Source organism: Acomys minous (genome assembly GCF_964271855.1).
Source record: "Acomys minous genome assembly, chromosome: 11".
Classification (NCBI taxonomy): domain Eukaryota; kingdom Metazoa; phylum Chordata; class Mammalia; order Rodentia; family Muridae; genus Acomys; species Acomys minous.
In genome coordinates this window covers 67889787-68466502 of record NC_140492.1, presented here as the reverse complement: position 1 = coordinate 68466502, position 576716 = coordinate 67889787, and the positions used below count along the sequence as shown (strand labels likewise).

Here is a 576716-nt window from a genome sequence, read left to right as displayed (position 1 = left end):
CGGTCATGTTTCATATGCTATAAAGGACAGTCACCATAGTTATAGTTTCCTTATGTCAGAGGCTTTTCACCTAGGTGGAAGGATTTCAAACCAACACCTAAAGAAGATGCTCTGTTTCTTTACAAAGCATGCAGGAGCACACTAGCTGGGAACACTCCCTGCCCCACTAGTTCTTAGAGAAAGACAACAAGGCCATTTCTAACAGGCAATCGCTTTCTGCCTGAGAGTGTCCTAGGAAGATATCGCTGTACTTGAAGTTTCAGTTGCAGGTAGTACTGCGTGATTAGTGTCTTTTTTGTTCTTATGTCACCAGTGCAGATGACACTACAAAGAAAAAAGATACATTCACTAAGGTAGGTCTTTTCAGATTTAGAATACATCAAATGACCACAGATTGTGAAGACAGGAATTGGCCATCTGCTGAGTATGCTCAGAGATAGAAGTCTTAGTGCTTGCTCTGTCTTATAGTTTCTATAATGTAAGGAAATGCAGTTTTAGCCTGAAAATTGTATCTTTTAAAATTGGTCTCTACCAGTTTTTATGCCTGTCTACTGATTTCAAAATACCACATGTCTGTCTGCTTGGGCACATGAACTTCTGCACATCAGTCTCACACATATCAACTGTAATTGGACTCTCCCTAGCCTATCCAAGAGCTCCTATGGATTCCAGCTGTGAACCATGACATCCATGGAAAGATATCTCTAGAGGTTTTCCTTCCTAATTTACCACCTATACATGACCTGGATCATTCTAAATTATATGATAGTGTTACAGGAAGACAGCCTTGTTTCTTTTCTTCCTGGACACTGCATTCATATGAAGAGACCCCTTACATACTGTGTGGCAACATTTTCTGTTTTATGAGATGATTCATGCCACAGTTCTCCAATTGGGCCTCCCGTTGACAGTTTTCCCTAAGCTGATGTGCTTTTAGTAGCAATAATGTCCCTGAATCCCAAGTAGGACCTATGGATTTAAGAGAAGGAAGCCCCATCATGGCTCCTCATCACCTATGCATAAAACAGCATTTTCCTTTCATGCCAAGTCTAAAGAGCCTGATGTATATTTAACTTCTTCGTGTGTCACAATCGTCTTATCACTAAGATAGCAAGAAGTCACTTATGCTGCTGTAAGGCACAAATGACATCATCCACAACAATGTGTTTTATGGTCTAAAACCAATATTTGAGCTTTTAAGAGGAACAGGTCTTGGACCAGTAAAAAGCAAAATTCTGGAAGATACCAGCAGAGCCTGTCTCAGCAGTTCCTCGTATAGTGTCTTTGTTTCCCCAAATTCAGTTTAAGGAGTTAAGAGACTTGATATTTTCCAAAGTCAGGTTACTGTTTCTCTTGGGCGATCTCCTCCTGCTGGATTTGTTTTCTGGCTTCAGGTGTTTCATTGGTCCAGTGGTCTCTCAAGGTCCTTGTTGGCTGCCTCAACAACTCAAACTAGTTGTTAAGTCCCAAACACCAAATAGGATCCATAGACCTCCAAGGACAAGAGGAGAGTCTCAAATGTCCTTTTCTGTCATGCTAATGAGGAAACATCAGAAGGCAAGGGACAGGAGGAGGGACAGGAGATCAAAGGGAGTACATGCCATCTGTTGATCCCATGGCAATCAACCCCAGTCAGAGCCCCAGAGGCCCAGGCCTGACTGAAACCCTTCTTGTTTTGCAAATTACTTTTATAGCTAGAGGGTCCTGAGGGTACATGACAATGATGGAGACCACTGACTCTTTCATACTTAGAAAAGCTGAGTCCAAAAGCCCAAGTCCAAGAGCCACAGGGCAGGGTGTTGCTAAGAGACAGAAAGGCTAAAACTGGAACTGCAGACTCTCTGATCCAAAGACAAACACAGGCAGAGATGGCCATTTGACAATGTGTGGGGTCCTTCCCAGTCAGGACTTACCTGTAGCAGTCTGTCTGCTTGTCCTGCTCCTGAGCTTCTCTGTGGCCTAACTGTACTCATTTCCCAGGTTTGCAGGTCCTACATGACCTGCTCATGATCCATCTTCAGAAAATCTTTGGCCTGTGGTAGGTCCTGGCCCCAGGAACAAAGAACCTCATGGTCACAGGCCTCAAGGACCATAACAATTCAGGGAGTATGCTACCCTTCCACAGACCAGTGGATGCCCTATCATGGATACTATGTGCTGGAACACCGTAGTCCTTATTAAATGTGCTCTTTTGGCTATAGACCAGCAGAGGTAGTGTAATAAACATGTCAGGGCTTGTTTCAAAGCCCAGTGTAGGAAGCAGCTACATGTCAGGGCTTGTTTCAAAGCCCAGCGTAGAAAATAGCTGACAGCCCAAAAAGCTGACGTCTGACCAGATGTGTGAGTGATAGATAAAACCTTAGTAGTAAGTTCTGACCTAGGAGCAGCCACGACTGCAAGTTGGTGATAAGAGTGCTGCAGAAAGCTAGATGTGTGAATTAGAGAGGGTAAGGCTAAAGTTAAGTATAAAAACCCTGAGAAGAAGCAGCCAGCTCTCTCGCTCTCGCTCGCTCTCTCTCTCGCTGTCACCATGATCACTTGAAATGCTGCCAGCCAACGGGGCGCTCCCCCCCGGACGGAGCGGACAGACATGCTGTCAGATAACAACCCGAGAATTGATTCAAGTCGCAGCAGCGAACCTGTTCGACAGAACTTCGCGATATCAGGTCGTATACCCTAATGGCATAAGCTCCCAGAACATTGATATTATAAGATGCTAAATGCTACTCCTATTAGAATTAAGATAGTTTTAAGAGTTAATGGAATGGTATTGGTGGCTTGGCCTTGGAGCCTTAGCCGCTGCCTTTTGTTGTAGTTGCCTTTGTATTGCTAATAAACCTCTCTTGCTAAATCGTACCACTTGCTCTTGGCCTGACTCTTTTGTTCCGGATTCTGAGTGTAAGCTCTCTGCTCACAACAGGTAGGAATTCCAGAACTGGACAGGGCTTCCTGATCTTCCGCAGTAAGCCTGGAGGGCAGCTGATAAGTTCTCAGGAGTCTATGCCATAGGTCTGGGTCCACCAGAAACTGTGATGACATTTCTTTTGTCTTCATGACAGAGATTTAAAAACCTAGTGCCTATTACTGCATGGATGGCAAAGCACATAGTCTGAATTTCTGGGTAATGAGACCCAACATCAGGACAGCTTTAGAAACTCCCCTAGGAAATCTTGGGTAGAAATCTATCTCCTCACATATAAATTCACTCTTTCACTGGATTCCTTTCTTAGATTATTTGTAGTATTTTTAATTGCTAAGTGTTTTTCTACCTTCTTTCATTGAGGTTCTAGGGGTCAAACTTAGGGATTAATATACACCAAGTATTTACTTTACCACATAGCTGCCTACCTTGTCCACAAAAAGAGGGTTTCAGTAGTAAACACTTTAGTTATTTCTTTCACTCATGTGGTCATTGAGATATCTACAATAAATCACTGTCACATACTACTTGCCACGCATTATGGCTCCCATTCCCTCATTACCTGTGACCTGCACATGGGTTTCCTTACACAGCTAAAGGTACAGTGGTTGGGGCTGAGCAGAGGACGAGGTGGAAGGTCCCCACCTTGACTCTTACTTGCTGAATATATGCCATGAGGGAAATCTTACTTTCAGTCCTAAGTCGAACTATCCATTCTTGAAACTAAAATCACCTGTGTGGTACCTGCTGCTATATGCTGCCTGACAATGTATACAGGTAGCCAAACACCTGTTCTATGACACTGTTTCCCCTCTCAATGTATTCTTTTTCACAATCTCGCCCTTCAATTTTCATGTACTCTCATCTCCACCTTGATTTCACTAGGTTTTGTAATAAGCATGTTAAGAATGGTGAGTTTCGGTTTAGAAGGAACCCATCTGTGGTCATTCTGAACAAGACAGGTGCATGGATTTAAAGCTGACAACAGTGCAGTGCAGGATGTATTTGCTTGCTGCTGGCCTTCCTGTGCTGACTCATGGCAGCCCAGGATGTAGGTTAATAATGCTTGTCTGTGCCTAGGAAGCACCAGCTGTAGACTTGTTGACATCCCAGATTCTTCATCAGTTCTAAGGAAGTAGAAGACAGTTCTTTATCTATAGAAATGACTTTTCTGAAAATTGATTTTGGAACATTTGTTTAATAAAGGCCTTTTTTTTTACACTTTTACAAGAGTGTTCTGTTTTGGGAAAATTTTATTTCTAAAGGAAGAAAAACTAAGTAGTTTATTTTTGTGTAGACACATTGGTGTTGCAATGTTCTGTTCTGTTTTACCTAGTGAAGTGTGTGTATTTTAGGAAAATCTTCATTTGGCTGAAACAGATATCATGTCCCAAAGTAAACATTCTAATATTTTTAGTAGAACTTCTTTGTGTCCTTCCAGTTCAGATGTCATAATTCTTACAAATGGCAGTGGCATTTGTCACATCATATAAATTGTTGCTAGTCTTTGGACTGCATTAACTCCCACATATATATGTATGAGCTTGTTAGTGTGTTTCTTTTGTATTTTCTTGTTCCCTGTTTTTCCTTGTGAAATACAACACTGGTCATCATATTCTTTTGTATGTGAAATGGGACTGTTTTTCCTTTCTTCCTCATATTGGGTATGAGTCTGTAGTTAATAGGATTTTAGTAAGGTGTCTATCACTATGTAATCCAATGTACATACATTCTTACTTTTCAATAATTTGTATTTAATACATTTGAACATTTTCTTTTGCTCTCCTTCCTTTAATAGAATCAGGCTTAAGATGTCCAAAATCCTGATTAAGAGTCCTTTGTATTTAACAGATTAAACTCTCTTAAGATAAGCAAACCCAGATAGGATTAGTTTTGTGAAGAAGAACCACAGGTTTGGTAATAGTATGTGATACTTCTCTCTTAAGACCAAACTCACTGATTATTTCAAAGTTAAAAACAAGAGGGATCAGAAGCGATATCCAAGCAAGATGTAAAGTTAGAGATGCAACAGGTGATCTTTGATCTGCTGCTTAAAGCTTTATCTATGGTAATTTTATATAAATAACTCTAAAGAAAAAGTCTGAAGAGTAATTCCAAACCTACAATACTAAAATAAGTGAATTGTATAGCATCTTTATGTTTGATTTTATAAAGCATAAGCAATCTATGTATTTTAATTTACAGAGTTTAATCATGACTGAAGAATTCAAAGTGTGGTATACGCTTGCCATCTCCACACTGAGGAAGTTTAGAGACACGGGTGCAGGTGGCCCCGAATTGATCTACATGGTAAGGCTCTGCCTCAAGGAAACCACATAAGCAGGCAGGAAATATGTAAAGCACTGAACATTAGCATCTACCAAGAAAAGACTGACTCAGGGTTGGTGTTAGGCTTCCATGTCTTTCTCTAGGCCCATAGTCCTCCCCAAGCACCTGTGTGCTGGAGCCAGTGCCCCTGTGACTGTGCTTCTTACTTGTAGTTCTGCATCACAATCCAAGAAATGGAGAGAGGATTAGTGTTTTCCTGTAGGGGCCAGAATGAACGTAAAGATGATGGAAAAGGGAAGCAGAGAAAAAGTTTGGTCAACAAAGCACTTTTGATTTCTCCCTTAATAGTAGTTTGAAACTTCTTCATGATCACTGAGACCTGAATGTGACCTAACAAGAAAAAATTAGTCTAGACTCACTGACTTTATCTTGGCAGGCTCCTAGTAGCCTTCTGCCTTCTGGGAGAAGTTCACAGACACTTAACCTAAAGAAAAGCTGAAACAAACCCCATGGATTTCAGTCTTTAGTTCATGTGCTGGCACACTGCTCAGGTTTTTTCTAGCAATCATCTCAGGTAAGAAAACACTTCGGTCATACCTTTCTTCTCCATCCTGGAAACCTCTTTGTGGGCCCTGAACTCTTCCTTTTCAACTTTTCTCCTACTCTTTTTGTATATTTTCATCATTCACAATTTTTGTTGTTATTATTGGTGAAGCTTTTTCTACTCCAAAATGATTACAGATTTAAGAGCCTATTATAAAGGATTCCTTTCTTAGGTTTGGAATATAGGTAGAAAAGAAATAGAAACATTTCATTCTCATAATCCATGTTGAGAGTAGAGAGAGAAGCCATCATGATTGACTACACTCAGGTGATACTTGTTTTCCATTTAGTCCTAGCCTCTTTCTCTTCCTTCTGACACACTCAGAGATGGCAGAGTGAGATGGCAGAAGTGAAGACAGAGGCTTGCCAAGCAAAAGAATGGTGTTTTTGTGGAAGCCTAGTCTTCAGGAAGCTGCAGTATCTAGACATGGAGTCAATCTAGAATTCCAGCTTCTTGGGTACATTTAAGAGATCAAACCAAGCTGTGCATGACATTGATTTGAGCTGTGTTTAAGTGATAGTTTTTATTAAAAATAATATATGTATATATATATATATGTCACACACACACACACACACACACACACACACACACACACACGTCTTGTCCTTTATCGAAACTTTTGTATTAGAAATAGATTTTTACGATTCTTTTAAATTGGTGATGATATAATTTAAGAGTCAAACCCCTCAGAGTCTTGGAAAATACTTCAGACACATTTCTATTCCTTGTTTGCCTAGAAAGCCCAGCGATATGTAACTGAATACATTCTCAGGTGCTGAGCAATGGGAGACCTACTGAAAGTTGCTGCTTTTGGTTTCAAGTGTAAATAACTTGGCTAACATTGATTACCCTTTATTACCATGATATACACTTAGACTCAACATTATCCTTTAATAAGACTATAGCATATGTATTGGTTTTTGTTTGCTTTTCTTTTGCCTAAAGGAAAATTTTCCAAATTTCCCTCTTATCATTTAAGACAAGTAGCGACCTTTTGTATGATATAGAAGCATTTGTTTTTTCCTTGTTTTTGTTTAGAATAAAACGGGGAAAGTTTTAATTTTCCCTTAATGAACGATGTCACACTTTGTCTTAAAAAAAGACGTGTAAAAAAAGAACAGTATGTGCTGTTGTTTGAAAACCAGGGCAAGAAGATAATTTAATAGGATTAAGTCCTACTATGAGTGCCAGGAACTTTTATTGTGGGCATCAGGACCCAAGAGTGAGTGAGGGTAACAGAGATGCCAACACTGGAAATAAGACTACAGAGACCAGCATTGAGGAGGGCTTCTATTTCATTTTGTAGAACTAAGCCTTTCATACATTCTGTTGACCATTGGAGTTAGGACCACTGGGATGTGGACATGAGCTCTGGGATAGCCAATCACTGTGAAGACCAGTTTACCTCCCTGAGGGAAGTGTTTGGCTGCAATGCACCATAAAACTTCCATGAAAATACTTATGCTGGTGGATCCGGACACAGAGCTCCCTTCCCTAACGGATGCACCAACCGGAGACATGGCAAGCAAAGGACCAAGACCCACTAATCAGAAGTAGTCAATGGACAGCTCATTTTCCACATGGGGAGGCCTGGAGCAGGGTACTGCCTCTGACAAGAGCTCTGGTGCCCTCGATTTGATCACTGTCCCTTAGGAGAGAGGTCCTGTAGGAAACACCTAGGATGGGGATGCAGGCTATCCAGAGGAGACCACATAGGCTGTGGTCAGATGGTGTAGTAGGAAGACTCCGCATGTCAGAGGTTACGGGGAGGGTAACAAAATGAAAAGGGGACAGTGGGAACAGGAAGATAAGAGTGAGTGGATTACAATTGCTGCAGTTAGCTTGCTGGCACACCTCCATGGTTACTCTTACTACTGCCTATTTCTGACTTTTTGATCACTCTTGGCACACTTTTTCTCCTATTGAGTTGCCTCATCAAGCCTGGAGTTTGGTGTTTAAACCTAATCTAAATGTGCCTTGTTATGGAGTGTTCTGTTGATATCCACGGCAGGCCTGTTCTTTTCTGAAGGGAAAAGTAGGAAGAAGCCACAGGAAGGATACTACAAGGAAAAGAAGAGATCTTGGGGAGACATGAGGGTTAGACTGGGCTGGGGTGAAGAGAGGGTATACTTCAGTGAGAATGTAATGTATGAAAGAATTAAAAACAACTATGACAAAATCAAAAGGAAACAAAGTACATGGTGTTTTACTTCATGTACACCTATGTTGATATCTGGTCACTAAGTTTTATCATATATATAATCAGGAGGAAGGGTTTTCATTCTATCTAAGTTTCCATAGCATCATTTGGAAGCTGAGCAGGGTAATGTCTACATATCTGGTGTTGTTGTAAAAAATGAAGAGTTAATGTGCACAAGTACCATTTAAGTGATGTGTTATGGAAGACAATACTAAACATTTATTGACAATAAAAAAGCTCTACGACGAGGGAAGTTTTTTCTCATATTATTAGACATTTAAATTTTTTTTACATATGTGTCTTTTATTAGAGTTATATACAATAACCTTCCTATAGCAGGAAGAACCATGACACAATTAGGGATTATAAATGCTACTCTCTTAATGTTTTGGCTATTTGTACTTGACAGCCTTGAAGAAAACATCTTTCCTATCTTGGTGCCTCTAAACTTCTTGAAGACTAAACCAAATAGTTTAGTTTCACAATTAAGCTTAGTTTTTCAGGGGTTAAGATGTTTTTAGGTCAAGACAGGTGTTTTAAGCTGATAATGATGAGAATCTGTGTGGAATTGTGTATAGCGCTCATGTCCTCAGATGGAGACAGCAGGAAGCCCAGAATCCAGATCTGTGTCATTAACATGAAGAGTGGTGAACCCTGTGTCTCCAGCGGGATCAAGGGTGGTGCTGGTGCCCATGCTTTTTCTGGAGAGGTCGGTTGAATGTGCAGCATCAACAGCTAGGTCTGTATCACTAGCAGGGTCTTCAGTGGCTTGGGGACCACAAAGAGCAGCAGATTCAGCACAAGTGCTGAGCCTGTTACCATTGTCTTGAGCAAGAAGACAAGAGTCAAGAGCCAGGTCAGCACTGTGAGCAGGATCCATGGTGTCACCTGTGAGGTGACCAGCAGCAGGCTCACAGTCAGTGTGTGGCTGGCCCCTTTCGTGCTCAGTGCAAAGATTTAAAGCAACTGGGCAAACCAATTCAGGCTTTTGAGCCTTGTCCATGGCATCTGTGTCACCTGCATCACCAGTAGAGGCAGCAGGAGCTATCTTCCTGTGTCCAGTAGCCCTCAAGGCAGGAAGTCTACGCTGAAAGGACCTAAAATGGGGTTCATACAGATGAGTCGACTTCTCTTCAACCTTTCAAGAAATAAAGAGATGTTACAGTTCATTAATTTTATGATTTCCATTCATTTTAGCATGTTTTTTTGTTACTGTCACTCTTGATGTCAGTCCCAAAATACTTGTGGCTCAGTGTAATTTAGTCATTATAGCCACTGATATCCTATAACCTCTGCTTCCTTTCTGCTTAAGGACATGGTTCAGAGTTTACAGAATCCTCAAAAGGGGAGAGAAGTCTTTCTCCACTCTACTGCATCAGTCCTTTACTCATTGCCTTTCAAAATGGCCCACTGGGATCCTGGGATAGCAAAATAATGATGGCGAATTCTGAAATGCATGAACAAGTGTGCAATTACCCAAAGCAGAGGGAGCTGCTGAGCTGCATGTCCAGAATCTGTAGATGCTTCCAGCCTCTCACTACTTAACCATAAGTGTCATATGTGTGAGTGTTGGTGTGTTCCAGCACCACTGTGGCAGCTCAAAGGAGAACAGCTCCCATACTCACATAGATTGGAATGCTTGGTCCCTATTGGATGGAGCTATTTTTGGGAAGAAGTAGGAAGTGTGACCTTGTTGGAGGAGATGCTTCACTGCAGGTAGGCTTTGAGTTTTCCAAAGACATGTGCAATTTCCACAGAGCTATCTGCTTCCGGTTTGTGGATAAGGATATGAGCTCTCAGGTTCTGCAGCCCATTGCCTGTCGGCATGAGGCCATGTTGGTGATGAAACTGTAGGTGTCCCTTTGGAACCATAAGCCTTGCCCCAAACAAACACTTCTCTCTATAAGATGCCTTGGTCATGATGTTTTATGCAAGCAGTAGAATGTTACTAATACAACCATTGACTACTTTCACTAGGAGTAATATGACAAAAGTCTAAAGCTTTTATTTAAACATCTTAAGGGATGTTGCCCAGTGTGACAAACAGAAGGGATGGTTCCATAATGCTGGCTTACAAAGGACACTCAGAATACCCACTGAATTAATTAGATAAATTAAGCAAGGGAATGTTCTGAAAACAATGTAATGCTATTTGGAGGGTGCAAGGCTTCATGTACATTTGAGAGCAAATAATGCGGAGAGGCCTTCCTCATTCTATAGAACACAGCGGAACTTGATATATAACAGCCTACATTTTCTTTCAATGTCAAATGTGCTGATGCAATATGTCACTTCAATGAAAACCTCACACATTCTAAAACTTATCAAGCATCATCAAACAACGCAGCACAGAGGAGATAGAACAAAATACCTTAAGGAGCATTGGTGGGAACGGAAAGTAAGACAAAGAAGTATACATACTACATGTGCGTAAAAACTCTAACGTGTTCAAGTGACAACTTTAAGTTATTTCTTAGAAGATCGCTGGCAAACGAACTTCTGTGATGAAGAATGAAAGAAAAATGCAGGAATATTGATAAAACTGCGTTCCTTTTGTCTTGAACAATAAAAAGCTTTGCAGAGGGAGGCCCTCCAGAAACATCTCATATCTTACACTAAAAAAATCTTACTTTTCAACATGGTGGGATTACCTTTACATTTATTGCTCTTCTTGAGCCATCAGATGGGGGTTCTTTTTCAGGAGAAATGATATTTTCAGAATTCTCCAGTTGATCATGAACAATCTCCTTTGAGTCTTTTCTGATATACTCTCTACGAAGTTCATGCTTCAGTTCTCTCTGCTCGGGTATTGTTGCCTCATCTCGTTTCATAGAAGACCGAGGCCGTAAACGTGGGCATTTAACATTGCGTTTCTTCTTTATTTTTTCTTCTGGAGTGATTTTCTGTAGGTGAGGGAGTGAATGGTTACTCCAACTGATTCAACCTCATGACTCTTATGTTTACTTGTACCTGATTAAATTAATTTTTGGTCCTCTTATTTTACAGGATACTAGCAAAAAAATGGTGCATAGAGTGCAGGTCTTCCATGCTCTAGTTGCACTGACTGTATTGTTTATAACTTCCATAACAATATCTATTTGATATGTGGAAATATCATCCGAAGTTTAAATGAATGAGTCCAGAATGCTCATAATTTTGAATACGTTGTCCATGCTTGGTCATTTTTTTTTTTTTGGTAAGGATTGAGAGGTATGGCCTTCTTCAAGGAGGTGTGTCACTGACCATCCTCCCAAATACAACTCTGCCTCATGTTTCTGGATCAGATGCAATCTCTCAGCTGCTACTTCAGTACCCTGCCTGCCTACTTGCTGCTGAGGTCCCAGGCACGAGCCATGGAAACTGTATGCCATCCGATATTCAAATGCTTTCCCTGACAAGTTGGCCCTGGTGTCCTCTCACGGCCACTGAAATTTCTGAGTCTATAAAGTATATTAAGAATCAATGTGTTGAATTTCTGCTCCTTTTACATCTCTCAGTATAGACACTGAAGACACCTGGAGACCATGTGGCTGAAGGAATTCTCTACAATTGGCCTGAATGACTGGTAATAGGAAATGACATCTTTAACCCCAGTGACTGATCTTTTTACTTCCACTTAACTTGATGTCTGTTACTGACACCTTGCTCATAATACCAGTCTGTACACAGGAGTTTGTGGACAAATGGATTGAACTAGAAATTATCATAATGAATGAGTTCACCCAGAAGCAAAAAGAGTTAAATGGTATATACTCACTTATAGAGAGACACTAGTCCAAGGGGTACGTCCCCATGAAAACTTTACCTACAGGAAAGTGGGTCAGAGGGGAGGACATCCTATTGAGGTTTTAGGTGTGAGAAGCCTGGGAGAATGAGGAAATAGAAGTGTCCAGAGGGTTGTGGAAAACTACAGGCTGCTCTGGGCCTGGGGTCCTCCTCAAATTATGGAACCAGCCAAGGAAAATATAGGCAGTAAACTGCGAACCCCTACCCAGATCAGCCGATGGACAGGATATTCTCCACCATTAAGAGGAGAAGGAAATCTGACTTCACACAAACTCTGGTGCCCAATATTTGACCATGTCCCATGGATGGGGGTGCCTGGTGGCACTCAGAGGAAGGATAATAAGTCACCAAGAAGAGACTTGATACCATATGAGCATATACAGGGGGAGGAGGTCCCCCTCAGTCACAGACATAGGGGAAGGGAGTAGGGGGGAAGCAAGAGGGAGGTAGGAATGGGAGGATACAAGGGATGGGCTAACACCTGAAATGTATTATGAGTAAATTGACAACAATAAAAAAAAAAAAAGAAGGTCGCTGGCAAAGGAACTTCAGTGATGAAGACTGTAAGAAAAACCCAGGAACATTTATAAGGCTGGGTTCCTTTTGTGTTGAACAATAAACAGCTTTGCAGAGGGAGGCCCTCCAGAAACATCTCATATCTTACACTAAAAAATCTTACTTTTCAACATGGTGGGATTACCTTTACATTTATTGCTCTTCTCGAGCCATCAGATGGGGGTTCTTTTTCAGGAGAAATGATATTTTCAGAATTCTCCAGTTGTTCACAAACAATCTCCTTTGAGTATTTTCTGATGTGCTCTCTACGAAGTTCATGCTTCAGTTCTCTCTGCTCGGGTATTGTTGCCTCATCTCGTTTCATAGAAGACCGAGACTGTAATGATGTGCATTCAACATTGCGTTTCTTCTTTATTTTTTCTTCTGGAGTGATTTTCTGTAGGTGAGGGAGTGAATGGTTACTCCGACTGATTCAACCTCATGACTCTTATGTTTACTTGTACCTGATTAAATTAATTTTTGGTCCTCTTATTTTTCAGGATACTAGCAAAAAAAATGGTGCATAGAGTGCAGGTCTTCCATGGTCTAGTTGCACTGAATGTATTGTAAAGAACTTCCATAACAATATCTATTTGATATGTGGAAATATCATCAGAAGTTTGAATTAATGAGAACAGTAGGCTCATAATTTTGAATACTTTTTCCATGCTTGGTCAGTCTTTTTTGCTAAGGATTGAGAGGCATGGCCTTGTACAAGGAGGTCTGTCACTGACCATCCTCCCAAATCCAACTCTGCCTCTTGCTCCTGGATCAGATGCAACCTCTCAGCAGCTGCTTCAGTACCCTGCCTGCCTACTTGCTGCTGAGGTCCCAGGCACGAGCCATGAAAACTGTATGCCATCCGCAATTCAAATGCTTTCCCTAACAAGTTGGCTCTGGTGTCTTCTCACAGCAACAGACAATTCTGAGTCTATTGAGTATAATAAGAATCACTGTGTTTTATTTCTGCTCCTTTTACATCTCTCATTATAGACACTGAAGACACCTGGAGACCATGTGGCAGAAGGAATTCTCTACAATTGGCCTGAATGACTGGTAATAGGAAACTACATCTCTAACCCCAGTGACTGATCTTTTTACTTCCACTTAACTTGATGTCTGTTACTGACACCTTGCACATAATACCAGTCCGTACACAGGAATTTGTGGACAAATGGATTGAACCAGATATTGTCATAATGACTGAGTTCACCCAGAAGCAAAAAGAGTTAAATGGTATATACTCACTTATATCAAGACACTAGTCCAAGGGGTACATCCCCATGAAAAACTTTACCTAACAGGAAAGTGGGTCAGAGGGGAGGACATCCTATTGAGTCTTTAGGTGTGAGAAGTCTGGGAGAATGAGGAAATAGAAGGATCCAGAGGGTCCTGGAAAACTACAGGCTGCTCTGGGCCTGGGGTCCTCCTCAAACTATGGAACCAGCGAAGGAAAATATAGGCAGTAAACTTCGAACAGCTACCCAGATTAGCAGATGGACAGGATATTCTCCACCGTTAAGGGGACAAGGATATATGTCTTTCACACAAACTCTGGTGCCCCATATCACCATGTTGCTTGGATGGGGATGCCTGGTGGCACTCAGAGGAAGGATAATAGGTCACCAAGAAGAGACTTGATCCACTATGAGCATATACAGGGGGAGGAGGTCCCCCTCAGTCACAGACATAGGGGAGGGGAGTAGGGGGGAAACAGGAAGTAGGGAGGAATGGGAGGATACAAGGGATGGGCTAACACCTGAGATGTAATATGAGTAAATTGATAACAATAAAAAAAAACAAAAAGATGATCGAGGCAAAGGAACTTCAGTGATGAAGACTAAGAAAAACGCAGGAACATGTATAAGGCTGGGTTCCTTTTGTCTTGAACAATAAACAGCTTTGCAGAGGGAGGCCCTCCAGAAACATCTCATATGTTACACTAAAAAATCTCACTTTTTAACATGGTGGGCTTACCTTTACATTTATTGCTCTTCTTGAGCCATCAGATTGGGGTTCTTTTTCAGGAGAAATGATATTTTCAGAATTCTCAAGTTCTGAACGAACAGTCTCCTTTGAGTCTTTTCTGATGTGCTCTCTACGAAGTTCATGCTCCAGTTCTCTCTGCTTGGGTATTGTTGCCTCATCTCGTTTCATAGAAGACCGAGGCTGTAAATATGTGCATTCAACATTGCATTTCTTCTTTATTTTGTCTTCTGGAGTGATTTTCTGTAGGTGAGGAAGTGAACGGTTACTCCGACTGATTCAACCTCATGACTCTTGTTTACTTGTACCTGATTAAATTAGTTTTTGGTTCTCTTATTTTACAGGATACTAACAAAAAATGGTTCATAGAGTGCAGGTCTTCGCTGGTCTAGTTGCACTGACTGTATTGTATATAACTTCCATAACAATACCTATTTGATATATGAAAATATAATCAGAAGTTTGAATGAATGAGACCAGTAGGCTCAGAATTTTGAATACTTAGTCCATGCTTGATCGGTCTTTCTTGCTAATGATTCAGAGGCATGACCTTGTTCAAGGAGATGTGTCACTGACCATCCTCCCAAATCCAACTCTCCCTCATGCTTCTGGATCAGATGCAATCTCTCAGCTGCTGCTTCAGTACCATGCCTGCCTACTTGCTGCTGCAGTCCCAGGCACAAGCCATGGAAACTGTAAACAATCCACAAATCAAATGCTTTCCCAGAGAAGTTGGCTTGGCCATGGCGTCTTCTCACAGCAACAGAAAATTCTAAGTCTCCAAAGTATATTAAGAATCACTGTGATGAATATCTGCTCCTTTTATATCACTCAGTACAGACACGGAAGACACCTGGAGACCATGTGGCAGAAGGAATTCTCTAAAATTGTCCTGAATGTCTGGTAAGACGAAACTACATCTCTCACCCCAGTGACTGATCTCTTTATTTCCACTTAACGTGATGTCTGTTACTGACACCTTGCTCACATTACTATTTCTAACAAAGAAATATTTAATGTGAAGGTTCATGTATCATTTAGAGACAATAAACAAATGGGTTACAAAAACATATACAGAGTAAGACTAACTTACAATATAAATATATTGTAAAGATCAAGTTTAGCTGGAAGGTATGACAAATCCTTTGTGTTGTACATTTCCTTGTCACTAGGTGTAGTATCCTGAACTGTAGCCAGTGTTCCCCTAATTAAGCTTACAAATATTGATGTGGAAATAGAACTTTTATAGTACAAATTCAGTAGGACTTTCTTGTAGAGGGAGGACTTCAAGACACATTTCACGTTCATGGGCAAAGTTCTCTAAAGCTGAGTGACATCCTGAATCCTAAACTTATGTTTCTAAGGAATACTATCAACAATTCAGACAACCTCAATTCAAGTCAGTACTAATAATCTTGTAAACAGCAATGTCTTTGTCATGTTCTACAACAAAGTGTCTATATATACTTGTAGAGGCAAAGCAAGTGATATAAAGAAGTAAGATTGGGTTCTTTGCACACTGACACACATGTACGCCTCACCAACAGGGTAAAAGTCTGTAACACTGGCTGAAAAAGCACATGGTTAAATTCCTTAACTATGACAAGAAACTCTCATTGATGAGGGTTCTGCAACTTTAACTGATATCGAATTCACATGCACAATTCTTCTTTACATGGATATAATATTTTCAGCTCTATTAGGAGTTAGTGTACCCATAAACCTCAATTATAACACAAGGTTTATTTCCAATACTGTGAAGGTGCTATTGCAGACTGTGTAGGATGATTAAGTAATACAAGTTAATTGTTAGTTGATCAACTCATGGACATATCAATTACTAGTCTATTTTCTTCACAAGAGTACACACCCTAGCTTTGACCAACAGATACAATTCTATAGACGGATAAGGTACAGTTGGATAAGAACCTCCAAAACCCCAGAGACCTACACAATATGGCATTTAAAGATGTTTCTATGATCCTAAGGATCCTTTGAGAATAAGACAACAACAAGCCTTCCTCAGAGAAGTTGATGAACATCAAAGAACCTCCTATGGAGATGGCTTCAAATGTGGCTAACCAGCCACTGGGAAAAATGTTTTCCTTTCTACCACAGACAGAATTCAGACTAAAAGTGGGCAAGCTTGCCTGGAGGCAGATTCAGTGCCCAAACAGTGCTAAGACATGGTAAGCAAGTCCACACCTTTCCTGCTTCACAAATATGTCTTCGAGATAAAATGGGCCAGAAGGCTAAAGATGATGCTCCAGTGTTATTGGGAGTTTGGGTGACTGTCTAGGCAGTGAACAGCCTCTGTCATTTTCTCAATTTGGATACTGCTAACCTATACTTCCTATTTATTCATATAATTCATTTTATTCCTTCTCTAGTTCCTATGGGGTTGCAGACAGATAGTTTAGTTTTACAATTAATCTTATTTCCTAAGGATTTAAGATGTATTTAGGTCTAGATAGAGAATTTTAAGTTGATAGGGATGGATTCAACAAATACCGATTGGCATTCAGAGTTGTAGACTCATGAAGAAAGGAAAGATGTTTACTGCAAGGTTGAAAAATACTATGAATTTAATATTTCTATAATTCCTAATTGTTTCATGGTCCTTGCTGGCTGTAGTTTATTGTATACATGTTAAATATAAATTTATATGCAAAAGCACCAAATATATAATAAAAAGTTGGAATGAAATGTTACACAAGCATTCATAGCTCGTTGTGATGACTGAGCCAACCACTCATGGCTGAGTAGAGCATAGTCCCTAGGGGATATCCTACTATTATCATCCTCCTATATGGAAATACTATTAAACTGTTGCCTAACTTTTACCCTTAGGCACATTGTGTAGTGCATCTCTCAACCACCACCAGAGATGATTTTCCTTAAACTACTGAACACTTTTCAAAAATTCAAGACACCAATTTGTCAGTATACATAGGATAAGTTTCTATGGAGTGCTCACCTCTCCATGACACAGCTCTCTATATCACAGTCTGAAATCTATGGGTCTCTAGAGCATATTAGAATAAAGGGAAGAAAATAGTGTAAGAGCCACTGGCAGCAGCTGTCCAGAAAGAGCAACAACAACAAAAAAGAGTTTTTGACGCCTATGACAGGGCTGTTGCACAGAGGAACTCACAGTAACTATGAACACATGCCTAAGACATTCACACGATCAGGTCAATCAACATTACAACAATATTGAAGGCTATGCTCATGAAGTCCCACCCTTAGGTGAGGAGCTTTATGTTACTTATAGCTGCTGAGGGAAGAGGAGTCAGCTTCCTTCAGGAATAAAGCCCTATGAAGTTGCACATGACCCAGTCATTTTCCTACTCCCTGCACACTAAGTGTCCTGATTGTTTTTTGCATAGAAAACATGCTTTTGGGAAAAAAATAGAATGGTGGCAAACAAGGAAGATTTGGAGGGGATACTAAAGTGTGGTTAGATCTGATCAAATTTTATTATTTGCATATATAACATTCTCAAACATTAAATTAAATAAATTTTAGAAATATGTATTCCTCATCAATAAAGACAGGATACAAGCACCGAACCTGGTGGCTGGGTTATGCAGAATAGTTGGAGCTATTGATGACTAGCTATGGTTCAGTATTTCAAAATAATTTGTATGATGTTATTTGATGATATATGACGTTATTGAAAAGATGGAGACAAGAGCTGACAGGATTGAGTAATAGCCAGACAAAAGTAAGACCATCGTCTTTACTTTGATATGTGAAATTTGTAGGACTCAGAGGACTTGGAATAAAGAGCCAAATCATTAGAGTAGAGGGAGATATCCTTACATAGAAAGATGACATCAATACAAGGATCTATGTATCTGTAAATGTATACTAAAATGCACATCTACGTAGAACTGTGAACTACAGCATGTGAAATTGCAGAGGCAGAAGAGCCACGGATTCAGTTATGAAGTGTTGCAGGGCTTTCCAGTAGAATCACATGCTGCTTCCCAGTCTTTGAGTTATGGAAACCATTGCTTCTATGGTTTACTACACCTTGGACATAGCCAATATGGAATTTCTAGCTAGGTGATTATTTTGTGGTTTCTAATGTACTCACCTTCATGTCAGGCATGTTAGTTCCTTCATTTCCAGTGTAACTACTCTCTAAGTCTTTTCTCATCATGGCCATTGTCATTGTTGATGTTTATTTTATAAGAATTTCCCTCAATTGTATAAACAGCTTGTAAACTTTTGTTTTTTACATTCATAGTCTATTTTCACTTACCGTTTTTAGCATAAGTAAGAAGAATGCAGCTGTGAATGTGTGTGTGAATTAGATGCAGGCCATGCACAAAGCTGTGTCCTGGGCACTCTCTAGCACTACACACAAGGGCGAGCAGATGCATTTTGCCCTCAAATAAGATGTACTGTTTTTTTTTATTAGAATTACCTTTGATCTTGTCTTTTCCTTAGAGATATGAAGTTGAATTTCTTCCTTGGGACAAACAGTATTTTCATGTTTTCCAATCACTTCACAAATTTTCGTCTTGAAATCCTTTTTAATGGTTTCCTTGAGATGCGCACACTGCGATTCTCTGTCTTCCTGCTCTACTTCCTGTGCTGTCTTGGCAGCAGGCTTCTCTGACTGTCCGGACTTGTCGTCACGTGTCTTCTTTAGTTTATGTTTTTCATGTATTTTCTGAAAATGAGAAGATACATTATTTCATGTTGGGGAGATGTTTTTTAAATGACTCTGTCCCTACATATTGTAGTGTATGTATGAAGGAAAAGGAGCCCCTACTTAATATATATCAGTTGAAGACCCTCATAAGTGCTCTCCTGCTCATACCATCACTAGCTATTAATAAAAAGTGAAAACAATTTATTTTCATCTAGTGTAAGAAAAAAAACATGAACCAGCATTTTAAACTTAGTATTGTTTACAGTGTTTAAAATAAAATTACTTTAGTTGTTAAATATTCCAAAACCTAAGTTACTTGATTTTCACATCACAAAGGACACCTCATGTGAAAGATATTGCCTTACTTTACCTAAAAATGCTGATCCCTTACAGTGCAGTCAATCCCTTTTTCTGTTTATAAATAAGTAGGTAGTAGGCAAGTCTAAGTTCTTCAGGACCCAAATCACCAAATCAACATCGAAAAGCCAAACAATTTTGCTTTATATTACATACAATATAGTATACAGTTAACAGATATAGTGTATAGTTTACATTCACCAATCATATATTACAAAATGAATTTGCTTCTTCTAAGAGAAGAGGCTGGGAGTAGTAAATGTTTGGGGAAATGTATGAAGGAAATGGCCACAGAAAACTGCTTCATAGAAAGCTGTAAGTAAATTAGAGACCCATGGAGTCAGAAATGGAAAGAAAGAGCAAAACTAAACTAAGAAAAAGCTCAGGGCAGAAGCAAATCGCTTTGATGAGTTTAAAGAGAGGAGCGAACCAAACAAGACTGTCCTCCCAAGGGAGACTGACTGGTAGCAGAACACAGACTAAAGTATCCTTTAGATTAGACAGCATGACAGTGTCCTGCATGCATGTAGGGTATCTGCACTGTGTCACCTTCTAACATGACCTAACATGCACATGAGATAATGAGCATGGTATCTGATGACCTTTACCAGGTTCCCTCAGTATAATCAAATATGTAAAATACTATAGTGTGATTCCTGACATCATTGAATGAATCTGTTTTCTCCAGAAGGAGAGACATGTTAAAACTACAACAGGGTGACTGTAGATGCTTTGGAGGAGGCCTGGAGTCCAGGTTGTCCCCTCCTTCTGTGTTTCAATGCAGTTGACCAGCTGATCTATATTAGCATGGAGACAACATCTGACAGAGGCCTTGAAGAAACAACTGCATGTGTATGAAAGGAGGACGTGGCCTGTGCAAGAGCATGTGGATTCAAACAGAAAAACATTTGTAACTATAATTTACCCATAAAATGCAAGCTTATGCTGAATTATGAATGTATTTGGTGTGAAATGAGCCCTTATTGGAAAGAGGCAAGGGTGTTTCTGCAGAGGATGGTGGTCTGCAGAACAAGAGTTCAAATGATAGTCCCTAACTGTATTGTGTCAACGGAAGCCAGGGCTGGGTTAGGGAAAGGATGCTGACCAATCATGGCAGACATGTAGCAATGCTGTAAGCACACAGCTGCTTGTGCCTTTCACCATGGAACCAATTGTTAAAGAGTAGAGAGAGGAGGAAACAGAAAAAGAGGTGAAGGGAAATATTTTAAATAAGAACACCAGATGCAGTAAAGTCAAGGGATCCAGTCACCTGGTTACATAGGGGTTTCCATTATAATCAAATTCTTTTTTAAAAGTCACAGAATTACCATCTTTGAATGATGGAAATCATGACCTTTTTGGTGAAGATGCCTAAGATCCAGTATCTAAGGTTATGGTTTTATTTGTCTGGAACACATAATAGTTTCTTTTATTAAACTGTAAAGCTTGTACTGGTCTTTATTATTATTTCTCTGGATTACTACTATAAAAGAAGTCACTGCGTTGATCTTATCGTCACATTTGTCCTATTCATTACAGCCTAACATTTTTTCACTGAAGCTCTACAAGGTGAGTGGGAAAGGTCCTTGGACCAGGGAAATGCAGACCATGTGCACGGCTACAGTCCTGTTGTCTAGATGTTCTCTGCAGCTCTGTAGACAGACGCTCAAGAGCATCTTCCTATGCACAAGAAATCCATTGCTTTTAAATTAGAAGTAATTACCTTTAGCTGTTTTTTTCCTTTAGCGATATGAGGCAGTTCTTTCTTCAAATTTGTATCACATTCATTACTTTCAAAAGACTCACAAAGTGCTTCTTTGATGCCTTCCTTTATAGGCTCACAGTAGGAGTCTCTCTGCCTGCCCACAGCTTCTGCCTCAGTTTGCATGAGGGACTCTTGTGAACATGGAGGGGCACTGTCATGGCCCCCTTCATAGTCTTTCTTCATTTCTTCTTCTAGGGATGTTCTCTGCAGGATAGAAGATGGAGGGTCAATTTGCTTGTTTTCCCAGCAGAAGTTTATTTTTGGATATGATTGTTTTTAAAGTTACTCTCTTCAGAAGTCACAGGGTATAAACACAGAGAAGGGAAAATGCACTTAACATTTAACAGCTAAACTCTTTATATATGTTCATTCTGTCTTAAATCACTAAGCTCTGATTAAGAATGAAAAATGCCTTATCTTCTTCAATGAACTAAAACTCACGAACATGACCTTCATTGTGTTAGTGTTGTTTGGAAGAAACTATGTCATAATGTGTCACATATCCCAAAACACAAATTACATGGGTTCTAACATGAAAGAGCAATTTTCACGTGTAAAGATATCAGCTCACCTCCCTCTTTCCTCAAAGGGCTTGTAATATTGCTCTTTAGGAGTATTTATTAAACAATATTTATCTTTCTCAAGTTAATAATATTTATGTCTCAAATTGATGACTCTCTTAACTATACACAGAAACAGCATAAATGACTTTTAAGTACTACAAGGATTTTTTCCTTCATTTAAAAGTTAGCTTACTATTTTAAAAAGTTTAGCAATTTTAACAAATTTTTCTTCTCATGAATAACTTTTTTGGGGAAAATTATACATTATTCTTAATAGTACATATAAACAAGGTGTGAGACCCCACACCAGATATTAAGATCACCGAGTTCTATTTAGTGTGTTCAACAGCTAGAGACACTTAATTATATGATTTCAGATGGGAAGAAGGTGTCTGTTCAAAAAGGTTTGTGTACAATAATTGTTGAATATAGCCATATATGCCTATTACTCAGTGAGATATAGATAAATTAACAAAAAATAGGAACAGAAACTGTCAGAGAGATCAAGTCTGTTAAACCGAAATAGCTCTGCATCAGTGTAAAGTGTTTTTTTTAATGATTTTTTAAATCTTACTTACTGCTTTTATTTATTTATTTTTTTCTCCTTTATTAATTTATTCTTGTCACATCTCAATGGTTATCCCATCCCTTGTATCTTCCCATTCTTCCCTCCCTCCCATTTTCCCTTTATTCCCCTCCCCTATGACTGTTCCTGAGGGGGATTACCACCCTCTGTATATGTTCATAGGGTATCAAGTCTCTTCTTGGTAACCTGTTGTCCTTCCTCTGAGTGCCACCAGGTCTCCCCCTCCAGGGGACATGGTCAAAGGTGAGGCACCAGAGTATGTGAGAAAGTAATATCCCACTCTCCACTCTACTGTGGAGAGTGTTCTGTCCATTGTCTAGATCTGCGTAGGGTTTAACGTTTGCCGCCTGTATTGTCCTTGGCTGGTGCCTTAGTTTGAGCAGGACCCCTGGGCCCAAATCTGCCTATCATAATGTTCTACTTGTAGGTTTCTAGGACCCTCTGGATCCTTCTACTTTGCCATTCTCCCATGATTTTCTCATCTAGAGTCCCACTAGAATGTCCTCCCCTCTGTCTCAGTTTCCTGGTAAGTGAAGGCTTTCATGGGACATGCCCCTTGGGCTAATATGCAGATATAAGTGAGTATATACCATTTGAGTCTTTCTGCTTCTGGGTTAACTCACTCATTATGATCATTTCTAGCTCAATCCATTTATCCACAAATTTCGGGAATTCCTTGTTTTTAACATTCAACAACAACAGAAATAACAAAAAGCCTACACGTATGTGGAAACTAAACAACTCTCTGCTAAATGACACCTGGGTCAGGGTAGAAATAAAGAAAGAAATCAAGGAGTTTCTGAAATTCAATGAAAATGAAGGAACAACATACCCAAATTTGTGGGATACATTGAAAGCAGTGCTAAGAGGAAAATTCATAGCACTAAGTGCCTTTAAAAAGAAATTGGAAGCATCGCACATAAACACCTTAATGACACAACTGGAAGCCCTAGAAAAAAAAGAAGCAGAAACACCCAAAAGGAGTAGATGTCTAGAAATAATCAAACTCAGGGGTGAAATTAACAAATTAGAAACTAAGAAAACAGTCCAAAGAATCAACAAAACCAAGAGCTGGTTCTTTGAGAAAGTCAACAAGATAGACAGACCACTAGCCAAACTAACTAAAAGGCAGAGAGACAGTATTGAAATCAACAAAATCAGAAATGAAAAGGGAGACATAACAACAGACACTGAAGAAATACAAAGAATCATAAAATCCTACTTTGAAGGCATATATGCCACAAAATTTGAAAATCTAAGGGAAATGGACAATTTTCTTGATCAATTTCACTTGCCAAAGTTGAGTGAAGAACAGATAAACAAGCTAAATAGTCCCCTTTCCCCTACAGAAATTGAAGTAATCATTGATAGTCTCCCAACCAAAAAAAGCCCAGGGCCAGATGGTTTCAGTGCAGAATTCTACCAGACCTTCAAGGGCGAGCTAATACCGATACTCTTCAAGCTACTCCAAAAGATAGAAGGGGATGGAACATTACCAAATTCATTTTATGAGGCCATAGTCTCATTGATACCTAAACCTCACAAAGACTCAACAAAGAAAGAGAATTTCAGACCAATTTCTCTGATGAACATCGATGCAAAAATACTAAATAAAATACTTGCAAAACGAATACAAGAGCACATCAAAGATATCATTCATCATGACCAAGTAGGCTTCATTCCAGGCATGCAGGGATGGTTTAATACACAGAAATCCATCAATGTAATCCACCACATAAACAAACTGAAAATAAAAATCCACATGATCATCTCTTTGGATGCAGAGAAAGCATTTGATAAAATCCAACACCCATTCATGTTTAAAGTTTTAGAGAGATCGGGAATACAAGGCACTTTCCTCAACATAATAAAGGCTATATATAGGAAGCCAATAGCCAAAATCAAAGTAAATGGTGAGATACTCAAGGAAATTCCTCTAAAATCAGGAACAAGGCAAGGCTGCACACTCTCTCCATATCTCTTCAATATAATACTCGAAGTTCTAGCCAGAGCAATAAGACAACAAAAGGAGATCAAGGGTATTCAAATGGGAAAGGAGGAAGTCAAATTATCCCTATTTGCAGAGGATATGATAGTCTACATATGTGACCCTCAAAATTCCACCAGAGAACTCCTACAGCTGATAAACACCTTCAGCAAATTGGCTGGATACAAAATTAACTCAAAAAAGTCTGTAGCCTTCCTATACACAAATGACAAGCTTGCAGAGGAAGAAATTAGGAAAACTACACCCTTCACATTAGCCACAAGCAATATAAAGTACTTAGGAGCTACTCTAACTAAGCAAGTGAAGGACTTGTTTGAAAAAAATTTCAAAATTCTAAAGAAAGAGATTGAAGATGACATGAGAAGATGGAAGGATCTTCCTTGCTCATGGATCGGGAGAAGTAACAATAAAAATGGCCATCCTACCAAAAGCAGTCTACAGATTCAATGCAATCCCTATCAAAATACCTACACAATATTTTAAAGACATTGAAAGTTCAATTCTGAACTTCATATGGAAAAACAAAAAACCCAGAATAGCTAAAACAATCTTGTACAATAAAAGGTGTTCCGGAGGAGTCTCCATACCTGATCTCAAACTGTACTATAAAGCGATAGTAATTAAAACAGCATGGTACTGGCACAGCAACAGGCTGGTTGATCAGTGGAATCGAATCGAAGACCCAGATATGAATCCACACGCATATGGTCATTTGATTTTTGACAAAGAAGCCAAATCCATTCGATGGAAAAGGGATAGCATCTTCAACAAATGGTGCTGGTCTAACTGGATGTCTATGTGAAAAAAAATGCAACTGGACCCATATTTGTCACCTTGTACAAAACTCAAATCCAAGTGGATTAAAGACCTCAACATAAAACCAGAGACACTAAGTCACTTAGAAGAAAAAATGGGAAAGAGCCTGGAACATATTGGCACAGGAGACAACTTCCTGAACAGAACACCAACAGCTCAGGCCTTAATGCAATTAACAAATGGGATCTCATGAGGCTGAGAAGCTTCTGTAAGGCAGGAGACACTGTCAAGAGAACAAAGTGACAGCCTACAGACTGGGTAATGTGTTTTTTAAAAGACCAGGGAGGAGAGATAAACAAATACAATTCTCTGTGCTAAGGACTCAAGCAGCAGGCAACACACACACACACAAGTTTCACTCAGACTACATGCTGTGACAGTGTTGTGCATATCTTTGGGCTGCCTGTGCTATTTCAAGTCCTAATGCAGTCTACTGTCTGCTTGTGCCCATGTAGTGAGTAAATAGACTGACACATTAACTGCACAGGTACCATTGATGAAAGTGAGGTTCTTTTTCTAAGGATTGGCACTTATTCAGGAGCCTGCTATGTCTGTCAGCAGAGAAAAGTTAAAATCATAGAACTAAGTTACCAATTGTTCCATTTTGCAGGAGGCTTGGTGGCCAGATCTTTGCCAGCTTCGGTATTTCTGTGCTATTGACTGCAGACTCAGGCACAAAGGTGTTTCTTTCCCCTGTCAATGAAGCACAGGTGTTTCCAATGAGGGGGACCTACCTGTAAGTCTGAGGTTCCTTTGGAAGTGTTAGGTCGTGGTGTTTCTTTAGGACAAATGGTATCCTGGTAATGTTTAATCTGTTCGTGAACCATCTCTTTCAATTTGTTTCTCAGAAGTTCCTTCAGCTGTAAGTGCTGCTGATTCCTCGGCTCCTGCAGTGTCTCCTCCACTGGCTCTAGCAGTAGAGCCACCTGCTCCATAAAGATTTGCCTTAATTCATGCCTGAGTGGTCCCAGGATTTCCTTTATAACCTTGCTGAAGAGTTCCCTCATCCTTGCATCTTCATGTATGGTCAACTGCTCCTTCAGGATTTCCTTTACTTCCTTTCTGAAGAGGTCCCTCTTCCTTGAATGCTCTATGGCCGATTCCTCCTTCAGGATTTCCTTTATATCGTCTCTGAGGAGTGCCCTCCTCCTTGCATGATCTACAGCCAACTGCTCCTTCAGGATTTCCTTTATATCGTCTCTGAGGAGTGCCCTCCTCCTTGCATGATCTACTGCCCACTGCTCCTTCAGGATTTCCTTTATGTCATTTCTGAGGAGTTCCTTCTGTTCTGCATGGTGCCTATCAGCTTCCTCCTTCTTGTCCTTGTTCCTCTCCACAGAATAATGTCTTGAAAAATAAAAGTATGCATCTTTGCTTTCATGTTTCTTCTTTTCTTCAGTCTTTTGCTGATGAAGAGAAAAAAGATTAATTTGCTTGGCTTTATTCTAAGATTTGTTTTTGTTCTTGTTTGGACACACATGTTTTCAAAATCGTTTGGTCCTTATAGGTTGTAGAAAGCACATAGGGAAGGTAGGAAGCACATTTTAACAGTCCTGCTTCTTTGTTATTTATCTACTCACAGATGACTAGGTTGAAAATGATTCGAATTATCTAACATAGGGGGAAATGTTGAATTGACAAACTTTCTTGGTACTGCTTGAAATACACTAATAGTATGATATGGTAAATTTTCCAAGAAGAATGAATTGCATAATTTCATGGTTACAAACCAGTCCTTGATCACAGAGATTTCACCACACACCCCTACCTATAAATTAGCCTGTACATGTGAATATCTTTCTGGACATCAGTAAAATTAAACTTTGTAAGTGATTAAGGATCCAAATCAGTAAATACATTCAAAAAGAAAAACGAACTCCTATATTTACTTTCAAGGACACATGTGTACCAAGTTCAGTTTCTAAACTGATCTAATTCTAGTAGAGAGAGGAGATAGACAGTAGGCAGTGTGGGCAGTAGCCTGTGACTTTAGAGAGTCTGTGGTACCTCAACAACTCTAAGCTGGCCCAGTCTTGAAAACAGGATATGTATTTGTTAACCTGTGGTGTTTAATAAGGGTCCTTGTTGCCCTGCTTTAGATAACTCCATTTTAATTCTTATATGTATGCATATATATGAATGCATATATACATACACACATCATATATAAATATGTATGCATAATATATATGTAAATATTTAGACGCTCTTTGTGCAGAGCCACCAAGGTAAGTGTATCTGTGTTGATTTTATTTTTTGTACACACAGGGAAGACAATTAGAAACGAAGAACTAATTTTATAAACCTAGCGTGTGTGTGTGACTAGAATGAGACTACAAAGTTTAGTCCCAAGGAATGAACGCTTTTTCACTTACTCTCATGTGCTAGCTATTACAGACACGCTGTTCACAATGTCAGTCAGTTAATCAAGAGGCTTAATCTTACCATACATATATCCTCAAGGGACACTGTAAAATTGAGAAAGTGTAAAATATTCAGAATATAATTTACTTCAATTGTAGCTAGTCTGAAGATAATTTTTATCAGGAAATTACTAGATTCTAAGAGTTTGTTGTCATCCTCACCTTGATGAGGAGGCCTGGTGGTACTTAGAGGAGGATAGCAGGCTACCAAGACGAGACTTGATACAAAGGATCCGATGCAGGGGGAGGAGGTCCCCCTCAGTCGCAGTCATAGGGTAAGGTAATAGGGTGAGAGCAGACAGAAGGAGGAATGGGAGGATACAAGGGATGGGATAACAATTGAGATGTAATATGAATATTATCAATAAAAATAGGAAGGAAGAAAAGAGAGTTTGTGGCTTTGTACATGTATGCCTGGTTGTCTTCATGCGCACCATGTATGTGTTGGAACACTTAGAGTCAATAAGGAGGCATCATATCCCTTGCAATTTCAAGTACAGTTGGCTGGTCATCGCTATGTGGGGGCTGGAAACCAAAGCAAGGTTCTTTGGAAAGAACAGTAATGAGTTTAAATTCTGAGCTAACTCTCCATTACTATAAAAGAGAATTTTTATATTTCACAAGTGGGTATTTCTGCCTCATAACCTATTTCTAGATACATTATATGCAAATTATTAGTCAGAAATAAATATACAAAGGCTTATGATGGGAATTCAGATAGGACTGATATGGATTGCATACAGAATCATAGAATCATAAATATACCATGTCATGGAGACATTTCCGACATGAGAATAAAGAGACAGATATAATATGATTGACAGTCTTGTATGACCTACCTAAACACAACCACTATATGCTCTATGGAAATATGTTTGTAGTACAAGTGAAGTCCAAGGATATAAACCCAATGTTTTATTCTAGGAAAGGATTGTAACACTGAGGTCTTGGGAGGAAAGAAGGGAAGTGAATTAATGATGCAATTATATCATTATTTTAAAAATATTAATTAGAAGATAAAGCAAAAATTAAATCTTCAGCAAACAGATACACACGTGTGCCTCATATAGATGGAGACATTTGTATAAGAACATGAATAGACCCTATTCAGTGACATAGCTTGAAACACACTTGGGTCTATTCCATATAAAACATTGGAAATCTACTTGTTGAAAATATCTATGGAATCTTGATGACAAATTCAGTTTGTGTAAGCAACTATTTCTTCTTTGGTGATTTGGTGTTGAGTTAGTGTGTACAAAAGAAATATGTGAGGGTAAAATCTTTTCTAGTTCTAATCTCCAAAGAGCTCTAATTTCTCAAAGAGCTGAAAGATAACGTTGGAATGACAACTCAAAAGACTTCTCAGTTTGCTTTCTGATGCTGTGATTAAGAACACCCGTTCATACTCCTTCACTGCTGGTGGGAATGCAAACTAGTACAACCACTTTGGAAAGCTATCTGGCGTTTTCTCAGAAAAATGGGAATAGGGCTTCTTCAAGACCCAGCTATCCCACTCCTTGGAATATACCCAGAAAATGCTCGAACACACAACAGGGACATATGCTCAACCATGTTCATAGCTGCTTTATACACAATAGCCAGAACATGGAAACAGCCTAAGTGTCCCTCAGTAGAAGAATGGACTAAGAAACTATGGTACATTTACACTATGGAGTATTACTCAGCTATTAAAAACGAGGAATTCCCGAAATTTGTGGACAAATGGATTGACCTAGAAATTATCATAATGAGTGAGTTCACCCAGAAGCAAAAAGAGACAAACGGTATATACTCACTTATATCAAAACACTAGTCCAAGGGATACGTCCCATGAAAAACCTTACTTACCAAGAAAGTGGGTCAGAGGAGAGGACATCCTATTGAGACTTTAGGCGAGAGTAGCATGGAAGAATGGGGAAATAACAGGACCCACAGGGTCCTGGAAACCTACAAGAAGAACTTTATGACAGGCAGATCTGGGTCCTGGGGTCCTCCTCAAACTAAGGCACCAGCCAAGGAGAAATAAGCAGTAAACTTCGAACCCCTACCAAGACGAACACGATATTCTCCACTGTTGAGTGGAGAGTGAGATCTGATTCTCACGTGAACTCTGGTGCCCCTTTTCTGACCATGTCCCCTGGATGGGGAGGCCTGGTGGCACTCAGAAGAAGGATAGCAAGTTACCAAGAAGAGACTCAATAATCTTAGAGCATACATAGGGGGAAGAAGTCTCCCTCAATCACAGACATAGGGGAGGGGAGAAGGGGGGAAGTGGGAGGGAGGGAGGAATGGGAGGAAACAGGGGAAGGGCTAACAATCAAGATGTAATATGAATAAATTAATTAAAAAAAAAAAAAAAGAACACCCGTTCATGTTTAAAGTCTTGGAGAGATCAGATCAGGGATACAAGGCACGTTCCTTTTTTAAAATCCCTTTAAAAAATTTATTAACTTATTCTTGTTACATCTCAATGAATATCCCATCCCTTGTATCCTCCCATTCATCCCTCCGTCCCATTTTCCCCTTATTTCCCTCCCCTATGACTGTTCCTGAGGGGGATTACCTCCCCCTGTATATGCTCATAGAGTATCAAGTCTTTTCTTGGTAACCTGCTATCCTTCCTCTGAGTGCCACCAGGTCTCCCCCTCCAGGGGACATGGTCAAATATGAGGCACCAGAGTTCGTGTGAAAGTCATACCCCACTCTCCCTCAACTGTGGAGAATCTTCTGTCCATTGGCTAGATCTGGGTAGGGGTTTAAATTTTACCTCCTGTATTGTCCTTGGTTGGACAAGGCACATTCCTAAAGGTAATAATGGCTATATAGAGAAAGCCAATAGCCAACATCAAACTAAGTGGAGAGAAATTCAAGAAATATCACTAAAATCAGGGACTAGACACGGCTGCCCACTCTCTCCATATCTCTTCAATATAGTTCTTGTAGTTCTAGCTAGAGCAATAAGACAACTAAAAGAGATCAAATGATCCACATCAGAGAGGAGGAAGTCAAATTATCCCTATTCACAGATGGTATAATGATGCACTGAGTGACCCCCCAAATCCCACCAGAGAACTCCTGCAGCTGATAAACAATTTCAGCAAAGTGGCTGGCTAAAAATCAACTAGAGTGTATGTACAAAAATAAAATAGTTAAATAATAATCTATTACAGTGAGGACATAAGTTATCTTCATTTTATAGCTGATGAGTTGAGGTCCAGAAGTGTAAACTAGTTAGCTTATGTTTGATTCTTCACTGCTATAAGTCTAAGCAATACAGACCCAAAGCACACTTCTAAGGAAAACTTAATGTATCAAAGAATAGTTTGGGAAGAAGAGATATACACAATGACATAGGCCAGGCATGATGGGGCATGCCTTTAATCCCAGCACTCAGGAGGCAGAGGCAGTGAGATCAATGTGAGTTTGAGGCCAGCCTGTTCTACAAAGAGTGTATCAGGACAGCCAGGCCTATGTCACTGAGGAAACCAAAACCAAAACAGATTTTTATTGTTGTTGAATTCCATTCCCCACTCTTAATTGATATATTTATTTTGAAGATGTCTGCTTTTTTAAAAGTTCTTTATACATTCTGTATTCTATTCTTTTGTTGAATATATTGCTATAAAAGGCAGGAATGACTTATAAAAAACAACAAGAAAAAAACACAAAAAATAACTCAAAAAAAAAAAAAAAAAGGCAGTAGCCATCTTGTACACAAATGGCAAATGTGCTAAGAAAGCAATTAGGGAAACTACTCACTTTGGAATACACATAAGTAAAAAAGAGTATCTAGGAGTAACTCTAACCAAGCAAGTAAGAGACTTGTACGAAAAGAACTTCAAGTCTCTGAAGAAGGAAAGTACAGGTAATATCAGAAGATGGAAAGATCTCCCTTGTTTGTGGATCAGAATTAGCAAAGTAAAAGTGGCCATTTTACCAAAAACAATTTACAGATTCAATGCAATCCTTATCAAAATATCTACATCAATTTTAAAGATGTTGAAAGTTCAATTCTCAACTTAGTATGGAAAATCAAAAAACCTAGAGTAGCTAAAACAAGCCTGCACAACAAAAGTTCCTCCAGAGGAATCTCCATCCCTGATCTCAAGCTGTACTCTAGAGTACAGTAATTAAAACAGCATGGTATTGGCATTGCAATAGGATGGTTGATCAATGGGATCCTTCTAAAGACTCAGAAATAAATCCATCCACTTATGGGCACTTGACTTTTGACGTAGAAGCCAAAGCCACACAATGGAAAAGAGACAGCATCTTCAACAAATGGTGTTGGTCTAACTGAATGCTGAAATGTAGAAAAAAGCAAGTAGATCCATATTCATCAGTATGCACAAAATGCAAGTCCAAGTGGATTAAATACCTCAACATAAAACAGAAGACACTAAATCTGTTAGAGGAAAAAGTGGGGAATGGTCTTGACTCCTTGGCACAGGAAACAACTTCCTAAGCAGAACAGCAACAGCCCAGGCTCTACGGTCAACAAACAATATATGGGACCTCATGAGGCTGAGAAGCTTCTGTAAGGCAGAAGAGACTGTCAACAGAACAAAGTGACAGCCCAAAGACTGGGAAAAGATCTTTACCAACTCTACTTCTGACAAAGGGCTAATATCCAAAATATAAAGAACTCAAGTAATTTAACACCACCAAACCAAGTAACCCTATTAAGAAATGGGGTTCAGTGATATACAAAATTGAGCCAGTTCAGAAGGAGACGTAATCTTCAAGACATGTGGGATGAGTGTGATCAAAGGACATTGTATGAAATCCTCAATGAAATAGAAATAAGTAAGCCTAGACAGATTTTTGAAACATTTAAAGTAAATCATGATAAAGGGGGAAAGACCAACATTTTTCACTTATTTTCATACTTAACTCTTTAACTACAGAAATTTGGTATCTTTTTGTTTCCATTACCTGATTCATTGCTTTAGAGCAAATAAACCACTGCTCTTTGGAATGACTATATTTAACCGAATGCCTAATATCAAATTTCCAGTTCCTTTTTCTTTGGTTTACATACATCAAATATTAATGCAACTGTAACAAAGCCCAGTTCCCTCACTGTTGTCATTATTGTCATTCTTTTTTGAGTCAGTACTGCAATTCTCATTTGTGCTTAAACCATGAGAGGTTTAGTGTTTGTCATTTTCATAGTTTAAGTTATTTGCATATATAGCCTGGAAGATCACTCACAAGAGCATCCCTGAGACTAAGAGAACAAGTTGGTACATGGACTGGTTCCAGGCTGGGCTCTTTGGGTTTAAAACTCTCCACAGTACCTCAGAGTGATCCTCTACATCCGTATTTCCCACATTCTGAAACATAGCACTTTTCACATTAGTGGGAACTACTTACCCTTAAGTGTGTTCTTCCTCCAGAGGTACTAGGTAATGGTTCTTCTTCAGAAGCATCAGATTTAGAATTTTCAATACCTTCTTTCATCCTCTCTTCTAATCTTTCCTTCAGGTACTGGTTAAGATCTGCACACTGTGTGGCAACTAGCTGGGCCCACTTTTCTTCAGTTGATTCCTCAGATGGAAGCTGGAAATGGACAGCTGTATATTTCCTGTCACATTCAGTTTTGTCTTGGCCTTGATGTGTTTTCTGCATATAGGAAAGATAGAATATATGTTCACTTGTTTATACACCCAATTTATCTGATTTGTGGTAGGTGTCTTCAAATGACTCTTTGCTTATAATAGCCACCAGGTATTAATATGAAAAAAAGATACTACTAATCATTTAATAGTAACATGTCATTATGAATGCTTAGCTACTCACATAATAATGGCTTGTCATTAAGAAGTGAAAATATGAACACGGTTGAGCAAATTTTCTTGTTGTGTGCTGGAGCATCTTCTAGGTATATTCCAAGGAGTGGAATAGCTGGGTCTTGAGGAAGCCCTATTCCCATTTTTCTGAGATAGCACCAGATAGATTTCCAAAGTGGTTGTACTAGTTTGCATTCCCACCAGCAATGAAGGAGTGTTTCTCTCTCCCCACATCCTCGCCAGCATGTGATGTCGCTTGAATTTTTGATCGTAGCCATTCTGATGGGTGTAAGATGGAATCTCAGAGTTGTTTTGATTTGCATTTCCCTGATGATTAAGGAGGTTGAGCATTTCTTTAAGTGTTTCTCAGCCATTTGCTATTCCTCTGTTGAGAATTCTCTGTTTAGTTCCATGCCCCATTTCTCAATTGGGTTATTTGGTTTGGTGGTGTTTAATTTCTTGAGTTCTTTCCAGATCTAGCCAATGGACAGAACATTCTCCACAGTAGAGTGGAGAGTTGGATATGACTTTCTCACGTACTCTGGTGCCTCACCTTTGACCATGTTCCCTGGAGGGGGAGACCTGGTGGCACTCAGAGGATGGACAGCAGGTTACCAAGAAGAGACTTGATACCCTATGAGCATATACAGGGGGAGGAAGTCCCCCTCAGGAACAGTCATAGGGGAGGGGAGTAAGGGGAAAATGGGAGGGAGGGAAGAATGGGAGGACACAAGGGATGGGATAACCATTGAGATGTAACAAGAATAAATTAATAAAGTAAAAAAAAAAGAAGGACAGAGGTGAATAGGGAAACATTACATGGGATATCAAATTCAGAATATAACCAAGGAATGCTTTCAGTTCATGTGCTCTGGGCATGGAGAAGTAGCCCAGGAGTCAAGAGCATTGACTGCTCCTGCAGAAGATCTGGGCTTTGATTCTATTCACAGCACCCACATGGTAGCTTGCACAGTCTATAATCCCAGTCCCAGGTGTTCAGTACCATCTTCTGGCCTCCATGTGTAATATATGACATGGTATATAAACACATGCAGGCAAAAGACCAATACACATAAAGATAACTAAGAACTTAGATGGTTAAAGTTAATTTTAAAAACATGTATTGGAGGATGGGGAGATGGCTCAGCAGTTAAGAGCACTGACTGCTCTTCCAGAGGTCCTGAGTTCAAATCCCACCAACCACATGGTATCTCACAACCATCTATAATGTGTTGTGATCATACTGTATACATAATGAATAAACTTTTAAAAATTATGTGTTAAGCTGGATAATCGAAATAATTGCACAAATTTCCAGATTCACCAAATCACCAAAAATTAAACCAAACTAAGATCAACAGGCTAAATTTTGCTGTAACAAATGGGAAGATTAAAGACTATCAAAAAGGCTTCTGACTGGAGAAAAAAACCCAGCCATGCTCAGATGGTTTTACAGCTGATTTCTCCTTGACATGTAAAGACTTATAGTCAGTCCTTTTTACATTACTGAAATACCGAAAAAAAGAAGTAACAGACGAAGCCTTTCTAAATTCCTTCTGTGAATCCAAATATACACTAATACAAAAAAGCAAAAGACACAACAAAAATATTACAGAAAGGGCAAAGATAATGCAAATACAATAACTAATAATCTTAGAAAATGAATAGCGTATTTATATACCAATTACAAGTGTGCTGAGAGAGATATTGTGGAAACATCTCCATTATAAATAGTTTCAAAAAACATATCTAGAAATAAAATTACCATCCTTGTCGATGAGGCCTCATCAATGAAAGAATTGAGATACAAGGAAAAAATATGAGAACAATATTAGAAGATGCAAATATCTTACATGGTCATGGATTGACAGATTTCAACATTATGAAAAATGGCACTCTACCAGAAGTAATCTAGAGAGTCAATGCAATTTTAGTTGAAATTCCAGTGGTATCCTCAGAGAGACTGGTGAAAGAATTTTAATATTCATATAGAGGCACAAAAAAGCCTGGATACCCAACATAATACCAAGGAAAAAGAACAATACTGAGGGTGTCACCATACAGGATCCCAAGTTTTCCTATACAGCCATAGTAATAAAAGCAGCATGGTACTGACACAGAAGCTAACTCAGCCATCACTAGAATAGAATAGAGATCCTGATCATAATGCCTGCAATAAAAGCCACATGGTTTTTAACCAAGACACCAAAAATTACACATTGTTGTAAAAGTGGCACAAAGGTTAAGGGACTAATCAACCTGTCTTGAATTGTATCTGAGACCTGTTCCCCAGGCAAGACTTCATTCTTAGCACTGAAAACCACAACAAAAGCAATGGCTTGGGAAGTGACAGGCTCAAGGGAGGAAGCTAATGGTGTAGTCTTGCTAAAGGCAGATGTTGTTAAATGGCTTCCTAAATATGTGTGGTTATTACCATAGAACAGTAGTTTTCTAATTTGTGATGATTACCGTGGAGTGTGTTTCCTCTTCAGCGGTCCTAGGTAGGTGCTCTTCCACAAGAACATTATCTTCAGTATTCTTAGAGAGACCACAAACCATCTTTGTTGCTTCTTCTTTGATGGGTCGGTCTTCCCGAGTGTTCTTTTGCTCCATCAACATATCCCCACGAGTGTCCTCAGGAGGAAGTTTCGGAGGCACAGACTCTCTGTCAAGTATCTTTTTTGCTGAGTCTGGAGATGCATTCTGCTGATGAGAAGATGGATGGTTAGTGTTCTTGATATCACTGCCAAGTATTTTGCTGGTGTTTTCATTTCGGTGTATTTGTTTTCAAAATGACTTAGTTCTTCAGCGTCATGTGGTATGGGCACAGCAAAAATATTAACAAAATAGTGTTTAAGAATAAAATGTCTCTGTATATACTTAGCTACTCACAAAAGGTCTCATGGAGAAATGATAATCAATTATACCAGCCTAGAATAAAAGCAAAACCCAAGCCAAAAAAATAACAGTATGGATTGGAATAAATAAATATAGGTATACATTAAGTTTGTCAAACAATGAATTCTATGGTTTTTAGCATGTCAAAGAGATCCTTCCATTAGAAGATTTTACACAACTCTATCTGAAATGTTGAAAACTGACTTAAGACAATTGAAAACACAAGGCAGATATAGCTCTAAGAACCTGACAGGAGTCCATCACAACATCAAACTACAGATTTCAGGCCCCAGTAAGGTAGTCCTTTTCCTGAGATCTAGCCTACTGGCCATCAGTGTCACATTGCTCATAAGTGCAACCATTGAGGTTGTCTCAAAGTTGAGCACATCTTCACCTTATCAGGAAATTATACACATGAAGGCAGAAAGGGAACACAAACCAACAAAAGTACCTTGAGTATAAAAGCTGTTTCTGAAAATAAAATTTACCTTCAAGTTACCATAGAATGCAATAGTTTATGTTTGTCAATATTTCTATGCTATAGTTCTTTTTTAACCTAAAGTAAGTAAAATCCTTAAGTCTATTAGAAGTTTGAGATAAAAGTCTAATTTGGTATGAGAGGTGAAACAGAGCCTATACTGTATCCTTGACTATCATTTACACTCTTTGCCCACTAGAGCATATCAGGAAGCAGAGAACTCAGAAAGGTGCCAGAAGTGGTGATGAGCATAAGACTGATCACAAGAAATTTTATTCTGCTGGGTAGGACACATCCCAAAGACTAAAAAATCACCAAAGGCAGGAACTAAATATATAAACACAAAGTTCTCTGTTTCTCTCTCTCTCTCTCTCTCTCTCTCTCTCTCTCTCTCTCTCTCTCTCTCTCTCTCTCTCTCTCTCTCTCTCTGTGTGTGTGTGTGTGTGCGTGTTAATGTTAAAATGTTTTTAGAGAGAGTGTAAATCAGAGGTCCATGAGATGCATAAGTGGATAAAGGCACTTGTCAACAAGATCGACAACCCAAATTTGGTTGACATGGTGTGAAGAGAGAACTGATTTGTAAGTCATCCTTTTTACCTCCACATTTCAGCTGTATCTATGTGTGACTGTGTATGTATGTATGTATGTATGTATGTATGTATGTATGTGTGTATGTATATATAACATAAGCATATTTATTTCCGTGGAACTACTCTAGGAATCTCTATTATGTATTCCCTGTATTTTCATGACAACTGGTTTGTTTTAACGAGGTGCAGAGCATGTTGAGGTTGGGCTACACACTTCTGAGTCCATCACGCACACACACACTCACACACACACACATACACACACAAATATGTACTTTTGAATGAGTGGTAATTACCTTTATGGGTGTTTGTCCTTCAGAGGGAATAGGTAGAGGTTCTTTCTGGGGACAAACATTAGCTGAATATGTTCCAAAAAGGTTTTTAAATCTTTTCTTTATACTTCTTCTGGATAGCTTGCTGTGATGTGAAAATGTTGATGGAGGTTTCACAGACACACACTCACTGCTGTTTGTCTTCATTTCTGGGTCTTCAGATATTTTCTGTAGTGGAAAAATAGAGAATTAACTTTTTTGTTTTGTTCTGAAATTAACTTATTTGTGACAGGTAGGGGGCATGATTTCCAAGCTACTTTATTTTTTAGTAGTCATGGGGTATGGACAATAGACTAGTAAAGAAAAAGTTAACAGTGAAGTCTTCAAATATGCTTATCTATTCACATATTACTAGAACATCAATCATTACAAAGTAAAAATATTTACACTAGCTTCGAATTGAAGAAAATGATGAACTTAGAATCTTGGCCTTGTCATTGTGGTTTGGACTAAACTTATGCTTTAACATTTCTAGACCATCTATAAGATTGATTATTAATATTAGTAGCCACACTTTCATCAATCTTTGTCTCCTTTCATGTGAAAGTGAACATTATTTTCCATTTCTTTTTTCCTTTAAATAATAAACACTGAACTAATTACTAGTAAAATCCTTATCATAGCACCTGGGAAACTGCTTTAGTAACCTATTTGTCCCCTAGTCACACTCAAACATCATGACAACAGAACTTACAGTTTATACACACACTCACTTTCAGGATCCAGGAACACACCTCTAGCAGTTCATGGTTATGAAGTAGCTTTGAAATGAATATGTACTTTCTAAACAAAATTCTTCTAATATTTCTAATCCTAGGATGAGGCACAAGTGGTTTCAGCATATGTTTTTTTAATGGAAATCATATTAAAAATTAAAATGTTACTCTGTAGTATGAATCATCCCTTCCAAAATAGATGACTAATTGGAGAAAACCCACATAGTGTTTAAATGGATGAGGAATTTTAAATGTAATCTTAGTGGAATCAAATAGAAAACATAGTGCAAGCTCTTCATAATGCAAATGTTGATGGACAGACAACAAATGGCTGAAGATGCACAGTTTCTTTTTAGTCTAAATACAGAGGCCAAGAAGGAAACAGAGGACATGCTCTTGTCATGTAATCCTTACATTGGAGTGCCCAAGGCAAGATACAACCTACCTGTGTTTATGCTGGTTGTAGAAGCACCTGAGAAATTCTTGACTCACTAAAAGAACTGGACCCATAAAATATATTCAGGTCTATTATCAAGTCATGTTTCAATATCATACTAATGTGAATTTATACAGGCAAAGCATCCTCAGCCAGACATCAAATATATTCAATGAAAAAATAGCTGTGCTCAATCTTCCATTCACTATGTGTTTTCACTCCATTCTCTTATTTGGCTACACTACCTTCAAGGACTTACTGCTCACTTGGAATTTACCCAAAGTTCCACATCTATAAAACGGTTTCCTCTGAACAACTTTCCACACAAAATTGAGAGAGGTACACTTCTTTGTATTCTAACAAATTTATAAGAAAAAATATTTCACAAATGAGTATTTTACCTCGAGAGCAGAAATACTGTCACTGTCCTCTCTTGTAGGCCCAGGAACATCAGGGTCAGGTTTGTCAGTGATCCTTTAGAATAAAAATGTTCAGTAATGGGTGGGTTTGTTTATTTCAGAAACTCTGGTGAAATATCTATTACCTATATATTAAGTGACATATCTGCCTTTATGTAATCCAAAGCCACCAGATCCTTTTAAAGATTTTGGTTGTCTTTGTGAGCTTAACATTTCTCAATCTATAAAACATTCAAGAAAGACTAATTCACAGTTCTACTTTCTTAAAAAGTCAGCAGCTTTAGAAGTGGCTAAGACAATAAGAGTGCATGCTGGCCACACTCAATGACCTAAGCTTGAATTCTCACCCTACACGGAAAAAACCTGAACTTGCATTTGTAACCTAAGTACTGTGGGTGGAAGAGACAGAGCAAGGTGGTGGCTTGTTGAATTCAAGTCTAACTCCAGGTTCAGTGAGACATCCTACATAAACTGGACAGTGTAGAGAGGGATAGAATAAGACCCCAACATTCTCCTCTTCCCTTCAAACTTGCACACAGGAACAGGCAGAGCACGTGCTCACACACTCACACACAGACACACAAACAGAGAGAGAGAGAGAGAGAGAGAGAGAGAGAGAGAGAGAGGAAGGGAGAGAGAGAGAGGAAGGGAGAGAGAGAGAGATGGAGAGATCAGTAGCAAGTACATTCTTTTGCTATCTGAATTGAAATAAATCCACTGCCTAAAACAAGTAGAAAATTGGGTATATCTTTCTCCAATGGCTAATTGAAGTTAAAGACAAAGCATTGTATATCCTTTCTATTATCCACACCTGTGTAAAGTTTGAGTTATTTATGTAAGTACCGCAAGCAGCACATCTGGTACAAAGACTGCTTCAAGGGATCTCTCTCTCTCTCTCTCTCTCTCTCTCTCTCTCTCTCTCTCTCTCTGTCTCTTTCTCTCTGTGTCTCTGTCTCTCTGTCTCTGTCCCTCTATCTCTCTCTGTCTCTCTGTCTCTCTATCTGTCTGTCTGTGTTTCTGTCTGTCTGTCTGTCTGTCTGTCTGTCTGTCTCTCTCTCTCCCCCCCCCTCGTGTGTGTGTGTTTGTGTGTGTGTGTTTGTGTGTGTGTATGTTTGTAGAACAGTGGATATCAGTGTTCTTCCTCCTTGGATGCTGTCCACCACATAAGAGTGTGTCACTGAAATAAGAGACAAATATGTCCTTCAAAGTTGTTTTTTCAGCAAGCCTTAAACTGACAATGAAAATTCTGCCTCCTCAGTCATGTGCATGTGCACGTACAATCATGCCTGGATTTTATGTGTGCTGTGGCATCAAACTCAGTAGCTCCCATTTACAGACACTGCACTTCATTAACAGCTCTCTCCTCAACCCCAAACTGCTACTTTTTAATGTATACCTTGACATTTTCAGTTCCTCCAATTAGGCAGTCTAAACAGAAAAAGCATTTTCAGGACTCTGTTCAACTAACGATTTTAATGTCTTGTGATTATTGATTATTTCCAGATATGAATTTTAATATGGTCACTGCCAAAACTGTCAATGCCCTATTTTTGACTTTCCTAAAACCCACACTACTAATCACACTAACATTCTTCAATCCCCACTATTCGCTGTAAACTCATTCCCATCTCCTTTTGCTAGGTTCATTCGATAAGTCTTCACTCATCCTCTTCCATGGGCCTTGCTACTATGGTCTTCCATTTTATTACTAAACACTCACTACCACTGTTACAACAAATTCCATTTCTGACACTTGCTGTATTGACATGTTTCTTTCATGTGTTTGAAATTCAGGGCCCCTCAACAGAACAATTATTTTGGCAGGAAGCTAAACAGAGTAAGGATGAACAGTTGCTTTGCTGCATTTCTAAGTGTCCTTAAAATCTTGACATAGTGGATGTTTGTAATATGTCTACAAAAGAACATGAACACTTATGCTTTTACAAATGAAAATAAAATGAAGAAAAAATGTTAAAAATGAGATATAGTCCTAGAAAAAGAATTTTACTAGGATATGAATAATTATCAATTACAAACATTCTTTAAGACAGGAGTTAGTACTGGAAGACTTTAATAAAGCACTAGAAGGAAAATCAAGTATATCCGAGTGACTTTGAAGGCATCCTGGGTGGCAAAACAAATACTAGGCCATCCAAGGATATTCAGGGTATCCTCCCCTATCTCTTCCTCTCTCCATTCCCTTCCTTTCTTCCCTCCCCCTCACCCTCTCCATTTCTCCCCCTTTCTCTCCCTCACCGCCTCCTCTCTGTCTTTCCTAAAACCAAATAAACCCAAAGAACCCTCTAAGCAAATGCTAGCTAATATTCATAGGCCATGATCTGCATGTTTATACTCTTCATTCATCTACAAAGATCATCTGACTCTGTTTCTGTTAAGCTATCAATGTCTACCACATATGGGAGATGACTTCAAACTTCAGTGATAAAAATGAGGTAGGAAATACAAGTGGAGTTGCCAAAATTACTCACATAGGATGATGGGTATATAATCTAGCTCCTGGGAAAAATGTATATGTGAGGCCAATCATACATCTTAAGGTTCTGAATTGATATGAGGTGGATTTGCACCTTTGACCTACAGCCAGTAAATACATGTCATGGATCAATCGGTACAGAAGAGAAGGAGATCCATTGTAGAGACAGGATCGTGGGATAAATATTCACACTCTTGAGGTAAGTTTTCTAACTAGTTCTAACGAAGTTGTAACAACCTACAACTTTGGCAAAGTGGCTGTGGTTTCTCTAAGACACAGAAAGACTTGGCCTTCCAGTAAACCAGGTAGGTTGCTCTAAAATGTTCATCTCTCATCTATGTATCTATCTACCTTTCTATCTATCTACGCATCTTCACATGGACACAATCATTCAGTCTCATCCCTAGAAGAGCAGCAATGGATCGTTGCCTGCATACTGCGCACACCCCCCCCCTGCCCATATCTTCTATTGGTAACATATACCATCCTTCCTACTATCCTATCGCTCCATCATTACATTCCAGCCTGTAACATCATCAGTCATTTCCTGTGGGGAAACCAGCTGAGCTGTCCAGTAAAACAAGCAATACACAGCCCTCACACTTTACACAAATCTAGAGAGCAAAGAGAAACTAGGGAACAAAGCATGCACCCAACATCGACAAACCCACAAACTCACACATAGATATATACTCATCCCAACCCCAGATGCCTAGTTGGCAGTGTAAGAACATAATCAATAACATCCAGAGTAAAATGTCTTCACAACAGACCTTCCATGCTACCACAACAGGTGCTGAATATTCCAACAACACTGAAGCACAAGGAAAGACCTTGAACCCAAATATATAAAGATGATAGAGGTCCTTAAAGAGGGCATGAATTAATCCCTTAAAGAAATCCAGGAAAACACAAACAATTTGAAAAGATGAATAATTAATTCCCTTAAAATGTCAGCAGCCAGAAAAAACCAGGTAATTTGTTTTCCAACAGGTTGGCTATGTTCAGTGACTCTTTTCTTTCAATTTTAAAAAAGATTTTATACCATAATGAAATAACTGAACAAAAGCACACACACACACACACACACACACACACACAGAGAGAGAGAGAGAGAGAGAGAGAGAGAGAGAGAGAGAGAGAGAGAGAGAGAGAGAGAGAAGTGCGTCTTTTCCAGCCCTGTTAGCTACAGTAACTGATGGTTTCATATGCATGTGCTCAAGACAATTAGTATCCTGACTCCACTCATTGCTCTGTACCCCTAGATGCCAAAGGACAATCTCTGTCATGATACTTTGTTGGTATTTTCCCTTACAAGAGATTGAAATCTAGACCATAGAATGGATACTTGCTTTTAATAGCACACTTAATTTCGCAGCTTGTTTTTGTATTTGTTCAAACTCTTCCTTGGTATCCCATTGAATGCAGAAACCACAATCTGGCTGTTTCTTTGCTAAACAAGTCTTTCTACTATGATGTAACAATACCATGAAAAGACAAGAATAAAACTTAGTGGGTAAGTTTGGTTATTTCCTCTGGAACTGTAGAATTCCAAGTAGGATTTAACATGTGGTTGTGGCAAGGTGTGCCTTTGAACATTAGTAGCTACCAGAGAATTATGGATCTTCACTTTGGGCACTAGTTGTGATGATTTAGGGATCTTTTATCTTGGAATAAATCAGCTATTTAATAATGTATCTAAACATTTTATTGCTACAAGCCCCATTAAAGACTATAAAATAAACTGTCCTCTATTATGGTGCTAATTCACTATAAAGAGGGTGGAATTGACTTGAAACATAACTTTCAATATTCTACCTGACCAGTGTCTGAGCTTACAGATCATGGAGAGAAATGGGACTTCATGTCTATGTTAACGTCCAAATAGCATGTAAGAAAACCCCCAGTATACAGAGATAACTATGTCACGTTGCAATTTGTGTCTCTTCCATTAAGATAGGGAATTGACTGAGGGGATGATTCATGATTGGAGTGTTTCTGGTATAAAGATGAGGTGTAGGGGTTACACCACTTATAAACATGTGCTGCATATGATACAAAGGGAATTTGAGTGTAAAGTTGTTGTCAAAGAAGAAAAGCAAAATTCAGCTGCCTGGGATATTGTCTGATAACTCAGCGTGTTCCCAGGTCATGCATGCTCTCAGTAGTCACCTCAAAATGTAACTATGAATGAAAGAGTAGATCCACACCCTGTAAGGAGAGTCGGTTTGACATTAATAACTGTAACACTAGAGGGGTGCTATTCCACAGCGGAGAGTTAGTGCTTCAGAAATCATAGCTGAAAAGAAAATTCATGTTTATACAAACAAAAAGGAACAAGTTTTTAGTCTAAAATTGTATCACATAAGAGTGTGGGATATTAAGCCAGGATTAAGTATATGATACAGTATTTATCTGAGAACACATCCAACAACAATTGGCTTCTTATCTGTCAATTTCCTTCATGTTAATGTATTGTTAAATTAATTAAATCTTACCTTCTGATGGTCTTTGGATCAGTACTGCAGTGCACTTCTAAAAATAAAGCCAAAATGCATTTCATTATAACTAGGGAACTGTATGTATAAGTGATCAGACTCATTGCTTGTTGGTATCAATTCATTTGTTTCAAATCTGGTGATGATTATAGGGTAAGTAGTTTTTAGCCAATTAATTCATGGAAAACAGTTACATTCTCTCTATATTTCAATCCAAAGACAGAGAAATCTAAAAAGCACTAATGTTTAAAAATAAACTTCTATACAGGGCCTTGTGAAATTAAACACTCAGCTAAAGTGACATCATAACCAGAACCAGGATCCCAAATTGACTGTGTAACAAAGTAGCTTCTTGGGGTGGTTGCTTGTCTCTGGGTTAATAGTACCAGAAAGAATTCTAGATTTGGCACCATGATGAACATCTTTAATCACAGCACTAGGAAGTCAGCAGAGGCTGGTGGATCTCGGCGATTTCCAGGACATCCAGTAGTACATAACAGAGAAAAAGTTGTCATACACCAAAAGACCTAAAAAGAGAAAATCTTAGACCATATAATCTTTTTTACCCTTCAGAAAAACAAATATGCTTGTTCAGCCATTTAGTTGAAATTGTTCAGTTATGGTGGAAATCTCTAGCATAGGAAGCTAAATGTAAGGTGATTGTCATTTGCAGCACGTTGAAGCATAACAGTCAGAAACAGACCATGGACAACAGTCTCTACAAAAAGACTAGAGAGAGAACAATGTGCTTAATCTCCTCATGCTCTTTGGGGAAGAACACCCTTAGTTCCAGCTCTGGTCCCAATTTTATGTGCAGCTTCAAACATGCCCACGACAATGTCCATCATCTCTCATGGAAAGCATTACTCAACATATTCCTCCATTGGTAGTTATGCATCCTGAGCTATACCTCACAGTTAGAGAGCAACTAAGAAGCATCTATGGTAATTGCGTAGTACATTTCATGGGCCACTTTCTTACATGCAATTAATTTACAAATTTACAAGCATAAATTCTGAGCTCATCAAGTTTTCACTGTATACCAACAGTTTCTTTTCCATAAATGAAAATTATTGTTTATTCTTGTTTCAGGAAAACTTGCTGTACCTTCTTAAACCTCCCATGATGCAGGAAGGCTATATTTTCCACTAACAAGTGTGCTGGGATTGTAGCTCAGAGAAAAAGTCTGTGTTTGTCACCATCATCAGATGGCTCAGTCTGTCCTCATCTTCACACAAGCAAAACAGGAAAATTTATAATGATGTCATATATTAAAGTTACCTGTGTACCATTACCTTGATGATTTACATCTTATCGCTAATGGGAAGACATGTATTTGGATTCAATCTCTAGTGTGGTCACCAATGGCAAGTTAGGTATTAAAAGATGCTATGATGATGAATTCTGAAAGTACAAACTCTGCAGCGTGCTCTTTCCCCTGACACACTGACCACCGGACTCAATGGTTGTGTAATAAGTGCTTTGAAATACAGAATATTGTTGTCTCAATTCTCCTCTTCATGTCCAAAACTTTTCTGGAAAATGTTAACCCATGTCTTCCATCACCCACTGATCTAATTATCAAAGACTAAAGGGAATAGTTCTAAAACAATAACCACTGGAATGTGCATGTCTATAATGTTAACAAAACTCAATGATCATCACCTTGGAAACAGACTAAACCAAAGAAAGAAAAGAAGTGATTGAATATATACTCTTATTTGTAAAATAATTGCATTTTAGTGATACTCAACTCCATAATCATCTGCTGTACAAAGTACAAGGCATTTGCTATAAAAATGGAAAGAACACCCAGTTTTATTAACAGTTCAATTTGCTACTATGTAATCCAGCCAGGTGAAGAAACTTTCTTATTCATAAAAAGACAGTACATACATCAGCATCAAAATAAAATGTGCAACATTTTGACAGCATATTTTCAGAGTTGAAAGTGCTTATTCTGACTTTCTAGAATCTGAGAAAATAAAGATGAAAACAGAAATTACTGCATTCACACTTGATTTCTTGAACTCCATTTGTGGTACTAAAATTTTTGCTATGTTTTATTTTATTTAGGGTAGGTAGGAACAGATAGAGCACTTCACTGTAGAAATCTTACCTTCGTTGTAGCTCACATGTGTTTCAGTCCGTGGCTCTGGCTGGTTGGAAGATGTTCCTTCACTGTGACATATGTTAAAAATGGTCATTAGTTTACTCTCCATATGAAAAGCATTTAGCATGTGTTCCAAATTCTCTATTTTTGAGTGTCTATCTGAAACAGGATCTCACTTTGTAACCAACTGGCCTGAAACCCAGAATGTGAACCATGTGAACTCAGAGATACACATGCCCTTTGCCCCTTGAGTTCTGGGATTAAAGGCATAAGCCAATACATGGCACAAACTCCTTGGAATTCAATTTTTGACCAGCTGATTATGATTGATGACTACTATCCCTACGTTTTTCTTCATGGAAATTGATGAAAATGTGCTTCTGGATGAAAAAGCATCCCTTCCTCCCACACACATAGAAAAATGATAGTGATTTTTATATGTTTTGTTCTAGAGGCTTCAGTAGTGTTATATTTATGTGTTCATAGATGTAGCTCTGTTTCCTTCATCTGCCCATGTCCCTAGGACACCGACGCCCCATATCTGTCCTGACACTTTGCAGGCATATCACTTAGCACAGGGCTTTCTACAAAGAGGGTGGTTCCCTACATCATGACTTGATTCCTGCTCTAAGCATTCTCCTGCCTGCATGCTCAGGAGACACCACATTTTTGGTAACTTCAAGCTGTTTCTTAACAGTTCATGCATGAATGAATGCTGAACCTACTACAGGGCTGTTTCTATGTCAACATGCATTTCTGTGTGGTGCTGAGCCTGTATAACTCACACGAGGCCTAGAGCTGAAGGAAAGCAATGCTTTCTCCTTGGCTACATTCTTCCCTGGACTAAGTACAGAGGAATTTTAATTCAGAACGTGGCTATTCATGGGCCGTGTGATCCAGCTAGAATTCAAACACTCCTTTAATCCAGGAGATAGAGGCAAGTAGATCTGTGTTCATGGACAGCCTGGTATAGAGCAAGATACAGGTAAAGAAAAGCATGTCTGGGCATGGTGGTCCATGCCTTTAATGCCAGATAATAAAGGTAAAGATTCTTGGTAGAAGGAAGGACCTATGTTTGAAACTGATGTATATTTGAGTGGCAAGAAACACAGTGATGAATCAGAGAAAGATTTGACAGAATAGAATATGCCTGAATCCCACGAGAAGAGAGAGGAAAGGGAAGCTAGTTAAGTAGCAATACGGAGAAGATGCGGCTGCAGATGAACACAGATATGTGCATTATTTAGATTCAGGGGTTAATGCAAAGTTTCTGCACTGAGAAGCTTTAGTTCCATTATAACAGCCATATGTTCTCCATCACTTACTTAGTTTAGGCTAAAACCATTCATGTTGGCATGATGGCTCAGTAGGGAAGGCAGCTTGCTGCTCTTGAAGAGAACTCAACTTTGGTTCCATTTTAAGTTCCCAGCACATAGGATGGGCAGCACATTAATACCTGTAACTCTAGAATAGATCATATCCTCCTCCTGGCCTACTCAAAGCACATGCTTGCAGACGTCCACATACACTCAAACATCAAAATTTAAAAATAAATGAAGCTTTTTAATAGCAGGGGATTTTGACTCTTCCCCGAGTGAAGCTTCACTGTGATGTAGTAAGAAAGGGATAATTATTTTGATATTCACAGGAAAAGTGTTCGTCAAATGTTTTGGCATGCTCCTTTTTGCATTCCTAATATAACTCTCATTAGAGATATTTACAAATAACTTACTCTATGCTCTGACACTTAATTATGAGTCTGATGCTTCCTCTCAAGACATGTGCTGGGTAGAAAGGGAAATCAATCCTTGCCTTTAAACATCAGTTGGCCAGCACTGACACAGAACAGCATGATTATAGCACAATGCAAGTGGTATTGTGTTGTTACTTACCTGTTTGCAAGTAAATGCCAAGACCTTACCATATGTGGCTGTGTGGTGTTGAGTCACATCTTGTTCCAGAACGCATGGAAGGGGAACATAGTCTCTCAGTTTCCAGTCTTTCCTGGCTATGGCTAAGCTCCAGATTCCGGGGGATAGAGTTGGTAAACTCTGAAGCAATCGCTCCTCTTGCTTCCATGTTGGGCTTCAGGCCTGTTATGGAATCCTGCTCTACAGAACCATTTCCAAAGGACACTGCTGATGAGATCCCCAATGCAGTGATTGAACTTGAATCTCAGGTCTTTGTATTCACCATGGAAAATTGTCCCTAATATTAGATGCTTACTAACGTTGGGTACATGTCTAACTAGCACAATGTCAAACAATTCAGAGAGGACAGAAACAAGAAAAAAAATACCATGGAGTTGGTGCACCTATAATTGTGATGATGGTTTGTGTCATAGAAAACAATAATATGTGACTATACAATAACCCTTAAAGCAATGAGTGGCCCAAAGTACAGCATGAGTTTCAAAACTTGTTAATGTAGACTGTAGCATTTTAAGAGAAAATAATAAAAAACAGAATAGAAATACTAAAATTGATTATAAATTTCATTTTCAAAAAAATTAACTAATCAACTAATGGGAAGTTGAAGTAAGTAACATAAAATCACCAGCAAGGCAGATGAAAATAAGAAAGTCAGTACTAAAAGAGGCTCTGAGCCCTGGTGCATACTATTTTCTTGTGGTCAGAACAGTCCTTTTTCCACGTGACATTTTCTGGGTGTTCCTCACCATGTCCATCCAAGTTTAAGACAATCTTCCTCCCATCAGTTTAGTGTTTCTGACTTAAGCCACTGTCACCCTATAGAACAGCACTGAGACTGTGAAAAAGAAGAGACTGTACCTGTTGGACTCAATGATTTCAGTTATGTCTGCACCACTCTCCTTTAAGAACGCTGCCATGAGATCTTTCTTTCTATATACAGCAAGGGAAAATGGTGTGAAGCCATTCTGTGAAAGAGAAAAAATATGTTTTAAATAATGGTGTGTTTCCCAAGTGAAAATTCATCACATTCTGTGTACATAAATATGTACTTTAGAGAGTCACAAAGGATAGATTTTCCTTCATCCCTGCTGCACTTTCCACACACAGGTGCTTCCTCTCATTGACAGACCTTTCCCCTGCCCCACAGCCTCCTACTACCACTGCTCTCCAATATTCTCCCTAGAATGCTCATTGCTTCAAAGCATCTACCTCCATGAAGTTATCCATCCATTGCCCTCAAACTGGAACCTATAGTAAAGGTTTACATGGCCCTGTTGAATGAGGGAGCTCAAGGGAAGTCTCTGAAGCAAGGTTTCTCAATCTGTAATTCAAAAAATATTTCTTTCCTAGAGTAAGAATGGTTATCTCCAATACTTAACACCTCTTTTTATGGACATATGGATTGAAAAAGAATTTGTAAACCTTGAGATTTTTTAATGATTACATTTCCAAATTTTCCTACATGACTTTGACCATATATTTTCTCATTTTCCATCCTATCTTATCTCTGAGAGATAAACCAATCCTGTATCCTCTCAACGGCAACAGATTCACATTGATTTCTTAAAATGTTTATTAAAATGTTTATTTATTTTTCTGCTTGTATGTATGTGATGTGTATAGGACAAACTTAATCTTTATTATTATTATTATTATTATTATTATTATTATTATTATTATTATTATTATTATTATTATTATTGAGTTTTAAAACAAAGCCCAATTCAGCGGAACAAATGTGCTGCATTGTGTTCTTTTTGACTAACTACCACAAATATGAATAGCCTATTAGGCAAAAAATGTTTTGTACTTTTTAAAAGATTTTAAAAATATTTTACAGTTAACAGAATTAGTGAGAATCTTTGCGCTTTGGCATGTGTGAAAGCGATCCCAGTGTCAGTGCTAGAACATGTTGGGAATGAAGGTGAATGGTTTTTACCTTTGTTTTTCCATTTATATCGACGTGGTGCTCCAGAAGTTCTCTCGCAATTGCTTGGTTTCCATTGTACACAGCATAGTGGAGGGCCGTATTTCCAAAGAAATCGGCCATGTGTGGATTGGCACCATGCTGCAGCAATAGCGAAACACATTTTGGGTTGTCCATCTCTGCGGCCTGTGGGTTTGATACAAAATCATAGATCTTCAATTCAAAGAAGTCAAGATAACCATTGCTGCAATTGCATTGGACATTTCCTGTATTTGAGACAAGTGGCTTAGGTGGTGTCCATTAGCCTTCTCATTTTGAGACATGTCCTTGTGAAGTACCCCAGGCTTGCCTAAATCCAAAGTCCTCTTCCCTCTGTTTTCCTAGTGTGTGAATGTCAGGGGTGTGCCACAATACCTAGATCCATGCTAGTTACTTGTTTTGGGGAATGGGATGTTTGGGTGGTTCATTGGTCGCATTTTCTTGTTTTTTTCCAATTTGATATAGGCTCCAGCCATCTGAAGAGAGGGAGCATTACTGAAGAATTGATTCTATCAGACTGGCCTGTGGGCAGGTCTGTGGAGCAGTTTCTTGATTGAGATGGATGTGGGAAGGACCAGATTCCTGGGATTGATGGCATGACTGTGCAGTGGTCCTGAGTTGTACAAGGAAGCAAGGTGACCACGCCATGAATCAGCAGTCTTCCCCTATGGTGTCTGCTTCAATTCCTCCCTCTGACTTCTTGACTGAAGCTTTTGCTCTGGTTTCCCTCAGTGATGGACTGTGATGGGGGAAATGCAAGCCTAATAAACATTTGCTTCCCTGAATTGGTTTTGTCAACACCAGACAAACAAGGACAAGATCTAATCCATTTCATACTGAAACTCCTGTCCAATCACTACCTTAATCAAGGGTGTGCAGCCTTCGTCATCCTGGACATTAATATTACTGTTGTTTTCTATGAGCACCTTTACTGTATATGTCTGGTTAGCAGCACACGCATAGTGCAGTGAAGTCCTAGAAATCAAAAGGACATTTTAGGAAGTCATGGAGTACGAAGGCAAAGTATAGTCAACTGTAAATACTATATACTAAGTAATTCATTTCCTTCTGAAATGAAAGTTTCAACTGCAATGTCCTTATTTATTTATGTCTCTGCTCCAGTGTTTGTCTTCTGTACTAGGGAAACAGTGCATGGCTGCCCAGTTCAATGCAATCAATATATCATAAGCTTCATCACTGCTCAGAGAAGCCTGTCTAGAAAACAGGAGAGCACCCAGTGACTTAAAGAGGCTTAGATTTGAATTCTTCTCTGTTCTATTACCTACTAGCTACTTCTTGGCTCTCTAGTATCTCCACAACTGAAATTCTTCATCCACTGCTCGGGGATTAAACAGTAGCTGTCTTGAATGGCTCCACCCTGATGCTTCAGTTCAAGCCTGCACACAGCATGCACAAGTGTTTCCAGCACCTACCAGCTCAGCATTTGGTGGATAAAGATAATGATTCCTTCTCTTCCTGCTGCTATCTAACACAATGTCTCAATGACAGACAGAATTCTACCTAATGTACAGATCCAGGTTGTTATTCAAATATGGTCAGTATTTTTAAAATTCTATTGCTCAGGCTGGCCTTGAACTTGGTAGTCCTCCTAACTCATCCTCCTGGCAGTTAGGGTGGCACACCAGTACCAAGGTGACTATATTACTCTTACATTTTAGCATCTCTGGCATTGGAATGCCACTTGTAACTCATGATATTCTATAACTATACTTAGTAATAATTTTAACTTTGTCACTATACAAAATATAAGGCTGTCATTCAGTCCACTGTCTGTTACATTAAACGATATATGACAGAATCCACAGGCTCATGGAAAATCATGTAACTACGGACATTTTAACCAATGAAACTCAATGGGCAATGAGGTTTAGAATAGCAATAACAAAAAACAAACTTCTAAACTTTGTCACTAATACTTTGATTATTTATAAATTTCTTAATGCCCAGGAGGAATCTTTCCGTCTTGCTGCCAACAGCAAATAACCTTTCATCAGCTTATAGATTCAGTGTTCATGATAGTCCAGTCTAAAATATGTGGTAAAACACACCATCTTTGGTTGCATTATAGTCATTTATGCATCCCTGGATTCATAATAAAGTCAGTCAAATGTCTGTATAAGGACTTAACCCATGGCATTGTAGCTCCCTCGCTTTGATTTTCAAGTAGTTTTAAGCCAAAAACCCTACTTCAATGAGCATTGTCAATTTTATTCAACATGAAAAGTTACAGAATGCAAACACTTAATATTTCTAAAACTTAATATCACACTTCAAAGGCTATCATACATGAAATGAAATGTGACATAGTTTTAAGTTATGTAATCAGATTTATAGCCTGAGATATAATTTAACTAAAAAACAACCTTATGCTTAAATACTTTTTACAACACTCTGCCTTTAGAACACATTTTTGGTTTTGTTATTTTATTTTGTTGATAAGGGAGAAAATTTTCTGTTAAAAATTAGGGCAAGTTTTAATTTTCTTAACTTCTTGTGTGTGCAAGGAATTAAAAGGTTTAAAAGAGGAAGAATCCCCAAAGACATTGAACGTGTATACTGTACATTAGATCTCTAAGTAACATATAGGGAATAAATAGATTACCAGAATGGATAAACATAGTTGAAAAATCAAATGTTGTTTTTTTAAAGAAACAGTTATGAAGGAAGGGAGCTTTTAAACAATAAATAATTCTTCTTTATTTGTATGCAGATTCAATTTGAAGACTGAGAAGTCTCGCAGACCCAGACTAACGAGTACAGAAGCACAGGGAGTATTGAAAGTGTCGCACTGAGTGACACTGGTGCCCTTGATAATCCAGGGTGAAATAGGAAGGGGAGAGGGTTGAGGCAGTGACTAAGTTGGTAAAGTGCTTGTCCTCTAATCCTGCGCTGCTGAGTGCAGAACCCCAGCCCCTGGAGAAACTAGTTATGGCAGTAGAGACAGTCGAATCCAAGAGCTTGCTTTGCTGCAGGTCTGGGTGAATTCAGTAAGCTCCCACACAGTAAATCATACACGGTGGAGATGTGGGTGAGTGAAAGAATCTGTCTTAAAAACTGAGCTCCAGGGACCACAGGGAACTTAGCGGGGAACCACAAGGAGACCTGACTTTTTGACTTTGATCTGCAGAAACCACAAGGCAGAACAGACCTGCCATGTGGAGTTGCCCACCAACCTCCAGGCCCTTACCTGTACATGCGTGGGGCACACAGTCACACAGCTGTGCATGGGAGCACATACACACCTGCTCACAGGCACACAAAGATTTTTTAAAGAGGTGAAAATCAATAAAGACTTCAACGTCTAGTGTTCACACCTGTACCTTAACACAGGGACAAACATCCTACACACTTAGGGGTGTGTGGTAAACAGAGTCATCTTCCCTGTTAAAAATGTCCTCATAAGAGGCCTCAGCACACATTGGTCACAGTGACGTAGGATGGCTTTTCGTAACTTTTCTTTGTAGCTGTAACATGGGTAACACATTCAAAATTATATCTCATGGTGCATTTTCCTGCAATTTATATAAATTGTTATTTAAAAAAATACATGTTAAGAGATGGGGTCATAGCTTAGAGGTCAAGAGCTCTAGTTTTTCTCGTCGAGGATCTGTGTTTGATGCTGATCACAAACATGGCAATTCACAACCATTCTTAACTCCAGAGGATTCAGCATCCTCTTCTGACATATGTGGTCCATAAAAATTACATGCAAGAAAAGACATACAAAAATCTAAAAAAATCTGTAACTATATACTATAATATATTATTAAGTAAGTAAAGTTAAATCCATATTGTCTTATTAGCTTAATCCCTTTAAGCATCCAATAAACTCCTGTAAAATAGGCATTGTATAAGGAATCCAGCCAGCAACTAGAGTTTATTGTTTTTGCTTCCTCTAAATAAGGTCTAAGACCTGGATGCTACCAAAGAGTTCAAGTCCCAGATTCTTAGGGTCCTAAAGCCATCAGAAAGCACAGCAGGCTTAGTGAAAAGAGAAGTAAAGCCTACCCTCTCTCTCCCCTTGTCTAAGCAAGAAGCACTGGAAGGTGGTGCATCTCCCTGATGGTCCCTAGCAGTCTCTGTCCCTGCTGCTCATCTCCTCTCCCAGGCCTTGTTACCTGTTCCTCCAGTCAGATTCGTCCACATGGTAGCCACGGGAGTGGATGAAGTCCTGTACTAAGAGCCAATCACCCATGCTGGCAGCCATTTGGAACTGAGCCACAGGTACATATTGGTTGAGGTCGTAAGGCCATACATCTGGGTATTCAAGGCATCCATAGCCCAGACAGCACGCCCACAAGCGGGAGTACCAGTGTGCCTGCTCTGAGGCACTCTGTGTCTGAGCCTCATGTTCGGTGGTGTCTTCCTGCATGATGGAGGCCCAGGGCCACTCAGGCCCTTGCCGCCTTCCTCGCCCCTCCCCCTCCCTTCCTGCCACCCACTTCCTCCCAAATCCCAACTCTAAACCTTAAAAACACAGACAAATATCGCCACCACGCCACAGTCCCAGGAGCGAGCTTCCTGCCAGGGCAGGTGTGTAATTCAGTTAAAGCAGAATGCGTTTTTGTCGCCTAGCAACTAGGAAGCATGGTTGCATGCGAGTGCATGCGCTCCAAACTCCGTGCCCCACATGCCTACCTCAGACTCCAGTAACAGGAGCGAGCCTCCTGCCAGGGCAGGTGGGTAATTCAGTTAAAGCAGAATGCGTTTTCGTCGCCTAGCAACTAGGAAGCATGGTTGCGTGCCAGTGCATGCGCTCAAAACGCCATGCCACACATGCCTACCTCAGACTCCAGTAACAGGAACCTGGCGGACTTTGCACAATTTACATGAATACCCTGTCAATCGCCGCTCTGGAGCAGACCTACCCTGTCTGGCCTCCGAAGGCCAGTGATGCGAGCTGGACGATGGTTCAGATCCTGCACAGCTCTGGTGTTGTCACCAGCTCAAGAAACCCAGTCATCACATTCCCTGAGGCCCTGAGGTTGGACCCTGGGAAGGGCCCTTAGCCTGATGGATGCTGATCTGTTATTTAGACTGCTTGCATTCTTTTCTTTCCATCTTTTAGCATTTTATATTGTTGCCTATCAGTCAGACTCCTAAGACATTCCTCTCCCCTAAAGCTACAGTGTGTGTGGTTCCTTGTTTAATTTGATGTTCTTAGGTTCCTAGAGAGATAAAGATGACAAAACATGATTTTGATATCTGTAGTCTTTTCTAGTACTTAATTAAAACTTTGTGTTGTGCAACTATTGGATATGTCCGTCATTTTTTTAAACTCTGCAAGCTCAGACATGACACTTCTGCCCTAAAATTCTCCCCTAATGCGTTCTCTCTTTGTGGGTGATATTTTAAAGGGTATTTAAAATTAGGCACTAGGGGCTGGAGAGATGGCTCAGAGGTTAAGAGCACTGACTGCTCTTCCAAAGGTCATGAGTTCAATTCCCAGCAACCACATGTTGGATCACAACCATCTGTAATGAGATTTGTATGCATAATAAATAAATAAATCTTTTTTAAAAATTAGGCACTATACAGAAATACAATGGATATTCCTGCCCTGATCTCATATCCGGAACTACTGCCGAGGAAGTTTCTGAATAGCAGGTTCAAAGACCAGTCTACCAGATCCTCCTCGGTGGTGACTGAAAATGCAAGAGAGGAAAACACAGCTGTTGTCTCAGCGTTTACTATCCACAACTCTTGGAGGCCAAAGCTCTAGGCTGTAGTCAGGGAGTTAGGGAACTGAGTAAACAATTGTCTTTCTATGAGTTTGTCACAGCTTGTGAGTTATAAGGACACAGAAATACTTCTTGGTCGCAAAACCATCCAGGTGGTGATTTCAACGTATCTTCATGAAGAAATGATTCAAAAGAAACTTGAAATAAAAAAAATCTGGTGGCTTCTGAGAGGTCTGGAGAGGGATGCTTAGAGGCAGAAATCAGCTTCATGGTCTACCAAAGCAAACACATGGGTTAGAGTATGTGTCTCAAGCCAATGCCAACAAACTTATGACAGAGACATGGTTAAGTTGCTCTAAGAGCATGAAGAAGGAAGGAAGGAAGAATACCAACTTCATGAGCGTGTAACTGAAACAATATCACTTACTGCAGCCACCAAAACAAATTGTGTGGGAGAACCACAGCCTCCCTTCTCCCTCTGTGTGTGTGTGTCAGGGGGGAGTGGGAGCTGTGGTTCTAACTGGAATAAACTCTCTCCATGTCTTCAACCTAAGAAAATATTTCAAGAAAATCAGTCACCAATCACAATCTTGAATCACAAATGTAATTTTTATGAGATCTTCCAGTAAGGTATATTAAGAAGTCATAATAGGAATTCAAATTTTATGTGAATGTTAAGGTTTTTTACATTTCCCAGTGGAGCAATATCTGAAAAAGAGCTAAAATCAAAAGGTGCGCTAGTCTGTCCAGGCCTTGCAGGTGAGATGCTGGATGAGCATTGCTCTCAGGTGCTCTGTTCTTGGTGACAAAGAAGAGTTAGATGATGCTTTATACTCAAAATAAACATTAATTGCATCAAAGGCAAACTATAGTGATTTTCTTCCTTAATTTGTGTCTTTTTTTTGTTTTTTTTGTTTTTAAAATTTTTTTTCTTCCTTTATTAATTTATTCTTGTTACATCTCAATGGTTATCCCATCCCTTGTATCCTCCCATTCTTCCCTCCCTCCTCTTTTCCCCTTATTCCCCTCCCCTATGACTGTTCGTGAGGGGGTTACCTTCCCCTGTATATGCTCATAGGGTATAAGTCTCTTCTTGGTAACCTGCTGTCCTTCCTCTGAGTGCCACCAGGTCTCCCCCTCCAGGGAACATGGTCAAAGGTGAGGCACCAGAGTATGTGAGAAAGTAATACTTAATTTGTGTCTTAACATATCTGGAATGCAGGCTTCCTTAAGAATCTCAAATCTGAATCTACATTGTCTGAAAAAAACTTGGTCTGATTTAAGTATATATGTGATACATCTGTGTAGATTAGATGTAGACCTTGTGCCTCTTAGCTTGTATGTTTCCTCTGCAATTGCAAGTCACAGTTGCTAGAGAATAGACTTTTCTTTCAGATTTCTAACAGTGCTTCATATTTTGCACGTGAACATCATTAGATGGTCCAATGACACTAAAGTCTTTTATGTTACAAAAAGGAACCAATACCATTCTCTTGAATTTGTTGATTTCATTAATACTGTAACGAACATCTGCCTACAATTCATCTATTTTAGACAGTATTTTTACCCTTGTTTACCTCTTACTTTAATTATCTGCATTTAATGTGCCTATTCTGTGCCATACTGTTTTATGCTACACTCACAATAATTTTTAATTAATTAATCCTTTTTATGCAGTTTTTCTAGAGACTGAAAGGGGACTTTGTGATCTTTCTAGGCATTTGCTTTCTTCCTATTAGTGTTATTTCAAACACAGTTGTTAGGTTTAATTTTTTAATTAGCAGAAGATATGATAATACATTCTTTAATGCTACAAAAGTAATATTAGAACAATAGACCAGAGCAGGAGGAAGATCGAAATAATGACAGCATTCTTATGTACACAGAACTGAATGTACCATGCTGAATCACTGAGTCTCTATATGTTCTGTAACAATGGAAGCAACACCCTCAAGAGTATACACTTTAAGAACTCTCATCACATGTCTTTCACACATACATGGCCCTGGAAACCATACTAGGTAGTGAGTACTCAAGAACCTAGATGAATCCAAGAGACAAGAGGAGAATGTCAAATGTCCTTTTCTGTCATGCTAATGAGGAAACATCAGAAGGCAGGGGACAGGAGGGGGGACAGGAGATCAAAAGGAGTACATGCCATCTGTTGATCCCATGGCAATCAACCCCAGTCAGAGCCCCAGAGGCCCAGGCCTGACTGAAACCCTTCTTGTTTTGCAAATTACTTTTATAGCTAGAGGGTCCTGAGGGTACATGACAATGGTGGAGATCACTGACTCTTTCATACTAAGAAAAGCTGAGTCCAAAAGCCCAAGTCCAAGAGCCACAGGGCAGGGTGTTGCTAAGAGACAGAAAGGCTAGAACTGGAACTGCAGACTCTCTGATCCAAAGACAAACACAGGCAGAGATGGCCAATAGACAATGTCTGGGGTCCTTCCCAGTCAGGACTTACCTATAGCAGTCTGTCTGCTTGTCCTGCACCTGAGCTTCTCTGTGGCCTAACTGTACTCATTTCCCAGGTTTGCAGGTCCTACATGACCTGCTCATGATCCATCTTCAGAAAAGATTTGGCCTGTGGTAGGTCCTGGCCCCAGGAACAAAGAACCTCATGGTCACAGGCCTCAAGGATCATAACAATTCAGGGAGTATGCTACCCTTCCACAGACCAGTGGAGGCCCTATCATGGTTCCTATGTGCTGGATCACCCTAGTCCTTATTAAATGTGCTCTTTTGGCTATAGACCAGCAGAGGTAGGAATTCCAGAATTGGACAGGGCTTCCTGATCTTCTGCAGTACGCCTGGAGGGCAGTTGATAGGTTCTCCGGAGACTATGCCATAGGTCTGGGCCCACCAGAAACTGTGATGACATTTCTCTTGTCTTCATAACAGAGACTTAAAAACCTAGTGCCTATTACTGCATGGATGGCAAAGCACATAGTCTGAATTTCTGGGTAATGAGACCCAACATCAGGACAGCTTTAGAAACTCCCCTAGGAAATCTTGGATAGAAATCTTTCTCCTCACATATAAATTCACTCTTTCACTGGATTCCTTTCCCAGATTATTTGTAGAATTTTTAATTCCTAAGTGTTTTTCTACTTTCTTTCACTGTGGTTTTAGAGGTCAAACTTAGGGATTCATATACACCAAGTATTTACCACATAGCTGCCTACCTTGTCCACAAAAAGAGGGTTTCATGAGTAAACACTTTAGTTATTTCTTTCACTCATGTGGTCATTGAGATATCTACAATAAATCACTGTCACATACTACTTGCCACACATTAATGGCTCCCATTCCCTCATTACCTGTGACCTGCACATGGGTTTCCTTACACAGCTAAAGGTACAGTGGTAGGGGGTGAGCAGAGGACGAGGTGGAAGGTCCCCACCCTGACTCTTACTTGCTGAATACATGCCATGAGGGAAATCTTACTTTCAGTCCTAAGTCGAACTATCCATTCTTGAAACTGAAATCACTTGTGTGGTACCTGCTGCTATATGCCGCCTGACAAAGTGTATACAGGTAGCCAAACACCTGTTCTATGACACTGTTTCCCCTCTCAATGTATTCTTTTTCACAATCTCGCCCTTCAAATTTCATGTACTCTCATCTCCACCTTGATTTCATTAGGTTTTGAAATAAGCATGTTACGGATCGTGAGTTTCGGTTTAGAAGGAACCCATCTGTGGCCATTCTGAACAAGACAGGTGCATGGATTTAAAGCTGACAACACGGCAGTGCAGGATGTATTTGCTTGCTTGCTGCTAGCCTTCCTGTGCTGACTCATGGCAGCCCAGGATGTAGGTTAATAATGCTTGTCTGTGCCTCAGGAAGCACCAGCTGTAGAGTTGTTGACGTCCCAGATTATTCATCAGTTCTAAGGAAGTAGAAGACAGTTCTTTATCTTTAGAAATGACTTTTCTGAAAATTGATTTTAGAACATTTGTTTAATAAAGGCAAATTTCTCTTTACACTTTCACGAGAGTGTTCTGTTTTGGGAAAATTTTATTTCTAAAGGAAGAAAAAGTGTAAGTATTTTATTTTTGTGTAGGCACATTGGTGTTGCAATGCTCTGCTCTTCTTTACCTAATGAAATTTGTGTATTTTAGGAAAATCTTCATTTGGCTCAAACAGATATCATGTCCCAAAGTAAACATTCTAATATTTTTTGAGAACTTCTTTGTGTCCTTCCAGTTCAGATGTCATAATTCTTACAAATGGCAGTGGCATTTGTTACATCATATAAATTGTTGCTAGTCTTTGGACTGTATTAACTCCCACATATATATGTATGAGCTTGTTAGCGTGTTTCTTTTCTATTTTCTTGTTCCCTGTTTTTCCTTGTGAAATACAACACTGGTCATCATATTCTTTTGTATGTGAAATGGGACTGTTTTTCCTTTCTTCCTCATATTGGGTATGAGTCTGTAATTAATAGGATTTTAGTAAGGTGTCTATCACTATGCAATCCAATGTACATACATTCTTGCTTTTCAATAATTTGTATTTAATTCATTTGAACATTTTCCTTTGCTCTCCTTTCTTTCATAGAATTAGGCTTAAGATGTCCAAAATCCTGATTAAGAGTCCTTTGTAGTTTAACAGATTAAACTCTCTTAAGATAAGCAAACCCAGATAGGATTAGTTTTGTGAAGGAAAACCTCAGGTGTTGGTAATAGTATGTGATACTTCTCTCTTAAGACCAAACTCACTGATTATTTCAAAGTTAAAAACAAGAGGGAACAGAAGCGATATCCAAGCAAGATGTAAAGGTAGAGATGCAACAGTTGATCTTTGATCTGCTGCTTAAAGCGTTATCTATGGTAATTTTATATAAATAACTCTAAAGAAAGAGTCTGAGAAGTAATTTCCAACCTACAGTTCTAAAATAAGTGAATTGTATACTATCTTTATGTTTTATTTTATAAAGCATAAGAAATCTATGCATTTTAATTTACAGAGTTTAATCATGACTGAAGAATTCAAAGTGTGGTATACACTTGCAATCTCCACACTGAGGAAGTTGAGAGACATGGGTCTGGAGTTGGCCCCAAATTGGTCTACATGGTAAGGCTCTGCCTCAAGGAAATCACACAAGCAACCAGAAAATATGTAAAGTACTGAACATTAGAATCTATCAAAAAAAAAAAAAGACTGACTCATGGTTGGTGTTAGGCTTCCCTGTCTTTCTCTAGGGCCAAAGTCTCCCAAAGCACCTGTTTGCTGGAGCCAGTGTCCCTGTGACTGTGCTTCTTACTTATAGTTCTGACTCACAATCCAAGAAATGGAGAGAGGATTAGTGTTCTCCTCTAGAGGGCAGCATGAACGTAAAGATGATGGAAAAGGGAAGCAGAGAAAAAGTTTGGTCAACAAAGCACTTTTGATTTCTCCCTTAATAGTAGTTTGAAACTTCTTCATGATCACTGAGACCTGAATGTGACCTAACAAGAAAAAATTAGTCTAGACTCACTGACTTTATCTTGGCAGGCTCCTAGTAGCCTTCTGCCTTCTGGGAGAAGTTCACAGACACTTAACCTAAAGAAAAGCTGAAACAAACCCCATGGATTTCAGTCTTTAGTTCATGTGCTGGCACACTGCTCAGGATTTTTCTAGCAATCTTCTCAGGTAAGAAAACACTTCTGTCATACCTTTCTTCTCCATCCTGGAAATCTCTTTGTGGGCCCTGAACTCTTCCTTTTCAACTTTTCTCCTACTCTTTTTGTATATTTTCATCATTCACAATTTTTGTTGTTATTATTGGTGAAGTTTTTTCTACTCCAAAACGATTACAGATTTAAGAGCCTATTATAAAGGATTCCTTTCTCAGGTTTAGAATATAGGCAGACAAGAAATAGAAACATTTCATTCTCATAATCCATGTTGAGAGTAGAGAGAGAAGCCATCGTGATGACTACACTCAGGTGATACTTGTTTTCCATTTAGTCCTAGCCTCTTTCTCTTCCTTCTGACACACTCAGAGATGGCAGAGTGAGATGGCAGAAGTGAAGACAGAGGCTTGCCAAGCAAAAGAATGGTGTTTTTGTGGAAGCCTAGTCTTCAGGAAGCTGCAGTATCTAGACATGGAATCAATCTATGATTCCAGCTTCTTGGGTACATTTAAGAGATCAAACCAAGCTGTGTATGACATTGATTTGAGCTGTGTTTAAGTGATAGTTTTTATTAAAAAATTATATATATATACATATACGTCTCTCTCTCTCTCTCTCTCTCTCTCTCTCTCTGTCTCTCTCTCCCTCTCTCTCTCTCTCACACACACACACACACACACATACACACATACACACATGTCTTTTCCTTTATCGAAACTTTTGGATTAGAAACAGATTTTTACAATATTTTTAAATTGCTGATGATATAATTTAAGTGTCAAACCCCTCAGAGTCTTGGTGGTAAATACTTCAGACACATTTCTATTCCTTGTTTGCCTAGGAAGCCCAGCGATCTGTAACTGAATACATTCTCTGGTGCTGAGCAATGGGAGACCTACTGAAAGTTGCTGCTTTTGGTTTCAAGTGTAAATAACTTGGCTAACATGGATTACTCTTTATTACCAGGAAATACACTTAGACTCAACATTATCCTTTAATAAGACGATAGCATATGTATTTGGTTTTTGTTTGTTTTTCTTTTGCTTAAAGGAAAAATTTCCAAATTTCCCTCTTATCATTTAATACAAATCGTGACCTTTTGTATGATATAGAAGCATTTGTTTTTTCCTTGTTTTTGTTTAGAATAAAACGGGGAAAGTTTTAATTTTCCCTTAATGAATGATGTCACACTTTGTCTTAAAAAATGATGAGTATACAGTATGTGCTGTTCTTTGAAAACCAGGGCAAGAAGATAATTTAATAGGATTAAATCCTACTATGAGTGCCAAGAACTTTTATTGTGGGCATCAGGACCCAAGAGTGAGTGAGGGTAACAGAGTTGCCAACACTGGAAACAAGACTTCAGAGACCAACATCAAGGAGGACTTCTATTTCATTTTGTAGAACTAAGCCTTTCATACATTCTGTTGACCAATGGCCTTAGGACCACTGGGATTTGGACATGAGCTCTGGGATAGCCAATCACTGTGAAGACCAGTTTACCTCCCTGAGGGAAGTGTTTGGCTGCAATGCACCATAAAACTTCCATGAAAATACTTATGCTGGTGGATCCGGACACAGGGCTCCCTTCACTAACTGATGCACCAACCAGAGACATGGCAAGCAAAGGACCAAGACCCACTAATCAGAAGTAGTCAATGGACATCTCATTTTCCACATGGGGAGGCCTGGAGCAGGGTACTGCCTCTGACAAGAGCTCTGGTGCCCTCGATTTGATCACTGTCCCTTAGGAGAGAGGTCCTGTAGAAAACACCTAGGATGGGGATGCAGGCTATCCAGAGGAGACCACATAGGCTGTGGTCAGATGGTGTAGTAGGAAGACTCCGCATGTCAGAGGTCACGGGGAGGGTAACAAAATGAAAAGGGGACAGTGGGAACAGGAAGATAAGAGTGAGTGGATTACAATTGCTGCAGTTAGCTTGCTGGCACACCTCCATGGTTACCCTTACTACTGCCTATTTCTGACTTTTTGATCACTCTTGGCACACTTTTTCCTCTATTGAGTTGCCTCCTCAAGCCTGGAGTTTGGTGTTTAAACTTAATCTTAATGCGCCTTGTTATGGAGTGTTCTGTTGATATCCATGGCAGGCCTGTTGTTTTCTGAAGGGAAAAGTAGGAAGAAGCCACAGGAAGGATACTGCAAGGAAAAGTAGGGATATCGGGGAGACGTGAGGGTTCGACTGGGATGGGGTGAAGGGAGGCTATACTTCAGTGAGAATGTTATGTATGAAAGAATAAAAACAACTATGGCAAAATCAAAAGGAAACAAAGTACATGGTGCTTTACTTCATGTACACCTATGTTGATATCTGGTCTCTAAGTTTTATCATATATATAATCGGGAGGAAGGGTTTTCATTCTTTTTAAGTTTCCATAGCATCATTTGGAAGCTGAGCAGGGTAATGTCTACATATCTGGTGTTGTTGTAAAAATTGAGGAATTAATGTGCACAATTACCATTTAAGTGATGTGTTTATGGAAGCCCTTACTGAACATTTATTGACAATAAAAAAGCTCTAGGTCAAGGGAAGTTTTTTTCTCATAAATATTAGACATTTACATTTTTTTTACATATGTATCTTTTATTAGAGTTTTATACAATAACCTACCTATAGCAGGAAGAACCATGACACAATTAGGGATTATAAATGTTACTCTCTTAATGTTTTGGCTATTTGTATTTGACAGCCTTGAAGAAAACATCTTTCCTATCTTTGTGTCTCTAAACTTCTTGAAGACTAAACCAAACAGTTTAGTTTCACAATTAAGCTTAGTTGTTTAGGGGTTAAGATGTTTTTAGGTCAAGATAGGTGTTTTAAGCTGATAATGATGAGAATCTGTGTGGAACTGTGTATAGCGCTCATGTCCTCAGATGGAGACAGCAGGAAGCCCAGAATCCAGATCTGTGTCATTAACATGAAGAGTATTGAACCCTGTGCCTCCAGCGGGATCAAGGGTGGTGCTGGTGCCCATGCTTTTTCTGGAGAGGTCAGTTGAATGTGCAGCATCAACAGCTAGGTCAGCATCACTAGCAGGGTCCTCAGTGGCTTGGGGACCACAAAGAGCAGCAGATTCAGCACAAGTGCTGATCCTGTTACCATTGCCTTGAGCAAGAAGATGAGAGTCAAGAGCCAGGTCAGCACTGTGAGCAGGATCCACGGTGTCAGCTGTGAGGTGACCAGCAGCAGGCTCACAGTCAGTGTGTGGCTGGCCCCTTTCGTGCTCAGTGGAAAGATTTAAAGCAACTGGGCAAACCAATTCAGGCTTTTGAGCCTTGTCCATGGCATCTGTGTCACCTGCATCACCAGTAGAGGCAGCAGGAGCTATCTTCCTGTGTCCAGTAGCCCTCAAGGCAGGAAGTCTACGCTGAAAGAATCTAAAATGGGGTTCATACAGATGAGTCGACTTCTCTTCAACCTTTAAAGAAATAAAGAGATGTTACAGTTCATTAGTTTTATGATTTCCATTCATTTTAGCATGTTTTTTTGTTAATGTCACTCTTGATGTCAGTCCCAAAATACTTCTGGCTCAGTGTAATTTAGTCATTACAGCCACTGACATCCTATAACCTCTGTTTCCTTTCTGCTTAAGGACATGGTCCAGAGTTTACAGAATCCTCAAAAGGGGAGAGAAGTCTTTCTCCACTCTACTGCATCAGTCCTTTACCCATGGCCTTTCAAAATGGCCCACTGGGATGCTGGGATAGCAAAATAATGAAGGTGAATTCTGAAATGCATGAAAAAGTGTCTGATTACACAAAGCAGAGGGAGCTGCTGAGCTGCATGTACAGAATGTGAAGATGCCTTCCAGCCTCTCACTACTTAACCATAACTGTCACATGTGTGAGTGTTGGTGTGTTCCAGCAGCACTGTGGCAGCTCAAAGGAGAACAGCTCCCATACTCACATAGATTGGAATGCTTGGTCCCAATTGGATGGAGCTATTTTTGGGAAGAAGTAGGAGGTGTGACCTTGTTGGAGGAGATGCTTCTCTGCAGGTAGGCTTTGAGTTTTCCAAAGCCATGTGCAATTTCCACAGAGCTATCTGCTTCCGGTTTGTGAAGAAGGATATGAGCTCTCAGCTTCTGCAGCCCATTGCCTGTCTGCATGAGGCCATGATGGTGATGAAACTGTAGGTGTCTCGTTGGAACCATAAGCCTTGCCCCAAACAAACACTTCTCTCTATAAGCTGCCTTGATCATGATGTTTTATGCAAGCAGTAGAATGTTACTAATACAACCATTGACTACTTTCACTAGGAGTAATATGACGAAAGTCTAAAGTTTTTATTTAAACATCTTAAGGGATATTGCCCAGTGTAACAAACAGAAGACATGGTTCGATAATGCTGGCTTACAAAGGATACTCAGAATACCCACTGCATTAATTAGATAAATTAAGCAAGGGAATGTTCTGAAAACAGTGTAATGCTATTTGGAGGGAGCAAAGCTTCATGTACATTTGAGAGCAAATAATGTGGGTAGGCATTCCTCATTCTATACAACACAGCGGAACTTGATATATAACAGCCTACATTTTCCTTCAATGTCAATTGTGCTGATGCAATATGTCACTTCAATGAAAACTTCACACATTCTAAAACTTATCAAACATCTTCAAACAATGCAGCACAGAGGAGATAGAACAAAATACCTTAAGGAGCATTGGGGGAACGGAAAGTAAGACAAAGAAGTATACATACTACATGTGCGTAAAAACTCTAATGTGTTCAAGTGACAACTTTAAGTTATTTCTTAGAAGATCGCTGGCAAAGGAACTTCTGTGATGAAGAATGAATGTAAGAAAAATGCAGGAATATTGATAAAGCTGGGTTCCTTTTGTCTTGAACAATAAAAAGCTTTGCAGAGGGAGGCCCTCCAGAAACATCTCATATCTTACACTAAAAAATCTTACTTTTCAACATGGTGGGATTACCTTTACATTTATTGCTCTTCTCGAGCCATCAGATGGGGGTTCTTTTTCAGGAGAAATGATATTTTCAGAATTGTCAAGTTGTTCACGAACAATCTCCTTTGAGTCTTTTCTGATGTGCTCTCTACGAAGTTCATGCTGCAGTTCTCTCTGCTCGGGTATTGTTGCCTCATCTCGTTTCATAGAAGACCGAGGCTGTAAACATGGGCATTTAACATTGCGTTTCCTCTTTATTTTTCCATCTGGAGTGATTTTCTGTAGGTGAGGGAGTAAATGGTTACTCCGACTGATTCAACCTCATGACTCTTATGTTTACTTGTACCTGATTAAATTTTTTTTTTTTGGTCCTTTTATTTTACAGAATACTAGCAAAAAAAAAATGGTGCATAGAGTGCAGGTCTTCCATGGTCTAGTTGCACTGACTATATTGTATATAACTTCCATAACAATATCTATTTCATATGTGGAAATATCATCAGAAGTTCGAATGAATGATTCCAGAATGCTCATAATTTAGAATACATTGTCCATGCTTGGTCATTTTTTTTTTGGCTAATGATTCAGAGGCTTGGCCTTCTTCAAGGAGGTGTGTCACTGACCATCCTCCCAAATCCAACTCTGCCTCATGTTTCTGGATCAGATGCAATCTCTCAGCTGCTACTTCAGTACCCTGCCTGCCTACTTGCTACTGAGGTCCCAGGCACAAGCCTTGGAAACTGTATGCCATCCGCAATTCAAATGCTTTCCCTGACAAGTTGGCCCTGGTGTCCTCTCACAGCCACTGAAAATTCTGAGTCTATAAAGTATATTAAGAATCACTGTGTTGAATTTCTGCTCCTTTTACATCTCTCAGTATAGACACTGTAGACACCTGGAGACCATGTGGCTGAAGGAATTCTCTACAATTGGCCTGAAGGACTGGTAATAGGAAACTACATCTCTAACCCCAGTGACTGATCTTTTTACTTCCAATTAACTTGATGTCTGTTACTGACACCTTGCTCATAATACCAGTCTGTACACAGGAGTTTGTGGACAAATGGATTGAACTAGAAATTATCATAATGAATGAGTTCTCCCAGAAGCAAAAAGAGTTAAATGGTATATACTCACTTATATCGAGACACTAGTCCAAGGGGTACGTCCCCATTAAAAACTTTACCTACAGGAAAGTGGGTCAGAGGGGAGGACATCCTATTGAGGTTTTAGGTGTGAGAAGCCTGGGAGAATGAGGAAATGGAAGGATCCAGAGGGTCCTGGAAAACTACAGGCGGGTCTGGGCCCTGGGGTCCTCCTCAAATTATGGAACCAGCCAAGGAAAATATAGGCAGTAAACTGCGAACCCATACCCAGAATAGCCGATGGACAGGACATTCTCCACCGTTAAGTAGACAAGGAGAAATGACTTTCACACAAACACTGGTGTCTTATATTTGACCATGTCCCTTGGATGGGGATGCCTGGTGGAACTCAGAAAGGATAGTAGGTCACTAAGAAGAGACTTGATACCCTATGAGCATATACAGGGGGAGGAGGTCCCCCTCAGTCACAGACATAGGGGAGGGGAGTAGGGGGGAAGCAAGAGGGAGGGAGGAATGGGAGGATACAAGGGATGGGCTAACACCTGAAATGTATTATGAGTAAATTGACAACAATAAAAAAAAAGAAGCTCGCTGGCAAAGGAACTTCTGTGATGAAGACTGTAAGAAAAACGCAGGAACATTTATAAGGCTGGGTTCCTTTTGTCTTGAACAATAAACAGCTTTGCAGAGGGAGGCCTTCCAGAAACATCTCATATCTTACACTAAAAAATCTTATTTTTCAACATGGTGGGATTACCTTTACATTTATTGCTCTTCTCGAGCCATCAGATGGGGGTTCTTTTTCAAGGGAAATGATATTTTCAGAATTGTCAAGTTGTTCATGAACAATCTCCTTTGAGTCTTTTCTGATGTGCTCTCTACGAAGTTCATGCTGCAGTTCTCTCTGCTCGGGTATTGTTGCCTCATCTCGTTTCATAGAAGACCGAGGCTGTAAAGATGTGCATTCAACATTGTGATTCTTCTTTATTATTTCTTCTGGAGTGATTTTCTGTAGGTGAGGGAGTGAACGGTTACTCCAACTGATTCGACCTCATGTCTCTGACGTTTACTTGTACCTGATTAAATTAATTTTTGGACCTCCTATTTTACAGGATACTAGCAAAAAAATGGTGCATAGAGTGCAGGTCTTCGATGGTCTAGTTGCACTGACTGTATTGTATATAACTTCCCTAACAATATCTATTTGATATGTGGAAATATCATCAGAAATTGGAATGAATGAGACCAGTAGGCTCAGAATTTTGAATACTCTGTCCATGCTTGGTCAGTCTTTTTTGCTAAGGATTGAGAGGCATGGCCTTGTTCAAGGAGATGTGTCACTGACCGTCCTCCCAAATCCAACTCTGCCTCTTGCTCCTGGATCAGATATAATCTCTCAGCAGCTGCTTCAGTACCCTGTCTGCCTACTTGCTACTGAGGTCACAGGCACGAGCCATGGAAACTGTATGCCATCCGCAATTCAAATGCTTTTTCTGACAAGTTGGCCCTGGTGTCTTCTCACAGCAACAGACAATTCTGAGTCTATAAAGTATATGAAGAATCACTGTGTTGAATTTCTGCTCCTTTTACATCTCTCAGTACAGACACTGAAGACACCTGGAGACCATGTGGCTGAAGGAATTCTCTATAATTGGCCTGAATGACTGGTAATAGGAAACTACATCTCTAACCCCAGTGACTGATCTTTTTACTTCCACTAAACTTAATGTCTGTTACTGACACCTTGCTGATAATACCAGTCCAAACACAGGAATTTGTGGACAAATGGATTGAACTAGAAATTATCATAATGAATGAGTTCACCCAGAAGCAAAAAGAGTTAAATGGTATATACTCACTTATATCGAGACACTAGTCCAAGGGGTACGTCCCCATAAAAAACTTTACCTACCAGGAAAGTGGGTCAGAGGGGAGGACATCCTATTGAGGTTTTAGGTGTGAGAAGCCTGGGAGAATGAGGAAATAGAAGGATACAGAGGGGCCTGGAAAACTACAGGTGGGTCTGGGCCCTGGGGTCCTCCTCAAACTATGGAACCAACCAAGGAAAATATAGGCAGTAAATGCGAACCCCTACCCAGACCTGCCGATAGACAGGACATTCTCCACCGTTAAGTGGACAAGGAGATATGACTTTCACACAAACTCTGGTGCCCCATATTTGACCATGTCCCTTGGATGGGGATGCCTGGTGGCACTCAGAGGAAGGATAGTAGGTCACTAAGAAGAGACTTGATACCCTATGAGCATATACAAGGGGAGGAGGTCCCCCTCAGTCACAGACATAGGGGAGGGGAGTAGGGGGGAAGAAGGAAGTAGGGAGGAATGGGAGGATACAAGGGATGGGCTAACACCTGAGATGTAATATGAGTAAATTGACAACAATAAAAAAAAAGAAGCTCGCTGGCAAAGGAACTTCTGTGATGAAGACTGTAAAAAAACACAGGAACATTTATAAGGCTGGGTTCCTTTTGTCTTGAACAATAAACAGCTTTGCGGAGGGAGGCCCTCCAGAAACATCTCATATCTTACACTAAATAATCTTACTTTTTAACATGGTGGGATTACCTTTACATTTATTGCTCTTCTCGAGCCATCAGATGAGGGTTCTTTTTCAGGAGAAATGATATTTTCAGAATTGTCAAGTTGTTCACGAACAATCTCCTTTGAGTCTTTTCTGATGTGCTCTCTACGAAGTTCATGCTGCAGTTCTCTCTGCTTGCGTATTGTTGCCTCATCTCGTTTCATAGAAGACCGAGGCTGTAAAGATGTGCATTCTACATTGAGATTCTTCTTTATTTTTTCTTCTGGAGTGATTTTCTGTAGGTGAGGGAGTGAATGGTTACTCCGACTGATCCAACCTCATGACTCTTATGTTTAATTGTACCTGATTAAATTATTTTTTGGTTCTCTTATTTTACAGGATACCAACAAAAAACAGTTCATTGAGTGCAGGTCTTCCATGGTCTAGTTGCACTGACTGTATTGTATATAACTTCCCTAACAATACCTATTTGATATGAGGAAATATAATCAGAAGTTTGAATGAATGAGACTAGTAGGCTCAAAATTTTGAATGCTTAGTCCATGCTTAGTTGGTCTTTTTTGCTAACGATTCAGAGGCATGACCTTGTTCAAGGAGGTGTGTCACTGACTGTCCTTCCAAATCCAACTCTGCCTCATGCTTCTGGATCAGATGCAATCTCTCAGCTGCTGCTTCAGTACCATGCTTGCCAACTTGTGTTGCAGTCCCAGGCACGAGCCATGGAAACTGTAAACAATCCGCAAATCTTATGCTTTCCCAGAGAAGTTGACTTGGTCATGGTGTCTTCTCACAGCAACAGAAAATTCTAAGTCTACAAAGTATATTAAGAGTCACTGTGATGAATATCTGCTTCTTTTATATTGCTCAGTATAGACACTGAAGACACCTGGAGAACATGTGGCAGTAGGAGTTCTCTACCATTGGCCTGAATGCCTGGTAAGATGAAACTACATATCTAACCCCAGTGACGGATCTCTTTATTTCCACTTAACTTGATGTCTGTTACTGACACCTTGCTCACATTGCTATTTCTAACAAAGAAATATTTAATGTGAAGGTTCATGTATCATTTAGAGACAATAAACAAATGGGTTACAAAAACATATACAGAGTAAGACTAACTTACAATATAAATATATTGTAAAGATCAAGTTTAGCTGGAAGGTATGACAAATCCTTTGTGTTGTACATTTCCCTGACACTAGGTGTAGCATCCTGAACTGTAGCCAGTATTCCCCTAATTAAGCTTACAAATCTTGATGTGGAAATAGAACTTTGATAGTACAAATTCAGTAGGACTTTCTTGTAGAGGGAGGACTTCAAGACACATTTCATGTTCATGGGCAAAGTTCACTAAAGCTGAGTGACATCCTGAATCCTAAACTTTTGTTTCTAAGGAATACTATCAACAATTCAGACAACCTCAATTCAAGTCAGTACTAATAATCTTGTAAACAGTAATGTCTTTGTCATGTTCTACAACAAAGTGTCTATAAGTACTCATGGAGGCAAAGTAAGTGATATAAAGAAGTAACATTGGGTTCTTTGCACACCGACACACATGTATGCCTCACCAACAGGGCAAAAGTCTGTAACACTGGCTGAAAAAGCACATGGTTAAATTCCTTAACTATGACTAGAAACTCTCATTGATGAGGGTTCTGCAACTTTAACTGATATCGAATTCAAATTCACAATTCTTCTTTACATGGATTTAAATATTTTCAGCTCTAATAGGAGTTAGTGTACCCATAAACCTCAATTATAACACAAGGTTTATTTCCAATACTGTGAAGGTGCTATTGCAGACTGTTTAGGATGATTAAGTAATACAAGTTAATTGTTAGTTGATCAACTCATGGACATATCAATTACTAGTCTATTTTCTTCACAAGAGTACACACCCTAGCTTTGACCAACAGATACAATTCTATAGATGGATAAGGTAGAGTTGGATAAGAACCTCCAAAACCTCAGAGACCTACACAATATGGCATTTAAAGATGTTTCTATGATCCTAAGGATCCTTTGAGAATAAGACAACACCAAGCCTTCCTCAGAGAAGTTGATGAACATCAAAGAACCTCCTATGGAGATGGCTTCAAATGTGGCAAACCAGCCACTGGGAAAAATGTTCTCCTTTCTACCACAGACAGAATTCAGACTAAAAGTGGGCAAGCGTGCCTGGAGGCAGATTCAGTGCCCAAACACTGCTAAGACATGGTAAGCAAGTCCACAACTTTCCTGCTTCACAAATATGTCTTCGAGATAAAATGGGCCAGAAGGCTAAAGATGATGCTCCAGTGTTATTGGGAGTTTGGGTGACTGTCTAGGCAGTGAACAGCCTCTGTCATTTTCTCAATTTGGATACTACTAACCTATATTTCCTATTTATTCATATAATTCATTTTATTCCTTCTCTAGTTCCTATGGGGTTGCAGACAGATAGTTTAGTTTTACAATTAATCTTATTTGCTAAGGATTTAAGATGTATTTAGGTCTAGATAGAAAATTTGAAGTTGATAGGCATGGATTCAACAAATACCGATTGGCATTCAGAGTTGTAGACTCATGAAGAAAGGAACGATGTTTACTGCCAGGTTGAAAAATACTATGAATGTAATATTTCTATAATTCCTAATTGTTTCATGGTCCATCTTGCTGGCTGTAGTTTATTGTAAATATGTTAAATATAAATTTATATGCAAAAGCACCAAATATATAATAAAAAGTTGGAATGAAATGTTACACAAGCATTCATAGCTCGTTGTGATGACTGAGCCAACCACTCATGGCTGAGTAGAGCATAGTCCCTAGGGGATATCCTACTATTATCATCCTCCTATATGGAAAAACTATTAAACTGTTGCCTAACTTTTACCCTTAGGCACATTGTGTAGTGCATCTCTCAACCACCACCAGAGATGGTTTTCCTTAACCTACAGAACACTTTTCAAAAACTCACGACACCAATTTGTCAGTATAGATACGATAAGTTTCTATGGAGTGCTCACCTCTCCATGACACAGCTCTCTATATCACAGTCTGAAATCTATGGGTCTCTAGAGCATATTAGAATAAAAGGAAGAAAATAGTGTAAGAGCCACTGGCAGCAGCTGTCCAGAAAGAGCAACAACAACAAAAAAGAGTTTTTGACGCCTATGACAGGGCTGTTGCACAGAGGAACTCACAGTAACTATGAACACATGCCTAAGACATTCACACCATCAGGTCAATAAACATTACAACAATATTGAAGGCTATGCTCATGAAGTCCCACCCTTAGGTGAGGAGCTTTATGTTACTTATAGCTGATGAGGGAAGAGGAGTCAGTTGGCTTCAGGAATAAAGCCCCAAGAAGTTGCATATGACCCAGTCATTTTCCTACTCCCTGCACACTAAGTGTCCTGATTGTTTTTTGTAAAGAAAACATGCTTTTGGGGAAAAAAATAGATTTGTTGGCAAACAAGGAAGATTTGGAGAGGATCCTAAAGTGTGGTTAGATCTGATAAAATTTTATTATTTGCATACATAACATTCTCAAACATTAAATTAAATAATTTTAGAAATATGTATTCCTCATCAATAAAGACAGGATACAAGCACAGAACCTGGTGGCTGGGTTATGCAGAATAGTTGGAGCTATTGATGACTAGCTATGGTTCAGTATTTCAAAATAATTTGTATGATGTTATTTGATGATATATGACGTTATTGAAAAGATGGAGACAAGAGCTGACAGGATTGAGTAATAGCCAGACAATAGTAAGAGCATTGTCTTTACTTTGCTATGTGAAATTTGTGGGACTCAGAGGACTTGGAATAAAGAACCAAATCACTAGAGTAGAAGGAGATGGCCTTACATAGAAAAATGACATCAATACAAGGATCTATGTATCTGTAAATGTACACTAAAATGCACATCTACAGAGAATTGTGAACTATAGCATGTGAAATTGCAGAGGCAGAAGAGCCACGGATTCAGTTATGAAGTGTTGCAGGGCTTTCCAGTAGAATCACATGCTGCTTCCCAGTCTTTGAGTTATGGAAACCATTGCTTCTATGGTTTACTACACCTTGGACATAGCCAATATGGAATTTCTAGCTAGGTGATTATTTTGTGGTTTCTAATGTACTCACCTTCATGTCAGGCATGTTAGTTCCTTTCATTTCCAGTGTAACTACTCTATAAGTCTTTTCCCATCGTGGCCATTGTCATTGTTGATGTTTATTTTATAAGAATTTCCCTCAATTGTATAAACAGCTTGTAAACTTTTGTTTTTTATATTCATAGTCTATTTTCACTTACCGTTTTAAGTATAAGTAAGAAGAATGCAGCTGTGAATGTGGGTGTGAATGAGATGCAGGCCATGCACAAAGCTGTGTCCTGGGCACTCTCTAGCACTACAGACAAGGGCTAGCAGATGCATTTTGCCCTCAAATAAGATGTGCTGTTTTTTTTTATTAGAATTACCTTTGATCTTGTCTTTTCCTTAGAGATATGAAGTTGACTTTCTTCCTTGGGACAAACAGTATTTTCATGTTTTCCAATCACTTCACAAATTTTCTCCTTGAAATCCTTTTTAATGGTTTCCTTGAGATGTGCACACTGCAATTCTCTGTCTTCCTGCTCTACTTCCTGTGCTGCCTTGGCAGCAGGCTTCTCTGACTGTACGGACTTGTCATCACGTGTCTTCTTTAGTTTATGTTTTTCATGTATTTTCTGAAAATGAGAAGGTACATTATTTCATGTTGGGGAGATGTTTTTTAAATGACTCTGTCCCTACATATTGTAGTGTATGTATGAAGGAAAAGGAGCCCCTACTTAATATTTATCAGTTGAAGACGTTCATAAGTGCTCTGCTACCCACACCATCACTAGCTATTAATAAAAAGTGAAAACAATTTATTTTCATCTAGTGTAAGAAAAAAACATGAACCAGCATTTTAAACTTAGTATTGATTACAGTGTTTAAAATAAAATTACTTTAGTTGTTAAATATTCCAAAACCTAAGTTACTTGATTTTCACATCACAAAGGACACCTCATGTGAAAGATATTGCCTTACTTTACCTAAAAATGTTGATCCCTTACAGTGCAGTCAATCCCTTTTTCTGTTTATAAATAAGTAGGTAGTAGGCAAGTCTAAGTTATTCAGGACCCAAATCACCAAATCAACATCGAAAAGCAAAACAATTTTGCTTTATATTATATACAATATAGTATACAGTTAATAGATATGGTGTATAGTTTACATTCTCCAATCATATATTACACAATGAATTTGCTTCTTCTAAGAGAAGAGGCTGGGAGTAGTAAATGTATGGGGAAATGTATGAAGGAAATGGCCACAGAAAACTGCTTCATAGAAAGCTGTAAGTAAATTAGAGACCCATGGAGTCAGAAGTGGAAAGAAAGAGCAAAACTAAATGAAGAAAAAGCTCAGGGCAGAAGCAAATCGCTTTGATGAGTTTAAAGAGAGGAGCGAACCAAACAAGACTGTCCTCCCAAGGGAGACTAAGTGGTAGCAGAACACAGACTAAAGTATCCTTTAGATTAGACAGCATGACAGTGTCCTGCATGCATGTAGGGTATCTGCACTGTGTCACCTTCTAACATGACCTAACATGCACATGAGATAATGAGCATGGTATCTGATGACCTTTACCAGGTTCCCTCAGTATAATCAAATATGTAAAATACTATAGTGTGATTCCTAACATCATTCAATTAATCTGTTTTCTCCAGAAGGAGAGACATGTTAAAACTACAACAGGGTGATTGTAGATGCTTTGGAGGAGGCCTGGAGTCCAGGTTGTCCCCTCCTTCTGTGTTTCAATGCAGTTGACCAGCTGATCTATGTTAGCATGGAGACAACATCTGACAGAGGCCTTGAAGAAACAACTGCATGTGTATGAAAGGAGGACGTGGCCTGTGCAAGAGCATGTGGATTCCAACAGAAAAACATTTGTAACTATAATTTACCCTTAAAATGCAAGCTTATGCTGAATTATGAATGTATTTGGTGTGAAATGAGCCCTTATTGGAAAGAGGCAAGGGTGTTTCTGCAGAGGACGGTGGTCTGCAGAACAAGGGTTCAAATGATAGTCCCTAACTGTGTGGTGTCAACGGAAGCCAGGGCTGGGTTAGGGAAAGGATGCTGACCAATCATGGCAGATATGTAGCAATGCGGTAAACACACAGCTGCTTCTCCCTTTCACCATGGAACCAATTGTTAAAGAGTAGAGAGAGGGGGAAACAGAAAAAAAGGTGAAGGGAAATATTTTAAATAAGAACACCAGAGGCAGTAAAGTCAAGAGATCCAGTCACCTGGTTACATAGGGGTTTCCATTATAATCAAATGGTTTTTTAAAAGTCACAGAATTCTTATCTTTGAATGATGGAAATCATGACCTTTTTGGTGAAGATGCCTAAGATCCAGTATCTAAGGTTATGTTGTTATTTGTCTGGAACGCATAATAGTTTCTTTTATTAAACTGTAAAGCTTGTACTGGTCTTTATTATTGTTTCTCTGGATTACTACTATAAAAGAAGTCACTTCGTTTATCTTATCATCACATTTGTCCTATTCCTTACAGCCTAACATTTTTCTTTTTTTCTTTTTTTCTCCTTTATTAATTTCTTCTTGTTACATCTCAGTGTTTATCCCATCCCTTGTATCCTTCCATTCTTCCCTCCCTCCCATTTTCCCCTTATTCCCCTCCCCTATGACTGTTCCTGAGGGGGATTACCTCCCCCTGTATATGTTCATAGGGTATCAAGTCTCTTCTTGGTAACCTGCTGTCCTTCCTCTGAGTGCCACCAGGTCTCCCCCTCCAGGGGACATGGTCAAAGGTGAGGCACCAGAGTATGTGAGAAAGTAATATCCCACTCTCCACTCTACTGTGGAGAGTGTTCTACCTATTGGCTAGATCTGGGTAGGGGCTTAAGGTTTACCATCTGTATTGTCCGTGGCTGGTGCCTTAGTTTGAGCGGGACCCCTGGGCCCAAATCTGCCTATCATAATGTTTTACATGTAGGCTTCTAGAACCCTCTGGATCCTTCTACTTTGCCATTCTCCCATGATTCTCTCATCTAGAGTCCCACTAGAATGTCCTCCCCTCTGTCTCAGTTTCCTGGTAAGTGAAGGCTTTCATGGGACATGCCCCTTGGGCTAATATGCAGATATAAGTGAGTATATACAATTTGAGCCTTTCTGCTTCTGGCTTAACTCACTCATTATGATCATTTCTAGCTCAATCCATTTATCCACAAATTTCGGGAATTCCTTGTTTTTAATAGCTGAATAGTATTCCATAGTGTATATGTACCACAGTTTCTTTATCCATTCTTCTATTGAGGGACACTTAGGCTGTTTCCATGTTCTGGCTATTATGAATAAGGCTGCTATGAACATGGTTGAGCAAATTTTTATGTTGTGTGCTGGAGCATCTTCTGGGTATATTCCAAGGAGTGGAATAGCTGGGTCTTGAGGAAGCCCTATTCCCATTTTTCTGAGATAACACCAGATAGATTTCATGGAATGATCTTCCTTGCTCATGGATCGGGAGAATTAACATAATAAAAATGGCCATCCTACCAAAAGCAATCTACAGATTCAATGCAATCCCTAGCAAAATACCTACACATTTTTAAAGACATTGAAAGTTTAATTCTGAACTTCATATGGAAAAACAAAAAACCCAGAATAGCTAAAACAATCTTGTACAATAAAAGGTGCTCCGGAGGAGTCTCCATACCTGATCTCAAACTGTCCTATAAAGCAATAGTAATTAAAACAGCATGGTACTGGCACAGCAACAGGCTGGTTGATCAGTGGAATCGAATCGAAGACCCAGATATGAATCCACACACATATGGTCACTTGATTTTCGACAAAGAAGCGAAATCCATTCGATGGAAAAGGGATAGCATCTTCAACAAATGGTGCTGGTCTAACTGGATGTCTATGTGTAAAAAAATGCAACTGGACCCATATTTGTCACCTTCTACAAAACTCAAATCCAAGTGGATTAAAGACCTCAACATAAAACCAGAGACACTAAGTCACTTAGAAGAAAAAATGGGAAAGAGCCTGGAACATATTGGCACAGGAGACAACTTCCTGAACAGAACACCAACAGCCCAGGCATTAATGTCAACATTTTTCACTGAAGCTCTACAAGGTGAGTGGGAAAGGTCCTTGGACCAGGGAAATGCAGACCATGTGCACGGCTACAGTCCTGTTGTCTAGATGTTCTCTGCAGCTCTGTAGACAGACACTCACAGATGCATCTTCCTATGCACAAGAAATCCATTGCTTTTAAATTAGAGATAATTACCTTTAGCTGTTTTTTTCCTTTAGCGATATGAGGCAGTTCTTTCTTCAAATTTGTATCACATTCATTGCTTTCAAAAGACTCACAAAGTGCTTCTTTGATGCCTTCCTTTATAGGCTCACAGTAGGAGTCTCTCTGCCTGCCCACAGCTTCTGCCTCAGTGTGCATGAGGGACTCTTGTGAACATGGAGGGGCACTGTCATGGCCCCCTTCATAGTCTTTCTTCATTTCTTCTTCTAGGGATGTTCTCTGCAGGATAGAAGATGGAGGGTCAATTTGCTTGTTTTCCCAGCAGAAGTTCATTTTTTGATATGATTGTTTTTAAAATTACTCTCTTCAGAAGTAATAGGGTATAAACACAGAGAAGGGAAAATTCACTTAACATTTAACAGCTAAACCCTTTATATATGTTCATTCTGTCTTAAATCACTAGGCTATGATTATGAACCAAAAATGCCTTATCTTCTTCAATGAATTAAAACTCATGAACATGACCTTCATTGTGTCAGTGTTGTTTGGAAGAAACTATGTCATAATGTGTCACATATCCCAAAACACAAATTAGATGGGTTCTAACATGAAAGAGCAATTTTCACGTGTAAAGATATCAGCTCACCTCCCTCTTTCCTCAAAGAGCTTGTAATATTGCTCTTCAGGAGTATTTATTAAACAATATTTATCTTTCTCAAGTTAATAATATTTATGTCTCAAATTGATGACTCTCTTAACTATACACAGAAACAGCATAAATGACTTTTAAGTACTACAAGGATTTTTCCTTCATTTAAAATTTAGCTTACTATTTTAAAAAGTTTAGCAAGTTCAACAAATTTTCCTTCTCATGAATAACTTTTTTGGGGAAAATTATACATTATTCTTAATAGTACATATAAACAGCGTGTGAGACCCCACACCAGATATTAAGATCACAGAGTTCTATTTAGTGTGTTCAACAGCTAGAGACACGTAATTATATGATTTCAAATGGGAAGAAGGTGTCTATTCAAAAAGTTTGTGTACAATAATTGTTGAATATAGCCATATATGCCTATTACTCAGTGAGATATAGGTAAATTAACACAACATAGGAACAGAAACTGTCAGAGAGATCAAGTCTGTTAAACTGAAATAGCTCTGCATCAGTGTAAAGTGTTTTTTAAAAGACCAGGGAGGAGAGATAAACAAATACAACTCTCTGTCCAAAGGACTCGAGCAGCAGGCAATACACACACAAGTTTCACTCAGACTACATGCTGTGACAGTGTTGTGCATATCTTTGGGCTGCCTGTGCTACTTCAAGTCCTAATGCAGTCTACTGTCTTCTTGTGCCCATGTAGTGAGTAAACAGACTGACACACTACCTCCACAGGTACCGTTGATGAAGGTGAGGTTCTCTTTCTAAGGATTGGCACTTATTCAGGAGCCTACTATGTCTGTCAGCAGAGAAATGTTAAAATCATAGAACTAAGTTACCAATTGTTCCACTTTGCAGGAGGCTTGGCGCCGAGAACTTTGCCAGCTTCAGTATTTCTGTGCTATTGACTGCAGGCTCAGGCACAAGGGTGTATCTTTCCCCTCTCAATGAAGCACAGGTGTTTCCAATGAGGGGGACCTACCTGTAAGTCTGAGGTTCTTTTGGAAGTGTTAGGTCGTGGTGTTTCTTTAGGACAAATTGTATCCTGGTAATGTTTAATCTGTTCGTGAACCATCTCTTTCAATTTGTTTCTGAGAAGTTCCTTCAGTTGTAAGTGCTGCTGATTCCTCGGCTCCTGCAGTGTCTCCTCCACCGGCTCTAGCAGTAGAGCCACCTGCTCCATAAAGATTTGCCTTAATTCATGCCTGAGTGGTCCCAGGATTTCCTTTATAACCTTACTGAGGAGTTCCCTCATCCTTGCATCCTCATGTAAGGCCAACTGCTCCTTCAGGATTTCCTTTACTTCCTTTCTGAAGAGGTTCCTCTTCCTTGAATGCTCTATGGCCGATTCCTCCTTCAGGATTTCCTTTATATCGTCTCTGAGGAGTGCCCTCCTCCTTGCATGATCTACTGCCAACTGCTCCTTCAGGATTTCCTTTATGTCATTTCTGAGGAGTTCCTTCTGTTCTGCATGGTGCCTATCAGCTTCCTCCTTCTTGTCCTTGTTCCTCTCCACAGAATAATGTCGTGAAAAATAAAAGTATGCATCTTGGCTTTCATGTTTCTTCTTTTCTTCAGTCTTTTGCTGATGAAGAGAAAAAAGATTAATTTGCTTGGCTTTATTCTAAGATTTGTTTTTGTTCTTGTTTGGGCACACATGTTTTCAAAATGGTTTGGTCCATATAGGTTGTAGAAAGCACATAGGGAAGGTAGGAAGCACATTTTAACAGTCCTGCTTCTTCGTTATTTATCTACTCACAGATGACTAGGTTGAAAATGATTTGAATTATCTAACATAGGGGGAAATGTTGAATTGACAAACTTTCTTGGTACTGCTTGAAATACACTTATAGTATGATATGGTAAATTTTCCAGGAAGAATGAATTGCAAAATTTCATGGTTACAAACCAGTTCTTGATCACATAGATTTCACACACACCCCTACCTAAAAATTAGACTGTACTTGTGAATATCTCTCCGGACACCAGTAAAATTAAATTATGTAACTGATTAAGGATCCAAATCAATAAATACATTCAAAAAGAAAAAAGAACTCCTATATTTACTTTCAAGGACACATGTGTACCAAGTTCAGTTTCTAAACTGATCTAATTCTAGTAGAGAGAGGAGATAGACAGTAGGCAGTGTGCGCAGTAGCCTGTAACTTTAGAGAGTCTGTGGTGCCTCAACAACTCTAAGCTGGCCCAGTCTTGAAAACAGGATATGTATTTGTTAACCTGTGGTGTTTAATAAGGGTCCTTGTCGCCCTGCTTTAGATAACTCCATTTTAATTCTTATATGTATGCATATATGTGAATGCATATATACATACACACATCATATATAAATATGTATGCATAATATATATGTAAATATTTAGACGCTCTTTTTGCAGAGCCAACAAGGTAAGTGTATCTGTGTTGATTTTATTTTTTTGTACACACACTGGAGACAATTAGAAACTAAGAAAGAACTAATTTTATCAACCTAGCGTGTGTGTGTGTGTGTGTGTGTGTGACTAGAATGAGACTACAAATTTTAGTCCCAAGGAATGAACGTTTTTTAACTTACTCTCATGTGCTAGCTATTACAGACACGCTGTTCATAATGTCAGTCAGTTAATCAAGAGGCTTAATCTTACCATACATATATCCTCAAGGGACACTGTAAAATGGAGAAAGTGTATAATATTCAGAATATAATTTACCTCAATTGTAGCTAGTCTGAAGATAATGTTTATCAGGAAATTACTAGATTCTAAGAGTTTGTTGTCATCCTCACCTTGATGAGGAGGCCTGGTGGTACTTAGAGGAGGATAGCAGGCTACCAAGATGAGACTTGATACAAAGGATCCGATGCAGGGGGAGGAGGTCCCCCTCAGTCGCAGTCATAGGGTAAGGGAATAGGGTGAGAGCAGACAGAAGGAGGAATGGGAGGATACGAGGGATGGGATAACAATTGAGATGTAGTATGAATATTATCAATAAAAATAGGAAGGAAGAAAAGAGAGTTTGTGGCTTTGTACATGTATGCCTGGTTGTCTTCATGCGCACCATGTATGTGTTGGAACACTTAGAGTCAATAAGGAGGCATCATATCCCTTGCAATTGCAAGTACAGTTGGCTGCTCATCACTATGTGGGGGCTGGAAACCAAACCAAGGTTCTTTGGAAAGAACAGTAATGAGTTTAAATTCTGAGCTATCTATCCGTTACTACAAAAGAGAATTTTTATATTTCACAAGTGGGTATTTCTGCCTCATAAACTATTTCCAGATACATTATATGGAACTCATTAGTCAGAAATATATATACAAAAGCTTATGATGGGAATTCAGATAGGACTGATATGGATTGCATACAGAATCATAGAATCATAAATATACCATGTCATGGAGACATTTTCGCCATGAGAATAAAGAGACAGATATAATATGATTGACACTCATGTATGACCTACCTAAACACAACCACTATATGCTCTATGGAAATATGTTTATAGTACAAACAAAGTCCAAGGATGTTTTAGTGTTGGACACAAACCCAATGTTTTATTCTAGGAAAGGATTGCAACACTGAGGACATGGGATGAGAGAAGGGAAGTGAAGTAATGATGCAATTATATCATTATTTTAAAAATATTAATTAGAAGATAAAGCAAAAATTAAATCTTCAGCAAACAGATACACACGTGTGCCTCATATAGATGGAGACATTTGTATAAGACATTTGTATATTCAGTGACATAGCTTGAAACACACTTGGGTCTATTCCATATAAAACATTGGAAATCTACTTGTTGAAGATATCTATGGAATCTTGATGACAAATTCAGTTTGTGTAAGCAACTATTTCTTCTAGGATGATCTGATGTTGGGTTAGTGTGTACAAAAGAAATATGTGAGGGTAAAATCTTTTCTAGTTTTAATCTCCAAAGAGCTCTAATTTCTCAGAAGAGCTGTAAGATAACATTGGAATGACAACTCAAAGGCTTCTCAGTTTGCTTTCTAATGCTGTGATTAACAACACCCATTCATGTTTAAAGTCTTGGAGAGATCAGATCAGGGATACAAGGCATGTTCCTTTTTTTTTATGTCTTTAAAAAATTTTTTATTAACCTATTCTTGTTACATTTCAATGGTTATCCTATCCCTTGTATCCTCCCATTCATCCCTCCCTCCCATTTTCCCCTTATTCCCCTCCCCTATGACTGTTCCTGTGGAGGATTTCCTCCACCTTTATATGCTCATAGGGTATCAAGTCTTTTCTTGGTAACCTGCTATCCTTCCTCTGAGTGCCACCAGGTCTCCCCCTCCAGGGGACATGGTCAAATACGAGGCACCAGAGTTCGTGTGAAAGTCATACCCCACTCTCCACTCAACTGTGGAGAATCTTCTGTCCATTGGCTAGATCTGGGAAGGGGTTTAAATTTTACCGCATGTATTTTCCTTGGTTGCACCAGGCACATTCCTAAAGGTAATAAAGGCTATATAGAGAAAGTAAATAGCCAACATCAAACTAAGTGGAGAGAAATTCAAGAAATATCACTACAATCAGGGACTAGACAAGGCTGCCCACTCTCTCCATATCTCTTCAATATAGTTCTTGTAGTTCTAGCTAGAGCAATAAGACAACTAAAGGAGATCAAATGATCCACATCAGAGAGGAGGAAGTCAAATTATCCCTATTCACAGATGGTATAATGATGCACTGAGTGACCCCCCCAAATCCCACCAGAGAACTCCTGCAGTTGATAAACAATATCAGCAAAGTGGCTGGCTAAAAATCAACTAGAGTATATGTACAAAAATAAAATAGTTAAATAATAATCTATTACAGTGAGGCCATAAGTTATCTTCTTTTTATAGCTGATGAGTTGAGGTCCAGAAGTGTAAACTAGTTAGCTTATGTTTGATTCTTCACCTCTATAAGTCTAAGCAATACAGACCCAAAGCACACTGCCTAAGGAAACCTTAATGTACCAAAGAATAGTTTGGGAAGAAGAGATATACACAATGACATAGACCAGGCATGATGGGGCATGCCTTTAATCCCAGCACTCAGGAAGCAGAGGCAGTGAGATCAATGTGAGTTTGAGGCCAGCCTGTTCTACAAAGAGTGTATCAGGACAGCCAGACCTATGTCACTGAGGAATCCTGTCTCAAAAAACCAGAACCAAAACAGATTTTTATTGTTGTTGAATTCCATTCTCCATTTTTAATTGATATATTTATTTTGAAGATGTCTGCTTTTTAAAAAGTTCATTATACATTCTATAGTCTATTCCTTTGTTGAATATATTGCTATAAAAGGCGGGAATGACTTTAAGAAACAAAAAAGAAAAAAACACAAAAAAAACCTCAAAAAAAGGCAGTAGCCATCTTGTACACAAATGGCAAATGTGCTACGAAGGCAATTAAGGAAACTACACACTTTACAATAGACATAAGTAATATAAAGTATCTAGGAGTTACTCTAACTAAGCAAGTAAAATACTTGTATGAAAAGAACTTCAAGTCTCTGAAGAAGGAAAGTGAAGATAATATCAGAAGATGGAAAGATCTCCCTTGTTTGTGGATCAGAATTAGCAAAGTAAAAGTGGCCATTTTACCAAAAACAATTTACAGATTCAATGCAATCCTTATTAAAATATCTACACGAATCTTAAAGATGTTGAAAGTTCAATTCTCAACTTCATATGGAAAATCAAAAAACCTAGACTAGCTAAAACAAGCCTGTACAATAAAAGTTCCTCCAGAGGAATCTCCATCCCTGATCTCAAGCTGTACTATAGACTACAGTAATTAAACCAGCATGGTATTGGCAATGCAATAGGGTGATTGATCAATGGGTTCCTTCTGAAGACTCAGAAATAAATGCATCCACCTATGGGCACTTGATTATTGATGTAGAAGCCAAAGCCATACAATGGAAAAGAGACAGCATCTTCTACAAATGGTGTGGGTCTAACTGGATGTTGAAATGTAGAAAAAAGCAAGTAGATCCATATTTATCACCATGCACAAAATGCAAGTCCACGTAGATTAAATACCTCAACATAAAACAGGAGACACTAATTCTGTTAGAGGAAAAACTGGGGGAATGGTCTTGACTCCTTGGCACAGGAAACAACTTCCTAAGCAGAACAGCAACAGCCCAGGCTCTACGGTCAACAAACAATATATGGGACCTCATGAGGCTGAGAAGCTTCTGTAAGGCAGAAGAGACTGTCAACAGAACAAAGTGACAGCCCAAAGACTGGGAAAAGATCTTTACCAACTCTACATCTGACAAAGGGCTAATATCCAAAATATATAAAGAACTCAAGAAAATAAACACCACCAAACCAAATAACCCAATTAAGAAATGGGGTTCAATGATGATAGAAAATTGAGCCAGTTCAGAAGGAGATGTAATCTTCAAGACATGTGGGATGAGTGTGATCAAAGGACATTGTATGAAATTCTCAATGAAATAGAAATAAGTAAGCCTAGACAGATTTCTGAAACATTGAAAGTAAATCATGATAGAGGGGGAAAGGCCAGTATTTTTCACTTATTTTCATACTTAACTCTTTAACTGCAGAAATATGGTATCTTTTTATTTTTATTACCTGATTCATTGCTTTATAGCGAATAAACCACTGCTCTTTGGAATGACTATATTTAAGCAAATGTCTAATATCAAATTTCCAGTTACCAATTTCCAGATTCTCCAAATCACTATAAATTAAACCAAACTAAGATGAACAGGCTAAATTTTGCTGTAGCAAATGGGAAGATTAAAGACTATCAAAAAGGCTTCTGCCTGGAGAAAAAAACCCAGCCATGCTCAGATGGTTTTACAGCCGATTTCTCCTTGACATGTAAAGACTTATAGTCAGTCCCTTTTACATTACTGAAATACCAAAAAAAAAAAAAGAAGAAGTAACAGACGAAGCCTTTCTAAATTCCTTCTGTGAATCCAAATATACACTAATACAAAAAAAGCAAAAGACACAACAAAAATAATATTACAGAAAGAGCAAAGATAATGCAAATACAATAACTAATAATCTTAGAAAATGAATAGTGTATTTATATACCAATTACAAGTGTGCTGAGAGAGATATTGTGAAAACATCTCCATTATAAATAGTTTCAAAAAACATATCTAGAAATAAAATTACCATCCTTGTCGATGAGGCCTCATCAATGAAAGAATTGAGATACAAGGAAAAAATATGAGAACAATATTAGAAGATGCAAATATCTTACATGGTCATGGATTGGCAGATTTCAACATTATGAAAAATGGCACTCTACCAGAAGTAATCTAGAGAGTCAATGCAATTTTAGTTGAAATTCCAGTGCATCCTCAGAGAGACTGGTGAAAGAATTTTAATATTTATATAGAGACACGAAAGAGCCTGGATACCCAACATAATCCCAAGGAAAAAGAACAATACTGAGGGTGTCGCCATACGTGATTCCAAGTTATCCTATACAGCCATAGTAATAAAAGCTGCATGGTACTGACACAGAGGCAAACTCAGACATCACTAGAATAGAATAGAGATCCTGATCATAATGCCTGCAATAAAAGCCACATGGTTTTTAACCAAACCACCAAAAATTACACATTGTTGTAAAAGTGGCACAAAGGTTAAGGGACTAATCAACCTGTCTTGAATTGTATCTGAGACCTGTTCCCCAGGCAAGACTTCATTCTTAGCACTGAAAACCACAACAAAAGCAATGGCTTGGGAAGTGACAGGCTCGAGGGAGGAAGCTAATGGTGTAGTCTTGCTAAAGGCAGATGTTGTTAAATGGCTTCCTAAATATGTGTGGTTATTACCATAGAACAGTAGTTTTCTAATTTGTGAGGATTACCGTGGAGTGTGTTTCCTCTTCAGCGGTCCTAGGTAGGTGCTCTTCCACAAGAACATTATCTTCAGTATTCTTAGAGAGACCACAAACCATCTTTGTTGCTTCTTCTTTGATGGGTCGGTCTTCCCGAGTGTTCTTTTGCTCCATCAACATATCCCCACGAGTGTCCTCAGGAGGAAGTTTCGGAGGCACAGACTCTCTGTCAAGTATCTTTATTGCTGAGTCTGGAGATGCATTCTGCTGACGAGAAGATGGATGGTTAGTGTTCTTGATATCACTGCCAAGTATTCTGCTGGTGTTTTCATTTAGGAGTATTTGTTTTCAAAATGACTTAGTTCTTCAGCGTCATGTGGTATGGGCACAGCAAAAATATTAACAAAATAGTGTTTAAGAATAAAATGTCTATGTATATACTTAGCTACTCACAAAAGGCTCTCATGGAAAAATGATAATAAATTATACCAGCCTAGAATAGAAGCAAAACCCAAGCCAAAATAATAACAGTATGGATTGGAATAAATAAATATCGGTATACATTAAGTTTGTCAAACCATGAATTCTATGGTTCTTAGCATGTGAAAGAGATCCTTCCATTAGAAGATTTTACACAACTCTATCTGAAATGTTGAAAACTGACTTAAGATGATTGAAACCACAAGGCAGATGTAGCTCTAAGAACCTGGCAGGAGTCCATCACAACAGGAAACTACAATTTCAGGCCCCAGTAAGGTGGTCCTTCTCCTCAGATCCAGCCTCCTGGCCATCAGTGTCACATTGCTCATAAGTGCAACCATTGAGGTTGTCTCAAAGTTGAGCACATCTTCACCTTATCAGGAAATTATACACATGAAGACAGAAAGGGAACACAAACCAACAAAAGTGCCTTGAGTATAAAAGCTGTTTCTGAAAATAAAATTTATCTTCAAGTTACCATAGAATGCAATAGTTTATGTTTATCAATATTTCTATGCAATATGTCATTTTTAACCTAAAGTAAGTAAAATCCTTAAGTGTATTAGAATTTTGAGATAAAAGTCAAATTTGGTATGAGAGGTGAAACAGAACCTATGTGTATCCTTGATATTCATTTCCACTCTTTTCACACTAGGGCATATCAGGAAGCAGATAACTCAGAGGGGTGACAGAAGTGGTGATGAGCATAAGACTGATCATAAGAAATTTTATTCTGCTAGGTAGGACACATCCCAAAGACTAAAATATCACCAAAAACAGGAACCAAATATATAAACACACAGGTCTCTGTTTGTGTGTGTGTGTGTGTGTGTGTGTGTGTGTGTGTGTGCCTGCTAATGTTAAAATGTTTTTAGAGAAAGTGTAAATCAGAGGTCCATGAGATGGATAAGTGGATAAAGGCACTTGTCAACAAGATTGACAACCCAAATTTGGTTGATGCCAGAGACTGACATGGTGTGAAGAGAGAATTGAATCGTAAGTCATCCTTTCTACCTCCACATTTCAGCTGTATCTATGTGTGACTGTGTATGTATGTATGTATGTATGTATGTATGCATACATGTATATATAACATAAGCATATTTATTTCCATGGAACTACTCTAGGAATCTCTATTATGTATTCCCTGTGTTTTCATGACAACTGGCTTGTTTTAACGAGGTGCAGAGCATGTTGAGGTTGGGCTACTCACTTCTGAGACCATCACACACACACACTCACACACACACACACACACACACACACACACACACAATGTACTTTTCAATGAGTGGTAATTACCATTATGGGTGTTTGTCCTTCAGAGGGAATAGGTAGAGGTTCTTTCTGGGGACAAACATTAGCTGAATATGTTCCAAAAAGTTTTTAAAACCTTGTCTTTATACTTCTTCTGGATAGCTTGCTGTGATGTGAAAATGTTGATGGAGGTTTCACAGACACACACTCACTGCTGTTTGTCTTCATTTCTGGGTCTTTATATGTTTTCTGTAGTGGAAAAGTAGAGAATTAAATTTTCTGTTTTGTTCTGAAATTAACTTATTTTTGATAGGTAGGGGGCATGATTTCAAAGCTACTTTATTTTTTCATAGTCATGGAGAATGGACCATAGAATAGTAAAGAAAAAGTTAACAGTGAAATCTTCAAATATGCTAATCTTCACATATTACTAGAACATCAATCATTACAAAGTAAAAATATTTACACTAGCCTCGAATTGAAGAAAATGATGAACTAAGAATCTTGGCCTTGTCATTGTGGTTTGGACTAAACTTATGCTTAAACATTTCTAGACCATCTATAAGATAGATTATTAATATTAGTAGCCACACTTTCATCATTTTTTGTCTCCTTTCATGTGAAAGTGAACATTATTTTCCATTTCTTTTTTCCTTTAAATAATAAACACTGAACTAATTACTGGTGACATCCTTATCATAGCACCTGGGAAACTGCTTTAGAAACCTATTTGTCCACCTATTTGTCACACTCAAACATCATGACAACAGAACTTACAGTTTATACACACACTCACTTTCAGGATCCAGGAACACACCTCTAGCAGCTCATGGTTATGAAGTAGCTTTGAAATGAATATGTACTTTCTAAACACAATTCTTCTAATATTTCTAATCCTAGGATGAGGTACAAGTGGTTTCAGTGTATGTTTTTTAATGGAAATCATATTAAAAATTAAAATGTTACTATGTAGTATGAATCATCCCTTCCAAAACGGTTGATTAATTGGAGAAAACCCACATAGTGTTTAAATGGATGAGGAATTTTAAATGTAACCTTAGTGGAATCAAATAGAAAACATAGTGCAAGCTCTTCATAATGCAAATGTTGATGGATAGATTACAAATGGCTGAAGATGCACAGTTTCTTTTCAGTCTAAATACAGAGGCCAAGAAGGAAACAGAGGACATGCTCTTGTCATGTAATCCTTAAATAGGAGTGCCCAAGGCAAGATACAACCTACCTGTGTTTATGCTGGTGGTAGAAGCACCTGAGAAATTCTTGACTCAATAAAAGAACTGGACCCATAAGATATATTCAGGTCTATTATCAAGTCATGTTTCAAAATCATAGTAATGTGAATTTATTCAGGCAAAGCATCCTCAGCCAGACATCAAATATATTCAATGAAAAAAGAGCTGTGCTCAATCTTCCACTCACTATGTGTTTTCACTCCATTCTCTTATTTGGCTACACTACCTTCAAGGATTTACTGCTCACTTGAAATTTACCCAAAGTTCCACATCTATAGAAAGGTTTCCCCCTGAACAACTTTCCACACAAAATTGAGAGAGGTAAACTACTTTGCATTTTAAAAAATATATAAGAAAAAATATTTCACAAATGAATATTTTACCTCGAGAGCAGAAATACTGTCACTGTCCTCTCTTATAGGCCCAGGAACATCAGGGTCAGGTTTGTCAGTGATCCTTTAGAATAAAAACATTCAGTAATGGGTGGGTTTGTTTATTTCAGAAACTCTGGTGAAATATCCATTACCTATATATTAAGTGACATTTCTGCATTTATGTTATTCAAAGTTACCAGATCTTTTGAAAGATTTTGGTTGTCTTTGTGAGCTTAATATTTCTCAATCTATAAAACATTCAAGAAAGACTAATTCACAGTTCTATTTTCTTAAAAAGTCAGCAGCTTCAGAAGTGGCTAAGACCATAAGAGTGCATGCTGGCCACACTCAATGACCTAAGTTTGAATTCTCACCCTACACGGAAAAAACCTGGCCATGCATTTGTAACCTAAGTACTGTGGGTGGCAGAGACAGGGCAAGGTGGTGGCTTGCTGAATTCAAGTCTAACTCCATGTTCAGTGAGACACCTTACATCAACTGGACAGTGTAGAGAGGGATAGAATAAGACCCCAACATTCTCCTCTTCCCTTCAAACTTGCACACAGGAACAGGCAGAGCATGCCCACACATTCACACAGACACACTAACACACACACAGACACACACACACATGAACACACACACACACACACACACACACACACACACACACACACACAGAGAGAGAGAGAGAGAGAGAGAGAGAGAGAGAGAGAGAGAGAGAAGGAGAGATCAGTAGTAAGTACATTCTTTTGCTATCTGAATTGAAATAAATCCACTGCCTAAAACAAGTAGAAAATTGGGAATATCTTTCTCCAATGGCTAACTGAAGTTAAAGACAAAGCATTGTATGTCCTTTCTATTATCCACACCTGAGTAAAGACTGATTTATTTATGTAAGTACCACAAGCAGCACATCTGCTACAAAGACCCCTTTAAGGGATCTCTCTCCCTTCTCTTTCTCTCTCTGTCTCTGTCTCTGTCTCCTGTCTCTCTGTCTCTCTGTCTCTGTCTCTTTGTCTGTCTCTCTGTCTCTCTTTCTCTCTGTCTGTACCTCTGTCTCTGTCTCTGTGTGTCTGTGTCTGTCTGTCTTTCTCTCTCTCTCTCTCTCTCTCTCTCTCTCTCTCTCTCTCTCTCTCTGTCTGTTTGTAGAACAGTGGATATCAGTGTGTTTCGTACTTGGATGCCATCCACCACACAAGAGTATGTCACTGAAATAGGAGACAAATCTGCCCTTCAAAGTTGTGTTTTCAGCAAGCCTTAAACTGACAATGAAAATTCTGCCTCCTCACTCATGTGCATGTGCATGTACATGTGTAGTCATGCCTAGATTTTGTGTGTGCTGTGGCATCAAACTCAGTAGCTCCCGTTTACAGACACTGCACTTCATTAACAGCTCTCTCCTCAACCCAAAACTACTACTTTTTAATGTATACCTTGACATTTTCAGTTCCTCCAATTAGGCAGTCTAAAGAGAAACAGCATTTTCAGGACTCTGTTCAACTAATGACTTTAATGTCTTGTGATTATTGATTATTTCCAGATATGAATTTTAATATGGTCACTGCTAAAACTGTCAATGCCCTATTTTTGACTTTCCTAAAACCCACACTACTAACCACACTAACATTCTTCAATCCCCACTATTCGCTGTAAACTCATTCCCATCTCCTTTGCTAGGTTCATTCGATAAGTCTTCACTCATCCTCTTCCATGGGCCTTGCTACTATGGTCTTCCATTTTATTACTAAACACTCACTACCACTGTTACAACAAATTCCATTTCTGACACTTGCTGTATTGACATGTCTCATTCATGTGTTTGAAATTCAGGGCCCCTCAACAGAACAATTATTTTCACAGGAAGCTAAACAGAGTAAGGATGAACAGTGGCTTTGCTGCATTTCTAAGTGTCCTTAAAATCTTGACATAGTGGATGTTTGTAATATGTCTACAAAAGAACATGAACACTTATGCTTTTACAAATGAAAATAAAATGAAGAAAAAATGTTAAAAATGAGACATAGTCCTAGAAAAAGAATTTGACTAGGATATGAATAATTATCAATTACAAACATTCTTTAAGACAGGAGTTAGTACTGGAAGCCTTTAATAAAGCACTAGAAGAAAAATCAAGTGTATCCGAGTGACTTTGAAGGCATCCTGGGTGGCAAAACAAATACTAGGCCATCCAAGGATATTCAGGGTATCCTCCCCATCTCTTCCTCTCTCCATTCCCTTCCCCTCTTCCCTTTCTCTCACCCTCTACGTTTCTCACCCTTTCTCTCCCTCACCGCCTCCTCTCTGTCTTTCCTAAACCCAAATAAACCCAAAGAACCCTCTAAGCAAATGCTAGCTAATATTCCTAGGCCATGATCTGCATGTTTATACTCTTCATTCATCTACAAAGGTCATCTGACTCTGTTTCTGTTAAGCTATCAATGTCTACCACATATGGGAGATGACTTCAAACTTCAGTGATAAAAATGAGGTAGGAAATACAAGTGGAGTTGCCAAAATTACTCACATAGAATGATGGGTATATAATCTAGCTCCTGGGAAAATGTATATCTGAGGCAAATCATACATCTTAAGTTGCTGAATTGATATGAGGTGGATTTGCACCTTTGACCTACAGCCAGTAAATGCATGTCATGGATCAATCGGTACAGAAGAGAAGGAGATCCATTGTAGAGACAGGATCGTGGGATAAATATTCAAACTCTTGAGGTAAGTTTTCTAACTACTTCTAACGAAGTTGTAACAACCTACAACTTTGGCAAAGTGGCTGTGGTTTCTATAAGACACAGAAAGACTTGGCCTGCCAGTAAACCAGGTAGGTTGCCCTAAAATGTTCATCTCTCATCTATGTATCTATCTACCTTTCTATCTATCTACGCATCTTCACATGGACACAATCATTCAGTCTCATCCCTAGAAGAGAAGCAATGGATCATTGCCTGCATACTGCACACACCCTCCCCTCTGCCCATATCTTCTATTGGTAACATATACCATCCTTCCTACTAACCTATCGCTCCATCATTACATTCCAGCCTGTAACATCATCAGTCATTTCCTGTGGGGAAACCAGCTGAGATGTCCAGTAAAACAAGCAATACACAGCCCTCACACTTTACACAAATCTAGAGAGCAAAGAGAAACTAGGGAACAAAGCATGTGCCCAACATCGAAAAACCCACAAACTCACACATAGATATATACTCATCCCAACCCCAGATGCCTAGTTGGCAGTGTAAGAACATAATCAATAACATCCAGAGTAAAATGTCTTCACAAGAGATCTTCCATCCTACCACAACAGGTGCTGAATATTCCAACAACACTGAAGCACAAGGAAAGACCTTGAACCCAAATATATAAAGATGATGGAGGTCCTTAAAGAGGGCATGAATTAATCCCTTAAAGAAATCCAGGAAAACACAAACAATTTGAAAAGATGAATAATTAATTCCCTTAAAATGTCAGCAGCCAGAAAAAACCAGGTAATTTGTTTTCCAACAGGTTGGCTATGTTCAGTGACTCTTTTCTTTCAATTTTAAAAAAGATTTTATACCATAATGAAATAACTGAACAAAAGCACACACATATCCAGAGAGAGAGAGAGAGAGAGAGAGAGAGAGAGAGAGAGAGAGAGGAGAAAGAGAGAGGGAGAAGTGGGTCTTTTCCAGCCCTGTTAGCTACAGTAATTGATGGTTTCATACGCATGTGCTCAAGACAATTAGTATCCTGACTCCACTCATCACTCTGTACCCCTAGATGCCAAAGGACAATCTCTGTCATGATACTTTGTTGGTATTTTCCCTTACAAGAGATTGAAATCTAGACCATAGAATGGATACTTGCTTTTAATAGCACACTTAATTTCGCAGCTTGTTTTTGTATTTGTTCAAACTGTTCCTTGGTATCCCATTGAATAATTAAGGCAGAAACCACAATCTGGCTGTTTCTTTGCTAAACAAGTCTTTCTACTATGATGTAACAATACCATGAAAAGACAAGAATAAAACTTAGTGGGTAAGTTTGGTTATTTCCTCTGGAATCGTAGAATTCCAAGTAGGATTTAACATGTGGCTGTGGCAAGGTGTGCCTTGGAACATTAGTAGCTACCAGAAAATTATGGATCTTCACTTTGGGCATTAGTTGTGATGATTTAGGGATCTTTTATCTTGAAATAAATCAGCTATTTAATAATGTATCTGAACATTTTATTGCTACAAGCCCCATTAAAGAATATAAAATAACCTGTCCTCTATTATGGTGCTAATTCACTATAAAGAGTGTGGAATTGACTTGAAACATAACTTTCAATATTTTACGTGGCCTGTGTCTGAGCTTACAGATCATGGAGAGAAATGGGACTTCATGTCTGTGTTAATGTCCAAATAGCATGTAAGAAAACCCCCAGTATACAGAGATAACTATGTCACGTTGCAATTTGTGTCTCTTCCATTAAGATAGGGAATTGACTGAGGGGATGATTCATGATTGGAGTGTTTCTGGTATAAAGATGAGGTGTAGGGTTACACCACTTATAAAAATGTGCTGCATATGATACAAAGGGAATTTGAGTGTAAAGTTGTTGTCAAAGAAGAAAAGCAAAATTCAGCTGCCTGGGATACTGTCTGATAATTCAGAGTGTTCCCAGGTCATGCATGCTCTCAGTAGTCACCTCAAAATGTAACTATGAATGAAAGAGTAGGTCCACACCCTGGAAGGAGAGTCGGTTTGACATTAATAACTGTAACACTAGAGGGGTGCTATTCCACAGCGGAGAGTTAGTGCTTCAGAAATCATAGCTGAAAAGAAAATTCATGTTTATACAAACAAAAAGGAACAAGTTTTTAGTCTAAAATTGTATCACATAAGAGTGTGGGAATATTAAGCCAGCATTAAGTATATGATACAGTATTTATTTGAGAACACATCCAACAACAATTGGCTTCTTATCTGTCAATTTCCTTCATGTTAATGTATTGTTAAATTAATTAAATCTTACCTTCTGATGGTCTTTGGATCAGTACTGCAGTGCACTTCTAAAAATAAAGCCAATATGCATTTCATTATAACTAGGGAACTGTATGTATAAGTGATCAGACTCATTGCTTGTTGGTATCAATTCATTTGTTTCAAATCTGGTGATGATTATAGGGTAAGTATTTTTTAGCCAATTAATTCATGGAAAACAGTTACATTTTCTCTATATTTCAATCCAAAGACAGAGAAATCTAAAAAGCACTAATGTTTAAAAATAAACTTCTATACAGGGCCCTGTGAAATTAAACACTCAGCTAAAGTGACATCCTAACCAGAAACAGGATCCCAAATTGACTGTGTAACAAAGTAGCTTCTTGGGGTTGTTGCTTGTCTCTGGGTTAATAGTACCAGAAAGAATTCTAGATTTGGCACCATGATGAACATCTTTAATCACAGCACTAGGAAGTCAGCAGAGGCTGGTGGATCTCTGCGATTTCCAGGACATCCAGTAGTACATAACAGAGAAAAAGTTGTCATACACCAAAAGACCTAAAAAGAGAAAATCTTAGACCATATAATCTTTTTTACCCTTCAGAAAAACAAATATGCTTGTTCAGCCATTTAGTTGAAATTGTTCAGTTATGGTGGAAATCTCTAGCATAGGAAGCTAAATGTAAGTTGATTGTCATTTGCAGCACGTTGAAGCATAACAGTCAGAAACAGACCATGGACAACAGTCTCTACAAAAAGACTAGAGAGAGAACAATGTGCTTAATCTCCTCATGCTCTTTGGGGAAGAACACCCTTAGTTCCAGCTCTGTTCCCAATTTTATGTGTAGCTTCAAACATGCCCACGACAATGTCCATCATCTCTCATGGAAAGCATTACTCAACATATTCCTCCATTGGTAGTTATGCATCCTGAGCTATACCTCACAGTTAGAGAGCAACTAAGAAGCATCTATGGTAATTGCGTAGTACATTTCATGGGCCACTTTCTTACATGCAATTAATTTACAAATTTACAAGCATAAATTCTGAGCTCATCAAGTTTTCACTGTATACCAACAGTTTCTTTTCCATAAATGAAAAGTATTCTTTATTCTTGTTTCAGGAAAACTTGCTGTACCTTCTTAAACCTCCCATGATGCAGGAAGGCTATATTTTCCACTAACAAGTGTGCTGGGATTGTAGCTCAGAGAAAAAGTCTGTGTTTGTCACCATCATCAGATGGCTCAGTCTGTCCTCATCTTCACACAAGCAAAACAGGAAAATTTATAATGATGTCATATATTAAAGTTACCTGTGTACCATTACCTTGATGATTTACATCTTATCGCTAATGGGAAGACATGTATTTGGATTCAGTCTCTAGTGTGGTCACCAATGGCAAGTTAGGTATTAAAAGATGCTATGATGATGAATTCTGAAAGTACAAACTCTGCAGCGTGCTCTTTCCCCTGACACACTGACCACCGGACTCAATGGTTGTGTAATAAGTGCTTTGAAATACAGAATATTGTTGTCTCAATTCTCCTCTTCATGTCCAAAACTTTTCTGGAAAATGTTAACCCATGTCTTTCATCACCCACTGATCTAATTATCAAAGACTAAAGGGAATAGTTCTAAAACAATAACCACTGGAAGGTGCATGTCTATAATGTTAACAAAACTCAATGATCATCACCTTGGAAACAGACTAAATGAAAGAAAGAAAAGAAGTGATTGAATATATACTCTTATTTGTAAAATAATTGCATTTTAGTGATACTCAACTCCATAGTCATCTGCTGTACAAAGTACAAGGCATTTGCTATAAAAATGGAAAGAACACCCAGTTTTATTAACAGTCCAATTTGCTACAATGTAATCCAGCCAGGTGAAGAAACTTTCTTATTCATAAAAAGACAGTACATACATCAGCATCAAAATAAAATGTGCAACATTTTGACAGCATATTTTCAGAGTTGAAAGTGCTTATTCTGACTTTCTAGAATCTGAGAAAATAAAGATGAAAACAGAAATTACTGCATTCACACTTGATTTCTTGAACTCCATTTGTGGTACTAAAATTTTTGCTATGTTTTATTTTATTTAGGGTAGGTAGGAACAGATAGAGCACTTCACTGTAGAAATCTTACCTTCGTTGTAGCTCACATGTGTTTCAGTCCGTGGCTCTGGCTGGTTGGAAGATGTTCCTTCACTGTGACATATGTTAAAAATGGTCATTAGTTTACTCTCCATATTAAAAGCATTTAGCATGTGTTCCAAATTCTCTATTTTTGAGTGTCTATCTGAAACAGGATCTCACTTTGTAAGCAACTGGCCTGAAACCCAGAATGTGAACCATGTGAACTCAGAGATACGCATGCCCTTTGCCCCTTGAGTTCTGGGATTAAAGGCATAAGCCAATACATGGCACAAACTCCTTGGAATTCGATTTTTGACCAGCTGATTATGATTGATGACTACTATCCCTACGTTTTTCTTCATGGAAATTGATGAAAATGTGCTTCTGGATGAAAAAGCATCCCTTCCTCCCACACACATAGAAAAATGATAGTGATTTTTATATGTTTTGTTCTAGAGGCTTCAGTAGTGTTATATTTATGTGTTCATAGATTTAGCTCTGTTTCCTTCATCTGCCCATGTCCCTAGGACACCGACGCCCCATATTTGTCCTGACACTTTGCAGGCATATCACTTAGCACAGGGCTTTCTACAAAGAGGGTGGTTCCCTACATCAAGACTTGATTCCTGGTCTAAGCATTCTCCTGCCTGCATGCTCAGGAGACACCACATTTTTGATATCTTCAAGCTGTTTCTTAACAGTTCATGCATGAATGAATGCTGGACCTACTACAGGGCTGTTTCTTTGTTCAACACGCATTTCTGTGTGGTGCTGAGCCTGTATAGCTCACACGAGGCTCTAGAGCTGAAGGAAAGCAATGCTTTCTCCTTGGCTACATTCTTCCCTGGACTAAGTACAGAGGAATTTTAATTCAGAACGTGGCTATTCATGGGCCGTGTGATCCAGCTAGAATTCAAACACTCCTTTAATCCAGGAGATAGAGGCAAGTAGATCTGTGTTCATGGACAGCCTGGTATAGAGCAAGATTCAGGTAAAGAAAAGCATGTCTGGGCATGGTGGTCCATGCCTTTAATGCCAGATAATAAAGGTAAAGATTCTTGGTAGAAGGAAGGACCCATGTTTGAAACTGATGTATATTTGAGTGGTAAGAAACACAGTGATGAATCAGAGAAAGATTTGACATAATAGAATATGCCTGAATCCCATGAGAAGAGAGAGGAAAGGGAATCTAGTTAAGTAGCAATACGGAGAAGATGCGGCTGCAGATGAACACAGATATGTGCATTATTTAGATTCAGGGGTTAATGCAAAGTTTCTGCACTGAGAAGCTTTAGTTCCATTATAACAGCCATATGTTCTCCATCACTTACTTAGTTTAAGCTAAAACCATTCATGTTGGCATGAATGCTCAGTAGGGAAGGCAGCTTGCTGCTCTGGAAGAGAACTCAACTTTGGTTCCATTTTAAGTTCCCAGCACATAGGATGGGCAGCACATTAATACCTGTAACTCTAGAATAGATCATATCCTCCTCCTGGCCTACTCAAAGCACATGCTTGCAGATGTCCACATACACTCAAACATCAAAATTTAAAAATAAATGAAGCTTTTTAATAGCAGGGGATTTTGACTCTTCCCCGAGAGAAGCTTCACTGTGATGTAGTAAGAAAGGGATAATTATTTTGATATTCACAGGAAAAGTGTTCGTCAAATGTTTTGGCATGCTACTTTTTGCATTCCTAATATAACTCTCATTAAAGATATTTACAAATAACTTACTCTATGCTCTGACACTTAATTATGAGTCTGATGCTTCCTCTCAAGACATGTGCTGGGTAGAAAGGGAAATCAATCCTTGCCTTTAAACATCAGTTGGCCAGCACTGACACAGAACAGCATGATTATAGCACAATGCAAGTGGTATTGTGTTGTTACTTACCTGTTTGCAAGTAAATGCCAAGACCTTACCATATGTTGCTGTGTGGTGTTGAGTCACATCTTGTTCCAGAACGCATGGAAGGGGAACATAGTCTCTCAGTTTCCAGTCTTTCCTGGCTATGGCTAAGCTCCAGATTCCGGGGGATGGAGTTGGTAAACTCTGAAGCAATCGCTCCTCTTGCTTCCATGTTGGGCTTCAGGCCTGTTATGGAATCCTGCTCTACAGAACCATTTCCAAAGGACACTGCTGATGAGATCCCCAATGCAGTGATTGAACTTGAATCTCAGGTCTTTGTATTCACCATGGAAAATTGTCCCTAATATTAGATGCTTACTAACGTTGGGTACATGTCTAACTAGCACAATGTCAAACAATTCAGAGAGGACAGAAACAAGAAAAAAAATACCATGGAGTTGGTGCACCTATAATTGCGATGATGGTTTGTGTCAGAGAAAAGAATAATATTTGACTATACAATAATCATTAAAGCAATGAGTGGCCCAAAGTACAGCATGAGTTTCAAAACCTGTTAATGTAGACTGTAGCATTTTAAGAGAAAATAATAAAAAACAGAATAGAAATACTAAAATTGATTATAAATTTCATTTTCAAAAAAATTAACTAATCAACTAATGGGAAGTTGAAGTAAGTAACATAAAATCACCAGCAAGGCAGATGAAAATAAGAAAGTCAGTACTAAAAGAGGCTCTGAGCCCTGGTGCATACTATTTTCTTGTGGTCAGAACAGTCCTTTTTCCACGTGACATTTTCTGGGTGTTCCTCACCATGTCCATCCAAGTTTAAGACAATCTTCCTCCCATCAGTTTAGTGTTTCTGACTTAAGCCACTGTCACCCTATAGAACAGCACTGAGACTGTGAAAAAGAAGAGACTGTACCTGTTGGACTCAATGATTTCAGTTATGTCTGCACCACTCTCCTTTAAGAACGCTGCCATGAGATCTTTCTTTCTATATACAGCAAGGGAAAATGGTGTGAAGCCATTCTGTGAAAGAGAAAAAATATGTTTTAAATAATGGTGTGTTTCCCAAGTGAAAATTCATCACATTCTGTGTACATAAATATGTACTTTAGAGAGTCACAAAGGATAGATTTTCCTTCATCCCTGCTGCACTTTCCACACACAGGTGCTTCCTCTCATTGACAGACCTTTCCCCCGCCCCACAGCCTCCTACTACCACTGCTCTCCAATATTCTCCCTAGAATGCTCATTGCTTCAAAGCATCTACCTCCATGAAGTTATCCCTCCATTGCCCTCAAACCGGAACCTATAGTAAAGGTTTACATGGCCCTGTTGAATGAGGGAGCTCAAGGGAAGTCTCTGAAGCAAGGTTTCTCAATCTGTACTTCAAAAAATATTTCTTTCCTAGAGCAAGAATGGTTATCTCCAATACTTAACACCTCTTTTTATGGACATATGGATTCAAAAATAATTTGTAAACCTTGAGATTTTTTAATGATTACATTTCCAAATTTTCCTACATGACTTTGACCATATATTTTCTCATTTTCCATCCTATCTTATCTCTGAGAGATAAACCAATCCTGTATCTTCTCAACTGCAACAGATTCACATTGATTTCTTAAAATGTTTATTAAGAATTTATTTATTTTTCTGCTTGTATGTATGTGATGTGTATAGGACAAAGTTAATCTTTTTATTATTATTATTATTATTATTATTATTATTATTATTATTATTATTATTATTATTGAGTTTTAAAACAAAGCCCAATTCAGAGGAAAAATGTGCTGCATTGTGTTCTTTTTGACTAACTACCACAAATATGAATAGCCTATTAGGCAAAAAATGTTTTGTACTTTTTAAAAGATTTTTAAAATATTTTACAGTTAACAGAATTAGTGAGAATCTTTGCGCTTTGGCGTGTGTGAAAGGGATCCCAGTGTCAGTGCTAGAACATGTTGGGAATGAAGGTGAATGGTTTTTACCTTTGTTTTTCCATTTATATCGACATGGTGCTCCAGAAGTTCTCTCGCAATTGCTTGGTTTCCATTGTACACAGCATAGTGGAGGGCCGTATTTCCAAAGAAATCGGCCATGTGTGGATTGGCACCATGCTGCAGCAATAGCGAAACACATTTTGGGTTGTCCATCTCTGCGGCCTGTGGGTTTGATACAAAATCATAGATCTTCAATTCAAAGAAGTCAAGATAACCATTGCTGCAATTGCATTGGACATTTCCTGTATTTGAGACAAGTGGCTTAGGTGGTGTCCATTAGCCTTCTCTTTTTGAAGCAGGTCCTTGTGAAGTACCCCAGGCTTGCCTAAATTCAAAGTCCTCTTCCCTCAGTTTTCCTAGTGTGTGAATGTCAGGGGTGTGCCACAATACCTAGATCCATGCTAGTTACTTGTTTTGGGGAATGGGATGTTTGGCTGGTTCATTGGTCGCATTTTCTTGTTTTTTTCCAATTTGATATAGGCTCCAGCCATCTGAAGAGAGGGAGTATTACTGAAGAATTGATTCTATCAGACTGGCCTGTGGGCAGGTCTGTGGAGCAGTTTCTTGATTGAGATGGATGTGGAAAGGACCAGATTCCTGGGATTGATGGCATGACTGTGCAGTGGTCCTGAGTTGTACAAGGAAGCAAGGTGACCACCCCATGAATCAGAAGTCTTCCCCTATGGTGTCTGCTTCAATTCCTCCCTCTGACTTCTTGACTGAAGCTTTTGCTCTGGTTTCCCTCAGTGATGGACTGTGATGGGGGAAATGCAAGCCTAATAAACATTTGCTTCCCTGAATTGGTTTTGTCAACAGAAGGCAAACAAGGACAAGATCTAATCCATTTCATACTGAAACTCCTGTCCAATCACTACCTTAATCAAGGGTGTGCAGCCTTCGTCATCCTGGACATTAATATTACTGTTTTTTTCTATGAGCACCTTTACTGTATATGTCTGGTTAGCGGCACACGCATAGTGCAGTGAAGTCCTAGAAATCAAAAGGACATTTTAGGAAGTCATGGAGTACGAAGGCAAAGTATAGTCAACTGTAAATACTATATAGCAAGTAATTCATTTCCTTCTGAAATGAGAGATTCAACTGCAATGTCCTTATTTATTTTTGTCTCTGCTCCAGTGTTTTCTTCTGTACTAGGGAAAGAGTGCATGGCTGCCCAGTTCAAGGCAATCAATGTATCATAAGCTTCATCACTGCTCAGAGAAGCCTGTCTAGAAAACAGGAGAGCACCCAGTGACTTAAAGAGGCTTAGATTTGAATTCTTCTCTGTTCTATTACCTACTAGCTACTTCTTGGCTCTCTAGTATCTCCACAACTGAAATTCTTCATCCACTGCTCGGGGGTTAAACAGTAGCTGTCTTGAATGGCTCTACTCTGATGCTTCAGTTCAAGCCTGCAGACAGCATGCACAAGTGTTTCCAGCACCTACCAGCTCAGCATTTGGTGGATAAAGATAATGATTCCTTCTCTTCCTGCTGCTATCTAACACAATGTCTCAATGACAGACAGAATTCTACCTAATGTACAGATCCAGGTTGTTATTCAAATATGGTCAGTATTTTTAAAATTCTATTGCTCAGGCTGGCCTTGAACTTGGTAGTCCTCCTAACTCATCCTCCTGGCATTTAGGGTGGCACACCAATACCAAGGTGACTATATTACTCTTACATTTTAGCATCTCTGGCATTGGAATGCCACTTGTAACTCATGATATTCTATAACTATAATTAGTAATAATTTTAACTTTGTCACTATACAAAATATAAGGCTGTCATTCAGTCCACTGTCTGTTACATTAAACGATATATGACAGAATCCACAGACTCATGGAAAATCATGTAACTATGGACATTTTAACCAATGAAACTCAATGGGCAATGAGGTTTAGAATAGCAATAACAAAAAACAAACTTCTAAACTTTGTCACTAATACTTTGATTATTTATAAATTTCTTAATGCCCAGGAGGAATCTTTCTGTCTTGCTGCCAACAGCAAATAACCTTTCATCAACTTATAGATTCAGTGTTCATGATAGTCCAGGCTAAAATATGTGGTAAAACACACCATCTTTGGTTGCATTATAGTCATTTATGCATCCCTGGATTCATAACAAAGTCAGTCAAATGTCTGTATAAGGACTTAACCCATGGCATTGTAGCTCCCTTGCTTTGATTTTCAAGTAGTTTTAAGCCAAAAAACCTAGTTCAATGAGCACTGTCAATTTTATTCAACATGAAAAGTTACAGAATGCAAACACTTAATATTTCTAAAAATTAATATCACACTTCAAAGGCTATCATACATGAAATGAAATGTGACATAGTTTTAAGTTATGTGATCAGATTTATAGCCTGAGATATAATTTAACTAAAAAACAACTTTATGCTTAAATACTTTTTACAACACTCTGCCTTTAGAACACATTTTTGGTTTTGTTATTTTATTTTGTTGATAAGGGAGAAAATTTTCTGTTAAAAATTAGGGCAAGTTTTAATTTTCTTAACTTCTTGTGTGTGCAAGGAATTAAAAGGTTTAAAAGAGGAAGAATCCCCAAATACATTGAACGTGTATACTGTACATTAGATCTCTAAGTAACATATAGGGAATAAATAGATTACCAGATTGGATAAACATAGTTGAAAAATCAAATGTTGTTTTTTTAAAGAAACAGTTATGAAGGAAGGGAGCTTTTAAACAATAAATAATTCTTCTTTATTTGTATGCAGATTCAATTTGAAGACTGAGAAGTCTCGCAGACCCAGACTAACGAGTACAGAAGCACAGGGAGTATTGAAAGTGTCGCACTGAGTGACACTGGTGCCCTTGATAATCCAGGGTGAAATAGGAAGGGGAGAGGGTTGAGGCAGTGACTAAGTTGGTAAAGTGCTTGTCCTCTAATCCTGAGCTGCTGAGTGCAGAAACCCAGCCCCTGGAGAAACTAGTTATGGCAGTAGAGACATGCGAATCCAAGAGCTTGCTTTGCTGCAGGTCTGGGTGAATTCAGTAAGCTCCCACACAGTAAATCATACACGGTGGAGATGTGGGTGAGTGAAAGAATCTCTCTTAAAAACTGAGGTCCAGGGACCACAGGGAACTCAGCGGGGAACCACAAGGAGACTTGACTTTTTGACTTTGATCTGCAGAAACCACAAGGCAGAACAGACCTGCCATGTGGAGTTGCCCACCAACCTCCAGGCCCTTACCTGTACATGCGTGGGGCACACAGTCACACAGCTGTGCATGGGAGCACATACACACCTACTCACAGGCACACAAAGATTTTTTAAAGAGGTGAAAATCAATAAAGACTTCAACGTCTAGTGTTCACACCTGTACCTTAACACAGGGACAAACATCCTACACACTTAGGGGTGTGTGGTAAACAGAGTCATCTTCCCTGTTAAAAATGTCCTCATAAGAGGCCTCAGCACACATTGGTCACAGTGACGTAGGATGGCTTTTTGTAACTTTTCTTTGTAGCTGTAACATGGGTAACACATTCAAAATTATATCTCATGGTGCATTTTCCTGCAATTTATATAAATTGTTATTTAAAAAATACATGTTGGAGTCATAGGTTGCTGGTCAAGAGCTCTAGTTTTTCTCGTCGAGGATCTGTGTTTGATGCTGATCACACACATGGCAGGTCACAACCATTCTTAACTCCAGAGGATTCAGCATCCTCTTCTGACATATGTGGTCCATAAAAATTACATGCAAGAAAAGACATACAAAAATCTAAAACAATCTGTAACTATATACTTTAATATATTATTAAGTAAGTAAAGTTAAATCCATATTGTCTTATTAGCTTAATCCCTTTAAGCGTCCAATAAACTCCTGTAAAATAGGCATTGTATAAGGAATCCAGCCAGCAACTAGAGTTTATTGTTTTTGCTTCCTCTAAATAAGGTCTAAGACCTGGATGCTACCAAAGAGTTCAAGTCCCAGATTCTTAGGGTCCTAAAGCCATCAGAAAGCACAGCAGGCTTAGTGAAAAGAGAAGTAAAGCCTACCCTCTCCCCCTGTCTAAGCAAGAAGCACTGGAAGGTGGTGCATCTCCCTGATGGTCCCTAGCAGTCTCTGTCCCTGCTGCTCATCTCCTCTCCCAGGCCGTGTTACCTGTTCCTCCAGTCAGATTCGTCCACATGATAGCCACGGGAGTGGATGAAGTCCTGTACTAAGAGCCAATCACCCATGCTGGCAGCCATTTGGAACTGAGCCACAGGTACATATTGGTTGAGGTCGTAAGGCCATACATCTGGGTATTCAAGGCATCCATAGCCCAGACAGCACGCCCACAAGCGGGAGTACCAGTGTGCCTGCTCTGAGGCACTCTGGGTCTGAGCCTCATGTTCGGTGGTGTCTTCCTGCATGATGGAGGCCCAGGGCCACTCAGGCCCTTGCTGCCTTCCTCGCCCCTCCCTCTCCCTTCCTGCCACCCACTTCCTCCCAAATCCCAACTCTAAACCTTAAAAAGACAGACAAATATCGCCACCACGCCACAGTCCCAGGAGCGAGCTTCCTGCCAGGGCAGGTGTGTAATTCAGTTAAAGCAGAATGCGTTTTTGTCGCCTAGCAACTAGGAAGCATGGTTGCATGCGAGTGCATGCGCTCCAAACTCCGCGCCCCACATGCCTGCCTCAGACTCCAGTAACAGGAGCGAGCCTCCTGCCAGGGCAGGTGGGTAATTCAGTTAAAGCAGAATGCGTTTTCGTCGCCTAGCAACTAGGAAGCATGGTTGCGTGCCAGTGCATGTGCTCAAAACGCCATGCCACACATGCCTACCTCAGACTCCAGTAACAGGAACCTGGCGGACTTTGCACAATTTACATGAATACCCTGTCAATCGCAGCTCTGGAGCAGACCTACCCTGTCTGGCCTCCGAAGGCCAGTGATGCGAGCTGGACGATGGTTCAGATCCTGCACAGCTCTGGGGTTGTCACCAGCTCAGGAAACCCAGTCATCACATTCCCTGAGGCCCTGAGGTTGGACCCTGGGAAGGGCCCTTAGCCTGATGGATGCTGATCTGTTATTTAGACTGCTTGCATTCTTTTCTTTCCATCTTTTAGCGTTTTATATTGTTGCCCATCAGTCAGACTCCTAAGTCATTCCTCTCCCCTCAAGCTAAAGTGTGTGTGGTTCCTTGTTTAATTTGATGTTCTTAGATTCCTAGAGAGATAAAGATGACAAAACATGATTTTGATATCTGTAGTCTTTTCTAGTGCTTAATTAAAACTTTGTGTTGTGCAACTATTGGATATGTCCGTCATTTTTTTAAACTCGGCAAGCTCAGACATGACACTTCTGCCCTAAAATTCTCCCCTAATGCGTTCTCTCTTTGTGGGTGATATTTTAAAGGGTATTTAAAATTAGGCACTAGGGGCTGGAGAGATGGCTTAGAGGTTAAGAGCACTGACTGCTCTTCCAAAGGTCATGAGTTCAATTCCCAGCCACCACATGTTGGATCACACCCATCTGTAATGAGATTTGTATGCATAATAAATAAATAAATCTTTTTAAAAAATTAGGCACTATACAGAAATACAATGGATATTCCTGCCCTGATCTCATATCCGGAACTACTGCCGAGGAAGTTTCTAAATAGCAGGTTCAAAGCCCAGTCTACCAGATCCTCCTCGGTGGTGACTGAAAATGCAAGAGAGGAAAACACAGCTGATGTCTCAGCCTTTACTATCCACAACTCTTGGAGGCTAAAGCTCTAGGCTGTAGTCAGGGAGTTAGGGAACTGAGTAAACAATTGTCTTTCTATGAGTTTGTCACAGCTTGTGAGTTATAAGGACTCAGTGTTACACAGAAATACTTCTTGGTCGCAAAACCATCCAGGTGGTGATTTCAACGTATCTTCATGAAGAAATGATTCAAAAGAAACTTGAAATAAAAAAAATCTGGTGGCTTCTGAGAGGTCTGGAGAGGGATGCTTAGAGGCAGAAATCAGCTTCATGGTCTACCAAAGCAAACACATGGGTTAGAGTATCTGTCTCAAGCCAATGCCAACAAACTTATGACAGAGACATGGTTAAGTTGCTCTAAGAGCATGAAGAAGGAAGGAAGGAAGAATACCAACTACATGAGCGTGTAACTGAAACAATATCACTTACTGCAGCCACCAAAACAAATTGTGTGGGAGAACCACAGCCTCCCTTCTCCCTCTGTGTCTGTGTGTCAGGGGGGAGTGGAAGCTATGGTTCTAACTGGAATAAACTCTCTCCATGTCTTCAACCTAAGCCAGAGAAAGGAGCTGCTCTTCACAGACACCAATACCTGAACAAGGATAGGAAACTTCAATGTGGCCTCTGATTTACTGAATATAGCAGAAGACGGAGAAAGAAATGCCAGCACCAAACAGAGTTTGCATGTGAAATTGATGTAAGGGGCCCTACATCACCAATTATTGAAATGACTCTTAGAGAACCTGACTGTCTCATGTTGTATGTTATGATGGGAAATATCCGTGGTGGTTGGATTCCTCAAATCTATCTATCTTCTATGGGTTCAGACAGAACAGAAAACAATAAAAAAAAAATTGGTCTTTTCCATCAAAAAAAAAAAAAAAAAAGAAAATACTTCAAGAAAATCAGTCACCAATCACAATCTTGAATCACAAATGTAATTTTTATGAGATCTTCCAGTAAGGTATATTAAGAAGTCATAATAGGAATTCAAATTTTATGTGAATGTTAAGGTTTTTTACATTTCCCAGTGGATCAATATCTGAAAAAGAGCTAAAATCAAAAGGTGCGCTAGTCTGTCCAGGCCTTGCAGGTGAGATGCTGGATGAGCATTGCTCTCAGGTGCTCTGTCCTTGGTGACAAGAAGAGTTAGATGATGCTTTATACTCAAAATAAACATTAATTGCATCAAAGGCAAACTATAGTTATTTTCATCCTTAATTTGTGTCTTTTTTTTGTTTTTTTTTTAATTTTTTTTCTTCCTTTATTTATTTATTCTTGTTATATCTCAATGGTTATCCCATCCCTTGTATCCTCCCATTCTTCCCTCCCTCCTCTTTTCCCCTTATTCCCCTCCCCTATGACTGTTCCTGAGGGGGTTACCTTCCCCTGTATATGCTCATAGGGTATAAGTCTCTTCTTGGTAACCTGCTGTCCTTCCTCTGAGTGCCACCAGGTCTCCCCCTCCAGGGGACATGGTCAAAGGTGAGGCACCAGAGTATGTGAGAAAGTAATACTTAATTTGTGTCTTAAAATATCTGGAATGCAGGCTTCCTTAAGAATCTCAAATCTGAATCTACATTGTCTGAAAAAAACTTGGTCTGATTTAAGTATATATGTGATACATCTGTGTAGATTAGATGTAGACCTTGTGCCTCTTAGCTTGTATGTTTCCTCTGCAATTGCAAGTCACAGTTGCTAGAGAATAGACTTTTCTTTCAGATTTCTAACAGTGCTTCATATTTTGCACGTGAACATCATTAGATGGTCCAATGACACTAAAGTCCTTTATGTTACAAAAAGGAACCAATAACATTCTCTTGAATTTGTTGATTTCATTAATACTGTAACGAACATCTGCCTACAATTCATCTATTTTAGACAGTATTTTTACCCTTATTTACCTCTTACTTTAATTATCTGCATTTAATGTGCCTATTCTGTGCCATACTGTTTTATGCTACACTCACAATAATTTTTAATTAATTAATCCTTTTTATGCAGTTTTTCTAGAGACTGAAAGGGGACTTTGTGATCTTTCTAGGCATTTGCTTTCTTCCTCTTAGGGTTATTTCAAACACAGTTGTTAGGTTTAATTTTTTAATTAGCAGAAGATATGATAATACATTCTTTAATGCTACAAAAGTAATATTAGAACAATAGACCAGAGCAGGAGGAAGATAGAAATCATGACAGCATTCTTATGTACACAGAACTGAATGTACCATGCTGAATCACTGAGTCTCTATATGTTCTGTAACAATGGAAGCAACACCCTCAAGAGTATACACTTTAAGAACTCTCATCACATGTCTTTCACACATACATGGCCCCTGGAACCCACACTAGGTAGTGAGTACTCAAGAACCTAGATGAATCCAAGAGACAAGAGGAGAATGTCAAATGTCCTTTTCTGTCATGCTAATGAGGAAACATCAGAAGGCAGGGGACAGGAGGGGGGACAGGAGCGGGGACAGGAGATCAAAAGGAGTACATGCCATCTGTTGATCCCATGGCAATCAACCCCAGTCAGAGCCCCAGAGGCCCAGGCCTGACTGAAACCCTTCTTGTTTTGCAAATTACTTTTATAGTTAGAGGGTCCTGAGGGTACATGACAATGATGGAGATCACTGACTCTTTCATACTTAGAAAAGCTGAGTCCAAAAGCCCAAGTCCAAGAGCCACAGGGCAGGGTGTTGCTAAGAGACAGAAAGGCTAGAACTGGAACTGCAGACTCTCTGATCCAAAGACAAACACAGGCAGAGATGGCCATTTGACAATGTCTGGGGTCCTTCCCAGTCAGGACTTACCTATAGCAGTCTGTCTGCTTGTCCTGCTCCTGAGCTTCTCTGTGGCCTCACTGTACTCATTTCCCAGGTTTGCAGGTCCTGCATGACCTGCTCATGATCCATCTTCAGAAAATCTTTGGCCTGTGGTAGGTCCCGGCCCCAGGCACAAAGAACCTCATGGTCACAGGCCTCAAGGATCATAACAATTCAGGGAATATGCTACCCTTCCACAGAGCAGTGGAGGCCCAATCATGGATCCTATGTGCTGGATCACCCTAGTCCTTATTAAATGTGCTCTTTTGGCTATAGACCAGCAGAGGTAGGAATTCCAGAACTGGACAGGGCTTCCTGATCTTCCGCAGTAAGCCTGGAGGGCAGCTGATAAGTTCTCAGGAGTCTATGCCATAGGTCTGGGTCCACCAGAAACTGTGATGACATTTCTCTTGTCTTCATAACAGAGACTTAAAAACCTAGTGCCTATTACTGAATGGATGGCAAAGCACATAGTCTGAATTTCTGGGTAATGAGACCCAACATCAGGACAGCTTTAGAAACTCTCCTAGGAAATCTTGGATAGAAACCTATCTCCTCACATATAAATTCACTCTTTCACTGGATTCCTTTCCCAGATTATTTGTCGTATTTTCAATTGCTAAGTGGTTTTCTACTTTCTTTCATTGAGGTTTTGGGGGTCAAACTTAGGGATTCATATATACCAAGTATTTACTTTACCACATAGTTGCCTACCTTGTCCACAAAAAGAGGGTTTCATGAGTAAACACTTTAGTTATTTCTTTCACTCATGTGGTCATTGAGATATCTACAATAAATCACTGTCACATACTACTTGCCACACATTAGTGGCTCCCATTCCCTCATTACTTGTGACCTGCACATGGGTTTCCTTACACAGCTAAAGGTACAGTGGTAGGGGCTGAGCAGAGGACGAGGTGGAAGGTCCCCACCCTGACTCTTACTTGCTGAATACATGCCATGAGGGAAATCTTACTTTCAGTCCTAAGTCGAACTATCCATTCTTGAAACGGAAATCACTTGTGTGGTACCTGCTGCTATATGCTGCCTGACAATGCATATACAGGTAGCCAAACACCTTTTCTATGACACTGTTTCCCCTCTCAATGTATTCTTTTTCACAATCTCGCCCTTCAATTTTCATGTACTCTCATCTCCACCTTGATTTCACTAGGTTTTGAAATAAGCATGTTAAGGATCGTGAGTTTCAGTTTAGAAGGAACCCATCTGTGGTCATTCTGAACAAGACAGGTGCATGGATTTAAAGCTGACAACACGGCAGTGCAGGATGTATTTGCTTGCTTGCTGCTGGCCTTCCCGTGCTGACTCATGGCAGCCCAGGATGTAGGTTAATAATGCTTGTCTGTGCCTAGGAAGCACCAGCTGTAGCGTTGTTGACGTCCCAGATTCTTCATCAGTTCTAAGGAAGTAGAAGACAGTTCTTTATCTTTAGAAATGACTTTTCTGAAAATTGATTTTAGAACATTTGTTTAATAAAGGCAAATTTCTCTTTACACTTTCACGAGAGTGTTCTGTTTTGGGAAAATTTTATTTCTAAAGGAAGAAAAACTGTGAGTATTTTATTTTTGTGTAGACACATTGGTGTTGCAATGTTCTGTTCTGCTTTACCTAGTGAAGTTTGTGTATTTTAGGAAAATCTTCATTTGGCTGAAACATATATCATGTCCCAGAGTAACCATTCTAATATTTTTAGTAGAAGTTCTTTGTGTCCTTCCAGTTCAGATGTCATATTTCTTACAAATGGCAGTGGAATTTGTCACATCATATAAATTGTTGCTAGTCTTTGGACTGCATTAACTACCACATATATATGTATGAGCTTGTTGGCATGTTTCTTTTCTATTTTCTTGTTCCCTGTTTTTCCTTGTGCAATACAACACTGGTCATCATATTCTTTTGTATGTGAAATGGGACTGTTTTTCCTTTCTTCGTCTTATTGGGTATGAGTCTGTAATTAATAGGATTTTAGTAAGGTGTCTATCACTATGTAATCCAATGTACATACATTCTTACTTTTCAATAATTTGTATTTAAATCATTTGAACATTTTCCTTTGCTCTCCTTCCTTTCATAGAATCAGGCTTAAGATGTCCAAAATCCTGATTAAGAGTCCTTTGTAGTTTAACAGATTAAACTCTCTTAAGATAAGCAAACCCAGATAGGATTAGTCTTGTGAAGAAAAACCACAGGTGTTGGTAATAGTATGTGATACTTCTCTCTTAAGACCAAACTCACTGATTATTTCAGAGTTAAAAACAAGAGGGAACAGAAGCGATATCCAAGCAAGATGTAAAGGTAGAGATGCAACAGGTGATGTTTGAACTGCTGGTTAAAGCTTTATCTATGGTAATTTTATATAAATAACTCTAAAGAAAAAGTCTGAGAAGTAATTTCCAAACTACAGTATTAAAATAAGTGAATTGTATACCATCTTTATGTTTTATTTTATAAAGCATAAGAAATTTATGCATTTTAATTTACAGAGTTTAATCATGACTGAAGAATTCAAAGTGTGGTATACACCTGCAATCTCCACACTGAGGAAGTTGAGAGACATGGGTCTGGAGTTGGCCCCAAATTGGTCTACATGGTAAGGCTCTGCCTCAGGGAAACCACACAAGCAACCAGAAAATATGTAAAGTACTGAACATTAGAATCTATCAAAAAAAAAAAAAAAAAAGAACTGTCTCATGGTTGGTGTAGGCTTCCCTGTCTTTCTCTAGGGCCAAAGTCCTCCCCAAGCACCTGTGTGCTGGAGCCAGTGTCCCTGTGACTGTGCTTCTTACTTGTAGTTCTGCATCACAATCCAAGAAATGGAGAGAGGGTTAGTGTTCTCCTGTAGAGGGCAGCATGAACGTAAAGATGATGGAAAAGGGAAGCAGAGAAAAAGTTTGGTCAACAAAGCACTTTTGATTTCTCCCTTAATAGTAGTTTGAAACTTCTTCATGATCACTGAGACCTGAATGTGACCTAACAAGAAAAAATTAGTCTAGACTCACTGACTTTATCTTGGCAGGCTCCTAGTAGCCTTCTGCCTTCTGGGAGAAGTTCACAGACACTTAACCATAAGAAAAGCTGAAACAAACCCCATGGATTTCAGTCTTTAGTTCATGTGCTGGCACACTGCTCAGGATTTTTCTAGCAATCTTCTCAGGTAAGAAAACACTTCGGTCATACCTTTCTTCTCCATCCTGGAAACCTCTTTGTGGGCCCTGAACTCTTCCTTTTCAACTTTTCTCCTACTCTTTTTGTATATTTTCATCATTCACAATTTTTGTTGTTATTATTGGTGAAGTTTTTTCTACTCCAAAACGATTACATATTTAAGAGCCTATTATAAAGGATTCCTTTCTTAGGTTTGGAATATAGGCAGAAATGAAATAGAAACATTTCATTCTCATAATCCATGTTGAGAGTAGAGAGAGAAGCCATCATGATGACTACACTCAGGTGATACTTGTTTTCCATTTAGTCCTAGCCTCTTTCTCTTCCTTCTGACACACTCAGAGATGGCAGAGTGAGATGGCAGAAGTGAAGACAGAGGCTTGCCAAGCAAAAGAATGGTGTTTTTGTGGAAGCCTAGTCTTCAAGAAGCTGCAGTATCTAGACATGGAATCAATCTATGATTCCAGCTTCTTGGGTACATTTAAGAGATCAAACCAAGCTGTGTATGACATTGATTTGAGCTGTGTTTAAGTGATAGTTTTTATTAAAAATAATATATGTTTACATATATGTCACACACACACACACACACACACACACACACACACACACACACACACACGTCTTGTCCCTTATTGAAACTTTTGTATTAGAAACAGATTTTTACAATTCTTTTAAATTGCTGATGATATAATTTAAGTGTCAAACCCCTCAGAGTCTTGCTGGTAAATACTTCAGACACATTTCTATTCCTTGTTTGCCTAGGAAGCCCAGCGATATGTAACTGAATACAGTCTCAGGTGCTGAGCAATGGGAGACCTACTGAAAGTTGCTACTTTTGGTTTTAAGTGTAAATAACTTGGCTAACATGTATTACTCTTTATTACCAGGAAATACACTTAGACTCAACATTATCCTTTAATAAGACGATAGCATATATATTTGGTTTTTGTTTGTTTTTCTTTTGCTTAAAGGAAAAATTTCCAAATTTCCCTCTTATCATTTAATACAAATAGTGACCTTTTGTATGATATAGAAGCATTTGTTTTTTCCTTGTTTTTGTTTAGAATAAAACGGGGAAAGTTTTAATTTTCCCTTAATGAACGATGTTACACTTTGTCTTAAAAAATGATGAGTACACAGTATGTGCTGTTCTTTGAAACCAGGGCAAGAAGATAATTTAATAGGATTAAATCCTACTATGAGTGCCAAGAACTTTTATTGTGGGCATCAGGGCCCAAGAGTGAGTGAGGGTAACAGAGGTGCCAACACTGGAAACAAGACTTCAGAGACCAACATTGAGGAGGACTTCTACTTCATTTTGTAGAAATAAGCCTTTCATACATTCTGTTGACCAATGGCGTTAGGATCATTGGGATTTGGACATGAGCTCTGGGATAGCCAATCACTGTGAAGACCAGTTTACCTCCTTGAGGGAAGTGTTTGGCTGCAATGCACCATAAAACTTCCATGAAAATACTTATGCTGGTGGATCCAGACACAGGGCTCCCTTGACTAACTGATGCACCAACCAGAGACATGGCAAGCAAAGAACCAAGACCCACTAATCAGAAGTAGACAATGGACATCTCATTTTCCACATGGGGAGGCCTGGAGCAGGGTACTGCCTCTGACAAGAGCTCTGGTGCCCTCGATTTGATCACTGTCCCTTAGGAGAGAGGTCCTGTAGGAAACACCTAGGATGGGGATGCAGGCTATCCAGAGGAGACCACATAGGCTGTGGTCAGATGGTGTAGTAGGAAGACTCCGCATGTCAGAGGTTACGGGGAGGGTAACAAAATGAAAAGGGGACAGTGGGAACAGGAAGATAAGAGTGAGTGGATTACAATTGCTGCAGTTAGCTTGCTGGCACACCTCCATGGTTACTCTTACTACTGCCTATTTCTGACTTTTTGATCTCTCTTGGCACACTTTTTCTCCTATTGAGTTGCCTCATCAAGCCTGGAGTTTGGTGTTTAAACCTAATCTAAATTTCCCTTGTTATGGAGTGTTCTGTTGATATCCACGGCAGGCCTGTTTTTTTCTGAAGGGAAAAGTAGGAAGAAGCCACAGGAAGGATACTGCAAGGAAAAGTAGGGATCTCGGGGAGACGTGAGGGTTAGACTGGGATGGGGTGAAAGGAGGGTATACTTCAGTGAGAATGTAATGTATGAAAGAATTAAAAACAACTATGACAAAATCAAAAGGAAACAAAGTACATAGTGTTTTACTTCATGTACATCTATGTTGATATCTGGTCTCTAAGTTTTATCATATATATAATCGGGAGGAAGGGTTTTCATTCTTTCTAAGTTTCCATAGCATCATTTGGAAGCTGAGCAGGGTAATGTCTACATATCTGGTGTTGTTGTAAAAAATGAAGAGTGAATGTGCACAAGTACCTTTTAAGTGATGTGTTTATGGAAGCCATTACTGAACATTTATTGACAATAAAAAAGCTCTAGGTCAAGGGAAGTTTTTTTCTCATAAATATTAGACATTTAAATTTTTTACATATGTATCTTTTATTAGAGTTATATACAATAACCTGCCTATAGCAGGAAGAACCATGACACACTTAGGGATTATAAATGTTACTCTCTTAATGTTTTGGCTATTTCTATTTGACAGCCTTGAAGAAAACATCTTTTCTATCTTGGTGCCTCTAAACTTCTTGAAGACTAAACCAAATAGTTTAGTTTCACAATTAAGCTTAGTTGTTTAGGAGTTAAGATGTTTTTAGGTCAAGACAGGTGTTTTAAGCTGATAATGATGAGAATCTGTGTGGAATTCTGTATATAGCTCATGTCCTCAGATGGAGACAGCAGGAAGCTCAGAATCCAGCTCTGTGTCATTAACATGAAGAGTGGTGAACCCTGTGCCTCCAGCGGGATCAAGGGTGGTGCTGGTGCCCATGCTTTTTCTGGAGAGGTCAGTTGAATGTGCAGCATCAACAGCTAGGTCAGCATCACTAGCAGGGTCCTCAGTGGCTTGGGGACCACAAAGAGCAGCAGATTCAGCACAAGTGCTGATCCTGTTACCATTGCCTTGAGCAAGAAGATGAGAGTCAAGAGCCAGGTCAGCACTGTGAGCAGGATCCACGGTGTCAGCTGTGAGGTGACCAGCAGCAGGCTCACAGTCAGTGTGTGGCTGGCCCCTTTCATGCTCAGTGCAAAGGTTTAAATCAACTGGGCAAACCAATTCAGGCTTTTGAGCCTTGTCCATGGTATCTGTGTCACCTGCATCACCAGTAGAGGCAGCAGGAGCTATCTTCCTGTGTCCAGTAGCCCTCAAGGCAGGAAGTCTACGCTGAAAGGATCTTAAATGGGGTTCATACAGATGAGTCGACTTCTCTTCAACCTTTCAAGAAATAAAGAGATGTTACAGTTCATTAATTTTATGATTTCCATTCACTTTAGCATGTTTTTTTGTTAATGTCACTCTTGATGTCAGTCCCAAAATACTTGTGGCTCAGTGTAATTTAGTCATTACAGCGACTGATATCCTATAACCTCTGCTTCTGTTCTGCTTAAGGACATGGTCCAGAGTTTACAGAATCCTCAAAAGGGGAGAGAAGTCTTTCTCCTCTGTACTGCATCAGTCCTTTATCCATTGACTTTCAAAATGGCCCACTGGGATACTGGGATAGCAAAAAAATGAAGGTGAATTCTGAAATGCATGAAAAAGTGTGCAATTACCCTAAGCAGAGGGAGCTGCTGAGCTGCATGTACAGACTCTGAAGATGCTTTCCAGCCTCTCACTACTTAACCATAACTGTCTCATGTGTGAGTGCTGGTGTGTTCCAGCACCACTGTGGCAGCTCAAAGGAGAACAGCTCCCATACTCACATAGATTGGAATGCTTGGTCCCTATTGGATGGAGCTATTTTTGGGAAGAAGTAGGAGGTGTGTCCTTGTTGGAGGAGATGTTTCACTGCAGGTAGGCTTTGAGTTTTCCAAAGCCATGTGCAATTTCCACAGAGCTATCTGCTTCCGGTTTGTGAATAAGGATATGAGCTCTCAGCTTCTGCAGCCCATTGCCTGTCGGCATGAGGCCATGTTGGTGATGAAACTGTAGGTGTCCCTTTGGAACCATAAGCCTTGCCCCAAACAAACACTTCTCTCTATAAGCTGCCTTGATCATGATGTTTTATGCAAACAGTAGAATGTTACTAATACAACCATTGACTACTTTCACTAGGAGTAATATGACAAAAGTCTAAAGTTTTTATTTAAACATCTTAAGGGATGTATCCGAGTGTGACAAATAGAAGAGATGGTTCCATAATGCTGGTTTACAAAGGATACTCAGAATACCCACTAAATTAATTAGATAATTAAGCAAGAGAATGTTCTGAAAACAATGTAATGCTATTTGGAAGGTGCAAAGCTTCATATCCATTTGAGAGCAAATAATGTGGATAGGCCTTCCTCATTCTATACAACACAGCGGGACTTGATACATAACAGCCTACTTTTTCCTTCAATGTCGAATGTGCTGACGCAATATGTCACTTCAATGAAAACCTCACACATTCTAAAACTTATCAAGCATCATCTAACAATGCAGCATAGAGGAGATAGAAGAAAATACCTTAAGGAGCATGGGTGGGAACGGAAAGTAACACAAAGAAGTATACGTACTACATGTGCGTAAAACCTCTAATGTGTTCAAGAGACAACTTTAAGTTATTACTTAGAAGAGCGCTGGCAAAGGAACTTCTGTGATGAAGACTGTAAGAAAAACGCAGGAATATTGATAAAGCTGGGTTGCTTTTGTCTTGAACAATAAAAAGCTTTGCGGAGGGAGTCTCTCCAGAAACATCTCATATCTTAAACTAAGAAAATCTTACTTTCCAATGGTGGGATTACCTTTACATTTATTGCTCTTCTCGAGCCTTCAGATGGGGGTTCTTTTTCAGGAGAAATGATATTTTCAGAATTCTCAAGTTGTCCATGAACAATCTCCTTTGAGTCTTTTCTGATGTGCTCTCTATGAAGTTCATGCTGCAGTTCTCTCTGCTCATGTATTGTTGCCTCATCTTGATTCATAGAAGACCAAGGCTGTAAAGATGTGCATTCAACATTGCATTTCTTCTTTATTTTTTCTTCTGGAGTGATTTTCTGTAGGTGAAGGAGTGAACAGTTACTCCGACTGATTCAACCTCATGACTATTATGCTTACTTGTACCTGATTAAATTATTTTTTGGTCCTCTTATTTTACAGGATACTAGCAAAAAATGGTGCATATAGTGCAGGTCTTCAATGGTCTAGTTGCACTGAGTGTACTGTTTATAACTTCCATAATAATATCTATTTGATATGTGGAAATATCATCAGAAGTTTGAATAAATGAGACCAGTAGGCTCATAATGTAGAATACTTTGTCCATGCTTGGTCAGTCTTTTTTATTAAGGTTGAGAGGCATGGCCTTGTTCCAGGAGGTGTGTCACTGACCGTCCTCCCAAATCCAACTCTGCCACTTGCTCCTGGATCAGATACAGTCTCTCAGCTGCTGCTTCAGTACCCTGCCTGCCTACTTGCTGCTGAGGTCCCAGGCAAGAGCCATGGAAACTGTATGCAATCTGCAATTCAAATGCTTTACCTGACAAGTTGGCCCTGGTGTCCTCTCACAGCCACTGAAAATTCTGAGTCTATAAAGTAAATTAAGAATCACTGTGTTGAATTTCTGCTCCTTTTACATCTCTCAGTATAGACACTGAAGACACCTGGAGACCATGTGGCAGAAGGAATTCTCTACAATTGGCCTGAATGACTGGTAATAGGAAACTACATCTCTAACCCCAGTGACTGATCTTTTTACTTCCACTTAACTTGATGCCTGTTACTGACACCTTGCTCAGAATACTAGTCCGTACCCAGGAGGTTGTGGATAAATGGATTGAACCAGAAATTGTCATAATGAATGAGTTCACCCAGAGGCAAAAAGAGTTAAATGGTATATACTCACTTATATCGAGACACTAGTCCACGGGGTACGACCCCATGAAAAATTTTATCTACCAGGAAAGTGGGTCAGAGAGGAGGACATCCTATTGAGACTTTAGGTGTGAGAAGCCTGGGAGAATGAGGAAATAGATGGACCCAGAGGGTCCTGGAAAACTACAGGCTGGTTTGGGCCCTGGCATCCTCCACAGACTATGGCACCAGCCAAAGAAAATATAGGCAGTAAACTTCAAACCCCTACCCAGACTAGCCGATGGACAGGACATTCTCCACCATTAAGTGGACAAGGAGATATGACTTTCACACAAACTCTGGTGCCCCATATTTGACCATGTCCCTTGGATGGGGATGCCTGGTGGCACTCAGAGGAATGATAATAGGTCACCAAGAAGAGACTTGATACCGTATGAGCATATACAGGGGGAGGAGGTCCCCCTCAGTCACAGACATAGTGGAGGGGAGTAGGGGAAGGAAGCAGGAGGGAGGGAGGAATGGGAGGATACAAGGGATGGGCTAACACCTGAGATGTAATATGAGTATTGATATATATAAAAAAAAAAGAAGCTCGCTGGCCAAGGAACTTCTGTGATGAAAAATGTAAGAAAAATGCAGGAACATTTATAAGGCTGGGTTCCTTTTGTCTTGAACAATAAACAGCTTTGCAGAGGGAGGCCCTCCAGAAACATCTCATATCTTACACTAAAAAGTCTTACTTTTTAACATGGTGGGATTACCTTTACATTTATTGCTCTTCTCGAGCCATCAGATGGGGGTTCTTTTTCAGGAGAAATAACATTTTCAGAATTCTCATGTTGTTCATGAACAATCTCCTTTGAGTCTTTTCTGATGTGCTCTCTACGAAGTTCATGCTCCAGTTCTGTCTGTTCACCCAGTGTTGCCTCATCTCGTTTCATAGAAGACCGAGGCTGTAAACATGGGCATTTAACATTGCGTTTCTTCATTATTTTTTCTTCTGGAGTGATTTTCTGTAGGTGAGGGAGTGAATGGTTACTCCGACTGATTCAACCTCATAACTTTTATGTTTACTTGTACCTGATTAAATTATTTTTTTTGGTCCTCTTATTTTATAGGATACTAGCAAAAAATGGTGCATAGAGGGCAGGTCTTCCATGGTCTAGTTGCACTGAGTGTAAAGTTTATAACTTCCATAACAATATCTATTTGATATGTGGAAATATCATCAGCAGTTTGAATGAAGAAGCCCAGAATGCTCATAATTTTGAATACGTTGTCCATACATGGTCATTGTTTTTTTGGTAAGGATTGAGAGGCAGGCCTTGTTCAAGGAGGTGTGTCACTGACTGTCCTCCCAAATCCAACTCTGCCTCATGCTTCTGGATCAGATGCAATTTCTCAGCTGCTGCTTCAGTACCATGCCTTCCTACTTGCTGCTGAGGTCCCAGGCACGACCTATGGAAACTGTACGCCATCCGCAATTCTAATGCTTTCCCTGACAAGTTGGCCCTGGTGTCCTCTCACAGCCACTGAAAATTCTGAGTCTATAAAGTATATTAAGAATAACTGTGCTGAATTTCTGCTCCTTTTACATCTCTCAGTATAGACACTGAAGACACCTGGAGACCATGTGGCAGAAGGAATTCTCTACAATTGGCCTGAATGACTGGTAATAGGAAACTACATCTCTAACCCCAGTGACTGATCTTTTTACTTCCACTTAACTTGTTGTCTGTTACTGACACCTTGCTCATAATACTAGTCCGTACACAGGAATTTGTGGACAAATGAATTGAACTAGAAATTATCATAATGAATGAGTTCACCCAGAAGCAAAAAGAGTTAAATGGTATATACTCACTTATAGAGAGACACTAGTCCAAGGGGTACGACCCCATGAAAAACTTTACCTAAAGGGAAGTGGGTCCGAGGGGAGGACATCCTATTGAGGTTTGAGGTGTGAGAAGCCTGAAAGAATGAGGAAATAGAAGGATATAGAGGGTCCTGGAAAACTACAGGCTGGGCTGGGCACTGGGGTCCTACTCAAATTATGGAACCAGCCATGGAAAATATAGGCACTAAACTGCGAATCCCTACCCAGATCAGCTGATGGACAGGACATTCTCCACCGTTAAATGGACAAGGAGATATGACTTTCACACGAACTCTGGTGTCTTATATTTGACCATGTCCTTTGGATGGGGATGCTGGTGGCACTCAGAGGAAGGATAACAGGTCACCAAGAAGAGACTTGATACCCTATGAGCATATACAGGGGGAGAATGTTCCCCTCAGTCACAGATATAGGGGATGGGAGTAGGGGGGAAGCAAGAGGGAGGGAAGAATGGGAGGATACAAGGGATGAGCTAACACTTGAGATGTAATATGAGTAAATTAACAACAATAAACCAAAGAAAAGAAGATCGCTGGCAAAGGAACTTCTGTGATGAAGAATGTAAGAAAAATGCAGGAACATTTACAAGGCTAGGTTCCTTTTGTCTTGAACAATAAACTGCTTTGCAGAGGGAGGACCTCCAGAAACATCTCATATCTTACACTAAAAAATCTTACTTTTCAACATGGTGGGATTACCTTTACATTTATTGCTCTTCTCGAGCCATCAGATGGGGGTTCTTTCTCAGGAGAAATGATATTTTCGGAATTCTCAAGTTGTTCACGAACAATCTCCTCTGAGTCTTTTCTGATGTGCTCTCTACGAAGTTCATGCTGCAGTTCTCTCTGCTCGGGTATTGTTGCCTCATCTGGTTTCATAGAAGACCGAGTTTGTAAAGAGGTGCATTCAACATTGCGTTTCTTCTTTATTATTTCTTCTGGAGTGATTTTCTGTAGGTGATAGAGTGAACGGTTACTCCGACTGATTCAACCTCATGACTCTTATGTTTACTTGTACCTGATTAAATTATTTTTTGGTCCTCTTATTTTACAGGATACTAGCAAAAAAAATGGTGTATAGAGTGCAGGTCTTCCATGGTCTAGTTGCACTGAGTGTACTGTTTATAACTTCCATAACAATATCTATTTGATATGTGGAAATATCATCAGAAGTTTGAATGAATGAGACCAATAGGCTTATAATTTACAATACTTTGTCCATGCTTGATCAGTCTTTTTTGCTCTGGATTGAGAGGCATGGCCTTGTACAAGGAGGTGTGTCACTGACAGTCTTCCCAAATCCAACTCTGCCTCATGCTTCTGGATCAGATGCTATTTCTCAGCTGCTGCTTCAGTACCCTGCCTGCCTACTTGTTGCTGAGGTCCGAGGCATGAGCTATGGAAACTGTATGCCATCCGCAATTCAAATGCTTTCCCTGACAAGTTGGCCCTGGTGTCTTCTCACAGCAACAGACAATTCTGAGTCTATAAAGTATATTAAGAATCACTGTGTTGAATTTCTGCTCCTTTTACATCTCTCAGTATAGACACTGAAGACACCTGGAGACCATGTGGCTGAAGGAATTCTCTACAATTGGCCTGATGATTGGTAATAGGAAACTACATCTCTAACCCCAGTGACTGATCTATTTACTTCCACTTAACTTGATGTCCTTTACTGACACCTTGCTCATAATACGAGTCCGTACACAGGAATTTGTGGACAAGTGGATTGAACCAGATATTGTCATAATGTGTGAGTTCACCCAGAAGTAAAAAGAGTTAAATGGTATATACTCACTTATATCAAGACATTAGTCCAAGGGGTACGTCTCCATGAAAAACTTTATCTACCAGGAAAGTGGGTCAGAGAGGAGGACATCCTATTGAGACTTTAGGTGTGAGAAGCCTGGGAGAATGAGGAAATAGAAGGATCCAGAGGGTCCTGGAAAACTACAGGCTGGTCTGGGCCCTAGGGTCCTCTTCAAACTATGGCACCAGCCAAGGAAAATATAGGCACTAAACTGCGAATCCCTACCCAGATCAGCTGATGGACAGGACATTCTCCACCGTTAAATGGACAAGGAGATATGACTTTCACACGAACTCTGGTGTCTTATATTTGACCATGTCCCTTGGATGGGGATGCCTGGTGGCACTCAGAGGAATGATAATTGGTCACCAAGAAGAGACTTGATACCCTATGAGCATATAAAGGGGGAGGAGGTACCCCTCAGTCACAGACATAGGCGAGGGGAGTAGGGGGGAAGCAGGAAGGAGGGAGGAATGGGAGGATACAAGGGATGCGCTAACACCTGAGATGTAATATGAGTAAATTGATAATAATAATAATAAAAAAAAGAAGATCACCGGCAAAGGAACTTCTGTGATGAAGAATGTAATAAAAATGCAGGAACATTGATAAGGCTGGGTTCCTTTTGTCTTGAATAATAAACAGCTTTGCAGAGGGAGGCTCTCCAGAAACATCTCATATCTTACACTAAAAAATCTTACTTTTTTTTTTACCATGGTGGGATTACCTTTACATTTATTGCTGTTCTCGAGCCATCAGATGGGGGTTGTTTTTCAGGAAAAATAACATTTTCAGAATTTTCAAGTTGTTCACGAACAATCTCCTTTGAGTCTTTTCTGATGTGCTGTCTACGAAGTTCATGCTGCAGTTCTCTCTGCTCGGGTATTGTTGCCTCATCTCGTTCATAGAAGACCGAGGCTGTAAAGATGTGCATTCAACATTGTGATTTTTCTTTACTTTTTCTTATGGAGTGATTTTCTGGGGGTGAGGGAGTGAACGGTTACTCTGACTGATTCAACCTGATGACTCTTATGTTTACTTGTACCTGATTAAATTATTTTTTGGTCCTCTTATTTTACAGGATACTAGCAAAAATATGGTGCATAGAGTGCAGGTCTTTCATGGTCTAGTTGCACTGACTGTATTGTATATAACTTCCATAACAATACCTATTTGATATGTGGAAATATAATCAGAAGTTTGAATGAATGAGACCAGTAGGATCAGAATTTTGAATGCTTGGTCTATGCTTAGTTGGTCTTTTTTGCTAATGATTCAGAGGCCTGGCCTTGTTCAAGGAGGTGTGTCACTGACTGTCCTCCCAAATCCATCTCTGCCTCATGCTTCTGGATCAGATGCAATCTCTCAGCAGGTGCTTCAGTACCATGCTTGCTTACTTGCTGCTGCAGTCCCAGGCACGAGCCATGGAAACTGTAAACAATCCGCAAATCTTATGCTTTCCCAGAGAAGTTGGCTTGGCCATGGTGTCTTCTCACCGCAACTGAAAATTTAGAGTCTACAAAGTATATTAAGAATCACTGTGATGAATATCTGCTCCTTTTATATCGCTCAGTATAGACATAGAAAATACCTGCAGACCATGTGGCAGAAGGAATTCTCTAAAATTGGCCTGAATGTCTGGTAAGACGAAACTACATCTCTAACCCCAGTGACTGATCTCTTTATTTCCACTTAACTTGATGTCTGTTACTGACACCTTCCTCACATTACTATTTCTAACAAAGAAATATTTAATGTGAAGGTTCATGTATCATTTAGAGACAATAAACAAATGGGTTACAAAAACATATACAGAGTAAGACTAACTTACAATATAAATATATTGTAAAGATCAAGTTTAGCTGGAAGTTATGACAAATCCTTTGTGTTTTACATTTCGTTGACACTAGGTATAGCATCCTGAACTGTAGCCAGTATTCCCCTAATTAAGCTTACAAATATTGATGTGGAAATAGAACTTTTATAGTACACATTCAGTAGGACTTTGTTGTAGAGGGAGGACTTCAAGACACATTTCATGTTCATGGGCAAAGTTCTCTAAAGCTGAGTGACATCCTGAATCCTAAACTTATGTTTCTAAGGAATACTATCAACAATTCAGACAACCTCAATTCAAGTAAGTACTAATAATCTTGTAAACAGTAATGTCTTTGTCATGGTCTACAACAAAGTGTCTATAAGTACTTATAGAGGCAAAGTAAGTGATATAAAGAAGTAAGATTGGGTTCTTTGCACACCGACACACATGTACGCCTCACCAACAGGGTAAAAGTCTGTAACACTGGCTGAAAAAGCACATGGTTAAATTCCTTAACTATGACTAGAAACTCTCATTGATGCGGGTTCTGCAACTTTAACTGATATTGAATTCAAATTCACAATTCTTCTTTACATGGATTTAAATATTTTCAGCTCTAATAGGAGTTAGTGTACCCATAAACCTCAATTATAACACAAGGTTTATTTCCAATACTGTGAAGGTGCTATTGCAGACTGTTTAGGATGATTAAGTAATACAAGTTAATTGTTAGTTGATCAACTCATGGACATATCAATTACTAGTCTATTTTCTTCACAAGAGTACACACCCTAGCTTTGACCAACAGATACAATTCTATAGATAGATAAGGTACAGTTGGATAAGAACCTCCAAAACCCCAGAGATCTATACAATATGGCATTTAAAGATGTTTCTATGATCCTAAGGATCCTTTGAGAATAACACAACACCTAGCCTTCCTCAGAGAAGTTGATGAACATCAAAGAACCTCCTATGGAGATGGCTTCAAATGTGGCAAACCAGCCACTGGGAAAAATGTTCTCCTTTCTACCACAGACAGAATTCAGACTAAAAGTGGGCAAGCTTGCCTGGAGGCAGATTCAGTGCCCAAACACTGCTAAGACATGGTAAGCAAGTCCACAACGTTCCTGCTTCACAAATACATCTTCCAGATAAAATGGGCCAGAAGGCTAAAGATGATGCTCCAATGTTATTGGGAGTTTGGGTGACTGTCTAGGCAGTGAACAGCCTCTGTCATTTTCTCAATTTGGATACTGCTAACTTATACTTCCTATTTATTCACATAATTCATTTTATTCCTTCTCTAGTTCCTATGGGGTTACAGGCAGATAGTTTAGTTTTACAATTAATCTTATTTGCTAAGGATTTAAGATGTATTTAGGTCTAGATAGAGAATTTGAAGTTGATAGGGATGGATTCAACAAATACCGATTGGCATTCAGAGTTGTAGACTCATGAAGAAAGGAAAGATGTTTACTGCCAGGTTGAAAAATACTATGAATGTAATATTTCTATAATTCCTAATTGTTTCATGGTCCTTCTTGCTGGCTGTAGTTTATTGTATACCTGTTAAATATAAATTTATATGCAAAAGCAACAAATATATAATAAAAAGTTGGAATGAAATGTTACACAAGCATTCATAGCTCGTTGTGATGACTGAGCCAACCACTCATGGCAGAGTAGAGCATAGTCCCTAGGGGATATCCTACTATTATCATCCTCCTATATGGAAATACTATTACACTGTTGCCTAACTTTTACCCTTAGGCACATTGTGTAGTGCATCTCTCAACCACCACCAGAGATGATTTTCCTTAACCTACAGAACACTTTTCAAAAACTCACGACACCAATTTGTCAGTATACATAGGATAAATTTCTATGGAGTGCTCCCCTCTCCATTACACAGCTCTCTATATCACAGTCTGAAATCTATGGGTCTATAGAGCATATTAGAATAAAGGGAAGGAAATAGTGTAAGAGCCACTGGCAGCAGCTGTCCAGAAAGAGCAACAACAACAAAAAAGAGTTTTTGACGCCTATGACAGGGCTGTTGCACAGAGGAACTCACAGTAACTATGACCACATGCCTAAGACATTCACACCATCAGGTCAATCAACATTACAACAATATTGAAGGCTATGCTCATGAAGTCCCACACTTAGGTGAGGCGCTTTATGTTACTTATAGCTGATGAGGGAAGAGGAGTCAGTTTCCTTCAGGAATAAAGCCCTGTGAAGTTGCACATGACCCCGTCATTTTCCTACTCGCTGCACACTAAGTGTCCTGATTGTTTTTTGTAAAGAAAACATGCTTTTGGGAAAAAAATAGATTTGGTGGCAAACAAGGAAGATTTGGAGGGGATACTAAAGTGTGGTTAGATCTGATCAAATTTCATTATTTGCATATATAACATTCTCAACCATTAAATTAAATAAATTTTAGAAATATGTATTCCTCATCAATAAAGACAGGATACAAGCACAGAACCTGGTGGCTGGGTTATGCAGAATAGTTAGAGCTATTGATGACTAGCTATGGTTCAGTATTTCAAAATAATTTGTATGATGTTATTTTATGATATATGATGTTATTGAAAAGATGGAGACAAGAGCTGACGGGATTAAGTAATAGCCAGACAAAAGTAAGAGCATTGTCTTTACTTTGATGTGTGAAATTTGTAGGACTCAGAGGACTTGGAATAAAGAACCAAATCACTAGAGTAGAGGGAGTTGGCCTTACGTAGAAAGATGACATCAATACAAAGATCTATGTATCTGTAAATGTATAGTAAAATGCACATCTACACAGAATTGTGAACTATAGGATGTGAAAGTGCCGAGGCAGAAGAGCCATGGATTCAGTTATGAAGTGTTGCAGGGCTTTCCAGTAGAATTACACGCTGCTTCCCAGTCTTTGAGTTATGGAAACCATTGCTTTTTTGGTTTACTACACCTTGGACATAGCCAATATGGAATTTCTAGCTAGGTGATTATTTTGTGGTTTCTAATGTACTCACCTTCATGTCAGGCATGTTAGTTCCTTTCATTTCCAGTGTAACTACTCTCTAAATCTTTTCTCATCGTGGCCATTGTCATTGTTGATGTTTATTTTATAAGTATTTCCCTCAATTGTATAAACAGCTTGTAAACTTTTGTTTTTTATATTCATAGTCTATTTTCACTTACCGTTTTAAGCATAAGTAAGAAGAATGCAGCTGTGAATGTGGGTGTGAATGAGATGCAGGCCATGCACAAAGCTGTGTCCTGGGCACTCTCTAGCACTACAGACAAGGGCGAGCAGATGCATTTTGCCCTCAAATAAGGTGTGCTTTTTTTTTTATTAGCATTACCTTTGATCTTGTCTTTTCCTTAGAGATATGAAGTTGACTTTCTTCCTTGGGACAAACAGTATTTTCATGTTTTCCAATCACTTCACAAATTTTCTCCTTGAAATCCTTTTTAATGGTTTTCTTGAGATTCGCACACTGTGATTCTCTGTCTTCCTGCTCTACTTCCTGTGCTGTCTTGGCAGCAGGCTTCTCTGACTGTCCGGACTTGGCGTCATGTGTCTTCTTTAGTTTATGTTTTTCATGTATTTTCTGAAAATGAGAAGATACATTATTTCATGTTGGGGAGATGTTTTTTAAATGACTCTGTCCCTACATATTGTAGTGTATGTATGAAGGAAAAGGAGCCCCTACTTAATAGTTATCAGTTGAAGAACTTCATAAGTGTTCTGCTGCTCATACCATCACTAGCTATTAATAAAAAGTGAAAACAATTTATTTTCATCTAGTGTAAGAAAAATACATGAACCAGCATTTTAAATTTAGTATTGATTACAGTGTTTAAAATAAAATTACTTTAGTTGTTAAATATTCTAAAACCTAAGTTAACTTGATTTTCACATCACAAAGGACACCTCATGTGAAAGATATTGCCTTACTTTACCTAAAAATGCTGATCCCTTACAGTGCAGTCAATCCCTTTTTCTGTTTATAAATAAGTAGGTAGTAGGCAAGTCTAAGTTCTTCAGGACCCACATCACCAAATCAACATCGAAAACCAAAACAATTTTGCTTTATATTACATACAATATAGTATACAGTTAACAGATATAATGTATAGTTTACATTCACCAATCATATATTACAAAATGAATTTGCTTCTTCTAAGAGAAGAGGCTGGGAGTAGTAAATGTTTGGGGAAATGTATGAAGGAAATGGCCACAGAAAACTGCTTCATAGAAAGCTGTAAGTAAATTAGAGACCCATGGAGTCAGAAATGGAAAGAAAGAGCAAAACTAAATGAAGAAAAAGCTCAGGGCAGAAGCAAATTGCTTTGATGAGTTTAAAGAGAGGAGCGAACCAAACAAGACTGTCCTCCCAAGGGAGACTAAGTGGTAGCAGAACACAGACTAAAGTATCCTTTAGATTAGACAGCATGACAGTGTCCTGCATGCATGTAGGTATCTGCACTGTGTCACCTTCTAACATGACCTAACATGCACATGAGATAATGAGCACGGTATCTGATGACCTTTACCAGGTTCCCTCAGTATAATCAAATATGTAAAATACTATAGTGTGATTCCTAACATCATTCAATGAATCTGTTCTCTCCAGAAGGAGAGACATGTTAAAACTACAACAGGGTGACTGTAGATGCTTTGGAGGAGGCCTGGAGTCCAGGTTGTCCCCTCCTTCTGTGTTTCAATGCAGTTGACCAGCTGATCTATATGAGCATGGAGACAACATCTGACAGATGCCTTGAAGAAACAACTGCATGTGTATGAAAGGAGGACATGGCCTGTGCAAGAGCATGTGGATTCCAACAGAAAAACATTTGTAACTATAATTTACCCTTAAAATGCAAGCTTATGCTGAATTATGAATGTGTTTGGTGTGAAATGAGCCTTTATTGGAAAAAGGCAAGGGTGTTTCTGCAGAGGACGGTGGTCTGCAGAACAAGGGTTCAAATGATAGTCCCTAACTGTGTTGTGTCAACGGAAGCCAGGGCTGGGTTAGGGAAAGGATGCTGACCAATCATGGCAGACATGTAGCAATGCTGTAAACACACAGCTGCTTCTTCCTTTCACCATGGAACCAATTGTTAAAGAGTAGAGAGAGGAGGAAACAGAAAAAAAGGTGAAGGGAAATATTTTAAATAAGAACACCAGAGGCAGTAAAGTCAAGGGATCCAGTCACCTGGTTACATATGGGTTTCCATTATAATCAAATGCTTTTTTAGAAGTCACAGAATTCCCATCTTTGAATGATGGAAATCATGACCTTTTTGGTGAAGATGCCTAAGATCCACTATCTAAGGTTATGGTGTTATTTGTCTGGAACACATAATAGTTTCTTTTATTAAACTGTAAAGCTTGTACTGGTCTTTATTATTGTTTCTCTGTATTACTACTATAAAAGAAGTCACTGTGTTGATCTTATCGTCACATTTGTCCTATTCATTACAGCCTAACATTTTTCACTGAAGCTCTACAAGGTGAGTGGGAAAGGTCCTTGGACCAGGGAAATGCAGACCATGTGCACGGCTACAGTGCTGTAGTCTAGATGTTCTCTGCAGCTCTGTAGACAGACGATCACAGATGCATCTTCCTTTGCACAAGAAATCCATTGCTTTTAAATTAGAAGTAATTACCTTTAGCTGTTTTTTTCCTTTAGCGATATGAGGCAGTTCTTTCTTCAAATTTGTATCACATTCATTGTTTTCAAAAGACTCACAAAATGCTTCTTTGATGCCTTCCTTTATAGGCTCACAGTAGGAGTCTCTCTGCCTGCCCACAGTTTCTGCCTCAGTTTGCATGAGGGACTCTTGTGAACATGGAGGGGCACTGTCATGGCCCCCTTCATAGTCTTTCTTCATTTCTTCTTCTAGAGATGTCCTCTGCAGGATAGAGGATGGAGGGTCAATTTGCTTGGTTTCCCAGCAGAAGTTCATTTTTTGATATGATTGTTTTTTGAAATTACTCTCTTCAGAAGTCACAGGGTATAAACACAGAGAAAGGAAAAGGCACTTAACATTTAACAGTTAAACTCTTTATATATGTTCATTCTGTCTTAAAACACTAGGCTATGATTAAGAACTAAAAATGCCTTATCTTCTTCAATGAACTAAAACTCATGAACATGACCTTCATTGTGTCAGTGTTGTTTGGAAGAAACTGTGTCATAACGTGTCACATATCCCAAAAAACAAATTAGATGGGTTTTAACATGAAAGAGCAATTTTCACGTGTAAAGATATCAGCTCACCTCCCTCTTTCCTCAAAGAGCTTGTAATATTGCTCTTTAGGAGTATTTATTAAACAATATTTATCTTTCTCAAGTTAATAATATTTATGTCTCAAATTGATGACTCTCTTAACTATACACAGAAACAGCATAAATGACTTTTAAGTACTACAAGGATTTTTCCTTCATTTAAAATTTAGCTTACTATTATAAAAAGTTTAGCAAGTTCAACAAATTTTTCTTCTCATGAATAACTTTTTTGGGGAAAATTATACATTATTCTTAATAGTACATATAAACAGGGTGTGAGACCACACACCAGATATTAAGATCACAGAGTTCTATTGAGTGTGTTCAACAGCTAGAGACACTTAATTATATGATTTCAGATGGGAGGAAGGTGTCTATTCAAAAAGGTTTGTGCACAATAATTGTTGAATATAGCCATATATGCCTATTACTCAGTGAGATATAGGTAAATTAACACAACATAGGAACAGAAACTGTCAGAGAGATCAAGTCTGTTAAACCGAAATAGCTCTGCATCAGTGTAAAGTGTTTTTTAAAAGACCAGGGAGGAGAGATAAACAAATACAACTCTCTGTCCAAAGGACTCGAGCAGCAGGCAACACACACACACAAGTTTCACTCAGACTACACGCTGTGACAGTGTTGTGCACATCTTTGGGCTGCCTGTGCTACTTTAAGTCCTAATGCAGTCTACTGTCTACTTGTGCCCATGTAGTGAGTAAACAGACTGACACACTAACTCCACAGGTACCATTGATGAAAGTGAGGTTCTCTTTCTAAGGATTGGCACTTATTCAGGAGCCTGCTATGTCTGTCAGCAGAGAAAAGTTAAAATCATAGAACTAAGTTACCAGTTGTTCCACTTTGCAGGAGGATTGGCGCCCAGATCTTTGCCAGCTTCGGTATTTCTGTGCTATTGACTGCAGACTCAGGCACAAGGGTGTTTCTTTCCCCTGTAATGAAGCACAGGTGTTTCCAATGAGGGGGACCTACCTGTAAGTCTGAGGTTCTTTTGGAAGTGTTAGGTCGTGGTGTTTCTTTAGGACAAATGGTATCCTGGTAATGTTTAATCTGTTCGTGAACCATCTCTTTCAATTTGTTTCTGAGAAGTTCCTTCAGTTGTAAGTGCTGCTGATTCCTCGGCTCCTGCAGTGTCTCCTCCACCGGCTCTAGCAGTAGAGCCACCTGCTCCATAAAGATTTGCCTTAATTCATTCCTGAGTGGTCCCAGGATGTCCTTTATAACCTTGCTGAGGAGTTCCCTCATCCTTGCATCCTCATGTAAGGCCAACAGCTCCTTCAGGATTTCCTTTATGTCCTTTCTGAGGAGTTCCTTCTGTTCTGCATGGTTCCTATCAGCTTCCTCCTTCTTGTCCTTGTTCCTCTCCACAATATAATGTCGTGAAAAATAAAATTGTGCATCTTTGCTTTCATGTTTCTTCTTTTCTTCAGTCATTTGCGGATGAAGAGAAAAAAGATTAATTTGCTTGGCTTTATTCTAAGATTTGTTTTTGTTCTTGTTCGGACACACATGTTTTCAAAACGGTTTGGTCCTTATAGGTTGTAGAAAGCACATAGGGAATGTCCAAAGCACATTTTAACAGTCCTGCTTCTTCGTTATTTATCTACTCACAGATGACTAGGTTGAAAATGATTTGAATTATCTAACATAGGGGGAAATGTTGAATTGACAAAATTTCTTGGTACTGCTTGAAATACACTAAGAGTATGATATGGTAAATTTTCCAAGAAGAATGAATTGCGTAATTTCATGGTTACAAACCAGTCCTTGATCACAGAGATTTCACAGACACCCCTACCTAAAAATTAGCCTGTACATGTGAATATCTTTCTGGACATCAGTAAAATTAAATTTTGTAAGTGATTAAGGATCCAAATCAGTAAATACATTCAAAAAGAAAAACGAACTCCTATATTTACTTTCAAGGACACATGTGTACCAAGTTCAGTTTCTACACTGTTCTAATTCTAGTAGAGAGAGGAGATAGACAGTAGGCAGTGTGGGCAGTAGCCTGTAACTTTAGAGAGTCTCTGGTACCTCAACAACTCTAACCTGGCCCAGTCTTGAAAATAGGATATGTATTTGTTAACCTGTGGTGTTTAATAAGGGTCCTTGTCGCCCTGCTTTAGATAACTCCATTTTAATTCTTATATGTATGCATATATATGAATGCATATATACATACACACATCATATATAAATATGTATGCGTAATATATATGTACATATTTAGACGCTCTTTGTGCAGAGCCACCAAGGTAAGTGTATCTGTGTTGATTTTATTTTTTGTACGCACAGGGAAGACAATTAGAAACTAAGAAAGAACTAATTTTATCAACCTAGCGTGTGTGTGTGTGTGTGACTAGAATGAGACTACAAATTTTAGTCCCAAGGAATGAACGCTTTTTAACTTACTCTCATGTGCTAGCTATTACAGACACACTGTTCATAATTTCAGTCAGTTAATCAAGAGGCTTAATCTTACCATACATATATCCTCAAGGGACACTGTAAAATGGAGAAAGTGTATAATATTCAGAATATAATTTACCTCAATTGTAGCTAGTCTGAAGATAATGTTTATCAGGAAATTACTAGATTCTAAGAGTTTGTTGCCATCCTCACCTTGATGAGGAGGCCTGGTGGTACTTAGAGGAGGATAGCAGGCTACCAAGACGAGACTTGATACAAAGGATCCGATGCAGGGGGAGGAGGTCCCCCTCAGTCGCAGTCATAGGGTAAGGGAATAGGGTGAGAGCAGACAGAAGGAGGAATGGGAGGATACAAGGGATGGGATAACAATTGAGATGTAATAAATATTATCAATAAAAATAGGAAAGAAGAAAAGAGAGTTTGTGGCTTTGTATATGTATGCCTGGTTGTCTTCATGCGCACCATGTATGTGTTGGAACACTTAGAGTCAATAAGGAGGCATCATATCCCTTGCAATTGCAAGTACAGTTGGCTGCTCATCACTATGTGGGGGCTGGAAACCAAACCAAGGTTCTTTGGAAAGAACAGTGATGAGTTTAAATTCTGAGCTTACTCTCCATTACTATAAAAGAGAATTTTTATATTTCACAAGTGGGTATTTCTGCCTCATAAACTATTTCCAGATACATTATATGGTACTCATTATTCAGAAATATATATACAAAGGCGTATGATGGGAATTCAGATAGGACTGATATGGATTGCATACAGAATCATAGAATCATAAATATGCCATGTCATGGAGACATTTTCGACATGAGAATAAAGAGACAGATATAATATGATTGACACTCATGTATGACCTAACTAAACACAACCACTATATGCTCTCTGGAAATATGTTTATAGTACAAATGAAGTCCAAGGATGTTTTAGTGTTGGACACAAACCAAATGTTTTATTCTAGGAAAGGGTTACAACACTGAGGACATGGGAGGAGAGAAGGGAAGGGGAGTAATGATGCAATTATATCATTATTATAAAAATATTAATTAGAAGATAAAGCAAAAATTAAATCATCAGCAAACAGATACACATGTGTGCCTCATATAGATGGAGACATTTGTATAAGAACATGAATAGACACTATTCAGTGACATAGCTTGAAACACACTTGGGTCAATTCCATATAAAACATTGGAAATCCACTTGTTGAAGATATCTATGGAATCTTGATGACAAATTCAGTTTGTGTAAGCAACTATTTCTTCTTTGGTGATTTGATGTTGAGTTAGTGTGTACAAAAGAAATATGTGAGGGTAAAATCTTTGCTAGTTCTAATCTCCAAAGAGCTCTAATTTCTCAAAAGAGCTGTAAGATAACGTTGGAATGACAACTCAAAAGACTTGTCAGTTTGCTTTCTGATGCTGTGATTAAGAACACCCATTCATGTTTAAAGTCTTGGAGAGATCAGATCAGGGATACAAGGCACGTTCCTTTTTGTTTGTTTGTTTGTTTGTTTTTAATGTCTTTAAAATTTTTTTATTAACATATTCTTGTTACATCTCAATGGGTATCCCATCCCTTGTATCCTCCCATTCATCCCTCCCTCCCATTTTCCCCTTATTCCCCTCCCCTATGACTGTTCCTGTGGAGGATTTCCTCCCCCTGTATATGCTCATAGGGTATCAAGTCTTTTCTTGGTAACCTGCTATCCTTCCTCTGAGTGCCACCAGGTCTCCCCCTCCAGGGGACATGGTCAAATATGAGGCAGCAGAGTTCGTGTGAAAGTCATACCCCACTCAACTGTGGAGAATCTTCTGTCCATTGGCTAGATCTGGGTAGGGGTTTAAATTTTACCTCCTGTATTGTCCTTGGTTGGACAAAGCATATTCTTAAAGGTAATAAAGGCTATATAGAGAAAGCCAATAGCCAACATCAAACTAAGTGGAGAGAAATTCAAGAAATATCACTACAATAAGGGACTAGACAAGGCTGCCCACTCTCTCCATATCTCTTCAATATAGTTCTTGTAGTACTAGCTAGAGCAATAAGACAACTAAAGGAGATCAAATGATCCACATCAGAGAGGAGGAAGTCAAATTATCCCTATTGACAGATGGTATAATGATGCACTGAGTGAGCCCCCAAATCCCACCAGAGAACTCCTGCAGCTGATAAACAATATCAGCAAAGTGGCTGGCTAAAAATCAACTAGAGTATATGTACAAAAATAAAATAGTTAAATAATAATCTATTCAAGTGAGAACATAAGTTATCTTCATTTTATAGCTGATGAGTTGAGGTCCAGAAGTGTAAACTAGTTAGCTTATGTTTGATTCTTCACCTCTATAAGTCTAAGCAATACAGACCCAAAGCACACTGCCTAAGGAAAACTTAATGTATCAAAGAATAGTTTGGGAAGAAGAGATATACACAATAACATAGGCCAGGCATGATGGGGCATTCCTTTAATCCCAGCACTCAGGAGGCAGAGGCAGTGAGATCAATGTGAGTTTGAGGCCAGCCTGTTCTACAAAGAGTGTTTCAGGACAGCCAGACCTATGTCACAGAGGAATCCTGTCTCCAAAAACCAGAACCAAAACAGATTTTTATTGTTGTTGAATTCCATTCCCCATTTTAATTGATATATTTATTTTGAAGATGTCTGCTTTTTAAAAAGTTTATTATACATTCTATAGTCTATTCCTTTGTTGAATATATTGCTATTTAAAGGCAGGAATGACTTTAAAAAATCAAAAAGAAAAAACACAAAAAAAACCTCAAAAAAAGTCAGTAGCCATCTTGTACACAAATGGCAAATGTGCTAAGAAAGCAATTAGGGAAACTACACACTTTACAATAGACATAAGTAATATAAAGTATCTAGGAGTAACTCTAACTAATCAAGTAAAAGGCTTGTATGAAAAGAACTTCAAGTCTCTGAAGAAGGAAAGTGAAGATAATATCAGAAGATGGGAAGATCTCCCTTGTTTGTGGATCAGAATTAGCAAAGTAAAAGTGGCCATTTTACCAAAAACAATTTACAGATTCAATGCAATCCTTATCAAAATATCTACACGAATCTTAAAGATGTTGAAAGTTCAATTATCACCTTAATATGGAAAACCAAAAACCTAGACTAGCTAAAACAAGCCTGTACAATAAAAGTTCCTCCAGAGGAATCTCCATCCCTGATCTCAAGCTGTACTCTAGAGTACAGTAATTAAAACAGGATGGTACTGGCATTGCCATAGGATGGTTGATCAATGGGATCCTTCTAAAGACTCAGAAATAAATCCATCCACCTATGGGCACTTGATTTTTGACGTAGAAGCCAAAGCCATACAATGGAAAAGAGACAGGATCTTCTACAAATGGTGTGGGTCTAACTGGATGTTGAAATGTAGAAAAAAGCAAGTAGATCCATATTTATCACCATGCACAAAATGCAAGTCCACGTGGATTAAATACCTCAACATAAAACAGGAGACACTAATTCTGTTAGAGGAAAAAGTGGGGAATGGTCTTTCCTCCTTGGCATAGGAAACAACTTCCTAAGCAGAACAGCAACAGCCCAGGCTCTACGGTCAACAAACAATATATGGGACCTCATGAGGCTGAGAAGCTTCTGTAAGGCAGAAGAGACTGTCAACAGAACAAAGTGACAGCCCAAAGTCTGGGAAAAGATCTTTACCAACTCTACTTCTGACAAAGGGCTAATTTCCAAAATATATAAAGAACTCAAGAAAATAAACACCACCAAACCAAATAACCCAATTAAGAAATGGAGTTCAATGATGATACAAAATTTAGCCAGTTCAGAAGGAGATGTAATCTTCAAGACATGTGGGATGAGTGTGATCAAAGGACATTGTATGAAATCCCTAATGAAATAGAAATAAGTCAGCCTAGACAGATTTCTGAAACATTTAAAGTAAATCATGATAGGGGGGAAAGACCAGTATTTTTCCAATTATTTTCATACTTAACTCTTTAACTGCAGAAATATCGTATCTTTTTTTTTCCATTACCTGATTCATTGCTTTATAGCGAATAAACCACTGCTCTTTAGAATGACTATATTTAAGCAAATGTTTAATATCAAATTTCCAGTTACCAGTTTTCAGATTCTCCAAATCACTATAAAATAAACCAAACTAAGATCAACAGGCTCAATTTTGCTGTAGCAAATGGGAAGATTAAAGACTATCAAAAAGGCTTCTGCCTGGAGAAAAAAACCCAGCCATGCTCAGATGGTTTTACAGCCGATTTCTCCTTGACATGTAAAGACTTATAGTCAGTCCTTTTTACATTACTGAAATACCAAAAAAAGAAGTAACAGACGAAGTCTTTCTAAATTCCTTTTGTGAATCCAAATATACACTAATACAAAAAAGCAAAAGGCACAACAAAAATAATATTACAGAAAAAGCAAAGATAATGCAAATCCAATAACTAATAATCTTAGAAAATGAATAGTGTATTTATATACCAATTACAAGTGTGCTGAGAGAGATATTGTGAAAACATCTCCATTATAAATAGTTTCAAAAAACATATCTAGAAATAAAATTACCATCTTTGTTGATGACGCCTCATCAATGAAAGAATTGAGATACAAGGAAAAAATATGAGAACAATATTAGAAGATGCAAATATCTTACATGGTCATGGATTGGCAGATTTCAACATTATGAAAAATGGCACTCTACCAGAAGTCATCTAGAGAGTCAATGCAATTTTAATTGAAATTCCAGTGCATCCTCAGAGAGAATGGTGAAAGAATTTTAATATTCGTATAGAGGCACAAAAGAGCCTGGATGCCCAACATAATCCCAAGGAAAAAGAACAATACTGAGGGTGTTGCCATACATGATCCCAAGTTATCCTATACAGCCATAGTAATAAAATCAGCATGGTACTGACACAGAGGCAAACTCAGCCATCACTAGAATAGAATAGAGATCCTGATCATAATGCCTGCAATAAAAGCCACATGGTTTTAACCAAAACACCAAAAATTACACATTGTTGTAAAAGTGGCACAAAGGTTAAGGGACTAATCAACCTGTCTTGAATTGTATCTGAGACCTGTTCCCCAGGCAAGACTTCATTCTTAGCACTGAAAACCACAACAAAACAATGGCTTGGGAAGTGACAGGCTCGAGGGAGGAAGCTAATGGTGTAGTCTTGCTAAAGGCAGATGTTGTTAAATGGCTTCCTATATATGTGTGGTTATTACCATAGAACAGTAGTTTTCTAATTTGTGAGGATTACCGTGGAGTGTGTTTCCTCTTCAGCGGTCCTAGGTAGGTGCTCTTCCACAAGAACATTATCTTCAGTATTCTTAGAGAGACCACAAACCATCTTTGTTGCTTCTTCGTTGATGGGTCGGTCTTCCCGAGTGTTCTTTTGCTCCATCAACATATCCCCACGAGTGTCCTCAGGAGGAAGTTTCGGAGGCACAGACTCTCTGTCAAGTATCTTTATTGCTGAGTCTGGAGATGCATTCTGCTGATGAGAAGATGGATGGTTAGTGTTCTTGATATCACTGCCAAGTATTCTGCTAGTGTTTTCATTTAGGAGTATTTGTTTTCAAAATGACTTAGTTCTTCAGCGTCATGTGGTATGGGCACAGCAAAAATATTAACAAAATAGTGTTTACGAATAAAATGTCTCTGTATATACTTAGCTACTCACAAAAGGTCTCATGGAGAAATGATAATCAATTATACCAGCCTAGAATAGAAGCAAATCCCAAGCCAAAAAAATAACAGTATGGATTGGAATAAATAAACATAGGTATACATTAAGTTTGTCAAACAATGAATTCTATGGTTCTTAGCATGTGAAAGAGATCCTTCCATTAGAAGATTTTACACAACTCTATCTGAAATGTTGAAAACTGACTTAAGACAATTGAAACCACAAGGCAGATGTAGCTCTAAGAACCTGGCAGGAGTCCATCACAACAGGAAACTACAATTTCAGGCCCCAGTAAGGTAGTCTTTTTCCTCAGATCTAGCCTACTGGCCATCAGTGTCACACTGCTCATAAGTGCAACCATTGAGGTTGTCTCAAAGTTGAACACATCTTCACCTTATCAGGAAATTATACACATGAAGGCAGAAAGGGAACTCAAACCAACAAAAGTGCCTTGAGTATAAAAGCTGTTTCTGAAAATAAAATTTACCTTCAAGTTACCATAGAATGCAATAGTTTATGTTTGTCAATATTTCTATGCTATAGTTCTTTTTTAACCTAAAGTAAGTAAAATCCTTAAGTCTATTAGAAATTTGAGATAATGTCAAATTTGGTATGAGAGGTGAAACAGAACCTATACTGTTTCCTTGATATTCATTTACACTCTTTTCACACTAGGGCATATCAGGAAGCAGATAACTTAGAAAGGTGCCAGAAGTGGTAATGAGCATAAGACTGATCACAAGAAATTTTATTCTGCTAGGTAGGACACATCCCAAAGACTAAAAAATCACCAAAGACAGGAACCAAATATTTAAACACACAGATCTCTGTTGTCTGTGTGTATGTGTGTGTGTGTGTGTGTGTGTGTGTGTGTGTGTGTGTGTGTGTGTGTGTGTTAATGTTAAATGTTTTTAGAGAGTGTAAATTAGAGGTCCATGAGATGGATAAGTGGATAAAGGCACTTGTCAACAAGATTGACAACCCATATTTGGCTGATGCCAGAGATTGACATGGTGTGAGGAGAGAACTGACTCTCATATGTCATCTTTTTTACCTCCACATTTCAGCAATGACGCCCACATACACTGCCTTCTCCCATTCTACCAAATAAGTTGAGACTTATCGGTACACAAAGAGACCTGCTTACCTCTTTTCTTGAGTGCTGGGATTAAAGCCATGACCCACAGGCCCAGCCTATTATTTCTCTTCTTACTGCTTATATGTTCCCTGCATTCCAATGTGTAAAACTAGCAAGCTGATGATGGCTCTGTTCCAGGAAGGTAGCAAAAATCCTGAGACTGTTACTTATTTCCATATTTATAGCTCACCTTATATTGTAATCATTTGCATATCAATCATATTTGGACTAGGAGCTGAAGACCTGGCCCAACATTGTAAAACATCTTGCAGAGGACCTGGGTTCAAATCAAAGCACGCACATAGGTGCTGACAACCATTTATATAAATCCAACTCCTGGGTGTCCAATGCATTCTTCTGAAATCTATTGTCAACCAGGAAATACATAGTGCACAGACAGAATTTAAACAAAGCATTCATACACACACACACACACACACACACACACACACACACACACACACACACATACACAGAGACATACTCATGTATCTATGTGTGTCTGTGTATTTATGTAGGTATGTATGTATGTATATATAACATAAACATATTTATTTCCATGTAACTACTCTAGGAATCTCTATTATGTATTCCCTGTATTTTCATGACACCTGGCTTGATTTAAAAGTATGTCTACTTTAAACATTTCTATTCTGATAGTTTAACTTGTATCCATTTACATGTTGGAAGGTAACTGACAAGATGTTTCCAGGAGTGAGGGTGGGAACGAGGTGCAGAGCAGGTTTAAGGTTGGGCTATGCATTTCTGAGACCATCACACACACACACACACACACACACACACACACACACACACACACACAGACACAAATATGTATTTTTCAATGAGTTGTAACTACCTTCATGGGTATTTGTCTTTCAGAGGGAATAGGTAGTGGTTCTATTTGGGGACAAACATTAGCTGAATATGCTCCAAACGTTTTTAGAACCTTTTCTTTATACTTCTTCTGGATAGCTTGCTGTGATGTGAAAACGCTGATGGAGGTTTCACAGACACACACTCAGTGCTGTTTGTCTTCATTTCTGGGTCTTCAGATATTTTCTGTAGTGGAAAAATAGAGAATTAACTTTTTTGTTTTGTTCTGAAATTAACTTATTTTTGACAGGTAGGGGGCATGATTTCCAAGCTACTTTATTTTTTAGTAGTCATGGGGTATGGACCATAGAATAGTAAAGAAAAAGTTAACAGTGAAATCTTCAAATATGCTTATCTATTCACATATTACTAGAACATCACTCATTACAAAGTAAAAATATTTACACTAGCCTCGAATTGTCATTGTGGTTTGGACTAAACTTATGCTTTAACATTTCTAGACCATCTATAAGATTGATTGTTAATATTAGTAGCCACACTTTCATCAATCTTTGTCTCCTTTCATGTGAAAGTGAACATTATTTTCCATTTCTTTTTTCCTTTAAATAATAAACACTGAACTAATTACTAGTGAAATCCTTATCATAGCACCTGGGAAACTGCTTTAGTAACCTAGTTGTCCACCTATTTGTCACACTCAAACATCATTACAACAGAACTTACAGTTTGTACACACACTCACTTTCAGGATCCAGGAACACACCTCTAGCAGCTCGTGGTTATGAAGTAGCTTTGAAATGAATATGTACTTTCTAAACAAAATTCTTCTAATATTTCTAATCCTAGGATGAGGCACAAGTGGTATCAGTGTATGTTTTTGTTAATGGAAATCATATTAAAAATTAAAATGTTACTATGTAGTATGAATCATCCCTTCCAAACCTGATGGCTAATTGGAGAAAATCCACATAGTGTTTAAATGGATGAGGAATTTTAAGTGTAATCTTAGTGGAATCAAATAGAAAACATAGTGCAACTCTTCATAATGCAAATGTTGATGGACAGACTACAAATGGCTGAAGATCCACAGTTTCTTTTTAGCCTAAATACAGAGGCCAAGAAGGAAACAGAGGACATGCTCTTGTCATGTAATCCTTAAATAGGAGTGCCCAAGGCAAGATACAACCTACCTGTGTTTATGCTGGTGGTAGAAGCACCTGAGAAATTCTTGACTCACTAAAAGAACTGGACCCATAAAATATATTCAGGTCTGTTATCAAGTCATGTTTCAATATCATACTAATGTGAATTTATTCAGGCAAAGCATCCTCAGCCAGACATCAAATATAGTCAATGAAAAAAGAGCTGTGCTCAATCTTCCACTCACTATGTGTTTTCACTCCATTCTCTTATTTGGCTACACTACCTTCAAGGATTTACTGCTCACTTGGAATTTACCCAAAGTTCCACATCTATAAAACGGTTTCCCCTGAACAACTTTCCACACAAAATTGAAAGAGGTAGACTTCTTTGTATTCTAACAAATGTATAAGAAAAAATATTTCACAAATGAATATTTTACCTCGAGAGCAGAAATACTGTCACTGTCCTCTCTTGTGGGCCCAGGAACATCAGGGTCAGATTTGTCTGTGATCCTTTAGAATAAAAATGTTCAGTAATGGGTGGGTTTGTTTATTTCAGAAACTCTGGTGAAATATCCATTACCTTTATATTAAGTGACAGTTCTGCCTTTATGTAATTCAAAGTCACCAGATCTTTTGAAAGATTTTGGTTGTCTTTGTGAGCTTAATATTTCTCAATCTATAAAACATTCAAGAAAGACTAAATCACAGTTCTATTTTCTTAAAAAGTCAGCAGCTTCAGAAGTGGCTAAGACCATAAGGGTGCATGCTGGCCACACTCAATGACCTAAGTTTGAATTCTCACCCTACACGGAAAAAACCTGGCCATGCATTTGTAACCTAAGTACTGTGGGTGGCAGAGACAGGGCAAGATGGTGGCTTGTTGAATTCAAGTCTAACTCCATGTTCAGTGAGACACCTTACATCAACTGGACAGTGTAGAGAGGGATAGAATAAGACCCCAACATTCTCCTCTTCCCTTCAAACTTGCACACAGGAACAGACAGAGCGCGCCCGCACACTCACACAGACACACACACAAACACACACACACACACACACACACACACACACCTGAAACAAGTAGAAAATTGGGTATATCTTTCTCCAATGGCTGACTGAAGTTAAAGACAAAGTGTTGTATGTCCTTTCTACTATCTACACCTGTGTAAAGATTGATTTATTTAAGTACCGCAAGTATATTTGCTACAGACCCCTTTAATGGGTCTCTCTCTCTCTCTCTCTCTCTCTCTCTCTCTCTCTCTCTCTCTCTCTCTCTCTCTCTCTGTGTGTGTGTGTGTGTGTGTGTGTATGTGTGTGTGTGTGTGCGCGCGCGCATGTGTGTTTCTTTGTAGAACAGTGGATATCAGTGTTCTTCCTCCTGGGATGCCGTCCACTTCACAAGAGTGTCTCACTGAAATAGGAGACAAATATGTCCTTCAAGGTTGTTTTTTCAGCAAGCCTTAAAGTGACAATGAAAATTCTGCCTCCTCACTCATGTGCATGTGCATGTGCATGTACAATCATGCCTGGATTTTATGTGTGTTGTGGCATCAAACTCAGTAGCTCCCGTTTACAGACACTGCACTTCATTAACAGCTCTCTCCTCAACCCAAAACTGCTACTTTTCAATGGATACCTTGACATTTTCAGTTCCTTTCAGTTAGGCAGTCAAACAGAAGCAGCACTTTCAGGACTGTGTTCAATTAATGATCTTAATGTCTTGTGATTATTTAGAATCTCTATCTGAATTTTAATATGATCACTGTCAAGCCTGTCAATGCCCCATTTTGACTCTCCTAAAACCCTCACTACTAACCACCCTAACGTTCTTCAATCCCCACTATCTCCTGTAAACTCACTGCCCTCTTCTTTTGCCAGGTTAATTCATTCACTCCTCACTCATCCTCTTCCATGGGCCTTGCTACTATGGTCTTCCATTTTATTACTAAACTCTCACTACCACTGTTACAACAAATTCCATTTCTGACACTTGCTGTATTGACATGTTTTTTTCATGTGTTTGAAATTCAGTGCCCCTCAACAGAACAATTATTTTGGCAGGAAGCTAAACGTAATAAGGACTAACAGTTGCTTTGCTGCATTTCTAAGTGTCCTTAAAATCTTGACATTGTGGATGTTTGTAATATGTCTACAAAAGAAGATGAACACTTATGCTTTTACAAATGAAAATAAAATGAAGAAAAAATGTTAAGAATGAGATATAGTCCTAGAAAAAGAATTTGACTAGGATATGAATAATTATCAATTACAAACATTCTTTAAGACAGGAGTTAGTACTGGAAGCCTTTAATAAAGCACTAGAAGGAAAATCAAGTATATCCGAGTGACTTTGAAGGCATCCTGGGTGGCAAAACAAATACTAGGCCATCCAAGGATATTTAGGGTATCCTCCCCATCTCTTCCTCTCTCCATTCCCCTCTTTTCTTCCCTCCCTCTCTTTCTCTCTCTCTGTTTCACCCCCTTCCTCTCCCTCACCACCTCCTCTCTGTCTTTCCCAAAACAAAATAAAAACCAAAGAACCCCTAAGCAAATGCTAGCTAATATTCATAGGCCATGATCTGCATGTTTATACTCTTCATTCATCTACAAAGGTCATCTGACTCTGTTTCTGTCAGGCTATCAATGTCTACCATATATGGGAGATGATTTAAAAACTTCAGTGATAAAAATGAGGTAGGAAATACAAGTGGAGTTGCCAAAATTACTCACATAGGATGATGGGTATATAATCTAGCTCCTGGGAAAAATATATATCTGAGGCAAATCATACATCTTAAGTTTCTGAATTGATATGAGGTGGATTTGCACCTTTGGCCTATGGCCAGTAAATACATGTCATGAATCAATCTGTACAGAAGGGAAGGAGATCCATTGTTGAGTCAGGATTGTGGGATAAATATTCAAACTCTTGAGGTAAGTTTTCTAACTAGTTCTAAATCAGTTGTAACAACCTACATCTTTGGTAAAGTGGCCGTGGTTTCTCTAAGACACAGAAAACATTGATTATCTACTATTGCTTTTATCTCAGAATACATTCAGCAATAACATTTCATTATGTTTGGAAATACCAATTACTTCATATACTTTTAAGTTATCTCCTCTTTCTTGGAGAAAGACTTCTCCTCAATGTTGTTATCTACTTCTAAAAGTAAATGAAAAATGTATTTTATAACAACTAAATAGGTTGCCTGTAGACCTTTTCTGAGCTCTGTTTCTCCAGATCTAATCCCTCAGTCTCATTCCTACTGCCAAAACAGAACACCAGTTTCAGTCTCCCTTCCACCTCTCTGTAGATCCCACAGATCACCCACTCCTAACTTCCCACCCTACACTCATTGTTGTACCCTAGCCCCCAACTTAATCAGCCATCTTCTGCTTAAACATAGACTTGGCCTGCCAGTAAACGAGCTAGGTGCCCTGAATGTTCATCTCTCATCTATCTATCTTTCTATCTATCTATTCATCTTCACATGGACACAATAATTCAGTCTCATCCCTAGAAGGGCAGCAATGGATCGTTGCCTGCATACTGCACACACCCTCCCCTCTGCCCATATCTTCTATTGGTAACATATACCATCCTTCCTACTAACCTATCGCTCCATCATTACATTCCAGCCTGTAACATCATCAGTCATTTCCTGTGGGGAAACCAGCTGAGGTGTCCAGTAAAACAAGCAATACACAGCCATCACACTTTACACAAATCTAGAGAGCAAAGAGAAACTAGGGAACAAAGCTTGCGCCTAACATCGACAAACCCACAAACTCACACATAGATATATACACTCATCCCAACCCCGGATGCCTAGTTGGCAGTGTAAGAACATAATCAATAACATGCAGAGTAAAATGTCTTCACAACAGACCATCCATCCTACCACAAGAGGCACTGAATATTCCAACAACACTGAAGCACAAGGAAAGACCTTGAACCCAAATATATAAAGATGATGGAGGTCCTTAAAGAGGGCATGAATTAATCCCTTAAAGAAATACAGAAAAACAGAAACCAACAATTTGAAAAGATGAATAATTAATTCCCTTAAAATGTCAGCATGGAGAAAAAACAAATAACTGAAGGAAACAAAACTATTCCAGATCTCAACATTGAAATAGAAGCAATAAAGAAAACACAAAATGAAGGATTTCTGGAAACGAAAAGTTTGGTAATTTCAACAGAAGCTACCAAGACAAGATTTACCAATAGAATATAATAGATAAAATAGAGACTCTCAGGCATTAATGATACAATAAAAGATATGGAAACACTCAGAAATATTAATCTAATAATCCTGACATAAAACATCCAGGAAATCTAGAAAATATGGAACACTTGGAAAATACCGAACCTAAGAGGCATGTGAATAAAAAATAATCATCTCAGTGCACAGGCATAGAAAATATTTTCAACAAAATAATGGAAGAAAATTTTAATATAAACAAGGAGATGTCTATTAGTTGGTGAAAAGCATACAGAATATCATATCGATTTGAACAGAAAGGAAGGTCCTCTTGCTTCATAATAATCAAAACATGAAATATACAGAATGAAGAAAAATAGTACAAAATTCAAGGGAAAAATACTAAGTACTATAGAATACATACCTGAATTATAAATCAGTCTCAGAAAGTCAGAAAGGCATGTATAGATGTCTTACAGACTCTAAGAGACAACAGATGCCAGCCCAGACTACTCTCCCATTCACAATTTTCAATAGATGGAGAAAATAAGATATTCCATGATAAAGTCAAATTGAATCAATATCTACAAATCCAGGCACACAGAAGGTGCTAGAAGAAAAACTCCAACCTAAAGAGGTTAACTCCACCCCTAAGAACAAGGGAATAAATAATCTTACACCAGCAAAAACACCACCACTACCACCAGTACCTCCACCACCACCATCACAAACAACAAAGAAAGGAATCAGCAAATATTGAGCTTTGATATCTTTCCATATCAGTGGTCTAAATTCCATAATAAAGCAATAGATTAAGAGAGGAAGAGCTACATTGATCAATAAGACCCACTTACCAAAGTTAAATCAAGATCAGATAAACATTGTTAATCAAATCATAAAACTTAATGAAATAGAAACAGTTGTTAAAAGTCTTCCAAACAAAACAAGTCCTGGGCAGATCGTTTTCTTGCAAAAGAATACAAGACATTAAAGAAGAGTTAATGATTTTACTCTTCAGAACTGTTCACCAAAATAGAAATAACAAGAACATTGCCTAATTACCCTGATAGCCAAACCAAACAAAGACTCACCAAAGAAAAGAGAAGTACAGAGCAATTTTCTCTATAAACATAGATGCAAAATATATTAAATAAAATATGTGTAAATGAAATCAAGTAGGATTCAACGCAGAGTTGGAGTGTTTGAACATATGAAAATCAGTAAATGACATCCTCTGTCTAGACAATTGGGCAGAAAAACCCCACATGACCATTTCACTAGATGTCATAAATGTTTTTGACAAGAATCCAACACACCTTCATGATAAAGGTCCTGGAGAATGTAGAGATACAAGGAATATACCTAAACATAATAAAGTCATTTTACAGCAGCCTATAGCCACCATCAAAGTAAATGGAGAACAACACAAAGCACATCCACTAAAATAAAAAACAGCACAAGGTTGTGAACTCTTCATATCTATTTTATATAGTATTTGAAGTTCTAGTTAGAGCAGAAAGACAACTGAGGGAGACCATGGGGATAAAAATCAGAAAGAAAAAGTTAAAACATTGTTATTTGCAGATAATATGAAAGAATACATCAGTGGCCGTATATAAATTGCGGAGTAGAACTCTTAAACCTCATCAACACACTCAGTGAAATGGTTGGCTACAAGAGTAACTAAAAACCTCCTAGAAAACACAAACAAATAATGACAAATGACAAATGAACTGAGAAAGAAATCAGGAAAATAACACTTTTCTCAATAGCCACAAATAATATAAAATATTGTGGGGCAACTCTAAGCAAGTTGAAGGACAGCTCTGATAAAAAATTTAAGTCTTTGAAGAAAGAAATTGAAGACGATAACAGAATAAGAAAAGATTTAACAAACTGTTGGATCAGTAAGATTAACATAAGCAAAAAAAAAAAACCCTAAAGATTCAATGCAAATCTCAAAAAAATTCCAGTAGAATTCTTTACATATCTTGAAATGATAACACTAAATTTTATATGGAAAGACAAGAAAATCATGTTAGCTAGCATAATTACAACAATCCTGTACTACATAAGAACTTTAAAATGTATAACCATACATGACTTTCAAGATTCTACGGAGCTCTGGCAATAAAAACCACATAGTCTTGGAATAAGAACAGACAGATTGATAAATGAAATTGAATTGAGCAGATATAAGTACAAGCAAATAGAAACATATCAGTATTTGCATAGAAGCCAGAAACACACACTGGGAAAAATGGCAGCATCATCTAAAAGGCTCCAGTCAAAGTGGATGTCTGCATGTAGAAAATGCAAACACACTCAAATTTCTTGAAAAACAAAAACTTAAGTGCATCTGGAAGAGTCCTCAATTATAATCAAGAGAACTTTTGGACATCCCATGACAGTCTTGGTACTATTAAACTGGAGGACAAATATGGATGAGCAACTGCATGTTTAATTTAATTAATGGCAATTCATTTTTCTTTAAAAACAGTTTTAAATTTGAAATTTATTGAGAATAACTTCTTTAAAGTCTTAATTTGAATTAATCAAACCAATATAAGAAACAATATAATGGCCATTTACACTCACTTCCACTGCCTCCCATGGTAAGAAGACTGGAGGACTGTCCCTTAGGAGTTATGCACCTGAACTCTTTCTTCAGGGAGAGAAGCACGGAACCAAGATGGGGATGGAAGAACAATTCCAAGGAGTAGTACCTCTCAGGAAACATTTTTACTTCTTTCTACATAGAAATTTTATTGACTGAGTCAAGCTTTCCCTGACTGATAACAGCCTACTCTTCACAAAGGAAGAAAAGCAAGTCTCCTTTATTTCAGCTCAGCGGCAGTTCTCCTGCTGTGACGCAGGCTGGGTGGAGCACTCAGTTCCAGCCTAGGTGCTAACTCAGCGCAACCACAGTTCTCATGCTGTGATGCAGGCTGTGAGGAGCGCTCAGTTCCACCAGAGGAGTGAGCTCAGCACAGCCTCAGTTCTCCTGCTCTGACGCAGGCTGGGTGGAGAGCGCAATTTCACCGGAGTTGTGAGATCAGCGCAGCCGCAGTTCTCCTGCTGTGATACAGGCTGGGCGGAGGACTCAGGTCCACTGGAGGCACAAGCTCAGAGCAGCTGCAGTTCTCCTGTGGTGGCAGAGGGTTCAGGCCCTGAGAATCTAGCTGAGCTCGACAAGTGGTTCGGGCCCAGTGTCCCTGGCTGGACTTGACAGGGGACGCGGAAGTCAGTGGATACCTTGACCTGACCCAACGCTCATTCAGAGAACCAAAATGATTGCAGGACCCACAGCAAAGGGGAGCCAAGGATTACTGGCTGTGAGAGCCCAAAACAACAGGGCTAACCTCCTGCCATCCACACCAGTGAAGCATCAGAGCTTCCAGCCTATGGAAATCATGAGAAAACAAGTGTATCTATCATCAGACTCCCTCCAACTCTGGAAGTTACCCAACAAAAACAGAGATGGCAAGATGTCTAAAGGGCAGCGTAAAAGCATATGCAAGAAACCCCAAAACAACATGGCGTCCCCAGTTTCTAGCTATCCCAAAGAAAACAACACAGAGAACTCAAATACAACTGAAACACAAGAAAATTACCTCAAAACCTTGGTAATGAGGATGATAATGGAGGAAACAAATAAAATTCGTAATCAAATGCAGGAAGACGCAGCCAACAGGTAAGAGACATAAAAGAAGCACATAGAGTGGAACTAGAAAAATTTCAGGAAAATCCAAACAACCAGATGAAAGAAATTAAAAAAAAATCTGTTCAAGATCTGAAGATGAAAATGGATTCAATGATAAACATACAGACAGAAGAAAAACGAGAATGTGAGACCTCAGAGAAGAAGGGGAGTGACACAGAGGTGAGCTTTTCTAACAGAATCCAAGAGATGGAAGAATGAATCTCAGGGCTAGAAGATACAATCACAGATCTTGAAGCAACCATTAAAGAAAATGCCAAATCTGGAAAACCCCTGACACAAAACATCCAAGAAATTAAGGACACCATGAAAAGAAGAAATCTGAGGATAATAGGCATTGAAGAAAGAGAAGTTATCAAACTCCAAGGCCCAGAAACTATTCTCAACAAAATCATAGAAGAAAATTTCCCCAATCTAAAGAAAGAGATGCCTATAAACATACAAGAGGCATACAGAACACCAAATAGAATTGACCAGAAAAGAAAAACTGCCCGCCACATAATAATCAAAACACAAAACATACAGAACAAAGAAAAAATATTAAAGTCTGCATGGGAAAAGGGCCAAATAGCATTTAATGGCAAACTTTTCAGAATTACGCCCGACTTCTCAGCAGAGACCATCGAAGCCAGAAGGGCCTGGACAGAGATCCTGCAAACCCTAAGAGACCACAGATGCCAGGCCAGACTACTTTACCCAGCAAATCTATCAATAACCATTGATGGAGAAAACAAAATATTCTATGACAAAAACAAATTCAAACAGTACCTATCCACAAATCCAGCTTTACAGAAGTTACTAGAAGGAAAACTCCATCCTAAAGGTTCAAGCTACAACCAAAACTACTCAGGAAATAGATAACTATACCATGGCAAAAACACAACTACACAAAGGCTCGACTGGAACCAACAGCAAAATTAAGACTCTTAACAGTCACTGGTCATTAATATCTCTCAACATCAATGGCCTCAATTCTACAATAAAAAGGCACAGACTAACTGAATGGGTGCATAAACAAGATCCAACATTCTTCTGCATTCAAGAAACACATCTCACCCATAATGATAGGCATTACCTCAGGATAAAAGGTTGGAAAAATTATTCCAAGCAAATGGTCACAAGAAGCAAGCAGGCATAGCCATTTTAATATCGAACAAAATAGACTTTCAACCAAAATTAGTCAAAAGGGATGAGGACGGACACTTCATACTCATCAAAGGTAAAGTCAACCAAGATGACATCACAATTCTGAACATCTATGCTCCCAATACAAGGGCACCCACATTTGTAAAAGATCTGCTAAAAAGGCTTAAACCACACATCGATTCCCACACAATAATAGTGGGAGATGTCAACACCTCACTCTCACTGAAGGATAAGTCATTGAAACAGTAACTAAGCTGAGAAATAACAACATTAACCAATGCCATGGGTCAAATGGGTCTAACAGATATCTATAGAACCTTTTTACCCAAACAAAAAAGAATATACCTTCTTCTCTGCACCCCATGGAACCTTTTCCAAAATTGATCACATCGTAGGTCACAAAGCAAGCCTTAACAGATACAAGAGGATTGAAATAATACCTTGTGTCCTATCAGATCACCATGGGCTTAGGCTGCAATTCAACAACAACAGAAATAACAAAAAGCCTAAAAGTAGGTGGAAACTAAACAACTCTCTGCTAAATGACACCTGGGTCAGGGAAGATATAAAGAAATCAAAGAGTTTCTGAAACTCAATGAAAATGAAGGAACAATGTACCCAAATTTGTGGGATACATTGAAAGCAGTGCTAAGAGGAAAATTCATAGCACTAAGTGCCTTTAAAAAGAAATTGGAAACATCGCACATAAGCATCTTAACGATACAACTGGAAGCCCTAGAAAAAAAAAAGAAGCAGAAACACCCAAAAGGAGTAGACGTCTGGAAATAATCAAACTCAGAGGTGAAATTAATAAAATAGAAACTAAGAAAACAGTCCAAAGAATCAACAAAACCAAGAGCTGGTTCTTTGAGAAAATCAACAAGATAGACAGACAGTTAGCCAAACTAACTAAAAGGCAGAGAGACAATATTGAAATCAACAAAATCAGAAATGAAAAGGGAGACATAACAACAGACACTGGGGAAATATAAAGAATCATAAGATCCTACTTTGAAGGCGAGCTAATACCGATACTCTTCAAGCTACTCCAAAAGATAGAAAGGGATGGAACATTATGATAGGCAGATTTGGGTTCAGGGATCCCGCTCAAACTAAGACACCAGCCAAGGACAGTACAGGCGGTAAACCTTAAGCCCCTACCTAGATCTAGCCAATGGACAGAACACTCTCCACAGTAGAGTGGAGAGTGGGATATTACTTTCTCACATACTCTGGTGCCTCACCTTTGACCATGTCCCCTGGACGGGGAGACCTGGTGGCAATCAGAGGAAGGACAGCAGGTTACCAAGAAGAGACTTGATACCCTATGATCATATAGAGGGGGAGGTAATCCCCCTCAGAAACAGTCATAGGGGAGGGGAATAAGGGGAAATTGGGAGGGAGGGAAGAATGGGACGATACAAGGGATGGGATAACCATTGAGATGTAACAAGAATGAATTAATAAAGGAGGAAAAAAAAGAATGGATAGTTAGACTTAGGACTGAAAGTAAGATTTCCCTCATGGCATGTATTCAGCAAGTAAGAGTCAGGGTGAGGACCTTCCACCTCATCCTCTGCTCACCCCCTACCACTGTACCTTTAGCTGTGTAAGGAAACCCATGTGCAGGTCACAGGTAATGAGGGAATGGGAGCCATTAATGTGTGGCAAGTAGTATGTGACAGTGATTTATTGTAGATATCTCAATGACCACATGAGTGAAAGAGATAACTAAAGTGTTTACTCATGAAACCCTCTTTTTGTGGACAAGGTAGGCAGCTATGTGGTAAATACTTGGTGTATATGAATCCCTAAGTTTGACCTCTAAAACTACAGTGAAAGAAAGTAGAAAAACACTTAGGAATTAAAAATACTACAAATAATCTGGGAAAGGAATCCAGTGAAAGAGTGAATTTATATGTGAGGAGAAAGATTTCTACCCAAGATTTCCTAGGGGAGTTTCTGAAGCTGTCCTGATGTTGGGTCTCATTACCCAGAAATTCAGACTATGTGCTTTGCCATCCATGCAGTAATAGGCACTAGGTTTTTAAGTCTCTGTTATGAAGACAAGAGAAATGTCATCACAGTTTCTGGTGGACCCAGACCTATGGCATAGACTCCTGAGAACTTATCAGCTGCCCTCCAGGCTTACTACGGAAGATCAGGAAGCCCTGTCCAGTTCTGGAATTCCTACCTCTGCTGGTCTATAGCCAAAAGAGCAAACCTAATAAGGACTAGGGTGTTCCAGCACATAGGAACCATGATAGGGCCTCCACTGGTCTGTGGAAGGGTAGCATACTCCCTGAATGGTTATGATCCTTGAGGCCTGTGTCCATGAGGTTCTTTGTGCCTGGGGCCAGCACCTACCACATGCCAAAGATTTTCTGAAGATGAATCATGAGCAGGTCATGTAGGACCTGCAAACCTGGGAAATGAGTACAGTGAGGCCACAGAGAAGCTCAGGAGCAGGACAAGCAGACAGACTGCTATACGTAAGTCCTGACTGGGAAGGACCCCACACATTGTCAAATGGCCAGCTCACCTGTGTTTGTCTTTGGATCAGAGAGTCTGCAGTTCCAGTTCTAGCCTTTCTGTCTCTTAGCAACACCCTGCCCTGTGGCTCTTGGACTTGGACTTTTGGACTCAGCTTTTCTAAGTATGAAAGAGTCAGTGGTCTCCATCATTGTCATGTACCCTCAGGACCCTCTAGCTATAAAAGTAATTTGCAAAACAAGAAGGGTTTCAGTCAGGCCTGGGCCTCTGGTGCTCTGACTGGGGTTGATTGCCATGGGATCAACAGATGGCATGTACTCCCTTTGATCTCCTGTCCTCCAACCTGTCCCCTGCCTTCTGATGTTTCCTCATTAGCATGACAGAGAAGGACATCTGAGACTCTCCTCTTGTCCTTGGAGGTCTATGGATCCATTTTGGTGTTTGGGAATTAAGAACTAATTTGAGTTGTTGAGGCAGCCAACAAGGACATTGAGAGACCACAGGACCAATGATCCACCTGAAGCCAGAAAACAAATCCAGCAGAAGGAGATCTCCCAAGATAAAAGTAACCTGACTTTGGAAAATATCAAGTCTCTTAACTCATTAAACTGAATTTGGGGAAACAAAGACACTATAAGAGGAACTGCTGAGACAGGCTCTGCCAGTATCTTCCAGAATTTTGCTTTTTACTGGTCCAAGACCTGTTCCTCTTAAAAGCTCAAATATTGGTTTTAGACCATAAAACACATAGTTGTGGATGATGTCATTTGTGCCTTACAGCAGCATAAGTGACTTCTTGCTATCTTAGTGATAAGATGATTGTGACACACGAAGAAGTTAAGTATACATCAGGCTCTTTAGACTTGGCATGAAAGGAATATGCTGTTTTATGCATAGGTGATGAGGAGCCATGATGGGGCTTCCTTCTCTTAAATCCATAGGTCCTACTTGGGATTCAGGGACATTATTGTTACTAAAAACACATCAACTTAGGGGACAACCATCAATGGGAGGTCCAACTGGGGGACTGTGGCATGAATCGTCTCATAAAACAGAGAAAGGTGCCACACAGTATGTAAGGGGTCTTTTCATTTGAATGCCGTGTCCAGGAAGAAAAGAAACAATGCTGTCTTTCTGTAACACTATCATATAATTTAGAACGATCCAGGTCATGTATAGGTGGTAAAGTAGGAAGGAAATCCTCTAGAGATATCTTCCCATGGAGGTCATGGTTCACAGCTGGAATCCATAGGAGCTCTTGCATAGGCTAGGGAGAGTCCAATTACAGTTGGTATGTGTGAGACTAATGTGCAGAAGTTCATGTGCCCAAGCAGACAGACATGTGGTATTTTGAATTCAGTAGACAGGCATTAAAACTGGTAGAGACCAATTTTCAAAGATACAATTTTCAGGCTAAAACTGCATTTCTCTACATTATAGAAACTATAAGACAGAGCAAGCATTAGGACCTCTATCTCTGAGCATACTCAGCAGGTGGCCATTTCCTGTCTTCACGTTCTGTGGTCATTTGATGTATTCTAAATCCATAAAGACCTACCTTAGTGAATGTATCTTTTTTCTTTGTAGTATCATCTGCACTGGTGACATAAAAACAAAAAAGACACTAATCACGCAGTACTACCTGCAAATGAAACTTCAAGTACAGCGATATCTTCGTAGGACACTCTCAGGCAGAAAGCGATTGCCTGTTAGAAATGGCCTTGTTGTCTTTCTCTAAGAACTAGTGGGGCAGGGAGTGTTCCCAGCTAGTGTGCTTCTGCATGCTTTGTAAAGAAGCAGAGCATCTTCTTTAGGTGTTGGTTTGAAATCCTTCCACCTCGGTGAAAATCCTCTGACATAAGGAATCTATAACTATGGTGACTGTTCTTTATAGCATAATGAAACATGACTGAGGCAGAGAAGGAGTAAAGACATTGTGGAGAATTTTCAGGTGCCATTGCTGCAATCTCAAGACAGACAGTATGCTCACTATCTTGTACCCTTCTGGGGATGATGCTAAGAAGCCCCTCAGTTCCCTGCCTGGTCTCTTGGTCATGTGCAGTGTAAGATGCTCAGGATGAGCCTCTATTAATATTACAGATCTCTACTTTGGTGGTTGTGCAACCTGAGCTGTATCTCTAGTGAGAGACCAGCAGATCGCAGAACTTGGGACAAGGCAGACAGGTCTCAAGGAGTACTCTATGATATAAAGCTTGTTTTTTTTACTTGTTTAAGCATCAAACTGTTTATTTACTCAAGCTTTCACTAGAGGCCAAAATATTCTCACAAAACAGAGAAAAGTATATTGCTCCACTTGACATATGCTAACAGGGATTGGAATATTGTGTGTTTTCCTATGACACTAGTAGAACGTTTCTTCAACTTTGGGCTAAGAATGGAGGTGGTAGAGCATATGCATAACTTATCTGAAGTGTTTCATCAATGCTCATTACCTCAAAAAGAAATCCCACAATGTCATAATGAAATGATACCGAAGGAAATCACCCATATTACAGTACTATTGACTCATCTCTGACTCATCTCTTATGAGAAGATCTCTTGGATTCATCTAGGTTCTTGAGTACTCACTACCTAGTGTGGTTGACAGGGCCATATATGTGTGAAAGACATGTGATGAGAGTTCTTAAAGTGTATACTCTTGAGGGTCTTGCTTCGATTGTTACAGAATATATAGAGACTCAGTGATTCAGCATGGTACATTCAGTTCGGTGTACAATAGAATGCTGTCATTATTTCTATCTTCCTCCTGCTCTGGTCTATTGTTCCAATATTACTTTTGTAGCATTAAAGAATATATTATCATATCTTCTGCTAATTAAAAAATTAAACCTAACAACTGTGTTTGAAATAACACTAATAGGAAGAAAGCAAATGCCTAGAAAGATCACAAAGTCCCCTTTCACTCTCTAGAAAAACTGCATAAAAAGGATTAATTAATTAAAAATTAATGTGAGTGTAGCATAAAATACTGTGGCACAGAATAGACACATTAGATGCAGATAATTAAAGTAAGATGTAAATAAGGGTAAAATACTGTCTAAAATAGACTAAATGTAGGAAGATGTTCGTTACAGTATTAATGAAGTCAACAAATTCAAGGGAATGGTATCGGTTCTTTATTGTAACATAAAAGACTTTAGTGTCATTGGACCATCTAATGATGTTCACGTGCAAAATATGAAGCACTGTTAGAAATCTGAAAGAAAAGTCCATTCTCAAGTAACTGTGACTTGCAATTGCAGAGGAAACATACAAGCTAAGAGGCACAAGGTCTACATCTAATCTACGCAGATGTATCACATATATAATTAAATCAGACCAAGTTTTTTTCAGACAATGTAGATTCAGATTTGAGATTCTTAAGGAAGCCTGCATTCCAGATATGTTAAGACACAAATTAAGGATGAAAATCACTATAGTTTTTCTTTGATGCAATTAATGTTTATTTTGAGTATAAAGCATCATCTAACTCTTCTTTGTCACCAAGGACATGGCACCTGAGAGCAATCCTCATCCAGCATCTCACCTGCAAGTCCCTGGACAGACTCGTTCACTTTTTGATTTTGGCTCTTTTTCAGATGTTGCTCCACTGGGAAATATAAAAAACCTTTAACATTCACATGAAACCTGAATTCCTATTATGATTTCTTAATGTACCTTACTGGAAGATCTCAAAAAATTACATTTGTGTTTCAAGATTGTGATTGGTCACTGATTTTCTTAAAGTATTTTCTTAGGTTGAAGACATGGAGAGAGTTTATTCCAGTTAGAACCACAGCTCCCACTCCCCCCTGACACACACACACAGAGGGAGAAGGGAGGCTGTGGTTCTCCCACACAATTTGTTTTGGTGGCTGCAGTAATTGATATTGTTTCAGTTACACGCTCATGAAGTTGGTATTCTTCCTTCCTTCCTTCCTCATGCTCTTAGAGCAACTTAACCATGTCTCTGTCATCAGTTTGTTGGCATTGGCTTGAGACAGATACTCTATCCCATGTGTTTGCTTTGGTAGACCATGAAGTTGATTTCTGCCTCTAAGCATCCCTCTCCAGACCTCTCAGAAGCCACCAGATTTTTTTATTTCAGGCTTCTTTTGAAAAATATATTCAAGAAGATATGCTGAAATCACCACCTGGATGGTTTTGTGTCCAAGAAGTATTTCTGTGTAACACTGAGTCCTTATAACTCACAAGCTGTGACAAACTCATAGAAAGGCAATTGTTTACTCAGTTCCCTGACTCCCTGACTACAGCCAAGAGCTTTAGCCTCCAAGAGTTGTGGATAGTAAACGCTGAGACGACAGCTGTGTTTTCCTCTCTTCCATTTTGAATCACCACTTAGGAGGATCTGGTAGACTGGGCTTCGAATCTCCTATTCAGAAACTTCCTTGGCAGTGGTTCAAAATATGATATCAGGGCAGGAATATCCATTGTATTTCTGTATACTGCCTAATTTTAAATACCATTTAAAATATCACCCACAAAGAGAGAACGCACTAGGGGAGAATTTTAGGGCAGAAGTGTCATGTCTGTGCTTGGAGAATTTTAAAAAATGGCGGACATATCCAATAGTTGCACAACACAAAGTTTCAATTAACCACTAGAAAAGACTAGGGATATCAAAATCATGTTTTGTCATCTTTATCTTTCAAGGAATCTAAGAACATCAAATTAAACACCGAACCAGACACACTGTAGCTTTAGGGGAGAGAAATGACTTAGGAGTCTGACTGATGGGCAACAATATAAAATGCTAAAAGATGGAAAGAAAAGAATGCAAGCAGTCTAAATAACAGATCAGCATCCATCAGGCTAAGGGCCCTTCCCAGGGTCCAACCTCAGGGCCTCAGGGAATGTGATGACTGGGTTTCCTGAGCTGGTGACAACAGCAGAGCTGTCGAAGGTCTGAATCATCGTCCAGCTCCCATCCCTGGCCTTCAGAGGCCAGACAGGGTAGGTCTGCTCCAGAGCTGCGATTGACAGGGTATTCATGTAAATTGTGCAAAGTAGGCCAGGTTCCTGTTACTGGAGTCTGAGGTAGGCATTTGTGGCATGGCGTTTTGAGCGCATGCACTCGCATGCAACCATGCTTCCTAGTTGCTAGGCAACAAAAACGCATTCTGCTTTAACTGAATTACACAACTGCCATGGCAGGACGCTCACTCCTGTTACCGGAGTCTGAGGTAGGCATGTGTGGCATGGCGTTTTGTGCGCATGCACTGGAGTGCAGCCATGCTTCCTAGTTGCTAGGCGACGAAAATGCATTCGGCTTTAACTGAATTACACAACTGCCATGGCAGGACACTCGCTCCTGGGACTGTGGCGTGGTGGCGATATTTGTCTGTGTTTTTAAATTTTAGAATTGGGGTTTGGGAGGAAGTGGGTGGCAGGAAGGGAAGGGGAAGGGCGAGGAAGGCAGCAAGGGCCTGAGTGGCCCTGGGCCTCCATCATACAGGAGGACACCACCGAACTTGAGGCTCAGACACAGAGTGCTTCAGAGCAGGCACACTGGTACTCCCGCTTGTGGGCGTGTTGTCTGGGCTATGGATGCCCTGGATAACCGGATGGATGTCCTTACCACCTCAGCCAATACGTACCGGTGGCTCAGTTCCAAACGTCTGCCAGCATGGGTGATTGGCTCTTAGTACAGGACTTCATCCACTCCCGTGGCTATCATGTGGACGAATCTGACTGGAGGAACAGGTAACACGGCCTGGGAGAGGAGATGAGCAGCAGGGACAGAGACTGCTAGGGACCATCAGGGAGATGCACCACCTTCCAGTGCTTCTTGCTTAGACAAGGGGAGAGGGTAGGCTTTAGTTCTCTTTTCACTAAGCCTGCTGTGCTTTCTGCTGGCTTTAGGACCCTCAGAATCTGGGACTTGAACTCTTTGGTAGCATCCAGGTCTTAGACCTTATTTAGAGGAAGCAAAAACAATAAACTCTAGTTGCTGGCTGGATTCCTTATACAATGCCTATTTTACAGGAGTTTATTGGATGCATCAAATGGATCAAGCTAAGAGGACAACATGGATTTAACTTTACTTATTAAATAATATATTAAAGTATATAGTTACAGATTGTTTTAGATTTTTGTATGTCTTTTCTTGCAGGTAATTTCTATGGACCACATGTGTCAGGAGAGGGTGCTGAATCCTCTGGAGTTAAGAATGGTTGTGAATTGCCATGTGTGTGATCAGAATCAAACAAAGATCCTCGACGAGAAAAACTAGAGCTCTTGACCACCAAGCTATGACCCCATCTCTTAACATATATTTTTTTAAATACCAATTTATATAAATTGCAGGAAAATGCACCATGAGATATAATTTTGAATGTGTTACCAATGTTACAGCTAGAAAGAAAAGTTAAGAAAAGCCATCCTACATCACTCTGACCAATGTGTGCTGAGGCCTCTTATGAGGACATTTTTAACAGGGAAGATGACTCTGTTTACCACACACCCCTAAGTGTATAGGATGTTTGTCCCTGTGTTAAGGTACAGGTGTGAACACTAGGCGTTGAAGTCTTTATTGATTTTCACCTCATTAAAAAATCTTTGTGTGCTTGTGAGCGGGGGTGTATATGCTCCCATGCACAACTGTGTGAGTGTGTGCTCCACATATGTACAGGTAAGGGCCTGGAGGTTGGTGGGCAACTCCACATGGCAGGTCTGTTCTGCCTTGTTGTGGTTTCTGCAGATCAAAGTCCACAATTCACGTGTGCTTGTGGTTCCTTGCTGATCTTCCCTGTGGTCCCTGGACCTCAGTTTTTAGGACAGGTTCTTTCACTCACCAACATCTCCACAGTCTTTGACTTGCTGTGTGGGAGCTTACTGATTAACCCAGACCTGCAGCAAAGCAAGCTGTTAGATCATTCTGTCTCTACTCCCCATAACTAGCTTTCCAATGGCTGGGGTTCTGAACTCAGCAGCTCAGAATTAGAGAACAAGCACTTTACCAACTTAGTCATTGCCTCAGCTCCTCTCCTCTTCTAATTTCACACTAGATTATCAAGGGCACCAGTGTCACTCAGTGGACACTTTCAACACTTCCTGTGGTTCTTTACTCATTAGTCTCAGTCTGCGACTTTCCTTAGTCTTCAAATTGAATCTGCATACAAATACAGAAGAAATATTTATTGTTTAATAGCTCTTTTCCCTTATAAGTGTTTCTTTTAAAAACTTGATTTTCCAACTATATTTATCCATTCTGGTAATCTATTTATTCCCTATTTGTTACTTATATATTTAATATACATATACACATTCAATGTCTTCTAAGATTCTTCCACTTTTAAACCTTTAAATTCCTTGCATACTCAAGAAGTTAAGAAAATTAAAACTTGCCCTAATTTTTAACAGAACATTTTCTCCCCTTTAAACAAAAGAACAAAAACAAAACCAAAAAGGTGTTCTGAAGACAGAATATTATAAAAAGTAATTAATCATAGAGTTGTTTTTTAAGAAAATTATATCTCATGCTATAAAAATGATCATATAACTTAAAATATGCCACATTTCATTTCATGTATGTTCACCTTTGAAGGGTGATATTAAGTTTTAGAAATATTAAATGTTTGCATTCTGTAGCTTTTCATGTTGAATAAAATTGACAATGCTCATTGAACTAGGTTTTTTGGCTTAAAACTACTTGAAAATCAAAGCGAGGGAGCTGCAACGCCATGGGTTAAGTCCTTATACAGACATTTGACTGACTTTGTTATGAACCCAGGGATGCATAAATGACTGAAATGCAATCAAAGATGGTAGGTTTTACCACATATTTTACTCTGGACTACCATGAACACTGAATCTATTAGCTAATGGAAGGTGGTTTGCTGTTGGCAGCAAGACGGAAAGATTCTTCCTGGCCATTAATAAATTTATAAATAATCAAAGTATGGATGACAATGCTTAGAGTTCTGTTTTTGTTATTGCTATTTTAAACCTCCTTGCTTATTGAATTTCATTGGTTAAAATGTCCGTAGTTACATGATTTTCCATGAACCTGTGGATTGTGTCATATATCGTTTAATGTAACGTACGGTGGACTGAATGACAGCCTTATATTTTGTATAGTGACAAAGTGAAAACTATTACTATTTATAGTTATAGAATATCATGAGTTACAAGTGGCGTTCCTATGCCAGAGATGCTAAAATGTAAGAGTAATGTAGTCACCTTGGTACTGGTCAGCTACCCTAACTGCCAGGAGGATGAGTTAGGGGGACTACCGAGTTCAAGGCCAGCCTGAGCAATAGAATTTTAAAAAATACTGACCATATTTGAATAACAACTTGGATCTGTACATTAGGTAGAATTCTGTAATTCACCTTCATTGAGATGTTGTGTTAGATAGCAGCAGGAAGAGGAATCCTTATCTTTATCCACCAAATGCTGAGCTGTTAGGTACTGGAAACACTTGTGCATGCTTTGTGCAGGCTTGAACTGAGGCGTCAGGGTAGAGCCATTTAAGACAGCTACTGTTTAATCCCTGAGCAGTGGATGAAGAATTTGAGTTGTGGAGATAATAGAGAGCCAAGAAGTAGCTAGTAGGTGTTAGATCAGCGAAGAATTCAAATCTAAGCCTCTTTAAGTCACTGGGTGCGCTCCTGTTTTCTAGACAGGCTTCTCTGAGCAGTGATGAAGCTTATGATATATTGATTGCCTTGACCTGGGCAGCCATGCACTGCTTCCCTAGTACAGAAGACAAACGCTGGAGCGGAGACATAAATAAATAAGGACATTGCAGTTGTAACTCTCACTTCAGAAGGAAATGAATTACTTGCTATATAGTATTTACAGTTGACTATACTTTGCCTTCGTACTCCATGATATCCTAAAATGTCCTTTTGTTTTTTAGGACTCCCCTGCACTATGTGTGTGCTGCTAACCAGACATATACAGTAAAGGTGCTGATCGACAGCAACTGCAATATTAATGTCCAGGATGACAAAGGCTGCACACCCTTGATTAAGGTAGTGATTGGACAGGAGTTTCAGTATGAAATGGATTAGATCTTGTCCTTGTTTGCCTTCTGTTGACAAAACCAATTCAGGGAAGCAAATGTTTATTAGGCTTGCATTTCACCCATCACAGTCCATCACTGAGGGAAACCAGAGCAAAAGCTTCAGTCAAGAAGTCAGAGGGAGGAATTGAAGCAGATACCATAGGGGAAGGCTGCTGATTCATGGCGTGGTCACCTTGCTTCCTTGTACATCAGGACCACTGCACAGTCATGCCATCAATCCCAGGAATCTGGCCCTTCCCACATCCATCTCAATCAAGAACCTGTATCACAGACCTGCCCACAGGCCAGTCTGATAGAATCAATTCTTCAGTAATGCTCCCTCTCTTCAGATGGCTGGAGCCTATATCAAATTGGAAAAAAAGCACTAAGAAGCAACCAGTGAACCAGCCAAACATCCCATTCCCCAAAACAAGTAACTAGCATGGATCTAGGTATTGTGGCACACCCCTGACACTCACACGCTAGGAAAACTGAGAGAAGAGGACTTTGGATTTAGGCAAGCCTGGGGTACTTCACAAGGACCTATCTCAAAAAGAGAAGGCTAATGGACACCACCTAAGCCACGTGTCTCAAATACAGGAAACTGTCCAATGCAATTGCAGCAATGGTTATCTTGTCTTCTTTGAATTGAAGATCTATGATTTTGTATCAATCCCACAGGCCGCAGAGATGGACAACCCAAAATGTGTTTCCCTATTGCTGCAGCATGGTGCCAATCCACACATGGCCGATTTCTTTGGAAATATGGCCCTCCACTATGCTGTGTATAGTGGAAACCAAGCAATTGCGAGAGAACTTCTGGAGCACCACGTCGATATAAATGGAAAAACAAAGGTAAAGATCTATTCACCTTCATTCCCAACATGTTCTAGCACTGACACTGAGATCCCTTTCACACACGCCAAAGCGCAAAGATTCTCACTAATTCTGTTAACTGTAAAACTTTTTAAACTCTTTTAAAAAGCACAAAACATTCTTTGCCTAATAGGCTATTCATATTTGTGGTAGTTAGTCAAAAAGAACACAATGCAGCACATTTTTTCCTCTGAATTGGGCTTTGTTTTAAAACTCAATAATAATAATAATAATAATAATTAATAATAATAATAATAATAATAATAATGACTAACTTTGTCCTATACACATCACATACATACAAGCAGAAAAATAAATAAATTCTTAATAAACATTTTAAGAAATCAATGTGAATCTGTTGCTGTTGAGAGGATACAGGATTGGTTTATCTCTCAGAGACAAGATAGGACGAAAATGAGAAAATATATGATCAAAGTCATGTAGGAAAATTTGAAAATGTAATCATTAAAAAATCTCAAGGTTTATAAATACTTTTGAATCCATATATCCATAAAGAGGTGTTAAGTGTTGGAGATAACCATTCTTACTCTAGGAAAGAAATATTTTTTGAAATACAGATTGAGAAACCTTGCTTCAGAGACTTCCCTTGAGCTCGCTCATTCACCAGGGCCATGTAAACCTTTACTATAGGTTCCGGTTTGAGGGCAATGGATGGATAACTTCATGGAGGTAGATGCTTTGAAGCAATGAGTATTCTAGGGAGAATATTGGAGAGCAGTGGTAGTAGGAGGTGTGGAAAGTGCAGCAGTGGTGAAGGAAAATCTATCCTTTGTGACTCTCTAAAGTACATATTTATGTACACAGAATCTGTGATGAATTTTCACTTGAGAAACACACCATGATTTATAACATGTTTTTTTTCTTTTACAGAATGGCTTCACACCATTTTCTCTTGCTGTATATAGAAAGAAACATCTCATGCCAGCGTTCTTAAAAGAGAGAGGTGCAAACAAACCTGAAGACATTGAGTCAAATAGGTACAGTCTCTTCTTTTTCACAGTCTCAGTGCTGTTCTATAGGGTGACAGTGGCTTAAGTCAGAAACACTAAACTGATAGGAGGAAGATTGTCTTAAACTAGGATGCATATGGTGAGGAACACCCAGAAAATGTCACGTGGAAGAAGGATTGTTCTGACCACAAGAAAATAGTATGCACCAGTGCTCAGCGCCTCTTTAATACTGACTTTGTTATTTTAATCAGCGTTGTTGGTGACTTTATGTTACTACATCAACTTCCCATTAGTTCGTTAGTTAATTTTTTTGAAAATGAAATTTATAATCAATTTTAGTATTTCTATTCTGTTTTTTATAATTTTCTCTTAAAATGCCACATTCTTTATTAACAGGTTTTCAAAATCGTGCTGTATTTTTGAACACTCATTGCTTTAAGGGTTTTTTCTTTTTTTTTTCAACTTTACTTTATTTTTTTCCAAGATATATATTATTTTATCTATTTGTTCTTGTTACATCTAAATGGTTATCCCATCCCTTGTATCCTCCCATTCTACCCTCCCTCCCATTTTCCCGTTATTCACCTCCCCTATGACAGTTCCTGAGGGGGATTTCCTCCCCCTGTATATGCTCATAGGGTATCAAGTCTCTTCTTGGTAACCTGCTGTCCTTCCTCTGAGTGCCACCAGGCGTCCCCCTCCAGGGAAAATGGTCAAATATGAGGCACCAGAGTACATGAGAAAGTCATATCCATCTCTCCAGTCTACTGTGGAGAGTGTTCTGACCATTGGCTAGATCTGGGTAGGGGTTTAAATGTTACAGCCTGTATTGTCCTTGGCTGGTGCCTTAATTTCAGCGGGACCCCTGGGCCCAAATCTGACTATCATAATGTTCTACTTGTAGGTTTCTAGGATCCTCTGGATCCTTCTACTTTGCCATTCTCCCATGCTTGTCTCATCTAGAGTCCCAATAGTATGTCCTCCCCACTGTCCCAGTTTCCTGGTAAGTGAAGACTTTCGTGGGACATGCTCCTTGGGCTAATATGCAGATATAAGTGAGTATGTACCATTTGAGTCTTTCTGCTTCTGGGTTAACTCACTCATTATGATCATTTCTAGCTCAATCCGTTTATCCACAAATTTTGTGAATTCCTTGTTTTTAATAGCTGAATAGTATTCCATAGTGTATATGTACCTCAGTTTCTTTATCCATTCTTCTTTTGATGGACACTTAGGCTGTTTCCATGTTGTGGCTATTATGAATAAGGCTGCTATGAACATGGTTGGGCAAATTTTCTTGTTGTGTGCTGGAGCATCTTCTGGGTATATTCCAAGGAGTGGAATAGCTGGGTCTTGAGGAAGCCCTATTCCCATTTTTCTGAGATAGCACCAGATAGATTTCCAAAGTGGCTGTACTAGTTTGCATTCCCACCAGCAATGAAGGAGTGTTCCTCTCTCCCCACATCCTCGCCAGCATGTGGTTTCACTTGAATTTTTGATCTTAGCCATTCTGATGGATGTAAGATGGAATCTCAGAGTTGTTTTGATTTGCATTTCCCTGATGATTAAGGAGGTTGAGCATTTCTTTAAGTGTTTCTCAGCCATTTGGTATTCCTCTGTTGAGAATTCTCTGTTTAGTTCCAAGCCCCATTTCTCAATTGGGTTATTTGGTTTGGTGGTGTTTAATTTCTTGAGTTCTTTATATATTTTGGATATTAAACCTTTGTCAGATGTAGGGTTGGTGAAGATCTTTTCCCAGTCTGTAGGCTGTCGCTTTGTTCTCTTGACAGTGTCTCGTGTCTTACAGATCTTCTTAGCTTCATGAGGTCTCATTTATTAATTGTTTACATTAATGCCTGTGCCGTTGATGTTCTGTTCAGGAAGTTGTCTCCAGTTCCAATATGTTCCAGGCTCTTCCCCACTTTTTCTTCTAAGTGACTTAGTGTCTCTGGTTTTATGTTGAGGTCTTTAATCCACTTGGATTTGAGTTTTGTGCAAGGTGACAAATATGGGTCCAGTTGCATTATTTTACACATAGACATCCAGTTAGACCAGCACCATTTGTTGAAGATGCTATCCTTTTTCCATCGAATGGATTTGGCTTCTTTGTCGAAAATCAAGTGACCATATGTGTGTGGATTCATATCTGGGTCTTTGATTCGATTCCACTGATCTACCAGCCTGTTGCTGTGCCAGTACCATGCTGTTTTAATTACTATTCTTTTATAGTACAGTTTGAGATCAGGTATGGAGATTCCTCTGGAGCACCTTTTATTGTACAAGATTGTTTTAGCTATTCTGGGTTTTTTGTTTTTCCATATGAAGTTCAGAATTGAACTTTCAATGTCTTTAAAATATTGTGTAGGTATTTTGATAGGGATTGCATTGAATCCGTAGATTGCTTTTGGTAGGATGGGCATTTTTACTATGTTAATTCTCCCGATCCATGAGCACGGAAGATCATTCCATCTTCTCATGTCGCCTTCAATCTCTTTCTTCAGAGTTTTGAAATTTTTTTCAAACAAGTCCTTCACTTGCTTCGTTAGAGTAACTCCTAAATATTTAGATTGCTTGTGGCTAATGTGAAGGGTGTGGCTTTCCTAATTTCTTCCTCTGCAAGCTTGCATTTGTGTATAGGAAGGCTACAGACTTTTTTGAGTTAATTTTGTATACAGCCAATTTGCTGAAGGTGTTTATCTGCTGTAGAAGTTCTCTGGTGGAATTTTGAGGGTCACTTATGTACACTATCATATCATCTGCAAATACAGATAATTTGACTTCCTCCTTTCCCATTTGGATACCCTTGATCTCTTTTTGTTGTCTTGTTGCTCTGGCTAGAACTTCGAGTACTATATTGAAGAGATATGGAGAGAGTGGACAGCCTTACCCTGTTCCCGATTTTAGAGGAATTTCCTTGAGTATCTCACCATTTACTTTGATTTTGGCTATTGGCTTCCTATATATAGCCTTTATTATGTTGATGAAAGTGCCTTGTATCCCCGATCTCTCTAAAACTTTAAACATGAATGGGTGTTGGATTTTAGCAAATGCTTTCTCTGCATCTAAAGAGATGATCATGTGGTTTTTTATTTTCAGTTTGTTCATATGGTGGATTACATTGATGGATTTCCATATATTAAACCATCCCTGCATTCCTGGAATGAAACCTACTTGGTCATGATGAATGATATCTTTGATGTGTTCTTGTATTCGTTTTGCAAGTATTTTATTTAGTATTTTTGCATCGATGTTCATTAGAGAAACTGGTCTGAAATTCTCTTTCTTTGTTGAGTCTTCATGAGGTTTAGGTATCAATGAGACTATGGCCTCATAGAATGAATTTGGTAATGTTCCATCCCTTTCTATCTTTTGGAGTAGCTTGAAGAGTATCGGTATTAGCTCGCCCTTGAAGGTCTGGTAGAATTCTGCACTGAAGCCATCTGGCCCTGGGCTTTTTTTGGTTGGAAGATTATCAATGATTACTTCAATTTCTGTAGGGGAAATGAACAATTTCTTGTTCAATCCATTTGTCCACAAACTCATGGGAACGGACTGGTATTCTGAACAAGGTGTCAATAACAGGCATCAAGTTAAGTGGCAGTAAAAAGATCAGTCACTGGGGTTAGAGATATAGTTTCCTATTACCAGTCATTCAGGCCAATTATAGAGAATTCCTTCTGCCACATGGTCTCCAGGTGTCTTCAGTGTCTATACTGAGAGATGTAAAAGGAGCAGAAATTCAACACAGTGATTCTTAATATACTTTATAGACTCAGAATTTTCAGTGGCTGTGAGAGGACACCAGGGCCAACTTGTCAGGTAAAGCATTTGAATTGCAGATTGCATACAGTTTCCATGGCTCGTGCCTGGGACCTCAGCAGCAAGTAGGCAGGCAGGGTACTGAAGCAGCAGCTGAGAGACTGTATCTGATCCAGGAGTAAGAGGCAGAGTTGGATTTGGGAGGACTATCAGTGACACACTGTTCGAAATCTGAAAGGAAAGTCCATTCTCTAGCAACTGTGACTTGCAATTGCAGAGGAAATATACAAGCTAAGAGGCACAAGGTCTACCTCTAATCTACGCAGATGTATCACATATATAATTAAATCAGACCAAGTTTTTTTCAGACAATGTAGATTCAGATTTGAGATTCTTAAGGAAGCCTGCATTCCAGATATGTTAAGACACAAATTAAGGATGAAAATCACTATAGTTTGCCTTTGATGCAATTAATGTTTGTTTTGAGTATAAAGCATCATCTAACTCTTCTTTGTCACCAAGGACAGAGCACCTGAGAGCAATCCTCATCCAGCATCTCACCTGCAAGTCCCTGGACAGACTCGTTCCCTTTTTGATTTTGGCTCTTTTTCAGATGTTGCTCCACTGGGAAATATAAAAAACCTTTAACATTCACATGAAATCTGAATTCCTCTTATGATTTCTTAATGTACCTTACTGGAAGATCTCAAAATATTACATTTGTGTGTCAAGATTGTGATTGGTCACTGATTTTCTTAAAGTGTTTTCTTACGTTGAAGACATGGAGAGAGTTTATTCCAGTTAGAACCACAGCTCCCACTCCCCCCTGACACACACACGCAGAGGGAGAAGGGAGGCTGTGGTTCTCCCACACAATTTGTTTTGGTGGCTGCAGTAACTGATGGTGTTTCAGTTACACGCTCATGAAGTTGGTATTCTTCCTTCCTTCCTTCCTCATGCTCTTAGAGCAACTTAACCATGTCTCTGTCATCAGTTTGTTGGCATTGGCTTGAGACAGATACTCTAACCCATGTGTTTGCTTTGGTAGACCATGAAGTTGATTCTGCCTCTAAGCATTCCTCTCCAGACCTCTCAGAAGCCACCAAAGTTTTTTATTTTAAGCTTCTTTTGAAAAATATATTCAAAAAGATATGCGGAAATCAGCACCTGGATGGTTTTGTGTCCAAGAAGTATTTCTGTGTAACACTGAGTCCTTATAACTCACAAGCTGTGACAAACTCATAGAAAGGCAATTGTTTACTCAGTTCCCTAACTCCCTGACTACAGCCAAGAGCTTTAGCCTCCAAGAGTTGTTGATAGTAAACGCTGAGACAACAGCTGTGTTTTCCTCTCTTCCATTTTGAATCACCACCGAGGAGGACTTGGAAGACTGGGCTTAAAATCTCCTATTCAGAAACTTCCTCGGCAGTGGTTCAAGATATGATATCAGGGCAGGAATATCCATTGTATTTCTGTATACTGCCTAATTTTAAATACCATTTAAAATATCACCCACAAAGAGAGAACGCACTAGGGGAGAATTTTAGGGCAGAAGTGTCATGTCTGTGCTTGCAGAATTTTAAAAAATGGCGGACATATCCAAGCGTTAGAGAACACAAAGTTTCAATTAACCACTAGAAAAGACTAGGGATATCATAATCATGTTTTGTCATCTTTATCTATATAGGAATCTAAGAACATCAAATTAAACAAGGAACCAGACACACTGTAGGTTTAGGGGAGAGAAATGACTTAGGAGTCTGACTGATGGGCAACAATATAAAATGCTAAAAGATGGAAAGAAAAGAATGCAAGCAGTCTAAATAACAGATCAGCATCCATCAGGCTAAGGGCCCTTCCCAGGGTCCAACCTCAGGGCCTCAGGGAATGTGATGACTGGGTTTCCTGAGCTGGTGACAACAGCAGAGCTGTCGAAGGTCTGAATCATCGTCCACCTCGCATCCCTGGCCTTAGAGGCCAGACAGGGTAGGTCTGCTCCAGAGCTGCTATTGACTGGGTTTTCATGTAAATTGTGCAAAGTAGGCCAGGTTCCTGTTACTGGAGTCTGAGGTAGGCATGTGTGGCATGGCGTTTTGGGCACATGCACTCGCATGCAACCATGCTTCCTAGTTGCTAGGCGATGAAAACGCATTCTACTTTAACTGAATTACACAACTGCCATGGCAGGACGCTCACTCCTGTTACCGGAGTCTGAGGTAGGCATGTGTGGCATGGAGTTTTGTGCGCATGCACTGGAGTGCAGCCATGCTTCCTAGTTGCTAGGCGACGAAAATGCATTCGGCTTTAACTGAATTATACAACTGCCATGGCAGGACACTCGCTCCTGGGACTGTGGCATGGTGGCGATATTTGTCTGTGTTTTTAAATTTTAGAATTGGGGTTTGGGAGGAAGTTGGTGGCAGAAAGGGAAGGGGGGGCCGAGGAAGGCAGCAAGGGCCTGAGTGGCCCTGGACCTCCATCATGCAGGAGGACACCACCGAACATGAGGCTCAGACACAGAGTGCCTCAGAGCAGGTACACTGGTACTCCCGCTTGTGGGCGTGTTGTCTGGGTTATGGATGCCTTGAATACCCAGATGGATGTCCTTACCACCTCAGCCAATATGTACCTGTGGCTCAGTTCCAAACGGCTGCCAGCATGGGTGATTGGCTCTTAGTACAGGACTTCATCCACTCCCGTGGCTATCATGTGGACGAATCTGACTGGAGGAACAGGTAACACGGCCTGGGAGAGGAGATGAGCAGCAGGGACAGAGACTGCTAGGGACCATCAGGGAGATGCACCACCTTTCAGTGCTTCTTGCTTAGACAGGGGGAGAGGGTAGGCTTTAGTTCTCTTTTCACTAAGCCTGCTGTGCTTTCTGCTGGCTTTAGGATCCTAAGAATCTGGGACCTGAACTCTTTGGTAGCATCCAGTACTTAGACCTTATTTAGAGGAAGCAAAAACAATAAACTCTAGTTGGTTGCTGGATTCCTTATACAATGCCTATTTTACAGGAGTTTATTGGATGCATCAAATGGATCAAGCTAAGAGGACAACATGGATTTAACTTTACTTATTAAATAATATATTAAAGTATATAGTTACAGATTGTTTTAGATTTTTGTATGTCTTTTCTTGCAGGTAATTTCTATGGACCACATGTGTCAGGAGAGGGTGCTGAATCCTCTGGAGTTAAGAATGGTTGTGAATTGCCATGTGTGTGATCAGAATCAAACAAAGATCCTCGACGAGAAAAACTAGAGCTCTTGACCACCAAGCTATGACCCCATCTCTTAACACATATTTTTTAAATACCAATTTATATAAATTGCAGGAAAATGCACCATGAGATATAATTTTGAATGTGTTACCAATGTTACAGCTAGAAAGAAAAGTTAAGAAAAGCCATCCTACATCACTCTGACCAATGTGTGCTGAGGCCTCTTATGAGGACATTTTTAACAGGGAAGATGACTCTGTTTACCACACACCCCTAAGTGTATAGGATGTTTGTCCCTGTGTTAAGGTACAGGTGTGAACACTAGGCGTTGAAGTCTTTATTGATTTTCACCTCATTAAAAAATCTTTGTGTGCTTGTGAGTGGGTGTGTATATGCTCCCATGCACAACTGTGTGACTGTGTGCACCACGCATGTACAGGTAAGGGCCTGGAGGTTGGTGGGCAACTCCACATGGCAGGTCTGTTCTGCCTTGTTATGGTTTCTGCAGATCAAAGTCCACAATTCACGTGTGCTTGTGGTTCCTTGCTGATCTTCCCTGTGGTCCCTGGACCTCAGTTTTTAGGACAGGTTCTTTCACTCACCAACATCTCCACAGTCTTTGACTTGCTGTGTGGGAGCTTACTGATTAACCCAGACCTGCAGCAAAGCAAGCTGTTGGATCATTCTGTCTCTACTCCCCATAACTAGCTTTCCAATGGCTGGGGTTCTGAACTCAGCAGCTCAGAATTAGAGAACAAGCACTTTACCAACTTAGTCATTGCCTCAGCTCCTCTCCTCTTCTAATTTCACACTAGATTATCAAGGGCACCAGTGTCACTCAGTGGACACTTTCAACACTTCCTGTGGTTCTTTACTCATTAGTCTCAGTCTGCGACTTTCCTTAGTCTTCAAATTGAATCTGCATACAAATACAGAAGAAATATTTATTGTTTAATAGCTCTCTTCCCTTATAAGTGTTTCTTTTAAAAACTTGATTTTCCAATTATGTTTATCCATTCTGGTAATCTATTTATTCCCTATTTGTTACTTATATATTTAATATACATATACACATTCAATGTCTTCTAAGATTCTTCCACTTTTAAACCTTTAAATTCCTTGCATACTCAAGAAGTTAAGAAAATTAAAACTTGCCCTAATTTTTAACAGAACATTTTCTCCCCTTTAAACAAAAGAACAAAAACAAAACCAAAAAGGTGTTCTGAAGACAGAATATTATAAAAAGTAATTAATCATAGAGTTGTTTTTTAAGAAAATTATATCTCATGCTATAAAAATGATCATATAACTTAAAATATGCCACATTTCATTTCATGTATGTTCACCTTTGAAGGGTGATATTAAGTTTTAGAAATATTAAGTGTTTGCATTCTGTAACTTTTCATGTTGAATAAAATTGACAATGCTCATTGAACTAGGTTTTTTGGCTTAAAGCTACTTGAAAATCAAAGGGAGAGAGCTACAATGCCATGGGTTAAGTCCTTCTACAGACATTTGACTGACTTTGTTATGAATCCAGGGATGCATAAATGACTGAAATGCAAACAAAGATGGTGTGTTTTACTACATATTTCACTCTGGACTACCATGAACACTGAATCTATAAGCTAATGGAAGGTGGTTTGCTGTTGGCAGAAAAGACAGAAAGATTCCTCCTGGCCATTAATAAATTTATAAATAATCAATATACTGATGACAATGCTTAGAGTTTTGTTTTTGTTATTGCTATTTTAAACCTCCTTGCTTATTGAGTTTCATTGGTTAAAATGTCCATAGTTACATGATTTTCCATGAACCTGTGGATTGTGTCATATATCGTTTAATGTAACGTACGGTGGACTGAATGACAGACTTTTATATTGTATAGTGACAAAGTGAAAACTATTACTATTTATAGTTATAGAATATCATGAGTTACAAGTGGCGTTCCTATGCCAGAGATGCTAAAATGTAAGAGTAATGTAGTCACCTTGGTACTGGTCAGCTACCCTAACTGCCAGGAGGATGAGTTAGGGGGACTACCGAGTTCAAGGCCAGCCTGAGCAATAGAATTTTAAAAAATACTGACCATATTTGAATAACAACTTGGATCTGTACATTAGGTAGAATTCTGTAATTCACCTTCATTGAGATGTTGTGTTAGATAGCAGCAGGAAGAGGAATCCTTATCTTTATCCACCAAATGCTGAGCTGTTAGGTGCTGGAAACACTTGTGCATGCTTTGTGCAGGCTTGAACTGAGGCGTCAGGGTAGAGCCATTTAAGACAGCTACTGTTTAATCCCCGAGCAGTGGATGAAGAATTTGAGTTGTGGAGATAATAGAGAGCCAAGAAGTAGCTAGTAGGTATTAGATCAGTGAAGAATTCAAATCTAAGCCTCTTAGTCACTGGGTGCTCTCCTGGTTTCTAGACAGGTTTCTCTGAGCAGTGATGAAGCTTATGATATATTGATTGCCTTGAACTGGGCAGCCATGCACTCTTTCCCTAGTACAGAAGACAAACACTGGAGCAGAAACTAAAAAAAATAAGGACATTGCAGTTGAAACTCTCACTTCGGAAGGAAACGAATTACTTAGTATATAGTATTTACAGTTGACTAAACTTTGCCTTCGTAGTCCATGATTTCCTAAAATGTCCTTTTGATTTGTAGGACTTCCCTGCACTATGTGTGTGCTGCTAACCAGACATATACAGTAAAGGTGCTGATCGAGAGCAACTGCAATATTAATGTCCAGGATGATGAAGGCTGCACACCCTTGATTAAGGTAGTGATTGGACAGGAGTTTCAGTATGAAATGGCTTAGATCTTGTCCTTGTTTGGCTTGTGTTGACAAAACCAATTCAGGGAAGCAAATGTTTATTAGGCTTGCATTTCACCCATCACAGTCCATCACTGAGGGAAACCAGAGCAAAAGCTTCAGTCAAGAAGTCAGAGGGAGGAACTGAAGCAGACACCATAGGGGAAGGCTGCTGATTCATGGCGTGGTCACCTTGCTTCCTTGTACATCAGGACCACTGCACAGTCATGCCATCAATCCCAGGAATCTGGTCCTTCCCACATCCATCTCAATCAAGAAACTGCTCCACAGACCTGCGCACAAGCTAGTCTGATAGAATCAATTCTTCAGTAATGCTCCCTCTCTTCAGATGGCTGGAGCCTATATCAAATTGGAAAAAAAACCCAAAATGCAACCAATGAACCAGCCAAACATCCCATTCCCCAAAACAAGTAACTAGCATGGATCTAGGTATTGTGGCACACCCCTGACACTCACACACTAGGAAAACTGAGGGAAGAGGACTTTGAATTTAGGCAAGCCTGGGGTACTTCACAAGGACCTGCCTCAAAAAGAGAAGGCTAATGGACACCACCTGAGCCACTTTTCTCAAATACAGGAAACTGTCCAATGCAATTGCAGCAATGGTTACCTTGACTTCCTTGAATTGAAGATCTATGACTTTGTATCAAACCCACAGGCCGCAGAGATGGACAACACAAAATGTGTTTCCCTATTGCTGCAGCATGGTGCCAATCCACACATGGCAGATTTCTTTGGAAATATGGCCCTCCACTGTGCTGTGTATAGTGGAAACCAAGCAATTGCGAGAGAACTTCTGGAGCACCACGTCGATATAAATGGAAAAACAAAGGTAAAAACCATTCACCTTCATTCCCAACATGCACTGACACTGGGATCCCTTTCACACACGCCAAAGCGCAAAGATTCTCACTAATTCTGCTAACTGTAAAATATTTTAAAAATATTTTTAAAAGTACAAAACATTTTTTGTCTAATAGGTTATTCATATTTGTGGTAGTTAGTCAAAAAGAACACAATGCAGCACATTTTTTCCTCTGAATTGGGCTTTGTTTTAAAACTCAATAATAATAATAATAATAATAATAATAATAATAATAATAATAATAATAATAATAAAAAGATCACTTTGTACTATACACATCACATACATACAAGCAGAAAAATAAATAAATTCTTAATAAACATTTTAAGAAATCAATGTGAATCTGTTGCTGTTGAGAGGATACAGGATTGGTTTATCTCTCAGAGATAAGATAGGATGGAAAATGAGAAAATATATGGTCAAAGTCATGTAGGAAATTTTGGAAATGTAATCATTAAAAAATCTCAAGGTTTACAAATTCTTTTTCAATCCATATGTCCATAAGAAGATGTGTAAAGTATTGGAGATAACCATTCTTACTCTAGGAAAGAAATATTTTTTGAAGTACAGATTGAGAAACCTTGCTTCAGAGACTTCCCTTGAGCTCCCTCATTCAACAGGGCCATGTAAACCTTTACTATAGATTCCGGTTTGAGGGCAATGGATGGATAACTTCATGGAGGTAGATGCTTTGACGCAATGAGTATTCTAGGGAGAATATTGGAGAGCAGTGGTAGTAGGAGGCTGTGGGGCATGGGAAAGGTCTGTCAATGAGAGGAAGCACCTGTGTGTGGAAAGTGCAGCAGCGGTGAAGGAAAATCTATCCTTTGTGACTCTCTAAAGTACATATTTATGTACACAGGATCTGTGATGAATTTTCACTTGAGAAACACACCATGATTTATAACATATTTTTTTTCTTTTACAGAATGGCTTCACACCATTTTCCCTTGCTGTATATAGAAAGAAAGATATCATGGCAGTGTTCTTAAAAGAGAGATAACTGACGACATTGAATCAAATAGATAGAGTCTCTTCTTTTTCAGTCTCAGTGCTATTCTATAGGGTGACAGTGGCTTAAGTCAGAAACACTAAACTGATAGGAGGAAGATTGTCTTAAACTTGGATGTACATGGTGAAGAACACCCAGAAAATGTCATGTGGAAAAAGGACTGTTCTGACCACAAGAAACTAGTCTGCACCGGGGCTCAGCGCCTCTTTAATACTAACTTTGTTATTTTAATCAGCCTTGCTGGTGATTTTATGTTATTACATCAACTTCCCACTAGTTCGTTAGTTAATTTTTTTGAAAATGAAATTTATAATCAATTTTAGTGTTTCTATTCTGTTTTTTCTAATTTTCTCTTAAAATGCCACATTCTATATTAACAGGTTTTGAAAATCATGCTGTACTTTTGAACACTCATTGCTTTAAGGGTTTTTTTTTTGCTACTTTATTTTATTTTATTTTTTCCAAGAAATATATTATTTTATCTATTTGTTCTTGTTACATCTAAATGGTTATCCCATCCCTTGTATCCTCCCATTCTACCCCCCCCCCATTTTCCCCTTATTCCCCTCCCCTATTACAGTTTCTGAGGGGGTTTCCTCTCCTTGTATATGCTCATAGGGTATCAAGTCTCTTCTTGGTAACCTGCTGTCCTTCCTCTGAGTGTCACCAGGCCTCCCCCTCCAGGGAAAATGGTCAAATATGAGGCACCAGAGTACGTGAGAAAGTCATATTATGTTCTCCACTCTACTGTGGATAGTGTTCTGACCGTTGACTAGGTCTAGGTAGGGGTTGAAAGGTTACAGCCTGTATTGTCCTTGGCTGGTGCCTTAATTTGAGCGGGAACCCTGGGCCCAAATCTGACTATCATAATGTTCTACTTGTAGGTTTCTAGGATCCTCTGGGTCCTTCTACTTTACCATTCTCTCATGCTTGTCTCATCTAGAGTCCCAATAGTATGTCCTCCCCTCTGTCTCGGTTTCCTGGTAAGTGAAGGCTTTCATGTGACATGCCCCTTGGGCTAATATGCAGATATAAGTGAGTATGTACCATTTGAGTCTTTCTGCTTCTGGGTTAACTCACTCATTATGATCATTTCTAGCTCAATCCATTTATCCACAAATTTTGTGAATTCCTTGTTTTTAATAGCTGAATAGTATTCCATAGTGTATATGTACCACAGTTTCTTTATCCATTCTTCTATTGAGGGACACTTAGGCTGTTTCCATGTTCTGGCTATTATGAATAAGGCTGCTATGAACATGGTTGGGCAAATTTTCTTGTTGTATGCTGGAGCATCTTCTGGGTATATTCCAAGGAGTGGAATAGCTGGGTCTTGAGGAAGCCCTATTCCCATTTTTCTGAGATAGCACCAGATAGATTTCCAAAGTGGCTGTACTAGTTTGCATTCCCACCAGCAATGAAGGAGTGTTCCTCTCTCCCCACATACTCGCCAGCATGTGGTTTCACTTGAATTTTTGATCTTAGCCATTCTGATGGGTGTAAGATGGAATCTCAGAGTTGTTTTGATTTGCATTTCCCTGATGATTAAGGAGGTTGAGCACTTCTTTAAGTGTTTCTCAGCCATTTGGTATTCCTCTGTTGAGAATTCTCTATTTAGTTCCAAGCCCCATTTCTCAATTGGGTTATTTGGTTTGGTGGTGTTTAATTTCTTGAGTTCTTTATATATGTTGGATATTAGACCTTTGTCAGATGTGGGGTTGGTGAAGATCTTTTCCCAGTCGGTAGGCTGTCACTTTGATCTCTTGACAGTGTCTCCTGCCTTACAGAAGCTTCTTAGCTTCACGAGGTCTCATTTATTAATTGTTTACATTAATGCCTGGGCCGTTGGTGTTCTGTTCAGGAAGTTGTCTCCTGTGCCAATATGTTCCAGGCTCTTCTCCACTTTTTCTTCTAAGTGACTTAGTGTCTCTGGTTTTATGTTGAGGTCTTTAATCCACTTGGATTTGAGTTTTGTAGAAGGTGACAAATATGGGTCCAGTTGCATTAATTTACACATAGACATCCAGTTAGACCAGCACCATTTGTTGAAGATGCTATCATTTTTCCATCGAATGGATTTGGCTTCTTTGTCGAAAATCAAGTGACCATATGTGTGTGGATTCATATCTGGGTCTTTGATTCGATTCCACTGATCTACCAGCCTGTTGCTGTGCCAGTACCATGCTGTTTTAATTACTATTCTTTTATAGTACAGTTTGAGATCAGGTATGGAGATTCCTCTGGAGCACCTTTTATTGTACAAGATTGTTTTAGCTATTCTGGGTTTTTTGTTTTTCCATATGAAGTTCAGAATTGAACTTTCAATGTCTTTAAAATATTGTGTAGGTATTTTGATAGGGATTGCATTGAATCCGTAGATTGCTTTTGGTAGGATGGGCATTTTTACTATGTTAATTCTCCCGATCCATGAGCACGGAAGATCATTCCATCTTCTCATGTCGCCTTCAATCTCTTTCTTCAGAGTTTTGAAATTTTTTTCAAACAAGTCCTTCACTTGCTTCGTTAGAGTAACTCCTAAATATTTTATATTGCTTGTGGCTAATGTGAAGGGTGTGGCTTTCCTAATTTCTTCCTCTGCAAGCTTGCATTTGTGTATAGGAAGGCTACAGACTTTTTTGAATTAATTTTGTATACAGCCAATTTGCTGAAGGTGTTTATCAGCTGTAGGAGTTCTCTGGTGGAATTTTGAGGGTCACTTATGTACACTATCATATCATCTGCAAATACGGATAATTTGACTTCCTCCTTTCCCATTTGGATACCCTTGATCCTCTTTTGTTGTCTTGTTGCTCTGGCTAGAACTTCGAGTACTATATTGAAGAGATATGGAGAGAGTGGGCAGCCTTGCCCTGTTCCCGATTTTAGAGGAATTTCCTTGAGTATCTCACCATTTACTTTGATTTTGGCTATTGGCTTCCTATATATAGCCTTTATTATGTTGATGAAAGTGCCTTGTATCCCCGATCTCTCTAAAACTTTAAACATGAATGGGTGTTGGATTTTAGCAAATGCTTTCTCTGCATCTAAAGAGATGATCATGTGGTTTTTTATTTTCAGTTTGTTCATATGGTGGATTACATTGATGGATTTCCATATATTAAACCATCCCTGCATTCCTGGAATGAAACCTACTTGGTCATGATGAATGATATCTTTGATGTGTTCTTGTATTCGTTTTGCAAGTATTTTATTTAGTATTTTTGCATCGATGTTCATTAGAGAAACTGGTCTGAAATTCTCTTTCTTTGTTGAGTCTTCGTGAGGTTTAGGTATCAATGAGACTATGGCCTCATAGAATGAATTTGGTAATGTTCCATCCCTTTCTATCTTTTGGAGTAGCTTGAAGAGTATCGGTATTAGCTCGCCCTTGAAGGTCTGGTAGAATTCTGCACTGAAGCCATCTGGCCCTGGGCTTTTTTTGGTTGGAAGATTATCAATGATTGCTTCAATTTCTGTAGGGGAAATGGGACTATTTAGCTTGTTTATCTGTTCTTCACTCAACTTTGGCAAGTGAAATTGATCAAGCAAATCGTCTATTTCCCTTAGATTTTCAAATTTTGTGGCATATATGCCTTCAAAGTAGGATCTTATGATTCTTTATATTTCCCCAGTGTCTGTTGTTATGTCTCCCTTTTCATTTCTGATTTTGTTGATTTCAATATTGTCTCTCTGCCTTTTAGTTAGTTTGGCTAACTGTCTGTCTATCTTGTTGATTTTCTCAAAGAACCAGCTCTTGGTTTTGTTGATTCTTTGGACTGTTTTCTTAGTTTCTATTTTGTTAATTTCACCTGTGAGTTTGATTATTTCCAGACGTCTACTCCTTTTGGGTGTTTCTGCTTCTTTCTTTTTTTCTAGGGCTTCCAGTTGTGTCGTTAAGATGCTTATGTGCGATGTTTCCAGTTTCTTTTTAAAGGCACTTGGTGCTATGAATTTTCCTCTTAGCACTGCTTTCAATGTATCCCACAAATTTGGGTATATTGTTCCTTCATTTTCATTGAGTTTCAGAAACTCCTTGATTTCTTTATAACTCCCCTGACCCAGGTGTCATTTAGCAGAGAGTTGTTTAGTTTCCACCTACTTTTAGGCTTTTTGTTATTTCTGTTGTTGTTGAATTGCAGCCTAAGCCCATGGTGATCTGATAGGACACAAGGTATTATTTCAATCCTCTTGTATCTGTTAAGGCTTGCTTTGTGACCTACGATGTGATCAATTTTGGAGAAGGTTCCATGGGGTGCAGAGAAGAAGGTATATTCTTTCTTGTTTGGGTAAAAAGGTTCTATAGATATCTGTTAGACCCATTTGACCCATGGCATTGGTTAATGTTGTTATTTCTCAGCTTAGTTACTGTTTCAATGACTTATCCTTCAGTGAGAGTGAGGTGTTGACGTCTCCCACTATTATTGTGTGGGAATCGATGTGTGGTTTAAGCCTTTTTAACAGATCTTTTACAAATGTGGGTGCCCTTGTATTGGGAGCATAGATGTTCAGAATTGTGATGTCATCTTGGTTGACTTTACCTTTGATGAGTATGAAGTGTCCGTCCTCATCCCTTTTGACTAATTTTGGTTGAAAGTCTATTTTGTTCGATATTAAAATGGCTATGCCTGCTTGCTTCTTGTGACCATTTGCTTGGAATATTTTTTCCAACCTTTTATCCTGAGGTAATGCCTATCGTTATAGGTGAGATGTGTTTCTTGAATGCAGAAGAATGTTGGATCTTGTTTATGCACCCATTCAGTTAGTCTGTTCCTTTTTATTGTAGAATTGAGGCCATTGATGTTGAGAGATATTAATGACCAGTGACTGTTAAGAGTCTTAATTTTGCTGTTGGTTCCAGTCGAGCCTTTGTGTAGTTGTGTTTTTGCCATGGTATAGTTATCTATTTCCTGAGTAGTTTTGGTTGTAGCTTGAACCTTTGGGATGGAGTTTTCCTTCTAGTAACTTCTGTAAAGCTGGATTTGTGGATAGGTACTGTTTGAATTTGTTTTTGTCATAGAATATTTTGTTTTCTCCATCAATGGTTATTGATAGATTTGCTGGGTAAAGTAGTCTGGCCTGGCATCTGTGGTCTCTTAGGGTTTGCAGGATCTCTGTCCAGGCCCTTCTGGCTTCGATGGTCTCTGCTGAGAAGTCGGGCGTAATTCTGAAAGGTTTGCCATTAAATGCTATTTGGCCCTTTTCCCATGCAGCTTTTAATATTTTTCTTTGTTCTGTAGGTTTTGTGTTTTGATTATTATGTGATGGGCAGTTTTTCTTTTCTGGTCAATTCTATTTGGTGTTCTGTATGCCTCTTGTATGTTTAAAGGCATCTCTTTCTTTAGATTGGGGAAATTTTCTTCTATGATTTTGTTGAGAATAGTTACTGGGCCTTGGAGTTTGATAACTTCTCTTTCTTCAATGCCTATTATCCTCAGATTTCTTCTTTTCATGGTGTCCTTAATTTCTTGGATGTTTTGTGTCAGGGGTTTTCCAGATTTGGCATTTTCTTTAATGGTTGCTTCAAGATCTGTGATTGTATCTTCTAGCCCTGAGATTCATTCTTCCATCTCTTGGATTCTGTTAGAAAAGCTCAGCACTGTGTCATTCGCCTTCTTCTCTGAGGCCTCAAGTTCTCATTTTTCTTCTGTCTGTGTGTTTATCATTGAATCCATTTTCATCTTCATATCTTGAACCGATTTTTTTATTTCTTTCCTCTGGTTGTTTACATTTTCCTGAAAAATTTCCAGTTCCACTCTATGTGCTTCTTTTATGTCTCGCACCTGCTTGGATGTGTCTTCCTGCATCTGATTTCGAATTTTATTTGTTTCCTCCGTTATCATCCTCATTACCAAGGATTTGATGTCATTTTCTTCTGTTTCCATTGTATTTGAGTTCTCTGGGTTGTTTTTTTTGGGATAGCTGGGAACTGGAGACGCCATGTTGTTTTGGTGGTTTTCGCGTATGCTTTTACGCTGTCCTTTAGACATCTTGCCGTCTCTGTTTTTGTTAGGTAAGTTCCAGAGTTGAGTGGAGGGAGTCTGATGATAGATTCACTTGTTTTCTCACGATTTCTGTAGGCTGGAAGACCTGATACTTCACTGGTGTGGATGGCAGTAGGTTAGCCCTGTAGTTTTGGGCTCTCACCGCCAGTGATCCTCAGCTCCCCTTTGCTGTGGGTCCTGCAATCGTTCTGGGACTCTGAATGATTGTTGGATCAGGCCAAGGTATCCACAACCTTTTGGGTCCCCTGCCAAGTCCAGCCAGGGATACTAGGCCCGAACCGCATGTCAAGCTCAGCTTGTTTCTCAGGGCCTGAATGTCTGCCACAGCAGGAGAACTGCGACTGCACTGAGCAATTGCCTAGGGTGGAAGTGAGCACTCTACCCAGTCTGCGTCACAGCAGAACTGCGACTGCACTGAGCAAGCACCTAGGGTGGAAGTGAGTGCTTCGCCCAGCTTGTGTCACAGCAGGAAAACTGCAACTGTGCTGAGCAAGCACCTAGGGTGGAAGTGAGCGCTCCGCCCAGCCTGTGTCAGAGCAGGAGAAGTACGTCTGCACTGAGCAAGCACCTAGGGTGGAAGTGAGTGCTCCGCCCAGCTTGCGTCACAGCAGGGAAACTGCGACTGCGCTGAGCAAGCACCTGGTGGAAGTGAGCTTGTGTCACAGCAGGGAAACTGCGACTGCGCTGAGCAAGCCCCTGGTGGAAGTGAGCGCTTCGCCCAGCTTGTGTCACAGCAGGGAAACTGAGACTCGCTGAGCAAGCACCTAGGATAGAAGTGAGCACTCCGCACAGCTTGTGTCACAGTAGGGAAACTGCGGCTGCGCTGAGCAAGCACCTAGGGTAGAAGTGAGCTGTCCGCACAGCTTGCGTCACAGCAGGGAAACTGCGGCTGCGCTGAGCAATCACCTAGGGTAGAAGTGAGCGCTCCGCCCAGCTTGCGTCACAGCAGAGAAACTGCAACTGCGCTGAGCAAGCACCTGGTGGAAGTGAGCGCTCCGCCCAGCTTGCATCACAGCAGGAAAACTGCAGCTGCGCTGAGCTGGAGCCTAGGGTGGAAGTGAGCGCTCCACCTAGCCTGTGTCACAGCATAGCCTGTGTCACAGCAGGGGAGCTGTTCCTTGGGCCGAATTGCTTGCTGAGCTGAGCCAGCTTCTCCATGGCACAGCTCACTGAGCAAACCCAGGACTCTGGGGCTGAACTGTCTGCTGAGTCTAGTTTGGGTCTCAAGGCACCACGCGACCCAAATCCTGTCCAGAGTCCCCTCTCCTGCAGCAACTCCCACCGTCCACCACACCAATCGCCTCCACTGGAAGGCTCTGAGCTGCAAACCTCAGCCACCGCCGCTAGTGCCACTGGAGCTGCTGGTGCCGCTGGTGCTGCTGGTGGCACTGCTGTCTCTGCCCCTGCTGCTCTGATCCAAGAAAGTCCTTGCTCCTCCCGTGTGCAAGGGCAAGCAGGTCCTCTGCACTCTGGTCCCTCCGAACCGTGGAGCAGTTCTGCTGCTGTGGTGTGGGGACCTTGGTGTTCCTGGCTCAGAAATCTGTGCAATTCCCTGAACTGTTCACTGGAGCTTTCAAACATGGTCCATACTGCTCGCCGCCATCTTGGATCTCTCCCAAGGGTTTCAATGAGGGATTCTCTGCACCTAAATCTGTTTATTGTGCCTTGCTTTTGGCTGTTTTCCTTCTCTTTGCTCTGTCCTACTCTAATGAATAGTTTTTGTTTTATCATATATCATATCATATCATATCATATCATGTCATGTCATATCATATCATATCATGTCATATCATATCATATCTTATCCTATCATATCTTATCATATATCATATCTTATCATATCATATCATATCTTATCATATCTTATCATATCATATCATATCTTATATCATATCTTATCTTATCATGTCATCCATAGTTTATCTTTTCATGTCATACCCTACCATGTCTTGTCATAATCCCTTTGAAGCTTCTTTCTTTTCTATTGAGAGACAGAAAGTGACTGGCTCTAGATGAGAGGAGAGGTGGGGAAAGTCTGGCAGGAGAATTTCTTCTCTGAAGAAAATGTTCCCAAATAAAAATGTAATTTTATCACACATGGTAGCACACACATTTATATATATCCCAACACTTAGGAGGCAGGGGCAGGCAATCTCTGTGCTTTCAAGGAAAGTCAGCTCAGCACATAGCACAGAGCTCAGAAGGAAGGAAGGGCGCACAATCCCTCAGACACTGTGAATCAGAGATTGTTTCCTGGACAGAAGCTCTTCCCCACTGGACCTGCACAATACTCTGAAGTGTTCTTTCCCTCGCTGTGTCTAGGAGACTTGTGAGGAACAGAAGCTCATGAAATACAGAGATCCTTGACACAGGGAACCCTCTTAGCTACACACACAGCGCCCGCAGCCTGGGCTCCTGTGTCATCTGGTGAACCGTGCAGTGATGCTGCAGCTGTTCAGGTTCTTCAGTCTTTACCCCAGTCTTTCCTTTCCTCTTCATAGAAGGCTGTGCTCTTACTGGAGGATTGTACACAGGCGTGCACACACTGTCTGCCATACAAATGCAAGCACATGCAAAGGATCTCATTACCATGCCGGTCAGCGAGGCTAGCCACAAATGCACACTGCTGGGGATATAAGAAATTCTGTTTAGAAGGCAGACACTGACAGAGATAAGCCACATGGACTCTTTTAGCCAATGCACACATGCATGGTGCACTTCATATTCCACATGCCTATGGTACACACACACGCAAACACACCGATACACACAGACAGAGGCGGGGGGGGGGAGAGGGAGAGAGGGAGAGAGAGAGAGAAAGAGGGAGAGAGAGAGAGACAGACAGACAGACAGACGGATGGACAGACAGACAGACAGAGAGACAGACAGACAGAGACAGAGAGAGACACAGAGACATAGAGCTAGAGATAGATAGATAGATAGAGATAGAGAGAGAGAGGGAGAGAGGTGGGGGGACACAGACACAATAATTGAATAGAAAGCTTGATAGGGGGTGAATTTACTCTAAGCACACCACCTCTTTCAGAAGTGTCTCACACTCTGCTATCAAAGCTTTGAGAACTAAACAGTGAGCGGGGAGCATGCTCTGCCTGTCCTAACCGTGCTGATGTAGTCGGAAATATTTTTTCTTCAAAGGACAAATTTCCAAACTCCTGCTCCTGCCCTTTAAAAGCCCTTTTCACAACCCTGGTCATCCAGTTGGACAGAAGCTATAAGATCCAGGAGAAATTAATTCTATTGCACCACTAATAGCATGCAGGGCAGACAAAGTGCTACTCAGGCTTATATCAGCATGAACCAAGATCTGGGGAAGGTTAAAAGACAACTTTGGGGTACAGGGAGGACAAGAGAGATAGTCCATATGCCCCCTGAAAATGTAGAAATGAATTTTTAATTGCTAAGTGTTTCTCTTCCTTTTTTCTCTGAGATTTTTGGGGTCAAAGTTAGGGATTCATATACATCAAGTATTTACCTTATCACATAGCTGCCTACCTGGTCCACAAAAAGAGGGTTTCAGTAGTAAACACTTTAGTTGTTTCTTCCACTCATATGGTCATTGAGTTACTTACAATAATTCACTGTCACATACTAAAGGTTCCCACTTCCTCGTTACCTGTGACCTGCACATGGGTTTCCTTACACAGCTAAAGGTACAGTGGTAGGGGGTGAAAGGAGGACGAGGTGGAAGGTCCCCTCCCTGACTCTTACTTGCTGAATACATGCCATGAGGGAAATCTTACTTTCAGTCCTAAGTCGAACTATCCATTCTTGAAACTGAAATCACTTGTGTGGTACCTACTGCTATATGCCGCCTGACAACGTATATACAGATAGCCAAACACCTGTTCTATGACACTGTTTCCCCTCTCAATGTATTCTTTTTCACAATCTCGCCCTTCAATTTTCATGTACTCTCATCTCCACCTTGATTTCACTAGATTTTGAAATAAGCATGTTAAGGATGGTGAGTTTCAGTTTAGAAGGAACCCATCTGTGGTCATTCTGAACAAGACAGGTGCATGGATTTAAAGCTGACAACACGGCAGTGCAGGATGGATTTGCTTCTGCTGGCCTTCCTGTGCTGACTCATGGCAGCCCAGGATGTAGGTTAATAATGCTTGTCTGTGCCTCAGGAAGCACCAGCTGTAGACTTGTTGACGTCCCAGATTCTTCATCAGTTCTAAGGAAGTAGAAGACAGTTCTTTATCTTTAGAAATGACTTTTCTGAAAATTGATTTTAGAACATTTGTTTAATAAAGACAAATTTCTCTTTACATTGTCACGAGAGTGTTCTCTTTTGGGAAAATTTTATTTCTAAAGGAAGAAAAAGTGTAAGTATTTTATTTTTGTGTAGACACATTGGTGTTGCATTGTTCTGTTCTGCTTTACCTAGTGAAGTCTGTGTATTTTAGGAAAATCTTCATTTGGCTGAAACAGAAATCATGTCCCAAGGTAAACATTCTAATATTTTTAGTAGAACTTCTTTGTGTCCTTCCAGTTCAGATGTCATAATTCTTACAAATGGCAGTGGCATTTGTCACATCATATAAATTGTTGCTAGTCTTTGGACTGCATTAACTACCACATATATATGTATGAGCTTGTTAGCGTGTTTCTTTTCTATTTTCTTGTTCCCTGTTTTTCCTTGTGAAATACAACACTGGTCATCATATTCTTTTATATGTGAAATGGGACTGTTTTTCCTTTTTTCCTGATATTGGGTATGAGTCTGTAATTAATAGGATTTTAGTAAGGTGTCTATCACTATGTAATCCAATGTACATACATTCTTACTTTTCAATAATTTGTGTTTAATACATTTGAACATTTTCTTTTGCTCTCCTTCCTTTCATAGAATCAGGCTTAAGATGTCCAAAATCCTGATTAAGAGTCCTTTGTAGTTAACAGATTAAACTCTCTTAAGATAAGCAAACCCAGATAGGATTAGTTTTGTGAAGAAGAACCACAGGTGTTGGTAATAGTATGTGATACTTCTCTCTTAAGACCAAACTCACTGATTATTTCAAAGTTAAAAACAAGAGGGAACAGAAGCGATATCCAAGCAAGATGTAAAGGTAGAGATGCAACAGGTGATCTTTGAACTGCTGGTTAAAGCTTTATCTATGGTAATTTTATATAAATAACTCTAAAGAAAAAGTCTGAGAATTTCCAACCTACAGTACTAAAATAAGTGAATTGTATGCCATCTTTATGTTTTATTTTATAAAGCGTAAGAAATCTATGCATTTTAATTTACAGAGTTTAATCATGACTGAAGAATTCAAAGTGTGGTATACATTTGCAGTCTCCACACTGAGGAAGTTGAGAGACATGAGTCTGGAGTTGGCCCCAAATTGGTCTACATGGTAAGGCTCTGCCTCAACGAAACCACACAGGCAACCAGAAAGTATGTAAAGTACTGAACATTAGAATCTATCAAAAAATGACTGACTCATGGTTTGTGTTAGGCTTCTCTGTCCTTTTCTAGGCCCATAGTCCCCCCAAAGCACCTGTGTGCTGGAGCCAGTGTCCCTGTGACTGTGCTTCTTACTTGTAGTTCTGCATCAGAGGGTGCAATGGAGGGAAATGGAGAGAGGGTTAGTGTTCTCCTGCAGGGGGCAGCATGAATGTAAACATGATGGAAAAGGGAAGCAGAGAAAAAGTTTGGTCAACAAAGCACTTTTGATTTCTCCCTTAATAGTAGTTTGAAACTTCTTCATGATCACTGAGACCTGAATGTGACCTAACAAGAAAAAATTAGTCTAGACTCACTGACTTTATCTTGGCAGGCTCCTAGTAGCCTTCTGCCTTCTGGGAGAAGTTCACAGACACTTAACCTAAAGAAAAGCTGAAACAAACCCCATGGATTTCAGTCTTTAGTTCATGTGCTGGGACACTGCTCAGGATTTTTCTAGCAATCTTCTCAGGTAAGAAAACACTTCGGTCATACCTTTCTTCTCCATCCTGGAAACCTCTTTGTGGGCCCTGAACTCTTCCTTATCAACTTTTCTCCTACTCTTTTTGTATATTTTCATCATTCACAATTTTTGTTGTTATTATTGGTGAAGTTTTTTCGACTCCAAAATGATTACAGATTTAAGAGCCTATTATAAAGGATTCCTTTCTTAGGTTTGGAATATAGGTAGAAAAGAAATAGAAATATTTCATTCTCATAATCCATGTTGAGAGTAGAGACAGAAGCCATCATGATGACTACACTCAGGTGATACTTGTTTTCCATTTAGTCCTAGCCTCTTTCTCTTCCTTCTGACACACTCAGAGATGGCAGAAGTGAAGACAGAGGCTTGCCAAGCAAAAGAATGGTGTTTTTGTGGAAGCCTAGTATTCAGGAAGCTGCAGTATCTAGACATGGAATCAATCTATGATTCCAGCTTCTTGGGTACATTTAAGAGATCAAACCAAGCTGTGCATGACATTGATTTGAGCTCTGTTTAAGTGATAGTTTTTATTAAAAATAATATATGTTTACATATATGTCACACACACACACACACACACACACACACACGTCTTGTCCTTTATCGAAACTTTTGTATTAGAAACAGATTTTTATGATTCTTTTAAATTGCTGATGATATAATTTAAGTGTCAAACCCCTCAGAGTCTTGGTAGTAAATACTTCAGACACATTTCTATTCCTTGTTTGCCTAGGAAGCCCAGCGATCTGTAACTGAATACATTCTCCGGTGCTGAGCAATGGGAGACCTACTGAAAGTTGCTGCTTTTGGTTTCAAGTGTAAATAACTTGGCTAACATGGATTACTCTTTATTACCAGGAAATACACTTAGACTCAACATTATCCTTTAATAAGACGATAGCATATGTATTGGGTTTTTGTTTGTTTTTCTTTTGCTTAAAGGAAAAATTTCCAAATTTCCCTCTTATCATTTAATACAAATAGTGACCTTTTGTATGATATAGAAGCATTTGTTTTTTCCTTGTTTTTGTTTAGAATAAAAGGGGAAAGTTTTAATATTCCCTTAATGAACGATGTCACACTTTGTCTTAAAAAATGTGCTGTTCTTTGAAAACCAGGGCAAGAAGATAATTTAATAGGATTAAATCCTACTATGAGTGCCAAGAACTTTTATTGTGGGCATCAGGACCCAAGAGTGAGTGAGGGTAACAGAGTTTCCAACACTGGAAACAAGACTTCAGAGACCAACATCGAGGAGGACTTCTATTTCATTTTTTAGAACTAAGCCTTTCATACATTCTGTTGACCAATGGGGTTAGGATCACTGGGATTTGGACATGAGCTCTAGGATAGCCAATCACTGTGAAGACCAGTTTACCTCCTTGAGGGAAGTGTTCGGCTGCAATGCACCATAAAACTTCCATGAAAATACTTATGCTGGTGGATCCGGACACAGGGCTCCCTTCACTAACCAGAGACATGGCAAGCAAAGGACCAAGACCCACTAATCAGAATCCAGCTCTGTGTCATTAACATGAAGAGTGGTGAACCCTGTGCCTCCAGCGGGATCAAGGGTGGTACTGGTGCTCATGCTTTTTCTGGACAGGTCAGTTGAATGTGCAGCATCAACAGCTAGGTCAGTATCACTAGCAGGGTCCTCAGTGGCTTGGGGACCACAAAGAGCAGCAGATTCAGCACAAGTGCTGAGCCTGTTACCATTGCCTTGAGCAAGAAGACAAGAGTCAAGAGCCAGGTCAGCACCGTGAGCAGGATCCACGGTGTCAGCTGTGAGGTGACCAGTAGCAGGCTCACAGTCAGTGTGTGGCTGGCCCCTTTCATGCTCAGTGCAAAGATTTAAAGCAACTGGGCAAACCAATTCAGGCTTTTGAGCCTTGTCCATGGCATCTGTGTCACCTGCATCACCAGTAGAGGCAGCAGGAGCTATCTTCCTGTGTCCAGTAGCCCTCAAGGCTGGAAGTCTACGCTGAAAGAATCTAAAATGCGGTTCATACAGATGAGTCGACTTCTCTTCAACCTTTAAAGAAATTAAGAGATGTTACAGTTCATTAATTTTATGATTTCCATTCATTTTAGCATGTTTTTTTTGTTAATGTCACTCTTGATGTCAGTCCCAAAATATTTGTGGCTCAGTGTAATTTAGTCATTATTACAGCCACTGATATCCTATAACCTCTGCTTCCTTTCTGCTTAAGGACATGGTCTAGAGTTTACAGAATCCTCAAAATGGGAGAGAAGTCTTTCTCCACTCTACTGCATCAGTCCTTTACCCATGGCCTTTCAAAATGGCCCACTGGGATCCTGGGATAGCAAAATAATGAAGGTGAATTCTGAAATGAATGAAAAAGTGTGCAATTACCCAAAGCAGAGGGAGCTGCTGAGCTGCATGTACAGAATCTGAAGATGCCTTCCAGCCTCTCACTACTTAACCATAAATGTCACATGTGTGAGTGCTGGTCTGTTCCAGCTCCACTGTGGCAGCTCAAAGGAGAACAGCTCCCATACTCACATAGATTGGAATGCTTGGTCCCTATTGGATGTAGCTATTTTTGGGAAGAAGTAGGAGGTGTGACGTTGTTGGAGGAGATGCTTCTCTGCAGGTAGGCTTTGAGTTTTCCAAAGACTAGTGCAATTTCCACAGAGCTATCTGCTTCCGGTTTGTGAAGAAGGATATGAGCTCTCAGCCTCTGCAGCCCATCGCCTGTCTGCATGAGGCCATGTTGGTGATGACACTGTAGGTTTCCCTTTGGAACCATAAGCCTTGCAACAAACAAACACTTCTCTCTATACGCTGCCTTGATCATGATGTTTTATGCAAGCAGTAGAATGTTACTAATACAACCATTGACTACTTTCACTAGGAGTAATATGACGAAAGTCTAAAGTTTTTATTTAAACATCTTAAGGGATGTTGCCCAGTGTGACAAACAGAAGACATAGTTCCATAATGCTGGCTTACGAAGGATACTCAGAATACCCACTGAATTAATTAGATAAATTAAGCAAGGGAATGTTCTGAAAACAATGTAATGCTATTTGGAGGGTGCAAAGCTTCATATCCATTTGAGAGCAAATAATGTGGAGAGGGCTTCCTCTTTCTATACAACACAGCGGGACTTGATACATAACAGCCTACATTTTCCTTCAATGTCAAATATGCTGATGCAATATGTCACTTCAATGAAAACTTCACACATTCTAAAACTTATCAAGTATCATCAAACAATGCAGCACAGAGGAGATAGAACAAAATACCTTAAGGGGCACTGATGGGAACGGAAAGTAAGAAAAAGAAGTATACATACATGTGCGTAAAAACTCTTTGTTCAAGAAACAACTTTAAGTTATTTCTTAGAAGAGAGCTGGCAAACGAACTTCTTTGATGAAGAATGTAAGAAAAACGCTGGAATATTGATAAAGCTGGGTTTTTTGTCTTGAACAATAAAAAGCTTTGCAGAGGGAGGCCCTCCAGGAACATCTCATATCTGAAATTAAAAAAATCTTACTTTTCAACATGGTGGGATTACCTTTACATCTATTGCTCATCTCGAGCCATCAGATGGGGGTTCTTTCTCGGGAGAAATGATATTTTCAGTATTCTCAAGTCATTCAGGAACAATCTCTTTTGAGTCTTTTCTGATGTGCTCTCTACGAAGTTCATGCTGCAGTTCTCTCTGCTCGGGTATTGTTGCCTCATCTCGTTTCATAGGAGACCGAGATTGTAAACATGGGCATTTAACATTGCGTTTCTTCTTTATTTTTTCTTCTGGAGTGATTTTCTGTAGGTGAGGGAGTGAACGGTTACTCCGACTGATTCAACCTCATGACTCTTATGTTTACTTGTACCTGATTAAACTATTTTTTGTCCTCTTATTTTACAGGATATGAGCAAAAAAATGGTGCATAGAGTGCAGGTCTTCCATGGTCTAGTTGCACTGACTGTACTGTTTATAACTTCCATAACAATATCTATTTGATATGTGGAAATATTATCAGAATTTTTAATGAATGAGTCCAGTAGGCTCATAATTTAGAATACTTTGTCCATGCTTTGTCAGTCTTTTTTGCTAAGGATTGAGAGGCATGGCCTTGTTCAAGGAGGTGTGTCACTGACAGTCTTCCCAAATCCAACTCTGCCTCATGCTTCTGGATCAGATACAGTCTCTCAGTTGCTACTTCAGTACCATGGCTACCTACTTGCTGCTGAGGTCACAGGCACGAGCCATGGAAACTGTATGCCATCTGCAATTCAAATGCTTTCCCTGTCAAGTTGGACCTGGTGTCCTCTCACAGCCACTGAAAATTCTGAGTCTATAAAGTATATTAAGAATCACTGTGTTGAAATCTGCTCCTTTTACATCTCTCAGTATAGACACTGAAGACACCTGGAGACCATGTGGCAGAAGGAATTCTCTACAATTGGCCTGAATGACTGGTAATAGGAAACTACATCTCTAACCCCAGTGACTGATCTTTTTACTTCCACTTAATTTGATGTCTGTTCCTGACAACTTGCTCACAATACCAGTCCATACACAGGAATTTGTGGACAAATGGATTGAACCAGATATTGTCATAATGACTGAGTTCACCCAGAAGCAAAAAGAGTTAAATGGTATATACTCACTTATATCGAGACACTAGTCCAAGGGGTACGTCCCCATGAAAAACTTTATCTACCAGGAAAGTGGGTCAGAAGGGAGGATATCCTATTGAGACTTTAGGAGTGAGAAACGTGGGAGAATGAGGAAATAGAAGGATCCAGAGGGTCCTGGAAAACTACAGGCATGTCTGGGTCCTGGGATCCTCCAGAAACTATGGCACCAGCCAAGGAAAATATAGGCAGTAAACTGCGAACCCCTACCCAGACTAGCCGATGGACAGGACATTCTCTACCATTAAGTGGACAAAGAGATATGACTTTCACACAAACTCTGGTTCCCCATATTTGACCATGTCCCATGGATGGGGATGCCTGGTGGCTCTCAGATGAAGGATAATAGGTCACCAAGAAGAGAATTGATACCGTATGAGCATATACAGGGGGAGGAGGTCCCCCTCTGTCACAGACATAGTGGAGGGGAGTAGGGGAAGAAAGCAGGAGGGAGGGAGGAATGGGAGGATATAAGGAATGGGCTAACACCTGAGATGTATTATGAGTAAATTGACAACAATAAAAAAAAGATCGCTGGCAAAGGAACTTCTGTGATGAAGACTGTAAGAAAAACGCAGGAACATTTAAAAGGCTGGGTTCCTTTTGTCTTGAACAATAGACAGCCTTGCAGAGGGAGGCCCTCCAGAAACATCTCATATCTTACACTAAAAAATCTTACTTTTCAACATGGTGGGATTACCTTTTTATTTATTGCTCTTCTCGAGCCATCAGATGGGGGTTCTTTCTCAGGAGAAATGATATTTTCAGAATTCTCAAGTCGTTCACGAACAGTCTCCTTTGAGTCTTTTCTGATGTGCTCTCTACGAAGTTCATGCTGCAGTTCTCTCTGCTCGGGTATTGTTGCCTCATCTCGTTTCATAGAAGACCGAGGCTGTAAACATGGGCATTTAATATTGCGTTTCTTCTTTATTTTTTCTTCTGGAGTGATTTTCTGAAGGTGAAGGAGTGAATAGTTACTCTGACTGATTCAAGCTCATGACTCTTACGTTTACTTGTACCTGATTAAATTATTTTTTTTGGTCCTCTTATTTTATATGATACTTGCAAAAAAATGGTGCATAGAGTGCAGGTTTTCCATGGTCTAGTTGCACTGACTGTACTGTTTATAACTTCCATAACAATACCTATTTGATATGTGGAAATATCATCAGACGTTTGAATGAAGGAGTCCAGAATGCTCATAATTTTGAATACATTGTCCATGCTTGGTTATTTTTTTTTTACTGAGGATTCAGAGGCATGGCCTTCTTCAAGGAGGTGTGTCACTGACCATCCTCCCAAATACAACTCTGCCTCATGCTTCTGGATGAGATACAATCTCTCAGTTGCTACTTCAATGCCATGCCTGCCTCCTTGCTGCTGAGGTCCCAGGCACGAGCCATGGAAACTGTATGCCATCCGCAATTCAAATGCTTTCCCTGACAAGTTGGCCCTGGTGTCCTCTCACAGCCACTGAAAATTCTGAGTCTATAAAGTATATTAAGAATCACTGTGTTGATTTTCTGCTCTTTTTACATCTCTCAGTATAGACAATGAAGACACCTGGAGACCATGTGGCTGAAGGAATTCTCTACAATTGGCCTGAATGACTGGTCACACGAAACTACATCTCTAACCCCAGGGACTGATTTTTTACTTCCACTTAACTTGTTGTCTGTTCCTGACACCTTGCTCATAATACCAGTCCGTACACAGGAATTTGTGGACAAATAGATTGAACTAGAAATTATCATAATGACTGAGTTCACCCAGAAGCAAAAAGAGTTAAATGGTATATACTCACTTATATCGAGACACTAGTCCTTGGGGTACGTCCCCATGAAAAGCTTTACCTACCAGGAAAGTGGGTCAGAAGGGGGGACATCCTATTGAGGTTTTAGGTGTGAGAACTGTGGGAGAATGAGGAAATAGAAGGATCCAGAGGGTCCTGGAAAACTACAGGCGGGTCTGGGCCCCGGGGTTCTCCTCAAATTATGGAACCAGCCATGGAGAATATAGGCAGTATACTGCGAACACCTGTCGGGATCAGTCCATGGACAGAACATTCTCCACCGTTAAGTGGACAAGGAGATATGACTTTCACACAAATACTGGTGTCTTATATTTGACCATGTCCCTTGGATGGGGATGCCTGGTGGCACTCAGAGGAAGGATAATAGGTCACCAAGAAGAGACTTGATACCCTATGAGCATATACAGGGGGAGGAGGTCCCCCTCAGTCACAGACATAGGGGAGGGGAGTAGGGGGGAAGGAAGAGGGAGGGAGGAATGGGAGGATACAAGGATGGGCTAACACCTGAGATGTATTATGAGTAAATTGACAACAATAAAAAAAAAAGATCGCTGGCAAAGGAACTTCAGTCATGAAGACTGTAAGAAAAAATCAGGAACATTGATAAGGCTGGGTTCCTTTTGTCTTGAACAATAAACAGCTTTGCAGAGGGAGGCCCTACGGAAATATCTCATATCTTTCACTAAAAAATCTTACTTTTCAACATGGTGGGATTACCTTTACATTTATTGCTCTTCTCGAGCCATCAGATGGGGGTTCTTTCTCAGGAGAAATGATATTTTCAGAATTCTCAAGTTGTTCATGAACAATCTCCTTTGAGTCTTTTCTGATGTGCTCTCTACGAAGTTCATGCTGCAGTTCTCTCTGCTCGGGTATTGTTGCCTCATCTCGTTTCATGGAAAACCGAGTCTGTAAAGATGTGCATTCAACATTGAGTTTCTTCTTTATTTTGTCTTCTGGAGTGATTTTCTGTAGGTGAGGGAGTGAACGGTTACTCCGACTGATTCAACCTCATGACTTATATGTTTACTTGTACAAGATTAAATTATTATTTCGTCCTCTTACTTTACAGGATACTAACAAAAAAATGGTGCATGGAGTGCAGGTCTTCCATGGTCTAGTTGCACTGACTGTATTGTTTATAACTTCCATAACAATATCTATTTGATATGTGGAAATATCATCAGAAGTTTGAATGAATGAGACCAGAAGGCTCATAATTTTGAATACTTTGTCCATGCTTGGTCAGTCTTTTTGCTAACGATTCAGAGGCATGGTCTTGTACAAGAAGGTGTGTCACTGACAGTCTTCCCAAATCCAACTCTGCCTCATGCTTCTGGATCAGATACAATCTCTCAGCTGCTGCTTCAGTACCCTGCCTGCCTACTTGCTGCTGAGGACCCAGGCACGAGCCATGGAAACTGTATGCAATCTGCAATTCAAATTCTTTCCCTGACAAGTTGGCCCTGGTGTCTTCTCACAGCAACAGACAATTATGTGTCTATAAAGTATATTAAGAATCACTGTGTTGAATTTCTGCTCCTTTTACATCTCTCAGTATAGACACTGAAGACACCTGGAGACCATGTGGCAGAAGGAATTCTCTACAATTGGCCGGAAGGACTGGTAAAAGGAGACTACATCTCTAACCCCAGTGACTGATCTCCTTACTCCCACTTAGTTTGATGTCTGTTACTGACACCTTGCTCATAATAGGAGTCCGTACACAGGAATTTGTGGACAAATGGATTGAACCAGAAATTTTCATAATGAGTGAGTTCATTCAGAAGCAAACAGATTTAAATGGTATATACTCACTTATATCGAGACACTAGTCCAAGGGGTACGTCCCCATGAAAAACTTTACCTACAGGAAAGTGGGTCAGAAGGGAGGACATCCTATTGAGACTTTAGGTGTGAGAAGCCTGGGAGAATGAGGAAATAGAAGGATCCAGAGGGTCCTGGAAAACTACAGGCTGGTCTGGGGCCTAGGGTCCTCCTCGAACAATGAAACCAGCCAAGGAACATATAGGCAGTAAACTGCGAACCCCTATCCAGATCAGCTGATGGACAGGACATTCTCCACCATTAAGAGGAGAAGGAAATCTGACTTCACAGAAACTCTGGTGCCCAATATTTGACCATGTCCCATGGATGGTGATGCCTGGTGGCACTCAGAGGAAGGAAAATAGGTCACCAAGAAGAGACTTGATACCCTATGAGCATATACAGGGGGAGGAGGTCCCCCTCAGTCACAGACATAGGGGAGGGGAGTAGGGTTGGAAGCAGGAGGGAGGGAGGAATGGGAGGATACAAGGGATGGGCTAACACCTGAGATGTAATATGAGTAAATTGATAACAAAAAAAAAAGATGATGACTGGCAAAGGAACTTCTGTGATGAAGACTGTAAGAAAAACGCAGGAACATTGATAAGGCTGGGTTCCTTTTGTCTTGAACAATAAACAGCCTTGCAGAGGGAAGCCCTCCAGAAACATCTCATATCTTACACTAAAAAATCTTACTTTTCAACATGGTGGGATTACCTCTACATTTATTGCTCCTCTTGAGCCATCAGATGGGGGTTCTTTCTCAGGAGAAATGATATTTTCAGAATTCTCAAGTTCTGAACAAACAATCTCCTTTGAGTCTTTTCTGATGTGCTCTCTACGAAGTTCATGCTGCAGTTCTCTCTGCTCGGGTATTGTTGCCTCATCTCATTTCATAGAAGACCGAGACTGTAATGATGTGCATTCAACATTGCGTTTCTTCTTTATTTTTTCTTCTAGAGTGATTTTCTGTAGGTGAGGGAATGAACGGTTACTCCGACTGATTCAACCTCATGACTCTTATGTTTATTTGTACCTGATTATATCTTTTTTTGTCCTCTTATTTTACAGAATACTAGAAAAAATTGGTGCCTAGAGTGCAGGTCTTCCATGGTCTAGTTGCAATGACTGTATTGTATATAACTTCCATAACAATACCTAGTTGATATGTGGAAATATATTCTGGTGTGTGACACCGTGCTCACATTGCTATTTCTATCAAAGAAATATTTAATGTGAAGGTTCATGTATCATTTAGAGACAATAAACAAATGGGTTACAAAAACATATACAGAGTAAGACTAACTTACAATATAAATATATTGTAAAGATCAAGGTTAGCTGGAAGTTATGACAAATCCTTTGTGTTGTACATTTTGTTGACACTAGGTGTAGCATCCTGAACTGTAGCCAGTATTCCCCTAATTAAGCTTACAAATATTGATGTGGAAATAGAACTTTTATAGTACAAATTCAGTAGGACTTTCTTGTAGAGGGAGGACTTCAAGACACATTTCATGTTCATGGGCAAAGTTCTCTAAAGCTGAGTGACATCCTGAATCCTAAACTTATGTTTCTAAGGAATACTATCAACAATTCAGACAACCTCAATTCAAGTCAGTACTAATAATCTTGTAAACAGTAATGTCTTTGTCATGTTCTACAACAAAGTGTCTGTAAGTAATTATAGAGGCAAAGTAAGTGATATAAAGAAGTAACATTGGGTTCTTTGCACACTGACACCCATGTATGCCTCACCAACAGGGTAAAAGTCTGTAACACTGGCTGAAAAAGCACATGGTTAAATTCCTTAACTATGACTAGAAACTCTCATTGATGAGGGTTCTGCAACTTTAACTGATATTGAATTCAAATTCACAATTCTTCTTTACATGGATTTAAATATTTTCAGCTCTAATAGGAGTTAGTGTACCTATACACCTCAATTATAACACAAGGTTTATTTCCAATACTGTGAAGGTGCTATTGCAGACTGTTTAGGATGATTAAGTAATACAAGTTAATTGTTAGTTGATCAACTCATGGACATATCAATTACTAGTCTATTTTCTTCACAAGAGTGCACACCCTAGCTTTGACCAACAGATACAATTCTATAGATAGATAAGGTAGAGTTGGATAAGAACCTCCAAAACCCCAGAGACCTACACAATATGGCATTTAAAGATGTTTCTATGATCCTAAGGATCCTTTGAGAATAAGACAACACCAAGCCTTCCTCAGAGAAGTTGATGAACATCAAAGAACCTCCTATGGAGATGGCTTCAAATGTGGCAAACCAGCCACTGGGAAAAATGTTCTCCTTTCTACCACAGACAGAATTCAGACTAAAAGTGGGCAAGCTTGCCTGGAGGCAGATTCAGTGCCCAGACACTGCTAAGACATGGTAAGCAAGTCCACAACTTTCCTGTTCCACAAATATGTCTTCCAGATAAAATGGGCCAGAAGGCTAAAGATGATGCTCCAATGTTATTGGGAGTTTGGGTGACTGTCTAGGCAGTGAACAGCCTCTGTCATTTTCTCAATTTGGATACTGCTAACCTATACTTCCTATTTATTCACATAATTCATTTTATTCCTTCTCTAGTTCCTATGGGGTTGCAGACAGATAGTTTAGTTTTACAATTAATCTTATTTGCTAAGGATTTAAGATGTATTTAGGTCTAGATAGAAAATTTTAAGTTGATAGGGATGGATTCAACAAATACCGATTGGCATTCAGAGTTGTAGACTCATGAAGAAAGGGAAGATGTTTACTTCAAGGTTGAAAAATACTATGAATGTAATATTTCTATAATTCTTATTTGTTTCATGGTCCTTCTTGCTGGCTGTAGTTTATTGTATATATGTTAAATATAAATTTATATGCAACAGCACCAAATATATAATAAAAATTTGGAATGCAATGTTACACAAGCATTCATAGCTCGTTGTGATGACTGAGCCAACCACTCATGGCTGATTAGAGCATAGTCCCTAGGGGATATCCTACTATTATCATCCTCCTATATGGAAATACTATTAAACTGTTGCCTAACTTTTACCCTTAGGCACATTGTGTAGTGCATCTCTCAACCACCACCAGAGATGATTTTCCTTAACCTACAGAACACTTTTCAAAAACTCACGACACCAGTTTGGCAGTATACATAGGATAAGTTTCTATGGAGTGCTCCCCTCTCCATTACACAGCTCTCTATATCACAGTCTGAAATCTATGGGTCTATAGAGCATATTAGAATAAAGGGAAGAAAATAGTGTAAGAGCCACTGGCAGCAGCTGTCCAGAAAGAGCAACAACAACAAAAAAGAGTTTTTGATGCCTATGACAGGGCTGTTGCACAGAGGAACTCACAGTAACTATGAACACATGCCTAAGCCATTCACACCATCAGGTCAATCAACATTACAACAATATTGAAGGCTATGCTCATGAAGTCCCACCCTTAGGTGAGGAGCTTTATGTTACTTATAGCTGCTGAGGGAAGAGGAGTCAGTTTCCTTCAGGAATAAAGCCCTATGAAGTTGCACATGACCCAGTCATTTTCCTACTCCCTGCACACAAAGTGTCCTGATTGTTTTTTGTATAGAAAACATGCTTTTGGGAAAAAAATAGATTTGGTGGCAAACAAGGAAGATTTGGAGGGGATCCTGAAGTGTAGTTAGATCTGATCAAATTTTATTATTTGCATATATAACATTCTCAAACATTAAATTAAATAAATTTTAGAAATATGTATTCCTCATCAATAAAGACAGGATACAAGCACCGAACCTGGTGGCTGGGTTATGCAGAATAGTTGGAGCTATTGATGACTAGCTATGGTTCAGTATTTCAAAATAATTTGTAGGATGTTATTTGATGATATATGATGTTATTGAAAAGATGGAGACAAGAGCTGACGGGATTGAGTAATAGGCAGACAAAAGTAAGAGCATTGTTTTTACTTTGATATGAGAAATTTGTGGGACTCAGAGGACTTGGAATAAAGAGTCAAATCAGTAGAGTAGAGGGAGATGGCCTTACATAGAAAAGTGACATCAGTACAAGGATCTATGTATCTGTAAATGTATACATAAATGCATGTCTACAAAGAATTGTGAACTATAGGATGTGAAATTGCAGAGGCAGAAGAGCCATGGATTCAGTTATGAAGTGTTGCAGGGCTTTCCAGTAGAATCACACGCTGCTTCCCAGTCTTTAAGTTATGGAAACCATTGCTTTGGTTTACTACACCTTGGACATAGCCAATATGGAATTTCTAGCTAGGTGATTATTTTGTAGTTTCTAATGTACTCACCTTCATGTCAGGCATGTTAGTTCCTTTCATTTCCAGTGTAACCACTCTATAAGTCTTTTCTCATCATGGCCGTTGTCATTGTTGATGTTTATTTTATAAGAATTTCCCTCAATTGTATAAACAGCTTGTAAACTTTTGTTTTTTATATTCATAGTCTATTTTCACTTACCGTTTTTAGCATAAGTAAGAAGAATGCAGCTGTGAATGTGGGTGTGAATGAGATGCAGGCCATGCACAAAGCTGTGTCCTGGGCACTCTCTAGCACTACAGACAAGGGCTAGCAGATGCATTTTGCCCTCAAATAAGATGTGCTGTTTTTTTATTGGAATTACCTTTGATCTTGTCTTTTCCTTAGAGATATGAAGTTGACTTTCTTCCTTGGGACAAACAGTATTTTCATGTTTTCCAATCACTTCACAAATTTTCTCCTTGAAATCCTTTTTAATGGTTTCCTTGAGATGCGCACACTGTGATTCTCTGTCTTCCTGCTCTACTTCCTGTGCTGTCTTGGCAGCAGGCTTCTCTGACTGTCCGGACTTGTCGTCACGTGTCTTCTTTAGTTTATGTTTTTCATGTATTTTCTGGAAATGAGAAGATACATCATTTCATGTTTCGGAGATGTTTTTTAAATGACTCTGTCCCTATATATTGTAGTGTATATATGAAGGAAAAGGAGCCCCTACTTAATATTTATCAGTTGAAGACCTTCATAAGTGCTCTGCTACCCACACCATCACTAGCTATTAATAAAAAGTGAAAACAATTTATTTTCATCTAGTGTAAGAAAAAAACATGAACCAGCATTTTAAACTTAGTATTGATTACAGTGTTTAAAATAAAATTACTTTAGTTGTTAAATATTCCAAAACCTAAGTTACTTGATTTTCACATCACGAAGGACACCTCATGTGAAAGATATTGCCTTACTTTACCTAAAAATGTTGATCCCTTACAGTGCAGTCAATCCCTTTTTCTGTTTATAAATAAGTAGGTAGTAGGCAAGTCTAAGTTATTCAGGACCCAAATCACCAAATCAACATCGAAAAGCAAAACAATTTTGCTTTATATTATATACAATATAGTATACAGTTAATAGATATAATGTATAGTTTACATTCACCAATCATATATTACAAAATGAATTTGCTTCTTCTAAGAGAAGAGGCTGGGAGTTGTAAATGTTTGGGGAAATAAATGAAGGAAATGGCCACAGAAAACTGCTTCATAGAAAGCTGTAAGTAAATTAGAGACCCATGGAGTCAGAAATGGAAAGAAAGAGCAAAACTAAATGAAGAAAAAGCTCAGGGCAGAAGCAAATCGCTTTGATGAGTTTAAAGAGAGGAGCGAACCAAACAAGACTGTCCTCCCAAGGGAGACTAAGTGGTAGCAGAACACAGACTAAAGTATCCTTTAGATTAGACAGCATGACAGTGTCCTGCATGCATGTAGGGTATCTGCACTGTGTCACCTTCTAACATGACCTAACATGCACATGAGATAATGAGCACGGTATCTGATGACCTTTACCAGTTTCCCTCAGTATAATCAAATATGTAAAATACTATAGTGTGGTTCCTAACATCATTCAGTGAATCTGTTTTCTCCAGAAGGAGAGACATGTTAAAACTACAACAGGGTGACTGTAGATGCTTTGGGGGAGGCCTGGAGTCCAGGTTGTCCCCTCCTTCTGTGTTTCAATGCAGTTGACCAGCTGATCTATGTTAGCATGGAGACAACATCTGACAGAGGCCTTGAAGAAACAACTGCATGTGTATGAAAGGAGGAAGTGGCCTGTGCAAGAGCATGTGGATTCAAACAGAAAAACATTTGTAACTATAATTTACCCTTAAAATGCAAGCTTATGCTGAATTATGAATGTGTTTGGTGTGAAATGAGCCTTTATTGGAAAGAGGCAAGGGTGTTTCTGCAGAGGACGGTGGTCTGCAGAACAAGGGTTCAAATGATAGTCCCTAACTCTATTGTGTCAACAGAAGCCAGGGCTGGGTTAGGGAAAGGATGCTGACCAATCATGGCAGACATGTAGCAATGCTGTAAACACACAGCTGCTTGTGCCTTTCACCATGGAACCAATTGTTAAAGAGTATAGAGAGGAGGAAACAGAAAAAAAGGTGAAGGGAAATATTTTAAATAAGAACACCAGTGGCAGTAAAGTCAAGGGATCCAGTCACCTGGTTACATATGGGTTTCCATTATAATCAAATGGTTTTTTAAAAGTCACAGAATTCCCATCTTTGAATGATGGAAATCATGACCTTTTTGGTAAAGATGCCTAAGATCCAGTATCTAAGGTTATGGTGTTATTTGTCTGGAACACATAATAGTTTCTTTTATTAAACTGTAAATCTTGTACTGGTCTTTATTATTATTTCTCTGTATTACTACTATAAAAGAAGTCACTGCGTTGATCTTATTGTCACATTTGTCCTATTCATTACAGCCTAACATTTTTCACTGAAGCTCTACAAGGTGAGAGGGAAAGTTCCTTGGACCAGGGAAATGCAGACCATGTGCACAGCTACAGTCCTGTTGTCTAGATGTTCTCTGCAGCTCTGTAGACAGACGCTTACAGATGCATCTTCCTATGCACAAGAAATCCATTGCTTTTAAATTAGAAGTAATTACCTTCAGCTGTTTTTTTCCTTTAGCGATATGAGGCAGTTCTTTCTTCAAATTTGTATCACATTCATTGTTTTCAAAAGACTCACAAAGTGCTTCTTTGATGCCTTCCTTTATAGGCTCACAGTAGGAGTCTCTCTGCCTGCCCACAGTTTCTGCCTCAGTTTGCATGAGGGACTCTTGCGAACATGGAGGGGCACTGTCATGGCCCCCTTCATAGTCTTTCTTCATTTCTTCTTCTAGAGATGTTCTCTGCAGGATAGAAGATGGAGGGTCAATTTGCTTGTTTTCCCAGCAGAAGTTCATTTTTTATATGATAGTTTTTTAAAATTACTCTCTTCAGAAGTCACAGGGTATAAACACAGAGAAAGGAAAAGGCACTTAACATTTAACAGTTAAACTCTTTATATATGTCCATTCTGTCTTAAATCACTAAGCTCTGATTAAGAATGGAAAATGCCTTATCTTCTTCAATGAACTAAAACTCACGAACATGACCTTCATTGTGTCAGTGTTGTTTGGAAGAAACTATGTCATAATGTGTCACATATCCCAAAACACAAATTACATGGGTTCTAACATGAAAGAGAAATTCTCACATGTAAAGATATCAGCTCACCTCCCTCTTTCCTCAAAGAGCTTGTCATATTGCTCTTCAGGAGTATTTATTAAACAATATTTATCTTTCTCAAGTTAATAATATTTATGTCTCAAATTGATGACTCTCTTAACTATACACAGAAACAGCATAAATGACTTTTAAGTACTACAAGGATTTTTCCTTCATTTAAAATTTAGCTTACTATTTTAAAAAGTTTAGCAAGTTTAACAAATTTTCCTTCTCATGAATAACTTTTTTGGGGAAAATTATACATTATTCTTAATAGTACATATAAACAGCGTGTGAGACCCCACACCAGATATTAAGATCACAGAGTTCTATTGAGTGTGTTCAACAGCTAGAGACACTTAATTATATGATTTCAGATGGGAGGAAGGTGTCTATTCAAAAAGGTTTGTGTACAATAATTGCTGAATATAGCCATATATGCCTATTACTCAGTGAGATATAGGTAAATTAACACAACATAGGAACAGAAACTGTCAGAGAGATCAAGTCTGTTAAACTGAAATAGCTCTGCATCAGTGTAAAGTGTTTTTTAAAAGACCAGGGAGGAGAGATAAACAAATACAACTCTCTGTCCAAAGGACTCGAGCAGCAGGCAATACACACACAAGTTTCACTCAGACTACACGCTGTCACAGTGTTGTGCATATCTTTGGGCTGCCTGTGCTACTTCAAGTCCTAATGCAGTCTACTGTCTTCTTGTGCCCATGTAGTGAGTAAACAGACTGACACACTACCTCCACAGGTACCGTTGATGAAGGTGAGGTTCTCTTTCTAAGGATTGGCACTTATTCAGGAGCCTGCTTTGTCTGTCAGCAGAGAAAAGTTAAAATCATAGAACTAAGTTACCAATTGTTCCACTTTGCAGGATGCTTGGCGCCGAGAACTTTGCCAGCTTCAGTATTTCTGTGCTATTGACTGCAGGCTCAGGCACAAGGGTGTTTCTTTCCCCTGTAATGAAGCACAGGTGTTTCCAATGAGGGGGACCTACCTGTAAGTCTGAGGTTCTTTTGGAAGTGTTAGGTCGTGGTGTTTCTTTAGGACAAATGGTATCCTGGTAATGTTTAATCTGTTCGTGAACCATCTCTTTCAATTTGTTTCTGAGAAGTTCCTTCAGTTGTAAGTGCTGCTGATTCCTCAGCTCCTGCAGTGTCTCCTCCACCGGCTCTAGCAGTAGAGCCACCTGCTCCATAAAGATTTGCCTTAATTCATTCCTGAGTTGTCCCAGGATTTCATTTATAACCTTGTTGGGGAGTTCCCTCATCCTTGCATCCTCATGTATGGCCAACAGCTCCTTCAGGATTTCCTTTATGTCCTTTCTGAGGAGTTCCTTCTGTTCTGCATGGTGCCTATCAGCTTCCTCCTTCTTGTCCTTGTTCCTCTCCACAGAATAATGTCTTGAAAAATAAAAATATGCATCTTTGTTTTCATGTTTCTTCTTTTCTTCAGTCATTTGCTGATGAAGAGAAAAAAGATTAATTTGCTTGGCTTTATTCTAAGATTTGTTTCTGTTCTTGTTTGGACACACATGTTTTCAAAACAGTTTGGTCCTTATATGTTGTAGAAAGCACATAGGAAAGGTAGGAAGCACATTTTAACAGTCCTGCTTCTTCGTTTTTTCTACTCACAGACGACTAGGCTGAAAATAATTTGCATTATCTAACATAGGGGGAAATGTTGAATTGGCAAACTTTCTTGGTATTGCTTGAAATACACTTATAGTATGATATGGTAAATTTTCCAAGAAGAATGAATTGCATAATTTCATGGTTACAAACCAGTTCTTGATCACAGATTTCACACACACCCCTACCTAAAAATTAGACTGTACATGTGAATATCTTTCTGGACATCAGTAAAACTAAATTATATAAATGATTAAGGATCCAAATCAGTAAATACATTCAAAAAGAAAAACGAACTCCTATATTTACTTTCAAGGACACATGTGTACCAAGTTCAGTTTCTACACTGTTCTAATTCTAGTAGAGAGAGGAGATAGACAGTAGGCAGTGTGCGCAGTAGCCTGTAACTTTAGAGAGTCTTTGGTGCCTCAACAACTCTAAGCTGGCCCAGTCTTGAAAATAGGATATGTATTTGTTAACCTGTGGTGTTTAATAAGGGTCCTTGTCACCCTGCTTTAGATAACTCCATTTTAATTCTTATATGTATGCATATATATGAATGCATATATACATACACACATCATATAGAAATATGTATGCATAATATATAGGTAAATATTTACACGCTCTTTTTGCAGAGCCACCAAAGTAAGTGTATCTGTGTTGATTTTATTTCTTGTACACACACTGGAGACAATTAGAAATGAAGAAAGAACTAATTTTATAAACCTAGCGTGTGTGTGTGTGTGAATAGAATGAGACTACAAATTTTAGTCCGGAGGAATGAATGCTTTTTCACTTACTCTCATGTGCTAGCTATTACAGACACGCTGTTCATAATGTCAGTCAGTCAATCAAGAGGCTTTATCTTACCATACATATATCCTCAAGGGACACTGTAAAATGGAGACAGTGTAAAATATTCAGAATGTAATTTGCCTCAATTGTAGATAGTCTGAAGATAATGTTTATCAGGAAATTACTAGATTCTAAGAGTTTGTTGTCATCCTCACCTTGATGAGGAGGCCTGGTGGTACTTAGAGGAGGGTAGCAGGCTACCAAGATGAGACTTGATACAAAGGATCCGATGCAGGGGGAGGAGGTCCCCCTCAGTCGCAGTCATAGGGCAAGGGAATAGGGTGAAAGCAGACAGAAGGAGGAATGGGAGGATACAAGGGATGGGATAACAATTGAGATGTAATAAATATTATCAATAAAAATAGGAAGGAAGAAAAGAGAGTTTGTGGCTTTGTATATGTATGCCTGGTTGTCTTCATGCGCACCATGTATGTGTTGGAACAGTTAGAGTCAATAAGGAGGCATCATATCCCTTGCAATTGCAAGTACAGTTGGCTGCTCATCACTATGTGGGGGCTGGAAACCAAACCAAGGTTCTTTGGAAAGAACAGTAATGAGTTTAAATTCTGAGCTATCTCTCCATTACTATAAAATAGAATTTTTATATTTCACAAGTGGGTATTTCTGCCTCATAAACTATTTCCAGATACATTATATGGAACTCATTAGTCAGAAATATATATACAAAGGCGTATGATGGGAATTCAGATAGGACTGATATGGATTGCATACAGAATCATAGAATCATAAATATGCCATGTCATGGAGACATTTTTGACATGAGAATAAAGAGACAGATATAATATGATTGACACTCATGTATGACCTACCAAACACAACCACTATATGCTCTATGGAAATATGTTTATAGTACAAATGAAGTCCAAGGATGTTTTAGTGTTGGACACGAACCCAATGTTTTATTCTAGGAAAGGATTGCAACACTGAGGACTTGGGAGGAGAGAAGGAAAGGGGAGTAATGATGCAATTATATCATTATTTTAAAAATATTAATTAGAAGATAAAGCAAAAATTAAATCTTCAGCAAACAGATACACATGTGTGCCTTATATAGATGGAGACATTTGTATAAGAACACAGATAGACACTATTCAGTGACATAGCTTGAAACACACTTGGGTCAATTCCATATAAAACATTGGAAATCTACTTGTTGAAGATATCTATGATTCAGTTTGTGTAAGCAGCTATTTCTTCTTTGGTGATTTGGTGTTGAGTTAGTGTGTACAAAAGAAATATGTGAGGGTAAAATCTTTTCTAGTTCTAATCTCCAAAGAGCTCTAATTTCTCAATAGAGCTGTAGGATAACGTTGGAATGATAACTCAAAAGACTCCTCTGTTTGCTTTCTGATGCTGTGATTAAGAAGACCCATTCATGTTTAAAGTCTTGGAGAGATCAGATCAGGGATACAAGGCACGTTCCTTATTGTTTTTTTATCCCTTTAAAAATTTTTTTTATTAACTTATTCTTGTTACATCTCAATGGGTATCCCATCCCTTGTATTCTCCCATTCATCCCTCCCTCCTATTTTCCCCTTACTCCCCTCCCCTATGACTGTTCCTGTGGAGGATTTCCTCCCGCTGTATATACTCATAGGGTATCAAGTCTTTTCTTGGTAACCTGCTACCCTTCCACTGAGTGCCGCCAGGTCTCCCCCTCTAGGGGACATGGTCAAATATGAGGCACCAGAGTTCGTTTGAAAGTCATACCCCACTCTCCACTCAACTGTGGAGAATCTTCTCTCCATTGGCTAGATCTGGGTAGGGATTTAAATTTTACCGCATGTATTTTCCTTGGTTGGACAAGGCACATTCCTAAAGGTAATAAAGGCTATATAGAGAAAGCCAATAGCCAACATCTGACTAAGTGGAGAGAAATTCAAGAAATATCAGTAAAATCAGGGACTAGACAAGGCTGCCCACTCTCTCCATATCTCTTCAATATAGTTCTTGTAGTTCTAGCTAGAGCAATAAGACAACTAAAGGAGATCAACTGATGCACATCAGAGAGAAGGAAGTCAAATTATCCCTATTCACAGATGGTATAATGATGCACTGAGTGACCTCCCAAATCCCACCAGAGAACTCCTGCAGCTGATAAACAATTTCAGCAAAGTGACTGAATAAAAATCAACTAGAGTATATGTACAAAAATAAAATAGTTAGATAATAATCTATTACAGTGAGGACATAAGTTATCTTCATTTTATAGCTGATGAGTTGAGGTCCAGAAGTGTAAACGAGTTAGCTTATGTTTGATTCTTCACCTCTATAAGTCTAAGCAATACAGACCCAAAGTACACTTCTAAGGAAAACTTAATGTATCAAAGAATAGTTTGGGAAGAACAGATATAAACAATGACATAGGCCAGGCATGATGGGGCATGCCTTTAATCCCAGCACTCAGGAGGCAGAGGCAGTGAGACCAATGTGAGTTTGAGGCCAGGCTGTTTTACAAAGAGTGTATCAGGACAGCCAGACCCATGTCACTGAGGAATCCTGTGTCAAAAAACCAGAACCAAAACAAAATTTTATTGTTGTTGAATTCCATTCTCCATTTTTAATTGATATATTTATTTTGAAGATGTCTGCTTTTTAAAAAGTTCATTATACAATTAGGGTAACTACACACTTTACAATAGACATAAGTAATATAAAGTATCTAGGAGTAACTCTAACTAAGCAAGTAAAATACATGTATGAAAAGAACTTCAAGTCCCTGAAGAAGGAAAGTGAAGATAATATCAGAAGATGGGAAGATCTCCCTTGTTTGTGGATCAGAATTAGCAAAGTAAAAGTGGCCATTTTACCAAAAACAATTTACAGATTCAATGCAATCCTTATTAAAATATATACACGAATCTTAAAGATGTTGAAAGTTCAATTCTCAACTTAATATGGAAAATCAAAAAACCTAGAATAGCTAAAACAAGCCTGTACAATAAAAGTTCCTCCAGAGGAATCTCCATCCCTGATCTCAAGCTGTACTATAGAGTACAGTAATTAAAACAGCATGGTATTGGCATTGCAATAGGATGGTTGATCAATGGGATCCTTCTAAAGACTCAGAAATAAATGCATCCACCTATGGGCACTTGATTTTTGATGTAGAAGCCAAAGCCACACAATGGAAAAGAGACAGCATCTTCTACAAATGGTGTTGGTCTAACTGGATGTTGAAATGTAGAAAAAAGCAAGTAGATCCATATTTATCACCATGCACAAAATGCAAGTCCACGTGGATTAAATACCTCAACATAAGGCAGGAGACACTAATTCTTTTAGAGAAAAAAGTGGGGAATGGTCTTGACTCCTTGGCACAGGAAACAACTTTCTAAGCAGAACAGCAACAGCCCAGTCTCTACAGTCAACAAACAATATATGAGACCTCATGAGGCTGAGAAGCTTCTGTAAGGCGGAAGAGACTGTCAACAGAATAAAGTGACAGCCCAAAGACTGGGAAAAGATCTTTACCAACTCTACATCTGACAAAGGGCTAATATCCAAAATATATAAAGAACTCAAGAAAATAAACACCACCAAACCAAATAACCCAATTAAGAAATGGGGTTCAATGATGATACAAAATTGAGCCAGTTCAGAAGGAGATGTAATCTTCAAGACATGTGGGATGAGTGTGATCAAAGGACATTATATGAAATCCTCAATGAAATAGAAATAAGTAAGCCTAGACAGATTTCTGAAACATTGAAAGTAAATCATGATAGAGGGGGAAAGACCAGCATTTTTCACTTATTTTCATACTTAACTCTTTAACTGCAGAAATATCGTATCTTTTTAATTCCATTACCTGATTCATTGCTTTATAGCGAATAAACCACTGCTCTTTGGAATGACTATATTTAAGCAAATGTCTAATATCAAATTTCTAGTTACCAATTTCCAGATTCTCCAAATCACTATAAATTAAACCAAACTAAGATGAACAGGCTAAATTTTGCTGTAGCAAATGGGAAGATTAAAGACTATCAAAAAAGCTTCTGCCTGGAGAAAAATACCCAGCCACGCTCAGATGGTTTTACAGCCGATTTCTCTTTGACATGTAAAGACTTATAGTCAGTCCTTTTTACATTACTGAAATACCAAAAAAAAGAAGTAACAGAGGAAGCCTTTCTAAATTCCTTCTGTGAATCCAAATATACACTAATACAAAAAAAGCAAAAGACACAACAAAAATAATATTACAGAAAGAGCAAGGATAATGCAAATACAATAACTAATAATCTTAGAAAATGAATAGCGTATTTATATACCAATTACAAGTGTGCTGAGAGAGATATTCTGAAAACATCTCCATTATAAATAGTTTCAAAAAACATATCTAGAAATAAAAGTACCGTCCTTGTCGATGAGGCCTCATCAATGAAAGAATTGAGATACAAGGAAAAAATATGAGAACAATATTAGAAGATGCAAATATCTTACATGGTCATGGATTGGCAGATTTCAACATTATGAAAAATGGCACTCTACCAGAAGTCATCTAGAGAGTCAATGCAATTTTAATTGAAATTCCAGTGGCATCCTCAGAGAGACTGGTAAAAGAATTTTAATATTCATATAGAGGCACAAAAGAGCCTGGATACCCAACATAATCCCAAGGAAAAAGAACAATACTGAGGGTGTCCCCATACATGATCCCAAATTATCCTATACAGTCATAGTAATAAAATCAGCATGGTACTGACACAGAGGCAAACTCAGCCATCACTAGAATAGAATAGAGATCCTGATCATAAGGCCTGCAATAAAAGCCACATGGTTTTTAACCAAGACACCAAAAATTACACATTGTTGTAAAAGTGGCACAAAGGTAAGGGACTAATCAACCTGTTTTGAATTGTATCTGAGACCTGTTCCCCAGGCAAGACTTCATTCTTAGCACTGAAAACCACAGCAAAAGCAATGGCTTGGGAAGTGACAGGCTCAAGGGAGGAAGCTAATGGTGTAGTCTTGCTAAAGGCAGATGTTGTTAAATGGCTTCCTAAATATGTGTGGTTATTACCATAGAACAGTAGTTTTCTAATTTGTGAGGATTACCGTGGAGTGTGTTTCCTCTTCAGCGGTCCTAGGTAGGTGCTCTTCCACAAGAACATTATCTTCAGTATTCTTAGAGAGACCACAAACCATCTTTGTTGCTTCTTCTTTGATGGGTTGGTCTTCCCGAGTGTTCTTTTGCTCCATCAACATATCCCCACGAGTGTCCTCCCAGGAGGAAGTTTCGGAGGCACAGACTCTCTGTCAAGTATCTTTATTGCTGAGTCTGGAGATGCATTCTGCTGATTAGAAGATGGATGGTTAGTGTTCTTGATATCATTGCTAAGTATTCTGCTGGTGTTTTCATTTAGGAGTATTTGTTTTCAAAATGACTTAGTTCCTCAGCTTCAGGTGGTATGTGCACAGCAAAAATATTAACAAATTAGTGTTTAAGAATAAAATGTCTCTGTATATACTGAGCTACTCACAAAAGGCTATCATGGAAAAATGATAATAAATTATACTAGCCTAGAATAGAAGCAAAACCCAAGCCAAAAAATAACAGTACAGATTGGAATAAATAAACATAGGTATACATTAAGTTTGTAAAACATTGAATTTTATGGTTTTTAGCATGTCAAAGAGATCCTTCCATTAAAAGATTTTACACAACTCTATCTGAAATGTTGAAAACTGACTTAAGACAATTGAAACCACAAGGCAGATGTAGCTCTAAGAACCTGGCAGGAGTCCATCAGAACATGAAACTACAGATTTCAGGCCCCAGTAAGGTCGTCCTACTCCTCAGATCTAGCCTACAGGCCATCAGTGTCACATTGCTCATAAGTGCAACCATTGAGGTTGTCTCAAAGTTGAGCACACCTTCACCTTATCAGGAAATTATACACATGAAAGCAGAAAGGGAACTCAAACCAACAAAAGTGCCTTGAGTATAAAAGCTGTTTATGAAAATAAAATTTACCTTCAGGTTACCATAGAATGCAATACTTTATGTTTATCAATATTTCTATGCTATAGTTCTTTTTTAACCTAAAGTAAGTAGAGGTTCTTTCTGGGGACAAACATTAGCTGAATATGTTCTAAAAAGGTTTTAAAATCTTTTCTTTATACTTGTTCTGGATAGCTTGCTGTGATGTGAAAACGTTGATAGAGGTTTTACAGACACACATTCACTGCTGTTTGTCTTCATTTCTGGCTCTTCAGATATTTCAAAGCTACTTTATTTTTTAGTAGTCATGGGGTATGGACAATAGAATAGTAAAGAAAAATTAACAGTGAAATCTTCAAATATGCTTATCTATTCACATATTACTAGAACATCAATCACTACAAAGTAAAAATATTTACACTAGCCTCGAATTGAAGAAAATGATGAACTTAGAATCTTGGCCTTGTCATTGTGGTTTGGACTAAACTTATGCTTTAACATTTCCAGACCATCTATAAGATTGATTATTTATATTAGTAGCAACACTTTCATCAATCTTTGTCACCTTTCATGTGAAAGTGAACATTATTTTCCATTTCTTTTTTCCTTTAAATAATAAACACTGAACTAATTACTAGTGACATCCTTATCATAGCACCTGGGAAACTGCTTTAGTAACCTATTTGTCCACTAGTCACACTCAAACATCATGACAACAGAACTTACAGTTTATACACACACTCACTTTCAGGATCCAGGAACACACCTCTAGCAGGTCATGGTTATGAAGTAGCTTTGAAATGAATATGTACTTTCTAAATAAAATTCTCCTAATATTTCTAATCATAGGATGAGGCACAAGTGGTTTCAGTATGTTTTTTAATGGCAATCATACTAAAAATTAAAATGTTACTCTGTAGTATGAATCATCCCTTCCAAAATAGTTGATTAATTGGAGAAAACCCACATAGTGTTTAAATGGATGAGGAATTTTAAATGTAATCTTAGTGGAATCAAATAAAAAACATAGTGCAAGCTCTTCATAATGCAAATGTTGATGGACAGATTACAAATGGCTAAAGATGCACAGTTTCTTTTTAGGCTAAATACAGAGGCCAAGAAGGAAACAGAGGACATGCTCTTGTCATGTAATCCTTAAATAGGAGTGCCCAAGGCAAGATACAACCTACCTGTGTTTATGCTGCTAGTAGAAGCACCTGAGAAATTCTTGACTCACTAAAAGAACTGGACCCATAAAATATATTCAGGTCTATTATCAAGTCATGTTTCAATATCATACTAATGTGAATTTATTCAGGCAAAGCATCCTCAGCCAGACATCAAATATACTCAATGAAAAAAGAGCTGTGCTCAATCTTCCACTCACTATGTGTTTTCACTCCATTCTCTTATTTGGCTACACTACCTTCAAGGACTTACTGCTCACTTGGAATTTACCCAAAGTTCCACATCTATAAAACGGTTTCCTCTGAACAACTTTCCACACAAAATTGAGAGAGGTACACTTCTTTGTATTCTAACAAATTTATAAGAAAAAATATTTCACAAATGAGTATTTTACCTCGAGAGCAGAAATACTGTCACTGTCCTCTCTTGTAGGCCCAGGAACATCAGGGTCAGGTTTGTCTGTGATCCTTTAGAATAAAAATGTTCAGTAATGGGTGGGTTTGTTTATTTCAGAAACTCTGGTGAAATATCCATTCCCTATATATTAAGTGACATGTCTCCCTTTATGCAATTCAAAGTCACCAGATCCTTTTAAAGATTTTGGTTGTCTTTGTGAGCTTAACATTTCTCAATTTATAAAACATTCAAGAAAGACTAAATCACAGTTCTATTTTCTTAAAAAGTCAGCAGCTTCAGAAGTGGCTAAGACAATAAGAGTGCATGCTGGCCACACTCAATGACCTAAGCTTGAATTCTCACCGTACAGGTAAAAAACCTGGCCATGCATTTGTAACCTAAGTACTGTGGGTGGCAGAGACAGAGCAAGATGGTGGCTTGTTGAATTCAAGTCTAACTCCAGGTTCAGTGAGACACCTTACATCAACTGGACAGTGTAGAGAGGGATAGAATAAGACCCCAACATTCTCCTCTTCCCTTCAAACTTGCACACAGGAATAGGCAGAGCACGTGCCCACACACACACACACACACACAGACACACAAACAGAGAGAGAGAGAGAGAAAGAGTGAGAGAGAGGAAGGGAGAGAGAGAGAGGAAGGAAGAGAGAGAGAGAGAGAGATGGAGAGATCAGTAGCAAGTACATTCTTTTGCTATCTGAATTGAAATAAATCCACTGCCTAAAACAAGTAGAAAATTGGGTATATATTTCTCCAATGGCTAATTGAAGTTAAAGACAAAGCATTGTATATCCTTTCTATTATCCACACCTGTGTAAAGTTTGAGTTATTTATGTAAGTACCGCAAGCAGCACATCTGGTACAAAGACTGCTTTAAGGGATCTCTCTCTCTCTCTCTGTGTGTCTCTTTCTCTCTGTGTCTCTGTCTCTCTGTCTCTGTCCCTCTGTCTCTCTCTGTCTGTCTGTCTGTCTGTCTGTCTGTCTGTCTGTCTCTCTCTCTCTCTCTCTCTCTCTCTCTGTGTGTGTGTGTGTGTGTGTGTGTGTGTGTGTGTGTGTGTTTATAAAACAGTGGATATCAGTGTTCTTCCTCCTTGGATGCTGTCCACCACACAAGAGTGTCTCACTGAAATAAGAGACAAATATGTCCTTCAAAGTTGTTTTTTCAGCAAACCTTAAACTGACAATGAAAATTCTGCCTCCTCAGCCATGCGCATGTGCATGTACAATCATGCCCGGATTTTATGTGTGCTGTGGCATCAAACTCAGCAGCTCTGGTTTACAGACACTGCACTTCATTAACAGCTCTCTCCTCAACCCAAAACTGCTACTTTTTAATGTATACTTTGACATTTTCAGTTCCTCCAATTAGGCAGTCTAAACAGAAACAGCATTTTCAGGACTCTGTTCAACTAACGATTTTAATGTCTTGTGATTATTGATTATTTCCAGATATACACAAGGAGATGGCTATTAGTGGGTGAAAAGCATAAAGAATATCATATCCTGATGGGTGTAAGGTGGAATCTCAGAGTTGTTTTGATTTGCATTTCTCTGATGTTTAAGGAGGTTGAGCATTTCTTTCAGTGTTTCTAGGCCATTTGGTATTCCTCTGTTGAGAATTCTCTGTTTAGTTCCAAGCCCCATTTCTCAATTGGGTTATTTGGTTTGGTGGTGTTTAATTTCTTGAGTTCTTTATATATTTTGGATATTAGACCTTTGTCAGATGTAAGGTTGGTGAAGATCTTTTAGCAGTCTGTAGGCTGTTGCTTTGTTCTCTTGAGAGTGTCTCCTGCCTTACAGAAGCTTCTCAGCCTCATGAGGTCCCATTTATTGATTTTTGACATTAATGCCTGGGCCGTTGGTGTTCAGGAAGTTGTCTCCATTTTACACCCATCAGAATGGCTAAGATCAAAAGTTCAAGTGAAACTACATGCTGGGGAGGATGTGGGGGGGGGGAGAGGAACACTCCTTCATTGCTGATGGGAATGCAAACTCTTACAGCAGCATTGGAAATCTATCTGGTGCTATCTCAGAAAAATGGGAATAGGGCTTCCTCAAGACCCAGCTATTCTACTCCTTGGAATATACCCAGAAGATGCTCCAGCACACAACAAGAAAATTTGCTCCACCATTTTCATAGCAGCCTTATTCACAATAGACAGAACATGGAAACAGCCTAAGAGTCCGTCAATAGAAGAATGGACAAAGAAACTGTGGTACATATACACTATGGAACATTGTTCAGCTATTAAAAACAAGCAATTCCTGAAATTTGTGGATAAATGGATTGAGCTAGAAATGATCATAATGAGTGAGTTAACCCAGAAGCAGAAAGACTCAAATGGTATATACTCACTTATATCTGCATATTAGCCCAAGGGGCATGTCACACGAAAGCCTTCAATTACCAGGAAGCTGGGACAGAGGGGAGGACATCCTATTGACACTCTAGGTGAGACAAGAATGGGAGAATGGCAAAGTAGAAGGATCCAGAGGGTCCTAGAAACCTACAAATAGAACATTATGATGGGCAGATTTGGGCCCAGGGGTCCCACTCAAACTAAGGCACCAGCCAAGGACAATACAGGCTGTAACATTTAAACCCCTACCCAGATCTAGCCAATGGTCAGAACATTCTCCACAGTAGAGTGGAGAGTTGGATATGACTTTCTCACGTACTCTGGTGCCTCGTATTTGACCATTTTCCCTGGAGGGGGAGACCTGGTGGCACTCAGAGGAAGGACAGCAGGTTACCAAGAAGAGACTTGATACCCTATGAGCATATACAGGGGGAGGAAATCCCCCTCAGGAAGTGTCATAGGGGAGGGGAATAAGAGGAAAATGGGAGGGAGGGAAGAATGGGAGGATACAAGGGATGGGATAAGCATTGAGATATAACAAGAACAAATTAATAAAATAATATATATCTTGGAACAAAAAGAATACCATATCGATTTGAACAGAAAGGAAGGTCCTCTTGCCACATAATAATCAAAACATGAAATATACAGAATAAAGAAAAGTAGTACAAAATTCAAGGGAAAAATACTAAGTAATATAGAATACATACCTGAATTATCAATCAGTCTCAGAAAGTCAGAAAGGCATGGGTAGATGTCTTACAGACTCTAAGAGACAAGAGATGCCAGCCAAGACTGCTCTCCCATTCACAATTTTCAATAGATGGAGAAAAGAAAAAAATCCATGATAAAGTCAAATTGAATCATTATCTACAAATCCAGCCACACAGAAGGTACTAGAAGAAAAACTCCAACCTAAAGAGGTTAACTCCACCCCTGAAAACAAGGGAATAAATAATCTTACACCAGCAAAAACACCACCACTACCACCAGTACCTTGACCACACCATCACAAACAACAAAGAAAGGAATCAGCAAACATTGAGCTTTGATATCTCTCCATATCAGTGGTCTAAATTCCATAATAAAATAATAGATTAAGAGAGGAAGAGCTACATTGATCAATAAGACCCACTTACCAAAGTTAAATCAAGATCAGATAAACATTGTTAATCAAATCATAAAACTTAATGAAAGAGAAACAGTTGTTAAAAGTCTTCCAAACAAAACAAGTCCTGGGCAGATCGTTTTCTTGCAAAAGAATACAAGACATTAAAGAAGAGTTAATGATTTTACTCTTCAGAACTGTTCACCAAAATAGAAATAACAAGAACATTGCCTAATTACCCTGATAGCCAAACCAAACAAAGACTCACCAAAGAAAAGAGAAGTACAGAGCAATTTTCTCTATAAACATAGATGCAAAATATATTAAATAAAATATGTGTAAATGAAATCCAAGAACACAACAAACTTCATAATGTTAAATCAAGTAGGATTCAACGCAGAGTTGAAGGAGTGTTTGAACATAAGAAAATCAGAAAATGACATCCTCTGTCTAGACAAATGGGCAGAAAAACCCCACATGACCATCTCATTAGATTTAATAAATGCTTTTGTTAAAAATCCAACACTCCTTCATGATGAAGGTCCTGGAGAATGTAGGGATACAAGGAACATATCTAAACATAATAAAGTCACTTTACAGCAGCCTATAGCCACCATCAAAGTAAATGGAGAACAACTCAAAGCACATTCACCAAAATAAAAAACACCACAACACTGTGGACTCTTTATATCTATTTTATATAGTACTTGAAGTTCTAGTTAGAGCAGAAAGACAACTGAAGGAGACCACGGGGACAAAAATCAGAAAGGAAAAAGTTAAAACATTGTTATTTGCAGATAATATGAAAGAATACATCAGTGGCCGTATATAAATTGCGGAGTACAACTCTTAAACCTCATCAACACACTCAGTGAAATGGTTGGCTACAAGAGTAACTAAAAACCTCCTTGGAAACACAAACAAATTATGACAAATGACAAATGAACTGAGGAAGAAATCAGGAAAATAACACTTTTCTCAATAGCCACAAATAATATAAAATATTGTGGGGCAACTCTAAGCAAGTTGAAAGACAGCTCTGATAAAAACTTCAAGTCTTTGAAGAACGAAATTGAAGAAGATAACAGAATAAGAAAAGATGTAACAAACTGTTGGATCAATAAGATTAACAATAGGAAGTAAAAAAAAAAACCAAAACAAAACAAAACAAAAAACTAAAGATTCAATGCAAATCCCATAAAAATTCCAGTATAATTCTTTACATATCTTGAAATGACAACACTAAATTTTATATGGAAAGACAAGAAAATCATGTTAGCTAGCATAGTTACAACAATTCTGTACTATATAAGACCTTTAAAATGTATAACCATACATGACTTTCAAGATTCTACAGAGCTCTAGAATTAAAAAACACATGGTCTTGGAATAAAAACAGACAGTTTGATAAATGAAATTGAATTGACCAGATATAAATACCAGCAAATGGAAACATATGAGTATTTGCAAAGAAGCCAGAAACACACACTGGGAAAAATGGCAACATCATCTAAGAGGCTCCAGTTAAAGTGGATGTCTGCATGTAGAAAATGCAAACACACTCAAATTTCTTGAAAAACAAAAACTTAAGTGCATCTGGAAGAGTCCTCAATTATAATCAAGAGAACTTTTGGATACCCCATGACAGTCTTGCTACTATTAAACTGGAGGATAAATATGGACGAGCAGCTGCATATTTAATTTAATTAATGGCAACTCATTTTTCTTTAAAAACAGTTTTAAATTTGAAATTTATTGAGAATAACTTCTTTAAAGTCTTAATTTGAATTAATCAAACCAATACAAGAAACAATATAATGGCCATTTACACTCACTTCCACTGGCTCCCATGGTAAGAAGACTGGAGGACTGTCCCTTAGGAGTTATGCACCTGAACTCTATCTTCAGGGAGAGAAGCACGGAACCAAGATGGGGATGGAAGAACAATTCCAAGGAGTAGTACCTCTCAGGAAACATTTTTACTTCTTTCTACATAGAAACTTTTATTGAATGAGTCAAGCTTTCCTTGACTGATAACAGCCTACTCTTCACAAAGGAAGAAAAGCAAGTCTCCTTTTTGTCATTTGCAGTATGTAAAACTACAGTCTAAACTTATTTCTGTTACCTATGGCCATGTCAGATCATTTGTCCTACCAGTGAATGGACTGAGAATGTGTCTCAAAGGTACAGCCTACTCTCAGCATGTAGGAGGCCTCAAGTCTATCCTCATCAGCACAATGAAAAATCTAATAATATGCTGAAATAATACGAAAGAAAGTCACCATATTACAGTACTCCTGACTCTTTTTACTTCACCTCTGATGTAAAGAGGGTCTTTCAGATTCATCTACACTATTTACTCCCTGATGTGCTTTCCAAAGGCAAAGCAGATCTGAGAGATGCTGTGATTGGAGTTGCTGAAAGTGCCAACTCTGTTGTGTTCCTTTCTCTCTTCCACTCTTATCCAGACACAAGGAGCCAGGATCCTAGAGTCAATGCTGCCCACTAGATAATGCTGTCTTCTCAGGTGTCTCCTCCTATGTCAATTTTTTTTTCTAGAAATTGTGTCTTGGAACATATAAACCAAGTGTCATCATATCATATGCTAATTATTATTAGTAAAGGAAAAAGGTGCTGGCTATGTAGCCAATGAGAACTCACTTCCCTACAATGCTTGTAGCGGCAGTGTTCAATCTCTGGCATTGTCTACAAAAGCCAAAATCTATTGACATTTTAAAAATCATTCAGTAAGTCCTGGTTTTAGCTGTCCTGGAGTTCTTAATTCACTGTGGATTATTTTTAAAAGTGATCATTAAATATGCCTATGAAAATCATTTACCAAATGTTTTAAATCCATTGCTGTTTGGGTTCTTAACATACCTTATTTTATAAATTTATAAACAACTATTAAATTGTTTTCCCAAGGTTGGCTATGTTCAGTGACTCTTTTCTTTCAATTTTTAAAAAGAGTTTATACCGTAATGAAATACCTTAACAACAGCACACACACCCACAGAGAGAGAGAGAGAGAGAGAGAGAGACAGAGAGAGAGAGAGAGAGAGAGAGAGAGAGAGAGAGAGAGAGAGACAGAGACAGAGAGAGAGAGAGAGAGAGAGAGAGAGAGAGAGAGAGAGAGAGAGAGAGAGAGAAGTGCTTCTTTTCCAGCCCTGTTAGCTACAGTAACTGATGGTTTCATATGCATGTGCTCAAGACAATTAGTATCCTGACTCCACTCATCACTCTGTACCCCTAGATGCCAAAGGACAATCTCTGTCATGATACTTTGTTGGTATTTTCCCTTACAAGAGATTGAAATCTAGACCATAGAATGGATACTTGCTTTTAATAGCACACTTAATTTCGCAGCTTGTTTTTGTATTTGTTCAAACTCTTCCTTGGTATCCCATTGAATAATTAAGGCAGAAACCACAATCTGGCTGTTTCTTTGCTAAACAAGTCTTTCTACTATGATGTAACAATACCATGAAAAGACAAGAATAAAACTTAGTGGGTAAGTTTGGTTATTTCCTCTGGAACCGTAGAATTCCAAGTAGGATTTAACATGTGGTTGTGGCAAGGTGTGCCTTTGAACATTAGTAGCTACCAGAAAATTATGGATCTTCACTTTGGGCGTTAGTTGTGATGATTTAGGGATCTTTTATCTTGGAATAAATCAGCTATTTAATAATGTATCTGAACATTTTATTGCTACAAGCCCCATTAAAGAATATAAAATAACCTGTCCTCTATCATGGCGCTATTTCACTATAAAGAGTGTGGAATTGACTTGAAACATAACTTTCAATATTCTACCTGGCCAGTGTCTGAGCTTACAGATCATGGACAGAAATGGGACTTCATGTCTATGTTAATGTCCAAATAGCATGTAAGAAAACCCCCAGTATACAGAGATAACTATGTCACGTTGCAATTTGTGTCTCTTCCATTAAGATAGGGAATTGACTGAAGGGATGATTCATGATTGGAGGGTTTCTGGTATAAAGATGAGGTGTAGGGTTACACCACTTATAAAAATGTGCTGCATATGATACAAAGGGAATTTGAGTGTAAAGTTGTTGTCAAAGAAGAAAAGCAAAATTCAGCTGCCTGGGATACTGTCTGATAACCCAGAGTGTTCCCAGGTCATGCATGCTCTCAGTAGTCACCTCAAAATGTAACTATGAATGAAAGAGTAGATCCACTCCCTGGAAGGAGAGTTGGTTTGACAGTAATAACTGTAACACTAGAGGGGTGCTATTCCACAGCGGAGAGTTAGTGCTTCAGAAATCATAGCTGAAAAGAAAATTCATGTTTATACAAACAAAAAGGAACAAGTTTTTAGTCTAAAATTGTATCACATAAGAGTGTGGGAATATTAAGCCAGCATTAAGTATATGATACAGTATTTATTTGAGAACACATCCAACAACAATTGGCTTCTTATCTGTCACTTTCCTTCATGTTATGTATTGTTAAATTAATTAAATCTTACCTTCTGATGGTCTTTGGATCAGTACTGCAGTACACTTCTAAAAATAAAGCCAATATGCATTTCATTATAACTAGGGAAGTGTATGTATAAATGATCAGACTCATTGCTTGTTGGTATCAATTCATTTGACTCAAATCTGGTGATGATTATTGGGTAAGTATTTTTTAGCCAATTAACTCATGGAAAACAGTTACACTCTCTCTATGTTTCAATCCAAAGACAGAGAAATCTAAAAAGCACTAATGTTTAAAAATAAACTTCTATACAGGGCCCTGTGAAATTCAACACTCAGCTAAAGTGGCATCCTAACCAGAACCAGGATCCCAAATTGACTTTGTAACAAAGTAGCTTCTTGGGGTTGTTGCTTGCCTCTGGGTTAAGAGTACCAGAAAGAATTCTAGATTTGGGACCATGATGAACATCTTTAAACACAGCACTAGGAAGTCAGCAGAGGCTGGTGGTTCTCTGCGATTTCCAGGACAGCCAGTAGTACATAACAGAGAAAAAACTGTCATACACCAAAAGACCTAAAAAGAGAAACTCTTAGACCATATAATCCATTTTACCCTTCAGAAAATCAAATACGCTTGTTCAGCCATTAGGTTGAAATTGTTCAGTTATGGTGGAAATCTCTAGCATAGGAAGCTAAATGTAAGGTGACTGTCATTTGCAGCACGTTGAAGCATAACAGTCAGAAACAGACCATGAACAACAGTCTCTACAAAAAGACTAGAGAGAGAACAATGTGCTTAATCTCCTCATGCTCTTTGGGGAAGAACACCCTTAGTTCCAGCTCTGTTCCCAATTTTATGTGCAGCTTCAAACATGCCCACGACAATGTCCATCATCTCTCATGGAAAGCATTACTCAACATATTCCTCCATTGGTAGTTATGCATCCTGAACTATACCTCACAATTAGAGAGCAACTAAGAAGCATCTATGGCAATTGCGTATTACATTTCATGGGCCACTTTCTTACATGCAATTAATTTACAAATTTACAAGCATAAAATCTGAGCTCATCAAGTTTTCACTGTATACCAACAGTTTCTTTTCCGTAAATGAAAATTATTCTTTATTCTTGTTTCAGGAAAACTTGCTGTACCTTCTTAAACCTCCCCATGATGCAGGAAGGCTATATTTTCCACTAACAAGTGGGCTGGGATTGTAGCTCAGTGAAAAAGGCTGTGTTTGTCACCATCATCAGATGGCTCAGTCTGTCCTCATATCACACAAGCAAAACAAGAAAATTTATAATAATGTCATATATTAAAGTTACCTGTGTATCATTATCTTCATGATTTACATCTTATCGCTAATGGGAAGACATGTATTTGGATTCAGTCTCTAGTGTGGTCACCAATGGCAAGTTAGGTATGAAAAGATGCTATGATGATGAATTCTGAAAGTACAAACTCTGCAGGGTGGTCTTTCCCCTGCCACGCTGACCATTGGACTCAATGGTTGTGTAAGAAGCGCTTTGAAATACAGAATATTGTTGTCTCAACTCTCCTCTTCAAGTCCAAAACTTTTCTGGAAAATGTTAACCCATGTCTTTTATCACTCCCTGATGTATTTATCAAAAACGAAAAGGGAAAAGTTCTAAAACAATAACCACTGGAAGGTGCATTTCTATAATGTTCACAAAACTCAATGATCATCACCTTGGAAACAGACTAAACCAAAGAAAGAAAAGAAGTGATTGAATATATACTCTTACTTGTAAAATAATTGCATTTTAGAGATACTCAACTCCATAATCATCTGCTTTACAAAGTACAAGGCATTTGCTATAAAAATGGACAGAAAACCCAGGTTTTCTAACAGTGCAATTTGCTACAATGTAATCCAGCCAGGTGAAGAAACTTTCTTATTTATAAAGAGACAGTACATACATCAGCATCAAAATAAAATGTGCAACATTTTGACAGCATATTTTCAGAGTTGAAAGTGCTTATTCTGACTTTCTAGAATCTTAGAAAATAAAGATGAAAACAAAAATTACTGCATTCACACTTGACTTCTTGAACTCCATTTGTGGTACTAAAATTTTTGCTATGTTTTATATTATTTAGGGCAGGTAGGAACAGATAGAGCAATTCACTATAGAAATCTTACCATCATTGTAGCTCACATGTGTTTCAGTCCGTGGCTCTGGCTGGTTGGAAGATGTTCCTTCACTGTGACATATGTTAAAAATGGTCATTAGTATACTCTCCATATGAAAAGCGTTTAGCATGTGTTCCAAATTCTCTATTTTTGAGTGTCTATCTGAAACAGGATCTCACTTTGTAACCAACTGGCCTGATACCCAGAATGTGAACCATGTGAACTCAGAGAAACGCCTACCCTTTGCCCCTTGAGTTCTGGGATTAAAGGCATAAGCCAACACATGGCACAAACACCTTCGAATTCAATTTTTGACCAGCTGATTATGATTGATGACTACTATCCGCACGTTTTTCTTCATGGAAATTGACGAAAATGTACTTCTGGATGAAAAAGCACCCCTTCCTCCCACACACATAGAAAAATGATAGTGATTTTTATATGTTTTGTTCTAGAGGCTTCAGTAGTGTTATATTTATGTGTTCATAGATTTAGCTCTGTTTCCTTCATCTGCCCATGTCCCTAGGACACCGACGCCCCATATCTGTCCTGGCACTTTGCAGGCATATCACTTAGCACAGGGCTTTCTACAAAGAGGGTGGTTCCCTACATCATGACTTGATTCCTGCTCTAAGCATTCTCCTGCCAGCATGCTCAGGAGACACCACATTTTTGGTATCTTCAAGCTGTTTCTTAACAGTTCATGCATGAATGAATGCTGAACCTACTACAGGGCTGTTTCTTTGTTCAACACGCATTTCTGTGTGGTGCTGAGCCTGTATAACTCACACGAGGCCCTAGAGCTGAAGGAAAGCAATGCTTTCTCCTTGGCTACATTCTTCCCTGGACTAAGTACAGAGGAATTTTAATTCAGAACGTGGCTATTCATGGGCCGTGTGATCCAGCTAGAATTCAAACACTCCTTTAATCCAGGAGATAGAGGCAAGTAGATCTGTGTTCATGGACAGCCTGGTATAGAGCAAGATTCAGGTAAAGAAAAGTGTGTGTCTGGGCATGGTGGTCCATGCCTTTAATCCCAGATAATAAAGGTAAAGATTCTTGGTAGAAGGAAGGACCCATGTTTGAAACTGATGTATATTTGAGTGGCAAGAAACACAGTGATGAATCAGAGAAAGATTTGACATAATAGAATATGCCTGAATCCCACGAGAAGAGAGAGGAAAGGGAAGCTAGTTAAGTAGCAGTACGGAGAAGAGGCGGCTGGAGATAAGCACAGATAGGTGCATTCACTAGATTCAGGGGTTAATGCAAAGTTTCTGCACTGAGAAGTTGAGTTCCATTATTAACAGCCATAGGTTCTTCATCACTTACTTAGTTTAGGCTAAAACCGTTCATGTTGGCATGATGGCTCAGTAGGGAAGGCAGCTTGCTGCTCTGGAAGAGAACTCAACTTTGGTTCCATTTTAAGTTCCCAGCACATAGGATGGGCAGCACATTAATACCTGTAACTCTAGAATAGATTATATCCTCCTCCTGGCCTACTCAAAGCACATGCTTGCGGACGTCCACATACACTCAAACATGCAAAATTTCAAAATAAATGAAGCTTTTTAATAGCAGGGGATTTTGACTCTTCCCCGAGTGAAGCTTCACTGTGATGTAGTAAGAAAAAAATAATTATTTTGATATTCACAGGAAAAGTGTTCATCAAATGTTTTGGCATGCTACTTTTTGCACTCCTAATATGACTCTCATTAGAGATATTTACAAATAACTTACTCTATGCTCTGACACTTAATTATGAGTCTGATGCTTCCTCTCAAGACATGTGCTGTGTAGAAAGGGAAATCAATCCTAGCCTTTAAACATCAATCGGCCAGCACTGACACAGAACAGCATGATTATAGCACAATGCAAGTGGTATTGTGTTGTTACTTACCTGTTTGCAATTAATGCCAAGACCTTACCATGTGTTGCTGTGTGGTCTTGAGTCACAGCTTGTTTCAGAGCGCATGGAAGGGGAACATAGTCTCTCAGTTTCCAGTCTTTCCTGGCTATGGCTAAGCTCCAGATTCCAGGGGATGCAGTTGGTGAACTCTGAAACAATCGCTCCTCTTGCTTCCACATTGGGCCTCAGCCCTGTTATGGAATCCTGCTCTACAGAACCATTTCCAAAGGACACTGCTGATGAGATCCCCAATGCAGTGATTGAACTTGAATCTCAGGTCTTTGGATTTGCCATGGAAAATTGTCCCTAATATTAGATGCTTACTAACATTGGGTACATGTCTAACTAGCACAACATCAAACAATTCAGAGAGGACAGAAACAAAAAAAATACCATGGAGTTGGTGCACCTATAATTGCGATGATGGTTTGTGTCATAGAAAACAATAATATTTGACTATACAATAACCCTTAAAGCAATGAGTGGCCAAAAGTACAGCATGAGTTTCAAAACCTGTTAATGTAGACTGTAGCATTTTAAGAGAAAATAATAAAAAACAGAATAGAAATACTAAAATTGATTATAAATTTTATTTTCAAAAAAATTAACTAATCAACTAATGGGAAGTTGAAGTGAGTAACATAAAATCACCAGCAAGGCAGATGAAAATAAAAAAGTCAGTACTAAAAGAGGCTCTGAGCCCTGGTGCATACTATTTTCTTGTGGTCAGAACAGTCCTTTTTCCCCGTGACATTTTCTGGGTGTTCCTCACCATGTCCATCCAAGTTTAAGACAATCTTCCTCCTATCAGTTTAGTGTTTCTGACTTAAGCCACTGTCACCCTATAGAACAGCACTGAGACTGTGAAAAAGAAGAGACTGTACCTGTTGGACTCAATTATTTCAGTTATGTCTGCACCACTCTCCTTTAAGAACGCTGCCATGAGATCTTTCTTTCTATATACAGCAAGGGAAAATGGTGTGAGGCCATTCTGTGAAAGAGAAAAATATGTTTTAAATCATGGTGTGTTTCCAAAGTGAAAATTCATCACAGATAATGTGTACATAAATATGTACTTTAGAGAGTCACAAAGGATAGATTTTCCTTCACCCCTGCTGCACTTTCCACACACAGGTGCTTCCTCTCATTGACAGACCTTTCCCCTGCCCCACAGCCTCCTACTACCACTGCTCTCCAATATTCTCCCTAGAATACTCATTGCTTCAAAGCATCTACCTCCATGAAGTTATCCATCCATTGCCCTCAAACCAGAACCTATAGTAAAGGTTTACATGGCCCTGTTGAATGAGGGAGCTCAAGAGAAGTCTTGAAGCAAGGTTTCTCAATCTGTATTTCAAAAAATATTTCTTTCCTAGAGAAGAATGGTTATCTCCAATACATAACACCTCTTCTTATGGACATATGGATTCAAAAAGAATTTGTAAATCTTGAGATTTTTTTAATGATTACATTTCCAAATTTTCCTACATGACTTTGACCGTATATTTTCACATTTTCCATCGTATCTTATCTCTGAGAGATAAACCAATCCTGTATCCTCTCAACGGCAACAGATTCACATTGATTTCTTTTTTTTTTTTTTTTTTTTTTTTTTTTTTTTTTTTTCACATTGATTTCTTAAAATGCTTATTAAAATGTTTATTTTTTTTCTGCTTGTATGTATGTGATGTGTATAGGACAAAGTTAATCTTTTTATTATTATTATTATTGTTATTATTATTATTATTATTATTATTATTATTATTATTATTATTGAGTTTTAAAACAAAGCCCAATTCAGAGGAAAAAATGTGCTGCATTGTGTTCTTTTTGACTAACTACCACAAATATGAATAGCTTATTAGGCAAAAAATGTTTTGTACTTCTTAAAAGATTTTTAAAATATTTTACAGTTAACAGAATTAGTGAGAATCTTTGTGCTTTGGCGTGTGTGAAAGGGATCCCAGTGTCAGTGCTAGAACATGTTGGGAATGAAGGTGAATGGTTTTTACCTTTGTTTTTCCATTTATATCGATGTGGTGCTCCAGAAGTTCTCTCGCAATTGCTTGGTTTCCATTGTACACAGCATAGTGGAGGGCCGTATTTCCAAAGAAATCAGCCATGTGTGGATTGGCACCATGCTGCAGCAATAGCGAAACACATTTTGGGTTGTCCATCTCTGCGGCCTGTGGGTTTGATACAAAGTCATAGATCTTCAATTCAAAGAAGTCAAGATAACCATTGCTGCAATTGCATTGGACAGTTTCCTTTATTTGAGACAAGTGGCTTAGGTGGTGTCCATTAGCCTTCTCTTTTTGAAGCAGGTCCTTGTGAAGTACCCCAGGCTTGCCTAAACTCAAAGTCCTCTTCCCTCAGTTTTCCTAGTGTGTGAGTGTCAGGGGTGTGCCACAATACCTAGATCCATGCTAGTTACTTGTTTTGGGGAATGGGATGTTTGGCTGGTTCATTGGTTGCATTTTGGGTTTTTTTTCCAATTTGATATAGGCTCTAGCCATCTGAAGAGAGGGAGCATTACTGAAGAATTGATTCTATCAGACTGGCCTGTGGGCAGGTCTGTGATACAGGTTCTTCATTGAGATGGATGTGGGAAGGGCCAGATTCCTGGGATTGATGGCATGACTGTGCAGTGGTCCTGAGTTGTACAAGGAAGCAAGGTGACCACGCCATGAATCAGCAGCCTTCCCCTATGGTGTCTGCTTCAATTCCTCCCTCTGACTTCTTGACTGAAGCTTTTGCTCTGGTTTCCCTCAGTGATGGACTGTGATGGGGGAAATGCAAGCCTAATAAACATTTGCTTCCCTGAATTGGTTTTGTCAACACAAGCCAAACAAGGACAAGATCTAATCCATTTCATACTGAAACTCCTGTCCAATCACTACCTTAATCAAGGGTGTGCAGCCTTCGTCATCCTGGACATTAATATTGCTGTTATTTTCTATGAGCACCTTTACTGTATATGTCTGGTTACGCATAGTGCAGTGAAGTCCTAGAAATCAAAAGGACATTTTAGGAAGTCATGGAGTACGAAGGCAAAGTATAGTCAACTGTAAATACTATATACTAAGTAATTCATTCCCTTCTGAAATGAGAGTTTCAACTGCATTGTCCTTATTTATTTATGTCTCCGCTCCAGTGTTTGTCTTCTGTACTAGGGAAACAGTGCATGGCTGCCCAGTTCAAGGCAATCAATGTATCATAAGCTTCATCACTGCTCAGAGAAGCCTGTCTAGAAAACAGGAGAGCACCCAGTGACTTAAAGAGGCTTAGATTTGAATTCTTCTCTGATCTAATACCTACTAGCTACTTCTTGGCTCTCTAGTATCTCCACAACTCAAATTCTTCATCCACTGCTCGGGGATTAAACAGTAGCTGTCTTAAATGGCTCCACCCTGATGATTCAGTTCAAGCCTGCAGACAGCATGCACAAGTGTTTCCAGCACCTAAGAGCTCAGCATTTGGTGGAGAAAGATAATGATTCCTCTTCCTGCTGCTATCTAACACAATGTCTCAATGACAGACAGAATTCCACCTAATGTACAGATCCACGTTGTTATTCAAATATGGTCAGTATTTTTAAAATTCTATTGCTCAGGCGGCCTTGAATTTGGTAGTCCTCCTAACTCATCCTCCTGGTAGTTAGGGTGGCACACCAGTACCAAGGTGACTATATTACTCTTACATTTTAGCATCACTGGCATTGGAATGCCACTTGTAACTCATGATATTCTATAACTATAATTAGTAATAATTTTAACTTTGTCACTATACAAAATATAAGGCTGTCATTCAGTCCACTGTCTGTTACATTAAACGATATATGGCAGAATCCACAGGCTCATGGAAAATCATGTAACTATGGACATTTTAACCAATGAAACTGAATGGGCAATGAGGTTTAGAATAGCAATAACAAAAAACAAACTTCTAAACTTTGTCACTAATACTTTGATTATTTATAAATTTCTTGATGCCCACGAGGAATCTTTCCGTCTTGCTGCCAACAGCAAATAACCTTTCATCAGCTTATAGATTCAGTGTTCATGATAGTCCAGTCTAAAATATGTGGTAAAACACACCATATTTGGTTGCATTATAGTCATTTATGCATCCCTGGATTCATAACAAAGTCAGTCAAATGTCTGTATAAGGACTTAACCCATGGCATTGTAGCTCCCTCGCTTTGATTTTCAAGTAGTTTTAAGCCAAAAAACCTAGTTCAATGAGCATTGTCAATTTTATTCAACATGAAAAGCTACAGAATGCAAACACTTAATATTTCTAAAACTTAATATCACACTTTAAAGGTGATCATACATAAAAAGAAATGTGACATAGTTTTAAGTTATGTGATCAGATTTATAGCCTGAGATATAATTTAACTAAAAAACAACCTTATGCTTAATTACTTTTTTCAACACTCTGCCTTTAGAACACATTTTTGGTTTTGTTCTTTTATTTTGTTGATAGGGGAGAAATTTTCTGTTAAAAATTAGGGCAAGTTTTAATTTTCTTAACTTCTTGTGTGTGCAAGGAATTAAAAGGTTTAAAAGAGGAAGAATCTCCAAAGACATTGAACGTGTATACTGTACATTAGATCTCTAAGTAACATATAGGGAATAAATAGATTACCAGAATGGATAAACATAGTTGGAAAATCAAATGTTTTTTAAAAGAAAACAGTTATGAAGGAAGAGAGCTTTTAAACAATAAATAATTCTTCTGTATTTGTATCTAAAGTCTTCAGATTTAATTTGAAGACTGAGGAGTCTCGCAGACCGAGACTAAGGAGTACAGACGCACAGGGAGTATTGAAAGTCTCTCACTGAGTGACACTGGTGCCCTTGAGAACCTAGTGTGAAATAGAAAGGGGAGAGGGCTGAGGCAATAACTAAGTTGGTAAAGTGCTTGTCCTCTAATCCTGCGCTGCTGAGTGCAGAACCCCAGCCCCTGGAGAAACTAGTTATGGCAGTAGAGACAGGCGAATCCAAGAGCTTGCTTTGCTGCAGGTCTGGGTGAATTCAGTAAGCTCCCACACAATAAATCATACACGGTGGAGATGTGGGTGAGTGAAAGAATCGGTCTTAAAAACTGAGGTCCAGGGACCACAGGGAACTCAGCGGGGAACCACAAGGTCACCTGACTTTTTGACTTTGATCTGAGGAAACCACAAGGCAGAACAGACCTGCCATGTGGAGTTGCCCACCAACCTCCAGGCCCTTACCTGTACATGCGTGGGGCACACAGTCACACAGCTGTGCATGGGAGCACATACACACCTGCTCACAGGCACACAAAGATTTTTTAAAGAGGTGAAAATCAATAAAGACTTCAACATCTAGTGTTCACACCTGTACCTTAACACAGGGACAAACATCCTACACACTTAGGGGTGTGTGGTAAACAGAGTCATCTTCCCTGTTAAAAATGTCCTCATAAGAGGCCTCAGCACACATTGGTCACAGTGACGTAGGATGGCTTTTTGTAACTTTTCTTTGTAGCTGTAACATGGGTAACACATTCAAAATTATATCTCATGGTGCATTTTCCTGCAATTTATATAAATTGTTATTTAAAAAATACATGTTAAGAGCTGGAGTCATAGGTTGCTGGTCAAGAGCTCTAGTTTTTCTCGTCGAGGATCTGTGTTTGATGCTGATCACACACATGGCAAGTCACAACCATTCTTAACTCCAGAGGATTCAGCACCCTCTTCTGACATATGTGGTCCATAAAAATTACATGCAAGAAAAGACATACAAAAATCTAAAACAATCTGTAACTATATACTTTAATATATGATTTAATAAGTAAAGTTAAATCCATGTTGTTTTATTAGCTTAATCCCTTTAAGCGTCCAATAAACTCCTGTATAATACACATTGTATAAGGAATCCAGCCAGCAACTAGAGTTTATTGTTTTTGCTTCCTCTAAATAAGGTCTAAGACCTGGATGCTACGAAAGAGTCAAGTCCCAGATTCTTAGGGTCCTAAAGCCAGCAGAAAGCACAGCAGGCTTAGTGAAAAGAGAAGTAAAGCCTACCCTCTCCCCTTGTCTAAGCAAGAAGCACTGAAAGGTGGTGCATCTCCCTGACGGTCCCTAGCAGTCTCTGTCCCTGCTGCTCATCTCCTCTCCCAGGCCCTGTTACCTGTTCCTCCAGTCAGATTCGTCCACATGATGGCCACGGGAGTGGATGAATTCCTGTACTAAGAGCCAATCACCCATGCTGGCAGCCATTTGGAACTGAGCCACAGGTACGTATTGGCTGAGGTGGTAAGGCCATACATCTGGGTATTCAAGGCATCCATAGCCCAGACAGCACGCCCACAAGCGGGAGTACCAGTGTGCCTGCTCTGAGGAACTCTGTGTCTGAGCCTCATGTTCGGTGGTGTCCTCCTGCATGATGGAGGCCCAGGGCCACTCAGGCCTTTGCTGCCTTCCTCGCCCCTCCCCCTCCCTTCCTGCCACCCACTTCCTCCCAAATCCCAACTATAACCTTAAAAACACAGACAAATATCGCCACCACGCCACAGTCCCAGGAGCGAGCTTCCTGCCAGGGCAGGAGTGTAATTCAGTTAAAGCAGAATGCGTTTTTGTCGCCTAGCAACTAGGAAGCATGGTTGCATGAGAGTGCATGCGCTCCAAACTCCATGCCCCACATGCCTACCTCAGACTCCAGTAACAGGAGCGAGCCTCCTGCCAGGGCAGGTGGGTAATTCAGTTAAAGCAGAATGTGTTTTCGTCGCCTAGCAACTAGGAAGCATGGTTGCGTGCCAGTGCATGCGCTCAGAACGCCATGCCACACATGCCTACCTCAAACTCCAGTAGCAGGAACCTGGCGGACTTTGCACAGTTTACATGAATACCCTGTCAATCGCAGCTCTGGAGCAGACCTACCCTGTCTGGCCTCCGAAGGCCAGTGATGCGAGCTGGACGATGGTTCAGATCCTGCACAGCTCTGGTGTTGTCACCAGCTCAGGAAACCCAGTCATCACATTCCCTGAGGCCCTGAGGTTGGACCCTGGGAAGGGCCCTTAGCCTGATGGATGCTGATCTGTTATTTAGACTGCTTGCATTCTTTTCTTTCCATCTTTTAGCATTTTATATTGTTGCCCATCAGTCAGACTCCTAAGTCATTCCTCTCCCCTAAAGCTAAAGTGTGTCTGGTTCCTTGTTTAATTTGATGTTCTTAGATTCCTAGAGAGATAAAGATGTCAAAACATGATTTTGATATCCCTAGTCTTTTCTAGTGCTTAGTTAAAACTTTGTGTTGTGCAACTCTTGGATATGTACATCATTTTTTTTTAAACTCTGCAAGCACAGACATGACACTTCTGCCCTAAAATTCTCCCCTAATGCATTCTCTCTTTGTGGGTGATATTTTAAATGGTATTTAAAATTAGGCACTATACAGAAATTCAGTCGATATTCCTGCCCTGATCTCATATCCGGAACCACTGCCGAGGAAGTTTCTGAATAGCAGGTTCAAAGCCCAGTCTACCAGATCCTCCTTGGTGGTGACTCAAAATGGAAGAGAGGAAAACACAGCTGTTGTCTCAGCGTTTACTATCCACAACTCTTGGAGTCTGAAGCTCTTGGCTGTAGTCAGGGAGTTAGGGAACTGAGTAAACAATTGTCTTTCTATGAGTTTGTCACAGCTTGTGAGTTATAAGGACTCAGTGTTACACAGAAATACTTCTTGGTCGCAAAACCATCCAGGTGGTGATTTCAGCATATCTTCATGAAGAAATGATTCAAAAGAAACTTGAAATAAAAAAATCTGGTGGCTTCTGAGAGGTCTGGAGAGGGATGCTTAGAGGCAGAAATCAGCTTCATGGTCTACCAAAGCAAACACATGGGTTAGAGTATCTGTCTCAAGCCAATACCAACAAACTTATGACAGAGACATGGTTAAGTTGCTGTAAGAGCATGAAGAAGGAAGGAAGGAAGAATACCAACTTCATGAGCGTGTAACTGAAACAATATCAGTTACTGCAGCCACCAAAACAAAGCATGTGGGAGAACCACAGCCTCCTTTCTCCCTCTGTGTGTGTGTGTCAGGGGGGAGGGGGAGCTGTGGTTCTAACTGGATAAACTCTCTCCATGTCTTCAACCTAAGAAAATATTTCAAGAAAATCAGTCACCAATCACAATCTTGAAACACAAATGTAATTTTTATGAGATCTTCCAGTAAGGTATATTAAGAAGTCATAATAGGAATTCAAATTTTATGTGAATGTTAAAGGTTTTTTACATTTCCCAGTGGAGCAATGTCTGAAAAAGAGCTAAAATCAAAAGGTGAGCGAGTCTGTCCAGGGCCTTGCAGGTGAGATGCTGGATGAGCATTGCTCTCAGGTGCTCTGTTCTTGGTGACAAAGAAGAGTTAGATGATGCTTTATACTCAAAATAAACATTAATTGCATCAAAGGCAAACTAGAGTGATTTTCTTCCTTAATTTGTGCCTTTTTTTGTTTTTTTGGATTTTTTAATTTTTTTCTTCCTTTATTAATTTATTCTTGTTACATCTCAATGGTTATCCCATCCCTTGTATCCTCCCATTCTTCCCTCCCTCCTCTTTTCCCCTTATTCCCCTCCCCTATGACTGTACCTGAGGGGGATTACCTTCCCCTGTATATGCTCATAGGGTATCAAGTCTCTTCTTGGTAACCTGCTGTCCTTCCTCTGAGTGCCACCAGGTCTCCCCCTCCAGGGGACATGGTCAAAGGTGAGGCACCAGAGTATGTGAGAAAGTAATACTTAATTTGTGTCTTAACATATCTGCAATGCAGGCTTCCTTAAGAATCTCAAATCTGGATCTACATTGTCTGTAAAAAACTTGGTCTGATTTAAGTATATATGTGATACATCTGCGTAGATTAGATGTAGACCTTGTGCCTCTTAGCTTGTATGTTTCCTCTGCAATTGCAAGTCACAGTTGCTAGAGAATAGACTTTTCTTTCAGATTTCTAACAGTGCTTCATATTTTGCACGTGAACATCATTAGATGGTCCAATGACACTAAAGTCTTTTATGTTACAAAAAAGAACCAATAACATTCTCTTGAATTTGTTGATTTTATTACTACTGTAGTGAACATCTTCCTACATTTCATCTATTTTAGACACCATTTTTACCCTTATTTACCTCTTACTTTAATTATCTGCATTTAATGTGTCTATTCTGTGCCACAGTATTTTATGCTACACTCACAGTAATTTTTAATTAAGTAATCCTTTTTATGCAGTTTTTCTAGAGACTGAAAGGGGACTTTGTGATCTTTCTAGGCATTTGCTTGCTTCCTATTAGTATTATTTCAAACACAGTTGTTAGGTTTAATTTTTTAATTAGCAGAAGATATGATAATACATTCTTTAATGCTACAAAAGTAATATTAGAACAATAGACCAGAGCAGGAGGAAGATAGAAATCATGACAGCATTCTTATGTACACCGAACTGAATGTACCATGCTGAATCACTGAGTCTCTATATGTTCTGTAACAATGGAAGCAACACCCTCAAGAGTATACACTTTAAGAACTCTCACCATCACATGTCTTTCACACATACATGGCCCTGGAAACCACTCTGGGTAGTGACTACTCAAGAACCTAGATGAATCCAAGAGATGAGTCAGAAATGAGTCAATAGCACTGTAATTTGGGTGACTTCCTTCGGTATCATTTCATTATGACATTGTGGAATTTCTTTTTGAGGTAATGAGCATTGACGAAACACTGCAGATAAGTTATGCATATACTCTACCACCTCCATTCTTAGCCCAAAGTGGAAGAAATGTTCTACTAGTGTCCTAGGAAAACACACAATATTCCAATCCATGTTAGCATACGTCAAGTGGAGCAATATACTTTTCTCTGTTTTGTGAGAATAGTTTGGCCTCTAGTGATAGCTTGAGTAAATAAACAGTTTGATGCTTAAACAAGTAAAAAACAAGCTTTATATCATAGAGTACTCCTTGAGACCTGTCTGCCTTGTCCCAAGTTCTGCTGATCTGCTGGTCTCTCACTAGAGATACAGTTCAGGTTGCACAACCACCAAAGTAGAGATCTGTCATATTAACAGAGGCTCATCCTGAGCAGCTTACACTGCACATGACCAAGAGACCAGGCATGGAACTGAGGGGCTTCTTAGCATCATCCCCAGAAGGGTACAAGATAGTGAGCACACTGTCTGTCCTGAGATTGCAGCAATGGCACCTGAAAATTCTCCACAATGTCTTTACTCCTTCTCTGCCTCAGTCATGTTTCATTATGCTATAAAGGACAGTCACCATAGTTATAGTTTCCTTATGTCAGAGGCTTTTCACCTGGGTGGAAGGATTTCAAACCAACACCTAAAGAAGACACTCTGTTTCTTTACAAAGCATGCATGAGCACACTAGCTGGGAACACTCCCTGCCCCACTAGTTCTTAGAGAAAGACAACAAGGCCATTTCTAACAGGCAATCGCTTTCTGCTTGAGAGTGTCCTACGAAGATATTGCTGTACTTGAAGTTTCAGTTGCAGGTAGTACTGCATGATTAGTGTCTTTTTTGTTCTTATGTCACCAGTGCAGATGACACTACAAAGAAAAAAGATGCATTCACTAAGGTAGGTCTTTACAGATTTAGACTACATCAAATGACCACAGAATGTGAAGACAGGAAATGGCCACCTGCTGAGTATGCTCAGAGATAGACGCCCTAATGCTTGCTCTGTCTTATAGTCTCTATAATGTAAAGAAATTTAGTTTTAGCCTGAAAATTGTATCTTTGATAATTGGTCTCTACCAGTTTTTATCCCTGTGTACTGATTTCAAAATACCACATGTCTGTCTGCTTGGGCACATCAACTTCTGCACATCAGTCTCACACATACCAACTGTAATTGGACTCTCCCTAGCCTATCCAAGAGCTCCTATGGATTCCAGCTGTGAACCATGACCTCCATGGGAAGATATCTCTAGAGGATTTCCTTCCTACTTTACCACCTATACATGACCTGGATCGTTCTAAATTATATGATAGTGTTACAGAAAGACAGCATTGTTTCTTTTCTTCCTGGACACTGCATTCATATGAAGAGACCCCTTACATACTGTGTGGCACCTTTCTCTGTTTTATGAGACGATTCATGCCACAGCCCCCCAATTGGGCCTCCCATTGATGGTTGTCCCCTAAGTTGATGTGTTTTTAGTAACAATAATTTTCCTGAATCCCAAGTAGGACCTATGGATTTAAGAGAAGGAAGCCCCATCATGGCTCCTCATCACCTATGCATAAAACAGCATTTTCCTTTCATGCCAAGTCTAAAGAGCCTGATGTATACTTAACTTCTTCGAGTGTCACAATCATCTTATCACTAAGATAGCAAGAAGTCACTTATGCTGCTGTAAGGCACAAATGACATCATCCACAACAATGTGTTTTTGGTCTAAAACGAATATTTGAGCTTTTAAGAGGAACAGGTCTTGGACCAGTAAAAAGCAAGGTTCTGGAAGATACTGGCAGAGCCTGTCTCAGCAGTTCCTTGTATAGCGTCATTGTTTCCCCAAATTCAGTTTAATTAGTTAAGAGACTTGATATTTTCCAAAGTCAGGTTACTTTTTCTCTTGGGAGATCTCCTTCTGCTGGATTTGTTTTCTGGCTCCAGGTGGATCATTGGTCCAGTGTTCTCTCAATGTCCTTGTTGGCTGCCTCAACAACTCAAACTAGTTGTTAAGTCCCAAACACCAAAATGGGTCCATAGACCTCCAAGGACAAGAGGAGAGTCTCAGATGTCCTTCTCTGTCATGCTAATGAGGAAACATCAGAAGGCAGGGGACAGGAGTGGGGACAGGAGATCAAAAGGAGTACATGCCATCTGTTGATCCCATGGCAATCAACCCCAGTCAGAGCCCCAGAGGCCCAGGCCTGACTGAAACCATTCTTGTTTTGCAAATTACTTTTATAGCTAGAGGGTCCTGAGGGTACATGACAATGGTGGAGATCACTGACTCTTTCATACTTAGAAAAGCTGAGTCCAAAAGCCCAAGTCCAAGAGCCACAGGGCAGGGTATTGCTAAGAGACAGAAAGGCTAGAACTGGAACTGCAGACTCTCTGATCCAAAGACAAACACAGGCCGAGATGGCCAATTGACAATGTCTGGGGTCCTTCCCAGTCAGGACTTACCTATAGCAGTCTGTCTGCTTGTCCTGCACCTGAGCTTCTCTGTGGCCTCACTGTACTCATTTCCCAGGTTTGCAGGTCCTACATGACCTGCTCATGATCCATCCTCAGAAAAGATTTGGCCTGTGGTAGGTCCTGGCCCCAGGAACAAAGAACCTCATGGTCACAGGCCTCAAGGATCATAACAATTCAGGGAGTATGCTACCCTTCCACAGACCAGTGGAGGCCCTATCATGGATCCTATGTGCTGGATCACCCTAGTCCTTATTAAATGTGCTCTTTTGGCTATAGACCAGCAGAGGTAGGAATTCCAGAATTGGACAGGGATTCCTGATCTTCTGCAGTACGCCTGGAGGGCAGTTGATAGGTTCTCCGGAGACTATGCCATAGTTCTGGGCCCACTAGAAACTGTGATGACATTTCTCTTGTCTTCATAACAGAGACTTAAAAACCTAGTGCCTATTACTGCATGGATGGCAAAGCACATAGTCTGAATTTCTGGGTAATGAGACCCAACATCAGGACAGCTTTAGAAACTCCCCTAGGAAAACTTGGATAGAAATCTTTCTCCTCACATATAAATTCACTCTTTCACTGGATTCCTTTCCCAGATTATTTGTAGTATTTTTAATTCCTAAGTGTTTTTCTACTTTCTTTCACTGTGGTTTTAGAGGTGAAACTTAGGGATTCATATACACCAAGTATTTACCACATAGCTGCCTACCTTGTCCACAAAAAGAGGGTTTCATGAGTAAACACTTTAGTTATTTCTTTCACTCATGTGGTCATTGAGATATCTACAATAAATCACTGTCACATACTACTTGCCACACATTAATGGCTCCCATTCCCTCATTACCTGTGACCTGCACATGGGTTTCCTTACACAGCTAAAGGTACAGTGGTAGGGGGTGAGCAGAGGACGAGGTGGAAGGTCCCCACCCTGACTCTTACTTGCTGAATACATGCCATGAGGGAAATCTTACTTTCAGTCCTAAGTCTAACTATCCATTCTTGAAACTGAAATCACTTGTGTGGTACCTGCTGCTATATGCCGCCTGACAATGTGTATACAGGTAGCCAAACACCTGTTCTATGACACTGTTTCCCCTCTCAATGTATTCTTTTTCACAATCTCGCCCTTCAAATTTCATGTACTCTCATCTCCACCTTGATTTCACTAGGTTTTGAAATAAGCATGTTACGGATCGTGAGTTTCGGTTTAGAAGGAACCCATCTGTGGTCATTCTGAACAAGACAGGTGCATGGATTTAAAGCTGACAACAGGGCAGTGCAGGATGGATTTGCTTCTGCTGGCCTTCCTGTGCTGACTCATGGCAGCCCAGGATGTAGGTTAATAATGCTTGTCTGTGCCTCAGGAAGCACCAGCTGTAGACTTGTTGACATCCCAGATTCTTCATCAGTTCTAAGGAAGTAGAAGACAGTTCTTTATCTTTAGAAATGACTTTTCTGAAAATTGATTTTAGAACATTTGTTTAATAAAGGCAAATTTCTCTTTACACTTTCATGAGAGTGTTCTGTTTTGGGAAAATTTTATTTCTAAAGGAAGAAAAAGTGTATGTATTTTATTTTTGTAGGCACATTGGTGTTGCAATGCTCTGCTCTTCTTTACCTAATGAAATTTGTGTATTTTAGGAAAATCTTCATTTGGCTCAAACAGATATCATGTCCCAAAGTAAACATTCTAATATTTTTTGAGAACTTCTTTGTGTCCTTCCAGTTCAGATGTCATAATTCTTACAAATGGCAGTGGCATTTGTTACATCATATAAATTGTTGCTAGTCTTTGGACTGTATTAACTCCCACATATATATGTATGAGCTTGTTAGCGTGTTTCTTTTCTATTTTCTTGTTCCCTGTTTTTCCTTGTGAAATACAACACTGGTCATCATATTCTTTTGTATGTGAAATGGGACTGTTTTTCCTTTCTTCCTCATATTGGGTATGAGTCTGTAATTAATAGGATTTTAGTAAGGTGTCTATCACTATGCAATCCAATGTACATACATTCTTGCTTTTCAATAATTTGTATTTAATTCATTTGAACATTTTCCTTTGCTCTCCTTTCTTTCATAGAATTAGGCTTAAGATGTCCAAAATCCTGATTAAGAGTCCTTTGTAGTTTGACAGATTAAACTCTCTTAAGATAAGCAAACCCAGATAGGATTAGTTTTGTGAAGAAGAACCACAGGTGTTGGTAATAGTATGTGATACTTCTCTCTTAAGACCAAACTCACTGATTATTTCAAAGTTAAAAACAAGAGGGAACAGAAGCGATATCCAAGCAAGATGTAAAGGTAGAGATGCAACAGGTGATCTTTGATCTGCTGGTTAAAGCGTTATCTATGGTAATTTTATATAAATAACTCTAAAGAAAGAGTCTGAGAAGTAATTTCCAACCTACAGTTCTAAAATAAGTGAATTGTATACTATCTTTATGTTTTATTTTATAAAGCATAAGAAATCTATGCATTTTAATTTACAGAGTTTAATCATGACTGAAGAATTCAAAGTGTGGTATACACTTGCAATCTCCACACTGAGGAAGTTGAGAGACATGGGTCTGGAGTTGGCCCTAAATTGGTCTACATGGTAAGGCTCTGCCTCAAGGAAACCACACAAGCAACCAGAAAATATGTAAAGTACTGAACATTAGAATCTATCAAAAAAAAAAAAAAAAGACTGACTCATGGTTGGTGTTAGGCTTCCCTGTCTTTCTCTAGGGCCAAAGTCTCCCAAAGCACCTGTTTGCTGGAGCCAGTGTCCCTGTGACTGTGCTTCTTACTTATAGTTCTGCATCACAATCCAAGAAATGGAGAGAGGGTTAGTGTTCTCCTCTAGAGGGCAGCATGAACGTAAAGATGATGGAAAAGGGAAGCAGAGAAAAAGTTTGGTCAACAAAGCACTTTTGATTTTCCCTTAATAGTAGTTTGAAACTTCTTCATGATCACTGAGACCTGAATGTGACCTAAGAAGAAAAAATTAGTCTAGACTCACTGACTTTATCTTGGCAGGCTCCTAGTAGCCTTCTGCCTTCTGGGAGAAGTTCACAGACACTTAACCTAAAGAAAAGCTGAAACAAACCCCATGGATTTCAGTCTTTAGTTCATGTGCTGGCACACTGCTCAGGATTTTTCTAGCAATCTTCTCAGGTAAAAAAACACTTCTGTCATACCTTTCTTCTCCATCCTGGAAACCTCTTTGTGGGCCCTGAACTCTTCCTTTTCAACTTTTCTCCTACTCTTTTTGTATATTTTCATCATTCACAATTTTTGTTGTTATTATTGGTGAAGCTTTTTCTACTCCAAAATGATTACAGATTTAAGAGCCTATTATAAAGGATTCCTTTCTCAGGTTTGGAATATAGGCAGACAAGAAATAGAAATATTTCATTCTCATAATCCATGTTGAGAGTAGAGAGAGAAGCCATCATGATTGACTACACTCAGGTGATACTTGTTTTCCATTTAGTCCTAGCCTCTTTCTCTTCCTTCTGACACACTCAGAGATGGCAGAAGTGAGATGGCAGAAGTGAAGACAGAGGCTTGCCAAGCAAAAGAATGGTGTTTTTGTGGAAGCCTAGTCTTCAAGAAGCTGCAGTATCTAGACATGGAATCAATCTATGATTCCAGCTTCTTGGGTACATTTAAGAGATCAACCCAACCTGTGTATGACATTGATTTGAGCTGTGTTTAAGTGATAGTTTTTATTAAAAAATTATATATATATACATATACGTCTCTCTCTCTCTCTCTCTCTCTCTCTCTCTCTCTCTCTCTCTCTCTCTCTCTCTCTCACACACACACACACACACACACACACACACACACACACATACACACACATGTCTTGTCCTTTATCGAAACTTTTGGATTAGAAACAGATTTTTACAATTTTTTTAAATTGCTGATGATATAATTTAAGTGTCAAACCCCTCAGAGTCTTGGTGGTAAATACTTCAGACACATTTCTATTCCTTGTTTGCCTAGGAAGCCCAGCGATCTGTAACTGAATACGTTCTCCGGTGCTGAGCAATGGGAGACCTACTGAAAGTTGCTGCTTTTGGTTTCAAGTGTAAATAACTTGGCTAACATGGATTACTCTTTATTACCAGGAAATACACTTAGACTCAACATTATCCTTTAATAAGACGATAGCATATGTATTTGGTTTTTGTTTGTTTTTCTTTTGCTTAAAGGAAAAATTTCCAAATTTCCCTCTTATCATTTAATACAAATAGTGACCTTTTGTATGATATAGAAGCATTTGTTTTTTCCTTGTTTTTGTTTAGAATAAAACGGGGAAAGTTTTAATTTTCCCTTAATGAATGATGTCACACTTTGTCTTAAAAAATGATGAGTACACAGTATGTGCTGTTCTTTGAAAACCAGGGCAAGAAGATAATTTAATAGGATTAAATCCTACTATGAGTGCCAAGAACTTTTATTGTGGGCATCAGGACCCAAGAGTGAGTGAGGGTAACAGAGTTGCCAACACTGGAAACAAGACTTCAGAGACCAACATTGAGGAGGACTTCTATTTCATTTTGTAGAACTAAGCCTTTCATACATTCTGTTGACCAATGGGCTTAGGACCACTGGGATTTGGACATGAGCTCTGGGATAGCCAATCACTGTGAAGACCAGTTTACCTCCTTGAGGGAAGTGTTTGGCTGCAATGCACCATAAAACTTCCATGAAAATACTTATGCTGGTGGATCCGGACACAGGGCTCCCTTCACTAACTGATGCACCAACCAGAGACATGGCAAGCAAAGGACCAAGACCCACTAATCAGAAGTAGTCAATGGACATCTCATTTTCCACATGGGGAGGCCTGGAGCAGGGTACTGCCTCTGACAAGAGCTCTGGTGCCCTCGATTTGATCACTGTCCCTTAGGAGAGAGGTCCTGTAGAAAACACCTAGGATGGGGATGCAGGCTATCCAGAGGAGACCACATAGGCTGTGGTCAGATGGTGTAGTAGGAAGACTCCGCATGTCAGAGGTTACAGGGAGGGTAACAAAATGAAAACGGGACAGTGGGAACAGGAAGATAAGAGTGAGTTGATTACAATTGCTGCAGTTAGCTTGCTGGCACACCTCCATGGTTCCTCTTACTACTGCCTATTTCTGACTTTTTGATCACTCTTGGCACACTTTTTCCTCTATTGAGTTGCCTCATCAAGCCTGGAGTTTGGTGTTTAAACTTAATCTTAATGTGCCTTGTTATGGAGTGTTCTGTTGATATCCATGGCAGGCCTGTTGTTTTCTGAAGGGAAAAGTAGGAAGAAGCCACAGGAAGGATACTGCAAGGAAAAGTAGGGATATCGGGGAGACGTGAGGGTTCGACTGGGATGGGGTGAAGGGAGGCTATACTTCAGTGAGAATGTTATGTATGAAAGAATAAAAACAACTATGGCAAAATCAAATGGAAACAAAGTACATGGTGTTTTACTTCATGTACACCTATGTTGATATCTGGTCTCTAAGTTTTATCATATATATAATCGGAAGGAAGGGTTTTCATTCTTTCTAAGTTTCCATAGCATCATTTGGAAGCTGAGCAGGGTAATGTCTACATATCTGGTGTTGTTGTAAAAATTGAGGAATTAATGTGCACAATTACCATTTAAGTGATGTGTTTATGGAAGCCCTTACTGAACATTTATTGACAATAAAAAAGCTCTAGGTCAAGGGAAGTTTTTTTCTCATAAATATTAGACATTTACATTTTTTTTTACATATGTATCTTTTATTAGAGTTATATACAATAACCTACCTATAGCAGGAAGAACCATGACACAATTAGGGATTATAAATGTTACTCTCTTAATGTTTTGGCTATTTGTATTTGACAGCCTTGAAGAAAACATCTTTCCTATCTTTGTGTCTCGAAACTTCTTGAAGACTAAACCAAACAGTTTAGTTTCACAATTAAGCTTAGTTGTTTAGGGGTTAAGATGTTTTTAGGTCAAGATAGGTGTTTTAAGCTGATAATGATGAGAATCTGTGTGGAATTGTGTATAGCGCTCATGTCCTCAGATGGAGACAGCAGGAAGCCCAGAATCCAGATCTGTGTCATTAACATGAAGAGTATTGAACCCTGTGCCTCCAGCGGGATCAAGGGTGGTGCTGGTGCCCATGCTTTTTCTGGAGAGGTCAGTTGAATGTGCAGCATCAACAGCTAGGTCAGCATCACTAGCAGGGTCCTCAGTGGCTTGGGGACCACAAAGAGCAGCAGATTCAGCACAAGTGCTGATCCTGTTACCATTGCCTTGAGCAAGAAGATGAGAGTCAAGAGCCAGGTCAGCACTGTGAGCAGGATCCACGGTGTCAGCTGTGAGGTGACCAGCAGCAGGCTCACAGTCAGTGTGTGGCTGGCCCCTTTCGTGCTCAGTGCAAAGATTTAAAGCAACTGGGCAAACCAGTTCAGGCTTTTGAGCCTTGTCCATGGTATCTGTTTCACCTGCATCACCAGTAGAGGCAGCAGGAGCTATCTTCCTGTGTCCAGTAGCCCTCAAGGCAGGAAGTCTACGCTGAAAGAATCTAAAATGGGGTTCATACAGATGAGTCGACGTCTCTTCAACCTTTAAAGAAATAAAGAGATGTTACAGTTCATTAGTTTTATGATTTCCATTCATTTTAGCATGTTTTTTTGTTAATGTCACTCTTGATGTCAGTCCCAAAATACTTCTGGCTCAGTGTAATTTAGTCATTACAGCCACTGACATCCTATAACCTCTGCTTCCTTTCTGCTTAAGGACATGGTCCAGAGTTTACAGAATCCTCAAAAGGGGAGAGAAGTCTTTCTCCACTCTACTGCTTCAGTCCTTTACCCTTTGCCTTTCAAAATGGCCCACTGGGATGCTGGGATAGCAAAATAATGAAGGTGAATTCTGAAATGCATGAAAAAGTGTCCGATTACACAAAGCAGAGGGAGCTGCTGAGCTGCATGTACAGAATCTGTAGATGCTTCCAGCCTCTCACTACTTAACCATAACTGTCACATGTGTGAGTGCTGGTGTGTTCCAGCACCACTGTGGCAGCTCAAAGGAGAACAGCTCCCATACTCACATAGATTGGAATGCTTGGTCCCTATTGGATGTAGCTATTTTTGGGAAGAAGTAGGAGGTGTGACGTTGTTGGAGGAGATGCTTCTCTGCAGGTAGGCTTTGAGTTTTTCAAAGACATGTGCAATTTCCACAGAGCTATCTGCTTCCGGTTTATGAATAAGGATATGAGCTCTCAGCTTCTGCAGCCCATTGCCTGTCTGCATGAGGCCATGATGGTGATGAAACTGTAGGTGTCTCTTTGGAACCATAAGCCTTGCCCCAAACAAACACTTCTCTCTATAAGCTGCCTTGATCATGATGTTTTATGCAAGCAGTAGAATGTTACTAATACAACCATTGACTACTTTAATAGGAGTAATATGACGAAAGTCTAAAGTTTTTATTTAAACATCTTAAGGGATATTGCCCAGTGTAACAAACAGAAGACATGGTTCCATAATGCTGGCTTACAAAGGATACTCAGAATACCCACTGCATTAATTAGATAAATTAAGCAAGGGAATGTTCTGAAAACAGTGTAATGCTATTTGGAGGGAGCAAAGCTTCATGTACATTTGAGAGCAAATAATGTGGATAGGCATTCCTCATTCTATACAACACAGCGGAACTTGATATATAACAGCCTACATTTTCCTTCAATGTCAATTGTGCTGATGCAATATGTCACTTCAATGAAAACTTCACACATTCTAAAACTTATCAAACATCATCAAACAATGCAGCACAGAGGAGATAGAACAAAATACCTTAAGGAGCATTGGCGGGAACGGAAAGTAAGACAAAGAAGTATACATACTACATGTGCGTAAAAACTCTAATGTGTTCAAGTGACAACTTTAAGTTATTTCTTAGAAGATCGCTGGCAAAGGAACTTCTGTGATGAAGAATGAATGTAAGAAAAATGCAGGAATATTGATAAAGCTGGGTTCCTTTTGTCTTGAACAATAAAAAGCTTTGCAGAGGGAGGCCCTCCAGAAACATCTCATATCTTACACTAAATAATCTTACTTTTCAACATGGTGGGATTACCTCTACATTTATTGCTCTTCTCGAGCCATCAGATGGGGGTTCTTTCTCAGGAGAAATGATATTTTCAGAATTCTCAAGTTCTGAACGAACAATCTCCTTTGAGTCTTTTCTGATGTGCTCTCTACGAAGTTCATGCTGCAGTTCTCTCTGCTCGGGTATTGTTGCCTCATCTCGTTTCATAGAAGACCGAGGCTGTAAACATGGGCATTTAACATTGCGTTTCCTCTTTCTTTTTCTGTCTGGAGTGATTTTCTGTAGGTGAGGGAGTAAAAGGTTACTCCGACTGATTCAACCTCATAACTCTTATGTTTACTTGTACCTGATTAAATTTTTTTTTGGTCCTTTTATTTTACAGAATACTAGCAAAAAAAAAATGGTGCATAGAGTGCAGGTCTTCCATGGTCTAGTTGCACTGACTATATTGTATATAACTTCCATAACAATATCTATTTCATATGTGGAAATATCATCAGAAGTTCGAAAGAATGATTCCCGAATGCTCATAATTTAGAATACATTGTCCATGCTTGGTCATTTTTTTTTTTTTTTGCTAAGGATTCAGAGGTTTGCCCTTCTTCAAGGAGGTGTGTCACTGACCATCCTCCCAAATCCAACTCTGCCTCATGTTTCTGGATCAGATGCAATCTCTCAGCTGCTACTTCAGTACCCTGCCTGCCTACTTGCTACTGAGGTCCCAGGCACGAGCCTTGGAAACTGTATGCCATCCGCAATTCAAATGCTTTCCCTGACAAGTTGGCCCTGGTGTCCTCTCACAGCCACTGAAAATTCTGAGTCTATAAAGTATATTAAGAATCACTGTGTTGAATTTCTGCTCCTTTTACATCTCTCAGTATAGACACTGAAGACACCTGGAGACCATGTGGCTGAAGGAATTCTCTACAATTGGCCTGAATGACTGGTAATAGGAAACTACATCTCTAACCCCAGTGACTGATCTTTTTACTTCCACTAAACTTGATGTCTGTTACTGACACCTTGCTGATAATACCAGTCTGTACACAGGAGTTTGTGGACAAATGGATTGAACTAGAAATTATCATAATGAATGGGTTCACCCAGAAGCAAAAAGAGTTAAATGGTATATACTCACTTATATCGAGACACTAGTCCAAGGGGTACATCCCCATGAAAAACTTTACCTACAGGAAAGTGGGTCAGAGGGGAGGACATCCTATTGAGGTTTTAGGTGTGAGAAGCCTGGGAGAATGAGGAATGGAAGGATCCAGAGGGTCCTGGAAAACTACAGGCGGGTCTGGGCCCTGGGGTCCTCCTCAAATTATGGAACCAGCCAAGGAAAATATAGGCAGTAAACTGCGAACCCATACCCAGACCTGCCGATAGACAGGACATTCTCCACCGTTAAGTGGACAAGGAGATATGACTTTCACACAAACTCTGGTGCCCCATATTTGACCATGTCCCTTGGATGGGGATGCCTGGTGGCACTCAGAGGAAGGATAGTAGGTCACCAAGAAGAGACTTGATACCCTATGAGCATATACAGGGGGAGGAGGTCCCCCTCAGTCACAGACATAGGGGAGGGGAGTACGGGGGAAGCAAGAGGGAGGGAGGAAAGGGAGGATACAAGGGATGGGCTAACACCTGAAATGTATTATGAGTAAATTGACAACAATAAAAAAAAGAAGCTCGCTGGCAAAAAAAACTTCTGTGATGAAGACTGTAAGAAAAATGCAGGAACATATAAGGCTGGGTTCCTTTTGTCTTGAACAATAAACAGCTTTGCAGAGGGAGGCCTTCCAGAAACATCTCATATCTTACACTAAAAAATCTTACTTTTCAACATGGTGGGATTACCTTTACATTTATTGCTCTTCTCGAGCCATCAGATGGGGGTTCTTTTTCAAGGGAAATGATATTTTCAGAATTGTCAAGTTGTTCACGAACAATCTCCTTTGAGTCTTTTCTGATGTGCTCTCTACGAAGTTCATGCTGCAGTTCTCTCTGCTCGGGTATTGTTGCCTCATCTCGTTTCATAGAAGACCGAGGCTGTAAAGATGTGCATTCCACATTGCGATTCTTCTTTATTTTTTCTTCTGGAGTGATTTTCTGTAGGTGAGGGAGTGAACGGTTACTCCAACTGATTCGACCTCATGTCTCTGATGTTTACTTGTACCTGATTAAATTAATTTTTGGACCTCCTATTTTACAGGATACTAGCAAAAAAATGGTGCATAGAGTGCAGGTCTTCCATGGTCTAGTTGCACTGACTGTATTTTATATAACTTCCCTAACAATATCTATTTGATATGTGGAAATATCATCAGAAATTGGAATGAATGAGACCAGTAGGCTCATAATTTTGAAAACTTTGTCCATGCTTGGTCAGTCTTTTTTGCTAAGGATTGAGAGGCATGGCCTTGTTCAAGGAGATGTGTCACTGACCGTCCTCCCAAATCCAACTCTACCTCTTGCTCCTGGATCAGATGCAATCTCTCAGCAGCTGCTTCAGTACCCTGTCTGCCTACTTGCTACTGATTTCCCAGGCACGAGCCATGGAAACTGTATGCCATCCGCAATTCAAATGCTTTTTCTGACAAGTTGGCCCTGGTGTCTTCTCACAGCAACAGACAATTCTGAGTCTATAAAGTATATGAAGAATCACTGTGTTGAATTTCTGCTCCTTTTACATCTCTCAGTACAGACACTGAAGACACCTGGAGACCATGTGGCAGAAGGAATTCTCTACAATTGGCCTGAATGACTGGTAATAGGAAACTACATCTCTAACCCCAGTGACTGATCTTTTTACTTCCACTAAACTTGATGTCTGTTACTGACACCTTGCTCATAATAGGAGTCTGTACACAGGAATTTGTGGACAAATGGATTGAACTAGAAATTATCATAATGAATGAGTTCACCCAGAAGCAAAAAGAGTTAAATGGTATATACTCACTTATATCAAGACACTAGTCCAAGGGGTACATCCCCATAAAAAACTTTACCTACCAGGAAAGTGGGTCAGAGGGGAGGACATCCTATTGAGGTTTTAGGTGTGAGAAGCCTGGGAGAATGAGGAAATAGAAGGATCCAGAGGGTCCTGGAAAACTACAGGTGAGTCTGGGCCCTGGGGTCCTCCTCAAATCATGGAACCCGCCAAGGAAAATATAGGCAGTAAACTTCGAACACCTACCCAGACTAGCAGATGGACAGGACATTCTCCACCGTTAAGTGGACAAGGAGATATGACTTTCACACAAACTCTGGTGCCCCATATTTGACCATGTCCCTTGGATGGGGATGCCTGGTGGCACTCAGAGGAAGGATAGTAGGTCACTAAGAAGAGACTTGATACCGTATGAGCATATACAAGGGGAGGAGGTCCCGCTCAGTCACAGACGTAGGGGAGGGGAGTAGGGGGGAAGAAGGAAGTAGGGAGGAATGGGAGGATACAAGGCATGGGCTAACACCTGAGATGTAATATGAGTAAATTGTTAACAATAAAAAAAAGAAGCTCGCTGGCAAAGGAACTTCTGTGATGAAGAGTGTAAAAAAAACACAGGAACATTTACAAGGCTGGGTTCCTTTTGTCTTGAGCAATAAACAGCTTTGCAGAGGGAGGCCCTCCAGAAACATCTCATATCTTACACTAAATAATCTTACTTTTTAACATGGTGGGATTACCTTTACATTTATTGCTCTTCTCGAGCCATCAGATGAGGGTTCTTTTTCAGGAGAAATGATATTTTCAGAATTGTCAAGTTGTTCACGAACAATCTCCTCTGAGTCTTTTCTGATGTGCTCTCTACGAAGTTCATGCTGCAGTTCTCTCTGCTTGCATATTGTTGCCTCATCTCGTTTCATAGAAGACCGAGGCTGTAAAGATGTGCATTCAACATTGAGATTCTTCTTTATTTTTTCTTCTGGAGTGATTTTCTGTAGGTGAGGTAGTGAATGGTTACTCCGACTGATCCAACCTCATGACTCTTATGTTTACTTGTACCTGATTAAATTATTTTTTGGTTCTCTTATTTGACAGGATACCAACAAAAAACAGTTCATAGAGTGCAGGTCTTCGCTGGTCTAGTTGCACTGACTGTATTGTATATAACTTCCCTAACAATACCTATTTGATATGTGGAAATATAATCAGAAGTTTGAATGAATGAGACTAGTAGGCTCAGAATTTTGAATGCTTAGTCCATGCTTAGTCGGTCTTTTTTGCTAACGATTCAGAGGCATGACCTTGTTCAAGGAGGTGTGTCACTGACTGTCCTTCCAAATCCAACTCTGCCTCATGCTTCTGGATCAGATGCAATCTCTCAGCTGCTGCTTCAGTACCATGCTTGCCAACTTGTGTTGCAGTCCCAGGCACGAGCCATGGAAACTGTAAACAATCCGCAAATCTTATGCTTTCCCAGAGAAGTTGACTTGGCCATGGTGTCTTCTCACAGCAACAGAAAATTCTAAATCTACAAAGTATATTAAGAGTCACTGTGATGAATATCTGCTTCTTTTACATTGCTCAGTATAGACACTGAAGACACCTGGAGAACATGTGGCAGTAGGAGTTCTCTACCATTGGCCTGAATGTCTGGTAAGATGAAACTACATATCTAACCCCAGTGACGGATCTCTTTATTTCCACTTAACTTGATGTCTGTTACTGACACCTTGCTCACATTGCTATTTCTAACAAAGAAATATTTAATGTGAAGGTTCATGTATCATTTAGAGACAATAAACAAATGGGTTACAAAAACATATACAGAGTAAGACTAACTTACAATATAAATATATTGTAAAGATCAAGTTTAGCTGGAAGGTATGACAAATCCTTTGTGTTGTACATTTCCCTGACACTAGGTGTAGCATCCTGAACTGTAGCCAGTATTCCCCTAATTAAGCTTACAAATCTTGATGTGGAAATAGAACTTTTATAGTACAAATTCAGTAGGACTTTGTTGTAGAGGGAGGACTTCAAGACACATTTCATGTTCATGTGCAAAGTTCTCTAAAGCTGAGTGACATCCTGAATCCTAAACTTATGTTTCTAAGGAATACTATCAACAATTCAGACAACCTCAATTCAAGTCAGTACTAATAATCTTGTAAACAGTAATGTCTTTGTCATGTTCTACAACAAAGTGTCTGTAAATACTTATAGAGGCAAAGTAAGTGATATAAAGAAGTAAGATTGGGTTCTTTGCACACCGACACACATGTACGCCTCAACAACAGTTACAGAAAAGTCTGTAACACTGGCTGAAAAAGCACATGGTTAAATTCCTTAACTATGACTAGAAACTCTCATTGATGCGGGTTCTGCAACTTTAACTGATATCGAATTCACATTCACAATTCTTCTTTACATGGATATAATATTTTCAGCTCTATTAGGAGTTAGTGTACCCATAAACCTCAATTATAACACAAGGATTATTTCCAATACTTTGAAGGTGCTATTGCAGACTGTTCAGGATGATTAAGTAATACAAGTTAATTGTTAGTTGATCAACTCATGGACATATCAATTACTAGTCTATATTCTTCACAAGAGTACACACCCTAGCTTTGACCAACAGATACAATTCTATAGATAGATAAGGTAGAGTTGCATAAGAACCTCCAAAACCCCAGAGATCTACACAATATGGCATTTAAAGATGTTTCTATGATCCTAAGGATCCTTTGAGAATAAGACAACACCAAGCCTTCCTCAGAGAAGTTGATGAACATCAAAGAACCTCCTATGGAGATGGCTTCAAATGTGGCAAACCAGCCACTGGGAAAAATGTTCTCCTTTCTACCACAGACAGAATTCAGACTAAAAGTGGGCAAGCGTGCCTGGAGGCATATTCAGTGCCCAAAGAGTGCTAAGACATGGTAAGCAAGTCCACAACTTTCCTGCTTCACAAATATGTCTTCCAGATAAAATGGGCCAGAAGGCTAAAGATGATGCTCCAATGTTATTGGGAGTTTGGGTGACTGTCTAGGCAGTGAACAGCCTCTGTCCTTTTCTCAATTTGGATGCTGCTAACCTATATTTCCTATTTATTCATATAATTCATTTTATTCCTTCTCTAGTTCCTATGGGGTTGCAGACAGATAGTTTAGTTTTACAATTAATCTTATTTGCTAAGGATTTAAGATGTATTTAGGTCTAGATAGAAAATTTTAAGTTGATAGGGATGGATTCAACAAATACCGATTGGCATTCAGAGTTGTAGACTCATGAAGAAAGGAAAGGTTGTTTACTGCAAGGTTGAAAAATACTATGAATGTAATATTTCTATAATTCCTAATTGTTTCATGGTCCTTCTTGCTGGCTGTAGTTTATTGTAAATATGTTAAATATAAATTTATATGCAAAAGCACCAAATATATAATAAAAAGTTGGAATGAAATGTTACACAAGCATTCATAGCTCGTTGTGATGACTGAGCCAACCACTCATGGCTGAGTAGAGCATAGTCCCTAGGGGATATCCTACTATTATAATCCTCCTATATGGAAATACTATTACACTGTTGCCAACTTTTACCCTTAGGCACATTGTGTAGTGCATCTCTCAACTACCACCAGAGATGGTTTTCTTTAACCTACAGAACAATTTTCAAAAACTCACGACACCAATTTGTCAGTATAGATACGATAAGTTTCTATGGAGTGCTCACCTCTCCATGACACAGCTCTCTATATCACAGTCTGAAATCTATGGGTCTATAGAGCATATTAGAATAAAGGGAAGAAAACACTGGCAGCAGCTGTCCAGAAAGAGCAACAACAACAAAAAAGAGTTTTTGACGCCTATGACAGGGCTGTTGCACAGAGGAACTCACAGTAACTATGAACACATGCCTAAGACATTCACACCATCAGGTCAATAAACATTACAACAATATTGAAGGCTATGCTCATGAAGTCCCACCCTTAGGTGAGGAGCTTTATGTAACTTATAGCTGCTGAGGGAAGAGGATTCAGTTTGCTTCAGGAATAAAGCCCCAAGAAGTTGCATATGACCCAGTCATTTTCCTACTCCCTGCACACTAAGTGTCCTGATGGTTTTTTGTAAAGAAAACATGCTTTTGGGAAAAAAAATAGATTTGTTGGCAAACAAGGAAGATTTGGAGAGGATCCTAAAGTGTGGTTAGATCTGATAAAATTTTATTATTTGCATACATAACATTCTCAACCATTAAATTAAATAAATTTTAGAAATATGTATTCCTCATCAATAAAGACAGGATACAAGCACAGAACCTGGTGGCTGGGTTATGCAGAATAGTTGGAGCTATTGATGACTAGCTATGGTTCAGTATTTCAAAATAATTTGTATGATGTTATTTGATGATATATGACGTTATTGAAAAGATGGAGACAAGAGCTGACAGGATTGAGTAATAGCCAGACAATAGTAAGAGCATTGTCTTTACTTTGCTATGTGAAATTTGTGGGACTCAGAGGACTTGGAATAAAGAACCAAATCACTAGAGTAGAAGGAGATGGCCTTACATAGAAAAATGACATCAATACAAGGATCTATGTATCTGTAAATGTGCACTAAAATGCACATCTACAGAGAATTGTGAACTATAGCATGTGAAATTGCAGAGGCAGAAGAGCCACGGATTCAGTTATGAAGTGTTGCAGGGCTTTCCAGTCGAATCACACGCTGCTTCCCAGTCTTTGAGTTATGGAAACCATTGCTTCTATGGTTTACTACACCTTGGACATAGCCAATATGGAATTTCTAGCTAGGTGATTATTTTGTGGTTTCTAATGTACTCACCTTCATGTCAGGCATGTTAGTTCCTTTCATTTCCAGTGTAACGACTCTATAAGTCTTTTCTCATCATGGCCATTGTCATTGTTGATGTTTATTTTATAAAAATTTCCCTCAATTGTATAAACAGCTTGTAAACTTTTGTTTTTTATATTCATAGCCTATTTTCACTTACCGTTTTTAGCATAAGTAAGAAGAATGCAGCTGTGAATGTGGGTGTGAATGAGATGCAGGCCATGCACAAAGCTGTGTCCTGGTCACTCTCTAGCAATACAGACAAGGGCTAGCAGATGCATTTTGCCCTCAAATAAGATGTGCTGTTTTTTTTATTAGAATTACCTTTGATCTTGTCTTTTCCTTAGAGATATGAAGTTGACTTTCTTCCTTGGGACAAACAGTATTTTCATGTTTTCCAATCACTTCACAAATTTTCTCCTTGAAATCCTTCTTAATGGTTTTCTTGAGATGCACACACTGAGATTCTCTGTCTTCCTGCTCTACTTCCTGTGCTGTCTTGGCAGCAGGCTTCTCTGACTGTACGGACTTGTCGTCACGTGTCTTCTTTAGTTTATGTTTTTCATGTATTTTCTGAAAATGAGAAGGTACATTATTTCATGTTGGGGAGATGTTTTTTAAATGACTCTGTCCCTACATATTGTAGTGTATGTATGAAGGAAAAGGAGCCCCTACTTAATATTTATCAGTTGAAGACCTTCATAAGTGCTCTGCTACCCACACCATCACTAGCTATTAATAAAAAGTGAAAACAATTTATTTTCATCTAGTGTAAGAAAAAAACATGAACCAGCATTTTAAACTTAGTATTGATTACAGTGTTTAAAATAAAATTACTTTAGTTGTTAAATATTCCAAAACCTAAGTTACTTGATTTTCACATCACGAAGGACACCTCATGTGAAAGATATTGCCTTACTTTACCTAAAAATGTTGATCCCTTACAGTGCAGTCAATCCCTTTTTCTGTTTATAAATAAGTAGGTAGTAGGCAAGTCTAAGTTATTCAGGACCCAAATCACCAAATCAACATCGAAAAGCAAAACAATTTTGCTTTATATTATATACAATATAGTATACAGTTAATAGATATAGTGTATAGTTTACATTCACCAATCATATATTACAAAATGAATTTGCTTCTTCTAAGAGAAGAGGCTGGGAGTTGTAAATGTTTGGGGAAATAAATGAAGGAAATGGCCACAGAAAACTGCTTCATAGAAAGCTGTAAGTAAATTAGAGACCCATGGAGTCAGAAATGGAAAGAAAGAGCAAAACTAAATGAAGAAAAAGCTCAGGGCAGAAGCAAATCGCTTTGATGAGTTTAAAGAGAGGAGCGAACCAAACAAGACTGTCCTCCCAAGGGAGACTAAGTGGTAGCAGAACACAGACTAAAGTATCCTTTAGATTAGACAGCATGACAGTGTCCTGCATGCATGTAGGGTATCTGCACTGTGTCACCTTCTAACATGACCTAACATGCACATGAGATAATGAGCACGGTATCTGATGACCTTTACCAGGTTCCCTCAGTATAATCAAATATGTAAAATACTATAGTGTGATTCCTAACATCATTCAATGAATCTGTTCTCTCCAGAAGGAGAGACATGTTAAAACTACAACAGGGTGACTGTAGATGCTTTGGAGGAGGCCTGGAGTCCAGGTTGTCCCCTCCTTCTGTGTTTCAATGCAGTTGACCAGCTCATCTATATGAGCATGGAGACAACATCTGACAGATGCCTTGAAGAAACAACTGCATGTGTATGAAAGGAGGACGTGGCCTGTGCAAGAGCATGTGGATTCCAACAGAAAAACATTTGTAACTATAATTTACCCTTAAAATGCAAGCTTATGCTGAATTATGAATGTATTTGTTGTGAAATGAGCCTTTATTGTAAAGAGGCAAGGGTGTTTCTGCAGAGGACGGTGGTCTGCAGAACAAGGGTTCAAATCATAGTCCCTAACTGTGTGGTGTCAACGGAAGCCACGGCTGGGTTAGGGAAAGGATGCTGACCAATCATGGCAGACATGTAGCAATGCTGTAAACGAACAGCTGCTTCTCCCTTTCACCATGGAACCAATTGTTAAAGAGTAGAGAGAGGAGGAAACAGAAAAAGAGGTGAAGGGAAATATTTTAAATAAGAACACCAGAGGCAGTAAAGTCAAGAGATCCAGTCACCTGGTTACATAGGGGTTTCCATTATAATCAAATGGTTTTTTAAAAGTCACAGAATTCTTATCTTTGAATGATGGAAATCATGACCTTTTTGGTAAAGATGCCTAAGATCCAGTATCTAAGGTTATGGTGTTATTTGTCTGGAACGCATAATAGTTTCTTTTATTAAATTGTAAAGCTTGTACTGGTCTTTATTATTGTTTCTCTGGATTACTACTATAAAAGAAGTCACTTCGTTTATCTTATGATCACATTTGTCCTATTCCTTACAGCCTAATATTTTTCTTTTTTTTTCTGTTTTTCTCCTTTATTAATTTCTTCTTGTTACATCTCAGTGGTTATCCCATCCCTTGTATCCTTCCATTCTTCCCTCCCTCCCATTTTCCCCTTATTCCCCTCCCCTATGACTGTTCCTGAGGGGGATTACCTCCCCCTGTATATGTTCATAGGGTATCAAGTCTCTTCTTGGTAACCTGCTGTCCTTCCTCTGAGTGCTACCAGGTCTCCCCCTCCAGGGGACATGGTCAAAGGTGAGGCACCAGAGTATGTGAGAAAGTAATATCCCACTCTCCACTCTACTGTGGAGAGTGTTCTATCTATTGGCTAGATCTGGGTAGGGGTTTAAGGTTTACCATCTGTATTGTCCGTGGCTGGTGCCTTAGTTTGAGCGGGACCCCTGGGCCCAAATCTGCCTATCATAATGTTCTACATGTAGGCTTCTAGGACCCTCTGGATCCTTCTACTTTGCCATTCTCCCATGATTCTCTCATCTAGAGTCCCACTAGAATGTCCTCCCCTCTGTCTCAGTTTCCTGGTAAGTGAAGGCTTTCGTGGGACATGCCCCTTGGGCTAATATGCAGATATAAGTGAGTATATACAATTTGAGCCTTTCTGCTTCTGGCTTAACTCACTCATTATGATCATTTCTAGCTCAATCCATTTATCCACAAATTTCGGGAATTCCTTGTTTTTAATAGCTGAATAGTATTCCATAGTGTATATGTACAACAGTTTCTTTATCCATTCTTCTATTGAAGGACACTTAGGCTGTTTCCATGTTCTGGCTATTATGAATAAGGCTGCTATGAACATGGTTGAGCAAATTTTTATGTTGTGTGCTGGAGCATCTTCTGGGTATATTCCAAGGAGTGGAATAGCTGGGTCTTGAGGAAGCCCTATTCCCATTTTTCTGAGATAACACCAGAGAGATTTCATGGAATGATCTTCCTTGCTCATGGATCGGGAGAATTAACATAATAAAAATGGCCATCCTACCAAAAGCAATCTACAGATTCAATGCAATCCCTATCAAAATACCTACACATTTTTTAAAGACATTGAAAGTTCAATTCTGAACTTCATATGGAAAAACAAAAAACCCAGACTAGCTAAAACAATCTTGTACAATAAAAGGTGCTCCGGAGGAGTCTCCATACCTGATCTCAAACTGTACTATAAAGCAATAGTAATTAAAACAGCATGGTACTGGCACAGCAACAGGCTGGTTGATCAGTGGAATCGAATCGAAGACCCAGATATGAATCCACACACATATGGTCACTTGATTTTCGACAAAGAAGCGAAATCCATTCGATGGAAAAGGGATAGCATCTTCAACAAATGGTGCTGGTCTAACTGGATGTCTATGTGTAAAAAAATGCAACTGGACCCATATTTGTCACCTTGTACAAAACTCAAATCCAAGTGGATTAAAGACCTCAACATAAAACCAGAGACACTAAGTCACTTAGAAGAAAAAATGGGAAAGAGCCTGGAACATATTGGCACAGGAGACAACTTCCTGAACAGAACACCAACAGCCCACGCATTAATGTCAACATTTTTCACTGAAGCTCTACAAGGTGAGAGGGAAAGGTCCTTGGACCAGGGAAATGCAGACCATGTGCACGGCTACAGTCCTGTTGTCTAGATGTTCTCTGCAGCTCTGTAGACAGACGCTCACAGATGCATCTTCCTATGCACAAGAAATCCATTGCTTTTAAATTAGAAGTAATTACCTTTAGCTGTTTTTTTCCTTTAGCGATATGAGGCAGTTCTTTCTTCCAATTTGTATCACATTCATTGCTTTCAAAAGACTCACAAAGTGCCTCTTTGATGCCTTCCTTTATAGGCGCACAGTAGGAGTCTCTCTGCCTGCCCACAGTTTCTGCCTCAGTTTGCATGAGGGACTCTTGTGAACATGGAGGGGCACTGTCATGGCCCCCTTCATAGTCTTTCTTCATTTCTTCTTCTAGGGATGTTCTCTGCAGGATAGAAGATGGAGGGTCAATTTGCTTGGTTTCCCAGCAGAAGTTCATTTTTTATATGATTGTTTTTAAAATTACTCTCTTCAGAAGTAATAGGGTATAAACACAGAGAAGGGAAAATTCACTTAACATTTAACAGCTAAACTCTTTATATATGTTCCATCTGTCTTAAATCACTAGGCTATGATTATGAACCAAAAATGCCTTATCTTCTTCAACGAACTAAAACTCACGAACATGACCTTCATTGTGTCAGTGTTGTTTGGAAGAAACTATGTCATAATGTGTCACATATCCCAAAACACAAATTAGATGGGTTCTAACATGAAAGAGCAATTTTCACGTGTAAAGATATCAGCTCACCTCCCTCTTTCCTCAAAGAGCTTGTCATATTGCTCTTTAGGAGTATTTATTAAACAATATTTATCTTTCTCAAGTTAATAATATTTATGTCTCAAATTGATGACTCTCTTAACTATACACAGAAACAGCATAAATGACTTTTAAGTACTACAAGGATTTTTCCTTCATTTAAAATTTAGCTTACTATTTTAAAAAGTTTAGCAAGTTCAACAAATTTTTCTTCTCATGAATAACTTTTTTGGGGAAAATTATACATTATTCTTAATAGTACATATAAACAGTGTGTGAGACCCCACACCAGATATTAAGATCACAGAGTTCTATTTAGTGTGTTCAACAGCTAGAGACACTTAATTATATGATTTCAAATGGGAAGAAGGTGTCTATTCAAAAAGGTTTGTGTACAATAATTGTTGAATATAGCCATATATGCCTATTACTCAGTGAGATATAGGTAAATTAACAAAAAATAGGAACAGAAACTGTCAGAGAGATCAAGTCTGTTAAACTGAAATAGCTCTGCATCAGTGTAAAGTGTTTTTTTAAAAGACCAGGGAGGAGAGATAAACAAATACAACTCTCTGTCCAAAGGACTCGAGCAGCAGGCAATACACACACAAGTTTCACTCAGACTACATGCTGTGACAGTGTTGTGCATATCTTTGGGCTGCCTGTGCTACTTCAAGTCCTAATGCAGTCTACTGTCTTCTTGTGCCCATGTAGTGAGTAAACAGACTGACACACTAACTCCACAGGTACCGTTGATGAAGGGGAGGTTCTCTTTCTAAGGATTGGCACTTATTCAGGAGCCTACTATGTCTGTCAGCAGAGAAATGTTAAAATCATAGAACTAAGTTACCAATTGTTCCACTTTGCAGGATGCTTGGCGCCGAGAACTTTGCCAGCTTCAGTATTTCTGTGGTATTGACTGCAGACTCAGGCACAAGGGTGTATCTTTCCCCTCTCAATGAAGCACAGGTGTTTCCAATGAGGGGGACCTACCTGTAAGTCTGAGGTTCTTTTGGAAGTGTTAGGTCGTGGTGTTTCTTTAGGACAAATGGTATCCTGGTAATGTTTAATCTGTTCATGAACCATCTCTTTCAATTTGTTTCTGAGAAGTTCCTTCAGTTGTAAATGCTGCTGATTCCTCGGCTCCTGCAGTGTCTCCTCCACCGGCTCTAGCAGTAGAGCCACCTGCTCCATAACGATTTGCCTTAATTCATGCCTGAGTGGTCCCAGGATTTCCTTTATAACCTTGCTGAGGAGTTCCCTCATCCTTGCATCCTCATGTAAGGCCAACTGCTCCTTCAGGATTTCCTTTACGTCCTTTCTGAAGAGGTCCCTCTTCCTTGAATGCTCTATGGCCGATTCCTCCTTCAGGATTTCCTTTATATCGTCTCTGAGGAGTTCCCTCATCCTTGCATGATCTACTGCCAACTGCTCCTTCAGGATTTCCTTTATGTCATTTCTGAGGAGTTCCTTCTGTTCTGCATGGTGCCTATCAGCTTCCTCCTTCTTGTCCTTGTTCCTCTCCACAGAATAATGTCGTGAAAAATAAAAGTATGCATCTTGGCTTTCATGTTTCTTCTTTTCTTCAGTCTTTTGCTGATGAAGAGAAAAAAGATTAATTTGCTTGGCTTTATTTTAAGATTTGTTTTTGTTCTTGTTTGGGCACACATGTTTTCAAAATGGTTTGGTCCATATAGGTTGTAGAAAGCACATAGGGAAGGTAGGAAGCACATTTTAACAGTCCTGCTTCTTCGTTATTTATCTACTCACAGATGACTAGGTTGAAAATGATTTGAATTATCTAACATAGGGGGAAATGTTGAATTGACAAACTTTCTTGGTACTGCTTGAAATACACTTATAGTATGATATGGTAAATTTTCCAGGAAGAATGAATTGCAAAATTTCATGGTTACAAACCAGTTCTTGATCACATAGATTTCACACACACCCCTACCTAAAAATTAGACTGTACTTGTGAATATATTTCTGGACACCAGTAAAATTAAATTATGTAACTGATTAAGGATCCAAATCAGTAAATACATTAAAAAAGAAAAACGAACTCCTATATTTACTTTCAAGGACACATGTGTACCAAGTTCAGTTTCTACACTGTTCTAATTCTAGTAGAGAGAGGAGATAGACAGTAGGCAGTGTGCGCAGTAGCCTGTAACTTTAGAGAGTCTGTGGTGCCTCAACAACTCTAAGCTAGCCCAGTCTTGAAAATAGGATATGTATTTGTTAACCTGTGGTGTTTAATAAGGGTCCTTGTCGCCCTGCTTTAGATAACTCCATTTTAATTCTTATATGTATGCATATATGTGAATGCATATATACATACACACATCATATATAAATATGTATGCATAATATATATGTAAATATTTAGACGCTCTTTTTGCAGAGCCAACAAGGTAAGTGTATCTGTGTTGATTTTATTTTTTTGTACACACACTGGAGACAATTAGAAACTAAGAAAGAACTAATTTTATCAACCTAGCGTGTGTGTGTGTGTGTGACTAGAATGAGACTACAAATTTTAGTCCCAAGGAATGAACGTTTTTTAACTTACTCTCATGTGCTAGCTATTACAGACACGCTGTTCATAATGTCAGTCAGTTAATCAAGAGGCTTAATCTTACCATACATATATCCTCAAGGGACACTGTAAAATGGAGAAAGTGTATAATATTCAGAATATAATTTACCTCAATTGTAGCTAGTCTGAAGATAATGTTTATCAGGAAATTACTAGATTCTAAGAGTTTGTTGTCATCCTCACCTTGATGAGGAGGCCTGGTGGTACTTAGAGGAGGATAGCAGGCTACCCAGATGAGACTTGATACAAAGGATCCGATGCAGGGGGAGGAGGTCCCCCTCAGTCGCAGTCATAGGGTAAGGGAATAGGGTGAGAGCAGACAGAAGGAGGAATGGGAGGATACAAGGGATGGGATAACAATTGAGATGTAGTATGAATATTATCAATAAAAATAGGAAGGAAGAAAAGAGAGTTTGTGGCTTTGTACATGTACGCCTGGTTGTCTTCATGCGCACCATGTATGTGTTGGAACACTTAGAGTCAATAAGGAGGCATCATATCCCTTGCAATTGCAAGTACAGTTGGCTGGTCATCACTATGTGGGGGCTGGAAACCAAACCAAGGTTCTTTGGAAAGAACAGTAATGAGTTTAAATTCTGAGCTATCTATCCGTTACTACAAAAGAGAATTTTTATATTTCACAAGTGGGTATTTCTGCCTCATAAACTATTTCCAGATACATTATATGGAACTCATTAGTCAGAAATATATATACAAAGGCTTATGATGGGAATTCAGATAGGACTGATATGGATTGCATACAGAATCATAGAATCATAAATATACCATGTCATGGAGACATTTTCGCCATGAGAATAAAGAGACAGATATAATATGATTGACACTCATGTATGACCTACCTAAACACAACCACTATATGCTCTATGGAAATATGTTTATAGTACAAACAAAGTCCAAGGATGTTTTAGTGTTGGACACAAACCCAATGTTTTATTCTAGGAAAGGATTGGAACACTGAGGACATGGGAGGAGAGAAGGGAAGTGAAGTAATGATGCAATTATATCATTATTTAAAAATATTAATTAGAAGATAAAGCAAAAATTAAATCTTCAGCAAACAGATACACACGTGTGCCTCATATAGATGGAGACATTTGTATAAGACATTTGTATATTCAGTGACATAGCTTGAAACACACTTGGGTCTATTCCATATAAAACATTGGAAATCTACTTGTTGAAGATATCTATGGAATCTTGATGACAAATTCAGTTTGTGTAAGCAACTATTTCTTCTATGATGATCTGAAGTTGGGTTAGTGTGTACAAAAGAAATATGTGAGGGTAAAATCTTTTCTAGTTTTAATCTCCAAAGAGCTCTAATTTCTCAGAAGAGCTGTAAGATAACATTGGAATGACAACTCAAAGGCTTCTCAGTTTGCTTTCTAATGCTGTCATTAACAACACCCATTCATGTTTAAAGTCTTGGAGAGATCAGATCAGGGATACAAGGCATGTTCCTTTTTTTTTATGTCTTTAAAAAATTTTTTATTAACCTATTCTTGTTACATTTCAATGGTTATCCTATCCCTTGTATCCTCCCATTCATCCCTCCCTCCCATTTTCCCCTTGTTCCCCTCCCCTATGACTGTTCCTGTGGAGGATTTCCTCCACCTTTATATGCTCATAGGGTATCAAGTCTTTTCTTGGTAACCTGCTATCCTTCCTCTGAGTGCCACCAGGTCTCCCCCTCCAGGGGACATGGTCAAATACGAGGCACCAGAGTTCGTGTGAAAGTCATACCCCACTCTCCACTCAACTGTGGAGAATCTTCTGTCCATTGGCTAGATCTGGGAAGGGGTTTAAATTTTACCGCATGTATTTTCCTTGGTTGGACCAGGCACATTCCTAAAGGTAATAAAGGCTATATAGAGAAAGTAAATAGCCAACATCAAACTAAGTGGAGAGAAATTCAAGAAATATCACTACAATCAGGGACTAGACAAGGCTGCCCACTCTCTCCATATCTCTTCAATATAGTTCTTGTAGTTCTAGCTAGAGCAATAAGACAACTAAAGGAGATCAAATGATCCACATCAGAGAGGAGGAAGTCAAATTATCCCTATTCACAGATGGTATAATGATGCACTGAGTGACCCCCCAAATCCCACCAGAGAACTCCTGCAGCTGATAAACAATATCAGCAAAGTGGCTGGCTAAAAATCAACTAGAGTATATGTACAAAAGTAAAATAGTTACATAATATTCTATTACAGTGAGGCCATAAGTTATCTTCATTTTATAGCTGATGAGTTGAGGTCCAGAAGTGTAAACTAGTTAGCTTATATTTGATTCTTCACCTCTATAAGTCTAAGCAATACAGACCCAAAGCACACTGCCTAAGGAAAACTTAATGTACCAAAGAATAGTTTGGGAAGAAGAGATATAAACAATGACATAGGCCAGGCATGATGGGGCATGTCTTTAATCCCAGCACTCAGGAAGCAGAGGCAGTGAGATCAATGTGAGTTTGAGGCCAGCCTGTTCTACAAAGAGTGTTTCAGGACAGCCAGACCTATGTCACTGAGGAATCCTGTGTCAAAAAACCAGAACCAAAACAGATTTTTATTGTTGTTGAATTCCATTCTCCATTTTTAATTGATATATTTATTTTGAAGATGTCTGCTTTTTAAAAAGTTCATTATACATTCTATAGTCTATTTCTTTGTTGAATATATTGCTATAAAAGGCGGGAATGACTTTAAGAAACAAAAAAGAAAAAACACAAAAAAAACCTCAAAAAAAGGCAGTAGCCATCTTGTACACAAATGGCAAATGTGCTACGAAGGCAATTAGGGAAACTACACACTTTACAATAGACATAAGTAATATAAAGTATCTAGGAGTTACTCTAACTAAACAAGTAAAAGGCTTGTATGAAAAGAACTTCAAGTCTCTGAAGAAGGAAAGTGAAGATAATATCAGAAGATGGGAAGATCTCCCTTGTTTGTGGATCAGAATTAGCAAAGTAAAAGTGGCCATTTTACCAAAAACAATTTACAGATTCAATGCAATCCTTATTAAAATATCTACACGAATCTTAAAGATGTTGAAAGTTCAATCTCAACTTCATATGGAAAATCAAAAAACCTAGACTAGCTAAAACAAGCCTGTACAATAAAAGTTCCTCCAGAGGAATCTCCATCCCTGATCTCAAGCTGTACTATAGACTACAGTAATTAAACCAGCATGGTATTGGCAATGCAATAGGGTGATTGATCAATGGGTTCCTTCTAAAGACTCAGAAATAAATCCATCCACCTATGGGCACTTGATTTTTGATGTAGAAGCCAAAGCCATACAATGGAAAAGAGACAGCATCTTCTACAAATGGTGTTGGTCTAACTGGATGTTGAAAAGTAGAAAAAAGCAAGTAGATCCATATTTATCACCATGCACAAAATGCAAGTCCACGTAGATTAAATACCTCAACATAAAACAGGAGACACTAATTCTGTTAGAGGAAAAAGTGGGGGAATGGTCTTGACTCCTTGGCACAGGAAACAACTTCCTAAGCAGAACAGCAACAGCCCAGGCTCTACGGTCAACAAACAATATATGGGACCTCATGAGGCTGAGAAGCTTCTGTAAGGCAGAAGAGACTGTCAACAGAACAAAGTGACAGCCCAAAGACTGGGAAAAGATCTTTACCAACTCTACATCTGACAAAGGGCTAATATCCAAAATATATAAAGAACTCAAGAAAATAAACACCACCAAACCAAATAACCCAATTAAGAAATGGGGTTCAATGATGATACAAAATTGAGCCAGTTCAGAAGGAGATGTAATCTTCAAGACATGTGGGATGAGTGTGATCAAAGGACATTGTATGAAATTCTCAATGAAATAGAAATAAGTAAGCCTAGACAGATTTCTGAAACATTTAAAGTAAATCATGATAGAGGGGGAAAGGCCAGTATTTTTCACTTATTTTCATACTTAACTCTTTAACTGCAGAAATATGGTATCTTTTTATTTTTATTACCTGATTCATTGCTTTATAGCGAATAAACCACTGCTCTTTGGAATGACTATATTTAAGCAAATGTCTAATATCAAATTTCCAGTTACCAATTTCCAGATTTTCCAAATCACTATAAATTAAACCAAACTAAGATGAACAGGCTCAATTTTGCTGTAGCAAATGGGAAGATTAAAGACTATCAAAAAGGCTTCTGCCTGGAGAAAAAAACCCAGCCATGCTCAGATGGTTTTACAGCCGATTTCTCCTTGACATGTAAAGACTTATTCAGTCCTTTTTACATTACTGAAATACCAAAAAAAAAAAAAAAAAAAAAAAAGAAGTAACAGACGAAGCCTTTCTAAATTCCTTCTGTGAATCCAAATATACACTAATACAAAAAAAGCAAAAGACACAACAAAAATAATATTACAGAAAGAGCAAAGATAATGCAAATACAATAACTAATAATCTTAGAAAATGAATAGTGTATTTATATACCAATTACAAGTGTGGTGAGAGAGATATTGTGAAAACATCTCCATTATAAATAGTTTCAAAAAACATATCTAGAAATAAAATTACCATCCTTGTCGATGAGGCCTCATCAATGAAAGAATTGAGATACAAGGAAAAAATATGAGAACAATATTAGAAGATGCAAATATCTTACATGGTCATGGATTGGCAGATTTCAACATTATGAAAAATGGCACTCTACCAGAAGTCATCTAGAGAGTCAATGCAATTTTAGTTGAAATTCCAGTGCATCCTCAGAGAGACTGGTGAAAGAATTTTAATATTTATATAGAGACACGAAAGAGCCTGGATACCCAACATAATCCCAAGGAAAAAGAACAATCCTGAGGGTGTCGCCATTCGTGATTCCAAGTTATCCTATACAGCCATAGTAATAAAAGCTGCATGGTACTGACACAGAGGCAAACTCAGACATCACTAGAATAGAATAGAGATCCTGATCATAATGCCTGCAATAAAAGCCACATGGTTTTTAACCAAACCACCAAAAATTACACATTGTTGTAAAAGTGGCACAAAGGTTAAGGGACTAATCAACCTGTCTTGAATTGTATCTGAGACCTGTTCCCCAGGCAAGACTTCATTCTTAGCACTGAAAACCACAACAAAAGCAATGGCTTGGGAAGTGACAGGCTCGAGGGAGGAAGCTAATGGTGTAGTCTTGCTAAAGGCAGATGTTGTTAAATGGCTTCCTAAATATGTGTGGTTATTACCATAGAACAGTAGTTTTCTAATTTGTGATGATTACCATGGAGTGTGTTTCCTCTTCAGCTGTCCTAGGTAGGTGCTCTTCCACAAGAACATTATCTTCAGTATTCTTAGAGAGACCACAAACCATCTTTGTTGCTTCTTCTTTGATGGGTCGGTCTTCCCGAGTGTTCTTTTGCTCCATCACCATATCCCCACGAGTGTCCTCAGGAGGAAGTTTCGGAGGCACAGACTCTCTGTCAAGTATCTTTATTGCTGAGTCTGGAGATGCATTCTGCTGATGAGAAGATGGATGGTTAGTGTTCTTGATATCATTGCCAAGTATTCTGCTGGTGTTATCATTTAGGAGTATTTGTTTTCAAAATGACTTAGTTCTTCAGCGTCATGTGGTATGGGCACAGCAAAAATATTAACAAAATAGTGTTTAAGAATAAAATGTCTCTGTATATACTTAGCTACTCACAAAAGGCTCTCATGGAAAAATGATAATAAATTATACTAGCCTAGAATAGAAGCAAAACCCAAGCCAAAAAAATAACAGTATGGATTGGAATAAATAAATATCGGTATACATTAAGTTTGTCAAACAATGAATTCTATGGTTCTTAGCATGTGAAAGAGATCCTTCCATTAGAAGATTTTACACAACTCTATCTGAAATGTTGAAAACTGACTTAAGACGATTGAAACCACAAGGCAGATGTAGCTCTAAGAACCTGGCAGGAGTCCATCACAACAGGAAACTACAATTTCAGGCCCCAGTAAGGTGGTCCTTCTCCTCAGATCCAGCCTCCTGGCCATCAGTGTCACATTGCTCATAAGTGCAACCATTGAGGTTGTCTCAAAGTTGAGCACATCTTCACCTTATCAGGAAATTATACACATGAAGACAGAAAGGGAACACAAACCAACAAACGTACCTTGAGTATAAAAGCTGTTTCTGAAAATAAAATTTATCTTCAAGTTACCATAGAATGCAATAGTTTATGTTTATCAATATTTCTATACAATATGTCATTTTTAACCTAAAGTAAGTAAAATCCTTAAGTGTATTAGAATTTTGAGATAAAAGTCAAATTTGGTATGAGAGGTGAAACAGAACCTATCTGTATCCTTGATATTCATTTCCACTCTTTTCACACTAGGGCATATCAGGAAGCAGATAACTCAGAGGGGTGACAGAAGTGGTGATGAGCATAAGACTGATCATAAGAAATTTTATTCTGCTAGGTAGGACACATCCCAAAGACTAAAATATCACCAAAGACAGGAACCAAATATATAAACACACAGGTCTCTGTTTGTGTGTGTGTGTGTGTGTGTGTGTGTGTGTGTGTGTGTGTGTGTGTGTGTGTGCCTGCTAATGTTAAAATGTTTTTAGAGAAAGTGTAAATCAGAGGTCCATGAGATGGATAAGTGGATAAAGGCACTTGTCAACAAGATTGACAACCCAAATTTGGTTGATGCCAGAGACTGACATGGTGTGAAGAGAGAATTGAATCGTAAGTCATCCTTTCTACCTCCACATTTCAGCTGTATCTATGTGTGACTGTGTATGTATGTATGTATGTATGTATGCATACATGTATATATAACATAAGCATATTTATTTCCATGGAACTACTCTAGGAATCTCTATTATGTATTCCCTGTGTTTTCATGACAACTGGCTTGTTTTAACGAGGTGCAGAGCATGTTGAGGTTGGGCTACTCACTTCTGAGACCATCACACACACACACTCACACACACACACACACACACACACACACACACACACACACACACACACACAATGTACTTTTCAATGAGTGGTAATTACCATTATGGGTGTTTGTCCTTCAGAGGGAATAGGTAGAGGTTCTTTCTGGGGACAAACATTAGCTGAATATGTTCCAAAAAGTTTTTTAAACCTTGTCTTTATACTTCTTCTGGATAGCTTGCTGTGATGTGAAAATGTTGACGGAGGTTTCACAGACACACACTCACTGCTGTTTGTCTTCATTTCTGGGTCTTTATATGTTTTCTGTAGTGGAAAAGTAGAGAATTAAATTTTCTGTTTTGTTCTGAAATTAACTTATTTTTGATAGGTAGGGGGCATGATTTCAAAGGTACTTTATTTTTTCATAGTCATGGAGAATGGACCATAGAATAGTAAAGAAAAAGTTAACAGTGAAATCTTCAAATATGCTAATCTTCACATATTACTAGAACATCAATCATTACAAAGTAAAAATATTTACACTAGCCTCGAATTGAAGAAAATGATGAACTAAGAATCTTGGCCTTGTCATTGTGGTTTGGACTAAACTTATGCTTAAACATTTCTAGACCATCTATAAGATAGATTATTAATATTAGTAGCCACACTTTCATCATTTTTTGTCTCCTTTCATGTGAAAGTGAACATTATTTTCCAGTTCTTTTTTCCTTTAAATAATAAACACTGAACTAATTACTGGTGACATCCTTATCATAGCACCTGGGAAACTGCTTTAGAAACCTATTTGTCCACCTATTTGTCACACTCAAACATCATGACAACAGAACTTACAGTTTGTACACACACTCACTTTCAGGATCCAGGAACACACCTCTAGCAGCTCGTGGTTATGAAGTAGCTTTGAAATGAATATGTACTTTCTAAACAAAATTCTTCTAATATTTCTAATCCTAGGATGAGGTACAAGTGGTTTCAGTGTATGTTTTTTAATGGAAATCATATTAAAAATTAAAATGTTACTATGTAGTATGAATCATCCCTTCCAAAACGGTTGATTAATTGGAGAAAACCCACATAGTGTTTAAATGGATGAGGAATTTTAAATGTAACCTTAGTGGAATCAAATAGAAAACATAGTGCAAGCTCTTCATAATGCAAATGTTGATGGATAGATTACAAATGGCTGAAGATCCACAGTTTCTTTTCAGTCTAAATACAGAGGCCAAGAAGGAAACAGAGGACATGCTCTTGTCATGTAATCCTTAAATAGGAGTGCCCAAGGCCAGATACAACCTACCTGTGTTTATGCTGGTGGTAGAAGCACCTGAGAAATTCTTGACTCAATAAAAGAACTGGACCCATAAGATATATTCAGGTCTATTATCAAGTCATGTTTCAAAATCATAGTAATGTGAATTTATTCAGGCAAAGCATCCTCAGCCAGACATCAAATATATTCAATGAAAAAAGAGCTGTGCTCAATCTTCCATTCACTATGTGTTTTCACTCCATTCTCTTATTTGGCTACACTACCTTCAAGGATTTACTGCTCACTTGAAATTTACCCAAAGTTCCACATCTATAGAAAGGTTTCCCCCTGAACAACTTTCCACACAAAATTGAGAGAGGTAGACTACTTTGCATTTTAAAAAATATATAAGAAAAAATATTTCACAAATGAATATTTTACCTCGAGAGCAGAAATACTGTCACTGTCCTCTCTTGTAGGCCCAGGAACATCAGGGTCAGGTTTGTCAGTGATCCTTTAGAATAAAAACATTCAGTAATGGGTGGGTTTGTTTATTTCAGAAACTCTGGTGAAATATCCGTTACCTATATATTAAGTGACATTTCTGCATTTATGTTATTCAAAGTTACCAGATCTTTTGAAAGATTTTGGTTGTCTTTGTGAGCTTAATATTTCTCAATCTATAAAACATTCAAGAAAGACTAATTCACAGTTCTATTTTCTTAAAAAGTCAGCAGCTTCAGAAGTGGCTAAGACCATAAGAGTGCATGCTGGCCACACTCAATGACCTAAGTTTGAATTCTCACCCTACACGTAAAAAACCTGGCCATGCATTTGTAACCTAAGTACTGTGGGTGGCAGAGACAGGGCAAGGTGGTGGCTTGTTGAATTCAAGTCTAACTCCATGTTCAGTGAGACACCTTACATCAACTGGACAGTGTAGAGAGGGATAGAATAAGACCCCAATATTCTCCTCTTCCCTTCAAACTTGCACACAGGAACAGGCAGAGCACGCCCACACATTCACACAGACACACTAACACACACAGACACACACACATGCACACATGAACACACACACACACACACACACAGAGAGAGAGAGAGAGAGAGAGAGAGAGAGAGAGAGAGAGAGAGAGAGAGAGAAGGTGAGATCAGTAACAAGTACATTCTTTTGCTATCTGAATTGAAATAAATCCACTGCCTAAAATAAGTAGAAAATTGGGAATATCTTTCTCCAATGGCTAACTGAAGTTAAAGACAAAGCATTGTATGTCCTTTCTATTATCCACACCTGAGTAAAGACTGATTTATTTATGTAAGTACCACAAGCAGCACATCTGCTACAAAGACCCCTTTAAGGGATCTCTCTCCCTTCTCTTTCTCTCTCTGTCTCTGTCTCTGTCTCCTGTCTCTCTGTCTCTCTGTCTCTGTCTCTTTGTCTGTCTCTCTGTCTCTCTTTCTCTCTGTCTGTACCTCTGTCTCTGTCTCTGTGTGTCTGTGTCTGTCTGTCTGTCTTTCTCTCTCTCTCTCTCTCTCTCTCTCTCTCTCTCTCTCTCTCTCTCTCTCTCTTTCTCTCTCTCTCTCTCTCTCTCTCTGTTTGTAGAACAGTGGATATCAGTGTGTTTCGTACTTGGATGCCATCCACCACACAAGAGTGTGTCACTGAAATAGGAGACAAATCTGCCCTTCAAAGTTGTGTTTTCAGCAAGCCTTAAACTGACAATGAAAATTCTGCCTCCTCACTCATGTGCATGTGCATGTACATGTGTAGTCATGCCTGGATTTTGTGTGTGCTGTGGCATCAAACTCAGTAGCTCCCGTTTACAGACACTGCACTTGATTAACAGCTCTCTCCTCAACCCAAAACTGCTACTTTTTAATGTATACTTTGACATTTTCAGTTCCTCCAATTAGGCAGTCTAAAGAGAAACAGCATTTTCAGGACTCTGTTCAACTAATGACTTTAATGTCTTGTGATTATTGATTATTTCCAGATATGAATTTTAATATGGTCACTGCCAAAACTGTCAATGCCCTATTTTTGACTTTCCTAAAACCCACACTACTAACCACACTAACATTCTTCAATCCCCACTATTCGCTGTAAACTCATTCCCATCTCCTTTTGCTAGGTTCATTCGATAAGTCTTCACTCATCCTCTTCCATGGGCCTTGCTACTATGGTCTTCCATTTTATTACTAAACACTCACTACCACTGTTACAACAAATTCCATTTCTGACACTTGCTGTATTGACATGTTTTTTTCATGTGTTTGAAATTCAGGGCCCCTCAACAGAACAATTATTTTCACAGGAAGCTAAACAGAGTAAGGATGAACAGTTGCTTTGCTGCATTTCTAAGTGTCCTTAAAATCTTTACATAGTGGATGTTTGTAATATGTCTACAAAAGAACATGAACACTTATGCTTTTACAAATGAAAATAAAATGAAGAAAAAATGTTAAAAATGAGATATAGTCCTAGAAAAAGAATTTGACTAGGATATGAATAATTATCAATTACAAACATTCTTTAAGACAGGAGTTAGTACTGGAAGACTTTAATAAAGCACTAGAAGGAAAATCAAGTATATCCGAGTGACTTTGAAGGCATCCTGGGTGGCAAAACAAATACTAGGCCATCCAAGGATATTCAGGGTATCCTCCCCTATCTCTTCCTCTCTCCATTCCCTTCCTTTCTTCCCTCCCCCTCACCCTCTCTATTTCTCCCTCTTTCTCTCTCTCACTACCTCCTCTCTGTCTTTCCTAAAACCAAATAAACCCAAAGAACCCTCTAAGCAAATGCTAGCTAATATTCATAGGCCATGATCTGCATGTTTATACTCTTCATTCATCTACAAAGGTCATCTGACTCTGTTTCTGTTAAGCTATCAATGTCTACCACATATGGGAGATGACTTCAAACTTCAGTGATAAAAATGAGGTAGGAAATACAAGTGGAGTTGCCAAAATTACTCACATAGGATGATGGGTATATAATGTAGCTCCTGGGAAAATGTATATCTGAGGCAAATCATACATCTTAAGTTGCTGAATTGATATGAGGTGGATTTGCACCTTTGACCTACAGCCAGTAAATGCATGTCATGGATCAATCGGTACAGAAGAGAAGGAGATCCATTGTAGAGACAGGATCGTGGGATAAATATTCAAACTCTTGAGGTAAGTTTTCTAACTACTTCTAACGAAGTTGTAGCAACCTACAACTTTGGCAAAGTGGCTGTGGTTTCTATAAGACACAGAAAGACTTGGCCTGCCAGTAAACCAGGTAGGTTGCCCTAAAATGTTCATCTCTCATCTATGTATCTATCTACCTTTCTATCTATCTACGCATCTTCACATGGACACAATCATTCAGTCTCATCCCTAGAAGAGAAGCAATGGATCATTGCCTGCATACTGCACACACCCTCCCCTCTGCCCATATCTTCTATTGGTAACATATACCATCCTTCTTACTATCCTATCGCTCCATCATTACATTCCAGCCTGTAACATCATCAGTCATTTCCTGTGGGGAAACCAGCTGAGCTGTCCAGTAAAACAAGCAATACACAGCCCTCACACTTTACACAAATCTAGAGAGCAAAGAGAAACTAGGGAACAAAGCATGCGCCCAGCATCGACAAACCCACAAACTCACACATAGATATATACTCATCCCAACCCCAGATGCCTACTTGGCAGTGTAAGAACATAATAACATCCAGAGTAAAATGTCTTCACAAGAGATCTTCCATCCTACCACAACAGGTGCTGAATATTCCAACAACACTGAAGCACAAGGAAAGACCTTGAACCCAAATATATAAAGATGATGGAGGTCCTTAAAGAGGGCATGAATTAATCCCTTAAAGAAATCCAGGAAAACACAAACAATTTGAAAAGATGAATAATTAATTCGCTTAAAATGTCAGCAGCCAGAAAAAACCAGGTAATTTGTTTTCCAACAGGTTGGCTATGTTCAGTGACACTTTTCTTTCAATTTTAAAAAAGATTTTATACCATAATGAAATAACTGAACAAAAGCACACACACATCCACAGAGAGAGAGAGAGAGAGAGAGAGAGAGAGAGAGAGGGAGAAGTGCGTCTTTTACAGCCCTGTTAGCTACAGTAACTGCTGGTTTCATATGCATGTGCTCAAGACAATTAGTATCCTGACTCCACTCATCACTCTGTACCCCTAGATGCCAAAGGACAATCTCTGTCATGATACTTTGTTGGTATTTTCCCTTACAAGAGATTGAAATCTAGACCATAGAATGGATACTTGCTTTTAATAGCACACTTAATTTCGCAGCTTGTTTTTGTATTTGTTCAAACTCTTCCTTGGTATCCCATTGAATAATTAAGGCAGAAACCACAATCTGGCTGTTTCTTTGCTAAACAAGTCTTTCTACTATGATGTAACAATACCATGAAAAGACAAGAATAAAACTTAGTGGGTAAGTTTGGTTATTTCCTCTGGAACCGTAGAATTCCAAGTAGGATTTAACATGTGGCTGTGGCAAGGTGTGCCTTGGAACATTAGTAGCTACCAGAAAATTATGGATCTTCACTTTGGGCATTAGTTGTGATGATTTAGGGATCTTTTATCTTGAAATAAATCAGCTATTTAATAATGTATCTGAACATTTTATTGCTACAAGCCCCATTAAAGAATATAAAATAAACTGTCCTCTATTATGGTGCTAATTCACTATAAAGAGTGTGGAATTGACTTGAAACATAACTTTCAATATTATACGTGGCCTGTGTCTGAGCTTACAGATCATGGAGAGAAATGGGACTTCATGTCTGTGTTAATGTCCAAATAGCATGTAAGAAAACCCCCAGTATACAGAGATAACTATGTCACGTTGCAATTTGTGTCTCTTCCATTAAGATAGGGAATTGACTGAGGGGATGATTCATGATTGGAGTGTTTCTGGTATAAAGATGAGGTGTAGGGTTACACCACTTATAAAAATGTGCTGCATATGATACAAAGGGAATTTGAGTGTAAAGTTGTTGTCAAAGAAGAAAAGCAAAATTCAGCTGCCTGGGATACTGTCTGATAACTCAGAGTGTTCCCAGGTCATGCATGCTCTCAGTAGTCACCTCAAAATGTAACTATGAATGAAAGAGTAGGTCCACACCCTGGAAGGAGAGTCGGTTTGACATTAATAACTGTAACACTAGAGGGGTGCTATTCCACAGCGGAGAGTTAGTGCTTCAGAAATCATAGCTGAAAAGAAAATTCATGTTTATACAAACAAAAAGGAACAAGTTTTTAGTCTAAAATTGTATCACATAAGAGTGTGGGAATATTAAGCCAGCATTAAGTATATGATACAGTATTTATTTGAGAACACATCCAACAACAATTGGCTTCTTATCTGTCAATTTCCTTCATGTTAATGTATTGTTAAATTAATTAAATCTTACCTTCTGATGGTCTTTGGATCAGTACTGCAGTGCACTTCTAAAAATAAAGCCAAAATGCATTTCATTATAACTAGGGAACTGTATGTATAAGTGATCAGACTCATTGCTTGTTGGTATCAATTCATTTGTTTCAAATCTGGTGATGATTATAGGGTAAGTATTTTTTAGCCAATTAATTCATGGAAAACAGTTACATTTTCTCTATATTTCAATCCAAAGACAGAGAAATCTAAAAAGCACTAATGTTTAAAAATAAACTTCTATACAGGGCCCTGTGAAATTAAACACTCAGCTAAAGTGACATCCTAACCAGAACCAGGATCCCAAATTGACTGTGTAGCAAAGTAGCTTCTTGGGGTTGTTGCTTGCCTCTGGGTTAATAGTACCAGAAAGAATTCTAGATTTGGCACCATGATGAACATCTTTAATCACAGCACTAGGAAGTCAGCAGAGGCTGGTGGATCTCTGCGATTTCCAGGACAGCCAGTAGTATATAACAGAGAAAAAGTTGTCATACACCAAAAGACCTAAAAAGAGAAAATCTTAGACCATATAATCTTTTTTACCCTTCAGAAAAACAAATATGCTTGTTCAGCCATTTAGTTGAAATTGTTCAGTTATGGTGGAAATCTCTAGCATAGGAAGCTAAATGTAAGGTGATTGTCATTTGCAGCACGTTGAAGCATAACAGTCAGAAACAGACCATGGACAACAGTCTCTACAAAAAGACTAGAGAGAGAACAATGTGCTTAATCTCCTCATGCTCTTTGGGGAAGAACACCCTTAGTTCCAGCTCTGGTCCCAATTTTATGTGCAGCTTCAAACATGCCCACGACAATGTCCATCATCTCTCATGGAAAGCATTACTCAACATATTCCTCCATTGGTAGTTATGCATCCTGAGCTATACCTCACAGTTAGAGAGCAACTAAGAAGCATCTATGGTAATTGCATAGTACATTTCATGGGCCACTTTCTTACATGCAATTAATTTACAAATTTACAAGCATAAATTCTGAGCTCATCAAGGTTTCACTGTATACCAACAGTTTCCATAAATGAAAATTATTCTTTATTCTTGTTTCAGGAAATCTTGCTGTACCTTCTTAAACCTCCCAAGATGCAGGAAGGCTATATTTTCCACTAACAAGTGTGCTGGGATTGTAGCTCAGTGAAAAAGTCTGTGTTTGTCACCATCATCAGATGGCTCAGTCTGTCCTCATCTTCACACAAGCAAAACAGGAAAATTTATAATGATGTCATATATTAAAGTTACCTGTGTACCATTACCTTGATGATTTACATCTTATCGCTAATGGGAAGACATGTATTTGGATTCAGTCTCTAGTGTGGTCACCAATGGCAAGTTAGGTATTAAAAGATGCTATGATGATGAATTCTGAAAGTACAAACTCTGCAGCGTGCTCTTTCCCCTGACACACTGACCACCGGACTCAATGGTTGTGTAATAAGTGCTTTGAAATACAGAATATTGTTGTCTCAACTCTCCTCTTCATGTCCAAAACTTTTCTGGAAAATGTTAACGCATGTCTTTCATCACCCACTGATCTAATTATCAAAGACTAAAGGGAATAGTTCTAAAACAATAACCACTGGAAGGTGCATGTCTATAATGTTAACAAAACTCAATGATCATCACCTTGGAAACAGACTAAACCAAAGAAAGAAAAGAAGTGATTGAATATATACTCTTATTTGTAAAATAATTGCATTTTAGTGATACTCAACTCCATAATCATCTGCTGTACAAAGTACAAGGCATTTGCTATAAAAATGGAAAGAACACCCAGTTTTATTAACAGTCCAATTTGCTACAGTGTAATCCAGCCAGGTGAAGAAACTTTCTTATTCATAAAAAGACAGTACATACATCAGCATCAAAATAAAATGTGCAACATTTTGACAGCATATTTTCAGAGTTGAAAGTGCTTATTCTGACTTTCTAGAATCTGAGAAAATAAAGATGAAAACAGAAATTACTGCATTCACACTTGATTTCTTGAACTCCATTTGTGGTACTAAAATTTTTGCTATGTTTTATTTTATTTAGGGTAGGTAGGAACAGATAGAGCACTTCACTGCAGAAATCTTACCTTCGTTGTAGCTCACATGTGTTTCAGTCCGTGGCTCTGGCTGGTTGGAAGATGTTCCTTCACTGTGACATATGTTAAAAATGGTCATTAGTTTACTCTCCATATGAAAAGCATTTAGCATGTGTTCCAAATTCTCTATTTTTGAGTGTCTATCTGAAACAGGATCTCACTTTGTAACCAACTGGCCTGAAACCCAGAATGTGAACCATGTGAACTCAGAGATACGCCTGCCCTTTGCCCCTTGAGTTCTGGGATTAAAGGCATAAGCCAATACATGGCACAAACTCCTTGGAATTCAATTTTTGACCAGCTGATTATGATTGATGACTACTATCCCTACGTTTTTCTTCATGGAAATTGATGAAAATGTGCTTCTGGATGAAAAAGCATCCCTTCCTCCCACACACATAGAAAAATGATAGTGATTTTTATATGTTTTGTTCTAGAGGCTTCAGTAGTGTTATATTTATGTGTTCATAGATTTAGCTCTGTTTCCTTCATCTGCCCATGTCCCTAGGACACGGACGCCCCATATCTGTCCTGACACTTTGCAGGCACATCACTTAGCACAGGGCTTTCTACAAAGAGGGTGGTTCCCTACATCATGACTTGATTCCTGCTCTAAGCATTCTCCTGCCTGCATGCTCAGGAGACACCACATTTTTGATATCTTCAAGCTGTTTCTTAACAGTTCATGCATGAATGAATGCTGGACCTACTACAGGGCTGTTTCTTTGTCAACACGCATTTCTGTGTGGTGCTGAGCCTGTATAGCTCACACGAGGCTCTAGAGCTGAAGGAAAGCAATGCTTTCTCCTTGGCTACATTCTTCCCTGGACTAAGTACAGAGGAATTTTAATTCAGAACGTGGCTATTCATGGGCCGTGTGATCCAGCTAGAATTCAAACACTCCTTTAATCCAGGAGATAGAGGCAAGTAGATCTGGGTTCATGGACAGCCTGGTATAGAGCAAGATTCAGGTAAAGAAAAGCATGTCTGGGCATGGTGGTCCATGCCTTTAATGCCAGATAATAAAGGTAAAGATTCTTGGTAGAAGGAAGGACCCATGTTTGAAACTGATGTATATTTGAGTGGCAAGAAACACAGTGATGAATCAGAGAAAGATTTGACAGAATAGAGTATGCCTGAATCCCACGAGAAGAGAGAGGAAAGGGAATCTAGTTAAGTAGCAATACGGAGGAGATGCGGCTGAAGATGAACACAGATATGTGCATTATTTAGATTCAGGGGTTAATGCAAAGTTTCTGCACTGAGAAGCTTTAGTTCCATTATAACAGCCATATGTTCTCCATCACTTACGTAGTTTAGGCTAAAACCATTCATGTTGGCATGATGGCTCAGTAGGGAAGGCAGCTTGCTGCTCTGGAAGAGAACTCAACTTTGGTTCCATTTTAAGTTCCCAGCACATAGGATGGGCAGCACATTAATACCTGTAACTCTAGAATAGATCATATCCTCCTCCTGGCCTACTCAAAGCACATGCTTGCAGATGTCCACATACACTCAAACATCAAAATTTCAAAATAAATGAAGCTTTTTAATAGCAGGGGATTTTGACTCTTCCCCGAGTGAAGCTTCACTGTGATGTAGTAAGAAAGGGATAATTATTTTGATATTCACAGGAAAAGTGTTCATCAAATGTTTTGGCATGCTCCTTTTTGCATTCCTAATATAACTCTCATTAGAGATATTTACAAATAACTTACTCTATGCTCTGACACTTAATTATGAGTGTGATGCTTCCTCTCAAGACATGTGCTGGGTAGAAAGGGAAATCAATCCTTGCCTTTAAACATCAGTTGGCCAGCACTGACACAGAACAGCATGATTATAGCACAATGCAAGTGGTATTGTGTTGTTACTTACCTGTTTGCAAGTAAATGCCAAGACCTTACCATATGTTGCTGTGTGGTGTTGAGTCACATCTTGTTCCAGAACGCATGGAAGGGGAACATAGTCTCTCAGTTTCCAGTCTTTCCTGGCTATGGCTAAGCTCCAGATTCCGGGGGATGGAGTTGGTAAACTCTGAAGCAATCGCTCCTCTTGGTTCCATGTTGGGCTTCAGGCCTGTTATGGAATCCTGCTCTACAGAACCATTTCCAAAGGACACTGCTGATGAGATCCCCAATGCAGTGATTGAACTTGAATCTCAGGTCTTTGTATTCACCATGGAAAATTGTCCCTAATATTAGATGCTTACTAACGTTGGGTACATGTCTAACTAGCACAATGTCAAACAATTCAGAGAGGACAGAAACAAGAAAAAAAATACCATGGAGTTGGTGCACCTATAATTGCGATGATGGTTTGTGTCATAGAAAACAATAATATTTGACTATACAATAATCCTTAAAGCAATGAGTGGCCAAAAGTACAGCATGAGTTTCAAAACCTGTTAATGTAGACTGTAGCATTTTAAGAGAAAATAATAAAAAACAGAATAGAAATACTAAAATTGATTATAAATTTCATTTTCAAAAAAATTAACTAATCAACTAATGGGAAGTTGAAGTAAGTAACATAAAATCACCAGCAAGGCAGATGAAAATAAGAAAGTCAGTACTAAAAGAGGCTGTGAGCCCTGGTGCATACTATTTTCTTGTGGTCAGAACAGTCCTTTTTCCACGTGACATTTTCTGGGTGTTCCTCACCATGTCCATCCAAGTTTAAGACAATCTTCCTCCCATCAGTTTAGTGTTTCTGACTTAAGCCACTGTCACCCTATAGAACAGCACTGAGACTGTGAAAAAGAAGAGACTGTACCTGTTGGACTCAATGATTTCAGTTATGTCTGCACCACTCTCCTTTAAGAACGCTGCCATGAGATCTTTCTTTCTATATACAGCAAGGGAAAATGGTGTGAAGCCATTCTGTGAAAGAGAAAAAATATGTTTTAAATAATGGTGTGTTTCCCAAGTGAAAATTCATCACATTCTGTGTACATAAATATGTACTTTAGAGAGTCACAAAGGATAGATTTTCCTTCATCTCTGCTGCACTTTCCACACACAGATGCTTCCTCTCATTGACAGACCTTTCCCCTGCCCCACAGCCTCCTACTACTACTGCTCTCCAATATTCTCCCTAGAATGCTCATTGCTTCAAAGCATCTACCTCCATGAAGTTATCCATCCATTGCCCTCAAACCGGAACCTATAGTAAAGGTTTACATGGCCCTGTTGAATGAGGGAGCTCAAGGGAAGTCTCTGAAGCAAGGTTTCTCAATCTGTATTTCAAAAAATATTTCTTTCCTAGAGTAAGAATGGTTATCTCCAATATTTAACACCTCTTTTTATGGACACATGGATTCAAAAATAATTTGTAAACCTTGAGATTTTTTAATGATTACATTTCCAAATTTTCCTACATGACTTTGACCATATATTTTCTCATTTTCCATCCTATCTTATCTCTGAGAGATAAACCAATCCTGTATCTTCTCAACTGCAACAGATTCACATTGATTTCTTAAAATGTTTATTAAGAATTTATTTATTTTTCTGCTTGTATGTATGTGATGTGTATAGGACAAAGTTAATCTTTTTATTATTATTATTATTATTATTATTATTATTATTATTATTATTATTTATTATTATTATTATTATTGAGTTTTAAACAAAGCCCAATTCAGAGGAAAAAATGTGCTGCATTGTGTTCTTTTTGACTAACTACCACAAATATGAATAGCCTATTAGGCAAAAAATGTTTTGTACTTTTTAAAAGATTTTTAAAATATTTTACAGTTAACAGAATTAGTGAGAATCTTTGCGCTTTGGCGTGTGTGAAAGGGATCCCAGTGTCAGTGCTAGAACATGTTGGGAATGAAGGTGAATGGTTTTTACCTTTGTTTTTCCATTTATATTGACGTGGTGCTCCAGAAGTTCTCTCGCAATTGCTTGGTTTCCATTGTACACAGCATAGTGGAGGGCCGTATTTCCAAAGAAATCGGCCATGTGTGGATTGGCACCATGCTGCAGCAATAGCGAAACACATTTTGGGTTGTCCATCTCTGCGGCCTGTGGGTTTGATACAAAATCATAGATCTTCAATTCAAAGAAGTCAAGATAACCATTGCTGCAATTGCATTGGACATTTCCTGTATTTGAGACAAGTGGCTTAGGTGGTGTCCATTAGCCTTCTCATTTTGAGACAGGTCCTTGTGAAGTACCCCAGGCTTGCCTAAATTCAAAGTCCTCTTCCCTCAGTTTTCCTAGTATGTGAATGTCAGGGGTGTGTCACAATACCTAGATGCATGCTAGTTACTTGTTTTGGGGAATGGGATGTTTGGTTGGTTCATTGGTCGCATTTTCTTGTTTTTTTCCAATTTGATATAGGCTCCAGCCATCTGAAGAGAGGGAGCATTACTGAAGAATTGAATCTATCAGACTTGCCTGTGGGCAGGTCTGTGGTACAGTTTCTTGATTGAGATGGATGTGGAAAGGGCCAGATTCCTGGGATTGATGGCATGACTGTGCAGTGGTCCTGAGTTGTACAAGGAAGCAAGGTGACCACCCCATGAATCAGAAGTCTTCCCCTATGGTGTCTGCTTCAATTCCTCCCTCTGACTTCTTGACTGAAGCTTTTGCTCTGGTTTCCCTCAGTGATGGACTGTGATGGGGGAAATGCAAGCCTAATAAACATTTGCTTCCCTGAATTGGTTTTGTCAACACAAGACAAACAAGGACAAGATCTAATCCATTTCATACTGAAACTCCTGTCCAATCACTACCTTAATCAAGGGTGTGCAGCCTTCGTCATCCTGGACATTAATATTACTGTTGTTTTCTATGAGCACCTTTACTGTATATGTCTGGTTAGCAGCACACGCATAGTGCAGTGAAGTCCTAGAAATCAAAAGGACATTTTAGGAAGTCATGGAGTACGAAGGCAAAGTATAGTCAACTGTAAATACTATATACTAAGTAATTCATTTCCTTCTGAAATGAGAGATTCAACTGCAATGTCCTTATTTATTTTTGTCTCCGCTCCAGTGTTTGTCTTCTGTACTAGGGAAAGAGGGCATGGCTGCCCAGTTCAAGGCAATCAATATATCATAAGCTTCATCACTGCTCAGAGAAGCCTGTCTAGAAAACAGGAGAGCACCCAGTGACTTAAAGAGGCTTAGATTTGAATTCTTCTCTGTTCTATTACCTACTAGCTACTTCTTGGCTCTCTAGTATCTCCACAACTGAAATTCTTCATCCACTGCTCAGGGATTAAACAGTAGCTGTCTTGAATGGCTCTACTCTGATGCTTCAGTTCAAGCCTGCAGACAGCATGCACAAGTGTTTCCAGTACCTACCAGCTCAGCATTTGGTGGATAAAGATAATGATTCCTTCTCTTCCTGCTGCTATCTAACACAATGTCTCAATGACAGACAGAATTCTACCTAATGTACAGATGCACATTGTTATTCAAATATGGTCAGTATTTTTAAAATTCTATTGCTCAGGCTGGCCTTGAACTTGGTAGTCCTCCTAACAAATCCTCCTGGCATTTAGGGTGGCACACCAATACCAAGGTGACTATATTACTCTTACATTTTAGCATCTCTGGCATTGGAATGCCACTTGTAACTCATGATATTCTATAACTATGATTAGTAATAATTTTAACTTTGTCACTATACAAAATATAAGGCTGTCATTCAGTCCACTGTCTGTTACATTAAACGATATATGACAGAATCCACAGGCTCATGGAAAATCATGTAACTATGGACATTTTAACCAATGAAACTCAATGGGCAATGAGGTTTAGAATAGCAATAACAAAAAACTAACTTCTAAACTTTGTCACTAATACTTTGATTATTTATAAATTTCTTAAGGCCCAGGAGGAATCTTTCTGTCTTGCTGCCAACAGCAAATAACCTTTCATCAGCTTATAGATTCAGTGTTCATGATAGTCCAGGCTAAAATATATGGTAAAACACACCATCTTTGGTTGCATTATAGTCATTTATGCATCCCTGGATTCATAACAAAGTCAGTCAAATGTCTGTATAAGGACTTAACCCATGGCATTGTAGCTCCCTTGCTTTGATTTTCAAGTAGTTTTAAGCCTAAAACCCTAGTTCAATGAACACTGTCAATTTTATTCAACATGAAAAGTTACAGAATGCAAACACTTAATATTTCTAAAACTTAATATCACACTTCAAAGGCTATCATACATGAAATGAAATGTGACATAGTTTTAAGTTATGTGATCAGATTTATAGCCTGAGATATAATTTAACTAAAAAACAACTTTATGCTTAAATACGTTTTACAACACTCTGCCTTTAGAACACATTTTTGGTTTTGTTATTTTATTTTGTTGATAAGGGAGAAAATTTTCTGTTAAAAATTAGGGCAAGTTTTAATTTTCTTAACTTCTTGTGTGTGCAAGGAATTAAAAGGTTTAAAAGAGGAAATATCCCCAAAGACATTGAACGTGTATACTGTACATTAGATCTCTAAGTAACATATAGGGAATAAATAGATTACCAGAATGGATAAACATAGTTGGAAAATCAAATGTTGTTTTTTTAAAGAAACAGTTATGAAGGAAGGGAGCTTTTAAACAATAAATAATTCTTCTTTATTTGTATGCAGATTCAATTTGAAGACTGAGGAGTCTCGCAGACCCAGACTAACAAGTACAGAAGCACAGGGAGTATTGAAAGTGTCGCACTGAGTGACACTGGTGCCCTTGATAATCCAGGGTGAAATAGGAAGGGGAGAGGGTTGAGGCAGTGACTAAGTTGGTAAAGTGCTTGTCCTCTAATCCTGAGCTGCTGAGTGCAGAACCCCAGCCCCTGGAGAAACTAGTTATGGCAGTAGAGACAGGCAAATCCAAGAGCTTGCTTTGCTGCAGGTCTGGGTGAATTCAGTAAGCTCCCACACAATAAATCATACAAGGTGGAGATGTGGGTGAGTGAAAGAATCTCTCTTAAAAGCTGAGGTCCAGGGACCACAGGGAACTCAGCGGGGAACCACAAGGAGACTTGACTTTTTGACTTTGATCTGCAGAAACCACAAGGCAGAACAGACCTGCCATGTGGAGTTGCCCACCAACCTCCAGGCCCTTACCTGTACATGCGTGGGGCACATAGTCACACAGCTGTGCATGGGAGCACATACACACCTGCTCACAGGCACACAAAGATTTTTTAAAGAGGTGAAAATCAATAAAGACTTCAACGTCTAGTGTTCACACCTGTACCTTAACACAGGGACAAACATCCTACACACTTAGGGGTGTGTGGTAAACAGAGTCATCTTCCCTGTTAAAAATGTCCTCATAAGAGGCCTCAGCACACATTGGTCACAGTGACGTAGGATGGCTTTTTGTAACTTTTCTTTGTAGCTGTAACATGGGTAACACATTCAAAATTATATCTCATGGTGCATTTTCCTGCAATTTATATAAATTGTTATTTAAAAAATACATGTTAAGAGCTGGAGTCATAGGTTGCTGGTCAAGAGCTCTAGTTTTTCTCGTCGAGGATCTGTGTTTAATGCTGATCACACACATGGCAAGTCACAACCATTCTTAACTCCAGAGGATTCAGCATCCTCTTCTGACATATGTGGTCCATAAAAATTACATGCAAGAAAAGACATACAAAAATCTAAAAAAATCTATAACTATATACTATAATATATTATTAAGTAAGTAAAGTTAAATCCATATTGTCTTATTAGCTTAATCCCTTTAAGCGTCCAATAAACTCCTGTAAAATAGGCATTGTATAAGGAATCCAGCCAGCAACTAGAGTTTATTGTTTATGCTTCCTCTAAATAAGGTCTAAGACCTGGATGCTACCAAAGAGTTCAAGTCCCAGATTCTTAGGGTCCTAAAGCCATCAGAAAGCACAGCAGGCTTAGTGAAAAGAGAAGTAAAGCCTACCCTCTCCCACTGTCTAAGCAAGAAGCACTGAAAGGGGGTGCTTCTCCCTGATGGTCCCTAGCAGTCTCTGTCCCTGCTGCTCATCTCCTCTCCCAGGCCGTGTTACCTGTTCCTCCAGTCAGATTCGTCCACATGATAGCCACGGGAGTGGATGAAGTCCTGTACTAAGAGCCAATCACCCATGCTGGCAGCCATTTGGAACTGAGCCACAGGTACATATTGGTTGAGGTCGTAAGGCCATACATCTGGGTATTCAAGGCATCCATAGCCCAGACAGCACGCCCACAAGCGGGAGTACCAGTGTGCCTGCTCTGAGGCACTCTGCGTCTGAGCCTCATGTTCGGTGGTGTCTTCCTGCATGATGGAGGCCCAGGGCCACTCAGGCCCTTGCTGCCTTCCTCGCCCCTCCCCCTCCCTTCCTGCCACCCACTTCCTCCCAAATCCCAACTCTAAACCTTAAAAACACAGACAAATATCGCCAACACGCCACAGTCCCAGGAGCGAGCTTCCTGCCAGGGCAGGTGTGTAATTCAGTTAAAGCAGAATGCGTTTTTGTCGCCTAGCAACTAGGAAGCATGGTTGCATGCGAGTGCATGCGCTCCAAACTCCGTGCCCCACATGCCTACCTCAGACTCCAGGAACAGGAGCGAGCCTCCTGCCAGAGCAGGTGGGTAATTCAGTTAAAGCAGAATGCGTTTTCGTCGCCTAGCAACTAGGAAGCATGGTTGCGTGCCAGTGCATGCGCTCAAAACGCCATGCCACACATGCCTACCTCAGACTCCAATAACAGGAACCTGGCGGACTTTGCACAATTTACATGAATATTCTGTCAATCGCAGCTCTGGAGCCGACCTACCCTGTCTGGCCTCCGAAGGCCAGTGATGCGAGCTGGACGATGGTTCAGATCCTGCACAGCTCTGGGGTTGTCACCAGCTCAAGAAACCCAGTCATCACATTCCCTGAGGCCCTGAGGTTGGACCCTGGGAAGGGCCCTTAGCCTGATGGATGCTGATCTGTTATTTAGACTGCTTGCATTCTTTTCTTTCCATCTTTTAGCATTTTATACTGTTGCCCATCAGTCAGACTCCTAAGTCATTCCTCTCCCGTAAAGCTAAAGTGTGTGTGGTTCCTTGTTTAATTTGATGTTCTTAGATTCCTAGAGAGATAAAGATGACAAAACATGATTTTGATATCTGTAGTCTTTTCTAGTGCTTAATTAAAACTTTGTGTTGTGCAACTATTGGATATGTCCGTCATTTTTTTAAACTCTGCAAGCTCAGACATGACACTTCTGCCCTAAAATTCTCCCCTAATGCGTTCTCTCTTTGTGGGTGATATTTTAAAGGGTATTTAAAATTAGGCACTAGGGGCTGGAGAGATGGCTCAGAGGTTAAGAGCACTGACTGCTCTTCCAAAGGTCATGAGTTCAATTCCCAGCAACCACATGTTGGATCACAACCATCTGTAATGAGATTTGTATGCATAATAAATAAATAAATCTTTTTAAAAAATTAGGCACTATACAGAAATACAATGGATATTCCTGCCCTGATCTCATATCCGGAACTACTGCCGAGGAAGTTTCTGAATAGCAGGTTCAAAGCCCAGTCTACCAGATCCTCCTGGGTGGTGACTGAAAATGCAAGAGAGGAAAACACAGCTGTTGTCTCAGCCTTTACTATCCACAACTCTTGGAGGCTAAAGCTCTAGGCTGTAGTCAGGGAGTTAGGGAACTGAGTAAACAATTGTCTTTCTATGAGTTTGTCACAGCTTGTGAGTTATAAGGACTCAGTGTTACACAGAAATACTTCTTGGTCGCAAAACCATCCAGGTGGTGATTTCAACGTATCTTCATGAAGAAATGATTCAAAAGAAACTTGAAATTTAAAAAATCTGGTGGCTTCTGAGAGGTCTGGAGAGGGATGCTTAGAGGCAGAAATCAGCTTCATGGTCTACCAAAGCAAACACATGGGTTAGAGTATGTGTCTCAAGCCAATGCCAACAAACTTATGACAGAGACATGGTTAAGTTGCTCTAAGAGCATGAAGAAGGAAGGAAGGAAGAATACCAACTTCATGAGCGTGTAACTGAAACAATATCACTTACTGCAGCCACCAAAACAAATTGTGTGGGAGAACCACAGCCTCCCTTCTCCCTCTGTGTGTGTGTGTCAGGGGGGAGTGGGAGCTGTGGTTCTAACTGGAATAAACTCTCTCCATGTCTTCAACCTAAGCCAGAGAAAGGAGCTGCTCTTCACAGACACCAATACCTGAACAAGGATAGGAAACTTCAATGTGGCTTCTGATTTACTGAATATAGCAGAAGACAGAGAAAGAAATGCCAGCACCAAACAGAGTTTGCATGTGAAATTGATGTAAGTGGCCCTACACCACCAATTATTGAAATGACTCTTAGAGAACCTGACTGTCTCATGTTGTATGTTATGATGGGAAATATCCGTGGTGGTTGGATTCCTCAAATCTATCTATCTTCTATGGGTTCAGACAGAACAGGAAACAATAAAAAAAAAATTGGTCTTTTCCATCAAAAAAAAAAAAAAGAAAAAAAAAGAAAATATTTCAAGAATATCAGTCACCAATCACAATCTTGAATCACAAATGTAATTTTTATGAGATCTTCCAGTAAGGTATATTAAGAAGTCATAATAGGAATTCAAATTTTATGTGAATGTTAAGGTTTTTTACATTTCCCAGTGGAGCAATATCTGAAAAAGAGCTAAAATCAAAAGGTGCGCTAGTCTGTCCAGGCCTTGCAGGTGAGATGCTGGATGAGCATTGCTCTCAGGTGCTCTGTTCTTGGTGACAAAGAAGAGTTAGATGATGCTTTATACTCAAAATAAACATTAATTGCATCAAAGGCAAACTAGAGTGATTTTCTTCCTTAATTTGTGTCTTTTTTTTGTTTTTTTTTTTTGTTGTTGTTTTAAAAAAATTTTTTTTGTGTTCCTTTATTAATTTATTCTTGTTACATCTCAATGGTTATCCCATCCCTTGTATCCTCCCATTCTTCCCTCCCTCCTCTTTTCCCCTTATTCCCCTCCCCTATGACTGTTCCTGAGGGGGTTACCTTCCCCTGTATATGCTCATAGGGTATAAGTCTCTTCTTGGTAACCTGCTGTCCTTCCTCTGAGTGCCACCAGGTCTCCCCCTCCAGGGGACATGGTCAAAGGTGAGGCACCAGAGTATGTGAGAAAGTAATACTTAATTTGTGTCTTAACATATCTGGAATGCAGGCTTCCTTAAGAATCTCAAATCTGAATCTACATTGTCTGAAAAAAACTTGGTCTGATTTAAGTATATATGTGATACATCTGTGTAGATTAGATGTAGACCTTGTGCCTCTTAGCTTGTATGTTTCCTCTGCAATTGCAAGTCACAGTTGCTAGAGAATAGACTTTTCTTTCAGATTTCTAACAGTGCTTCATATTTTGCACGTGAACATCATTAGATGGTCCAATGACACTAAAGTCTTTTATGTTACAAAAAGGAACCAATACCATTCTCTTGAATTTGTTGATTTCATTAATACTGTAACGAACATCTGCCTACAATTCATCTATTTTAGACAGTATTTTTACCCTTATTTACCTCTTACTTTAATTATCTGCATTTAATGTGCCTATTCTGTGCCATACTCTTTTATGCTACACTCACAATAATTTTTAATTAATTAATCCTTTTTTATGCAGAGACTGAAAGGGGACTTTGTGATCTTTCTAGGCATTTGCTTTCTTCCTATTAGTGTTATTTCAAACACAGTTGTTAGGTTTAATTTTTTAATTAGCAGAAGATATGATAATACATTCTTTAATGCTACAAAAGTAATATTAGAACAATAGACCAGAGCAGGAGGAAGATAGAAATCATGACAGCATTCTTATGTACACAGAACTGAATGTACCATGCTGAATCACTGAGTCTCTATATGTTCTGTAACAATGGAAGCAACACCCTCAAGAGTATACACTTTAAGAACTCTCATCACATGTCTTTCACACATACATGGCCCCTGGAAACCACACTAGGTAGTGAGTACTCAAGAACCTAGATGAATCCAAGAGACAAGAGGAGAATGTCAAATGTCCTATTCTGTCATGCTAATGAGGAAACATCAGAAGGCAGGGGACAGGAAGGGGGACAGGAGATCAAAAGGAGTACATGACATCTGTTGATCCCATGGCAATCAACCCCAGTCAGAGCCCCAGAGGCCCAGGCCTGACTGAAACCCTTCTTGTTTTGCAAATTACTTTTATAGTTAGAGGGTCCTGAGGGTACATGACAATGATGGAGATCACTGACTCTTTCATACTTAGAAAAGCTGAGTCCAAAAGTCCAAGTCCAAGAGCCACAGGGCAGGGTGTTGCTAAGAGACAGAAAGGCTAGAACTGGAACTGCAGACTCTCTGATCCAAAGACAAACACAGGCAGAGATGGCCATTTGACAATGTCTGGGGTCCTTCCCAGTCAGGACTTACCTATAGCAGTCTGTCTGCTTGTCCTGCTCCTGAGCTTCTCTGTGGCCTCACTGTACTCATTTCCCAGGTTTGCAGGTCCTACATGACCTGCTCATGATCCATCTTCAGAAAAGATTTCGCCTGTGGTAGGTCCTGGCCCCAGGAACAAAGAACCTCATGGTCACAGGCCTCAAGGATCATAACAATTCAGGGAGTATGCTACCCTTCCACAGACCAGTGGAGGCGCTATCATGGATCCTATGTGCTGGATCACCCTAGTCCTTATTAAATGTGCTCTTTTGGCTATAGACCAGCAGAGGTAGGAATTCCAGAATTGGACAGGGCTTCCTGATCTTCTGCAGTAAGCCTGGAAGGCAGTTGATAAGTTCTCCGGAGACTATGCCATAGGTCTGGGCCCACCAGAAACTGTGAATGACATTTCTCTTGTCTTCATAACAGAGACTTAAAAACCTAGTGCCTATTACTGCATGGATGGCAAAGCACATAGTCTGAATTTCTGGGTAATGAGACCCAACATCAGGACAGCTTTAGAAACTCCCCTAGGAAATCTTGGGTAGAAATCTTTCTCCTCACATATAAATTCACTCATTCACTGGATTCCTTTCCCAGATTATTTGTAGTATTTTTAATTCCTAAGTGTTTTTCTACTTTCTTTCACTGTGGTTTTAGAGGTCAAACTTAGGGATTCATATACACCAAGTATTTACCACATAGCTGCCTATCTTGTCCACAAAAAGAGGGTTTCATGAGTAAACACTTTAGTTATTTCTTTCACTCATGTGGTCATTGAGATATCTACAATAAATCACTGTCACATACTACTTGCCACACATTAATGGCTCCCATTCCCTCATTACCTGTGACCTGCACATGGGTTTCCTTACACAGCTAAAGGTACAGTGGTAGGGAGTGAGCAGAGGACGAGGTGGAAGGTCCCCACCCTGACTCTTACTTGCTGAATACATGCCATGAGGGAAATCTTACTTTCAGTCCTAAGTCTAACTATCCATTCTTGAAACTGAAATCACTTGTGTGGTACCTGCTGCTATATGCCGCCTGACAATGTGTATACAGGTAGCCAAACACCTGTTCTATGACACTGTTTCCCCTCTCAATGTATTCTTTTTCACAATCTCGCCCTTCAATTTTCATGTACTCTCATCTCCACCTTGATTTCACTAGGTTTTGAAATAAGCATGTTAAGGATCGTGAGTTTCGGTTTAGAAGGAATCCATCTGTGGTCATTCTGAACAAGACAGGTGCATGGATTTAAAGCTGACAACACGGCAGTGCAGGATGGATTTGCTTCTGCTGGCCTTCCTGTGCTGACTCATGGCAGCCCAGGATATAGGTTAATAATGCTTGTCTGTGCCTCAGGAAGCACCAGCTGTAGAGTTGTTGACGTCCCAGATTCTTCATCAGTTCTAAGGAAGTAGAAGACAGTTCTTTATCTTTAGAAATGACTTTTCTGAAAATTGATTTTAGAACATTTGTTTAATAAAGGCAAATTTCTCTTTACACTTTCACGAGAGTGTTCTGTTTTGGGAAAATTTTATTTCTAAAGGAAGAAAAAGTGTAAGTATTTTATTTTTGTGTAGGCACATTGGTGTTGCAATGCTCTGCTCTTCTTTACCTAATGAAATTTGTGTATTTTAGGAAAATCTTCATTTGGCTCAAACAGATATCATGTCCCAAAGTAAACATTCTAATATTTTTTGAGAACTTCTTTGTGTCCTTCCAGTTCAGATGTCATAATTCTTACAAATGGCAGTGGCATTTGTTACATCATATAAATTGTTGCTAGTCTTTGGACTGCATTAACTACCACATATATATGTATGAGCTTGTTAGCGTGTTTCTTTTCTATTTTCTTGTTCCCTGTTTTTCCTTGTGAAATACAACACTGGTCATCATATTCTTTTGTATGTGAAATGGGACTGTTTTTCCTTTCTTCCTCATATTGGGTATGAGTCTGTAATTAATAGGATTTTAGTAAGGTGTCTATCACTATGCAATCCAATGTACATACATTTTTGCTTTTCAATAATTTGTATTTAATTCATTTGAACATTTTCCTTTGCTCTCCTTTCTTTCATAGAATTAGGCTTAAGATGTCCAAAATCCTGATTAAGAGTCCTTTGTAGTTTAACAGATTAAACTCTCTTAAGATAAGCAAACCCAGATAGGATTAGTTTTGTGAAGGAAAACCTCAGGTGTTGGTAATAGTATGTGATACTTCTCTCTTAAGACCAAACTCACTGATTATTTCAAAGTTAAAAACAAGAGGGAACAGAAGCGATATCCAAGCAAGATGTAAAGGTAGAGATGCAACAAGTGATCTTTGATCTGCTGCTTAAAGCTTTATCTATGGTAATTTTATATAAATAACTCTAAAGAAAAAGTCTGAGAAGTAATTTCCAACCTACAGTACTAAAATAAGTGAATTGTATACCATCTTTATGTTTTATTTTATAAAGCGTAAGAAATCTATGCATTTTAATTTACAGAGTTTAATCATGACTGAAGAATTCAAAGTGTGGTATACACTTGCAATCTCCACACTGAGGAAGTTGAGAGACATGGGTCTGGAGTTGGCCCCAAATTGGTCTACATGGTAAGGCTCTGCCTCAAGGAAACCACACAAGCAACCAGAAAACATGTAAAGTACTGAACATTACAATCTATCAAAAAAAATGACTGCCTCATGGTTTGTGTTAGGCTTCCCTGTCTTTCTCTAGGGCCAAAGTCCTCCCCAAGCACCTGTGTGCTGGAGCCAGTGTCCCTGTGACTGTGCTTCTTACTTGTAGTTCTGCATCACAATCCAAGAAATGGAGAGAGGGTTAGTGTTCTCCTGCAGGGGGCAGCATGAACGTAAAGATGATGGAAAAGGGAAGCAGAGAAAAAGTTTGGTCAACAAAGCACTTTTGATTTCTCCCTTAATAGTAGTTTGAAACTTCTTCATGATCACTGAGACCTGAATGTGACCTAACAAGAAAAAATTAGTCTAGACTCACTGACTTTATCTTGGCAGGCTCCTAGTAGCCTTCTGCCTTCTGGGAGAAGTTCACAGACACTTAACCATAAGAAAAGCTGAAACAAACCCCATGGATTTCAGTCTTTAGTTCATGTGCTGGCACACTGCTCAGGATTTTTCTAGCAATCTTCTCAGGTAAGAAAACACTTCTGTCATACCTTTCTTCTCCATCCTGGAAATCTCTTTGTGGGCCCTGAACTCTTCCTTTTCAACTTTTCTCCTACTCTTTTTATATTTTCATCATTCACAATTTTTGTTGTTATTATTGGTGAAGTTTTTTCTACTCCAAAGCAATTACAGATTTAAGAGCCTATTATAAAGGATTCCTTTCTCAGGTTTAGAATATAGGCAGACAAGAAATAGAAACATTTCATTCTCATAATCCATGTTGAGAGTAGAGAGAGAAGCCATCGTGATGACTACACTCAGGTGATACTTGTTTTCCATTTAGTCCTAGCCTCTTTCTCTTCCTTCTGACACACTCAGAGATGGCAGAGTGAGATGGCAGAAGTGAAGACAGAGGCTTGCCAAGCAAAAGAATGGTGTTTTTGTGGAAGCCTAGTCTTCAAGAAGCTGCAGTATCTAGACATGGAATCAATCTATGATTCCAGCTTCTTGGGTACATTTAAGAGATCAAACCAAGTTATGTATGACATTGATTTCAGTGCTATTTAAGTGATAGTTTTTACTAAAAATTATATATATATACATATACGTCTCTCTCTCTCTCTCTCTCTCTCTCTCTCTCTCTCTCTCTCTCTCTCTCTCACACACACACACACACACACACAGACACACACACACACACACACACACACACACACACACACACACACACACACACACAGACACACACACACACACAGACACACACACACACACACACACACATGTCTTGTCCTTTATTGAAACTTTTGTATTAGAAACAGATTTTTACAATTCTTTTAAATTGCTGGTGATATAATTTAAGTGTCAAACCACTCAGAGTCTTCGTGGTAAATACTTCAGACACATTTCTATTCCTTGTTTGCCTAGGAAGCCCAGCGATCTGTAACTGAATACATTCTCCGGTGCTGAGCAATGGGAGACCTACTGAAAGTTGCTGCTTTTGGTTTCAAGTGTAAATAACTTGGCTAACATGAATTACTCTTTATTACCACGAAATACACTTAGACTCAACATTATCCTTTAATAAGACTATAGCATATGTATTGGTTTTTTGTTTGTTTTTCTTTTGCTTAAAGGAAAAATTTCCAAATTTCCCTCTTATCATTTAATACAAATCGTGACCTTTTGTATGATATAGAAGCATTTGTTTTTTCCTTGTTTTTGTTTAGAATAAAACGGGGAAAGTTTTAATTTTCCCTTAACGATGTCACACTTTGTCTTAAAAAATGATGAGTACACAGTATGTGCTGTTCTTTGAAAACCAGGGCAAGAAGATAATTTAATAGGATTAAGTCCTACTATGAGTGCCAGGAACTTTTATTGTGGGCATCAGGACCCAAGAGTGAGTGAGGGTAACAGAGATGCCAACACTGGAAATAAGACTACAGAGACCAACATCAAGGAGGACTTCTATTTCATTTTGTAGAACTAAGCCTTTCATACATTCTGTTGACCAATGGGGTTAGGACCACTGGGATGTGGACATGAGCTCTGGGATAGCCAATCACTGTGAAGACCAGTTTACCTCCCTGAGGGAAGTGTTTGGCTGCAATGCACCATAAAACTTCCATGAAAATACTTATGCTGGTGGATCCGGACACAGGGCTCCCTTCACTAACTGATGCACCAACCAGAGACATGGCAAGCAAAGGACCAAGACCCACTAATCAGCAGTAGTCAATGGACATCTCATTTTCCACATGGGGAGGCCTGGAGCAGGGTACTGCCTCTGACAAGAGCTCTGGTGCCCTTGATTTGATCACTGTCCCTTAGGAGAGAGGTCCTGTAGAAAACACCTAGGATGGGGATGCAGGCTATCCAGAGGAGACCACATAGGCTGTGGTCAGATGGTGTAGTAGGAAGACTCCGCATGTCAGAGGTTACGGGGAGGGTAACAAAATGAAAAGGGGACAGTGGGAACAGGAAGATAAGAGTGAGTGGATTACAATTGCTGCAGTTAGCTTGCTGGCACACCTCCATGGTTACCCTTACTACTGCCTATTTCTGACCCTTTGATCACTCTTGGCACACTTTTTCTCCTATTGAGTTGCCTCATCAAGTGTTTAAACCTAATCTTAATGTGCCTTGTTATAGAGTGTTCTGTTGATATCCACGGCAGGCCTGCTTTTTTCTGACGGGAAAAATAGGAAGAAGCCACAGGAAGGATACTGCAAGGAAAAGTAGGGATCCTGGGGAGACGTGAGTGTTAGACGACTGGGATGGGGTGAAGGGAGGCTCTACTTCAGTGAGAATGTAATGTATGAAAGAATTAAAAACAACTATGACAAAATCAAAAGGAAACAAAGTACATGGTGTTTTACTTCATGTACACCTATGTTGATATCTGATCTCTAAGTTTTATCTTATATATAATTGGGAGGAAGGGTTTTCATTCTTTTTAAGTTTCCATAGCATCATTTGGAAGCTGAGGAGGGTAATGTCTACATATCTGGTGTTGTTGTAAAAATTGAAGAATTAATGTGCATAAGTACCATTTAAGTGATGTTTTTCTGGAAGCCCATACTGAACATTTATTGAGAATAAAAAAGCTCTAGGTCGAGGGAAGTTTTTTTCTCATAAATATTAGACATTTAAATTTTTTTACATATGTGTCTTTTATTAGAGTTATATACAATAACCTGCCTATAGTAGGAAGAACCATGACACAATTAGGGATTATAAATGTTACTCTCTTAATGTTTTGGCTATTTGTATTTGACAGCCTTGAAGAAAACATCTTTCCTATCTTGGTGCCTCTAAACTTCTTGAAGACTAAACCAATTAGTTTAGTTTCACAATTAAGCTTAGTTGTTTAGGGGTTAAGATGTTTTTAGGTCAGGATAGGTGTTTTAAGCTGATAATGATGAGAATCTGTGTGGAATTCTGTATAGCGCTCATGTCCTCAGATGGAGACAGCAGAAAGCCCAGAATCCAGATCTGTGTCATTAACATGAAGAGTATTGAACTCTGTGCCACCAGCGGGATCAAGGGTGGTGCTGGTGCCCATGCTTTTACTGGAGAGGTCAGTTGAATGTGCAGCATCAGCAGCTAGGTGAGCATCACTAGCAGGGTCCTCAGTGGCTTGGGGACCACAAACAGCAGCAGATTCAGCACAAGTGCTAAGCCTGTTACCATTGCCTTGAGCAAGAAAACGAAAGTCAAGAGCCAGGTCAGCACTGTGAGCAGCATCCACGGTGTCAGCTGTGAGGTGACCAGCAGCAGGCTCACAGTCAGTGTGTGGCCGGCCCCTTTCGTGCTCAGTGCAAAGATTTAAATCAACTGAGCAAACCAATTCAGGCTTTTGAGCCTTGTCCATGGCATCTGTGTCACCTGCATCACCAGTAGAGGCAGCAGGAGCTATCTTCCTGTGTCCAGTAGCTCTCAAGGCAGGAAGTCTACGCTGAAAGGATCTAAAATGGGGTTCATACAGATGAGTCGACTTCTCTTCAACCTTTCAAGAAATAAAGAGATGTTACAGTTCATTAATTTTATGATTTCCATTCACTTTAGCATGTTTTTTGTTAATGTCACTCTTGATGTCAGTCCCAAAATACTTGTGGCTCAGTGTAATTTAGTCATTATAGCCACTGATATCCTATAACCTCTGCTTCCTTTCAACTTAAGGACATGGTCTAGATTTACAGAATCCTCAAAAGGGGAGAGAAGTCTTTCTCCACTCTACTGCATCAGTCCTTTACCCATGGCCTTTCAAAATGGCCCACTGGGATACTGGGATAGCAAAATAATGAAGGTGAATTCTGATATGCATGAAAAAGTGTGCAATTACCCTAAGCAGAGGGAGCTGCTGAGCTGCATGTACAGAATCTGAAGATGCCTTCCAGCCTCTCACTACTTAACCATAAGTGTCATATGTGTGAGTGTTGGTGTGTTCCAGCACCACTGTGGCAGCTCAAAGGAGAACAGCTCCCATACTCACATAGATTGGAATGCTTGGTCCCTATTGGATGGAGCTATTTTTGGGAAGAAGTAGGAGGTGTGTCCTTGTTGGAGATGCTTCACTGCAGGTAGGCTTTGAGTTTTCCAAAGACATGTGCAATCTCCACAGAGCTATCTGCTTCCGGTTTGTGAATAAGGCTATGAGCTCTCAGTTTCTGCAGCCCATTGCCTGTCGGCATGAGGCCATGTTGGTGATGAAACTGTAGGTGTCCCTTTGGAACCATAAGCCTTGCCCCAAACAAACACTTCTCTCTACAAGCTGCCTTGATCATGATGTTTTATGCAAGCAGTAGAATGTTACTAATACAACCATTGACTACTTTTCTAGGAGTAATATGACAAAAGTCTAAAGTTTTTATTTACCCATCTTAAGGGATGTTGCCCAGTGTGACAAACAGAAGAGATGGTTCCACAATGCTGGCTTACAAAGGATACTCAGAATACCCACTGAATTAATTATATAAATTAAGCAAGGGAATGTTCTGAAAACAATGTAATGCTATTTGGAGGGTGCAAAGCTTCATATACATTTGAGAGCAAATAATGTGGAGATGCCTTCCTCATTCTATACAACACAGTGGGACTTGATACATAACAGCCTACTTTTTCCTTCAATGTCAAATGTGCTGATGCAATATGTCACTTCAATGAAAACCTCACACATTCTAAAACTTATCAAGCATGATCAAACAATGCAGCACAGAGGAGATAGAACAAAATACCTTAAGGAGCATTGGTGGGAACGGAAAGTAAGAGAAAGAAGTATACATACTACATGTGCGTAAAAACTCTAATGTGTTCAAGAGACAACCTTAAGTTATTTCTTAGAAGAGCGCTGGAAAAGGAACTTCTGTGATGAAGAATGTAAGAAAAATGGAGGAATATTGATAAAGCTGGGTTCGTTTTGTCTTGAACAATAAAAAGCTTTGGGGAGGGAGGCTCTCCCGAAACATCTCATATCTTAAACTAAGAAAATCTTATTTTCAACATGTTGGGATTACCTTTACATTTACTGCTTTTCTCGAGCCATCAGATGGGGGTTCTTTTTCAGGAGAAATGGTATTTTCAGAATTCTCAAGTTGTTCACGAACCATCTCCTTTGAGTCTTTTCTGATGTGCTCTCTACGAAGTTCATGCTCCAGTTCTCTCTGCTCGGGTATTGTTGCCTCATCTCGATTCATAGAAGACCGAGGCTGTAAAGATGTGCATTTAACATTGCATTTCTTCTTTATTTTGTCTTCTGGAGAGATTTTCTGTAGGTGAGGGAGTGAACGGTTATTCCGATTGATTCAACCTCATGACTCTTATGTTTCCTTGTACCTGAATAAATTATTTTTTGGTCCTCTTATTTTACAGGATACTAGCAAAAAAAAATGGTGCATAGAGTGCAGGTCTTCCATGGTCTATTTGCACTGACTGTACTGTTTATAACTTCCATAACAATATCTATTTGATATGTGGAAATATAATCTGAAGTTTGAATGAATGAGACCAGTCGGCTCAGAATTTTGAATGCTTAGTCCATGCTTGGTCGATCTTTTTTGCTAAGGATTCAGAGGCATGGCCTTGTACAAGGAGGTGTGTCACTGACGGTCCTGCCAAATCCAACTCTGCCTCATGCTTCTGGATGAGATACAATCTCTCAGTTGCTACTTCAGTACCCTGCCTGCCTATTTGCTGCTGAGGTCCCAGGCAAGAGCCATGGAAACTGTATGCAATCTGCAATTCAAATGCTTTACCTGACAAGTAGGCCCTGGTGTTCTCTCACAGCCACTGAAAATTCTGAGTCTATAAAGTATATTAAGAATCAGTGTGTTGAATTTCTGCTCCTATTACATCTCTCAGTATAGACACTGAAGACACCTGGAGACCATGTGGCAGAAGGAATTCTCCACAATTGGTCTGAATGCCTGGTAATAGGAAACTACATCTCTAACCCCAGTGACTGATCTTTTTACTTCCACTTAACTTGATGCCTGTTACTAACACCGTGCTCAGAATACCAGTCTGTACACAGGAGTTTTTGGACAAATGGATTGAACCAGAAATTGTCATAATGTGTGAGTTCACCCAGAAGCAAAAAGAGTTAAATGGTATATACTCACTTATATCAAGACACTAGTCCAAGGGGCATGTCCCCATGACAAATTTTATCTATCAGGAAAGTGGGTCAGAGGGGAGGACATCCTATAGAGACTATAGGAGTGAGAAACCTGGGAGAATGAGGAAATAGAAGGCTCCAGAGAGTCCTGGAAAACTACAGGCAGGTCTGGAACCTGGGATCCTCCACAAACTATGGCACCAGACAAGGAAAATATAGGCAGTAAACTTCGAACCCCTACCCAGACCTGCCGATGGACAGGACATTCTCCACCGTTAAGTGGACAAGGAGATACGACTTTCACACAAACTCTGGTGCCCCATATTTGACCATGTCCCTTGGATGGGGATGCCTGGTGGCACTCAGAGGAAGGATAATAGGTCACCAAGAAGAGACTTGATACCCTATGAGCATATACAGGGGGAGGAGGTCTCCCTCAGTCACAGACATAGTGGAGGGGAGTAGGGGAAGGAAGCAGGAGGGAGGGAGGAATGGGAGGATACAAGGGATGGGCTAACACCTGAGATGTCAAATGAGTATTGATATCAATAAAAAAAAGAAGATTGCTGGCAAAGGAACTTCTGTGATGAAGAATGTAAGTAAAACACTGGAACATTTATAAGGCTGGGTTCCTTTTGTCTTGAACAATAAACAGCTTTGCAGAGGGAGGCCCTCCAGAAACAACTCATATCTTACACTAAGAAAATCTTACTTTTTAACATGGTAGGATTACCTTTACATTTATTGCTCTTCTCGAGCCATCAGATGGGGGTTCTTTTTCAGGAGAAATGATATTTTCAGAATTCTCAAGTTGTTCACGAATAATCTCCTTTGAGTCTTTTCTGATGTGTTCTCTACGAAGTTCATGCTCCAGTTCTGTCTCTTTTCTCAGTGTTGCCTCATCGCGTTTCATAGGAGACCGAGGCTGTAAACATGGGCATTTAACATTCCGTTTCTTCTTTATTTTTTCTTCTGGAGTGATTTTCTGTAGGTGAGGGAGTGAACGGTTACTCCGACTGATTCAACCTCATGACTCTTATGTTTACTTGTACCTGATTAAATTATTTTTTGGTCCTCTTATATTATAGGATACTAACAAAAAAATGGTGCATAGAGTGCAGGTCTTCCATGGTCTAGTTGCACTGACTCTATTGTTTATACCTTCCATAACAATATCTATTTGCTATGTGGAAATATCATCAGAAGTTTGAATGAAGGAGTCCAGAATGCTCATAATTTTGAATATGTTGTCCATGCTTGGTCATTTTTTTTTTGCTAAGAATTGAGAGGCATGGCCTTGTTCAAGGATTTGTGTCACTGACCGTCCTCCCAAATCCAACTCTGTCTCTTGCTGCTGGATCATATGCAATTTCTCAGCTGCTACTTCAGTACCATGCCTGCCTACTTGTTGCTGAGGTCCCAGGTACAAGCCATGGAAACTGTATGCCATCCGCAATTCAAATGCTTTCCCTGACAAATTGGCCCTGGTGTCCTCTCACAGCCACTGAAAATTCTGAGTCTATAAAGTATATTAAGAATCACTGTGTTGAATTTCTGCTCCTTTTACATCTCTCAGTATAGACACTGAAGACACCTGGAGACCATGTGGCTGAAGGAATTCTCTACAATTGGTCTGAATGCCTGGTAATAGGAAACTACATCTCTAACCCCAGTGACTCATTTTTTACTTCCATTTAACTTGTTGTCTGTTACTGACATCTCGCTCATAATACCAGTCCGTACACAGGAATTTGTGGACAAACGGATTGAACTAGAAATTATCATAGTGAATGAGTTCACCCAGAAGCAAAAAGAGTTAGATGGTATATACTCACTTATATCGAGACACTAGTCCAAGGGGTACGTCCCCATGAAAATCTTTACCTACAGGAAAGTGGGTCAGAGGGGAGGACATCCTATAGAGACTATAGGAGTAAGAAGCCTGGGAGAATGAGGAAATAGAAGGATCCAGAGGGTCCTGGAAAACTACAGGCAGGTCTGGGCCCTGGGGTCCTCCTCAAATTATGGAACCAGCCAAGGAAAATATAGGCAGTAAACTGCGAATCCCTACCCAGATCAGCTGATGGACAGGACATTCCCCACCGTTAAGTGGACAAGGAGATATGACTTTCACAAAAACTCTGGTGCCTTATATTTGACCATGTTCCTTGGATGGGGATGCCTGGTGGCACTCAGAGGAAGGATAATAGGTCACCAAGAAGAGACTTGATACCCTATGAGCATATACAGGGGGAGGAGGTCCCCCTCAGTCATGGACATAGGGGATGAAAGTAGAGGGGAAGCAAGAGGTAGGGAGGAATGGGAGGATACAAGGGATGGGCTAACACCTGAGATGTATTATGTGTAAATTAACAACAATAAAAAAAAGAAGATCGCTAGCAAAGGAACTTCTGTGATGAAGAATGTAAGAAAAATTCAGGAGGATCCAAGATGGCGGCGAGCAGTGTGGACAGTGTTTGAAAGCTCCAGCGAACAATTCAAGGAATTGCACAGATTTCTGAGCCAGGAACACCAAGGTCCCCACACCACGGCAGCAGAAGTGCTCCACAGGTCGGAGGGACCAGGGTGCGGAGGACCTGCCTGCTCCTGCACACAGGAGGAGCGAGGACTCTCTCGGATCAGAGCGGCAGCGGTGGGGACAGCAGTGCCATCAGCGGCACCAGCGGCGGTGGCTGAGGTTTGCAGCTCAGAGCCTTCCAGTGGAGGTGATTAGTGTGGTGGACAGTGGGAGTTGCTGTGGGAGAGGGGACTCTGGACAGGATTTGGGTCGCGTGGTGCCTTGAGACCCAGGCTGGACTCAGCGGACGGTTCGGCCCGGAGTCCTGGGTGTGCTCAGGAGCTGTGCCGTGGAGAGGCTGGCTCGGCTCGGCGGGCAATTCTGCCCGAGGCGCAGCTCCCCTGCTGTGACACAGGCTGGGCGGAGTGCCCGCTTCTACCCTGGGCTCCGGCCTAGCGCAGACGCAGTTTTCCTGCTGTAACGCGAGCAGGGCGGAGTGCTCAGTTATACTCTGGGTGCTTGCTCAGCGCAGCCGCAGTTTTCCTGCTGTGATGCGGGCTGGGCGGAGCACTCAGTTATACCCTGGTGCTTGCCCAGCGCAGCCTTGGTTTTCCTGCTGTGACACAAGCTGGGCGGAGCGCTCACTCCCACCAGGTGCTTGCTCAGTGCAGTCGCAGTTCTCCTGCGGTGGCAGACGGTTCAGGCCCTGAGAAACTAGCTGAGCTCGACGCGTGGCTCGGGCCCAGTATCCCTGGCTGGACTTGGCAGGGGACCCAAAAGATTGTGGATACCTTGGCCTGACCCAACGATCATTCAGAGACTCAGAACGATTGCAGGACCCACAGCAAAGGGGAGCTGAGGATCACTGGCAGTGAGAGCCCAAAACTACAGGGCTAACCTACTGCCATCCACACCAGTGAAGTATCAGGGCTTCTAGCCTATGGAAATCATTAGAAAACAAGTGAATCTATTATCAGACTCCCTCCACTCAACTCTGGAAGTTACCTAACAAAAACAGAGACGGCAAGATGTCTAAGGGACAGCGTAAAAGCATTCGCAAAAAAACCCAAAACAATATGACGTCTCCAGTTCCCAGCTATCCCAAAGAAAACAACCCGGAGAACTCACATACAATGGAAACACAATAAAATGACCTCAAATCCTTGGTAATGAGGATGTTAATAGAGGAAACAAATAAAATTTGAAATCAGATGCAGGAAGAAGCAGCGAAGCAGGTGCGAGACATAAAAGAAGCACATCGAGTGGAACTGGAAAATTTTCAGGAAAATATAAACAACCAGATGAAAGAAATTAAAAAATCTGTTCAAGATATGAAAATGAAAGTGGATTCAATGATAAACACACAGACAGAAGAAAAACAAGAACGTGAGGCCTCAGAGAAGAAGGCGAATGACACAGTGCTGAGCTTTTCTAACAGAATCCAAGAGATGGAAGAACGAATCTCAAGTCTAGAAGATACAGTAACAGATATTGAAGCAACCATTAAAGAAAATGCCAAATCTGGAAAAATCCTGACACAAAACATCCAAGAAATTAAGGACACCATGAAAAGAAGAAATCTGAGGATAATAGGCATTGAAGAAAGAGATGATATCAGACTCCAAGGCCCAGAAACTCTTCTCAGCAAAATCATAGAAGAAAATTTCCCCAATCTAAAGAAAGAGATGCCTATAAACATACAAGAGGCCTACAGAACACCAAATAGAATTGACCAGAAGAGAAAAACTGCCCGCCACATAATAATCAAAACAAAAAACATACAGAACAAAGAAAAAATATTAAAAGCTGCAAGGGAAAAGGGCCAAATAACATTTAATGGCAAACCTATCAGAATTACACCCGACTTCTCAGCAGAGACCATCAAAGCCAGAAGGGCCTGGACAGAGATCCTGCAAACCCTAAGAGACCACAGATGCCAGACCAGACTACTTTACCCAGCAAAACTATAAATAAACATTGATGGAGAAAACAAAATATTCCATGACAAAACCAAATTCAAACAGTACCTATCCACAAATCCAGCTTTACAGAAGGTACTAGAAGGAAAACTCCATCCCAAAAGGTCAAGCTACAATCAAAACTACTCAGGAAATAGAAAACTATACCATGGCAAAAACACAACTACACAAACGCTCAACTGGAACCAACATCAAAATTAAGACTCTTAATAGTAACTGGTCGTTAATATCTCTCAACATCAATGGTCTCAATTCTCCAATAAAAAGACACAGACTAACTGAATGGGTGCATAAACAGGATCTAACATTCTTCTGCATTCAAGAAACACATCTCACCCATAATGATAGGCATTACCTCAGGATAAAAGGTTGGAAAAAATATTCCAAGCAAATGGACACAAGAAGCAAGCAGGCGTAGCCTTTTTAATATCGAACAAAATAGATTTTCAACCAAGATTAATCAAAAGGGATGAGGATGGACACTTCTTACTCATCAAAGGTAAAGTCAACCAAGATGACATCACAATTCTGAACATCTATGCTCCCAATACAAGGGCACCCACATTTGTAAAAGATCTGCTAAAAAGGCTTAAACCACACATCGATCCCCACACAATAATAGTGGGAGACTTCAACACCCCACTCTCACTGAAGGATAAGTCATCAAAACAGAAACTAAGCCGAGAAATAACATCATTAACCAATGCCATGGGTCAAATGGATCTAACAGATATCGATAGAACCTTTTACCCAAACAAGAAAGAATATTCCTTCTTCTCTGTACCCCATGTAACATTCTCCAAAATTGATCAAATCGTAGTTCACAAAGAAAGCCTCAACAAATACAAGAGGATTGAAATAATACCTTGAATCCTATCAGATCATCATGGGCTTAGGCTGCAATTCAACAACAACAGAAATAACAAAAAGCCTACACGTATGTGGAAACTAAACAACTCTCTGCTAAATGACACCTGGGTCAAGGAAGAAATAAAGAAAGAAATCAAGGAGTTTCTGAAATTCAATGAAAATGAAGGAACAACATACCCAAATTTGTGGGATACATTGAAAGCAGTGCTAAGAGGAAAATTCATAGCACTAAGTGCCTTTAAAAAGAAATTGGGAGCATTGCACATAAACACCTTAATGACACAACTGGAAGCCCTAGAAAAAAAAGAAGCAGAAACACCCGAAAGGAGTAGACGTCTGGAAATAATCAAACTCAGGGGTGAAATTAACAAATTAGAAACTAAGAAAACAGTCCAAAGAATCAACAAAACCAAGAGCTGGTTCTTTGAGAAAGTCAACAAGATAGACAGACCATTAGGCAAACTAACTAAAAGGCAGAGAGACAGTATTGAAATCAACATAATCAGAAGTGAAAAGGGAGACATAACAACAGACACTGAAGAAATACAAAGAATCATAAGATCCTACTTTGAAGGCATATATGCCACAAAATTTGAAAATCTAAGGGAAATGGACGATTTTCTTGATCAATTTCACTTGCCAAAGTTGAATGAAGAACAGATAAATAAGCTAAATAGTCCCATTTCCCCTACAGAAATTGAAGTAATCATTGATAGTCTCCCAACCAAAAAAAGCCCAGGGCCAGATGGCTTCAGTGCAGAATTCTACCAGACCTTCAAGGGCGAGCTAATACCGATACTCTTCAAGCTACTCCAAAAGATAGAAAGGGATGGAACATTACCAAATTCATTTTATGAGGCCATAGTCTCATTGATACCTAAACCTCACAAAGACTCAACAAAGAAAGAGAATTTCAGACCAATTGATCTGATGAACGTCGATGCAAAAATAATAAATAAAATACTTGCAAAACGAATACAAGAGCACATCAAAGATATCATTCATCATGACCAAGTAGGCTTCATTCCAGGCATGCAGGGATGGTTTAATATACGGAAATCCATCAATGTAATCCACCACATAAACAAACTGAAAATAAAAATCCACATGATCATCTCTTTGGATGCAGAGAAAGCATCCAATGGGTGTTGATAAAATCCAACACCCATTCATGTTTAAAGTTTTAGAGAGATCGGGAATACAAGGCACTTTCTTCAACATAATAAAGGCTATACATAGGAAGCCAATAGCCAAAATCAAAGTAAATGGTGAGATACTCAAGGAAATTCCTCTAAAATCAGGAACAAGGCAAGGCTGCACACTCTCTCCATATCTCTTCAATATAGTACTCGAAGTTCTAGCCAGAGCAATAAGACAACATAAGGAGATCAAGGGTATCCAAATGGGAAAGGAGGAAGTCAAACTATCCCTATTTGCAGATGATATGATAGTGTACATAAGTGACCCTCAAAATTCCACCAGAGAACTCCTACAGCTGATAAACACCTTCAGCAAATTGGCTGGATACAAAATTAACTCAAAAAAGTCTGTAGCCTTCCTATACACAAATGATAAGCTTGCAGAGGAAGAAATTAGGAAAACTACACCCTTCACATTAGCCACAAGCAATATAAAGTACTTAGGAGTTACTCTTACTAAGCAAGTGAAGAACCTGTTTGAAAAAAAATTCAAAACCCTAAAGAAAGAGATTGAAGATGACATGAGAAGATGGAAGGATCTACCTTGCTCATGGATCGGGAGAATTAACATAGAAAAATGCCCATCCTACCAAAAGCAATCTACGGATTCAATGCAATCCCTATCAAAATACCTACACAATATTTTAAAGACATTGAAAGTTCAATTCTGAACTTCATATGGAAAAACAAAAAACCCAGAATAGGTAAAACAATCTTGAACAATAAAAGGTGCTCCAGAGGAATCTCCATACCTGATCTCAAACTGTACTATAAAGCAATAGTAATTAAAACAGCATGGTACTGGCACAGCAACAGGCTGGTAGATCAGTGGAATCGAATCGAAGACCCAGATATGAATCCACACACATATGGTCACTTGATTTTCGATAAAGAAGCCAAATCCATTCAATGGAAAAAGGATAGCATCTTCAACAAATGGTGCTGGTCTAACTGGATGTCTATGTGTAAAATAATGCAACTGGACCCATATTTGTCACCTTGCACAAAACTCAAATCCAAGTGGATTAAAGACCTCAACATAAAACCAGAGACACTAAGTCACTTAGAAGAAAAAGTGGGGAAGAGCCTGGAACATATTGGCACAGGAGACAACTTCCTGAACAGAACACCAACGGCCCAGGCATTAATGTAAACAATTAATAAATGGGACCTCGTGAAGCTAAGAAGCTTCTGTAAAGCAGGAGACACTGTCAAGAGAACAAAGTGACAGCCTACAGACTGGGAAAAGATCTTCACCAACCCCACATCTGACAAAGGTCTAATATCCAAAATATATAAAGAACTCAAGAATTTAAATACCACCAAACCAAATAACCCAATCAAGAAATGGGGCTTGGAACTAAACAGAGAATTCTCAACAGAGGAATATCAAATGGCTGAGAAACACTTAAAGAAATGCTCAACCTCCTTAATCATCAGGGAAATGCAAATCAAAACAACTCTGAGATTCCATCTTACACCCATCAGGATGGCTAAGATCAAAAACTCAAGCGACACCACATGCTGGCGAGGATGTGGGGAGAGAGGAACACTCCTTCATTGCTGATGGGATTGCAAACTAGTACAACCACTTTGGAAATCTATCTGGTGCTATCTCAGAAAAATGGGAATAGGGCTTCCTCAAAACCCAGCTATTCCACTCCTTGGAATATACCCAGAAGATGCTCCAGCACACAGCAAGAAAATTTGCTCAACCATGTTCATAGCAGCCTTATTCATAATAGCCAGAACATGGAAACAGCCTAAGTGTCCCTCAATAGAAGAATGGATAAAGAAACTGTGGTACATATACACTATGGAATACTATTCAGCTATTAAAAACAAGGAATTCCCGAAATTTGTGGATAAATGGATTGAGCTAGAAATGATTATAATGAGTGAGTTAACCCAGAAGCAGAAAGACTCAAATGGTATATACTCACTTATATCTGCATATTAGCCCAACCGGCAAGTCCCACGAAAGCCTTCAATTACCAGGAAACTGCGACAGAGGAGAGGACATTCTAGTGGGACTCTAGATGAGAGAATAATGGGAGAAAGGCAAAGTAGAAGGACCCAGAGGGTCCTAGAATCCTACAAGTAGAACTTTATGATAGGCAGATTTGGGTTCAGGGATCCCGCTCAAACTAAGACACCAGCCAGGACAGTACAGGCGGTAAACCTTAAGCCCCTACCTAGATCTAGCCAATGGACAGAACATTCTCCACAGTAGAGTGGAGAGTGGGATATTACTTTCTCACATACTCTGGTGCCTCACCTTTGACCATGTCCCCTGGATGGGGAGACCTGGTGGCAGTCAGAGGAAGGACAGCAGGTTACCAAGAAGAGACTTGATACCCTATGATCATATAGAGGGGGAGGTAATCCCCCTAGGGAAACAGTCATAGGGGAGGGGAATAAGGGGAAATTGGGAGGGAGGGAAGAATGGGACGATACAAGGGATGGGATAACCATTGAGATGTAACAAGAATAAATTAATAAAGGAGGAAAAAAAAGAATGGATAGTTAGACTCAGGACTGAAAGTAAGATTTCCCTCATGGCATGTATTCAGCAAGTAAGAGTCAGGGTGGGGACCTTCCACCTCATCCTCTGCTCACCCCCTACCACTGTACCTTTAGCTGTGTAAGGAAACCCATGTGCAGGTCACAGGTAATGAGGGAATGGGAGCCATTAATGTGTGGCAAGTAGTATGTGACAGTGATTTATTGTAGATATCTCAATGACCACATGAGTGAAAGAAATAACTAAAGTGTTTACTCATGAAACCCTCTTTTTGTGGACAAGGTAGGCAGCTATGTGGTAAATACTTGGTGTATATGAATCCCTAAGTTTGACCTCTAAAACCACAGTGAAAGAAAGTAGAAAAACACTTAGGAATTAAAAATACTACAAATAATCTGGGAAAGGAATCCAGTGGACGAGTGAATTTATATGTGAGGAGAAAGATTTCTACCCAAGATTTCCTAGGGGAGTTTCTAAAGCTGTCCTGATGTTGGGTCTCATTACCCAGAAATTCAGACTATGTGCTTTGCCATCCATGCAGTAATAGGCACTAGGTTTTTAAGTCTCTGTTATGAAGACAAGAGAAATGTCATCACAGTTTCTGGTGGGCCCAGACCTATGGCATAGTCTCCGGAGAACTTATCAACTGCCCTCCAGGCTTACTGCAGAAGATCAGGAAGCCCTGTCCAATTCTGGAATTCCTACCTCTGCTGGTCTATAGCCAAAAGAGCACATTTAATAAGGACTAGGGTGATCCAGCACATAGGATCCATGATAGCGCCTCCACTGGTCTGTGGAAGGGTAGCATACTCCCTGAATTGTTATGATCCTTGAGGCCTGTGACCATGAGGTTCTTTGTTCCTGGGGCCAGGACCTACCACAGGCGAAATCTTTTCTGAAGATGGATCATGAGCAGGTCATGTAGGACCTGCAAACCTGGGAAATGAGTACAGTGAGGCCACAGAGAAGCTCAGGAGCAGGACAAGCAGACAGACTGCTATAGGTAAGTCCTGACTGGGAAGGACCCCAGACATTGTCAATTGGCCATCTCTGCCTGTGTTTGTCTTTGGATCAGAGAGTCTGCAGTTCCAGTTCTAGCCTTTCTGTCTCTTAGCAACACCCTGCCCTGTGGCTCTTGGACTTGGACTTTTGGACTCAGCTTTTCTAAGTATGAAAGAGTCAGTGGTCTCCATCATTGTCATGTACCCTCAGGACCCTCTAGCTATAAAAGTAATTTGCAAAACAAGAAGGGTTTCAGTCAGGCCTGGGCCTCTGGGGCTCTGACTGGGGTTGATTGCCATGGGATCAACAGATGGCATGTACTCCCTTTGATCTCCTGTCCTCCAACCTGTCCCCTGCCTTCTGATGTTTCCTCATTAGCATGACAGAGAAGGACATCTGAGACTCTCCTCTTGTCCTTGGAGGTCTATGGATCCATTTTGGTGTTTGGGAATTAAGAACTAATTTGAGTTGTTGAGGCAGCCAACAAGGACATTGAGAGACCACAGGACCAATGAAACACCTGAAGCCAGAAAACAAATCCAGCAGAAGGAGATCTCCCAAGAGAAAAAGTAACCTGACTTTGGAAAATATCAAGTCTCTTAACTCATTAAACTGAATTTGGGGAAACAAAGACACTATACGAGGAACTGCTGAGACAGGCTCTGCCAGTATCTTCCAGAATTTTGCTTTTTCTGGTGCAAGACCTGTTCCTCTTAAAAGCTCAAATATTGGTTTTAGACCATAAAACACATAGTTGTGGATGATGTCATTTGTGCCTTACAGCAGCATAAGTGACTTCTTGCTATCTTAGTGATAAGATGATTGTGACACTCGAAGAAGTTAAGTATACATCAGGCTCTTTAGACTTGGCATGAAAGGAAAATGCTGTTTTATGCATAGGTGATGAGGAGCCATGATGGGGCTTCCTTCTCTTAAATCCATAGGTCCTACTTGGGATTCAGGAAAATTATTGTTACTAAAAACACATCAACTTAGGGGACAACCATCAATGGGAGGTCCAACTGGGGGACTGTGGCATGAATCATCTCATAAAACAGAGAAAGGTGCCACACAGTATGTAAGGGGTCTTTTCATTTGAATGCAGTGTCCAGGAAGAAAAGAAACAATGCTGTCTTTCTGTAACACTATCATATAATTTAGAACGATCCAGGTCATGTATAGGTGGTAAAGTAGGAAGGAAATCCTCTAGAGATATCTTCCCATGGAGGTCATGGTTCACAGCTGGAATCCATAGAAGCTCTTGGATAGGCTAGGGAGAGTCCAATTACAGTTGGTATGTGTGAGACTGATGTGCAGAAGTTCATGTGCCCAAGCAGACAGACATGTGGTATTTTGAAATCAGTAGACAGGCATTAAAACTGGTAGAGACCAATTTTCAAAGATACAATTTTCAGGCTAAAACTGCATTTCTCTACATTATAGAAACTATAAGACAGATCAAGCATTAGGACTTCTATCTCTGAGCATACTCAGCAGGTGGACATTTCCTGTCTTCACGTTCTGTGGTCATTTGATGTATTCTAAATCCATAAAGACCTACCTTAGTGAATGTATCTTTTTTCTTTGTAGTGTCATCTGCACTGGTGACATAAAAACAAAAAAGACACTAATCACGCAGTACTACCTGCAACTGAAACTTCAAGTATAGCGATATCTTCATAGGACACTCTCAGGCAGAAAGCGATTGCCTGTTAGAAATGGCCTTGTTGTCTTTCTCTAAGAACTAGTGGGGCAGGGAGTGTTCCCAGCTAGTGTGCTTCTGCATGCTTTGTAAAGAAGCAGAGCATCTTCTTTAGGTGTTGGTTTGAAATACTTCCACCTCGGTGAAAAGCCTCTGGCATAAGGAATCTATAACTATGGTGACTGTTCTTTATAGCATAATGAAACATGACTGAGGCAGAGAAGGAGTAAAGACATTTTGGGGAATTTTCAGGTGCCATTGCTGCAATCTCAGGACAGACAGTATGCTCACTATCTTGTACCCTTCTGGGGATGATGCTAAGAAGCCCCTCAGTTCCATGCCTGGTCTCTTGGTCATGTGCAGTGTAAGATGCTCAGGATGAGCCTCTATTAATATTACAGATCTCTACTTTGGTGGTTGTGCAACCTGAGCTGTATCTCTAGTGAGAGACCAGCAGATCGCAGAACTTGGGACAAGGCAGACAGGTCTCAAGGAGTACTCTATGATATAAAGCTTGTTTTTTACTTGTTTAAGCATCAAACTGTTTATTTACTCAAGCTTTCACTAGAGGCCAAACTATTCTCACAAACAGAGAAAAGTATATTGCTCCACTTGACGTATGCTAACATGGATTGGAATATTGTGTGTTTTCCTATGACACTAGTAGAACATTTCTTCCACTTTGGGCTAAGAATGGAGGTGGTAGAGTATATGCATAACTTATCTGAAGTGTTTCGTCAATGCTCATTACCTCAAAAAGAAATTCCACAATTTCATAATGAAATGATACTGAAGGAAGTCACCCATATTACAGTACAATTGACTCATCTCTGACTCATCTCTTATGAGAAGATCTCTTGGATTCATCTAGGTTCTTGAGTACTCACTACCTAGTGTGGTTTCCAGGGCCATATATGTGTGAAAGACATGTGATGAGAGTTCTTAAAGTATATACTCTTGAGGGTGTTGCTTCCATTGTTACAGAACATATAGAGACTCAGTGATTCAGCATGGTACATTCAGTTCGGTGTACAAAAGAATGCTGTCATTATTTGTATCTTCCTCCTGCTCTGGTCTATTGTTCTAATATTACTTTTGTAGCATTAAAGAAAGTATTATCATATCTTCTGCTAATTAAAAAATTAAACCTAACAACTGTGTTTGAAATAACACTAATAGGAAGAAAGCAAATGCCTAGAAAGAACACAAAGTCCCCTTTCAATCTCTAGAAAAACTGCATAAAAAGGATTAATTAATTAAAAATTATTGTGAGTGTAGCATAAAATACTGTGGCACAGAATAGACACATTAAATGCAGATAATTAAAGTAAAAAATAAATAAGGGTAAAAATACTGTCTAAAATAGACTAAATGTAGGAAGATGTTTGTTACAGTATTAATGAAATGAGCAAATTCAAGAGAATGGTATTGGTTCTTTTTTGTAACATAAAAGACTTTAGTGTCATTGGACCATCTAATGATGTTCACATGCAAAATATGAAGCACTGTTAGAAATCTGAAAGAAAAGTCCATTCTCTAGCAACTGTGACTTGCAATTGCAGAGGAAACATACAAGCTAAGAGGCACAAGGTCTACATCTAATCTACGCAGATGTATCACATATATACTTAAATCAGACCAAGTTTTTTTCAGACAATGTAGATTCAGATTTGAGATTCTTAAGGAAGCCTGCATTCCAGATATGTTAAGACACAAATTAAGTATTACTTTCTCACATACTCTGGTGCCTCACCTTTGACCATGTCCCCTGGAGGGGGAGACCTGGTGGCACTCAGAGGAAGGACAGCAGGTTACCAAGAAGAGACTTGATACCCTATGAGCATATACAGGGGAAGGTAATCCCCCTCAGGAACAGTCATAGGGAAGGGGAATAAGGGGAAAAGAGGAGGGAGGGAAGAATGGGAGGATACAAGGGATGGGATAACCATTGAGATATAACAAGAATAAATTAATAAAGGAAGAAAAAAGATTTTAAAAAACAAAAAAACAAAAAAAAGACACAAATTAAGGAAGAAAATAACTATAGTTTGCCTTTGATGCAATTAATGTTTATTTTGAGTATAAAGCATCATCTAACTCTTCTTTGTCACCAAGAACAGAGCACCTGAGAGCAATGCTCATCCAGCATCTCACCTGCAAGGCCTGGACAGACTCGCTCACCTTTTGATTTTAGCTCTTTTTCAGATATTGCTCCACTGGGAAATGTAAAAAAAACCTTTAACATTCACATAAAATTTGAATTCCTATTATGACTTCTTAATATACCTTACTGGAAGATCTCATAAAAATTACATTTGTGTTTCAAGATTGTGATTGGTCACTGATTTTCTTGAAATATTTTCTTAGGTTGAAGACATGGAGAGAGTTTATTCCAGTTAGAACCACAGCTCCCACTCCCCCCTGACACACACACGCAGAGGGAGAAGGGAGGCTGTGGTTCTCCCACACAATTTGTTTTGGTGGCTGCAGTAAGTGATATTGTTTCAGTTACACTCTCATGAAGTTGGTATTCTTCCTTCCTTCCTTCTTCATACTCTTAGAGCAACTTAACCATGTCTCTGTCATCAGTTTGTTGGCATTGGCTTGAGACAGATACTCTAACCCATGTGTTTGCTTTGGTAGACCATGAAGTTGATTTCTGCCTCTAAGCATCCCTCTCCAGACCTCTCAGAAGCCACCAGATTTTTTTTATTTCAAGTTTCTTTTGAAACATTTCTTCATGAAGATACGTTGAAATCACCACCTGGATGGTTTTGCGACCAAGAAGTATTTCTGTGTAACACTGAGTCCTTATAACTCACAAGCTGTGACAAACTCATAGAAAGACAATTGTTTACTCAGTTCCCTAACTCCCTGACTACAGCCAAGAGCTTCAGACTCCAAGAGTTGTGGATAGTAAACGCTGAGACAACAGCTGTGTTTTCCTCTCTTGCATTTTCAGTCACCACCGAGGAGGATCTGGTAGACTGGGCTTTGAACCTGCTATTCAGAAAATTCCTCGGCAGTAGTTCCGGATATGAGATCAGGGCAGGAATATCCATTGTATTTCTGTATAGTGCCTAATTTTTTAAAAAGATTTATTTATTTATTATGCATACAAATCTCATTACAAATGGTTGTGATCCAACATGTGGTTGCTAGGAATTGAACTCATGACCTTTGGAAGAGCAGTCAGTGCTCTTAACCTCTGAGCCATCTCTCCAGCCCCTAGTGCCTAATTTTAAATACCCTTTAAAATATCACCCACAAAGAGAGAACGCATTAGGGGAGAATTTTAGGGCAGAAGTGTCATGTCTGAGCTTGCCGAGTTTAAAAAAAATGACGGACATATCCAATAGTTGCACAACACAAAGTTTTAATTAAGCACTAGAAAAGACTACAGATATCAAAATCATGTTTTGTCATCTTTATCTATCTAGGAATCTAAGAACATCAAATTAAACAAGGAACCACACACACTGTAGCTTTAGGGGAGAGGAATGACTTAGGAGTCTGACTGATGGGCAACAATATAAAATGCTAAAAGATGGAAAGAAAAGAATGCAAGCAGTCTAAATAACAGATCAGCATCCATCAGGCTAAGGGCCCTTCCCAGGGTCCAACCTCAGGGCCTCAGAGAATGTGATGACTGGGTTTCTTGAGCTGGTGACAACACCAGAGCTGTGCAGGATCTGAACCATCGTCCAGCTCGCATCACTGGCCTTCGGAGGCCAGACAGGGTAGGTCTGCTCCAGAGCTGCGATTGACAGGGTATTCATGTAAATTGTGCAAAGTCCGCCAGGTTCCTGTTACTGGAGTCTGAGGTAGGCATGTGTGGCATGGCGTTTTGAGCGCGTGCACTGGCAGGCAACCATGCTTCCTAGTTGCTAGGCGACGAAAACGCATTCTGCTTTAACTGAATTACCCACCTGCCCTGGCAGGAGGCTCGCTCCTGTTCCTGGAGTCTGAGGTAGGCATGTGGGGCACGGAGTTTGGAGCGCATGCACTCGCATGCAACCATGCTTCCTAGTTGCTAGGCGACAAAAACGCATTCTGCTTTAACTGAATTACACACCTGCCCTGGCAGGAAGCTCGCTCCTGGGACTGTGGCGTGGTGGCGATATTTGTCTGTGTTTTTAAGGTTTAGAGTTGGGATTTGGGAGGAAGTGGGTGGCAGGAAGGGAGGGGGAGGGGCAAGGAAGGCAGCAAGGGCCTGAGTGGCCCTGGGCCTCCATGATGCAGGAAGACACCACCAAACATGAGGCCTCAGAGCAGGCACACTGGTACTCCCGCTTGTGGGCGTGCTGTCTGGGCTATGGATGCCTTGAATACCCAGATGTATGGCCTTACGACCTCAACCAATATGTACCTGTGGCTCAGTTCCAAATGGCTGCCAGCATGGGTGATTGGCTCTTAGTACAGGACTTCATCCACTCCCGTGGCCATCATGTGGACGAATCTGACTGGAGGAACAGGTAACACGGCCTGGGAGAGGAGATGAGCAGCAGGGACAGAGACTGCTAGGGACCATCAGGGAGATGCACCACCTTCCAGTGCTTCTTGCTTAGACAAGGGGAGAGGGTAGGCTTTACTTCTCTTTTCACTAAGCCTGCTGTGCTTTCTGCTGGCTTTAGGACCCTAAGAATCTGGGACTTGAACTCTTTGGTAGCATCCAGGTCTTAGACCTTATTTAGAGGAAGCAAAAACAATAAACTCTAGTTGCTGGCTGGATTCCTTATACAATGCCTATTTTACAGGAGTTTATTGGACGCTTAAAGGGATTAAGCTAATAAGACAATATGGATTTAACTTTACTTACTTAATAATATATTATAGTATATAGTTACAGATTTTTTTAGATTTTTGTATGTCTTTTCTTGCATGTAATTTTTATGGACCACATATGTCAGAAGAGGATGCTGAATCCTCTGGAGTTAAGAATGGTTGTGACTTGCCATGTGTGTGATCAGCATTAAACAAAGATCCTCGACGAGAAAAACTAGAGCTGTTGACCAGCAACCTATGACTCCAGCTCTTAACATGTATTTTTTAAATAACAATTTATATAAATTGCAGGAAAATGCACCATGAGATATAATTTTGAATGTGTTACCCATGTTACAGCTACAAAGAAAAGTTACGAAAAGCCATCCTACGTCACTGTGACCAATGTGTGCTGAGGCCTCTTATGAGGACATTTTTAACAGGGAAGATGACTCTGTTTATCACACACCCCTAAGTGTGTAGGATGTTTGTCCCTGTGTTAAGGTACAGGTGTGAACACTAGACGTTGAAGTCTTTATTGATTTTCACCTCTTTAAAAAATCTTTGTGTGCCTGTGAGCAGGTGTGTATGTGCTCCCATGCACAGCTGTGTGACTATGTGCCCCACGCATGTACAGGTAAGGGCCTGGAGGTTGGTGGGCAACTCCACATGGCAGGTCTGTTCTGCCTTGTGGTTTCTGCAGATCAAAGTCAAAAAGTCAGGTCTCCTTGTGGTTCCCTGCTGAGTTCCCTGTGGTCCCTGGACCTCAGTTTTTAAGAGAGATTCTTTCACTCACCCACATCTCCACCGTGTATGATTTACTGTGTGGGAGCTTACTGAATTCACCCAGACCTGCAGCAAAGCAAGCTCTTGGATTCGCCTGTCTTTACTGCCATAACTAGTTTCTCCAGGGGCTGGGGTTCTGAACTCAGCAGCGCAGGATTAGAGGACAAGCACTTTACCAACTTAGTCACTGCCTCAACCCTCTCCTCTTCCTATTTCACCCTGGATTATCAAGGGCACCAGTGTCACTCAGTGCGACACTTTCAATACTCCCTGTGCTTCTGTACTCGTTAGTCTGGGTCTGTGAGACTTCTCAGTCTTCAAATTGAATCTGCATACAAATAAAGAAGAATTATTTATTGTTTAAAAGCTCCCTTCTTTCATAACTGTTTCTTTAAAAAAACAACATTTGATTTTCCAACTATGTTTATCCATTCTGGTAATCTATTTATTCCCTATATGTTACTTAGAGATCTAATGTACAGTATACACGTTCAATGTCTTTGGGGATTCTTCCTCTTTTAAACCTTTTAATTCCTTGCACACACAAGAAGTTAAGAAAATTAAAACTTGCCCTAATTTTTAACAGAAAAATTTATCCCCTATCAACAAAATAAAAGAACAAAACCAAAAATGTGTTCTAAAGGCAGAGTGTTGTAAAAAGTATTTAAGCATAAGGTTGTTTTTTAGTTAAATTATATCTCAGACTATAAATCTGATCACATAACTTAAAACTATGTCACATTTCATTTCATGTATGATAGCCTTTGAAGTGTGATATTAAGTTTTAGAAATATTAAGTGTTTGCATTCTGTAGCTTTTCATGTTGAATAAAATTGACAATGCTCATTGAACTAGGGTTTTTGGCTTAAAACTACTTGAAAATCAAAGCGAGGGAGCTACAATGCCATGGGTTAAGTCCTCATACAGACATTTGACTGACTTTGTTATGAATCCAGGGATGCATAAATGACTATAATGCAACCAAAGATGGTGTGTTTTACCACATATTTTAGCCTGGACTATCATGAACACTGAATCTATAAGCTGATGAAAGGTTATTTGCTGTTGGCAGCAAGACAGAAAGTTTCCTCCTAGGCATTAAGAAATTTATAAATAATCAAAGTATTAGTGACAAAGTTTAGAAGTTAGTTTTTTGTTATTGCTATTCTAAACCTCATTGCCCATTGAGTTTCATTGGTTAAAATGTCCGTAGTTACATGATTTTCCATGAGCCTGTGGATTCTGTCATATATCGTTTAATGTAACAGACAGTGGACTGAATGACAGCCTTATATTTTGTATAGTGACAAAGTTAAAATTATTACTAATTATAGTTATAGAATATCATGAGTTACAAGTGGCATTCCAATGCCAGAGATGCTAAAATGTAAGAGTAATATAGTCACCTTGGTACTGGTGTGCCACCCTAACTGCCAGGAGGATGAGTTAGGAGGACTACCAAGTTCAAGGCCGCCTGAGCAATAGAATTTTAAAAATACTGACCATATTTGAATAACAACCTGGATCTGTACATTAGGTAGAATTCTGTCTGTCATTGAGACATTGTGTTAGATAGCAGCAGGAAGAGGAATCATTATCTTTATCCACCAAATGCTGAGCTGGTAGGTGCTGGAAACACTTGTGCATGCTGTCTGCAGGCTTGAACTGAAGCATCAGAGTAGAGCCATTCAAGACAGCTACTGTTTAATCCCCGAGCAGTGGATGAAGAATTTCAGTTGTGGAGATACTAGAGAGCCAAGAAGTAGCTAGTAGGTAATAGAACAGAGAAGAATTCAAATCTAAGCCTCTTTAAGTCACTGGGTGCTCTCCTGTTTTCTAGACAGGCTTCTCTGAGCAGTGATGAAGCTTATGATATATTGATTGCCTTGAACTGGGCAGCCATGCACTGTTTCCCTAGTACAGAAGACAAACACTGGAGCAGAGACAAAAATAAATAAGGACATTGCAGTTGAATCTCTCATTTCAGAAGGAAATGAATTACTTAGTATATAGTATTTACAGTTGACTATACTTTGCCTTCGTACTCCATGACTTCCTAAAATGTCCTTTTGATTTCTAGGACTTCACTGCACTATGCGTGTGCTGCTAACCAGACATATACAGTAAAGGTGCTCATAGAAAACAACAGTAATATTAATGTCCAGGATGACGAAGGCTGCACACCCTTGATTAAGGTAGTGATTGGACAGGAGTTTCAGTATGAAATGCATTAGATCTTGTCCTTGTTTGCCTTCTGTTGACAAAACCAATTCAGGGAAGCAAATGTTTATTAGGCTTGCATTTCCCCCATCACAGTCCATCACTGAGGGAAACCAGAGCAAAAGCTTCAGTCAAGAAGTCAGAGGGAGGAACTGAAGCAGATACCATAGGGGAAGGCTGCTGATTCATGGGGTGGTCACCTTGCTTCCTTGTACAACTCAGGACCACTGCACAGTCATGCCATCAATCCCAGGAATCTGGCCCTTTCCACATCCATCTCAATCAAGAAACCGTACCACAGACCTGCCCACAGGCCAGTCTGATAGAATCAATTCTTCAGTAATGCTCCCTCTCTTCAGATGGCTGGAGCCTATATCAAATTGGAAAAAAACAAGAAAATGCCACCAATGAACCAGCCAAACATCCCATTCCCCAAAACAAGTAACTAGCATGGATCTAGGTATTGTGGCACACCCCTAACACTCACACACTAGGAAAACTGAGGGAAGAGGACTTTGAATTTAGGCAAGCCTGGGGTACTTCACAAGGACCTGTCTCAAAATGAGAAGGCTAATGGACACCACCTAAGCCACGTGTCTCAAATACAGGAAACTGTCCAATGCAATTGCAGCAATGGTTATCTTGACTTCTTTGAATTGAAGATCTATGATTTTGTATCAAACCCACAGGCCGCAGAGATGGACAACCCAAAATGTGTTTCGCTATTGCTGCAGCATGGTGCCAATCCACACATGGCCGATTTCTTTGGAAATACGGCCCTCCACTATGCTGTGTACAATGGAAACCAAGCAATTGCGAGAGAACTTCTGGAGCACCACGTCAATATAAATGGAAAAACAAAGGTAAAAACCATTCACCTTCATTCCCAACATGTTCTAGCACTGACACTGGGATCCCTTTCACACACGCCAAAGCGCAAAGATTCTCACTAATTCTGTTAACTGTAAAATATTTTAAAAATCTTTTAAAAAGTACAAAACATTTTTTGCCTAATAGGCTATTCATATTTGTGGTAGTTAGTCAAAAAGAACACAATGCAGCACATTTTTTCCTCTGAATTGGGCTTTGTTTTAAAACTCAATAATAATAATAATAATAATAATAATAATAATAATAATAATAATAATAATAATAATAAAAGATTAACTTTGTCCTATACACATCAGATACATACAAGCAGAAAAATAAATAAACATTTTAATAAACATTTTAAGAAATCAATGTGAATCTGTTGCAGTTGAGAGGATACAGGATTGGTTTATCTCTCAGAGATAAGATAGGATGGAAAATGAGAAAATATATGGTCAAAGTCATGTAGGAAAATTTGGAAATGTAATCATTAAAAAATCTCAAGGTTTACAAATTATTTTTGAATCCATATGTCCATAAAAAGAGGTTAAGTATTGGAGATAACTATTCTTACTCTAGGAAAGAAATATTTTTTGAAATACAGATTGAGAAACCTTGCTTCAGAGACTTCCCTTGAGCTCCCTCATTCAACAGGGCCATGTAAACCTTTACTATAGGTTCCGGTTTGAGGGCAGTGGATGGATAAGGTCAGGGAGGTAGATGCTTTGAAGCAATGAGCATTCTAGGGAGAATATTGGAGAGCAGTGGTAGTAGGAGGCTGTGGGGCAGGGGAAAGGTCTGTCAATGAGAGGAAGCACCTGTGTGTGGAAAGTGCAGCAGGGATGAAGGAAAATCTATCCTTTGTGACTCTCTAAAGTACATATTTATGTACACAGAATCTGTGATGAATTTTCACTTGGGAAACACACCATGATATAAAACATTTTTTTTTCTTTTACAGAATGGCTTCACACCATTTTCCCTTGCTGTATATAGAAAGAAAGATCTCATGGCAGCGTTCTTAAAGGAGAGTGGTGCAGACATAACTGAAATCATTGAGTCCAATAGGTACAGTCTCTTCTTTTTCACAGTCTCAGTGCTGTTCTATAGGGTGACAGTGGCTTAAGTCAGAAACACTAAACTGATGGGAGGAAGATTGTCTTAAACTTGGATGGACATGGTGAGGAACACCCAGAAAATGTCACGTGGGAAAAGGACTGTTCTGACCACAAGAAAATAGTATGCACCAGGGCTCACAGCCTCTTTTAGTACTGACTTTCTTATTTTCATCTGCCTTGCTGGTGATTTTATGTTACTTACTTCAACTTCCCATTAGTTGATTAGTTAATTTTTTTGAAAATGAAATTTATAATCAATTTTAGTATTTCTATTCTGTTTTTTATTATTTTCTCTTAAAATGCTACAGTCTACATTAACAGGTTTTGAAACTCATGCTGTACTTTTGGCCACTCATTGCTTTAAGGGTTATTGTATAGTCAAATATTATTGTTTTCTATGACACAAACCATCATCGCAATTATAGGTGCACCAACTCCATGGTATTTTTTTTCTTGTTTCTGTCCTCTCTGAATTGTTTGACATTGTGCTAGTTAGACATGTACCCAACGTTAGTAAGCATCTAATATTAGGGACAATTTTCCATGGTAAATACAAAGACCTGAGATTAAAGTTCAATCACTGCATTGGGGATCTCATCAGTAGTGTCCTTTGGAAATGGTTCTGTAGAGCAGGATTCCATAACAGGCCTGAAGCCCAACATGGAAGCAAGAGGAGCGATTGCTTCAGAGTTTACCAACTCCATCCCCCGGAATCTGGAGCTTAGCCATAGCCAGGAAAGACTGGAAACTGAGAGACTATGCTCCCCTTCCATGCGTTCTGGAACAAGATGTGACTCAACACCACACAGCAACACATGGTAAGGTCTTGGCATTTACTTGCAACGAGGTAAGTAACAACACAATACCACTTGCATTGTGCTATAATCATGCTGTTCTGTGTCAGTGCTGGCCAACTGATGTTTAAAGGCAAGGATTGATTTCCCTTTCTACCCAGCACATGTCTTGAGAGGAAGCATCAGACTCATAATTAAGTGTCAGAGCATAGAGTAAGTTATTTGTAAATATCTCTAATGAGAGTTATATTAGGAATGCAAAAAGGAGCATGCCAAAACATTGACGAACACTTTTCCTTTGAATATCAAAATAATTATCCCTTTCTTACTACATCACAGTGAAGCTTCACTCAGGGAAGAGTCAAAATCCCCTGCTATTAAAAAGCTTCATTTATTTTTAAATTTTGATGTTTGAGTGTATGTGGACATCTGCAAGCATGTGCTTTGAGTAGGCCAGGAGGAGGATATGATCTATTCTAGAGTTACAGGTATTAATGTGCTGCCCATCCTATGTGCTGGGAACTTAAAATGGAACCAAAGTTGAGTTCTCTTCCAGAGCAGCAAGCTGCCTTCCCTACTGAGCCATCATGCCAACATGAATGGTTTTAGCCTAAACTAAGTAAGTGATGGAGAACATATGGCTGTTATAATGGAACTAAAGCTTCTCAGTGCAGAAACTTTGCATTAACCCCTGAATCTAAATAATGCACATATCTGTGTTCATCTGCAGCCGCATCTTCTCCGTATTGCTACTTAACTAGCTTCCCTTTCCTCTCTCTTCTCGTGGGATTCAGGCATATTCTATTCTGTCAAATCTTTCTCTGATTCATCACTGTGTTTCTTGCCACTCAAATATACATCAGTTTCAAACATGGGTCCTTCCTTCTACCAAGAATCTTTACCTTTATTATCTGGCATTAAAGGCATGGACCACCATGCCCAGACATGCTTTTCTTTACCTGAATCTTGCTCTATACCAGGCTGTCCATGAACACAGATCTACTTGCCTCTATCTCCTGGATTAAAGGAGTGTTTGAATTCTAGCTGGATCACACGGCCCATGAATAGCCACGTTCTGAATTAAAATTCCTCTGTACTTAGTCCAGGGAAGAATGTAGCCAAGGAGAAAGCATTGCTTTCCTTCAGCTCTAGGGCCTCGTGTGAGTTATACAGGCTCAGCACCACACAGAAATGCGTGTTGACAAAGAAACAGCCCTGTAGTAGGTCCAGCATTCATTCATGCATGAACTGTTAAGAAACAGCTTGAAGATATCAAAAATGTGGTGTCTCCTGAGCATGCTGGCAGGAGAATGCTTAGAGCAGGAATCAAGTCATGATGTAGGGAACCACCCTCTTTGTAGAAAGCCCTGTGCTAAGTGATATGCCTGCAAAGTGTCAGGACAGATATGGGGCGTCGGTGTCCTAGGGACATGGGCAGATGAAGGAAACAGAGCTAAATCTATGAACACATAAATATAACACTACTGAAGCCTCTAGAACAAAACATATAAAAATCACTATCATTTTTCTATGTGTGTGGGAGGAAGGGATGCTTTTTCATCCAGAAGCACATTTTCATCAATTTCCATGAAGAAAAACGTAGGGATAGTAGTCATCAATCATAATCAGCTGGTCAAAAATTGAATTCCAAGGAGTTTGTGCCATGTATTGGCTTATGCCTTTCATCCCAGAACTCAAGGGGCAAAGGGCAGGCGTATCTCTGAGTTCACATGGTTCACATTCTGGGTTTCAGGCCAGTTGGTTACAAAGTGAGATCCTGTTTCAGATAGACACTCAAAAATAGAGAATTTGGAACACATGCTAAATGCTTTTCATATGGAGAGTAAACTAATGACCATTTTTAACATATGTCACAGTGAAGGAACATCTTCCAACCAGCCAGAGCCACGGACTGAAACACATGTGAGCTACAACGAAGGTAAGATTTCTACAGTGAAGTGCTCTATCTGTTCCTACCTGCCCTAAATAAAATAAAACATAGCAAAAATTTTAGTACCACAAATGGAGTTCAAGAAATCAAGTGTGAATGCAGTAATTTCTGTTTTCATCTTTATTTTCTCAGATTCTAGAAAGTCAGAATAAGCACTTTCAACTCTGAAAATATGCTGTCAAAATGTTGCACATTTTATTTTGATGCTTATGTATGTACTGTCTTTTTATGAATAAGAAAGTTTCTTCACCTGGCTGGATTACACTGTAGCAAATTGGACTGTTAATAAAACTGGGTGTTCTTTCCATTTTTATAGCAAATGCCTTGTACTTTGTACAGCAGATGATTATGGAGTTGAGTATCACTAAAATGCAATTATTTTACAAATAAGAGTATATATTCAATCACTTCTTTTCTTTCTTTGGTTTAGTCTGTTTCCAAGGTGATGATCATTGAGTTTTGTTAACATTATAGACATGCACCTTCCAGTGGTTATTGTTTTAGAACTTTTCCCTTTAGTCTTTGATAATTAGATCAGTGGGTGATGAAAGACATGGGTTAACATTTTCCAGAAAAGTTTTGGACATGAAGAGGAGAGTTGAGACAACAATATTCTGTATTTCAAAGCACTTATTACACAACCATTGAGGCCAGTGGTCAGTGTGTCAGGGGAAAGAGCACGCTGCAGAGTTTGTACTTTCAGAATTCATCATCATAGCATCTTTTCATACCTAACTTGCCATTGATGACCACACTAGAGACTGAATCCAAATACATGTCTTCCCATTAGCGATAAGATGTAAATCATCAAGGTAATGGTACACAGGTAACTTTAATATATGACATCATTATAAATTTTCCTGTTTTGCTTGTGTGAAGATGAGGACAGACTGAGCCATCTGATGATGGTGACAAACACAGACTTTTTCACTGACCTACAATCCCAGCACACTTGTTAGTGGAAAATATAGCCTTCCTGCATCATGGGAGGTTTAAGAAGGTACAGCAAGTTTTCCTGAAACAAGAATAAAGAATAATTTTCATTTATGGAAAAGAAACTGTTGGTATACAGTGAAAACTTGATGAGCTCAGAATTTATGCTTGTAAATTTGTAAATTAATTGCATGTAAGAAAGTGGCCCATGAAATGTACTACGCAATTACCATAGGTGCTTCTTAGTTGCTCTCTAACTGTGAGGTATAGCTCAGGATGCATAACTACCAATGGAGGAATATGTTGAGTAATGCTTTCCATGAGAGATGATGGACATTGTCGTGGGCATGTTTGAAGCTGCACATAAAATTGGGACCAGAGCTGGAACTAAGGGTGTTCTTCCCCAAAGAGCATGAGGAGATTAAGCACATTGTTCTCTCTCTAGTCTTTTTGTAGAGACTGTTGTCCATGGTCTGTTTCTGACTGTTATGCTTCAACGTGCTGCAAATGACAATCACCTTACATTTAGCTTCCTATGCTAGAGATTTCCACCATAACTGAACAATTTCAACTAAATGGCTGAACAAGCATATTTGTTTTTCTGAAGGGTAAAAAAGATTATATGGTCTAAGATTTTCTCTTTTTAGGTCTTTTGGTGTATGACAACTTTTTCTCTGTTATGTACTACTGGATGTCCTGGAAATCGCAGAGATCCACCAGCCTCTGCTGACTTCCTAGTGCTGTGATTAAAGATGTTCATCATGGTGCCAAATCTAGAATTCTTTCTGGTACTATTAACCCAGAGGCAAGCAACAACCCCAAGAAGCTACTTTGTTACACAGTCAATTTGGGATCCTAGTTCTGGTTATGATGTCACTTTAGCAGAGTGTTGAATTTCACAGGGCCCTGTATGGAAGTTTATTTTTAAACATTAGTGCTTTTTAGATTTCTCTGTCTTTGGATTGAAATATAGAGAGAATGTAACTGTTTTCCATGAATTAATTGGCTAAAAAATACTTACCCAATCATCATCACCAGATTTGAAACAAATGAATTGATACCAACAAGCAATGAGTCTGATCACTTATACATACAGTTCCCTAGTTATAATGAAATGCATATTGGCTTTATTTTTAGAAGTGCACTGCAGTACTGATCCAAAGACCATCAGAAGGTAAGATTTAATTAATTTAACAATACATTAACATGAAGGAAATTGACAGATAAGAAGCCAATTGTTGTTGGATGTGTTCTCAGATAAATACTGTATCATATACTTAATCCTGACTTAATATTCCCACACTCTTATGTGATACAATTTTAGACTGAAAACTTGTTCCTTTTTGTTTGTATAAACATGAATTTTCTTTTCAGCTATGATTTCTGAAGCACTAACTCTCCGCTGTGGAATAGCACCCCTCTAGTGTTACAGTTATTAATGTCAAACCAACTCTCCTTCCAGGGTGTGGATCTACTCTTTCATTCATAGTTACATTTTGAGGTGACTACTGAGAGCATGCATGACCTGGGAACACTCTGAGTTATCAGACAGTATCCCAGGCAGCTGAATTTTGCTTTTCTTCTTTGACAACAACTTTACACTCAAATTCCCTTTGTATCATATGCAGCACATTTTTATAAGTGGTGTAACCCCTACACCTCATCTTTATACCAGAAACACTCCAATCATGAATCATCCCCTCAGTCAATTCCCTATCTTAATGGAAGAGACACAAATTGCAACGTGACATAGTTATCTCTGTATACTGGGGGTTTTCTTACATGCTATTTGGACGTTAACATAGACATGAAGTCCCATTTCTCTCCATGATCTGTAAGCTCAGACACTGGTCAGGTAGAATATTGAAAGTTATGTTTCAAGTCAATTCTACCCTCTTTATAGTGAATTAGCACCATAATAGAGGACAGTTTATTTTATATTCTTTAATGGGGCTTGTAGCAATAAAATGTTTAGATACATTATTAAATAGCTGATTTATTCCAAGATAAAAGATCCCTAAATCATCACAACTAGTGCCCAAAGTGAAGATCCATAATTTTCTGGTAGCTACTAATGTTCCAAGGCACACCTTGCCACAACCACATGTTAAATCCTACAGTTCCAGAGGAAATAACCAAACTTACCCACTAAGTTTTATTCTTGTCTTTTCATGTTATTGTTACATCATAGTAGAAAGACTTGTTTAGCAAAGAAACAGCCAGATTGTGGTTTCTGCATTCAATGGGATACCAAGGAAGAGTTTGAACAAATACAAAAACAAGCTGCGAAATTAAGTGTGCTATTAAAAGCAAGTATCCATTCTATGGTCTAGATTTCAATCTCTTGTAAGGGAAAATACCAACAAAGTATCATGACAGAGATTGTCCTTTGGCATCTAGGGGTACAGAGCAATGAGTGGAGTCAGGATACTAATTGTCTTGAGCACATGCATATGAAACCAGCAGTTACTGTAGCTAACAGGGCTGGAAAAGACGCACTTCTCCCTCTCTCTCTCTCTCTCTCTCTCTCTCTCTCTCTCTCTCTCTCTCTCTGTGTGTGTGTGTGTGTGTGTGTGTGTGTGTGTGTGTGTGTGTGTGTGTGCTTTTGTTCAGTTATTTCATTATGGTATAAAATCTTTTTTAAAATTGAAAGAAAAGTGTCACTGAACATAGCCAACCTGTTGGAAAACAAATTACCTGGTTTTTTCTGGCTGCTGACATTTTAAGCGAATTAATTATTCATCTTTTCAAATTGTTTGTGTTTTCCTGGATTTCTTTAAGGGATTAATTCATGCCCTCTTTAAGGACCTCCATCATCTTTATATATTTGGGTTCAAGGTCTTTCCTTGTGCTTCAGTGTTGTTGGAATATTCAGCACCTGTTGTGGTAGGATGGAAGATCTCTTGTGAAGACATTTTACTCTGGATGTTATTGATTATGTTCTTACACTGCCAACTAGGCATCTGGGGTTGGGATGAGTATATATCTATGTGTGAGTTTGTGGGTTTGTCGATGTTGGGCGCATGCTTTATTCCCTAGTTTCTCTTTGCTCTCTAGATTTGTGTAAAGTGTGAGGGCTGTGTATTGCTTGTTTTACTGGACAGCTCAGCTGGTTTCCCCACAGGAAATGACTGATGATGTTACAGGCTGGAATGTAATGATGGAGCGATAGGTTAGTAGGAAGGAGGGTATATGTTACCAATAGAAGATATGGGCAGAGGGGAGGGTGTGTGCAGTATGCAGGCAACGATCCATTGCTGCTCTTCTAGGGATGAGACTGAATGATTGTGTCCATGTGAAGATGCATAGATAGATAGAAAGGTAGACAGATACATAAATGAGAGATGAACATTTTAGGGCAACCTACCTGGTTTACTGGAAGGCCAAGTCTTTCTGTGTCTTAGAGAAACCACAGCCAATTTGCCAAAGTTGTAGGTTGTTACAACTTCGTTAGAAGTAGTTAGAAAACTTACCTCAAGAGTTTGAATATTTATCCCACGATCCTGTCTCTACAATGGATCTCCTTCTCTTCTGTACCGATTGATCCATGACATGCATTTACTGGCTGTAGGTCAAAGGTGCAAATCCACCTCATATCAATTCAGAAACTTAAGATGTATGATTGGCCTCAGATATACATTTTCCCAGGAGCTAGATTATATACCCATCATCCTATGTGAGTAATTTTGGCAACTCCACTTGTATTTCCTACCTCATTTTTATCACTGAAGTTTGAAGTTATCTCCCATATGTGGTAGACATTGATAGCTTAACAGAAACAGAGTCAGATGACCTTTGTAGATGAATGAAGAGTATAAACATGCAGATCATGGCCTATGAATATTAGCTAGCATTTGCTTAGAGGGTTCTTTGGGTTTATTTGGGTTTAGGAAAGACAGAGAGGAGGCGGTGAGGGAGAGAAAGGGGGAGAAACGTAGAGGGTGAGAGAAAGGGAAGAGGGGAAGGGAATGGAGAGAGGAAGAGATAGGGGAGGATACCCTGAATATCCTTGGATGGCCTAGTATTTGTTTTGCCACCCAGGATGCCTTCAAAGTCACTCGGATATACTTGATTTTCCTTCTAGTGCTTTATTAAAGGCTTCCAGTACTAACTCCTGTCTTAAAGAATGTTTGTAATTGATAATTATTCATATCCTAGTCAAATTCTTTTTCTAGGACTATGTCTCATTTTTAACATTTTTTCTTCATTTTATTTTCATTTGTAAAAGCATAAGTGTTCATGTTCTTTTGTAGACATATTACAAACATCCACAATGTCAAGATTTTAAGGACACTTAGAAATGCAGCAAAGCAACTGTTCATCCATACTCTGTTTAGCCTCCTGCCAAAATAATTGCTTTCTGAAGGGCACTGAATTTCAAACACATGAATGAGACATGTCAATACAGCAAGTGTCAGAAATGGAATTTGTTGTAACAGTGGTAGTGAGTGTTTAGTAATAAAATGGAAGACCATAGTAGCAAGGCCCATGGAAGAGGATGAGTGAAGACTTATCGAATGAACCTAGCAAAAGGAGATAGGAATGAGTTTACAGCGAATAGTGGGGATTGAAGAATGTTAGTGTGGTTAGTAGTGTGGGTTTTAGGAAAGTCAAAAATAGGGCATTGACAGTTTTGGCAGTGACCATATTAAAATTCATATCTGGAAATAATCAATAATCACAAGACATTAAAATCGTTAGTTGAACAGAGTCCTGAAAATGCTTTTTCTGTTTAGACTGCCTAATTGGAGGAACTGAAAATGTCAAGGTATACATTAAAAAGTAGCAGTTTTGGGTTTAGGAGAGAGCTGTTAATGAAGTGCAGTGTCTGTAAATGGGAGCTTCTGAGTTTGATGCCACAGCACACATAAAATCCAGGCATGATTGTACATGCACATGCACATGAGTGAGGAGGCAGAATTTTCATTGTCAGTTTAAGGCTTGCTGAAAAAACAACTTTGAAGGACATATTTGTCTCTTATTTCAGTGACACACTCTTATGTGGTGGACAGCATCCAAGGAGGAAGAACACTGATATCCACTGTTCTACAAACATACACACACACAAAAACACACACACAAACACACACACACGCAGGGGGGGGGAGAGACAGACAGACAGACAGACAGAAACACAGACAGACAGACAGACAGACAGACAGAGAGACAGAGAGACAGAGAGACAGAGAGAGATAGAGGGACAGAGACAGAGAGACAGAGACACAGAGAGAAAGAGACACACAGAGAGAGAGAGAGATCCCTTAAAGCAGTCTTTGTACCAGATGTGCTGCTTGCGGTACTTACATAAATAACTCAAACTTTACACCGGTGTGGATAATAGAAAGGATATACAATGCTTTGTCTTTAACTTCAATTAGCCATTGGAGAAAGATATACCCAATTTTCTACTTGTTTTAGGCAGTGGATTTATTTCAATTCAGATAGCAAAAGAATGTACTTGCTACTGATCTCTCCATCTCTCTCTCTCTCCCTTCCTCTCTCTCTCTCCCTTCCTCTCTCTCTCTCTCTCTCTCTCTCTCTCTCTCTCTCTCTCTCTCTCTCTCTGTTTGTGTGTCTGTGTGTGAGTGTGTGAGCACGTGCTCTGCCTGTTCCTGTGTGCAAGTTTGAAGGGAAGAGGAGAATGTTGGGGTCTTATTCTATCCCTCTCTACACTGTGCAGTTGATGTAAGGTGTCTCACTGAACCTGGAGTTAGACTTGAATTCAACAAGCCACCACCTTGCTCTGTCTCTTCCATGAACAGTACTTAGGTTACAAATGCAAGGCCAGGTTTTTTCCGTGTAGGGTGAGAATTCAAGCTTAGGTCATTGAGTGTGGCCAGCATGCACTCTTATGGTCTTAGCCACTTCTGAAGCTGCTGACTTTTTAAGAAAATAGAACTGTGAATTAGTCTTTCTTGAATGTTTTATAGATTGAGAAATGTTAAGCTCACAAAGACAACCAAAATCTTTAAAAGGATCTGGTGGCTTTGGATTACATAAAGGCAGATATGTCACTTAATATATAGGTAATAGATATTTCACCAGAGTTTCTGAAATAAACAAACCCACCCATTACTGAACATTTTTATTCTAAAGGATCACTGACAAACCTGACCCTGATGTTCCTGGGCCTACAAGAGAGGACAGTGACAGTATTTCTGCTCTCGAGGTAAAATACTCATTTGTGAAATATTTTTTCTTATAAATTTGTTAGAATACAAAGAAGTGTACCTCTCTCAATTTTGTGTGGAAAGTTGTTCAGAGGAAACCGTTTTATAGATGTGGAACTTTGGGTAAATTCCAAGTGAGCAGTAAGTCCTTGAAGGTAGTGTAGCCAAATAAGAGAATGGAGTGAAAACACATAGTGAATGGAAGATTGAGCACAGCTATTTTTTCATTGAATATATTTGATGTCTGGCTGAGGATGCTTTGCCTGTATAAATTCACATTAGTATGATATTGAAACATGACTTGATAATAGACCTGAATATATTTTATGGGTCCAGTTCTTTTAGTGAGTCAAGAATTTCTCAGGTGCTTCTACCACCAGCATAAACACAGGTAGGTTGTATCTGGCCTTGGGCACTCCAATGTAAGGATTACATGACAAGAGCATGTCCTCTGTTTCCTTCTTGGCCTCTGTATTTAGGCTAAAAAGAAACTGTGCATCTTCAGCCATTTGTAATCTGTCCATCAACATTTGCATTATGAAGAGCTTGCACTATGTTTTCTATTTGATTCCACTAAGATTACATTTAAAATTCCTCATCCATTTAAACACTATGTGGGTTTTCTCCAATTAGTCATCTATTTTGGAAGGGATGATTCATACTACAGAGTAACATTTTAATTTTTAATATGATTTCCATTAAAAAAAACATACGCTGAAACGACTTGTGCCTCATCCTAGGATTAGAAATATTAGAAGAATTTTGTTTAGAAAGTACATATTCATTTCAAAGCTACTTCATAACCATGAACTGCTAGAGGTGTGTTCCTGGATCCTGAAAGTGAGTGTGTGTATAAACTGTAAGTTCTGTTGTCATGATGTTTGAGTGTGACTAGGGGACAAATAGGTTACTAAAGCAGTTTCCCAGGTGCTATGATAAGGATGTCACTAGTAATTAGTTCAGTGTTTATTATTTAAAGGAAAAAAGAAATGGAAAATAATGTTCATTTTCACATGAAAGGAGACAAAGATTGATGAAAGTGTGGCTACTAATATTAATAATCAATCTTATAGATGGTCTAGAAATGTTAAAGCATAAGTTTAGTCCAAACCACAATGACAAGGCCAAGATTCTAAGTTCATCATTTTCTTCAATTCGAAGCTAGTGTAAATATTTTTACTTTGTAATGAGTGATGTTCTAGTAATATGTGAATAGATAAGCATATTTGAAGACTTCACTGTTAACTTTTTCTTTACTATTCTATGGTCCATACCCCATGACTACTAAAAAATAAAGTAGCTTTGAAATCACACTCCCTACCCATCAAAAATAAGTTAATTTCAGAACAAAACAAAAAAGTTAATTCTCTATTTTTCCACTACAGAAAATATCTGAAGAGCCAGAAATGAAGACAAACAGCAGTGAGTGTGTGTCTGTAAAACCTCTATCAACGTTTTCACATCACAGCAAGCTATCCAGAAGAAGTATAAAGAAAAGATTTAAAAACCTTTTTGGAACATATTCAGCTAATGTTTGTCCCCAGAAAGAACCTCTACCTAGTCCCTCTGAAGGACAAACACCCATAAAGGTAATTACCACTCATTCAAAAGTACATATTTGTGTGTGTATGTGTGTTTGTGTGAGTGTGTGTGTGCGTGATGGACTCAGAAGTGTGTAGCCCAACCTCAACATGCTCTGCACCTCGTTAAAACAAACCAGTTGTCATGAAAATACAGGGAATACATAATAGAGATTCCTAGAGTACTTCCACGGAAATAAATATGCTTATGTTATATATACATACACACATACATACATACATACATACATACATACATACATACATACACAGTCACACATAGATACAGCTGAAATGTGGAGGTAAAAAGGATGACTTACAATTCAGTTCTCTCTTCACACCATGTCAACCAAATTTGGGTTGTCAATCTTGTTGACAAGTGCCTTTATCCACTTATGCATCTCATGGACCTCTGATTTACACTCTCTCTAAAAACATTTTAACATTAACACGCACAGAGAGAGAGAGAGAGAGAGAGAGAGAGAGAGAGAGAGAGAGAGAGAGAGAGAGAGAAACAGAGAACTTTGTGTTTATATATTTAGTTCCTGCCTTTGGTGATTTTTTAGTCTTTGGGATGTGTCCTACCCAGCAGAATAAAATTTCTTGTGATCAGTCTTATGCTCATCACCACTTCTGGCACCTTTCTGAGTTATCTGCTTCCTGATATGCCTTAGTGTGCGAAGAGTGTAAATGATAGTCAAGGATACAGTATAGGCTCTGTTTCACCTCTCATACCAAATTTGACTTTTATCTCAAACTTCTAATAGACTTAAGGATTTTACTTACTTTAGGTTAAAAAAGAACTATAGCATAGAAATATTGACAAACATAAACTATTGCATTCTATGGTAACTTGAAGGTAAATTTTATTTTCAGAAACAGCTTTTATACTCAAGGTACTTTTGTTGGTTTGTGTTCCCTTTCTGCCTTCATGTGTATAATTTCCTGATAAGGTGAAGATGTGCTCAACTTTGAGACAACCTCAATGGTTGCACTTATGAGCAATATGACACTGATGGCCAGTAGGCTAGATCTCAGGAAAAGGACTACCTTACTGGGGCCTGAAATCTGTAGTTTGATGTTGTGATGGACTCCTGTCAGGTTCTTAGAGCTATATCTGCCTTGTGTTTTCAATTGTCTTAAGTCAGTTTTCAACATTTCAGATAGAGTTGTGTAAAATCTTCTAATGGAAGGATCTCTTTGACATGCTAAAAACCATAGAATTCATTGTTTGACAAACTTAATGTATACCTATATTTATTTATTCCAATCCATACTGTTATTTTTTTGGCTTGGGTTTTGCTTTTATTCTAGGTTGGTATAATTGATTATCATTTCTCCATGAGAGCCTTTTGTGAGTAGCTAAGTATATACAGAGACATTTTATTCTTAAACACTATTTTGTTAAAATTTTTGCTGTGCCCATACCACATGACGCTGAAGAACTAAGTCATTTTGAAAACAAATACACCGAAATGAAAACACCAGCAGAATACTTGGCAATGATATCAAGAACACTAACCATCCATCTTCTAATCAGCAGAATGCATCTCCAGACTCAGCAAAAAAGATACTTGACAGAGAGTCTGTGCCTCCGAAACTTCCTCCTGAGGACACTCGTGGAGATATGTTGATGGAGCAAAAGAACACTCGGGAAGACCGACCCATCAAAGAAGAAGCAACAAAGATGGTTTGTGGTCTCTCTAAGAATACTGAAGATAATGTTCTTGTGGAAGAGCACCTACCTAGGACAGCTGAAGAGGAAACACACTCCACGGTAATCCTCACAAATTAGAAAACTACTGTTCTATGGTAATAACCACACATATTTAGGAAGCCATTTAACAACATCTGCATTTAGCAAGACTACACCATTAGCTTCCTCCCTCGAGCCTGTCACTTCCCAAGCCATTGCTTTTGTTGTGGTTTTCAGTGCTAAGAATGAAGTCTTGCCTGGGGAACAGGTCTCAGATACAATTCAAGACAGGTTGATTAGTCCCTTAACCTTTGTGCCACTTTTACAACAATGTGTAATATTTGGAGTATTGGTTAAAAACCATGTGGCTTTTATTGCAGGCATTATGATCAGGATCTCTATTCTATTCTAGTGATGGCTGAGTTAGCTTCTGTGTCAGTACCATGCTGCTTTTATTACTATGGCTGTATAGGATAACTTGGAACCATGTATGGTGACACCCTCAGTATTGTTCTTTTTCCTTGGGATTATGTTGGGCATCCAGGCTCTTTTGTGCCTCTATATGAATATTAAAATTCTTTCACCAGTCTCTCTGAGGATACCACTGGAATTTCAATTAAAATTGCATTGACTCTCTAGATGACTTCTGGTAGAGTGCCATTTTTCATAATGTTGAAATCTGCCAATCCATGACCATGTAAGATATTTGCATCTTCTAATATTGTTCTCATATTTTTTCCTTGTATCTCAATTCTTTCATTGATGAGGCCTCATCGACAAGGATGGTACTTTTATTTCTAGATATGTTTTTTGAAACTATTTATAATGGAGATGTTTTCAGAATATCTCTCTCAGCACACTTGTAATTGGTATATAAATACGCTATTCATTTTCTAAGATTATTAGTTATTGTATTTGCATTATCTTTGCTCTTTCTGTAATATTATTTTTGTTGTGTCTTTTGCTTTTTTTGTATTAGTGTATATTTGGATTCACAGAAGGTATTTAGAAAGGCTTCCTCTGTTACTTCTTTTTTTGGTATTTCAGTAATGTAAAAAGGACTGACTATAAGTCTTTACATGTCAAGGAGTAATCGGCTGTAAAACCATCTGAGCGTGGCTGGGTTTTTTTTCTCCAGGCAGAAGCCTTTTTGATAGTCTTTAATCTTCCCATTTGCTACAGCAAAATTTAGCCTGTTTATCTTAGTTTGGTTTAATTTATAGTGATTTGGAGAATCTGGAAATTGGTAACTGGAAATTTGACATTAGACATTTGCTTAAATATAGTCATTCCAAAGAGCAGTGGTTTATTCACTATAAAGCAATGAATCAGGTAAAGGAAATAAAAAGATACCATATTTCTGCAGTTAAAGAGTTAAGTATGAAAATAAATGAAAAGTACTGGTCTTTCCCCCTCTATCATGATTTACTTTAAATGTTTCAGAAATCTGTCTAGGCTTACTTATTTCTATTTCATTGAGGATTTCATACAATGTCCTTTGATCACACTCATCCCACATGTCTTGAAGATTACATCTCCTTCTCAACTGGCTCAATTTTGTATCATTTTTGAACCCCATTTCTTAATTGGGTTACTTGGTTTGGTGGTGTTTATTTTCTTGAGTTCTTTATATATTTTGGATATTAGCCCTTTGTCAGAAGTAGAGTTGGTAAAGATCTTTTCCCAGTATTTGGGCTGTCACTTTGTTCTGTTGACAGTCTCTTCTGCCTTACAGAAGCTTCTCAGCCTCATGAGGTCCCATATATTGTTTGTTGACCGTAGAGCCTGGGCTGTTGCTGTTCTGCTTAGGAAGTTGTTTCCTGTGCTAAGGAGTCAAGACCATTCCCCACTTTTTTCTCTAACAGAATTGGTGTCTCCTGTTTTATGTTGAGGTATTTAATCTACATGGACTTGCATTTTGTGCATGGTGATAAATATGGATCTACTTGCTCTTTTCTACATTTTAACATCCAGTTAGACCAACACCATTTGTAGAAGATGCTGTCTCTTTTCCATTGTATGGTTTTGGCTTCTACATCAAAAATCAAGTGCCCATAGGTGGATGCATTTATTTCTGAGTCTTTAGAAGGATCCCATTGATCAACCATCCTATTGCAATGCCAGTACCATGCTGTTTTAATTACTGTACTCTATAGTACAGCTTGAGATCAGGGATGGAGATTCCTCTGGAGGAACTTTTATTGTACAAACTTGTTTTAGCTATTCTAGGTTTTTTGATTTTCCATATGAAGTTGAGAATTGAACTTTCAACATATTTAAGATTCGTGTAGATATTTTGATAAAGATTGCATTGAATCTGTAAATTGTTTTTGGTAAAATGACCACTTTTACTTTGCTAATTCTGATCCACAAACAAGGGAGATCTTTCCATCTTCTGATATTATCTTCACTTTCCTTCTTCAGAGACTTGAAGTTCTTTTCATACAATTATTTTACTTGCTTAGTTAGACTTACTCCTAGTTACTTTATATTACTTATCTCTATTGTAAAGTGTGTAGTTTCCCTAATTGCTTTCTTAGCACATTTGCCATTTGTGTATAAGATGGCTACTGCCTTTTTTTTTAGTTATTTTTTGTGTTTTTTCTTGTTGGTTTTTTTAAGTCATTCCTGCCTTTTATAGCAATATATTCAACAAAGGAATAGAATATAGAACGTATAAAGATCTTTTAAAAAAGCAGACATCTTCAAAATAAATATGTCAAGTAAGAATGGGGAATGGAATTCAACAACAATAAAAATCTGTTTTGGTTCTGGTTTTTTGAGACTGGATTCCTCAGTGACACAGGTCTGGCTGTCCTGATACACTCTTTGTAGAACAGGCTGGCCTCAAACTCACATTGATCTCACTGCCTCTGCCTCCTGAGTGCTGGGATTAAAGGCATGCCCCATCTTGCCTGGCTTATGTCATTGTGTATATCTCTTCTTCCCAAACTATTCTTTGATACATTAAGGTTTCCTTAGGCAGTGTGCTTTGGGTCTTTATTGCTTAGACTTATAGAGGTGAAGAATCAAACATAAGCTAACTAGTTTACACTTCTGGACCTCAACTCATCAGCTATAAAATGAAGATAACTTATGTCCTCACTGTAATAGATTATTATTTAACTATTTTATTTTTGTACATATACTTGAGTTGATTTTTATCCGGCCACTTTGCTGGAATTGTCTATCAGCTGCAGGAGTTCTCTGGTGGGATTTGGGGGTCACTCAGTGCATCATTATACCATCTGTGAATAGGGATAATTTGACTTCCTCCTCTCTGATGTGGATCATTTGATCTCCTTTAGTTGTCTTATTGCTCTAGCTAGAACTAAAAGAACTATATTGAAGAGATATGGAGAGAGTGGGCAGCTTTGTCTAGTCCCTGATTTTACTGATATTTCTTATTTTCTCTCCACTTACTTTGATGTTGGCTATTGGCTTTCTCTATATAGCCTTTATTACCTTTAGGAATGTGCTTTGTCCAACCAAGGACAATACAGGAGGTAAAATTTAAACCCCTACCCAGATCTAGCCAATGGACAGAAGATTCTCCACAGTTGAGTGGGGTATGACTTTCACACGATCTCTGGTGCCTCATATTTGACCATGTCCCCTGGAGGGGGAGACCTGGTGGCACTCAGAAGAAGGGTAGCAGGTTACCAAGAAAAGACTTGATACCCTATGAGCATATACAGGGGGAGGAAATCCTCCACAGGAACAGTCATAGGGGAGGGGAATAAGGGGAAAATGGGAGGGAGGGATGAATGGGAGGATACAAGGGATGGGATACCCATTGAGATGTAACAACAATATGTTAATAAAAAAATTTTAAAGACATTTAAAAAAAACAAACAAACAAAAAAAAGGAACGTGCCTTGTATCTCTGATCTGATCTCTCCAAGACTTTAAACATGAATGGGTGTTCTTAATCACAGCATCAGAAAGCAAACTGAGGAGTCTTTTGAGTTATCATTCCAACGTTATCTTACAGCTCTTTTGAGAAATTAGAGCTCTTTGGAGATTAAAACTAGAAAAGATTTTACCCTCACATATTTCTTTTGTACACACTAACTCAACACCAAATCACCAAAGAAGAAATAATTGCTTACACAAACTGAATTTGTCATCAAGATTCCATAGATATCTTCAACAAGTGGATTTCCAATGTTTTATATGGAATAGACCCAAGTGTGTTTCAAGCTATGTCACTGAATAGTGTCTATTCGTCTTCTTATACAAATGTCTCCATCTATATGAGGCACACATGTGTATCTGTTTGCTGAAGTTTTAAATTTTGCTTTATCTTCTAATTAATATTTTTAAAATAATGATATAATTGCATCATTACTCCCCTTTCCTTCTCTCCTCCCAAGTCCTCAGTGTTGCAATCCTTTCCTAGAATAAAACATTGGGTTTGTGTCCAACACTAAAACATCCTTGGACTTCATTTGTACTATAAACATATTTCCATAGAGCATATAGTGGTTGTGTTTAGGTAGGTCCTACATGAGTGTCAATCATATTATATCTGTCTCTTTATTCTCATGGCGAAAATGTCTCCATGACATGGTATATTTATGATTCTATGATTCTGTATGCAATCCATATCAGTCCTATCTGAATTCCCATCATAAGCCTTTGTGTATTTATTTCTGACTAATAATTTGCAGAAATGTATCTAGAAATAGTTTATGAGGCAGAAATACCCACTTGTGAAATATAAAAATTCTCTTTTGTAGTAACGGAGAGATAGCTCAGAATTTAAACTCATTCCTGTTCTTTACAAAGAACCTTGGTTTGGTTTCCAGCCCCCACATAGCGATGACCAGCCAACTGTACTTGCAATTGCAAGGGATATGATGCCTCCTTATTGACTCTAAGTGTTCCAACACATACATGGTGCGCATGAAGGCAACCAGGCATACAAGTACAAAGCCACAAACTCTCTTTTCTTCCTTCCTATTTTTATTGATAATATTCATATTACATCTCAATTGTTATCCCATCCCTTGTATCCTCCCATTCCTCCTTCTGTCCGCTTTCACCCTATTCCCTTACCCTATGACTGCGACTGAGGGCGACCTCCTCCCCCTGCATCGGATCCTTTGTATCAAGTCTCGTCTTGGTAGCCTGCTATCCTCCTCTAAGTACCACCAGGCCTCCTCATCAAGGTGAGGATGACAACAAACTCTTAGAATCTAGTAATTTCCTGATAAACATTATCTTCAGACTAGCTACAATTGAAGTAAATTATATTCTGAATATTTTACACTTTCTCCATTTTACAGTGTCCCTTGAGGATATATGTATGGTAAGATTAAGCCTCTTGATTAACTGACTGACATTGTGAACAGCGTGTCTGTAATAGCTAGCACATGAGAGTAAGTGAAAAAGCGTTCATTCCTTGGGACTAAACTTTGTAGTCTCATTCTAGTCACACACACACGCTAGGTTTATAAAATTAGTTCTTTCTTCGTTTCTAATTGTCTCCAGTGTGTGTACAAAAAATAAAATCAACACAGATACACTTACCTTGGTGGCTCTGCACAAAGAGCGTCTAAATATTTACATATATATTATGCATACATATTTATATATGATGTGTGTATGTATATATGCATTCATATATATGCATACATATAAGAATTAAAATGGAGTTATCTAAAGCAGGGCGACAAGGACCCTTATTAAACACCACAGGTTAACAAATACATATCCTGTTTTCAAGACTGGGCCAGCTTAGAGTTGTTGAGGTACCACAGACTCTCTAAAGTCACAGGCTACTGCCCACACTGCCTACTGTCTATCTCCTCTCTCTACTAGAATTAGATCAGTTTAGAAACTGAACTTGGTACACATGTGTCCTTGAAAGTAAATATAGGAGTTCGTTTTTCTTTTTGAATGTATTTACTGATTTGGATCCTTAATCAGTTACAAAATTTAATTTTACTGATGTCCAGAAAGATATTCACATGTACAGGCTAATTTTTAGGTAGGGGTGTGTGTGAAATCTCTGTGATCAAGAACTGGTTTGTAACCATGAAATTATGCAATTCATTCTTCTTGGAAAATTTACCATATCATACTATTAGTGTATTTCAAGCAGTACCAAGAAAGTTTGTCAATTCAACATTTCCCCCTATGTTAGATAATTCAAATCATTTTCAACCTAGTCATCTGTGAGTAGATAAATAACAAAGAAGCAGGACTGTTAAAATGTGCTTCCTACCTTCCCTATGTGCTTTCTACAACCTATAAGGACCAAACGATTTTGAAAACATGTGTGTCCAAACAAGAACAAAAATGAATCTTAGAATAAAGCCAAGCAAATTAATCTTTTTTCTCTTCATTAGCAAAAGACTGAAGAAAAGAAGAAACATGAAAGCAAAGATGCATACTTTTATTTTTCAAGACATTATTCTGTGGAGAGGAACAAGGACAAGAAGGAGGAAGCTGATAGGCACCATGCAGAACAGAAGGAACTCCTCAGAAATGACATAAAGGAAATCCTGAAGGAGCAGTTGGCAGTAGATCATGCAAGGAGGAGGGCACTCCTCAGAGACGATATAAAGGAAATCCTGAAGGAGGAATCGGCCATAGAGCATTCAAGGAAGAGGGACCTCTTCAGAAAGGAAATAAAGGAAATCCTGAAGGAGCAGTTGACCATACATGAGGATGCAAGGATGAGGGAACTCCTCAGCAAGGTTATAAAGGAAATCCTGGGACCACTCAGGCATGAATTAAGGCAAATCTTTATGGAGCAGGTGGCTCTACTGCTAGAGCCAGTGGAGGAGACACTGCAGGAGCCGAGGAATCAGCAGCACTTACAGCTGAAGGAACTTCTGAGAAACAAATTGAAAGAGATGGTTCATGAACAGATTAAACATTACCAGGATACCATTTGTCCTAAAGAAACACCACGACCTAACACTTCCAAAAGAACCTCAGACTTACAGGTAGGTCCCCCTCATTGGAAACACCTGTGCTTCATTGACAGGGGAAAGAAACACCCTTGTGCCTGAGTCTGCAGTCAATAGCACAGAAATACCGAAGCTGGCAAAGATCTGGCCACCAAGCCTCCTGCAAAATGGAACAATTGGTAACTTAGTTCTATGATTTTAACTTTTCTCTGCTGACAGACATAGCAGGCTCCTGAATAAGTGCCAATCCTTAGAAAGAGAACCTCACTTTCATCAATGGTACCTGTGCAGTTAGTGTGTCAGTCTATTTACTCACTACATGGGCACAAGTAGACAGTAGACTGCATTAGGACTTGAAATAGCACAGGCAGCCCAAAGATATGCACAACACTGTCACAGCATGTAGTCTGAGTGAAACTTGTGTGTGTGTGTTGCCTGCTGCTCGAGTCCTTTGCACAGAGAATTGTATTTGTTTATCTCTCCTCCCTGGTCTTTTAAAAAACACATTACCCAGTCTGTAGGCTGTCACTTTGTTCTCTTGACAGTGTCTCCTGCCTTACAGAAGCTTCTCAGCCTCATGAGATCCCATTTGTTAATTGCATTAAGGCCTGGGCTGTTGGTGTTCTGTTCAGGAAGTTGTCTCCTGTGCCAATATGTTCCAGGCTCTTTCCCATTTTTTCTTCTAAGTGACTTAGTGTCTCTGGTTTTATGTTGAGGTCTTTAATCCACTTGGATTTGAGTTTTGTGCAAGGTGACAAATATGGGTCCAGTTGCATTTTTTTACACATAGACATCCAGTTAGACCAGCACCATTTGTTGAAGATGCTATCCCTTTTCCATCGAATGGATTTGGCTTCTTTGTCGAAAATCAAATGACCATATGCGTGTGGATTCATATCTGGGTCTTCGATTCGATTCCACTGATCAACCAGCCTGTTGCTGTGCCAGTACCATGCTGTTTTAATTTCTATCGCTTTATAGTACAGTTTGAGATCAGGTATGGAGACTCCTCCAGAGCACCTTTTATTGTACAAGATTGTTTTAGCTATTCTGGGTTTTTTGTTTTTCCATATGAAGTTGAGAATTGAACTTTCAATGTCTTTAAAAAATTGTGTAGGTATTTTGATAGGGATTGATTGAATCTGTAGACTGCTTTTGGTAGGATGGCCATTTTTATTGTTATTTCTCCCGATCCATGAGCAAGGAAGATCCTGCCATCTTCTCATGTCATCTTCAATCTCTTTCTTTAGAATTTTGAAATTTTTTTCAAACAAGTCCTTCACTTGCTTAGTTAGAGTAGCTCCTAAGTACTTTATATTGCTTGTGGCTAAGGTGAAGGGTGTAGTTTTCCTAATTTCTTCCTCTGCAAGCTTGTCATTTGTGTCTAGGAAGGCTACAGACTTTTTTGAGTTAATTTTGTATCCAGCCAATTTGCTGAAGGTGTTTATCAGCTGTAGGAGTTCTCTGGTGGAATTTTGAGGGTCACATATGTAGACTATCATATCATCTGCAAATAGGGATAATTTGACTTCCTCCTTTCCCATTTGAATACCCTTGATCTCCTTTTGTTGTCTTATTGCTCTGGCTAGAACTTCGAGTACTATATTGAAGAGATATGGAGAGAGTGCGCAGCCTTGCCTTGTTCCTGATTTTAGAGGAATTTCCTTGAGTATCTCACCATTTACTTTGATTTTGGCTATTGGCTTCCTATATATAGCCTTTATTATGTTGAGGAAAGTGCCTTGTATTCCCGATCTCTCTAAAACTTTAAACATGAATGGGTGTTGGATTTTATCAAATGCTTTCTCTGTTTTCTTAGTTTCTAATTTGTTAATTTCACCCCTGAGTTTGATTATTTCCAGACATCTACTCCTTTTGGGTGTTTCTGCTTCTTTTTTTTCTAGGGCTTCCAGTTGTGTCATTAAGGTGTTTATGTGCAATGCTTCCAATTTCTTTTTAAAGGCACTTAGTGCTATGAATTTTCCTCTTAGCACTGCTTTCAATGTATCCCACAAATTTGGGTATGTTGTTCCTTCATTTTCATTGAATTTCAGAAACTCCTTGATTTCTTTCTTTATTTCTACCCTGACCCAGGTGTCATTTAGCAGAGAGTTGTTTAGTTTCCACATACGTGTAGGCTTTTTGTTATTTCTGTTGTTGTTGAATGTTAAAAACAAGGAATTCCCGAAATTTGTGGATAAATGGATTGAGCTAGAAATGATCATAATGAGTGAGTTAACCCAGAAGCAGAAAGACTCAAATGGTATATACTCACTTCTATCTGCATATTAGCCCAAGGGGCATGTCCCATGAAAGCCTTCACTTACCAGGAAACTGAGACAGAGGGGAGGACATTCTAGTGGTACTCTAGATGAGAGAATCATGGGAGAATGGCAAAGTAGAAGGATCCAGAGGGTCCTAGAAACCTACAAGTAGAACATTATGATAGGCAGATTTGGGCCCAGGGGTCCTGCTCAAACTAAGGCACCAGCCAAGGACAATACAGGCGGCAAACCTTAAACCCTACGCAGATCTAGACAATGGACAGAACCATCTCCACAGTAGAGTGGAGAGTGGGATATTACTTTCTCACATATTCTGGTGCCTCACCTTTGACCATGTCCCCTGGAGGGGGAGACCTGGTGGCACTCAGAGGAAGGACAGCAGGTTACCAAGAAGAGACTTGATACCCTATGAACATATACAGAGGGTGGTAATCCCCCTCAGGAACAGTCATAGCGGAGGGGAATAAAGGGAAAATGGGAGGGAGGGAAGAATGGGAAGATACAAGGGATGGGATAACCATTGAGATGTGACAAGAATAAATTAATAAAGGAGAAAAAAATAAATAAATAAAAGCAGTAAGTAAGATTTAAAAAATCATTTAAAAAAACACTTTACACTGATGCAGGGCTATTTCGGTTTAACAGACTTGATCTCTCTGACAGTTTCTGTTCCTATGTTTTGTTAGTTTACCTATATCTCACTGAGTAATAGGCATATATGTCTATATTCAACAATTATTGTACACAAACCTTTTTGAACAGACACCTTCTTCCCATCTGAAATCATATAATTAAGTGTCTCTAGCTGTTGAACACACTAAATAGAACTCGGTGATCTTAATATCTGGTGTGGAGTCTCACACCTTGTTTATATGTACTATTAAGAATAATGTATAATTTTCCCCAAAAAAGTTATTCATGAGAAGAAAAATTTGTTAAACTTGCTAAACTTTTTAAAACAGTAAGCTAACTTTTAAATGAAGGAAAAATCCTTGTAGTACTTAAAAGTCATTTACGCTGTTTCTGTGTATAGTTAAGAGAGTCATCAATTTGAGACATAAATATTATTAACTTGAGAAAGATAAATATTGTTTAATAAATACTCCTAAAGAGCAATATTACAAGCCCTTTGAGGAAAGAGGGAGGTGAGCTGATATCTTTACACGTGAAAATTGCTCTTTCATGTTAGAACCCATCTAATATGTGTTTTGGGATATGTGACACATTATGACATAGTTTCTTCCAAACAACACTGACACAATGAAGGTCATGTTCGTGAGTTTTAGTTCATTGAAGAAGATAAGGCATTTTCCATTCTTAATCAGAGCTTAGTGATTTAAGACAGAATGAACATATATAAAGAGTTTAACTGTTAAATGCTAAGTGCCTTTTCCTTTCTCTGTGTTTATACCCTGTGACTTCTGAAGAGAGTAATTTTAAAAACAATCATATAAAAAATGAACTTCTGCTGGGAAAACAAGCAAATTGACCCTCCATCTTCTATCCTGCAGAGAACATCTCTAGAAGAAGAAATGAAGAAAGACTCTGAAGGGGGCCATGACAGTGCCCCTCCATGTTCACAAGAGTCCCTCATGCACACTGAGGCAGAAACTGTGGGCAGGCAGAGAGACTCCTACTGTGAGCCTATAAAGGAAGGCATCAAAGAAGCATTTTGTGAGTCTTTTGAAAGCAATGAATGTGATACAAATTTGAAGAAAGAACTGGCTCATATCGCTAAAGGAAAAAAACAGCTAAAGGTAATTACCTCTAATTTAAAAGCAATGGATTTCTTGTGCATAGGAAGATGCATCTGTGAGCGTCTGTCTACAGAGCTGCAGAGAACATCTAGACAACAGGACTGTAGCTGTGCACATGGTCTGCATTTCCCTGGTCCAAGGACCTTTCCCACTCACCTTGTAGAGCTTCAGTGAAAAATGTTAGGCTGTAATGAATAGGACAAATGTGACGATAAGATCAACGCAGTGACTTCTTTTATAGTAGTAATACAGAGAAATAATAATAAAGACCAGTACAAGCTTTACAGTTTAATAAAAGAAACTATTATGTGTTCCAGACAAAGAACACCATAACCTTAGATACTGGATCTTAGGCATCTTCACCAAAAAGGTCATGATTTCCATCATTCAAAGATGGTAATTCTGTGACTTTTAAAAAAGCATTTGATTATAATGGAAACCCCTATGTAACCAGGTGACTGGATCCCTTGACTTTACTGCCTCTGGTGTTCTTATTTAAAATATTTCTCTTCACCTCTTTTTCTGTTTCCTCCTCTCTCTACTCTTTAACAATTGGTTCCATGGTGAAAGGCACAAGCAGCTGTGTGCTTACAGCATTGCTACATGTCTGCCATGATTGGTCAGCATCCTTTCCCTAACCCAGCCCTGGCTTCCGTTGACACAATACAGTTAGGGACAATCATTTGAACCCTTGTTCTGCAGACCACCATCCTCTGCAGAAACACCCTTGCCTCTTTCCAATAAAGGCTCATTTCACACCAAACACATTCATAATTCAGCATAAGCTTGCATTTTAAGGGTAAATTATAGTTACAAATGTTTTTCTGTTGGAATCCACATGCTCTTGCACAGGCCACGTCCTCCTTTCATACACATGCAGTTGTTTCTTCAAGGCCTCTGTCAGATCTTGTCTCCATGCTAATATAGATCAGCTGGTCAACTGCATTGAAACATAGAAGGAGGGGACAACCTGGACTCCAGGCCTCCTCCAAAGCATCTACAGTCACCCTGTTGTAGTTTTAACATGTCTCTCCTTCTGGAGAAAACAGATTCATTGAATGATGTCAGGAATCACACTATAGTATTTTACATATTTGATTATACTGAGGGAACCTGGTAAAGGTCATCAGATACCGTGCTCATTATCTCATGTGCATGTTAGGTCATGTTAGAAGGTGACACAGTGCAGATACCCTACATGCATGCAGGACACTGTCATGCTGTCTAATCTAAGGTATACTTTAGTCTGTGTTCTGCTACCAGTTAGTCGCCCTTGGGAGGACAGTCTTGTTTGGTTCGCTCCTCTCTTTAAACTCATCAAAGCGATTTGCTTCTGCCCTGAGCTTTTTCTTCATTTAGTTTTGCTCTTTCTTTCCATTTCTGACTCCATGGGTCTCTAATTTACTTACAGCTTTCTATGAAGCAGTTTTCTGTGGCCATTTCCTTCATGCATTTCCCCAAACATTTACTACTCCCAGCCTCTTCTCTTAGAAGAAGCAAATTCATTTTGTAATATATGATTGGTGAATGTAAACTATACACTATATCTGTTAACTGTATACTATATTGTATGTAATATAAAGCAAAATTGTTTTGCTTTTCGATGTTGATTTGGTGATTTGGGTCCTGAATAACTTAGACTTGCCTACTACCTACTTATTTATAAACAGAAAAAGAAATTGACTGCACTGTGAGGGATCAACATTTTTAGGTAAACTAAGGCAATCTCTTTCACATGAGGTGTCCTTTGTGATGTGAAAATCAAGTAACTTAGGTTTTGGAATATTTAACAACTAAAGTAATTTTATTTTAAACACTGTAAAAAATACTAAGTTTAAAATGCTGGTTCATGTTTTTTTTCTTACACTAGATGAAAATAAATTGTTTTCACTTTTTATTAATAGCTAGTGATGGTATGAGCAGCAGAGCACTTATGAAGGTCTTCAACTGATATATATTAAGTAGGGGCTCCTTTTCCTTCATACATACACTACAATATGTAGGGACAGAGTCATTTAAAAAACATCTCCCCAACATGAAATAATGTATCTTCTCATTTTCAGAAAATACATGAAAAACATAAACTAAAGAAGACACGTGAGGACAAGTCCGAACAGTCAGAGAAGCCTGCTGCCAAGACAGCACAGGAAGTAGAGCAGGAAGACAGAGAATTGCAGTGTGCACATCTCAAGGAAACCATTAAAAAGGATTTCAAGACGAAAATTTGTGAAGTGATTGGAAAACATGAAAATACTGTTTGTCCCAAGGAAGAAAGTCAACTTCATATCTCTAAGGAAAAGACAAGATCAAAGGTAATTCTAATAAAAAAAAAACAGCACATCTTATTTGAGGGCAAAATGCATCTGCTCGCCCTTGTGTGTAGTGCTAGAGAGTGCCCAGGACACAGCTTTGTGCATGGCCTGCATCTCATTCACACCCACATTCACAGCTGCATTCTTCTTACTTATGCTAAAAACGGTAAGTGAAAGTAGACTATGAATGTAAAAAACAAAAGTTTACAAGCTGTTTATACAATTGAGGGAAATTCTTATAAAATAAACATCAACAATGACAATGGCCATGATGAGAAAAGACTTAGAGAGTAGTTACACTGGAAATGAAGGAACTAACATGCCTGACATGAGGTGAGTACATTAGAAACCACAAAATAATCACCTAGCTAGAAATTCCATATTGGCTATGTCCAAGGTGTAGTAAACCATAGAAGCAATGGTTTCCATAACTCAAAGACTGGGAAGCAGCATGTGATTCGACTGGAAAGCCCTGCAACACTTCATAACTGAATCCGTGGCTCTTCTGCCTCTGCAATTTCACATGCTGTAGTTCACAGTTCTACGTAGATGTGCATTTTAGTATACATTTACAGATACATAGATCCTTGTATTGATGTCATCTTTCTACGTAAGGATATCTCCCTCTACTCTAGTGATTTGGTTCTTTATTCCAATTCCTCTGAGTCCCACAAATTTCACATAGCAAAGTAAAGACAATGCTCTTACTTTCGTCTGGCTATTACTCAATCCTGTCAGCTCTTGTCTCCATCTTTTCAATAACGTCATATATCATCAAATAACATCATACAAATTATTTTGAAATACTGAACCATAGCTAGTCATCAATAGCTCCAACTATTCTGCATAACCCAGCCACCAGGTTCGGTGCTTGTATCCTGTCTTTATTGATGAGGAATACATATTTCTAAAATTTATTTAATTTAAAGGCTGAGAATGTTATATATGCAAATAATAAAATTTGATCAGATCTAACCACACTTTAGTATCCCCTCCAAATCTTCCTTGTTTGCCACCATTCTATTTTTTTTCCCAAAAGCATGTTTTCTATACAAAAAACAATCAGGACACTTAGTGTGCAGGGAGTAGGAAAATGACTGGGTCATGTGCAACTTCACAGGGCTTTATTCCTGAAGGAAACTGACTCCTCTTCCCTCAGCAGCTATAAGTACCATAAAGCTCCTCACCTAAGGGTGGGACTTCATGAGCATAACCTTCAATATTGTTGTAATGTTGATTGACCTGATGGTGTGAATGTCTTAGGCATGTGTTCATAGTTACTGTGAGTTCCTCTGTGCAACAGCCCTGTCATAGGCGTCAAAAACTCTTTTTTGTTGTTGTTGCTCTTTCTGGACAGCTGCTGCCAGTGGCTCTTACACTATTTTCTTCCCTTTATTCTAATATGCTCTAGAGACCCATAGATTTCAGACTGTGATATAGAGAGCTGTGTCATGGAGAGGTGAGCACTCCATAGAAACTTATCCTATGTATGTATACTGACAAATTGGTGTCTTGAGTTTTTGAAAAGTGTTCAGTAGGTTAAGGAAAATCATCTCTGGTGGTAGTTGAGAGATGCACTACACAATGTGCCTAAGGGTAAAAGTTAGGCAACAGTTTAATAGTATTTCCATATAGGAGGATGATAATAGTAGGATATCCCCTAGGGACTATGCTCTACTCAGCCATGAGTGGTTGGCTCAGTCATCACAACGAGCTATGAATGCTTGTGTAACATTTCATTCCAACTTTTTATTATATATTTGTTGCTTTTGCATATAAATTTATATTTAACATATACATAATAAACTACAGCCAGCAAGGACCATGAAACAATTAGGAATTATAGAAATATTAAATTCATAGTATTTTTCAACCTTGCAGTAAACATCTTTCCTTTCTTCATGAGTCTACAACTCTGAATGCCAATCGGTATTTGTTGAATCCATCCCTATCAACTTAAAATTCTCTATCTAGACCTAAATACATCTTAAATCCTTAGGAAATAAGATGAATTGTAAAACTAAACTATCTGTCTGCAACCCCATAGGAACTAGAGAAGGAATAAAATGAATTATATGAATAAATAGGAAGTATAGGTTAGCAGTATCCAAATTGAGAAAAGGACAGAGGCTGTTCACTGCCTAGACAGTCACCCAAACTCCCAATAACACTGGAGCATCATCTTTAGCATTCTGGCCCATTTTATCTCGAAGACATATTTGTGAAGCAGGAAAGGTGTGGACTTGCTTACCATGTCTTAGCAGTGTTTGGGCACTGAATCTGCCTCCAGGCAAGCTTGCCCACTTTTAGTCTGAATTCTGTCTGTGGTAGAAAGGAAAACATTTTTCCCAGTGGCTGAGTAGCCACATTTGAAGCCATCTCCATAGGAGGTTCTTTGATGTTCATCAACTTCTCTGAGGAAGGCTTGGTGTTGTCTTATTCTCAAAGGATCCTTAGGATCATAGAAACACCTTTAAATGCCATATTGTGTAGGTCTCTGGGGTTTTGGAGGTTCTTATCCAACTCTACCTTATCTACCTATAGAATTGTATCTGTTGGTCAAAGCTAGGGTGTGTACTCTTGTGAAGAAAATAGACTAGTAATTGATATGTCCATGAGTTGATCAACTAACAATTAACTTGTATTACTTAATCATCCTACACAGTCTGCAATAGCACCTTCACAGTATTGGAAATAAACCTTGTGTTATAATTGAGGTTTATGGGTACACTAACTCCTATTAGAGCTGAAAATATTGTACCCATGTAAAGAAGAATTGTGAAGGTGAATTCGATATCAGTTAAAGTTGCAGAACACTCATCAATGAAAGTTTCTTGTCATAGTTAAGGAATTTAACGATGTGCTTTTTCAGCCAGTGTTACAGACTTTTACCCTGTTGGTGAGGCGTACATGTGTGTCGGTGTGCAAAGAACCCAATGTTACTTCTTTATATCACTTACTTTGCCTCTACAAGTATATATAGACACTTTGTTGTAGAACATGACAAAGACATTGCTGTTTACAAGATTATTAGTACTGACTTGAATTGAGGTTGTCTGAATTGTTGCTGTATTCCTTAGAAACATAAGTTTAGGATTCAGGATGTCACTCAGCTTTAGAGAACTTTGCCCATGAACGTGAAATGTGTCTTGAAGTCCTCCCTCTACAAGAAAGTCCTACTGAATTTGTACTATAAAAGTTCTATTTCCACATCAATATTTGTAAGCTTAATTAGGGGAATACTGGCTACAGTTCAGGATGCTACACCTAGTGTCAAGGAAATGTACAACACAAAGGATTTGTCATAACTTCCAGCTAAACTTGATCTTTACAATATATTTATATTGTAAGTTAGTCTTACTCTGTATATGTTTTTGTAACTCATTTGTTTATTGTCTCTAAATGATACATGAAGCTTCACATTAAATATTTCTTTGTTAGAAATAGTAATGTGAGGAAGGTGTCAGTAACAGACATCAAGTTAAGTGGAAATAAAGAGATCAGTCACTGGGGTTAGATATGTAGTTTCGTCTTACCAGACATTCAGGCCAATTTTAGAGAATTCCTTCTGCCACATGGTCTGCAGGTATTTTCAATGTCTATACTGGGCGATATAAAAGGAGCAGATATTCATCACAGTGATTCTTAATATACTTTGTAGACTTAGAATATTCTGTTGCTGTGAGAAGACACCATGGCCAAGCCAACTTCTCTGGGAAAGCATTTGATTTGCGGATTGTTTACAGTTTCCATGACTCGTGCCTGGGACTGCAGCAGCAAGTAGGCAAGCATGGTACTGAAGCACCTGCTGAGAGATTGCATCTGATCCAGAAGCATGAGGCAGATTTAGATTTGGGAGGACTGTCAGTGACACACCTACTTGAACAAGGCCATGCCTCTCAATCCTTAGCAAAAAAGACTGACCAAGCATGGAAAAAGTATTCAAAATTATGAGCCTACTGGTCTCATTCATTCAAACTTCAGATTATATTTCCACATATCAAATAGGTATTGTTATGGAAGTTATATACAATACAGTCAGTGCAACTAGACCATGGAAGACCTGCACTCTAGGCACCAATTTTTGCTAGTATTCTGTAAAATAAGAGGACGAAAAAATAATTTAATCAGGTACAAGTAAACATAAGAGTCATGAGGTTGAATCAGGCGGAGTAACTGTTTACTACCTCACCTACAGAAAATCACTCCAGAAGAAAAAATAAAGAAGAAACGCAATGTTGAATGCATATCTTTTCAGCCTCGGTCTTCTATGAAACAAGATGAGGCAACAATACCCGAGCAGAGAGAACTGCAGCATGAACTTCGTAGAGAGCACATAAGAAAAGACTCAAAGGAGATTGTTCGTTCAGAACTTGAGAATTCTGAAAATATCATTTCTCCTGAAAAAGAACCCCCATCTGATGGCTCGAGAAGAGCAATAAATGTAGAGGTAATCCCACCATGTTGAAAAGTAAGATTTTTTAGTGTAAGATATGAGATGTTTCTGGAGGGCCTCCCTCTGCAAGGCTGTTTATTGTTCAAGACATAAGGAACCCAGCCTTATCAATGTTCCTGCGTTTTTCTTACATCCTTCATCACAGAAGTTCCTTTGCCAGTGATCTTTTTTTTTTTTTGTTATCAGTTTACTCATATTACATCTCAGGTGTTAGCCCATCCCTTGTATCCTCCCATTCCTCCCTCCCTCCTGCTTCCAACCCTACTCCCCTCCCCTATGTCTGTGACTGAGGGGGACCTCCTCCCCCTGTATATGCTCATAGGGTATCAAGTCTCTTCTTGGTGACCTATTATCCTTCCTCTGAGTGCCACCAGGCATCCCCATCCAAGGGACATGGTCAAATATGGGGCACCAGAATTCGTGAGAAAGTCTTTTCTCCTTGTCCGCTTAACGGTGGAGAATGTCCTTTCTATCGGCAGGTCTGGGTAGGGGTTCGCATTTACTGCCTATAGTTTCCTTGGTTGGTTCCATAGTTTGAGGAGGACCCCAGGGCCCAGACCCGCCTGTAGTTTTCCAGGACCCTCTGGATCCTTCTATATCCTCATTCTCCCAGGCTTCTCACACCTAAAGTCTCAATAGGATGTTCTCCCTTCTGACCCACTTTCCTGTAGGTAAAGTTTTTCATGGGGACGTACCCCTTGGACTAGTGTCTCGATATAAGTGAGTATATACCATTTAACTCTTTTTGCTTCTGCGTGAACTCACACATTATGACAATTTCTGCTTCAAATCATTTGTCCACAAACTCCTGTGTACGGACTGTTATTATGAGCAAGGTGTCAGTAACAGGCATCAAATTAAGTGGAAGTAAAAAGATCAGTCACTGGGGTCAGAGATGTAGTTTCCTATTACCAGTCATTCAGGCCAATTGTAGAGAATTCCTTCTGCCACATGGTCTCCAGGTGTCTTCAGTGTCTATACTGAGAGATGTAGTAGGAGCAGAAATTCAACACAGTGATTCTTAATATACTTTTTAGACTCAGAATTTTCAGTGGCTGTGAGAGGACACCAGGGCCAACTTGTCAGGGAAAGCATTTGAATTGAAGATTGCATACAGTTTCCATGGCTCGTGCCTGAGACCTCAGCAGCAAGGAGGCAGGCATAGTACTGAAGTAGCAGCTGAGAGATTGTATCTGATCCAGAAGCATGAAGCAGAGTTGTATTTGGGAGGATGGTCAGTGACACACCTCCTTGAAGAAGGCCATGCCTCTGAATCCTCAGTAAAAAAAAAAAATAACCAAGCATGGACAACGAATTCAAAATTATGAGCATTCTGGACTCCTTCATTCAAACTTCTGATGATATTTCCGCATATCAAATAGATATTGTTATGGAAGTTATAAACAGTACAGTCAGTGCAACTAGACCATGGAAGACCTGCACTCTATGCACCATTTTTTTGCTCATATCCTGTAAAATAAGAGGACCAAAAAATAGTTTAATCAGGTACAAGTAAACATAAGAGTCATGAGGTTGAATCAGTCGGAGTAACCGTTCACTCCCTCACCTACAGGAAATCACTCCAGAAGAAAAAATAAAGAAGAAACGCAATGTTAAATGCCCATGTTTACAATCTCGGTCTCCTATGAAACGAGATGAGGCAACAATACCCGAGCAGAGAGAACTGCAGCATGAACTTCGTAGAGAGCACATCAGAAAAGACTCAAAGGAGATTGTTCGTGAACAACTTGAGAATTCTGAAAGTATCATTTCTCCTGAGAAAGAACCCCCATCTGATGGCTCAAGAAGAGCTATAAATGTAAAGGTAATCCCACCATGTTGAAAAGTAAGATTTTTTTAGTTTCAGATATGAGATGTTCCTGGAGGGCCTCCCTCCGCAAAGCTTTTTATTGTTCAAGACAAAAGGAACCCAGCTTTATCAATATTCCAGCGTTTTTCTTACATTCTTCATCAAAGAAGTTCGTTTGCCAGCGCTCTTCTAAGAAATAACTTAAAGTTGTCTCTTGAACACAATAGAGTTTTTACGCACATGTATGTATACTTCTTTGTCTTACTTTCCATTCCCATCAGTGCCCCTTAAGGTATTTTTTTCTATCTCCTCTGTGCTGCATTGTTTGATGATGCTTGATAAGTTTTAGAATGTGTGAGGTTTTCATTGAAGTGACATATTGCATCAGCATATTTGACATTGAAGGAAAAAGTAGGCTGTTATGTCGAAGTCCCAGTGTGTTGTATAGAATGAGGAAGGCCTCACTACATTATTTGCTCTCAAATGTATATGAAGCTTTGCACCCTCCAAATAGCATTACATTGTTTTCAGAACATTCCCTTGCTTAATTATCTAATTAATTCAGTGGGTATTCTGAGTAGCCTTCATAAGCCAACATTATGGAACCATCTCTTCTATTTGTCACACTGGGAAACATCCCTTAAGATGTTTAAATAAAAACTTTAGACTTTCGTCATATTACTCCAAGTGAAAGTAGTCAATGGTTGTATTAGTAACATTCTACTGCTTGCATAAAACATCATGATCAAGGCAGCTTATAGAGAGAAGTGTTTGTTTGGGGCAAGGCTTATGGTTCCAAAGGGAAACCTACAGTGTCATCACCAACATGGCCTCATGCAGACAGGCAATGGGCTGCAGAAGCTGAGAGCTCATATCCTTATTCACAAACCGGAAGCAGATAGCTCTGTGGAAATTGCACTAGTCTTTGGAAAACTCAAAGCCTACCTGCAGAGAAGCATCTCCTCCAACAACGTCACACCTCCTACTTCTTCCCAAAAATAGCTACATCCAATAGGGACCAAGCATTCCAATCTATGTGAGTATGGGAGCTGTTCTCCTTTGAGCTGCCACAGTGGAGCTGGAACAGACCACCACTCACACATGTGACAGTTATGGTTAAGTAGTGAGAGGCTGGAAGGCATCTTCAGATTCTGTACATGCAGCTCAGCAGCTCCCTCTGCTTTGGGTAATTGCACACTTTTTCATGCATTTCAGAATTCACCTTCATTATTTTGCTATCCCAGGATCCCAGTGGGCCATTTTGAAAGGCCATGGGTAAAGGACTGACGCAGTAGAGTGGAGAAAGACTTCTCTCCCATTTTGAGGATTCTGTAAACTCTAGACTATGTCCTTAAGCAGAAAGGAAGCAGAGGTTATAGGATATCAGTGGCTGTAATGACTAAATTACACTGAGCCACAAATATTTTGGGACTGACATCAAGAGTGACATTAACAAAAAAAACATGCTAAAATGAATGGAAATCATAAAATTAATGAACTGTAACATCTCTTTATTTCTTGAAAGGTTGAAGAGAAGTCGACTCATCTGTATGAACCGCATTTTAGATTCTTTCAGCGTAGACTTCCAGCCTTGAGGGCTACTGGACACAGGAAGATAGCTCCTGCTGCCTCTACTGGTGATGCAGGTGACACAGATGCCATGGACAAGGCTCAAAAGCCTGAATTGGTTTGCCCAGTTGCTTTAAATCTTTGCACTGAGCATGAAAGGGGCCAGCCACACACTGACTGTGAGCCTGCTGCTTGTCACCTCACAGCTGACACCATGGATCCTGCTCACGGTACTGACCTGGCTCTTGACTCTTGTCTTCTTGCTCAAGGCAATGGTAACAGGCTCAGCACTTGTGCTGAATCTGCTGCTCTTTGTGGTCCGCAAGCCACTGAGGACCCTACTAGTGATACTGACCTAGCTGTTGATGCTGCACATTCAACTGACCTGTCCAGAAAAAGCATGGGCACCAGCACCACCCTTGATCCCGCTGGAGGCACAGGGTTCACCACTCTTCATGTTAATGACACAGAGCTGGATTCTGATTAGTGGGTCTTGGTCCTTTGCTTGCCATGTCTCTGGTTAGCGAAGGGAGCCCTGTGTCCGGATCCACCAGTATAAGTATTTTCATGGAAGTTTTATGGTGCATTGCAGCCGAACACTTCCCTCAGGGAGGTAAACTGGTCTTCACAGTGATTGGCTATCCCAGAGCTCATGTCCAAATCCCAGTGGTCCTAACCCCATTGGTCAACAGAATGTATGAAAGGCTTAGTTCTACAAAATGAAATAGAAGTCCTCCTCGATGTTGGTCTCTGAAGTCTTGTTTCCAGTGTTGGCAATTCTGTTACCCTCACTCACTCATGGGTCCTGATGCCCACAATAAAAGTTCTTGGCACTCATAGTAGGATTTAATCCTATTAAATTATCTTCTTGCCCTGGTTTTCAAAGAACAGCACATACTGTGTACTCATCATTTTTTAAGACAAAGTGTGACATCGTTCATTAAGGGAATATTAAAACTTCCCCTTTTATTCTAAACAAAAACAAGGAAAAAACAAATGCTTCTATATCATACAAAAGGTCACTATTTGTATTAAATGATAAGAGGGAAATTTGGAAATTTTTCCTTTAAGCAAAAGAAAAACAAACAAAAACCAAATACATATGCTATCGTCTTATTAAAGGATAATGTTGAGTCTAAGTGTATTTCCTGGTAATAAAGAGTAATCCATGTTAGCCAAGTTATTTACACTTGAAACCAAAAGCAGCAACTTTCAGTAGGTCTCCCATTGCTCAGCACCTGAGAATGTATTCAGTTGCATATCGCTGGGCTTCCTAGGCAAACAAGGAATAGAAATGTGTCTGAAGTATTTACCACCAAGACTCTGAGGGGTTTGACACTTAAATTATATCATCAGCAATTTAAAAGAATCATAAAAATCTGTTTCTAATACAAAAGTTTCGATAAAGGACAAGACGTGTGTGTGTGTGACATATATGTAAACATATATTATTTTTAATAAAAACTATCACTTAAACAGAGCTCAAATCAATGTCATGCACAGCTTGGTTTGATCTCTTAAATGTACCCAAGAAGCTGGAATCATAGATTGATTCCATGTCTAGATACTGCAGCTTCCTGAATACTAGGCTTCCACAAAAACACCATTCTTTTGCTTGGCAAGCCTCTGTCTTCACTTCTGCCATCTCTGAGTGTGTCAGAAGGAAGAGAAAGAGGCTAGGACTAAATGGAAAACAAGTATCACCTGAGTGTAGTCAATCATGATGGCTTCTCTCTCTACTCTCAACATGGATTATGAGAATGAAATGTTTCTATTTCTTTTCTACCTATATTCCAAACCTAAGAAAGGAATCCTTTATAATAGGCTCTTAAATCTGTAATCCTTTTGGAGTAGAAAAACTTCACCAATAATAACAACAAAAATTGTGAATGATGAAAATATACAAAAAGAGTAGGAGAAAAGTTGATAAGGAAGAGTTCAGGGCCCACAAAGAGGTTTCCAGGATGGAGAAGAAAGGTATGACCGAAGTGTTTTCTTACCTGAGAAGATTGCTAGAAAAATCCTGAGCAGTGTGCCAGCACATGAACTAAAGACTGAAATCCATGGGGTTTGTTTCAGCTTTTCTTTAGGTTAAGTGTCTGTGAACTTCTCCCAGAAGGCAGAAGGCTACTAGGAGCCTGCCAAGATAAAGTCAGTGAGTCTAGACTAATTTTTTCTTCTTAGGTCACATTCAGGTCTCAGTGATCATGAAGAAGTTTCAAACTACTATTAAGGGAGAAATCAAAAGTGCTTTGTTGACCAAACTTTTTCTCTGCTTCCCTTTTCCATCATCTTTACATTCATGCTGCCCCCTGCAGGAGAACACTAACCCTCTCTCCATTTCTTGGATTGTGATGCAGAACTACAAGTAAGAAGCACAGTCACAGGGACACTGGCTCCAGCACACAGGTGCTTTGGGGGGACGATGGGCCTAGAAAACGACAGGGAAGCCTAACACAAACCATGAGGCAGTCATTTTTTTTGATAGATTCTAATGTTCAGTACTTTACATATTTTCTGGTTGCTTGTGTGGTTTCCTTGAGGCAGAGCCTTACCATGTAGACCAATTTGGGGCCAACTCCAGACCCATGTCTCTCAACTTCCTCAGTGTGGAGACTGCAAGTGTATACCACACTTTGAATTCTTCAGTCATGATTAAACTCTGTAAATTAAAATGCATAGATTTCTTACACTTTATAAAATAAAACATAAAGATGGCATACAATTCACTTATTTTAGTACTGTAGGTTGGAAATTACTTCTCAGACTTTTTCTTTAGAGTTATTTATATAAAATTACCATAGATAAAGCTTTAACCAGCAGTTCAAAGATCACCTGTTGCATCTCTACCTTTACATCTTGCTTGGATATCGCTTCTGTTCCCTCTTGTTTTTAACTTTGAAATAATCAGTGAGTTTGGTCTTAAGAGAGAAGTATCACATACTATTACCAACACCTGTGGTTCTTCTTCACAAAACTAATCCTATCTGGGTTTGCTTATCTTAAGAGAGTTTAATCTGTTAAACTACAAAGGACTCTTAATCAGGATTTTGGACATCTTAAGCCTGATTCTATGAAAGGAAGGAGAGCAAAAGAAAATGTTCAAATGAATTAAATACAAATTATTGAAAAGTAAGAATGTATGTACATTGGATTACATAGTGATAGACACCTTACTAAAATCCTATTAATTACAGACTCATACCCAATATCAGGAAAAAAGGAAAAACAGTCCCATTTCACATATAAAAGAATATGATGACCAGTGTTGTATTTCACAAGGAAAAACAGGGAACAAGAAAATAGAAAAGAAACATGCTAACAAGCTCATACATATATATGTGGGAGTTAATACAGTCCAAAGACTAGCAAGAATTTATATGATGTGACAAATGCCACTGCCATTTGTAAGAATTATGACATCCGATCTGGAAGGACACAAAGAACTTCTACTAAAAATATTAGAATGTTTACCTTGGGACATGATATCTGTTTCAGCCAAATGAAGATTTTCCTAAAATACACAGACTTCACTAGGTAAAGCAGAACAGAACATTGCAACACCAATGTGTCTACACAAAAATAAAATACTTACAGTTTTTCTTCCTTTAGAAATAAAATTTTCCCAAAACAGAACACTCTCGTGACAATGTAAAGAGAAATTTGTCTTTATTAAACAAATGTTCTAAAATCAATTTTCAGAAAAGTCATTTCTAAAGATAAAGAACTGTCTTCTACTTCCTTAGAACTGATGAAGAATCTGGGATGTCAACAAGTCTACAGCTGGTGCTTCCTGAGGCACAGACAAGCATTATTAACCTACATCCTGGGCTGCCATGAGTCAGCACAGGAAGGCCAGCAGAAGCAAATACATCCTGCACTGCCCTGTTGTCAGCTTTAAATCCATGCACCTGTCTTGTTCAGAATGACCACAGATGGATTCCTTCTAAACCGAAACTCACCATCCTTAACATGCTTATTTCAAAATCTAGTGAAATCAAGGTGGAGATGAGAGTACATGAAAATTGAAGTGCAAGATTGTGAAAAAGAATACATTGAGAGGCGAAATAGTGTCATAGAACAGGTGTTTGGCTACCTGTATATACGTTGTCAGGCGGCATATAGCAGTAGGTACCACACAAGTGATTTCTGTTTCAAGAATGGATAGTTAGACTTAGGACTGAAAGTAAGATTTCCCTCATGGCATGTATTCAGCAAGTAAGAGTCAGGGAGGGGACCTTCCACCTCGTCCTCTGCTCACCCCCTACCACTGTACCTTTAGCTGTGTAAGGAAACCCATGTGCAGGTCACAGGTAACGAGGAAGTGGGAACCTTTAGTATGTGACAGTGAATTATTGTAAGTAACTCAATGACCATATGAGTGGAAGAAACAACTAAAGTGTTTACTCATGAAACCCTCTTTTTGTGGACAAGGTAGGCAGCTATGTGGTAAGGTAAGTACTTGATGTATATGAATCCCTAACTTTGACCCCAAAAATCTCAGAGAAAAAAGGAAGAGAAACACTTAGCAATTAAAAATTCATTTCTACATTTTCAGGGGGCATATGGACTATCTCTCTTGTCCTCCCTGTACCCTAAAGTTGTCTTTTAACCTTCCCCAGATCTTGGTTCATGCTGATATAAGCCTGAGTAGCACTTTGTCTGCCCTGCATGCTATTAGTGGTACAATAGAATTAATTTCTCCTGGATCTTATAGCTTCTGTCCAACTGGATGACCAGGGTTGTGAAAAGGGCTTTTAAAGGGCAGGAGCAGGAGTTTGGAAATTTGTCCTTTGAAGAAAAAATATTTCTGACTACATCAGCACAGTTAGGACAGGCAGAGCATGCTCCCCGCTGACTGTTTAGTCCTCAAATCTTTGATAGCAGAGTGTGAGACACTTCTGAAAGAGGTGGTGTGCTTAGTCTAAATTCACCCCCTATCAAGCTTTCTATTCAATTATTGTGTCTGTGTCCCCCCACCTCTCTCCCTCTCTCTCTCTATCTCTATCTATCTATCTATCTCTAGCTCTATGTCTCTGTGTCTCTCTCTGTCTCTGTCTCTGTCTGTCTGTCTGTCCATCCGTCTCTCTCTCTCTCTCTCTCTCTCTCTCTCTCTCTCTCTCTCTCTCTCTCTCTCTCTCCCTCTCTCCCTCTCCCCCCCTCTGCCTCTGTGTGTGTGTATGTGTGTGTGTTTGTGTGTGTGTGTACCATAGGCATGTGGAATATGAAGTGCACCATGCATGTGTGCATTGGCTAAAAGAGTCCATGTGGCTTATCTCTGTCAGTGTCTGCCTTCTAAACAGAATTTCTTATATCCCCAGCAGTGTGCATTTGTGGCTAGCCTCGCTGACCGGCATGGTAATGAGATCCTTTGCATGTGCTTGCATTTGTATGGCAGACGGTGTGTGCACGCCTGTGTACAATCCTCCAGTAAGAGCACAGCCTTCTATGAAGAGGAAAGGAAAGACTGGGGTAAAGACTGAAGAACCTGAACAGCTGCAGCATCACTGCACGGTTCACCAGATGACACAGGAGCCCAGGCTGCGGGCGCTGTGTGTGTAGCTAAGAGGGTTCCCTGTGTCAAGGATCTCTGTATTTCATGAGCTTCTGTTCCTCACAAGTCTCCTAGACACAGCGAGGGAAAGAACACCTCAGAGTATTGTGCAGGTCCAGTGGGGAAGAGCTTCTGTCCAGGAAACAATCTCTGATTCACAGTGTCTGAGGGATTGTGCGCCCTTCCTTCCTTCTGAGCTCTGTGCTATGTGCTGAGCTGACTTTCCTTGAAAGCACAGAGATTGCCTGCCCCTGCCTCCTAAGTGTTGGGATATAAATGTGTGTGCTACCATGTGTGATAAAATTACATTTTTATTTGGGAATATTTTCTTCAGAGAAGAAATTCTCCTGCCAGACTTTCCCCACCTCTCCTCTCATCTAGAGCCAGTCACTTTCTATCTCTCAATAGAAAAGAAAGAAGCTTCAAAGGGATTATGACAAGACATGGTAGGGTATGACATGAAAAGATAAGCTATGGATGACATGATAAGATAAGATATGATATAAGATATGATATGATAAGATATGATATGATATGATATAAGATATGATATATAATAAGATATGATATGATATAACATGACATGATATGATATGATATATGATAAAACAAAAACTATTCATTAGAGTAGGACAGAGCAAAGAGAAGGAAAACAGCCAAAAGCAAGGCACAATAAACAGATTTAGGTGCAGAGAATCCCTCATTGAAACCCTTGGGAGAGATCCAAGATGGCGGCGAGCAGTGTGGACCATGTTTGAAAGCTCCAGTGAACAGTTCAGGGAACTGCACAGATTTCTGAGCCAGGAACACCAAGGTCCCCACACCACGGCAGCAGAACTGCTCCACAGTTCGGAGGGACCAGAGTGCGGAGGACCTGCTTGCCCCTGCACACGGGAGGAGCAAGGACTTTCTTGGATCAGAGCAGCAGCGGCAGAGACAGCAGTGCCACCAGCAGCACCAGCGGCACCAGCGGCTGCAGCGGCACTAGCGGCGGTGGCTGAGGTTTGCAGCTCAGAGCCTTCCAGTGGAGGCGATTGGTGTGGTGGACGGTGGGAGTTGCTGCAGGAGAGGGGACTCTGGACAGGATTTGGGTCGCGTGGTGCCTTGAGACCCAAACTAGACTCAGCAGACAGTTCAGCCCCAGAGTCCTGGGTTTGCTCAGTGAACTGTGCCGTGGAGAAGCTGGCTCAGCTCAGCAAGCAATTCGGCCCAAGGCACAGCTCCCCTGCTGTGACACAGGCTAGGCGGAGCACTCACTTCCACCCTAGGCTCCAGCTCAGCGCAGCTGCAGTTTTCCTGCTGTGATGCAAGCTGGGCGGAGCGCTCACTTCCACCAGGTGCTTGCTCAGCGCAGCTGCAGTTTCCCTGCTGTGATGCAAGCTGGGCGGAGCGCTCACTTCCACCAGGTGCTTGCTCAGCGCAGTTGCAGTTTCCCTGCTGTGACGCAAGCTGGGCGGAGTGCTCACTTCTATCCTAGGTGCTTGCTCAGCGCAGCCGCAGTTTCCCTACTGTGACGCAAACTGAGCGGAGTGCTCACTTCTATCCTAGGTGCTTGCTCAGCGCAGTCGCAGTTTCGTGCTGTGACACAAGCTGGGCGAAGCGCTCACTTCCACCAGGGGCTTGCTCAGCGCAGTCGCAGTTTCTCTGCTGTGACACAAGCTGGGCGGAGCGCGCACTTCCACCCTAGGTGCTTGCTCAGTGCAGACGCACTTCCCTGCTGTGACGCAGGCTGGGTGGAGCGCTCACTTCCACCCTAGGTGCTTGCTCAGTGAAGTCGCAGTTCTGCTGTGACGCAGGCTGGGTAGAGCGCTCACTTCCACCCTAGGCGCTTGCTCAGTGCAGTCGCAGTTCTCCTGCTGTGGCAGACGGTTCAGGCCCTGAGAAACAAGCTGAGCTTGACACGTGGTTCGGGTCCAGTATCCCTGGCTGGACTTGGCAGGGGACCCAAAAGGTTGTGGATACCTTGGCCTGATCCAACGATCATTCAGAGTCCCAGAACGATTGCAGGACCCACAGCAAAGGGGAGCTGAGGATCACTGGCTGTGAGAGCCCAAAACTACAGGGGTAACCTACTGCCATCCACACCAGTGAAGTATCAGGGCTTCCAGCATACGGAAATCGTGAGAAAACAAGTGAATCTATCATCAGACTCCCTCCACTCAACTCTGGAACTTACCCAACAAAAACAGAGACGGCAAGATGTCTAAAGGACAGCGTAAAAGCATACGCAAAAACCCCCAAAACAACATGGCGTCTCCAGTTCCCAGCTATCCCAAAGAAAACAACCCAGAGAACTCAAATACAATGGAAACACAAGAAAATGACCTCAAATCCTTGGTAATGAGGATGATAACGGAGGAAACAAATAAAATTCGAAATCAGATGCAGGAAGACACAGCCAAGCAGGTGCGAGACATAAAAGAAGCACATAGAGTGGAACTGGAAATTTTTCAGGAAAATGTAAACAACCAGATGAAAGAAATAAAAAAATCTGTTCAAGATATGAAGATGAAAATGGATTCAATGATAAACACACAGACAGAAGAAAAACGAGAACTTGAGGCCTCAGAGAAGAAGGCGAATGACACAGTGCTGAGCTTTTCTAACAGAATCCAAGAGATGGAAGAATGGATCTCAAGTCTAAAAGACACAGTAACAGATCTTGAAGCAACCATGAAAGAAAATGCCAAATCTGGAAAACTCCTGACACAAAACATCCAAGAAATTAAGGACACCATGAAAAGAAGAAATCTGAGGATAATAGGCATTGAAGAAAGAGAAGATATCGGACTCCAAGGCCCAGAAACTATTCTCAACAAAATCATAGAAGAAAATTTCCCCAATCTAAAGAAAGAGATGCCTATAAACATACAAGAGGCATACAGAACATCAAATAGAATTGACCAGAAAAGAAAAACTGCCCATCACATAATAATCAAAACACAAAACATACAGAACAAAGAAAAATATTAAAAGCTGCAAGGGAAACGGGCCAAATAACATTTAATGGCAAACCTATCAGAATTACACCCGACTTCTCAGCAGAGACCATCAAAGCCAGAAGGGCCTGGACAGAGATCCTGCAAACCCTAAGAGACCACAGATGCCAAGCCAGACTACTTTACCCAGCAAAACTATCAATAACCATTGATGGAGAAAACAAAATATTCCATGACAAAACCAAATTCAAACAGTACCTATCCACAAATCCAGCTTTACAGAAGGTACTAGAAGGAAAACTCCATCCCAAAGGGTCAAGCTACAACCAAAACTACTCAGGAAATAGATAACTATACCATGGCAAAAACACAACTACATAAACGCCCGACTGGAACCAACATCAAAATTAAGACTCTTAATAGTAACTGGTCATTAATATCTCTCAACATCAATGGTCTCAATTCTCCAATAAAAAGACACAGACTAACTGAATGGGTGCATAAACAGGATCCAACATTCTTCTGCATTCAAGAACACATCTCACCCATAATGATAGGCATTACCTCAGGATAAAAGGTTGGAAAAAATATTCCAAGCAAATGGTCACAAGAAGCAAGCAGGTGTATCCATTTTAATATCGAACAAAATAGACTTTCAACCAAGATTAATCAAAAGGGATGAGGATGGACACTTCATACTCATCAAAGGTAAAGGCAACCAAGATGACATCACAATTCTGAACATCTATGCACCCAACACAAGGGCACACACATTTGTAAAAGATCTGCTAAAAAGGCTTAAACCACACATCAATCCCCACACAATAATAGTGGGAGACTTCAACACCCCACTCTCACTGAAGGACAAGTCATCAAAACAGTAACTAAGCCGAGAAATAACATCATTAACCAATGCCATGGGTCAAATGGATCTAACAGATATCTATAGAACCTTTCACCCAAACAAGAAAGAATATACCTTCTTCTCTGCACCCCATGGAACCTTCTCCAAAATTGATCACATCGTAGTTCACAAAGAAAGCCTCAACAAATACAAGAGGATTGAAATAATACCTTGTATCCTATCAGATCATCATGGGCTTAGGCTGCAATTCAACAACAACAGAAATAACAAAAAGCCTACACGTATGTGGAAACTAAACAACTCTCTGCTAAATGACACCTGTGTCAGGGAAGAAATAAAGAAAGAAATCAAGGAGTTTCTGAAATTCAATGAAAATGAAGGAACAACATACCCAAATTTGTGGGATACATTGAAAGCAGTGCTAAGAGGAAAATTCATAGCACTCAGTGCCTTTAAAAAGAAATTGGAAGCATCTCACATAAACACCTTAACGACACAACTGGAAGCCCTAGAAAAAAAAGAAGCAGAAACACCCAAAAGGAGTAGATGTCTGGAAATAATCAAACTCAGGGGTGAAATTAACAAATTAGAAACTAAGAAAACAGTCCAAAGAATCAACAAAACCAAGAGCTGGTTCTTTGAGAAAGTCAACAAGATAGACAGACCAACTAACTAAAAGGCAGAGAGACAGTATTGAAATCAACAAAATCAGAAATGAAAAGGGAGACATAACAACAGACACTGAAGAAATACAAAGAATCATAAAATCCTACTTTGAAGGCATATATGCCACAAAATTTGAAAATCTAAGGGAAATGGACGATTTTCCTGATCAATTTCACTTGCCAAAGTTGAGTGAAGAACAGATAAACAAGCTAAATAGTCCCATTTCCCCTACAGAAATTGAAGTAATCATTGATAGTCTCCCAACCAAAAAAAGCCCAGGGCCAGATGGTTTCAGTGCAGAATTCTACCAGACCTTCAAGGGCGAGCTAATACCGATACTCTTCAAGCTACTCCAAAAGATAGACAGGGATGGAACACTACCAAATTCATTCTATGAGGCCATAGTCTCATTGATACCTAAACCTCACAAAGACTCAACAAAGAAAGAGAATTTCAGACCAATTTCTCTGATGAACATCGATGCAAAAATACTAAATAAAATACTTGCAAAACGAATACAAGAGCACATCAAAGATATCATTCATCATGACCAAGTAGGCTTCATTCCAGGCATGCAGGGATGGTTTAATACACAGAAATCCATCAATGTAATCCACCACATAAACAAACTGAAAATAAAAATCCACATGATCATCTCTTTGGATGCAGAGAAAGCATTTGATAAAATCCAACACCCATTCATGTTTAAAGTTTTAGAGAGATCGGGAATACAACGCACTTTCCTCAACATAATAAAGGCTATATATAGGAAGCCAATAGCCAAAATCAAAGTAAATGGTGAGATACTCAAGGAAATTCCTCTAAAATCGAGAACAAGGCAAGGCTGCCCACTCCCTCCATATCTCTTCAATATAGTACTCGAAGTTCTAGCCAGAGCAATAAGACAACAAAAGGAGATCAAGGGTATTCAAATGGGAAAGGAGGAAGTCAAATTATCCCTATTTGCAGATGATATGATAGTCTACATAAGTGACCCTCAAAATTCCACCAGAGAACTCCTACAGCTGATAAACACCTTCAGCAAATTGGCTGGATACAAAATTAACTCAAAAAAGTCTGTAGCCTTCCTATACACAAATGACAAGCTTGCAGAGGAAGAAATTAGGAAAACTACACCCTTCACATTAGCCACAAGCAATATAAAGTACTTAGGAGCTACTCTAACTAAGCAAGTGAAGGACTTGTTTGAAAAAAATTTCAAAACTCTAAAGAAAGAGATTGAAGATGACATGAGAAGATGGCAGGATCTTCCTTGCTCATGGATCGGGAGAATTAACATAATAAAATGGCCATCCTACCAAAAGCAATCTACAGATTCAATGCAATCCCTATCAAAATACCTACACAATTTTTTAAAGACATTGAAAGGTCAATTCTGAACTTCATATGGAAAAACAAAAAACCCAGAATAGCTAAAACAATCTTGTACAATAAAAGGTGCTCTGGAGGAGTCTCCATACCTGATCTCAAACTGTACTATAAAGCAATAGTAATTAAAACAGCATGGTACTGGCACAGCAACAGGCTGGTTGATCAGTGGAATCGAATCGAAGACCCAGATATGAATCCACACACATATGGTCATTTGATTTTCGACAAAGAAGCCAAATCCATTCGATGGAAAAGGGATAGCATCTTCAACAAATGGTGCTGGTCTAACTGGATGTCTATGTGTAAAAAAATGCAACTGGACCCATATTTGTCACCTTGTACAAAACTCAAATCCAAGTGGATTAAAGACCTCAACATAAAACCAGAGACACTAAGTCACTTAGAAGAAAAAATGGGAAAGAGCCTGGAACATATTGGCACAGGAGACAACTTCCTGAACAGAACACCAACAGCCCAGGCATTAATGTAAACAATTAATAAATGGGACCTCATGAGGCTGAGAAGCTTCTGTAAGGCAGGAGACACTGTCAAGAGAACAAAGCGACAGCCTACAGACTGGGAAAAGATCTGCACCAACCCTACATCTGACAAAGGTCTAATATCCAAAATATATAAAGAACTCAAGAAATTAAACACCACAAAACCAAATAACCCAATTGAGAAATGGGGCATGGAACTAAACAGAGAATTCTCAACAGAGGAATATCAAATGGCTGAGAAACACTTTAAAAAATGCTCAACCTCCTTAATCATCAGGGAAATGCAAATCAAAACAATTCTGAGATTCCATCTTACATCCATCAGAATGGCTAAGATCAAAAATTCAAGCGACACCACATGCTGGCGAGGATGTGGGGAGAGAGAAACACTCCTTCATTGCTGGTGGGAATGCAAACTAGTACAACCACTTTGGAAATCTATCTGGTGCTATCTCAGAAAAATGGGAATTGGGCTTCCTCAAAACCCAGCTATTCCACTCCTTGGAATATACCCAGAAGATGCTCCAGCACACAACAAGAAAATTTGCTCAACCATGTTCATAGCAGCCTTATTCATAATAGCCAGAACATGGAAACAGCCTAAATGTCCCTCAATAGAAGAATGGATAAAGAAACTGTGGTACATATACACTATGGAATACTATTCAGCTATTAAAAATAAGGAATTCCCGAAATTTGTGGATAAATGGATTGAGCTAGAAATGATCATAATGAGTGAGTTAACCCAGAAGCAGAAAGACTCAAATGATATATACTCACTTATATCTGCATATTAGCCCAAGGGGTATGTCCCACGAAAGCCTTCACTTACCAGGAAACTGAGACAGAGGGGAGGACATTCTAGTGGGACTCTAGATGAGAGAAGCATGGGAGAATGGCAAAGTAGAAGGATCCAGAGGGTCCTAGAAGCCTACAAGTAGAACATTATGATAGGCAGATCTGGGCACAGGGGTCCCGCTCAAACTAAGGCACCAGCCAAGGACAATACAGGCGGTAAACCTTAATCCCCTACCCAGATCTAGACAATAGACAGAACACTCTCCACAGTAGAGTGGAGAGTGGGATATTACTTTCTCACATACTCTGGTGCCTCACCTTTGACCATGTCCCCTGGAGGGGGAGACCTGGTGGCACTCAGAGGAAGGACAGCAGGGTACCAAGAAGAGACTTGATACCCTATGAACATATACAGGGGGAGGTAATCCCCCTCAGGAACAGTCATAGGGGAGGGGAATAAGGGGAAAATGGGAGAGAGGGAAGAACGGGAGGATACAAGGGATGGGATAACCATTGAGATGTAACAAGAATAAATTAATAAAGGAGAAAAAAATAAAAAAAAAAAAAGAAACCCTTGGGAATCCCATAAGAAGCCTAATCGGGAAGCCATAATATATACTCAAAGGGCCTGTAAGGTAAAAATGACTGCTTGATAGACACTGGCGCTTTAAAATACCACAAATCTCTCAACTTGTCCATACTGTTGAATAAGCGTCCAACATAATTGTGATCAGGGTTAAAATTATGTCCACCCATAGCACAATGACATTAGTAAAGAAAAAATTGGTACTTTAAATATTAGGGCATTTCCACTACTTCAACTACACCAACAATTGCTATCTCACAAAGACTATCTCTATAATTTTACATATTACCTATTCATTCACCGTGTCTAAATTGTTGAATTTTGATGAATACCATACAGTCATATGGTCTTCTTAGATCTTAAAAATGCTTAACTTTCAATTTTTGAGAATATAATATAATTCCAGCATTATTTCCCCTCTCTCATCTATTTCCAAAACTCTTCTACATACTCCTCCTTCCTCTCCTTCAAATTCGTGCCTTTTGGATTTCATTACCCTAAAATGTAATTAAAGCTTCATTCAAATTATTGCTGTTATAACATATATAGGCCACATACTTGTATCATGTAGTAAATTTTATATGCTTATATATCCATTTGTACATTAACAGACTTCTTTATTGCCTCTAGCCATTTTACATAATATTTTCATTTTTCCGCATGATACTATTATGTTATTATAGTCAAATATTTGAATTTCAGAATGATATTGTTTGTAATTGCCAGTAAACACATATTTTTCTTTTTAGTATTTTCATGGCCATATGTTTCTAAATTTGAGTGGTTCTAAACCATAGAATACTATACATAGATACAAATGAGTATTAACAACTTTGCTGTTCTTACACATTTATTTTTTAAATTCATACATGTGTCTGCTGCATATGCTAACCAGGTGAAGAAAATAAATGCCTCTTTGACAGAAGCATATCTCTCTCTCTCTCTCTCTCTCTCTCTCTCTCTCTCTCTCTCTCTCTCTCTCTCTCTCTCTCTCTCTCTCTCCTGCCCCTGGCTTATGCAACTTTATTGAAAACTAAATCAATTCAAAGAAGAGTTATTTGTTGAACACTCATCCATTGACAAATCACATCATTTATCAGTGGTTTATTAAATAGTATTAGAAGATAGTTTAACTAATGACTCCAAGCCTCCTAACAATTTAATTAAAAATTATAAAATGTTCTGAGACTCTATTTTGGAATACAAAAGGTGCTTGGCTTCCAATTTCCATTTTCTGTAGAACAAGAACAGGTCATTCCTTTATTAACATGCATAAAATACATTATATTTGCTGTTCTGTGGATGCTATAGTTTAACACCAATTCTCCAGCCACATCAGTTATGAGCATAAAGTATATTATGTAACCTCCAATCTCTAACACTGGAAGGCTGAAAACCACAATGGATGCTCCTAGAATAATGCTGCTTCCTTTGATGTGACAGCCAAACATCCATCTCTGTCCCCCTCAGATTGCTTCTTCAGCATGTTAGAACAGTGAGGATCAGTTTAATCTCATAACCAAGATAGAGTGAAGACTTTGGTCATATAATACACTTGCTCCAGTTTAAAATAGTAGTTTTAATCTTGTGCAACTGTTGTCTTGTAACTACTTTGCAGTTTCTGAAAACAGTTATTGTACAAAGGTGGAAGAACTTAAGTCTTCTCAGATGAGCATGTGAATGAATGGAGAGAGGTAAACAAAAATAATATTAAAAAAGATGAGGTCTGATAGGGGAGCAGTCAGATAAGAAAATAAAAAAGGAACAGTAATTAAAAGTTTATTCCGGCTATAATGCAGGTTATTCTGACTTTAAGGTAGCATTTCATGGCATAACTTTGAGTCCATTCCCGAGATATTCTGTTGTTCTTATCTCTGTCTGCTTTAGAGATCTGTGCAATCTCTGGCACAAGGGGGTCATCTGGGTTTGGATCACATAGCAGTGAACAAATGGATAAAAGAACTTTAGAAATAGTTAAAGCAAGAGACCAACGTGATCTTAGACTATCAAGACAAATGCTAGTTTTAGTATTTGGATGATAAATTCTTGTTGTAAATGCAACTTTGGGTGGTTTGAAGGGGTAGTCTGTAGGAAAAGGAATTGTCAAAAAGAATACACCACTTTGATATAGGCTGCCATTAGGTCGCATAATTGTGGCTTGCCAGTGAAACATGTCATCTCCAACTTGACCTGCAGAACATTGTGTTGGAGGGTCACTTGCCAAACCACTAAGTTCCTTATTAATCCGTTTCAGCCCCACAGTCTGCTATTCACTGGTCTCCTCACTATCTCAATGTGTAATCAAAGGTCCAGACAAAACCCTTCATTACCCAGGCAGCGGGGAAGTCTCACCTCTTCTCACACAGCTCTGCCCAACACAGGCGCCTTCCTCCTAAACTGATCAGAGGTTGGACTGTGAGCAAGGGGGCTAAGAAGCATATCTTATACTTCCTTTTTTCCCTAATTTGAGACCTTTTTCTTACAATTCAGGAATTTCACACTGACTAAAGTACAATTATACAAGATGCTCAAAAGTGCTTATTTATCTGATACAGAGTCAATCACAAATAAAAATCTCAATTATTCACTCTAATAATCTACAAAAACATATTGATCAGTATTTGGATTTGCTCTTATCAGTGCTTTTTTATTACTTTATTCAGATTACACATCAATTTTTATCGCCTTGCTTGTCTCCTCTTATTCCTCCCTTCCTCCCTCTTTCACCCTATTCCCATCCCCTAGGACTGTGACAGAAGGGGACTTCCTCCCCCCACCCACATGGTCACAGCCTAACAAGACTCATCTTGGTAGCCTTCCTACTCTTTCTTTGAGTGCTATCAGGCCTCCCCACCAAGAGGAAGTGGTCAAATATGGGGCATCAAAGTTCATGTCAGAGTCAGTCCCTGCTCTCCACACAACTGTGAATAATGTCCTATCCCTTAGCTAGATCTGAGTAGGTGTTCAATATTTACTGTATATATTATCTTTGGTTGGTGCAGTAGCTTGAGCAGCCCCCCTGGATCCAGATCTGCCCATCATGATGTTCTTGAAGGTTTCTAGGACCCTCTGGATCCTTCTATTTCCCTATTCTCCCATACTTCTCTCACCTAGAGTCCTGATAGGAGGTCCTGGCATCTATCACGATCCCCTGGTAAGTGAAAACTTTCAGGGGACATCCTTGTTGTGCTAGGGTCCAATTATAAGTGAGTATATACCATGTGAGTCTTTCTGAGTCTGGGTTAACTCATTCAATATGATCATTTCAAGTTCCATCCATTTGCCCACAAATTTCAGGATTTCCTTGTTTTTAATAGCTGAGTAGTATTCCACAGTGCAAATGTACCACAGTTTCTTTATCCATTCTTTAACTGAGAGGCATCTAGATTGTTTCCAGATTCTGGCTATTATGAATAAGCCTGCTATGAACATAATGGAGCAAACATCCTTGCTGTGCAGTGGAGCATCTTTCAGGTATATTTCAAGGAGTGGAATAGCTGGGTCTTGAGGTAGCCCTATTCCCAAATTTGGGTATGTTGTTCCTTCATTTTCATTGAATTTCAGGAAGTTCTTAATTTCTTTATTTCTTCCTTGATCCAGGTGTCATTCAGTAGAGAGTTGTTTAGTTTTCATGTGTGTAGGCTTTTTGTTATTTCTGTTGTTGTTGAAGTCCAGCCTTAGACCATGGTAATCTGATAGGATACAAGGTATTATTTCAATCTTCTTGTATCTGTTGAGGCTTGCTTCGTGACCTACTATGTGATCAATTTTAGAGAACATTCCATGGGTGCGGAGAAGAAGGTATAATCCTTTGTGTTTGGGTGAAAAGTTCTGTAGATATCTGTTAGATCCATTTGATTCATGACGTTGGTTAATGAAGTTCTTGGTTGACTTTACCTTTGATGAGTATGAAGTGTCTTTCCTCATCCCTTTTGATTAATTTTGGTTGAAAGTCTATTTTATTGGATATTAGAATGGCTACACCAGCTTGCTTCTTGTGACCATTTCCTTGGAATATTTTTCCCCAACCTTTTACTCTGAGATAATGTCTGTCCTTGTGGGTGAGATGTGTTTCTTGAATGCTGAAGAATGTTGGGTCATGTTTATGCATCCACTCAGTTAGTCTCTGTCTTTTTATTGGAGAATTGAGACCATTGATGTTGAGAGATATTAATGACCAGTGACTGTTAAGTCCCTTCATTTTTGCAGTTTGTTACAGTCGAGAGTTTGTGAGGTTGTGATTTTGTGATGGTGTAGTTATCTATTTTCTATGTAGTTCAGTTGTAATTTGACCCTTTGGGGTGGAGTTTTCCTTCTAGTAACTTCTGTAAAGCCAGATTTGAGGATAGGTACTCTTTGAATTTGTTTTTGTCATGAAATATCTCGTTTTCTCCGTCAATGGTTATTCATAATTTCACTGGGTATAGTAGTCTGGCCTGGCATCTGTGTTCTCTTAGGATTTACAGGACCTCTGTCCAGGCCCTTCTGGCTTTCATGGTCTGCTGAGAAGTCATGTGTAATTGTGATAGGTTTGCCATCGTATGTTACTCAGCCTTTTTCTCTTGCTTTTAATATTTTTCCTTGTTCTGTATATTTTGTGTTTTTATTATTGTGTGGCAGGAAGATTTTCTTTTCTGGTCTATTCTATTTGGTGTTCTGTAGGCCTCTTGTATGCTCATATGCATCTCCTTCTTCAGGTTGGGGAAATTTTCTTCTATGATTTTGTTAAAGATATTTCTGGGCTGTGGAGTCTGGTGTCCTCTCTTTCCTCAATACATATTAGTCTCAAGTTTCATCTTTTCATGGCGTCCTTGATTTCTTGGATGTTCTGTGTCGGGAGCTCTTCAGATTTAGCATTTTCTTTGATGGTTGTTTCAAGTTCTATGATTGTGTCTTCACATTCCAATATTCATTCCTCCATATGTTGGATTCTGTTAGATAAGGTCCCCTCTGTGATGCTTGCTTTCTTTTCTGAGGCCTGTTAACTAAGCTTTTCTTCTGTGTGTTCCTTTATCGTAGCTTCCATTTTTATCTTCAGATCTTGAACTGTTTTAATGGTTTCCTTTATCTGGTTGTTTGTATTTTTCTGAAATTCTTCCTGTGCCTCTTTATATGACTCTTTTATGTCTTCAACCGTCTTATTTGCAACCTCCTGTAGTTGTTTAGAGATTTTATTTATTTCTCCCATTATCATCTTCCTTACTAAGGACTTGAGGTCATTTTCTTATATTTCAGTTGTGTTTGGATTCTCCGGGTTGCTTTCATTGGGATTGCTGGGATCTGGAGATGCCAAACTGTTTTGGGTTTTGTTTGCATTCTTTCACTGTCCTCTTGTCATTTTGGTGTCTCTGATGTTGGGAGGTAGCTTCTGGTGTCCTTCACTGGTTGAGAGTGGACAGTTTGTGAATGATTATAGGTCGGGTGCCCTTTCCTGTGGGGATCAGGGAGTAGTTCCCTGGAACAGGCAGGTGATCTGGTTTCCACTCCTGGAGATTTTGCTCTACATCTTAGGCTCCAGACTGAGTCAGCAGAAGTAGGTTTCTGTCAGGACCCTTTCACCTTACTGCTATAATTCAGATCAGCTGTTTTGGGACCTAGAACAAGGTCAGCACACAAGCGCTCTGGTTGGGTAGGTTGGTCTCAGCTGTCTGTCCTTCCTGTCATTTTGTAGCCAAGACCCCAGCTGGATCAGATCTTCTGGGCTGTAGCTCTCTTTTAGCTCTGCCTCTAAACACTGCAGAAGCTTCCAACCTCTCCCGATAGCATGGGCAATCCTGTCAAGCCTGTGGGAGCTGATCCAGTTAGGTTCTGTCTTTTGGAGAGTGCAGGATCAGTTATGTGTTGCTTCATTTGTGTTGCACAAACCTACTGGGTGATGTTGGGTTTTTCTATGACAGGATTAGACCATTTCTTCCACATAAAAATGGGCTAAGACTGGTTGTTGGTAGAGTATATACCAAACTTATATGAGGCCCTTGGTCACTATTCATTACCACAGGTAGAAACTACAAAATATTCACAAATAAACGATCCAAAAGGAATCCACCCATTTTACAGTAATGTTGACTATTTTCTGATTCATCTCTAACGGGAAGAGGATCATTTGGATTCATCTAGGTTCTTGAATATTCACTACCTAGTATGGTTTCCAGGGGCCTTGTATGGATAAAAGACACTGTGATAAGAGTTTCTTAAAATATAAACTCTCTTTTAAAAATATTTTTATTTTTTACATTTTTACATATACGTTTGTATTATTACACACAAATACAATAAACTACATACAGAAAGTACCACAAAACAATCAGGAATTATATACATGTTACTTTCACAGTGTTTTTGGCTATATGTATTTGGCAACCTTGAAAAAAAATCTTTCCTATATGGGTGAGTCTAAAGTTTTGAATGTAAATCAATATCTATCATATCTCATCTCTATCAACTTAAAACATCTACTTAGGTCTAAAAACATCTTAACCCCTAAACAACTAAGGTCAATTGTAAAACTAAACTCACTGGTCTCGACGCCATTAAACTTGAGAAGGCATAAAATTAATGACCTGAGTAAACAGAAAGTGCAGGTTAGCAGCTTCCAGAGTGGGGAAAAAAAAGACATGACAGAGACAGTTGGCTGCCTGAACACTCACGCAAAACTCTATAACACTGGTGCATCATCTTCAGCCTGCTGGCTCAATATATCTGACAGACACATTTGTGAGGCAAGAACTATTAAGGACTTGCTTACCCTGTCTTGTAACGTTTGGCTCTTGACTCTACCCATATCCAAGCTTGTCTATTATAGGGCAGATTCTGTCTGTGGCTGAAGCAAGGATATTTTTCCCAATGGTCGGTTTGCCACATTTGAATCCATGTCCATAAAGAGATTCTTTGATACTCATCATCTTCTTTGAGTAGCCTGGGCATTGCTGGGAGTTAACCTGTCTTATTGTCAATGATTCTTTAAAATAATAAAAAAAATCTTTAAATGCCATATACTGCAAGTCTCTGAGGTTATCTGACTATTTTACCTCTTGAGACTGTTCCTTCCACTCTTCTAGAATGTACCGAAGCTCAAGGAACCAACATGGTACACTCAGTTCTGTGTAAAACAGAATAGAGACAGTATCTCAACCTTCTTCCTGCTGAGGCATATTGCTCTGGATGTCACTTTTGTTGCATGTAAAACCTATTTTATCAGATCATCTGTTAACTAATAAATTAAATATGTCCACTGTGTTGGAGACACATTTAAGAGGGAGAAAGCAGTTGCTTAGAATGGTCACAAAGCCCTGTGTTCAACCCAAGAAAAACTGAATAAAAAGGATTAATTATTTAGGTAATATTGGTGAGTCTAGTATAAAATATTATAGCACAGCAAACATTAAATAAAGAGAATTAAGGAAAGAGGTAACTGAGATTGAAAATATTGCCTAAAATATACTAAATGTAGGAAGGTGTTGGTTACATTATTATGAATAAAAGAATGATTTTTTTATCATAAAGCTCTTTAGTGACATTGGACTATAGATGATATTCATATGCAAAATATGAAGGACTGTTAGAAAACTGAAAGAAAAGTCCATTCTCTAGGAAATGCAATTTGCAATGGCAGAGGACACATAGAAGGTGAGAGGCAAAAGGTCTTCATCTAATCTACACAAATGCTTCACATATAAAATTAATTAAGACTAAGTTTTTCTAGACTACGTTGCTCCAGATTTGAAGTTTCTTAACTAAGTCTGCATTCCAGATATGTTAAGACACAAATTAAGGAAGAAAATAACTATTGTTTACCCTTCATCTGGCTAAGGACCATTTTGGGTACAAAGCAACATCTAACTCTTCTTTTGTCATGAGGGACAGAACACCTGCGGTAAATACCCATCCAGCATCTCACCTGCGACGCCCTGGACGGATTCTTCAGCATTTGGTCTTAGCTCTTTTTTTCAGGTGTTTCTTCACTGTGAAATAGAAAAACCTTTTAACACTCAAATGAAAACGCATTTAGTAAATATTCTGAATTTTATTAAGACTTCCTAATGTACCTTACTTGGAAGTTTTTGTAAAAATTACATTTGTGTTTCAAGAGTTGATTGTGATTGGTCACTGATTTTCTTGAAACTTTTTTCTTATGTTGAAGAGATAGAGAGAGTTTATCCCAGTTAAAACTACAGCTCCCACTCCCCACACAGAGGGAAAAGGGAGGCTGTGGTTCTCCCACATGCTTGGTTCTGGTGGCTGCAGTAATTGATGGTGCTTTAATTACATGCTCATGGATTTAGTATTCCTCCTTCATTTATCCTCCACACTCCTAGAGCAACTATAACTTGTCTCTGTTATAACAGGTTGTTGTCATTGGCTTCAGACAGATACTCTCTCCCAAGAGTTTGGTTTGGTAGAACATGAAGTTGATTTCTGCCTCTAAGCATCCCTCTCCAACACTCTCAGAAGCCACCATTTTTTTTTATTTCAATCTTCCTTTTGAATAATTTATTCATAAATTTATGCTGAAACCACTGCCTGGAAGGTTTTGTGCCCAAGAAGTATTTCTTTGTAACACTGAGTCCTTATAACTCACAAGCTGTGACAAACTCACAGAAAGACAATTGTTTACTCAGATCGCCAATTTCCTGACTATGGCCAAGAGCTTTAGACTCCAAGAGTTGTGGATAGTAAACTCTGAGACAACAGCTGTGTTTTCCTCTCTCCCATTTTGAGTAACAGCTGTGGAGGAACTGGTAGACTGGGCTTTGAACCTGCTCTTCAGAAACTTCCTCGGCAGTGGTTCCAAATATCAGATCAGGGAAGTAATATCAATTGTATTTCTGTATACTGCCTAAATGTAAATACCTTTTAAAACATCACCCACAAAGACAGAATGCATTAGGGGAGAATTTTAGGGCAGAAGTGTCATGTCTGTGCTTGCAGAATTTTAAAAAGCACGGACACATCCAAGAGTTTCGGAACACAAATTTTTACTTAAGCACTAGAAAAGACTAGGGATATCAAAATCGGGTTTTGCTCGAACCCCTACCCAGACTAGCCGATGGACAGGACATTCTCCACTGTTGAGTGGAGAGGGAGATCTAACTTTCACACAAACTCTGGTGCCCCATATTTGAACATGTCCCTTGGATGGAGAGACTTGATACCTTATGAGCATATACAGGGGGAGGAGGTCCCCCTCAGACACAGACATAGGGGAGGGGAGTAGGGGGGAAGTGGGAGGAAGGGCGGAATGGGAGGATACATGGGATGGGCTAACAACTGAGATGTAATATGAATAAATTAATTTTTAAAAAAACAAAATCGGGTTTTGTCATCTTTATCTTCCTAGGAATCTAAGAAAATCAAATTAAACAAGGAACCAGACACACTTTAGCTTTAAGGGACAGGAATGACTTGAGAGTCTGACTGATGGGCAAAAACTCTAAAATGCTAAAAGATGGAAAGAAAAGAATGCAAGTGGTCTGAATAACATGTCTACTTATATCAGGCAAAGGGACTTTACCAGGGTCCAACCTCAGGCCCTCAGGGAATGTGATGACTGGGTCTCCTGAGGTTCTGAGTACAGCATCTGAACTATCGTACAGCTCCCCTCAGTGTTTGGCCTTTGGAGGCCAGACATGAAAAGTCTGCTCCAGAGCTGCAATTGACAGGGCTTCTTAGGTACGCTGTGCCAAGTAGTCTGGATTCCTGTCACTGGAGTCTGAGGTAGGCATGTGTGGCATGGCATTGTGAGCCCCTGCACTCACATGCAACCATGCTTCCTGGTTTCTAGTTCCGAGTTTCTGGTCAAACTGAATCACAGACTTGCCCAGGCAGGACACTTGCTCCTGTGGCTGTGGTTTGGTGAAGATATTTGCCTGTGTTTCTAAGCATTAGTGTTGGGTTGGGGAGGAAGTGGGTGGCATAAGGGGAGGGCAGGGAAGGCAACACGGACTTGAGTGGCCCTGGGCTTCTATCATGCAGGAGGGCACCAAACACGATGCTTAGACACCGAGGGCCACAGAGCAGCCACACTGGTATTCCTGCTTTTGAGATTTCTGCCTGGGCTATGGATGCATTGATTACCAAGTAGACCAATCTATTGACTACCTCCCCCAACCTGTGGATCAGTTCCAAAGAGCTCCCAGCAGGGGTGATTCGTGTACAGTAGAGTACTTCGTCAACTCCTGTGGTTATGGTGTGCATAAAGCTGATTAGAGAAATAGGTAACAGGGCTTGGGAGAAGAGATGAGCAGCAGGGACAGAGACTGCTAGGGACAATCAGGGAGATGCACCACCTTTCAGTGCTTCTTCCTAAGACCGGGAGCAGGGGTGGGGAGCTGGGGGTAGAGGGAGGGTTTGCTTCTGCTTTCACGAAGCCTGCTGTGTCTTCTGCTGGCCTTAGACCCCTAACCATCTGGGACCTACACTCCGGTAGGATCTGGTTCTTAGACTTTCATTAGAGGAAGCAAAACAATAAACCCTAGCTCATTTCTGAATCCTTATACATTGCCCATTTTACAGTTTATTGGATGCTTTAAAGTGACTTAGGTAATAAGATGGCATGTATTTTATTTTATATATTAATATGTATTGTATTATAAAGTATATATCTAATATTTTTTAGATTTTTGTATGTGAGTGTTTTGTTTGCATGTAATTTCTATGTACCACATGTGTCAGAAGAGGGTGCTAGATCCTCTGGAGTTAAGAATGGTTGTGACCTGCCATGTGTGTGGTCAGAAAAAAACACAGATCCTCTATGAGAAAAACTAAAGCTCTTGACCACCAAGCCATCTCTCCAGCTCTTAACATATGTGTTTTAATACTAATTTATATACACTGCAGAAAAATGTATCATGAGATAAATTTTTTCATATAATACCAATGTTAAGCCTACAAAAAAAAGTTACCAAAAACAATTTTATGTCAGTGTCACCCATGTTTGCTAAGTGTCTTAGGAAATTTTAAACAGGGAAGATGACTCTGTTTACCACACCCTTCAGTGTACATGTTGTTTGTGCATGTGTGGATACAGGTATGAATTTTAGAGGGTAAAGTCTTTCTTTCCAACTCATTTTTTAAAATCTTCATGTGCATGTGAGCATGTGCACAACTCCGTGACTGTGTGCCCCACTCATGTACAGGTAAGTGCATGGAGGTCGCTGGGCAACTCCACATGGCAGGTCTGTACTGCCATGTTGTTGGTTCCGCAGATCAACCTTGAAAAGTCAGGTCTCCTTGTGGTTCCCCACTGAGTTCCCTGTGGTCCCTGGACCTCAGTTTTTAGGACAGGTTCTTTCACTCACCCACATCCCCACTGTTTGATTTACTGTGTTGGAGCTTACTGATCCACCCAGACCTGCAGCCAAGCAAGCTCTGGGATTATCCTTGAACAGGATGTGACTCCACACCACACAGCAACATATGGTGATGTTTTGGCATTTATTAGTAAACACATAAGTAACAAAACAATACCACTGGTATGATGCTACAAATATGGTGTTTTGTGAAAGTGGTGGCAGATTGATGCTGAAAGGCCAGGATTAATTTCCCATTCCACCAACACATGTCTTGAGGGAAAATATTGGACTCATAATTAAGTGTCAAAGCATATATTAAGTTATTTATAAATAAATACCTAGCGTAAGTTATATTAGGAATACAAAAAAGTAGCGTGCCAAAATATTTGGAAAATGTTTGTTATGTGCATATTAAAATAATTATCACCTTCTTACTACATCAAAGTGAAGCTTCACTTGGGGAAGAGTCAAAATCCACACTTAATATGTCTACACAGATCAACACAGGTAAGATTTTTTATACTGCTTAACTCTAAATCAGAGTTCTCAACCTGTAGGTCCTGACCTTTTTAGTGGTCAAATGACCATATCAAAGGAGTCACCTAAGACCATCATGCCTATCAGAAACTTTAGATTATGAATAGCTAAGTTACAATTATGAAATGTTTATGTTTGGGAATCAGCCCAATGTGTGGAACTGTATTAAAGCATTAGGATGGTTGAGAACCACTGCTCTACCATAAATAAATATAATAAAGAGTAAAAAATTTGTGTGCCCCAGAAAGAAGTAAAGAAATCAAATATAAATTCAGAGATTATTTCTAAGAAAGTTCATATATCAAACCATATTGCCCAAAAAAAAAGATGAGTTAATTTGGGGCCCTGGATATGAAGTATCTCTTAATATAAAAGAAAACATTGTTAAGATAGTACATTGTATGTACTCTATATATATACATTATAGCAATTTGGACTTGTTACATATTCTTCCCTCTTTCAGGTTTATAATGAATATATTACATTTAGTATCTATGTATTATTGTATAATTTCACTTAACTAAAACGTCCTTCTGTCACAAAATAATATACAATATTCAATCATACTAATTTCTTGCCCATTATATAACTAAACTATTATCTTTTTTAAATGTCTATTTAGACAGTTTTTCCTGTCTCTCACTGTTATCTTTAAGCGTCTCCACTTAAGGGTGACTATTTTGTCAGAGCATATTATATTAGACTCAATGAAATGGTTAATGACTATCCTCCCATTTCATTTTTCTCTCTCTTTCATTTTTGGCAGTACTAAGGATTGGACACAGGGATTTGGGAGCGTTCTAGAAAAGTATTCTCCATACGATCTATGCCTCTAGAACCTCACTTCCTACTCTTTATTTACAATATGGGATATACTGACCCATGGTCTACAAGCTCCAAAACAGGATTTCCACAGCAATTTCCCACAGCGAAAGGAAATCATTTTCGGCAGTACTAAGGATTGGACACAGGGATTTGGGAGCGTTCTAGAAAAGCATTCTCCATATGATCTATGCCTCTAGAACCTCACTTCCTACTCTTTATTTACAATATGGGATATACTGACCCATGGTCTACAAGCTCCAAAACAGGATTTCCACAGTAATTTTCCCACAGCGAAAGGAAAACTGAAATAAACGCACTGTCCTGGTCCACTGAGTCTCAGTAGCTTCTGTCAGCAGTGGAAAGCACACTGCCAGGGGCTTGTGTTTCCTGCACCTGTTGTCACAGCATCTTCCTACCTTGCCTTGAAAACTGCATCTGGGAGGAAACAGGGGAGATCCATGCAAATGATCCTGTTCCCAAAAGAGATGAGAAGAATAGTGTCAGACTTACTGTAACATGGGGGAGTTTCTTTTGCCTTATTTCATTATGAATATTACTAGATTTTTATTTGTGTGAATGAGTCTTGAATCAAGAAGTCGGGATACTGAGAATGAGTTTTGTTACTAAGCCACCATCCCATTCCATTCGTTTTGAGGTCTCAAATGCTTTATCCTGTCATAGGAAATGCTAAGTTCTCACTGGGCTTTTACACACTTTAAATGAATTTTTTTAAAAACCGAAAACCAGTTGTTTTTCTACTTTATGGAGAGCAAATTGGAGGTATTTATTGAAAACTTGAGTAAATGAATAGTTTATCTACATGCGTGTAAAAATATCTTTTGTGCCCCACAGTTCTCCTCTAGGATTTTTCTTCTCTGTCCCCAGGGCTGATGCTCTTCTCTCTCACTGAAGATACAGCACGGGTTGCAGAACTACTAAATAAGATGTCTTTCCAGTAGTTTTCATTTTAGCATTTTCACCAGAAAGGGAGGGACAGTGAGCACACTGAGCTCTGCTGCATTGACAGCTGGGAATTCTTTGCAAAGATCATCCAAGCAGTGTCATATTCATAACCTCTGTGGAGTCCAGTGTGAGCTGGTTCTCCACAGGGAGGTACCATCCTGGAGCACTTTTTTTTTTTTTTTGATCTTTTAAGGCAGAATACATGAACTGGGACTAGTCTCAGTCATCAAATCAAGTTTAGAGAAAGCCGCCAGAGTTGTTTTCCTTCTTTGACCTCAGATCTTCATGACAAGGCCCTTTACACCTTGTGAGCATCTGTGCTGATGGGGTGATACTGCTCTTCCCCCAGATGGGTGCCAACTTTCCATTGCACCCTCGAGTGGTCTGTTTTGTCAGGTAGTGAATTCTCTCAATCCCGGGAGGGTCTCGATTTAAGATTCAAACCGTGTCATGACTCTTCATCATATGTTTAAGGGAGGTTTTATCGTTCATGTCAACTAGAAATAAACATAGAGGCAAGAGGTCCCTGGTTATTGTAATGCGCCTGCGTGCACCAATTAGTTTGGTCAGGAAGTAAGAAGAGTAGGAATATCAAGGTCTTTACATGAATTTTCAATCCTCATTGAATGTCAGTTCCAACATCAGGAACAATTATGTCACCTAGTTTAATAGGTCTTTGTATTGAAGGATTATTAATATTTAATATGGAATTATTATTTTAGTAATATCAAGAGTTACTCCTTAACCAGCTTTATACCCAACTAACAACACAGAGAGATCAGGATCTATATAATTAGCCTATAGCACAATGCTCTACAACAATTACTCCATCCTAAACCTCCATGCTAGTGTAGTTTCTTCCCATTCAGATTTCCCATATTATACTTGCTTTTAAATCGTCTCCTAGGCCCGGTTCACTTCTCTTGATGTTTCCTGGTCTCTTCTCATGGCTTCATCCTCTCATGCTCTTCTTTCTCCTCCCCTCTTATTCCCTGTTATTGCGCAGCATTGGATAGTTTATTTATTGGCAGGACAGAGAACAAATGGTGACATGTTTACTTGGAATAAACATCACAATGCAATGTCTAGATGGATCCGGAGAGTAGGGTAGAGAAATCAGCAATGGAATGTACAAGAGTAAACTACACAATCCACAAGAATATTATGACAACATCTACATATCAATAGGAGTTTGTTATTAAAATTGATTTACTTCAAACTAAATGATCTCAGGTACATAACAGGTACGACCCAAAGTGATAATTCATACTTTTCTGATAACTGCATCATTCCCAAGGCTCCCCCTTGTAAAAAAAAAAAAATCACACATAAGGGCTTACTTAGTATTCAAAATGAAACTCAGGATTAAAATACAAGTTATTTCTTTTGTTGCTATTGTTCATTAATGTTACTATCTTAAGGAGGTCAGCAGAGTGAAATAAAAAGTAAAGCTCTAAATAAAAAATATATACTTGCTTTTTGTTGTTGATTTGTGGGGGGGGGGAGGGCGAGAGGAGAGAGAAAAAGGGTACAGGCACTTTTTCAACTGAAAATACAATTTTATCCACACAGTATAATCTAATCAGAGATTCTCCTCCCTGAACTGCATGCTCCTGGTTTGGTTTTTTTTGGGGGGGGGTTTTTTGTTTGGTTGGTTTTTTTTTTGGTTTTTGGTGTGTGTGTGTGTGTGTGTGTGTGTGTGTGTGTGTGTGTGTGTGTGTGTGTGTGTGTAGCCTTGGGTGGCATGTTCTTGTTGTTGTATGAGTGCATATGCATGCTATGAGATTCCTGTTAAGGTCAGAGAACAAAACCCTGCATTGGCTGCTGCCTTCTGCCTTTCCAGTCAAGGTTTCTATTCTGCGTTGCTAATAGGCCTCTTACTCTAGCCTAGCAATCCTAAGGCTCTGAAGGATGTTCCTGTCTCTAGCTTCCATGTCACCATAAGCGTGTGCGGATCACAGACACAGTGTCTGGCTTTTTCTTGAGTTCTGGAGATGCAAATTCAGGTTGTTAGGTGGGTGTGGCAAGTACTTACAGCAGCTGAGCCATCTCTCTGGCCCTGAATTTTTTCAATTTTAGGTGTTTTTAGCCTAAACTAAGTAAGTGATGAAGAACACACGACTGTTAGTAATGGAGCTAAGACTTCTGAGTGCAGAAACATCCACTAAACCCTTCATCTAGCGTGCCTGTCTATGTTTACCTCTACTGAAGACTATTTCATCTGCTTTATTTCTCTGTTAGTATAAGCTATACAAAAATTTGCAAAAACCAGTAATTTTGAAGCATACAAGGAATATATAGTCATGTCTTTGACATGGTATAAAATAGTCTTAAGAATTTAAGGCTGGAGACATGGTTGAGGGGATAAAATGCTTACCACACAAGTATAAGAATTCCGAGTTCACATCCCAAGATCTCATCTAAGGCCTGATGTGCTTTCTGGTGTGCAACTGTAACCCCAGCCAGCCAAGCATAAAAGGACATAGGAGATGGAGACAGGGGACTGCCCACAACCATACACCTTTTCTAGCCTAGTATTACAGGATATAATTTTAGACTGAAAACTTGCTCCTTTTGTTTGTATAAACATGAATTTTAGCCGGGTGTGGTGGGGGTGTGGTGGTGCAAGCCTTTAATCTCAGCACTCGGGAAGCAGAGGCAGGCGGATCGCTGTGAGTTCGAGGCCAGCCTGGTCTACAAAGGGAGTCCAGGACAGCCAAGACTACACAGAGAAACCCTGTCTCAAAAAAAAAAACCATGAATTTTATCCTTCATTATATCTGAAGTACTAGCTCTCTGCTTTGGAAAGCAGACAAGCTCTCTAGTCTTGCAGTTACCGATGTCAAACTGACTACATTTTCATAAAGTCTCTGCAGTCATGATGTGGATCTATTCCTTCATTAGTAGTTACCCTTTGAGGCATTAATTTTTTGTGAGAGCACACATGACTTGGGAACACTCTGAGTTACCAGACAGTATCCCAGGCAGCTGAATTTTGCTTTTCTTCTTTGACAACAACTTTACACTCAAATTCCCTTTGTATCATATGCAGCACATTTTTATAAGTGGTGTAACCCTACACCTCATCTTTATACCAGAAACACTCCAATCATGAATCATCCCCTCAGTAAATTCCCTATCTTAATGGGAGAGACACAAACTGCAACATGTCTGTTAGTTATCTCTCTATAAAGCAGGTTTTTCTGACATGTTATTTGGACATAAACATAAAAATAAAGGCCCATTTCTGTCTTTGATCTTAAGCTCAGACACTGGCTAGGTATACAATTGAAAGTTGTATTTCAAGCCAGTTCTGACCTCTTTATGCTTAATTAGTTCCATAATAAAGAACAGTTATTTTATCTTCTTTACTGGGGCTATGTGCCAATAAAATATTTCTTATACATTATTAAATAGCTGATTTATTCCAAGTTACAAGATCCCTAAATCATCACAACTAATGCTCCAAGTGAAGATTCATAATTTCTAGTAGCTACAAATGTTCAAAGGCACACCTTGGAAAATGACATGTAAATCTACTTGGAATTCTATAGTTCCACAGGAAATAACCACTTCTTTGTGGGCAAAATTTAACACTAGTATAAGCTGAAAGGAAGGAGTCACCCAACATAGTCAACCTGTTAAAGAACAAAGTATTAGTTGTTTGCAAATTTATAACATAAGGTATGTTAAGAACTCAAACAGCAATGAGTTTAAAGCATTTGATAAATGATTTTCATATGGATATTAAATTACCACGTTTAAAATATTTCACAGTGAAGGCAGACCTCCAGGAGAGCGAAAACCAATACTTAAGAAAGAGCCTGCCCAGATCAATACAGGTAAGATTAATAGTGAATATTCTACTGATTCTTCCCAACTTAAAAAAAGAGTAAATAGTTTTGCCCCTGCTAACAGGAACCAAGGAAATCAATATAAATGTAGTTATAGTCTTTCTTAATTTGCTTCTTAAGATTTTAAAAATTCAGAGTCAGTTCAAATATTTCTATGAAATTTCAAATCCCAAAACCTATCATCTGAAACACATTTAACATTTATTTAACATAAGCCACTCATGAATGTAGTATCTTTGTATAAGAAAAAGATTTATAACCTAGTAGACAGTATGTGTCCTCTATAGTGACATAATAGCAAGTTGGCTTTGTTATAAACTGGGTTGTTTTTCAGTTTTTATAATAAATGAATTACATTCTGTGCTACATATTATATATAGTTCAGTATTACAATAAATTTATCTGTTTGGCCTAGGATGCCAATAACTGACACAGAGGCTGAAATGTACTTTAAAGCTGCAAGCACTATGCTGGGCAGAATCTAAATTGATACTAATCTACTAGTAAACTAAAATAAACTACTCTAAACCTCATAACATACATATATTCCAAGCACTTGCCTATCTGATCCTTGGAGGCTCCTCTCCTCCTCCCCTCTCTCCTCTCAACTCCTGGCTCCTCTCCCTCTCCAGTAAGTCCCACCTTCCACTTCCTGTCCTTCTGCCTAGCCGATTGGCTAGAAAGCGCTTTACTGACAGTTGTTACATCCATTCAAGACATTCCTCCACAGTCATCCCTTCCGGCTCTTCCTTTGGTCAGGCTTTGCTTACTCCAGACTCATGTTAAAGTAAACACCCTCAAAGCTTCAAAGGATTAGCAGGCATTAAGAGTTAATTTTACTAAGGACTGTAAGCCCGCTGCTCTGTGGTGATAGCTACAAGCTATTTAAATACCCTGTGTGGGACTGGGGTCATTGCACTTGTCTTAAAGAACAGCCACATATAAACCAGTTTTGATATGGCAACAGAGCAACAACAGAAGACTTTTATTCAAATTAAAAGTGAAACATCTTTTTAACAAAAGGAGAAAAATTACTTTATAGGAACTGCTTACTGAAATTTGAAAAAGTAAACAAAAAATAAAAATAAAAAAATTGTACACAATTTCATGTTTTATACTTTAAGACCTAAAATACCATTTTATAAAACTATCTCTGCTATATTTATACAAAGACCATACCGTACTGTCACTCCTTTGAAAACAGGAGTAGCAATTTTCTTTTAAATAGTTACAAAGAACCATACAACTTTCTTTTCCTCTTCCTCTTCCTCCTCCTCCTCCTTCCTCTTCTTCTTTTTTTTTTTTTTTTTTTTTTTTTTTCTCAGCCTCAGGGTCCTCACCATGTAGACCAGATTGGCCTGGAACTAACAGATCCACCTGCCTCTGCCTCCTGAGTCCCAGGATTACAGGCACGCACCACCACACCAAGTTAACATTTTAGCTAGACAAAGCCCTTTTGCTCTACAAATTAAATCTGAAGGCTTGTAAGCTGTACTCCTCGATCACTTAGATACTAGCGCATTATACATAAAGCTGCTTTAGCCAGTGTTCCATTTCAGGACAGCACGTGTGAGTCTTCTGACATTCTACAGTAAGACACTTTTATGAGAGTCGGAAGCCTAGCTAAAATTCCCTAAGTGAGTACAGGACAGGAACCAACAAAAGGTCTTGAACAGAGAGAAAAGTCTAGAGGTCTCTCGGGCAGCAAGGGTGCCTTTCCAGTACAGGCTTCCGTGGGCACCATCCTCCATTCGTCCTCACGTTTCCCAGGCCCTACAGATGAGCAAGGAGACTTTACTGTAGATTAATTAATTTTCATGCTCCATGAAAATAAGAAAACTACTTTATAAACTCATATAAATTATGAAGATCATAACATTAAGAGTGACAACAGGCTTTGTGTTCTTTTTGGTATTAGTGATGACTTAAGAGGGAGAAATTAATATGAACTCAAAGTTAGTAGACTGGCGACTACCAGGAACATCAGTCCCTAACCCTTACAGTGTCTGCTTCTTTGTACAATCTCCATATTTCCTACCCCAACCCAGCATTTATTAACTACATATTATAAAAGTATGCTTATTTTTAAAGATTATTTTTTCATATTTTGCCTGTATGCATGTAGGTGCACCACACACACACAGTATCCTTGGAGACCAAAAGAGTGCGTCAGGTCCTTTGGAATTGGAGCTACAGACACTTGTAGGTTAACATATGGATGTTGGGAATTGAATCCGGGTCCTCTAAAAGAGCAAGTGTTCTAACCAGTGAGCCAGCTTTCCAGCCACCTAAATTATATTTCTTTAAAAGTACAGTACACATGCGCATGGTGGCACATACCTACGGACCCAGCAGTTGGCACTGAGGCAGGGGGGCTGCTATAAGTTCGAGGCCAGCCTGGCCTACCTAGGAAGACCCTTGTCATGAACAAGCTAAAGCAAAGGAATACACACATTAGAAAGGTAATCACTTTTGTTTGCAGATTTGGAAAACTGCAGTTCCCTAAGCGAGGTAAGCATTTGTCGGTGTAGGCCACCCCTGGATATAAACGCATCTCGGGGTAAGAGCACACGCTGTGCAGAGCCCTGTTAGAAAGACGGGGCAGTGTTATCTGAAACAGCTGCAAAGTGCAAGGAACCTTATGAGCAGTCACATGTCCCCAGCTGGAAGGAGGGATAGTCTCAATGCAGCGGGGATGAACCTTGACAAGCTGGCTGCTTTAAGCCACCTGACTTGTCCCATTCACAAGACTATCCAGAATAAACAAGGTAAACGTCTGTTGCCTGGAGGTAAAGGAAGCTGAAGGGGATTAATGTATAGAAAACGACCACGGCTGGTGGGTGGGGTGGGCTTTAACTATGTGCTATGAGATATTCTGCTTCTACAAGGTAGCAGTTGCGTAGGTGTGTGGACGTAATAAAACACAGTGAATTCTTCAGCCTAGAAAGGTGATCTGCCAGGCTTGATGGGACACGCCTGTGATTCCAGCTCCTTGGAAGGTGAGACGGGACAATTGCAAACTCAACGTCTGTTTCAGTTGTAGGTCAAGCTCAAGGCCACCTTACGAAACTTAGCAAGATTTGATCTCAAAAAATACCAAAATGGAAGGCCACAGATCCAGCCGTTCAATGGTAGAATGCCTACCTAGCCCACCTGAGGCCGTAGGCTCCATCCTCTGTACCAAGAGTGAGGGAAAAAAATGAAAAGAAGAGAAAAAAGGCTCCAAGCCAACAGAAAGGTGAAGTTCATGCTGCGTGAGCTGGACCTACCTGGATAAGCTTTCTCCTATGTTGGATCCCTAGCTTCGTCTCTGAAAGACAAGCACTGCTTACAGTTTTTTTTTCTACTCTTTCAGAAACTCTTCAAGCATATAACCAGCCTGAATATGAAAATCTCACTGCTCAGCTGACTTCATAATGGGAACGATGACCTAAGTCAGCACCCAACACCCAATTTTACCACGCACTTTCCAGCTGCACTCTTTATCTGGAGCAGCGAAGGGCACAAAGACAGCTTACCCATGATTAGACCACTGAGGAAAATCACACCCTCCCCCAGCAACCATTAACTCCCCACAGGCCTGCTGAGAGGGATGGATGATAAGTCTTTATTCTTTATTACCACACATGGGCTCATGGTGTGTGTGTGTGTGTGTGTGTGTGTGTGTGTGTGTGTGTGTGTGTGTGTGTGTGTGTGTGTGTGTGCCAAAGTGTGCCTGTGGGGGGACAGAGGACAACTCTGTGGAGTCGCTTCTCTCCTGTCCCTTTTATGTGAGTCCTAAGGACCAAAATCAAGGCACCAGGACTTATGAGGCAGCTGCCCTTTCCTTCTGAACCACCTCAGCAGCCACACTTTTCCATTTTTAGGTGAGCATTTCCATTTCTATAATTTTTCCTATGAACTACTTTTCCATATCCTGTGTCTACTTTTCCTTTAGTCCTTAAAAACTTGAAAGCAAATTAATTTCTATCTGAAAAATGGTTTGTGGGCTGGAGAGTTGGCTCAGCAGTTAAGAGCACTTGTTGCTCTGGTAGAAGGCCCAGGTTTGATTCCTGGCAGCCATGTGGTGGCTCACAACTGTCTGTTACTCCAGCCCCAGGAGAGCTGATGCCCTCTGCTCTCTGGGCACTAGGAATGCATGTGGTGCACAGACATACATGAAGGCAAATCACGCACACATAAAATTAATTTTTTTTAAATCTAAAAAAAAACAGCATTTGGATTAAGTAATTCTCAGTAAATTTATCTCTGTCTATATATTCTCGTCTACAAATTTATTCATGAGTTTCTCCTACTGTTCAGTAACAAAATATTTATTTTGATTAATTCTAACTAACTTATTAATAATGCTCTATGTGTGATTATTAAATAGTTTTAGGGGACAGGAGAAAGGTGCATTAGAGAGGAGGACAAGAACTTAATGCCTGGGCTGGAGAGAGATCAGCAATTAAGTGTGTCCACTGATTTCCCAGAGTTCAATTTCCAGCAGCATCACCAGTCAGCCCACAACCACCTGCAGCTCTACCTCCAGGCAAGGATCTGCACACCTTTCACCTACTCTGGGCACCCTCACTCAGGTGTGCACACCCACACGCAGACATACACACATATCCATAATTTTAAAAAAAAAACAAATATTAAGAAACAAAACAAAAGCACAATTAATGGGGAAATGTTTTGGTGCTACACAAATTAAGGGAAAAAAAAGATAAAACTTGGTCATTATATTTGCCCAAATTTCTATAGGCACCCCTTGAATATTTTAGTTTTTTTCATTGAGAAATATGTGGGCATGTGTGTGCACATGGGTAGGAGCAGACGGGAACACTGGCAAGAATATAACGCAATACGCATTCTTTTCTGTTTTGTATGCCATCAAAGATTCCCTGAGGAGTCCCTTTGAAGTGCTGCTGTGTGTTCTAAATTCCCACCAGTGGTCCCACGTGGCCTCCTATCCGGCTGCTTGCGTCGGGGCTGCTGTGGGCGGAACAAGGCTGTCCAGCTGCTGTCGATGTCCTGTGTTAATCAACCATTCGTAGAACTTGTTCTCCACAAGGCCCTGGAACTGCTTCCTCTGCTCCCTGGAGTTGGGATTGAGAGCAGAAGAACTGAAGATGGCAAAGCCCAGCAGATTTTACTCCCACAATTACCTAAAACCTCAACACAACGGAATGATGATTCCTGGCCTCCCTTCAGGTCTCACTGTGTTCGCGGTACAGTGAGACACAATGGCTAAAGCCTGGCCATTGCCAGATTCTTACTAAGGACAAAATGAGTGAGGTAGGGTTCTGTTTGATGGGCAGAAATACGTAAGGAGAGAGACTGCCATGTTGTGCGCGCCAGCACACAGTGATCTGTGTGTGTGTGTGTCCCTGTCAGCTGTATACCCTTATAGGGAAGCCAGGAGAGGAGCAGGAGGAGTGTGCAGCACCAAGTTAAGTACTAATAAGAGAACAGTGGCGCATCAGGCGAGGACACAGCATCATCGGGAATGGGCAGAAGATGCTCTCTAACATGGTGCTTGAACAGACGTCTACAGGAAACAATGAAAGCAGCAAAAGGATGATGTGGAATGCAGGCCAGGCAGAAGAAACAGAAACGATAAAGGCCACAATGTGACAGCATGGTATAGGCAAGAAAGAGAAGAGTAGCCCCACAGCTGGGGACAGCTCGCACACCAGTCTGGCCTTGCAGTGCAGCACACATTCCACTGGCCCCACACGACACAGACAGCAGACAGGGCACTCTGGAGTGACTACAGCCCATCAAGAACAGGACACTCCACAACCCCACTGAGGTCATGTTTAAGTTAGAAATTTAACTTCATGACAGGATAAAAACAACATGTTTGCTCTGCAGGAAACTCTTCTTCCATGTGTGTATTTTCTCACGCTCGTATTCCGCAATGATCCTCCTTTAAACGCTGGGCAGTGGCAGTGAAGTACAAGCCAGCCACAGGTCAGGAGAGTGGATGCGCTACAGCGCACTGTGCTCCCACACTGCGCAACCAGCTCCGTCACTTCGGAACAGTAAAGGAATTGTTGGCTTACAGTTAGTTTTGCTCCGGACATAACCCTAGTATAGGCTGAAGTTCACCTTCATTCCATAAATTACACTGGCTCCTTTTTCACCATTTCTAGCATGGGTTATAAGTGCTCACCACATTCCAGATTCCACCAATCTCCCTAGGCTTTTCACATGTGTAATAAAGTGTAGGCATTGAAATGGTAGAAACATTTAAACAGGGGGCTGGAGAGATGGCTCAGAGGTTAAGAGCACTGGCTGCGCTTCCAAAGGTCCTGAGTTCAATTCCCAGCAACAACATGGTGGCTCACAACCACCTATAATGAGATCTGGTGCCCTCTTCTGGCATACAGGTGTACATGCAGGCAGAACACTATATACATAATAAATAAATAAATTTTTAATAAAAAAAAAGAAACATTTAAACAGCAAGTGTTCTAAAGGGATTTTTTTAAAGAAGATCTGTTTTTATACAGTATAATTTTACTACTGTACTATATAGTGTAATAATAAATGAAAGGAATAATAAAGCCAGCAGACACACAAAAACCACCTCTAGAACAAGGCTAACAAGGCAGTACTGAGTCCTTTCTGGCTGAGCAGGGTACTTAATCTCAGTTTTCCCTCTACAACTAGGTGTTAAAAATAGTCAGCGAGTCAGCACAGCTGTTTAGATCAGTATTTGGAACATCATAAGAACTCAGCTGCGCCATTACTGGTAGATAGTACTTTTTATCAGAAGGCTCTGAGTATGATGAGATGACCAGTCTAGTGACATAAGCCGTGAGTTAAGAGCCATGTTCAGTGTTACACAGGTACCTGTAGTATTATAACATGGATTCCCAATTAAAGCAGAAGCTGTGACTGGAGTTGAGTGTGTGTGTGTGTGTGTGTGTGTGTGTATAGTAGATATATGTACAGAGAGAGAGAGAGAGAGAGAGAGAGAGCACACATAGATCGAGATTTACAAAAAAGAATTTGGACGCTGTACTTAAATGGAGAGATAAAGAAGCCACAATGTTTTGGTTCTGTAGTATTTCCTTTTTCTCCCCACCCCCCATTAGCATCTCCAACAAATAAAATTTGTCCAACAACAAATTTGTAAAAACAATTACTTACTCTGAGCATTGGTAATTTTAAGTTATATACAGTTGTCTGCTCAGAGGAAAATTGGTTAATGAAAACTTACTAAGCCAAGGCCCAACTTTTTTACTTCCTTGTCTTCACAAAATCACGCCCTGAGCCCTTCCGTCCTAGACCCTCCTCCTTTCTGCTTCACCCAGACACTGAGCCACCATCTCCTCCTTCAGTTCGATTTCTGACGGCGCATGCGCCAGCCCCACGGCCTCTAGTGAGTAATCTGTGTGCTGTGCAGCTTACAGATGTTCCTGGATAAATAATACCTTTCAGGAATGCATTCCACTGCTTAAAGTAAACACTGCAAGGCTCCTACTGCCTGATTCCAATGGAATCTTCACGGCCTGACAGTCAGAATGTGACGTAATCTGACTCAGGTCATGTGTCAAGCTTAAGGACCAATAAGCACTTTACTATCTGCTCCTCAGACATCTGCTCTCAGGACTCGTCACAAAGTCTACAACCTTGACACACCTCCCTTAACAGTTCACTGTGCTGTCTTCTGACTCTCTGGGAACTGCAGGCCACGTCCCCGGCTTCTGGAGTTCAAGACCAGTATCCCTTAAGTAAAAAGTTGTGCATAACATAATATCTACAGCTATTATCTGTTACCCTATGCATGTAATTAAAAATAAGCTATTTCAGTGCCCCCTAAGTAGGATGAAACACAATATTTTATACTGCAAATCTAGCTTTTAAAAAAAAAACCACTTTACTTATTTCTCTCATTTTAGCATGGCTTAAGAAATTAAGTGACAAGAACTAGCAATAATCCACAGGTCAACCTTGGAAAAATACCCATCAAGGATATGACTTGTAAGTCTGTGCTGTATTTTACACAAGGTTTCTGGAAGATTCTGATGCAGGGAGCTCTCAGGCAGCCACCAGTATAGACCAGTAAGCGAGAGGACGTGAACAGCTAAGTCATTTAAGACTGAATCATGTGCCATCTTCTAGACAGGCTGCTTTAATCCATGCAAGCCTTACCTCGCCAGATAAATACGCTTACTCTTATTTTGAGGCAGGGTCTGACCATGCAGCTCCCACTAACTTTGAATTTGTGATCATCCTGCCTCAAGCCTGTAGAGGCTGGGATTACAGGTTTATGCAACAGAGCAATTTCAACTTCTCTAAGGGAGCCTAGAATACTAACTTGGGGGTAAACAAAGACTAGCAAAACACTGGCTCTAGAAAACACTTACTTGGTCAAACAGGCCTCCTTCACAGTTTTCTGCCAGATCTGTATCCTCTGCTCCCTTTGAGCCAGCACTTTCTGGTAAGCAGAGGGGAGACCCCCTGGTATCTCCACTGTGTCCCCTTCCATCTCAAAGGGAGTAATAAATACGTAGAATTCACAAGGCGGCAGAAGCTGGAAGACTCTTGTGTCACTGCTCTCTCTGCACACAACCAGTGGGTTATCCCAAAGGTTAGGCACTGTGGCAAGGCCAGCCCTGGCCATATGGTCCTCCAACATTGGGTAATAGGTATGATAGGGGGCAAACGTCACTCTCTGGTTCCCAGAGAGAATGAGTGGGCGGGAAGGCGTCATAACATGAAAGGTGCAGCCTGTTGTTGAGGAGATGGACAGGCGATGGCAAACAGCAATGACTTTCAGATTCTCACAGTCATGTAGGTGAAGAGCCGTCTCCACGGGACCCAACACAAACGTGCTATTCCTGCATTTTTCAATTGTCACAGATCTGAAAAAGTTTAAATGAATTAAATTCTTCTGAATAAATTACATAGAATAAAATTCTTTAAAAAAAAAAAAAAAAGAATCCCAGTCCAAAGACAATATCACAGTATCTGGATGCTGAGATTACCGTAATGGGGAGAGCAGATATATAAAAGACTCGTTGCAGCGATGAACTCTGACATGGGCTCCAACTAAAGTATCCGAACTCTTGGCCAGTGTCTGCTTGTAAACCTGGCTCATCACCACAATGCGGTGCTTCCGAGGGGCCACGTGAGTATTGCAAGCAATCTTCGCTCTCTTGGTCATTCCTTCAACTATTTATGAAAACAAGCAAATAATAAGATAGTTTCAATTCAAAGAAAAACATGTGACCATGAGATCACACGTGTCTGCATGTCACCATGTCTAAACTCAAATATACGTGAAGAAAATAGATTTAAGAGTTAATGATAAAGGAGTGTTTACAGTTCTTTTCTACGTATCTGTAATCTTTCAAAACTATTATTAACAAATGTAAACCTGTAATATATTCACAATTTCTGATAGAGCTAAGGTGTGATTTTGTTTGTTTGTTTACCTGTGTGCCTAGGGTCCTCGACTAGATCCAAACAGCTCTTCCTATAGGATCCTCACTGTGTCGTCCCAATCATATGGACCTCTCACGCTGCCATAATGGAAATTCTGCAGCCCTCTCAACTTACCAAGAGCATCATTCCTGAAGCCCATGCCTTCACCCCCAGCATCAACATTACCTGGGAGCACAACTTCCCCGCACAGGGTCCAACATAACTACAAAAGGTTTCCTCTTCAATCAGCCCTGTCAGGCTGAGACCTGCTTCTCTGCCTGCACTCCCCACAAGCCAGTCTATACTGGCCCAACGTGGACAGGATACACAAATATGCCAAAATCCTTCTTTTTAAAAGACTTAGTTTTAAACTGCACATACACCATATGCACAATACATGGTTATATATAAAAATAATAGTGAAAAGTATGTTCCCAAAGTATGAGCATTTTATTATAATCTTATGAGATTGAATAGTCTTAATTTTCCTAGTGCTGCCTACCCCATCAAGGTTAAAAAGCTCACTTAAGCCTAATGCTTTTATAGAGCTAAAGACTATGTGGTTTCATCTACAGAACTAAAGGAGCCCTGGATCTCAAGGGGAGTCCGATGCATGGCAGAAGAGCTGAGTTGGGCACAGACTTCCTGGATCCCTTTTTAAAAACAAAACAAAACAAAAAACCCTTCAGATTCTGTAGATAATGTGCAATCATTCTGTTTCATAATGTAAAAATACGAAAAAGTGTGATTCTTTCTGGGAAGTGTTGCTCAGTGGCAGAATGCATGCTGAGCCCTGGGTTTGATCCCCTAGAATGCCCAAAAAAAAAAAAAAAACCTGGAAAAGATTACATTTGGGGGGAGGGGCACTAAGGCAGAGTCTCACTATACAGACCAGGCTGTCCTAGAACTCACTCTCAGAGACCAGGTTGGCCTGAGATCCACAGCCCTCTGCCTCTGTGAGTGCTGGGATTAAAGGCGTGTGACACCATGTCCAGCTAAACCAGTATATTTTTAAATGTATATATGGAAGCTTTCTGTGTGTCTATATTTGAGATTCTGTGACTTTAGAAACACAGTCTACTATATTTTCTCTCAACAACTTGGCCTGGCACCTAGCTTATAAGGTAGCACAAACATCTGCAGACATGTTTTCCTGGTTCTTCTTTTTAAATTTCTCCATGGGCCCAGGAGTCTACAGCTCTTTGTTTGTGCTACACAGCTAAAAGCCACTCTGAGGTGATGTCTATTGGTTTGCCAAATTCTGCTGCTCAACAGAAATTAAAAAGCCTCAGGCAAGTACCTCACAGCAAGGGGAGAGAGTCTGCAGGGAGGATGGACTACAAAACACCCAAGTCAACTCAGAACTGCTCCACTGTGCGAGTCACAGAAAATGGAGCCTCTTTTATACTGGAGGTTTTATGGGGGTTTTTTTCCTTACATACTGTGGTAGTCTGAATAGGAACGGCCCGCACACTCATGTGTGTGAATGCATGGCCCATTGGGAAGGGCACTATTAGGAGGTGTGGCCTCACAGGAGGAGGTGTGTCACTAAGAGATGGGCTTTGAGGTCCCATAAGCTCAAGCCAGATTTTCTTCCTGCTGCCTGCGGATCAAGTGTAGATCTCACCTCTCGCACACCATGTCTGTCTGCATGCCACCATGCTCCCCACCATGACGATAATAGACTACACCTCTGAACTCTAGGCCAGCCCTAGTGAAACGTTTTCCTTTATATAAGAGCTGCCATGATCATGGTATCTATTCACAGCAATAAAACTCTAAGATAATGACTTGATTTCCCCCCCCTTTATTTTTACCTTATGTGCATGGGTGTTTTGCCTGCATGTATGCTGTGTACCACATGTATGAAGTACAGAGAAAGGGTCTCTGTAACCCAATTTGGCCTTGAGCCAGTGATTCTTCTGCCCTGTCCTCCAAGTGTGAGATTACAAGTATATGGCACTGCACTGGGCTAATAGACACCTGACCATTAGTACAGCAGGAAATAGGAGGTGTCCTTGTTGCTCAACCTAAGATTAGGTAAAGTATGTTTTAAAAATACAGGGGGAGGTAATCCCCCTCAGGAACAGTCATAGGGGAGGGGAATAAGGGGAAAATGGGAGGGAGGGAAGAATGGGAGGATACAAGGGATGGGATAACCATTGAGATGTAACAAGAATAAATTAATAAAGTAAAAAAAAAAAATCAAAAAAAAAAAATACCTTGGTGAGCCCAGGCCAATTTCTTTCCAGTCTTGAGGCAAGCGGATGGACCAAATGGATTTGCAGTCAAACAGGCTCTCAACCAGGCTTCCAGCTTGTAGAAAGAGAAAGTCTTAGAGAGTTTTGAGAAGCCGCTTGCTGCGTGCAGCGGTTGCCACAGTGCGAGCTCATGGAGCGGGTAGACCTTCCTGGCTCCGCTCACAGTGCCCTCGATGAGGAAGCTGAGCGCCATGACAGCCTCGAGGGAGAGCAGACTACTGTGGGACGAATGAAAGGACGCGGTGAGCTGCTCTGGAGCTAGAAGCAGCTCGAGCAGATCCGGCAGGTGGTCGCAGACGAAAGCCTGGTGACTGCCGTCATTCCAGTTCTAAAACAAGCAAGGAAGCACCACTCAACAGAACGAAGAGACGCTCGCCGCAAGAGAAAATCAACTACAGCATTTTTACGCTGTCTCAGTCCCTCACAAGAAAGTAGCCAGCTATGTAAAAATGGCCTTTATGTATGTAACGTTTGTAAATTAACTCAAAAGCTCTACAGGCGCAGTGCCCTTATCAAATTATGTTGAGACCGAAACTGTTCTGCATTTTTTTCAGATTTTGCAAATTTTACATTTTTACCCAAGGAGCTATCTTAAGGATGGGACCACGCCATCACACCTTACACACACAGCCTAAAGGGAGTTCTAGGCAACATTTTTTTTTTTTGTATACTTGCTTGACTACAATCTGATAGGCACTCATTCAACAAGCACTGGGCTTTTCAATTTACAGTGTCTAGTGACAATTTTGAATTCTGATGAGTAAGGCAGTTTCATGCTACCTAGATTTATAGAAATTAGCACCTTCGGTTTGAGCCGTGAGTGCCACGGCTACTTGCCTCATCAATATGAAAGCTATCTGTTTAGACTTCCCACCTGGCCCGGACTGTGCTACAGGATGGTATGCAAACTGAGTAAAGCACTCTGGAGTCCACAGTGAGAAGACAGCCTAGAGGAGAGATCTGTAAGGGCATTCTACAAGCATGGGATGAGATTCTACAAGCATGAGATTCTACAAGCATGAGGAAACTACCTCCGCTTTGGGGGGGGGGGGGAGGGAATCATGACGCAGTGCTATTTAAGTAAATTCTTGATTGACGCTGGGAGTGAAGTGAACAACTAAGAAAAAGGGCAGTGAAGTTACAGAGAAGAGCAAAGCCTCACAGGAGCAAGCGCACAACTCTGTCAAGAAAAAAGAAGTTCTGGGTGGGGTACCGGAAGCATACTGGGAAGTAGGCAGGGCCAATCAGGGCAGACTTCAGCAGCTCTGCATCTGCCATGTCAGAGGCACTTGATCTATACTTTCTTGTCTTTTAAATAAACTCTCATTTGTATTCTGATGAAAACAGGACAAGGAAGAACCATTTTTAGATTCAATCTGGTATTATTCATTCTTGTTGTACCCCTGGCAAACAATATGAAAACAAGCACGACAGTTAGGAATCATCAACAGCGTTTAAGTAGATGGCTACAACGCACCCGTACTTTACAAAGTCCTGTGGAGTAGGGGCTGACTGTAGACTAATAGTAGGGAGACCAGCTAGGATCTAATGATGGGAATCAAAGCAAGAAGTCTAGCTAAGAGAGGAAAGGAGCAATATTTGAAGTGTTGCTTTGAGGCCGTCAGTGAGATTTGACAGCTACTAGCTGTGGGTAGACTGAGGAGTACACCCAGGGCAGGCGGAAGCTTCCCCGGCATGTGCGGCACAGATAAAGGAAGACTGTACCTCGGGGACACATATTCCTCCTCCAAGCTAAAGCCATCGGGGCTCACTAGAGAGCAGGGACTGGAAAGCCATCTGCTCCTCTGTGTCTCCCATAACTGAAGGTCACTCGCGGGCCTTGCGGCTATTCTGATGGGCCCCAGAGGCACATAAGTACCCACCGTCAGCTAGTGAGCTCTTCAGTCTGAAGGACTGACATCTCTAGGTCTTCATTTCAAATCAGCTGCCGAGAGGCACGCAGGGCAGTCCATTTCAATTACTTGGGACGCTCAGGCTACAAGAACACGTATGCCCGGGAGTGTGGGACCAGCTTTGCTAATACAATGAGATTCTGTCCCAACAACAAAGCAAAGGTCTAACAGTGAATAAGTTACTCCTCAAGAGTCCATTTCTCAATTTTCCTCGAGCCTTAGGCAGAGGGACTATGCTCTAGATGTACTATTTGGTGCTGGGCACTCCACAGTTACTTATTTCCTGTATTTTGACCCTTTTTGAGTCCCTGCAAACAGCCTGCATTTACTGCAAAAAGCTACTTTGATGAAGGGTGCAAGATGTATGTCTCCGTGAATACAAAGATAAGAACACAGTTAAATTGCACTGGGTTAGGATAATGGCAGCAGTCGCTTCTCCTCTAAGGTCCATGACCTCTCCAGACACAGGAAGTTAGCTGGCTGGGTTTACAGTACCAAGCATGAGTTCCCTCCCTTAACTATAGCTAGATAGTTGTTGGTTACCTCTAAGATTTAAGTGCCACTCCTGCACCACTGGAGGTATCCTGCCAGGCCAGTCACTGCTGTGGTTGGTAGGTTTTACACTGTGGCAGAAAGGGCGAAGACCAGAATGCCTGCTCCAACATATTATCTTCAAGCATGACAGAAAAGTTGTATCTATCAAATCTTAATGATATGGTTGCATTAAAAAAAGGACCTGTAAAATGATACCAGTTGACATGACCATGTGGATGGGGGAGACTTCACAAGGCCTCACTCCTAGGTGATCATCAGCTGCTGAGAATCATTTTTCTCTACAGACAAGCCCTCTGAGAGGTTATCCAATTATAAGAATTCAGCCCTAAACACATGCGTGAGCGCGCGCGTGCGCGCGCGCGCGCGCGCGCACACACACACACACACACACACACACACGTCTACAAAGTGAAACCCTATGCCAAAAACAAAAACAAAAACAAATTAAGAAGCAGGTGAAGAAACGAATACTGCTCCTGGGCATATACCCAAAGAACTTCATGTCCTGCTAGACGCCTGCACATCCATGAGCTTAGCTGCTCTACTCACAATAGCCAGGAAGAGGAATCAACCTAGATGTTCATCAACAGATAAATGGGTAAGATAATGTGGTACATATACCCAATGGGATTTTAGTCAGCTGTTAAGAAAACAGAATCATGAAAATTGCAGATAAATGGATGGAACTGGAAAAAAATATACTGAGGTAATCTAGGTCCAGAAAGCTAATACCGCATGCCCTCTCTCACAGTCAATCCTAGTTTCATGCCTTTTCTTTTTGTGTGTAACTTGGAGCTTGAGTAGAAGCCAAGAAACTAGGGACATAAAGATTGCGCTGAACCAGACCATAAATAGGAAAATACTGATTAGCCAGGCAAGATGTGCTTGGGGTCAGCTAAATGGCTCCACCAATAAAGGTGCTTGCTGCCAAGCCTGGGGACCTGAGTTCAGTCCCTCGGCCCCACAGGACAAAAGGGAAGCAACACATTTCCAGACTACCTGCTGACTTCCGCATCCATGCTGTGCACATCCACTAGTGTACAGATCCACACTAAGACAGAGCTTTCCTATAGTACTACAATTTACATTTTGAAGTTTTTCAACATACTTTACACACACGAAAAGCATAAAATATTTATTTTTCCTTAAAATAGAAAAGAAAAAGCAGTAAGACCTTTCTTAAGACTCATTATGTTTGACAGTTAGTTATTTGAGACGGGTTGTTAAAACACATATAATTACTTAAGCAATTTAAGGAGAAAGAAAGCTTTCTTTTTCTTTCTTTCGTTTCGAGGCTTACTCTACAGGCCAAGTTGGGCTCAAACTCGTTACCCTCCTGGCTCAGCCTCCCAGGAACTGGAGGTTCCAGCATGCCCTACAATGCCTGGTGTCATCCCAACAGCCGTTGTTCAGTGAAGGGGAAGCCTTTCCTTATGAGCTACAGCAATACCTTACTGTGACAGCTGGGCCTCTCAGCCAGGCTTGGAGACTGAGGTCTGCCTCTAGGGCTGGGCCACTCCTCCCCAATTAACGATGTCCTCAGCGAGAGCTTGTTTAACTGCTGGATGTACAGGAAGAGCAGAAACTGCAGTGTGTCCACTGAGAGCTGTTCGGGGAAACAAGAGACGACCACGCCTTAAAACACCACCAACCACTAGTGTTCAATTCAGCATACAATAAACCAGGGTTACACAGCTTCCTGATCTTAAAAAATGACAAGTTTAGAAATGGCTATCATTTGATGCCTGGGCAGAGGGATTTTTTAAATTAATTTATTCATTTATTGGCAGAGGGATTTCTTAACTATGTAACTAGAGTCACTTCTGAAAACCAATGTACTTTCCAAAATTACACTACAGGTGAAAAAGCAGCCATGGCAATTTGAGTAAGTGAACAGACGAAAGGAGGAAAAAAAGAGCTCAACCAAGCATAGAGGTTTACCCTGGACTCACAGGCTGACCAAGAACACCCAGGGCAGTCTAACTGCCCTGGTCTCACTGTGGCAACTGGAACGATACCGTTTCTTCATGCACGTGCATTCTGGAGGGGAATGGACCTCAGGCTCCTGGAAATGCTCAAAAGCTTGTCTGACTTAAAGAAAATGCCGGTGTGGTAGCTCACAGCTGTAACCCCAGAACTGAGCAAGCTAAGGTGGACGTACCACGAGTCTGAGTCCACCCCGGGCTACACAGTGAGATGCTTTTTAAAATAAACAAAACCACACACAACCAAAAGCAAAACCCACTGCTGTTCTGCCATCGACATTTTATTTGAGGAAGGGTGCGGTTTAAAGATCATGATTGTCACACTTCCAGTCAAGGACCGCATCCGGGCCTACACTTAGATCCACCCCAACCTTGAATCTTGAGCATTTCTAACCCAACGTAACTGGCTAGTTTTTGTCGACTTGACTGGAGTCCCCTGGGAAGAGGGGCCCTGACTGAGGAGCTGGCTCCATCAGCATGGCCTGTGGCCCATGTCTACAGGACATCTTGATTAGTGATTGATGTAGGAGCATCCAGCCCCCTGTGAGCTGTGCCAGCCCTGGACAGTAGGCCTAGGTTGTATAAGGAAAGCACAGTGAACAAGCCACAGGAGGCAAGCCAGTAAGCCGCGATCCTCTCTGGTCTTGCTTCAGTTCCTGTCTCTAGTTCCTGCTTGAGTTCGTGCCCTGGCTTCCCTGGAGGGACTAGAACCTTTAAGTAAATAAACCCTTTCCAATCCAAGCTGGTCAGTGTTTTATCACAGCAATAGAGAGCAAGCATACCCAAGAAGCTGAAAAACACAGGTTCCCATGATTGCCCAAATCCACTCAACCAATGTCAAACTGTGAATACATGCATTCTAAAAAGTAAGACAGGGTTTCATATGTCCATATATATAGTTTGCTCTGTAGCCAAGGATGATGACCTTGAACTTCTGATCCTCCTGCCTCCACCTCCTTAGTGCTGGGGCCACAGGCACGTCCCACCACACCCAGTTTATTCAATGAGGCAACTCAAGGCAAGCACTCTTTACTTGCTTAAACTTTTGGCAGAGATATAAAATCGACATAAATCTCACATACTCTTCACCCAGCTTTCCACCTTTAAACCAGAGCAGTATCACAGCTAGGATATCTCCAGAAAGAGAACGTCCCCATCAACAAGAGGACCCCTTCCCTGTATCCTTCACTCCTCCCCCGGCCCTTGGCATCCACTTACCAACTCCTCTTCTTGGTGTTTTAAGAGGAACCACACTGAGGCAGGCGAGCTTGGGCCCACCACTAGGTTTTGGGTTATGCACACCCCTATCATGCCCTTAGCACCTTAATTCCCTCCCGGCACATAACACGCACACACAACCTTCTTCAATCAGTGCACCTAGCAACCCCAGGACTCAACTCCCCACCAGCACCAGGTCACTCCTGCTCCCACGTCTGGACAATACTTGTTGTTTCCCTGCCCCTGGTAACATTTACAGTTTCCATTCAAGCATGCCCCCGATGTATCCGGGTGTGAAGACTAGAAGGACAGACCCAGGCGGAACTGCTTTTGGATGTATGCAGAACAGGGGGAAATTGTATTCCCTAGCAACATTTTAGGGAGAATCCCCTATTTATCATCCTATGCCTACTCGTAATTGGGCAAGGATGATTAAAATCAGATGCACTGTGGGAGTACATGTACAGTATGAAAAATGAATATATGATCCAATCTATCAATCAAAATAAAGAAGCACCCTCTTCCCCTTAATAACCTGCCCTTTCTTCCCTAAACTCCATAGAACGACCCAGGCCGCAGCCAAAGGCCCGTGAGTGTCTTTAGTCACCTGCCTGCTGTTAGTCTTAACAGCACATCTCTCTTTAATCTGTGCTGTCACTTTGTGCCAAATAAAATCACCTTGCTTCTTTCATAAATCTGTGCATCCTCTTATTTTCAATTCTTGGGTAAAATACCAAGAAACTGGAAACACCCAAGCTGGGCCCTGATCACCACTAACAACTGGGTAACTAACACTTATTTTGAGGGATTGGCTTTCACAGGATGATCTCTTAATTTTATCTCTATTTTAATAGATGTTATGGTATCATTACTACTTCAGGCAGTCTCCCTGTAAGGAGTCTTGCTTTTTCTACTTTATATCCACAGTAACTAGCAAGAACTGTGGTACAAAATAAACAGTCAAAAAGCTTGGAAGTGTCTTAACATTTTGCACATCTCCGTGTCCAGGCACTACTACTGCTCCTAGCGCATAACAGCTACTGGAAGATACATGTGACTAATTGCACTGTCCTCCCCACTTAGTTGTGGGACAAACTGCTTTTAGGTTTCCAAAATCTTTAGCTATTAGTTCGGTGTTGCAAACACAAGATAGAAGTAAGGCCTCCTCTTCTTCCAGGGCACACATCCAGGTGGCATTCATTTCCAGGCTCTGCTGAAGTCAACACGCTATGAGTTACAGTCAGGGGAACGTAGATGAATTCATATTTGTCACTCTCAAGACTGGCCCACAAAACTGAAGCCAAGGACTCAGGTCCTAATTTGCAGGGCTAGGGCAACTGTACTGTTACCTGTAACTGATTCCCATCTTTCTGGAGACCTACATAGCCCTCCCCATGGATGGGAACAAAGCACATGCTTAGTAAGCCAGACACAGAAAGTTAATCATGACTTCCTTTGCATGCTGTCTCAGTCTACTTTTGTTAGTATAATGACATATGCAAGGCAGGCTATTTTAGGGAAAAAAAAAAAAGAGTTGTTTTGGCCCACAGTTCTGGAGGGCAAGGTAAAGGGGTATCCATCTGGTAGTAGCCTTCTGCTGGCAGAGTCACAAGGGGCCTGGGGACATCAGAGGGCAAGAGTGGGAGTGTATGTGTTGTCTGTCTATCTGTCTGTCTGTCTGCCTGTCTCTCTCTTTCTGTCTCTCTCTCTGTCTCTCTGTCTCTCTCTCTCTCTCTCTCTCTCTCTCTCTCTCTCTCTCTCTCTCTCTCTCTCTCTCTCACACACACACACACACACACACACACACACACACACACACAAATCCACCACTATTAAGTCTACTCTACTGACCTTACCTAATCTTAATCACTTCCTAAAGGCACCTATCTATTTTGGAGTGTAATTTTAAAAACATTTTAATAGCACATACTCCCTATATGAAGCAATGGGCTTTGTTATGGCATTCTCATTCACATAAACCACATATACTAGTAATAACAATCTAATTTCTCTCTCTTTTACAGCTGAATAAAGTTTTACTAGGCACATATACATTTTCTTTCTTCATTTCTCTGTTGGTAGACAACTAGACTCATTCTATATTTTGGCCACTGTGCACTATAACAATAAACATGGTTGTCACATATATCCTTGGTGTGCTCACTTATGCCACCCTTAGGTACACACACTCAAGCAAATTCCCATAGTGGCTGCACCTGTTTCCATCCACATCAGCAGTGTGAGGGATCCTCTTTTCCCACATCATCAGTAGTCCTTGCAATTTGTTTTCTAGAACAACCATTCTGACTGTAGTAAACTGGATTCTCAAAGCAGCTTGAATTCCTATTTCCCTAATGACTAATAATACTTAACATTTTCCTCATACATTTATTGCCACTTTTATTTGTTTTGTTTTTCAAGACAGGGTTTCTCTGTGTAGCTCTGGCTATCCTAGACCTGCAGGCCAGGTTAGCCTCAAAGTCACAGAGATGCGCTTGCCTTTGCCTCCCAAGTGCTGGGATTAAAGGTGTGTGCCACCATGCCTGGTTGTCACTGGGGTTTTTTGTTTGTTTGTTTGTTTTGAGACTTGTTATGCGATTCATTTGCCCATTTATTAGCTGAGTTGTTTCATTTTGTTTAATTTGCATAGTTCTTTATGGATTCTAGAGATCAATCCCATTAGATGTAGTTTGCATTTTCTCTCATTCTGTGATGTCTTTTCAGTCTTCCAAGTATTTCCTTCACTGTGCAGTTTTAAGCGCACACAATCCACATCATCAACTCTTGATGCCCTGTGCTCTCCAAGTCCTTTCAGCAAGTCCTTGGCTCTGCCTGCCCCTTATGCTCGTCTCCTTAACAGCTTTAGAGTTTCAGGTCTTTGGTGTACTTTTCATTGGCTTTACTTTGCTCCATATGGACGCCCAGCTTTCCCAGCACCACTCACTGAAGACGACACCATCTCTCCGATGCGTTTCTGACACCTGTTGAAGATTAGCGGCTGGAGCTGTGCTTGTTCTTCCTCTGGGTCCTCTACTCTATCTGTTAGGCTATGTGTCTGTTTTTGTTACTATGGCTCCTTGAGATCGGGTATTGTGCTATCTCCAGCCTTGCTCCTTCTCCATAACTGCTTTGCCAGGCTCTTCTGTGCTTCTGTATGAATTCTAAGATTGTTTCCTTGTATTGTAAAGAATTGTAGGTGCTGGGGCTGGGGCACAGTGGACTGTAAGGGAGGCTCCCATTCCGCTCTAGAGTACATGTGCCCACGTCCACCATGTAACATAAGATAGAGGATCCTGGCAAACTTCAGAAGGAGCCCGGAACAGGGAGGTGGCTGCTTCCCCCATCTTCACAGAAGTCTCAGGAGCTGGCAGCCTGGGCACCTCCCCATAGTGACAGTGGGATAGTTGGCTACCCAAGAATTCGTGCTGATCCCTATTGGTCTGAAGGCTATATAAAAATGCTTGTTGCTGTGTAATAAAATAGATCTATGCCTTGATGTGGGGGAGTTTATTTCCTGGGTTTGTGACTCCACCACCCTCACTCCCTCCTGGATCCCAGTTCCCACAAAGAATGTCATTAAAACTTGGAGTTATATAGAACCTGTAGATCGCTTTTAGTAACATTGCCATTTTTTTATATTACTTCTGTTAATCTGTGAGCATTGGTGTCATTTCTATTTTTCTATGTCTTCTTCAATCTCCTCCTTCAGTACTTACCGTGTTCACTGTAGAGGTCTTTCATTTCCTTTGGTATATTTATTCCCAGGTTGTTTGAGTGTTTTCCTGTCTCTCTGTCTCTCTGCCTGTCTCTCTGTCTTTCTTTCTATAGCAAAACTACTGATTTTTTGTTTGTTGTTCTTATAACCTATTATTGTACTTTTCTGAGATTGTCTGGTGGAGTCACTAGGATCTTTTGCAGGTAATTATATCTGCATTTTATTTATGTATTATTTTGAAACTAAGTTGCCCAGGCTAGACTTAAACTCACTCTGTAGCCCAGGCTGCCCTGAACCTGTGGTTCTCCTGCCTGTTTAGTGTCTGGGATTACAGCCTGTGCCATGAGACCTTGCTCAGACTAAGTCTGTACTTTCTTAATCTCTCACAATGAGCATTAAACTAAGGTAGCTCAGTAAGGTGAAGGCAACAGACTGCTGAAGAGACTGGGGTGCCTCTACTTGCAACATGTCACACATTTATAACATTCACTTGCCCCAAAATATTTTTAAAGTCAGTGGAAGAGTTTCCAGTTCAGGAGTAGGGAAATATGCACTAGTAAGTACGGACTAATTAATCAAACACATATATCAAAACACTTCCAAACTAGGAATGCTAAAATTCAAATGGTCCTTTAGAATCACAATGGCCAACAACCTAAAACCTCAAACTATACTGTTAGTACAAAAATTAAGGATGGATTATTTTAATTCCAGCACTCGGGAGATCTCTGTGAGTTCAAGGCCACCCTGGTCTACAAAGTGAGTCCAGAACAGCCAAGGCTACACAGAGAGACCCTGTCTTGAAAAAAACAGAACAGAACAAAAACAAACAACAACAAAAGAATGGGTTATTTCTCAAAGTAACTACATATACATCAATCCATACCTTATTTCTTTGCTTTTCAACTTCATCTTCAGTTGTGCAGTTGGACAAAATTTCAGACCATTCCAGGCGCTCCTCCGGTGTCCTCACCGAAAGATTATCAAATATTTCAAAGTAAAGCCATGCAAGATCCTTAGCCAACTGCAGCTTCCCACAGGCAATGCGCCTCCACGTGGACCAGTAGAGACGTGGGTAGGCACCTTCTGTGGCCCGAGTTCGCACATAGGTGGCTATCTTCCTGATGTAGTGGAGACTGAATTTGGATGGAGGTGGGACTTGCAAGGCACCCACTATAAAAGGTTCCGCCTTTACCCAGAGGAGAACTCCGGACTGATCCATAGTCTCTCTGAAGACATCTGGACAAAGAGGCTTCTTTGCATACCTAAGAAAGAACACGTTCCTTTACACACATGAAACAAATCCCATTTACCCATTTTCTTAAGAAGCGATCCTCCCTCAGTTACCTTTAAATGTGCTGTATCCTCTGTTTAACAGCAGCTATGGCCCCCACTAAAAGCGAAATAGACACTTCTGGTCAAATTCCATTGTAATCTATTGGAGAAAGAAAAAGCAAACAAAAACTTATGAGGAAATTCTCTTATTTAAATTGTTTGAAATGGTTGTTTATAAATATGTAACTGCGTATGGTCAGGGTTATATTCCTGCCTAGAGAATGAAGAAAGGGAGAGGTGGTGGTGGCAGTAGGGGATGTCACACTGTCACAGGATACTATGCTGTGTCCTGCTATGAAACATTGGTAGAAATGAGTGGACTAAGTTTTTACAGTAGTATCAATTACGCATGGAAGACAGCTGGTCAATAATGATTTGGCTAAAAAGGGTCATTGAGATGGCTCAGGGATAATGATCTTGCCACCAAACCTGATGACCTGAGTCAAACCCTCCAGCCTCACATGCTGAAGGGGGGAAGCCATTTCTGTAGGCTGTCTTCCACTGCCCACAGCTCCCCATCCCACTCCCAACTAAGTAAACAAAAGTAAAATTAAAAACTATTCTTGAAGATTTGAACTTATTATTTGAGCCTGAGGCTCAAGACCAAGCGGTCCTATGTGGAGGCAGACAAAGATATGAGTGTAAACACGGGTAAGAAGAGGGAAAGCATCTGTGCATGGGTTCTCTGTGGCGGTGCACGGGCTGACATGGGCTGACATGCCTGTGCTCAGTTCTGGCACAGAACTTCCAGATTTGTTATACACAATAACATAGCACAAGTGGGGCCCCGCTCATATTCCCGCCACTAAAGGGAAATTAGTCACTGCCATTTTTTTTTTTTTTGTCTTTTTTTTCTAGACTGGATGCTACTTTTTTGAATGTCCTTGGCGGTGGTACATATATACAACTCTATATTATTTTCAAGGTATCCACAGGCATTCTGAACATACTCCAGTTTACTTTCCCAATACTTAATACTACTCAATTTTTCATAAAAACAAGCTGGGTAAAATATTGATGACTATTCATAAGGATGGACAGAAGGACCTATTTACTTCTTTCTTTTATCTTTAAAAGTCCGATATTTAAAAGTTTGAATGTTTCAGCTATTATTATAACGCTCTGATTATCATCTTTCTGTATATCGTGCACTATGAATTGCTTCCCGGAGATTTTTAGACGTGCATTTAAAAAACAAAAATGACACTTCTGGAACTCCTGACAGAGTCCATTCCCAAAACAACTATCACACTGAATCACTGTCTAACCCAAAACCCATCTCACGAAGTACTTCTTAGCGTTAACATCACTTGAAAAGAACTTTCCATATGGCCAGTGAGAAATGTTCTATTATTGCATTTTGAAAAGAAATAATTGGGCAGCATAAATGGCTCAGTGGTTAAGAGCACGACTGCTCTTCCAAAGGACCTGGGTTCAAATCCCAGCATCCACGTGCATAAACCACACAGGCAGACAAAACATCCACACACATGAAAATAAGTAAATATGTATTCTTTTTAAAGAAACAATCGACAGAGCACTTACATGCCCTGCGGGGTGCTTATGTGGGCAGCAGGATCCTAAGCTTCATCTCCCACCCCTTCTACTCACACAATCACCTCCATTTCTGTCACTTCACACAGGAAGCTTTGAGAAGTAGGGGCACTTGTCTAAGTGCATATATTTAATTGGCACGCTCTGATTTAGGGTTCTGGACTGCTTTGAGAACTTCATGGCTACAAAAGTACTTTGGGAAGTCGTACGGGGAGAATATTTTTAAATGAGTGGGTCTGTAAGAGGATGGCAACCCTTAGACACGAGATCCTTTAAGTACCAGACGAAAGGACGAAGAATGAGCAACTTAAACGAGGGCTGTGGGGAAGTAAACCTCTACTAAACATCTACGGCGGTCCAGTCCAATCCAGGAATTGGACCAGCACCATCAGGAAGCCCTCGGTTTTCTCCAAAACGGACAAGGAGTCCTGGAGGCACTAGGTGCTGGATGCTGCCGACCCCTCTACTATGACTGGGCTCATCAAGGGCAGGTGAGGCATCACCCCGGCGGCTGCTACCTGGGCAGCGCTGGCTTGGGCGGGTAAGCCAAGGGCTTCCCGGAGGTCGGCCGCCTCGCCGCTGTCCCCCGTAGAGGGGAAATGGTCAAGGGCGCAGACCGAGTTGGCGGGCTCCGGGACAGCCAACCCTCCCTCCCCAGAGCCCGCAACACAGTGAGCAGCAGCGCAGCACTCACCACCACCCCTCTCCTCAGCTGCAGGCGGAGCGTCCCGTGCCCCGCGCCGCCGCCCAGTGCGCAAGCGCCAGGTCTTCCACCACAGAGCCCTGGCGGACCGCGGCTAGAGTGGCCCAGGACAAGCTGGTTCCAGGGGGCTGGGAATTTTCTTGTGCTGTGCCCTTCACCCTTGGGAGTAGGACGTTGTCTATAGCTCGGTATAATTGTGGTTCTCCCACGCGGCTGGTACTGACGGGTAATTACAAGGATAACAGCAGATTATAGCTACTTTGGGGTGGGTACCTGTAAAGTTTCTCTAGTAAACAAAACCGAGGTTGGAAAGGCGAACTCAACCCAGTCCTAAGGTTGACGCTGAAGTCAGATCCCATGGATATGACAGGAGAGCCTCGGCATTAGCTCCTTAATTCAAACTCCGTGGCTAAGTAAGTCCCTGCCTTCAGGAGGGTCTTTAGATTCCACCAAGAAGAAAACTTCCTCTTACTGGCTTTCAATATTCCTGCTTTCCTAACTAGGAAATACCTATTCACAGCTTCTCTAGGTGATAGGCCATAAGCAGTAATAGTTCTTTTAGGTAAGTTCTCTCCTCCCAGTGAGAGGGAGGGGCGAGAGCTTAGAGAGCTTCCCGCAAAGTACTCTTAGAAGAAAACATTGAAGGAGGGAAGGGGAGACATCACACGTGGTTAATTTTTTGCCATCTTGACACAAACTGAAGTCATCTAGGAAAGAGGGAATCTCAATTAAGGCCTTCCTCCATCAGACTTGCTTGTGGCCATGTCCAATGGGGGCATTTTCTCTATTAATAGTAAATGAGGGTCTAGCCCACTGGTGGTGCCATCCTGAGCAGGTGGACTTGGATGGCATAAAAAAGCAGGCCAGGCAAGCGTTTGGGAGCAAGCCTGTAAGCAGCACTCCTCCATGGTCTCTGCTTTGGTCCCTGCCTTGAGTCATCCTTGTTTTCCCTCCAAAAAAAAAAATCGGACTGTTACTGTTAGGTCAAATAAGCCCTTCCTCTCCAAGTTAAGTCATAGTGTTTACCACAGCAACAGAAAGCAGACTAAGACACCAGAAACCCCCTCTCTTCTGGGTATTCAACAAGAGAGGAACAGGAACCATTTAAGATCCCTGTCCCCAAACAAATACCCTAAGACTACATGCTGAACCCGAACAGCAGATTTGCAAAAAAGCCTACTCAGTAAGGAGCAAACATAGTCGGAGCCAGGGCTGGCCTGGTTTCCAGTGGAGGGCCCCACGTGGAGGAGAACCTGACAGTATCTGCTGCTTGGCTCCTGAGGACAGGCCCAGCACTGAGATAAGAACAGTATTCACAACCCTGAAGGGCTGCCCAGCACTTGGGACCCCTCCTGGGAAGGACAGCCAAGTGCCAGGATCAGGATCTATGGCTCGACCTGGCAAATGACTGTCTACGGGTGTGCCTGGCACCTAAGAGCCTAGGAAGGGAAACAGGACCCAGGCTGGTACCGGTGATGGATCAAGAGACCACAGTCACCCAGCTCTCTCCCCTTTACAATCATCTCTTTATTCAATACACAGGATCAGTTTACAGGCCTGTGCTGTTTTGTTCTTATCTCCCCGCCCCCGCCCCCTTACTTCCTTCCCCACTTTCATTTTGAAAGGCTTTCTCAAAGAACACAGGCTGGCCTGTTAGGTGGGATCTCCGAGTCTCCTGAGAGTCCCGGCTCTTTCAGGTTGTATGACTGCATTTCTTCTCTCTTTTCATTCCATTCATTCCATCTTTAGCCTGAACAGCACCATCTCCCCTCCGGCACTCACTGCTCACTCTAATTTACTCTTCCCTCCCCTTTAATCACCCCAACACTAATCCTCATTCCTAGCCATCCTTATGGACTAATTGTGTTAGGGGACTGTTACCCTCTAAGCATGCTGTGGCTGTTGGCCCTAAACTCCCTGCGGCTGTGACCATCTGCAAAAGACCTGCCCAAGGTTGGTGTCCTACTACGGGGGGGGGGGGGGAGGGCACGGGGGGGGGGGGGCAGGGGGGGCAAGGCTCCTGAGGCCTCAGGATACTCAAGCAGTTAATGGTTGCTAGGGTGGAAAGAATGACTCAAGAAGTCAAGCCCGCTCTGAAGATATATAATATATAGGCAGTGCACAATGCTGAGAGGGAGAGATTTTCCTCAAGGTGCAGTCACTTTTAAGTTGTCCATGCTCCTGTTGAAACCTCTCACTTATGTTCCTGTAAGCAACCCCAATAAATTCATTGGTTATTGTGCGAGACTTGTATGTGATTTTTGTTTTGGTGGTGGTGGTGGTGATGGTGACCTATGTGGCATCAACAGACATCTAGTCACACTCCCAGAAAAAGCTCACACAATGCTTGTTGCCCAAACGTGGGACATGATGGAACCAAAGAGGACTTTGTAAGGAGCACTTGCACAGCACTGAAGCAGGGACTGGGACAACCCTTCCAAATGTGGGACAGGATGGCATGTCTTCCACTGTCCACACGCCGTGGGTAAAGACATACCACGGGATCGGCTGTGTCTGAAGGAGGGGTGGCTGTGGATCTCAAGGTGGCCATCCTCCTCAATAAGCGATGGAGTGGCCTGCCTCCTTGACAAATGGGTCCACTGAGTGCAGATTAGAGAATATGCTACCTTCCCTCCAAGTAGCATGTAGGGGACAAGTCTTCAAGCAATCTGGAGCCTGGGCCTTAGCTGGACAGTAAGGTACGCAACTAAGGTGGAGCTGTCTTCCCAGAAAAAATGAGGTCAAAAAGGAAGAATTACAAGAAAGAAACATAAAGATGATACCCACGTTCACCTCTGCACTGGCAGGAGAGGGGGTAGTGAGAGACAAGGAGATGAAGCACTGACTTGATATTTCTTGTGCTGTCAGGAGCAAGGGATAGAGTACAAGTTCTACCTGTAGTAAATAACTGTCACAGGGTTGCATTGCTGTGACGAGACACCACGAGCATGGCTACTCCTATAAAGAAAAGCATTTAGTTGGAGCTTGCTTACAGTTGCAGGTTTAGCCCACTGTCATATTGATCGATGGCGCCACACAGGCAGACATGGTGCTGGTGAAGTAGCTAAGCGTTCCAGATCCACAAGGAAGAGAAAGCACCAATTCTGAAACTTCAAAGACCGTACATACTCAGTGACACACCTCCTTTGACAAGGCCGCACTTACTCCGGCTTTACCTCCTAGTCCATCCCAAGTGTGCCACTCCCAACATTAAGCACGTCAGCCTATGGGGACCATTCTTACTCAGACCACCACATTCCACTTCCTGGCCTCCACAGGCTTGTAGCCATACCATAATGCAAAAAAAAATGCATTTAGTCCAACTTCTAAAATCCCCATAGTCTATTACAGTCTCAACAATGTTTAAAAGCCCAAAGTTTAAAATCTCTCCTGAGACTCATGGCAATCTTTTCACTGTAAAATCAAAATAAAAAAGCAGATCACATGCTTCCAAACTACAATGGCACCGAATGTACAGTATCATTCCAAAAAGGAGGAAAGAAAGCATGGTGAGGAAATACTGGACCAGAGCAAGACAGAAAGCCAGCAGGGAAAACTCTCAACTCTACATCTCCATGTCTGATGTCAAAGTGCTCTTTCAGTCTCCCACTCCTTCCAGCTTTGTTGACTACAACACAGTTAGCAGGTACCCCACCACTCTGGTATCTCAAAAATCTTGGGGTCTCCAAGGCAATCCAGGCTTCGCCTTCACAGCATCTGGTAATGGCCTCTCTGGGCCTCCATGCAGGGACACTCCTGACATACAGCAGCTTTCCTTTCCTCAGTCATGGAGGGAGAAAACTGCTTTCCTGTATCCTTGGCTCCAAAGCCAGACCCATGGGGCCAAAGCTGCCAAGTTCTGCTGCATGCTAGGGCTGGAACGTGGCCTCTCTTTCAATTACATCTGCATCAGCTTTCTGTTGTAGATGGTTTACTTCACTGCTTAAGCTTTCCTTTCATTCCACAGTTGGAGGCTTATCTGGGAGAGGCCTTGCCCCGAGGTCACCACTCCCTTTATTCCATTTAGCATCAGGCTTTTCTTTATCTCCTTTAGCTTAGACTTAGCTCCATTACACTGCCTGGCGCTCCTTTTCTCCTCAAACTGTACATTTTGTATTTCCCGCTGCTCAGCTTACTCCTTTTCATTATAGATCTGCGTAAGAGTAACCACTAACCACCACACAAGAGTCAATACTAGACTGTCTTAAAATCTCCTCTGCCAACGCATTCATCTAAAACTCTTCAATTTAGCCTCAGGCAGACTTTTTTGGACACATCCTTTGCCAAAATATCACGAGAATGGTATCTAGGCCACCTGCTAATATTCTTTCCCTCTGAAATTCCTTGAGCTGAACCCACAGAGTTCAAATCTCCCTCAGTGCTGTCTTCTATGCTCCTATTAGAATGGCCCATTATACCCCGACCCCAACACATTCAACTGCTTTCCTAATCCAAAGTCCAAAAATGCATACTCCACCAAAAAGAAGCATGGTTAGGCCATCACAGCAACACTCGGCTCCCTGGTAACAACTTCTCTCTTAGCCCCCACATTGCTCCCAAAACTTGAAACCCATGATAAGTGAATAATGAGGATGAAGCAGCAGTGATAAAGATCCCTAACCATCAGGTCCAGCCTTTAATACAGAAAGAAAAACTCATGGTAGGTTTATAGACAGAGGCCTTACTAATGTACATGGTTTTTACTGGTTACTCGATGTAGGCCTACAATAAAAAAGAAGTGGGACAGAAAGAAATACATGTGCACTTTGGAGAGGAAGAAAAAGCAGTGAGAAATTTAAATCTGCCTCCAAGGCATGTCCTGGAAAAGAGGCAGTAATTCCTAAAGGGATTACCGTATTTTTCAGACCATTAGATGCACTTTTTCCACCCCCAAAAGTGGTGGGGGGAAATTAGGGTGCGCCTTATGGTCCAATTGCTGTTTTTACTGTTTTTCTTGTTTACTGCTCTCAAAGCTGGGTGTGTCTTATGATCAGGTGTGTCTTACAGTCTGAAAAATACAGTGACACCATTAGAGAGAAGATTCTTGCCCTGCACAGCAACAAAAAGAGAGGAAGGAGTCCTGAGGGCAACCCCTCAACGTAGGTCCCAACCTGGGAGAAGAGAGCTCCACTTCATACCTAGCAAATACCTGGGTAAGTTTTCACCAGCGGCTGCACACTGAAGCTGTTCCAACACTAGTCCCAGGGGCTCAGGCTCCATCGACAGCTGACAGAAGAAGTGGGTAGTATCACCCACGCCATACTGGCTTCGGAAACCCAAAAGATACAAGACTGCAGAGGTCATGGATTTGTTTTCCTTTGAACTGTCTGAGCCCTGGCAGTGTGTGTGTGTGTGTGTGTGTGTGTGTGTGTGTGTGTGTGTGTGTTTGGCCTGAGAAGCCACTGTACAAAGCTGTGAAGATAAAGCCTGGGTTGTGATGGAGTCCCCAAGATGTTTGAGATGTCGTCATCATAGCACATGTAGCATGGAGGGCTGCAGACAGAGTGGAACGTTCCACTCAGCAGGCAGCAGAGCTGGAGGGGCAGTTAGGCCTTGGAAACAAGTTCCAGGTAACAGAAATGGCAGTAAAGGGGTTTTTATTTTCTCTGCTGGACTTTAGTAACATTTTGGTCTGATCTTTCATCACTATGCCCAGGGTAGACCACCTCCTTAAGAGTTGTTGGCCGGGTGTGGTGGCACACGCCTGTAATCTCAGCACTCAAGGAGGCAGAGGCATGTGGATCACTGTGAGTTCGAGGCCAGCCTGGCCTACATACAAAGTGAGCCCAAGACAGGCAAGGGTACACAGAGAACCCTGTCCAGAAAAAAAAAAGTTGTTGGCCAAGGAACCCCTGAGCCCCCGCCCCCAAACAATACAAGCAACTGAGTGCCTGAAGAACTAGACAGAAAGCCCCTAGCACTGAAGACATCACATACTCCGGTTGCAGGTCATGAAGAGATCAAGCTGGGATTAAGCTGGAAGCTTTCTCCCTGTGGGCTACTTCTCACAGCACTGAATGCTGTCACTAACAGCCTTACCCATCCACATGCCTTCTGGTACAGCAGTCACATGGCTGCTGTAAATAAGACCAACTTCTTTTCTATTAGACTTAAGGCCCGCACCACAGAAAGAAATGGAAGAAATTCATGGCTGGGACTGTAAATCTAGTACTTAAACCTGGTCAAAAGCCAGTGGCTGGGGAGATCATAGCCCTAGTGGGGAAGCTACTCCTGTGAGTTTGCTAAGTGAACAGGATGCGCTGGTCCACTTGCCTTTTACATGCTTATACTTATGCCCAGATTACTGCTGCTGTCATCTCTGAACCACAAAAGCTTCTTTTTGCAATGGGCAATAGTTCTGAAGAAACAGAAATGGCCAAAGTAGAAAAGTATGACTCCTGAATGCTCAGCCCTGAATGGGCCATCTATATCACCAATATCTACATCATCTATACCTGTATCATCTGTATCACTTACACACCCACCCAAGGCTCCAAGAAACAGAAGATGGAGAAGACTCAGAAGGGAGGAAAAGGCCATTCTGGTTTGGATGCCATCTTCCAAGCACAACACGGCTGTGGAGCTCTTGAACTCTGTACAGCTACGATTAACTGCAGGAGATCTGCACGCCCTGTGATTTTCTATAAGACACCAGCCCACTAGTGTTCTGTTCTGCAGGCTGCCCCTCTGAGCATGTACAGGCAGTTAACAGTTGCTGGTGGAGGGGCTCACCAGGCTGTGTGCCTCCCCGAGCATCTGCATGCAGTTAACAGCTGGTAGGAGAAGCTTCTTCAGTGCTGCAGGGGCAAAACTGCCCGTGCTGCTAAAAGTGATTCTAATTAGGAGCCATGCTTAGGTAGAACTGTTTCTTTGGCGGGGTGAAAAGCCCCCAGGTAAAGCTTATACAACACTAGTCTTACTCTGCTGTTTTTCTTTCCATTCATATCCACAGAAAATATGCCATAGTGACTATCTTAGCTCTTACTAGTATCTTAGCACTTAAGGGTACTTAGTACTAAGTACTACCCTAAGTACTTAGGTATCCCTTTGCATCCAGAATGACTGGAGCTCAAGGGATGATTTGCTTTTTGTTTTTCTATTACTGTATTTTCATTGTGAGCCTACACTTTGATAATGATTACTTTTACAGACAGCATCTTTGCTCTCAGGGGAGTTTGGGTATTGTAGCTAGTACTCCAAACGCATGGGCCAAGGCTTCGAACCATACATTTTAAGCTTTGAAAGATAACAACTGCCAGCCCAGACTATCGTATCCAAGCTACCTGTCATAACTGGAGGAGAAAGGAGGCCTTTTCATGATAGAAAACAGGCTGATAAAATTCGTGGCCACTAGGCTAGTTCTACGGAAGGAATCCTTCACAATGGAGACAGAAGTAAGTATACCCACAAGGCCAACAGAAGGAAAAACCACCAAGGAACAGAAACTAAGCAAGCAAGCACAGGACAACACCTAACATTACATAGTCAACAAAATGATGGGAAATTAATACATACTTTTCATTGATACTTGAATCTTAATGATCTTGATTCCCCAATCAAAAGACACAGGCTTTTGGATTTAAATTGGATTTAAAAGGGGGATGGGGAGGAGATTGACCTTTTTTGTTATCTCAAAAAAATGCATCTCACCATCACGAACAGTACTCACCACCTTGGGGTGAAAGAATGGAAAAGGGTATTCCAAGAAAATGAGCCTAGGAAGCAAATGGACGTTGCTCAAACCAAACATTTGCAGAAAAGATAAGGTTGCCTCACAATGACAAAGGGAACAACCAATCAAGACATTACTATTCCAAAGCATATATTCCCCAAGCCCAGGTGCACCCAATTATATAAAACAGATACTACCAGGACTAGACACAGACACAGATCAGCCCCAGAATGGGGGAATTCAATAGCCCACCCTCAACGATACACAGACGACCCTGACAACAACTAACCACCGGCATTAAACAGCATCCTAGGCCAAACAGACCTACCAGACATCTACAAAGCATGCAAACACCACCTTCTCAACATCTAAAACAGATCACAGAATAGCACACAAAGCGAGTCTTTTTAATGCTGAGAAGGTTTTGGCAAAACACCTTTGTGCCAGCCCTGCTCACAATAGCCAAGTCACAGAACTAACATAGGAGTTCGACAACTGATTAAAGAATGTGATTTACATACACAATGTGGTTTTTTTTTTTTTTCAGCCATTAGGAATGTAGTTATGTTGTCTACAGAAAAACAGATACAACTGGAGCTGATAATCCTACGGGAGTTAAGCCAGTCTCGGAGAAACAAGTATATGTTTTCTCTCATTTGTGGTTCCTAGGTTTTATATAGGTACTTAAAATCACATATGTATATACTGCATGAAAGCAGAAGCAAAACTGTCTAGAAAAACAAAGGGAATAACAGGACAGAGAGAAAAGAAAGCTAAGAGAGTACATGGTAAAAGGGAGAAAATACTATTATATTGTATAACTTGCTTATACAAGAAAGCACCATATACAATGAATGTACACAATGAAAAGTTTTTAAAAGGAGGAAGCCGATTCTTCTGGAACACACTAAGATAGTTAATGGGTGATGACACAGATCATTAAACAGCTTTGTAAGTTACCAGAGAGTTGCCATTCTACTCTGAGCGCAATGAAAAGCCATTAGAGGCTTTTAAGCAGGAGAGGGACATGACTTGCCTTTTTTTTTTTTTTTTAAATCACAAGAGCACTGGGGAAATAATTCGGTCATAAAGCTTACCACTTACTTGCTGTACAAGCAGGAGGCCTTAAATTCCACCCACAGCAGCTACGGGAACAAAGGCCTGAAATGTCAGCACTCAGGAGAAAGACAGAACCTTGGGCTCCCAGGTCCCCCAGCCTCCTCTGTGATCCCCGGGTCCCTAGTGCGCTCCTGCATGCACACAATCATGGGAGGGAGCGCAGAAGCATTTTAAAGTATCGTATCGAGATATAAAGTTTGGAGGCAGGAAGATCGGTTAGGCGGCCTTTGCAAGGACGAGATAACTATTATTTTGGGCGAGAGATGAAGAAGTGGAGATATAGTGGACATATTCAAGATGCGGTTCGTTGATAAAGATCCGGACAGGCTAAACAGAGAGGCTTTCCTAAACAGCTAGTTTTCTGTAGTAAACTGGAGAAAAGGATAACCAACTGAACAAGCTCTACTCCTAACAGTAATAATGGCTTTTATTGATTGCATACTTACTACGTGCAACTCTGTTAGGAAACTTACAGAAAATGCTTCAATTGATTTCCAACATTGCCAGTGAACGCTTTGCCTTAGTTTTCTCAAACTAACAGATTCGGAAGCGGGACGGGGGAATGGGGCTCTCTCACCGCTACGAAGTGCTGGAAGCCGATTCCGAACTTAAGTCGGTCTCCACGGCGACTTCCCTACAAGGTACCATTTGCAATCAAACCATTTGTAATAAGTCTGTTCTGCGAGATCGTGTCCCTAGGCAAGACGCCCCGTGTACAGAGTGTATCACCTCCCGGGGGTAGCGTCCCGGTGATCGCGCGCGTGTCACGTGCACACCCGACGTAGGGTTTCCAGATTGGCAACCAAGTTAAGATCCCTCGCAGGCAATTGGTCAGAATCGGGAAGTAGCTACCCGATTGGTGGACATTCGTGTTTTCTCGCAGCGCGCTCTTCACCACCGGTAAATTTTTGCTTTTCGCAGGCGCTTCCGGGCGGCGCGGACCTATGACGTTACCTCTCCCCATTGGTCGGCAGCTACGGGTGCAGCTCCGCTATCGGATTGGCTACCTGCGCCGCCACGGAGGTGAAGTGTACCGCGCTGATTGGCTGTGGAGTGGCGGCCGCGTGTGATGTCCCCGGCGATGATTGGCCCACGCCTGGCTGCTCGCCGGCTCTGGGGCTCCCGGAAAGTGGCAGCTGAGGAGGGGGGCGCGCTAGCTGTCTCCGCGGCCCGGCAGGAGACCCGGGCGTGAGACGGCCTCTCTGGGCCGGAAGGGCTGATCAGCCGACGCGGCGGCACGAGAGGCTGAGAGTGTGGGACCAGGCCACACCATGGCCCCGCAGAACCTGAGCACCTTCTGCCTGTTGCTGCTGTACCTCATCGGGACTGTGCTCGCCGGGTGAGGAAGGGGCTCCCGCGCGGGTACCGGGCCGGAGGGGCGGTCTTTGCTGAGAAGGACGCGGGTGGCATCGAGGAGTGGGCAGTGAGCGAGGGGCACTGCCGGGCCCAGGGACGGAGGGGTACTGTGGGCCAGGCTGGCCGTGCAGGGGCCAGGTCTCCCCCAAAAGAAGCAGGAGTTGGTTGCAGTGCCCAGTCTGGGCACTCGGAGAGAGTTAAGTGGCTGTGAACAGAAGTGGGGACACGGAAGTCTGAGGAATAGGACTTCTGCTGGAAATGAAGTGCCAAGCTGGGGTTGAGGTTACGGCCACGTCTTTGACCTACCTGCTGAGTTCCAGAGTGGGACGGACGGTGGGTGACCTAGCTTTCCACAGCCTTTGAGGGGCTGACACTAAAAGTGGGTGGGGCATGATGCCAAGTCAGATGAGGAGCGCAGGTAAGGAAGCCAAACTCAGATGAAGAAAATTGGCTTGAGACAGTAACAGGACCCTTTAGAGAGCCCTCCTACTTCTCGCCTTCCTGAGCTAGCGAGCTGTCATCTTGCCTCACTGTCTCTCGAGGGTTCCTTCTTGAACTGGATGGTATGAGTCGCAAGGGCTAACATGCGATAAGAACTGGGATTCTAGCCTTATGCCACGCGTATGAATCATGCAACCTTAAGGAGCTATATGAATTCTTTAAATCGTGCATAACATTGTGCCTCCCTTTAGGGAGAAAGAGCAGACTTAGTAATAATGCGTGGCCCTATAGTTACGATGACTTGGGATATGGTATGTCAGGCTGGTGCCTGCACCCTGAATCCCAGCTTTTGGCGAGTGGAAACAGGTGGCTCAGAATTCAAGGTCATCTTCAGCTACAGAGTAAGTTCCAGGTTTGCCTGGCCTATATCACACCCTATCGCAAATAAATAAGTAACCACAAAAGTAAAAACACACCCAAACGTAGTAGATAGCAGATCCTGACAATTTATAGGTTGTTCTCAATGCAAAAGGCACCGCCTCGCATAGCTTTTAAAGTTGTTTTCTTTACGGTTTTTGCTCTTTGCATATATGCCTAAATTTTGTCATTTTTCCCCTTCTGAAATATTTTAAATTCCTAAGTTTCTTACATAGGCTTTATTGGTTTTTTTTTTCCTTAGTTTGAGCCATGAGTACCCAAGGTATTTAATAAAACATCAACATGAAATTTTAGAGTTGGGAGTTGAGGGATGCTGGTCTCCAACTCAATTTGTAGTTGTGGGTGACCTTGAACTCTTTCACGGTCCCTCAGCCTCCACTTCCCAAGTGCTGGGATTACAGGCATGAGTAACCTGTCCTGGCAAATACTAGTATTTTTTTAATATTATAGTTTTAAACTTAAGTCACTTGTAAAGTAGCCTCTGGGGACTATAATGTTGACACTGACCTATATCTGCCATTTTTATCTTGTAATTTTCCGAGCTGTCATTTAACCCTTTCCCTCTTAAGGCTTTGATTTACTCTCTGACAATTTCCTACAATCACAACGTAATTATGCCTACCACACCCATGCACACACCCCCATACTTCCCCTGGGCACACCCCAGTGTGTTCCCTTCCCACCTTCACGTAACTTGAGTCCAGTTAGGTAGTGCTGCCTGCTGAATGGTGACTAGTTGTATTGGCTTGCTCGTGAGACGGCCATGTACAATCATGTTCGGGCAACCATAACCTGAGTGGACTCATGGGTGCCATTTTTCAGAAGACAAGATTTCATGATGCTCTTCTCATCCTCTACATTTCCATTTCTTCTGTTCCTCTTTTCCCTGAACATTGGGGAGTGGGAGAAAGGGGTGCAAGGTTGAAATACTTGTTCCATTTAAGACTGATCACTCAACAGTCACTTGGGTATTACCCACATTTTGCATTATGCTAATGCATTAACTACCAACCCCTGCAGAAAGAAACCCCTCTGCCCAAGCTGTAGCATGCCATGAATTGATGGATATGGCCTAAATATTTACAAGGCGGTTTGGCAACATGTCTGTTTAACAGAACAACCGTAATAAGTTTCCTCCCTCTCACAGATCTCCCCAGCCATGGGCTTTCAGACAGACTCACAGTACCAGATATGAATTCCCTCCTGTGGAGCAGACCTCACACCCAGTCAGAAAGCAGTAGGCTAACCCCGTAGTCTTGGTGCCACTATGGTACAGCATCTGTGGCTTTTCTTCCCAGGTAGCCTGCACAACACTTTCATAGCGCTGCGAAAGCTGGCCAGGAGGGAGGAAGTTGTCCTATCACCACCAGTTTGGTCTCTATACCCTGTGACCAGAGTGTGTGTGTGTCATCAGCAATAGGGTCTTCCATCTATCTACTTATGATGGGCAGCCAGTAGCAAGAAGAATCGCCTTTATTGTTTTAGGGGCCACGCTGACTTAGAACTCACAGGGAGGTGTCCCACAGCTGGCCCTGAGATCTTCTGAGGGAAGCATTGGCCACTCATGTAGGTGCTATGTTCAGAATCCTCTGTCTCTCTGTGTTTGTGTAGCCATCTGTCTCTCCCTAAGATTTTATTTTTCAGTACATGCATATGTGTGTCTGTGTGTAGGTATAAACATGTAAGTACAGGTGCCCATGGAAGCAAGAAAGGAGTGTTGAACTTCCTGGAGCAAGAGTTATAGGTGGATGTAAGTCACACAACGTGGGTGCTGAAAACTGAACTCAGTGCCTCTGTAATAAGCACTTTAAAGTCATTGGGGTGGGAAGGTGTATATTTTTTGAATTAGCTTACAAAATAGTTTCTTTCCATCCTTAGTTCTGTTTGACCTAGCACTCTCCAGGAGCATAGTCTTAAGAACATGACTTAAGTGAGCCTCGCCTTCTAGTTAGCCTTTTCATTATTAAATAGCTGGTTCCTTTCTCATGAAACGTCAAGACTTTACAGATGAGATGGGGACTTCCTGTGGGTGACAGGCCCAGTGATCTACACCTCCAATCCCAGGTCTTGGGAAGCAGAAGCAGGTGGATCTCTGAAGCCAGCCTGATGTACAGAGTGAGTTCCAGGGCAAGCAGAGCTACAAGGGAAAAACTGTGTTGAAAAAAGGAAATTATATAGTTGAGTTGGGCTTTTCAAAAAAGCATGACTACGAGTTTATAAAATAACCGCAGCCTCCTAAGTGCTGGATTCTAGGCATGTGCCATCGTGGCTTGAGGACTCCATGAATTTGAGGCAGGCACTGTAATAAATGAGCCACATGCCAGACCATAAAACATCTTTTTAACATTCGGTCTTATGTCTTGGTTCCTCAGTTCATTTTCCCCACACATCTTTAAATTACTATCTGTCCTATGTTAGTGTCTATTGTGTGACATCCCGAGCCCTCTTATTGAGATAATGTTTTCAGAATAAATTCTAGTGGCTAAAATTCTGGCAAAAAGAGGAGGCCTTGTACGCATTCTTATGTGTCCACCTCCCTCAGCAGGTTTTTACTGGTCTCTTCAATGAGCCAGCTATGGCCCTTGCCTGGAGTGTCTTTCACAGTTTTACTCTAGCTTTCCATTAACACTTCTTACAAAGAACCCTTTTATGGCTGATTCCAGCAGAGTCCCCTGGCAGGGTTCTGTGTCCCAGTTTATATCATATGCATATTGTCGGTGACCAGGATATAGAGGCTCCTGCGTGTGGACTTCAGACACCGTCTGTCATAAAGTCTAGATCTCAGCAAATTATGAAATCTCTCATTTAGCAAAATACACCATAGTCCTTACATGAAGATGAGTGCTATTCTTCCTTCAGGGTTGTTATTCGGACTTTGCTTATCCCTTAGCTAACTCCTTAAGTCGGTCTATCTTTAATGTTCCAAAAGGGCTACTGTTTAGGACATTTATGTGACATAATCCTTGTGAATAAAGATAACTCTCTTTTGAAATTATTTGACCTTCAGGAACAGTCAAAAGTCACTGGGGTGAGGCTGGAGAGATGGCTCAGCGGGTAAGGGCACTTGCTGCTCTTGCAGCTCACAACTGCCAAGGTCTTCTTCTGTCCCCACAAGTACCTGCATGTGGTAGACAGACAGACAGACATGCACACACACACATACACAGGGTTGGTTTTTTGTTGTTTTTGTTTGTTTGCTTGTTTGTTTTTAATGTAATAGGGAGCTAAAGAGATGGCTCAGACAAACACATGAGTTTAAAACAAAAAAAAAACCATGATTCATCCACCCCTGAGGGAAGAGCTATTGGCAGCTAATGGTTGCTGGGTAAGGGGGAATAATTTTTCTTTAGGGATGTAGCCACTGTTAAGTTTCCAGGCTCCACTAAATACCTCCCTGTCCACACTCATATAAGTCTCTCTAGTAAAACTCAATAGGTCACAAACAAAATATAAGGGAGAAGAAAGGGAGCCTTACTGGGAAGAAGGAAGGGATCCAGGGGAGTGAGGGAATCGGGTGAAAATAATCAAAGGACATTACGTCCATACAAAGGAAAAAGTAAATGAAAAATGTAGTACAGAACTCTTTAATGAAGTCTTACCTCTCCTTCCTCTCAGGCGAGATTTCTATAAGATCTTGGGGGTGCCGCGAAGTGCCTCCATAAAGGACATTAAAAAGGCCTACAGGAAACTGGCCCTACAGCTTCACCCTGACCGGAACCCCGATGACCCCCAAGCTCAGGAGAAATTCCAGGATCTGGGTGCTGCTTATGAGGTGAGTCATGGAAACAAAGCCAGCAACAAAACCTGTGGATTTGGAAAGACGAGGCCCGAGGAACCTCCTTCAGGTCATTCCTGTCGGAAAATAGATGGTATATAAAAGTCAAAACAGCGTGTGTTACCAGATTGTACAGTCATTATCCATGGATTCCACTTCCTGCTTTTTTAAAGATTTGTTTTTAAGCTTGGCGTGGTGGCACTCGCCTTTAATCCCAGCATTTGGGGAGACAGAGGCAGGTGGGTTTCTGAGTTCAAGACCAGTCTGGTCTACAAAGGGAGTCCAGGACAGTCAAAGCTACACAGAGAAACCCCATCTCAAAAAAAAAAATGTTTTTATTTATGTGTATATGTGTGGGTGCCCGCAGATGCTAGAAGAGATATCAGGTCTCCTGGACCTAGAGTTCCAGGTGATCGTGAGCTGCCTAGTGTGGGTGCTAGGAACAAGAGCAGCAAGTGTTCTTTATGGCTGAAGCACCTTGCTAGCCCCTCTGACAGAAATGCTTAACCTGGTACCATGTGTAAATCTGAGTGGGTTGGTGGCCTTAAAATGACCCATAACATTTTATATTTTGTGAGATACAGATTTCATATTTTATACTGTCTCCCATCAATAGTATCATTGTTTGCTAGGAACCCAGAACTCCAAAATACTCTCTGTATCGCTGGCTGTCCTGGAACTCAGTGTGTAGGCCAGGCTGGCCTCACATGCCTGACTTCATGTGCTATTCTTATTAATGAATCTCCAACATTGTTTATCAATGATGTGGGCCAGCTATACCTATCTCACTTGTGAAACTGAAGTTTATTTGACCCTAACTCCCTTTGTGGCGTTGTTGTAGATTTTCTTTTTCCTTTGTATCTTTCAAGCCTGTTTGCCTTTCTCCCAGGTAAATTAGTTTGCACAAATCAGAATATTAATACAGTACAAAGGCTCTTTAGCAAACTAAGGGTTTCCCCCCCTCTACTGAGGTAAGATCGATTACTGTGAGCATATTAGTCCAGTAATCAACTATCTGCCCCCCCACCCCTCCTTAAAGTAGACCAAGTATGCTGCAAAGCACCTGTGATGCATGTGTACATGTATGTACGGGAGGTGCCATGGAGGCCAGAGCGCCCAATGCCAATCCTCTAACATGTAGTGTGTGTTACAGGGGCAGGGTAGAAGCAGCTGTTTTGTTTTTGTTTGTTTTTCCGAGACAGGGTTTCTCTATTTAGCCTGGGCTGTCCTGGACTCACCGTGTAAACCAGGCTGGCCTCGAACTCATAAAGATCCGCCTGCCTCTGCCTCCTGAGTGCTGGGATTAAAGGTGGCGCCACCATGCTGGTCTTGAGGTAACTGTTTTTACTACTACTAATTTAGCTAATCTGTCATAGTTCTATGCCAGTTTACAGTTTAGCACGGAGTGGGCAGGATAAGCCCTGCAATTCAATTACCTAGAAAATTACCCTGAGCAGCACATCTCCCACTTTCCTGGTACCCTCTTGACCTTCACAGTCACGCTGCTTAAGTACAGTTTTTAAAGTACTAAATCAGATGTGATAACTTCACGTTAAAAGCATGTGTTAGGCAATGTGCAATAGTCTGTGCAGCAGAGAATTCAGTCTGCTAAAACAGCTTGCCAGGCATGGTGCTGCGTTCCTGGAATCCTACTCAGGAGGCAAAGGCAAGAGCACATGAGTTTGAGTGTAAGACCATCTGAGCCACATAGCAAGCCCTTATCTCAAAGATCCAAAACAAAAAAGATAGCAACTTTAAATACTCCTTATGGCCTGATAAAAATCCCGCCCTCTGCAAAGCTTTAGAAACGTGGGGTCAGAGTAGAAGCCGCGCTGACACAGCTGAACCTTAACTGACCATCACAGTGTGGCGTTCATCTCTAGGTCCTGTCAGATAGTGAAAAGCGGAAGCAGTATGATACTTACGGTGAAGAAGGCTTGAAAGATGGCCATCAGAGCTCCCATGGGGACATTTTTTCACAGTAAGTAACTTGCCCATTTGCAAAATACTGCATTCTGAGACTGGACCACTTGAGCCCTAAATGAATTATTCTTGGAAGCAGAGGGCAGAGTTGCCTGTGTTCTGTTGTGTGGGCAAGAGAGGGGTGGCTATGGTGGTCACCATCACATAAGGAATTCATGGGGTCTCTTGATCTCCTGTGGCACTTGCCTTTCTGGGACATTTAGGATAGCTGGAATGCTAGCAAATACTCTCCGCACTTTGAACCCCTCCTTGTCGACATCGTAGCGTCTTGTACTAGGAGAGCTAATCCAGAATGCCACTGTGTAATTATAAGCAGAAAAACGTTGACTCTGCATTTGTAAGTTAGGCTAGGCATGCTGTACACACCTTTAATCTCAGGCGGAGGCTGGCAGAGCTCTGTGAGTTCAAGGCCACCAGGACAGCAAGGGCTGTTATGCAAAGAAATCCTGTCTTAAAAAACAAAAAAAGAATTCCTTAAACTAACTAAAAAATTCAAAATGCACAGGATTTTATATATATATATATTATACCCTTTTTCAATATGTCTGTCATACTTGGATTTTCCTCAGTATTGGAATGGATTATTTCATTGAGTCCAAGATTAAATCCATTGGCCTACTGTGAATTCATTCATGTGCTGTTATGTATGGAACATACTATATTGGAAAGTACATATTTTTAGTAATGAGCATCAACCTGGTACTATGTAAATTAAAATTTTTATGGTACTTTGCTCCAGTATATTGAAAATGTTTGTTTTATATAGTGGAACATGGGATTTGAGTTCCTTCTGATGAATTTCCATGTGTCTGCAGCTTCTTTGGAGATTTTGGCTTCATGTTTGGAGGAACCCCTCGTCAGCAGGACAGAAATATTCCAAGAGGAAGTGACATCATCGTAGACCTAGAAGTCACTTTGGAAGAAGTGTACTCAGGAAATTTTGTGGAAGTAAGTTCACACAGTGCACCTACTCATACTGACGGGTAGAGCTTGTGCTGTTGGCCACAGGTCAGGTGTTAGTGTACTTTCTGTCTTTAAGAGGCCATAAGAGAGTGACCGATGCACAGTTGAATTAGTCCAAATCTGTAGTTCATAACAGTCACAAACTGAACTCACTACCTGGTCCGTGACCTCAGTGAAGCAGTGCCAGGCCTCCACCTGCCTCTGTGCTGCCTCCGTATGCCAGCCCCTGCCTCCCTGCAGAGGTAACTATATCATTGCTATTCTGATTATTACAATGTATGATCCTAAACTGTGGTTTTTATCGTCTTTAAGTTGGTAAAACTGGCATGTCATTATTTTTTGAGACAGATTTTTGTCTCTGAATCATCCTTGTTGCTTACAGCTGTCAGTCTGCTGACTGAAACCTTACTGTGGCCATCAGTAGGGTTTTTTGGTTTGTTTTCTTTTAACTCCCAGAGTCCTATACAGAAACATTCCTGTGCGTGTTCTTACACATGATCAGCGGTAGGGCAACACATGTTCACGCTTTACATGGAAATGCAGTTGTATGTTTGAAATTGTCCAAGCCAACACTCAACACACCATGGCAGTGTATGGGGCTCCCCCGCTCTGCCCCCCAGTCCCCAGCTGTGCGGTTGTGGGAGTTGAACCTAAGGCTTCCCCTATGCTAGGCAGGTGCTCTGCCCATATGACATATCCCCTGCTCCCTCGCTGATGCTTGGAATTACCAGAATGGGTATGGGGTGTCATCTCACTGTGGTCTTGGTTTGTGCCTCTTAATTACCAGCTAGGATGAGCATCTCTTCCATGGCCTGCTTTGTTCCCTCGTGTGAAGTGCTCCTTGGCCGTGTGCCCTGCTTTGTCTTTCCCTTGTTGGTTTGTAAGCCTGCTCCATTTTTGCTACTAAGTTTTTGTTAGCCATAATACAGATGTGTCTGCCCATTTATAATACACATTGTTTTTACATGATATTTAAGATTTTAGTTAATGTGAAAAAAAATTGACCTTTAATTTGGGAGCATTACGTTTTAAAAATCTGCTCTAAGGTGAGAAAGCTGCTCTGTGCTGTCTAGTAGAAGTTTGCCATCTTTAACCTGAGGTGGTCTTTCTTTAACATTTGGAGTGGACTTTGTGGCCAGACTGCATACTTTCAAGCCTCGTCTTCTTATTTAACCATATGTGCTGCTGGCGCCTCACCTGTACATGAGAAGACTAAGCGCTGCGCACAGAGCTGTGGTTAGATGGGTGTGTGCATGGCTAAAGGTTGTTTCCTTTATAAATATGTGTCGAGGAGTTTTCTCCAAACGTGTGTGACGCTTCAACATGAGCATAATGCCATGACATTACACAAATACAAGAGTGGAGTTTGTTTGTTTGTTTGTTTTTCCTTTAATGTTTATTTTATTTTTAATTTTGTGCACGTCTGCGTGGGTATGTTTGCACACAAGCACAGGTATCCCAGGCATCAGCTGTAGGTAATGGAAATCGAACTCAATGCTGCATAAGAGCAAGGTGTGCTCTTATCCACTGAGCCCTCTCTAGCCCCAAAATATGTGTCTTTTGGTTTTGGTTTTTGGGGATGAGGTATCACATAGCACAGGCTGGCCACATACTCACTAGGTAACTGAGGAGAGAATATGTGTGTGTGTGTGTGTGTGTGTGTGAGAGAGAGAGAGAGAGAGAGAGGGAGAGGGAGAGGGAGAGGGAGAATTTCATGTACTATGACGGGTTGGATGTTTGCAAACAATCAGTTACGTAGGGATGACTGTCATCTCTCCTTATATGTCAGTGTCTGAATGGTCACAGTGCTGGGGATTAGCCTTGGACTGCCTAAAACAGAAAGAGGTGCTTTGGGGAGATTGCTCATAGAACTGGCTGGTAGCCACACAGCAGCTACTGACCACTGTAACTGTTCTTCGCGGCTGGGGGTAATGCTTTCCACAGCTCAAGACTTCTTAATAACATAGCAATCCTATGAAGTGCTTTAACCCGGGAGCCCTAGGTGTGTCCTGGGAACGCTGGTACTAACACCTTGTTTTGGAGTCTCTTAGTCCCCTCTCCCTACTCCTACAGCCTGGGGTTGAGATTAGAGTCACACAGGTATACGTTTTCATCATTCTTGTGTGGGGGTTGATTGTATCCCCCAGAGTTCTGTGGACATACACTTTCCGTGAGGGATACTGCGTGAAGAACATTGCTCCCCCGAGGAAACTTAACAGCTCTTTTATGTGTTCTCAGGTAGTTAGAAACAAACCTGTAGCCAGGCAGGCACCTGGCAAACGGAAATGCAACTGTCGGCAGGAGATGCGAACCACACAGCTGGGCCCCGGGCGCTTCCAAATGACCCAGGAGGTGGTGTGTGATGAGTGCCCCAATGTCAAGTAAGTGGAAGGCCTCTGTGGGTCTCCTGAGGAACACATGAATGCTCTGATTGTCTGTACCTGACTGTCCCCTCCCCCACCGCATTTCACCAAAGGAGAGAGCAGTGCGTGTCCGTAAGCTGCTAGGCAGCGCCTGCATCTCTGAGCTGAGTGTGGCAGACATTTGTTTCCCTCCAGCTCTGACCGTGAGAGCAAATGTTGATGTCCGTGTGATGCGCGGTCCCGCCATTCTGGGTGTTGATACCTGGAAGCTACAGTACAGTGTGGCTGTCCAAGAAAAGGCTCTCAGGGAGCACAGTGGCGAAGCTGATTGGATCTGGGGGTTTGTTACTATCTTTCTTTTCCCTTTCTAATTCCCTTTTTGCTCAGACTAGTGAATGAAGAACGAACACTAGAAGTAGAAATAGAGCCCGGGGTGAGAGATGGCATGGAGTACCCGTTCATTGGAGAAGGTGAGATGCTGGTGTTTATTATCATAACCCACTTCCACCTTCCCCCATAACTTAATGGCTACATTGTTTGTGGGAGGAGTGGAGACACTGCCTTCCCAGGCAGACCTGATGGAGGCAGTGCCTGAGGCCTGATGTAGAGATTGCCTGAAGTCCCACATAGAGCTGTGTTCAGCTTGTGTAACTCCGAGTCTTCTTTGGACTACTCTAACCAGGCGAGCCTCATGTGGATGGAGAGCCCGGAGACTTACGGTTCCGGATCAAAGTTGTCAAGTAAGTGTCAGCAGGGGGAGGCACCTCTCAGCCCTGCTTTCCACTTGGATGATAACAGAGATAATGCATCTACGCTTTTTCTTCTGTTTCATGCCCACAATGCCATAAGAAATTGTTTCTAACTCTGCAGTAATAGTGCAGATAGGAGGTTAGGTCCTGGCCTTGAGCCCCAGTTAGTTATTTACCTAGGACTTAAAAATTCAAAAGATGCTGGAAGGAAAGACTCGGTAAGAGTTGAAAGGAGAACTGGGCATTGGCAGAGCTTGCCTCGCATGCACAGAGCCCTGGATTTGGGCCCTGGCACTGCATAAGCCCAGCTGAATGGCACAGGCCTGTAATGCCTTCCATGTGGTAGAGACAGGCAGACCAGGAAGGAGTTCAAGGTCATCCAGCCTGGGATACATGATATATTGTCTCCAAACAAGAAGAGAAAAGAGCTGTGAGAGGCAATCTGCAACAGGGATCAAGGAATGCTGCAGCTGTTTTCCATAAAAAGGACGTACAGTCATGTTAATATGCAGATTCTCCTACTTGCTTCTCTCCAGGGTGGAGTGCTGCTTAAACAGCAATTTTGCCAAGGACACAGGCCTTCTTATTTATTATTGTCTCATATTAACTAGTTGGAAACCAATGATAGGTCTGTGTTCCGGGGGCTGGAGAGATGGCTCAGGTTAAGAGCACTGTCTGCTCTTGCAGAGGTCTTGAGTTCAATTCCCAGCAACCATGTGATGGCTCACAACCATCTATAATGGGATCTGATACACTCTTCTGGCCTGCAGGTGTACATGCAGATACATACATTTTTTTTTAAATATATATCATTCCCAGTGGGTTGTACAGATATAGCCCCTTCTACCTAGACTTCCCCCTTTCTGTACTCTGTGTTGGATGGTGTTTTCCTGCATGTGTTGGCTCCATATCAGTTTCCCTGAGAAACTAAAGCAGTTGCTGGTTCCAGTATCCTTAGCACTTGGGTAAGGCGGAGTGGGGAGTTGAGAGATAGACTCTCACTCTGTAGCCCAGGCTGCTTGGAACTTCATGCTCTCCTATACCCTTTCCTCATCCTGCCCTGCTTCAGTTCCTGTCCTGACTTTCTTCAGTGCTAGACTGCTACCTGGAAGTGTAAGGCAAATAAATCCACCCATGGAACCTCCAACTTGATATTTGTTCATGGGGTTTCATTGCAGCAATAGAAACCTAACTAAGACACAGCATTTCCTGTGAAAGAATGTCTCACAGCAGACTTGGGAAAGCACAGAAAAGACAGCCAAGTATCCTTTCTTGTCTATAGCCTAGTGACTGATGGTTTTCCTTACATTTGTGTACTTCTGCTATTGTAAGCTCCTCGGGAATCGAGTTCAATAAGACTTACACAGCTCTGTGATCTCAGATAATGCCATGTGTGGATGCAAGTCAAATGCTTATTACTCTTTGAAAGAAAGGTGTTCATCTTTCTCCAAGATGCTTTTTCTAGCACTTTGAACTCTGATCATTTTACCTTCTTCTGTTTCAGGCACAGGATATTTGAGAGGAGAGGGGATGATCTGTACACAAACGTGACAATCTCCCTAGTTGAGGCTCTGGTTGGCTTTGAGATGGACATAACTCACTTGGACGGTCACAAGGTAAACACGCCAGCCTTGCGTTTTGTAGTCATAAGGTTTTGAGTCATCTCAGCCACTTGGTCATTGGACCCAGAAGCTTCTTTCTGGCCCTCTCTCACTGTCTGTCCTCTCTCCGCTACCTCTAGCAGCAGCGGCTATAGTCCTGAGTCTCTGTGCCTGTAATCCTGAGGCTCTCCTTGCCTTCGTCCTTTCTTCTCTGCTGAGCTGGGACACCAGCTTTGTCACCAGTGCTCACTAGAAGTTCCCTGATAGATTTGGGGTGTGCCAGTCCTGCTCCACTCCAGTCCTTTATGCTTCGCAGGTCCACATTTCCCGGGATAAGATTACCAGACCAGGCGCCAAGCTGTGGAAGAAAGGGGAGGGGCTCCCCAACTTCGACAACAACAACATCAAGGGCTCTCTGATAATCACTTTTGACGTGGACTTCCCAAAAGAGCAGCTGACAGAGGAAGCAAAAGAAGGTGTGGTGTGCGCGCGCTTGTGTTCGTATGTGTGGGGGCGGGGGTGACTACCTGAAAGCAGAATAGAGGAACCCTTTGGAGCATGAGGCATGGACGTAGGCCTTTGTCAGTAAGGGCCGTAAGAAGTCCTGCCATCGCTGTGGTCACTAAAGGCCGCGTGAGCTGTGAGCTGGGCTCTGAAGGAGGGAAAACGGAGTCAGGTAAGTGAAGAAGCTAAAGCAAACTGAAAGGGAAGATGAGCTGTGCCGTGCGAGAATCAGAGCTCTGATGAGCTTCTCTGTGCTCCTTGAAAACAGCGCCTGGTGTAAGTGTTTAAAATAATAAGAACACGGCTACAGGGGTGAGAACTGACAGAAGGCAGGAAGGAAGGAAGGAAGGAAGGAAGGAAGGAAGGAAGGAAGGAAGGAAGGAAGGAAGGAAGGAAGGAAAGATTAGCTGGAGTGGCTTTGTCCCGTGTTTTACCTTTCCTCATTTCCTGGGCCGTAGGGAAATGCCTGGAGATAGGGCTTGAGAAAGAGACAGGTGGGCACACCTGTGTGTGTTTGAGACGCCCACGTGTGAGGCTGGAGACTCTAGGGAAGCTACGCTTTCGTTAATGTAGTCATTCACTCATTCTCTCTGCAGGGGTCAAGCAGCTGCTCAAACAAGGACCAGTGCAGAAGGTATACAACGGACTGCAGGGCTATTAGGAGGGAAGAAATTGGACTTTGACAGAGGTGGAATGGCGATATTTATTATCTGCAGGGGTTTATTGTGTGTTTCATTATTTTCAATATGCAAGTTTGGCTTAGTCTTTTTTCTCTGATGATCATCATGACGTGAATGAGAGGTCTGAGAACGCTTCAAATAAGCATTCAAGCAAGAGTGACCAGCAGAAGGTTAACTAATACCTCCCCCTCTGGGGATTTAACGTCTGGTGCTGCCCGAGGTTCAAGGAGTCAAGTCTCAGAGGATCCCAGAGCAAAGGAAACCAGATGAGGGTTAGAGACAATTGTTAGCTATTTCAAAATGCCAACTGGAGAAGTCTGTTTTTAAATACATCTTGTTATTTTTTTTTCCTTGACTCCTGTTTCTTTTTCCATGAGTGGATGGGTAGTCCTCCTGTCAGGCAAGATAGACACACAGCATGCAAAGGGATGGTGAGAGTCCAGCTCCCAGGCCCCACCACACACATGGCATCCAAGGCGACAAGCTTGAAGAAACCCAATAGCTTAAGAGAGCTACATGAATTCCAGTTACACAAAGACCTCATTGTCTTTGAAAGAAAATATTTTCTTGTTTTCCTTAGTAATAATAAAGTCTGATATGGGTATTTTACTGTTTAGAAAGTACTTCTTGTATATCTATCCTACTTGGCCTTATGACCCGGAACCTGTTAGTGTAGGAGCTAAAATGGCTCTAGAGAGTAAATATTAGAAGCAGAATAGCAAGTGACTTTTTTGCTTCCAGTGGTGCCAGATGCAGATGCTAGCTGGCCAGAGCACACTTGACTTGAGTCTCCTGCGTGTCTCCGGCACACAGGACTTCTTGCCACAGCTAGTCAGTATGTGCTGTTACGGTGTTTCGGAAGCTGCTTTTGAACCAGTGCTGAGTGTAGCTCGCAGTCTCGCTGCCCTTAGGTGTGCAGCAGAAATCCAGCAGACCTCAGACATACAGACGTGGATTCAGCTGGCTTTCTGTATGACACACACACACACACACACACACACACACACACACAGGTTCAGTATGCTTTTTGCACTTTTATAAATATGTTTTCAGGTCAGTCGGCTTTCACACATTGTATATACATTTTAAGTGCATTGGAAAGATTTATGTCTAAGTTCCATAGATCTTACGTTTGACTGCAGTGACATGTCAGACTGGGAATGGTGGCTCCAAAGCTCATGATTTGTGCACAGAGGTAGGTGCCCTCCGAGGGCGCTGTGCTCTCTGGACAAGAAGCTCCCACCGTATGCTGGTGACAGCTGTCAGCTCAAGATGGCACAAAGGATTTCTAGGCCTAGGAGATCGCTTCAAGCCAGAAATTTCCACATGGCTGCGTGAGAGATCTTTCCTGTGGGGACCAACACGTGTCTGCTCAGCCCATAAAGAGGGCAGTCCAAGTGGTGACCACACTAGAAGTCCAGCTTGGTGAACTCGTGACTTCTTACTGCAGTTGCTAGCAAGGGTGTGGGTGAGGAGGCACAGCAGCAGGGACGACTCAAAAACAACAGCTGCATCAACAAAAGCTCGTCCCAGCACAGGTGGCAGGCAGTTCAGGAAAGCTGCTGCTGCCTGCTACCCTAGGACTTCACAACCCGCAGACAGCTTGAGGAGATGTGCAGACACCTGAGGCTATCTGGTCAGTTCTGCAGCCGCCCACCCTACCCAACAGTCGTTTGCTCTGCCCAACAGTTGTTTGCTCCACCACGTCTGGAGGCGGAGCTTTAAGAATCTTGCAAGTTTCTTTCTCAGATGTGGCCTTTTATCTCCTGGGCCCTGGGCTTCCTGGTCCCTCCTTTCTGGAGGATGTTGGGTTCCGAGGAAGCTGCTGGTCAAGCAGGGCTGCAGGCTGAGACCAGTGAAAACTTGTTCTCATTGACATGGACAAAGGAGCTTGGTAAGGGCCTACTGTGAGCTAGGTTTTGTTCCAAGTACTGTCTATGGATAGACTCAGCTTTAAGTTGGGACGAGAATTTAAACGTGGACAATTTGCTCCCGGAAATGAACTTAGTGCAATGAATGTGTAAGTATGGGGCACTGTTAGAAAACAGGTGGTAGAGGCCGGAGTCAGCTCAGTAGATAAAGGCACCGCCAAGCACCACAACCTGAATCCAATCCCTGGGACCAGTATGGTGGAAGGAGAGAACAGATTTCTGCAGTTTGCTTTCTGATGTCTACAAGAGCATCGTGTTGCATGTATGCATGCACACAGACAAATGAAAACAATTTCAAAGAGGAGAACAGATGCTAGGTCAAGGTGGTGGGAGAACTCGTGTTCTTTGCTGTTCAAATCTGCAAGGAAAAATGGCATCTTAGGTAGCTCTGTAAGGCAGAATAGATACCTGGCTTGGAAAGATGCAACTTTAGATGCTGGAAGCCAGTTAGCCCCTTTGAACCTTGTTATCTGCAAAATGAAGGTGGAGATGGATAGCTTTTTTTGTTGTTGGTTTGGCTTGGCTTATTTTTCAAGACAGGGTTTCTCTGTGTAGCCCTGGCTATCCTGGAACTCACTCTGTAGACCAGGCTGGCCTCAAACTCAGAGATCCACCTGCCTCTGCCTCTTGAGTGCTGGCATTAAAGGTATGTGCCACCATGCCCAGCTAAAGGGTGCATTTTTTAAATTTGAGCTTTTGTGCATTTTGTTAGCATCTCATTTGACTATTCAGACATTGTAGATTTTTCTGCTCAACTATTGGCTAAGTGGTTAGATTCCCAGATTCCCAGCATAGATGGTGTTGTGCTCCAAAGTCATGGAGATAGCTCCGTGGGTTTGCTATACAAACCTCGTGACCTCAATTCCACCTCCAGAACCCACCAAAAGCCAGATGATGTGGCTTGTGGCTTGTATTCACACATTCCTACTGCAAGGTGGAAGGCAGAGACCAGAAAATCAAACAGGGAAGGTTGCAGGCCAGCTGCCCTGGAGCATGAAACAGGGCAGGAACAAAGTAGGAAAAGACAAAAGACTTCCAAACACCTGGGCTCATGCAGGCACTCAGCCACACACACGGCATAATTATAATAAATGTTTTTTAAACGTTACACCCCAATTGAAAAGTTTTTAGTGTTACTGTAAGTGGAAATAGAAAGAACTTTATTTCTTTAAAAAAGAAAAAAAAAAGGTCTAGTTCTAGTGGTGAGCTGAAAAAGCAAGTGTGTTCAGGCACTCCAGGAAAAAAGTCCGTATTTCACCTACTATAATTGCCCCCAGCACTTGTGACTAAGGCTTGAGTAAAGTCACAGACAGTGATCACCAGTATGTTGTCAAAAGCCCAGACCTCACCTGCTGCCAAGCCTGACCCCTGAAATCACACTGGGGAAGGAAAGGACCAGTTCCTCCAGGCTGCCCTCTGACCACAAGAAAACTTGACATGTACCCTTCTTCCACAACAAAAGCAAACAGATGTAATTTTTTAAAAAAGTGAAACCCCAGACCATTGAAAGACAATACTTCTAATTAGTATAATAGAGACACACCCACTGTTAAAGACAGTCTCCCTGGAGGACTGAGTGCCGAGGGGGGTAGTCATGGTTCAAGGGATACTATGATGAAGTACCAAATACACACTGGGGTCTCATGTAGCCCTACTGGCCTCAAACTCACTGTGTAGCCCAGGCTGGCTTTGAACTCACAAAGAGCCACCTGCCTCTGCCTCTGCCTCCTGAGTGCTGGGATTACAGGTGTGCGCCACCATGCCTGGCAAAACAAAAAACAACTCAATTCTTACATTGATTACACTACAATAATACTATTTTGAGTTGTATTGGGTAAAGTAAAATACAGATTTAAGAAGAGAATATACTATTAAAAGTCACCTAAGTTTCTTTTTAAACTTCAAAATGTGACTAGTAAAATTATTCAAGCACATTTGTCGTTCACACTATATTTCTGCTGATGGTGGGTCTGTACCCAGGCTGCCCAGGTCAATGTGAAAGGAAAGAACTGTACTTAGGGGCTTACATCCACAGCCTCTCATTCCAAGCTATTACACTGTTTTGGGGTCCTCTAACCAGGCAACCCAATATTTTGTCTCTGCCTCTGCACTGTAATCTGAATACTGTGTTTACTGAGGCAGAGATCAGATCACAGCCAAAGAACTGAAACCAACACATGGATTTTGTTAGTGAAATTCTCCAGCGTGACAAGCAGTAGCATGTCCTTATGAAAACAAGTCATTTCCATCCAGCCATGTTTCTGCCATGCCCTCAAGGGTGTGTGCAGAAGCTCATTGAGATGAGCCTGGCAGAGCCGCTTACTCCTGGGGAGCCTGGGGGTTAGAATGCCACAGTTCCTGATGATCGGGAGAGACTGCCCATCTCCAGCCCATCAGTGTCTCTTCACAATGTCTTCAAGCAACCTTCTCAGCGTGCTTTGTGGACAGCCAGACCACTCTGAACACACCTGGTCTTGTCCAGACACATGTTTTCTTTCCAATATTACTGCTGTCTTATCAACCACCGCTCCCTGAAGTCTTTGATTTCTCCTTACTGGGATTCATTCTCTCCCAGGTGGGTTTTTTGTTGTTAGTTTTGGTTTTGGGTTTTTTTGTTTGGGGGGTTTTTTGTTTGTTTTTTGTTTTTGTCAAAGTGCCTGAACTTCTCCATTCTAGGATGGTAGGTTTAACAATACTCATTTCATACAATTATTGAACAATCAGAAATTCACAACTAGAGAACCTTTCTTATGACAGACAGGCAAAAAGAGGTAACTTTGTATCTCTGTTTATCAAAGGTTTGGGAGGTTTAGTTTTGCTTTGGGTTTTTTTGTTGTTGTTCTTGTTTTGTTTTGTTTTGTTGGTTTGTTTGGTTTTTGTTTTTGTTTTTTTGTTTTGGTTTGGTTTGGTTTGGTTTGGTTTGGGGGTTTCTTTTGGGTTTTTTTGTTTTTTTGTTTTTTTGTTTTTTCCTTTCCCCATTTTCCCACTGCAGTAAACAATGTTCGCCCCCAGGTGGCGCTAAAATAATGGTATGAACTGTAAAATCAGCCCTGTGGCTATAAATTTTTTTAAGTTGTAGTCCCACGATTGTCAATGAAGGTCAAGCTGTTCTGTAGAGCTAATAACAATATAAATGCAAATTCAAATATATAATGCACCCTAACTGTGCCTGCTCTCCCCCTAAGCCTCCCTTCGTGCTCATGTAGAGAAGACAAATTGCACATGGACTGGGTTGGGTATTTTTGTTGTTCCATTTATTTGTGTGTGTGTGTGTGTGTGTGTGTGTGTGTGTGTGTGTGTGTGCGCGCGCGCGCGCGCGCGCGCGCGCACATGTATGGGTGCCACAATACATGTGGGGAGGTCAGAGGATAAACTGTAGGAGTCTGTTCTCTCCTTTCACAGTGCGGGAGGGATGGAACTCAGGTCATCAGCCCTTTCACATACTGAGCCATCTCGCTAGCCCAACATGGACTGGGTTTGTATCTGGAGCTTTATTCTGCCCAATATAAAAACAATAATATTAAATTAAAAGCTAAGATAACTTCTGAGCATGATGGATGGCAGTCCTGGAGACCACTGCCAAGGCCTGCGTTGTGTAAATAAGAACAAAGCTGGCAGCTAGTTAAAGCTTTGGTCTCCTCTTGGAGCTACATCATTAAACTGGGAGAACAGGGACTGTATGCAAGAGACAAATTTTCTGTAAAGTGTTTAAAGGTTTATCTTGGGGTATTCCTGGGGAGGCATATGGTTGGATTCCTACCTTTGCTATTATGGTGACACCTGCTGTGATAAGCGCAAAGTCTGTTGGCACAAAGGGGCTGTGTTCTGATCGGCTCAGCATTTTTATTGGCACTGAGTATCTGAGGAAGAGAGCTATGTGCCAAATGCTCGCTATGCCTGCTATGCCCGCAGGCTATGGAGTTCTCACAACTTCTGCCAGTCGGAAGGGCTCAGAGGAAAGCAAAGCACATTAACGCCACCCAGGTAAGCTTGTTTGATGTTTCAGAGCAAGAGAAACAACTTAGGCCAGCAGCATCAGTGAGGAGGTGTGGCTTGACAGCAACATCATCAAATTTTCACCTGAACTGATGTCTATTAAAGTTACAGGTGAGCTTGTCCTACGTGTGTGGACAGAGCATTGAACAAGCTACCCAAGCGAATAACGGGTCTAATGTCAGGGGCACTACAAGAGGCTGCAGGGCTTCGCATTATAATAAACGAAAACCCCTGTGTTTTGTGTTTGGTAAAGGAATGTTGGCTCTTAGGAACAGAGGACTTCCTCCCTGTATGCTTGGCAGCTGCCATACAAGAGAAGTCAGGATCTCCCAGGTGACAGGCGGACGAGACAATAAGGGTTGTGTCCCATTGCTGTTACGATGGAGCCAATTACTCAACATAATGGCTCAAAATAGAATTATTTTTTTTAATCCCTCCAAGCCCACATTATAACTGGGCTTGACGGAGACAGCCTTGTTCTACTTGGTGTCACTGTGTGTGCCTGCCCTTCCCCTGGACTGAGCTGGGGCCCTCTCTGTGTTCTTTCTAGCAGATGAAAAACCAAAGGTCTTTGGGGCACAGAGACATAGAGAGTAGCCAAAACACATCAAGGTGAGTACATAAACTCTTGCACAGCCGGTTTTAGAACTATAGTATAAAAAGCAGCCACAAACACCATTTTTGATGGGGGAATTGGCATAAAAGCATCACTCTAGAGATCCTCTGAGATTCTCAAGTTGCCGCTGGGTTTTAATCACCAGGAGGCTCTGGGGCACCAAGGCTGTCATGAGGCCAGCCGGTGAGTAGTGAGGACAGCCTTACTCTACCACGTCCTACGTAACTGGTCTCTGGACTCAGATACCTTCCCAGCGTATGGCTCATAAAGTGGACCATGTGGTCCAGTTCCTGCTGAAAATGGATGGCTCTGGTTCTGGGGAAGGCCATTCCCACAGGGATGTTGAGGCCCTGGAGCCTGGCTTCTCTGCTTTCTCCCTCCTCTCCTTCATCCTCCTCAACACACATTCTTCTCTGACAATGTCACCAGCACCTCTCCTGGGTGTGTGTGTGTGTGTGTGTGTGTGTGTGTGTGTGTGTGTGTGTGTGTATACATCTGAGCCAGATCCTGGCTATTTCATGGCAGGAAAAGCAGGTCCTGTGCCAGCTGGGCTGCTGAAACTTATCACAATAGCTCTAAAAATTAATCCCTTTCCCTGCCACCCCATCTGTTTACACATTTATCAGAATAGAAAGTATAAGAATGGCATCAGCTTTAAACCACACATATTTAGATAGTGACAATAACTCCTTTTACCAGGGAAAAGAATGAGCATTTGAAATAATGGTGAAAAATTCAGGTTTGACAGCCAACACTGGTGTGTGTTGGGGTGGGGGAGCACGGGGCGCAGGGTCACTTTAAGTGACTGAGTCTAAACAGACCTTGGCAAAAGCCTAGTGTCGTACATTTTTATTGTTCTTTTCTGGAGACCAAGAGCCACAAGAACCCTTGCACACAGAGCAGCTGATGTGTCCAGAGATTTCAGAACTGATGTTTGCTTCTATGTGGTTCTTGGCTTGGCATCCAGCTGTCATTAGGGCACAACAAACAGGGTCACCCATCATCGGGGTATCAGGTTTCCTGGCACTATTTTTCTGAATCCCAAGATGGTATGGCCTGGAAAGGAAGAGCATGTGGGAGGGTCTGTGGGGGAAAGGGTGTTCTCTCCCAGTGGTGGGTATTGACGCACTCACCATGGAGGGAGACTGTGATTCTCATCTTACGGTGAGAAGAGCCTAGGCTTGAGGATGTTGCTGAGGTTTGTTTTTTGGTTTTTTTGTTGTTGTTGTTGTTGTTGTTGTTGTTTGGCTTTTTTTTATTGGGGGGTTGGGTGGTTTTGTTTTTCTGGGTGTTTTGTCTTTGTTTTTGTTTGGCTGGTTGGTTGGTTTGGTTTGGTCGGGTTGGGTTTTTTTCAAGACAGGGTCTCTCTGTGTTAACCTTGGCTGTCCTGGACTCAGTTTGTAGACCAGGCTGACCTCGAACTCACAGCAATCCGCCTGTCTCTGTCTCCCAAGTGCTGGGATTAAAGGCGTGCACCACCACAGCCCGGCTCAACACTGCTGAGTTAAGCCTCTACTCTGACCACATGCAGGAGACGGAAATGGGTTAACAGTACACGCGGTGAAGCGGCTTGTCACGTTGGACTGAGAGAACGTTAGCCAGTTACAGTAATGGAAAAGATTGCTGATCTGAACCAAGGGCCTAAGCCTCTCCCCACCCACTCGGGGTCACCTGGTTCCTTCATTTCCTGCTCAGGTCCCCTTGCCAACAGTTTTCCCCTGGACCTGTGTTTGAGGACACACGAACAACAAGTTGACTGTGGACTTGCCTTCCATTGCATCACAGAGTAAATTAGCCTTGAACTGTTGGTTTTGGACTGTCTACAAGAGATAACACAGCCACCCCCACCTTGTTGCATGTAGTTTCTGGGGTTTGGTGTCCTCAGTAACCATTTCCTGTCCCTTCTGAGACGTGATGTTCCCAAACGTCTCTAGTTAAATGTTCTACGATCTGCTTGGTTCTTAAAATGGGCTGTGTGGTGGCTATTTACGTGAGCAGACATTATTTGAGGGTGAACTGATGATGTGGGGCCATGTAAGTACCGTGCCATTTTTTTCAAGCAATTGCTCTCTGTCCCTGGGCACCACAGCTTGTTGCTGGGCATTGCTGCCTGCCCCTGCAGAGAGCTGTCCACCTCTCAGCTCTGTGCCTTTCTTCTGCCTAAGTTTAGAGTCTACCCGCTCCATGCGGATATCACAGCCTATCTCAGGATGCCTCTCAATGGGCACCACTGTCTGCACCAAGGCTCTGTTGCCCGACACTGTTGACTCCTGCCATGCTTTAAGGACTGCTCCCTTCCTCTGGCAGCCAGAGCATTCCCCTGGGCATGACTGCCTGACTCTTGACAACCGCTTTCCCCGGGACCCCTGCTCGTTCTCTTCAGAGTACCTTGGCCTACCTCTGGGTGTGGCTGACATCACCAGGACACTATTGCTTGCCGTGGATACCACATTCTCTTGAGGAATACTTTCTGCTTGAGAGTCCTGCTGCCTGCTTGGCTGTGGGCACTGTTGCTTGTAAGTGAACACTAGCCGTCTTCAGGGCATAGCTGCCTGCTTCTGAACACTGCTATCTGGTGCTGGACAGCCACTGCATGCTGCTGGGCATGCTGTCTACCCTGAGCCCTGCTGACCTTTGCGCTAGGCATTATCCCAACTCTCTGCCTGCTCCTGTCCCAGCTGAGGTTTTGAACACCAAGGCCATACAGCATTATAAAGATTATAGGATAATTCCTCTTTGTTTTCCTTTGTCCCTAGCTGGCAATGAGCCTCGAAATAAAGTGATTGGACTTCTGACATCCTCTGAGACAGTGCCTCTTTCGTTCTTATTACAGAAATATTTATATCAGGTGACAGGCACTGCTGTGATTTTCCAGTTGACCACAGATGTCCCAGTACCAGGCTAAGCCTGTTAGTCTAGAATTTATTCCAAGAAGACATGGTCTGCCCAAGAAACGGAGCCTTCTGGAGAAGTTCTACATCTACATCTACATCTGGGGTCACAGGCAGGCAGCAGAAGAGGCAGCCACTGGGCCTGGTTTGGGCTTGAGACCTCAAAGCCCACCCTCAGTGACACGCTTCCTCCAACAAGGCCACACCTCCTCCAACAAGACTATAACCTTCGATCCCTCCCAAGGAGTGTCACTCACTGATGGCCAAGCATCCAAACATAGAGCCTAGGGGGTCAATCTCATGCAAACCACCCTTCCGTTAGGTAGTCTGTCCCCTCAGTCCCCCAAAAAAGCAGCCATGCTGCCTGGGGCGAGGGTGGCATGCATTAAATTGTCATGTGCTGTTTGTCTTACTGAGAAGCTAGCTCTGGAAGCAGGGCTGCACCCACCCTGCCTCCTGGCCCTTTCAGACCCAAGCATGTTTGTTTCAAAAATGTCCTCCAATATCCCTTATCTGGGGGTAGGCTGGTCCCCCTGAGTCCTGTAACAGAGAGGAAACTACAGCAAAACAGATGTGCCCTTGAGAACTACTCCCAGCAGAGGTTACTGTTGTTTATCCCGTGACATGAAAGCACCTGCAGCAGGAAGAAGTCGAAAGCTCAGCCACTGCAAGCTCGGCCACAGGAAGCTCATCTATGGAGAAAAAAAGCTCAACCAGAAAGCACAGGTGGCTCTGTGCTTCCCCAGTCAGTTTCTGCTGAATGCCAGGAGCCCCGTTCCCACCCCCCCCATACCCCCCCCCCACCCAGTTAGATGATGCTGTTTGCTTTTTTACTTGGAAGTCTTACATTGCCGGAAAGATGTTCTGTCCGGGACCCTCTAATCCATCAAAAACTCTGGGTGGCTGTTTTGGTTCCCCAGGGCTTCCCCAGTCATTTTCTGCTGATGGTCTGGGTGTCTGATCTGATCCTCCACTGTCTTTTCTTCTGTTTGCTGTCTTCCTCTCTGATACCTGCTTGCTGTGTACTCCACAGTCTCACTCATATGAAACAGAAAGCACGCCTACCGTGGACTGTTGTCTACAGAGCGTGGACAAGAGTCCAGAAAACATCTAGCTATGTATGCCACTGCCCCCTCAGGAGAGAGAGCCCAAGCCTTGGTGAGTTACAGGTCAAGAAAATTCCAAAATTTGTTGAGTAAGTAAAGGTCAGTAATTGTGCAAGTCAAATGGAGAGAAAATGCAAAGGGATTGGCATTCATCACAAGTCACAGCACTAGAAGTGATGGCGTTTGGCTCGGCTTAATAGAAACAGCACTTGAAATGCAAGTATTAGGTGTTGAAAGTAGAGACTGTGAGATTTTTCTAAAGAAAAAAAAATCCGCCTTTCCGCTCTCACTCATCATGTCTTCAGGCCTGATCCCAGGTTCTGTGTAAGAGCTGACACGTGCACTGCAGGCTGGGTCACGCTGGGCTTCTGTGTGGAAAATGCAGCACCTTCACAAGAAGTGGAGCTGTGTGGCAGTGTGGGGCAGAGGATGCAGACCTGGGTCAATGTTCTGCGTTTATCTGCTGTACAAAGCTCCACACCCAATAGTTGCCATAAAAGAAACAGAGACAGCAAGTTAGAGTGGGGGGGGGGCTCTTGCCTGACCCATTCTTACATAATTTTTTTCTAGTGCTGGGGATGAGACATAGAGCATCGCACATGGAGCATTGCACATGATGAACAACTCTACACCTGAGCGAAATCTCAAACGCTTACATAATTAAAAGAAATTTATTTCAACAATCATATTTTTCATTAAGAACCAGTTGGTTTTAAAAATTCTCCTCCCCCTGCCCTCATCTACATTTATTTTGGAAGTGGAGTTTTATAACATGGTCAGAATTGACTTCTTAATTGGGCAGGCATCTAAGAGATAGCATCTGGAGGGGAAACAAACTAAGAAAGCCCTTGAGAGTGGGTTGGAGAGATGGCTCAGCAGTTAAGACCCTCACACTGGCTGCTTGCTCTTCCAGAGATCCTGAGTTCAATTCTCAGCCACCCACATGGTAGCTCACAACCCTCTGTAATGGGATCTGATGCCCTCTTCTGATGTGTGTGACGACAGAGCATATGTATGTATATAATAAAAGCCCTTGAGAAGAAAGCTACCCCTCAGGCCAGCAGGACATGGTGGACGCCAGCTGAGTAACTTAGAGGCAGACTTCTACCTGTGTAATCCTGCCCCCTCATTTTCCTCCCCTCTCCTGCTTATCTTTGCTAGAAATGGTTCACTCCTTCTCTGTGGAGAGCCCTGCTGTGTGCTGTCACATGCAGGAGGGAGCAACAGGAAGAAAAGGGTCACACACTTTCCAGCTGTGTTTCCTTAGCCCAGGGCACATCATAGGAGTGCAAGAAAATGGACAGTTCCAGTGCACACATCTCTCTTCTGCACATCAGTGCAAAGATTTGCAACCTCAACTGCCTACAGGGTGGATTATCGAACATCTAAACACAGCAAGGTGCCAGGAGTTACTTGGCAACAGTGGCCTCAGACAACCTTCAAAGATGAGGCCATGGGACTTCTGGAAGTCTTCCTGTGCAAACCCCAGCAAGCGTATAACATGGCTCCTTCTCACTGCTCTCCTGTTGAAGAGTGACACCCCCCTTGAAGTTGGCAAAGGGTGATGAAGAAGCCAGCAGGAGTGGTAGGTGTGATGCTTTTTACTGGCTAGAATTTTCCTGAAAAACATCTACCTATAAATAGGGTAATCATTTACCTTTTGTTTGCCCTCTAAACCTGCAGTGGAGATAACTAAAAGTTTTTGGTCTTATTTTTCAGAAAAAAAAAATGATTTCTAAGTATTTTTCCCTGACTGAAATTATGCAAACTCATTGAAAGCCTTTTTTTTCCACCGCTAACCAAACTCGCTACACTTTTCTATTCCTTTTGCCTCCCTCCCCCCTCCCCCCCCACCCAAAGCCATGGTTTTTGTTGTTTTGTTTTTGTTTTTGTTTAATTTTGTTTGTTTGTTTGTTTGTTTGTTTTAACTGCTAAGAAGTTACTAGCTGTACTAACCAGAAGCCAAATTCCCCAGCATCCTCTGGGCTCTATATTCTTTTGGTTTGGGATTAATAGAGAAGCAACATGATTGGACCAAATCCAGGCTCTGATTTCTTGATGTGTCAGTAAGGTAACGTTCTAGGACCTCTGCTTCCTCCACTTAATGAAGGGAGGGCAGGGACGGTGTGGCTCTCCTGCCTCTCCTAGTCTAGGAAGGAGGGGATCCTTGGTGCCTATGGAGGTGGGATTCCAGCTCAGCAGCCACGCACCTCATTTCTCTGACCCTAAACTAGTTTTCTCTTTTGTGAGATGGAGCACGTGGTAGGCACCAAGGGCACTGCGAGAAGCTTGTACTAGAAAACCTTCTTTCAAACCAAAGAGAACGGAGGGTTCCCATAATTTCCTCTGGGACCAAGTAAAAACGCCTACACATATCATGGTGTTTGTAGGGCCCATCTCACCAGCTCAAATGATGAAAACAGCAGTGGCGGCAGAGGTAGCAGCAATGACAATGTCCCCTGAAAAGGAATACAGAAGAGAGAAAATAGCTATTGAGATCTAAGGGATTTTTCTCGCTGTTCTCTGTGTACACCTGCCTCTTCGCTAACGCCGGACAGGAAGGGAGAGCCTACCCAGGGGCTGCTCCTTCGTAAACCTGGCACTTTCATCTCTTCCTTGCCTCCCTTCTGTCTGTTTCCGCTCTTCCCCTTCACATATGCCCTCAATCGCAGCCTTCTTTTGGGTTTAAGATCTCAGAGCCAGGCGGTGACCATGAGGACCAGGTCACTGCTTTTCGTTTTTTTGCCTCTGTGGTCAGGCCCGTGTCATCCGTCGGTAGCTCACTGGCATTGAGTGTGAATGGTTCCTCCAGATAGCGAGGCAATGTCTTCTGAGGCAACTGGTACCTGATTGCTTTCCCAAGACACCTGATGGCTCCTGGGACTAGGCTGACCGGCATTCTGTTGGTTGGTGTGCAGAGGTTGTGACAATCCATACATTAACAGCATGACAGTTTTGTACATCTGTGGTTCCTAGCAGGTCAGATGTCACTGACCACAGTGTAGTGAGAGAGAGCCTTTAGGGTCTTCTCCTTCTGTGTCCAGGCACCTAACTTCACAGGTAGGTGTGCAAAACGTGTTTCTTTGAACACAGGAGCAAAGAAACGCTGTGTTTATCAGAAGACCATTAGGAACCATAAGGGGCAGAGTCAGGTAGCTGGTCTTGGATTAACGCAACCCTGAGGCTCCCTGTTCGCCTTCTCGCTTTTGCTGGCCTGCACACATTCATGCTCTTGGGCTTGTGAGAAGCTGTCTTTCCAACTATCACCCCTTCTGCTGCCTCCTTAGTACTTCACCTCCTTCCACTATCCTTCCAGACTGAGCCCCTCCCCCACAGCAGGGCCACAGAGGGAGCCCACCTCTGAGGGCTCCTTGTTGTCCTGGGTCACACTCACAGCTGTAAATACTGAATTCTCATCCATACCCGCCTCTCCCTTCCTCCCTCCTTCCCTCCCCCTCCTGCTCCCCTTCCCCTTTCCACTCCTTCTCCCTCTTCCCCTCTCTCATCTCCCTTTTATCAACTGGAGATTGAACCCAGGATATTGGGGGTTGAACATGCTGAGTGGATGCTCCATCACTGAACTATAACCCAGCCTCCCCCCCTCCCCCCCCCCCCAGAATAACATTAAGTGGACCAGGCTGGCCTTTAACTCAACTTTGTAGTCCTGGCTGACCTTGAATTTGTGATCCTCCTGCCTCAGCCCCCCTAAGTACCTAGGATTAGGATCAACAGAATTGTCTTACCAGGCCTGGTTTAAATATTAAACTGTGTCGGAATGATTCAAACATATCACCTAGTCTAGTGACTCCTTGGTGACACAAGGAGAAGCCATCTTAGGAATTTCTCATCCTCTTGTGCTCCTGAGACTGAGATCTGTTCCCCTAGGCTTTACCACGCTGCTGCGTTGTATTTAGTGTGAGTACAGAGCACTGTTGCCCCATAGTGACATGAGTTCTCAGGGGGGAAAAAAACGCACAGAAGTAATTAAAATAACACATGCGCACAACAGAACCGCACACTGTCATTACAAACATATTTTTAGGTGTTTTGAATAACATGGAGCAATATTCACATGAGAATGCTAAAAGGGAAAAATAAACAGCTCTACGTTCTATTTGATATATTTTTTAAAATGAGGTATGTATTTATGAGTGATTGCTATCCATTTTCTCACTGCACCCTGGGTGACAGAGAGTCAACACTGGCACTTTGTCATTTTCCTTTTTCATGCAAAATCTTATTTTAATATAATTTATATCTCTTCCCAGGCAGACAGGTGCAGCACTGGAAGATGCCCCAGAGTGGCCAGCTGACACGACCACAGCAGAGGGGTTGTTACTTCATGGATTTCCATATAGATGGGTGTGAAGGTTGCTTTCTCAAACTCCCAGTTCCTCACAGGGACAAAGCAACTCCATCCCCTTGGGGTTTAAAGAAGGCGTTGAGAGAAAGCCTGAAAGGCTCTCGTGGCTAGCCTTGGGAGCCCTGGTGACCTGGAGCTGATGGGACGGTTGCCTTGCTATGGGCGAAAGCATGCTGCTCACAGGTAAAGCTGCCAGGCTGGTGATGGATGATACCAGTTACCTGGCAGAGGACTCCAGAACAGATTCTTACAGACCAAGCAGAGGTGACCACGCCATTCCACCTTTGACTAATGAGTCACTTCTGTAAATTATCCCTTTTCATCCCAGGCTTATTTTAGCCCCGGTGGGGAAAAAAAGCAACACTAAATGGGACAGGTTCCAATCCAAGTGTCAAAGAATTGGGTTACGTGAAAGGGAGTAGACTAAGTTTTCAAGGTCAAACATTCACTGAAGCTGTGGAGAGGAAAGCTGTGGTTTCTGCTCCCGAGCGTATGACTTATAAAGCACTCCTGTCTCTCAGAATGTTCATTAATGTAAATTTATTATTTCCAGAGAAAAGTTTAGCCCTCCCAAAGAGCTCCTATGCTGTGCCCTTAAATAAAACTGACACATAGCTAATGGGGAGTCAGCTCTGCTAGGTGGCTAGCTAGATGTCATTGAGAGTTACAAGCCCTGGACCAGACAAAGCTGGAAGCAAATGCAAGATGAGCCCTTGCAGCCACCATCTCTGCCGTCCCTCACTACCCATAACCTGATCATCTCCTACAAGTTTATACCATTAAGAGTTCCTTCGGCTCTCAGAGGAAGGGCAGCAGGCTACCAAGATGAGACTTGATAGCCTGTGATCATATAGAGGGGGAGGAGGTCCCCCTCAGTCACAGACAGAGGGGAGGGGAATAGGGTGAAAGTGGGAGGGAGGGAGGAATGGGAGGATAACAATTGAGATGTAATCTGAATAAATTAATTAAATTTTTAAAAAGAGCTCCTTCGGGAGTTTTCTCTTCCTCTTCTTTTGTAGTAAGGTTTTTTTCTCCCCCCGCACCCCCCCCCCGAAGCAATATTAAACCATAGGAAAAAGCCACTCAAACATGATGGCGGCTTCTCAGCATTTGAAGAACACAGTGGTCTTCACCTGAAGGCTTCTTTGTTCTGGGTCCTTGCATGACGTTTCTGAAGCCGTGACTGTCCTGCCCACACTTCCTGGAGGCCATGTCTGGGACCGTCAAAAAAACCACAGACGTGCAATCGTCTCGTTGAAGCTGCAAAGAGGACAGAGCAGACCTTCCCGTGCAGTAACTCAGCCTGGAATGCTGGCATCCAAGCCAGAGATGTGGCAAGTGACTGCCTCATAGGCCAGAACTCCACCGCACTGCACATGTGCCCTGGCTGGGACCAGAGTGCCACCGACACCAAACAGCCACCTAGAAGACACAGAGCAGTGCCTGCCTGTGCTGTTCCCTGCGGGGCCTGGTGGTGAGGTCTTCAGAAAAGAGGGTGAGGGGAGAGGGAAGTCCATACAGCTATGCTGGTCACACCCCTCCTTGCCATAAGAACTCCTTCCTTTTACCTTCATGCTCCCTACTAAGGACCTTGGCATCTCCCATGCCTCACTGTATCTTGGCTACATATACGTGGCCTCCCTCTAAGATTCTTCTTGAAGGAGATCGATCGCCAACATTAGAAGATTTATCAAACTCTTACGTATTGCCCTAGCGTGCCACTCCAACTGTACCCTGAGCTGGCCATGTCCGTTTCACCCCTCAGGCAGCCTCCTTTGTCTGCTGTCGTCACCGTGTTCTGAGCAGACTTTGGAATATCTTCCCCCGCAGCAGCATTGACTTTGGCAGGTTCGTTGGGGGGGTAGATGGATGTCCTAACTTATTTGCTTTTCCAGAGCTGGTGTTTGCATGGAATATTTGGCACCAGAACAAAAAAAATCATCCCACGCCCTTATGCAATTCCCTCGACAGGCCCTATCAGATAAATAAAGCCTGTCCCCTCTCTATTGGTCTAGCCCTCCAAGCTGATTGTCTGGGCTGGTCCTGATAGTTGTCCACCTTCCAGGGCCTCTAGGGAGCAGCCATGAAGTCCCTAGTCCTGCTCCTTTGTTTAGCTCAGCTCTGGGGCTGCCAATCTGCTCCCCAGGGGACAGGGCTGGGTTTTAGAGAAGTGCCTTGTGATGACCAAGAAGCAGAGCAAGTAGCTTTGATGGCCGTGGACTACCTCAATCAGCATCTTCTTCGTGGGTTCAAGCACACCCTGAATCAGATTGACAAAGTCAAGGTGTGGTCTCGGGTAAGTGAGCCTATCACGAAGGAGCCCAAAGATGCCAGGTTTGGAGTCGGACCCGGTGCCTCGACGGCTAGCATCTCCCAGGGCAGATAAAGCTGCAGCAGAGACAGGTCTCGTCTTAGAAGGGAAACAGCAAGAGAGGCCACATCAGTGCCTCACAGAGCATGTGCCTTCCATAGTTTCCAGACCACGGGTGGGAGGTGGGACTTGCTGTTTGGTTGGGCTCCTGTTTGCTAATCTGAAAGTTACTTTCTTGCCTGCCATTTATCTCCGACTAAAATGGAAAGTGGCATTTGACCGGTGGCTGTGTGTGACAACCCTTTGGCACAGATCATTTCATTAAACCCCGTACCTTCCCTTGCTCCAGACCTGTGGGGTAGCCATGCTGTCCTTGTACCTCAGATATCAGATGCTATGGTGCTAACAGTTTGAAACCATAAAATCGCCAGTATTTGTCTGCTTTCAACGTGCAAAGTTGGAAATTCCATAAAGATAAGAACGGCTTTGTGTTGTTAGAAACTTGTGGTCTAGGAGGGAAAATAAGATGAGCATCAGGATGCCCAGACTGAGGACTGACATCCAGCAGTACCAAGGATTAGCTGATGTAAAGCCAGGGTTTAAGAGTTTTAAGAGCACTTTGGTAAAAGACATACTGACCAGCTCTGTGCAGGTTATACCCAGTAGGCATACTGGAGAGAAAGCCATGAGTGAGCAGTGTGTGCTACAAGCAGACACGGAGGGTTGCTCTCCATGGGATGCCCAAGTAGAGCAAGAGGCTGTAGGTCTTCACGGAGTCATTTGGAGCATCCTGCCCATAAAACCCAGCGCATCTACTCATGGCAGTGCTGAGGTCTCAGGCAGAGCTGAAACGAGATGGAAACTAAGATAGGTTGAGGTCTGTGAAACTTTGTGGGAGTTTCAAGATGTGAAAAGGGGGATACATAAACAGGGGGGGGTGCTGAACTCCTCACGGGGTCCCGCAAGTTTCCCGGATGGCTACCACACTAGTTACGACAGTTCCCTAGCCTCAGAATAGACAGGCGGGAAGGAAGCAAGAGATAGGATTCTGTGCATTGAAAGCCCAGTCAGCTAGACAATAGGGAAGGCCAGGGGCGCAGCAATAGGAACCTTTAAGGAAATGAACACCAAAAGGAAAAGGGAGGAACCTGGACAGCTAGAGAGAAGAAAGAATGAAGCAGAGCAAGGGATAGAAAAGCCATAGCAAAGATAATAAACTGTAAAGAGAGCTCAGGTCTGGGACAGCCCCCCCCCACAAGCGCCCACACACACACCTCCTTCCCTCATTTCACACCTGCCTCATCTGTAGTGAAAGATAAAAAAATAAAAAATAATAATAATAATAAACCATTGCAGAGCTAGAAGGGGTTGAGACTGCTGAGGCTGGCCTCTCCTCACTCCTCCCAAAGTTCACGCAACCCCCAACTCCCCCAAGCCCCCACCCCTGCACCTCCACCCCCACCCCACCCCACCAAGCTCCAACAGGGGTTCCCACTAGCTGAAACATGCTGGATCAGAAAGCGCGTGCTCATCTCTTCCTCCCGTCTCCACAGCGGCCCTTCGGAGAGGTGTATGAGTTGGAAGTAGACACGCTGGAGACCACCTGCCATGCTCTGGACCCAACCCCCCTGGCAAACTGTTCTGTGAGGCAGCTGGCCCAGCATGTGAGTGCTACCTTCCCGTGGGTGGGTGAGGCCCAGCAATCAGGGTTCAGCAAAGCGCTGCTTTATCCATCTCAGGGAAGGGATGGCAACCTTCCCCGAGACTGATTTCTACAACACTTGAGCCTTTCCTCTTGAAGCCCTCCCCGAAAGCAGATTATAATGTTGTGAAGGTGACCTTGGACAGGTTTGCCTCCCACAGCCCTGCTAGGACACTCCCCTGAAGTGTGCCACGGTGCAGTGCTCTCAGGGCATCAACACGGGGTTTCTTTCCCAGGCGGTGGAGGGAGATTGTGACTTCCACGTTCTGAAACAAGATGGCCAGTTCACTGTGATGTACAGCAAGTGTCATTCCACCCCAGGTCAGAGGGTGTTTCCATTTATTTTTATCTCATAGAAGGAGCAGGGAATCAGAAGAGTTTTTTTAAACTCAAATACTTTTCACCTCGTTGGTGAGGATTCTGGGTCCTGGGATTCTAACACCATTTTCTTAAGGAATTCGTTCTTATGGGTGAACACTGTGCCCGTGACTGTGACTTGGTGAAGCCTCATACAGCTGCTTGAAGGTTTAGAAAAAAAAAGGGGGGTGCTGCATTGAAGCATGCATAGCTCTTTCTAAATAAACAAGCCATGGTGAGTGCATTGGAGAACTGCAGTTAAGACCCCTTTCATCTTTCTACCCAGATTCTGAAGAGGATGTGCGTAACGTGTGCCCAAAATGTCCATTCCTGGCCGAGCTCAATAACAGCAGAGTGGTGCATGCTGTCAACACTGCCCTGGGTGCCTTCAATGCGCAGAATAACGGAACCTATTTTAAACTGGTGGAGATTTCCCGGGGTCAAAATGTGGTAAACACTTAAGACTCTTTTGGTAGATTTGGGCAATCTGGTGGCCCTTGGGGGAATGTGTGGGAGTGACAACTGGAAGATAAGGGGACACTGATTGAAAAGAATGGGGGTGGGGTGGGGGAGGGGCTGTAGGACTGTGAGGAACCCCAAACTCTTAGCAAACTTGTCCCAAGCTGAGCCACTCCAACATAAGTCAGCCCCAAGCATCAGGCAGGCAACAACCTGGCTCTACCTCACACTTAATGGCAGGATTCTCTGTTCAGACATGGTACACTCATTGGATTCCACACGTTCACCACCCTACCTCTAACATGTGTACCGGTCAGGGGGAGTCAATATTAACAAAGGTATGGGCCCATGCATACATGGGCAGGTTGAGGTTGTGAGGGGGACCGTCTAATTATACAGCCAAAGGTGAACTGTTTGGGTGCAGCAGAATTGTAGTGTCCAGGAATCTTGGCAATATGGAAGTGAGCCAGGACATACTTGCAAATACATTAGTATAGGTGGTGATTCTGTAATTCCTGGAAAATGCCCATCTATTACTACACCAAGTAACAGATGGTTCTGTGCTTGCAAGGCTTCAAGTGTTGTGAGGAAGGAAACATCTAGTGCATTTCTCACTAGATCCAGTGGCCAACCTAGAATGGCCCAAACATTGGGTTCCAATGGTTGAGAACCAGAAGATGCTGGGTTCCCATCCCTGCCTGCCTAAAGTTGGCCCTTTGGCTTCCTGTTTCCCCTCTAGAAACTTACCCCTGCCCTGAGGGATGAACAATGAACACTTGCTCATACTTTGAGAAGACTCACCTCCTCCATCCTCAGCCCAAACTGCAGAACACGTTCCTTCCAGCTGCCCAGGGCCACACACATAGCCTGTGTGATCTGTGTTCTCTCAAACTGTGCTGGATCATGGCCTTCCCTCCTGCCTCCCTCTCTCTCTCCATCCCTCCTCCTCCCTCCCTCCATCCCTCCCTCTTCCTTCCTTCCTCCTTTCCCTCTCTCCATCCCTCCCCCTCTCTCTTCCTCCCTCCCTTTCTCCCTCCCTCCCCCTCCTTCCCTCCTCCTCCCTCCCTCTCTCCCTCCCTCCTCCTTCCCTCTCTCCATCCCTCCAGTCTCTTCTTGCTCCTCACATTCCAGATCATCTTGCCTCACATGTGTTTTCATTTTTTTTGTTCTCAGGATGTCCCACCTTCTACTCATGTGGAGTTTTTAGTAGCTGCCACTGACTGTACCACTCAAGAGGCCACAGATCCAGCCAAATGCAACCTCCTGGAAAAGAAGGTGAGTGGGCCAGATCCTGGGGCTCTTGCCACAAGGCAAACCTGGTAGTGGAACAAAACATCTTTCTGCAAAAGAAAAAAATAAAGCACAAAATGTTGACTTGTGAAGCTGGAGAAATGGCTCAGGAGTTAAGAGCACATGCTTCTGTTCATCCAAAGGACCCAAGGTCAATTCCCAGCACCTAAGTCAGGCGGCTCACCTTCACCTCCAGCCCTGACACTCTGACCTTTGCAGCCATCTGTACACATGCACGCACATGCGCACACATGGATTTAAGAGAAAGTCAAGAACTCTGCCATCTGAAGCCACCAAATTCTAAGCAAAGGAAGAGAAAGCAGAGAGATGGAAGGAGGGGATCAAAGAGACAGAGAGAGACACACACAGAGAGACAGAGAGACACACACAGAGAGACAGAGAGAGACACACACAGAGAGACAGAGAGAGACACACACAGAGAGACAGAGAGAGACACACACAGAGAGACAGAGAGAGACACACACAGAGAGACAGAGAGAGACAGAGAGAGACACACACAGAGAGACAGAGAGACAGAAACAGAGAGGGGGAGGGAGGGAGGGAAGGAGGGGAGAGAGGGGGAGAGACTCATACACATAATTGAGAATAATAAAATCAAGTCTTGATTTTTTTTTAATGTCCACTTGATATGTGGCTGGGTGGCCTCACCTCACCCTTTAAGTGCAGTCATCAAACTCTCTCGCCTATGAGAAGCATATGAAGTCAGATGAAGGACAGTAGACAGTGCCCAATGCAGCCTTTACCTGTTCCACTGTTCTGTGAGGAGCAGACTTTCTAGATGTGCTTCTGATACTTAGAAACATCGAGCCTTTGAGACAGTCATATCCGTTTGTAGAGCTTTGGCTTAAAGAGAGTTATCAGAGTGTTTGGCCAAAATACGGCCGTGAAGTAGATATATCATAGATAACTAATGGTCAAACATAGAGAAAGGATCCCAGTGTTCAACAAGAGTATGCCATTGAATAATGCGTGGAACATAAGTGAACAGAAAATTGTGCAAGATAATGACAGTGTGAAAAGAACATTTCTAGATATGTGATGATGAAGGATACCAAAGTCACATGCATGATGACTTCAACTCATAGTTTAAGGTGTGTTCAGCAGAATTTATTTAAAAGTTTAAAAATACAAGCTGGGCAGTGGTGCTGCACGCCTTTAGTCCCAGCACTCAAGGAGGTAGAGGCAGGCAGATTTCTGTGAGTTAAAGCTCAGCGTGGTCTACAAAGTGAGTCCAGGACAGCCAAGGCTACACAGAGAAACTCTGTCTTGAAAAGACCAAAAATAAAATAAAACACACCTGGTGATGGTGGTGGTGGTGGTGGCCCACGCCTTTAATCCCAGCACTTGGGAGGCAGAGGCAGGAGGATCTCCATGAGTTCGAGGCCAGCCTGGTCTAGAGAGCGAGTTCCAGGACAGGCAGAGCTGTTACACAGAGAAAGCCTGTCTTGAAAAACCAAAAACCAACCAAACAAACAAACAAAAAATCCAACACACCTGTGTTAGCAGCAGCTCTCCCTACGTCAATACCATCTCAGAGATTTCAGGCAGATGCTCTCAATCTCACAGTGTTTCTGTATAGTCAATGATGTATATAGAATTGCATACCATATGTTTGTCTTATAATCAAAACCCAAAAGTTTTATTTGAAGCAAACTTAGGGTTTATTAACTGAGATATAAGGTTTGTTAAGAAAGTGATGGCTAGCCAGAGGCATGAGCCTTTAATCTCAGTACTCAGGAGGCACAGGCAGGTGGAGCTCTGACTTTGAGGCCAGCCTGGTCTATAGGGTGTGTTCCTGCACAACCAAGACTACACAGGGGAACCCTGTCTTGAAGAAAAGAAAGAAAGAAAGAAAGAAAGAAAGAAAGAAAGAAAGAAAGAAAGAAGAAAATGACAGCTTAGAGGGGGGGCCGACATACAGAGAACATGGGCACGGGTTAGCACAAGAGTGTTGCCCAAAATTATAAAACTTAAAGGGGGAAAAATTTAAAAGAAAAGAATTAGAAATTTAAGTTTCTTTGCTTCAATATATTATGCCGTCATTGAAACTGGGGGAGAGCCACTTTCTTTGTGTCATTTAAAATAACCCCTCTCTTTCTGGGAACAGCAATATAGCTTCTGCAAGGCGACTCTCCTCCAAAACCTTGGTGGGGAAGAAGTTTCAGTGGCCTGCACAACATTCCAAACACAGGTATGTTCACAATGTTCTTCCGAACAGTGACCCCCCTCAACACTTTGGCAGTGGACTAGCCATCAGGGAACAGCTGCTCTCCTGCCATACGCCTCAAAGTAAAACATCACACTGCAGCACGTGGACCCACCACCTGGGTGAAGAATATCCCAACCCTGTCTTTTCCCTCTCAAGCTGTGGTGGCTACAGGGCAGAACAGTCCTCATGTGTAGTTGGCAGAGCCACCTTGTTATTTGTGAAAGTTGGGAGTGCTTGTCCTAGTTACAGAGACTAAGTGGGCCAATCTGCCTGACCCAGGCACACCTGGCGAAGGGGGGAAGGCTCTCTATGGGTGGGGAGCTTGTAAACAGGGCTATGTTTGTGGAAATCTACTGGGACTAGGGTCATACTGGTGAGACTGGGGCCCCATAGGCCAGTTTCTTCCTCCTGTGATAATCCTTAGTATCACTCTAGTTCTTTTAAGCTAGCTAGCTTCTTCCCACCCAAATATCATTACTGTGAGGAAATAGAGAAGATGCAACCCAGACTCATGGGAGCCCTGATAGAGCAAACCATCCTGCCTACTGAAATGGTCCTCTCTCTACCTGTTCCGCTGTAGCCCCAGCCACAGAGTGTCAACGCAGCAGATCCTGCACCTACAGTGGCCCAGGCTGTGCCTGCAACCCCACCCATTGGCCTACCCGCATCCTTGATGGTGGCTGTTCCTCCAGCCCACAGAACACACTATGACCTGCGCCATACCTCTTTACCTGCGGTCTCTGTGGAATCGGCCTCAGGAGAAGCTCTTGGCTCACCGCGGGTGGTCCACCCTGGTGGTGCTGGCACTGGTGCTGCCGCTCCGGCGGTCCGCCTGTGCCCGGGGAGGATCAGACACTTCAAAGTCTAGGCTAGACTCGGTGAAATAAGGTTTTGGCAGAGAGGGCATGACCCCTACTGCATCCAAGATTGGAGATGAAGCCGGGGAGCTTGTCCGCTGACAAAACAAGTACCACATTGCAGCTTGGATTCCAGTTCTTTTCATTCCTCAGAGAACAGGAGCAGAGAGGTGGTGACCGTATTTGATGACAGGCGTAAAGCCAGCAGCAGCAGCACTGCCACTGTTGTGCCTTCTCACTGACCTCATTTAAAAAAAAAAATGCAACTGTGACTTTGAAAGGTGCTCTTGTTAATCTTATATCTACCCATAAATAAAAGTGCCCAGAGGACCTTTCTTACCTAAGAAGGTTCTGAGTGCAAATGTGGTCATGATCATTGCCTGCGTCCTTCCGGTCTCCCTGTGTGTGGTCTGTCAGCTCAACAGACACACCAACGTTACCTTAGCAAAGTCTGCATGAGAACACAAACGGAGCGGAAGCAGGAAGCGGGGTCAGGGGTGGGGGTGGGGTTTGAGGGGGTGGGAGCAAGGGACTCTGCTGGGCAGCAACAATCAGGGAAGTGTGAGACCAACATGTGATCCAGGCCCATAGGAGATGAGAAAACAGTTCTGTTCGCAGATAGAGGACCGAATCATTGTTAAGGAAGGCCCGGTGTCTAGACTTTGTAAAGGCGGAGATTTCTGGCTTTTCCCTACTCTCAGGTAAAGGGATTGGTAATTAACACAGCAGCCTCACTTTCACTGGATTTGCTCGCTATTTGTGTTTAAATTATGTCTTGATGGGTGGGGCTGGTGAGACGGCGGTGGCCTTGTAAAACCAATAACCAGAGCCAACCCTTGCTCTGAACCCACAGAAAGGTGGAAAGGGAACCAACTCCACCCACAATGACCTCCTGTGTGTACTGTGTGCGCTTCATGTATGAAGCAGGCTTGGTCTGGGAAGGTGGCCTGGAAATGTCTGTAGACGTTCTCAGATACCCAGAAGGCACGGTGGAGTAAGTGACCAACCATACTTTTTGGCTACTTTATTGGGTTCTTATACCTCGACCTCCCTTCCACCCTAACCCCTTCCAGCCCCTCCCCCAAACACTAGGTAGGTGAGTAGGAAGGTTGGAGGGGGAAGGGGACATAGATCTCTTTTTAGGAGTGCTGCGCATTTCTAGGGACAATTCCACGCTTTGTTGTCAGGATATCCCGAACCAGCAACAACAACCAGAAAGGGGGGAGCAGCGGTAGCCACTTCCCTCGGGCCTCCAGCATCTTTATACCTTCTCAAGAGTCCCCAGAATTCCAAAGATAAACAAACTATCTTCAGCTGGCAGAATCACGCCCCTGCCAGAGCACAAGACAAAACATAGCTGCCGTGGACAAGCCAAAGCTGCCCCAAATCTCACACCTGGAGTTAAAACAAAAACATATTCACATAACATAGCTGGGTTTTTAAAGAAACCAAAATTCTCAACACAAGTCCCCAGTGTAGGGTGAGTCCTAGGCAGTGTCAGTTTTGTTTCCATGAACTCATTCCAATATCTCACTCCTGGGCCTTTCCAGGCAGAGTTTTCATGTATAAACTAGCTGAGTGGCCACACCGAACCAAGAGGACCAAGTGAGCATCACCACTTCCTTATCACCTGCCTTGAAGTTTTGTCAACATTGCAGAAGCAAAAGGAATGCTCAGAAAAGTAAGACCGTTGTGGGGATCACAGCACCTAGGTAGAAAGAGGACAAGGACAGCTGTGCCAGATGCTGCCAGGAGAGCGGACAGGATACAGACTGACAAAAGCTACTGTTTAGTTGGTGACTGACCAAGAGGTTATGGTGCCCACTGGCTGGTGTGGCTGCACCAGGAGGGGTAAGCTGAGTGTCAAAGGTTGCCCACTGGGACATGATGAGGAAAAAGAGGGGCAGGTAAGGTCCCCTCTGTCAAGCAGATTATGAAGGGTACAAGAGATCAAATATCATATAAAAGTGTAAACAGTGGGGGAAAAGGTTTCTCCTTTAAGAAAAATGGTTCTACCCAGGCAGTGGCACAAACCTCTAAACCCACCACTCGGGAGGCAGAGGCAGGTGGATCTCTGAGTTCAAGGCCAGCCAAGTCTGCATAGTGGGTTACAGGACATCCAGGGCTACACAGAGAAACCCTGTCTTGCAAAAACAAAGTTGGGGAGGGTAATGATTCTGAGTGCAGTTAGGGAAACAGGAAAAAATGGGAGAGAAAAAAATAATGGGCAAATATTAGTGGGGCTCTTTTATGGGAATTCCAGTCTGTCTTTTAGGAAGCTCACCAGAGGATCCTAAAGAGGCTCTTTTCACACAGGACTGCAAAAGAGTCATCTCTTTCCCAAGCTTGCTACACAGAGGAGCGGCTGTGAGAGTATGCTGAATGCTGGAGATTCCCCAGTGCGGATAGCAAGGGTACAACCCAAATTAAGTACAAAGAAGGATATTTATTGAGCTGTTCTTACCTAAGAAATAGCTGGGTCCAGGAGCTCAGAAGATAACCTCAGGTCTCATCCTGCCTCTTAGCCATGCCCCTCTCTCCTTGCTTTCACTCCCTCCAACATGGCCACCAACAGCCTTGCATCTACCCAGCCCTCCTTGATGGAAAACCACCCGAGACATCAAAGGAAGGATTATTTTGGGCCAGAAGAGCAGGCACATGAGGCTCTGTGGCAGGAAGTAGATCGATGTGGTTAAGGATAGGACAGGCTGGGCTGAAGAAGAGAAGGGAGAGAGTGAAAATTAAAACAAGACAGGCCGCAAGTGGTCCTGATGTCTCCAGGGGGAGTTGGGGGTGTTAGTCCAGAGGGAAAACACTAATGGGAGTGGTGCTGTCTGATCTGCATGAAAGAATTGAGGGTGGGGTATCTGGAGAGATGGCTTAGCTGTTAGGAACATTTGCTGTTCTTGCAAAGGACCTGGGTTCAGTTCCCAGCACTGGTCTGCTACTCCATGCCAAGATGTGTGTGTGTGTGTGTGTGTGTGTGTGTGTGTGTGTGTGTGTGTGTGTGGTGTGTACATATATATGCATATATACATATATATGCAGAAAACACCAATAAACATAAAATATAAATAATTTTTTTTAAATCCCATTCACACACCATGCTCTCAGCCCGGGGTGCAGGGAAACAGAACCACACCACACCCCCACAGTCATTTGGAAGTGGCGACATTTCTTTGGAATGCCATTGACATTTAGAGGTCAGACAGCAGAGCTGGCAAACATTCTGAAATGTTCAAAACAACCCTGACAATGATTAATCAATGTCTGGTTATTAACTGAGTGCCAAGAGTACCTACAAAGTCACTTGCTGGAAAATGCATTGAAGCCACAGGTTAGGACAGGACTAGAGCCTTCTAGTGGGGAAGATGAATATGAACTGGTCTGAGGTGGTGAACAGCAGACATGATACAGATTTGGAAGTTGAGGTCCCAGGGCTTGCTGTTGGATTTAGTGTGGCAACATTAAAAAAAAAAAAAAAGACAAGGTCTGGAACTGGAAAATTTGCCAACTGGGGTGGACAGTGAGTCCCATGAGTGCAGTAGGATGTGTTTGTTTGTTCCATTTGACTTAGTTCAAATCCACTCAGAGTTTTCCTGTCTAGCCTGACACGTATAATTGCCTCATGACTTTCAAAGAGGCAATTAGGTCAGACAGACCTGCAGGAGCTGGGCTGCACAGCTTCACCTTCCTCCTGCTGCCCTCCTGGAAACAGGTGCAACAAAGTGTGAGGGCAAGGAGATGCTACAAACATACACATGGAACCTTCTAGGTATACAGCTAGCTCTCTCTCTCTCTCTCTCTCTCTCTCTCTCTCTCTCTCTCTCTCTCTCTCTCTGTCTCTCTGTCTGTCTCTCCTCCTCCTCCTCCTCCTCCTCCTCCTCCTTCTCTTCCTCCCCCTCCGTCCCTCTGTCTGTTGCTCTGTCTCTCTGTGTGTATCTATAGATAGACAGATAGAGAGAGAGATAGAGAGATAGAGAGATAGAGATATCCTTTCTGCTCTCTGATTTCTGTCTCTGCTTAGAATTTGGTGGTTTCAGAAGGCTGGGTTTTGTTTGTTTGTTTGTTTGTTTGTTTGTTACTTTTTCTTAAATCTATGCTGTCCATTTGGCAAGACTGCCCTCTCCCATGACTATCAGTCAAGCACAGATAAATACCTCAGTGCTTTGCTCCAATTCAGATCCTGGATCCAGCGTGGTGCCTCCTCCAATCGCCTCCAGAATCTCCTCCCTTGAATTTTCCAAGAAGGGTTTCATGGGCAATTTATCTTCTGTAAACAATGCTAGCCAGAGAACTGAAGCAGAGGCCCTGGAAAAATGCTGCCCGCTGGCTTCATACTTACAGCTTGCTCAGTTTGCTTACTGCACACCTCAGGACTCTATACCCAGAGGTGGCACCACTCACCGTGGGGGGCTCTCCCCTATCAATCATCAGTCAAGAAAATGACCCAATTTCAACCTATGTGATACGTCAGTCAACATCAGTTTTGGCTTTTTCTTTTCTTTTCTTTTCTTTTCTTTTCTTTTTTTTTTTTTTTTTTTTTTTTTTTTTTTTTTTGAGGTCCTGCTACATAGACCAGTCTCGGTTCCCAAGTGCTGAGATTACAAACACACAATCCACTATGCCCGGCTCACGTCGATCAGTTCTATAAAATATTGTTGGTGCTGGAACATACTATTTTTTCCCACTTGTAGCTGTGCTTTCCCTACCTGGGTCTGAGAAATATTAAGAATATGTGACATGCTGTGATGGATTGAAAGGCTTATTGTAACAGTGTGTGTGTGTGTGTGTGTGTGTGTGTGTGTGTGTGTGTGTGTGTGTGTAATATTTAGTCGGGACCTGGTGATTCTAGCCCTCTTCTTGTGTAGCCTGAAAAAGCTAAGAATGTCTACAATGTTCATAATAGTATTACTTCCAAGAACAAAAATTACAAATAATATAAATTGTATATACTTACTGTATATACATTATCCATTTAGCTAATATTGTGTCAGTTCCATGGAATACTTCACAGAAATGTAAAATCATATCATTAAAAGTAACAAACGAGCACTACCTCTCTTCCTGATGGCCAGGGTTGGGTTCCCAGCCCCTACAAGGCTATATATCTGAGACTCCAGTCCCAGGGAATCTGATGCTCTCTTCTGGCATCTACAGGCACTACATACATGGAGGCAAAACACTCACACATAAAATAAAAGTAAACATCTTTTTTTTATTATTTTAAAGACAGGATTCTCTGTGTAGCCTTGGCTGTCCTGGACTGGCTTTATTGACCAGGCTGGACTTGAACTCACAGAGATCCACCTGCCTCTGCCTTCCACATACTGGCATTAAAGACATGTGCCACCATTGCCTGGCTAAATTATTACTTTTTAAGTTTTAAGATTTGTTTAAGCTGGGCACAGTGGTGGGTCATGTTGAGAGGGAGACAGCCTGGATGGAGCATCATTTATGTGTGCTGCTTCTAGTTGGATTTATGTTAAAAATTAGCACAGAGGTGGAACTGGCCTTCACGTGCTTTTCCAAAATGACCCAAAATTGCTGAAAAGGAGGAAAACGAGGTTAGGAGAAAGGTGCGTGGTCGGAGACTAGGGCAGGGCTAACATGGAGTTGGGTGCTAGCTCCTAGAGTTCAGACAGTCAAACCAGGCAGAAGCTAAGATGTGCTGTGTGGGCTGGTAAATTCACCTAAATAAAGGCAGTGAGAGTTGAGGGCAGGTATACAAGCTGGGTGCCAAGGACTGACCCCAGAGATGGAGAGACCAGGCAGTCAGAAGACAGCAGTGACAAGGATGGGGACAAGATGTTTCCCCCACAGACACTCACGTCCTCTAAGCCAGAGGTTCTCAAGCGTCAGGATGCTTCGGCCCTGCCATCCAGTTCCTCGTGTTGTGGTGACCTCCAACTGCAAGGTTATTTTTCTTGCTACTTCTTGACTGTAATTTTGCTACTGCTATGAATAGTAATATAGAGATCTGTATGTTTTTCAATGGTCTATGAAACCCCTGGGAAAGGGTCGTTTGAGGGGTCATGACGTCCAGATTGAGAACCACTGCCTTAAATAAATTCCACTGTCTCCTAATAGCACCATCAGTTTTATCACATACCTTTGAAGGACACCAGGTCCAACCTGTAACAGCATGTGAATTATTGATAAACAAGTATATACATAACTAATAGTCATATGGACATTAGTGATATGAAACAGTATTTGAGAGCTAGAGATGTAGCACAGAGCTATGCAGAAGAACTTCCAGCTTGGGCAAGGCCCTGACTTCTATACTCAGTGTTGAAAACAAGCAAATTCCATTTTTATCGATGGCTACATAGTTGGCGACTTTTTTCTTTTTTTATTAATTTATTCATATTACATCTCAATTGTTACCCCCTCCCTTGCACCCTCCCATTCCTCCCTCCTTCCCACTTTAGTTGACAACTTTTTAAAATTTTTATTTTATTAATTTATTCATATTACATCTCAATTGTTAGCCCATCCCTTGTATCCTCCCATTCCTCCCTCCCTCCCACTTCCCCCCTACTCCCCTCCCCTATGTCTGTGATTGAGGGCGACCTCCTCCCCCTATATATGCTCTTAGGGTATCAAGTCTCTTCTTGGTAACTTGCTATCCTTCCTCTGAGTGCCACCAGGCCTTCTATCCAGGGGACGTGGTCAGAAATGGGGCACCAGAGTTCATGTGAAAGTCAGATCTCACTCTCCACTCAACGATGGAGAATGTCCTGTCCATCAGCTAGGTCTGGGTAGGGGTTCGAAGTTTACTGCCTATATTTTCCTTGGCTGGTGCCATAGTTTGAGGAGGACCCCAGGACCCAGATCCGCCTGTAGTTGACGACTTTTAATGGATGAATAAAGTCTATGCTTCTCGCCCAGCCATTCAGAATCTTACATCTCTACAGAATCTGCTCCAGTCCCTTTTCTATTCTATTTCTATACTGTGCCAGGAGAGTCCTCCAAACACATCCCAGGCACCATCTCCATGTACCTTCCTGTGCCCTGCCCCCATCCACCAACAACATCCATTTAAATACTGTTCCTAGACTGGTAGTGGTTTCCAACCTGTGGGTTCAAGACTCCTTTGCAGGTAGAACAACCCTTTCACGGGGGTCACATATGTCATGCATATCAGATATCTCCAATACGACTCATAACAGTACCAAAATTACAGTTGTGAAATAGCAACAAAAATAATTTTATGGTTGAGGTCACCACAACATGAGGAACTTGTATTAAAGGGCCTTAGCGTGAGGAAGATGAGAACCACTGACGTAGACCGTCTTACACGCCCCTCTCCAGAAAGTCTTCCCTAAATCCAATGCAAACGCTTTCTCTCTCTTTGGGCTTGTTTGGTGGGACAGAGCCCTGGCAACCCTGTTTCGTTTCTCTGTGTGCACATGCAGCAGCTGGTCTGGTCCATTTTAATTCATCTTCATATCACTTTCTCCTTGTCCTTCTAAGATATGGTCTTCTGCTCAGGAAGGCTCCCTGTCTTCTCACTGTCAGAACTGACTAGAGTAAAGCAACACTCCTTCCACCTCCATCTTCTGAAGGGAGGAAGCAGGTCTATACATTCTCACTGAGGGTCAGAGTGGCATGCTGGGAAGTGCTCTTGCATTATTGACATGAGGCTGCCATTCTTGTCCTCACTTTAATTGCTATGACCCTCAAGGACCCTTCCGTGGTCATCAGTAGCACTGGTCACTCTCCTCCCTACCAGTTACCTGCAATGCTCTGCTCACAGCTCTCTTCTGAATCTTGCCATCTTCTTTTCTCTACCTCTGCTTTATTTATTATTATTATTATTATTATTATTATTATTATTATTATTATTATTATTATTATTAATTCACCCTCTGTTAATCACCCTCTTTTTTCCAGCCACACCCTCTTGGAGCAGATGTGTTTATCCTGGTTTAAAAAAAAAAAAGGTTGCCCCACCTCACTCTGTATTCATTTTTCTTTCTTCCTTTTTTTTTTTCCCACCCATCTTTTGTTCATCTCTCATTAATTTTGATTGGCTCAACTTGTTTTTCAGGTTCACTGTGAATGCCAGTCCCTCTGTCTCCACATTGTCCTATCTATTAGACACATCCTGGTTTCACCTCATTGTCTTTGGGCTCCAATCCCCATCAGTAGTTTCAGTGATACCTACTTGAGCATCCTCTGCAGGCCTTGACCTTTCCTTCTCTCTGTCTCTGTCTCTGTCTCTGTCTCTGTCTCTGTCTCTGTCTCTCTCTGTCTGTCTCTCTCTCTCTCTCTCTCTGAACCCCGCTTCCAGCCTGAGGGTCTCACTGAAGGGTTTTCCTGCCTCTGTTCTTAATGCGTTGACACAAGTTGCTCTGTGTCCTTAGATGGGGCTGCGGGAAGGCCCTAACCAGCATTCTCACCATCTCTTCATGACTCTCTCCCAGTCCCTATGGCTAATCTACGTTGCCACTCTCAGGTCCCTGATCACATGCCTATGTCTCGGCCCTCAAAAGATGAACATCTCAGTCGCCAAATAAAATGCTATCAGCTAAGAATCCCCTCCAGGATATTTGCAAGTCACCCGGCCTCACCTTCTTTGCAGCTCCAAGTGTTACCCGACCCCTGTTACACCCTCCGTGGGCACCTTCCCTAATTACAGCTGTGTACCATGCTGCAGCAGCAAGGCTCTTGGGGAGTGCATCATCAGAGACCCCCTTCTTTCCTTCCTTCATTTCTCTCATCCTTTGCAGTTTTGTAACTTTATCTCATCCACATTGACGGTCTGCAGTTTTTGTTTTGTTTTTTTAAATCGTGATGGGGCTATAGCTTATAAAGTGTCTTAGTTAGGGCTTCTGTTGCTGAGATGAAACCCCATGACCAAAAGCAATATAAGGAGTAAAAAGGGCTTTATTTTGCTTACACTTACACTGCGACATCACAGTCCCTCATTGAGGGAAGTCAGGGCAGTAATTTGAGCAGAGCAAGAACCTGGAGACAGGAACTGATGATATAGATGCTATGGAGGAGTGCTGCCGCATACCTGCTTGCTCCTCGTGGCTTGCTTGGCCTGCTTTCTTATAGCTCCCAAGACTGCCAGCCCAGGGGTGGCTCTGGCCAAAGTGAGCCCGAACCTTCCACATCAATCCCTAATTAAGAAAACGCGCCACAGGCTTGCCCACAAGTCGGTCTGGTGGGAGCGTTTTCTCAGTGGAGGTTCTCTCTTCCCAAATGACTCTAGCTTGGGTCAAGTTGACTTAAAACTAGCCAGCACTTGGTCATTAAATCCTTAACCTTGTTATGTGTTCTGGACAAACCTACATGGGTAGAACATGGAACACGCTCAGATACTTGGTTAAAGTTGGCACCAATGCAGACATCTGAAGTTCCTCACTTCTTAATGGCAAGTCTCTAGATCTCATGAGACAGAGAGGGTCTTTCTCTATATAGCCGTGGATGTGCTTGAACTCACTAGGTAGACCAGCTGGGCTTGAGCTCACAGAGGTCCACCTGCCTCCTGAGTGCTGGGATGAAAGGCCAGCACACCTGGCTAGGGAAATACTTCTTGAAGCTCACTTGTATGGAGCACTATCAAATGCTGGGAGTGTTTACTTAGGTTACCACCTCACTGATGGCAGAAGGACGCTTCTTTGTCTCACCAAGCCTTCTTTGCCAGGGCTATTCCACCAAGTCCAGATTGTAAAAGAAAGGGTATTCACAGAGGAGCATCACAGAGGTTATTTACACACAACTGCTCAGACAGGTCTCTTGATAGAGTCTAGAGATACAGTTAGTAACCAGAAGCTGTGTGTGGCTGCAGCTGGTGTGGCATGTATACTGTTTGATCGTAAACTTCTTTAAGAGGCAGAATGATGACAAAAGCACGGTGTGGTAAACACACAAACTAACTCTCGTTTGCTACTGTCATCAAGGGGTAAGTATGGAACTGTTGCTGGGCAATCTGCTCTGACAGTCTGCTTAGCATCATCAGCAAAACATGAGAGTGTGCTGTGATGCTCCAACTGGTATCGTGTCGCTGGGTGGTGAGAAATGTTCTGTTCCCTTATAATCGTAAGGTCCTCAATTGACCACAGCATCCATGCAGCCTGGCAGTGTGCTTGTATCTGTTCAATCTCCCTCCTCCCTACTATTAGCCTCACTATACCTACTATAAACACTTTCAGACAATCCTCAAGAGGTACTCTTTCCTTGACCAGTGTCTGCACTTCCCTCAGGCCACTTCCCCTACTCCCCCCCCCCATCCTTTTAGAGAACAAAGTCCATTTTTTGTTTTAAAATATTTTTCCTAAATGCTGCTGCACTGGCTTCTGTATGTCAACATGACATCAGAGAGGAGGGCGCCTCAACTGGGAAAAAAATGCCTCCATAAGATCAGGCTGTACGCAAGCCTGTATAGCATTTTCTTAATTAGTGATCCATGGGGGAGGGCCCATCCCATGTGGGTGATGCCATCCCTGGGCAGGTGGTCCTGGCTTCTATAACAAAGCAGGCTGAGCAAGCCATGGGAAGCAAGCCAGCAAGCAGCAGCATCCATGGCCTCTGCATCAGCTCCTGACTCCAGGCTCCTGCCCTGCTTGCATTCCTGTCTTGACTTCCTCAATGATGAACAGTGAGGTGGACGTGGAACCCTCCCCAAGTTGCTTTTGATTATGGTGTTCATCCCAGCACTAGTATCCCTAACTAGGGCATCTACATTCTTTTTTAAGTATGGTGATTATGAGCCAAAGAGAGGTCTCAGCAGTTAAGCATGCTAATCCTCTAATCAGAGGACCAGACTACAAATCCCAAGGTTCACATGGGATGTCTCACCACTGCCTGTAATTCTAATTCCAAAGAACCCTACATCTCTTTCTGGTCTCCATGAGTGTACACACACACACACACACACACACACACACACACACACACACACACACACACTCCAAAATATTTTTTATTTTTACTATTGTAATTTAATTATAATATTTCTTAGTTCTTATTCCTCCTTTCAAGGACTCCCGTATGCCCTTCTCTTTCGAATTCATGGCCTCGTTAGTCCTCAATATAATCCATTCGGCCCATTTCATGTTACTTGTATGTGTGTTTTCGGGGCTGATCAGTTGCGCTGCTGCACTCTTTCCTGGGGAAGACACTGCTCCTGCTCCCAGCCATCCTCGGTTGCTTGCAGGATCTTTGTGTAGTTTTGAGGCCTCATGAGCTTTTCTCTGGGCAGTTTGGTGTGTTCAAAATACATCGTTTTGCTGTCAAATACAAACACAAATAGTCAAAACACTAAGAATATCATGTTCATATAATTCCTGATTGTGTTATGATTCTTCTTACTATAGGTAGTTCATTGTATATATGTGTAATAATATAAATGCATATGTAAAAACTAAAAAATAGTTGAAAAATAAAGTAAGCATATGAGAATTTTTTTTAAACCAAAAAACAAAATACATCATTTTTAAATGTAGGAAATAAAAGAAACCAAAAGCAATAATAAACGCTTCACTCAGTCCATTACTCAAATTACAATGTGTTAGCATTTTCCTGTATTGTATAAACCCACGAACATTTTCTTATATTGCATTGCCCTCACTCTCACCTGCTTATAGGGTGTTTTATAAAATACAATGTGATTACACTGTAGTCTGTTCCATTTTCAATGTATCATTATGACAACCTTTTTTATGTTACTGAAAGGACCTCTTCAATATCCATTGTATGTAACAGCAGCAGGCTTACTAGCAAATGGACATACTACAGTTTAACAATTGTGGGACCTTCAGGTAGTTGCCACTTTTTCCAGTAGTAGAGGCTTGACCTCAGATGTGTTGTATAATTTACCTACATTTATGAATACTTTCTATGGTAGGATTCATAACTATAAACAATATTCCAAAATAATACCAACACAACTCTTGATACTTTTTAATCATTTCATTTTTTAAATTTTATGTGCATTGGTGTTTTGCCTACGTGTGAAGATGTAAAACTGGAGTTATAGACAGTTGTGAGCTGCCACGTGGGTGCTGGGAACTGAACCTGGGTCCTCTAGAAGATCAGCAAGTACTCTTAACTGCTGAGCCATCTCTCTAGCCCAATAACTCTGGATATTTACTACCAGCCTTCAGAACAGACTTCTTCATCAACACAGCCCAAATATGAGTCTTCCCTTCCCATCCCAGAACCCTTAACCATTACTTGACATTATCATTTCCCCCAGAAATGTTAACTTTTAACTGACTTTCTCATTTATATCACATCTCAGCCCAATAACTGAGGCTCATATTTACACAAATACAACAAGATTGCTTAGAAAAAGGGAAGAGCTGGGCATGCGGGCACATGCCTGTAATCCCAGTACACGGGGAGGCAGAGGCAGGCAGATCTCTGTGAGTTCGAGGCCAGCCTGGTCTACAAAGAGAGTCCAGGACAGGCAAGGCTACACAGAGAAACCCTATCTCGAAGAAGAAGAAGAAGGAGGAGGAGGAGGAGGAGGAGGAGGAAAAAGAAAGAGGGAAGAGCTCATATTCTCATTGCTAAACCATTAACCTGATGATGTGTTTCCTTTTTTGCTATTTAGTCTCATAGTCTGCCTGCTCCTACTTAGACATCCTTTTCTGTCTGCAATCCCTAAACTTTTAGTACTAAGATTCCCATCTTTACTTTCACACGTATGCTTTCATTCTTTTTCTTCTTTTTTTTTTTTTTAGGTTTTTCAAGACAGGGTTTCTCTGTGTAGCCTTGGCTGTCCTAGACTTGCTTTGTAGACCAGGTTGGCCTTGAACTCAGAGCGATCCACCTGCCTCTGCCTCTGAAATGCTGGGATTAAAGGCGTGTGCCACCACACCCGGCAATGCTTTAGTTCTTAATCTTACCCAATCTTGTAAATCTGATGTATCCAGCGGACTTCATAATATTGTCAATGTCCCCCTATTTTCCTTAAACCCACAGCATGTGTCACTCTCATCACTGTGCTGACAAGGCAACTCCAGGGGGAAGGGCTTATTTTGGTTTACGGTTTCAAGCAGTTCTCTTCATAGTCCTTGGCTCTGTGGTGAGGCAGAGTGCCATGACTGGGGGAGCATGTGGAAAAGACTCACATTATGGTAGACAGGATCCAGGGGGCAGGGGGCGAACCAGGTATGTTCTTCAAAAGCACACCTACGTCCTGAAGTTTCCATGACCTCCCAAAAGAGTGCCACGAGCCGGGGGGCCACATCCTCAACACATTTGCACAGCATGTAAATAAGCAAGAACCTGTTTATCTTCTGCTTAGTGCTGGACCCTCCATCAACCCCATGTCTCCTCTCCCATGTGTTGTTCTCTCCCTTAAAGCCAGGCTTCAAAGACGCTGTCTACACGTGGCCTGTTCAACACCTGAACTCCCACTCACCATTTCACTACAATCTGCCTTTCCTCCCCCTCACCGTTCCTCTGAATGGTTCCTCACCTCCCTGATGCTGTGACCCTTTAATACAGTTCCTCATGTTGTGGTGACCGCCCCTCCCCCAACCACAAAATTATCTTCGTTAGCTACTTCAGAATTGTAATCTTGCTACTTTCATGAGTATGGTCTCAAGTGACCCCTGTGAAAGGCCCATTCTACCCCAAAGGTGTTGCTACCCACGTGGTGAGAACCGCTGCTTTAAGGTCTGTCTCCAGATACCTCCTAGGCTCTGAAACCAATAGATATATTTGAATTCTGTTTTCTGAGCCAGATGTGGTAGTGCACGCCTGTAATCGCAGCACTCAGGAGGTAGAGGCAGGCAGGTCTACAAAGTGAGTCGAGGACAGCCAAGGCTAACATAGAGAAAACCCTGTCTGCAAAAACCAAAACAAAACAAAACAAAAAATCCCATTTGGTTCTCTATGGCGTCTCACCTTCAGGCCACACTTTCCTTTATGGATCCAGTCTCTCCTTGGTTTCCCAGCAGGCCTTTCCTACTGACCCTCTCACTAGCTCATCTTCCTCTGCTTTCTCTTAATGCACAAGCTTTCCTAGAGTCTCGTGTCTGCGTCTGCCCCATCTGTCACTGCTGCTGCTGCTGTGAAATCTCTTTATACTTCAGGTCCACACTAGGTGTGGTGATGCATTCCCATAACCCCAGGTAGGAACTAGAAGATCAAGAGTTCGAGGCCATCCTCACTTAAATATGGTAAGTTCCAGGCCAGCCTGGGGCACATGCTATCCCACAACAAACAAACAAACAAACAAGGCTTCAGATCCATAACTCGAGCATCAATTACAAATCTCCACTTGGCCCCGCTACACATACGGAGCTGACAAACTGTTTGGTCCTCAAGTGGATCCTCTAACAGTTGGAGCAGAGGCTCTGTCTGACTTGGCCTCTGTTACCTGCCTCTGGATCCCATTTCCCTAGCAGCCTTCTTGCCTCAGTGAAAGAGGAGGCATTTAGTCCTGATGTGACTTCATGTGCCAGGGTGGGTTGTTACCCTGGGGGAGGATAATGGCGAAAGTGGGTGGAAGGGGGCATTGGGGCATTAAGAGGAGAGTAGGGTGTTGCAATTGGGATGTAAAATAAACAAACAAATTAATTAATTTTTTAAAAAAAGATTTGTTTATTATGTATACAATGGTGTGCCTGCATGTACACCTACAGGCCAGAAGAGGGCATTAGAGCACATTATAGATGGCTGTGAGCCACCATGTGGTTGCTGGGAATTGAACTCAGGACCTGTAGAAGAGAAGTCAGATCCATCTCTCCAGCCCCTCATAAATCAATTTTTTAAAAAAGTCTCCATGTAGGCCATTTAGGCATTCCCCAGGCTCTTTGAGCATCCCTTGGGCCCTTTAAATTTAAGCCCAAAACTCCAATCTTCATACTTCTCCCTTTCAACTCTGCTGGACTGCTGAGGTGAGGAAGCATAGGAACAGCTTAGCATCCTGGACTCCATTTGGCCTGAGCATCAACCACAAGCTCTTCCTAGAAGTGCACATAATAACCTGTTTGCAACTTGAACCCCGACATGAGTCAGCCCCTGTGTACACTTACTTGAGCAATGGACATAGCTCATTCCCTCTGGTAACTTCCTGTTTCTATTCCCTTGACAATTCCCTGTTTCTATTCAGACATGTGCTGCATCGCATCCTGAAACCATGTGAGAGATGGACAAGTGAGGTCAGCGATGCTTGTTTGGGGTGCATGTTCAATGTGGCAGACTGTGTCCTCTGAGTGAGCTTTTAGGGTGAATCTATTTATTCTATTTATTACCTTATGCGTATGATTATACACCGGCATACACGGGATTAGAGCCACACGCACCATGGGAAAGGGGCATGGTCAGGTGAACCGCTTACATAACCCAAGTCTTTCAGCCAGGACAGAAAACCACCCTAGCTGCACCCTTAGCAAGCAGCTCCTCCTGGTAGACATCATAAAGCACCCAAGCAGTAACCTGGGGGGCTCTTGAGTGCTCTAAGCCAGGAAGCAGGAAGCCCCCTAATCACTCGCAGCACATCTGACCCACACTGTTGCTTTCCTTAGTCTGAATAAATCTTCCTTGCATCTATGCAGTCTGTGTGTGCTCCGTCAGCCCTTTGACTAAGACACCAAACACTGGACATGGCTGGTCCAGACAGCAGCCTTCCATAACACCCTCTGGCACTGGCAACAAAAGGCCTTGGCACAGTCACAGAGCCTTGGACCATTCTCAACCCCTCCCTCCTCACCACCATATTTGATTGTGCACTGAGACTTGATTTCTTGACTCTTCAAAGCAGCTCAGATCCATCCCTTCTGAACTACCATCTCTGTTACAGGTTTCCCTCTCTAGGGACTGTGTCAGTCAGGGTCCAGTCAATTTGAACAGACCCAGCGAGAGGCATTATAAGCAACCGCATTATCCGATTGTGGGGTCCAGACATATGGTCCCTGGAAAGCTGTCTCCATGATGTTTGGTGGGGGGTGGGGGTGGGGGGAGGGTCTGGAATCCAGGATGGCCCTTCAGGAAAAGAGCCACATCTGGAACAGAGGAATAGAGAGCAGACCGGCAGCCATGAGTGTGAGCGTGAGTTCACAGGCTAGGCAGACGCCTATGCCTGTTTCATTGACCATGACCTTGATGAGAAGGGCATGCTATAGGTTCTGGGTCCTTTACATGTACAGGCTTATGCTAATCACCACAGCCCAGAGGCCCCCTGGTTCCTGCCTGTCCATCAGTTTTACTGGAGATGTAGTCCAGTGGGAAAGCATAGCATTGCAAGGCCCTGGATTATGTTCCCAATACTATGAAAGTAATATAAAACAAAAAGTGTATAATGATCATTAAAATACATTGTGTGGTTCAGTACAGTAATTTAGAACTTGGTTTATGTGGCCTTTTGTGGTTATCTAGAAACATTCTTTTCATCACATTGGCCATAATCACTAGTTTTTAAAACTTAAAAAAAATTTTTTAATGAGCCTTGCTCTTCAACTGGAATCCAGTTTGTTGTGGGATTCTTACAATTGAGGCAGAAATGTCTTACATACTAATAAATGCAAATACAGTGTCCTGATATATTCTTTATAGAGACTACAAGAGAAGGAATTTCCCCAGATAAGTTACCCTCATTTTGTAGCGCCAATATAAGTAATATATAGCAGATGAAGTAATTAGGAGACATTTATTTTACTGTGCTGTAAAGATTAGTGTAATTTCAGAGAACTTTATTATTTTCTGAGCAGTTTCCCTCTTAAGACTATAGTGACAATTAGCTTTGTTCAGAGTGTCACTAAAGTTTAATTTAATCAAGTAAGCATTTTTCAAAGTTCTATTTGATCTTTCTTACTCTGAAAATAATGGTGAACCTATTGTCTACATTATGTTAGGCAGAAATGCACTTATTGAAGTCACAGCAGGAACTATACTTGACTTTCTAGTAGTGTGAAACACGTTTTTTTAAATTGTGCATGTCTGTAACTGAAATGCTGTAGAATTGTAACACTGTAGGGACTATAGAGTTATACTTATTAGCTCTCAATAGATTGATGCACAACAATTTTTCATGTAACAATCCTTATCCAAGTGCTCTTTGTCGTGCAAATAACAATGCTGACTGCCTATTTAGTGGTTCACAGACCACTGTGATCCTTGAGCCTATCCTGTTCATTTGTATTAAAACTTGGGTATTGTGAGTTAATACTTTAGTATAAACCTGTCAGCTGTTGCACAGTAAACTGCTGGGGTTCACAATATTTATGTGTTAATGGTGAATTTTGAAGAGACTTTACTACAGTGACTAAAGGGGAAATTACATCGGATGATTTGACTTGAATATTCGTGTTGTTGTAAAAGTCTTGTCTGTTGGCGTTTCTAAATTGCTTACACAGTACGTTCTCTTAAGATTTTTAAAATTTGGATTTGTTCCTTTCCAGCAGTCATTTTCTGCCTTTGTCTGTCACAATTTACATTTTATAGGGTTTAGAATTGACCCGTGCTTGAATGCTTGATTTTCTTGCATTGATCACTTGACTCTTGTGTGGTTTGTCATAAAGGATGTGAGCCTTTCACTTCTTCACTACGTGAATGTCAGAGTAAACACTGCGATTCTGCAGAGCAGATTCCATAGGCGTTCCAGTGTTCTTAACTGTGACGCGGTGCCTATCGCTTTGGGGACGCTTACATTACTAGAGGATGGAAAATAAAACGTTGTTGTTTTGATGTTTGTTACAATGTTACAGAATATTTTGGGTTTGTGGTCAGTGTAATAAAGAACTTTGAATTGATAAATATTCTCTGGGAATGTGTGTACATCCATCAAGTATGAACTCTTGTAAATGAATTTTGTATCTTGAATCACATATATATTAAGTATATCATCAATATAAAAATAAGCATTATATATATATAATAATATAAAACAGTTTTTTTAAATGGAGAGATTATGGCTTGGTGGTAGAACAATTACCTAGTATGTCCCAAGCCCTGAGTTCTATCCCCAGTAACAAAACAAAAAACTGCTTATACTATTTGGGGGCTGATTGATCAAAATTATTTCCAAATTCAGGTATCTTAACTCCAAAAAGAACACTTTGAAAATCATGTTGCTACTTGCTGGACATACAGTCAGATACCCCTGGTACAAAGGATGCCATCGCTAAGCATGTCAACCTGTTCTCTCAAAGTAAGCTGTCTTATCTTTTATCCCTGGCTGGTCACTAGCAGTTCTTTCTTGTCTGTGACCTTCCACGAGCCTTGGGAGCGAATGATTTTTTTTTCAATTCTTACCGTAGAATGGCTTGAAATTCAAACATTCATTTAAAAGTGTGTGTGTGTGTGTGTGTGTGTGTGTATGTGTGCACATGTGTGTGTTGTATGTATGAGTGTGTGCATATATATGTGAGTGTGTGTATGTGTGTGTTTATGTGTGCATACATGTATGTGAATGTGTGCATGTGAATGTGTAAATATGGTGTGGTTTTCATACATATGTTCATGAGTGTGCACGCATGTAGGTGTGCACATATATGTATTATTGCATGTGCATGTATATGTAGATGGCCACACCTATGTGGATGCATGCAGAAGGACCAGGAGAAAGTGGGCTTCTGCCTCTATTGCTCTCCACATTATTGACAGTCTCGCACTGAAACAGAGAGCTTCCTTTTTGGCTGGCTGGTCAGTGAACTTCCAACATCCTCCTGTCTCCCCCGCCCTCCCTTGCAGCACCCCTATGCTGGAGTCACAGGCTTCTGCAGCCATGACCAGTTTTTTTGAGTGAGTGTCGAGGATTTGAACTCAAGTCCTCATAGTTACAAACACACTATCTGAACCCATCTCCCTGAACCCTAAAAAGCCTTCTAGTGAAGTTTTGAGGTTTTGATTCCTAGACGCCTGTCTCTAGTTCTCCTGAATGTACAACACTTGTTCTTGCTTGGAGGCCTTGAACATGTGACCCATCTGAACACCCCAGTTCTTCGTGGAACTAACTCCTTTTCGTTCTTCAAAGTTCATCTCAGACACCAAGTCCTTCTGGAATCATTGTTAATTCTACCCACTCCACCAGGTCTGAGTCAAGGCCTAACCTTTACACTATCTTTTATGGTTAAACTAAAAAATTATAATTTTTGCTTCCTAGGACATTGGTATACTTTCTAAAAACACTTTTTAAAAACCTACTATTAGTATTGTTTTGTGTGTAGGATGTGTGGCCTGCGTGCCAGGGCACATGCATGCAGGTCAGAGGGCAACTTTCAGAGTCAGTTCTCTCTTCCCAGCTTTCTGTGGACTCACCAGGCTCAAGGTAGCAAGCACTTTGCTCACTGAGCCATCTTGCCAGTGGGATAAGCTTTTTCGTTCTTCATCCTCAGCACGTATAGCACAGGGCCTGTCACAATGCTGATGCTCCCCATCACCAAAGAAGAACTTAGGACATTGCTGACGTGGAGGACCATCCTTCTTACCCCTCAGAATCCAGATCCATCGCCCAAGGAGGAGCCTGGGATGTGAAGCTTCACAGCCCCTCCCCGCCTTTGCATGAGGAAGGTTTTGTGTTTACGGTGCTTGGAGCATCCCAGTGACGCTCACCTCTGGTGATTCACTCACTGCTGCCCATGGATTCTGTCATTACAATGATTCTGGAGAGCAAGTCATAGAGAAAGCATTCACATCAAAGAATGCCTTTGACCCAGCTGCTCCCTTTGAGCCATTTATACTATGGCAATAATGGAGGTAACTAAACAAAATAATTAAACAGATTTATCCACAAGAATGTTAGCAGAAGCAATACCATATGCAGTACCACAGTAAAGCAAAACAAGAAACAATGTAAATATCCAGTTTGGATAATTGCATCAACTGTCCAAAATCTTCCATGTGGTAATTAAAACTTAAACCATATAAATGGGTTTGTTTATATGTTAATTACTCATAATCTACTGTTGGCTTTTATAATCTAGTGGTGATATAGAATTATAGTATTATATTACCTTTATATAAAATGGGCATGGCGCATGAGTAGAAGAAAATCTCAGATGGTGAATGACTATTTAGCAGTGCAGTGGGGAGGGCTTGTTTCCCACCTGTTCGCACGTTCTCTGGGTTTGCTAATCACACACAATTCACACTGGTGATAATCTTCTATGGAGAAGACAAGTTTCAATAACTCGGGGTGAAGTTTGTCTAAGCTCTCCAGACCCAGCTCCATGATAGGCATAGACATTTTTGGACAAAGAGCAAGAATGAAAAGATTCAATTGTTAAACCCCACTATTCGCTAGACGTGTGCTGTGTGCATGGTCTCACGTAAATATGAATTTTTTTTTTTACTTAATTTTTTTCTTAAATTCCATTTTTACTTATTTGTTTCACGTGCATGGGTGAGGGAGGAGATGTGCACATGGCAGGGTGTGGCAGTCAGAGGACAATATGTGGCAGGCAGTTCTCTCTTTCTGTGGTCAATTCTGAAGGTTAAACTCAGGCTGCCAGGCTTGACAGGCAGGGAGGGGACACCTTTACCCTTGGGCCATCTAACTAGCTTCTACATATTTATTGATGAGCAAACTCATATCGAGAGAAAAAAAAAAGACCTGTACCTGAAGTCACACAGCAATTAACAGATTCCATCCAACTGGTTGACCTGTTGTAAGTTCTGGTTCTGTCCGTCCCAACAGAGCATCTCTCCAGGTACCCTCCTTCCACCCAAGATCCTCCAGTCCAGGCCAGCATCCGCACTAATTGGTTGATAGGGATGCAAACAGACCAGTCTCTGAGATCACTGTCCTCTGATGTAAGACTACCAGAGCCCATTGATCCTTGTTTCTAGGAAACCCTGTCAAAGCCATGGGGAGGTTTGCCCTGTAGTTAAAGGGTAATTAGTTGTGTTTGTCTGAGCATTGACCCAACATGACCATGAACCACAAACACCATGTACAGCAGGCTGTGAAGCACAGTGGGTTGTTGGGTTCACTGACTCCATGGTTGGGTGTGTACTCTTAGACAGATGTCTGATTTCTCAGGACTTTGGCTACATTGCTTCAAGAAAGTAAGGTTTGGCCAGCTGACTCTGAGGGTCTGTCAATCTACAGCCTTATGATTATGATCAAATGTGGACCATATTAATGACATAAGAGGGGTGGAAGCATACATTTATAATGTCCCAAAGGTCTTATGTCACCAACCTTCAGAGGGAAGGAGATGCTCTTATGCCCAAGAGGAGGAAACCAGTTCACAGAAAGAGTCAGACTTTTGAGTACCTTGCTTCACGGAATCTCAATGATGTATCTCTGTGTCCCTCCCTCTTTTCCTCTGCCCCTCCCTCCCTTCCACACATGTCCTTAAATATCTGTGGTGAGTATATCCCTATGTCCCTAGGAAATTTATGAAGGGTCAGTTATTATTTTCGCTGACAAAGAGACTGAAGCTGCCACATTGTCTTGCTGTGACAGAGTCATAGAGGTCTGCACAGCTCAGCCACAGGGCCATTAGCCATTAGCCTGGCTTAGGAGTTGGAAAGTCAAAGCCTTCCTTTCTATTCTGAGTTTTTAAAACATATGTATTAATGTTTTGCTTGCATAGATGTCTGTGTACCATGTATGTGCAGTGCTCATGGTGGCCAAAAGAGGACATCAAATTCCCCTGTAACTGGAGTTACAGGCTTTGCTTAGTTGTTAGCCATCTTGTAGGTGCTGGAACTTGAATCCAAGCCCTCAGGAAGACATCCAGTGCTCTCGTCCCCTGGGCCTCCCTCTACAGCCTTTACAGCCTTGGTAAAGGAGCATGCTTATTCTTTACTTATCTCCCCCAAAATTAACCCTGAGTGTTGCAGAACACTGCCTCCAACCACAAGTCCCTTACAGCCTCTAATCTCTGTGTGCTCTGAGAATCAGGACACTATGCAAAAGTCCCATGCATTTCTCACTTGTGGAAGAAAGTGAAGGATACTGAACAAGTTTCATGAACATTAGAAGTACAGCTTCAAAAAAAAGAATAAAAAGTTTCTCAGTTTCCACTAATTAAAAGTTACTGAACACTGGTGAGAGAGGCCAGGAAATGCAAAGGTTCACCCACTCCATCTAGGTCCAGAGTAGGAGTGTTCCACTTTTCCTTCTTCTCCATCACATCCACATTTACTCTTGTTTCTCCTGCACATTCTCATAGGATAGCTCAACACACACATACACACACACACACACACACACACACACACACACACACACACATAAAATGTCCCTTACAGGCTTGGATATTTGAACACTTAGCTCCCACTTGGTGGTGCTGTTGGGAAGTTTTTTTGTTTTGTTTGTTTGTTTGTTTGTTTGTTTGGGTTTTTTTTTTTGAGTGAGGCCTTGCTGGAGGAAGTCATTGACTAAGGATGGACTTTGAGGTTATATAGCCCCTCCCTCCTCCCAGTTGTCTTTCTCTGCGTTTCACGTTTGCAGATGTGAGCACACAGCTTCCTGCCTCCCTGCCATGATGGACTTTTACTCCCCTGAAACAAAATAAGCTTTCTTCCATAAGTCACTTTTGGTAATGGAGTTTTGTCATGGCAACACAGAAGTAAGTAATAGCTGTACCCTTACTTATGTACCTATGTGAGCACATATATGTGTGAAAGCACACTAATATGTCTTTGTTTGGTCCTTCAAACCAATCACCTCACTCAGAGTACTACAAAAATAATGTCTTGTCCTTCCTTGTCAATGTGTTATGTCAGAAAGCCTATGAGATCTCTTTCCCCCAACATCAGTGCCTTGATATTGATCATTTGATTAATGTGGTGTCATCAAGGTTTCTCTGTTTTATGATTACATTTTCTCCATCAAAATTAAGAAATAATCTGTGTGGCTCAGCAGGTAAGAGCAAGTAATGCAGAAAACCAGAGTTCAATTCCTAGCACCTACTGCAGACAGCTCGCAGCTGCTTGTAACTCCAGTTCTTGAGATCTGATGTCCTTTTCTGGCCTCCAAGAGCAAAACACACACACACACACACACACACACACACACACACACACACACACACACCTTTACAAAAAACAAAAGGAGTGATCTGTGAGGAGATAGTTAAGAGACACTGTAGGAAACCTGTTCTATACCACCTTTTCCTTACTATGTTTAACATACATTGTTGGTTCTTGCCTGGGTTGGTTACAATAGTGGCTGCAAAATGTTGACCTTAAAATGCCTTTGACTATATAGTAAAGGATCTATGGGTCGCTATTTTTTCAGTTTACTATAGTATACTACTGCCACTATTTTTTTTTATGTTCAAATTGACAGTGGCTTCCCTTCAAGTGTGTTCTTTTACAGAAAATTACCCTGCATACCTCCTTACTTTCTGCTCAAGGTCAATTTATACCTTCCATTTCTCTGGAACCAACCACGTCAAAGAGCCTAGGTTTCTAATAAAGAGTCAGATTGAGGCTGGGCATGCTGATTCATGCCTTTAATACCAGTCCACAGGAGGCTGAGATAGGTAGATCTCCATGAGTTCAAGGTCAGCCTGGTCCAAGATAGCCAGGGCTATGTAGAGAGACCTTATCTTTAAAAAACAAAATCAAAGAATAAAATTGAAAAAACCAAATTCAGCTCTGGCAGCACTTGTCAGACTGAATCCCCTTGCTTGCAGGCCTTCTCAGCCAGCATAGTAGGAAAGAACAGTCCCCTCCTATGGGTCTGTGTCCGATTCTGAATTCACTTGCTGCCTCTTAACCAACCCCATACCCCACAGTTTTTTAGTCTTCCGTCACACATTATCCCTCCATGAGAACCTTGGTTCCCAGTACAGTTCCCCAAAATCACAATACATGAAAACAGTTTTTAGAATTGCTGCACCCATTCCACTGTGGACAAGCAAAATATTTCATACTTACTAGTCATCTTTTAGGCTGTAGTGTGGCCGAAGAACTTTATTCAGAAAAAAACTGTGTCAATAGGGTGAGTTGTGCTTTTCTTCCTTTTGTTGTGACCAGGTTTCATCTGAAATATGAGCTCATTCTTTTCTGTTTGGTTTTAATTTTGTTATCCTCCACCACTTGTGTTTAGTTAATCTCACAGTCCTGAACGCAGACAACGGTAGCATTGTTCTAAAACTCAGAACTATACAAAAGGGAATACTCTGAAAATACCGGTGGTTTTGAGGAACAGACTCTTGTTTCTTGTTTGTGCCTTGAATTTTCTCTGAATCACTGCTAGGCATTCCCACCTCCAGTGGGATTTTCTGGGTTTCCAGTACCTCCTTTATGTCCCACTCGACTGCAGCCCTTACCACGCACTTTCATTTGCCCACACAAGCAAGTGAACGGAACTTCCACCAAGGAAAGTATGCCTGAGCCAGGGACCCTTCAGTGAGAGTGTGGTATGGCACTCAGATCTGCTTCGGCTGATTTCACAGCTGCTGTGAATTAGAAAAGACAGCTGCACCATGCAGCTTTTGAAAGCCTTTGATCCCAGCACTTGGAAGGCAGAGCCAGGCAGATCTCTGTGAATTCGAGTCCAGCCTGGTCTACAGAGCTAGTTCCAGGACAGCTAAGGCTACATGGAGAAACCCTCTCTTGAAAAACAAAACAAAAGAAAAAGAAAAAAAGAAGGAAAGGAAGGAAGGAAGAAGGAAAGACACCTGCTTTGTGTTAACACAGCTATCAAATAGGATGCTATGTTGTGCCCAGATCAAGTAACCTCCAAAAAGACCACCAGGACTCAACACTGATGCAATACACACAGGGTACTTTATTATGGGCTCAAGCTTGGACCACAATCCTTCCTGACACAAGAGGGTAGGAGAGTAGTGCTGAGCTTCAAGGGTAATGGGTCTATAAAGGGAAAAACTGTAAGTTGGAGGAGTGGGGTGGGGGGGGGGGGTTGTGTGTCACAGGAATGTTGACCTTTAGATAGGTTAGGTGGAGACTGAATCCCAAGGGGAAGTCATGGGTCACAGGAATGCTGACCTTTAGGACGATTTGGTGGAGGCTAATCACAAGGGGAAGTTATTTTTATCTCAGAGGAACATTGGGTGCTGATTACATCTAATCTCCTGGGTGGAGTTTCTGGAGACTGCGAGCAGGTGCAGTTTACCGCAGTATGAGGTCATTCCTGGAATGCAGAAAGAAGTGTCACCTAGATGACAAGTTCACACAGAACATACAGACCGTGCCATTAGTTACAGAACATGGCATTAGTTTGGTCCTTGCATTTCCCCCCTCTGACAGGTTCATTGAAGGCCCAACCATGGGTCTTCCTGAAGCTTAGTCCTCTTGAGTCAGCCTGTAGTAGGACCAAGTACTGTGCCCTTATGACCATTAGCTGGATGGTGCTCAATCTTTGCTTGATGTAAGCGGGGCGTAAAGTATGACATGTTTAAACAGAACTAAGAGCCTATTTTCTTGTAGCCATTTGTCCCTCGTGCCAGAGAGTTGCCCTTGACTTAGCATTTCAGCCTATAAAGTGGGAAAATGGGTGAGGTCGTTCTCTTCTGTAACTTCTTCCCGCGGACATCAGAGGTGCTGTTATCAGGGCCTAGAAAGGCTGAAAAACTAGTCAAGGCCTAGGTAATGGGGCGCTTATCAAAAGCATTTGTTTAGCTGATCCAGTTGAAGAGACAGGGGCCTGGTTTACATCAGCTTCCAGCAGGTCCAGATCTCAGCAGCTCAGCAGTGGATAGAGTCTGTTAGCCAGGTAATACTCTGCTGAGACAAATACAGACTAGGGACACAAGTTAAAATTGTGTCTATAAGACAGCTGGAGTAGGCTTATACCTTTGAAACCCAGTAAAAGCATGAACATTCTTTTCTTAGTCCAGAAGATTTGATATGCAGATCGGACAGACTCATGTTTAGCAGGATGAGAAGCACCCTTAAGTCTATATTCAAAATACAACCAACGGGAAATTAAAATCTTGAGTGCAGGACTGATTAACAAGCAGCCAGTACTCTACCAGTTTATTATAACTCTATTGATCTTGTTTTTTAAAATAATTTTAAATCTGCAACTTGCATCTATATACCTTAAAACTGCTCTTGAAATACTTTTATAACATGCACTTACCAACATTTAAACACTTTCTTAGACCCTTATATATTTCATTTATAACTTGTATTTATCAACGCTTATACACTTTCTCAGACCCTCAAATACTTTAGATTCACATAACTTAAACCTTCATATTCTCAGACCTTATATAGACTACACCTTTTTCTATCCAGTTATTCACCATGAGATACAGGCCGTTGAATATCGAGTGTGGTCATCCAAATGAAGGATTAATAATAAATTACAGTGAAAACTGTTTTACCACTTAACATGAAGCCTGTGAGCAAGGCAAGCCTGTTTGCCTTTTCAAATAAGAGAAGAAACATAGTACCTAGTAGTTTTAACTAGCTAATTAATTATCTAATGTACTAAAAGTGTGCCGGTAGCCGTGCCCAGGGAGCCAGGAGTAGGGACCATGCAACTTGCTTGACAAGGATCCGAGCTTGAGGTCCTTTACAGATGAACCTGAATGGACACAGGAGCTGAACCACCTGATGAAAACCTGATACCTCCTGACCCCTGAGTTCATCAGTTGTTACTTTGCCACCTATTACTTTCATAATGCTTACTTTCATTCTGCTCTCTTATCTCCTTGTCTTGATGGACTCCCCTTCCCCTGTTCTTGGTTCTCCAAAAATCACTGAGCACAGAAAGCTACATGTTCTCCCAAAACCAAGTAATAATACCTGGCCAGCAACTCATGTTTAAGGATAAGAACGTCTCTGAGCCAGGCGGTGGTGGCGCACGCCTTTAATCCCAGCACTCGGGAGGCAGAGGCAGGCGGATCACTGTGAGTTCGAGGCCAGCCTGGTCTACAAAGGGAGTCCAGGACAGCCAGGGCTACACAGAGAGACCCTGTCTCGAAAAACCAAAAATAAATAAATAAATAAAAATAAAAAAGAACGTCTCTGATGAGGAAACAATTGTTCCATACTAAATTTTGCAGTGGTTTATGATTTACAAATGGCATATGAAAAGCACTGAGGCATCGAGGAAAGAAATTTCTAGGGTTGAGCCTTTGATTAGGCAAAAGGAAAAAACACTTATGAAGCTTTTAGGAAAAAGCTTGGGTGGATTCTGAGGAAGGCATAACCAAGAGTGGAATGGTGGGCAAAGCGGCTTGGGTTAATGATTCGACTTTTACGGAAAGATTAGCTGCCACAGATAACAGAGCTTGGAATTGTCATACTAAAAAAGAAAATAATTAGGATACTAAAAGAATATATTAGAGCATTAAGGATGCAGCTACATTTTGCTATACTCAAAGATTCTACGAAAGGTGCCTAGCTAGGCATCAAGCTGAGCTTGAAAGATTAACCACAAGGTAAAGCAATGTCTAGTATTTCTATACAAAAATAGGCTAAGAATACTAAAGTCTAGTTGCTAATGTCTAGTTGAAAGGAAACCGCAAAAGCTGTGCCCTTCAGCCAAACCCGAAACTGGCTGAAGAGCTCAAACATTGAAGCGAATAGGAAGTAAAACAAACCGGGCGGTGTTAGCGCACGCCTTTAATCCCAGCACTTGGGAGGCAGAGGCAGGTGGATTGCTGTAAATTCGAGGCCAGCCTGGCCTACAAAGTTAGTCCAGGACAGCCAAGGCTACACAGAGAAACCCTGTCTCAGAAAAAAAAGAAAGAAAGAAAGAAAGAAAGAAAAAGAAAACGGTGTGCTTGCTTTTGGTATTAGTGGAGCATAGACATAGAATTTGTTTCTGTTTCCTGAAATTTGGATGAGGTTGAGATCCTGTAGAGTTTTATGCAATTATCATGTGAAATAACTAACTTTATTTACTTGTAGGTTTCTAGGACCCTCTGGATCCTTCTAGTTCCCCATTCTCCCATACTTCTCTCACCTAGAGTCCCAATAGGAGGTCCTCACATCTATCTCAATCTCCTGGTAAGTGATGACTTTCATGGGACATGCCTCTTGGCCTAGTATCCAATTACAAGTGAGTATTCGAGATATAATCTGAATAAATTAATTAAATAAAAAAATTGTTTTACTTTACTTCCCTATGTAACTAAATAAAGAACTGAGGTTTTGCTTGCTTGTATGCCTGCCTGCTGGCAGCTAACACGAACACTGGCTGTCACTCTGCATCAGTTGTCTGACTTGAGAGTTGATTTTGCACCACTCCCATGCATCCTTGCTTCAAGGACCCTCACAACATCTAGAAGTGCTAGGGCTGGTCCCCTGCAACAGTGGATCTAATTGTCCTCTAGCTGTCAAGTTACCATTAGCCTAGCCATTAATGTAATCAGAGACCTGAGAAGGATAAATTGTAACCTAGATGATCTTATGTATCAATTAAAATGGCAGAGATGAACAGCCATGTCCTGATACCTAGACAGTTGTCCCAGGTGTCTCCTGTAGTAACATGGCACCATGGTCAGAGACAGTTTGGCAATCAGTCACAGAGGCACAGAAGACAAGAGGCTGTTTCTGTGGAAGGAGAACACGGAAGACATTGACCTAACCTTGTATTCAGCAACGTGAGACAATAACTCTCCAGGTACCCAGTTTGTCCACAGTTCGGCTAACCCATAGCAGAGGGTGAGATGCTGCAAGTAGCTTTGCTTCGGTCAGTATACCAAGATCCAGGTTTAAAGCCTTCTGCCATGGCAAATCTTCTCAGAGACCTTTGGGAGTTACTAGTAGGATGTAGGATTCTCTGTCATAATTAGTTTAAATATATTTAATGCCATATTCAGCAGATCTCTGACTATGTTGGGGGCCAGCATATCTATGCTCAATCCTTCTCTGCCTTAAGCTATCTGCTCTAAACTACATCTTACAAACATAAAACAGAATGTTATAATCTGTAGATAAGTGTTAGAGGACCAGATCTGTCTAATTTTAGTATATCTGAATTCCTTGTTTCTATCTATATGTTGGCTGATTAATTTAGAAAACACCCAGGTTAACTGAACTAGTACCTAACAAAACCGTAAACTTTAATTATCCTAAAGTTTGCAATAGTAGCTTTTAAAAGGACTGGAACTGCACATAGCATTTTTAAGAATAGGCACAATACCTTAAAAGAGTTGATACATAGTATGCTGTAATCAAAATATTGCCTTAATTTTGTATCAATATACAAGGATTTAATGACCAAAAACTATCCAGTCCTACCTTGGGAATGGGGCATCATTCTCTTATAATTGTTTCATTAACTATCAGGCAATTGGTTCACTGATATAGGTGATCATCAACAGTATCAGTTATTAGTAAAACTTTAAATATATTTCTGAACTAGTATTAAAGCAAAACTTTTAATCACAAAATGGCTGCTAGTCATGTGACTGCCCTTAGCCAAGATGGCAGGGAGGCTTTGGCCCTACCCTTTTTATCACAGACTCAACATGGCGGCCAGCCACATGCTGTTAGAAGCTGTGGCAGGCTATTTGAAAACATAGCCATACTCAAAAAATAAGGTCAAACATATTCCCAAGGCAGTGATTTTTACCTTTTTAAGAATGAAGGTAAAGCATAATAACCATAAATTTAGGAGACAAAACCCAAATTTCAACAGTGTAAATAATTGAATATCTCTAAAATTAATATATCTTAACTTAAAAGTATCTTTTAGAATTACCCATTTCTAAAGTCTGCAATATAGCAGTCTGTTAATATGAATCAACATTTACAATAAGCAGAGAGCTCATTGGGACCAAGAGGCTCTAAAATTGTTGCCTTATGCCATGTGGTTATCTCAAGATGGTGGAGTCACATGGCAGGCTGCCGACCATGTGGTCCACACAGTTGTTATCTAAAGCATCTGTATTACAAACACATATGCATACATATTTGTTTTAAACAAGAGTTTGAACTTAAATTTTAAGCATCATACCCAATAAGCAAATTATAAATTCTTAGAAAAGAGTTCATAGTATAATCTTAAGCTACATAGCCTGGAGGTGATGCTTTAATACCTTATTAAAGAAATGTTGTTTTATATCGTATCTTTTATAAGTCTAGTTTTAAATACAGGACAAGAATTACATACAAACCTTAATTTAAAAGTACATTGGGAGACCTATTGGATTATGCCACTTGCTGCTTAATGGCTCCAACTCTAAATTACAAGTTTAAATTAACCTTTTTGTTACAGATGTTAAAGATTTTTAACCATCTGCAATAACTGGTAATTTATAAACAAGGTGTACAGAACAGAATAAATTTATAACTTAAATAAAAACAAGTTGAATCAAACGTATAGTGGCCACATACATTAATAAATTTAAGATAGACGGACAAAGCTATTTTACTTTCTCTAGATGTTATGTCAAAGGAAAAGTACCTTGTCACCTGTTGAACCCAATTGATACAGGCAGGAGCTAGGGCTTTCCAGCAGTGTCCGGGATCAAGTGACCAGTGTACCATGCTTGGGGTGTGGGGAGAGGGCAGGCTTGCATCCAGACTGCAAGCTGGAAAAAGCATTCAGCAAGGCCGAACAGCAGCTGCCCAAAAGTCCTGCAGTTCCTGTGTCCTCCTGGTGCTTGTTCAGCAGAAGTGGTGGGACATTTTAAAAGACAGTTATTAGGCAGACCTTGGCAACCCTGCTTCCTCCCCTCCCCAAATGCTGTACACTCAAGCCTTAGGGAGCACAAGCAAGTGGGGAACAGGCTGAGCTGTCTGAGCGCTCTGGTGTCTCGTACCTGCTAGGATCCAATAGCCCCCATGTTTGTGGCGGGTGTCCCCAGAGAGCCTTCCATGCTTGGGGCAGGCCCCTCCACCCAGAACTCAGTAGCAGTGTTCAAGCAGGAAGTGGAAGGTACCAGGCCGAAGCCACCATGCTTTCAGCCAGGTAGTGGAAAACATTGGCCAGAATGGCATCTGAGACCTGGCCCATTTCTAGAACTGAGATGTTACAAGCAAACAGTAACGCAAAAGGGCTACACAAACAGAAATGTACCAGTCCAGTGAAAGAAAAGAACCAAAATGCAGAATGGTGGCTCTGCTTAAACCAGAAAACCAGACCTGGTCTGGATGTTCTTCTTAGTTACAAGAGTCACACAAAGACAACAACAATAAAAAAAAAAGGCAACAAAGCACAAACCAACAAAATCAGACTTTCTGGTCTACACAGGTATTGAGACATTGGCACTTGCCACACCACGGAAGTGACATGCTTCATCTAGCAAACTTAAGGTTGTCTGTCCTATCCTTCCATCCATCAAAGTCTCAATCAATGCTGTACATACACAAAACAGTCATCAGACACACAGACAAACACATTCGGCTTGCCGATTTGAGACAAAATGAAAGTACCGGCTTGGCCACCCAGTAGAGCATTCAAGTCCTCCTGCTGAGGCTGTAAGTCCTCCTGATGGGGTCTGGAACATCTTCCAGACTCCCACAGCAGTGACTATACAGTGCATCTGCTAAGTCACTCCTGGCTGCCACAGGTACGGGAGTCCTGGGATGCCTGAAAACAAAACAAAAGTAGCAGACAGCCATGGCACAGACACAAACGCACAAACACACTTACCAGCCAGTGTAGGACCCTGGCAAGCCCCTAAATGTGCCCAGATCAAGAGACCCCCAAAAAAGACCACCAGGACTCGATACCGATGCAATACACACAGGGTCCTTTATTACGGCTCAAGCTCAGATCAAAATCCTTCCTGACACAACAGGATAGGAGAATGGTGCCAAGCTTCAAGGATAATGGGTTTATAAAGGGAAAAACTGTAAGCGGGAGGAAGGGTTGTGGGTCACAGGAATGTTGACCTTTAGGCAGGTTGGGTGGAGGCTGAATCATGAGGGGAAGTGTTTCATCTCAGAGGAACATTGGGGGTTGATTATATCTAATTGCCCTGGTGGAGGTTCTGGAGACTGCTGGCAGGTGCAGTATAAGGTCATTCCCGGAATGCAGGAAGAAGTAAGTGTCACCTAGATGACAAGTTCTCACAGAACATACAGACCATGGCATTAGTTACAGAACACACAGAACATGGCAGAACATTGGTCCTTGCAGCTGAGGCCTTTGATACAACCTTACCCCTCACCATCCCATGTGATCACCCTGGATTGCTTGCAGCCAGAGCCTTTCTGCCTCTGCAGGTGTGCACAGTACTGAATACATAGAGGTTCAGCAATAAAGCCGCCAACTGATCGAGCCCCATGGGAACCAACCAGCACCTCTGGGTGGAGAAGGCCACCTGTAGGGAAGTCACACCCTATGGGCGGGACTGTAAAACTGCTGGTGAACCACACCATGAAAAGCCCAGACAGGAACAAAGTGCTGGGTGGCTCCTTATAAAGACACAGAACCTAAATAGAGCTTAATCTCTCTGTTGCCTCTAATTCATATGCAGGGTGTCTGCCAGCCCTGAAAGCCAGGTAAGCAACGCATTATTCTCCAAGTTCCGAAGGGGTGGGTCACTCTGTTTGCAGGATATAAAGGAGCAATCAGAGGGAACACCTGCCATCACCTATCCGGTTCTATTGGGAACACCAGAGCAGGCTCCCTCTGGTTCTTGTCTACACACAGGGGATTTGTGTGAGTTGGTTCCTGGCCTAAGCAACCCGGGTCCTCAGGAAAGCCTGGGTGTGAGAGCTGCAAGGCCGAGCCCTGCCTTGAGTGCTACATCTCTGGGAAGACATCTCTTTTCTTAGATCGACAGGACCGTGGGTATGTGCTGTTGGCGGATAGCCTCTTTGTGTGCTTCTTACTGTTTAGAGTCTTTTTTGGTGACGTACAGAGGTCAACCTCATAGTCAAGCACTGTTCTCCAACTCTCACGAACAGCCCCACATACTTACGTGGTGTGAGAAACTCTTCCTGGCTTCCGGTTGGCAAGTACAGACCTGGAACTAACCCGGCGACAGCTTGGGCCAAGTGTCTGTACTCCACAACAAGGACTTTTACAAGAAATCCCACTTGCAATGCAGTAAGACTTTCCCCAGGAACATGGTCAACAGGAAAAAATGAGCTTTAAACAGTCAATTTTTTCCATATATTGCTAAAATGTGGTTAAAGTTTCATAGAGCCAGGTTCTAGGAGGAAGGACCTGAGACAGAATGCCAAGAGGTGGCCTCAAGCTACTGGGTGGCTGGGTTTGGAGCAATAAAAACCACGCTCTCTCAGGCATGTCTTTGCTTTCTTCCTGAATCTTTCCTCTTAACCTTTCTATTTAAAAGTCATATTAAAATATCCCTATCGAATCCTGGCTGCTTCACGCTGACTTGCTCTGAAAGTCTTTTTGACTCCAAAGCCAAAGGATCTGGTTTTATGTGAGGCAGGTAACTGCAGGTAGCAGAGTGGCCAACTCCAGGGACAATCCCTCATGCTGGGGTGTGCTTTTCAGTGATGTAGCTGCCTTTGAGTCACCCTTACTTTAGCAACTTCTCACCCATGCATAATAAATTCATGGTTCACCAAGATAGACTTGGGTAAAATGTTTTGTTTTGTTTTGTTTTTGCTCTGTCCTTGATGTTGTTTCCAGGGTGAGTATATATTTGGTGACATCTACCCAGGAATATGCACACACAAGCAGTGAAAGAAAGAAATGGATCATGATGTCTGCAGGGAAATGGCTCCAAAAGGAAAACATTATAATAAGCAAAGCAAGTCAGACTCACAAAGACAAATATGACATTTTTTTTCTTCTCAATGTGGAATCCAGATTTAAGATTGTATGTACGTGTGTATTTGCTATGCTTTTCCTAATCCATCTAGTTGCTGTGTAGAGGTTAGCTGTCGTTTCTAGTCTCAGTGTTTACACTGGACTTTGAGTTATTTATTTGGTTCGTTGCTTGGTTGGTTGGTACAGACTTATATTCCAGAGCCTCCCACTTTATGTTGCTTTTCTTAACGTAACCATTTCCGGTTTCGATACCAGCTTTCTCATACTCTCCCATTTGGTAGCACGAACGAGACCCCGTTTCTGAGGAACTGTGGCCTTCAGATTTGGGTTTGTAAATCAATTTCCTACTAACAACTTGTTTACTTAAAAAGAAAAAGACATACAGTGGGCGCTGCGCCTTATTTATGCAATCCGTCCTGTGCTGCTGTCGCGGAACTCTGGGAGCTCGAGGGCCTACTGGGGACAACCTTCCTGCCGTTTGTATCACACCGCAGTGGAAGGCAGAAGGAGGAACTCTGCATAACATACACCCTCAAGGGACACGGACAGATCCCTTGGGTCTTAATCTCCTCTCTGAAGGTGCCACCTCTCCACCGGTTTCATAAGTGATTACATGTCGCACACCTGAGCTTTGGGGGGGGGGGGCGCGGCTTCAAACCACATCAGTGTTCCTACCTCTCGGTTCCGGGACAGCGTAACTCCATTCCTGGCATTGTGCAGTTGCTCAATAAGAGCTCCTGAGTGACAGGTAGCTAGATTATGCAACATCTAGCAATTTCCCAGCCGCTGCCCTAGCCTTCTGCACGGAGGGTTTCTGATACAGGCTTGTGATTAGCACATTTGACAGGGTAGACAGCTTGGCTTACAGCAGGTAAGTGGCTTCCCTGACTTCAGTTGGTTGGTGAGTGGAAAAGTAGTTCAGGCAGTGTTCTTACCATCAGTGTGATGGAAGAAAAAAAACCACCTTTACATTTCTTTGTTTGTTTGTTTACTTTTGTGCACGGGGATGGGGTGGGGTACATGGGCCATAGTGCACACGTGGAGGTCAGAGGACAATTTTCAGAAGTCAGTTCTCTTTCATCATGAGGTTCCCAGGAACTGAACTTAGGTAATGAGGCTTGGCAAGCAGGCATCTTTACTGGCTAAGCCATCTCCCTAGCCTTGATGAAAAAACTCTAAAAGGAAAAGCTTCTATGTTGGCTCTCTCATTGCTTCCTTCAGGATTGTTTTTACCCTGCTTTTCTCACTTGGTTGGACTTGCTAAGTTATCTATAAAGGTAGTTTTCAGTGCCTGTCTGTACCACTCACTGAGCAAATGAGGTTACTTAGTTGTCTATGAGTGGCTATCAAAGGAGGGGGAAATCTGTTTTCTGTTCAGTGATGATGCAGTTAAATTTATCATAGTAAGTTATTTAGTAAATTCATCATAAAACTCAGTTTTTCTTAGTAGCAGTGGTGTTAGCTAAAAACATAAGTCGGCATATTTAAGTTTAATATGAAATCAAAGTTTTAAGTAAACTTAGATACTTCAGCAACATTAACAGCCTTTTTTTTTTTTTTTTTTTTTTTGGCTTGGCTTGGCTCACTGTCGTCAGGCACTACTTTCTATGTGGTGGCTTTCTATCTAGGCCAGTGGGACAATTCTTTCCATTCACTTGGAAGATCCCACTCCCAGTTAAAATACCTGGCCCCTCCCACCAGGTCCCCCATGAAAAAGTATCACAGACTGCCATCCTTCCTTACAAACACAGACATTCCCAAAATAGATGTGTGGATTAAAAATGAATGCTACTCAGAAAGTCTCTTGTATGCTCTTGTAGCTGTAAGGAACTGTGTTTGAAACAGTATCGACCCCAAAGCTTTGGAATCTTCCAGATACTGTCTGTGTTGAGGGGCCCACTAGATGGGTACTGGGGGGCACAGCATTACCTCCATATAGTGCACACAGAAGGCCTGGACAGGAGATGGAGATAGGGACTGAGATGTTGCTCATCTTAGGGAATGCTTTCAGAGACAGCTTAATCTGTAGGCTCCTTTTCTGACTTGGACCTCTCCTGGTAAACTTCTACTGGTGTGTGTGTGTGTGTGTGTGTGTGTGTGTGTGTGTGTGTGTGTGTGTGTCTGTCTGTCTGTCTGTCTGTGGGTGTCTGTGTGTGTTTGAAAAAGAAACTTTTTCAACATGGCCTATGGGAGTAGCTCAGTAGAATGTTCACCTGATGTGAGTGAGGCCCCAGGGTTTGATCCTTGGCATCCCACACTCACACAATGTGTGTGTGTGCCGTTTATGGTGGCAGGCACCTGTAGTCCCAGAAATGTGAGAGGCCAAAGCAGCAGGGTAGCCAGTTCTAAGCCAGACTGGGCAAACTTAGGGAGGCCTTGTCTCAAAATAAAAAGCACTGTGATATAGCTCAATGGAAGAGTGCTTTCCCAGCACGTGTGAAGCCTAGTCCTAGAGGAAAAGAAGTTTTGAAAGATACTTAGTTTTGTAGTCAGAAATGGGCTATGCAACTGTAGTCCCAGTGCTTGGGAGGCAGTGCAAGAGGATTACAAGTTCAAAACCATTGGCAGCTACATAGCAAGTTCAACGTCCTGTCAAATAGGGATGGCAAGATGGCTCAGTGGTTAAGAGCACTGCCTGCTCTTCCAAGGGACCTGGGTTCAATTCCCAGAACCCACATAGTAGCTCACAACTGTCTGTAACTCCAAGATCTGACACTCTCACACCAATGCACATAAATTAAAGTTAAATAAAATGTTTAAAATAAATCAATAAATTGCTTCTCAGATTAGCCCTAGTAAGATGAACCTCCCTAGGCTCTAAACTGAAGCTCAGAAAAAGAGGCAAGAACCACAGTCAGTCTTGATGGGCACCATTATTTTTTCCCAACAGCGTCAGGTTTGGGTCTCTTAATGAGTTTACTTTTAGGTGCACAAAAGAAAGAAGAGACCCAGAGTGTGATAGGAGAACTTTTGTGGTCTCATTAGCAAACCCCCCCCCCCTTAAATACAATGTTGAGATGAAGCAAGCACCGCGTTTTCCTGTCAGATACAGGAAGTAGAAAGGGACATATTTGAGGAGTGTTTATTTTCAGTTGCAGCTGGATTAGGACTCTCATCTGGGCAGGCAGTGGAAAGTCAGATGGTAAGGCCCACGCCTTCCTGGTCCTGCCCAGGTGACAGTGTGGCTGTGAAACCATCGGAGAAGATGGAAAGTGGTGACAGCCCCGCCTTGGTTTCATCTCAAATAGAGACCTGGATAGAAGCCGGCTCTTCCAATGCCTTGATCAAATGTTTGCTACAATTATTGGGAAACAATTAGGAAACTTCATTTTATTTACACGAACAGCTCACTCGCACAGTCTAAGGTTAGAACACGAACAAACCCTGTCCAAAATATTGACTCAGAAAATGCCCTGTTTGGGTCAAGGGTGGCGTTAGGACACAGTGTTTCAAGTCACATTCAGCCATTCTGATTTCAGTTATAAAACTGCTCAAGTCCGTCCTTCGGGCCCCACAATAGCGCTCATCGCGGCAGCTCTACACACCGACATATCCTGGATCTTGTTCCCCCACAGAATGGGTCTAATCCAGCTTCTGGCGTTCTGCACCCTGGCTGCATGCTGCATGGCGCGTTCTCCTCCCGGGCAACCGCCACCAGACCCCCCCTTCTTCCGCCTGCGTCCCCGAAACTGTAACGACTCTGATGTGCTGGCGGTTGCAGGCTTTGCCCTGCAGAACATCAACAGAGACCAAAAGGACGGCTATATGTTGAGCCTCAGCCGAGTGCATGGAGTTCGGGAGCACTTCCAGGCAAGTGGCAGCCTTTGAACAGGCTGCAGCAACTAGCCAGCAGCGGGGTGGCAACTTAGGGGCTATTTGTCAACAGGTGCTTTCCAGCCTGGAAACTCAGCGCTCTGCCATCGTCAGCAGGGATGCTAGAACACTCTTGCTGTCACAAGTGATAGGAGTGATTCTACACTGTCTGGAGTCTAGGCTTCAGTAGCATTGCGGCACATCTGCGCTTCCGGTTTCGCAGGAAGAAGCCGCTTGCTGGCTAACGGTCTGCCGAGTTGTCCTGGGATTGTTCATGTGTATCTCTCCAACCCTACTGCAGGACGACATGGGGTCTCTGTTCTACCTCACACTGGATGTCTTAGAGACTGGCTGCCATGTGCTCAGCAGAAAGGCACAGAAGGACTGCCACCCGAGGATTTTGCACGAGTCTGTAAGTACTTATTCCCAGGGGCGGGCTCACTGTCCGCCATCTGCTCATTTTTGTCTTTGTTAGCTCCGAGGCAATGGGCCCGTGTGCTAATTTTGATCATGGAGAAAAGAACCAATTTTAGCTGCGGGGGGTGGGGGGGGGTGTTTGTCCTGCGATGTCCTTTTGGGGTCTTGCTGAATAGACTTGAAAAGTTTCCCCAAAATTGTTTTCTGCCCTTTGGCCCATGAGCCAGTGTTTAAACTCTCAGAGACAGAGTGAGGGGGCGGGGGTGAGATATTCTGGTGTTTGAATAAGGTAAACAGCAGCAGTAATGGAGAGTGGCTTGTTTTCTTTTGCTTGGTTTTGTTTTAATGAAAATTAATGTGAGGTTTTCAGATAGGAAAGGGGATGGTTTATGGTGTGAAGGTTGTCAGGGGTCTCTGGGAGAGCGCCCTGAAACACAAAACTAAAGGGCCACAGAACTCATCCTTTCTTCTTTTAAAAAAAACACGAATTATTTTATTTTTCTATGTGTATGGGTACCTTGCCTGCAGGTATGTGTGTGCCCCGCATCCATGCAGTGACCAGAGAGACCAGAAGGTGGCCCCTACCCCTTCACCTCTGCCATCCCCCCTCCCCCCTCTTTCCCCTCTCCTCCCCCCCCCCCCCCCCCCCCCAGTGCCCAGAACCAGACTTTCAGATGGTTGTAAGCCACCTGATGCGGGAACTGTGAACCAAACTCTGGTTCTCTAGAAGGACAGCAAATGTCTTAACCACTAAGCCATCTCTCCAGCCTTGAGCTCAACCTTGCCAAGATGGCCACTGCCAAGACTTGAAACCGTCGGAGTCAGTTTTCACCTGGCTCTCAATGATCCTGGGGTCTTTTCCATGCACTGATGCAGACTGCCATGGAAGCCAGCATGGGTCCTCAGTGGTTTGAAGTAAATCTTTCTTTCTTTCTTTTTCTTTTTCTTTTTCTTTCTTTTCTTTTTTTTTTTTTTTTTTTTTGAGACCGGGTCTCTCTGTGTAGCCTTGGCTATCCTGGACTCACTTTGTAGACCAGGCTGGCCTCAAACTCACAGCGATCTGCCTGCCTCTGCCTCCCAGAATGCTGGGATTAAAGGCGTGCGCCAACACCGCCCAGCCTAAAGTAAATCTTTTGATCCAAATTACCTTTTGTAATCATCTGACCAAACATACCAACGTGCACCTGGTTGTGAAAAACAAATGCTCTGTGTGCCCTCTTGTTATAGTTGGTGTAGTGATACCAGACTCACAGAGATGTGCATGCTCCCCCCACAGGAGCACATGGGTTAGGAGTTTCTTTCTCACATAATTTCAAACTTGAAGCTCTTGACCAGCGAGTTTGATTCTGGGCATGGTTTGGAGGCCCCATTTTCTCCTGTGCTTACCTCAGACGTCTAACCTGTGCCTCCCTAGGTCCCCATGCTCACTGGGCTACCGAAAGAGAAAAGATGGAGAAAAACAAAGCAAAACAAAAAACGTGCTGATGTGGTAGTGGGGCGTGGCAATGCAAAGCTGTTTTGACTCTGTTCCCACAGTTAGAAGTTCCCACATCTAAGTGTGAGGGGCCTGGGAAGGTAGCTGTGTCCCAGGAAAAGGTTGAACAGTTTGATGACAGATAGCCGTTCTTCCCACCCAAAAGCACAGAACTTGATGTTAAGTTTCTTGTTACATTTAAATTAAAATTCTACTCAGGGAGGAATGGGGAGGGTTGTGGGGAGGGAGGGTGGGGGTGGTTTTAAACTCATGGTTCCCTGCATGCACCATCAATTGTGTTTCTTTGTTTTTCCTAGGTTTATGGTCAATGCAAAGCGATGTTTCACATTAACAAGCCAAGAAGAGTTCTCTACTTAGTTGCTTATAACTGCACCCTCCGCCCAGGTAAGAGTCCAGAGGGTTTTGTACATCTTAACGGAAGATAGAGCAGAGCGTTGAACTAGGCCTTCGTCAAGTTGGCATGCAGTCTCTCCTCCCTCGCTTGCTCTGTAAGCAGCCATGGCTTAATCCTCCAGCGCTGCCTCCCTACCAGCATTCACTACACACCCCTTCTCCCAGGGGAAACCCTCAAGAGCTAAGTCCTGCTCCAAATCCTACATTGTCTGTCTTGAGGGAGTGACGCACCATCAACAGCTGGTCCCAGGTTCCTTTCTGTCTGTACCACTGTTCTGACACCCTTTCAGCTGGCTGGTACTGTAGTCTGAACACATGCCACACTTCCCCATCTCTGCACTTGCTTGACTCACTTCCCTCCCACTGAGTATATATCCTGGGGAACTCAGACTCCTTAAGGGACATCCCAGATGCTCTTTGCACAATGATGCTTTCCTGGTGTACACTTTTTCCACTTTGGCTAAAACATGCATGACCATGATTTATAGTCTTACATCTTATTTATATCAAATTTCAGATGTCCTTACAGTTGCTGAATAACAGGCAAGAATAAGACCAAACTGTTGACTGAAATAAGCATGTGCACTCCTTCTGGACCCTGCTTTTCATAGAGGGCCACTGAACAGCGGGGAATCCATTGCATGGGAAAGTAGAGAATGTGTACTCAACAGACCGCATGCATGTGCTCGCTTTGTGAATCTTGTTAAAGTGTGTAGTCTGATTCCATTGGCCCACTGGGGCCTGAGAGCCAGGGTTTCTAACAAGCCCCAGATGGCCACAAGGAAGGAAAGACACACCAGAGCAGATACTGTACATGCCACAGCTTACACTTCCTCACTGGACCAGGCTGAAATAAATTAGAGGGCATCTGAGAATAGTGCCAGTCATTTCACAGGTGTCTGGAGTTGGGGACAAGGCACAAGTGGCAGGCTGCGGGCACAGCTCTCCCATCCACTTCCTCCATCCCCAAATATTCATTAGACAGTGGGTTTTCTCTGAAAATGCTCCTCTGGCTCTATGATCATACATTTGCGGTCTCCAGCTCCTCCCAAAGAGATCATAGCTGCACTGACAGCATCACCATTCTCTGCCGTCTCATCCTTTCTGACGTACTTGCAGTTTCTAACTAAAGGTGGTCTGCTTCCACCAGCATGATGTCACTTGCTTAACAGGCGTCTACTGAATACTCAATATGTGTTAGGGTTCTTTCTTGGTGCTAAGGACCACAGATAAGCAAGTCGTGGAGATAATGAAATGCCAGCCTTTCAAAGGCCCTTGTCTACAGGAGCAGCAATGAAAAAGGACAGTGAGCTAGGGAGGAGACTGATGTGCTAACTGTTTTTGGCACTGAAAGACAATGTTGTCATCTACAAAGTTCATATCCAAGAACTGTGTAACTGAGTTGCAAAAAACAAAAACAAAACAAAACAACAACAACAAAAAACAACTCATGTTTTAAGTATATTTTTCAATTTCATGTTGGACCACATTCATTGCCATCTTTGACTCTGCATAGCCCACACCGTTGGTTAGGCATGCCCTATGTGGCTCTGAACAAAATTCCTACAGCAAATAAGTCCGTGATGGAGCAAGGCTATCTCGCTTTGATTTCTTTTTAGTTACAACAGTAATGCTGCTTAGAGACTGGACATTAGCTCGGGTGGTAGAGCATCAAGCATGCATGAAAGTCGGCTTGGATCCTAGTGCCGGAGAAGTCAAGCACAACGGCATGTGCCTACAAGCCTAGCCTCCAGCAAGAAGATCGGTAGTTAAAGCTTCCCTTTGGTTATGTAGGCCAGCCTGGCATACATGAGACCTTGTCTCACAAAGGAAGGAAGGAAGGAAGGAAGGAAGGAAGGAAGGAAGGAAGGAAGGAAGGGAGGGAGGGAGGGAGGGAGGGGGAAAGAAAAGAAAGAAAGGAAAGCAAAGATAAAGAAAAGCACTATTACTGTCAACTATCATATTGCCAAAACTAAATGCTTTCCATGAAAAGATGCCATTCTCACTGTGTCCTTGCCAGTTCTGGGTATTATAATTTTATTATAATTTTGCCTCCAGTTATAGTTGTATGATTTTTGACTATTATTAGGACTGAAGATTAATAATATTTACAAACTTTTCTCCCCAATAGTTTCTCGAAGACAGATGCAGTTAATATGCCCTGACTGCCCAAGCCCCAATGACTTGTCAAACCCCAGGGTTCTGGAAGCTGCCACGGAGTCACTTGCGAAGTTCAACAGTGAGAACCCCTCAAAACAGTACTCCCTCGTCAAAGTCACCAGGGCTACCAGCCAGGTAAAACTAAAATGCCCGGGCCAGTTACACGGACTGTAGCTGCAGGGGATCTTAGGTTAGGAAGAGGATGTCTAGGCATGCCATCTGCTTAGGGCTCGGGAGCCTTTCTCTGCATCCCCATTTCCAGCAGATCCACAGAGCATTCACTTGTGTTACAGCTCTGGTTAGCCCTTGGAATTTGCACAGGTAGCCCCGTGACTTGACTTGATCTCTCCAACCTTAAAGCAGGAAGAACAGACTCCTGGTCTCGTGTGGGTTTGGGGTGAAACAGGTGCACTGTGTTCTGACTGATGGTGGAGCGTTTAGCAAGATGGCCTTGGCTTCTTCGTTAAGGCCTGGGGAGGAGGTATTGAGCTTCATGAGTTACGGGATAAGGGGCGCATCTGTGCTTCAATTACGTTGGTAGCTCTCTTGTATAAATAAAAACTTAAAGGCCAATCTTCTTAAGGGGAAATGAGCTGGCTGAGAGAAATGTCTGGGGTGCCCTTGACATCCTTAACAGTGAAGAAGGCACCCATGTATGTCTTCTACATAACAAAATTACCGACACGGTCTTGTGCCTGTGGGGACTTTGAGGAACAGTGAGTCTGTGGGTTGACAGAGCTTCGGGATCAGTTCTGCAAAAGGAATGTTAGAAACCCTGAGTCTTCCCTGGGGTAAGATGCTAATCTCTTAACGCTTATTTCATGACAGTGGGTGGTTGGCCCTTCCTACTTTGTGGAGTATTTGATCAAAAAGCCACCATGTACTGACTCCGAGGCCAGTTGTTCTGCCCAGCCCTCCGACTCTGAGGTGAGTTAACGGCGGTCTGTGCAATCTATAGGCATTCACAGATCACCAATATTTTTGAGCACACATCATACTGGGGTGTCCCAGAACACAGGCTGCTTCTCCTTCCCTCAAGGAGATAGTTCCACTTTTGTTTTATATTCACAGACCTGTGCCACTATAACTACTTTATATTTTTTAAAAAATATTATTAGCTCTTACGAGCAACCCCATCTCTATTAAGAAATTTCCCATTGCTGCCCTCAGAAGCCCCTAGAAACAATGAAGCCGATTTCTGTCTCAATAGCTTTGTCCATCTGGACACTTCATACAAATGGAATCATACAGGATGCTGGGGTGAGGGAGAGATATTTATTTTTTAAAGAAACTGGCACAACTGACACCCTCAGACTAGCCAATGAGTGCTGGCACTGAAGTGCAGCCCCACAGACCTGTTCTCTATAGTCCACGCCAGTGCTCACAGCAGAAGGTCTACACATCTTGACAATTCAGAAAGTTCTAGATAATGTGGAGTATCCAGCTGTTCTTGCCACAAGCCGTTTCTCTGAGATCCTCTGAGCCACAGCAATGGAGAGGAAAAGGGACGGTTGGGCCACCATTTTACTTTAATGGATTTTCCCCACCTTGAGGATTTCTGGTCTTTTCTTCATGTGACATAGAGGAAGGTATAGAGTAATGTTCAAAGAACCAGTTCCGATGGATTTTTGATAAGACACCACAGCCAAGGAAACATATAAAAGATAGGGTTTTTTTAGGGGGGTCCTTATAGTTTCAGAGGGTTAGCATCCATGGCCATCATAGAGTAGCAGACAACAAGGCACTGTTCTGAGAGCTTATATTTTTTTTTTTTTTAAGATTTTATTTACTTTACGTATATCAGTGCTCTATCTACATGTGCACCTGCTCACCAGAAGAGGGCACCAGATCTCATTATAGATGGTTGTGAGCCACCATGTGGATGCTGGGAATTGAACTCAGGACCTCTGGAAGAGCAGTCAGTGCTCTTAACCACTGAGCCATCTCTCTAGCCCCGAGAGCTTATATCTTGATCCACAAGCAGGAGGCAGAGAGAGCTCACTGGGAATGGCGTGGGGTTTTGAAACCTCAAAGTCTACCCCCAGTGACACACCTCCTCCAACAAGGCCACACCTCCTAATCCTTCCCAAACAGTTGTACCAACTGGGAACTGAGCATTCAAAAATATGAGCTCATTCTCATTCAAACCACCACATAAGTATTTCTCTAAGGAAGAAACTAGAGATATATGAAAAGAAAGCTTTAGTGTTTAAAAAAAAAAAGTAGATTCTATCTAGTTGTTTGACAAGAGAGACTATTAAGTACAGAGGAATACTAGGTAGCCATTATAAAAATAATCACTGAGGGAAAAAAAACATAGAAGACTATCAATTGCCATTCAAAGATTTTTACAATATATTGTTCAGTGACAAAATGACGATAAAATATCATAAGTAATATGATCTTAGTGTTTAAATGAAAACCATAGTACATAGGAGAGAGATCAGAAGAAAAGGATCAAAGAATCGCAAGCAATGAGAACCATTCATGGAGTTGCCAGTCATGTCTCTTTCTTTTTGTTTATATAGTTCTAAATAATAATCCATTACATTTGTAATAAAAACACAATACTTTTATTTTCAAATCAAAGGCTAAAGAGCTGAGAGTGGGTTTGCCTGAGAAGACAGAAATTCATTCAGAGCCCTTTAAGGGCTGCTGTTGAGAAGAGAGCACCAAGTTCCTAGCTGATTCCAGGGCAGACCCAGGGCCAGGCAGTGGACAGTGTATAGACACCGGGGCACCTTCCTAAAACCCACTCTTCCCATTGTCAGAAGCAAGCTAGACTAGGCTGGTTTTTAGATAATTCAGAGGGAACTGGCCTTAAGCCTGCCCCTTTCCAAGGCAGGGGCAGGAAAGCATGGTGCAGCTGTGTGTCTACACAAGCAGGAAGTGAGGGGCTTGCATCTCTGCTCACCGGTGACTTGATACTCACTGGACACCTTCCTTTCTCTCAGCCCGTTGGTCTTTGCCAAGGTTCTCTGATTCAAGGACACTTTAAAAAGCTCGTCACTGTGACTTGTGAGTTCTTCGAATCTCAGGTATTTATTTTTTTAATATTATTATTATTTTGTGTTTGCACAATGTACATGTATGAGCACATGGGCCATGGCAGGCATGTGGAGTCAGAGGACATCTCAGTGTGCAGTTTGTTCTCCTACCTTTACGCAGGTTCTTGGGGTGGGGGGCGGGGGGAGTTGAACTCTGGTCGCTAGGCTTGCAGGACTGTGACATTCCCCCATTGAACTCTATCATGATAACCCCAGGTGTTTTTCAACGGAATCAGGTGATCTACTTCTAGGTTCCTATGCTCCCCCCTTTTGGGGCAGGACCCCCTTTCCTGAGGCTATATAAGCTCATACCTATAAGAGAGAAGTGTGTTCTTCTGTTTTAGTTGCAGTGTGGCCCTGAAGAATAAAGGAGAAAAGCCTTCAAGGCACTAAACTCAGTGTCTCCAAGAAACCTCTCTGGCCTCGGGGACAATCACTTCCACAAAAATATTCAATCCCTCTCCACAGATACTAAGTATTTGTTGTGAGGTAACCTGATCCAGTCATGGGGGCAGGGGGGTGGCCTGTGTTTCTCCCCTCCTCTGCCCCTGTGAGCTCTGTGGCCATCAGCACTTACCTACCTGTCTGGGTCTTGCTATCCTCATCCCCTGCCTGTTCCGATCCCTAAGACCAGTGAGAGGACTTTGCATGGAGGGCACTATCCTGAGCCTGGCACAAGACAATCAAAGAAGCCACCCCGCTGCCACTCCTGGGAGCAAATGCAATTCACTGGGGACCCCGGGCACCTCCTTAAGCCCCTCTGACCACTGCTCTGAAATGAAAGACCTTCTGTCCAGCTTCCACAGGTCTGAGTTCCAGTTGGCCCTTACCTGTTTTGATATTAATCTTCTTCTCAGGAGGTCCATCCCTGTAGCTCAGTGGTTCTCAGCCTGTGGGTCCATGACCCCTTTTGAGGGTTGAATAATCCTTTCACAGGGGTCGCCTAAGAGTATCGGGAAACATAGATAATTTACATTACAATCCATAATAGCAGCAAAATGACAGTTATGAAGTAGCAATGAAAATAATTTTATGGTCGGAGGTCACCCCAACATGAGGAACTGTACTAAAGGGTCCCAGCACTAGGACAGTTGAGGGCCACTCCTGTAGCTGATTTTTCTAAGCATTCAGACAGGCTCCAAGCAAAGATGGGTGTCGTGCCTGTAGTCTCAGCACTCAGGAGACTTGAGGCAGAAGATAAAAACTTTGAGCCTGGGCTATCCAAGACCATGTTACAAATATGCAGTCGCCTCGGGAGGCAGAGGCAGGCAGATCACTGTGAGTTCAAGTTCAGCTTGGTCTACAAAGAGAGTCCAGGACAGCTAAGGCTACACAGAGAAACCCTGTTTCGAAAAAACAAAACAAAAAAATTATGCAGTCACAAAACAGCTTTGCCTGGTACAGGATGTGTCAAGGCATTTCCCGGTAGAATTAATTCTGCATTTGAAAACATTGTTACTTCAGGCTCAGGTCCCTGGAGGTGAAAACTCAGCTGTTACACAAGAGCCCAAGAAACTCCCCACAGTGGATGAGACCTCTCAGAACGGGGGCCCCACCAACTCCCCCTCCACAAGTGCACCGAGAGGATCTGTCCAGTACCTCCCTGACCTGGATGCTGAGAAGCCTGAAGACTCCAAGGGAAAAGCTGAGGAAGCCTTTCCCGTGCAGCTGGATCTGACCACGAATCCCCAGGGGGACACACTGGATGTTTCCTTCCTCTACCTGGGGCCTGAGGAAAAGAAGCTGGTGGTACTGCCTTTCCCTGGAAAGGAACAGTTCTCCACTGAGTGCCCAGGGCCCGCTACAGAGACCAACCCTCTGGTCCTCCCACCCTGAGAATCACAAACAGGGCTCCATAGGGGTGTGGTCCCCTGCACCAGGTGACAGGTGATGGGAACGAGGCAGATGATCAAATATAGACAGGCTAATAAAGTGTGTCCTTTTGATGTTTCCTGATCTCAACATGTTGTCTGGAGAAGGGCCACACTGGTCGTGTGGGTTCTGTGTGCTGGGTGGCATCCTGCACAGACCACCTGGCCTCTGACTACCTTCCATTTTTCCTCCTTTCCTTTTTTTAACATCTTTACTCATGCAGAACTGGCATCATACGCATATGCCAGACTAGCTAGAACCTCACTAGATGATTCCCTCTAATGGCTCTAGTGTACTCTATGAGGCCTACTGTCGTCCAAAATGCTCTTCGTGTAGCTTATGACCATGATGTCCGTCTCTAGTAACTTTTCATATTTTTTATGATAAAAATGCAATGTTGTTAAATGAGGTACTATAGATATCCTCCAGCTTTCTTTTTTTTTTAATGTTATTTATTTATTATTTATACAGTATTCTGCCCCCATGTGTGTTTGCATGCCAGAAGAGGGCACAAGATCTCATTTTAGATGGTTGTCAGCCACTTATGTGGTTCCTGGGAATTGAACTCAGGACTTTTGGAAGAACAGACAGTGCTCTTAACCACTGAGCCATCTCTCCAGCCCCCAGCTTTCTTTCTGTAATTAATTTTTTTTCATATGGTCAATTTTGACCATATTGCCTCCATTCCCAATCAACTCTCAACTTCATGTTCTTTCTCTTTCTTAAAAATAAAAAAGGCACATAACACAAGACCAATCCTTCCCTCAAAGGCACGAAACAAACAAAAACAATCAAAAAAAATCATGGAGCCCATTTTTTGCTGGTTTAACTGCTCCTGAGCATGAGGTTTGTCCTGGAGTGTGGTCAATATATCCAGTGTCACTCCATTGAAAAAAATTTGATTTTCCCCATACAAGCAGTTGTCACCGGTTGCAAATAGCTTCTTCGCTGGAGATATCTGCTTCTTTTTCTGTGCTATAATTGTATCTGGCTTGAGCTTACACGATCTTGTGTATTATGTCTCCATCTCTGTGAGATCGTATAGGCATAAGCCCTGTTGAATATGGAAAATGATGCTACCTTGCAGTAGTCATCTAGCACCTCGGCTCGTAGAATCTTCCCACCTCCTATTCTACATAGATTCCTGAACCTTGAAGGGAGGAATTTGATAACATCATCCTACTAAGGAATCACTCTTTGCACATGGTCCAGTTTGTGGGTCTCTGTGTTAGTTACCACCTACAGCAAGAATAAGCTTCTCAGATGAAGGCTGAGGGATACTCTAACATATAAGTATAGCAATATGTCATTTGGAGTCATTTTATTGCTATTTATTATTTAGCAAAATGATAGTAGGTTTTTTCCCCCTGGGCCCATGACCTATCTAGTCTCAGATTCTTTGCCTTATTAACATGTTGGGAATGGGTTCCATCTTGTAGAGCAGGACTCAGATCCACCCAAGAAGTGGGTGGTTTCTGCCACAATATCTGTGCCACTATTGCACCAGTGGGTATATCTTGCAGGCAAGTTGCTATTTTCGGTCACAGAGTTTGTAGCTGTGATTGACAGTTACTTCTCTTCTCCAGTAGTGTGCACCATGAATGATAGTCAGTAAGGTGAAGCTTCTAATTGGGCAGCAGCTCAATTCCTCCATGTTTGATAACATAAATGCTTATCACTTTGTTTCTTAGTTCATTGATTTCTCTCTCTCCATATATATAATATAGAGAGAGATATAATGCATATAAATTTTATTTTGTGTTCATTAGTGTTTTGCTTACATGTATGTCTGTGTAAGGGTGTCATAAGCCTTAAAACTGGAGTTACAGACAGGTGGGAGCTGCCGTGTGGGTGCTGGGGTCGAACCTGAGTCCTCTGGAAGAGCAGCTGGTGCTCTTTATTGCTTAGACATCTCTCTAACCCCTGAATTTTTCTTTACATTTCTCTTTAAGTAATTACTTTGAACTCTTTTGTCAAGTAGCTCATAGCTCTGCTTTTCCTAATGGTAGATTTCTGGTGCTTTCTTTGCATGGTTGTATTTGAACAATGCAGCATTTGTCAGTGACTGGATAGGTGACTTGTCACAGTCATTGTAGTCAGAACATCTATAGTTTTTTGGCAGGCCACCTTATTTGGTCCAAAAACAGGCTTCCTGCTAGAGCTATTGTACGGTTGGCCTGTTACTCGAGTGTGGTGGTCAGTCTGGTTTCCTGTGAAAGTATTCCCATGAATGAATAGTATTCTAATTGGTGTTCAGGAACATGGGTGATCCCAAAACAACTGCATCACTGCCAACATTCCCACCACACATGGGGATCTCATGAGTTCTATATCATACACTCTCCATATCCCATTTCCTGCTTCTGACCTCTCGTTTATCATGTCAGAAAATACGTATGCTCGGCTTTACAGATGAAGTGTGCACAACTAAACACATTTCCTCCCCTCCTTGCCTCCCCTAGGCTTAAAGGACTATCTTGGATTGCCTGAACTCTTTCCAACCCTTAGCACCTTTTCATCTGCCATCAAGGTCTAGAGTCTTGACAATGGGCCCTCTGGCTAGGACAGAGACACAAAGAAGAAAATTTTATGCCTCTCTCTCTCTCTCTCTCTCTCTCTCTCTCTCTCTCTCTCTCTCTCTGTGTGTGTGTGTGTGTGTGTGTGTGTGTGTGTGTGTATGTGTGTGTGTGTGTGTGTGTGTGTGTGTGTGCGCGCGCGTGTGCGTGCATGCCTGCCTGTCTGTTTGTCCTGTGCCATCCACTGGTAACACCAGATACACTACTTTCCATTCTTATGAAAACCCTCAGAACAAACATTGAAGGGACTGAAGTACACATCATGACATTCAACTGTGGTCTTCCTTTTTCTTTTCTTTTTTTTTTTAATTATTATTATTTTTCTTTATTTTCTTTATTTGTATACAATGTTATGTCTGCATGTATACCTGCATGCCAGAAGAGGGCACCAGATCTCATTATAGATAGTTGTGAACCATCATTTGGTTGCTGGGAATTGAACTCAGGACCTTTGGAGGAGCAGTCAGTGCTCTTAACCTCTAAGCCATCTCTCCAGCCCCCTTTTTCTATATTTAAGAAATCACAGAACCAAATTCCTCTCAATTGGAAGCAGACGTGCACGTATGCATGTGGGATCAATCGGGGTCTGACAAGAAACAGAAGGGCAAATCAACCCAGGTTAAAAAGCATAGGTGAGGCTCTGCAATAAACCCATTAGGCCAGGGAAGGGAAGGGCAAAAGACGTTGAGATACCTGGAGAACAGCCACAATAGAAGGCCTTTAGCATCCTAGGCCAAGAAGGCAGGAAGAGAAGTGGCAGGCTACCCAAGGCCAGTGTGAGCTGAGCTTTGGATCAGGACCTGCCTTGGGGAAGCAGCCTTGGTGACAGCATAGAGAACCTGAGGCTGACCAACTGGATAAGCACCACTGCCTTCTTCCTCTCTCCTTCTGTCTTCTCTACACTGTGGCTCTTTGAGCCCAATAGTAAACCAACTACCAGGGAAACTGGCATTCACTAATCCCTGGGAATCCTGAGAAACAGGGCCAGATAGAGAAAACCAAACAAGAGACAAATGTGGGGGCAAACAGACCATCACCAGTCCCAGCAGTGGATTTTCCTAAGGGTAGTCTACAAGCCACACTGAAAGAAGGGTGAGGAAGGACCAAGCTTGGACTTCGTGACTCCCTCTATCACCCCCTTCTTCTCTTGACTAAGGTCTTGAAGTAGGCTGTTTCTATGCTTACCCATCCTTATCCACCATTCTGTCTTTTCTACAATCTACTAATTGGATGCTAAGAGCATCCTTAGTCTAAGGTCAAAGCAGAGTCTTCTTTTATATCTACTCACACTCTGAGTTGACGGCCATGCTGACTTGTCTACTCTTCAAACTTCCTCAAGCAGACATCCTGTCTTGCCTTTGTGCCTCTTGCCTTGACAACAATACCCTCCGAGACCCAAACTCAAGTTCCTGTTCTCCTCTGGTTCACCTCTTAGATGCATGCAGTTTATCTAGTTTTCAGTTCTAAGTCTTCAAAGGTGAGCAAGGCAATCAATATTCTTGTCAAATAATCAGTAGCTAGCAAGCAGAAGGCCCTGGGTTCAGTTCTCAGCTCTGGTAAAAAAAAAAAAGAAAAGAAAAGAAAAAGAGAAAGAGAGAAAGAAAGAAAGAAAGAAAGAAAGAAAGAAAGAAAGATGACACCATGGAAAAGTGCTTTGATTTCAGTCCTTAAAGCAACATGGATACATTATTGGTGACTCTTATTATTATTAATGTGTTCAAAATGGATGCTAATACTAATTACATTTCTAGTTGTATGGTATTACAGTTGCTGCTGGGCTGGTGAGATGGCTCAGGGGGAAAGATCATTGCTTCTAAACATCATTGCTACCAATAATTATTACTATCAATCACCGTTGCTACCAATCATTGCTATCAATCATCATTGCTACCCAATCAACATTGAGTTCGATCTCCAAGACCCATATAGTAGAAAGAGAGGAACAACTCCTGAATTTGTTCTCTGACCTCCCTGCTATTCCTGTGGTTCTGAGTCACAGTGTTGGGTCTCCATAGGTCAGTGGAAGCAATTCTAAAAGTTCACTCTTGAATACTGTTCCAAATGTGCTCCTTATACTTCTAGAGCCAGCCTTGGCCTTTGGTGAGCAATACCATTTTGAACACATTAATAATAATACGAGTGGATAAAGAAACTGTGGTACATTTACACTATGGAATACTACTCAGCTATTAAAAACAAGGAATTCCCAAAATTTGTGGACAAATGGATTGAACTAGAAATGATCATAATGACTGAGTTAACCCAGAAGCAGAAAGAATTAAATGGTATATACTCACTTATATCTGCATACTAGCCCAAGGGGCATGTCCCATGAAAGTCTTCACTAACCAAGAAACTGGGACAGAAGGGAGGACATCCTATTGGGACTCTAGATGAGAGAAGCATGGGAGAATGGCAAAGTTGAAGGATCCAGAGGATCCTAGAAACCTACAAGAAGAAAATTATGATAGGCAGATTTGGGCCCAGGGGTCCCACTCAAACTATGACACCAGCCAAGGACAATACAGGCCGAAAACTTCAAACCTCTACCCAGATCTAGCCAATGAACAGGACATTCTCCACAGTTGAATGGAGAGTGGGGTATGACTTTCACACGTACTCTGCTGCCTCATATTTGACCAGGTCCCCTGGATGGGGAGATCTGGTGGCACTCAGAGGAAGGATAGCAGGCTACCAAGAAGAGACTTGATACCCTATGAGCATATACAGGGGGAGGAAGTCCCCCATCAGTCACAGTCATAGGGGAGGGGAGTAAAGGGAAAATGGGAGGAAGGGAGGAATGGGAGGATACAAGGGAGGGGATAACCATTTAGATGTAATATGAATAAATTAATAAAATAAATATATACATATTTAAAATATTAAAATAATAATAAGAGTCACCAATAATGTTAATGTATCCATGTTGCTTTAAGGACTGAAGTCAAAGCACTTCTCCATGGTGTCATTTTCTTTTCTTTTTCCCTTTTTCTTTTTTTTTTTTTTTTCCCACCAGAGCTGAGAACTGAACCCAGGGCCTTCTGCTTGTTAGGCAAGCGCTCTACCACTGAGCTAAATCCCCAACACCCCCATGGTGTCATTTAACCAAAAGAAGCCAGATTTGAATAATCTATTCTGCTTTCCCTGAATCTGCCCTCATCCCTGTTTGTCTGTGAAATGAGTCTAAATCCATGCTGCCTGAAGGCTGTTTTGTAAGTCTGTCTGACTCCATTTCTCAGTGTGTCCCCAACAAAAGCTTCTGTTTTGTATTTATTGAAGAATATAAAAACCACTACATGAGAAGAGAATTAGGAATACTTTACAGAAATCTTTAACAGATTTTTTTAACCAGTAATTAAATCACTGGCTCCAATTTACCCAGCCCACAAACAGTATTACAAATGTCATTGTTTCTCAAGCACTATGCATGTGTTGCATCCAATATTTATGGTGGATTATATAAGGCCATGTTCAACCTACAAACTCGCATGCTTTACTTGTGGGTCAGGGGCGTGAAGAGTATATGTTAGACCACAGCTATGCATTAGCCTAGGTTGTAAAAAGTGGATTTCACCCAGGTGGTCATGGTGCACACACCTGTAATCCCAGCACTCAGGAGGCAGAGGCAGGTGGACCAATGTGAGTTCAAGGCCAGTCTGACCTAAAAAGGGAATTCAGCCAAGGTTACCTAGAGAAACCCTGTCTTGGAAAACAAAACAAAACAAACAAACCAAAAAGGTGATTTCATGGGAAATCCTAGGCAAATAAGCTTGATTAGTACACTGTCTTCTTAAAAGCATGTTAAATAAACAGGCTGAGTGCACAGTGGGATAGCGGTCTTAGGTCTTAAGTGACACAAAATGTATTATTAACTCTGGCTGTGAGGCTCAGTGAGTTCCAGAGCCTTAGCATGAAAGAGATGTTTTCGTAACACTGCGTCGCCACATATGGACTCCATCAATGTGCCTCTGCCTTAGTTCCCTTTGTGTCTTCATCTGAGCACAGAGACCCAGTCCTTCTCAGTCTTGACAGCACTTTGGAATTAGTGGGGATTTGAAAACTGCCTGTGCTTGGATCCACTGCTAATTCTAACTGAAGGGATCAGGACACCTGCACTGATATTTTTCCTTCTGCTGATTATGAAACACATAGCTTTGCACATGTTCTGCAAGAGCCTACGAGCAAGAAGGATCTCAGCCCAACACCAGGATTTTTCTTAATGTTCTTTGAGTGCTTCTAACCTGAAGACAAGGTTAGTCGCCATTGCTGCAGACCCTCACTGTAGAGAAAGTTCAGGAAGAGATGAGACACTGTAAAGACATGATGTGCAGCAGTGAGGAGGAGACCTAGGTGGGTTCTCTTGGATCCTCTCTGAAACTGCAGCCTCTGCAAGCATGCAGGTTCCACACTCTGGAGGGGCTGGATAAAGACTGTTCTATTCAGCCCTGTTCCCAGAGCTTGAGTCCTTCCCCAGATGGGATAGTCACCCAAGTTCTCAGCCCTTATCCATCTCACCACTGTTTTCTGTGTATGATTTTACTTTAAGAGCAAAAGGTAACTGGGATGGCATGGGAGTGGCCCTAGTTATAACACAAACTCTAGTGATAGTAATTGGCACCAATTACTCAGCACCTATTCTGTGCCCAAGATTGTTCTGACTGACATAGACATGGCTTCTTCTTCATCACACAGTATTGCCAAGAGCTATCAATTCACACTTTTTAAAGAAAGAAACTAAGAGTCAGAGGATGTGGTGGTTTGAATAAGAATGACCCCCTCCATGCTGGATATTTTTATGTCAACTTGACACAAGCTAAGGTTATCTGAGAGGAGGGAACATCAATTAAGAAAATGCCTCCATGAGACTGTAGTCAAGGCTGTAGAGCATTTTCTTAACTGATGATTGATGGGGGCAGGCCCGGCCCATCGTTGGTAGTCCTGAGCTGGTGGTCCTGACTTCTATAAGAAAGGCTGAGCAAACCATAAGGAACAAGCCAATAAATAGCACCCATCCATGGCCTCTGCATCAGCTCCTGCCTCCACTTCCTTGGGTTCCAATCCTGACTTCCTTCAATGCCGAATGTTGATATAGAAGTATAGGTCAGATAAACCCTTTCCTCCCCAAGTTGCTTTTGGTCATGGTGTTTCATCACAGCAATAAGAACTTAAGTAAGACTCTCCCTCACACACACACCCAATGCTATAGGCTCTTATCTATTATTGGAATGTTTGATCATCAAAGAGTGGTACTACTTGAGAAGGATTGGGAGGTGTGGCCTTGATGGAGTGAGTGTGGCCTTGGTAGAGGAAGTGTCCCCCTGCAGATGGGCTCTGAAGTTTCAAAAGCCCAAGCCAGGCCCAGTGGTTATCTCTTCCTGCTGCCTTCAGATCCAGATGTAGAACTTTCGGCTACCTCTCCAATACCATGTCTGTCTGCATGCTGCCTTGCTCCCCACCATAATGATAATGGAACTGTACATGAGCCTCAACTAAACGCTTTCTTTTATAAGGGTTGCTGAGGTCATGGTGTCTCCTCACAGCAATAGAACAGTGACTAAGACAGAGGGCTTCTACAGCACTACACAGTTAAGAAAGCAATAGTGCCAGGGTTAGAAATCCCCATATGATTCCCCAGCCACAGCTGAAGGCCATGACGTTCAAAGGTCAAGGGTGTTGAGTGTCTCAGCCCCCTCAGATAATGCAGTTATGTTCCATTGAGGAATTTTAGTGCCATAATAAATATGCAGCTGACAGTAGAGATTCCCAACTGGGACAGATAGAAGAAAACTTACTCCCAACTCCATCCCCACACCCACAATAAGTGCTTAGGGTCAAACACACGCCAAAGCCGTTGCCCACCACACATAGCCAACTTTGCGCAAATGATGGTTTTACCTTCTCATCAGTGCTATGTCTCAACTTTCTCTACACTAATCATTTACAGACTGTTGACAGATGTTTGAACCTGGGGTCAAGGTGAATATCCCCAGTTATACAACAAAAATCTATAAAGACCTTTATCAATTGAGTGTGTGTCACTATAGAATTCTCTGCTATGGTGGGCCAAAGCCCAGGATGGGTTAGCACAATGAAGGTGCTCACCGCAGTGCTGATCCTGGTCACCCTGCAGTGTTCCCATGCCCTGCATCCCACCAGTTGTAATGATTCTGAGTCATCAGCTGAGAAAATTCTAGACCTGATCAATAAAGGGCGGAGGAACGGCTATACTTTCAACCTGCTGCGAGTCTCTGACGCTCACTTGGACAGAGTGGTGAGAAATGGCCAATGGAGGAGCTGAGCTGGGAGAGCCTGTGAGAGAGGCAAAGGGAGCTGGAGCCGCTGAGCAGACAGCTCTTTATAATTAATGGCTTTGGTCAGGTTTCCTGTTTAGTTTCTGAGACTTGCTTTAAATTGTTGCATTTGCCTCTTAATTAATTTTTGCTGTTGGCATGTCATTAATATGCATCAGTCTCTAAGTACCTAGAAGCACTATGCTGAGCCCATAGAACACTGGGCCCTTTGAAAAGGAAGCTAGTATTAGCTGTGTGCCTCAGGGAAATAATAACCTGCTAAATGCACACAGTCCAACCGTGAAAAATAGGATATAGTTTGTGGCCGTGTACGTGCCAAGGATATCGGAGCAATTTGAAGAAGGGAAACATGCTGGTGGGTTCTGGAGGATGGATGGGATTTGGGTAGGTGTACCCCAGCACATCATCTCCTCCAGGAGAGCAGGGGATCAGAATGAGGTGTGTTGCAAAGTGGTTGAATAAGCCGGTAGGGAATATAGAAGGCCACTGGGGCTCTGGGAAGGCCACAGTTGGGTATAAGGTTGGAAGAGAGTGTGGGCTTGTCTTGAGGCCAAGCAAACTTATTGTCTACATTTAGATTATATGGTTGTTTAGAATGGTTTTGATGGGCTAGCCGGGACTGTGGAGAGATGCGGCCCCTCTCACTGCAGCGGTAACAGTAACAACAACAATTCTGTACACTGTCCTCTGGGGGAACGTCTGAAAGCAGGAAGCCAGACCACGGACAACTGCACATGACACACAAAGCACTGGAGACGGGGAGGCATGACAAAATGCGGAAAACAGGAATGCAGGGACTTTAAGACAACGAGCAGTTTAATGCCCGTCTGTCCCACTCTAAGCCCTTGGCCGCATTTGTCCGAGGCAGGACCAAAGAGCATGGCACTACTTCTGAGTGGCAGTACAGAGAGGAGGGAGGAGGGGACACGGTGAGATTGAGGAGACAGAGGCAGGGACATAATAAGAAGCAGTTCATGTGTCCCGGGAATGTGGAAATGACAACCAGACCAAAGCAGTGGCAAAGGATCAGGAATAGACAAGACATGAGGGACATGTTAAGGAAAGACCATCTACCCTGGTTTATGATTAACCAAAGCTAGAAGAAAAATCTTGATCATCACAAGGTGTATTTATATTTTTCCTTGCTTGTTTTGTTCTGTTGCCGCTGCTAGCACAGGCTGGTCTTGAACTCTTGACCCTCCTGAGCTTTGGAATCAGAGGCATGAGCCCCTGTGACCATACAACTGACAATTGTATAGCCAGAAGCCAAGCAAACGATTAATGAAGCCAGTGAACTCCACAAGGATCACAAAAAGAGAGCAGGTCACACAAGAGTAACAAAGGAAGGAGAGGTCAGGAACAGAAGACAGGACCACAACCCCAGACCAGACAAAGCAGTGGCTAGTGTCACTTCTAACTCTAGGCTTGCATTCTCACCGACTACCCAAACCAATGGGCCATTTGGCAGTAGCTTTTTATAAAGGTGAGAGAAGAAACATCCTGATCCATCGTAGTGCACGCCTGTAATCTCAGCACTTGGGAGTGTGAAGCAGAAAGATCCATGCAAAGCCAGCCTGGCTTCTTACCTCCTAGGATTCTGTTCTTAAAAAGGAAAGAGAAGGAGAATGAGCAAGGGACAAGGAAGTAGAATGGGGAGGAGAGAGGAGAGGAAGAGAGGGGAGTGGAGGAGAATGAAGGGAAAGGAAGAAACTGCTCTTATTCAAAGCAAAAAAACACAGGGCTGGAGAGATGACTCAGAAGAGCACTGGCTGCTCCTCCAGAGGACCCGGGCTCAGTTCACAGCACCCACACAGCAGCTTACATTTGTCTGTATGTCTAATGCCAGGGGGATCTGACACCGTCACACAGGCACCCATGCAGGCAAAACACTGATGCACATAAAATATGAATAAACAAATCATTAAAAAATAAAATAAGCGAAAACCAAAAACAAACTAGAACAAAACCTCTCTGAGTTCCCACACCCTACTGACCTGCTCCTTACTTCTCCTCCCCAGGGAGATGCCACCGTCTACTACTTAGTCCTAGATGTGCAAGAATCTGACTGTTGGGTCCTATCCCAGGATTCTTGTCACCCTTTCTCTAGATGGCCATCTGAATTAGTAAGTAACGGGGACCGCTCTGTTCCTTATTGCTCTTCCATCTACTCTGCTCACTCAGGGGAACCACATGCTAGGCTAGTGTAGGGAAAGCTGCTGATGCTTGATACCCTATGAGCATATACAGGGGGAGGAGGTCCCCCTCAGTCACAGTCATAGGGGAGAGGAGTAAGGGGAAATGGGAGGGAGAGAGGGAAGGGTGGGAGGATACAAGGGATGGGATAACAACTGAGATGTAATATGTATAAATTAATAAAAAACATTTTTAAAATCTCAAAAAATTCATAAAGATGCTATTAACCCTAAATAGTACTCTTGCAGCCTCCAGGGTTGGCATCACCAGCGTTGGGTCTTGAGCAAATCACCTAAGTGAGAGAGTAGGAGTAGGTAGACTCTGGCATCCTTTCTGGACCACATAGTATATGGATTTATCAATGGAGCATTGTGTGCCACAAAGACTGCTCCCATTAGCAGTGATGGCGAGTTGCAGTGAGGAGTAAGGTCTTGCTGTGCGTGTTGGATGTGGGTGCCGAGGGCAGGCTCCCTGTCACAAGCAGGAGCACAAAGAAATAAGCAGACACAGGATGTCAGTTCCAGAAGTGAGAGGTTTACACGCCAAGGGGCTGAAGTGCTGTCTTCTTTGAGAATATTTGTGGTGTGGCCAAACTCTACTTAAACAGGTGCTTTCATAGAGTTTGGGGTAGCAATGGGTACGTAGCACACCGGCCCAAGGCTGCTCTGTGACAAGGTTGATGGAGAAAACCCCAAAGGTATGTTAAGGGAGATGGTGCCACATGACCTCTGTGTTCCCTCATAAACAAGCTGGGCTCGTAGCTCCATAAGGGATTAAAATCCTCCTCTCTTCCAGGTCATTGGACGATGTAAGGTTATAGCCACAAGACACTCAAACAAGTCTCAAGATCTTACAGTGAATGGCTACAACTGCACCATGAGTTCCGGTAAGGTCACCTACGGAATTACTAATTAACTCCAAATTAACCTAGAACTGAACGAGATCATACAATGGTATTCGTTATGGAACATTATGCCTGTCAGCAAGGCCCTGCCCTTGAGTTCTCCATTAGCGCACATTCTCCTGAAAATAGACAGAAGACAGGTGCCTACCTCTAGTATACCTCACTCAAAGAGATTTAATATATTAGCCATGGGGATCTAAAGAGGCAGTACACACTATCCCAGAAATTTAGCTCTGAGGTGAGGCTGGCCTGAGATTGAATTAAAATCTCACCATTTACCACTTAGCACAGAGTCTACGCTGTAGAGATGGCATCATGTCTTCACTGCGTCTAAGTTTTGCCTCCAAGCTCCTGCCGTTGAACATCTGCCAGCCCCAAATATTTTATCTCCAAAATAATTGTGACTTAACCTCTTTAGGCTTTCCTCGTTTAGAATTCTTGTTGGAATTAGAGTGAGTACTCTTTGTACAATACTTAACAGGTGATCAGAATTGGTTTCAACAGTTAAAAGTTCTATACTGCTCTATAGTGTGCAATGTAGTGGGATATTGTATTACATAGTGCTGGCCATTTCATTTGGTCTCACACAAGGCTATGAGTAAACATTGTGAAACTTTCTATTTTAGAGATAAAATAATTGGGGCTGGCAAAGATTCCAAGGTGTGTTCTCAGAATCACCTTGAGCATGACAAAGAGATAACTATAGCTACATCTCTACAGGGTTGGCTGTAGAATCCATGCTTTTCTTGTTTATTTTTTTCAAAAAGAATTCATCTTAATAGCGGGGCATGATGGCACACACTCTAAAATCCAGCAATCAGGAAGCAGAGGCAGGCAGATCTTTGTGAGTTCAAGGTCAACCCGGTCAACAAAGAGAGTCCAGGACAGCCAAGGCTACACAGAGAAACCCTGTCTCAAAAAAAACAAAAGAAAACCAAGAAAAACCAACCAATCAACCAAAAAAGAATTCATGTTTTGTGTGTGTGTGTTGTTGTTGTTGCTGCTGCTGCTGCTGTTGTTGTTGTTTGTTTGTTTGTTTGTTTGTTTGTTTTTGAGACAGGGTTTCTCTGTGTAACAGCCCTGACTGCCCTGAACTTGCTTTGTAGACCAGGCTGGCCTCGAACCCACAGAGATCCTCCTGCCTCTGCCTTCCAAGTGCTGGGATTAAAAGCATGCACCACCACCACCTGGCAAGAATTAGTTTTAAAAGGGCAGGTTTTGGCATGATTGAACATAGCCAACGACCCAGAAAGAAAGAAGCAAGGAGTGGAGGTACCAACTTGTATTCCCAGCACCCCGGAGGCCATGCTGTGAGTCTGAGGCTAGGGCAGTGCATCATGGGTAGAGGGTCACAACAAAGAGCAGCAGGGAAGAGCATTTTTGGTGTCCCTGCTGATGCCTGGCTAAGTTAGTGTAACCTTCAGTTAGTCCTTCTGTAATAAGGAAGCTAGTGTCACCCTCTTCGCTGCGCTGACATGCGCTGTATTCAGACCTGGCATAGCACTGCCGCTTCCATCGCTGACACTGTGGCATCTCTGTCTTTCTTCTTCTAGTCTCTTCAGTGCTGAGCAACACCAAAGACAGTCCTGTTCTCTTGGATTTCTTTGAGGATTCTGAGCTCTACAGAAAACAAGCCAGTAGCGCCCTCGACAAGTACAAAAGGCAGAATGCCGACTTTGCCTCTTTCAGAGTGGACGGGATGGAGAGGGTTATGAGAGTGGTGAGTGTCCACTGCACCCACCTGGCGGGTGTGAGCAGAGCAGCCGCACCTGGGAAGCTTGCCTTTTAACTCACCGCAGCCTTCGAGGGTTAGTGAACAGCAATCCCAGATGCAGCTCTTCTATAACCTCTCTTATTGAGGAGAGAACAGGGTAAGGATACAATGATTATCCGACAGGGAAAAACAAATCAAAAGGAAAGAAGGAAAGACTGGAGTGTACCATTGGATGATCTGAGCACTGAAAACCACGCAGTGGTAGCCTCCTTAAGGTAGAATACTGAGGCTCAGAAAAAGCCTCACCACCACCACAACCAGCATTGTAGGTAATGCTGAAAGTCCATGCCCCATAGACTGAGAATTCTAGTGCCTCCCACAAGGGACTGTCGTGTAGAACAGCCAGTTACGGTTGTCACTTGCTTTTTTTTTTTTAAGATATGTTTTTAAGATTTATTTATTTGTATGTATAGGAGTGTGTGTGTGTGTGTGTGTGTGTGTGTGTGTGTGTGTGTGTGTGTGTGCCATGCCCCTAGAGGCCAGAAATGAACACTGGATCTCCTGATGTGAGTACTGGGAATTGAACTCATGTCCTTTGAAAGGGCAGTACACACTAACCATTGAAATATCTCCCTAGCCCTAGCAAGTATTTTGAAAAGAGAAAATTAAATAGAGCATGGTGTTTCAAGCAATGGGATGCATATAATGTGTGCAATGAAGAATGTTCTGGACTAACATGCATTGGCAATAGAGAAGTAGGCTGCAAAACAATACATAGCAAATAAGCCCATGTATGTGATGTATTTAAATATTTGTAATACTTGTACATGTGGACAAAGCTTGTAAGGAAAAAAACATCAAACCAGTAGCAATGATCCTGGGGAGGTGGCTCCCAGGTTAGGAGCACTGGCTGCCCTCCTAGAGAACCTTGCTTGGATTCCCATCTGTAACTCTTGTTCCAGAGGATCTGATGCCCTCTTCTGACTTCCTAGGACACTGCATGTAACAGGGGGCACAGATGCACATGCAGGAAAAACACCCCACTCATAAAAAGATAAATAAAAAAACGAAACGAAGCAGTCACAGTGACACCCCAAGAATGAGGATCTGGGGTTGAGGAAGGGTGTGTTTCCTTGCTATGCGTATGCCTGTATATTAGAGTTTCTGGGATGTGGTGGTCTCTTGTCGCTGACGTAATACCTTTTTATCAGGCCGAAAACACAGGAAAAACAACGTGTAGTCATCACTTGAATGCCCATGGTGCTTTACAAGATGTTGTATAATGCGTATCTATTGCTTTTCCTCTTCACTTCCTCTACTCCTGAAACTGTGTGTTGATTCCTCTGTTCTAGAGAGGAGGGGAAAGAACCAATTACTATATGGAATTCTCTGTCAGGAACTGTTCCACACAGCATTCCCACAAGTACCCTCTAGTAAGTATGACGCGCGCCTCCTGTGAAACAGTCACTTAGAGAGCGCCCACTATCTGAAGAGGCTCTTCTAAATGTTTCCCACACGTGTGTTCACTTACCGACCCTCACAGCACCCTAGAGGGTAAGCAAGCACTTGTGTTCCCACTGATTTGCAGATGGGGGAACGGTTTTAGAATATACATGATATTATATACGTACACCTAAAACCCATTCATTAAGACTAAAGGCTTAGGGGTTGGGGATTTAGTTCAGTGGTAAAGCGCTTGCCTAGCAAGCACAAGGCCCTGGGTTTGGTCCTCGACTATGGAAAAAAAAAAGTCTTCAACTTTGAGGTAGATTGGCTGAGCATCCTTTGTCATGAGCAGAACCAAGCCAAGTGGTAAGGCTTAGTGAGCTCGTAGCCAGTGTATACTAAGGCCATCTACAGCACACATCAACCCTTGCAGGGATCCCAGATGACAAGTGAGGGTGTGATTATGACTCACAACCAAGTTTGGGTTAAAATTCAGGTCTTTCCAGCAGGACTTCTTCCCTAATCAAATCAGGTGGATAATGGGTCATCTTACTAATTATGCCAGATATTTCCTCCCAGTAGTCCTTGCTTAGCTGATGAGAAATTAACTAAAGCATGTGGTGTCTTGGTGTTTATAAAGCATCTCTTCACATATTATTGTCTGCTGAGCTTTGCGACAGTCCCGCTGAAGAGATGCAAGTGTCTGCTCCGTTGTGCCGGGATGAGGAGACCTGAAATCTTAACCAGCCACCTGTGCTCTCCTAGCTGGAAGTGTTAGCAAATGGGGGCTCCTCCATTCTGGCCTCAACTGCAGGCTTCCCAGGGCCTTAGTGGGAAGGCATTCACTTTCTCCAGCCTTAAGGGAGGAAACATTCACTGTGTCATGTCCCACCTGCTCAAATTTCCCACTTGAACCAGTCGATTTCCCACTCAGGAGCCACAAAAGACAAGACATTCCTTCTCCTTCGCTGTTTGTGAGTTGCTAAAAACCCCACTGCAGAATCATAAAGGCTGGAGAATGGGATGCTAACTAAAGCCACTTGTAATCTGGGTGTTATGCTCATTTGCAAACGTTGGATTTCAGAACTTCTGTACACTTTATTTCCCACTGCTGGTAAATGCTTAAGCCACATGGATGTAGGTCTGTTTGACTTCGAAACTATACAGACAGCCTCAATGCATAGCTTTTTCTAGAAATGTCCTTTGACAAATGGGTTTAGGGGCTTCTGGAACACAGAATGCCAACCAGTTAGGGCTAGCGGACACTTAGGTTAACAGGAGCCAAGCAAACCCATCTTTGCAGTGGCTCTGCCCTTCCTAGCATGTCAAGTTACATAAATCTATCTTCAACATTGTTCCACATTCTCTCAGGCACAAGAAACCCAGGCTTTGGTGCAGAAACACTAAGAGCAGCAGGGCAATGAGTCCGTAGTACTGCATACAGGTGTGCAGTGCTCATGGAAGAAATGCACAGAAGCCCGAGAAAAAGACTGCAGAGCCTGTACTTTACCCAAGTGTTGACTAGGAACAATAGCAAACTACTGATGGGGTGTATGATACTATTGCCCTTAGTTTTTCCTTGTTTGCTTGGGTGTCATGCATATGAGGCAAGGAATACACCAGGAGTTATAGGCCTAGCACCTTTTCTTTTATTCATTCAAAGCTTTTCTGGGCTAGAAACCTTCACACACCTGCACCACACACACACACACACACACACACACACACACACACACACACACACATACTCACTGTATATTCCTCTTGCGTACACTAACAGACATCTCCCTTTGTAGATCTTTGCATTCTGCAGAGCAGTTTTTTCCTACAGTGTAGAAGCGTCTGACTTGGAAACCCCACAAGACATCAATATAAACTGTGAAGTCTTCAACTTTGAGGTAGGTTGGCTGAGCATCCTTTGTCATGAGCAGAAACAGGCCAAGTGATAATTTCTCACACATAGGAGATTTGGTTCATTTGACTCATGTGGAGTGTATGTGTGTGTGTGTGTGTGTGAGAGAGAGAGAGAGAGAGAGAGAGAGAGAGACAGACAGACAGACAGACAGACAGACAGACAGACAGACAGAGACAGAGAAACAGAGAGTAAATCTGTTGTTACCAAGAACATAGGTCCATAAATTTTATTTATTTTTATTTTTATTTGTTTTGTTTTGTTTTGTTTTTTGAGACAAGGCCTCACTCCACAGCATTGGCTGGCCTGGAACTCACTCTGTAGACCACACTGGCCTGAAACTCAAGAGATCTGCCTACCTTTGTAGGCACTGGCTCCCAAGTGCTGAATTAAAGACATAGTGGTGTGCAGCCTATGTACACTACCACACTCACACTTTTTTAAAAGTTAAAGTCTCTTTGTATACAACTTATTTCTAACATGTGTGAAGCTGAAATAGAAGAATAGCCAGGTTCTAGGCCAGCCTGGGCCACAGAGACAGACCCTGGTTTTTTGTTTTGTTTTGTTTTGTTTTGGGTTTTATTGTTGTTGTTGTTGTTGTTGTTGTTTTAAAGCTGAAGATGAGGGGTTAGAGGTTAAGTGACTGGAAATGTGTATGAGGACTGTGTTGGGAATGTCAGATCCATCAAAAGATGCTATTTTATTTTTTGTTTGTTTGTTTTTTGAGACGAGATTTCTCTGCATAACAGGTCTGACTGTCCTGGAACTCGGTTTGTAAACCAGGCTGGTCTCCAACTCACAGAGATCCACCTGTCTCTGCCTCCTGAGTGCTAGGATTAAAGCTGTGCGCCACCACGCCTGCCTAAGATGCTAGTTTAACAGACAAGTACCATTCTTTGATAGAGTCTCATTACTTTTCATTGAAGTGATAAAAATAAGGATAATATAATTTTTCATAAAACAGCATAAAAATCCATCCAAAGAACCACTCTTACTTTGATATTATCTTTCTCATTTGTCAAAATAGTGTTCCTCTTGGGACATAATAATGCTATTCAATGACAGTTTTCTTTTATGTTTTAAATGTAATTTAGCTAGAAGGAAAGTAAGAACCAGGGCTGGAGAGACGGCTCAGCAGGTAAGAGTACTAGCTGCTCTTACAGAGAACCAGGGTTCAATTCCAAGCACCCACATGGCAGCTCACAGCTGTCTGTAGCTCCAGTTCCAGAGGACCTGACTCCCTCTTCTGTCCTTCACACATGCTGCGCGCGCGCACATACACACACACACACACACACACACACACACACACACACACACACAGTGCACAGCTATATACATGCAGGCAAACCCCCAACACACACAAAAAATAATAATTTAGAAAAATCCAATGGCTCTTTTGGTGTCCTACTTCTTAAATCAATTTGTGAAATCAATCCTAACTCAACCTAAGGTCTTAGCATAATTATATTCATGTCTCTGTCTTCACCAGGATCATAAAAACATGAGTGACATGAAGACCCATGAGCATTTTCTTTGTGACAAACATCATCCTAAGACAGATGGACTTGGATGCCCACCTCCACTGGAAGGAAAAGACAACTCAGAGAGACCACCACTTCAAGAAGGATCCCTTACTCAACTACCCCCTAGCCATCTCCCTCCTTTTGGTACCAACAGAACCCATAGACACCCTCATAATCACAGCTGTAATAAGCATCCTTCTCATGGACAGCACCCTCCTGGACATGATCTTCACAGACACCACCCTCATGGGCACCACCCCCATGGGCACCACCCTCCTGGACATGATCTTCACAGACACCACCCCCACGGGCACCACCCCCATGGGCACCACCCTCCTGGACATGATCTTCACAGACACCACCCCCACGGGCACCACCCCCATGGACACCACCTCCATGGGCACCACCCCCATGGGCACAGCCCCCATAAACATGATTTCCATGACTACAGACCATGTGACCCACCTCCCAATAGCCAAGAACACAAAGGTCAGTATCACCGGGGCTACGGCCCACCCCATGGCCACTCAAGAGAAAGGGGTCCAGGTAAAGGACGCTTTCCTTTCCACCAAGGACAAATCGGATATATCTACCGACTCCCTCAACTACGTGCAGGTGAAGTTCTTGCTCTTCCTGAAGCCAATTTCCCCAGCTTCTCATTGCCAAATTGCAATGATCCCCGACAACCAAAGATTCAGTCCTTCCCCCAGACACCCTCTGAGTCATGTCCAGGGGAATTCAAGATTGAGTTTCCAGAAATTAACAGGTTTTTTGCATCTGTGCCTCCAAAATAAAACCTGACTCCTTGATGGGGGTGGGGGAGGAGGGGACAATGTTCTGAATAAATAAAATGTAAACAGTAAGGAATGAAAAGTATAGCTGTTTGAACTTGGGTTTCATCATTAGGAAAGTATGGGAAAGAGGCCGTCACGGAACAGACAAATGGAAACAAGAGGAAAGATGCCAATACCGTAACCAGAGTTGAATTCTGTCACCGGATGTTGCCTCAGTTGAGGCAAATCTCCGATGCTCAGAATTTCTCTCTTCCGTGGATTACCTCCCTGATTCTAGGGTCTCTGCTTCCAGTTATGCTGTAACTGGGTGTATTAGCTTCCTTTTCAGGTGACTTGGGGAAGGGAGAGTTTATTTCGGCTTACAGTTCCTAAGAGATGCGAGTCCGTCGTGGCAGGGAAGTATGGCAGAAGAGCAGGAAGCTGGGAGCTCACGACTCAAGCACAAAGCAGAAAGTGCTAACTAGACACGGCATGGGGCTTTTAATCACAAATGCTGCATCCGGTGACATAATCCCTCCAGCAAGGCCGTATCTCCTCAGCATCCCCAGAGGGCACCACAAACAGAGGGACCCAGTGTTCAAATATCTGAGCCTATGGGGACATGCTTATTCAACACCCCACCCTGGGCCTACCAAGGCAGGATCTTTTTTAAAAGAGTGACTCACACTGTCTCCTAGTGATTTCTACTCTAAATGCAATTGTGAAGCATTTAGTAAAACTGGCTAGCCAGGCAGCAGTGGTGCACACATCTTCAGTCCCACCACTCGAGAGGCTGAGGCAGGTGGATCTCTATGAGTGTGAGGCCCCCTTGACCCTACAGAGCAAGTTTCAGGACAGCCGGGGCTACACAGAGAAACCCTGTCTTGGAAAACTAAAGACCAAGCAACCAAAACCAAACTGGCTACCTACTGCAAAGAAAGTTTTCGAGTAACCGTGAACATGAACTCATGTCCGGGAAAATATCATGTATGTTCCAATCAATCCGCATTTCACACACGCTCTCCGCTGGGCTGAGGGGAGACTCGCTCTGGCCCTTCCTGGAGTCACTTCAGCCTGCCTCGCCCTCCATCAATTTTGTATCGCTGTTTTAGAGTCACCCTTGGTGCCGCTTTGGGTGGACGCGGAGGACCACTGGTCTATGTGCACCTCTCCACGAGGCTGCCTTATCTGCCACTTCTATGTCCAGCTAAGGATGAAGGAGTCTCTAGAAGATCACCAAGGGACAAGATGCACGGCCAGGCTCTGCCCTGCTGGGATCTGGCCCAGGCCTCCTGAAGGGAGGGCAGAGCTCTGCATCTCAGGAACCCTAGCCACCTCCCACTGTCCTCCGCATCTCTTTTCCACAAGCTGGCTTTTCTCCAGTCTCAGACGAGTTCGCCTTACTTATGTTTGGTGCTACACAGCTCGCCTTCCTGCACTTCAGTCTTCTTCCCCCCCCCCTTTTTTTTTTCAGTCTAAACTCAAGCACCTGGAGCCAAGTTAATACAATTTCAGATGTTCTCCCCTTCCACAGTGATCACTGGTGCTCTAAGTACTGAATAACGAGCAGGGCACAGGCACTGACTGGTTCCAGCCATCACTCAGACCACTTGCCAGCCAGACATAACCAGTGTGACCATTCTATGGGGGCCAGCTGCCCCCACACGGAGCCACGTTCTTTCACAGAAGCATAAACACAGGGTCAGTTGCTTGAGTGAAAAGTTGAGAAGTGGGTGGTGGTGGTATGGGGGAACCCAGGAACAAATAAGCCGACTCAAGTTAACAACCCCAAACAGTGTTATCTCACGGAAGCATTTGTCGTGTAATTTATAAAGCACTTTGACAGGCATTTCTTGAGTTGATGAAAATGCTTCTTGAAAATCATAGATATTTTTAAACTCCCAGTTCATTTTAATTGATATCCTATTGCAGTTGTTACAGACGCAAAAAAAAAAAAAAAAGCACTAAAAGCAGGACCCAAGGCAGGTGTGGTGGCACATGTCTCAAAGTCCCAGCATTCAGGAGGCAGAAGCCAACCTAGTCTACATAGTGAGTTCCAGAATGGCCGGAGCTATATGACAGAAAGGGCTTGTCTCAAAAAACAAGCAAACAAAAGCATCAGTCCTGTGAGGAGCTTGTTTACATCCTAGCAGAAGTTGTAGGAACCATGCCGCTAAGTGTTCCTTCCGTTCCTTCCTCTCCTTTTCTTTTTCACTCTGCCTTTCTCCTTTTACTTTGTTTGCGATGATGTTCCTTGCCCAGGCCGGTCTCCAACTCAAGATCCTCCTGCCTCAGCCTTTCCCAGGCCCTGAGACTACAGACATGTGCCACCAAGGCCAACCCTCAACAATTCACATAAAAGTAATGGCACTGTATCAGAATGTGTCCGCCGCTGTACCAGGACAGCTCAGTATCTTAATGGCACACCATCTGACTATGTTTCATATTACAGTTGAATGGGAGCCAAGGCATGGCAACTCAGAATGTCAACCTCAGTTTTTCCCTGCTTGTGACATTTGCCCCCTCTCCATTTTTCTTTTCCTTTGTATGCAGTTCACATGGGCAAAGAATGGAGGGCCGTCAGGGTGGGTTGGTAGAGGTGTACATAATTTGTGTTTCCATTTTGTTGGCCAAAAATCCAACCACCTGGGCACACTTAATGCAAAAACTGAGGAGTAGCTGGATGTCTCTCATGGGGGGAGTAAGGTTGGGTGTAATAAATAGGCTACCATAATCAGACATAAGCAACTTTAGTCAATCACGTGCTTTGAATCTTAGAACCGCTGAACTCAGATTAGCGCTCTGATCAGTCTCCTCCAAAGCCACATTGCTTGCCCCCTGTCTGTCCTGGTTGTGAGTCCCTGCTGGACATACCCACAGTGATCCAGTCCTTCATGACAGTGCAGTTACTCACTTCCCTACCCTCCCATCTCCCAGCTCCTCCATTTCTTCCTCTTCCTCCTTCCTCTCCCCCTGGAAACTTACCTATGGTGATGAAATACTATTTAAAAAAAAAAAACTTACATTCTAAGAGCCTGGAACTTTTGCTGGGCATCACAGACAGAATTAATACTATCAATAAGCCCTAAGACTGCTGTCCTACTGTGCACTCAGCAGGTTTGTTTAACCTGCCTCTTGAGAACAATACAGCAACCAACCTTACCAGCCTTGGATTTCCCAAGTAATCAGCTTTTACAGGTTAAGTCAATGCCTAATTTACTCTGCCAACCCCTGCCCCCAGACGGGGTATCTCTTGTGTAATCCTGCCTGTCCTGGAACTTACTCTGTAGACCAGACTGGCCTCGAACTCAGAGATCTGCCTCTCTCTGCCTCCCAAGTGCTGGGATTAAAGTCGTATGCCACCATTGAATAACTGTAATTTTAAAGTATGTACTTTCCATGTTCTTGACCCAAGAGTAATACATGCATGTATGCATGTGTGTTATGAGAAACATATGCTGCAAACAGCACATAGGTTGAAAGTGGCCTCATAAAATGAGTCGCAGCCATAAATATTGGATGTAACATGGCTATTGTTTAATAGCATGTTTGTTACCTGGGTCAGTTTGATGTAGGAGAAACTTGAAGCAGTAAAATTGATGCTATAAAGGATTCACTGATAAACAGTCTTAGGAAATATTAAGCTGCACAAAGTAAAAGTAAAACCACACCTGTTAGAAACGGTAAGAAAGAAACTTTTGTACTGTAACTGAAGTGTGTGCTGTTACCATATGGGAGCACACACACACACACACACACACACACACACACACGGAGGCTTTGGTTAACATGCACCAACACAGAGGACGTGTAACAGCAATAGATTGGCCGTGCAGCTCAGCTGGTGTAGGGCTAGCTCCAACAAGTAGTGAGCAAGTTGTATGGCTTTCCTCATTTCCTCATAATTACAGCTCTCTATGCTGTTCCTATTTAATAGGATCCTCCATTGTATGGTTACTTGCGTGGTTTTTTTTTCTCTCTCTCTCCCTTTGGGATTTTATAAAGCCAGAAGGCTTTGGGCACAGGTTGAAAGACAAATCACATAATTCAAAAGATTTGAATACCTGCTTAGACTTGATGGCCTTAAACCTGCTTGTCCAGCCTTAGCGAGTGCATCTAGCCAGGCGCTGTCTTCCTGTTTTGGTGTGCCTCGTTTGTACAGCTTCCTAGCTCTTGCTGAATGAAGCCAGTGGCCTTCCTTAGACCTGTGCTCCTTCTTAGACCTGCGGTCTTTGTCACAGACATGAGTGGGTGTGCATGTGCACTAACTATTGCACTTTCTTGTGTGCTTTTTTTGTAGTGGTTTCGTGTGACCTTTTACAGATGCCTGTGTTGGTTTTGCCATATTAGAAAGTAGAACATGTGCCAACCAGGAGCGTATGACTTCCTACACAAATCTGCCTGCCGTTGCTGTTCTTGTAGAATAATTTACAATCTTGAGCATATTAGAGTGCCACTCTGCACTCTTTACTCAGCCTGCCACAGGACTAAGCTTTTCTTATTGTTATTAATATTTCTGACTTTTAGTGGCCTTATACAAATGTGATATATTGATTAGGCATATCTTTTGTTTTGTGCAGAACATTTCATTCTGTCTTTTACAAAAATGCAATTCATGTAATTTATATAACCCTGCTAACTGTAGAAACTTTTTACTTCCATGTATAACTTTGGGGAGACTAAAGTCAAAGACCTGCATTCTCTGCCTTATTTTTTTTTTTAATTCCCATCTCTCTTCTTTTTGCTTCTTCGACCCATAGGCTGTTTCACTTAAAGGAATGTCTTTACACCTAAAACTTTATTAAAATAAAAAGATTTCTTTGGGGGGGAAAAAAAAACAAGCCCGTTAAGATATTATGACTTCCACACTCTTCAGGTGAAGAAGCTGAGATGAAAAGGATGTGTGACTCTGACTCACACACGCACATGAGCATACGTACGAACTAGGACTCATTCACACCCAGACGCGCACATTGGAGACACAGGCACGCACTCAGCCAAGCATGAAACACGAGCACACTGGCACATATGTGCATGCCTGTGCAGACACAGTCACACAGAAGTTCACAGTAGAGCCAGGTTGGCATCCTCTAGGGAAGCACCTGGTCCTGCTGTGCCACTGTAAGGTCACCATTCAACCCACATTGGCGGCACCCTGCTCCAGGCCACCAGGCCTCTCAGGCAGACTCCACCTTACACTAGAGATTCCCAACAACTGCACAGAATTCAATCTTTGGGATTTTTTTTCTTTTATTTCTTCTTTCTTTCTCTTCCTTCCTTCCCTCTGTCTTTCCTTTCCATCCTTTATTATTATTTTTTATTTATTATTGTTATTATTATTATTATTTTTTATTATTATTATTATTATTATTATTATTATTATTATTATTATTATTATTATTATCGGGTGTATTTATGAGAGACAGAAAGAAGATGAGAATGAATGCAGGCACACAAAAGCCTCAGCCCACATGTGGAGGTCAGAGAGCTCTCAGGAGCGGTTGCCTCGCTGTCCACCTGGGTAAGACAGGTGCCCTTGTTTCTCCTGCTCTTCTTCCCCAGGCTTGTCAACCTGTGAGCTTCCTCATGGTTCTCCTTTCTTCACCTCCCCGGTTTAAAGTAAGATTTAATGCCAGGATTACAAATGTGTGTCACCATCCAGAGGTTTTGCGTCAATTCCAGGCATCAAACTCAGGTTGTCAGCCACAGGCTTGTGAGGCAAACACTTTTATCCGCAGAGTGGCTGCTGGCCCCTCCCCTCCTTCTGCACGGAAGCTAATAGAACCAAGCAGAGAGGCTGACACAGCCAAAGGCCAGACAGGACGCCCAGGGTTTTTCAGATGTGCCAGAATCCTGGGTGGAGCTCCCAGCACTCAGTTGATGTTCCTGCGGTTGCTCTTTTCAGGAATTCACCAGAACGGACAGAAGCCTGTTTCTATGCACCCCGATACCCACTCAGCAGCACTGAATGGGAAGTGTTTGCACCTTGTCCTGGTTGTTCATGTATACAGAGACCTTTGTCATTGGTCCGGGAAAGTCGCAAGAGGATAAGGTTGTTGGTTTTAGCTCCTCTGTTATTGGTTTCTGCTCTAAGTCACTGTACAAAGTTGTGCAATGCTTTAGAAATGTGCTCTGCACTCTGACATTCTTTCCCAAGGCGAGTAGGTCAACAACCCCGGTGTTGCAACGTTCCCGCCTGAAGCGCGCTTGGACAGCAAGCAAGGTTGTATTTGTTCTCAGGAAAGACGGCCAACAGTGGATGACCGCAGGCATCCACCTAGGGGACACGAGTAGTCAGGCGGGGAGAGCAGAGGCCGGAGAGGCCAGAGCCCGGAGGCTGCTAAAAAGCAGCTTCTGAGTTCGGTTCCGTCCCTCCGGTTCTGGGAGAGAAACTTAAGTCATGAAGCTTCTCGCTCTCCTGGTCCTCTGCTCCAGGCTCCTACCGAGTTTAACGCAGGGAGAAGGACCCCAGGAAGTCGACTGCGACGATGACGACCTATTTCAGGCCGTGGATGCCGCGCTGAAGAATTACAACGCTGAGATACAAAGCGGCAACCAGTTTGTGTTGGACCGAGTGACCGAGGGCACTAAAACGGTGAGTGGTCGCTTAACCGTGAAATCACGCGGAATTAGTTTTCTCTGGCACTGGGACTGGGGGGGCAGGCGGGATTCCTGAAGTCAGACATTTCAGGAAGAAAGAAACAGAAGTAGACGCAGACGTTTGAAAGGGACACGGCATGGTGGGGGACTCCAGCGGCGACTCATACAGTTTGCAGTTGGAGAATCCACCATGTCCGTGAACTCGGTGAGCGCTCAGCCTTACATAAGAGGAGTTCGGTATGGGTATGAATACAGGGAATAATAGCTGGGTGTGGTGGCGCACGCCTTTAATCCCAGCACTCCGGAGGCAGAGGCAGGCGGATCGCTGTGAGTTCGAGGCCAGCCTGGTCTACAAGGCGAGTCCAGGACAGCCAAGGGTGTTCCACAGAGAAACACTGTCTCAAAAAACAAACAAAAAAACAAACAAACAAAAAAAAAAAACGGGAATAAGAGGAGACTTGGCCTTACTGCCCTGGATCATTTTTCGAGGGTAACTGTAATGTTTCCTTTAGTTTTCTTTAGTTTGGGTTTGGTATTTTTTTGGGGGGGGGGGGTGAGGTGGGATGGGTGAGGCATGTAGCTTTAGACTAACCACAAACTTGCTATGTAGCTGACAAGAATTTAAACTCCTGATCCTCCTACCTTGACCTCCCTAGTGCTATGATTCCAGGCATGTGCCACCACACATGCTTTATATGGTACTGGCGAATCGAATCCAGGACTCTGTACACGCTAGGCAAGGACTTTACTGACTAAGCTGGTTTTACTACACCTTTATTTCTTCACCAGTGCACTCAAGTAGGAGACAAACGCAATCATGATACACAAATTAGAGAAAAACGAAATCTTTAAGAGTTTTTTGGTAAGTGTGTGTGTGTGTGTGTGTGTGTGTGTGTGTGTGTGTGTGTTTTCTATCTGCATGTATACCTACCTGCATACCATCAGAAGAGGATATCGGATCACTTTATATCCACCATGAGGCTGCTGGGAATTGAACTCAGGTCCTCTGGAAGAGCACCCGGTGCCCTGAACCACTGAGCCATCTCTCTAGTCTGTGAATGTTATTTTAAAAGAAAACTCTTAAAAGGGGGGTGGAGGGCTGGAGAGATGGCTCAGGCGTCAAGAGCACTGGACTTGAGTTCAATTCGCAGCAGCCACACGGTGGCGCACAATCATCTACAATGAAATCTGGTGCCCTCTTTTGGCCTGCGGATGTACCTGCAGGCAGAGCATTCATACATAATTTTTTTTTTTAAAGTAAGAAGAAATTGCGTTTTTTAAATAAGCTTTCAAATAAAATTTGCTTTAGAAGACTTTTCCTTTGGATTAGTTAAGTTACTTAAGCAGGAAACATAGCCAATCACTTGACATCATGAGGATAAAAAGAAAACCCTAATGGATGTAGGTTTGTTTGTTTTCAAAGGGTAAAATGAAGCCTTTTGTTTCTCACTCCAGCCCAATGTGCACTCTGCCTCCTGGAGCTCTGGGGCTGCAGTCTGATAATGTCTTCATTGGCTGATGGATGGGACCCATGGGAATGTTGTAGTGCAATGTCCATGTGGCCCTCTTACGCTCCGGGATGCAGCCGAGGGATGCAGCCCAGGGCACATGTCAGGCAAGCACCCCACCACTACGCTGCATCTTGGCCCTTGAGGGTTCTGAGTCAGGGCCTCATTCTGTATCTCTGTACCACCTGTGTCTTCCTCTACATCTCAGTGGCCAATCCCCACCCATCCCCCTCCGCACCCGCCTCTGAGCGTGCCCGGTTCTCTCTCAGAGTTCCTCTTATCCTGTTCATCAGCCCTCCTTTACTGTAGGCTGGTCAGCTCATTCTTAAACCAGTCAGAAAGTGATGGAGACGTGCACGCCTTTAGTCCCAGTACTCGGGAGGCAGAGGCAGATGGATCTCTGTGAGTTTGAGGCCAGCCTGGTCTACAAAGAGAGTTCCAGGACAATCAGGGCTATTACACAAAGAAACCCTGTCTTGGCAGGGAAAATAATTAGAACAAAACAAAACACTGAGACAGGTGATGGCTCCATAAAAAATAACAGCACCAAAGTCCAGCCTGTTCTCAAATCTCTGCTGTTACAGACACCAGCATTTGAATAACACAAAGACTACAAAGACCACCTTTACACAGGGCCCAAAATGATCACCCCAACAGCACTCCTGGCTTTGAACTCAAGGTATTATACTGGGATTACAAACTTCACACTATGCCCAGATTCAGCTATACATTTTGAAAAACCGTATTTATACATGTAAACCAGGTTTTATTTAAAAAAAGAATGAAAGAGAGAAAGAAAGAAAGAAAGAAAGAAAGAAAGAAAGAAAGAAAGAAAGAAAAAGGCAGGGCCACACGCCTTTAATCCCAGCACTTGACAGGCAGAGGGAGACAGATCACTGTGAGTTAGAGGCCAGCCTGGTCTACAAAGTGAGTCCAGGCCAGCCAGGACTGTTACACAGAGAAACTCAAAAACCAAAAAAATAAACACACACACACACACACACACACAGAGGGCAGGGCTAATACTATGGATAATGCTTTAAAATCATTAAGAATACAAGCATAGTATGACTATCTTTCCAAGGAGTATTTATGCAAATGAAAACATTTATATTTTAACAAACATGTGGCTCTCCTTGAGTCTGGTGGGTCTGATGTTTGCAACGTGTCGGGTCTCACATACTTGCTGCTGGGCCCGCTAAGTGACTCCAAGTGTGTCCTTTGCTTTCTTCAGGGTGACTCTGAGATATTTTATTCCTTCAAGTATCAAATCAAGGAGAGTAACTGTTCTGTTCAGAGTGGCCTCCCCTGGCAAGACTGTGACTACAAGGACGCTGAGGAAGCCGTGAGTATGCGCTTTATGCAAAAGCCCCCAGCCTGCTCCATGTAATCCTTGGGGCTCTATAAAATTTAAATGAAACTGTTAAACTGATAGACAAAACTTGTACACATGGTGGGGTATGCATGACAATTTGGTTCCCGTGCACTTTTTTACAGCAAGGTCACCTGTCACCTCAGACGGTCATCAACCCTTTATGCATAGTAACAAAATTCAAAATCTGCTTAGCCTTTCTGCAATGAACAATACAAAATTGTTAGGCCGGTGTGGTGGTGCACACCTTTAGTCTCAGCACTCGGGAGGCTGAGGCAGGCGGATCGCTGTGAGTGCGATGCCAGCCTGGTCTACAAAGTGAGTCTAGGACAGCCAAGGCTACACAGAGAAACCCTGTCTCGAAAAAACAAAAAACAAAACAGAACTAAAAATGTCATCTGTATTTACTCTACACCTATCTAAGTGTCACTCTGTAATCCTGGGCCAGCCCTGTGCTGTCCCCCACCTCCCACTGCTGGTGAGGACAGTTCTGCCCCTAGCTCCTGTGACGTCACCCTCTGCTTGCCTTTGATGTCCTGTGCCTAGATGCTTTCACTAATCTGCTTGTTTCCAGTTCCTCCCGTGTTGCAAGTGGCAGGACTTAATTGTTTATGCCTGAATGGCATTCCGTTTCATATATACACCAATTTTCTTGCCCACTCACCAGCTACCTTTTTTTTTTTAATTACAAGGGGAAGATTTATATCACAGAGCCTGTTTATGAAGGATGCACATAAACCTTCTAATACGCAAAAAAGAAAATTAGCCATGTTATATCTGAGTTCCTGAGAGGAAAGAAAAGCCAGGAATATGCCAATCATTAAACAGGCTGCGTTCACTCATGAGAAGGTGGTCCTTGTAACCACGCAAAGCTTGTGCATCAGACCCCAGGGAGACAACATAAAGATATTTGGGCTGAGTTCAAGGTCTAGTGAAGGAACCACGTGAGAGTTTTAGCTATACTGAGCCTCAGTACCAATCTTGACTTTGCTGCTTAGCCTCCCTCAGTAGGTGCTTTACACTATAAGAACGGGACGATAAAGGAAATAAATTAAACTAAGGATCTTGTTAATGGTACGCTCTAGGGCCTGACATTTGCCTTGCACTGGGAGAGGGGCTAATTTGCCTGAGAGCTGCTCTTCTCACAGACTTGCGTTCCCCTCTTAGCTAGGATGTCAGCATTCTCTGAGTGTTTGTTCTCAGACTGTGGTAACACACCATTGTAGAGGAGCACTGCATACCAGATGAGGAGACTAGAGTTGCCATGTGGGCCCTGCCCCCTCAGTGAGCTTGCGTGGCAGCTGCTATGCCCTGCACAGTCGGTCTCTCCGAGCTAGCTACCTGGAGGCATCCGGGTGAGCTCTAGCCTTGCTCCTGGTACTCAGTACCATGGGTAAGTGTGAGTGAGGACCAAGACAAAGCTAGATGAAAAACGCTATTCACCACTAACTGTGGATAGCCCACTGTGTAAGCACAGACTGTGCGCTGCTCTCTTAGGCACTCTCTCTGCGTGTTCGCATACTGACTCTCCACAGCGACCTCCACAAAGTGGGCAAATTGAGGCAGTGAGAAGCACCAGGGCCGAGAGAACAACCAGCAGAGAGCAGAGTGGAAGCAGGATGGTTCCTAAGGGGTTAAACGGAAGTGTATGGAAAGTGCACACACCCACTGAAACTGAAAGGAAAATCAAAGAGGCAGCTTAGCCTGCTGGTCACAGCATCTATTTTGTGACAAAGAAGCATCTATAGGACTCTACATCAGGGCTCCAGTTTAATAGCCTCGCTCCTCTGCCTCGTCCCTGGCCCGTGAAGATCAGTGGCCAGTGGAAACAATCACTAGGACACAAAAATATCCATGCTCAGGTCTCACAATTTTGTTAGAGGGCTGGACTTGCTGCTCTTGCAGAAGACCTGGGTTGGGCTCCCAGCACCCAGACTGACACTCACTGTAACTCTCGTTCCGTGGAATCTGCTCCTGACTTCTGCACTCTGCAGGTACCAGGTACACATCCATCCATCCATCCATCCATCCATCCATCCAGGGAAAACATTCACATACATAAAAACAAATCTTTAAAAAAAAAAAAAAAATTTTATTTTCTTTTTAAAAAGCCACATCTAACAACAGCACTAGATAGATGCACACATTAGAAAGAACGATTAGGGCAAAAGGCCTCTTTCTTTTCTTTTTAGGCCACTGGAGAATGCACAGCAATTGTGGGGAAGAGGAGAAATAAATTCTCCACAGCTACTCAGACCTGCAAGATTACCCCAGGTGGGTGATCATCCGGGGACCTGTCCTGGTGGGGGCAGTGGGTAGGCGCCTGGGGGTGAGGTGGGGTATGTCGGCGTCGGCGTTCATTACTCCCTTGTACCCAGACTACAACCCCGACCACTTCATCCTCCCAGAAGGTGGCAAATGGCAATAGCAGTGCCACCTGCCGTGTTGGGATTATAGTAGATGTGTGGTCAGAATAGCCCCGCGCCAGGTTCTTGGATTGGGCCAGGCTTGGGTCACGCATGCCCTGGAAGTGTCCTAACTCTTCCTGTGTTCGGTCAGGAGGGGCAGGTGAGGGTGAGGGGTGCCTGACAAAAGACAAGGAAACATGGAGCCTGCCTCCAGTCCCACACAGCACGCTACAGGGAGGGAGGAGGGTGTGGGCTTGGGAGTCTGCCCTAGCCTGGAATTTTTTTATTTTTATTTATTTATTTAGGTTTCTTTTGTTTGGTTGTTTTTTTAAACATTTATTTATTATGTATACAGTGTTTTTTCCTGCATGTACTCCTGTAAACCTAAATAGGGCATCATATCTCATTATAGATGGTTGTGAGCCACCATGTGGTTGCTGGGAATTGAACTCCGGACTTTTGGAAGAGCAGCCAGTGCTTTTAACCTCTGAGCCATCTCTCCAACCCTCTTATTTAGGGTTTTGTTTTGTTGTTGTTGTTGTTGTTGTTGTTGTTGTTGTTTGTTGTTGTTGTTGTTGAGACAAGGTTTCTCTGTGTAGCCTTGGCTGCCCTGGACTTGCTTTGTACACCAGGCTGTCCTCGAACCACAGAGATCTGCCTGCCTCTGCCTCCCTGAGTGCTGGGATTAAAGGCGTGCGCCATCACACCCGGCTTTTTTGTTTTGTATATCTGACAGGGTTTATTTGTGTAATAGCCCCAGCTGCTCTGGAACCCATTTTTGAAGACCAGAATGGCCTTGAGCTCACAGAGATTTCTGCCTCCCCCAGTGCTGGGACTAAAGGAGCACACCACCACAACCAACTTCATTCCAAATTTTTATCATCTTGATTTTCCTTCTCCTAGTCTCGGGAGGAACATAATAGAATCCTTAACAGGATTGGTGTGCTAGAAAATTAAATGATAAACCTAAAGATGCAATGGCTGGGCGTCATCGTAACTCATCCAACCTTTACAGTTCCATCAGGGTGGTATTATATCCAGGTTTTTCAAATGAGGAAACTGAGGCCAGAGAAGTTAAGTAACTTACCTAAGGTTATACAAATAGTCAGAAGTACAGTTGGTAGAGTAGGTCATTAGTAATAGTAGTAATAATAATAATAATAATCAACTTATGGACATATATAGCCATTATTATCACTTTCAATAGTGTAAAGGTGCCAAGGCTTTTTAGAGGGATGGCATGTATGGGTGCATGCCAGTCATGAAAACCTCCCTGGAGCTGACCTCTACAGGGTGGAGAGAGGGAAAGAAGGAGCGAGAGAGAGACAGAGGCAAACAGACAGACAGACAGAGAGAGGGGTAGAGAGACAGAGACAGAGAGAAAGACACAGTACATCCCCTGGAGCAGCATCTTAGGCTTTGATATGGTAAGTCGCCGTGGGGCAAGTTTTCCACACACCCGCCTTAGCTGTCCTTATAGAACCTGCAAAGGCACTGAACTTCAGCTCTTACAAGAAGCTAAGTGTGGTGGCACACGGCTATAACTCCAGCACTAGGGAGGCAGAGGCAGGGGGGATCTCTGTAAATTTGAGGTCAGCCTGGTATACAAAGTGAGTCCAGAAAAGCCAGGGCCACACAGAGAAAGCCTGTCTTGAAAAACCAAACCAAAACAACAACAACAGAAAACTAAAACATCAGATGAGGCAGAAAGCATTCAGTTACCCAGGAAAGGAATGGTGTCCTTCTTAACTTTCCCCATCCTCAAAACCTGTTTCTTCTCCTACTACACTCTGTTTTCAATGAGAGCTGGTTGGAGGCAAACAAACAAAGAAACAAACAAACAAACAAAAAGCAACCAGCCCTAGCCAGGCGTGGTGGCACACACCTTTAATCCCAGCACTCGGGAGGCAGAGGCAGGCAGATCGCTGTGAGTTCAAGGCCAGCCTGGTCTACAAAGAGAGTCCAGGACAGCCAGGGCTAACACAGAGAGACCCTGTCTCAAAAAACCAAAGAAAAAAGAAAAACAGCCCTCCTCATCTTAACCACGCTTGTGGTTTCATCTCTTTTGATCAGTAATTCTCCCATCTTTCCCATCAAATTCTACGGTTTTATTATTGCCCAGTGTCCCAACTGAACTTCCTCTACAAGAAGAGAAACTTATGCATATTTACTCACTAATTCTTTTTGGACACCAGTAGAGATTCAGTACACAAAGCAGTCATGAGGAGAGCTGTGCTGAGCAGGGAGTCAGGGGTCTCCACGGCACAGCCCAAGACTGTCTGTCTGATGACGTCATACCTATTGTGTTGTCAGCTTCCTATTCCTGCAACAAATGACCTGAATTGGGCTTTGGGCCACATTTAAGATCCAACAACATCCAAGTATGGTAATGCACACCTGTAAATCCCACACTTGGGAGGTTAAGGCAGGAAGAGGATTACCAGTATAAGGTCATCCTCAACTACATAGCAAGCTGGAGATGGTCCTGGAGTATATGAGACTCTTTCCCAAAAAGAAAAAGAGGGGGACGGAGGGAGGGAGGGAGGGAGGGAGGGAGAGAGACAGAGAGACAGAGAGATAGAGGGAGGGAGGAGAGACCCAACAACAGTGAGCACCCAGGAAGTGTGTTCCCAAGTGGTAAGGAAGCCTTGAATCCTGAGGCGATGTCTCTGCCACACATACTACTCACTGGGCAGCTGTCAGCGCTATCTGCTAGGGCACTTGCCTTGGTAATTTCATATAAATATCTATAAAAAAAAAAGACAACACCATTTTATTGCAAACCATTCAGTGGGCCCTCCTCACACCACAGTGGAGTATTCCTCATTCACTTCGGAGGGTCTATGGGGACCCTAAAATTGTGTGTAAATGTTGCGGTTGTTAGGATTTTCTGTGAGGCTACAGCTTTCATCAGATTTGCTGTGTGTAGAGCTAAAAACTAAAGGGCTAGCTCAGAGTTTGTTTAAAATGGGCAGATCAGCAAGTCTCTCCTCCTCCTCCTCCTCCTCCTTCTCCTCTTCCTCCTCCTCCTTTTTAAAGATTTGTTTATTATGTATACAATGTTGTGTGTGCATGTACAACTGCATGCCAGAAGAGGGCACCAGACTTCACTATTAGAGATGGTTGTGAACCACCATGTGGTTGGTGGGAATTGAACACTCCCAACCACCTTGGGACCTTGGGAAGAGCAGCCAGTGCTCTTAATCTCTGAGCCATCTCAGAGGTTGAACTTGTGAACTTTGAGTATAGACAGTGACTCTAAACATCGTTAATAACTTCTTCCTAGAGCACAGCTCCTCTCTCTGACTGTCCATAACACAAATTGGCCCCATCTGTGTCACGCTGGACGCTCTGGTAAAATGAATAGATGTCGCCTCCCATGGTAGTGTTCCTTGGCACATGGTGATTTCTCAGGGCCACCTGTCCCTTCTCCCCTGCCTTCACATGTCATGTTGATACCTCATGCTACCTTATTCCTTCTAGTAGAGGCATCTTCATCTTTTTCTTAGATGTCTCCTGTGAGCCCGTTCTGGCCTCCTGTCTTTCCTAGCTCTTGCCAAACCCCATGAAATGATCTGTCTACACTCTTGTCTTTTCTACCTGACCTCTATTCCTTCATAGAAGTGACACTTAACATCTCCCCATACCCTAACTCAGCACCTGGCATGTGATAGCAAGAGCAGATGGACTTCTAGAAAAGGCACCTCTTGGACTGACTAACGAGAAAGCCTCTTGCCTTCTGTGCTCATCATATGAAAACAGAGAGGACTGCCTTACGGCCAGCACACAACCACGTGCTTTCTACCTGCTAGTGGCTTGTTTTAGATGATGAGACCCTGAACCTGAAGCTGAACAAGTTTAACAATTTTGTGTGACATAAAAAGTGGAAAGATAAGCTTGTGTGAAAGGCCTCTCCTCCAGGAGCCAAAGCATCCGATTGAATTTGTCAGGGTCAAGGATAGAAAATGTGTCAAATGGAGTTAGGCATCAAGGAGCTTTCATTAACACTGAAAAATAATGTTGTATCTGTAATGTCGCCTCTTTTATGAAATGGTGAGAGAGTGAATTATTGTGTTCATTAAAATGCTTAGAATAGGGGCCCAGTGACATAGCATAGCTAATGTCACTGCTCTGAGTGATGGGACCTGGGAGAGTGGAGCTGATAAGTGAGGCAGACTAAAGTCTCATGCAGTAGCCAACTTTATTCAGAGAATCAGACAGTTTACATTCTGAGGGTTAAGAAATGTCACCTAGCCAGGCATGGTGGCTTGTGGCACAAGGCTTTAATCCCAGCACTCAGGGAGGTAGACACAGGTGGATCACTGTGAGTTTGAGGCCAGCCTGGTCTACAAAGTGAGTCCAGGACACCCAAGGCTACACAGAGAAACCCTGTCTTGGGACTCCCACAACTTTAATCACCTGAATAAAGTTCTCATGAGTTCAAGCTGTATGTAATCACAGAAACAAGCCACATGTGGCAAAAATATGCTTTTCCATACAGGCGTAGAAAAGATAGTTGAAAACGTTGAGACTTTCGAGAGCACTGGTATCCACGACAGACTGTAGCTACCTAAGATTCAGACTTTTAGGAAGAAGAAATGAAAAGTTTGAAGGTTAAATTGAAACAAAATTGAGGAAATATTGGGGGGAAAGGATACCCCTTCCATAGGGAGTGGTCTCTCTTTTTTTAAAAAAAAGTATTTATTTATTATGTATAAGTGCTCTGCCTGCATGTACACCTGCAGGCCAGAAGAGGGCATCAGATCACATTACAGATGGTTGTGAGCCACCTTGTGGTTGACTAGGAGTTGAACTCAGGACCTCTGAAAGAGCAGTCAGCGCTCCTAACCTCTGAGCCATCTCTCCAGGCCCGGGAATGGTCTCTTTATTAACCTGTGTTTTGTATCATTCGAAATCAAATATCAGTTAACCATAAAATTTGTCATACTCTGCAAAAAAAAAAAAAAAAAGATAGTTAAAACATCTAATTGAATAACAACAGCAATCAATGATGAATCATATAAAGTAAACTTACTCCTTTCCAACCCACCCGGGAGGAGCACAAAAACTCATTCTCAAAAACAATCATGGGGCTGGAGAGATGGCTCAGAGGTTAAGAGCACTGCCTGCTCTTCCAGAGGTCCTGAGTTCAATTCCCAGCGACCACATGGTGGCTCACAGCCATCTACAATGTGATCTGGTGCCCTCTCCTGGCCTGCAGGTGTATATGCCGGCAAGCACTGTATACATAATAAATAAATCTTTTAAAATGTGTTATGGGTAAAAAAAAAAAAAAAAAAAAGAACAATCATGTGTTTTGAAGAATCTGAGGTCACAAGACTCCGGTCTTGTGTTCATGGAGTAGTCTCACAAGCACTCAGAATTCTCTTCACAGGACTCCATTCCTTGACCATGTTCTGACAAGTTAGTATGCCTGAGGGGCCTGGGTTCAGTGCCCATCACCCCATACAGCAGGCATAGAAGCCTCTGGAGAAAAGTAGAAGAAGATCAGAAATTGGAGGCCAGCCTTAGCCACATAGATAGTTCCAGACCGACCTTGGAACATATGAGACCCTGTGGGAGAGGAAGAAGAAGAAGAAAATATATATATGTGTGTGTGTGTGTGTGTGTGTATATATATATATTATAAAAATACTCTCTATTTTTGCTTCTGACTACACAGGAGTCCTAAACTCTCATTATCTTTAACTCATACAAAAGTTACAGGAAAGTCAGTTTATCAGAACCGTTCTAAATGGTCCTTTGGCTTTAGGACCATGAATATGAGATGTGTTTTCAGTTGTTAATGCTGTCTCTTTGTCTGCTCTTTGTCAAGGTAAGGGCCCCGTCGTGACAACTGAGTACACCTGTCTGGGTTGTGTGCACCCCATAGCAACCGATAACCCGGATCTGGAGCCCATTCTGAAACACGCCATCCAGCATTTCAACAACCGCACAAATCACTCCCACCTCTTTGCTGTCAAAGAAGTAAAGCAAGCCAAAAGACAGGTTGGTTTTTCCATTTTTCATGGCATGTGATACGGTTAAAAAAAATCTGTTAGATTAGCATTCTGTCTCCAAAACCAAACCATTAGCAGGAGGAACCTGCCTGGCCACACGCTGGCATGGCCCTGGAGTGTCCTGTAATCTGATCATTTTATTGGTTCCTTGATCAAGGCTTTTCTGAGAGCTCACCCTGCCCTGGGAATTTCCATTTCTTAAGAATCCTTCAGTTTAGTCAGCAACATTCTCTACTTTTAGTTCAACTCGCCATTATGGGAGATGTGTTTGTTCCCCACCTGGGTTCACGTACAGCACAGGGATGGTGGTGTGCAAGGGGACAGATGGTGACAAGCATGGGAGTGGGGCGGGGGGGCCTGCCAAGAACAAAGCAGGACACTGGTAACCTGAAACCAGAGGACTCACCAGGAAAGGCCACTCCCATTTCACACCGCTCCTGTCTAGAAAAATCACAGCTTCAGAAAACAGGGAGAAACATGCCCTAAGGAAAGATTGTGGAGTCTTTGCGTTTTGTTTTTCATTTGCAGTTCCTTAGAAATGTCAGGGAGAGAGAGAGAGAGAGAGAGAGAGAGAGAGAGAGAGAGAGAGACTGTGTGTGTGTGTGTGTGTGACAATCAGTACTCAATATTTATTCAGTGATACTTTTGCCTAGTAACAATGATGCCTTGTATTTCTTGAGCACTTCTTATGTCTAATTTGATGTTTATAACTTTCATGCACTGTGAATAATGTTCACCCTGAGCTTCAGGTAGTCACTCAACCTAAAATCATTTCAGATGGTGGCTGGACTGAATTACGAAGTCACCTACTCAATTGAGCAAACTAATTGTTCAAAGAAGCATTATCTATTCCTGAGTCAAGACTGCAAATCCTTTCCCAGTGGCGTAAGTAGGCAAAAGTTTAATGATGGCCTTTCACCTTTTGCTAACAGCACTTACAGGACTGTCAAGCTCTGTGGATGACTGACGCCACAATTGAGATGTCATTTCCCATGAGATGTTCACTCTTGTGTCCACTGGGGAATCTTTGGACCCCAAGTTTCTGGTCAAGGACTCTGCATGGGTCACAGTAAAGTACTCACATTCCCAGGGACTAGGAATGGGACAACCTTCTCTGCTTGTTTCCTCATCTCTCTTCTATTTCCAGGCAGCCAATAAACACATCAGAAGAGCCATAGGCCCACTAGCCAGCAGGGAATGCAAATGCAAACAGAATGGTCCTAATCTCCTAGAGGAAAGGGGGGATGGGGGGGGGATGCTGAAAAATGGGAGACACACACACACATACACACACACACACACACACACACACACACATTGTTGCTGTTGTTGTTTCAAGACAGGGGTTTCTCTGTGTAGCCTTGGCTGTCCTGGACTTGCTTTGTAGACCAGGCTGGCCTTGAACTCACAGAAATCCATCTACCTGTGCCACTGCCTCTGCCTCTGCCTCCTGAGTGCTGGGATTAAAGCTGTGTGCCACCACCCACGGAGGGAATTTAGTATTTTGCTGTGGGAGTAAATAGGTGGGTGCGGCCTCTCTGGAAACATTTTTTCCTCAAAGAGTTAAGTATCAAAAGACACTGAACAGGGCTGCACACAGCAAGCCAATAAAAAAACGCTTGCTGTGAAAGCCAGGAGGAGTTCAAATCGCCAGCACTCAGGCAGGGAGGAAGAGTCTCAAGAGGCTGCGCAGTCCCGTGCTGCCAGCAAAGGGGAGGAGAGGCCGAGGATTCCTGGAGCTCAGTGGCCCAGATGAATGAGAGAGCTGCGGGTTCCCTGAGAGACTCCATCTCAACCAATAAAGAATGACCTCTCGTTAACCTCTAGCTTCTGCGTGTTTGTGCGCTCCCGTGCACACACGTGCACACACTTACGCACTCACTGTGTAGCGGGCACTTGTATTCTTACCTCTCCCTCGTTTTTCCTTTTTTCCTTTTCCCTATGCAATGATTTGTAAAGGAGGCATATAGTCTTTTTTTTTTTTTTACTAGTTGTCTTTTGCTTTCAAAATTGATCTCTGTGATTTTTGAACCCGCCCCCCCAGGATGTCGGTGAGTGTAGAGATAGTGCCTACGTGGATATTGATCAAAAAATTGCTGACTTCTCCCAGAGCTGTGACCTTTATCCAGGTGAGAAAGCATATATGGAGCCACGGGGAATCCGTGGGGCCTGGGCAAGGCAGCACAAAGACAGAAGGAGCAACACGTGTTCTCCAGACAAGGTAGCCTTGTACAGGTACAATGCCGGCTGCCTTTCCTCATACACAGATTTCTTTATATTTGATGTTGTGAGTTGGAGAGAGCTGCATCTTGTTTTTAACCTTCCAGGTAAAGATGGGCTTTCCCATGTGGTATGACGGAGGGAGAGTGTGTGGAAAGCTTTTCTGGTTAGGTCAGCATTTCCCATAAAAGGGCTGACCCTCTCACATTCCAAATTCTTGTACTATAGCAAGAGGAGACGCACCATTGCCTTCCTCTAAATCACACGTTTCTTTTCAGTTTACATCAAGAACGCACACGCCTGTAATCATGTCACTCAGGGACCTGAAGCACGGGGATCAGAGGTTCTAGGTCAACTACATACAGAGTTAAAGGCTAGCTTGGGATACATTGAGACTCTGTCTCATTTCAGGGAGGGGGAGCAAAGCAAGTAGAGCATCTGGGTCAAGTCAACGTGCTCCAACACGCTTCCCTAAAAGTCTGGGCTCAAGCAGGGCAAAGTGGAGAAGTGAATGTCTCGTGGACCACCTTCCTGTAACTCTGCTTTGCTTATCTCGCACCCTGTATAGACAAGGATGCTGGGCTTGTGAGTGACAGGAGGCAGACTAGACTTACTCTTTGGGGTATCTACTGACTTTAAAGATTTATTTATTTATTATGTATAATATTCTACCTGCAAGTACACCTGCACACCAGAAGAGGGCACCAGATCTCATTTTAGATGGCTATGAGCCACCATGTGGTTGCTGGGAATTGAACTTTAAGACCTCTGGAAGAGCAGCCAGTGCTCTTAACCTCTGAGCCATCACTCCAGCCCGTATCTACTGACTTTAAATCTGATTCTTTTCAGGAGAGGATTTGGTGCAACTACTGCCTAAGCGTTGCCCTGGCTGCCCCAAGAACATACCTGTAGACAGCCCGGAGCTGACGGAGGCACTTAATCATTCCATCACAAAGCTTAACGCAGAGAGTAATCATACTTTCTTTTTCAAGATTGGCACCGTGATAAAAGCAACTTCACAGGTCAGTAAACAGTTACAAAGATGGGAGGCTATAGCCTATGTGTGTAATCGATTGCTAATTTGACCCCGGTCTTGGCTCTGCTTGGGAAAAAAGTACTTGCTTTCAGGATTTGGTGATTTAATTCCGAGTCCCAACTCTGCTGCGTGTGTGAGTGCCTTGGACAAGTATCTTTAAAATGTTTGGTTTTTCCTGGCCTGTGATGGCGCATGCCTTTAATCTCAGCACTTGGGAGGCAGAGGCAGGCAGAACTCTTGAGTTTGAGGCCAGCCTGGTCTATAGAGCGAGTTCCAGGACAGCTCAAAAAAACGGAAACAAAAAAGTTCAGCTGTTTTATATCTGAAAATGTCTGGGGCAAAACGCAGATTAGGTAACGTATAACAAAAGCACGTCCAAACTTCAAAGGGCTATACTGATACTAGAAAGCACTGTGCAATTAGCAAAATCCCAGCTAGGAAAAACAAGGTTTTTATTCTCTGCCTTGCCAGACACATCTCTCAAAAGAACATTTCTGCCAGGGGCAGTGCACACCTATGATACAAGCTCTCAGAAGCTGAGGCAGGAAAGTTGGCACAAGTTCTAGAACAGCTTGGACTATATAGCAAGATCCTGTCTTCACACACACACACACACACACACACACACACACACACACACACACGCACACACGCACACACGCACACACGCACACAGAAATGCTAAGCCACTTGGACTCAATCACATCACTGGTCAGCCGTCAAGTCATCATTAACAGCCTTTCGATTTCATGTGGCCATGTTCTTTCTCCCTCTCCTCCCTCTGCCCTGGATTCCTTCATCTCTTATAACTCTGTCTCTAGGGACTGTATCACTGAAGGCTATTTGCCTGGGTGTGGGGTCAGAGGGTCAGGTCTACTATCCCTTCTGTGCTCGGTGACTCTGTGTGGTTATTAAAAGCTCAGCCATGCGGCACCAGATTAGAAAAGCAAAGTCTAGCCGGGTGTGGTGGCGCACGCCTTTAATCCCAGCACTCGGGAGGCAGAGGCAGTCGGATCGCTGTGAGTTCGAGGCCAGCCTGGTCTACAAAGTGAGTCCAGGATGGCCAAGGCTACACAGAGAAACCCTGTCTCGAAAAATAAAAAAAAAAGAAAGAAAAGAAAAGAAAAGTCTCTTAACAGCTCTGGCAGGCTACAATCAGAATATTCAAGGGCAGATTCCCCACCCTAGAGACTCCACGGATACAGGGTAAAGAAAAGTAAGCAAAAGGGAACCAAGCTGTTACGGAAGCTGACACAATCTTCAAAATCTACTAGAATTCTCGCCTAAAAGTTCATACTTTTGGCTTACTACTTGGATTTCTAGGAATCTAAAACAAGAGGCTTCGTATGCAGCCACAGTCATTGTCATTTTTACTAAAACAAAAGACTCGGTAAACTGTCAAACTGCTCAGCAGGGCCAGTGAAATGCTCACATGGTAAACGCATTTGTGGTTTGGGTTTGGGTTTGGGTTTTTCGAGACAAGGTTTCTTTGTGTAGCTTTGGCTGTCCTGGAACTCACTCCATAGACCAGGCTGGCCTCAAATTCAGAGATCCACCTGTCTCTGCCTCCCAAGTGCTGGGATTAAAGGCATGCACCACCACCTGGCCTTTATAAAGGCAAAGGCATTTGTAACAGTAACTTTTATTTGCTTGATGCAATCACTGTCTTGGAGGCTTACTGCCTGTCTGCTAACCTAGGCCTAGTCCCGGAAGCTTCTAGCCTCCATACAACCTAACCTAGGCCTAGCATGTTTTTAGCCTTACTGCTTACTTACTGCCTTAGACTTACTGCTGAATAAACTCACCTTTCTTTCTAACCTCCGGCTGGCTGGTTCAACTTAGCTGTTCTGGCTCAAACTCCTCTCCAAGTTGAGTGATTGAATCTGGCTTCTCTCAGCTTCTGACTGAATCACTCGGCTTGGCCTCACAGTAACTTTGGCAATATGTTCTGATCTTCAATAAAAAGCCAACAATGAAAATACACATTATGCTGGCAACTGTGTGATATAAAACAGATGCTGTGAAGCTTCTCGTTCAGCTTTACACTTTCATTATGGGATGTATTTTATGTAGTCGTTCGTCACTAAAATCAAAAATGTCTACAACAGAATTGGCACTAAAAAACAATTATCTTTATGTCTTGTTTCGTGGCTCGTGTCCATTTCCTGCCCTCAGTCCTTCCTCGTCCCCTTATATTTAGATTTTCTTGTTCTCCTCTCTTCATCTTCGGTACATTTATTTACATATATTATTATTATTGGCTGGGTTCTGCATATCAGAGAAAACATGTGATATATTTCTTTCTGAGATTGCCGGGCCCCGTTTAATATTACACATTCTAAGTCCATGCACTTTCCTGCAGATTTGTCTTATTTTATTTTTCTTTAGAGTTGAGTATGGAATATAATAGTATAGACCAATTTTTCATTATCCATTCAGCTGTTGATAAACAGCTGGGTAATTAAGCATGGGGGTATAACTATCTCATGGTAGGGTGTGGAGTTCCCTGAGCATGTGCACACCGATGAAATACATGGGCCATATGGTAGGTCTTTTCTTTATTTATTTTATTTATTTTTAATGACAGTCAGGCTGATTTTTTGTTTTGTTTTGTTTTTTTTGTTTTTGTTTTTCAAGAAGCCTTCAGCATTGTTCTTATTCCTTAGGATTGCTTTGGCCATTCAGTCTTCTGTGGTCCCATATGAGTTCTTGTATTATTTTTTCTAAGCCTATGAAATATGACATGGAAATTTTTACAGGTATTGCATTAATTATGTGTATTAACTTTGGCAGTGTAGACATTTTTCATAATATTAATATTGCCTATCTAGGACAATGGACTAGTTTTCCACTGTATACTATCTTCTGTAATTTTCCTTGCCAATATCTTGAAATTTTCATTGTAGAGGTCTTTGATTTCTTTGGTTAGATCTATTCCAAAATACTTTTATTTTTATTTAGTTTTTGAGATAGAATCTCATTATATAGTCTAGACTGGCCTGGAACTCACTGTGTAGACCAGGCTGGCCTTGAACTTACAGAAAGCTGCTTGCATCTGCTCCCAACTGCTGGGATTAAAAGCATGCACCACCCCTTTTCTGACCACGTCCCCTGGATGGGGAGTCCTGGCGGCACTCAGAGGAAGGATAGCAAGTTACCAAGAAGAGACTCGATATTCTAAGAGAATATATAGAAGGAGGAGGTCTCCCTCAATCACAGACATAGGGGAGGGGAGAAGGGGGAAAGTGGGAGGGAGGGAGGAATGGGAGGAAACAGGGGAAGGGCTAACAATCGAGATGTAATATGAATAAATTAATAAAAAAATTTAAAAAAGCATGCACCACTGTGCTACATGCCACTTGCCCTGATTTTTGAGAAACTATTTTCTTTTTTTTTTTTTTAAGATTTATTTATTGATTATATACACCAGAAGATGGCACCAGATCTCATTATAGGTGGTTGTGAGCCACCATGTGGTTGTTGGAAATTGAACTCAGGACGTTTGGAAGAGCAAGCAGTGCTCTTAACCTCTGAGCCATCTCTCCAGCCCGAGAAACTATTTTCATCATTGTTTATCAATTTAAACATTTTCCTTTTACATTAGGCTTCTTCCCCCCTATGTTTCTCCTAAGAATGCCCCTCCATATCTTGGGTTCAGATGAATATCAATTCATTAGTCATTTTCTTTAATGCCATATACATTTGGAATGTATATTGGCATACACTGTCCTCTACTAGAAACAAACAAACAAACTTGGGCACAGTAGCTTCAGATTTCATACATAGGAAACCGTGGGGGGGGGGAACCCACTGTGGGTGGCAGTGTGGACGCAGTCCTGAAACTCTGCTAGGTGTGTTAAATTTGTCCCCCTAAGCTCTGAATTAAGCTGAGCCGTCAACAGCAGGAAGCCACGATGGTAGCTCACACCTATAATTCCAGCATAAGGAAGGAGGAAGAAGGAGGTTCATGATGTTGAGGACCACCTATTACAGGCTACTTTGAGTTACATAATGAAACTATGTCTCAAATAAATAAATAAATAAATAAATAAGAATTTAAAACATTGAGAATATAGCTTAATAGCCCTGAGTCCTAGCACTCACTGATACCTAGTACAACAAAAACAAAACAAGAAAAACATAAAGAGAGTGCTGGAGAGATGGCTCAGCAGTTAAGAGCACTGGCTGCTCTTCCAAAGGTCCTGAGTTCAATCCCCAGCAACCACATGGTGCCTCATAACCATCTATAATGAGATCTGGTGCCCTCTTCTGGCCTGCAGGTGTACATGCAGGCAGAACACTCTTCACTTAAAAAGAAAACATAAAAGATCTAGAAAAGGTTTCCATTATTTTTTTTTTACAAAATAGGATTATGCTATCAGTGCTATATATTTCCTTTTTTTTTTTTTTCAGAAAGAACTGTCCTTCCAGGTCAACACATATAGATGCATTCTTTTCAATGACAATGTAATACTCCAAACACACACACACACATATTTAAATTCTATAGTACATAATTAGATCACAAAATTAGCTACTGTTTATAGACATTATGCAGTGACTAAAACTGTTACTAAATACTTAAATAGAAAGGCTGCTGAGATGACTCGGTGGTTTAGACGACTGACTGCTTTTACAGAGAACTGGGGTTTGTTGAAGGAAGGTCTAACTGTGTTTTCAGATGCTGATTTCAGTGCCTTGAGATCTGGTGACTGCCCTGCCATGGGCATTGTTTTGAATGTTGAGCTATCTCCTGTAACCATGTGATGATAAGGAATGGTCCCCAATTACCCCTGCTTGGCCAAGTAGAGATGTTGAGGCCTATGACTGGGTAGATGAGAGAGGAGACAGATGCAGGAAGAAGAAAAAAGAGGTTGTGATGGGTTAGCATGGGAGAAGCACATGGCTGGGTCGGCATACGTGGAGGAAAGCAGCCCAGGTGAAGGACATTAACAAGTATTTGGGGATTTTGGATGAGAAGTGGTCCAGATAAGAATGAGTAAAACAAGCTGGGCATGGTGGTGCGCACCTGTAATCCCAGCACTCGGGAGGCAGAGGCAGGCAGATCTCTGTGAGTATGAGGCCAGGCTAACCTACAAAGTGAGTCTAGGACAGTGAAGGCTACACAGAGAAACCCTGTCTGGGGTTGGGGGGGGGGGGATAATGGGAATTAGTCCCATGTAAAATGAGGCTATTCTAAAATATAACCAGTTACTGTGTCCTTATTGATTATGATAGCTGGTTAGATAAAGCCACTGTAATAATTATAGGCTAATTTTATAACAAACCTTTTTAGATATTTTTATAGTTACTACAACAAGGGGTTCAGTTCCCATGACCTACATGGTGGCTCCGTCCAGTTTCAGGGCATCTGATGTCCTTTTCTGAGCTCTGAGGACACTGCTGCACACATGTGTTGCACAGATGTACATGAAGAACACCCATATACATAAGTAAAGCTAAATACATCCCAGGTTGAGCATGGTAGAGTAGCTTTTTCTTTTCTTTTCTTTTCTTTTTGGTTTTTCAAGTCAGGGTTTCTCTGTGTAGTCTTGACTGTCCTGGACTCACTTTATGGACCAGGCTGGCCTTGAACTCACAGCAATCTGCCTGCCTCCCCACCCCCAGAATGCTGGGATTTCAGGTGTAGGCCACCACATCTGGATGGTAAAGCATGCCTTTAATCCCAGCTCTCAAGAGGCAGAGACAAGGAGAGTCCTGTGAATCTGAGGCCAACAGGCTGATGTATATATATAGTGAACTCCAAGAAAGCCAGGGCTACATTGTGAGACCCTGTCTCAGATAGATAGATAGATAGATAGACAGACAGACAGACAGACAGACAGACACACACACAGACAAAAGATTTAGGGGAGGGGGGTTCATGACCATGACAGACTTTTCTGTGTAGCTCTGACTGTCCTAGAACTTGCTCTGTAGACCAGGCTGACTTTGAACTCTCACAGAGATCCATGAGCCCCTGCCTCCCCAGTGCTGGAATTAAAAGCATGCAGCAAAACCACTTGTTTAAATATTTAAGACGTTTCTTCATATTAAAAATATAAGTGAAGCAATAGATAATTTAAATATTTTCCTAACTGCATAATTTAATCTACATAAGAATTTACCTGGGCTGGAGAGATAGCTCAGTGGTTAAGAGTACTGGCTGCTCATGCAAAGGTCCTGAGTTCAATTCCCAGCAACCACTTGGTGGCTCACAACCATCTATAATGGAATCTAATGCCCTCTTTTATCTGATGACCTCTTCTGCTATGCAAGCATACGTAAAACAGAGTACTTACATACATACATACGTACATACATACATACATACCTATTCAGTATTTGGCAACAAGACAACAAAAAATGTGTTTTGTTTGGTTTTTTTGTTTCTTTGTTTTAGTTTTTCAAGACAGGGTTTCTCTGTGTAGCCCTGGCTGTTCTGGGCCCCTCTTAGACCAGGCTGACCTTGACTTTACAGAGATCCTCCTGCCTCTGCCTCCCCAGTGCTGGAATCAAAGGCGTGCACCTCCACGCCCAGCAAGATTATAATTTTAAATGCATTGGAATAAAAAAAAAGTATATTTTATTATACAAATCCTCACTAAATGCTTTTTTTGTTCTAATTAACTTCACAGGTTGTGAGTGGAGTAAAGTATTTTATTGAGTTCACAGCCAGAGAAACCATGTGTTCCAAGGAAAATAACACAGAATTGACAGCAAGTTGTGAGACCAATCACTTCGGCGTGAGTAGTGCTGTACCTATGTGATGCTTTCAGGATCACTTGTTCACGAGCCTCACGACTAATGATGATTCCCCCCCCCCCTTGGCTTCTTCTTTCACAATTAGCAAATTCTCAACTGCCATGCTAACGTGTACATGAGACCTTGGGAGAACAAAGTCCACCCGACTGTCACCTGCCGAGCATTAGAAATGGTAGGTATTTCGCTAAGGTCAGCTTGGGGTCCATTCTGCATAGTCCAAAAAGCCGACTCTGGGTATTGGAAAGGAATCACTGCTAAAGTAAACTGGGGAACGGGCTGCCTTCTGAAAATAGTAAGAAGCCATACCTTTCTATGCCCATCTCAATTTTTATGGCTGGAAAGGAGAATAGGTGACCTCTTCTTGGTCATTTAACTCATTGTCAGTGCTCCCTATGGCTGGTAGTGACGAGCCAGCCCTGGCACTAACAGTAGTCACAGACCTCCATGGTGGTGTGCCTGAGGTGCACACAGCACGTGCTGTGCTCTACTTTGCACATGAAAGGACTTTGTGAGTAATATGGACAGACTCACTCCCCTTCCTTTAATGAATCCCAACCTGCACTGTAAAATAGCTTCTCGGGGGTTCACACACATGATTCAATTCGGAAAAGCAGTACTCCGCATCTCCCCTTTCTGTCTTTAAAGACTATGCCAATGTGACTATCGCTTTGTCAGTCACCAAAGATAGGGCACTAAGATTTGAAATGCGCCGGGCGGTGGTGGCGCACGCCTTTAATCCCAGCACTTGGCAGGCAGAGGCAGGCGGATCACTGTAAGTTCGAGGCCAGCCTGATTGACAAAGTGAGTCCAGGACAGCCAAGGCTACACAAAGAAACCCTGTCTCAGAAAACAAAAACAAAAAAACAAAACAAAACAAAAGATTTGAAATGCTCCGAGGCTCCAGAATAAATCACTACGTCCCTCATCCCAGGCTCTGCATAGCGAGTTTCTTTTGGTTGTTTGTTTGTTGTTTTTTCGAGACAGGGTTTCTCTTTGTAGCCTTGGCTGTCCTGGACTCGGCTTTATAGACCAGGCTGGCCTCCAACTCACAGCGATCTGCCTGTCTCTGCCTCCCTAAAGGCGTGTGCCACCACGCCCGGCACAGCAAGTTTCCTGCACATTCTCATCAGGCCCTAGGGTCCTGGGAGGCAGGGGCTGTTATTTTTTAGTTTGCAGAAAAGTGGAGTTAGCATGTACATTATTGAGTGCAGGTCAAAAGGCAGCGCCTGCCCTTTCCATCACGATCTCGATTACCAGAAGATCTCATTTGATGCCGAAGGCCGTGTTCTTTTACCTCTGAACACGGGCTTTAACTGCCACCTTCCCACAGGTGGTAAAAGTGGAGGCAGGGAGCATCCTTAAAGCCACACTTTTGTGCAAGCTGCCATCTGTCTTGTTCTGGTTCTTGTTGTTTGTCTATCGTCCCTAACACACTGTAAAAAGGCTCCCAGGCCACCTTGTAAGGCCAATGGTGGTTCAGTCAGACAAAGTAAAAGCAGAAAGTCACTCGGGCCTTTAAGAATAAAAACAGAAAAAGCCGGGTGTGGTGGCGCACGCCTATAATCCCAGCACTCGGGAGGCAGAGGCAGGTGGACAGCCAAGGCTACACAGAGAAACCCTGTCTCCAAAAACCAAAAAAAAAAAAAAAAAGAATAAAAACAGAAATGATTGTAATAGAAATGACTGAGCCGGGTGTGGTGGCACACACCTTTAATCCTAGCACTCGGGAGGCAGAGGCAGGCAGATGGCTGTGAATTCAAGGCCAACCTGGTCTACAAAGCAAGTCCGGGACAGTCAAGGCTACACAGAGAAACCCTGTCTAGAAAAAACAAACAAATAAACAAAACAGAAATGCTCGCAGTTATCAAATAGTGTACCCTAGAGATTATGTACATTAACCACCTTAGCTTTTCTAAATGAAGAAAAACTCAGAGTATTACTAATAATCAGCGCAGGGCTGTAGATATAACTCAGTATAGGAGTTAGATCCCGACATATACAACGTTCCTAAGTTCAATTCCCAGCATCACAACAAAGTCCACAAATTTTACGAACCATCAAAAGAGAAGAACTATTGTTAATATATTTTTTTCTAGAAAACTAATATAGTATTTAAAAATCTGGCAAAGGCTCGCCCCATTGTAAACCAAGATGGCGTCGTCAACTTCTTACTCCCTTCTTCCTTGACAGTGTGGTTTTAACCATGTGTGCATGTTAATGTTCCCTGTGTAGACTGGGATGATGAGAAGGCCTCCCGGCTTTTCACCTTTCCGGTCATCCCTCGGACACGAAATAAGAGGAACAAGTGTAAGTTCACCCTTCGTTGCCAGGCTGCAAGAAGAGCAGGATCCAGAAAATGATGGAGGACCCGCTCATTGGAGTGGCTCGTTGCATGAAAAGAAAACAAAACATAAGATTGACCATGGTCATAAGCACGGCCATGACCAAGGCCATCGGCCCCGAGAGAGCCATGGCCTTGGCCATGGACACCAGAAACAGCATAAGCACCATCACGGTCACGGCCATGGCCATGGCAAAGGCAAACACAAAAATAAAGACAAAAGCAACGGGAAGCACACTGACCACAGAACAGAGCCATTGACAAGCTCTTCTGAAGACACTACTACATCTTCTACACAGACACAGAAGGGGACAGAAGGGGCCACCCTTAACCCTCCCCTAGCCCACCCAAGTACAATGGTTATCCCTTCAGGCATCCAGGACTCAGATTTAACTGGTGTGATGGCTACCACATCACCATATGCCATAGACATCCTTGACGATTTAATCCCTGATATCCACGTACAACCAGATAGCCTTTCATTTAAGCTGATATCTGATTTTCCGGAAGCAACTCCCCACAAATGTCCCGGACGCCCATGGAAGCCAGTTAGTAGAAAGGATCCCACCACAGAAACGACAGACTTTTCTGATTTTGACCTCCTTGATGCTCTTTCTTAACTTATACAGCCTGGGTATCTTTACGAATGCTTTCCCAGCCTCTTTCCCCAGTGCCCAAGCATATATATTTTTATATAAGTCGGCAAAGCGTGAGGCTCAGAACAGCCTAGAAACACTAACCCTCTTAGTGGGACTTCATAAATCTGTGGACGAATAAAACCACCAGAGCACTGCATCCTTTCTGAGCCTGCCTCACACACTTTCTAAGCCCGTACAAGAAGACGCCCGCCAGAACTCACTGCTCTGATAACCAGTGGGTATCTTAAGATGCACGTTAGCATTTCCATACAGAACTGTGGCAGCTGCACTCTGTGTCTAGAAAAATCAAGAAAATCAAGAGACTGAATTCTGACCTTATGGATAGGGAAAAGATAACAGCAAAACATCCAGATGTCAAAGAGAGATAAGAAAACAGAAATCCAGGCTGATGGGGGAGGGCAGTAAATTATTTGACTTTATGTGTCTCAAACAGGTTAATTATATCCAAGGAGGCTCTCACCTGAACAGCTTGTTCTTGGAATTCTTTTTCTGCGTGAGGTCACTAGTCTCTCAGCAGTCTTTGCCACAAGGCCTGCAAGCAGGAGTTTTCTGCTACTGAGGTTAGACTGAGCAGTCCTTAGTTGTCACAAGTTCTGAGTCTAACAATAAGGAAGGAAAGAATATTAAGGCAACCTTATTTATTATGACAAAAGCATGTCATGGGATTTGATGCAAATTCCATTCCTACATTTTATGAGCCAATTTCTTAGCTTCACCTTAAAATTGCTTCATCTGTTTGCTATGACAACTGAAGACCATTGATTTTGGAAAAAAAAAAAAAGAAAGAGATTATGTCCCATTTCCTTATAATGTGAGGAAAGTGTGCCTTTTACAGCCCATGCTGTGCTTTTGCCTAGAAAAAAACAAGATATGGCTTTTTGTACCCACCGGTGAGCCCACTAGGCTCCATTGGACAGTCCATACCCATGGTCACTGAGACATTCTCGTTAAATTCGGTGGTCACCAAACACACACACACACACACACACACACACACAAACACAGCCTTAACATGAGAAATGGACCTGTAAGGAGGAGGGGCCGCTGACAGGTGTGGGAAGGAGAAAACAGAGTGTGAGGGAGAAGAATAATGAGAGAGAGAGAGAGTGTGTGTGTATATTATGAAATTCTCAAAGAACAAATTTAGCTTATTAAAAATAAACAACCAAAACACATAGAAATGAAAATGTTTGAAATACTATTAAGAGTAAACAAAATGTAGTTGGGCACCGTGGTGCGCGCCTTTAATCCCAGCAGAGGTAAGTGGATCTCTGTGAGTTCAAGGCCAGCCTGGGCTACAAAGCGAGACCAGGACAGCCAAGGCTACACAGAGAAACCCTGTCTCAAAAACAAACCAAAAAAAAAAAAAATGTGAGACAGGAAGTGAGCCTACGTTATTATCAATGGACTCACTTAATGCAGAGTTGCCACAAACCCTCAATTTAGAGAAAGCAAAACACGTATAGAGTGCAGTCAAGTGAAGTGCCGGGTGAAAAAACAACTACACCAGCACGTGGATGCGGGTACTGCTGCTGTTTGACATTACTGGAAGGATTTGAGCGTGAGTGTTTCTTGCATTTCAAACATTGTCTACATCTTAAAACAAAGAACCAACGACATCAGGAAACATTCTCGCTGCATCAGTTTGCGGAAGCTGAGCAGGAGCAACGAGATTAACAGCATTTTACTATACTTACAGAGGGCCCTAAAGTTCTGCGAGTACAAGGGCAGACTAAATGGCAAGGGCAGAGCCAGCGCCGAGAGGAAGGCAGATTCTTCCCACGGGCCACAATAGCCCCAGCAATGGCCCTGACCGCAAGGGACGAGAAGAATCCTGGGACATGGGTAACACGGAAGACCGTCCCTTCATCACTCTGCTCCCGGGGTGAAATAAAATTCAGACTTCCTGAGTTCACAGTGGTCTCCTTTCAGCCATACCTGTCTCGTACCACACTGAAGCTGTCACCAAAGCGTGGGTTTGGCCACAGAAGCGTACACTCCCATTCTGGAACATTCTCCCCTTAGAACTTCCTTACCACGGAGACACCACGGGGGCCACATGGCGGCTTAGTGAGCCGCACTTCCGCCGGATCTAGGAACTTGCTCTTTCTTCTTGAACCTGCTTCCGCTCACCAAACCAACGCTAGGAACAATTAGACATCCTCACTTGTATTTCTAACCCTGGGTAAATTACCCAAATGGAACAGAATCTATGACCACACGATGTCTACCAACTTCTCATTATCAGAAAGTGCCCAGTGACCACGGTGGCATGTACTTGTCATCGCAGAACTAGCCAGACTGAGAAAGGAAGGTTGCTGAGAGTTTGACGTTAGCCTGCGTTACATAGTGAGTTCAGGGCCAGCCTGAGATACATAAAGAAACACTGTCTTTAAAAAAAAGAAAGAAAGAAAGAAAAAGAAAAAACAAGCCAGGCATGTCTGTGCTTGCCTTTAATCCAAGACCTTGAGAGAAAGAAGCAGGCGGGTCTCTGAGTTTGAGGCTAGCCTGATCTAAAGAGAGTTCTAGAACGTACCTGGAACACCTGTTCGCTCCACAGATAAAGCCCTCACCCCAATTTCCTCTGGTGCTCTCACCCTAACCCAGCACAAAGCAATATCTAATACCCCTTAATAAAAAGCCGAGGAGAGAGCCAGACATGGTCACACATGCCTTTATCCCAGCACTCAGGGGGCTCTCTGTGTGTATAAAGCCATCCTGGTGCACCACAAAGCAAGTCCCAGGCCAGCCAGGGGTGCAGAGTGACACCCTGTCTCAAGACAAGCAAACAAGAACGAGAGCTTTGGAACACAGTACAGGACCAGAATCATGCTAAGTGGAGAAAAACGTATAGTAGTGTCATTATAATCATGAGCAAGATAAGGCTGCAGTTCCCTTCGTGGCTGGTCAGTATAGTTCTCGGAAGTCTTGGCTGGAACAATAAGAAAAGAAAAGGGATCTGGAGAGAAGAAGAAGTTGAAGTACTCCAGATTGCACGCGATAGGATCTTAGACATAAAAGACTCTAGGGTAAGCCGGATGGACCAGTGGGTAAAGGTGCTTATGACCAGTCCTAAGTTCAGTCCTGAGAGAGAAAACTCTTAGAAGTTACCAATCAGACCTCCACATGCAGTTCATGGCACATGAACACACACACACACACAAATAAATAAATAAATAAATAAATAAATAAATGTAATTTTAAAAGATTAGGAGGGACTTTAAAGATGCCATCAAAAAGCTGAGTTGTCCTCTGAGAGGCTCCACCCAGCAGAGGTTTGAAACAGATGCTGAGACTCACAGCCTAACACTGCGCGGAAGCATGGGGAGTCCAGAGGGAAAGGGGGGAGAAAGATAAAAGGACCTAGAGGTGACAAGGGCGCCACAAGGAGACCAACAGAGCCAACTAACCAGGGCCCAGAGGGGCCTGTGGAGTCTGAAGCACCAACCAAGGACCATGCATGGACTGGACCTAGGTCCTCTACGTAGATGTAACTGATGGCAGCTCAGGCTTCATGTGGGTCCTCTAGTAAGGGGGGTGGGGCTGTCTTAGACATGGACTCCGTTGCCTGCTTTTCTTTCTTTCTTTTTTTTTTTTTTTTTTTTCTTTTTGTCACTTCTGCCTGATGGGACTGCCTTGCCAGACCACAACAAAGGAAACTGTCGATCAATGAAGAAGCATCCTGGAGCGTGGGAGGGAACCTCTGCCTGCTACACATTTAACAGAGTACTAACAGAGTACTAACTAGACTACACAAAGAACTCAGAAAAATAAGTAGCAAGGAAATGGAATCAGTTTTCAAGGAAGAAATACTTGTGTTTTAAGGGCTCGGCTTCCCTGGCTGGAGCGGCACCTCGTGGTTAAGAGCGCTTGTTATTCTTGAAGCGGACGTGGAACCCGTTCCCAGCACCGACATGGTGGCTCACAGCAATCTGTAGCTCCACCTTCAGGCAATCTGACACCCTGTTCTGCCCTCCACCGACAACGGACATACACATGGTGCACACTACACACACACACACACACACACACACCAAAACAAAATATTTAAGTGCTCAACATCAATAACCATCAGGAAAATGTAAATCAAAACCAATCTGAGATTCCATCTTACCCCAGTCAGAACATCCATTATGAAGAAAATAAATTACAACAAATGCAGGTGAAGATGTGGGGAAAGAGGAACACTTTTACACTGTTTTGGGGATAGAAATTGGTGTAGTTACTATGGGAATTACCTGAGCGATTTCTCAAATCTGCCTGCCCCTGCCTCCCTGAGTGCTGGGATTAAAGGCGTGTGTGCCTCTACTCCTGACCCACACCACATTTTCAATGTAAAATAAACATACAAACAAGATGGAAGTTTATGACTTTTTAAAATGTGCACTTGTGTTTTGCCTTCATGCGTGTCTGTGTAAGGGTGTCCAATCCACTGGAACTTGGGTTACAGACAGTTGTGAGCTGCCCTGTGGGTACTGGGAATTAAACCCTGGCAAATGTTCTTAACCTCTGAGACATCTCTCCAGCCTAGTTTATTATCTTTTTAAAAAGCCAGAAAAAATATAGTACTGAAGAGCTCCCTTCTCTGCAGCCTCAACCGCTCTTGGGAATTCTAACTTTTTCTTAAGAAATCTGCATTTGCTCTACTCCAAAAAGAAAAGAAGAAGGAGAAGGGACGCAGGAAAAAGAAGAAAAGAAAATATAGTACTGAGATACTTTGCATTTATATATTTATTTAAATGTTCATTACTATTTTTCTGTTTCCTAATATGTGAATTCTGTTATATTCACTATTCATAGTTTATATCTTAAAGTGTAATTCAGAAAAGGCAGAAAGATACTAAAAAAAAAAGAAGTTCATGTCTATCCCAGCACTTGGGAGGCAGAGGCAGGAAGTTTGAAAGTTCAGTACCAAACTGGGCTATGTAGAGAGAACCTCTACATTGTGTGTGTGTGTGTGTGTGTGTGTGTGTGTGTGTGTGTGTGTGTGCGCGTGCGCGCACGCATGTATGTAGAACCTGTCTCCAAAAGAAAGTAAACGGGGGAGGGGTTTACAGGACCTATTTTAATCCCAAAGCCAAAGGAAATGACTAGAAGCTTTGAATATAGTTTTTAATTTTTAATTTTTAATATTTTGTGACCCATGGCTGAGGTGCCTATTTGGCATATCAAAGTGCACCTGGCCTCCAGGTGCTCCCAGCATCTCTCAGTCCCTACCTGTTAACAGGGTATGGCTGGCATAGCCTGCCACCTACCATGTACTTTCTGGTCCAAGGGCTCTTCCTATATAATTCAGACATTTTGGTTACTGTCTGCCTGACTCCTTGCTTGCTTGCTATCTTTCTACCTAACTCTCTTCTTGCTTGCTGTTACCCATCTTTTTAACTCTCTTGCTGTTCCCCATCTCACTCTAGCTTACTCTCTCATGTCTGTTACTTCCTTACCCCTTCTCCTTGGGCCAACCCCAGTATTTTATTGAAATGAAGTTCAATTTTTTTTCATTACAGATTACATCATGAATTTTTTTTTCATCTTTCACAATCACTAGGGCAATCAAAACTCAACAGAGTAAGGAGGAAATACAAAAAGTTCTGTAACCTACAACAAAGCATACAACAAAAATCAATTAATTTCCACACAATGGCCAGCATAACCTGATTATTACTTCTTAAACAATATTCAGAAAAGTTTGATCATAAATTTCCCCGGGCTAAAGCCATTGTATTTGCAAGATTGTCATAGCAACATAGCTTGAGCTAAATGTTCTCTAATAAAGAAAAAACTTGACTTACTCCTAGTCCCACACCAACAGATGTGCTACCCAAGCCTAGGCTAACTGCCAAGGGGTCCTCTATTGTAAAATATCTGTAAAGCATAACATTCCAAGCCCACCTTCTATTGCTCTCAATGCAGATTCTAAGGAAACGTTTCTACAGGTAACAGTATCTAGCCAGGTACTGTTATGTCCAGGTCTTAACTTTCTTTCATGCAGTTTCTGCTTGGGTGCTCACAGTCAGAGCAAAACACTCTATCATTGTCTCAAGCCTTTGGCCAGACGCCCTCTTTCAACCTTCTCTGTGGGAAAAAGTTTTCCCTGTATGAATTTCCTAAGGGCTGAGAAATAAACAGAAAAAAAAAAACAGTTTTAGGAGACAGAACAGATTTCTAAACAACATTATACCTGAACCATACATAATATTTGGGGGCCAGTGGTGATCAACTGGAACTGCTTGGAACTTTGTCAAGCAAAGCCTCAACAGCTGCTCTGGATGTCTAGAGATCGTGCTGGACAGTCGGAGGTCTCTGGAGCTTTGCCAAGCAAAGGCTCTACAGCTTGTCCTCATGTCTGGGGCTGTATTAGAGCTCCACTTCTGTGTGTTCATACAGAAGAACTTTTCTTGCTGGCAGCCAAACTTTGTAACATGAAAACAATGCACTTGGTATTGATTTTAGAGACACTGAGGTGTTTACACTGTTAAAATTTGGTTTTGCCTTCTAAAGATTATGGTTATCTCTATGAGTTCACTCTTAGAAAAAAATACTTTATTGCAAAAACAGCTTTTAAAAAGTGTTTAAATAGAGCCAGGCATGGTGGCGCACACCTGTAATCCCAGCACTGGGGAGGCAGAGGCAGGCAAAGCACTGTGAGTCCAATCAAGGCCAGCCTGGTCTACAAAGTGAGTCCAGGATAGCCAGGGTTACACAGAGGAACCCTGTCTCAAAAAAAGTGGTTAAATATATAAACCTATAAGACATTTTAAATTTTATCAACTATTTTATAATAATGTCTTTATTGGTGTATGATCTTGATAACTAGATAAACTAAAAATGCTTTAAGTATCTATAAATCTAGTTCCTTTTTACTATAAATTATTCCTTTTCTATGGTTACCACTTATATTAACTTTTCTTGGGGGGAAAAGAGAACTTTTGTTCAGGTAAATCAACCTGTAAATCTGAGCCAGCCTTGGTTTGGTGACCCAGGCACTGATGCATTGGATACAATGTTTTTTGTTTGTTTGTTTGTTTGTTTTGTTTTGTTTTTTTGTTTTTCAAGACAGGGTCTCTCTGTGTAGCCTTGGCTGTCCTGGACTCGCTTTGTAGACCAGGCTGGCCTCGAACTCACAGCGATCCACCTGCCTCTGCCTCCCAAATGCTGGGATTAAAGGCGTGTGCCACCACCGCCCGGCAGGATACAATGTTTTTAAGGTGACCTGGGCACAGGTTAGGTGACACGTCCGTGGGCATTGGAACAGTTCTGAGTTATCCGTAAACATACGACCTTTATGTTAACAAAGTACAGCTATTAGCTCAGCTCAATTAGAGTCCACCACGGCTTCGAAGCTTGCAAATAGATTCTAACAACCTCTGTCTCAGGACAACTTGTGGTCTATTATCATCAAATTGGAAATAAATCTGGGAATTGTGCTTATCTTGTCACTCCAGTTGTCATCTAAGGACTGAAAAATGCCCTACAAGCCACACAGTGAAATCTTTTTTTTTAAGTGTACATTTAATGTTTTGACTGCATGTACATCTGTGTGAGGGTGTCAGATCCCGTAAAATAGGAGTTATAGACAGTTGTGAGCTGCCATGTGGGTGCTGGGAATGGAACTTGGGTCCTCTGAAAGAGCAGTCAGTGCTCTTAACCACTCTCCAGCCATCTCTCCAGCCCCACACAGTGAAATCTTTAGACCCCCTTTCTTAAAACATTAGCTCATGGAGGGCCACTGTGATGTCATAAAAAATGCCTACAGAAACTTTGGCCCACAAACTTTTCTTGGGCCTAATGGCAATTTACGCTCTGACTATTAAAAGTTGACAATACACTTCTTGGGACATGACGATGTGCTCAGGCTGGCCTGGATGTTTGCTTTCTGTCTAATGCCCCTGAAACCACAAAAACTATCTGCCTGAGAAACAGGCTGTCATGCTTTGGCAAAATATGCCCTTAATACTACAAGACTGTTAAAAATTGGGTTGGAGATTAATAAAAACATGATTATAAAAAAGTAATTCTAGGGGCTGGAGAGATGGCTCAGAGGTTAAGAGCACTGGCTGCTCTTCCAGAGGTCCTGAGTTCAATTCCCAGCAACCACGTGGTGGCTCACAACCATCTATAATGAGATCGGCTGTCCTCTTCAGGCAGGCAGGGGCACATGCAGGCAGAACACTATATATGTAATAATTAAATAAATCTTTAAAATAAAATTCTGTTCTAGCATGGTTTATCAATGATGACTAAACATGACCAAGAAAAGGTTAAAACATGTCCAGTGACAAAAATGATCTAATCTATATTTTAGAATAACACGCATCTATCCCTGCCAACTGAATTCTGTAATTAAAACAACAACAACAACAACACTCTGGGGGCTAGAGAGATGGCTGAGAGGCTAAGAACGCTGTCTGTTCTTCCAAAGGTCCTGAGTTCAATTCCCAGGAACCACATGGTGGCTCATGATCATCTATAATGAGATCTAGCGCCCTCTTCTGGTGAGCAGACACACATGCGGGCAGAATACTTACTGTACAAATTATAAATAAATAACTCTTTAAAAAAAAAAAACACTCTGACTACTAGTCAGTTAAGCTGTAAAACTCCTCCCGAGGGAGAAAAAACAAAAAACGAGAGTCACTGGCTCATAAAGTCTCTTCAGGCTAACAAAGACAGATTTAAAGACATATATTTAACCTTGTTTTTACTAACAATATTAAGAAATATCTATTTTTTTAATAAAACTGGGTCATACAGGGAACTGTTGTGTTCTCTGGTGATGTGCCATGCGGGGGTCAGGTAAGTCCCTAGTCTCTGTAGTTAGGGATCTTGATGCTGAAGGAGCTTCAGCTCAGCCGTTGTCATTTTATTATGCACTGTTAAAGATAATTGAGACATACAGATGATCAGCTGCCTCGTGAATGATTGTAGTCTTTAGAATAACCTTGACTGGCCTTCACTTGGCATCCCATATTTGCTTCAAAACTAAACAAATGTAAATAACTGAATTATTACATATTGTTAAGGGTAAATAAGAGACACAAGTTGATGGTCAGCCATATCAGGCAGTCAGTTACCTGATAATTAATAAAGAGGCAGGAAAGATTATTTTCAAGCAATTAACATATAAAATATTAATGCTAAATGCCATTCTGCCACCCATCCCTTTCAATAAAAATTAAAGAAGATATTGAAGATTACATTTGTTTGTGTGTTGATTTTGGGGCTTCATATACTAAAGCTACACCTAAAGGAAAAAAAAAGACAACAAAATCCTTTTTAAAAATTATGGGGGCTGGGCGTGGTGGTGCACGCCTTTAATCCCAGCACTCAGGAGGCAGAGGCGGGCGGATCGCTGTGAGTTCGAGGCCAGCCTGGTCTACAAAGTGAGTCCAGGATGGCCAAGGCTAACACAGAGAGACCCTGTCTCAGAAAAAAAATAATTATGGGGACCTGGGCAGTGGTGGCGCACGCCTTTAATCCCAGCACTTGGGAGGCAGAGGCAGGCAGATCTCTGTGAGTTCAAGGCCAGCCTGGTCTACAAATCAAGTCTAAGACAGCCAGGGCTAACCCAGAGAAACTTTGTCTCAGAAAAAAATATAAAATAAAAATCTCAGGAGAAAAGTGTGACTACAAAATTGCTGTTTCTTTTTTTTTTTTTTTTTTTTTTTTTTTTTTTTTTTTTTGCTTTTTCGAGACAGGGTTTCTCTGTGTAGCCTTGGCAGTCCTGGACTCATTTTGTAGACCAGGCTGGCCTCGAACTCACAGTGATCCGCCTGCCTCTGCCTCGTTGTTTCTTTTTTTGTTCGGTTTGGTTTTTGATTTTCGAGACAGGATTTTTCTGTGTAGCCTTGGTTGTCCTGGATTTGGTTTTGTAGACCAGACTGGCCTCGAACTCAGAGATCCACCTGCCTCTGCCTCCCTAGTGCTAGGATTAAAAGCATGCGCCACCATGCCTGGACAAAATTGCTGTTTCTTGTTAGGTTGTCTCTGTTAAATGCTGCTGAACATATTGGGCTTATGTGCCTGATCTTCCTTTGTTTCATTTTGTTAACTGAAAAGAGAATAATATTCTTATTTACTTCAATAAATTTTAGGATTTGGATGCCACTGCTTATGATATTAGGCAAAGATAGTTTACATAACAATCTGTATATTGATGTTCAGGCCTTACATGACAAAATGTTTACTGTTATAATTCATAAAAATATAGAGGCCAACCAACAGGTCTGATATAAAGAGATTTGTTATATAGAAGAGGAGAAAGAGAAAAAGACAGAGAGATAGAAAGACAAAGAAAGAGAATGAAGTAAGAGCAACAGAGAGAAAAAATAAGAAAGAGAGCTCAGGAGGAAAAAAGAAAACGATGCCCCATTCCCAAAACAGGACACATAGGTTTTTGTTTGGTTTTTTTTTTTAACTTATTTTTTTTTATTTAATTTTAATTTATGTGCGTTGGTATGAAGGTGTCAGATCTTGGAGTTACAGACAGTTATGAGCTGCCATGTGGGTGCTGGGAATTGAACCTGGGTCCTTTTGATGAGCAGGCAATGATCTTAACCACTGAGCCATCTCTCCAGTGACCCCCCCCCCCTTTTTTTAAGTCTTTATTTATCTTTTATTTATTTATTTACTTAATTATTTTAGTATACAATATTTTGCCTGTATGTATGCCTATACACCAGAAGAGGGCACTATACATGGTTGTGAGCCACCATGTGGTTGCTGGGAATTGAACTCAGGCAGTGCTCTTAACCTCTGAGCCACCTCTCCATCCCCAGGATGCATAGTTTTTGATTGTTCAGTGGATGATAGATAATTGTAATCATTTTAGAGGGATTGGTCAGGAAAAACAAGATGTAGTCTAGAGCAGATAACTAAAGACAGACAGAAAGTGTTTAACTCAGATATGCTGGACCTCAAGCTTGTCAGAGATCTGCTGAATATGGCATTAAATATATTTAAATTTATTGTGACAGAGACTTCCCAAATCCTAGCAGTAACTCCCCAAGATTTGCGCATAACTACAATTGACTTCAACTCTGGTTTGTGTACTCTAACCACTGGGCAAGACTGCCCCCAGTGCCTCACTTGCTGCTAGGGATGAGTCTGAACTGTGGACAAACTGGACACCCCTAGAGTTATTGTCTCACATTGCTAAAAATGAAGTGAGGTCATTATATCCCATGTTCTTCCACAGAAATAGCCTTTCATCTTCTGTGCCTGATGTCCAGACTGCCTCTGCCCATGGTGCCATGAAAACCTCTGGAGCCTGCGTGGGACAACTGTTTAGATGGTGGGCTGACTCGTCATCTCTCTACTACTACTACTACTACTACTACTACTACTACTACTACTACTACTATTATTATTATTATTGGTTTTTCTCCTTTCTTTTTTTTTTTTGGGTTTTTTTTTTTTTTGTTTTTTTGTTTTTTTGAGACAGAGTTTCCTGTGTAGCCTTGGCTGTCCTGGACTCGCTTTGTAGACCAGGCTGGCCTCGAACTCACAGTGATCCGCCTGCCTCTGCCTCCCGAGTGCTGGGATGTAAGGCGTGCGCCACCACGCCCGGCTAATTTTGGTTTTTCAAGACAGGGTTTCTCTGTGTAACAGCCTTGGCTTTCTTAGACTCACTTTGTAGAGTTGTAGGTTGACCTCGAACTCACAGAGATCCGCCTGCCTCTGCCTCCTGAGTTCTGGGATCAAAGGCGTGCACCACCACACTCAGCCATCTCAGTCATGTTAATTGACACATAAACTCATCTAGGTTAGCCTTCTCAGGTCTCTGCTCACATTGATGGCTAAGCTAATGGTATCTTGACAACTTAGAGGACAATTAGATCCACTTTTAGTTCATTAGTCAATTCATTAGCTAGTCTATTAAAAAGGCAAACAGATTGTCCTTACTCACAGGCTTCATGTTAATAAATAAACAGATTGACTGCCCCTAGTAATCAACTACCTGTATCTCCTAGTGAAATAGAAGTAAAATTTATATAAGGTCTGAGGATATGAAAGTTTAAGTTATGAGGATCTAAAAAGGTGTTTTACGGTTGGTAAATACAAGTTATGGGGGGGGGGACTGAGGAGCACAGCAGGGGGGGAGCTCCTAAGAAAATGTTTACAGGTCTAAAAAAGTGTTTAAGAGTCAGAGAAAATGTTTAAAGGCTGGTAAATGTAAGTTAATAAGACTGGAGGGTCTGAGAAGGTTTTTTTTGGTTGGTTGGTTGGTTTTTTTGGGTTTTCGAGACAGGGTCTCTCTATTTTAGCCTTGGCTGTCCTAGACTCACTTTGTAGATCAGGCTGGCCTCAAACTCACAGCGATTCTCCTGCCTCTGCCTCCCAAGTGCTGGGATTAAAGTCATGTGCTACCACGCCCGGCTCTGAGAAGATATTTTAAGATATATAAAATTTTAACATTGATGAATAGAGTTCCGATAAGCTGATGGGGCACCGACTGTTTATTATTCAGTCACAAGCTCAGGCTTTTAACTTCCCTTTGGCTGTCTTCCTGATGTAGACTTGTGCTTCTCATTAGTAGGTCTCAAAGGCACGAGTCTACTGCTGCTGCCTTACAGACACCTGCTAACTGCCTCTCCTAAATATAGATCTTAATAAAATGATAATATTAACATACTTCCTTTGTAAACTAAAATTCATATACGCTTCAAGGAATCAAAAATCATAAGCCCTGGATCCACCTGCCACAGATGAACTAAACTCCAGATAAGTACACCTCCCTGTTCCTGAAAATGGGAGTTTCCCCCCTGGTCTTAGGATTTTCCACCTTCCCCAGTGACTAGGAAATTTTAATGCTGTCCCTAGTCAATGTTGGTCTCAGCAGAGTTTCACTTGGCTGACAGAGTCCATCCAGGGATCACCTGCAGACTGCAAGCTGCTGAGATCTGGACTCCCTGAAAACTGATGTTAGCCAGTCCAGCTGATGTGATTGCTAACACCCTCTCTTGATTTCTGCATGCACCAGGCATGCACACGGTACACATATGTACAGACAGACAGACAGACGGACAGACAAAACTTTTATTCTCCTGAGGTAATGTTGTCTGGGAAGCTTACTGCCTCTGTCTGCTAACCTAAGCCTAGTCCTGGAAGTTTCTAGCCTCCATACAATCTAACCTAGGCCTAGAATGTTTTCAGCCTCTGGGACTTACTGCTTAATAAGCTCGCCCTTACTTGTTCTTACTGTGTCCGGGCTAGCTGTTTCAACTCAGCTGTTCTGGCTCAAACTCCTCTCCTTGCTGACTTATTCAATCTGGCTTCTCTCTCAGCCCCAAAATTGCTCTGCCTTGGCTTCAAACTAATGCCAGCAATCTGTTCTAATCTTCTGTCTCATTCTCATTCTCTGGCTTGTTCTGTCTTCACCTGAGTGTTCTCTCTCTCTCTCTCTCTCTTTCTCTCTCTCTCTCTCTCCAACCTCTCTATTACTGTCCCAGTAAGACTGCCTCCTTTCTCTCTGCATTGCCCTTTACATAGCTTTCCTTTCCTCTTTATTCTCATGAGAGTTGGGAATATCATAGTCTTTCAAATCTTTCTCAGATCTCTTTCACTTTTTCTGCCACTCAATTAGACATCACTTTCAGACATGGGTGCTTCCTTCTACAAACTAACTTTACTTTCATTGTTTGGGATTAAAGGCATGTACTGCCACACCTGGACCTAAGCTTTTCTTTACCTGAGTCTTGCTCTATACCAGGCTGGCCTTGAACTCAGATGTGCTTGCCTCTGTCTCCAGGATTAAAGGTGTGTTTGTATTCCAGCTGAATCACACAGACCTAGAAGGTCTTTCAATGTGAATTCTTTCAGGAGCAAGTATGTCTGAATCAAAATTCCTCTACAACAAGTAAAATAATTAGTCCAGCTCTGCAAAGCTGTCCTCCTGAAGCATCCCTCATAATCCAAAATATGACCAGACAGAACCCATTTTCCTGTTTGTACTTCTATGATCAGCTCAGGGCCCACACAAACCACCAGTCTACACTGCTGAACTATATCCTAAGCCACTGTAGATCTTACTGAGATGCCAACTGGACTTTGGTTGAGGTATTTATGTTCCTCTTCATAATTTTCAGGGTCTTTCTCATTTGTTTGTTTGTCTGAGTGTCATGGTTTAATGCATAAGCAAGAAAACTTGATCTTTCCTCCCTCAGAAAATAACAACATACTTTCATTTTTCTATATTTGTTTTGGTCTTGACAGTTTTGATATGTGATAACTATGGCTAGTTTGATAATCTCTCTATAGCTCAGGATGGCCTCAAGCTCATGGCAATCTTGCTCCAATATCCCCCCCCCCCCCGCCCCTCTCATTTTTTTAAAATTTATTTTTATTTTTTTTGAATTTTTTTATTAATTTATTCATATTACATCTCAATGGTTATCCCATCCCTTGTATCATCCCATTCTTCCCTCCCTCCCATTTTCCCCTTACTCCCCTCCCCTATGACTGTGACTGAGGGGGGCCTCCTCCCCCTTTTTATGCTCATAGGGTATCAAGTTTCTTCTTGGTAAATTTTATTTTTGAAACAGGGTTTCTCTGTGTAGCCTTGGCTGTCCTGAACTCTCTTTGTAGACCAGGCTGACCACGAACTCACAGACATCCCCCTGCTTCTGCCTCCCTGAGTGCTGGGATTACAGGCGTGGGCTTCCACGCTGGGGTTCCTGCTTTGCTGTCTCAAGTGCCATGATTACAGGTATGCGCCATCATGCTCAGCACGCCCCGCCCCCAGTCCCTAATTTTCTGTTCTTAACTGTACGAGTGTTTTGCCCACACAAAAGTATGTGCATAACATGTGTGCCTGGTGCCTGCTGAATCAGGAAGAGGGAGTCAGACGCCCTGGGACTGGAGTGACAGGCAGCTGTGAGCTGTCATGTGGGTGCTGGGAATCAAACCCAGGCCTTTGCTAAATAGCAAGTGCTCTTAAACACTGAGCAGACGTATTTGGGACATCAGTGTCAAGGCACTATACTATGGACTCCCTCATCCTTTCTCGGGTCTGCATCGAATTCCCTTGCGGGAATCACGGGTTGAGCCTGGACGTACACACTCATAGGCATCTTCAGTTATGACAACCGTAAACCAGTTGCTATCACCGTCATTTGCACATGTGGGCATGTGACGGAGAGGCTCATAGGTCAAGTATGTGAAACTTGCTTAGCAGGGAGTTGCTTCATCCGCCGCTGTGAGTATGCAAGACACACAAACGAAAAAAAAATCTTAGTACAAAAAGACAAAAGGCAAAATGGAGATTCCCATTTCAAAAGCTTTTGTTTTTCCTCTGGTGCATGCACAGCCACTCGCTTGGATCGCTGAGCAGCAGGGGGCCCACCCTTCCCCTCAGGCGCCGCTTCCCTTCTCCCTTTTCCTGGAGGTGGCTTGAAGTACACCGGCCTGCCTTGACTCCTTGTTTTGTAACTGAAAGAGAAGGGGGTTATTCAGTGAAAGTTAAAAATTTTTAATTGAAGATATATATATATATATATATATATATATATATATATAATTTTTTTTTTACAAAATATAAACATCTGAAACATCTGGACCAACTATGTTCTTTGAGAATACTAACAGGAAGCTGGGTAGTGGCAGTGCACGCCTGTAATCCTAGCCAGCTGGTCTGCAAAGTGAGTTCAGGACAGCCAAGATAACACACACAAAACCCTGTGTCCAAAAAAAAGTTTGCATTTTATTAACCCTCCCTGTCTCTCTGTCTCTATTTCTGTGTCTCTCTCCCTCTGTCTCTCTCACTCTGTCTCTGTCTCTCTGTCTCTGTCTCTCTGTCTCTCTGTCTCTGTCTCTGTATCTGTTTCTCTCTCTGTCTCTCTCTCTCCTTTGCTCTCCCCGCCTCACCCCACTGGCATTAAAGGTTAGACTCATCACTGCCCCCCCAAACCCCAGCAATTTAATTCCCTTTAGAATGTAGTTTATATTTGTACATTTTATTTTGCTTACTACGGTTTTAATGGCTGCCTAGGCTGAGACACTTCATCTAGAAGCAAAGACACCATTGGTCTTCTCCCTATAGAGAAGACAATTGAGGTTTCAGTCTTTGTAGACTAAATCTCTGGTGGGAAAGTTCCAGGGTGCACTTTGACAGCTGGGCAGCAGGGGGCAGAACACTGCTCTTCTCTCAGCTGCAGTTTTATTCTGGCCAGAAGTCTCATTTCTTTTCTTTTTTTTCTTTGGTTTTTGGAGACACGGTTCTCTGTGTAGCCCTGGCTGTCCAGGCTGGTCTCAAACTCAAAGTAATCTGCCTGCCTCTGCTTCCAGAGTGCTGGAATTAAAGGCATATGCCATCATACACCCTACACTCTGTACTGTGGTGGCTCACACCTGTAACCCCACCACTAGGGGAGGCAGAGGCAGGACGATCCCTGTGAGTTCGAGGCCAGCCTAGTCTACAAAGCGAGTCCAGGACAGCCAAGGCTACACAGAGAAACCCTGCCTCAAAAACTAAACTAAACTAAAAGAAGGAAAGAAAATGCCCTACACCCAGCTCTTAGGGAAGCATTTCCTCAGTTGGTTTCCTGTCTTGTGACTTGTCTTGTGTCAAGCTGACATAAAACTAGTGAGCACAGCATGAAATGCATTCATCAAGAAGAGAGAACAAGCCGGTGTGTGGTGGCACACGCCATTAACCCCAGCACTCAGAAGGCAGAGGCAGACGGATCGCTGTGGGTTCGAGGCCAGCCTGGTCTAGAAAGTGAGTCTAGGGCAGCCAAGGCTACACAGAGAAACCCTGTCTCGAAAAACTGAGAGAGAGAGAGAGAGAGAGAGAGAGAGAGAGAGAGAGAGAGAGAGAGAGAGAAGGTTGTCAGGGGTAGCCGCAAGTCCACAAAGAAGGCCACCCATGAATTTATCCTCTGGTGGGGGAGGGGAGACATGGGGAGTGCAGTGGGGACATGGTAGCAGTTCCCTGCAAAGGATGAAGGACAGCCTCAGCCAGGAGCGTTCTCCTGGAAAGTTACCGCATTCCAATGTTACTCTCTGCTAGGGCCTGAGGCTCACAGAAACTGCAGGCATCTGCTGAAACTAAAAACTTAAGAGGCGGGAGCACCTGTTGGTGAAGAAGGATCCTTGGCTTCAAAGGCTGATGGGAGGGTCCAACCACTCTTCAGATCTGTGCTAAGGAAGGCCCTCACAGGCTGTGACGTCAGCCACATAATGCCTTACTTACTCCCAGAGTTTTTCAGCAGGGCATTGTTGTGGCAGGAGATTTGATCTTGTTGTGAACCCCCAAGACTGTGTACTGTAAAAACGGGTTTTTGGTTGTAAAGTGGCTCAATCCCAGCACAGACTTTTACTCCAAGGACTTCCTGTCCACAGGCCTCAATAAAGTTAATCCTAGGTCAATAGGGGGAGGAGAAATTGGAGATTAAAGAGTAGGCGGGACTTTGAGTTGGAGGGTATTTAAGACAGGGTGGATAAGAAGAAGAGGCTTTTGAGGTTTGACCTGGTAAACTCTTTGGCTTTTAGCTAGCAGGCCTTTTCCTCCTGCGCTGTCAGCTGAACTAGCAAGCTCTTTGGCTTTGGGCTTTGGGCTTTTTCCTCCTGGACTGTTGGGTGAGCTAGTAGGTTTTTCCCTTCTGGGAGATCAGCCGAGCAGGAAGGCCACCTGGGTGCTTTCTCTCATTCTCTGAGCTAGCAGGCTTTCAACCTAGCATATGGCCCTGAGTCTTTATTGGTAAAATCGAACCTTTGGGATTTTTTATTGCTTAAAATAACATTTTGGCACCAGCGGACAAACTAAGACGCCATCATGCCTGGCAGTGGTGGCGCACGCCTTTAATCCCAACACTCAGGAGGCAGAGGCATGTGGATCGCTGTGAGTTCGACTCCAGCCTGGTCTGCAAAGCAAGTCCAGGACAGCCAAGGCTACACAGAGAAACCCTGTCTGAAAAAAAAACAAAAACAAAAAAAAAGAAAAAGAAAGAAAGAAAGGAATAATTTACATTTTATTAACTGTCTCTGTCTGTCTCAGTGTGTGTGTGTGTGTGTGTGTGTGTGTGTGTGTGTGTGTGTGTATGTATGTGTTGAGATTAAAGGTGAGAGCCACCACCGCTCAGCAATTTAATTTTCTTTAGAATGAAGTTTATATTTGTACATTTTACTTTTGTTACTACAGTTTGTTTGTTTGTTTTGGTTTTTCGAGACAGAGTTTCTCTGTGTAGCCTTGGCTGTCCTGGACTCGATTTGTAGACCAGGCTGGCCTCGAACTCACAGAGATCCATCTGTCTCTGCCTGCCAAGTGCTGAGATTAAAGGCGTGCGCCACCACACCCAGCGGTTACTACAGGTTTGTTTGTTTGTTTGTTTGTTTTCTGGTTTTTGGTTTTTTGAGACAGGGTCTCTCTGTGTAGCCTTGGCTGTCCTGGACTCACTTTGTAGACCAGGCTGGCCTCGAACTCACAGCAATCCACCTGCCTCTGCCTCCCGAGTGCTGGGACTAAAGGCGTGGGCCACCACGCCTGGCTTTTTGGTTACTACAGTTTTAATGGCTGCCTAGGCTGAGACACTTCATCTAGAAGCCAGTCCTTGTAGACTACAAACTTCCTGGTGGGAAAGTTTCAGGGTGCACTTTCACAGCTGGGCAGCAGGGGGCAGAACATGGCTCTTCTGTCAGCTACAGGGTTTTATTCTGGCCGGAAGACTCATTTCTTCTGATAATCTTTGTTTTGTGTTTTGAGACAGGGTTTCTCTGTGTAGCCTTGACTGTACTGGACTTGCTTTGTAGACCAGGCTGGCTTCAAACTCACAGCGACCAGGCTGCCTCTGCCTCCCGAGTGCTGGGATCAAAGGCGTGAGCCACCTCGTCCAGCTGGTGGTTTTGTTTTGTTTTGTTTTGTCTTCTGATAATCTTTAAGACTGAGTCTACAGAGCCTGCATCACTAAGCCCAGCTGACTTAAGCCCAACTTGGAGGACACCTCCCTAAGTACAGCGAGGATTTTAATGTGTTGGCATAATGTTTTGTGGAGTAATTTTGGCAAATGGAGAGGTGGCTCAGAAGTTAAGAGCACTGGCAGCTCTCTAGAGGTTCTGAGTTCAATTCCCAGTAACCACATGGGAGTTCCTAACCATCTAGACTGAGCTCTGGTGTCCACTTCTGGCCTGCAGGCATATACTTAGGCAGTACATTGTATACATAGTAGATAATTAAATCTTTTTTTTTTAATTGGCAAATGGATGCATTTCATTTTGCAGAGTTTGGTTAAGTAAAATATGTGTCTATGAAATAGACTTGTGTTAAATATGAAATATTCGCCTAAACCGGGCTTGGTGGCACACACCTTTAATCCCGACACTTGGGAGGCAGAGGCAGGCGGATCATTGTGAGTTTGAGGCCAGCTGGTCTACTAAGTGAGTCCAGGAAAGTCAAGGCTACACAGAGAGACCCTGTCTTGAAAAACCAAAAAACAAACAAACAAAAAAAAAGTGATATACGCCATAGAACATACATAGTATAAGATTTATTGCTGAAGCATGGGGGGAGAAGAATGGGGGTGCTCCAGTGGGATAGAGAGACAGACAGAGGAAGAGGAAGAGGATAGCAAAAGAGAAAGAGGTGTGTGTGTGTGAGAGAGAGAGAGACAAGGTGGGTTTGCCTAGGTAGACTGGGGGCAGTAAGCTAACAACACATATTCAGGATCCCAATGGGCAACTGCTTTAAGTTCTGAAAAGGCTGATTCTGTAAGCACACATTTATCAGCAGTTATGGCAGTTATGGGTGCTCCTGTACAAATTAGGATTAACATTGCTCCAGCATATGTCTCTAATAAAATAATTGTTTGCATATTATAATACACAACATATTACAGGTATGCTACACATACCTGTACAGGACAAGCAGTTATAGAAAGATCTAACTGCACTTTAAAAGATATGTCTAGCCGGGCATGGTGGCGCACGCCTTTAATCCCAGCACTCGGGAGGCAGAGGCAGGCAGATCTCTGTGAGTTCGAGGCCAGCCTGGTCTACAAACAGAGTCTAGGACAGCCAGCGCTACACAGAGAAACCCTGTCTTAAAAACAAACAAAAAAGATATGCCTAATAAACAGAAAGGAGTAACAAAGGCCCCAGAGAAAGATAAACTAAGAGTTTTTGAGACTCCACATTGCCGGAAGAAACAGCCCATCTGTTTTCTCCTACGCATTCTACAGTTTTCATGGAGTGATTGTGTACAAAGGACGAAAGCAGGCAAAGACTCTGCAGGTCTCTTTGACCTAGGAATAAAGGATGCAAAATGTCCATTTTTCACTTTTGGGTCAAACCTCACAACTCAGAAGAAGGCTGACTCAGAACTACATTTCAAGTGGAAACTTTCCCAGCACTTGGGAGGCAGAGGCAGATGCATCACTGTGAGTTCAAGGCCAGCCTGGTCTATAAAGCTAGTCCAGGACAGCCAAGGCTACGCAGAGAAACTCTGTCTTGAAAAGCCAAAAACCAAACCAAACCAAACAAACAAAAAACAAAATCAAGTGGAAATTTCCATTCTAATACATTGGCTGGGAAATCAGAAAAACAGAACAAAAAAAAAGTCTTTTCTTAGCCAGGTGTGGTGGTGCACGCCTTTAATCCCAGCACTCAGAGGCAGAGTCAGGTGGATCGCTGTGAGTTTGAGGCCAGTCTGATCTACAAAGTGAGTCCAGAACAGCCAAGGGTACACAGAGAGACCCTGTCTCAAAAAACAAAACAATAAATAAATAAATAATTAGACAAGCTCTCTCTATGAAGAACAGGCTAGCCTCAAACTCACTGCAAGCCTGGGAGATACACACAACTTAGTATTGTCAGAATTATTTTAAGTACACGAGTCTTTTGTTTTAATAATTGTCACCTGAGGTTATCTTATCCACCTGGAAGAAGAGTTTTCCTGGTAAGCGCATAGAGGACTTAATGGCAGATGGAGAATTAGTGATGGTTATGACCAGGCTCTGCCCTACTTGAGTTGCCCACTAGAGGTTTGACTTTGGTTTGGGAATCAGGGCCTAGCTGGTGGTAAGTCTCCTTTGTCATGGGAATGGAGCTTAAAGGCTGGTCAGTCCGAGTGAATAACCACACCCTAGCATCTAGGTTCCCTTTATCTGTAGCAGGTCTAGATGGCACACTGCTTATCTTGGGGTATTCCAGAGGCATTTGCCCTCAGCTAAATTCCACTTGTGTGACTTAGTGTCTCTTAAGTAAATCTGTTAGTCCTTTATCACATCAGTTTTATTACTTTTTTTCTTTAATATCAACATGGTCTAGATTATTGATTTCTGTGTGATACAGATTGGGTCCTAATTTTAAGAATAGACTTTATGAAAAAATACAATCTGGGGAAGAGGGGAGGAGGAGGATAGCACACGCCTTTAATCCGAGCACTCAGGAGGCAGGGCAGGTCAAGCTCTGTGAATGCAAGGCCAGACTGGTCTACAAAGTGAGTCCAAGACAGCCAAGGATACAGAGAAACCCTGTCTTGAAAACAAAACAAAACAAACAAAAAACTACAACAAAAACATACAGTAGATGACTCAGAGGTTAAGGGCACTGGCTGCTCTTCCAGAGGTGCTGAGTTCAATTCCCAGCAACCACATGGTGGCTCATAATGAGATCTGGTGCCCCCTTCTGACCTGCAGGTGTACATGCAGGCAG

At 41.1% G+C, this 576716-nt stretch overlaps 16 protein-coding genes and 4 long non-coding RNA genes across 34 annotated transcripts; 9 read left to right on the top strand and 11 right to left on the bottom strand.

The window, feature by feature from the left end:
- Nucleotides 1-8325: 8325 nt before the first annotated feature.
- LOC311608578 (uncharacterized protein) lies at nt 8326-54707 on the bottom strand. 3 transcript variants are annotated; one of them, XM_084801117.1, is made up of 16 exons: nt 54333-54707; nt 51054-51168; nt 50167-50340; nt 49086-49192; nt 46303-46364; nt 44184-44220; nt 39174-39246; nt 37585-37788; nt 35792-36028; nt 32907-33155; nt 21090-21335; nt 18779-19027; nt 14335-14586; nt 12503-12754; nt 10668-10919; nt 8326-9154 (listed from the first exon to the last, which is right to left on the bottom strand). In XM_084801117.1, the coding sequence occupies exons 1-16, from the start codon at nt 54584-54586 to the stop codon at nt 8606-8608; spliced, it is 3312 nt and encodes a 1103-aa protein (XP_084657243.1). In that variant the 5' UTR covers nt 54587-54707; the 3' UTR covers nt 8326-8605. The 3 variants fall into 3 exon arrangements, with proteins under 3 accessions (XP_084657243.1, XP_084657244.1, XP_084657245.1); XM_084801118.1 differs by having other exon boundaries at nt 35792-36025; XM_084801119.1 differs by lacking the exon at nt 21090-21335.
- A 9494-nt stretch (nt 54708-64201) lies between these two features.
- Nucleotides 64202-66672, bottom strand: LOC311608579 (uncharacterized protein). Its single transcript, XM_084801120.1, has 2 exons — nt 66480-66672; nt 64202-64963 (listed from the first exon to the last, which is right to left on the bottom strand). Exons 1-2 carry the CDS (start codon nt 66657-66659, stop codon nt 64415-64417), a joined length of 729 nt encoding a protein of 242 aa, XP_084657246.1. The 5' UTR covers nt 66660-66672; the 3' UTR covers nt 64202-64414.
- Nucleotides 66673-68297: 1625 nt separating this feature from the next.
- Nucleotides 68298-88846, bottom strand: LOC311608054 (uncharacterized protein; the record flags this gene model as incomplete). The annotated part of the gene is made up of 7 exons (XM_084800339.1): nt 88718-88846; nt 86966-87202; nt 80078-80680; nt 78465-78710; nt 74596-74844; nt 70145-70396; nt 68298-68567 (listed from the first exon to the last, which is right to left on the bottom strand). The coding sequence occupies exons 1-7, from the start codon at nt 88718-88720 to the stop codon at nt 68298-68300; spliced, it is 1860 nt and encodes a 619-aa protein (XP_084656465.1). The 5' UTR covers nt 88721-88846.
- Nucleotides 88847-99842: 10996 nt separating this feature from the next.
- LOC311608053 (uncharacterized protein) lies at nt 99843-105702 on the bottom strand (the record flags this gene model as incomplete). Its single annotated transcript, XM_084800338.1, has 4 exons — nt 99843-100330; nt 101296-101469; nt 102183-102297; nt 105449-105702. 4 exons carry the CDS (start codon nt 105700-105702, stop codon nt 100166-100168), a joined length of 708 nt encoding a protein of 235 aa, XP_084656464.1. The 3' UTR covers nt 99843-100165.
- Nucleotides 105703-114729: 9027 nt separating this feature from the next.
- LOC311608052 (uncharacterized protein) lies at nt 114730-132243 on the bottom strand (the record flags this gene model as incomplete). The annotated part of the gene is made up of 5 exons (XM_084800337.1): nt 114730-116387; nt 117899-118150; nt 127855-128103; nt 130166-130411; nt 131782-132243. The coding sequence occupies 5 exons, from the start codon at nt 132241-132243 to the stop codon at nt 115839-115841; spliced, it is 1758 nt and encodes a 585-aa protein (XP_084656463.1). The 3' UTR covers nt 114730-115838.
- A 38492-nt stretch (nt 132244-170735) lies between these two features.
- Nucleotides 170736-320639, top strand: LOC311608241 (putative ankyrin repeat domain-containing protein 26-like protein). Of its 2 annotated transcripts, none has more exons than XM_084800603.1 (4): nt 170736-171008; nt 174167-174281; nt 174994-175167; nt 320460-320639. In XM_084800603.1, the coding sequence occupies exons 1-4, from the start codon at nt 170755-170757 to the stop codon at nt 320622-320624; spliced, it is 708 nt and encodes a 235-aa protein (XP_084656729.1). In that variant the 5' UTR covers nt 170736-170754; the 3' UTR covers nt 320625-320639. The 2 variants fall into 2 exon arrangements, with proteins under 2 accessions (XP_084656729.1, XP_084656730.1); XM_084800604.1 differs by lacking the exon at nt 320460-320639 and adding an exon at nt 176129-176523.
- Nucleotides 189558-211799, bottom strand: LOC311608240 (uncharacterized protein). 2 transcript variants are annotated; one of them, XM_084800601.1, is made up of 6 exons: nt 211638-211799; nt 205064-205528; nt 203451-203696; nt 201140-201388; nt 195377-195628; nt 189558-190209 (listed from the first exon to the last, which is right to left on the bottom strand). In XM_084800601.1, the coding sequence occupies exons 1-6, from the start codon at nt 211785-211787 to the stop codon at nt 189679-189681; spliced, it is 1893 nt and encodes a 630-aa protein (XP_084656727.1). In that variant the 5' UTR covers nt 211788-211799; the 3' UTR covers nt 189558-189678. The 2 variants fall into 2 exon arrangements, with proteins under 2 accessions (XP_084656727.1, XP_084656728.1); XM_084800602.1 differs by having other exon boundaries at nt 195377-195568.
- Nucleotides 244354-285670, bottom strand: LOC311608820 (uncharacterized protein; the record flags this gene model as incomplete). The annotated part of the gene is made up of 16 exons (XM_084801445.1): nt 244354-244902; nt 246418-246669; nt 248254-248505; nt 250084-250335; nt 254525-254773; nt 258397-258642; nt 260011-260613; nt 266893-267129; nt 268673-268876; nt 270264-270336; nt 275276-275312; nt 277390-277451; nt 280174-280280; nt 281256-281429; nt 282143-282257; nt 285417-285670. 16 exons carry the CDS (start codon nt 285668-285670, stop codon nt 244354-244356), a joined length of 3666 nt encoding a protein of 1221 aa, XP_084657571.1.
- On the top strand, nt 314751-319462 carry LOC311608758. Its single transcript, XR_014783144.1, has 3 exons — nt 314751-314828; nt 318489-318603; nt 319318-319462. It is a non-coding gene; the product is annotated as an uncharacterized lncRNA (long non-coding RNA).
- Nucleotides 320640-321239: 600 nt separating the features above from the next.
- LOC311608051 (uncharacterized protein) lies at nt 321240-351985 on the top strand (the record flags this gene model as incomplete). The annotated part of the gene is made up of 11 exons (XM_084800336.1): nt 321240-321434; nt 323288-323349; nt 325432-325468; nt 330391-330463; nt 331850-332053; nt 333588-333821; nt 340097-340699; nt 344460-344705; nt 346769-347017; nt 351216-351467; nt 351953-351985. The coding sequence occupies exons 1-11, from the start codon at nt 321277-321279 to the stop codon at nt 351983-351985; spliced, it is 2151 nt and encodes a 716-aa protein (XP_084656462.1). The 5' UTR covers nt 321240-321276.
- Nucleotides 351986-369569: 17584 nt separating this feature from the next.
- On the bottom strand, nt 369570-370579 carry LOC311608473 (ubiquitin-conjugating enzyme E2 D3-like). Its single transcript, XM_084801012.1, has one exon. It carries the CDS (start codon nt 370323-370325, stop codon nt 369924-369926), a length of 402 nt encoding a protein of 133 aa, XP_084657138.1. The 5' UTR covers nt 370326-370579; the 3' UTR covers nt 369570-369923.
- Nucleotides 370580-383456: 12877 nt separating this feature from the next.
- On the bottom strand, nt 383457-420012 carry TBCCD1 (TBCC domain containing 1). Of its 7 annotated transcripts, XM_084800931.1 has the most exons (9): nt 419653-420012; nt 408040-408127; nt 407579-407957; nt 401225-401380; nt 397268-397634; nt 394607-394793; nt 393986-394483; nt 390554-390703; nt 383457-387395 (listed from the first exon to the last, which is right to left on the bottom strand). In XM_084800931.1, the coding sequence occupies exons 3-8, from the start codon at nt 407912-407914 to the stop codon at nt 390574-390576; spliced, it is 1674 nt and encodes a 557-aa protein (XP_084657057.1). In that variant the 5' UTR covers nt 407915-407957; nt 408040-408127; nt 419653-420012; the 3' UTR covers nt 383457-387395; nt 390554-390573. The 7 variants fall into 7 exon arrangements, with proteins under 7 accessions (XP_084657057.1, XP_084657058.1, XP_084657056.1 ...); XM_084800932.1 differs by having other exon boundaries at nt 383457-390703; nt 419522-420012; XM_084800930.1 differs by having other exon boundaries at nt 383457-390703; nt 419549-420012.
- A 139-nt stretch (nt 420013-420151) lies between these two features.
- Nucleotides 420152-434283, top strand: DNAJB11 (DnaJ heat shock protein family (Hsp40) member B11). Its single transcript, XM_084800937.1, has 10 exons — nt 420152-420414; nt 424926-425082; nt 426969-427066; nt 427884-428016; nt 430270-430412; nt 430782-430864; nt 431077-431134; nt 432648-432759; nt 433061-433220; nt 433845-434283. The coding sequence occupies exons 1-10, from the start codon at nt 420347-420349 to the stop codon at nt 433907-433909; spliced, it is 1077 nt and encodes a 358-aa protein (XP_084657063.1). The 5' UTR covers nt 420152-420346; the 3' UTR covers nt 433910-434283.
- A 5193-nt stretch (nt 434284-439476) lies between these two features.
- On the top strand, nt 439477-444115 carry LOC311608630. The gene is made up of 3 exons (XR_014783062.1): nt 439477-439843; nt 440406-440467; nt 441926-444115. It is a non-coding gene; the product is annotated as an uncharacterized lncRNA (long non-coding RNA).
- Nucleotides 444116-446013: 1898 nt separating this feature from the next.
- On the bottom strand, nt 446014-447498 carry LOC311609127. The gene is made up of 3 exons (XR_014783276.1): nt 447315-447498; nt 446871-446927; nt 446014-446102 (listed from the first exon to the last, which is right to left on the bottom strand). It is a non-coding gene; the product is annotated as an uncharacterized lncRNA (long non-coding RNA).
- A 1856-nt stretch (nt 447499-449354) lies between these two features.
- Nucleotides 449355-451806, bottom strand: LOC311609126. 2 transcript variants are annotated; one of them, XR_014783274.1, is made up of 3 exons: nt 451477-451806; nt 451056-451219; nt 449355-450091 (listed from the first exon to the last, which is right to left on the bottom strand). It is a non-coding gene; the product is annotated as an uncharacterized lncRNA (long non-coding RNA). The 2 variants fall into 2 exon arrangements; XR_014783275.1 differs by lacking the exon at nt 449355-450091 and adding an exon at nt 450098-450253.
- AHSG (alpha 2-HS glycoprotein) lies at nt 450276-458413 on the top strand. The gene is made up of 7 exons (XM_084801910.1): nt 450276-451127; nt 452696-452806; nt 453081-453165; nt 453488-453651; nt 454834-454935; nt 457079-457162; nt 457761-458413. The coding sequence occupies exons 1-7, from the start codon at nt 450915-450917 to the stop codon at nt 458046-458048; spliced, it is 1047 nt and encodes a 348-aa protein (XP_084658036.1). The 5' UTR covers nt 450276-450914; the 3' UTR covers nt 458049-458413.
- A 33967-nt stretch (nt 458414-492380) lies between these two features.
- FETUB (fetuin B) lies at nt 492381-504871 on the top strand. 2 transcript variants are annotated; one of them, XM_084802649.1, is made up of 8 exons: nt 492381-492461; nt 495166-495400; nt 495705-495815; nt 497612-497699; nt 499840-500003; nt 500697-500795; nt 502823-502906; nt 504380-504871. In XM_084802649.1, the coding sequence occupies exons 2-8, from the start codon at nt 495167-495169 to the stop codon at nt 504749-504751; spliced, it is 1152 nt and encodes a 383-aa protein (XP_084658775.1). In that variant the 5' UTR covers nt 492381-492461; nt 495166; the 3' UTR covers nt 504752-504871. The 2 variants fall into 2 exon arrangements, with proteins under 2 accessions (XP_084658775.1, XP_084658776.1); XM_084802650.1 differs by lacking the exon at nt 492381-492461 and having other exon boundaries at nt 495072-495400.
- An 8534-nt stretch (nt 504872-513405) lies between these two features.
- Nucleotides 513406-524234, top strand: HRG (histidine rich glycoprotein). Its single transcript, XM_084802648.1, has 7 exons — nt 513406-513634; nt 515693-515797; nt 516663-516753; nt 518325-518491; nt 519838-519918; nt 521728-521829; nt 523336-524234. Exons 1-7 carry the CDS (start codon nt 513419-513421, stop codon nt 524161-524163), a joined length of 1590 nt encoding a protein of 529 aa, XP_084658774.1. The 5' UTR covers nt 513406-513418; the 3' UTR covers nt 524164-524234.
- A 5928-nt stretch (nt 524235-530162) lies between these two features.
- On the top strand, nt 530163-556981 carry KNG1 (kininogen 1). Of its 3 annotated transcripts, XM_084802647.1 has the most exons (11): nt 530189-530737; nt 533485-533595; nt 535815-535896; nt 541867-542039; nt 542828-542935; nt 544095-544179; nt 545120-545292; nt 551945-552052; nt 552157-552243; nt 554304-554378; nt 556771-556981. In XM_084802647.1, the coding sequence occupies exons 1-11, from the start codon at nt 530543-530545 to the stop codon at nt 556864-556866; spliced, it is 1293 nt and encodes a 430-aa protein (XP_084658773.1). In that variant the 5' UTR covers nt 530189-530542; the 3' UTR covers nt 556867-556981. The 3 variants fall into 3 exon arrangements, with proteins under 3 accessions (XP_084658771.1, XP_084658773.1, XP_084658772.1); XM_084802645.1 differs by lacking the exon at nt 556771-556981 and having other exon boundaries at nt 530163-530737; nt 554304-555207; XM_084802646.1 differs by lacking the exons at nt 530189-530737; nt 556771-556981 and adding an exon at nt 530871-530947 and having other exon boundaries at nt 554304-555207.
- Nucleotides 556982-576716: the final 19735 nt, after the last annotated feature.

Excerpts from the sequence above, each read along its gene's own strand:
- LOC311608578 (XM_084801117.1), bottom strand. The coding sequence starts at position 54,586 with ATGCAGGAAGACACCACCGAACATGAGGCTCAGACACAGAGTGCCTCA. Across the intron at positions 39,247-44,183 it reads GATCCAAAGACCATCAGAAG|GATCACTGACAAACCTGACC; the intron begins GTAAGATTTAAT and ends TTTATTCTAAAG. Across the intron at positions 33,156-35,791 it reads AAGAGGAAACACACTCCACG|AAAACACATCAAGGCCAAGA; the intron begins GTAATCATCACA and ends TCCTATATGCAG.
- LOC311608579 (XM_084801120.1), bottom strand. The coding sequence starts at position 66,659 with ATGAAACGAGATGAGGCAACAATACCCGAGCAGAGAGAACTGCAGCAT. Across the intron at positions 64,964-66,479 it reads GAAGAGCAATAAATGTAAAG|GTTGAAGAGAAGTCGACTCA; the intron begins GTAATCCCACCA and ends ATTTCTTTAAAG.
- LOC311608241 (XM_084800603.1), top strand. The coding sequence starts at position 170,755 with ATGCAGGAGGACACCACCGAACATGAGGCTCAGACACAGAGTGCCTCA. Across the intron at positions 171,009-174,166 it reads GAATCTGACTGGAGGAACAG|GACTTCCCTGCACTATGTGT; the intron begins GTAACACGGCCT and ends TTTGATTTGTAG. Across the intron at positions 175,168-320,459 it reads ATATAAATGGAAAAACAAAG|AATGGCTTCACACCATTTTC; the intron begins GTAAAAACCATT and ends TTTCTTTTACAG.
- LOC311608240 (XM_084800601.1), bottom strand. The coding sequence starts at position 211,787 with ATGTTGATGGAGCAAAAGAACACTCGGGAAGACCAACCCATCAAAGAA. Across the intron at positions 205,529-211,637 it reads AAGAGGAAACACACTCCACG|CAAATGACTGAAGAAAAGAA; the intron begins GTAATCCTCACA and ends TCTCTTCATCAG. Across the intron at positions 195,629-201,139 it reads AGGAAAAGACAAGATCAAAG|AAAATCACTCCAGAAGACAA; the intron begins GTAATTCCAATA and ends CCTCACCTACAG.
- LOC311608473 (XM_084801012.1), bottom strand. The coding sequence starts at position 370,325 with ATGTTTCACTGGCAAGCCACAATTATGCGACCTAATGGCAGCCTATAT.
- TBCCD1 (XM_084800932.1), bottom strand. The coding sequence starts at position 407,914 with ATGGATCAGTCCGGAGTTCTCCTCTGGGTAAAGGCGGAACCTTTTATA. Across the intron at positions 401,381-407,578 it reads TTGAAAAGCAAAGAAATAAG|CTCTCAGTGGACACACTGCA; the intron begins GTATGGATTGAT and ends TTCCCCGAACAG. Across the intron at positions 394,484-394,606 it reads TATCTGCTCTCCCCATTACG|ATCTGTGACAATTGAAAAAT; the intron begins GTAATCTCAGCA and ends AAACTTTTTCAG.
- DNAJB11 (XM_084800937.1), top strand. The coding sequence starts at position 420,347 with ATGGCCCCGCAGAACCTGAGCACCTTCTGCCTGTTGCTGCTGTACCTC. Across the intron at positions 420,415-424,925 it reads ATCGGGACTGTGCTCGCCGG|GCGAGATTTCTATAAGATCT; the intron begins GTGAGGAAGGGG and ends CCTTCCTCTCAG. Across the intron at positions 432,760-433,060 it reads CTCACTTGGACGGTCACAAG|GTCCACATTTCCCGGGATAA; the intron begins GTAAACACGCCA and ends TATGCTTCGCAG.
- AHSG (XM_084801910.1), top strand. The coding sequence starts at position 450,915 with ATGAAGTCCCTAGTCCTGCTCCTTTGTTTAGCTCAGCTCTGGGGCTGC. Across the intron at positions 453,166-453,487 it reads CAAGTGTCATTCCACCCCAG|ATTCTGAAGAGGATGTGCGT; the intron begins GTCAGAGGGTGT and ends CTTTCTACCCAG. Across the intron at positions 453,652-454,833 it reads TTTCCCGGGGTCAAAATGTG|GATGTCCCACCTTCTACTCA; the intron begins GTAAACACTTAA and ends TTTTGTTCTCAG.
- FETUB (XM_084802649.1), top strand. The coding sequence starts at position 495,167 with ATGGGTCTAATCCAGCTTCTGGCGTTCTGCACCCTGGCTGCATGCTGC. Across the intron at positions 500,004-500,696 it reads TCACCAGGGCTACCAGCCAG|TGGGTGGTTGGCCCTTCCTA; the intron begins GTAAAACTAAAA and ends ATTTCATGACAG. Across the intron at positions 500,796-502,822 it reads CCCAGCCCTCCGACTCTGAG|CCCGTTGGTCTTTGCCAAGG; the intron begins GTGAGTTAACGG and ends CCTTTCTCTCAG.
- HRG (XM_084802648.1), top strand. The coding sequence starts at position 513,419 with ATGGTGGGCCAAAGCCCAGGATGGGTTAGCACAATGAAGGTGCTCACC. Across the intron at positions 519,919-521,727 it reads ATTCCCACAAGTACCCTCTA|ATCTTTGCATTCTGCAGAGC; the intron begins GTAAGTATGACG and ends CTCCCTTTGTAG. Across the intron at positions 521,830-523,335 it reads GTGAAGTCTTCAACTTTGAG|GATCATAAAAACATGAGTGA; the intron begins GTAGGTTGGCTG and ends TGTCTTCACCAG.
- KNG1 (XM_084802645.1), top strand. The coding sequence starts at position 530,543 with ATGAAGCTTCTCGCTCTCCTGGTCCTCTGCTCCAGGCTCCTACCGAGT. Across the intron at positions 544,180-545,119 it reads GAGCTGTGACCTTTATCCAG|GAGAGGATTTGGTGCAACTA; the intron begins GTGAGAAAGCAT and ends GATTCTTTTCAG. Across the intron at positions 552,244-554,303 it reads CCTGCCGAGCATTAGAAATG|ACTGGGATGATGAGAAGGCC; the intron begins GTAGGTATTTCG and ends TTCCCTGTGTAG.